A 576,716-nucleotide genomic window follows, 5' to 3' on the forward strand; every position below is an offset into this window, starting at 1 on the left:
ACATCAAGCATATGGCTGTGGCCGTAAAAACAGTTGCGCATCCAGAAACATGCGTCACCAACCATGGCCTCATCAAGATCATTGTGTTGGACGCCCTAAGTCGCCAAGGCAGAAGTTGGGAGGAATTTATGAGGAAGAAATCTAGAACTGCCCGCAAGAAACAAACTGGGACGTATGAGGAAGCTCTACCGACAACGAAGGAGCAGCCCCAGCCTTCGAAAGTAAGGGTTGGCAAGAGGCCAGTTGACAAGCCAATTGGTGATAGGCGGCCAAAGCAGAGAATAAGGGTTAGTGGGCACCCAGAGTCCCCATCCATGTCTAAGAAGAATGAGGAGGCAGTAGAGCAGAAGGACAAGGAGCAGGCTCAGCCGGAGGAACCTTCCTCACCTGGTAAGAGAGAAACTCAATCCTTGTTGTTAAAAATTGAAAATTTAGAAAAAGAGAATAGAGAGCTAAGGAAACAACTAGCAGAGGGGAAGGTAGAGGCAAGAGCCCCGAGGTTAGACACTTTGGCCGAGGCCGTAGACAGGGCCTAGAAGGGAGATGTCCCAGGTGCTGTGTGCGTGGCCTGTGCTGAGAAGCTAGTGGCAGCGAGGTATAGAGTCTGTGTAGCGGACACCATCTCGAGGGAAACACAAATCGAATCCTAAGAAGCTAACACACAAAAACCCATTGAATACGTTGTTGTTACACAAGAACTAGCAGCTGAGACGACACTATCCACATAAAGTAATTTGGTAGCAGATACACAAGAGCCCTTGGTTGACACTGTTGTTACACAAGAACCAGCACTAGAGATAGAAGTCAGCCAAGGAAAGGAAGAAGAAGCTGATATCCATGAACCTGTGATTGACACTACTATTACACAAGAACCAATGGTGGAAATGGAAGCTGATCAAGAAGAGAAAGAAGCCATTACACAAAAATCCATTGATGGCGTTGTTGTTACATAAGAACCAGCAGCCGAAATGGAGCAATTTCACCCTCGAGAGTTTGTTACACCCTCGATTGTTAGTGCATGTGGGAGAACACCAGGTCCTGATGAAGGATGGTGTTTTGAAAATATGTTGATGTTACCAAAGCTGCAAAAATGGAAGTAGCAGGTGCTCTCTCTACAAGAGGGGGTGATCTCGCTCAAGGCACACAAAAGGATGATGGATTCCCTTAGGGAAAAGTGATTGAAGGAAGAATGGGAGAGAGAATGGGATGCACGGAGACATAAGGAAGCCATGGAGAAAAAGGACAAATAGTTGCAGCTATTACAGCGGTAGGTCCTGGATCTGACGAATGACAAGACAAAGCTTCATGATCTTTCCTTGAACATGCTAGCATGAAGGTTGTCGTCCCTATCATATCCAGTGTTCCTCTGGGAATGATATTATTTATTTAAGTGTTCCTTTTTGTGGTTAAATGGGGTGAGCATTGGAGAAGCATTTTGGAAGCTCTTCTCTTTTTTAGGTGTTGCTCGCGGGAACAAGGTTACAGAGTAATCATGTCGCGCTGATCGGTTTCAGAGCAGGTTAGAGCAGTTTGTTGTTACACCCTGTATGTTGTTATAGGTTGTTGTTACACATTGAATGATGTTACAGGTTGTTGTTACACCACATGCTGATACAGAGGACCGATGTTACACCAAGGGTGATGTCGCCAGTGATTGTCGTTACATCCCGAACCACTATTCGACCGCAGGATGCTGTTGCACTGGAGCTGGCAAGTTGTGGGTACTATTCCACACAACAACTGTCGGGTGTTAGGAATTGTTTATTTTAGAAGCAACAGACCCAAGTGGTTGCAATCTTAACCAATGTATCTGAAAAGTATTTGTATTTAGAAATAGGTTGTAACTACTTTTATTTTATGATTAGCATGAGAATCGTAAGATTCTCATTACTGATCTATTCCTAATTTCAGGCATGTAATAATTATAAAAGAAACTTGATTTCCCATGTACAAGGACGGTATATAGAAAAACACTGTTACTCTACTCTTGTAATTCTTCATTATTTTTAATATTAAAATCATGGTGATGCTATTACTGCTCTTCATCTGATTCGAACTAATATCGTGTTATTCCTGTGCCCCTACTAGGGAGGAAGGACCCTCCTCTTTAGCAAAGGTAGAAGTAGTGTACATTATTGTTTCTTGTATTGTCATATGGTTTTTTGTTGTTGCTGTATAAATTGTGAAATACATCCGCTTTTGTTCCGGATCATATTATGTTGTTACACTTGTTTGATTAAACAGAATGATAGTAAGTAGCTGGTGTAGTCATTAGTTTATTGTGTGGCATGCCCTTACTCTGGTAATTGTGAAGTATGATTTCAATTTTGTGGAGTCTTTTAATTTCTACATGAATGATTTATTTTTTGCAATTGATTCAACGACATCTTTTGTTTTTCTTTCTATTTTTCATTCTTGGTTGTAGTGTATCGGCACAGACAGTGCGAACTCCATTGAAATGGCAAGACCTACCCTAGGTTGACAATTAAATGTTGCAGTCTCAGTCAATTAGGATTGATTAAAATGGCACTACAAGCTCCTTAGCGATATTTTCATTCTATTTTAACAAGCCTGAAAAAGAGGTAAAAGAATACTTTGGTCTGTGTCTTTTTCATAAGTTTTATAGTGACGTTGAAAAAGAGATAAAAGTACACTTGTGTCTTTCTCATGGTTTAACAAGCATGAGAATAGAAAAGAGATTTTTCATCGACTTTCATCTTGATTAATGAGTAGCAAAGAATGGAAAGAACTCATAATTTTCTTGTAGTTTAACAAGTGTGAAAAGAGGGAAAAAGGAGCTCGAGATTTTCATTAGTTAATGAGCATGAAAAGAGAATTGAAATAAAGATGGTTCCAAGGAGATGAGTGGTATAACAGTATTCATCTTGTTTTGAGGCTAATAGAATTGACCCAAGAAAAATAGGAGGTTGTGGCAAAGTGTCAAGCAACGAAAATCCACTCATTACAGTGATCTCTTTGAAAGGGTGAGAGGGGTTGCAAGATGGAGGCAAGGTTGGTGCAAAGGAAAGAGGTTAGGCATAGCTGTAAGGTTGGTGAGTAGAATGAAGGAAAGCAACATTATGATAGCATTTAGCAAGAAATTAAATACCATGAGCATAGGTGATTAAAAACCCACGAGATAAAGAATGGGGGACCCCTTATAAGGGTGATATTTGAACAAAAATAATAGACAAAGAGAGGCATGAGGCTAAATTTTCATGTCATGGTGGGCATTGAAAATGATCCTCTGGCCTACAAATGACCACAACATGTTCACCAAAATGGAAATCAGTTGTTATTCTAGGGTTCCCATGAAGGGTAGGCTCTACACCACAAGTTACGACATGCAAAAAGACATGGTTAATGTTGCAACCTGACGAGGTTGGGCCTAAGGCATAGTGAAATAGTGCGAGAAAGGTAAAAAATGCAATGAAAATATTGATGAACCATAACCCTATATGTTAGTTTCAATGGTATAGCTCAATGCTACTTTAAATGTGATGAAAACTCTTTGTACATGTTCAAGAGATATTCAAAAGTTCCTTGCAGAATCATTAGTAGTATGATAAAATGATAAAAAGATATGAAGAAGACCCCCAAGAATGAAATCTATAACATAAAGAGGAATGTTCAATGTGAAAGAAGACATTTTGGACCCACTTTCCCCCAAGAAAAGAAGAAATTTTTTACCACTGTGTTCATTTGTGACCCACAAGTAGACAAATTTTGTAGCAAACCCTCTTGCGATCAAAATTTGTTTTTTAGATTCCAAAAGTGTCAAGACACAAAACAAGATTCTATCACTAGCAGTGTAATGTACCCAAAATTCACATTAAAAAAAATAATAAATAAATAAATATTACCTTTTCTACTGAACACTCTTACTTGATTCATTAACATGAATGTCTGCAATCACTTCCATTATTTTTGCTTAAATAAGTAATTGCATAGTACGATTATGTATTATGACTTCATATTGTTGCCTCATGATCATTTTTATTTTTATTCCTAGGCCATCAAGTTTATTTCTACATCATCTCTTACTAAAATAATCTATGTTTGTGGTAAAACGTATGATTAAAAGTAGTAACGTGGTTAAGCCACCCTTCCACTTATACCATGCATGGATATAATAGTGTTGGCATATTGTGTTGTGGAGGGGTTTTATTACCTAGAGAATGATTATTTTTTAACCCTTCGATGTTTGATTAAAATAAAAGGTTCATGAACATTTCAATACCCGCGACCATTTCTTTAACAACGAATGTATTTTTCCATCACACCATTTTTCAACTTAATGCATTAAAAACTATGCGTCTAAACCCTACCGTTGTGAGCCATGTGACCACGACTACGTGGCTTGATTACTTTATCGTTCCTTGGCCTACCCACATGATGTTTCCTATTATTTATTGTTAAATTTTCATCTACAGAAAAAGTTTCAGTTCCGACTCTTTGTTTTGGCCCATTGTTTATTGTTTATAGTTGACTCAAAGGGGTTTTATTTATTCCCACGTCTTCTTTAAGTTTATTATTGTTTTAGTAAGAAGGTTCTTCATTAAGGTTTATTGATCTTTTAACTTCCCTTAACTCTCTTCTTACACAGGCCTATGGGGACCTATTATGGAACGTCGGTCCATATTTCCTAATATGGGTCTCAGCAACAAGCGTTTACATCACCCTATAGGAAATTTGTCATCTTTAGGGTTTTTATGTCTCAACAATTTTGTTTTATTTTACTATGAGATTGTTATGGTGAATTATTCTCGACTTCTTTTCCTATCGGGATGATGTCGTTCTCGATTCAAAACCCCCAACTCAACCTTATTTGATATTGAGATTTTCTATTTTTTTTCTTCTATAGGTTTCCTCATGGGAAACTCAGAGACTACTAAGCCTCAGGTCACCCTGAGCCACAGGAAACGTCAAAATTCATACTCAGTTTAATAATGTACAAAGCAGGGTCAAACTTCTTACCATTGTACCCACAATATTTATAAAAATCCTCTTCCAATAGTGGTTGGAAGTTTTGGTGGATGAGGAGATCCTTATAAGTTAAAATTGAGAGTAATTTTTCCTTGTTTACTTTTAGGGTTTGTAGATATTATGTATAGCCTACTCACTGAGGATTTCTCTCTTGTTTGCTCCACGTTAGAATTAATTATATCACGGGTTATTGTGGAATGAGCTTAATACCTAAGAGAGTTCCAAGTACTTTATCGTCATTTTAACTCTTTTTCCTTCTGTTGCGGGTTATGTTCTAGCCTGAAGATTTCCACCGACCTATATCAGTAGTAGCCTCAATTGGCATAACTTTTACCTTTGGGTGTTTTAATAGATTTTTAATACTGATCCTACCATTGCTTAGTTTTGTTGATGTATACAATTGTAGTTGTACTAAGTTTTTAATACTCAAATTGAATCTTTATTTATATATATTCTTATGTCTATATAGTTTTCTATCTACCCAACACAACAGACTACTTGTATAATAGTGTACCCTTAAACATTGTTCAAGCAGCCTATTTGTAGCTACATAACTTAAAAATTCTAAATTTTGTAAAAAAAAAAAAATAGTTTTCCATCTTCTGAGTTCTGTAAGTGAAATAAATTCTTTATCAGCAAATATATATATATTTTATTTTATTTTTAGTTGCTTATCGAATTTCAGCTTTTCTTTATATTCAATGTAGCTTATTTGGTTGTACCATTCAGCCTTATGTTTGGGGATTATATCCATTCTCAGATATTTCTCTACATGTATATGTTTCCTAGTCCTTTCTTCAAGCAAGCTACTTAGTCATGGTTTTTTGTGTGCAGTGTTTTGCTTCTGTCAACTATATAGTTACAATGGGATAGACCCTATTTCCTTTCTATTCAACGAATGTAAATTCTCAAGCATTTATACTCAACCTGTCTTTATCAAGTTTACTTATTAACTTCTTCTTAATAACCCTTATTCTAGTCAAACTTGAAATTTCCTTCAGTATTACTAGTGTTGAGAGGTTAGCTACAAGATTTATGATCCAAGGTTTTTTGCCACTATTCCTCAAGGATTCCACACAATAGGTAAAAATTGTATTTGTCAAAGGTCACTACAGAGGATATTATCCTGCATTGCCCTGCGACTATGCTAAAATTACTCATAGTATCTACTAGTACAATCATCTAGATATAGTTCTTTACTTTTGTTTCATAATATTTAAGTAAACCAACAATTCGTGAAAAAAAATATAGTTACTTAACAAGAACCCTTTAATAAATTACATGCTATATGTCCAATCCATTTACTCTTCTATCTTGTACATGCAATCATATTCTATCTCGAAACAATTTTTAAAATATTTCAAACAAAACAATTTATTCACTTATCTGAATATTGGAAAATATAATAGAAGTAAGCACATTTCTACAAACAAAATGAATTGTCATAACCGCAATCCCCCCTGAGCCTCAGGCTTCCCTTCTATCAAAAAACTCGATTAGTAATTGTTATTCCCTTCTATCAAAAAACTCGATTAGTAATTGTTATTCTTCCTCCTTAGACCATCGCAGTGTCCTGTTAGTTCAATGCCTAAGATTTTTTTGCAATTCCTTTCGATCTGGCCTTTTTTTCCCACTAGAACCTTTTTCTTTCCTGAAATTTCCTTTCTCTTCCACGATCTCTTCCTCCACCCCACATGACTATTTTCTTCCATCGTGCTAATCTCAAGTTGTTAGGAATCTTGGAAAACATGGACGTTTAGAATGTGACAATTGTTGCTTCAAAAATTGTCCCTTCTTGGACTCCAAATTATTTTAACTGATTTCCTGAAAGTAGAGTATCGTGACTACTCACACGTTAGTTCCTCTTATATTTAGTATAAATAATGTTTTATTCATAACAACATGCAAATATTTACATGTATCATTAAGAATATCCAACTTAGTCTTAGCCCCATGGCTAGTATTTTGATTTAAATGTTTACAAGTAATATACAACCATTAAGTCTGATAAAGAATAATTACATCATGGGCACTACAACCAGTTCAGTGCTCTCAACCTCCTCTTTCATTTGATGTATTTTTATGCCATTTTTCCCTAAAAATCCAATGTTGGGGACACTCTACCCAAATTGAGTGCACGCTAATGCACTTTTAGAGAGAAAAAGGGGAATTGTTAATCCTTTCAATGCTCCATTAGGAAGCATATAGAGCATTGTTATGTCTTTTAGTTCGTTCATTGCACTATGGCAGAGTGTTGGAGCTACTTTTTCTCAAATCTAGGAAAGGTAAGCTTATGTTGGATAGGGTTTTTTGCATATGGATATGCTTTGATATTTTCTATGAGGGGTTTGTAGGGATTGTAAGATGTTGGAGTCGAGGGAAAGAGAACATGGAACCAATGATGAAATTTCACTAGCGGACATAGGGATGATAACATCCTTATGCAATTGTGGTCTTCTAAAGTTCTTCAAAAGCCAACATATGAGAGGGCATCCAAAAACATTGGAGAGAATCATTCAGTGGTGGGATCCTACAAAGCAGAATTTTGAGATACATGGATAAGTGATAAATATAGAGGTGGAGGAAATCTACTTTACTGTAGTCCTATCGAGGTGACGGGGGCATGTTAGAGCATCTAGAGGAAGACTAGTGGGAGAGAGGATCATGTAGGATTGGATGGCAGAGTACTACACTCCCATTGCACAAAAGAAAAGTGGGAATATATCGATCAGAGATGTGATGGACCTCCCTTTTAGTACCAACTTATTTACCTTCACCTGGATGGGGGGTATAGATGTCGAAAAATGTAATTTGGTTCAGTCTTCATAATTGTCATTATACTTATATCATTATATATTTTTTGTAAAAGCAAAAGAAGAAAATTAAATTTTATTTTATTTTATAAGCATAGGTTTCATGCTCAAGTCAAATTGTTTTCTAGGTCAAGCATGTTCTTCATGCTTCTAGGTTTTATTGAGTCAATAAGAATATTTGTCATGAGTCAAATAATTGTATTGGATTCAAGTCCCATTTGGAATTTTGAAAGAAACAATAAAAAAGAATTTTGTCCCCACAAGACCAAGTCAGTTGTGCCTAGACAAGTCAGTCATGGAAGGGACCCATTTGACCTCTTGGATGTGTATAAATACAGTGCAAGTCATCCTCATTTAGAGCATCACAAGCAAGTTTCTATTTTTGTTCCAAGAAGAGTGAAATACAAGTGAAGAAGCGCACGAAGTCAAGGAAGAGAGAGTGAACATCAAAAAGGAAGAAGAATTGAAATTTCTGCCCTAAATCTCTCACACGTGTGAAGTTGCAAGGTAATTACAGGGGCCAAAATTGCAAACCTACTGCAAGTCTAAAATTCTATTGCAGGGGCCGAAAATTTTATATTTGAGTAAATTTGGAAGGCTTTGACTTGAGTTGACTTTGACTTATTGAAGGAGGTTGGAATGAGGGCTGACTTGGGTCTTGTGGAATGTCTTGGTCTTGGTGTTTGGGTCTTATATTTCTCATTTGATCTTATTCTATAAGAAGAGAATATTTTACTAGGTTTTCCCCTTGGAGAGGTTTTTCCCCGTCTTGGAGCCTACATCTTTTGTTCATTGTCTTGTTGTGATCTTCATGGTTTATGGTTTTGGTAATTGTTTGATGAACAGAACATAATAAAATTAATAAGAAGCCAACATAAATTCACAAGAAATTATCAAGTAAAGAGAAATTTCCCTAATTGTTTCCCTATTGATTTATCAACAATAGTGAGTCCTCATTTGGTCTTCAAAATCCAAGTGGACATTGCGGTGTGTTGCATGGCCCCAACAAGTATTCAATTGGTGCAAGGGCCTAGTGGTGAACTTGAAGTAACATCCAACAAAGTGTAGTACAAGGAACCAAATCATGTTTAGATACCGTAAAATCATTGTGCCTTTCTTCTTTGAGCAAGTATCGATATTGTGGCCATGGATTTCGACACCACAGCGAGGGAGTTCAACACCTTGGATAGACCGGTGGATAGATCTGATCTCTAGACTAGGGTGTAGGGAAAAAATCGAGCATATGATGATGGCTACTTTGATTGGTTTGAGGATAAGTTCATATGGGTCAATGACTATTTGTATGCAGGAGTTGATTTTTGTCATGATCCTAACTTGGTTTTTACCCCTAGCGAATAGCGGGGAGACCTAGCTAAGTGAAACGTTTTTGGATCTTGTGTTTTATTATTTTTTTCTGTGGTACAATGCACTAATGATTATCATATTTGATGACACATATTCCACACTATAAAGGCAAGAGGGAAAATATTGGTATGATCATTGGGGATCATCCAGAGAGGTGGAGCTAGTAACGGCCATGGAGGATTCAAATGAGGAGGAGGATACTGACCGCCGCGAGATGAGACGGGTGTAGTAGAACCTGGATGGGATCGTGATGGGTGTACCATTCACCCAACTTGAGGATGTACCACAACACATGCAATGCCACACTATAGGTCTATCTAGTAGGATGGGCCAACTTCTTCATCGTGTGGCTAGGATGATTGTGTGTTGTGTGGCCAAGATGGTTGTGTGTTACTAGGAACACAGGGACTCTAATTGTGACTAGATATAGGATACCTCTTTATGACTATGTATGCTTCCTTCATGGAAATTTTGGACATTAGTGTGTTATTTATGGGCTTATGAGCATGGATCTAGGAGCCCAATTTTGGCACTGTATTGGATTATGTGTTTTGGGATAAGGTATGCAAATTATGTTCTACATATATACATATGAGTTTCAGATGTTACTTATGGATATGTTGTTGGGTATGTTTTATATTCCTAAAGGATGGGGGGCGGACCCAAGGATGGTGGGAGTACCTACCCTTGGTTTTGCGCATAGTTTTTGCTATGGTTTTGGGCATGATGGTTTTTCCCATGGTATGTAGATCTATTCAAAGGAACTACGGTTATGTTCTAATCCAGAGTTAATGGATTGGGGTTTATGAATGCTTCAACATGTATATAATTTATTGTAACTTTGAAATGAATATAACGAAAAATCAATTTGGTTTTCCTGGTTTTGGGTTCCAGGAGAAAAATATTTGTGTATTGTTTTTTGTATATTCTCGCCATTATATATTTTTCTATTTTTAAGAATTTGTTTGTAGGTGATTTATGTACAAGGTTAAAACCTACATGTGTTAATGATGATGCCATGGATACCATGTGTTTTATGTACATGTATATTTAGTTATCTTGATTTCATATGTGTGAGAGATGTCATTATAATACATAGTTAGCTAGTGAATCACACACACATTAGAACTCCTAGGGACATGTTGATAAATTATGTAATCAAATGCACATTAAAGAAGACGTACCTTGAGATAACAATGAATAACATAGGATTCTTAACATAATAAACGTGATTCAACTGTGATACCATGAGATAGAGTCCATATTGACCACCAATCAACAAATTCCTAGAGTTATGGCCTTGATCAAGAGTTTAATGAAAACATTTTATTACGCTCTGTTTTTAGTGGCAGAGCCTAGAAAGATGCCTCCTGAACTCAAAATTTCGTCAGTGTTCTAAAAGAGTACACCCCAATTGTGAGGTTCAATAAGCCCAAAAGGTTGAAAAGAGCATTAGGTTCTAGTTTTGTTTGTGGTTCCTGACCATACATTGGATCATGGTTTTCAAGACATGATTGATGGTCTCAACTTGACCATTGGCTTGAGGATAGTAGGGAGAAAAGTTCTCATGGTGAAACCCTAACTTTGCTACCAATCCAACTATAATATGGTTGCAAAAGTAAGATCCATGATCAGTCACAATATCTTTGGGTACACCAAACCTAGTTGATCTGAACTTAAACAGGAATGCAACAAATTACATATATAACCATAAATATAGAGATGCAGCATAAATAACACTTCATTTCATTAATATCAAATATTGAAATAAGCTTACAAAAAAAATGGAAATAAGCATATATCGGGCAATGGTAGCTTATCTCTGAGAAGAGAAGTGGTGGCTACATGCCTCTAAATTGTGTTACAATGATGCTCGAAGGCCTATTTATTATTGAGAAATAATGGAAAACCCTAAAGATCCAAAAACCTAACCCTAGGAGATGAAGTGCCAAAACTATGGGCCCCGTTTGGGTAAATTGGTACATCAACTTCCTGAGGTCGTAACTTTGGCATACGACCTTCATTTGATTCGCACAATACCTCGTTAGAAAGATCTATTCAAGTACTACAACTTTTTAGTTTCAAACATGGTCCATGCCCCATGTTTGCCTCGGTTTTACCAAAAAATGTCGTTTAGGGCCTTAAAATGGCTCCGGAGTCCAAGACCCGAAAAAACTCCCAAAAATAGTAAATTGTGCTACAATTAAGGAAACTGAAAAACTGAAAGAGACTATGGTGGGGCTCTAAGTGGAATAGGCGTGTAGCCACCAACACCCACTTGGATCATTCCTCCCCCCTTAGGAAGCAATGGTCCCCATTGTGTTGAGTTCCTCCATGAGATGGGGAAACTTCTGTTGAACTTGGTCCCTAGTGAGCCACTTGCCTTGGTGCAGAAGTTGGTAAGCTTTGGCAACCCGATATAGTTGGATCTTCTGCGGGCGAGTGTTCTTGACCTGTGTGTCCATAATCTGATCAGTTGTGGCATGTTCCATGCAGTCTGGGTTTAACTCTGTTGGTGTGAGCTATTCTACAATGTCTAATGTGTCCAGTAATGGTGGGAAGTATGGTCGAAGGTTGTCCACATTGAACACTAGGTGCAGGCCAAGGAATGGGAGAATGTTGAACTCAAAAGAATTGTCTCCCACAACCTTGGTAACGGTGTAAGGACCATATCGGAGTGGTCTCATCTTCCAATGGGTTTTGGTAAGGAGTTCTTTCTGCAAATGCAACCAAACTTTGTCGCCCACCTGAAATTTGTGTGGCACTCGATGTTGATCATGTCGATGCTTGTACTTGGAATTTGACTTCTCCAAGATGTCATGAACCTGATCGCAGATGTGTTGGATGTGTTCAATAAATTAGGTCACTTTATCACCCTCAGACAATACATGTGTGGATTATGTCTATGTAGTTGCATGAGGCATGGAAACATTAATTAGACACAATGGTTGAAATCCTAGAACCACTTGAAAGGGATTGCGACCAATCAAGCTATGGAGAGCTCTATTATAACTGTGTTGCACAAAGGGAAGACTCTCATCCCAGGTTCATGGATTCTTGGAGTTGTACATGCGGAATATGTGCACTATCATCCTATTGACAACCTCCGTCTAACCACTAGTCTGGGGATGGAAGGCAGTCGACTTGGTGAGCTTTATGTCCAATAGTGTCTAGAGGCTTGACCAGAATGTGCTCAGGAACCTGTTATCTCGATCTGATATAATGGTCCGCAGGATCCAAAAACGTACGCATACTTGTTCAAAGAAGAGTTTGGCAATTTCCTCTACTGTGATACTCTTCTTGCAGGCCATCAATATAGCCATCTTATAAATTATGTCCACGACCACAAATACACAGTCATTACAATGCTTAGTAGAAGGGAGGCCAAACATATAGTCCATGGAGATGGAATCCCACAGTTGGCTGGATTAGGAAAAGGAGTGTACATGCCTTGCTCCTTGATGGTTGTCTTGGCGATGGATCGGGCAGTGTAGGATCTTATATATTTCCCAATATCTAGTCGGATTTTGGGCCAATAAAAGTAGTTTTGTAGTTCAACCACAGTTTTCTCCACACCAAAGTGTCTTGCGACCCGACTGTAGTGCACCTCCAAAATCATCTTGACACGCTCGCTTGAAGGAACACAAAGGTGGCCCAGATAGCATAATAATGCTGCCTAGATGTGGAAATCCAGAACTTGCTTTCCATCTACTAGTATCCGGTATGTGGAGGAAAACTTTGGATCATTTTTGTATAGTTGCGGCCATCCAGAGGTCTTGTGGCCACAAGAGTTGAGAATAGTAGTCAGTGCTGCAACTGGGGGCCGACTGAGGCAGTCTGTAACATTATTGGTGCTACCCTTTTTGTATTTAATGTTCAAGTGGAATTGTTGCAGATATGTAGACCACTTCTGATGGTGATCATTCTGCAACTTCCCTTGTGTCTGTATAAACTGAAGAGGTCAGTGATTGGTGTGGATGACCGTATCCTTCCCCATAATGTAATGCTTCCATTGTCAACAAGCCTGCACGATGGAATACATCTCTTTATCATAGGCGGGGTACTTCTAAATTGTATCAGAAAGTGTCTCACTATGATAGGTTATTGGACGCTTGTGCCAGGTGAGGACTGCACTAATAGCATAGTTTGAGGCATCTGTCTCGATTTCAAATAGCTGATGCAGGTCTAGCAGTGTGAGTACCGGTGCAAAGTAGAGTCAGTGCTTCAACTCAATGAACACCTTTTGTTGGGACCTGGACCATGAAAACTTTGCTTTCACCCCACCTTTAGTAATCAGACTCACAGGCCAAGTGATATAGGAGAATCCCAACACAAACCTTCGATAAAAATTTGCAAGGCCCAAAAAGTTTCGAAGCTCCGTTAGAGTGGTCGGGGCTCGCCAATCCCAAATGACTTGGATCTTAGTCGAATCCACATGCACGCCATGCTCATCTATGATATAATCCAAATATTGGACCTAGCTCATGTCGAAGGTGAATTTCTCCAAGTTGGCACACCATTTGTGTTGTCGAAGGGTTTGAAGAACCTGCTGAATGTGTTGCAAATGTTCTTCCCAACTCTTCTTGAAGATGAGGATTTCGTCCAAATAAACAACCACAAATGAGTTGGTGAAGGGCCGCAATATGTCATCCATTAGCCTCATAAAAGTAGCAGGGGAATTTGTCAACCCAAAGGGCATAACCAACCATTCAAAAAGGCCTTCCTTGGATTTGAAGGCGGTATTCCATACATCTGTGGGCTCTATTGGAACTTGGTGATAGCCAGACTTCAGATCGATCTTGCTAAAATACTTGGCCCCCTTGAGTTGGTCCAGAAGGTCATCAATCCGTGGGATTGGATACCTGTTCCTGACAGTGATTTTGTTTAGTTCTTGATAATCAATGCAAAGCCTCCAAGTCCCATCCTTCTTTTGTACAAGTACAATCGGGCTCCCACAAGGCAAGGAACTTGGTCGGGTATGCCCTTTTTGCAACAACTCCTAGATTTGCCGCTTGATCCCTTCCTTTTCCAAAATGGAGCGGTGATGTATCAGCCCATTGGGTAGAGGTGCTCCAAGAGTCAAATCGATCAAATGCTTGACCCAACAGTGCAAGGGTACCCCTATGGGTAAGGAGAAGATGTCCTTGTATTTTCCATGACTGTATCCACCTGATTTTGCTGCGTGGAGGAACCCTTCCTAGGGGCCATGGATGTGGCTACGATATTACCCTTACTTTAAGAGTGAATAAAAAAAGAAAACAAATTTCCCAGTCTGGGAGATGATCTTACTTCATTTCTCAGCAGAGATCAAAGAGATGGCAGTAGTTGGGGCTACCTCCAGTATCCTATATAACTTACTACCCAAAGAAATAATAATAGAGCGGGGTCTAGACTCATATACAACATGTAGCTTCCATAAGTATGGTTGTCCTCATAACACATCACAAACTTCAAGAGGAGAAACATCACACAATACCTCATTTGTGAAGGGCTTGATGTTGTAGGGAAGGCGACATGGCTAGCTGACGTGGAGATCTTGTCCTTGGTGAAGCTACTTGACGATGTACAACTTCGGATGTGTTGTAGTCGGTAGGCCCAGCCACTTCATTACCTCTACTGAAATGAGGTTCTTTTGGCTCCCCCCGTCGACAATGAACTGCAACGGAGAACCCTTCACCCACATTTGTGAGTGGAATAAGCGCTCCCCCTCCTCTGGATCTCTAGGCTCAATATTTTGGATCTTGGTGGTGATCACGGTGGCACTAGGCTCCGCGTTAATGATCTGCTTCCCTTTGTCATTCCTCTTGTCACGTTCTGACTTAGAGTTAGAACATGCGTCTGATTCAGAAGCCTTCAGCTCGGCCACCAGTGATTGCTTGGCTCGACACTCACTTGTGTCGTGAGTGAATCTCTTATGGAACTCACACCACTTTCTCGTGTCCTTTGTCTTCGTGGTGTTGTTCTTTTCTTGTGGCTTTGGTGGGTTATACTGGGTCGCCCCGCCTTGGCTCTATCTTTTGTTATGAGGTTTGGGGGCACCTTTCCCTTGCTTTGGATTCACAGATCCAAGTCTCACTTTTTCTATTTAAACTTCTACTCAATCTTGACAGTGCATTGGTACGTCGTGCCAAGTGAGGAGATGTCTAGGAACTCCATCTCTTCTTGGATGTACCTATGTAAACTGTTGTGGTACTTGAGTACCAAATGTCGCTCAGAATCCTTGATACCCAACTTCGTGCGAAGGGTATGAAAAACATTGGTAAACTCTGACACGTCTTGGTCCCTTCCCAGCTGCAGCATGGTCCACCATATGTATTTATCCTCATAGCTCCTGATAGGGTAGTACTGCTCCTTGATGGTGTTCCAAAATGAATTCCAAGTGGGCGTGGTTGAAAATAGTAAGGGTTTACTTTCGTCCTTCTTCTCACAGTAGGTTTCTCACTAGTCCTTGACGTGGGGGGCAACTTTGAGAAGTGCAAAAGTAATCTTTTCCCAGCTACAAAAATCATGAACAAAAAATATCCTTCTAGCAGATTTAACCATTTATCTACGATGTATGCATCTATCTAACTTTAAAATATGGGGATGTCAAAGTTAACTTTTACCTTAAAGGATGTGGTGCTTCCAAAGTAGTTGTTGGAAGGAGATGCGTCGCCTTTGGGTAGCCGCTGAAGGATCTAGGCAAAGTTGTCCATCATTACGTACCTTTGTCGCTCAGGGGCTTCTTCGAGCAATATTTTGAAAGGATCTCCCCACCCCCCTCATCTTTCTTCTCTTCTGCCATGGGAGGCCATTAGGATTTTCAAGGTTGGTCTTGCAAAGGTTCGACCAGTTTGAGCCCTAACTCCTTATATACTGACCTCGTTGGGGACATGTAAAGAAAAACAGAGAAAGAGCAAACCACTCTGACACCATTAATCCAAAATTAAATAGGAATGAAACAAATTACAGATATAACCATAAATACAAAGATGCATCAGAAATAACACTTCATTTCATTAATATCAAATATTGAAATATGCTTACAAACATAATGGAAATAAGACTAGCTCGGGCGATGGTAGCTTATCTCTCAGAAGAGATGTGGCGGCTACATGCCTATGAACTATGTTACAATGAGGCTCAAAGGCCTATTTATTATTGATAAATAATGGAAAACCCTAAATATCCAAAAACCTAACCTTAGGAGATGAACCACTAAAACTATGGGCCCCATTTGGGTAAATTGGTACATCAAGTTTTTGGGGTCGTAACTTTCTCATATGATCTTCGTTTGACGCACACAATACCTCATTAGAAATATCTATCCGAGGAATACAACTTTTGAGTGGAAAACATGGTCAACGACCAATGCTTGCCCTGGTTTTCCCAAAAAATGTCGTTTAGAGCCTCAAAACGGCTTGGGAAGTTCAGGACCCAAATAATTGCCAAAATAGTAAATTGTGCTAAAATTAAGGAAAATGAAAACTGAAAGAGACAGTGGTGGGGGTCCAAGTGGAATAAGCGGGTGGCCACCAACATCCACTTGGATCACTAGTGATGATGTGGTTAAAGAAAACTAGAGTCGTATTGATACCTTGTGAAAATTTTAGGGGCTAATATTTGCATGTGGGCTAATTTTCTATGCTTTTTCCAAAAAACGATTCGCTTATTTCTATTTTTTTCTAAAAATGATTCGCCTAAATTTTATGGTATAAAATTATTTTACCCTAAAAATTGCAAAATTTTGTTAGAGACTATATAAAATTATAAGAAATTTGAATAGTTTTACAAAAATATTGCCAAACATTTTAAGATTGCATATGGACTAGTGAGATTCGCCAATGTTTCTAAACCTTAAGATATATTTCCATCCTTAAAATTTCCCCTACAGTGGCACCATCATTTGAATAGGTAGGGATAACCTCAGCCCACTTAGTGAAATAATCTACATCCACAATGACATAATTATGATCGTCAAACGAGGTAGGCTTACACTGCATAAAGTCAATACCCCATTTTGCAAAGGGGTCGATAGTAACCAAAGGGTTAAAGGGGGCGAGATGGGCATGCATTTTATGGGTAAAAATTTGATAGAGATGAGACCTTTGAACCATAGTCATACAATCCTTAAAAAATGATCGCCAAAAGTACCCATCATGTAAGATTTATCTAGGGAGTGACTAACTCAAAGAGATAACCATTGCATGCCCCCACATGGCAGTCATTCAAAATGTGTTCATCGTATTCATGAGTTAGACATTGATATAACACCAATTCAAACCCATGACGATAATAGGTATCATCTACGATCATGTATTGTTTGGCATTGTGGCATATGCACCAACAATTATCACGAGACAACTCATGAAATAAAATTTTGAGTATGGAGACTGAGTAGGATATCCCCATACCAAGGATCATATGTGCTAATGAGGAAAAAATCCCATCAAGAAACGAATCAGTAACCATTGTTCCAACAAAAGCAAGGGAGAGGTTAGATACCATTTCTGCAAAGACTGGTGATTTCTTGGATTTTGCGAGCACAAACTCCAAATCAAATTCATGTAAGATAACTATCCATTTGGTTTACTTACCCCCAAAGACTAGTTTGTTAAGAAAATGACGCATGGGGTTCGATTCAGTGACTACCTTCCGTGTAAAAATGCCTACATTGACATAAGAATGATGATATCCAAGTCAATAATTAAATTTGTGGTTGTAGAAATTGTCATCTATGTTAACATGGTTTAGATTTCGGCTCTGATACAACTATATCCATTATGTTGGAGGATATATTATTATTATTATTATTATTTGTGGTTGCAGAAATTGTCATCTATGTTAACATGGATTAGATTTCGGCTCTAATATAACTATATCCATTATGTTGGAGGATATATTATCATTATGTTGGAGGATGTATTATTATTATTATTATTATTGTCTGTGGTTGCAAACATTGACATCTATGTTAACATGGATTAGTTTTCGGCTCTAATATAACTATATCCATTCTGTTGGAGGATATATTATTATTATTATCCAATTTTAAGGCCACGGCCAAGCCAAACACCACATTGGTGTATGAGACCCCCTTGTTTGTGGGACAAGGGACCCACCTCCGACACCACATTGGTATATGAGACCCCCTTGTTTGTGGGACAAGGGACCCACCTCCATGCAGTGGTTTGACTGCTAAGTCTACGAAGGCATACATACTCTACCCCCCTCTCATTTTGAACCTTTTACCTCTTAGGAGGAAACACATGCTCTTAACCATTAGGCCCACTCAAGATAGTTTACATAACTCCTTTTTTATAATATTCAATTTAATATTTTTAAAATGTTTGTATGTACTTATTTTATCTTTAAAAAAACATATTTAATGTATCAATTTTTTTTAAATAAGAAAAAATATTATTTAAATAGAGAATAAAAGTATAATTATTTTATATTTAAAATGTTAATTATCTTTTTTTTCTTTTTTTATAATAGCTAAAATTATTAAGATAATAAATATGTACAACAAGATTATGCTCTAGCATTAAAGTCTATGTCTACTTTTATCCACACAAACTTTGCATTAAAGTATTTATTTTAAATGTATTTAAAGTATTTAAAATTTCTTAACAAATATTTTATATCAAAAACATTGAAATTAAAATATTTTGCATATAAAATAATAAAAAATAAAATAAATTTATTAAATATTTATAAAATAGTTAAAAAAAACTACTCCTTATTTTCAATAAATCCCAAATGGAAAGTTAAAAAGCAATGAATCAATAAAATGTTGTGTATATATGCAAAATTGAGTGCATCCCTAACTCAGAATATATAACTAATAAATACGATATTTCTATACTTTAAAATACTTATTTATAATTAATTTTATATTAATTTTCATTTAGAATGATCATCAATCTAAAAATTAAATTATATTTAATTCAATAAGAACTTGAAAGTCAAATAAAAGTTTATAACATCTTGAATGCAAAGTATTCCATCAATAAATATTTTAATAATAACATAGATAAACTATAGTATTGAGATAATCTTGAAATGTAGTAGTTTGAAACCTTATACTTTTATTATGACAGGTTAATTTTTTTTATTTTTTAATGATATATTTTTTTGAAATTAGAGATTTGCTAGAATGATAAATCTGAGTTCTACAGTATGTACGATCTAAATGCTTTCAAAATTTATGAAAGCGCTGAATTCATTTTTATATTCAACACTAGGGGAGAGATGTCTAATGTTGTGCATGGACTAGTAATTGAGGTAGTACTGGTCCCACCAAACCATCAGAAATTGAGAGATATACAACCAATATTAAAAAAAAAAAAACAAAAACAAAAACAAAAAAATATTAAGTGCAAATATGTTTTAATTTATGTCCGAAATTTCCCAAAACATTAACTCGGCCCACAACTGTCCATAAATAGTATCTTTATACTTAAGAGTACATATTGACGCAACTAGAAAACAAATAAAACCATAAATCCTTCCAAAATGGTCTATTCCAGAAGTACAAAGTAGTAGTCACTTCAACCCCAACTCATCGGAACTAAAGTATGTATCCCAAATAAATACACATACCTACACATAATAAAAGTGAATGTATGCCAACCATAATTGTTGTGTTGTTCAGCATTTAAACCCATTGTGTTCAATAAATGACACCCAACGCAATAACTTCAACAAATGGCACCCTACCCATTCTATTTCTCATTAAAACATATCAAAGCACATGGATCAACAAAAAACAAATTCTCAACCATTGGATCACATCCAAATCAATCCAAATCACACATTCAAAATGAAGCCATTGCAATCCATGTCCATCCTTGCCACCAATTAAATTCAAATGCAAAAAACTATAAAATATGTTCAACCACTATTGAAGTTGCATGTTTAACATTCAAACTATTCACCAGCCCTAGAGACAAACCATCACAGAACATTTGACAATATATTTAGGTTAGTTATTTCAATTACAACACATTTTTCTTACAGTTTTATTTTCATTTCTCATAGTTTTTATTTCAGTTCTTACAGTTTCATTTTCATGAAAATATATATTTTTTCTATTTTTCTATATTCTGAATCATTTTAAAGTTGATTGGAAAATATGACACAACCATAATGAAGAGTATTGGCTAGTATGGCTAACTATAGATGAAAAAGAACAGAACTCATGGAGATAAACTTTAAATTGAACCGACAACTACATATTCTAATTCTCAAACCACAGGCGTTCATTTTTTCTTTTATTGAAAATAAATATTTCATTAAACTTTTTCTTGAGCAAAAATAAGTCCAAAAATCAACGTGTGATAAACAATCCAGATCAACATCTTAACCAGAAAAGGAACCAGGTGACACTTTTTATAGTTGAAATTCCTCCTAGAGCTTCCTTCATGTCTAAAGAGTGTTAGCTATAGGAATAACAACAATATTGACATTAGGTCTCTAAGTTTCCAAAGAACCCAAATGAGAATTCAAGGATAACCCCAAAGAAAACAAGTAATGTAGAAGTTTATGAAGCATTACAGTCAACAATAAGTAGAGGGGTCTGCTCATAGTACCAGAAGAAGGTGGAAACCCAAGGAAAACAAGAAATGCAGAAGTTTATGAAGCATTACAGTCAACAATAAATAGATGGGCCTGCTTAGATGACAAGAATGTAGAAACCCAAATGATCTTTTCGGAAAATTCAATACTAAAAGCATGCAAATATGTGAGTAGAGGTAGACATGATAATGATATCAAAAGGAATGAAAATGATGCAGTCATGCAACCTAACAATAAACTAACTTGTCTCGAAGAAAAAATATAAATATTGTTCAGATCTTGGTACTTAGAGACCTAATGAAACTAAACAATATTGACAAACATGAGGCTAAACAATTTAATTCAAATAACAGTTTATAAAAAAAGAGCTAAACCAGATCAACATCTTAACCAAAAGATCACTTTGTTTGGTTGAAATTCCTAGGATGTCTGTGAGTTTCTCCAAAAGTGTCAGACTTTATAGTTTTCAACATTTAAGGATTAAATTTAATTGAAACAACAGTAAGCCAATGCACTTTATAACTAGGTCCAAGTACACAACTAAGGCTACCCTCAGCAGCCAAACGAAAGAGAGAATTTGTCAAATTGGTGTTGCCTGGATTGGGATTGCAAGGTGTCATTTCACCATCCCTTGGCAGCCTCTCATTATTACGCACTCTAGATCTTTCTCAGAATAATTTGATAGGAAGAATTCCAACGGAGATTGGGCAGTTAAAGGCACTAGGAGTTCTCGACCTCAGCTTTAATTTTCTCTATGGTTATATTCCAAAAGTGCTATGTAATTGTACAAAGCTGCAATTGATCTGATTCTCAGTAAATAGCTTGGTAGGGAGTATACCAACAGAAATTGGTCATCTAGTCCAGTTGGAACAACTCCGCCTGAGCAACAATAATCTTAGTGGAAGTATTCCAACTTCTCTGAGCAACTGCACTTCTCTCCAGGTGTTGTCCATTGGATACAATGATCTCACTGGTCCAATCCCTCTCTACCCTAAATCTGGCTGAAAATAACATGATGGGTAGCATACTTGAAGCTATTGGCAATTTGACTGGGCTCATCTACCTAAATCTTGCTCAAAATAACTTTATTGATAGCATACCTGAAGCCATAACAAAATTGAGACAATTGACCACCTTAAATTTAGGGGCAAACAATCTAACTAGCAAAGAATCCCACTAGGAACATAGTTTTACACTTTCAAAACTACTTCATTTCAAAGAAACAAATGTTTATGTGGTTTACCTTTACAAATATTCAAGGAAAAATAAAAATAGTTTATAAAAAAGAACTAAACCAGATCAACATCTTAACCAGAAAGATCACTTTGTTTAGTTGAAATTCCTAAGATGTTTGTGAGTGTCTCCAAAAGTGTCAGACTTTACAGTTTTCGACATTTAAGGATTAAATTTAATTGAAACAATAGTAAGCCAATGCACTTTATAGCTAGGTCCAAGAACACAGCTAAGGCTACCCTCAGTAGCCAAACAACTTGCAAAATTACCATGTCTTCCCAATCCAAACCTAGGATGTTTGTGGTCACTATGAATAACAATAATGACAAACATGAGTCTAAACAAATTAATTCAAACAACAATAACTACCAGATCAACATCTTAACCAGAAAAGGAACCAAGTGACACTTTTTATAGTTGAAATTCCTCCTAGAGCTTCCTTCATGTTTGAAGAGTGTTAGCTATAGGAATAACAATAGTATTGACATTAGGTCTCTAAGTTGCCAAAGAACACAAATGAGAATTCAAGGATAGCCCCAAAGAAAACAAGCAATGCATAAGTTTATGAAGCATTACAGTCAACAATAAGTAGAGGGGTCTGCTCATAGTACCAGAAGAAGGTGGAAACCCAGGGAAAACAAGCAATGCAAAAGTTTATGAAGCATTACAGTCAACAATAAATAGATGGGTCTGCTCAAATGACAAGAATGTAGAAACCCAAACGATCTTTTGGGCAAATTCAATACTAAAAGCATGCAAATATGTGAGTAGAGGTAGACATGATAATGATATCAAAAGGAATGAAAACGACTCAGATGACAAGAATGTAGAAACCCAAATGATCTTTTGGGCAAATTCAATACTAAAAGTATGCAAATATGTGAGTAGAGGCAGACATGATAATGATATCAAAAGGAATGAAAATGGTGCAACATTGAATCATCTGTCATGCAACCTAAAAATAAACTAACTACAAGAAGAAGGTAATGGAGGAGAAAAATAAGTTATGAACAGGATCCCATTTGAATCAAAGTGTCAAAAAGGATTTCGTATATATCTTATGATGTAATTCATATATCTATGCAGGTTGGCATTTTTGTGGATGCTCTTGCATTGTCGGATCTAGAGTTCTTGTCTCAAAGAAAAAATATAAATATTGTTCAGATCTTGGTACTTAGAGACTTAATGAAACTAAACAATATTGACAAACATGAGGCTAAACAATTTAATTTAAATAACAGTTTATAAAAAAGAACTAAACCAGATCAACATCTTAACCAGAAAGATCACTTTGTTTAGTTGAAATTCCTAGGATGTCTGTGAGTGTCTCCAAAAGTGTCAGACTTTACAGTTTTCAACATTTAAGGATTAAATTTAATTGAAAAAACAGTAAGCCAATGCACTTTATAACTAGGCCCAAGAACATAGCTAAGGTTACCCTCAGCGGCCAAACAAATTGCAAAATTACCATGTCTTCCCAATCCAAACCTAGGATGTTTGTGGTCACTATGAATAACAATAATGACAAACATGATGCTAAACAAATTAATTCAAACAACAGTAACTACCAGATCAACATCTTAACCAGAAAAGGAACCAGGATAGCGCCAAAGAAAACAAGCAATGCAAAAGTTTATGAAGCATTACAGTCAACAATAAGTAGAGGGGTCTTCTCATAGTACCAGAAGAAGGTGGAAACTAGCAATAGTTTTCCAAGTACAAAAACAGTCATGGTATTTTAAGTGTAAAAAGAAGTTATCAAAACAACAATCATTGATAATTTTGAAGACATACAACAAATTCATTCTGTAGATTTGATTTTTCAAGGATACTAACATACATGTTGATAATTGCCTGTAATAAAGCATAAATATTTTTGGCTTGTATGAAAGCATAATTTTCAAATATTCTTAACTAAATGCATGCAATAATTCTATAGGTTGTTGCATCTATGGAAAGAGTTAGTTATGTTGCTTGTACAAGGAGAAGTGGCAAGAGAGTGACAAGGGGTGCCCAACTACGATGCCCTTTGTCAGATGACGACAGGATAGGTGATGTGAATGTCAACAATTCCCCAAGCAACGTTGTTGAGGATGACCATGCGACTGAAGTTGATGTTGTCACACCATCACCCACAAAGCCACTGTCAACAACAGTCCAAGGGGCAAGTTCAACTAAAATATCAGCGCTATAAGAGGTTGGAAAAAAGAAGAAATGTTAGTTGCAATTGACGACATAGAGTTTAATGGATATTCAGTTCGAGCATCTGCAAAAAAACATGGTATTCCTCCCTCATCAATACATTATTAGATAAATGGATTGACTCACACAAAATGTAGAGGGCCTCTTACGATTATGACTAAAGAGGAGGAGGCTGAGGTGGTTGAGTGGCGTAAAGATATGGCCCAATTGGGACATGGGCTAGAGTTGATACAACTCAAATCCACAGTTTCTCAAATCTGTCAAGGGAGGCCAAACCCATTCAAAGATGGGTTTCCTGGTAAATCATGGTGGTTTGGGTTTAAAAAAAGGCATCCAAACCTTGTATTGCATACAATTGAGGGCCTTGACAGAGACAGAGCATTAAATTTGTGCCCTGCAGTTGTATGTAAGTTCTATGACACTCTTTCTAGTGCTTACGATAAACATTCTTATGGTGCAAACCATATATGGAACTATGATGAAACAGGTTTACAGGAAGGAAGGAATTGTGGCATGCGCATAATTTCCAAGAGAGGGAGCAGAAATGTGCCAAAGATTTTGCCTAAGAGAAGGGAGTGGATAACTATTTTATGTTGTGTCAAAGAAATTGGTACTTCAATCCCAGGATTTTATCTATTCAAAGGTAAAAATCAACTAAAAACCTATATACAAAACTGTTAACCAGGTGCATGCATGGCTGCACGCTCCCATGCATGGATGACTAAAGAATTTTTTTGAAATTGGCTTTGTCACTTTGTTGAGTCTGTACCAAGTGGTGTCTCACCTAATATCAAACACCTATTGATATTAGATGGCCATGGAAGCCACATGGTTGTACAAATAATTGAGGAAGCAAACAATTTGGGTATCAACCTGTTGACATTGCCCACTCATACCACTCACAGATTGAAACCCCTTGATGTTAGTGTGTTTGGCCCTTTCAAGAACTATTTTAGGTCAGAGCATGCTGCATGGATGACAAAGAATCCAAGGGTTGAGGTGAAAAGGTTCGAGCTAACAGAGCTTGCAAGTAAAGTGTTTAAAAGGGCTCTGACACCATCAAATATCAAGGTTGGCTTTAGGAGGATAGGAATCTGGCCACTGAATTATGATGCTCTTATGCATGATACTGGTTGTAGCCAGGTGTTTCATGTGGATGGTCAGGAATAAGGGCATGTCCAAATAGGTGTTGAAGTGAAAGAAGTAGATGAACAGGATGATGTGGTTGCAACTGGTAATATGATTTCCCTCTCTCAAGGACACTTATATGGTGAAGATGATGAAACTATATGTGAAACATAGTATAATCATGAACAAATTCACAATAACATGGAGGTCGTTCTACCAACTCAAGAACATGAAACTTATGTTGTTGATATTGTTAATGACATTGTTGAACATGCAGTTGACAATGACCAATTGACATTGCCAAGCCAAGTAACCCCATCGTCATGGCTAGTAGAAGCCATGGTTAATTTGAATGAACATAGTGTCTCAAAAACTAATGAACAAAGCATGAACATGCCTTCACAACCAATAGAATTGAACAATGAAATTTTTCATTTTTTTGTGGACAATAGATCAATGGAAGAATATGAAGCACATAATGAGGCATCAAATGAAGATAACAATATAGTTCAATCAATTTCCTTAGATACTAAAAGGGAAGTACCAAGCAATGACATGCAAGTGGGATGGGTGGAGAAGGTACTTGGTCAGTTCCTAAAGCTACCAGTAGAGAGAGTATTAATGAAAAAAAAACAAGGTACACTGGGTAGTCTTCATTTGGGCCGAAGTTCACATTTACTCACCTCAAAACACTATATAAACCTATTAGTTGAGTCTGAAAAAAAGAAATTTGAAATGGAGGAATTAAAACATAAAAAGAAGGATCTAGCCAAGGAGAAGAAGGCAACAAGGATTATTGCAACACAACGTCGAGCAAATGAAAGGATTGAAAGAGATAAAGCAAGGCAAGAGAAGGACCAACAAAAACAAATGGAAAGACAAGAAAAGGAATCAAGAAAGGCACAACAAATGCTTGAAAAGGAACAAGGGATGATCAATATGGTTGAAAATGATGCAAGCATAGTTGATGAAACCAGGATTATGTCAAACACATTGGACAATATTGCAGATAATACACCATTATTCCAAGACCTCATAAACATTCAAGTGCCTCACTATCAAAATGAGGGTTTACCCACTTGCCTTATTCCTACCAGAGGAGGTGTCAATTCTATGTATGCTCATCACACACCTCCACTTAATGCAGGGGTTAGTAGTGAAAATGTGAGGTATGGGTACTCAATTCCTCCATGGTTGGAAGGTGCAAATTGGACTCAATCATATGGCAACAATCAACCATTTCCTAATCAACCCTTTTTAGGTAGGCCAACCTACTTGGCTCAAGTAGGTAACTCAGGGAGTTTTGGCACTAAAGATTCTCAAGGCCATAAAGAATAGGGGTGTCATATGTTTTTTGTTGTAACCACATTATGATGTGGATTTTGGATAGATTGTCTCTTTTTCTTGTCACATAAATAATTTGGCTTACAACCTAGGTCGTTTTATTTCATGCTATTTGCGACATTGTAACCAAAATCCATTTTAGAAGGAACATCTATAGTTTATTATAATGTAGAAATATTACCTCAAAATGCAAATGGGATTTTATGTTATGCCTCTACACGCCAAATGATTCACAACACATTTATAACTGAGTTGTAAATATGATGACAAAACGAGTGAATAATGAAATCTTGAATAAGTCACTTATTTTAATATGAAAATTCCATAAAACAGTGAACAGTAAAAGTACCTAACCTCACACCACATATGGAAATTTGAAGAGAATAATCACTATTAAAAATGATAAGTTAGATATTTTTAAAGAGAAAATAATGGAAAAAAATGGAATTATAATTGAATATCAAAAGACTAAAATTAAATTGCAAGGACAATTAGAAAAGATATAGGGAAAATATAATTATAAATTTTTTCAACTCTAAATTTTGGGACAAATTAAAATCCCTTAGAGTTAATGACTACAATGATCATGGAGAAAAACAAAAAATTGACAAAGAGGAATCTGCTCCAACAAGCTAAAAAAACTTTTAATGTAATTAAAAGAAGCATTGAACATTTTAGGAATAAGTTCAATAATATGGGAGAAATGGTTATACCAACTTGTGAATTTTTCTCTTTTTATAAATTGTAGCAATTGAAATTCATTAATATATAAAAGTTACATAGCTATTAGTTTCATATTCACAAATAACCTAGCATTCCATACATCAACAAATATGGAGATAGAGCAATAAAGACGCTCCTCAAGATGGCAAGTTACAAAAGGACAACTTAGATCCATCTGATATAAACTACGGAAGACAACAGATTAAATCTCACGAAAACCAAAACCATTTCCAAAATGACATAAAATCCAGATTTCTCCACAAACCATATGCCACAAAGGAATGAAACAACAATACACAAGTACATTCGTTCCAACCCAAAGATCTTTTAACTATACATTCGTTCCAACCCAAACATTAAGTGCAATTACACCTTTTAACTGTAAGTGTTATAAAAGAAGGAATCGGAAAATTAATTTCACGGATTAATGTAGCCACTGTATTTAAAGAATCTGTCTAAGAATTTCAAATGTGAAATCTATGCATATTATCGCAGACTCTATTCCAAACAATACATAAATGAATTAAAACATAATGCAAATGGGTTGGTCTGCCCACTATGAGCATCAAATTACCTTTATAATTCAATGTACTTCCAATTAAAACATAATACAAATGGGTAATGCACGAGCTCGACATTGAATTTCCCTTATAACCCAATTTACTTTGAATCGAAACACAATGCAAAGTTGCTCCTATAAAATCAATTTACCTCCAATTATGCAAACTATGGACATTGAATTACTCTTATAAATGAATATAAAATGCAAATGGGTTGGTAGACCAACCCACTATGAGCATCAGATTACCTTTATAAATCATCGTGCTTCCAATTAAAACACAATACAAATGGGCAATGCACTCTAGGCATTGAATTTCCCTTATAAACCAATTTACTTGAATCCAAACACAATGCAAAGTTGCTCTTAAAAATCAATTTACCTCCAATTGAAACACAATCAATTGGGTTGTCAACTATGGACATTGAATTACTCTTATAAATGAATATACTACACATCAAATGTAATGCAAACACTTGACTTGATAGCAAATAAATTCCCATATTCATAACTTTTACGCAAATGTAGAGCAGAAAGATTTGTCCAATTTGACAATGATTTTTCCATATCATTGCTTTAACATAATGCAACAATACATAAATCGCAGTCCTTCTACTGGCCATTGCATATGTTACCAAATTTTGGGACAAATTAAAATCCATTAGAGTTAATGACTACAATGATCATGGAGAAAAAAAAATTGGCAAAGAGGAATCCGCTCCAACAAGCTCAAAAAACTTGTAATGTAATTAAAAGAAGCATTGAACATTTTAGGAATAAGTTCAATAATATGAGAGAAATGGTTATACCAACTTGTGGATTTTTCTCTTTTTATAAACTGTAGCACTTGAAATTCATTAATATAGAAAAGTTACATAGCTATTAGTTTCATATTCACAAAGAACCTAGCATTCCATACATCAACAAATATGGAGACAAAGCAATAAATAAGCTCTTCAAGATGGCAAGTTACAAAAAGACAACTTAGATCCATCTGATATAAACTCAAGTAAATCTAACGAGAACTAAAACCATTTCCAAAATGACATAAAATCCAGATTTCTCCACAAACCAGATGCCACAAAGGAATGAAACAACAATACACAAGTACATTCGTTCCAACCCAAACATTAAGTGCAATTACATCTTTTAACTGTAAATGTTATAGAAGAAGGAATCGTAAAATGAATTTCATAGATTAATGTGGTCATTGCATTTAAAGTATATGTCTAAGAAGTTCAAATGTGAAATCTACACATATTATCGCAGACTCTATTCCAAACAATACATAAATGAATTAAAACACAATGCAAATGGGTTGGTCTGCCCACTATGAGCATCAAAGTACATTTATAAATCAATGTACTTCTAATTAAAACATAATACAAATGGGTAATGCACTTTCGGCATTGAATTTCCCTTATAACCCAATTTACTTTGAATCCAAACACAATGCAAAGTTGCTCTTATAAATCAATTTACCTCTAATTCTGCCAACTATGGACATTGAATTACTCTTATAAATGAATATACAATGCAAATGGGCTGGTAGACCAGCCCACTATGAGCACCAGATTAACTTTATAAATCAATGAACTTCCAATTAAAACACAATACAAATGGGAAATGCACTCCCAGCATTGAATTTCACTTATAAACCAATTTACTTGAATCCAAACACAATGCAAAGTTGCTCTTATAAATCAATTTACCTCCAATTGAAACACAATCAATTGGGTTGTCAACTATGGACATTGAATTACTCTTATAAATGAATATACTACACATCAAATGCAATGAAAACACTTGACTTGATAGCAAAATAATTCCCATATTCATAACTTTTACACAAATGTAGAGCATAAAGATTTGTGCAAGTGGACAATTATTTTTCCATATTCATTGCTTTAACATAATGCAACAATACATAAATTGCAATCCTTCTACTGGCCACTGCATATGTTACCAAATTTTGGGACAAATTAAAATCCCTTAGAGTTAATGACTACAATGATCATGGAGAAAAAAAAATTGACAAAGAGGAATCCACTCCAACAAGCTCAAAAAACTTGTAATGTAATTAAAAGAAGCATTGAACATTTTAGGAATAAGTTCAATAATATGAGAGAAATGGTTATACCAACTTGTGGATTTTTCTCTTTTTATAAATTGTAGCACTTGAAATTCATTAATATAGAAAAGTTACATAGCTATTAGTTTCATATTCACAAAGAACCTAGCATTCCATACATCAACAAATATGTCAAAGAACCTAACATTCCATACATCAACAAATATGGAGACAGAGCAATAAAGAAGCTCCTCAAGATGGCAAGTTACAAAAGGACAACTTAGATCCATCTGATATAAACTCAAGAAGACAACAGACTAAATCTGACCAGAACCAAAACCATTTCCAAAATGACATAAAATCCAGATTTCTCCACAAACCAGATGCCACAAAGGAATGAAACAACAATACACAAGTACATTCATTCCAACCCAAACATATTTTAACTATACATTCGTTCCAACCCAAACATTAAGTGCAATTACATCTTTTAATTGTAAGTGTTATAGAAGAAGGAATCAGAAAATGAATTTCACAGATTAATGCAGTCACTGCATTTAAAGTATCTGTCTAAGAAGTTCGAATGTGAAATCTCTGCATATTATCACAAACTCTATTCCAAACAATACATAAATGAATTAAAACACAATGCAAATGGGTTGGTCTGCCCACTATGAGCATCAAATTACCTTTATAAATCAATGTACTTCCAATTAAAACATAATACAAATGGGTAATGCACTCTCGGCATTGAATTTCCCTTATAACCCAATTTACTTTGAATCCAAACACAATGCAAAGTTGCTCTTATAAATAAATTTACCTCCACAGGTTGTTTTGACGGGACTAGCGATCAAGGTTTAGGGTTCAACATAGAGAGTGACAGAGGGTAACAGGCATCCATGGAGGCACAGGGAGGAGGGAGCTCCACTCCCTCCTACAGTAATGTGGTTTCAAACAGAGGAAGAGCAGGGAATAAAAATCAGACTCCACAACCCTTGGAGGTCAAGACAAAAAACACTGAAACTCAGAAGGCGGAAGGCAGCAAAACCCATGCAGAACAAGGGACCCACGAAGAAGACCGATAGGAGAAGATAGCGGAAGATAGAGGTCAGGGAATAGAGAATAGAAACAAGATGGGACCCTGTAAACCCAAGACCATTACCAAACCGCGAGTTATTTTGAATGATCCAGCTCTGCAAGAGCACAGGGATCACATGGCAAACTATGCCATTATATGTAAATTTATGGGAATCTGGCCGTCAGAGAAAGCATTGTACACCTGGATAAAATACAACTGGAAACCAAAGGGGGAGTTAAAAATACATCTTGGATCCAAAGGTTTTTTTACAGTGGTATTCACGAACATGGAGGACAGAGACAGGACTTTTGAAGGAGGACCATACTTCTTTGCAGCTGTCGATCTCTATATGCAGCCATGGATGATGAACTTTGTGCCTGAACGAGAAACCTTCACTTTGGTTCCGGTATGGATTAGACTCTACTCCTTACCTTTAGATTACTGGATGTCAGAGTCTTTAAAAGCTATAGGCAATAAATTAGGTCATTTCTTAAAGATTTCAGAGGCAACTCTACGAGGAAAATATACCTCCTATGCTCGTATATGTGTGGAGATGGACCTATCAGGAGCCCTTCCAGATGAGGTCATTCTAGAAGTCTATGATGAGGAATGGGTTCAAACAGTTGACTATGAACATATCCCGTTCAGATGTCACAAATGTCATGAGCATGGGCATCTATCTAGAGATTGTCCTCTTAATAGAAGGGAAGAACACCTAAACAACAGCAAAGGGAGAGATCAGGCAGGTTTCACCAAAGTAGGGGGAAAAGGAAAAGGAGGGGGAAGGAAGACACAAAAGAACCCTACTAAGAAGGATAACAAAACAAGAAATCACAACAATTTTGAGATCTTAGAAGAAGAAGATGTCGAGGGAGGTGATCAAAAGAGAATAGAGAATCAAACAACAAGGGGGAAAGAAAAAGAGACCAGCATGGAGTTCACATAGGAACAGAATGATCAAGTGAAAGACCCTTTGAGTAACATGGAAATAGAAAATGACTAGGAAATGACTCAAAGTGAAAGTGGCACAGAGGATCAAGACTTATAGGAGATACTAGAAAGGGAGAACCTAGAGCTGGAAAAGTTTCTAGAACAAGGAGGAAACCTGGGAATAAACTCCATGCCTTAGGAGGATGTTGACAAGGTACAACAGATATTCCTTTACAAGTCACATCAAACAGCTGCAGGAGTCAAAAGAGGACATGATAACCAGGATACTAAAGGGACTTCCTTAATAGGATTAATAACAGGCAATTTAACAAAAAACCCAGGCAAAAGGAGGGGAAGAAAAAGACAGAAAGAACTACTGCTGGAGTGTGGAAAACTCATGATTGACTCAGGAAGGATGAAAGACCTGTCCAGTTACTCCTTTAAAACCCCACCTCAATGAAGATCACAACCTGGAACATTAGAGGACTAGGGAGTAGAAGAAAACAGAGGAATCTAGGTAACAGGATCAAAGAGGAAAAACCTGACATAGTATTCATACAGGAAACAAAATGCTCAGTGGAGAAGATCAGAGAAAAACATAGTAGATGGTTAAATAGATATGAATACCTTGAAGTTAAGGCAAACAAATCTGCTGGTGGCATTCTCACTATATGGGATCCACAGAAATTTGGTGTGATTGATGCGGAGGCATCCAGACATCACCTCTCTTTGATTTTCCAACCGGTGGGTGATAGGAAATGTTACATGATCACAAATGTCTATGGTCCTCAGCCAATGGAGGACAAACTTTGACTACTCACAACACTGGAGGATATGAAGAAGAGATACCCAACTCTACCCTGGATTCTAGGAGGTGATTTTAACATGACTAAATCACTCACGGAGAAGAAAGGAGGAACTAGAACACTTGGCAGGGATTCAGTTGCCTTCCAAAACTTCATCACCAATATGAAATTGGTTGATATGGAAACCAACAATGGAATCTTCACTTGGAATAACAAAAGGGGTGGCCCTACCCAAGTAGCCTCAAAATTAGACAGATTTCTTATTTCAAAGGAACTTCTTCTCATGGGAAGTAGCCTGAATGCACTCATCCTACCTTTTGGAGGTTCAGATCACTGGCCTATTCAATTGGAAGCTTCTCTTTTTGGTAAACTGAGGAACTCCCCCTTCAGGTTTGAGAACGCTTGGCTCACACATTCAGATTTCCTCACAAACATTGAAAAATGGTGGAAGGAAGAGCTACACCTTCAAGGTACAAAGATGTTCCTTCTACATAGCAGGCTCAAACACATTAAAGGCAGACTCAAAGAGTGGAACAAAAAGGAATTTGGCAATATCTTCAAAGCTAAAGGAAATGTGGAAAAAAAACTTAAGGAAATAAACCAAATTCTTATCACAAAAGGCTTTACAGAAGAAAGGAAAGAGATGGCAGAGTCACTCCAACATGAATGGGAAAACAGATGTCTACAAGAGGAAATATTCTAGAGACAGAAATCCAGAGTACAATGGATTAAGGAAGGGGAGAGAAACACCAAATTATTTCACAGATCCACCATAGCTCATAGAAACAACAACAGAATTGTGAAACTTACAGATCAACATGGAATAGAAAGAAACACTCATGAAGAGATGGAAGAGGTTCTCGTCCAGCATTTTTAGAGAATTGCTGAGGAAACCTTGGAAGATAGATATCAGTTTACGAAAATATTTACTCAATACATTCCAAAATTGGTTTCTAGAGAAGACAATCACAATCTCAACAGACCAGTAACAGAGGAAGAGATTGAGGAAGTCATTACAGAGATGCAGAATGGGAAAGCACCAGGCCTGGATGGCTTCAATGTGGACTTTTTCAAAACATGTTGGAGGATAGTAAAACAGGATATTCTGGAGGTAGTGGAAGACTCTCGAAGATTTAAGATAGTCTTGAGGGCGCTCAATGAATCCTTCATAGCCTTAATCCCCAAACAGGAAAAGGCTACCTCTCCAGACAGATTTAGACCTATAGCATTATGCAATGTGGTATACAAAATAATATCCAAAGTAATTGCCAATCGTCTCAAACCACTCCTCCCTACCCTAGTGTCAGAGGAGCAAATGGGCTATGTGGAAGGAAGACAAATTCTTAATAACATAATTCAAGCACATGAAGTGGTTCACTCACTCAGTACCAATAAACAGGCAGGGATGATAATTCAGCTGGACATAGCTAAGGCCTATGACAAACTCAGTTGGTCGTACATAAGAGTAGTTCTAAAAGCCTATGGCTTTGATTACAATTGGATTAAGTGGGTCATGGCGCTAGTTACCACTGCCAGCTGTTCAATTCTTCTCAATGGCTCTCCCTCCAAAACCTTCAAGCCTACTAGAGGTCTCAGGCAAGGTGATCCTCTTTCTCCTTTCCTTTTCATTCTAATGATGGAAGGGTTAGGGAGAGCAATCAGGGCTGCTAAGGAGGAAGGGAGAATTCAGGGTTTGAGACTCACTCAAGATGGGGACACGGTGACACATCAGCAATTTGTGGATGATACTATGCTGCAAGGCACACCCACAGTCAAGGAAGCCAAAGCATTTAAGCAGATTCTGAGGGACTTTGCCATGGCAGCAGGCACAGAGGTAAGTCTTACTAAATCAAAGATTTTCTTTTTCAATACGGATATTTCGATTCAAAGAAATCTGTCCAGAATTTTGGGCTTTCAAAGAGAGTCTTTGCCCGCAAAGTACCTGGGAGTTCCCCTCACTAACAAACCATTACACAAGGAAATCTAGGAGCCTGTTCTAAATAAGCTAAAAAATAAGATTAGCAAATGGAAAAATAGAGCTCTAAATCTCACAGGGAGACTGATCCTAACTAAGGCTATCCTCCAAAGTATCCCTATCTATATGCTATCAGCCATTCCAGCACCAAATGGTGTAATTACTAATATAAGAAACATTCAAAGAGACTTTCTTTGGGGGAAAGGTGAAGAAAAGAAGAAATGGGCCCTAGTGGCATGGGACAGGGTATGCAAACCTAAAGCCCATGGTGGCTTAGGTCTCCATGACCCAGGAGTACTTAACAGAGTTCTAGGAGCCAAAATCTGGTGGAGATGGATAAAGGAAATTCAAGCCCCCTGGGAAAAGCTTTGGAAGCAAAAGTATGCAAGAGATTGGCAGGAAAAGAACCTCATAAGAATGACAGGACAAGTAAAAGGTTCATCAATTTGGAATAGGGCATGGGAGAACAGGGCCCTAGTCCAAAATCATAGTTTCTGGGAGATCAAAAATGGAAAACTAGCCTGGTTCTGGGAGGATAATTGGCAGCAGGAGGACAATCTTCGTAGTGAAGAATTAGCAGACATTCACACAGACACCATCAACAAAGGATTAAGAAGGGTAAGTGACTATTGGGATCAAACAAGGAACAATGGGAAATGGAGAATTTGGAAACTTCTAGATTATAGTGAAAGGGGCATGATGCATACTCAAGCTATAGCCCTTAATAGTCTTTTGGAAAAGAGGCAAATCTTAACCTCAACCTTGGAAGATCAATTAAGATGGGGAAAGAATAAGGCTGGTCTCTTCACCCTTAAGGAGGCCAAAAGGATAGACATAGGGTTTAACTTTCCAAACACTGATAAGATGTGGAAAGAACTCTGGGATAATCCTCATTGGATGAAAGTCAAACTGTTCAAGTGGCTGGTTCAACAGGGCAAGATTCTGACATGGGATAACCTAAGAAAAAGAGGCTTTGTTGGCCCCTCAAGATGTCACCTATGTGGGAAACAGGAAGAAACCACTAATCATCTACTGAATAGATGCTCTTTCACTACAATACTTTGGAACTAGGTTGGAGATGTCTTCAAGTAGACAGACAAACATGTAAATGACATCATTGCTACTTTGAAAAACTGGCGGAATTTTTTTCTCAGATAATGAGACAATAACCTCCGCCTGGGAGCTGACCCTAGGGTTCTTAATCTGGAATGTTTGGAAGGAGTGCAACAACAGGATTTTCAAGGACAAGGCGAGCTCGGTGAGTAGCATCCTAAAGCTAATCCTTAAGCAACTCAAAGAGACTGTTCATATCCTGGGAGGTGTTGATACCAGAAAACCCATTGGACAAAGAGAGGCCAGAATCCTGGAAAAGTTAGAGCTCAAGGTTCGTCTCCCTCAGTGTTCTAAGCAGATCAACAAGAAGAACTAACAGATAAGGCTTTCTGGCAACCCCCTTCTCATGGTTTTTTAAAATTTAACATCGATGGGGCTTCAAAAGGAAATCTGGGAGAAGCAGGTTATGGAGGGGTCATGAGGGATGAGGAAGGAAACATACAGGTCATCTTCCACAGTTATCTAGGAAAAGCAACCAACAATATGGCTGAGCTCATGGCGATGGAATTGTGCTTGGAAATACTGCTCAAGTACAACATTCACAATGTCATCATAGAGGCCGACTCAGAATTAGTCATTAATTCGGTGAAGAGGATAAACGCTGGTGCTGCACCTGAGAAAATCTCAGGACACTGGCGACTTCTGCAAGTCTACCAAAGAATCCAATCACACCTAAGAGTTCTGAGAACTCTTAGGTTGGTGCATGTTCGCAGGGAAGCCAACAAAGTGGCGGACTGGCTTGCCAATGAGGGAGTTCGAAACAAGCATATTGACTTATGCTGCAGGTGGGAGGAGGTAATGGACGGCAGGATGAAGGAGGAATGCTCTTCCTGGGCCCTCAGTGACAGACAACAGTATTAGAATCTTACTTCATGTCAACGATGAATAAGTTCACCTCAGGCAGTTTATCAGAGGAAAGGCACGGATGGTTCTCTGAGGGTGCTTCTAGAAACAAAGGTAGAAATCGAGATAATAGATCTTTGCGCACAGGAGAAGGGTTTACATGTACGCCAACTCCACTCATAAAGCATTCCAGGCAGGAGGCCACCCTTTCGGTTATGTCTTCCTCGTGCAATGCGGGGAAGGCCATAGGAAGAAATCACTGGGGGCAAAAACTGCTCGAGGTGTCCTCAGATGATAAGCGATGTCATTCTGCTAGTGGTGCAGGGAAGGGGATGAACAGTGATAACCGCCTTCATTGTTGGGTAAGCAGCGAGCGGATGTGTGGTCCGATTGGTTCTGTGGCCGTTAGATCCGAAGGAGGAAGATCAACGACCAACATTTGGCGTGCTAGTTGGTGGGCCTGAAAGGATAAAACCACTAATGGTTTACCACCTTCATCGGGCGCCATCCAAACCAAAGGCGGTTTTTATGAAAAGCCAACGATTCCACTCAGGAAGCACCACGTGGCGGAGGAGCAGAAAAGCAAACCGCCTTCATCGCGCAGTAATCAACGGGCTTTTAAGCTGCGTGATATGGACACCAACCGTTGGATCAAAATGAAGAGATCGACGGTCAGCGTTGATCATGCAGCTTCGCCTCCGCGCAGGTTGATTTTTGACTGCCGGTTTGTTAGGAGTCAAATCAATGGTGGGTTCAGGAAGCGGACTTTGATTCCACTTGCCCGCTTTCGGTTCCAGGGCTATCTTGTCATTGTTTCTGTTTGTTTTTTGGAGGGTTGTTTGGGTACTTTGAGTACTTTCTCTCTCCCTTTGTGGGAGTCTGCGCCTCTATGCGTTTGATGTAACCTATGTAAATCATTCTTTTTCCTAAGTTAATAGAAGGACCATCTCTTGCTTTAGCAAAAAAAAAAATCAATTTACCTCCAATTCTGCCAACTATGAACATTGAATTACTCTTATAAATGAATATAAAATGCAAATGGGATGGTAGACTAGCCCACTATGAGCATCAGATTACCTTTATAAATCAATGGACTTCCAATTAAAACACAATACAAATGGGCAATGCACTCTGGGAATTGAATTTCCCTTATAAACCAATTTACTTGAATCCAAACACAATGCAAAGTTGCTCTTATAAATCAATTTACCTCCAACTGAAACATAATCAATTGGGTTGTCAACTATGGACATTGAATTACTCTTATAAATGAATATACTACACATCAAATGCAAAGAAAACACTTGACTTGATAGCAAAAAAAATCCCATATTCATAACTTTTACGCAAATGTAGAGCAGAAAGATTTGTCCAAGTTGACAATGATTTTTCCGTATTCATGCTTTAACATACCGCAACAATACATAAATTGCAATCCTTCTACTGGCCATTACATATGTTACCAAATTTTGGGACAAATTAAAATCCCTTAGAGTTAATGACTACAATGATCATGGAGAAATTTTTTTTGACAAAGAGGAATCCACTCCAACAAGCTCAAAAAACTTGTAATGTAATTAAAAGAAGCATTGAACATTTTAGGAATAAGTTCAATAATATGAGAGAAATGGTTATACCAACTTGTGGATTTTTCTCTTTTTATAAACTATAGCACTTGAAATTCATTAATATAAAAAAGTTACATAGCTATTAGTTTCGTATTCACAAAGAACCTAGCATTCCATACATCAACAAATATGTTAATGAACCAAACATTCCATACATCAACAAATATGGAGACAGAGTAATAAAGAATCTCCTCAAGATGGGAAGTTACAAAAGGACAACTTAGATCCATCTGATATAAACTCAAGAAGACAATATAGACTAAATCTGACCATAACCAAAACCATTTCCAAAATGACATAAAATCTAGATTTCTCCACAAACCATATGCCACAAAGGAATGAAACAACAATACACAAGTACATTCGTTCTAACCCAAACATAGTTTAATTGTACATTCGTTCTAACCCAAACATATTTTAACTGTACATTCATTCCAACCCAAATATTAAGTGCAATTACATCTTTTAACTATAAGTGTTATAGAAGAAGGAATTAGAAAATGAATTTCACAGATTAATGCAATCATTGCATTTAAAGTATCTGTCTAAGAAGTTCGAATGTGAAATTTCTGCATATTATCGCAGACTTTATTCCAAATAATACATAAATGAATTAAAACACAATGCAAATGGGTTGGTCTGCCCACTATGAGCATCAAATTACCTTTATAAATCAATGTACTTCCAATTAAAACATAATACAAATGGGTAATGCACTCTCGACATTGAATTCCCTTATAACCCAATTTACTTCGAATCCAAACACAATGAAAAGTTGCTCTTATAAATCAATTTACCTCCAAATAAACATTTGGCAATAAAAACAATCTTCCACCTCACACTTATTAGGTTGGGTAATTAGTTGTGTGATTTTTTTAGGACCTCCATTGGATACCATAGAAAGTAAACTCCACCATATACAACGTATAATTCCCAAGCTTCCAAATACAATATGAAATGCACCAAATCACAACCTCTTGCCAACGATGCTATGAGAAACATCATAGGCAATATTATAGGCAGTTGAGCATTTATCTGATGTGTTGGCAAGGTAGTTGTTAGGCTATTTGGGACTTCAGGCCATGATCAAATCATACCAAGAGAGGAAAAAGAGATGTAACGTGGCAGGCTAAAGGTCTTTCTGTAAAAGATGGTTAACTTTCTAATCCCAAAAATTTAGCCAATTACTCCTTATTCGATTTCTTTGATGTAACAATTAATTTATGCGTGGAACCATTGAATACAATATTTCCTCACCAGAAGAGGGAGGAAACTAACGTGATACCCTTCAGAAAGGGTTTTAAGAAGCAAGGTCACCTATCTGGGATATGTACAAAGTCATTACCATGAAGAGAAATCCACGCTAAGGTGGATAAAATGCACACCAATTGGTATTGGGGAAACATTGAAGAATGTCATTGAGCGCTTGTTACAAACTTAGAGGGCCTGCTAAAACTCATGAGAGACTGATGATGTGTATAATTAATAGCCATAAAATATGTGGAGCACAAGTAAAATGAAGAACAACATGGATTGCATCCATCGAGGATTGGCTTTACTTCACCTGGTATCCATTCATAAGAATTCAGGAATAAAACAGAGCAAGCAGAAATCGCAATAGAGCAAGCAGAAATTACAACAGAGCAAGCATAATCGTAATAGAGCAAGCAAAAATCATAACGAAGAAGCAAAAATCAGAAGAAAATGCAGAAATCCTGCAACAAGAGCTAATTTCCCAGCAAATTCAAGTGTTGAAAAACACAACAATGCAACAAGAGCAAAATTACAAAAATCCCAACAACAATTTTAAGTGTTGAAAAACACAGTGGCTGGTAGGATTTAGAATCCTACTGGAGAGACGCAGAAGCCACCACCATGTCCAAACGTCCCCCAGACCTCGCCATACCTTTTTGCAACAACCACACAAATTACCTGCAACCAAAACTTGCAAACACATGAAAAAATTAGCAGTTGGGCAAAAACCTACAAACAAATTACAACAAATTCAAAAAAAAAACCCATGAATTTACAGATTTACCTTCATGGACCTCGAATTGGTTAGAATTTCGCACTGGCTCCTTCCCAAACAACAGGTCGCGAGGATGAAACAACAACCAAGGTATTTGTAAACCCCCGACGGTGTAGAACGAACAACAACAACAACAGTGTTAAACCCCCCTCGAAACAGGTAAAGCAACAAAACCCTAAACCCTGAACGAGAAACGAACATGTGCAAACAGTAATGCCAGGCACAATTAAGCAACCACACCATAAACCCTAAATGGTTAACGAACCACTGCAAGCAACCTCACTCGGTGAGCAGCTCTAGAATGGCGGACAAGGTGAACTAGTATTGGAGTCGTCCCAATCCATCGTCGGCGAAGCGCATCGCCCACACACTGGACCTGAATGAAACAACACAAGGAAAAGAATACATGCCACAAAACACGTGGAATGAAACCCTAAACGACATATTAACTGCTGTCTTAAATGACCCCATCCACCGCAACACGTGGCAGGAGCTACTCGGTAAGTGTCATACAATTTTGCAGGTGTCTCCACATCAACAGTTGAGGTGGACGGGAGGGCGCACAGGTAATGGAATCCCTCCCCTACATTTAAAAATTCACAATCTTGTAAAAAATTTCACCAGGGGATTATTGTGAAAAAAAGTAAAAATGAAGTGATTGTTGGACCACTGCAATTGAAATGTCTCCCATTTGTGTCGTGTAATATTTTGGTGGACGGACACATGTGAAACTTGACTTTGTGCGGGTGTTTTGGAGAGTTAAGCATCTTGTCCTTTTAAATGGATTCACTTATAATTAACTTTGTCATGATGTGCAAAGCATCTTGTCCTTCTTGCCTACGTGTTAGTTCCGGTTGTGTGTTGAAATAAATATAATAATATTTAAATGCATCACAGTACAAATATTTTAAATTCATCACACAAATTCCAAAGCAGTGAGCAATAACATGTTCAATTTGATAGCTAATCAAATTGAACATAAATAAATTAAATTATTTTTAAAAAATAATAAATTTTAGTTTCCAATGTTAAACTATAAAAATATTGCATTGAAATTTTGGTTAGATCCAAACTAATATGGTTTGACCAAAAATCCAATGCAATATTCTATGCTTAGCGGATTAGGCACAGATATTAATAACAAATAATATATAAAAAAAATAATTTACTGTATAAACATAACTCCATTTTACATTTTATTTAACAAGTGTAGATCCATCTTAACCTCGAGAGGGATCAAATCTCTTGAGATATAAACATCTTTTAGAATGAAAAGAGATTTGATCCCTCTAGGCGTTTGGTAGTTCCAGAGTTAAGATAGATGTAGGGTTATATAATATATATGTAGTTGACATTGAAATATTTATTTATAATTCACATTCTTTACATTACATTTAATTATTTTTATTATTAATATTTTCTAAATATTACATATCAAATCCATATTAAGCATTGAAAGAATTATAAATATCCCTCATACATTGAATTAGAAAGTAGCTATTAATGGAATAAGAATTCTCTCAATCTTTCTCTCTATATATGTTTCATGTTAAAATCTTTTACTCAACGTGGGTATTGAAATATTTTATTTATAAGGCAAGTTAAACTTTTATTTGTTATTGATATTTTAAAATTTTTATATATCAACTATATATTAGAAATAAAATATATTACACATCTCCCTTTCTCTCTATATGTGTTTCATGTTAAAATCTTTTACTCAACCTCGGTATTCAAATATTTTATTTATAAAGCAAGTTAAACTTTTATTTGTTATTAATATTTTAAAATTTTTATATATCAACTATATATCAGAAATAAAATAAATTACACGTTGTCTTTCTCTATATATGTTTCATGTTAAAATCTTTTACTTAACGTGGGTATTGAAATATTTTATTTATAACACAAGTTAAACTTTTATTAGCAAGTTAAACTTGCATTTGTTATTGATATTTTTAAAATCTTATATCTCAACTATACATTAGAAATAAAATAAATTACACATCCCCCTTTCTCTCTATATATGTTTCATGTTAAAATCTTTGACTTAAAGTGGGTATTGAAATATTTTATTTGTAACGCAGTTAAACTTTTATTTGTTATTGATATTTTTAAAATCTTACATAACAACTATACGTTAGAAATAAAATAAATCACATATCTCCCTTTATCTCTATATATGTTTCATGTTAAAATCTTTTACTCAACATGGGTATTGAAATATTTTGTTTATAACCCAAGTTAAACTTTTATTTGTTATTGATATTTTAAAAATCTTATATATGAACTCTATATTAAAAATAAAATAAATTACAATCTCCCTAGTTATGAAAAGTGAAAATATAAGAATTTTTTTAATTTAATTTACTTTAATTTTCTCTATATAACATATATATAAAATTATGTTATTTAATATGAATATTTAAATATTTTACAAATAATATTTTGTTATAAATATCACATGTAAACTAAGTGTATAATGAATTACACATAATGTAATATCAATAACACTGTTTCCTGTCATCTCCATCTTCATATTAAGTAGTGAAGAAATTACATTTTTTCTTCATATTAAAAAGATAATTTTATTTATTTATTATTATTTTAGGTTACTTTATATCTCTATATAAAGTTATGTAAAATTAAGGTGTAAATTAATATATTTTAATTATCACTGGCATTAATTTATTTTATTATTACTATTTTTAAGTTGTTATTTAAATTATCATTTTAATAATTTTAAATGTAATATTATGTGACAACATCTCTTATAAGTTGTATAACATTTATGAACCACAATAATCAAATTATAATTTAATTTAAATTATTTATCCTTTTAAATATGAAATAAAAAAATAGGTCGTGAAAATACACTTAAGGACCATGAGAATACAATTAATGGAGAATATCATAAAACGCGCTGTTGGGTCGTAGAAATGAAATGAAATGATATTTAATGTCCACGAGACTAAAAATAGTCCATGAGGCCATTAGTTCCTTGTTTTTCGCTTTTTGCAATTCAATCATTTTCTTATTCAAATTGATGATGAGTTGGCCGAGCCTTCCAACAATCCCCTCGCTGAAAAGACAATGCCAAGAAACCAATGCTAACAGATTCCCATAATTTCTCTGATGTCTTTGAATGCATCACATTCCAAAATGAATTTTTTTTTCGAATCCACTGCCCCAGACGTGAAAAATGTACACACTCGTTCTTCCCAAGCTTCTTTAGGTCTTTTCCACCGTCTTGTTTCACATCGAAGTCGATGCGAGTTGGTCCTTAATTGAGCAATAATAACCTTTGCCTTCCACGAAATGCTAGCTCCAATGAAATTTTTGTTGTTGTAGATTACACCTAGGGTTGAATTCCTCAATGTAGTACTTCTTCTTTCTACCCAACTCTTTTCCCCATACCCTTTTACAAAACTTTTCCATAACAAAATTCTTTAGCTCCTTGCTATTTGTGGGACAGACATTGAGGTAGGTATTCCATTTTTTCATCTATGTGTAGTTTTGTTTCATCCATGTTTTCTTTCTTTCACTCATGCCTTCATTAAAGATAACATTAGGCCATTTACCTACTCCCATTTGCTAATTTTTTTTTAGATATCTTATGAGCCGCACCATAGCAATTGCTTCGATGGGAGTTGCCCCTGTTTCACTCAACATTATCTCATAAGGTACCAATTTTTTTATTTTGAACTTGCTCATGATCAAGCGTCTTTGGATTTTCTCAATTTGTTTCCATTTTGAGACGGGGGCGCTGCTAGCCCACAATTCACAGCCATATAGTATCACTAGACAAACTAGGAATCCAAAAAGCACTTTAATCATTTTCCAATCCCTTAACTCTGCTCTCTACAATTGTTTTTTAGAACATATAATGCTTTCCACCCTCCTAAAATTCTCTTCTTTCTGCAGTCCTCCCAGTTAAGTTTGTTGTTGAAATCAATCTTGAGGTACTTGTACTCATTTACTTCTTCAAGAATGTTGCCTTCAAAGAAGAAAGTATGCTAACTTTGCTTCATTTATTAGAGAAAGTCATTATTTTGGTTTTGCTAGTATTGACTTGCATCCCCACTGCTCTATAAAAATGCTCAAGGGCATATAGGTGCATTTGTAGTCCATGGGCCGATTTAGGAATCAACACAATATCATCAACATATAAAAGAAGCTTTATCACAAACCCTCCCAACCAAACACCATCTCCACCTTGTAGATTCAACCACTCTTCTAGTTTATCAATATATAAACCAAAAAGAGTAGGAGATAAATGACAACCTTGCTTGACTCCTATGTCACTTCTAAAGCATTCTGAAATAGTTGCTGAGGTTCTAATTTTGACTTTCACCTCTTCATAAAGTATATGGACAATGACTCTATAATGCAAAGAAATTTCAAGTTCTTCCATTCTACGCCACAACTTATCTCTAAGACTGTGTCAAATGCCTTTTTGAAGTCAACGAAGTAGCATAATACTTCTTCTTTGTCCTCCCAAATCTTTTCAACAATGTGTCTCTACATGATACTATGATCCACTGTAGAATGTTTCGGCCTAAAACCCACTTGTCCTCTTGCCCTCTTTTCTTTTACTTCTGGCCACTTACTGATTCTAGTTTCTACCATGGTGTCGAAAGGCTTTGCAAATAAAAGATTGATCATAATGGTTCTATAGTTGGAAGGATTATTAATATCTCCACTTTAAAAAAAAGGTATTGCTAGGCTAGTTGTCTAGTCTCTTGAGAATCCTCGCTAAACTTACTGATTCTAGTTTCTACCATGGTGTCGAAAGGCTTTGCAAATAAAAGATTGATCATAATGGTTCTATAGTTGGAAGGATTATTAATATCTCCACTTTAAAAAAAAGGTATTGCTAGGCTAGTTGTCTAGTCTCTTGAGAATCCTCGCTAAATGATGTTTCGCAAAAAAAAATGTCAATATGTGTGGAAAAAAATTGGTAGCCAATTAAAATCATAAAAGATTTAAATTATTTAAATAAATTTAAATTAAACTAAATACAAACTCATTTAAAAATTTAAGTATAAAAACCAAAAAATTACTAATCATCCACCCATTAGAAACCACCGAAAAAACAAACTGAACAAGTTGTATAGGTTTCAATTTTGATCTCCGCCGTGTTGACAATTCCATAAACTTCCGCCAATTTAACACACCGGTTCCGTCCCTAAATGTTTAAATCCTCCGCCATTTTCCTGCTGTTATCAAGCTTTGCCTGCCATGGAACCCACATTGCTTCCTCTCAATGTCGAGATGACTGCTTTTCACGCAATTTTCTCGGTCCATGTAAGTTCGATTTCTGTCTTTCCAGTCGAAAACAATAATTCCGACAGAATTTTACCTTGGCAATTTGATGAATTTTATCTTTGCCATTTAACGATAATCTAAAACATGTTGATTCTGTTATAGGTAACGGTGAGGTGTGTTCTGTGTTTCAGGGACAGGAATTTTCCTTCAACATACTTAATGTGCCCCCGTCTTGTGAAGGAGGAAATAATTCTTTGAAAAACGTGAAGTTGGAAGGAGACCGGGAGCTAAGAGGCTTGCTCGCAGGCCTGGAGCCCTTAGTTCAACAGGTAGGTGCTAGTGTTGTCAAGCAAATAGTAATGCGCTGAACTTTCCTTATCTCTATCAAATTACACCCAAACTTTTATCAGCATTATGAAATGTTAGACTCTGCCAAAGATGGCGCGAAATCCTCATGAATTTAAATTTGATTCCTGACCATAATCCCAAACTCTTCCCACCTTTCCTTTTCAAAGTGCTTCAAGAAATATGTCCAGAGGGCTGTAAAGAGGGGACTTCCTTTGGCTTGGGTCCCAGCCCTGAAGGGCATCTATTCCCCAAAGATTGCCGAAGACTTTAGTCCTGAGGGGAAGCTGTACTCAAAGATAGCCCGGGACTTGCAACCCACCTCATCCCTTTGAAACTTATGCCACATAGGTGGGACACACCACAGCAAAAAGGTAAGCCTGATGGACACTTTGCCAACCTCATCAGCAAACATTTGACAGGTTGAAGATAGATGCCCTGTGCACAGTGATATAAGTTCCAGCCAAAAATAGCTTTCTATGGCAATAACCTAGGGAAATTAATAACAGATATCCTGGATTGTAGAGCTCCAGTACCAAGATTTGAAAATTTTATCACTACAATCTGATAGATTATAATTTCCGGAACTCTCTTTTCTTTTGAGATAAGATATCTATAAAATATTATTGCTGCCAATTTGCAACTAGCTTTCTGTTTTTTTTTTTTTTTTTTGACAAGATCGGCTGCTATATATTGATTGAAAAAAGGGATAAGGCATGAAGCCATACATAGGTTGCTTCGAAAGCATTACAAATCCAAGGAGAAAGCATGAGGTTCCTGTCCTTGAATTGATTTCTATAACTTCTAGCTAAAAAACATCTATTGCTACTATAAATCCGGACATACTGGTGGCACCAAAACTTGCATTTACAGCACATAGTTAATCAATGTCAATACGACTGATCTTTCTCGCTGTGGAATCCTCTGGGTTCTGGTCTGCTTCCATTGGCTTTGCACTTGAGGATGTTGATTTATCTTTCTGCTTTTTTTCCATGATTTCCCTTAGGATTGCCAGCGATTCCTCAGCGTGAATGCATCTATTGCTGAGTGCGTTGAACTGCTCATGAAGTGAGTGAACTCGGTGGAGAAACAGGTTCATTTCTGTGCGGTATTTGCTGTGTAAAATTCTGAACTGCTCGTCAAATTTGGCTTCCAGGCTCCGGATCTGTTCAGCGTGCCTGGCTTCCATGTTCCGAACTTGATCTTCCAATATCCTTTGTTGAGCTCTGACCTCTTCAAATTCGGCCTGAAGGTCACGGCAATGAAAGCATTGCTCATTACGATCCATCACTTCCTGGGCTTGGGTTCTCTGAGGGCCGATTTCACTGTGGTGGGCAGCTAGCTCCTCTTTGCTGCGGGAGAAGAATAAGAAGGGCCGGATGGTGATGCGCAGGATTGAAGGAAGAATGCTGAAGGTTAGGGAGAGTAAACAAAAGGGGTTCGAGCTAACAGCTCTCGCGTTCTGGGTGAGAGAAGGGCAGTAAAAAAGAGACTGGATGATGGTGCACAAACTTGAAGGGGAGTTGCTGGAGATTATAGAGAAGGACCCAGAGAAGGGCGTGCTAAAGGGGCAAGTTGGAAGGATGAGGGAAGGCCAGCAGAGATGCAGTGAATATAACAGAGGTTGTTGAAAAAATGGCACTGTAGTTCTCACCTTCCCACTGAACCTATTCCTGAAAAACACCACGATAAGGATTAGAGAAGAGATAATCAAAGCAAGGAGTGGCGATACCAGAGGTTGAGTTCGTCTTCGACTCTGGACAGGTGCGCCTTCTTCTTTCCAGCGGAGCTGCTCTTGCTCATAGTAATGTATGACAAGTCTTTGCTTTCCTCTGCCTGTATTTATGGAACGGAACCAACCATGGCCTGAATGCATAGCAGAAATCGGATCCTCAGTATTATTAAGATTTTTTCCTAAATCTCTAAGACGATTCGCTGAAGCAGTGCAATCGCTCTTCCGTCCTTCGCTGAGGTGATTGATTTTTCTCGAGATGTCAGCTATTCTTTGTATCAAGGCCTGAATGAGACTGTTTATGCGCTTTATACTCTCTGTCAGGTGTCCTGGGACTGTTGTAGCCATGCCCGTCACACGCTTGCAAGATCTGCGTGCCTGGGCAATGTCAGGGGAGGCCTGCTTCATGGCAGAGGCTTGAAAAAATCTTTGTGACTGTGCCTCAATGCACCTTCCGGATGTCCAACTGCATTATTCGCATGTTTATCCGCTTCCCCATTGAGCGTGCGGAGGATGTGGCAGAATCTAATTTTTTCAAAGTATTTGGTGAGGAGATTGATGCGTTGGATATGTTGCTGTAGATTACAGTTTGGGGATCTCCGGTGATGGTTCATGAGGCCAATGACTATGGAGGAGTCTCCTAAGACAAGAGCTTTTCTAATCCCCATGTTTTTTAATTGCAACAACCCTTGATACAGTGCGAGAGCCTCTGCATTATTATTTGTTTTTTCCCCCAAACTCCATTCGTAGTTGCAGATTTCTTCTCCTAATTCATCAATAATAACACCTCCTGCGCCTGCTGGTCCTGGGTTGGACTTTGAGGCGCCATCAAAGTATAGAATTGGGCAATTGTTACTCAGGATCCACCTCTTGAATTCCTGGGTTGGAAGTCTAATTTCCCAATCCCTGGTCTGATGTTGATGCTGTCTGTCAGTTCTCTGAATACTCTGTTGATGACCTGAACAAATTAGAATATGCTTGATCATGAGCCTCTCCTCAACTGAATAGTCTGTTGCTTTAATTGTTCCTGAGCATTTGGCTGCCATCGTCTCCTGCGCCAAGAGGTGAGCATTGCTGCATGTCTTCCATACATTGCCCTCTTTGTTTTGAAATATTCTTTTGTTTCTTGTGAGCCAGATTTTCCAAAGAAGATTGTGAGGTATGATATCCCAAGTTCTTTTGACTATCTTGCTCCTTTTATCTTTCCAAGGGCAATTCCTTCTCCAATCTTGGATTGTCTCTGCAATGTCTTGCTGAGGCTGCCATGTTATATTGCCCAAGTTGGACATGATGGTCCAGCATTTCTTCGCGAAGATGCAATCAAGGAATAGATGGTGAATGGTTTCCTCCTTAGAGTAACAATTAGGGCAGATTGAAGGTCCATGTATCCCTCTCTTTCTTAGGTTTTCCGAGGTGAGGATTCTGCCCTTTAACAACAACCAGATGAAAAATTTGACCTTGGGGATGGCCTCAGATTTCCATATTGTTCTCCATTGATTCCAGACAGGGGTCTGATAAGTGTTGTTGCAAATGAATTGATAGCCAGATTTGATGGTATAACTTGAGCCCGTGGGGTCCCATCTAAACCCATCTGCTGCTCCTTTTTTTATGGGGGCTCTATTCTGAAGATTTTTAAGGAGGGCTTGATAGCTTGATTCCAAGTGTGGGGGAATAACTGGAAAGTCCCAGCTAGTCCAAGCTCCAGTATCAGCTTCCCATTTAGAAATTTGGTCCAGCCTCTGTATGCCTTTGCTGTTAAGATAGAGGATGAAGGGAATGGCTTCTTCAACAGTATTTAGAGGTTGGAAACCCATAATTTTATCAGTGGCATAGTTTATACTGCTCCCTTCCCCCGGAATCTTTGAGGTGTTTTGAATGAGAGTGGGGATTGCTTTCTTACAGAGGTGCCATATTTTGGTTGAATCTCTGTTGGGAATATCAGTTTCAAGGAGTCTTTGTCTATTGTCAGAGAGATATTTGCATTCAATGACCTGTTTCCACCAGGCTTTTGGTTCATTAATTAGCCTCCAAGCCATTTTAATCCCAAATGCGAGATTTAGAATTTTAGGGGCTCTGATTCCCAACCCACCTCTATCTGGAGATTGAATTACACTTTTCCAATTGACCAAATTGAATCTATTTTTTTCTTTTTTCCCTCCTTGCCATAAAAAATTGCGGAGGGCGGCTTCCAGCTTATAGTGAAAAGAAGCAGGAGCTTGATAAAGAGTGAATCGGTATAAAGGTAAGGAGGATATACCTGATTTGAGCAGAATTAATCTGCCAGCTGGGTTAAGCCATTGAGTTCCCCATTGCTGAACCTTCCTTTTGACTTTGTCAATTATTTCATTCCAGGTGGTGGCTTTTAGAGAGCCCATGGTGACCGGCATCCCAAGGTAGGTAAAGTGGTCCCAGGTTGCTTTGAAGGCAACTCCAAAGATGTTAGCAATACTGTGGGCTGTTTGATTGGAGATGTTCCATCCATAGATGCAACTTTTTTGGAAGTTAACTTCTCCTCCTGAGCACGCCATAAATTGATCGAGGAGGCTTTTAAAGCGCCTTGCTATTGTTGTGGATGCCCCACCAATAAGCAGAGTGTCGTCAGCAAATTGTGAGTGATTGATATTCTTCACTCCGTTTCCAAACTTGATACCAGAGATGAGGCCAACTCTTCTGTTGTGTTCAAGGATGCTGCTAAAGGATTCAGCCATCAAGATGAAAAGATAGGGGGAAAGAGGACAACCTTGCCTTAGCCCTCTTGAGGATTGAAAAGCATCGCAAGGGCGGTCGTTTATGAGAGGCGAGATCCAGGGGCCAGAGATGCAAGCAGCAATGGTACTAATGAAGTCAAAATTAAATCCCATTTTCCTCAAGACGGCGAACAAGAAGGAGTGTCTTACTCGATCGAAATTTGCAACTAGCTTTCTTGAAGATATGCTTTCACATTTGATCGGTGGAATGGCATTCGTCAATGTGGCTCGTTTAGTTATACAGTATACTATAATTACAATCAAGTGAGCAAAGCTAAACCCTGATGGAGGTGAAAGCCATAACCGTTACTAGAGGCATGTAATTACAAATAGGGCTGGAAGTGTAAAATTTCTGGAACGTTGATCAGATTTGAAATGCATGGCAAGTGTTATTCAACTATAGATGCAACAATTGTAGTCAACTTATGGCTCAACCAATATCATAAGTTTGACTACACAGAATAACTCGCATGTTCTTTGTTTCAGAAATAGATCTTGATATCTGTAAATATAAATCCAGAACTCACCTGCAAGATTCTTGCGAGATAGCTCATATATAGAACGAAGGTAATGCTCTCCAGTAATGTCTGTAGGAAATCAAAGTATGTTTAAAAGCAAATGAACTTATCTTGGAATGGTGCCAAATTGCTATTAGCAAAGGACCAACTCCAAAGAGTTGTATGACTGAAAAAGTAGATATGATCACATAATGGAGTCTAATATCTCTATTTCAGAGTTTTCAGATATACACTGTCCGTAGGTTAATCAATGTCTCAAATGTCCATGGTCTAGAATTTGAATGCTTTCCAAGGTCAATTTAGTTTCTTTCTACATCATGCTAAGCCAATAAATCTAATGGATGCTAAAGCCAAAGCTAAAAGGTTAGATGACATTTCGGTTTTAGTAGGAAAGCTTGATATCTTAGCCCCACCTAGAGCTAGGGTTGAACCTAAGCTAATAAAGTGCTGAGCCAGCCCTTGATCCTTTAGTTGCCATAATGGAAGCAATTAAAAGAATAGAGACAAATTTCACTCATGTTAAATTGTGCAACTAGAGCCAAATTCCACTTTGGACAGCTCATTTGATGGAGATAATTATTGCATTGAATTCCTCTTTTCGAGAGGACCAAAATTGACCTAAGGTTCACTGAAATCAGACAAGGAGAAATATGTTTTTGAAGTGAAGCCCACACATGTGCAATTTGTCAAGGTCGGCTTCACCATCATGTAGGCTCATGAAGCCCAAGAGACAAGTCTTTTGACCCACATTGACTCATATAAATAAGAGTGATCTCAAACCTCATTTGGCACCATCTCAACTCAACAATTCTCGCTCTGCTCATTTGATTGGTTCGTACATCTCATTGGGCAGCTGTCTTTCTCTCACATGTGCAAATTTCAGGAGGCAGTTTGACTGGGTGTTGACTTTTTGTTTCAGCTGAGTTTGACCAGCATTGACCGAGGCTCTTTTGACCAATTGACTGCGATTTTTGGAGGACAATCTCTGTTTGACGAGGCCACACTTTTGACCATTTCACTGTGATTTTTGGAGGACAAGCTCTGTTTGACTAGGCCACATCGACTGGCACAGAGACCGAGGATTTCTGGGCACTTTGACCTACATTGACCTTAGGGTTGACTTCATGTTGACCGAGTTTGACCGCTGATTTGTTGACTATTTTGGGCTGACTTTGACCAACAAGAGAGACTGAGTTCCTCTCTCCTTTGACCGAGATGTTTTGGAAGAGTTTGACTAGGCTTCGACTGCAGTTGACTTTTTGGTTAGGGCAGAATTTGACTGCTGTTGACTGGGGGCAGAATTGTAGATTTGAGTGGGCTATTTTCGACAGTGATATTGGATCATCAAATTGGTAAGTCAATTTTGACTTTGTATTATTGTACTCTCTCTCCACTGAACATTTGATATTTATAATAAGAAGAATTGATTAAGGGTTTTCCCCATCTTGGGGTTTTTCTTTGGCTTGAGCCAAATTCTTGTTTTCTCTTGTCTTGGCTTGACTTCTGCATTTTATTGTTTATGTTCTATCTATAGTCATTGTGTCAGTGTGAATTAATGGTTTATGTGATTGCTATTGGAAACTAAATTGGAATTGACATTGGGCTAATAAACAAACATTGAAATAATTGTTGCAAGCATAAAACATACCATTGTTATCTAAAAGTAACATGGTATCAGAGCCCAGGTGAGGACAAGCCCAAGCAAGAGAAAAAAATCACTAAGATATCTGTTGGACAATGAATATTTGACAAGTCTGCATGGTCTCTAAATCTTACTTCAAGATTGAGGAAAAACTCAATGACAAATTTGACTATCATGCATGAAAGATGACTTTGGACCTGACTTTGGAGGAGCATGAAGTATTGGACCATGTGCAGGGAAAAGTGGTGGAACCTCCCTCAAATGCACCTGTTGTTGCTAGAACAAAGTATAGAAAAGGTGAAGTCAAAGTTAAGAAAATTATAATTGACTCCATTCAAAAGCATTTGGTTGCCTATATTTTTGATTTGGGAACTTCTAAGGAAATGTATGATAAGTTGGTTGGGATGTTCAAAGTGAACAATGCAAATCAAATCCTCTTTCTCAAAAACAAGTTGAAGGATATTGAGATGAATAAAGGGGAGTCTGTCCAATCCTACTTCATGAGAATATCTCAAATCAAGAATGATTTGCTATCTATTGGAGAAGTTATTTCTAACATGTAGCTCATTCTCATTTCTCTTGGAGGTCTTCCAAGACCATGGGATGTATTTGTCACCACCATTCTCAACAATGATAGGATACCTAGTTTCAATGAGTTATTGGCTAGATGCACTCAAAAGGAGACAAGGATGATGGAGAGAGATAAATCCAAAAATGGAAATGAACCTACTACTTTCTCTGCCCATGCAAAGAGGAAGAATGATGTTGGTCCAAGAAGACAGGGTCAAGGATCTAAGAAGGGATTCAAAGGAAGAGGCAAAGGAAGATGCTACAATTGTAACAGGTTCGACCACTATGCTAGAGAGTGCCCTCACAAGAAGAATCCTCCAAGGGATGATAATAACAACAACAACAATTACAAAAGTAATGACAATCAAAGGAACAACATGTATAACAACAAAGGAAAGAAGAATGCTCCAACTGCTTGAGATGGAAATGGTCGAACTCCTAAAATGATAAGAAATGCCAGGTATGATGGAAGTAATGTTGCAGAAAAACAAGATGAGTTTTATCTTATTTCTGCTCTATCTACTGCCTCTCCTCTGAATACTTTGGATCATTGGTTGATTGGTAGTGGAGCCTCAAGGCACTTCACTGGATACAAGGAGGCCCTCTCAAATCTAGTTGAGAAGAAAACAAATATAAAAATTTTACTTGGAGATAATGCTGCCTACCCTGTGAAAGGATAGGAATTGTCACTTTTCACTTGAATCATGGTTGAACCATACATCTACAAGAAGTATTATATGTGCCTGATTTGAAGAAGAACCTGGTGTCTATATTTGCAATGGAAGACAAAGGCTTCAAGGTAGCGTTCATTAATGAAAATGTATGTATTTGGTATAAAACCCTAAAGATGCATTTACTCTCGGATTTAGGGTTCATGGTCTCTATCAAGTTGGTGGAAGTCCTTCGGGAGCTTTGGCAAGTGATACTTTTCTTTGATGTGAGCTATGACACCAGAGATTTGCCCACTTACATTACAAAGCCTTACTTGGCGTAAGGAAGATGATCACATTGATGCCCGACTTTCACATGAACCATGAAGGAGTTTGTTAGGAATGTGCAACTAGGAAACATACAAAGGGACCATTCCCTTCTAGTGAAAGCAAGGCAACTGATATTCTTCAATTGGTCCATTCTGACCTATCTGGTGCCCTACCCGTAACCTCATTCGGAGGATACATACATTATGCAATCTTTGTTGATGACTTCTCACATAAAACATGGATGTATTTCTTGAAGAGGATGAAGTGTTCAAGTGGTTTTGTTCTTTCAAAGCATTGGTGGAAAATCAAACAGGGAAGAAGATCAAGACGTTGAGGATTGACAATGGAACCAAATATGAATAAAATGAATTCAATGACTTTTGCAGAGAGACTCGCATTAAGAGGGAGACAATTGTTCCATACACTCCTGAGCAGAATGGTTTTGCTGAAAGGGAGAATCGAACAATCATGGATGCCACTCGTGCCATGATCTATGATCAAGGTCTATTGAAATTCTTGTGGGGAGAAGCTGCCAACACTATTATATATGTTCAAAATAGGAGCCCTCATCAAGCCTTGGATTTCAAGCCACTCAAGGAAGTCTTCGCTAGTAAAAAACCTAATGTTTCTCATTTCAGAATCTTTGGTTGTCCTGTATATTTTCATGTGTCTAAAGAGAAAATGAATAAGTTGGAAGCTTTCGGGAAGAATGTTATATTTGTCGGCTACAATGAAAATTCAAAGGCATATAGAATTTATGTACTTGGTCAAAGAGATGTGGAAGTAAGCTGAGATGTTACCTTTGATGAAGACACTGCCCTCAAGAAAGCCAGAGATCTCCCCATTTCAAAGAAGGACGATGACGCTTCTACCAAATCACAAGAAGATCCTCCAATGGAAGAGCCTATGCCTGATGTTGATGGCCCAATGGATCCTATTGATCCACCTCCTAGTGATCCCTCTACCTCAAGGAAAATACCATTATGGCTCAAAGATACTCTCGAAGATGCTGAAAGACATACTGCTCCAAGAGGGACATTTCGCGAAAGTAAGAAGCCTAACAGGTATCAAGGGTACTTGGCTGCCATGAGTACTATTGTTCAAGTTGAACCTTGCACGTTCGAAGAAGTCATAAAGCACCAAGTATGGAAATATGTGATGAATGAGGAATATGAATCGATCATGAAGAATGATGTTTGGGACGTGGTGCCTAGACCTAAGGACAAGTTTGTGGTCACCTCAAAATGGCTTTACAAAATTAAACATGGAGTTGATGGAAGTGCTGAAAAATATAAGACCAAGTTCGTAGCTCGTGGCTTCTCTCAAAAGGAAGGAGTGGACTATGATGAAATATTTGCACCGATTGCTTGATATACCACTATCCGATCTATTATTGCTCTTGCTGCCAATCAAGGATGGAGCCTACATCAAATGAACGTCAAGACTACTTTCTTTCATGGCTCACTTAAGGAGGAAGTCTACTTGGAACAACTTTAAGGGTTTGAAGTACAAGATAGAAGGACACATATTTGTTGGCTGAAGAAAGCCCTCTATGGGTTGAAGCAAGCCCCTAGAGCTTGGTACAAAAGGATTGACAGTTATCTCGTGATGCTGGGATTTACTAGAAGCTATGCTGATCCAACCTATATTCCAAGGTTGAAAAGGAAATGCCTCTTATTTTGGTCCTTTATGTTGATGATCTCCTTCTAACTGGTGTAGACCCTCTCATTTATCAATGAAAGAGGGAGTTGACTGCCAAATTTGAGTTGAAGGACCTAGGATTGATGCATTACTTCCTAGGCCTGAAGGTTTGGCAAAAGGCAGGCGAGATTTTCTTTTCTCAAGGAAAATACATTGTGAAGTTGTTAGAAAGATGTGGGATGGTGGAATGCAAGTTTGTGACTACTCCGATGGAACTAAACTTCAAGAAGTTATATGGAAGTGTTGTTGGGCCCGAATTGGCAAATCCTTCTGAATATAGACTTGTGGGGGCCCTGATGTTCTTGGTGAACTCCCGACTGGACATATGCTTCGCTGTAAATACTTGGAGTCAATATATGGTTGAGCCTCATCACGTACATTGGGTTGCTACAAAGAATCTCTTAATATATCTTCGTGGCACTATCAACTATGGATTGAGATACATCGCTGGGAATTTGAGGCTACATGGATATTTTGATGCTGACTGGGTTGGCAGTGTGGTGGATAGAAAGAGCACATCAGGATGTTGCTTCTCTTTGGGATCTGCTTCAATTTCTTGGATGAGAAGAAATTGGTTGCTCTAAGCACCGCCGTGGTCAAATATATTGCAGCTAGTATGCCCTGTTGTGAAGCTATTTGAGCACGTGCTAGATACCACTGTTATTTACTGTGACAATCAGAGTGGGATTCACCTTTTAGAGAATCTCGTGTTTCACGATCGCTCCAAGCATATTGACATCAGGGACCACTTTATCCGGGATATGATATAATGATCTGTACACTGTCGTGGATATTCCACTGGACAGTTCGTCACAACATATCTGATAGTATTATATTAAAAATCTGAGATTCTACACCATTACAATTTTATTTAATTTCTAGATTTGTAAAATTAACTGTAATTAGTGCATGCATGTAAAAGTAAATCAAACAGAAAAGTAGAGAATGACAAAATAAGCTCACACACACATAATACAAAAGTTATGCTCTCTGGGAAACCCTTTCGGGAGAAAACCCAGCTGGAAGGTGAGGTCGCTTTGCTCCCTTTCCTTGTCTAGAAATATGGTTGTATATACAAAGAAGTAATGTTTGTGGCTCGTGAGCTGCTACAGTGCACAAATCCTCTTTGTGTGCTCTACCTCCTATCTCTCTTGGCTATCTTTGCTCAACTATGGAACAAAATGCTCTTGAAAGAATGGAATGCCTCTTCCTCCTAGTGGCTCGGTTATAACGCAGCCCGATAGCCTACTAGTGGTTAAGTTTGACTACATCAACTCTTAATTAGAGTTACAAAATAGACTCTTCTAGAATCTTTTACATCACAAACACGTGGCCAGCCCCTTTTCCATGAATAATGGGGGTTGACGCGACATCCTCCTGAATTATTGGTGTGAAAACAGGAGGGTCAACTTTTGAGTGACATAACTTTTGCATACGGACTCCGATTGACACGATTCTTGCGCTGTTGGACAACTTTCTGTGTGTAGAATAGGATGAAAAGATGTCGCGCTGAAGCGGCAAATTTTTACCCCCAAAAAATGTCGTTTGATGCCTCAAAACGCTTCTAGAAGGTTTCAAATACCATTTCGCCAAACTGGTTCCCGTCGGTAAAAACAGTCCCGTGAGCTAATTCCTCCACTTTTCCCACTCCAAATGCATCGAGATGGATGACAAACAATATAATGATCCAATTCGGATCATACAATAGGGAGAAATAAGGCTCCAACACATCAGGACTGATGAATAGCTTGCGGACATCCTCACGAAGCCCTTGGGGAAGGTCAAGTTCTTAGCCTTCTGAGAGAGACTAGGATTCATGGAAGGACCCTCCCATGAGGGTCCCGCTTGAGTTGGACATTGAGCTCTAGGAGATCCTGGGGGCCTAGGGTACTTCTTGGAGCTATGTGCGACCATAGGGTGAGTGGTTCACCTTCCTCTATACGTGCGCTGTGTACAATGTGAGTGGTTCACCTTCCCCTGTGATACCCCATGATGGTATATGAGAGCATAGGGTGAGTGGTTCACCTTCCCATATGGTGGTTGATATGTGTGTAGGGTGAGTGGTTCACTTCCCCTACGATTGATGACATATGCATAGGATGAGTGGTTCACCTTCTCCTACGGCACATGAGCAGGATGAGTGGTTCACCTTCTCCTGCGGATTTTCCAACATACATCCTATCCATGTAGTCTGAGACTCTTGGGAAGTACCTCTCATTTGGCCAATGAGTTGGGAAAAGAGGATAGGGACCATAGCACTACAGATGGACGCATCGTGTATTGCCATACTCCCTATGTCTAGGATGCATGATGTTCAACAACTTGATCGCTCAGGATCAAGTCAGATTGGGGTTCTACCCCTGGTTATGTGGACTGACTTTTGTTAGTGGAGAGTGGCAAGGTCTTGTGACTCACTCTCGATCGATTCTTCTTATTATCTATAACAATCTTCAATGGGGATGAGACGAGATACAGAGATAGTACATGATGACGAGATTGCATGATGATTGATGGTCAGATATTTGCAGGTGGAATTGTCCCTAGTTGAGAGGGAGTGTAAAATTGTGCAACTAGGGCTACATTCCACTTTGGAAAACTCATTTGATGGGGTTTTTTATTGCATTGCGAAATTGACCTAAGGTTCACTGAAATCGGACAAGGAGAAATATGTTTTTGAAGTGAATCCCACACATGTGCAATTTGTCAAGGTCGACCTCACCATCATGTAGGTTCATGAAGCCCAAGAGACATGTCTTTTGACCCACATTGACACATATAATTAAGAGTGACCTCAAACCTCACTTGGCACCATCTCAACTCAACAATTCCCTCTCTCCTCATCTGATTGGTTTGTACATCTCATTGGGTTGCTGTCTTTCTCTCACATGTGGAGATTTTAGGAGGTAGTTTGATTGGGCATTGACTTTTTGTTTTAGCTGAGTTTGACCATCGTTGATCGAGGCTCTTTTGACCAGATTTGATTGTGATTTTTGGAGGACAATCTCTGTTTGACCAGGCCGCATTGACTGGCACAAAAATCGAGGATTTCTGGGCATTTTGACTTGTGTTTATTGCAAGCCTATTTGATCGCATGGTTGACTTCAGGTTGACCGAGTTTGACTGCTGATTTGTTGACTGTTTTGGGTTGATTTTGACCAACAAGAGAGGTCGAGTTCCTCTCTCCATTGACCAAGCTGTTTTGGAAGATTTTGACCAACTTTGACTGCTGTTGACTTTCTAGTTAGGGCAAAATTTGACTGTTATTGATTAACGGCATAATTGCAGATTTCACTAGGCTATTTTGGACAGTGATATTGGATCATCAAATTGGCAAGTCAATTTTGACTTTGACTTTGTATTATTGTACTCTCTCTTTGCTGAACATTTGATATTTATAATAAGAAGAATTGATCAATGGTTTTACCAATCTTGGGATTTTTCCCTGGCTTGAGCCAAATTCTTGTGTTCTCTTGTCTTGGCTTGTCCTTTGCATTTTATTGTTTATGTTCTATCTATAATTACTGTCAATGTGAATTAATGGTTTATGTGATTGCCATTGGAAACTAAATTGGAATTGACATTGGGCTAATAAATGGACATTGAAATAATTGTTGCAAGCATAAAACATACCATTGTTATCTAAAATTAACAACTCAACAAATTAATGCATTGGAAAATTGGTTTCTGTAAATGGAAAGAAATTAACAACAAAATGGATTCCCCTAGAAATAAGAGATATCATGGCCCTCTACATAATCAATGATTTCTTGCACCATTGGAACCAATCACTGTGGTTAACCAGCTCCTCCAATTGGGCGCAAATAGTTTGATTTAATGAAGAGGAAGTCAACAAATCAAAAAATATCACCATGAGTCATGTGCTAGTTCAAAACAATCTCAACCACCTACAAGATCAAGGGGAATAACACATCTCAAGAATAAAATGATGATATATGAGGATGAGCACCTCAACATGTGGGCACTAAGATTAGCACTCCATCAAAATACCATGGTCCTCCTCCAAATAATACATCTCCATTGTGTAAGTATTCAAGGGAAACCAAGTGCTCTAGTAGTGGAGGTCCCATGTGGTCAAGAGGAGGATGAACTATCTTAGATAGTCATATCAACATGAAAATATGTTCCTGGAGGTTAATGCTCCCTCAAAAACTATGGTATATGCATCTGATAATGAGAAATAATCACCAAAAGCATATTATGAGCTAGGGCGCTTACACTAGGAGGGTGTAACCCCATTAAACTATCAATAAACCCCATTAAACTATCAATAATCACCTCCAAACCACAAGAAGAAAGGTCAATAGACTAAACACTCTCCAATAAATGATATAGCATAAAGTGTGCCATCGTCAAATGAAATATAGCCCAATGTGGTAGAAGATATCATCATCTAGGGAAAATGTGTGATCAATCTCATCTAACCATCTCTCATTGGAGAATAATCAACTAAAGTGTTCATATCATATATCAATTGTAGCATCATACAACTGGAAATACATCAGATTGTCATTGGTGCTCCTGCCAAACTCGAGGGGCATAAGAAAATATCTCTAGACTCTAGTAGGATTAGGGTTAGATTTCTCTTTCTTAATAATTACTTGTGAATTATGTTGGCTTCTTTGACTTATTTCATCAAGCAATTACCAAATTATGTGCGCATGAAGATCGCAAATACACAAGACACAAGATGTAGGCACTCTGCCAAGGCAAAACCCCTATCTAGGGGAAAATCCAGTCAAAAATATCTTCCTTCAATAGTTTTCCTTGGGACTCTTCAACCTAGACAAAGACCTCCTCCACACCAAGCCAACCTCTCCATCTTCGATGTAGTAGCAGCGGCACTTCAACCCTAGCAACTTTGACTTGGCAGCTTCTGACATCAGCAGCAACTTCGACTTGGTAGCTTTTGGGATCAGCAACAACTTCGATTTTGACAAGGAGAGTTCGATCTCCTAAACTAGCCCACACGAGAGAGAGAGAGAGAGGGAGAGAGAGAGAGAGAGAGAGGGAGAGAGAGAGAGAGAGATACGAAAACTTCGATTTTGTCCTTTCCTTCCTTCTTGACCAAACCCACACTCCTTTTAGCCTCCTTCTTCCTTCACGCTTTGTTAATTTTAGGTATGTTCTATGCTTAGAGCAATTTATTTCAATTTTCACAGTTAGTTCAATATCTTTTCCAGATTAGCAATCGCATCAACATTAAAGTAAATTGCAGATAGAACATAAACATAGATCACAGAAGACAAGCCAAGACAAGAGGACACAAGATGTGGCACTAGCCAAGGACAAACCCCAATGTGGGGAACCCTTGATCAATTCTTCTTATATGTTCTTCAATAGTTTAGCAGAGAGAGAGAGAGAGAGAGAGAGAGAGATAGTACATGTACAACAAAAGTCAACATTTTGACTTATCTAAATAAGAGCATAGGTCATCTCTAAGAAGATGATACACGAGGCAGTTGAACTCGGTTGAAGACATGCTGCTTCAACTGATTCTCCAAGGTGACTCCATCGCCTTGCTGCACCTATCGTTGTGCTGCTCCTCATCATCATGTTGCACCTCATCGTGCTGCACCATGCTGCTCCCATCATCACTATGCTGCATCTCATCATGCTTCACCAATCATGACTGTACCATGTACTTGCTGCACCAAGTATCATTGCTGTCCCAAGTACTATTGCTGCACCTTGCTGCACTATGTACTTGTTGTCCCGTTTGCTTGCTGTACTAAGCACCATTGCCTAGCTGTCCCATTTGGCATGCTGTACTAAGCACCATTGCCTAGCTGTCCCATTTGGCATGCTGTACCTTGCTGCTGTCCTAATGAGTTTGCAGCACCATGCTTTTGCTGCTGTCCCATTGTAGCCTTTGCTGCCATGTCATAGCTACTGTCCCAATTGTGCCTTTGCTGCCATGTCATAGCTACTGTCCCAATTGTGCCTTTGCTGCCATGTCATAGCTGCTGTCCTATTGTGCCTTTGCTGCCATGTCATAGCTGCTGTCCTCTTTGCTGCCATGTCACCATACAAACGCTGCTGTTTGTCACTTTATTACAGCTGTAATTTCTGGGACTGGTTAGGGCACACAACAGTGCCTAACTGTCCTCAAATCTTGGCCAGAATTACCCTTATGAACTGCGGCTTATGCTAGTAAGGCTTCTCTCCATTCATGTCGCTGTTCTGGGCACTGTACAGCCCCAAACACTTCCATGTTGTCCCTGTTTGAAGTGGTTAGGATTGCGACCTACCACAGTCCTTGCTGTCTGTTGATTTGGGGTAGCATCGGATGTGCTCTAGCCACAAAAATTGGTGAAGAGGCTAAAGCACATGAGATCTCCAATACCCAGAAATGGTTTGGGTAGATTCTAAACAGTTTGGGAGATATTAAAATAATTAATATTTTTTAATCGAGTCCCTAAGTTTAGACTTAGGGAAAATAAAATATTAATGTGAATTAATATAAAACTGTGTTAGAAGGGTCCAAAACTCATGGATCAAGCCAAAGTTAATCTTAGCTGTTGATTAGGGACTTAATCTCGGCTGTTGATTTGTCAACGAGAAAAGTATAAGAGGAGGCTTGAGGGTCACTTGGAGGATACACTAAGGGAGACCAGTCAATTCAATTTCTGGAGCGGGGTTAGTTGAGAAATTTGAACTAGTGGTCTGGTGAGCAGTCAGGAGGCAACAATTACAGAATAGAGAGAAGGGATCAACCACTGGAGATCAACGCTGAGGCAGGAGAGGCAGATGCAGAGGTAATAGGAGACTGCGCAATCACTAGAGGGCCTGCGTGGGTGATGCAGAGAGGCCCAGGGTTGACGCAGTCAAGCAGGGGCTGACGCAGAGTGTTTGGGAGCCACGCAGAGGTCAACCAAGCTGACGTTGAGACTAGGAGAAGTGCCGGAGAATTTTTTTTCTCTGTGGGTAAGCCAGTTTGGCACTCTGTTGTACTAAAGAATTGTTGAATAATAAAATTCCCCCCTTGCTGCACCGGTTTTCCCACATTGTGTTTTTCCGGGGACTATTGTCCAAAATATTTGTGTCAATGTGTTGATTCTTGTACATATGTTTGTTTCTGTATTACAATGTGATATCTGCAACATAATTTAATTTAATGTTTGTTGAAGGAATTTCATAAATAACTTATTGAAGAATAAGTAGGAAAAGTAAATCAGATGTTGCAGTGATAGAATTTTGACGTGGTATCAAAGTGAGTAATCAGAGACAGGAAGGGAAAATCAGTTATGGGTCGGGACCATGATGTAGAGGCATCCACGTCAGGGGACTCGCACAGATTTTCAGAAGATTGCACAAGAGAAAGAGACTTCGATTTCTCTATGTTGGCTTCCAGGCTAGAAGAAGAAGTGGCTTGTATGACTAGTTCTGCATCATCAGAAGTGTGGTATATCAACAGTGGAGCCTCGTGGCATATGATGGGAATCAAGGAATGTTTCTTAGAATATCGAGAAGAGAAGATGAACTTTCAGATCACCATGGGGAACAAGGCAAAGTGTACTCCAGTAGGGAAGGGTACCATAGTTTTTCAAACAGAATCGGGAGAACGGTTCCGTGCTACAAATGTGCTGCATGTACCAGGATTGGGGATGAACTTACTTTCCGTGTCGCAACTTCAAGGCAAGGGCTATGACGTCTACTTCATCAAGGAGAAGGTATACGTCAAACACCCGAGCTGGAAAAAGAAAGTGCAGATTGGGATCAAAAGTAACAGGTTGTATAGATTACAACTAGAATCACCAATGGCACTAATAAGCAGTCATGGAGACAAGGACTTGAATGAATTATGGCACAGAAGAATGGGTCATTTGCACCATGGAGCTCTGAGAATTCTCAGGAGCACTGTAACAGGAGTTCCGGATTTGAGTACGGAACGAGATGATGTATGCAGAGGATGCGCTCTAGGAAAGTATGCCAAGGCAACATTTCCTAGGAGCAAACACAGGGCCAAGAGTGTACTAGGATTGATACACTCAGATATCTGCGGACCTATGTCCGTCAAAGCTCTCAGTGGTGCTGAGTATTTCCTTACCTTCATTGATGAACACTCAAGGAAAACTTGGATTTATTTTATGAAAACCAAGGATGAGGTTTTCTGTCGATTCAAAGAGTTCAAGGCTCTGGTGGAGAATCTGATTGGGAAGAAAATAAAAGTTTTGCGCTCAGATAATGGTGGAGAGTATGTCGATAAGGACTTCACTGATTTTTGCGCTAAGGAGGGCATCAAAAGAGAGTGGATAGCTCCCTACAATCCGGAGCAGAATGGAGTAGCAGAAAGAAAGAACAGGACTATTGTAGAAGCAGCTAGGGCCATGATGTATGATCAAGATATGCCAAAATTCTTGTGGGCGGAAGCATGCAACACAACAGTCTATGTTCAGAACAGGACTCCTCATCGGGCGTTGGGCAAGATTACTCCAGAGAAAGTTTTCACAGGGAAGACACTTGAAGTCAGTGATTTCAGGATATTTGGGAGCTTAGCATATTGCTGCATACCAGAGGAAAAGAGGAAGAAGCTGGATCAAATTGCGGAAAAGGGATATCTTGTGGGATATAGCGAGAACGCTAAGGCATATAGAATCTACCTTCCAGGGAGCAGGAAGGTAGTAGTTCGACGAGTTGTAAAGTTCATGGAGGACAGGGCTTTCAGAAAATCTCTTGAGACGCCTTCCGAGGAGCAGTCAGAAGAGGAGCCGCTGGTTAAGCCTCTTCAACTAACGGAAGTAAGAAATTCTTCCTCGGGTCAGGAAGAGTCTTAGGATGAGGAGGAGGAGCTAACAGAAGCACTTGTTGGCAGAGGAAGAAATAGCAAGGAACTTCGTCAGATTTTGCGAGATGCAGAGGACTTCATTGGTGTGCCAAGAAACAATAAGAGGGAGCGAAAACAACCAGATAGATATTAGGCATTAGTAGCTCAGGATGGGGAGCCTGCCAGTTTCAAGGAGGCAACTCAACATCAGGTTTGGCTAGACGCGATGGTAGAGGAGTACAACTCCATAATGGTGAACGATGTCTGGGAGGTAGTGCTAAGGCCTCAAGACAGATCAGTGGTAGGTTCGAGATGGATCTACAAGATCAAATACGCTGCAGATGACAGTGTTGAGAAATACAAGGCTAGGTTTGTGGCTAAGGGGTATGCTCAAAAGGAAGGAATTGACTACGAGGAGACCTTCGCCCCGGTAGCCAGGTATACATCTATTAGGACCGTGATATCTCTTGCAGCTCAGATGGGATGGGAGATTCATCAGATGGATGTCAAAACGGATTTTTTGAATGGGGTAATAGAAGAAGAGGTATACATTGAACAACCAGAGGGCTTTGAGACACATGAGAAGAAGTCTCATGTATGCAGGTTGAAGAAAGCCTTGTATGGGCTGAAACAGGCACCTAGAGCATGGTATGGTCGAATCAATGGCTACTTGCAGAAGATGGGATTTGTCAAGAGTGACGCAGATCCAAATCTCTACTATTTGGTTGTAGAGAATGAGCCACTAATCTTAGTATTGTATGTAGATGATCTCTTTTTGACAGGATTATCCAGGCTCATCGGGGATTGCAAGAAGAATCTAGCCATAGAATTCGATATGAACGATTTGGGACGAATGCATTATTTCCTAGGGTTGGAAGCTTGGCAACAAAAAGGAGAGATCTTCATTGGGCAAGGGAGATATGCTACAGAAATCCTGAAGAGATTTAGGATGGAGGATTGTAGACCCATGGCTACTCCAATGATCACCAACTGGAAGAAGATTGATGCATCAGAAGACAAGGATGTTGATCCCACCTTATACAGGCAACTCATAGGGTCCCTGATGTATCTAGTCAATACCAGGCCAGACATTTGCTATGCTGTCAACACCCTCAGTCAGTTCATGGTGGAACCGAAGAGGGCGCACTGGGCAACAACCAAACATGTTCTCAGGTTTGAGAAAGTATTTCAGCGTAAATCACATAATAGAATAATTGTCGATGCGTTTCGAACCAACAAGTGTGGTTCATCGTCAGGACAAGTTGAAGAAACAGATCATGGCTGCATATTAAATAGGGAGAGCAAATCATTCAACGGCTAGGTTTGACTAAAAACGACTATATTGAAAAAAAAGGCTATATTAGGACAGACCTGATAAACAGCTAAGAATGACCCAGAACGGTTAGATTTGACTATTCAACATGTTTAATTAAATAATATTATTATGTTAAAATATTATTTTAATATTTATCATGAGTTATTTAGGTGAAAAGATAATCATATTTAATAATAATATTAGGGGATATTATGCTAGAAATAATATATCTAGGGATACTCATTGTTAGTAATCAGAAGGATTTAATAATAATTAAAAATAAATATTATACTATTATTATAATAATGTCATAGTATTCAATTTATTATTAATGACTAGTGTAACTAATCAATATAAAACTAATACAAAGGAATAAGTAATAATAGATCTATGTATATTATTAAATGTAATATTAAATATACTAGATCATTCATATTAGTATTATTATCATCGTTATTATTATATTATTATTAATAATATTGGAAATAAAAGTAATAATCGTTATGATCATAGTATTATTATATTAGTATTCTAATTCTAGGGAACTTAGTAATAGTAAGGATCTATTGTATTGTTATAATAATAGTATTCTATTAAGGGATGGGAGACTAACCAATATAGAATTGTTAGAAAAGCCAACTGCATAAATTTGTAATTTAAATATCTTATGTTATATAATATAACCCTATAAGAAAGGAAATACAAGAAAACAAGGAAGATTTTCCATAGAGGATCAAAGAACCACGGCTAAAGAAAGAAGGTTAAAGAATATCAAGGGGATATCCTAGGGACAAGATATAAAAAGAGGGAGAGGAGGAAGGGGAGGAAATGACTAGGAGGCGATGGCAGGGACCCAACAACTACTGATCTTCCAACTGTGATCTCTATTGAGATTGCTTGGCCTTTTTTCAATCTCAATGGCTTCCCTAAATTTTCGGTGGTGGAACTGCGGAACTCTAGCAATAATATTGGCCTCCTCAATACAAACATGATGTTTGGTCTTTTCTGCATGCTCTGCCAGAGCAGAAGACTTAGTTCTCCTATGCTTAAGATCCGCTGCGTGCTCACTAATCCTTTGATTAATAGAGCGTCCAGTCTCACCAATATAGGGGGTCCCACAGGAACAAGGAATAATATAGACCCCCTTCATGTCCTTCGGGTCGATAGGATCCTTCACTGAACGGAGGGACTTACGAATGGTGTTAAGGGGTCTAAATGTCGAGGGAACATTATGCCTCCTAAGAACCCTCGCAATCTTATCAGTGGTCCCTTGAACAAAAGGTAGATGGACCCCTGGGATTCGTTCTTTAGGTTCTTTTTTAACTATCGAATTTTTGGAAGCTTTGAGGAAAGCCTTCTGACCAAGGTATCTACTATAACCGTTCTCAACAAAGACATTAAGGAGATGGGATTTTTCCTTCTCGAAGCTCTTTTCATCAAAGATCCTTAGGGCACGAGTAGCGAGAGTGTTGAGAACGCCCAACTTTTGAGCCGGGAAATGATGGGAGCTGGCAGGGAGATATTGTTCTAGGTATTTACAGGGAACAATCGATTATGGACTCTTGTACACCAGGAGTAAGGATATTAGATTGAGTGGATTTACTGATGCAGATTGGGTAGGAAGTTCAGTGGATCAGAAAAGTACCTCTGGGTACTGTTTCAACATTGGATCAGGAATGACCTCCTGGTGCAGTAGGAAACAGAAGTTTGTGGCTCTGAGCTCATCTGAGGCAGAATATATGGCGGCAAGCACAACTTCGTGTGAGGCCATATGGCTTAGAAAATTGCTTGTGAACCTATTTAGAAGGAATATGGAGGCGACCAGGATCATGTGCGATAATCAGAGTTGCATCAAGCTCTCTGAGAATCCAGTGTTTCATGATAGGTCGAAGCATATTGATATCTGGTGTCACTTTGTCAGGGACTGTGTCCAACGAGGAGCTGTACAATTGAGCTACACTCCTATAGGAGAATAGGTGGCGGACATCCTCACCAAGGCCCTTGGAAGAGCAAAGTTTGGCTACTTCAAGGAAAAGATGGGGATGCTAAAGAACCTGTTTCAGTAGCAAAAATGGGAGTGATAACAACACGGATGCAGAGGGAGTTGCAGAGCAAATGCAGTGTTGGGAGAAAGGACCAACAACTGTACGGATGCAGAGGGAGTTGTCGTACAGATGCAGCAGTGGCAATAGTAGAGCCATGGGCAACAATACATGATGCAACAGTGCAGAGGATGTTGGGCAGGGAGGCTTAGCATCAGCACAGGGACCGATGCCAGATGATCAAGGTGATACTCAATGAGGAGTATTACTAGAGCACAATCCTCGCTAAGAGGGAGTGTTGATTTGGGGTAGCATCGAATGTGCTCTAGCCATCAAAATTGGTGGAGAGGCTAAAGCACACGAGATCTCCAATACCCAGAAATGGTTTGGGCAGATTCTAATAGTTTGGGAGATATTAAAATAATTAATATTTTTAATGAAGTCCCTAAATCTAAACTTAGGGAAAATAAAATATTAATGTGAATTAATATAAAACTATGTTAGAAGGGTCCAAAAATCATGGATCAAGCCAGAGTTAATCTTAGCCGTTGTTTAGGGACTTAATCTCGATCGTTGATTTGTCAACAAGAAAAGTATAAGAGGAGGCTTGAGGGTCACTTGGTGGATACACTGAGGGAGACCAGTCAGTTCAATTTCTGGAGCAGGGTTAGCTGAGAAATTCGAACTAGTGGTCTGGTGAGCAATCAGGAGGCAGCAAGTATGGAACAGAGAGAAGGGATCAACCACTGGAGATTAGCGCTGAGGCAGGAGAGGCAGACGTAGGGCATTTCAGGCAGACAGAGGCAACAGGAGACTGCGCAGTCACTAGAGGGCCTGCGTGGGTGATGCAGAGAGGCCCAGGGTTGACGCAGTCAAGCAGGGGCTGACGCAGAGTGTCTGGGAGCCACGCAAAGGTTAGCCAAGCTGATGCTGGGACTAGGAGAAGTGTTGGAGAATTTTTTTTCTTTGTGGGTATGCCAGTTTGGCACCCTGATGTACTGAAGAATTGCTGAATAATAAAATCCTCCCTTGCTGCATTGGTTTTCGCACATTGGGTTTTTTCGGGGACTATTGTCCAAAATATTTGTGTCAATGTGTTGATTCTTGTACATATGTTTGTTTCTGTATTACGGTGTGATATCTGCAACATGATTTATTTTAATGTTTATTGAAGGAATTTCATAAATAACTTATTGAAGAATAAGTAGGAAAAGTAAATCAGATGTTGCAGTGATAGAATTTTCACACTATCACCTACAACCCTCTTCAAAACTGAGTTCCTTACCTTGTTTGCTGCCCAACAGACCCGCGTTTAGCCTTAAACACATTCAACCTTCTTGCTGTAGCAACCAACCTTCAAAACTGATCCTAGAAGGCTCCACACTGCCTTCTTTTCCTCGCTGGAATGCTGCCTTAGCTGTGGCCTAGCAAGGTCCCTTTACTCGGCCTGTTAAACATCCACGGCTTGACCTCCTTAATCTCCTCTATATCACGCTGTCCCAGAATCTCCTTTAGGACAACACTTAGGCCTCTCCTCCATCACTGTGTTAGGAGTTAGGGCATCACTTCTAGGTCATGCGTAGATTATCTAGGACTGCGGCTAGATCATGCGTAGATCATGCTAGGGCTCCTTCCCTACTGCGTCTAGGACTTCTAGAGACTAGGGCAGTGAGTAGCCCTCCTTCTTGACTGCGTCTAGGGCTCATACTAGGGCTCCTTACCTTCTGTGTTTAGGGCTTCCTCTCTTAGATTTCTCTTCCACTAAAACCCAGAACAAGTGGAGAGAAATCAAGAGTGAAGTGTGTGTAGAAATGACTATCAAGTCACCTCTTTTTATACTAAAACGTTGAGCACATGTGGGTGTTATTTAGTTGTTGGCCGACCTTGACGAATTGTCGCATAAGACAAATAAATTCATATCTCCATGAATACTTATCAGAATCAGATGATCTTTAGATCAATCCTACACCTCTCGATGAGAGGAATCCAAGAAAAATATCAGCTGCCATAAATAAGATGACCCACATGGAGTTTGGCCCTAGTTGCCAATTTTAACACACTTTTCCCAGCTTCTAGCTTCCAGCTTCAGATATCGAACTATTTGAAAGAGAGATGGGATGCTCCAAATGAAGTCGAACTGCCTTGTATATATAGCCTTCCAATAGGGCCGAATTGCCTTCCTTGAGGCTGACTTGATCTTCTTGAGGCTGACTTGGTGTGGAGGTTACATAATTCATTTTTGACTCCAAAATATTTATTTTTACATCGTTTGAAAGCCCAAGAAGGGTTTCATAAAATATAGAATGACTTTAATGACTCTTTATTAATCCTAGGAGTCCACAATGGGAACTTTGACTAATAAAATAATGACCCGAGCATGAAACCCATGCTTTAATAAGTCATTGTAACAATAATAAAAATTCTTTTGACAAATAAATTTTATGAAGACTGAACCTAGTTACATTTTTCAACACTCCCTCTTAACTAGGGAGGTATTCATACGAAAGATCTCAAACTATATGAACTATGAAGAGTTTAGGCACCACAGTGCCATGGACTAGATTCTTGACTAGAGCAGTCTATCCAAAGTCTCTCTACAGTTTAGGCACTGCAATGCCACACACTAGATTCTTGACCAAGGCAATCTATCCAAGTGGGACTAAGATGGACTAAAGCTTTCAGCCTCTCTAGGTACCATCAAGCTTACTTACTAACCATCAACCCAGGGATCTAGGTGTGTATCCGAGGTCAGAGCTCTATGACCAACGCCACCCTCCCTACTTCGGGAACTAGACATCAACACATAGTGCCGACCAGATGTCCTCCTAGGCAATGTCTCACACACAAAGCCTCAACTTCCTGATTATTCTAATTGGTAACAAATCCTCCCCGATCAAATAGATCAGCAACAAATCTCTCCCAATCAAATTGATCAACAACTCTAAGCATGTAGAACATGCTATCAAACCTTCGAGAGATTTACCTGTACAAACACAACCCTAATCAGTAACAAACTTTCAAATGTACATAAATAGATACAAACCTTTGGGGTCTTCTAGACAACTTGATGTTGCTTCTCAACTTTTCACAGTAGGACTTAGAGCTTTCCCAATGAATCTTGACAGAAGATTCCTCAATGATGCAACTTCCTTTCCTACTTCTCATGCAACAACATATTCTACAAATAGATCTGGCTCTTCTTATCTCAGCAGCCCCTCAAAATATATTCTCCATTTTTCTTCTCTCACTCATGGCCTTCACTAAGACTTACGGCTGTTAGTCCTGGTCTAGTGCATGACACATGAAGTAGAGAACCATATCCATCACTTCCTCTTAAGTAGGAAGGATCTAATCATTCCTATACAAGGAATATACCCCCTCTCCCTATTAACCTAGGGAGATCAACTTTCATCCAAGCTCCCTCTTAACTTAGGGAGTTCCTTTTCTTTTCTGTGACATTGGAGAATCCTTCATAGCTTCTATCCTTCTTATCAGATTTATCATTACCATCATAATTCATATCATGCTTATCATTTCAACGAACCTCTTCACCATCTTGAAGATTATGTATCTGCACAACTTCGATAGTAGCAAGTACAACAAAATCTATAGAAGCATGAAGTTAACCATATCAAAATCATGGAAGCATTCAACTTTTGACATCAACTCAAACTTAGAGACACATATACTTCAACTTCTTGCTAGGGTTTTTGTCATAAATCCTAGACTACTTCATCAAGACTTTGAGCATTTTATAACAACCTTCATTACATCTAGGGTTTCAATGTTTCTTCCAGAGGTATGACATACCCTATTATAACATGTTGCAAACCCTAGAAACAATTCAAACAAATATAGATCTACAACGTATCTAACAAATTTAGAACTCATATGTTAGACTTCCCACTAGGATTTCATACAAACGCTAGATTTCATACATGAGATTTAACAATCAAAACCAATCACAACTCAATTAACAACATGACTAGCTTCTACTAGGGTTTGTTGTAAACCCTATATTTTACTAATTCTCAATAAACATCAACCATAACTAGAATTCAAATTTCAACAATCTTACACAAATCTTCAAATGATCACATTGTCATAATATATCAGAGGTTTGGACTTTTACTAAGGTTTAATTACGAAACCCTAGAATTCACAAATACTATCATCCTAGAGAATCAAACATTGACTAGGGCTTAGTTCTCAACCCTAGGACTCATGACCATCAACAATTAGGTCAACTCATATATCTAGGATTCCATCATCATGCACAAGCATATCATAACATGTGTTAGTCAAACCCAAAGACACAAATATCAATAAAAGTTAGACATATAACAAACTTGATCAGACTAGGGTTTGATCGAACAAACACACACATGCCAAGGATTTCATTTCTAGGACATTATAAGGGTCTTGCTTATACACCCTACCAAACCCTAATGATTTAAATTTTAGGGTCTGAATAGAAAACATAGCAAACCTTAAATTACCAATACTTCAAAGGTTCGGGATTTCAGACATTACCATTCAACCCTAACAAGTTAGGGTTTCCATACCCATACCAAAACCCCAAACATGACATTATCAAAGCATCAAACAATTTTCTTTTGACTTCAACAATAACCCTAAGTAGTTTAGGGTTTCACACATCGACATACCCTTAAGTTAGGGTTTTTCACAAAGAACCTTTCTAGGGTTCCACAAGAGTAATCAAAGATATGAGGAGGGTAGATTTATCTAATGATGAATCACCCAAACAAGAATCTTTAAGATTCAAGAAAGCTAGACACAATGATGTTAGTAATAGTTTATCAAGAATAAGTATGAAGAGAGCAAAAACTTATAGTTTAAGACATACCTTTGTTTCTTAACAAACCTTGTAATTCCAATGCTTTGTCTTGTGAAGCCTTCTTCCATGTTCCTTGAGTATTCAACAAGTCTTTTCTAAACAAAAATATGACTAGAAATGAGATTAGTATTTAATATAAACAAACTTTGATAAGTAAGGTAAACCAAATATAAAAGACCATACAAGGAGTGAGATACTTATCTTTGGAAGTTGGTAGGGTTCCTTCCAAGCTTGAGGGATAGTAGAAGGATATGCAAGGGATAGAGTCCCTAAGAATTCCTAGCAAATAGGTCTTTGACTTCAGGTCCTTCCATCATGTTCTTCTTTGGTGAAACTTCTTTCGCAAAGTTTGCTTGATCCCTGTCCCTTCTTTCTTGGCCCTTTAGACTTTCTTGATTTCTTTGTAGACTTCTTCATTTTTCCTTTTACTAGATCCAAGACTTTATTCTTTTCAAGGATGAGATCTATCCTCTTCTTCCAAGCATTGTAATTGAATGATTCTTCTATTTTGTTCTCTTCCTTTATTGTGTTAGACATTGTCCTTAAAGATAGTAAGCTTCTTTCCTTATAAGGTCTCCTTTTATGATCCTTTATTCATCTCCTTGAGGTTCCTTAGATTACTTTCAATAGATCCTTAAACTGTCTTTTTCCTCCTTCTTCACCTTAGCTCCATTCTCTAACTTTAATGATGTTGATCCCAGGCCTCTAATAGCTTTTGTTATCTCCCAATTCCACTGTATGAGAAGATGATTCATTTGATAGAGTGTGAGGTTGTTTACTCTTTCTTGTCATATGCCTAGATGCTTCATTGTCAATAATCCATGCATTATCATTATTAAGTGAACCTGTAAGTGCAACCAAGAACCCTTGACTTTTGACTTTGTTGAATAAGTAGTAGAAGATTCTTTTGATACAACTTCCTGCAGTATTGAATCCCATTCTTATCATAGAGGGAGTAATCATTTCCTTCAAGCCAATGAAGTGATCTTCAATCTTCTTTGACCTTAGCTCTGATACCATGTTGAGAAATCAATGCTAGTAGGATTAGGGTTAGATTTCTCTTTCTTGATAATTACTTGTGAATTATGTTGGCTTCTTTTACTTATTTGTTATATTATCTTTCATCAAGCAATTACCAAATTATGTGTGCATGAAGATCACAAAAACACAAGACACAAGATGTAGGCACTCTGCTAGGGAAAAACCCCTATCTAGGGGAAAACCCAGTAAAAAATCTCTTCCTTCAATAGTTTTCCTTGAGACTCTTCAACCTAGACAAAGACCTCCTCCACACCAAGCCAGCCTCTCCTTCTTCGATCCAACCTTCGACCTAGTAGCAACAACACTTCGACCCTAGCAACTTCGACTTGGCAGCTTCCAGCATTAGCAACAACTTTGACTTGGTAGCTTCCGGCATCAGCAACAACTTCGACTTTGACAAGGAGACTTCGATCTCCTAAACTAGCCCACACGAGAGAGAGAGATACCAAAACTTCGATTTTGTCCTTCCCTTCCTTCTTGACCAAACTCACACTCCTTTTAGCCTCCTTCTTCACCTTCGCACTTTTCCCAGCTTCCAGCGTCCAGCGTCCAGCTTCAGATATCGAACTATGTGAGAGAGAGATGAGATGCTCCAAATGAATTCGAACTGCCTTGTATATATAGCCTTCCAATGAGGTCGAATTGCCTTCCTTGAGGTTGACTTGATCTTCTTGAGGCCGACTTGGTGTGGAGGTTACATAATTCATTTTTGACTCAAAAATAATTCTTTTTACATCGTTTGAAAGCCCAAGAAGGGTCTCATAAAATATAGAATGACTCTAATGACTCTTTATTAATCCTAGGAGTCCACAATGGGGAATTTGACTAATAAAATGATGACCCAAGCATGAAACCCATGCTTTAATAAGTCATTGTAACAATAATAAAAATTCTTTTGACAAATACATTTTATGAAGACTGAACCTAGTTACATTTTTCAACACTTTTGAAGGGAGTATGTGAGAACTCCATTATTTCGATCATAACTTGATACTCAACATGGAAAAAGAGAAGATCCACATAATAGGGCGAGACTGTCACATCCATCTACCATAAAGCATAATCAAGGCAATACAAAATGCATGAAAAGTTAAAACTACTAGATGATGTCAAAAATATAGCTTTGAAACAATACATGAACCAATATGTCAAAGGGTAGATGAAAGGAAACAACTACTCTAAGCTACCACTAACATGAGCTTATTCATTTCCTATTTCTACAAAGCTATCATGGCATTAATTGCCAATAGAACAATAATGCTTCAATATTTGCCTGTTTATGGGTAGTCACAACATTTCTCCATCCAAGTTGTTGAGGTAGAAAGAGTTTGTGTCAATTGTATCCTTGACCTTGTAAGGTCCAAGCCACAATGTGTCAAATTTTTCTGTGCTTCCCTAGCTTTTCATTTCTCTTGTCCACATAAGAACTAGATACCTTTCTGTGAAACTCTTGGATGAGCTTTCTTGTCAAATACTCCTTTGAATTTACTTTGACCTTGAATAAGGTGATCGAGTGCTTTCCTTATATTTTCGTCTACCTCCACAAGCTACTTCACCCTTGTGTGGATTACCTCTTAGTTTTGACTTTGTCGTAAAATGTTGCAACAACTGGTATACTGGGATCTTCAAATGAATTGACAAAGTAAATTCCATCCATTACACGATTTGAAATGGGCTTTTCCCTATAGCTTGTTTATTTGTTACTCTATCCACCCAAAAGCATATTAAATTTTACTATCCCAATTATTTTTGTTGTCTCCCACAGTCTTCTAGATTATAGCCATTAAATTCTTGTTCCTCGACTTTGCTAAACCATTTTTGCTAGAAAAGTAACTATGTTCGGTCATCATAATTGTCTTTGAACTTATGTCATTATGTATATTTTATGCATCAAGCAAAAGAAGAAAGAAAATATTGTTTTTCAAGCATGGGTTTCATGCTCCATTTAATGGTCATCTAGGTAAAGCATGCATTTCATGCTCCTAGGGTTTGTCAAGTCAAGAAATATTTGTCATGAGTCAAAAGAATTATTGTCATATGTAAAAGACCCTTTTGGGCAATTTTTATTAAGAAAGAAACATTATTTTTCAGTTTCTAAAGTCAATTTGGACTCCCAAGACCAAGTTGGCCGACCCAGTGGAAGTTGGCCTAGAAGAGGCCTATTCGACCTCTTGAGAAGTGTATAAATAGAAGGGACTTCGACTCATTTGAGATAACACACACAAGTTCGATCTGAAATAAGACAAAAAGGCATTTGAAGAGCGAGAGTCAAGGAAAGAAGGAGAAGTCTAGAGCAAAGGAAGAGAAACCTCTAAATCAAACCTTTTCTATCCATACGTGCGAGCATGCTAGGGTTTCTCTGCAAGTTGTAGAACCGAGAGTTGCTGGCCAAAGTTGCAAACCTAAATTGAGGGCCGAAACTTTGATTGGAGTAGACTTTGAAGAGGTTGACCTTCATTGACTTTGTCTTGTTTAGAGGAGATCATGTGGAGGGTTGACTTGGGGCTTAAGGAGGTCTTGGACTTGGTCTTTGGGTCTTGGAGGTCTCATTTTGATCTGATTCTATAAGAAGAGGATTGTTCGGGTTTTCCCCAGTTGTGGGGTTTTTCCTTGGCATGGAGCCTATATCTTGTGTTCTTTGTGTTTTGTGATCTTCATGTTTTTGATAATTGCTTGATGAAGTAAAACATAATAATAAAATGCCAACAAATATCACAAGTAATTATCAAGTAAGGAAAATCAATATTAATCTACAAATGCCTTGATTTTCCAACAATTTCTCTGTGGGTGGTAATTTGACAATTGGTAAAGGACAATGCCATAGTTAAAACAAATGGTTGATAACTTTATTGACCCAAAATCCTTGGCATTGTAGGTTGTAATCTTTGACAAGACTATGAGCTTGGTAATGATCTTGTCCTTTAGAAAATCCTTGACCACTCTGTTCATTGCCCTCTTCATGGGTATTGCCCTAATTCACCTAGTGAAATAATACATGGCAATCATGATCCATTTGAATATGTTGCTATAATTATCTTTAAAGTCCCTGATGAAGTTTAAGCCCCATTGCTGGAAGGGTGTCTCTACTACCACATGTAATTATAAATCCACCAAATGTTGCCTTCCTGCAAATATTTGACATTGTTGACTCACTCTAACAAACTCGTGGACATTGACAAATATGGTTGACCAACAATATTTGGCTCTCAAATCTTATGTGTTGTTGTCCAAGCCACATAATGTCCAAACTCCACCACTCAATCTTGCATGTAGCTCTGTCACCAACTTCATTGCTTCCATATCGTCAACGCATCTCAAGGCAAAATCTTTTGGGTCTCTCCAACCTAGATGCCTTTGAAACATACAACATTTTGATGCATTAAGTGTTAGAGATCTTCTCTTTTAATCAACAAGATGATTCAAACATGTTAGATTCTTCAAGTAGTAGATAATGTCTGCATACCACTCATGTTGCTCGAATTCATTCAAAACTACAAATATCATCTCATTGGCTTCCTCCTTATCATGTTCAATGCTTTCTCTGTGCCTTCTATAAGCATCATTGCTAACTCTTGCCCTTTCACTGATTTTGTGGGTCTAGTCTCCATGTCATACTCTTGAATCCTGGACACCCACTTCCTTCAGATGCCCAAACAATCTCCTTGAGTCAATGCATCTTTAGTAGTAGCATGAGGAACATATGCTATGATTCTTAAATAAACTGTGTAAGCCCTGAACCGCTTCAAAGATTGCACGAGAGCATATGCTTATTTCTCCATTATGGTGTATTCCAACTTTGAATCCCTAATGCTTTACTCATGAATGCTACGGGTTGTTCCATGTTCTAATCATTTTTTTGTAGTAACACTATATATGTGTTTTCATGCCCTATAAAAAGACCATCAGTGGACAAGAAGCAACAAACTTATTCTTTGGACAGGTCTAGGTGCACTTTGGAATCCCAAGGAGCATCGTTTTAGATAGGAATACAGGATTCCTCAATGCATTTTTGTTAATTTTAGGTATGTTCTATGCTGAGAGCAATTTATTTCAATTTTCACAATTAGCTCAATATCTTTTACAGATTAGCAATCACATCAGCATTAAAGTAAACTGCAGATAGAACATAAACATAAATCGCAGAAGACAAGCCAAGACAAGAGGACACAAGATGTGGCGCTAGCCAGGGACAAACCCCAATGTGGGGAAACCCTTGATTAATTCTTCTTATATGTTCTTCAATAGTTCAGTAGAGAGAGAGAGAGATAGTACGTTTACAACAGAAGTCAACACTTTGACTTATCTACATAAGAGCATAGATCATCTCTAAGAAGATGATACATGAGATCAGTTGAAGACATGCTGCTTCAACTGATTCTCCCAGGTGACTCCTTCACCTATCGTTGTGCTGCATTTCGTCATCATGCTGCACTTCACCGTGCTGCATCATGCTGCACCCATCATCACTATGTTGCATCTCATCATGCTTCATTAATCATGACTATACCCATCACTGTACTGCATTATGTGCCATTGCTGCACCATGTTGCCATACTGACCTATGTGCTGGCTGCATCTTGCTTGCTTGTTGTCCTTTGCATGCTAGCTGTAACACTGCATGCTTGGTGTATTTGTTGCTAAGTACCATACAACTGTCCCAATGTTAGTTAGTTGTCCCTTGCATGCTGCTCTCCTTTGGAGACAGATGCTTTGGCTGTTCCGGCAGTTTTGGCAATTTCGGCTGTTCCCAACAGTTCCAGCAGTTCCGGCAATTCTGGCTATTCCCGGCAGTTACGGCAGTTCCAGTGGTTCCGGCTTTTTCCGGCAGTTCCGTCAGTTCCCGTCAGTTCTGGCTTCTGCCCTTTGCATCAGCTTTCCTGGCTGTTCTGGCAGTTTCGACTGTTCCTGGCAGTTCCGGCTATTCCCGACAATTCCGACAGCTCCAACAATTTCGGCTATTCCCGGCTATTCCCGACAGTTCCAACAGTTCTGGCAATTCCGGCTATTCGTGGCAGTTCCGGCAATTCCAGCTATTCCCGGTAGTTTCGGCAGTTCCGACAATTCCGGCTATTCCCGACAATTCCGGCAATTTTAGCTATTCCCGGCAATTCCGGCAGTTTTGGCTTTTCCCGACAGTTCCGACAATTCCGGTTATTCTTGGCAGTTCTGGCAATTCCTGCTATTCCCAGCAGTTCTGGCAATTCTGGCTATTCCTGACAGTTCTGGCAGTTCCGGCAGTTTTGGCTTTTCCCGACAGTTCTGGCAGTTCCAGCTTCTGCCCTCTGGATTAGGGCAGCGTTATCCTTTAGGATCTCTCCTCCTACTAAAACCCAAAGACAAGTAGAGAGGAAGAGATCCCAAGTGTGTTGAAATGACTTGAAGGCCACCTCTATTTATACTAAAACGTTGAGCACAAGTGGGATTTATTTGGTTGTTGGCCGACCTTGACGAATTGTCCCATAACACAAATAAATATATCTCCATGAATACTTATCGAAATCAGGTGATCTTTAGATCAATCCTACACCTCTCGATGAGAGGGATCCAAGAAAAATATCAGCTTCCATTAATAAGATGACCCACATGAAGTTTGGCCCTAGTTGCCAATTTTAACAATTTTGGACTATATTGTGGGAGAAAATGGACACAAATTTGAAGCGGTCTACAACATTCCATCCATAGATAAATGGGAAAATAGTAGTCAACATGACTTTGGTGCTACTTTTGAGGGGTTGCAATTAGAAGCATTCAAAGACTATGGAGCACTCATTAGCCCTCATCTCACCTTTTGGTGGCTTTTGAGCTCATTTGGAGGACGACATCATGTTTTAGGGGCATTTATTGAGGTTGGCTTGTAACCTCTTTCTTGTGGAACACTTAAAAGTAAACTTGTCAATAGGGATTTTTAGTGAATTATTGTAAAAATGAGCGTGAGAAGGCTCATATAAATAGAGCTTCCCCCCTGCTCCCCCCTACCTTGCGAAAATTCACTTGAAATGAAACAACTGGAATTAATTCTCGTAACCAATTAACAATATATTAATTTTCTGATTAATACAGAATTAATAACATTGCAATTTCTTCACCAAATAAAATAAATGCTGTTAAAATAAAAATGTTGGAAACTGAGAAATGCTAGCATGTGCATAAAATATGATAGTTATTTTTGGACAATTGTCCTCGGAAAAACCCAATGTGGGAAAACCGGTGCAACAACTGAGGGTTTTATTATTATGCAACAACAAAATTCTGAGTACAATAAAATGGTGCCAAACTAGTGTTTTTTATCTGAGAGAAATATTGGCAACATTTATTGATGGAAATTATCATCCTCTCCAAGCAACCATGACACCTGACTCCCTCTAAAAGGCTATCTGTCCAACCCCTGTGCAGACCCTCTGTGCTGCTTCTGCGCTGGCCTCCACATGTGTGGTTGGAAAACCCTCTCAAAACAAGCTGTCTTGCCTGCTCCTGCTATGGAAACGATCCTCCTGGCCTTTTAGAAGACTTCCTGGCCTCTGGCAACTGAATCGAACTTCCCCACAGCTAAATCGAATTGCTCCTCTTGAGGCACTGCGCAACCTCCTGGAGAATAAACTCGTCCTCCTTTCTTGATTCTCCAAAACTGGAATCCTCTTTCGAAATCACTGTCTTTGCCCCTCTGCCTCCCCTCTGACTCAAACTCTCTTCCTTTGCTCAACCTTTGAAGCTGGATAACTCGATCTGCCAAGGAACTCACACTACTGGCTCTCACTCTGAGTGTTTCTCCATCTACCCATCGACCTCTTCTTATAATCTCCAGTTGGGAATTCAATGACCAAGATTAAAACTTAATCAATGGTTGAAATCATCTCCAAGTCGATCTGTATGAGTTTCTAGAGAATTCTCACCTTTCTCAATTAATTACTATTAATTAACCAATTTTCCTAAGCAAGAAAAAATTTAAATGATGTTCAATTAATTTAATTGAGTTATCTCTAGGTGGAATTTCCAAAAACGATTTCTGGGTTTTGGAGAACTCCGGTGTTTTAGCCTCGTTACAAAGTTTCGAGACTAGAACAACATCCGATGCTACAAAAACTAACACTCCCTCTTAGCGAGGAAGATGTTCTCCAACTGTATCCATAACATCTTCACACGTTGTTGATGTTTGACACTGTAGCTATCTGCCACTGTCCACCAACCATTGCACTAACTCTTATTCATCTACGACTGGCTGTAGCTGAACCATGCTGCATCTATGCTGCTGCTGACACTGCACTGTGCAACCTGTACTGCTGCCAACTCTGCATCTGCACTGCAACCCAACTAACACTCCCTCTCACTGTTGTTGTTGCTATTGCAACTACTGCACCTGAGAAGCATCCAAAATACTCTGTCCCTGCTACTGAAACGGGTTCTCCACTATATCCATCTGTTCTCTGAAATAAATGAACTTGGCTCTTCTTAGAGTTTTTGTGAGTATATATGCAACTTGCTCTTTTGTGGGAGCAGATTGTAGCTGGATTGCTCCACGCTGCACACAATCTCTGATGAAATGACACCGAATATCAATGTGTTTCAACCTGCCATGAAACATTGGATTTTCAGAGAGTTTGATGTTGATTTCTGTCCGGAGGAGAGTTTTCTAGATCTAGAGAGTGCAAGGCAGAGAAGGCATAGAGCAGTTCAGTGAGGCAGCATAGAGCTTCAGAGGGAGTTTGAAATTTCGTTGGGAGAGTCGAGATCTAGTGCCAAAAGCCGGGGTGTGAGATCGGAGGGCTAGAGGGTCGAATTTCCAGACAACAGGAGATCAAAAGAGGAGGTGACACAAAGCCTAGCAAGTGTGATGCAAAGCTGCGTAGGATTGACACAGACGCTGTGCAGATGCAGCGTGGGGCCAGCCAGCCTGTCTCTGATTAGTGTCGGATCTCTTGAATCAGTGTGAGATTTTTCTCACCAACTCTTTGCTAGTTTTTCTCTGTATCGGATAGCCAATTTTTCTCTTTATCGGATAGCCAGTTTGGGCATCCAACGATTTTTACTCAGAAACTATTGCATGATAATAAAACCCTCAACAACTGCACCGGTTTTCCCAATTTGGGTTTTTTCGGGGACATTGGTCCAAAAACAACAGTGTAATTGTGTGTGTTCATTTCTCTGCTGTGCAGTGTTTTGTTTACGCAGCATTTATTTTGTGTAGGCGGCAGTGTATGTATTTTGATATTTGCTGTAGAAAACTGCAAGCAATTTGTTCAAGTAATTAACGAATAGGAGAAATATCATCAGTTTGCTGTAGTAGGAATCTGGTAACCGATTTTTCACATTGTATTAGAGGACAGATCGTGAGTAGAAAAGCTCAGTTGCAAAAGGAAGAGGGAATTCAAAATCACTATAGGGGTAGCAATTCGAAACCCCAGAGGCAACGCAGTCCTTGGGCCAAGGAGGTCGAAGTTAATTTCTCTGAGTAAGTCAACAGAGAAATTCGATTTCTAGATCAAAGATTTCCAGAGGCAAAAGGGGGGAGCTTATTTTCATTGCAGAGTAGATCTTCAGCTGGGACGCAAATATTTTGCAGCAATTGCTAGCAGAGTAGCGTCAGAGGGAGAGAAGAGCACCTACTGAGGGAATTCCTTCCTCAGTGGGCTTCTAGGCAGAAGTTCAAATTTTATTAGCAGAGTAGCAGTAGTTGTGTGCGAGATTTCTCACTCTAGAAGGGAGTGCGAATCGCTGGGCAGCAACTGCGTAGAAGAGAAGAGGAAGTAGTTCGACTTTTTCAAGAGAGATGGCATATGCTGGGTTGAGAGATCAAGATCAGTTGGACGGAGACTCCAACTATGTGATCTGGAAGGCTAGGATCTCCTGCCTTCTAGATGAGCATGATCTCAAAACCTATGTGGATAGTGTGGTCGCTGTACCCGCCGATGTAGATCCACTCAAGAAGTACAAGGCTAAGATGGCGAGAGCTAAGAGGATCATTCTTGACAGAGTTCGAGATCATGTAGTATCCCATATAGCTGGCAAGGATATTGCCTGATAGATGTGGGAAGCATTACCTACGCTATACGAAGGATCTTCTGAGCAACGGAAGATGTACTCGGAGGAGAAGTTGAGATGCATGAAGATGCAGAAAGGGGAGTGTGTAGACCCCTTCCTTTTAAGGCTTCAGGATGCTTGGGACCAGTTGGATTCATTAGGATAAGCACCTCAACCCTTAGAGTTTGTATGATTAGCGATGAATAGCGTTTCTAAAGATTGACAAGTTTTCGTCTAGAGCATCTTGGGCGGAGAAAAACTGCCAGATTGGGAACATGTGTGGGCTGATCTGTAGTAGGAGGAAATGAGGCGTGATCTGGTAAAGGCCATTATCAGTGGCAGTAGCAGTAGTGGGACGAAGCAGCTGAAGGAAGAGGAGGAGGTGGCCCTTGCATCAAAGGGGCTGCAGGAGTAGTGCAAAAGAAAGAAGGATCTTTCAAAGATCAAGTGCTTCAGGTGTGACAAGCTAGGCCACTACAACACTCAGTGTCCTCTCAGAAAGAAGGACAAGGAGGAGAAGCAAGATCAGCAAGCTGCATCTGCAGAGATCGACAGGTTGTCCTCCAGACTAGAGGAAGAGTTTGCCATGATTGCCGAAATGCCTCCAAGAGTGAGGTGGGGCGATCTAGAGTTGTAGCCCCAGAGAGCTATAGGATGGGCAGGATCCTTGAGGAGTCCACCTTTTGGATCAAGACCTTGCTTTAGGAGCCCATAGTCAGTAGTAGCAGGATGGACTAGTGGCAGTTGGTGCAGTTAGGTGCCAGAGTGACAAATGCAGTAGCTAGTAGTAGTCTGAGATCGAGTAGCGCAGAGCAGAGTTGGTAGCAGTGCAGTTGGCACACTGCAGAGTCAACGACAACGTAGAGGCTTCAGTGATAGCGCAGAGGCTAGCAACAGTCAGAACTCGGATGATGGATGCATCATACTGAACACAATTGGTTCAGTATTTTGGATGCTTTTCCGTTGTAGATGTTGTAGTTGTAACAACAGTAGATGGAGAGAGGGTTGTAGTGCAGATGCAATAGTTGACAACAATTTAGTAGGGTTAGCAGCAGCAGAGATGCAACTCATATAAGAGTTGCGCAGAAGTTGGTGAGCAGTGGAGCCAGACATCAGCGATGCAACATGAGATGGTGCAGAGACAGAGTGATGCTTCAGCAGGTTGTAGCACTAGAGCACATTCCTCGCTAAGAGGGAGTGTTGATTTCTGTAGCATCAGATGTGCTCTTTCCTCGATATTTTGTTAAGAGGCTAAGACACATGCATTCTCCAATACCTAGAAATCGTTTGGGAAAATTCCACCTAGAGATGGTTTAATTAAAATAATCAACTTTTTTAAATGGTTCCCTAAGTCTAAACTTAGGAAATCTGGTTAACTAAAGGGTATTAATTAAATCAGGTGCAAATCTTCTAGAATAAGACGAGGATCAACTCCGAATTAATTGTAGTCGTTGATTATGTTTTAATCTTGGCCGTTGGAGCTCCAACGAGAGATTATAAGAAGGAGCTTGATGGGCAATTGGAGAACACATTGATTGAGAGAGATCAGAGAACAAATTTCTCAAGAATAGCAACGTTGAGTTGTCGGAGTAAGATCGAGTGATCTTCTTGTAGTGAGGAGCAGGGATAGTATTCCAGAGGAGGGTTTTCCAGATCCGGAGAGTGCAAGGCAGAGAAGGCATAAAGCAGTTTAGTGAGGCAGCACAGAGCTTCATAGGGAGCTCAAAATTCAGCTGGGAGAGTCGAGATCTAGTGCGAGAAGCTGGGGTGTGAGATTGGAGGGCCAGAGGGTCGAATTTCTAAACAACAGGAGATCATAAGAGGAGGTGACGCAAAGTCAAGCAAGTGTGATGTAGAGCTACGTAGGATTGAAGCAGAAGTTGCGCGGAGGCAACATGGGGCCATCCAACCTGTCTCTGATCAATGTCAGATCTCCTGAATCAGTGTGAGATTTTTCTCACTAACTCTTTGCTAGTTTTTCTCTGTATCGAATAGCCAGCTTGGGCATCCAACGATTTGTACTAAAAAACTACGGCATAATAATAAAACCCTCCACTGCCACACCGGTTTTCCCAAGCTGGGTTTTTCCCGGGACATTGGTCTAAAAACAACGGTGTAATTATGTGTGTGTTTATTTCTCTCCTATGCAGTATTTTGTTTCCACAGTATTTTATATTGTGAAGGTTGCAATAGATTTTATTTCCATGTTTACTGTGTAACACTGTAAATAACTTGATTAAAAAATTAACAAGTAGGAGAAATTTAATCAGTTGCTGCAGTAGGAATTCGGGTCACCGAATTTTCACACTTGATGCAACTTTGATTATCGCAGTAGACATTGATCGCCTCCATCCTCTGCTTGAACAAGATAACCAACAACTTCCAAAGCCATATAGCTTCGCACGTGGTTGTGCTAGTTGCCATATACTTTGCTTTTGCAGAGCTTAGTGCTACTGACTTCTGCTTCTTGCTGCACCAAGAAACCATCGCTAATCCAATGCTAAAGCAGTACCCGGAAGTACTTTTCTAGTCCATTGAACTGCCTGCCCAATTTGCATCTGCGAGTCCACATAGTGTGACATCATCCCCTCATGCATATTTCAACCCATAATCTATTGTGCCATGCAAATATCTTAGAATGTGCCTTGTTGCTGTCCAATGCAATCTCTTCGGCTCCACCATAAACTGAATGAGAGTGTTGACTGTGAAGTAGATATCTGGCCTACTATTGACCAAATACATGAGAGAACCGATAAGCTGTCTATACAAGGTGGGGTCAACATCCTTGTCCTCTGATGCGTCTATCTTCTTCCAGTTGGTAATCATGGGCGTAGACATGGGTCTACAATCCTACATCTTGAATCTCTTCAGAATCTCTGTAGCATATCTCCCTTGACCAAGGAAGATCTCCTCGTCCTTCTACCACACTTCCAAGCCTAGGAAATAGTGCATCAACCCCAAATCCTTCATGTCAAACTCTGTTGCCAGGTTCCTCTTGCAGTCCTCTATGAGCCCTGATGACCCTGTCAAGAAGAGGTCATCCACATACAAAACTAGGATGAGTGGCTCATCCTCTACCATCAAGTAGTAAAGGTTGGGATCTGCATCACTCTTGATGAATCCCATCTGCTGCAAGTAGCTTCCAATCCGACCATATCATGCCCTGGGAGCCTTCTTGAGCCCGTATAGATCTTTCTTCAGCCTGCACACGTGTGCTCTTCTCATGAGTCTCAAAGCACTTTGGCTGTTCTATGTACACCTCCTCCTCTATCACTCCATTCAAGAATGCTATCTTGACGTACATCTGTTGAAGTTTCTAAGTTTACTTAGTTAGAAACCCTTCATGCAATTTATCTGATTTATTCCTACCTACTTGTTATTTTCCTTAGCAAGTTATTTACAAAGTAAATACTGAAAATAAACACCAGTGCATGCTCAACATATTACAGATCAGCAATTAAAAGAAACAAGAACAAACACACCATATGACACTATTATTTTTGGACTAATGTCCCCGGAAAAACCCAATGTGGGAAAACCAGTGCAGCTATCTGAGGGTTTTCTTATTAAGCAATATCAAAGTACAATCTGGGTACCGAAACTGGCCTACCCAACAGAGAATTTCCTTGGCAGTAATACTTCTTAGTTTCTGACAAATCTACTGGCTGAAACCCGGGATAATCCTTCCGGCAGCTACTCAACACCAATCTGGACTGCGTCAGCCTTTCCTAACCCAGTGCTGGCCCCGCGTTAGCCTATCTTGGCCTACGTCAGCCCCAGGAGGCCCTACGTCAGCCCCAGGAGGCCCTGCGTCAGCTCTCTAAGCCTTTGCGTCAGCTACGCTGGCCTCTCTAGTGCTCTGCGCAACACTTAGCTGCCTCTGTGTGAGCACTGGCTGCTCCTGCATCTCTCTCTTTGGCTGCTCTGTTGCTCTCCCGACATTATCTCTGCCTCTCTGTCTCTCTGTACTCAATGCCCCTAAGCTGCTCTCCCAATAACTGATTCTATCTCTCTTAGCAAATCCCGCTCTAGAGAATAGAATGATTGATCACTCTCTGGTGTGTTCTCCAAGTGACCCTCAAGCCTCCTCTTATACTTTTCCTGTTGACATCTCAACGATCGAGATTAAGTCCCTAATCAACGACTAAGATTAGATCTGGCTTGATCCATGTCTTTTGGACCACTCTAACACAGATTCATATTAATACACATTAATATTTTATTTTCCCTAAGTTTAGACTTAGGGACTCCATTAAAAATATTAATTATTTTAATATCTCTTGATCTGTTTAGAATCTGCCCAAACCCATTCTGGGTATTGGAGATTTCATGTGCCCCAACCTTTCCACCAAATTTCGTGGCTAGAGCACATCCGATGCTACCCCAAATCAACACTCCCTCTTAGCGAGGACTGTGCTCTAAAATACTCCTCACTAAGTATTACTCTGATCATCCGACATCGGTACCTGTGCTGATGCTAGGCCTTCTTGCCCAACATCCTCTGCATTGCTGCCTCCTGTATTGCTGCCCATGGTTCTACCACTGCCACTGCTTCCCATGTATAATTTTTCACCAAGACATTCATTTCTGCTTTCATAGCTTCATTCCATTCATTCTTTCTTGATGCTTTTGCATAATCCTGTGGTTCATCCATTTTCATTACCTGTCCCATAAGTGCATAATTCACTAGATAACTTTGCGATCTAGTAACCCTTCTTTCAAATTTCTATCCAACATACTGCTTTCTGAATGATCCCTTTCAAACCACTTAGGCTTCTTCTTAACTTCATCTTATTTTACTAACTCGAAATTTTAATCATCACCAACATTCCCTGCATCGTTCTTCAATTCAAACTGTACCTGTTCTGGATGATAGACTCCCTTCTCATCAAACACAACATCTCTGATTATTATCACCTTCTTTGCCTCTAGATCAAACAACCTGTAACTTCTTGTTTCAATATTGTATCCAATAAAGATACACTTCACACTCTTATCATCCAATTTCTTCCTCTTTTCCTTAGGAACATGTGCATATGCAGTACAACCAAAAACTTTCATATTTGCAACACTTGGTTTGTATCCTGACCATGCTTCTTCTGGAGTCAAACTCAACACTGCCTTTATAGGGTGATTAAGAGTGTATACTGCTGTGTGTACTGCTTCAGCCCAAAACTCATTTCCAAGTGACTTAGTTTTAACATGCTTCTAGCCATTTCAACTATGGTTCTATTCTTCCTCTCTGCAACACCATTTTGTTGAGGAGAATATGAATTAGTAAACTCTCGCTTTATTCCATTCTTCCTACAATAATTCAAAAACTCATTTGACTTGTATTCTCCCCCATTATCTGTTCTTAGGGTGACAATTTGTAGACCATGTTGCTTTTCAACTAAAGCCTTAAACTCAAGAAAATGAGAAAACACTTCAGACTTCTCTTTTAGAAAATACACCCATGTCTTCCTAGAATAATCATCAATGAAAGTGAGAAAATAGCGTGCCTTTCCAAAAGACACAATCTCCATTGGACCACATAAATCTGAATGTACCAATGCTAGACGTTCTCTAGCCTTCCATATTCTATCTAAGAAACTTTCCCTGTGTTGTTTCCCAAAAGTACACCCTTCACATACATCATCATCCAACTTGATATAAGGAAGACCATTCACCATGTTCTGCTTTCTTAACAACACCAAACTCTGAAAATTTAGATGTCCCATCCTATAATGCCAAAGCTTACTATTTGTATCTTCTGTTGTATTCAAACTTTGTGAATTACTTGAATCAAAGGAGAGCTTGAAAATTCTGTCTTCAGTCATTTCACCTCTTGCTACAACTGCATTTTTATTCAACTTATCCATGATTAAGCATTCTTTATTATCAAACACTAACTTGTAGTTTTGCTCCATCATCTGTCCTACAGAAAGTAGGTTCTTCTTCAATGCTGGTGTCAACAAAGTGTCCTCAATTAACTTCTTCTTTCCATGTAATGTTGGTATTGCAACTGTGCCTTTCCCTTTCACCTCAGAAACACTATCATCACCAAATATGACTTTACTAGAATAATTGTCATTAATTTTGGTAAACAACTCCTCTTGAGATGTCATATGAGTTGAACATCCTGAATCAATATACCATGCTTCACTTTCTTCACTATGTGCCATCAAACTTGAGATGAATAACTTCTCATTCCTAGTTTCTTCAACAACTGTATTAGCACCTTTTCGCTCCGTATCTCGCATTTTTGCATAACAATCTCTTTCAAGATGGCCAAATTTTTGGCAATAATAACACTGTGGTCCTCCTCTTCCTCCATTTCTGCCTCCATCTCTTCCTTGTCCTCTTCTGCCAGATCCATCTCTGCCTCTTCCTCTAAACTGGCTGGGATTCCTGCCTCTACCTCTTGAAGGTGATGCATTTCCTTGTGAACTTTGTTGATTTCTGTTTTGATTCTGATTATGATATTGACCCCTACTCCTTCCTCTTCCTCTATGCTTTGCGGAAAAGGCATGTTCTACTTGCTCAAATGGTTGATTCTCTTCAACAGTTAACAAGAATCCACTTAATTCATCAATTTTCATGGTATTTAAATCTTTGGAGACCATAATACTGGTAGTGACCATCTGAAACTTAGGCATAACACTTCTTAAAATCTTCTCAATTAGCCTTCTTTCTGGAACATCTTCACCTAATGACCTCATTTGATTAACAAGATCTTGCATTTTTGTGATGTAATCATGAATGGATTCATTACTTTGCATATGGGCATTTTCAAAATTCCTCCTTAATGTTTGCAATTTAGCTACAACAACACCTTCAAATGTGTTCTTTAAGATATCCCATGCTTCTTTAGATGATATTGCACCACTGATTCTTGGAAATATAGATTCTTCAAGAGTGCTGCCTATAAGTGAAAGTGCTTCATTATCTTTCTTAATAAGTTCCTTAAGAGATTTTCTTTCAGGAGAAGTCATATTGTATTCATCAGTTACAAGTTCCCATAAATATTTAGTGATGAATATAGGCTGCATACGTTTGCTCCAATAAAAAGTAGTTTGTGCCAACAAGTTTAGGCAATACAATACTGCTTATAGCCATGATGAGAATAAGAGTGATAGAGAGAAAATGCAAAAGAACACAATGTGTCCCACTTCAACCCGGGACAAGAACCAAATGTCCCAAAAAATTGGGACTCAACCACCACCACAAAATATCCTTTTTATTAATTGGAAGAGTACAATATAACGCAACAAATGCGCAATTATAACTCACTCTCAATTTCAACTCGGTTACAAATCCTTCCTCAAAATATCCTCTAAAGGAGTTTAGAAAAGTGCCCTCAATTTTTAAAACTCAAAATACAAACTTCATATTTAAAAGGAATTAATTAATCCTCTCTCATACTTAAAGCATGTTCTCCACTCATTCTCTCTCCTTATTCACTCCTTACATTTACAAATAATGCAAAGTATATCATCCAAAACGTATATGGTCTTGTAATGGTCTTCACAATTAAAAAATACAAAACTTCCCAATAATTATTAAGAGTTCTCTTCATAATTATTTACGTTGGTGTTCTCCACCAATTTCACACCTTTAATTTCACACCATATCATATTGTATATAAATGTAATATTGTTGTGGGCATACGGAAAAATAGAGGATGGACTTATATGAATTTAACGCGTGCAGACACAACACATCCAATGATGCTTTGTCTCAAACAGAAATCAGTGTACACAGCGTCCAACGCCCAATGCTTAAGTATTCACAAACCTCAAGCACGCAACAATTTTTCATGCAGACAGATTTCTCCATGACAGCTCCGCACACAGAGCCTTCTCACGGTCAAACATTGCAGGCAGAGTCATTCACACACTGGTCTCATCTGCAACTCTTAAACTCTGCTCCTACTCCACGCTTGCAACTCCTCGTTTGCTGCTCCTCTTCGCAGGAAAGCTCTCAGGCATTCATACTGATCCTCACAATTTTGGTCAGTGCAACAAATTTTGCAAAAATATATATCAGTAAATGTAGCAGTTCTTCACAATTCAGAAAAATAAAAATTGTACCAGCAAACCTCACGAAATATTCTTCACAGATTCTGTTTTGCCAGATTCTTACGAATCTTTACAATGCAATACACTCCACCACATATTATAGTCAGGATTCAAACTAGGATTCACAAATATTTCATTGATTTCACAAACTCTCAAAGTTCTGGCTCTGATATCAAACGAAAGATGGAACAACACAATAAAAGCGAAATTACAGAGCATAAAACATTCAACAATAATGCACAACTCTCACACACCAACTCAATCTTATTTCATTAACATAGGCATATATTTATACATGAGAAGAGGTATTGAGATTTTGTCAACTCCACAAATTTCTCAATCAATAACTCCACAAATCACTCCTTAATTCTCTCAATAATCATCCATAAATCTCTCACCTGTCATTCCACTAATTTCTCCATAAATCTCTCACTAAAAACAACAACTTTAATTATTGAATATTTGACAAATGATCCATTATTCCATTAAAAATTCACTTGAAATGCAACAATTGGAATTAATTCTCCTAACTGATTAACAATTTATTAATTTTATAATTAATACCAAATTAATCACACTGCGATTTCTTCACCAAATAAAATAAACGCGCAGAAATAAAAATGTTGGAAACTGAGAAATGCTAGCACACACACATAAAATATGGCACAATTAATTTTGGACAATTGTCCCCGGAAAAACTCAATGTGAGAAAACCGATGCAACAATTGAGGGTTTTATTATTATGAAATTCGAGTACAATAAAATGACGCCCAACTAGGGTTTTCTATTTGAGAGAAATACTAGCAAAATTTATTGAGGGAAATTATCCTCCTATCCAAGCAATCCCGACACCTGACTCCCTCTAAAAGGCTAGCTGTCCAACCCCTACGCAGACCCTCTGCACTGGCCTCCACACGTGTGGCTGAAAAACCCTCTCAAAACAAGCCGTCCTTCCTGCTGTTGCTTTGGAAACGACCCCCCTAGCCTTTTGGAAGATTTCCTGGCCTTTGGCAACTGAATCGAACTTCCCCACAGCTAAATCAAACTGCTCCTTTTGAGGCACTGCGTAGCCTCCTGGAGAATAAACTCGTCCTCCTTTCCTGACTCTCCGGAACTATAATCCTCCGGAATCACTGTCTCTGCCCCTCTACGGTCCTTCTTGTTCGAACTCTCTTCCTTTGCTCAACCTCTTAAGTTGGATAGCTTGACTTGCCAAGGAACTTTCACTATTGGCTCTCACTCTGTGTGTTTCTCCGTCTACACATCGAGCTCTTCTTATAATCTCCAGTTGGGACTCCAACGACTAAGATTGAAATTTCACTCGCAATGCCTCAACAAAGCTCTTCCAATCTCTTATCATCAATACAATCAACAATGTTTTCTAAACCAAGCATGCTTCTTAAATACTCAAACTTCTTACTAGGAAGAGCCTTTGTTAGTATGTTTGCTACTTGTTCATCTGTTGAGACATACTCCAACTTCACGATCCCATCCTGCACCAAGTTCCTAATAAAGTGGAACGAGATCTTGCTCCCTACTCATCCATGAAATCATAGCAACTCCTAGACTAAAACATCCTTCGGTAGTGCTCCTTCCATCAGTGTCACTGCCACCCCAATCATAATCTGTATAACCAATCAGCTTAACTTCCTTACTATCATACTTTAGGAAGTGATGTATAATGCCACAAAAATACCTCAATATGTGTTTGGCAGTGATCCAGTGATCATGACGAGGCTCCAACTGAAGTCTGAAACTGACTAATAATGTTTACTACGAAACATATATCTGGCCTAGTATTTACTAGATACATAAGGGAGACCACCAATTGACGATAGGAGGTAGGATCCACGAAACTAGAGTCAGAGCCCCTCAACTTCTTGAGATTGGTGATCATGATCATAGGAGTAGTCATCAGCTTGGAATCCATCATCCCAAATTTCTACAGCAACTTGATAATGTACTTTCCTTGCCCCAATATATCTTCCCAGGTTTCTGTCATACTTATTGACCCTGGTAATAGTGCATCAGTCCTAGATCCTTCCTTTCAAATTCAACTGTCAACATCTTCTTGCATTCTTGAATTCTTTGCTCCACACTTGTAATGAATAGATCATCCACATATAGTAGAATAATGATGGGCTCATTATTCACGACCTTGATGTAGAGATTTGGATCAACATAACTCTTTACGAACCCAATTCTCCAATGAAACCAACGATCTAATGGTAGTGTACCTTGTTGTGGGTGCAAAGGTTTCTTCATAGTCAATGCCTTCTTTTTGAGAGAATCATCTTGCAATGAATCTAGCTTTATACTTGTCTATACTTCCATCAACAACATGTTTGATCTTATATATCCATTTGGAGGTGACAACCGATTTGTCGTTAGGTCTAGGAACGATTTCCCAAACTCCATTCTTCATAATGGATTGATATTCTTCCTGCATCGCCTTCTCCCAAACTTCTTGATGAGCAACTTCCTTGAATGTAGATGGTTCGGCTTCAGTTAACTTTGTGTCATATATGTAGCATAACCAGAGTATCTTTTCATCTCTTACTTTACCTGAAGGTTCCTTTCACAGCTTCATGTCCTTCAACATCTTCTAATGTATCTTTTAACCAATTTGGCCATTTCCTAGTGGTTGGGATGACCATAGATTGAATAGGCTCACTTGGTCCTTCTTCTTCTTCTTGATTTGTAGTAGGGTTTTCATGCTGATCTTTTTTTCTTCAAATATTTGAACTTGTTCGTCATTAGAATCAATAGGAATATCCTTTGATTTCTTGTAAAGTTTGATTTTAATCAAATATGACATCCCTGCTTACTTCGATATGTCTTCCTTCCTTAATGTAGATTCTATATGATTTTGAGGAGAGACTATATCCAACGAATATTCCCTTGATACTTGTAGAATCCAACTTCTTTCGCTCATCCTTTGGAACATGGATGTATGCTAGACTTCCAAAGATTTGGAGGTGATCCACACTCAACTTCTTTCCTGTGAATACTTCTTCGGGTATTGTATTATTAAGATTTCTATGAGGACTTTTATTTTGAATGTACACGACTGTCATTGCTGCTTCTCCCTAGAAGAATTTTGGTAGGTCTTGGTCAAGGAGCATTGTTCGAATGCTTTCTTCAATTGACCTATTCTTTCTTTCGGCCACTCCATTTTGTTCGGGATAATAGGGAACAATGAGCTCCCTCTTAATTCCTGCTTCCTTACAACATGCAATCAATTCCTTAGAAGTGTATTCCCCACCATTGTCGGACCTTAGAGTTTTTATCCTTCTTTCAGTTAGGGTTTCCACGTCAGACCTAAACTCCTTGAACTTTTTAAACGCTTCATCTTTTGTTTTTCGAAGGTAGAGCCATGTATTTCTAGAATGGTCATCATGAATGTGTAGAGATGACCTCCAAGTGATTTGTCAGACATGGGCCCACACACATCAGAATGAATGAGGTCTAGTATCTCTTTAGACCTAGTTTCACTATTTGGAAATGGATTTCTTGTATGCTTTCCCAAAGAGCATCCCTTGCACACACCTTCATGATCTAACTTCATATTAGGGATGCCATGAACCAATTGACTAAGAGTAGGGATGACCTTATAATGTAGATGACCATACCTCCTATGCCATAGCTCAATGGGATTGATTTCCATGTGAACCAAAGCTTGAGGAGGTGGTGTAATAACTCTATAAAGGCTTCCTTCACGAACTCCAATAACCCTAGCTTTATCAATGCTAGAGTCTTTTCCCCAAACCAATACTTTTCCATCAACAAAAGCAACTTTTTCCCCTTTATCTTCTAAACAAGAAATAAAAAGAAAATTCTTTTTCAAACCTGGAACATATAGAATGTTGTTGAGGTGCAACTTCGATCCATTTTCTAGCTTCAATGATGTTGATCCCAGGCCTCTAACAACATAGCTTTTGTTGTCACCCAATTCCACTGCATGAGAAGATGGCTCCTTTGATAGTGTATGGAGTTGTTTACTTTCTCCTGTCATGTGTCTTGATGCTCCACTATCAATGATCCATGCATTGTCATCACTAAGAGAACTTGTAAGAGCAGCCAAGAATCCTTGACTTTTGACTTTTTGATCCAACTTTCAGCAGTGTTGATACCCATCTTCATGTAGTTTATCAAAGAGGGAGAATCCATGCCAACAAAGTGATCTTCAACTTTTCCTAACCTTAGCTCTGATACCATGTTGAGAAATCAATGCAAGTAGATTAGGGTTTGATTCCTCTTTCTTGATAATTACTTGTGAGTTATGTTGGCTTCGTTTACTTCTTTATTATCTTATCTTTCATCAAGCAATTACCATATTAAGTGTGTATGAAGATCACAAAACAAGAGACACAAGATGTAGGCACTATGCCAGGGCAAAACCCCCCTCAAGGGGAAAACCCAGTTAAAAAATTCTCTTCCTTCAATAGTATTCTTTGAGACTCTTCAACCTAGACAAAGACCAAACCTTTCCTCCACACCAAGTCAACCTTCTAGATTTTCGACCCTTTTGCAGTAGCACTTCCTCCCCAACAACTTCGACTATGTAGCAACTTACAGCATTAGGCAACAACTGGTAGCAACAATACTTGGAAGACTTTGATCTCCCAAACTAGGGCACGAAACAGAGAGAGAGTAGCTCCAAAACTTTGATTTTCTTCTTCTCCTTAGACTTGACCCAACTCGCACTTCCTTTAGGCTTCTTCTTCCTACTTCGCACTTCCTTTGGGCTGCTTCTTCCTACTTCGCACTTCTCCAGCTTCCTTAGAGATATCAAACTAGCTTGAGATGAGATGCTCCAAATGAATTCGACTTCCTTCCATTTATAGGCTCCAAGTGAGGTCAAATTGGTGTCCTTAGGCCGACTTAATCTCTTCTAGGTTGACTTGGTGTGGAAGTTACATAAATTATATTTGACTTAATAATAAACCTTTTTACATGATTCAAAAGCCAAAAAAGGGTCTCTTTGAATGTACAATGGCTCTATAGACTCAATACTAATCCTAAGAGTCCTCAATGGGGACTTCGACTAATATAATGATGACCCAAGCATGAAACTCATGCTTTAATAAGTCATTGATACAATAATACAAATTATTTTCTTTATTCTTTTGACAAGTACATTTTATGATGACTCAAATACATTAATGAAGGCCGAACCTAGTTACATTTCCAACATTTCAAACCCTAACTTATAGCAATGCATTCATTGGCCTAAATTTAGAGTGCTTGAACCTTAGCATTGAAAACCTAGGTCATCTTTGGTCCTATCAAGCCCTCTATTCATCTTTATACCATCAAGAAAACGAATCACCTTGAATCATAGGTGATTTAGGGAATGCTCCCTTGTGGTTGAAAATTGAAATCCCACTAAAGAGCAAGAGGAAGGTTGTTGAGGTGACAATGTCAATCCTTTCACATTGTTGGCATAAGGTCTAGCCCCTTGCCTGCTGAGGCTTTGCACCAAGCCTGCTAGATTTTGTGGCAACATGCCTAATCCAAGATGATTTATACCTGGAACTTGTTGGCATGGAACTAACAAAACACCCAATGGTATTGGTGACAACTGGTTTAGCTAACCCCTTGTGTGTAATTTTTGAAGTTGGTCAACACAATGTTTCTAGTTAATTGGTTCCAATATTTAGCAAGATTTTTCATATGATCTAATCGCCTCTGCACTTTGTTTTGAATCATTGACGACTTCCATTGGGTTTGATTGCTGTTCACAACAATTGTACTTCCCATGTCGATTCCATTGCGTCTTGTCTCATTCCCTTTGTTCAATGCCCCCAAAGCCACGAAGTTAGACCAATTTCCCGTAGATTGAAAAATAGCATGCAACCAAGGTCTCGATCCTAACCTTGGCCTTGCTCAAAATATTTACAAATGTCATAAATGCATGGTGATTCATAACAAAAACCATTGTTTTGCAACAAAAGAATGATATGCGTAACATTTACTGATGAAAATTAGTAATATAATATCTCCAAGTAGCATGCTTAGTAATATTGGAGTTGCTAAACCCCTTTGAGGAGCTTTGAAACCCTTGAAGATCCCTATTGTACCATTCTTTGAGGTAGATCGAAAAGGAATGATTTTCTTATGCGTAGTGTTGCCAGGGAGTAAGAACAGGGAGTGGCCTTGCCCAAAAATATCCTATGGTTGTTATTTACATGCATATGCATTAATGCTTATGTGTGTGAAGTTCTAGGAAATTTCTTGGGAGCACTTGGGAGAAGGAGTGATTGCGGAGTGTTGACCTTGCTGCCTACATCTACCTACAAGTTAGTGAGAAAAGCCTTCAACCCCACAAGGTGTGGTTGGTGGTAGGGAACTTAGAGAAGGGGTTGTCACACTAATCCCGCCTCTCTTCGTTTGAGCTATCTCGTAGGTTAGCTAAGGGGGGTGGTCCCTAATGAAAAGTTAAGTTAAAAGATGTGAGTTTCTAGGAGAGTGTTATAAGTGAAAATGGATTACTTTTAAGGATTTATGGGCAAATATGAAGTGAGCAACTTGAAATAACAATGCCAATCATTAATATGATTAAAAACCATAAAACCAGTGCCTTATAAGGAATTTGCTCAACAATTTAAAGATATATTTGGTCAAAGTAAAATGCAATGTTCTCAAAAAAAAAAACAAAGTAACCCTGAAATGTAAATAAGAATTGTTAGCACAAGATATGTAAGATACAAAATGATTTTGAGATAATCAACTTTATAAATCAAAACATGTGAAACATATCTTGCCAAAACCCAAAAATTAGCAATTAACTTGGAAATGTAAAAGAAATGAAGTATTAAGCCAAGACATCAATATGCAATTAGACATGAAACATGAAAAGAAAACACTTGTTTGAAATGATTACAATACTTGCTTTTGGAATAGACTTTGCATATGAAAACTCAAACCACCAAGAGACAAGCAAAGTAAATGTAATGAAAAGTGCTCTTGGTTAATTTTATTAATTAGCTCTACAACAAGATTACAATTTAACTTTTCAATCTTCAGACCTCACCCTTGCCCAATGATATGGATCTCATAGTGAGGAATCAATAGAGGAGTAGAGGATTCCTAAGATGTCTACTTTAACCAACTTATGTTGGAGGTAAAATTTTAATGAGGCTTAGGGACTTCCTATACTAAAATGCCTAGATGAAATGCAAGTTGTGTTAATTCCCCAAATTAAAATAATGATACATGCAAATGCTTCAAAGAGATTGATTTGCAATGCTTGAAAATGAAATAGTGTTCAACATAAGTTGCAATTATAACTTCAATTGGAGGAATAAAATTAGCTTACAAATGTTGCATGTGTTTCATCAATGAATTAAAATGATACAAGTAATTTGTTTGAAAGTAAAATTTGTTTCAAATAGACAATGACAATAAATTGCTCCAATATTCAAGATAACAATGTAGCATAAAATTGAAGCATGTATTCAAGTGCTCATGAAACAATTTACGAAGGTAAATGGAAACGAATCAAAGTTTGTTAAGAATATAAAATGCTTGCATGTAAAGGATGAATTGCCCAAAGTAAAGTGTAAGCTTGTAGCTTCAAGCAACAATGAGATAGAAAATGCAAAGCTCAAATGAAATTGTAACAAACTTTAATTTAATGAAATGTGATAGTGAGGTTGTGTTAATTCCCAATTAAAACATGCATGTAAGTGAATGAAGTATGAAAGCTTAAACCATGCAAATGCCAATCCACCCAAGAGAAGTCTCCCACTAAATGGGGAGATAGGATACCATGGGAGAAATCCCAAGCTCCCACAAGAAAATTAGATCTTTTATCAATATTACAATGAGAAGAGGGCCTTTCAAAAGTCTCAACTATACTTCAAGGAGAGTCCTCACAATAATTTCTTGAAACTTGGACACTAGACCTCCTTTCTTGAGAAAATAGTGACAAGATCTCACAAAATTTATGCAAGGGAAACAAGGTGTGAGTTTCCTCCAAATGCCCACGGCTTAAAGAGGAAAATGGGCAGCCCTCTAGTGAACTTGACTTGGCCAAAATAAGCCTCAAAAGGGCTCACGACATCCTTGGAAATCGAACCCCCAACACTTGCTAAAGGTCCTGCAAACACTTGTTAGATGTTGCGGGAAGTTGCTCTTCAAAATTTGCCACACAAGAATTAACAAACAATCCAAACAATGGCTGCAAAATAAGTTAAGTATTAATGGGAAAATCAGCAAGATAAAATGTATAAATTTACAAAAGGCTAAGCTAAAGAATGAGAGTAAACTCTCGTCTTTGCCTAGCCATTTTCAGGCTCTTATATAGCAAATGAAAGAAATGAAGTACAATATTTTTTTTTAAAGAGATTTAAATTTAGAGGTTCGCAGCTTGTGCACAAGCTATGTGTTGAAATCCCTGCAAAACCACTTTGTAAGATAAGACTATGAAGGTTCAAAGAACAAATAAGAGCTCCTTTAAGAATGTATAAAAAGTGGGTTGGTCTCTCCAAAGACTTCCCCTCACGCTTGATTGTGTAATCCCAACAAGATGTTCGCTTTACAAAACTTCAACCAAGAATTAGTTCCATATAGATTTAGCAATAAACAATGATAAGAAATTCTAAAGATTTATTTAAAACCAACTAGAGCATTCTATACCTAGAGCATACTTCTAAATCAAATGTCAATGCAAGATAGCTCTACATCAACAAATTTGCAAGAGCATATGGAAGCAAATTAGATCAAAGCATGAGTAAAAGGAATTATACCAATGCTGAACAATTCATCCCACTCGAAAAAGTGGAACACCTCATGAATGAAACCCCAAAGTCTTTATTGATATTTTTGAAAGTGTACAAGGCAATAGCGTTTCCGCAAGCACAATAACTAGTAACAATCTTATACAATGTGAGAGCCCATGGCTCTATTATATTGAGAGTTGGGAGCAAATCCCAATGAAGAATGACAATGACAAATGGCATTGGAGCCAATCCCAATGTAGAAGTGATTAAACAAGTGGCATGAGGTGACAATCCCAAAGATAAATTCGAATTTGTTGAATGCCAAGTGTAAAAATCGAATTCTGGCAAGTGGACATTATTTTCTTCTTCCCTTTTGTGCCAAATTCGAATTTTATGGTGGAATGACAAGTGTATATGGGTGGTAACTCATGTGGGGACAATTTCCCACAAAAATCTCCACCAAATATTCTCCCAAATCCTCCAAAATGTGCATTAACTTCACAAATTCGAATTTCCAAGCAGTTTTTTCATTTAATACCAGAAATTCGATTTTATTTGAGCACATGTCATTTCCTTGATTTTAAGAGTCCACATCACCTTGGGACTTCACTTTAACTCCCCCATAAATTTTCACTTCATTTCCACAACATTTAGCATATGTGGATATTTATTTTTCTCCATTTATTTAATTTATGGCTTAATTAATTGCCAGATTTCCCACTAAACTTGAGAAAAGTGGGTTTTGAGGGTCCAAAACACATTATTAACCCCTCAAAGTGTATTATAGTAGACAGTTGAGGGTGAGAGGTGTAATTTTGATTATTCATACCCCATACAATTTCTTTAGACTACACTTATTACAATTTAAATACAATTTTATTTGCAATTTTTGACCTGCAAGAAATTAAAAAAATTAAAAAATGACTACCTAGACCTAACCAAATTCCATGAAATTTTGTTTGATCTAGTATGGTAATATACATCGACTCTAGACACTAAGATGTGTCAGGAGCTCAACCTTCAAACCGTCACCCCAGCTTTGGGGTAAAACGTGAGTGTAAAAACCTAAAAAATTATCCGCCTCTGAAAAAGAAGGGATAATTAACTAGATAAAAAAAACACTTCAAGGTGTACTCGTTTGTTGATAGAGTCCCAACATCCTAGGCTTGTTACAGACTCAAAACTCATCATTACTAGTATCACTTATTACAATTCCCCATAGAGTGTGGAATCTGGGTACAAGAAAGATGATGAGAAGATAGAAGTAGAGTTGAAAAACTCTGTTGACTGACGATATCTGATGGTACAAGTGTCATTTGGATCATCCTTGGGCATGGAGTCTTCATGCAATTATCAGGTGCCACTCCAGTGGTCAACACGGAGCAGGGGTAGGAGGCCTGAGAGCACTCCCATGCAACTTTGCTTTTGTGGTACTCAAAGAACCTACGACAGTTTGAATTGCAGAACAAGAGGATTTTGAGGAGAAGATATTTGAAAAACGATGCTACAATCCATACAGGCATTTATGAGACTTATCAAATGTAGGGTAGTTGGATTCTTGTATGAAATGTCAGCTTCAGAACATAAGCAATGTAGCTATTTTTGCTAGCTATGAAGCAAATCTAAGCATTCATAAATTTTTTGTGTGGTATATGCTTGAGTTTTATAACTACGTATTTAATAGAATATGGTGATCCTTATGAATTGACCATGAGGTTCTATGTAGATGTTGTTTACCATCCCTTTCAAGCTTCAATCCAAATGGCTTTGTACATTCATAAAAATCAAACTCTGTGAAATGGATTTTGATGAATATGCGATGGGTACAATATTTTAGCATTTGGTTTGCAACAGTTCCATTGCCTTTGAAGGTCCTCAAGGCTAGATAGTATCATAATACTCGTAAAAGACCACGAGGATGCTAAGAAAAACCTCGAAAGGATATCAGTGTAATACAAATATGTTGATTTCAATGAGTGCAATGAACAAGAGATTGCTGTTGATTTCTGTAGCATCGGATGTGCTCTTGCCTCGAGATTTTGCAGAGAGGCTAAGACACATGCATTCTCCAATACCCAAAAATCGTTTGGGAAAATTCCACCTAGAGATGATTTAATTAAAATAATTAACTTTTTTAAATGGTTCCCTAAGTCTAAACTTAGGAAATCTGGTTAATTAAAGGGTATTAATTAAATCTGGTGTGAATCTTCTAGAAGAAGACGAGGATCAACTCCCAGTTAATCTTAGCCTTTGATTATGTTTTAATCTTGGCCGTTGGTGCTCCAACGAGAGATTATAAGAAGGAGCTTGATGGGCACTTGGAGAACACATTGAGTGAGAGAGATCAGAGATTGAATTTCTCAAGAGTAGCAACGTTGAGTTTCCGGAGTAAGATCGAGTGATCTTCTTGCAGTGAGGGGCAAGGATAGTAGTCTGGAGGAGAGTTTTCCAGATCCGGAGAGTGCAAGGCAGAGAAGGCATAGAGCAGTTCAGTGAGGCAGCGCAGAGCTTCAGAGGGAGTTCGAAATTCAGTTGGGAGAGTCGAGATCTAGTGCCAGAAGCCGGGGTGTGAGACCGGAGGGCCAGAGGGTCGAATTTCCAGACAACAGGAGATCAAAAGAGGAGGTGACGCAAAGCCCAACAAGTGTGACACAGAGCTATGTAGGATTGACGCAGAAGCTGCATAGAGGTAGTGTGGGGCCAACCAACCTATCCCTGATCAGTGTCAGATCTCCTGAATCAGTGTGAGATTTTTCTCACTAACTCTTTACCAGTTTTTCTATGTATCGGATAGCCAGTTTGGGCATCCAACAATTTATACTCAAAAACTACTACATAATAATAAAACCCTTAGTTGCTACACTGATTTTCCCAAGTTGGGTTTTTTCGGGGACATTGTCCAAAAATAACTGTGTAGATGTGTGTGTTTATTTCTCTCCTGTCATATTTAGTTTCCACAATATTTATTTTGTGTAGGCTACAGTTTATGTATTTCGATATTTGTTGTAGAATACTGCAAGTAATTTGTTCTAGTAATTAACAAATAGGAGAAATATCATTAGTTTGCTGCGGTAGGAGTCGAGTAACTGATTTTTCACATGGCATCAGAGCACATATCATGAGCATAAGAGCTCAGTTGCAAAAAGGAAGAGGGAGTTTGAAATTACTGCAGAGGCAGCTATTCGAAACCCCAGAGGCAGCGCAATCCTTGGGCCAAGGAAGTCAAAGTTTTGAGGAGAAATTGATTTCTCTGAGTGAGTCGATAGAGAAATTCGATCTCCAGATTGAAGCTTTCCAAAGGCAGAAGGGAGCTGCGTATTTTTCCTTACAGAGCAGATCTTCAGCTGGGACACAGATATTTTGCAGCAGTTGCTGGCAAAATAGCATCAGAGGGATAAAAGAGCACATACTGAGGGAATTCCTTCCTCAAAGGACTTCTAGGCAAGAAGTTCGAAGTTTCTTAGCAGAGCAGCGATAGCTGTTTGTGGGATTTATCACTCCAAAAGGGAGTGCGAATAGCTGGGCAGCAACTGTGCAGAAGAGAAGAGGAAGCAATTCGACTTTTTCAGGAAAGATGACATCAGCTGGGTTGAGAGATCAAGATCGGTTGGACGAAGCCTCCAACTACGTGATCTGGAAGGCTATGATCTCCTGCCTTCTAGATGAGCACAATCTCAGAACTTATGTCAATAGTGTTGTAGCTGTACTTGCTGATGTAGATCCGCTCAAGAAGTACAAGGCTGAGATGGCGAAGACTAAGAGGATCATTCTCTACGGGATTCGAGATCATGTAATATCCCATATAGCCAGCAAGGATACTGCCCGATAGATGTGGGAAGCCTTAGCTACACTATACAAAGGATCTTCCGAGCTGCGGAAGATGTACTTGGAGGAGAAGTTGAGATGCACGAGGATGCAAAAAGGGGAGCGAGTAGACCCTTTCCTTATGAGGCTTCAGGATGTCTGGGACTAGTTGGCTTCAGTAGTGTCAGCACCCCAGCTCTCATAGTTTGTATGATTAGCGCTGAATAGTGTTTCTGAAGATTGGCAAGTTTTCATCCAGAGCATCCTGGGCAGAGAAAAATTGCCAGATTGGGAACATGTGTGGGCTGATCTGTAGTAGGAGGAAATGAGGCGTGATCTAGTAAAGGCCACCATCAGTGGCAGTAGCAGTAGTGGGACGAAGCAGGTGAAAGAAGATGAGGACGTGGCCCTTGCATCAAAGGGGCAGCAGGAGCAGTGCAGAAGAAAGAAGGATATTTCGAAGATCAAGTGCTTCAGGTGTGGCGAGTTGGGCCACTACAACACTCAATGTCCTCTCAGAAAGAAGGACAAGGAGGAGAAGTAGAATCAGCAAGTTGCATCCGCAGAGATCGACAGGCTGTCCTCCAGACTAGAGGAAGGGTTTACCATGATTGTTGAGATGCCTCCAGGGGTGAGGTGGGGTGATCTGGAGTTGTAGCCCTAGAGAGCTATAGGATGGGCAGGATCCTTGAGGAGTCCACCTCTTGGATCAAGACCTTGCTACAGGAGCCCATAGTCAACAGTAGCAGGATGGACCAGTGGCAGTTGGTGCAGTCAGGTGCCAGAGTGATAGATGCAATAGCTAGTAGTGGTCTGAGACTAAGAAGCGCAGAACAAAGTTGGTAGCAATGCAGTTGTCACAGTGCAGAGTCAACAACAATGTAGAGGCTTCAGTGACAGTGCAGATGCTAGTAGCAGTTAGAACTCTGACGACAGATGCATCATACTGAACACAGTTGGTTCAGTATTTTGGATGCTTTTCTGTTGCAGATTCAACAACAGTAGATGGAGAGAGGGTTGCAGTGCAGATGCAGTAGTTGACAGCAATTCAGCAAGGTCAGCAGCAACACAGATACAACTCATATTAGAGTTGCGCAGTAATTGGTGGGCAGTAGAGCCAAACATTAGCAGCGCAACAGGAGATGGTGCAGAGACAAAGTGATGCTTCAACAGTTTGCAACACTAGACCACATTCCTCACTAAGAGGGAGTGTTGATTTCTGTAGCATCAGATGTGCTCTTGCCTCGAGAGTTTGCTGAGAGGCTAAGACACATGCATTCTCAAATATCCATAAATCGTTTGGGAAAACTCCACCTAGAGATGATTTAATTAAAATGATTAACTTTTTAAAATGGTTCTCTAAGTCTAAACTTAGGAAATCTGGTTAATTAAAGGGTATTAATTAAATTTGGTTTGAATCTTTTAGAAGAAGATGAGGACCAACTCCTAATTAATCTTAGCCAATACTTTTTTAATCTTGGCCGTTGGTGCTCCAACGAGAGATTATAAGAAGGAGCTTGATGGGCACTTGGAGAACACATCGATTGAGAGAGATCAGAGATCGAATTTCTCAAGAGTAGCAACGTTGAGTTTCCAGAGTAAGATTGAGTGATCTTCTTGCAGTGAGGGGCAGGGATAGTAATCCGAAGGAGAGTTTTCTAGATTCGGAGAGTGCAAGGCAGAGAAAGCATAGAGAAATTCAGTGAGGCAGCTCAGTGCCACACAGAGGCAGCGCCGAGCTTGAGAGGGAGTTAGAAATTCAGCTGGGAGAGTCGAGATCCAATGCCAGAAGCTGGGGTGTGAGACCGGAGGGTCAGAGGGTTGAATTTCTGGACAACAGGAGATCAGAAGAGGAGGTGACGCAAAGTTGCGTAGGATTGACGTAGAAGCTGTGCAGAGGCAGCGTGGGGCCAACGAGCCTATCCCTGATCAGTGTCGGATCTCCCGAATCAGTGTGAGATTTTTCTTGCTAACTCTTTGATTGTTTTTCCCTGTATCGGATAGCCAGTTTGGGCATCCAACGATTTGTACTCAGAAACTACTGCATAATAATAAAACCCTCAGTTGCTGCATTGGTTTTCCCGAGTTTGGTTTTTCTAGGGACATTGTCCAAAAATAACTGTGTAGATGTGTGTGTGTTTATTTTTCTCCTGTGCCATATTTAGTTTATGCAGTTATTATTTTGTGTAGGCTCCAGTGTATGTATTTCGATATTTTCTGTAGAAAACTGCAAGTAATTTGTTCTAGTAATTAACAAATAGGAGAAATATCATCAGTTTGCTGCAGTAGGAGTCGGGTAACTGATTTTTCACAATTGCGAAATTTGTTACAACTGGCTTTCATCTTATGCTGATCTGTAAAACAACTTTGTTGGGCTGTTGTCTCTCTATTCCATGAGCACAGAACCATCAATTTCTCTTGAAGTTATGCATTGCATGAGAGGCCAACATCTCCCTTTTGTATTTGTTTGCAATATTTTTTCTTTTTAAAAAATGTCTTATATTTATAGAAACATATTTACAAACAACGTCCAAATAGTGGAAGGGTATATACAATGGACTTTATATCCTCTTTGGAAGAGTTACTTGAGCTGAAATGGAATATGAATAAGCTATAGAGTCTAAGACTTAAGCATCTTTGATCAACAAATTTCCCGTGTCCAGTAACTAGCGACAAAACTCATCTTGCCACATGGCACAAAAAACTGATAGAGAGCCAACCTTATTCTCAAAAACAAATTTATGATGAATCTTCTAGAGAGTGAAAAAGGTAGAAACTCTTGAGCACTGCCAAATCCTAATGAAAGAAGAGTGAACCGTATAACTAAAATCACGAACACTGCAACATGCTAATGACTTTGACCCTGAAGGATAACAGAATACTGGTCTTGAATGTAAGCTCAACAGCTCCTAGCGAAGAAACACTCCCAAAATATGTTCTTCACTGTCTCAGAATGATGGTAAACAATTCAAAGGTTATCAGAAAGCCCACTCTTTGCCCATTTGGCCGTAGCAGGGATCCCCTGCTAGATAATGAGCTAGGAAAATACTCTCAGCTTATAAAACAACTGAATGGACCAAACACTGAAGTTGGCTCATCCATTTATCCTTCATATCAGTTGACACCCATTTTACATTAAGGACTAGGGCTAGTGGATATCACTGATGCAAGAATGAATAGAGTTGACGAGAATCATGCTAATACAATGGCTTGTTGAACCTCCAGTGCCAATCCCTCTGAAACATCCCTGACATACCGATGTTCATTTTGAAAAGATCCCGTTGAGGAATGAGTCCGATCAACTCCATAACCGATTGTCAGTCAAAGGTGAGAAGAAAATACTCATATGCCAAGGACCTCCACTTTTTCCATGAATAAGTTGCTGCATTCTGCAGGTCTCCTCAAAGGAAGATTCCTTTCCTGCTCAATTGGTGATCGTGAAAGTGGGGCATCTCTGCCAGGAAAGTGCCTTGCAACCTCCAATTCCAAATGGTATGACGTGCCAGATTCCAGCCTGCCCTACTGCCCTCCATATTCCACTGAACCAAGGATGCTGCTACTTTCCATGCTGACCAAACCCAAAACTTGGAATAGATGTGGGGAAGAGATGATGTCACACAAGGAAAAAGCTCCCTGCACCTTCCCCACATGCTGTGCTGACAACCACCTATGCTGAAACAAAATCTGCCATAGAGCATCCCTCTTTAGACAGCTCACAACGCATTTGGTAGGCAGAATGGACCCCAGAGTGGCAACATCCATCAAACCAAACCCCTCCTCATCCTTGGGCATAGTACATGCATCCTAGGCAACCAATGGAAGACCCCTCTCTCTGTCATATTTAGACTAATACGTACAATCTCAAGATCTGGTCAAATGTATCAAACTGAGTCTTGCTAGGCAACCAACAGGAAACATAATAAATATGTGAGGTCTGCAGGATCTGTCCAACCATAGTGAATTTCCCAGCAAATGGGTTCCTGGTTGGTTCATTTGGATTCTCTTCTTGATTGGATCCATTCATTGTGGACTTTATTTTCTGCCCGATTGATTGTTTGCAATACTTACATTACCATGTTTCTTGTTTTGACTGTTTGGGCTATGATCCTGGAAGTTTATAAAGGAATGGTTCAGGTTCATATACTGCTGGAAGTACAATGCCTTGAAAATAATAAAGATTTGCATGCTTTAAACTTCAGAGTAAATAAGAGGAGGAATGTCGCTTGAAGAATTATTATAAAAAAAATAGTTATTAGGCGATGAGCACCATACTATGAATCATGAATTTAGCTTCTGAAAGTGGTCTATGATATATGTTTTTCTGATTATTCCTTATATGCAACGTTCTGTATTTCATTGTTGTAACATTTGCCTTAAAATTTTAATTTGAAGCAGAGGTTAAATCAAAGCACAGATGTTGGAAGATTCACCTTAGAAATGAAAGACATCCTGGTATGTTATTCAACTCCAGTATGACAAACCATCTCTTTAGCACAGATGGATGTGGATGGCCATGTTCTAAAGTACTGTTTTGTGTCATGTGCATGGAATGTGGATTGTTTTGGGTAATTAAAATAATTATATATTCAGAGTGTAAACATTAGTGTATTTTCATCAAGTAATCCTGATATCAATGTGACTTGGCGCTGATATCTAAAGTTTAAACCATTCAGCCCTTGCACACGAATCAAACAACTTTTGTACCACATTGATAAACTTGCTATGACATGTGCTGATTTTCAACAGATTAACAATACAGAGATTGATCATGCCTACAAGGAAGATAACCAATAGAAGAAACTTTGCAAAAACTGTCTGATGTTCGATCAATGATTACAAGGTTGATGAGTCTTCAGTTGTTCATCTCATCTTCTTATGGTGTCCCCCCTAGCTTGATTGTTGACTGCATTATCTTTTGTCAATGATTCTTTACCATGATTGATAAACTCCAACGGATTTGATTTTACTTGAGATAGATGTTGTGGCCACATACCATTTACCACATGAGCTCAAATATAGGCATTGGCACCCATATTTGTTGCAGAATGAAATAGGGCAGCTATTAATTCAATTTCTCCTTTATCCTTAATAATTGCTTGTGAACTTTAGTTATCTTCTCGTGTTTCTTTATCAGATCTTTTCATCAAACAATTATCAAGAGAAAAACATTAACAACAATGGACACAAGATATAGGCTCCAAGCCAGGGCAAAATCCCTCCAAGAGAAAAACCCGGAAAAATCTCTTCTTTTCTTATAGAATCTGTTTCAAATGTGAAAGCCAAGACCCAAAACCCTAGACCAAGTCCTCCTCCAAGCACCAAGCCAACCCTCCAAGAAACCCTTTCAATTAGGTTAGAGATCAACCAAGTCAATAAGGGTTACTTCCTCTTCAACCAGCTTCTAGCTTCAACTTCGGCTCCCAACTTCAAATCTGCAACTTCGGTCCTTTAGAACAGTCGCTGTGAAAATTCCAAAACTGAAATCCTATTGCAGCAACTGGAAATTATTCTTCTAATTGTTGATTAATTTTAACAATTTATTTGCTACAACGAATTCTGAATAAATCACACTGCAACCTTCAGAAATAAAATACTGCAGAAATAATAGCTCTAGAAATTGAGAAAATACTAGCATACACATAAAAATGACACCGTTATTTTTGGACAAATGTCCCCGGAAAAACCCAACTTGGGAAAACGGTGCAACATATGAGGGTTTTATTATTAAGCAGTAGTGAAATATGAGTACAATCTATGGATGCCCAACTGGCAATCCAAACAACAAGTAAATCTGGCCAAAATTATTTAAGGGAATTTCCCTTCTTCTACAAGCAACCCCGACACAACTTTCCTTAAGAAAATTCGTCCTCCTAGACCCTCTACGTCAGCCTCTGTGCAGAGCCTTGGGCTTCTAAGCCCGGGTCTGCCTCTAATGAAGTCGTTTTGCCTGTCTCTATTGAGGAAACAGATTCTCTGGCCCTCTGGAAGACTTCCCTGGCCTCTGGAAGCCGAATCGATTTTTCCTCTAGCCAAATCGAATTGCTCTTCTGAAGCAATTGCGTAGTCCTCTGCGCTGCTTCATTGGGAATAATTCGACCTCCTTTCTGCTGCCTTTTCAGATCTGGAAAATTTCTTTGGATCCCTGTCTCTGCCCCACTGCCTCTGCTTCCTCACTGAAGCTTGAACTCTCCAGCAACTGACTGCTGCTACTCTGGAAAATCGAATTCTCCAAGTGATTTTGGTGTATTCTCCATCACCACATCGATCCCTTCTTATATCTTCCTTTTGGGATTCCAATGGCCAAGATTAAATTTTAATCAATGGCTCAGACCATCTCTGGATTGATCCGTGTGAGTTTCTAGATAATTTTCACCTTCACTTAATTAATTTTGATTATTTAACCAATTTTCCTAAGTTAAGACTTAGGAAACATTATAAAATTGGTTAATAATCTAATTATGTCATCTCTAGGTGGAATTTCCATAAACGATTTTTGGGTTTTTGAGATCTCATGTATTCTAGCCTCTCCACCAAATTTTGTGGCTAGAACACATCTGATGCCACAAAAACTAACACTCCCTTTTAGCAAGGACTGTGTTCTCTCTAGTGCTGCACATCCTGCCACAACACCCTGTCTCTGTATCACCTCCTGTTAAGCTATTGATGTCTGGATGCTGCTGCCCACCAACTACTGCGCAACTCTGACGCTGCATTTGTGCTGCAACTGACACTGCTATACCGTTGCCAATTCTGCATTTGCACTGCAACTCCCTTTCATTAATTGTTGCTGCAACTGCAACTGCTGCAACTAAGAAGCATCCAAAATATTGAATCAACTGTGTTCAGTTTGATGCATCTGTCTCCCAAGTCTCTGACTGCTACTAGCATCTGCACTGTTACTCAAGAATCTGCGCTGCTGCCAACTCTGCATTGAGCCACTTGCTCTGTTGTTAACACTGCACTGCGCTCCTCAACATCTGACTGCTACAGTGCTACTAGTCTTCAACTGTCCATCTGGTATTGACTGCATCAACTGCCACTGATCCATTCTGCTATTGAATACTGTGGGCACTCTTACCACTCAAACCAGTAGGGGACCTAAAAGGGGTTCCTAAGAAGGCAACTGCTAGGTTAAGGGCAACGGTGTAGGCTTAGCCAGCTGTCACCATAGTTAAGTCTCCTTGCTCTTTACGGACTTTCACCGATGGGAGGAGTCCCGGTAGTGTAGGGATCAATTGTAAAGTATATGTTAATGGATAGGTGGAAAGTGACCTTGGAAACCCTTTCCCAAGAATGGAGTGAAGAATGGAACTTGCTTGCTCTCTAAGCAAGGAACTTGGTCCTCCAGGAGTAAGGGGTGAGGATTGGAGGGTTGAGGGAGAAGGAATAGGCTTGTAGACGAGGATCTCAATCCCTATAATCCTTGGGAAACTTGGATTCCCAAATGGTCCTTGACAAATAATCTTTCTTGAGAAGTGGGACCACACAGGGCCAAGTGGACCAAGTCTAGGTTCGGGGATGAAATGTAGCAACCAATGATGTTCCTATCCTAGACAAGGTGAAAGGAAAGGACCAAGCACAAATATTTACTTCAAAAGGTTGAATTGATCCTGTTGAGGTCTAGCCTTGGGGATGCCTAGGAAATATTCGATCCTAGAGCTAGGGCTTGAGATTCTCGGAGATTCCACCTTTTGAATTGCCTCAAATTTGGAGGAGAGGGAGGGGACCCACCAGCGCAGTAGCCTGTAGGAGATCGAAATTTTTCCTTGGGTCAATTCCTGGGAAATTGATGCCCTAGGTGACCTAATGGGGCTAGACCTAGGGAAAAGGGGGAAAAGGTTAAAAAGAGGGTTAAAATGATCACCCTTTTTTGAGTAATCAGTGCCTAATTCACTTGGGGATATGGAGTCAAGGATGATGATGAGTAAGAACTTGGTTTCTAGATCAAGGAGGTTCGGAAAGTCAGTTTCATCCAATGTTGAGAGAAAGAAAAGAAAAGTGACTTTCAAGCATTTATACTTCAAAGCAAATGATGCAAGCTTACTGAGACAAATAAACTTTAGGACATTTCATTCATATAACATTGGCGCATACATTAAATTAGCTAAAACATGCTTAATTCCACATTTCAATTATGCAACAACTAGCCATAATTTTAGCAGTATGAGGCAACAAGGATAACAACATCAAAATTCACTTACAACGTTATAGAATATATCCAACCAGCATTTCATTTGCAAGACAAAGCTCCAAGACAAGAAAAATAGCCCAAATCCATACGTCAAAATTCATCCATCCCCAAAAAATATCCTCCAAGGAAAAATGCAAAGTTCTCTATGATTAGAGAGATCCCAAGTCAAGTGATGATCCAAATGAATGTATCTAACATCAATATATAGCCTCCTAAGGAGTTTGAATTAGCCTATGGTCCTACATTATCCACTAATGATAAAATAATGTCCAAATATAATCCCTTTTGGTGACAAGCCCACCAAACTAGCTCACAAGTGGAAAAATAAGCCTCACAAAGGGCCAAATAATAATATGTACATGTCGTGGGGCCCTCCAAAGGCCTAATAATGTCTTGAAGTGCCATACTGAGGAATAAATTCCTCAGAATATGATGGACAAGGGGATGGACCTTTGTTCTCCAAGTAGTAGACCTGTGGTGCTCCCAGTGGGTCTGAGGGCACATAAATGACCCCATGGGTCTTCATATGAATTGAAGATGCCTGTAGATCCTCTGCAAGGGTCTGAGTGGTGGAATTAATGCTGTCATGACATCGTACAAGTTCTGGGACACCTGTCAAGTGTGTGGGGCTCCTCTAGGGGCCTGTTGGGCATAATGTACGAAGCATATCACCATCATCCCAAAAGTGCTGATTTGGGGTAGCATCAGATGTGCTGTAGCCATGAAGATTGGTGGAGAGGCTAAAGTACATGAGATCTCCAAGACCCAGAAATGTTTTGAACAAATTGTACCCGGTTTGTGAGATATTAAAATAATTAATATTTTTAATGGAGTTCCTAAGTCTAAACTTAGGAAAAATAAAATATTAATGGGTATTAATATAAAACTGGGTTAGAAGGTTTCAAAAGTCATGGATCAAGCCAAATCTAATCTTAGCCGTTGATTAGAGATTTCATCTCGACCGTTGAAGGACCAACGAGAAAAGTATAAGAAGAGGCTTGAGGGTCAGTTGGAGAACACACTAGAGTGATCAGTCATTCATTTTGCTAGAGCGGGGTTCCTAAGCAAAGTTGAATCAGTGATCAACAACGTGGGGCAGTGAGTATGAAGCAGAGAGGCAAAGACAATACTAAGAGACCAGCGCAGAAGCAGAGAGAGCAAGAGCGGCAGCTAGTCCAGGCTACACAGAGTCCAGCAGCGACAATGCAGAGGCCAGAGGGACTACGTCATCCACGCAGAGGCTCCCTCAGTATATTCTCCAACTGACCCTCAAGCCTCTTCTTATACTTTTCCTGTTGGTCCTTCAACGACTGAGATTAAATCTCTAATCAACGACTAAAATTAGATTTGGCTTGATCCATGACTTTTGGAACCTTCTAACCCAATTTTATATTATTACCCATTAATATTTTATTTTTCCTAAGTTTAGACTTAGGAATTGCATCAAAAATATTAATTTTTTAATATCTCCCAAACCGGTTAGAATCTGCCCAAACCATTTCTGGATCTTGGAGATCTCATGTGCTTTAGCCTCTCCACCAATTTTCATGGCTAGAGCACAACCGATGTTACCCCAAATCAACAGGTAACCCTTGATCAATTCTTCTTATGTTCTTCAATAGTTCAACAGAGAGAGATAGTACATATACATCATAAGTCAACATTTTGACTTGACAAAATAAGAGCAGAGATCTTCACTAAGAAGACAACACATGAGGTAGCTGATTTGAACACAGGTGATTCCATCAACATGCTGTACCCATCACTGTGCTGCACTTCATTACACCATGTTGCACTATGCTGCACCATTCATGATCACTATACTATACCCAACAGTGTGCTGCATTAACCATGCTGCATCCAACAGTCAATGCATTCATTGTCCATGCTGCATCCATCCAAGCTGCACCCAACACCAAGCTGCACCCAACACTGTGCTGAATGGCTAATCTAAACAAACTCCAAACAATCCTAAGACAACAGCCCCAAGGTAGTCTTAACTATGGTGGTATGGCTTGCGGCCTAGCACACAGCGACGTTGAAGAGAGTGACTTCAAAACATCATCAATGCATGTGATACTATTTCCTCTCATTGCACACAAACCATGAAGGAGCACAAATACACATATGTATATATACCGAGACCTGTTGTGATATCACTGATATACATATTAATATAGCAAGGAGGCAGATCCATATACTGTGAGATAAAGCTCTATACACAGAAATGCTGAGATTGATATCACAGAAATTGTGACTACGTCATTCATATTAATATAGTGCCTCTTTTCTGCTCCGTCCATCTGAAGACTATCTTGACTACGTCTTTAATTTACAGGTGTGCCGAGAATGATACAAGCACATACCTCCTTGCGTCCTTCTACCATGAGACTAACTTGTGGTGCATATTTGGGTCTTCCTCTTGCTGCGTTTGAGAGTCTCTTGTAACAGTGAGTAGACCTCTCCTGAGAACTACATATGGGTGCCTTTATTCATGCCAGCGTTAAGCCTTCTTCTATCACTGTGATAGGGCTATCTCCATGATAGCGTTTAGGTCTTTAGTCCTCCTTTATACAATCATTAGCCCTCCTATTATCTGCGGCTAGGGCATAATATGACCCTCCTAACTCTGCGTCTAGATGACTGCGTTTAGGACATATAATGGCAGCGTCTTAGGGTCTGCGTTTAGGGCACATGGATTGTGCTATGAAAGCCTCCTTTATGACTGTGTTAAGGTCATCTCCTATGACAGTGTTAGGCTTCTCCATGACAACATTAAGCTTCTCCATGACAGCGTAGAGCCTTCTCCATGACAACATTAATTTTCTTCACTTGGGGCAGCGTATCATCTTAAGATCTCTCCTACCAAAACCCAAAGACAAGTGGAGAGGAAGAGATCACAAGAGGTGTGTGCCAAATGACTTGCAAGCCACCTCTTTTTATAGTAAAACGCTGAGGATAGATGGGGGCAATTTGGTTGCTGGCCGACCTTGACGAATTGTCCCATAACACAAAGAAATTCATATCTCCATTAATACATGTCGGAATCGGATGATCTTTAGATCAATCCAACACCTCTCGACGAGAGGAATCCAAGAAAAATATCAGCTGCCATAAATAAGTAGACCCACATGGAGATTGGCCCTAGTTGCCCATTTTAATACTCCCTTTCAACTAGGGAGAATTTGTCAATTTTAGGTATGTTCTATGCTAGAGCAATTTATTTCAATTTTCACAGTTAGTTCAATATCCTCTCCAGATTAGCAATGATATCGGCATTAAAGTAGATTGCAGATAGAACATAAATATAAATCGCAGAAGACAAGCCAAGACAAGAGGACACAAAATGTGGCGCTATCCAGGGACAAACGCCAATGTGGGGAAACCCTTGATCAATTCTTCTTGTATGTTCTTCAATAGTTCAGTAGAGAGAGAGAGAGAGAGATAGTACATTTACAACTGAAGTCAACACTTTGACTTATCTAGATGAGAGCATAGATCATCTCTAAGAAGATGATACATGAGATCAGTTGAAGACATGCTGCTTCAACTGATTCTCCAAGGTGACTCCTTCACCTATCATTGCGCTGCATCTTGTCATCATGCTGCACCCATCATCACAATGCTGGACCTCATGACTGCTGCACCTAATGCTGTACCGTTGTCCCATGTGTCATGGTTGAACCAAGTTGTCCATGTTTGCTGTTCCATTGCTTGCTTACTGTCCCTTGCATGCTCGCTGTATCATTGCATGCTTGGTGTACTTGTTGCTAAGTACCATACAACTGTCCCAATGTTAGTTTGCTGTCCCTTGCATGCTGCTGTACCATTGCATGCTTGGTGTACTTGCTGCTAAGTACCATACAATTGTCCCAATGTTAGTTTGCTGTCCCTTGCATGCTGCTGTACCATTGCATGCTTGGTGTACTTGCTGCTAAGTACCATACAACTGTCCTAATGTTAGTTTGCTGTCCCTTGCATGCTGCTGTACCAATGTGCTATACTTGCAGCACCATGAACTTGCTATATCATACTGTTGCACCTCACCATTGTGCTACCCCTCATTATGCTATGATACACTTCATCACTATACCCATCATGCTGCAACATTCATCAACATGCTGCTGCAATATATCATCATCATTACTACTTCCATCATCATGCTGCTTCAATGTGTCATCATCATTGTTTTGGAGCTTCTCTGTTTGCTGCATTCATGACTAGTTAGGGCATTCTAACAACAGTCCTAACAACCTTCAAAATGTGGCCAGAATAGCCCTCCACAACTACGGCTGTCTTTCTAAGAGGGGAGGAAAGCTTTGGCTGCAATGCTCGGCTGTTCCAACCCCTATTCCACCCTTAGGCCTCCTCTTATCTACTGCGGCTTGCTACAACAAGTTGTACCTTAGTTGTGGCAGCCCTTCTAAGGGATATTCCTTCACCTAACCACCCCAAAGCATTCCCCCTGCCTCTCAAACTCAAGATATGGGTTGCGGCCCTCTTCAACAGCTCCTCAGCCTCCTGGAATAGCCTCCTAACTCCTCGCCGTTCTCTTCTAGGCTGCTGCAGCTAAGGTATATCCATACCATCCTTAGGACAACGTATAGGCTTTCTCCATAGGGCAGCATAGGGCCTCTCCATAGGGCTGTGTTAGGGTCTGTGTGAGGCCTCCATCACCTTGCTAGATCTCCCTTTCCTCCTGCGTCTAGGGCTTCTTCATTAGGGCAGCGTAGAGCCTAGGGTACTCCCTCTAGATTAGGGCAGTGTTATCCCAGAAGATCTCTCCTCCTACTAAAACCCAAAGACAAGTAGAGAGGAAGAGATCCCAAGTGTCTGTTGAAATGACTTGAAGGCCACCTCTATTTATACTAAAACGTTGAGCACAAGCGGGGTTTATTTGGTTGCTGGCCGACCTTGACGAATTGTCCAAAAACACTAATAAATTCATATCTCCATGAATACTTATCGGAATCGGATGATCTTTAGATCAATCTTACACCTCTCGATGAGAGGGATCTAAGAAAAATATCAGCTGCCATTAATAAGATGACCCACATGGATTTTAGCCCTAGTTGCCAATTTTAACAGAATTCCATCTGCTAGACTATACTATCTTTGCCATCAGTGCCCTGCACTGCTCTGCTCTTCTTTGCTCTGCTGAACTATGAAGAAGAAGAAGTGATCGAGAATGTATCATACCATCCTCTACTGACCCGAAGTCAGTCCCATATAAATGAGAGTGTCTCATACCACTCTTACTGACCTGAATTTAGTTCAAATAAAGAGAGTGTGTCATACCACTCTTACTGAGCCGAAATCAATTCCAAATAAAGAGAGTGTATCATACCACTCTTACTGATCCGAAATCAGTTCCAAAAGAGAGTGAGTTATATCACTCTTATTGACCCGAAGTTAGTTCCAATTGATCCCAGATCAATATCATCCTAGCATAGGGAGTACGGTAGTAACACGATGCATCCATCGGTACTACTATGGTCCCTACCCTCATTTCCCTATTCATTGGCCAGATGAGAGGTACTTCCCATGAGTCCCAAACTGCATGGGTAGGATGTCTCAGCAGGAGAAGGATGAACCACTCATCATGCCTACATGTCGCCAGGGGTATCCCAGGGAAACGCTGAACCACTCACCCTATACATAACAAATCACTAGGGGAAGGTTGAATCACTCACCCTATGACTGTGTCTCAGCAAGAGAAGGATGAACCACTCATCCTACCTACATAGCAGACCATTAGGGGAAGGCTGAACCACTCACCCTATGGTTGCTCATTGCTCCAAGATGTACCCCCAAGCCCCTCGGAGCTCCCAAAGCTCAATGTCCATATCATACAGGACCCTTAGGAGAGAGTCTCTCCACGACTCCTAGTCGTTCTCAGAAAGTCAAGAATTTGACCTTTCCCAGGGGCTTCGACAGAATATTGGCGACTTGCACATCAATCCCAATGCGATGGAGCCTTCTTGCTCCTCGATGTACCATATCCTAGATAAAGTGGTACCTGATGTCTATATGCTTGGAGCGATCATAGAACACGAGATTCCTCAACAATCGAATCCCCCTCTGGTTGTCACAGAAGATCACGATGGTATCCAACACGTGTCCAAACAGCTCACTGAAGAGCTTCCTCAACTAGGCAGCTTCACACGAGGTCATATTCGTAACTATGTATTCATCCTCAACGGTGCTCAAAGCAACCAACTTCTGCTTCCTGCTCATCTAGGATATCAAAGCAGAACCCAAAGAGAACCAACACCCAGAAGTGCTCTTGCGATCCTCCACATTGCCTACCTAATCAACACCAGAATAGACATGCAGCTTCACATTTTCGGCAGTGTATCTCAATCCATGAGAGATTGTGCCCTAAAGATATTTCAAATGATTCTTGGCACCAATCTAGTGAGGCTCAACCATATATGAGCTCAACATGCTAACTGCAAAACACATATCTAGACATGAGTTCACCAAGAACATCAATGCTAGTATGAGTTTATGAAACTCAGAGACATCTCCCAAATTAGGTCCGGCATCACTACCGCATAACTTCTTAAAGTTGGGCTTCATCGAGGTAGTCACAGGCTTGCAGTTCACCATTCCAAATCCGGAATCCAACTCCCTCTTACTTTTGTAAATGAGAGGGTCTGTACCTGCCAGAAAGAGATCGTCCACATAAGGTACTAGTATGAGAGGTCTATCATCCACAACCTTAAAGCAATGGTTTGGATCGGCTTCACTCCTAGTGAATCTCAGCTTCATCAGATAGCTGTCAATCCTCTCATACCAAGCTCGGGGTGCTTGCTTTAAATCATAGAGAGCTTCCCTTCACTTACATACATGAGATTCCCGATCATGAATCTCAAACCCCTCGGGTTGTTCCACATCTATGGTCTTGCTATTACATGTGGGAAATGGTCCTCTTGTAAGTTTTCCTTCGGTACATCTTGGACATGTGCCTTCATGCTCTTCTTTGAATTTAGGCATCCCTGTCACCATCTGTCTCACATCGGGTAGGGCCCCACAATGAAGATGGGCAGACCTCCGGTGCTTTCCATCGATGAATGCCACCTTGAAACCTTTGACTTCCATTGCCAAAATGGACACCAGGTTCTTCTTGAGATCAGGTACATAAAGAACTTCGTGTAAATGAATCGTGCTACTCTCATTCAATTGAAGGGTAGCATTCCCTACACCCTTTCCGGGCTAGGTGGCATCATCTCCAAGAATAATCTCCACGATTGTCTCTTTTATCAAATTAGAGAGAGCTTCCTTGTATCCGATGAAGTGCCTTGAAGCACCACTATCAATATACCACTTTTTCAAAGTGTCCGGAGGAGAGGTAGTGAAGAGGACTGATCTCCTCTTACTTATCTGAAACAACATTAGATTCTTCATACCTGGAGATCCTTGCTTTCTTGAAGAGATGACCATGTTGGAAATACCGAGAGGGGGGTGAATCAGTATTTCTTTTCAATTGTTACTTTTACCAGTTAGATCAGTTATATTTAGAACACAAAATGAACAATATGAATAAATGCTTTTATTAATATAGTCTTTACAATGAATCAAGTACAATATATATAGGGCTCCAACCTTAGATGAAGAGACCCATCTTCAATCTCCCAGGCTCCAACCTGTTGCCAAGCACCAACTTGGACTTTAGTGAGGCTCCGACTTCTAGGGCTTTGACCCTATCTTATCCAAGGCACCAACCTTGAGTTTAGGAGCACCAACTCCAAGGACACCAATCTTATATTTGCTAAGGACCAGCTTGGACTTTCCAAGGCACCAACCCTATAGCTTCACTTTGTCAAGGTATGTTTGGTTGTACTTCACGGCTCCCAAGGTCTTCTTCACTGAGCTCTGTCAATCTTCATCTTCACTGTAGTCTCCACGTTATGTCATCAATGACAACCTTGTTCTTCACATGAAGGTGTCACCACTGCTCTTCATGTTATCCAAAACAATTTATTTGAGTCACCTCATGATGATATCACAGTCTTCAATGATCTCCACAAATCTTCAAGATGTCTTCAAGGTACTTCAAGATGTCTTTCAAGATTCTTCACTATGCTGCACCAAGTTTGTTCTAAGAATTCTTCACGGGTGTCTTCAATAACCCTTTCCTGAACAAGATATCTCTCCACAGGCTCCTTGATTGATGCTTTAAAAATGGGACTGTCCAAGGTTTCTTAATGCTTCAAATACTTGACTGTAGCTACTATCCCACCACAAGTGACTGATACAAATTTGAACTTAAGGCTAGACCTTATCACAAATATATAACCCTTCAATTTTACTATACCTCCATTGGTACTGAGCTCTCCTAGATGATTGTTCACATCTGCAATTCAGTGCTGCTACAGGATCGAGCTGTAGTGAGGTCACAAACTGTTAGAGGTCTGCTTCACAAGTTGTTATAGGTCCAAAACAAATCTGAAATAGATGTCACAAGTCTGAAAATATTGTCACAGGTCCAAGGATTCAGTGCCACAGGTGTGAAGATTCAACAGGTCCGAAGTTGCAATGCTACAAGGTCACAAATCCGAGATTTTAGTGCTACAGATCCGAAATTTTTCCACAAGAGCCACAGGTCTGAGGTCTCTAAAACTTGTGATTGTTCTCTGATCCAAAGTATGCACCAAGTCTGAGCTTGAAGGCAATAATCAATGTTTCATCCCTTCCACAAAAGGCTTGTCCACAGTTCTGAAGTATCACAGGTTACTGTCCACTGTTCCACAGATCCAAGACTTAGTCTGATCTTTTTATTAGTCTCCAAGGTGACTGTCCTATAGTCTGAGCTGAAAAGATAACCCAAAAATTAGCCCAAACAGAAAATGTAAATTATTTTCCCAAAAACTATCCTTCTTGGCCTCCTTTTTGTGTTTTTCCTCTTTTCTGTGATCTTCCTTGAACTGATCCGAACTCCTAATCCAAACAGAAGTCCGAAACCTCCTTTATATACTCTTTTCTGTTCATAAATCCGAACAAACACGTAATCTAGGGCACGCCGACATGAATTTGTTGGAAATAATATTGAGAGGGGGGTGAATCAGTATTATTAAATCAATAATACTTTTTCATTTCCATACTTAGATACATATACGCTACTTCAGTTAGTAGAACCCGCGTGTATACGCAACTGTGTCTAATGCAACTAGCGTATATCCAGAATACTTATGATTCAGTTAATCCATTGAATGTTGATCTTTAGTTAGTGCATCAGAACTTAATTAACCATATGAACAGTAAGCAGGTGCAGTAAAACAGAACAGATCATCACACACACAAGAAGCACACATGAACACCATGATATAAGGTGGAAACCCAATGTGGGTGAAAACCACCTGCTGCAAGTCGTCTCTATCTTCTTTTAATAAGCAACTTCATTTTACAATAGTTCTGTACTGGTGCAGTCTTATACCAGTACGCAGGCTTCTACTTGCAGAGGGCTACAACCGTCTCTCGTTTTCCAGACTCTCCTGGATGGGAGCTACAACCCCCTTAGCTCTTGTACCAGCTGATCCATTTACTAGTACGTAGGTGCCTGCCTACTGAATTCTCCAATCTTCACTCATTCTATAGCTGCTACTAGAAGGGAGCTACCACCCCCTTTGCTCTTGTACTAGCTGATGTACTAGTACGTAGGCGCCGGCCTACAATCTCCTTTCATCCTCCAGGGACCACATTTCATACATTTTTAGACTGGATACTCCTGAAGCACAACACTATAATCTGAAAGCCTCGTTTCATCCAATTTTCATATTGGACCCATCAATATCATTGAAGCACAAAAACAATCAATACTAGCATCATCAATTTCTGAATCACTGAAACACTGAAACCCTGTCAACAACACAGTCACCAGAACACAAAGCAGACAACAGAACTCTGCAATAATAACCAGACCCAACTGCAACTTCAACATCATACTTCATAATGTATACGCTACTACGATGAATCAAACCTGCGTACATACGCGCTTTCACCAAGGCCAACCCGCGTACAGATCTATAAATATTCAATCATGACTTGTAGCTATTTCAAACTTAAGTCATACCCAGTTCAGAACATTACATGCGTCAGTATACAGATCTAGAATGAGCATAATCAACCATATAGAGATAGTTCATTTCAAACCATTTGATCCCGATCTATCCTTAGATCTTGTTCTCCATCAATCCGGTGAGATTCCTCCTTGGCTCAGATCAAGCAATGCATCATCAGCCCATAACCTGCATACTGGATCTCATACTTCATCAGATATTCAAGACTTTCTCAATACATTTGCCTAATGATCTTCCTCTCCTTTTATAGTCTTAGGCCTTACTCAATACCATGGTCCAAAACCATTGAGAACCAATACTAGGGACCCAATACCTGGGTTCAACACTTCGGACGCAATACCAAGGACCAAAACCATAGGTCTAAATACCACAGACCCAAAAATAAGCTTTCCCACATGTACGCGCTTTTCCGTGCATGAAAGTGCGTGCATACGCATACGCGACTTTTGATCAACAATCCTGCGTGTATACGCGCCTTTGTATTAGTGAACCTGCGTGTATAACCTGCGTGTATACCCTACTTGGTATATAGCGAACCTGCGTATATACGCGACTTGGTACATAGTGAACCTGCGTATAACCTGTGTGTATACCCTACTTGGTATATAGTGAACCTGCGTATATACTCTGAACCTGCATATATACTCTTCTTTCTTCATTCTTTGTAGTCTGATCATCAAATCTTTGCTACTGATCTGCTGCACTATGATCTATCATCTGTGTGAGTTGCCATCAAGGACAACACTTGTATCATAATGCCAACAATCTCCCCCTTTGGACTTGATGGCAAAGCTAACTTGTCATACTGAGAACTGTCATCTGATTCCTTTGAGCTGTCCTGCATCCCATGTATTCTGTCACATCTGATATCTCTTCTGTAGATTCATCTAGTTATATATAAGTGAGTTGTTTCTTCTACGAGTGGGTTGCCATCAAGTACAACACATGCATCATAATGCCAACAATCTCCCCCTTTGGACTTGATGGCAACAACACCAAATCACTCTCCCCCTTTGACATCAAGGGCAAAGGGCGGACCAAGATATTCTCTTTCCTTGATAAACATTCCGCTGACCATACTCCCCCTGAGTACCTGCTGAAATCTCTGAATGAGCTCCCCCTTTGTATATGCCAAGGTGTACCAATCTGTCCATGCTCCCTCTGAGTACATGCTGAAGTCTCTGCTCTGCTGAAGAGTGTTGTTCATGCTCCCCCTGACTGTAAGCAAGGTCTGCAAAAAGATGTTCTATAAGAAGAACATGACTCTATCATAAATGACCTTCCTATTACCAAAGACTCATACATACATCCATCTCCCAACCAAGTGGGGATATACCAGAATTGACTCATCTACCCAACCAAGTGGGGATACACCAGAAGTTTACATATGACAAATAATTACATTATTCATCCCAGGCATAGTGGGGAACCAACATAGGCCGTTACATGACCTTGATAAAAGAAATACATGACTGAAATATTTTATCATCCTTCTTATGCATAGAGGGGTTACAAGTTACATCATGTGACCAGAAGAGATTTCATCAAATGACTACAATAGATAGAGACACACTATTACATCATGAGTCTTGATATGACCCCTTACATGAGACCAAACATCTAAATCAGACCATGATAGTCATTAGCAACTATCATACACAATATATGATTTGCTCCATAAGCATCTGTCAACAACATCTAGACCATCAATCATGTTCTCTCTCTGTACCTGTTCTATCTGTGCCAGATGGTCTCTGTCAGGCCCATATCAGACTCTTCTCATCCTGAGTTTGGCCCACTGATTTCGTTCAAATTAACATATACACGATTGTATCCACAGAAACAGGCGTATATACGCGGATCCTCCTCATGAAACTTGCGTACAACAACTTCCAGATCAGCAACCTATCTCATCAACAAGATGATCTTATATATCATCCATGTATCATCACTTGGGAATATCTGCATCAATCAACATATGTAAGTATCAACCTATCATCATATAGGTAAGAACTCATCATGTCTCCAACAATGCAACTTTGAGTAATCATCCATGTATCCAGCATAGCACTGTGTATCTTGATATTATCAACAACATCAATCCTCATCCACATGAGCTCCAGGAACTATAGGAATCCTGCAACATAACTGTATTACATGATCTTTATGCATATGACGACAGTAGCATAGGAGTGACTCATCATCAAGTAATGAAGATGTATATTCAAGCTTTGTACTTCTCCTTATCCTTATGAAGATCACCATGTAAGCACCATATATGCATCATCAGAGAATCAACCACAAATCTGATCTGAACATCAACTATGTAGCCCCAAGAATCATATGAGATTTTGTCATGGACAACTCATAACCATATCATAGCAAAATGTATCATTTAGCCATATAAGCATCATTACCAAGGACTACTAACCATAATGCCAACAATGCATTATTCAAAACATAAACTCCCCCTGAACTTGTGCCATCTGTCAGATCTGATCATGCATATATCAGCAAGAAGTATCACGACATCATCATCATCAAGTTAGGATCAAAAACACTTCCAAACATCTTATGAGTATCAAGACATTTCCACACATCATTAGCAGATTGTAACCATTATCAAACAGAGCAAATCATATCAGACCCTTTTTCTGAGCCTGTCCCTACTGCTTTTCCTCAGACTAACATATATGCGACTTTACAGTGTCTAACTCGCGTATATACGCTACTTCCCTTTATGAAACTTGCGTATTAGGTTTAGGACACTGAAGTTTTACACTTTCAGTTCCCCCTGAGTCTGTTATGTCTGTATATGGTGCTGTGTCACATCTTTCTGACTGAACTTTCTTCTTCTTCCATATCTTCAGATGTGATGATGTTTTCTCCTTTTGGTATGGTGCCCGTACCTTGTTCCTGCATTCCTTTGCTATATGTCCAAGCTTGTTACATGCATAACATCTCATATGTTTCATATTCCTCTTGTAGCAATCAGCAGCTTTGTGACCAAACATATTGCAAGAAAAACAATATCCATTAAAGTACCTGGAATGTGATGATCTTTCTGCATGACGGTCTTGAACCACTCTTCTTCTGCATCTGGCTGCAACATGTCCAAGATTATGACACACATAACATTCTACCTTATTCATTGGAGAAGTAAAAGATTTTCTTTGAAGAAATTCTTTCCTTGGCTGTTGATGGGGTTGACCTCTCAGCATTTCAGATTTTGCATTAGATTCCCTTGAACTAGATTCTTCTTCAATAGATTCATGAAAACCAAGACCAACTTTGATAGTAGGAGACCTTTGACTACTAAGAATATCATCCAAGATCTTAGTACTATCTTGAAATCGTAAGAGCTTATCTTTTTCTTCTAATTTATCTTTTAGAATATTTACCTCAACCTGATGTTGCTCTTCCTTTTCAAGATACTGCTTCTTCATGTTTTCTTCAACATTTCTTCCTTCTTCCAACTGATGTCTTAGAACAAGAACTTCTTTTTCTTGTTTTTCATGAGCTTGGAGTAGTTCTTTATTCTGCTTCTTTGATTCTTCAAGATCTTCCTTTAGCGAGAGGATCGTAGCTTCAAGCCGTTCATAGTAACTGGATCTATCTCTGAGTTTCTTGATTGTTGTGCTTCTTTCATTTACTTCATTTCTTAATGATGTCACTTCATGTTGCAACTTTTGATATTTTTCCTTGAATAGCTTCCTTACCTTGTTACCTTCCTATAGTTGAGCCTTTAGTTTGGTAGCTACTTCCTTGAAGGCACATTCCCTTTTGTTCAATAGATCTTGTTGATCTCTAATTTTGTCTGTTAGCCTTTTAAATTCTGCCTCTATTTGATATCTTTCTTGCTCACCTATAAGAGCAAATTCAGTTGTTTCGCTATCGCTTTCATCGTCTTCAAATGGATAAATAGATGTATCACCAGAGGATAACGAATTCATACCTGATAGATCTTGTTCATCTTTATTCTGAAGTGATTCTGAATCTGAAGTGCTTCTTCCACATAATCCCCAATCGATGCTCCCACTGTCATAGTTCTTTTGAGATGCCTTCTTCTTCTTGGGCACTTTCTTCTTAAGCTTCTTTCCCATTGATCTACAAATCTCCTTCAAGTGATCAAGCTTCTACCAAAGGACCTGCTCTGATACCAATTATTGGAAATAATACTGAGAGGGGGGGGTGAATCAGTATTATTAAATCAATAATACTTTTTCATTTCCATACTTAGATACATATACGCTACTTCAGTTAGTAGAACCCGCGTGTATACGCAACTGTGTCTAATGCAACTAGAGTATATCCAGAATACTTATGATCCAGTTAATCCATTGAATGTTGATCTTTAGTTAGTGCATCAGAACTTAATTAACCATATGAACAGTAAGCAGGTGCAGTAAAACAGAACAGATCATCACACACACAAGAAGCACACATGAACACCATGATATAAGGTGGAAACCCAATGTGGGTGAAAACCACCTGCTGCAAGTCGTCTCTATCTTCTTTTAATAAGAAACTTCATTTTACAATAGTTCTGTACTGGTGCAGTCTTATACCAGTACGCAGGCTTCTACCTGCAGAGGGCTACAATCCTCTCTCGTTTTCCAGACTCTCCTGGATGGGAGCTACAACCCCTTAGCTCTTGTACTAGCTGATCCATTTACTAGTACGTAGGTGCCTGCCTACTGAATTCTCCAATCTTCACTCATTCTCTAGCTGCTACTAGAAGGGAGCTACCACCCCCTTTGCTCTTGTACTAGCTGATGTACTAGTACGTAGGCGCCGGCCTACAATCTCCTTTCATCCTCCAGGGACCACATTTCATACATTTTCAGACTGGATACTCCTGAAGCACAACACTATAATCTGAAGGCCACGTTTTATCCAATTTTCATACTGGACCCATCAATATCATTGAAGCACAAAAACAATCAATACTAGCATCATCAATTTCTGAATCACTGAAACATTGAAACCCTGTCAACAACACAGTCACCAGAACATAGAGCAGACAACAAAACTCTGCAATAACAACTAGACCCAACTGCAACTTCAAACATCATACTTCATAATGTATACGCTACTACGATGAATCAAACCCGCGTACATACGCGCTTTCACCAAGGCCAACCCGCGTACAGATCTATAAATATTCAATCATGACTTATAGCTATTTCAAACTTAAGTCATACCCAGTTCAGAACATTACATGCGTCGGTATATAGATCTAGAATGAGCATAATTAACCATATAGAGATAGTTCATTTCAAACCATTTGATCCCGATCTGTCCTTAGATCTTGTTCTCCATCAATCCGGTGAGATTCCTCCTTGGCTCAGATCAAGCGATGCATCATCAGCCCATAACCTGCATACTGGATCTCATACTTCATCAGATATTCAAGACTTTCTCAATACATTTGCCTAATGATCTTTCTCTCCTTTTATAGTCTTAGGCCTTACTCAATACCATGGTCCAAAACCATTGAGAACCAATACTAGGGACCCAATACCTGGGTTCAACACTTCGGACGCAATACCAAGGACCAAAACCATAGGTCTAAATACCACAGACCCAAAAATAAGCTTTCCCACAAGTACGCGCTTTTCTGTGCATGAAAATGCGTGCATACGCATATGCGACTTTTGATCAGCAATCCTTTGTGTATACGTGCCTTTGTATATAGTGAACCTGCGTGTATAACCTGCGTGTATACCCTACTTGGCATATAGCGAACCTGCGTATATACGCGACTTGGTACATAGTGAACTTGCGTACAACCTGTGTGTATACCCTAATTGGTATATAGTGAACCTGCGTATATACTCTGAACCTGCATATATACTCTTCTTTCTTCATTCTTTGTAGTCTGATCATCAAATCTTTGCTACTGATCTGCTGCACTATGATCTATCATCTGTGTGAGTTGCCATCAAGGACAACACTTGTATCATATGCCAACAGAATTGTCTTAACACAGGTCGACTCACTGTCCAGAATTACTAACTTAACTTTAAAAATTCATTTCTCCCAAACCGCTTGGAGTTTCGGGCTGAGTAATAGCTCATTGGAAAGAGGAAAAAAATTCTTTAAGATGGTGTAGGACTCATTGTGGAAAGATGCCTCCAAGGTGTCCAAAATAATTTTTCTTTGTGACTGCTCTTGAAATTTTTAGTGCAGAACAACAGGGTCATTAGGGCTTCTCCATTATTTGGGATAGCATGGCTTTTTCATGGCTTTGTCATATGATCATAGAGTCATCATGTAGGAGTGTTGTCATCATGATAGTGTAGCATCACGCAGCCAACAAAGTGATCATATATTAGTGTAGTGATATGTTATTAGCCATATGTCATTAGATCATCACAAGGAGAGCTTCTACATCAAGAGTCATTGCGAGCATCAATAAGAAGGACTTCTTCATCAAGAGTAAGGACATCATCATGATTTGTAGGGCTTCTTCATCAAGAGCAAGGATACAAGAGGTTATAGTGTCTTCATGGTTAGTTCAAGGACATCTAGGACATTATGAACAATAGGCATCTAGGAAAAGACTTCTTCTTAGTGGTTTGACATTTTCATTCATGGTATCCTTGTCAAACAAGAGTCTTGACTATCATTAGCCATCTAAGGAATATTGACATCTTGGTCAATGGCATATTGACATCAATGACAACCTAGATTAACAGAGGATTTCCTTGACGACCTGCATTCCTTTTATTCCTTTGCCATTGTACCTGTCATTCCTTTGATCATTGAAGATGCCCCTGGAATGATTGTTATCATCATCAAGAGATGTGTCCCTTCTATTTGGACACTTCCTCGCATAATGGCCAAACTTATTGCAAGCAAGGCATCTGCCTTTCCTTCCATTCTTAGATCCAGACTTCCCATTGAAGTGACCTGTAGGTAGGCCACTAGATGCTTCTGTTGCGCCACTTTGATAATCTTCTTTGCTTCGACTTTACCCTTGGTGAATTTGAAGAGGGATGAGGAACCCATTGAGCCTTTTCGTCCTTTCCAACTGTCTTTGGTTATTGCTCTTTCACTCTTGCTTGGGCTTTGTCTTTACTTCACCTCTGATACCATGTTAATTTTAGGTATGTTCTATGCTGAGAGCAAATTTACTTCAATTTTCCATATTAGCTCAATATCAATTGCAGATTAGCAATCATATTTAGCATGATAGTAAAATGCAGATAGAACATAAACATAAATCATAGAAGACAAGCCAAGACAAGAGGACACAAGATGTGGCGCCAACCAGGGACAAGCCCCAATGTGGGGAAACCCTTGATCAATTCTTATGTTCTTCAATAGTTTAGCAGAGAGAGAGATAGTACATATCAATGTTACTTGGGAGCGGGAGTGAAAGCGAAAACGGGAGCGAGAGTGAAAACGGGAGCGGGAGTGACATTTTCAGAAGCTCCCGGTTTGGGAGTGAATCCCGGAGCGATTTTTTAAAAATATATATATTTTTTATATTTTTTGATTTTTGATACATATATGTCAACAAAAACATGTAGAATGATGAATTAGATATAAAAAACATAAAAAAACATAGATTGATCATTGAACCATATCACATCAATCATCTAGAAGTTATAATCTTCATCAATCATGTCCACAAGTTAGTAACATACATATTACAACTACAACATATTGAGTTTCGTGAATCATGATTCATCAAATTCAATCTTAAAGTTTCAACTTCAAGCTTTCAAAATTGAAAATTCAATATATAACATTTATCATCATTGATCACCAAAGTTGTACTTGTAAGCTAAGTTTAACCATTACAAGAAATAATATCTTAGATATTTCTAAGTTCTAAGTTCTAACTGTTAACATGAAATGAAATGTTATAAAATGAAACATGAATAATGAAATGAAATGAAACAACTTTAGTCTTTCACGAAGCATCATATTCATAATTCACAATCATTACCAATGAGTTATAATTGCCAACTTCAAACTTCAAACTTTCATTGTCACAGTCATATATTGTTTACAAAAAATATCATTATGATATGAAAGAGTCAAGAGTCAAGGACTCAAGACTCAACAGTTATGAAAACTAATAGAAACTAGAAAAGACAAGTAAACTGTAAATCTAAATGTGGCCCTTACCACGAGAGTCTCCTGTATAAGCAGGTCGTGGTGGTCTTCTAGGACTCTCCCGCACAGACCGACGACCAGAACTAGAAGGAACATGCCCTCCACGTGAGGGTGTAGATGGAGGTGGCGACAACAAAGGAACAAGACTCGGAACTCGAGCACTGCTACTTGATGGTGGAGGTGGCATGGCTGCTGCAGTTGCTTCATCTTCATCCCTTATAAGTTCCTCTTCCAGTTCTTCAAGATGTATAGTGCCATCCTCCAAATTGTCATCCTCTGGGTGGTTGTCCCAAATTTTATATGTGGGATCCTCATAAGCCCGATAACAGTAATGACTCAACAACCTCAAGTTGTAGTGCACATAAACCAAGCTTTCTGCCCGATTTTCATTGAGTCTGTTTCTTTTCACATTATGTATGAAGCTGTAGGTGCTTGAACACCTCTTTGCAGAAGAAGTATTTACAACCTGTGATAGAACTTTTTTTGCCAATTTTGGCAAAAGTCCCTGGCCGCCATATGTTTCCCACCATGTGAGAGAATCAAATCTGTCTCTGTCTTCCATTGCATGGAAGTTACCAAACAAACTAGTGCCACTGAAGTATTTGCCTATTTCAAGGCGCACAGTTGCACATTCCTCCCTGTCAGGTATCAACTTTTCTAATGCTTCCAAATATCCTCTAGTTACCTCTGCATCTAAATGGGGTTTGGTCCTAATCCCACCCCCTGGTGTAGGTTGGCCCAACCAAGATGTAGAGTAGTATTTTGGCGTAAGGATATATGCCAAGCAATGTAGTGGAAGATTAAGTTTATTCCACCGTACACACACACAATCGTGAATCAGTTTGTACAAGTCGGGATCCCTGTTATGAATAGTATCTTTTATTTTCCCCAACATGGTATCCATCTGCTCATACACCTCGCCAATCACTGATTTATCTGTATCTGCAAACCGAATCATGTGACAAATCGGCTTGGTGAAATCCAATACTTGCCTCACACTTGGCCAAAACTAACCATCAAGAGCGGTCTCCTCCACCAGTTCAAAACCTCGCCTGTCAGCTGCATTTGTAGCCCTTTCCTTTAATACCTGCCAATGTGGACTTGACACCATGCTAGCCAATGACTCTCCTACCTTCAAAAGGCGCCTGAAGGTGAGGTAATAGGTACCAAATCTAGTCTTCGCAATCTTCAACAACTCCAATCTTGAGTGACTGCGGAAAAGGCCATGGGTATTGCTATGATTTGTAATAAATTTTATCATTTGTTTGCCTTTCTTGTACAAATCACCAATCCATTTGTATTGTGCATTTTTGTTCTTGACAACATCATGCATCAGAAGGTTCAATGTGTGAACCAAACATCTGGACCAAAATATGTTGGGGTATTTATCCTCAATAATTGCTCCCGCTGCCTTACAATTAGGAGCATTATCAGTGATGACTTGGATGACATTGTATGGCCCAATACGGTCAATTGTTTCAAGTAATGCTTCTGCAATGTTGATGGCGGTCTTGAACTTGTCTGAGTAATCATATGCAGTTAGAAAGATGGCACCACTAACAGACACGACAAGAACACTTATCAATGGCTTGCCTTTTACATTTGTCCATCCGTCAGATACAATGGACACCCCATGGTCAGTCCAAGAACTTGTCATTCTATTCAAAGAATGTGATATTTTTTCTTTTTCATGATCAAGTCCAACGGTTCTTGCCTTGTCATACCCAGGGCTCTTGTATCCTTTAGGGGCATCATTTATGGCAGAAACCATTTCGTGCCAATAAGGTGAGCGAAGAACATTGAATGGTATCCCACATGCATAGAGAAACCTGTAAACCTTTGAATCCACATCATTCCTACACCCCTCATCAAGGAAATCTGATATAGTTCTACGCCTTAAAGCTGGTGACCCTGTGCCTCCATATCCACTGCCTTGGGAGGATGCTGAAGGAGTTCTTTGTGCTTGTGATTGTGAGTTTGGTTGAAAGAAACCCCTTGATTTTCTAGATTTGTATTGGGCTTCCTCCTCTTCCCTTATGTATTTGGCTCTTTCTGCTGCTGACACAACTGCACAAGTTTTGATTCCTATTTGTTTATCTCCATCCCATGGCCTTTTCCCACAGAGGTGTTTTCTGGTACGGGTGTATGAACCTGTGTAATTATTGTTGCAATGGGGGCAATGAAATTTAGTGGTTCCACCCCCTTTCTCTGCTTCAGAACTGTTAACATATTTCCACAATGGGGTTTGGTCTTGTTTAGTTTTTTGAGAGTCATGTTCACCCTTCTCCAGCTTCTCCTCACCGGGGTTTTCATCAAATCCACTTTCTTCAGCTTCTTCATCCCCCTCTTCATTTTGGCCCCTCCGTTTCCTACTCTCCAGCACCATAATAACCAGAAAAGGGACCAAGAAGAGGAAAATGCCAAGAAATATAGCCAGGTCCATGATGTTTGATATTTGTAGGCTTTTGAATATGCAAAATTTAATGGGAATGGGAATGGAAATAAGAATGAGAAAATTAATTTAATTTATTTAGACTAATTAATTTAATTTATTAATTTTATTTTTTATTCATGATTTTTTTACTAAATAAACTAAACTAAACTAAACTAAATTACTAAATTACTACCTAACTAAGGTTTAAAATACTAAATTACTAAGTTACTAACCTCTTTGCAGGCTTGCTCCTTGCTCCTCGGCGCTCGCTCCTTGCTTTTCCTCTCTCCTTTGCTCTCCTCAACTCATTCAAGTCACAATGAAATATTTTTTTGCCCCCCAAGTTGTTTTAAAACATTTTTTTTAAATGATTTTTTTTTTTTTTTTTTTTTTTTTTCGCGTTCGCGGAAATTTTTTCGCGCGAATCGCTCTCGGCGTCGCGCACGTCGCTCCCGGAGCGAAAATTAAAAGCTCGGGAGTGATCGGGAGCGATTGCTCCTTGATCGCTCCCGAGCTTTAATTTTCGCTCCGGGAGCGACGCTCCTGAACTCGCTCCCGATTTTGGCAGGGAGTGGAAATTTTTTTATCGGGAGCGCGCTCCCGACCTGCTCCCGCCCAGAGCGCGGATTGGGAGTGGGTTTGAGGGGGGGGGGGAGCGCTCCCCCGCAACTCTGGTACATATACATTAGAAGTCAACATTTTGACTTGAAAAAATAAGAGCAAAGATCTTCACTAAGAAGATAACACATGAGGTAGTTGATATGAACATAGGTGATTCCATCACCACGCTGTACACATCACTGTGCTGCACCCATCACTATGCTGCACTTCATTACACCATGCTGCACTATGCTGCACCATTCATGATCACTATACTGTACCCAATAGTGTGCTGCATTAACCATGCTGCATCCAACAATCAATGCATTCATTGTCCATGCTGCATCCATCGAAGCTTCACCCAACACCAAGCTGCACCCAACACTGTGCTGAATGGCTGATCTAAACAAACTCCAAACAATTCTAAGACAGTAGCCCCAAGGTAGTCTTAGCTATGGTGCTATGGCCTGCGGCCTAGCACATAGCAATGCTGAAGAGAGTGACTTTAAAACATCATCAATGCATGTGATACTATTTCCTCTCATTGCACCCAAACCATGAAGGAGCACAAATACACATATGTATATATATGGAGACCTGTTGTGATATCACTGCTATACATATTAATATAGCAAGGAGGCATATCCATATACTGTGAGATAAAGCTCTATACATAGAAATGCTGAGATTGATATCACAGAATTTGTGACTACGCCATTCATATTAATATAGTGCATCTTTTTTGCTTCGTCCATCTGAAGACTATCTTGACTACGTCTTTAATTTACAAGTGTGCCGAGAATGATACAAGCACATACCTCCTTGCGTCCTTCTACCATGAGACTAACCTGTGGTGTGGATCTGGGTCTTCCTCTTGCTGCATTTGAGAGTCTCTTGCATATGGGTGCCTTTATTCATGCCGATATTTAGCCTTCTTCTATGACTGTGATAGGGCTATCTCCATGATAGCGTGTAGGTGTTTAGTCCTCCTTTATACATTATTAGCCCTCCTATTCTCTGTCGCTAGGGCATAATATGACCCTCCTAACTCTGCGTCTAGATGACTGTGTTTAGAACATATAATGGCAACGTCTTAGGGTCTGCGTCTAGGTCACATGGATTGTGCTATGAAAGCCTCCTTTATGACTGTGTTAAGGTCATCTCCTATGACATTGTTAGGCTTCTCCATGACAACGTTAAGCTTCTCCATGACAACATAGAGCCTTATCCATGACAGCATTAAGTTTCTTCACTTGGGGCAGCCTATCATCTTAAGATCTCTCCTCCCACCAAAACCCAAAGACAAGTGGAGAGGAAGAGATCACAAGAGGTGTGTGTCAAATGACTTGCAAGCCACCTCTTTTTATAGTAAAACGTTAAGGATAGATGGGGACAATTCACTGGTCGACCTTGAGAAATTGTCTCATAACACAAATAAATTCATATCTCCATGAATACATGTCGGAATCGGATGATCTTTAGATCAATCCTACACCTCTCGACTAGAGGAATCCAAGAAAAATATCAGCTGCCATAAATAAGTAGACCCACATGGAGTTTGGCCCTAGTTGCCAATTTTAACACTATTGTACTTGCGGAAGCGCTGCTACCTTGTACACTTTCAGAAATATCAATAAAGACTTTGGGGTTTCATTCATGAGGTGTTCGTCTTCGAGTATGATGAATTGTTGATCATTGGTATAATTCCTTTTTCTCATGCTTTGATCTAATTTGTTTCCATATGCTTTTGTAGATTTGTTAATGTAGAGCTATCTTGCATTGACATTTGATTTATAAGTATGCTCTAGGTATAGAATGCTTTAGTTGGTTTTAAATAAATCTCTAGAGTTTCTTATCATTGTTTATTGTTGAATCTATATGGAATTAATTATTGATTGAAGTTTTGTAGAGGGAACATCTTGTTGGGATCACATAATTAAGCGTGAAGGGAAGTCTTTGGAGAGACCAACCCACTCTTGATACATTCTTAAAGGAGCTCTCATTTGTTCTTTGAGCCTTCATAGTCTTATCTTACAAAGTGGTTTTGCAGGGGCTTTTGGAACATAGCTTGTACACAAACCGAGTACTTCTAAATTTAAATCTCTTTTAAAAAACATCGTACTTCATTTCTTTCATTTGCTATCTAAGAGCTTGAAGATGGCTAAGCAAAGACGAGAGTTTACTCTCACTCTTTAGCTTAGCCTTTTGTGAATTATAATTGTACATATACATTTTATCTTGTTGATTTTTTCATTAATATTTAACTTATTTTGCAGCTATTGTTTGGATTGTTTGCTAACTCTTGTGTGGCAGATTTTGAAGAGCAACCTCCCGCAACATCTAGCAAGTGTTTGCAGGACTTTTGGTAAGTGTTTGGGGTTCAATTTTCAAGGATGCCATGAGCCCTTTTGAGGCTTATTTTGGCCAAAGTCGAGTTCACTAGAGGGCTGCCCATTTTCCTCTCTAAGTCGTGGGCATTTGGAGGAAACTTTCACGTTGTTTCCCTTGCATAAGTTTTGTGAAATCTTGTCATTACTTTTTCAAGGAAGGACGTCTAGTGTCCAACTTTCAAGCAATTATTGTGAAGACTCTCCTTGAAGTTTAGTTGCGGACTTTGAAAGACTCTCTTCTCATTGTAATATTAATAAAAAATCTAATTTGCTTGTGGGAGCTTGGGATTTCTCCCATGGTATCTTATCTCCCCATTTAGAGGGAGGCTTCTCTTGGGTGGATTGACATTTGCATGGTTTAAACTTTCACACTTCATTTACTTACATGCATGCTTTAATTGGGAATTAACATAACCTCACTATCACATTTCATTTATAAGTCAAAGTTTGTTACAATTTCATTTGAGCGTTGCATTTTCTGACTCATTGTTTTTTGGAGCTACAAGCTTCCACTTTACTTTGGGCAATTCATATTTTACATGCAAGCATTTTATATTCTTAACAGACTTTGGTTCGCTACCATCTACCTCGGTAAATTGTTTCATGAGCACTTGAATACATGCTTCATTTTGATGCTACATTGTTATCTTGAATATTGGAGCAATTTATTGTCATTGTCTATTTGAAACAAATTTTACTTTCAAGCAAATTAATTGTATCATTTTAATTCATTGATGAGACACATGCAACACTTGTAAGCTAATTTTATTCCTCCAATTGAGGTTATAATTGCAACTTATGTTGAACACTTTCATTTTCAAGCTTTGCAAATCAATCTCTCTTTTGGGGAAAAAATTTACATGCATTTCATTTAGGCATTTTAGTATAGGAAGACCCTAAGTCTCATTAAAATTTTACCTCCAATATAAGTTGGTTGAAGTAAACATCTTAGGGACTCTCTATTCCTCTATTGACTACTCACTATGAGATCCATATCTTTGGGCGAGGGTGAGGTATGAGGATTGAAGAGTTAAATTGTAATCTTGTTGTAGAAATAATTATTAAAATTAACCAAGAGCACTTTCCATTACATTTACTTTAGTTGTCTGTTGATGGTTTGAATTTTCATATGCAAAGTCTATTCCAAAAGCAAGTATTGCGATCCTTTCAAACAAGTGTTTTCTTTTCATGCTTCAAGTCTAATTTCATATTGATGTCTTGGTTTATCACTTCCTTTATTTTACATTTCCAAGTTAATTACTAATTTTTAGGTTTTGGCAAGATATGTTTCACATGTTTTGATTTATAAAGAGTATTATCTCAAAAACATTTTGTATCTTACATATCTTGTGCTAACAATTTTTGTTTACATTTTAGGGTCACTTTGCTTTCTTGTTTGAGAGCATTGCATTTTACTTTGAACAAATATATTTTTGAATTGTTGAGAAAATTTTTTATAAAGCACTGATTTTATGGTTTTTATCATATTAATGATTGACATTGTTATTTCAAGTTGCTTAGTTCATATTTGCTCATAAATCCTTAAAAGTAATCCATTTTCACTATAACACTCTCCTAGAAACTCACATCTTTTAACTTAACTTTTCATTCGGGACCACCCCCCTTAGCTAACCTAGGAGATAACTTAGACAGAGAGAGTTGGGAACAGTGTGATAGCCCCTTCTCTGAGTTCCCTGCCACCAACCACACCTTGTGGGGTTGAAAGCTTTTTCTCCCTAACCTGTAGGTAGGTGTAGGCAGTAGGAGTAACATCTTTGGTGTCGTTGCCAGGGACAAACTTTCTTGTACCCAGGAAATCGACTAGTTTTTGGTTTTTGCATGGTGGATTTTAGAGTTAGATTCTTGTTCAAGTGGCTATTCCACTTATTTCATTTTTTGCAAGGATTTTTGCTTGAAGCTTGCTTCTTGTAGAATTCTTACTAATCTTGGACAGGAGCCTCTCTCTGGTATCCATTTTCTCTTTCAGGGTCAAGTGAGCATGACATCATGAATGACTTATTCGCCCCTTGTGATTTTACTAACATTCTAGGCTATCCGAATTTTATTCCAGATGATGCCATTGAGGCTTTTGAAGAGTTGCCTAGTTTTCTAGGTAACAATGCTATCAGCACTGAAACTCACCTTAGGAATTTCCATCTTTGTGTGAGCAAATGGTGCCATGATATTAACCATAAGGACGTTAAAATGATACTTTTAATCTTTTCATTAGATGGCGATGCTATGGATTGGTTCATAGACTTACCTGCTAACAATTTTGATTCTCTAATATCAATCATTGATGCCTTTGAAAAAAAATATGGAGATGAAAGAAAGATCAAAGTGAAAGTTGATGAAAATAATAAGGATCTCATCAAGTAGTTGATTCGAATGATTAAGGATATGCAACTCAACCAAGTTCAACTCATTAAGACCTTGGAGGTAAATCATGCACAAGAAATAAAGGCCATGGAAGTCAATCATTTTAATCAAATGGCCACTCTTAAAAATAGGTTGCTCACCATAGAAGAAAAACAAGTGCAATTAATCAACACCATGGAAACAAATCATGCCAAGGAAATAAGTGTTATGAAGGCTAATCAAATCACTTTTCAAAATAAGTTGGAGGAAATGGAAATATTACAGGTACAAAAATTCCAACTTATGTCAGGGGACAAATGGGAAAAGAACAAAGAAATAGATCAAAAGCTTCCCGATCCATTGAAGCAATTTTCATCTCATTATGAGGAGGTCATTTACTCCATTGAAAAATGGCTAATTGATGGAAACTTGGATAGCAAGGAAACTGAGGGGAATCAAGTTTATATTTATCAGATTGATCCATCACCCATGTCAGAGCAAAAGCAGAATGGACAAAGGCAGGTTAAAGAAGTCTTGGATACTTAGAATTTTCCATCAGAGCATCTTCAAGATCGGGTAGAAAGGTATACTTTGATCACCTCAACATCAACATCACAATCTATTAAGAAGAAAAGAAAAAAGCGGCAAGGATTTGGTAAATCTGATGGCCATGTACAACATAGTGTTGGGATTGATCAAAGTTCTCAGATATTCAGAATTGGATAGGGCACATCAAAGAAATAACCTATGGACTTGCCTGTGAGTAGGCAGATACTCTAGATGGATTTCATCGAAGACATCTGATGCCATGGGGCATCTTTTTGTATCATATTTCTAACTTTATCCCTTTTCATTTTTGTTTAATTAGTTTTATTTCATGAATAAATTGTCATTTATGCTCTTAGAATAAATTTCCATTTCCTCATTTCTGTACTTGATTTCATTTGTTGATATTCTGAATGGTTACTACTGATATATGTCTTTTGTCGATGGATGCAGATTCCAGGTTCTTGCACACTATCACTTCATATCTAGCATGCATCCCCATATGGAGCCAAATGTTGACCACTGGAGTGGCCCCTGATGATTATATGAAGACTCCATGCCCAAGGATGATTCAGAGGACAGTTGTACCTTCAAATATCATTAGTGAACAAATTTTTTTAACTCTACTTCTATTTTCTCATCATCTTTTTTGTACCCAAATTCCACACCCTGTGGGGAATTGTAATAAGTGATATTAGTAATGATGAGTTTTGAGTCTGTAAAATGCCTAAGATGTTGGGAATCGATCAACAAATGAGTACACCTTGGAGTGTTTTTTTTATCTGGTTAATTATACCTTCTTTTTCAGAGACGGATAATTTTCTGGGGTTTTTCACTCACTTTTTACCCCAAAGCCGAGGTGATGGTTTGAAGGTTGAGTCCCTAACACATCTTAGTGTCTAGAGTCGATGTATATTACCATACTAGATCACACAAAAAATTTCGTGGAATTTGGTTAGGTCTAGGTAGTCATTTTTTAATTTTTTAGATTTTCCGCACTGCGGAAATTGTTAATAAAATTGTATTTGTAATGTAATAAGTGATGTATAGAGAAGTTGTATGGGGTATGAGTAATGAAATTTGCACTTTTCAGCCTCAACTTTCTACTATGAAACACTTTGAGGGGTTAAAAATGTGTTTTGGACCCTCAAAACCCACTTTTCCTAAGTTTAATGGGAATTCTGGCAATTAATTAAGCGAGAAATTAAATAAATGGAGAAAAATAAATATCCACACATGCTAAATGTTGTGGAAATGAGGTGGAAAATTATGGAGGAGTTCAAGTGAAGTCCCAAGGTGATGTAGACTTCTAAAACCAAGGAAATGACATGTGTTCAAATAAAATCCAATTTCTGGGATTAAATGATAAAATTGTTTACTTGGAAATTCGAATCTGTGAAGTTAATGCACATTTGGGAGGATTTGGGAGAATATTTGGTGCAGATTTTTGTGAGAAATTTTCCCCACATGGGTTACCACCCATATACACTTGTCATTCCATCATAAAATTTGAATTTGGCACATAAGAGAAGAAGAAAATGATGTCCACTTGCCAGAATTCGATTTTTACACTTGGCATTGAAGCTCCATTCAACAAAATCAAATTTCTCTTTGGGATTGTCACCTCATGCCACTTGTTTAATCACTTCTACATTGGGTTAGCTCCCATAGTTCTATATAATAGAGAGTTGGGAATAGTGTGATGGCCCCTTCTCTGAGTGCCTTGCCACCAACCACACCTTGTGGGGTTGAAAGCTTTTTCTTACTAATCTGTAGGTAGGTGTAGGCGACAGGAGTAACAAGACCCTAAGCCTAAACTTAGGAAAATAAAATAATTAAAGGATATTAATATAAACTGTGGGTGTAAGTTCTAGAAGAAGACGAGGATCAAACAGAAATGATCTTAGCCATTGATTAACTTCTAATCTGGGCCGTTGAATGTCAACGAGGAGATTATTTAAGGAAGCCCTAGGGTCATTTGGAAAGACACACAGAGAGTTCAGAAGTTCGATTTTCGATGCAGAGCAACTGCTAGGAGAATTTCGATAGTGAGTTCTTGCAGAGGGGCGAAGAGAGTTTTGGTTGGAGGATCTTCTCTGGGGCCAATAATACTCAGCAGAGAGGCAGAAAAACACACAAAGGAGGCAGCACAGAGGGCAGAGAGGGTGACACAGAGCCAGGAAGGGCTCACGCAGGCCTTTCGCAGAGCCAGGAAGGGCTTACGCAGGCCCTTCCCAGAGAAGCACAACAACTTCCAACGCAAAAATCCAAATTTGCTGAAGTAGTTGACGTTTTTGAGCCGGGAGGGTTGGAAAAGGCTCCTGAAGGCAGATCGATTCTCAGTTGGGCTGACGTAGTGACTTAGAGGCTGATGCAAGGCTAACGCAGCGGCAACACAGAAGTGGCCGGGGAACTCGCAGTTCAGCTGCCAGTTTAGCTGGGACTAGCAGTGTTGAGTGAGGTAATCTCACCAGTCTTTCATGCCAAGTGATTTTCTCTGTAATTGGATTGCCGGGGGGGTATCCAGAGTTATATTCAGAATACTTCTGCATAATAATAAAACCCTCAGATCTGTTGCATCGTTTTTCCCGCATTGGGTTTTTCCGGGGACATTTGTCTAAAAAATACCGTGTCACTTGTGTATCTTTCTCTATTATTCTGTTCTTGTTTTGGGCAAATTAATTAATTAAGTGAAGGTTGCAGTTGTATTAGCTTCGATATTTGCTGTAGGAAGCAGTAGATAATTTGTTTTAGTAATTAACAAACAGGATAAGTTTAATCAGTTGCTGCAGTAGCAGATTCTAGTGGGATTCTCGAATTTTCACAGAAAAGTGATACACCGACTGAATGAAGTTTGACTCAAAATGTGGTGGATGACCCTGTGGCCTGACTTCTTCACCATTCTCCTACCTCTTTGGCATCTCGACATGATACCTTCTTTCAACTTCCCTGTATAGTCTGACCATACCACCTGCTACAGCGGGAATAGTGGCATATGATAAGTCCATCTGAATAGACCCACCTAAGTCAGCTGCAAACTTCCTAGACAAGAGCATTCCCCATACATCTGGCACATCAATAATGGCTATGTCCATAGTGATGATCTTATATGGATAATCAACCAAGGAGACCTGTAGATCTTTGACTACACCAAGGACTTCAACTTTTCTAGAATCCATTGAGCAAATGTTGTGATATGGCCTAGAGATTCTTAAGTTCAACTGATCCATAACCCTTTTAGTCATAACATTTGTTGATGCACCGGAGTCAAGCATGCAATTATGAAGCAGTCGGTCATTAATATCCAAAGTCAAGAAGAAAGGTTGATGATCTTCATTGGTCATGTAGCAGTTTAGATCTTTTAATTTAATTTCATCTTTAGGATTGTTATCGGTATTACCCTGTTGGACCATACCTAAAGCTTTGAAGAATGATGCCCGCTGAGATGGAATCTTTAGAAGTTCAAGCACCAGGATAAACATCTTAATACTGTTAATCCAAGCGGCCCAATCAACTTTTAATCCTGACTTATATCTTTCAGAGGCAACCTGCTTACTTTGATCCTGCTCTTTACCCTTCCTTTGATAAGTGTAGCCTTGAATTTTAGCAATTTCCAGAATTTGCTCTTGAGACGGCTTTTCACCATACATTTGTGTAATAGGATCTTTTTCATCACTAAAGTTATTGATGGTGAATGATGAAGGAATCATATCTGCACAACGACTTTCCCTAGATGAATCTTGACTGACATGATTTATTCGTTCATTGTTGCTTCATCTAATGCACTTTCTTCATGGAAAATTTCACAAGGTCTGCAGAAAGGGATAGGCTCATCAACAACATTAGTAGATTCAAGCAGAGTATGAGGCCTTTGATCATTTGGAGGGTTCCTTCTTGGCCATGGATTATTGTTAGCCCTGTTATTATTGCTATTTCTGGGCTGCATATTTTGCATTCGGCTTCTTTCCATCTGTATTGGCTGATTTTGCATATCACTTATTTGTCTGGCATGTTCAATTTTCATCTCCCTAATTACTTGAGTCAATTCTTTAACTGATTCTGGTTCTTCTTCCTTAATTTCTTTTCCCTTAGATTTAACTGGACCTCTTTCAAAACATGGGATTTCTGACTTACCTGAAGCTTTCCTATCCTTCTCTAACTCTTCAGTTGTATTCTGGGAAACGACTAAAGTAGCAGGCTTGACATGCCTAATCTCATATTGAGTGTCACCATTGAAAGCTTTCAAATACTGCTCTAATACTGTTTTGTTAGGAGGCCTATAGTCTTGAGTCATGTCCTTTAGAAGATTGTTAAATCTTTGGTTAAACTCAATCGTTTAATTTTCCCTCTTCTTAATAGTATTAAGCTCTTTAACCAACTATTTTCCTTCTCTTTTATCCCCAAATTTATCTTTAAATGCATCAGTGAGGGCTCTTAAAGAGTCAAAGGCATTGTCTGCTTTGTCATGAAACCATTCAAGTGCATTATCTTCCAATGACAAAACAAATAACTTCATTATGACATCTTCATGATTGTATGCAGTGGCATGAGCATATCTATGTACGAAAGTGTTGAACTTCTTTATGTGAGCTTCGACATTGATGGCATTGTTCCCTTGAAAGATCGAAGTCTATTCATAGTAGAGTCATTTGGCAGATCATGCGAATATCCTTGGATGTTGGTGAAGTTGCAAGGCCTGTAATAATCAACCATGAAGTCTTGATTGGGAGGATTAACGAAAAGAAAATGGAGATTAGGGAGGGCTTCTTGTCTGAGAAATAATAAATGCTCTCTAGAATGTAATTTGTTTAACCGAGCTCTTAGAACCTTTTCAGGATTGGGAGCGGGGTTAACCAAGCTACTAGGATTCCTTCTAGAGTAAGCTCTTGTGAATGGATGAATAAGTGGAGTTGCCACCCAAACAGGAAACCAACCTAAATGTCCAGGTGCTAAAGGTGCAGATAAACGAGATGAAAGGATTGATGAGAGGAAAAAGGATAAGGTAATGAAAAGCTAAAGAATGATGAAAGGAAAGTAACATAAAATGTTCTGGAGTTGCCGACTCAAATGAAAAGATGGAAAGATGATATGAAATGAAAGGATGTCATGAAAACCAAGGATCAACAATTGGTCCCCGACAACGGCGCCAAAAAATGTTGTTGCTCAAATTGTACAGGCACTGTGACAACGACTTGGGTCGGGGGCTGTCACTCTGATCCCCAACCTCTCCGTTCTAGCTGTCTCCCAACAACAGGCTATGGGGGGTAGTCCCTATGGAAATGTGAAGGTGAAGGACAAGTTGGTATCCAACAAGTCCGAGAGACACAGTTGAGTGGCCTAGCTACTTGGTTAAATTTAGCAAGATCTTAAGGATTATATTAAATTCAAATATGAGACCAGTGCCTTATGGAGTCAAAACTCTTGCTTATTATTAAATTAAGACCAAGTAACCAGATGGACAACTGTTGCTTAGATGCTTCACTAACCTATATGTGATGCAAATCCTAAGACCTAGGTGTGATGCAAGGATCTTGGTTACTTTTAGTTATATGCCTAATCTAAGTATGACCTTCCCTTAACTATTTTGAAGCTAGGCTCCAAGGTAGGTTGTGGGAAGGAGCCCAACAAGAAGCAAGCAGAGGCTTGATTAATGATACCTCCTATTAGGCTCCTATCACCCGATGCTTCCTGCGCTGCAGAGACTGTGGCTCTGACCACTTCAAGGTCATCGTGTTAACCACCGAAGAGTTGCTAAGCCCCTCAAGTTAGATGAGAAAGGTGGCCCTAGAAACTTATCAACCAAGCTTATGTTTGGAGGTGAATTATTAATGCAACTAGGCCTAGAATGCTTATGCAAAGGATGAGTGACTTCTTAGGTTAAGATTGTTTATGCTTAAGTACTTAAGTTAATATTAACTTCTTATGATAATAATACTTAATGATGGAACAATCTTATAACCAAGAACGTGCCAAATTATTAAGTGCCAGTATTAAACACTCCAAAGATAAACTTATATTCCACAAGATGCTTAACCAATGATTATCAGTCACAATTGCTCAAGGTATTCCAATGATGATTATCAACAATCTTATGCCAAAGATAATGCCATAAATTATGTTCTTTAGACAATGGCACTTATTTAAGAGATACTTGATTAGATTTAAATGCCAAGACAACCAAATAGATTCTTCAATGCTTTAAATCACAATTAGAACAAGATGCCAATTTATCGCTTGCCAACTCAACACAATTAGATATCAAGAAACAATATGACTTAGATCACAAGATATCAATATGCCCAAGGAGACTTAAGATATTCAACAAGATTAGAGCTTAGATGAGTGATTTTAGTGCTAAGTTAATAATTCTTAGATCTAACACAAGACAAGTAAATGTTAGATAGTATAAATCACAATGAACCAATTAGAGCATGAAAACCACTTATGTGACTTATAGGACAACGACAAGTAAATCACTCTAGATCCAATAATTGACAAGCATGCAAGAACCAAAATAGATCAATGAGACACTAAATGACTTGTCAAGCAATTATATGAGCTACTTAACCCTCTTATGATGAAGTATTCAAATAAATATCAGATATGGAAATACTTAAAACAACAACATGAGAGATATGCAAAAGGTGAGCTACCAATGTGAAAGCATGTGCCAAATTGTGTCCAAAAATTGCCAAATGCTAGAACAAGTTTGCCAAATTGAAAAATTAGGTTTTTAAGCCCTTTAAGATGTGATCTTCAGATTTATATCAGATCTGATCTACTGGTTATGCAGAGATATTTCAGTCACTAAATAAGTAGATCTATGCTCAACAATCAATGCCGAACTTGCCACATCTAGGATTTCATAGTCCTGCACAAGTATATCATAACAACATATATCAAGCGAACCCAAGACACAAATATCAAACATTAATGTTAGACATATAACAACTCCAATTAGGCTAGGGTTTCGATCAGACAGAAAAACATACACCAAGGGATTCATTCCTAGGACATCATTTTTGCCAAAAATAAGTGTCTTGCTTATCAACTCTACCAAACTCTAAAGATCTAGGGTACATAATAAAACAACCCCTAATATTCCAAAAATACTCTTAAAGTCACAAATATCCAACCCTAAAGGACTAGGGTTTCAAAACTCTAAACATGACATCATCAAAACTTCAAACATCATCTTATCATAATTTTTGTTGTTAATTTTTAAAAGTGTTGAGAGTTTTAGTGTCAGCGCTGATTTTTAATAAATAGGAGAATGCCGATAATGGGGTTATTAGCATTTATCAGCTTTAGAAAAATGATTAATAGGAATACGTTGACAACGGGAGTGTCAGTGTTATCAGGGATTTGCTGATAGCAGGAATATCAATGCCAAAAACAAATTTTCAATTTCAATTTTTGAAATGCGCTGACACATTCCATGTCAACAACAAAATAATTATTATTAAAATAAAGGAAAATGCGTTGACAATGAGAGTAGTAGTGCATTTATGAAAAAATGGCCAGTTAAAACTCTATTTTTCCTGTACAACACAGTAGTTTCGGGCATGCTTTTCAGACAAATGAGAACGAAGTTTTCAAAACCAAAAGAATTTTTTGTTCGCAAAGGACCCATTTTGAAAAACCTCTCTCCGTTTTCTAACAGTTATCACGGTTTTGGATTTTTGAAGGGATCACTGGACCCTATTTTTCAGGATTTCGTGAGGAAAAAGCTTATGGACATTTATTGACTTGGATGCCACCTCACCAAATTTGACTAGTTGATCCTTATCTCCGGCCATGACTCCAGCAACAACATGAACTTTAGATGTAGATAGGATCAGAAAGTTATATATGCATGTATTTGAGATGTACGTTGTGATTATTTAGACTTTGTAATTAAAGCTTTGCTAGAAACTGGTTTTTAGTTAGTTTGTCTTTTCTATAAAGACAGACACTGTGTAATGAAGAAGGATTGGGAATACTTTGAAGATCAGACTTGGTGTATAATATTTTGATATTAATAGAACTTGCTGCAAGCAGTATTACAACATTGGCTCATGGGCATGAAAATCATAACAAATGGAAAAAACAAAGATGCATAGCATCAATGGTAGGCAGAGAGGCAAGCAAGCATAACCCTAAATCTATGAAAAAAATCATTAACATAGGGGTTTTTAAGAACACACCTGTTAATGGAAGAAATGAAGTTTGTCTTACTGATGTTCAATCTTTGATCCACAAAAGTTTTTTAGTTGGTAGTGATAATGGTTGTTTGATCCTCATCTCTCTTTGAAAACCACCACAAAGCTCTTCCCCTTCCTTCTGCAAGACTAAGAAACCAAAATGCAAATAAAAATACCAAAATCTCTTTTCTAGCTACGGCCCAGACCACCCGACGATATTTGAGGTCATAGTGCGATGTTTTGCCAAAATATCAGCGATATTTTCTCGGCAATATTTCGGCCTGCCAAAAATATTGCGATATTTTGGCGATATTATCAACACTAGTCCGATCATACTTCGTTCCTGTAGCAGCCTATGACAACCTTCAGGCTTGAGATCCTAATCATGCTTTGATCTGAGGCAACCTTCTTCATACTTTGATCTTAGGTATTCTAGATGTGCTTTGATCCTGTGGTGGCAACATTCATATGATGACATAATATGCTTTGATCTTGTAGTGGTGGCACACAGTCCTCGGTCCTGTAATTACTAATGATAGTTCAGTTTTGCGGTCTTGTAATGATAGCCTAGTTCTATGGTCCTGTAATGTTAGCCCAAGTTTCGGTCCTGTAATGATAACAAACACTACAATACAGTCATGCCTCATTCCCAAGTTTCTGTCTTGTGGTGGCATCTTAGACTTCGGTTTGTAATGGTGGTAGCCCAAACATGCCTCGGTCTTCTTATCCGAATTATCTTCCATTGTGATACTAGAACTTCCTCACTGAGATGCTTCGAACTTATCTCTGTTCTCACCTTGTCGAGCGAAGTCTTTTCTCCTATATATAGTTGTTTTCCACTGTAAATGAGCTGACATGAATTTGTTTGAGAAGTTGACTTTTAGAGTATTAATTTGGAGGCCGACAGAAAGGTAGCTTGATGGAGGAGTTCTTTTGACAAAATAAGTTTGACTTTGACTTAAATAAAAATCCTAAAGCCTACAATGGAGGTTTGATTTATGATAATTGACCCAAGCATGAAACCCATGCTTTAATAAGTCAATTTAATTGATAATAATTGTTTTCCTTTCTTTTTATAAATATATTTCATTATGACTCAAGTACAATTATGAAAACAGAACCTAGTTACATTCTTCAATACAAGGCCTCGAAGAATACTTGCCCAAATCCTCAAAATTTATTCCAATGAGTATGCCACCTGAAAACACAAATATTGAGGCAATTTCTCCTTGCAAAACCCACGAATATTCAGTCTAGAAATTTCAGAGATGGAGGGAGGGAAAAATAGGGCCAAGAGAGGCCAATGCTAGGCCTAATAGGGTTAGTGTTGGGGGAAAAAGGCCTAGATAGGCTTGCATTAAGGGGAGGATGTCTTGGAGGGCCTAGCGGCTTAGGTTAAGAGCCCTAAAGGGCTGCCATGGCCCCCACAAGGGCCATGGATAAGGAGAAGAAGGAGGCCGAGAGCTTGGGAAAGGCCCTAAGGTCTACGACCTAGGGTTCTAAGGCCAAAAAGGGTTTCTGCAAGCCCTTGGAGTGCTGTGGCTAGGGGAGAAAAGGGGAAAGGGAGGAGAGAGAGGGCTGAGGAGGGAAGAGTGAGGGGGAGAAGGGAGAGCGGAGGAGGACGGAGGGCCAACAGAGGGATAAGGAGGCCAAGAAAGGGGAGACATAGGGAGAGAAGGGGAGCTGAAGGCCTTTCAAGATCACGACCAAGAGGGAAAGTCGAGGCCCATAGGGCTTACGACTAGCCTCTAAGAGGCTAGTAAGGTTGACGTAGGGGCCCAAGAGGCTGACGCTGAGGGTTTGGAGGAGAAATCCAGGCCTAAGAGCCCTCAAAACCAGAAACCCTTGCTCCAAAATTGAATTTGCTTCAGATCTTCAGATTTACTGCAAAATTCCTTGATGCTGGCCCTGCAAAAATTTTTAGAGGCTAGATCTTACCCTCAAGGGCCTAGATCTACCTCAAACCCCAACAAATCTTCTTCAAATGGCTTGGATCTCACCTGCACAAATGAATTTACAGTACCCAAAACCCCAATATATAAAAAGTTTCAACATTTAAAACAATGGTTAGAAAATAAATTATTTACAAAAAATCTATTTTACAAATATATTTACAAAATATACATGTAAATCCTTGATAATGGCTAAATGTATTTTCAAAAGATAAATGCAAGTTACAGCCTTAGCGAAGTTAGAAAAAACCATAAAAATGTTTGAAGTCCAAACAAGGTCAACCGATGCCCAGAGTTTGTGAACTTGGAGCCCAAGGGTTGGGGAACCTGCAAACACTATATAATTCTTTAAGCATAAACAATTAGAACAACAATGAATCAGATTATTTAAGGTAAACCCAAAACTTATAAATATAGTGTTCCTATCATCTATAATGAAATAACAGTTTAATTTAAAAAAATTTAAACACAATATTGGAATGCCCGTACACAACACATACCACAAACTAGTAGAACATAGACACCATGAACTACACCCCAAAGTCTTTATTATGATTATTCAAAAAATGTTCCCAGCGGGACAATAACTTTACGTCATCTTTTCTACAGAATTACATTAGCCAAACCTCAGATCGCTTGAGACACAAATGACTTATAAGGGTTATAAATTCAGAAAATTAGAAATTTACTTCGAACATTGCATACAATGAAATTTAGGAACATAACTTATAGTTAAATTCATTGTAAATACCTGTTTTCTTTTGAATTTGATGTCGATCCCAGGTTGTCCTTGCTTCAATTTCCTTCTGGTTACCAAATGACCGAAACCTCCCAGCCAAGTTGGACACAATCTGTGTACCCAGCTCCAAAATACTTCCAATTGAAGTAATTTGGCCACGTGCCCAAAAGCTTCAAGAATAATTGCTCAAATCTCTAGTTCTGAATTCCACTCCTCCAGATTCGAATTTCAATCTTCAATTCAGACTTTTAGTCTTGAGTTCCTCTTCCTCCCCTCCAGTTCTCCACGTACTTGCATAAATAGTTAGTATTTTCCAGGCGGTCACCACCTTCTTCCACCATTCTTAACAAATCAGATTTGGGAGTCATCATGTTACGTGTTGGAAGGTGAGATACGAATATGATATAACCTTAGATATCAATATGTTTGATTTTTACCTTTAATTTTAATTATAGGTATATTTATATTAATAGGTTTTGTAATGTTTATTATTTAAATTAACTTTATAAACTTTAATTATAATATTTGAATAAAATAAAATTTATATATATTTTATAATTTATAAATTTAATATTATGGTGGAGAATATTAATTTTATTCATTAATCTTATACTTGTGAAATATTTATTATGCATATTCTAAGTGTCAAATTTGAGGTTTTATCTCATTTCTTAATTATTTTAGGTACTCAAACATTTTATTATTTATTTAAACATTTTTCATAATTATTTAATAAGTATATTAGTGCAAGGTATGCAATGTATGCATATGTAGCTACCATATGCATATATCGTATACATGCTAATACATTTTTGTCTATAAATTGAAAATGAGTCATTATGTATTTCCTTCAGAAAACTTCGTCCCGAAGTTAGGGTTTATACGATATATCAATAATTGCTTTAGTGATTACGGTGAGTACGTAAGGATTGCGTTTCAAGATTGATTGTCATTAAACCATTTAAAGTAAGGTTACTTAAAATTTGTGTTCTAAACATTTATATTTTATAACTATAATATTCATGCGAAGTAATTAGGAGTTGGGTACACAGATTGTGTCCAGTTTGGCTGGGAGGTTTTGATCATTTGGTAACCAGAGCGAAATTGGAGCGAGGACAACTTGGGATTGACATCAAATTCAAAAGAAAACAAGTATTTACAATGAATTTAATCAATAAATTCTGTTCCTAAATTTCATTGTATGCAATGTTCGAAGTAAATTTCTAATTTTTTGAATTTAGAACCCTTACATGACCTCTAATTTATAGGTAAATCCTCCAAGTGGAAAATAACGTCTAGTTGGCTAGATCCCAGTCAAAACAATCTTGACCGTTGATAAATCCTTGATCAACATTTAATCTCTGCCGTCAAAATAATTATTTTTGGGGAATTTTCGAATTTTTCATTAAACCCATTTTTTATTAGCTCAAAATTAATGATTTTGAGTTAATATCTTCAAAAATTTGATTCTGACTTAACCATCAAGGTCCAAGGATCCAATTTTTCTTGAAAGTTCCGATATTCCTTTGGTGGGGGATCTCCAAAAATTAATTTCTTTAAGACCCACGAATTTTTCCACTTGGAGAATTTAATTTCTCTAGCAATTTAATTTTTTACTTTAATTAATTAATTTTCTGGCCTATTATTAATTGACACTTTTGGGGATTAATTATTTTTTCCACAACAACTTGGAAAAAAAAGTATCCATATACTTTAAAGAATAGAGAAACAGCTTGAGTTTGCCCTCATTTATGTGTTGGCATATCTGGTTAGTAAGAAACCAGAGGATCTTCAAAAACAACACTCCAAGCAACAGAACAGTTCTGGCCAAACTTGGAGCATGACAACCGAATTCATCAACTCCAAAGGAGCCAAAGCAATAGATGTCAAATATATGCAGTACGAGGAAAGAACCTGGTTAGAATTTGCGATGAGCAAGCAACAAAAATCAAACATCAGCAATACAACTATCAGTAGATCTGTTATTAGCACTCAGAACTGGAAAATCAGAATTAAAAAAGAGGATTTCAAAGCATGGTCAGAAAATTTAAATAGGCCCTGTTTATTGTTTGATGGAGCTTCTAAGTCTAATCCAGGCAAGGCTGGAGTTGGAGGTCTCATTTTTGATCCAGGAGGAATCAATCCCATCACTTATGAATGGGGATTAGGAGAATTATCCAACAATAGGGCAGAAGCATACAGACTCCTCTTGGGAATGAAAATATTAAGGCAACGTGGTGTAATATTCCTAATTAGCCCCAACTAACTGGAATATTCGATTTTGCCAAATTTTGCCTTCTATAGTTATTTTGTAAATAAAAAAGTCAGAAAGCGGGACATAACTCACTTTTAGAATAAAAGTCACTTCCTAGTAGCACAATGTTGTGACTTAAAGGGAGAGCTAAGGGGGCCAAAAGGGGGACGCAGAAATGGAGCCCACGCAGACACATGGAGGGACTGTGCAAGAGGGGAGGAACACGTGGCAAAAGGGGAATCACGCAGGAGAAGGTGAGCATTGGGACTGAGAGAGGCAGAAGCTATAAAAGAGGGAGGAGCCCCCTCATTTTGATCATTCGGTTATGAACATTTGTGTTAGTCATTTCGACTTAGAGCACACTGGCTGTTTAGCTAGTTTGCAACACTGTTTAGTGCATTGAGTGTCTCCGTTCGGAGATCTCACCCTTAGCCCCAGGGGACTTCGAGTGCCTGCTCGGGCAAGGTATTTCCATTGGCATTTCAGCAGTAGATACTTCAACATTTCAGCAGTAGTTTATCAGCATTTTGGAGGACTGCGCAGCACTGAGAGAGGGACGCAGTTCTGGAGGACTGCGCAGCACTGAGAGAGGGACGCAGTTCTGGTTTGGTGCTGGGAGGTAGAGCAGGGGATCAGCCCTTGCAGCTGGAGAGTTTTTGGCAGGGGTTTCAGGCATATTTCTGGAGGGTTGCATTCAGTGGCAGCGCAGAGCACTGAGAGACTGCGCAGAACCCCAAGGGGGTGATTTTCGGGGGTCGGCCATTCCAGGAGAGCTTTCTGGGTTTTTCTGGGTTTCTCGAGTAGAGTCCGATTCCAGAGTTTCAACTTTTTCTGAGGAGGTGAGTAGCCCCAATTCCTTGTTCGATTTCTAGCAGCAGCAGCAGTACAGCAGTTTCCCAGCAGCTTGGATGCAGATCAGAGAGGGGCCATTCCTTGCTATTCTGAGTGTATTTCTTCACTTGCCTAGTGCAAGTAGAGGTGCCATCTTCCTGATCACCTCCTGTACTCATTTTATTGCTCAGTATAATAAAATGGCTTAGCATTCTCTCTGCATTTCTTGTGCATCTGCTTATGGTTTATTTGATATATATCATATCATTGTTATTTGTATCTCTTTGAGCATTCTCTGCTATTATACCACTTGTGTGTTTTATTTATACTCTTAGACAGAGTCTGGAAAGGGCCAGGTAGCCTCCGGATCTTGTCCTCTTTTTAGAGGCGACATATCTGGTAAATGCCCTCCCAGTCCATCTCTGGTTGGAGTTTGCTTGTGTTTGGGGTGTATTCCTGATAAGGGATATTACAGTGGTATCAGAGCATAGATCTGACTCAGCCTGTGGAGCTAGCAATCTATGACACCGGGGGAGAAACCCTATATCTGTTACAGAGGTCGGAGATACAGAGATGTTGGGCGTAGGTTGGAGAATACCTACAGAGAGGGAGACTGTGTTCCGATGGTGGACGCAGAACAAGAGGAGCCTGTGGTGGATGCAGAGCAGGAGGCTCCAATGGCAGATGATGATGGGAAGAGATTTGCGGATATGCTCCTCAAATCAGTGCAGGATCTGTCGAGGCAGATTGAGGTGATGGGGTAGAGATTCACGACAGTAGAGGCCAGACAGCGTGAGAGCCCACAGGTTTTCCAAGTTTGTGAGGGATCAGGTGCATCCCACCATTTGCCAGAGCAGTGTGATATTGCGCAGCAGGTGGCCTCACATGCCCCTACACGCTCTACCATGCCCACTTTCTTAGGAGCAGACACGAGGGCCATAGCCCAACAGGAGGCAGAGCCTGGACACATGGGTGATTATTTTGCAGAGTACCAGGCCTATGGGTAGGAGTTCAGGGAAGCCCTCTCATTCCGTGATTTTGTTAAGCTCCAGCGGGATAGTAGACCTCGTGACCATCACAAAGGGTACCGACATTATCATGATGGTGACACCCACCGTGCAGCGAGTAGATTACACTTACCTACGTTTGATGGCTCATCAAATAGTTCAGAAAAGTCTTGGGTGGAGAAGCTGGACATTTATTTCTAGCTTAACCAGATGTCGGAGACAGAGGCCATCAAGGTGGCGACATTGCATTTGGCTGGTGAGGCTCAGGATTGGTGGTTTCATGGGATGGTTACACTAGGACACTCCATGGTGACGACATATGCCGAGTTCACTAGGAGATGGAGCGATTTGATCGGAGGGATCCAAAGCAACATTTTGTTGAGCTGACAAGGCTCAAACAGACAGGGAGCCCAGAGACCTACATTGCAGATTTCTTGAGGGTCTCAGTGATGGTGCCAGATCTATCCACGACACGGAGGATCTATATGTATGTTGAGGGGTTAGCAGAGCCACTTCGGGGTCTAGTCAGATCTGCTAGACTGACCACCCTTCAGGATGCTATCAACAGGACTCGGGACCTACAGGATGTCTTACCCAGGACCCGGACACCTTACCCCCAAAGACAGACTTTCCAATCGAAGGGAAAGGATGTGAGATTCCACCTCCAAAGGGGAATCCAAGACGAGTGCAGATTGACGATGATGTCAAGAGGGAGTTGAAGAAGAAGCGGTTGTGCTTCACATGTCAGGAAGCATGGGCACCAGGACATAGATGTGTTGTTGGCAAGGCACATTTCATTGAGGTTTTCTCCAAGAGCAGTGGAGAAGAGGATGACGAGGATGGTGTGGAGGTAGGAGATAGCCATGATGGACAGGGACCTTTGCCACCTCCACCGCCAGCAGCAGGTGGTGCATCTTTTGCACCCACCGGAGGGGCCCTTGCCGCATTGCGAGGAGTTCCCAAGTATCTGACGCTACGTGTACGAGGGACAATACGTGGCCAGCGAGTGTCAGTTTTGGTTGACAGTGGGGCGACCCACAACTTCATCGATGCACAGATGGTTGAGCGGAGAGGCATACAGACAGAGAGCTTCGATGGGTTTTCAGTCTTGGTCCCAGGAGATCAAACCATGACGTGTGCTCGATATGTTCCAGAGCTTTCAGTGACGATGGGCACCTACACATTGACTGACCACTTTTTCGTGGTCGATATTCCAGACACCAACATGATACTGGGTGTTCAATGGCTCATCACTCTAGGGAAGGTCACGACGGATTGGAAGACCCTAGAGATGGAGTGGGATGATGAGAAGACAGGGAGGCATGAGAAGATACGGGGACAACATACGTATCCGCCTCAAACTGTTTCGGCTCATCGGATGGAGGCAGTCTTCCGGAAGGGAGACATAGAGTGGGCAGTAGAGCTGCGTGCATTGGAGGCAGGGACTACAGGGCAGACAGTGCACTCAGAGATACAGTCCATCCTTGACCGATATGCCATAGGATTTGGGGAGATTCCGCCAGGTCAACCACCGGACCGGGGGTTTGAGCACACTATTGAGCTTGAGCAGGGCATACAGGTAGTGATTACTACCCCCTATAGGCATCCCAAGGCCTATCGGGACGAGATAGAGTGGGCCATTCAAGAGTTGCTGGCTCTTGGGCACATCTGACTGAGCACGAGTCCTTTTGCTTCTTTTGTGGTGTTGGTGAAGAAGAAGGATGGTACATTGATGATGTGCATTGACTATAGGGCCCTGAACAAGAGGACACTGAAGAACAGGTACCCCATACCCAGGATCGATGAGTTTATGGATGAGTTGAGAGGAGCACGGTTCTTCTCAAAAATTGATTCGAGATCAGGGTACCATCAGATTCGCGTGAGGCAGCAGGACATTCCCAAGACCGCCTTCAGATGTCACTATGGGCACTTTGAGTTTTTGGTGATGCCCTTCGGGCCAACCAATGCCCCAGCTACACTCCATTTTTGCATGAATCACATCTTCCGTAGTCACTTGAGGAAGTTTGTGTTGGTGTTCTTTGATGATATACTCATTTACAACAGGACGTGGGAGGAGCATCTCCAGCATATTGAGACAGTATTATGCATCTTGGAGGAGCAGCAGTTCTATGCCAAGCTCTCCAAATGTGAGTTCGGGTTGACGGAGATGTTATACTTGGGACACATCATTGGAGTGGACGGAGTGAGGGTCCACGAGGAGAAGATCAGGGCCATCAGAGCTTGGCCGGAGTCGAGAAACGTGACGGAACTTCGAGGATTCATTGGCATTTGTACTTAGTACTGGAAGTTCGTCAAAGGTTTCTCACAGCTTGCTGCACCCCTGACAGATTTGACGAGTAAGGGGGCATTTAGTTGGTCGGATACAGCGCAGCAAGCCTTTGACAGGCTCAAGGAGGTTATGAGCAGCTGCCCAGTGCTTGCATTGCCAGATTTTACGCAGCCATTTGTTTTGGAGTGTGATGCGTCAGGAGAGGGGATCGGCGCAGTATTGATTCAGGTCGGTCACCCTATAGCCTTTGAGAGTCGGAAGCTCCTTCCACACGAGAGGTTGTATTCTATATACGACAAGGAGATGCTGGCCATCATGCATGCATTGGCTAAGTACCGATAGTATTTGGTGGGGAACAGGTTCAGGGTGAGGACTGATCACAACAACCTCAAGTTCTTTTTGGAGCAGAAGCAGTTGCAGGAGAGGCAGCAGAAGTGGATCAGTAAGATCCAAGCATATGACTTTGACATTGAGTATGTCAAGGGTAAGAAAAACGTGGTAGCAGATGCCCTTTCACGTAGACCAGCCACGTTGTCTCTTATGAGCTTGGAGACAGACTGGAGGGCTTGACTCTTAGTAGAGTACTCCAAGGACAGGTTTGCATGTGAGATTCTAGATGGGCAAGTGGCAAATGACAGGTTCAGGGTGATCGATGAGATCATCTATTACAGGGATCGGATCTTCTTGACTGAGGGGTCTCAGCTCAAGAAGAAGATACTCCAGGCATCACATGATTCAGCATTGGCAGGCCATCAGGGGTTTACCAAAACCTATAGGGCCATTAGAGAGAGGTTCTCTTGGAAGGGCCTTAAGGAGGACGTACTCCGCCATATCAGGGAGTGCGATGTTTGCCAGCGGAACAAGGGAGAGATGAGCCATCCCGCGGGTTTATTGCAGCCACTACCCATTCCGGAGGGGAAATGGGAGAGCATTTCGATGGAATTCATCACAGGATTGCCCACGGTACAAGGCAAGGATTGTATCTTTGTCGTCGTTGACCGACTGACAAAGTACGCGCATTTCTTTGCCATATCCGCACACTACACAGCAGCACAGGTGGCCGAGCTGTTCTTCAGGGAGATCTTCAGGCTACATGGTCTTCCTAAGACCATCGTCAGTGACAGGGACAACCGTTTCATGGGCGGGTTTTGGCAGGAGCTTTTCCGGTTGGTGGGGACGGAGTTGACTCCGAGTACCAGTTATCACCCACAGACGGATGGGCAGACAGAGATAGTTAACAAGTGGCTGGAGGGCTACTTGCGTAACTATGTCAGTGGGCAGCAGCGAGCATGGCTGAAGTGGCTGCATCTGGGGGAGTATTGCTACAATACTTCACATCACATATCCATTGGTATGTCACCATTCTATGCCTTATATGGGTATCATCCTTTATCTTTTGTTGACGTGATGTTTGGTGACAGCAGGGCTCCTAGAGCCAAGATTTGGATCCAAGAGAGTCAGGATATCGTCTGAGCTCTCAAGGATAACACGGCTACAACGCAGAACCAGCAGAAGCTGTATGCTGATAGGGGTCGGGTAGAGAGGCAGTTCGAGGTGGGGGGACATGGTCTCGCTACGATTACAGCCATACCGACAGTCGTCACTAAAGCAGAAGGGGGTTGAAAAGCTCAAGCCCCGCTTTTATGGGCCATACAGGGTGATACGCAGGATTGGATAGGTTGCATATGAGTTGGAGCTGCCCCAAGGCAGCAAGATTCATAACATTTTTCATGTATCATGCCTGAAAAAGGCATTGGGGCAGCAGGTAATAGTGACAGATGAGCTACCATCTATGGATGATGAGGGGCATTTGGTATTGTAGCCGGAGGCTATCATTGATACCAGGGAGAGGCAGCTGTGGAGCAGGATGGTCTGGGAATTCTTGGTTAGGTGGAAGAATTTGCCGGATGAGGATGCCACTTGGGAGAATGAGAAGATCTTACATCATCCATCACTTCAGTTGCTTGAGGACAAGCAACATTTTGCCGGCGGAGATTGTAATATTCCTAATTAGCCCCAGCTAATTGGAATATTCAATTTTGCCAAATTTTGCCTTCTATAGTTATTTTGTAAATAAAAAAGTGAGAAAGGGGGACATAACTCACTTTTAGAATAAAAGTCACTTCCTAGTAGCACAACATTGTGACTTAAAGGGAGAGCCAAGGGGGCCAAAAGGGGGACGCAGAAATGGAGCCCACGCAGACACATGGAGGGACTGCGTAGGAAGGGAGGAACACAGGGCAAAAGGGGAATCACGCAGGAGAAGGTGAGCATTGGGATTGAGAGAGGCAAAAGCTATAAAAGAGGGAGGAGCCCCCTCATTTTGATCATTCGGTTATGAGCATTTGTGTTAGTCATTTCGACTTAGAGCACGCTGGCTGTTTAGCTAGTCTGCTACACTGTTTAGTGCATTGAGTGTCTCCATTTGGAGATCTCACCCTTAGCCCGGGGGACTTCGAGTGCTTGCTCGGGCAAGGTATTTCCATTGGCATTTCAGCAGTAGATACTTCAGCATTTCAGCAACAGTTTATCAGCATTTTGGAGGACTGCGCAACACTGAGAGAGGGACGCAGTTCTGGAGGACTGTGCAGCACTGAGAGAGGAACGCAGTTCTGGAGGACTGCGCAGCATTGAGAGAGGGACGCAGTTCTGGTTTGGTGCTGGGAGTTAGAGCAAGGGATCAGCCCTTGCAGCTGGAGAGTTTTTGGCAGGGGTTTCAGGCATATTTCTGGAGGGTTGCATTCAGTGGCAGTGCAGAGCACTGAGAGACTGCGCAGAACCCCAAGGGGGTGATTTTCGGGGGTCGGCCATTCCAGGAGAGCTTTTTGGGTTTTTCGGGGTTTCTCGAGCAGAGTCCGATTCCAGAGTTTCAGCTTTTTCTGAGGAGGGGAACAACCCCAAATCCTCGTTTGATTTCTAGCAGCAGCAGCAGCACAGCAGTTTCCCAGCAGCTTGGACGCAGATCAGAGAGGGGCCATTCCTTGCTATTCTGAGTGTATTTCTTCACTTGCCTAGTGCAAGTAGAGGTGCCATCTTCCTGATCACCTCCTGTACTCATTTTATTGCTCAGTATAATAAAATGGCTTAGCATTCTCTCTGCATTTCTTGTGCATCTGCTTATGGTTTATTTGATATATATCGTATCATTATTATTTGTATCTCTTTGAGCATTCTCTACTATTATACCACTTGTGTGTTTTATTTATAATCTTAGACAGAGTCTGGAAAGGGCCAGGTAGCCTTCGGATCTCGTCCTCTTTTTAGAGGCAACATATCTGGTAAATGCCCTCCCAGTCCATCTCTGGTTGGAGTTTTCTTGTGTTTGCGGTGTATTCCTGATAAGGGATATTACACGCAGTATCAAGAATCCAGTCATATTGGGGGACTCTGCAATAATTATTCAATCGATAGTTGAAAGAAGAAGCCTCAAGAACCAGATGCTGAGTCAAATAACCAAAAGGGTGAAAAAAATCTTTAGTATCTTGGAGAAGTCACCTTCAATCATATCCTAAGAGAAAATAATTGTACTGTTGTAGGCCAATTTGGCTGTCAATCGTCCTATGGGAGAATCTAGAATTGACAATGAGATTGCTCAAAAATCAATCCCATAGGACCTCAATCCTTCAATTGCAGAGATTTGCATCCAAGCCAAGGACATCAAGGTGGGCAACAGTCGCTTCAACATGAAAAGCTAGAATTCAGAAGCTCACAAAAATTAGGAAAATCACAATGTACAGACAACATTGTCAGACTTTGTCCATCAAGTGAATAATAGCTACCCAGGCTCCCCGTGAAATGATCAAGTTCTATATCCTGAAGTGGCCCTCCGTGCAGCTATATAACCTTCCTCTCCCGGTGATTGTTCTCAACTCTTCGTTGCTCATTCTCTCTGGTTTTTTCCTGTCCCCAGGCTTAGTTCCCTGCGCTCTCCTTTATTTTCTGCCTAGTCACAGAAGCAACTCTCAATCTTCCTGTAACTGTCACTACGCTCCTTTGGTGACTGAGCTAACCCTCTCTGCTTTAGTTTGGCCCCTCCCCTACGCGCAACTCTGGTGGTCTGTGCCTCCCCCCTTCGCATAACTCTGGTGGTCCGTGCTTCTCCCCTTCGCGCAACTCTATTAGCTTATCTTCAGCCTCGACTCTTGGCTTATTACATTATTTCCAAAGAGAGTCTCTTTAGCCTGCGAATCTCTGTTCTCCTCTCAGTGGAAACTGTTGGTCACCATTGGCCTGTCTTGTGGAAAATTTAGCATCTACTCTCGACTTCTTATCGCCTCTTCTTCTCCTTGTAGGAAAGGACGCCTGAATCCCTCAGGAAAAATGGAGTGGAATCCTCTGGCAAATGTCCCAAAGTGCGAGAGTTGTGCTGTGTGTAGAGCCAACAAATTCATGATCGATCAGATTAGGGAAATGGTCAAGGACTATAAATTTGAAGCAAAGTCTGAGAACTCCTTCCTTAAGAGACAGCTGGAAGAGCAGAGGAAGGAAATTGTAGCTCTAAAGCACAAATGTAAGCACATGGATGAAACGATCAACTATTTGAAGAGTTTACTAATCAATCAAATGGGAGAGAACTCTAACTATCAAAGCAGCAAGAACTGACCTCCGTCTCATCATGAACCTTCAGTCAACAAAAATTAGATTCTACATCTCTTCTCTTCTCCCCTCTGCAAAGTTCTTCCTCTAGTAGTTTATTATGTTATGTAGATGCAAATTACTGTTGAAACAGTTCGTATGTATTTATAAGGATAGTGCAATTGGTATTTTCAGAACCAAAAAGGGAAGGGCATGGAAGATAGGGATTGTTTGCCCTCTGTTTTTCTTCCTGGATGCCTCTCTCCATTTTGCACCGATGTAATGGGAGCTTGCCTCCTTTTTTCTTTTTTGGAATAGAAATCTAGTAACCCACTCTATTAAAAAAAAAAAATATTTTTTCTACCCTCAAATATTTTAGCCATGGTGTCTGAGGGACCATGCATTAAAATATTTTTTACGTAAGATTTTACATAATTCAACTTTCAAAGGTGGAATACCTGTTCGTTATAGATCTTCAATATATTACCCAATCCTGTGACACAATATGATCTAGTAGACCAAGTGATTTGTAATAAAATAATTTAGCGAATTAGCTTAAATTATTCCCAAATCACTTTTACATAAAACTCGACCAAAGCACTAGAAATCACTTAAGACTTTGATGATAAATTCCACCTTAGCTTTGGGATGAGGTTGGAGGAAAAAACTTTGCCGATCATCTGTGTTTAGAAACACAAATGAATTAGTGAGACGAAAAACCTCCTAGGATGAAATTCATCACCAAAATAATAGGCTTACCTAGGTTGTTACATACATACATGGTCTTACTAGCATCATTTACATTCAAATTTGTAGAATGGGTTTACAATGACACAATCGCTGATGGTTGATGATTTCGATCTTTGAAGAAAAATATGGCACATCTGCTTCCTTGGAACTTTGACAAAATGTGTGCAACAAGACCCTTGCTAAATTGAGCGGTAACAATACCCACAAGCTAGGCTTGTTGAGATTGTCGTTTCCTGTCTAGCTAACGGGTTGAGGAGGCTTGGGGATGTGTGATTCTTACCTTTGGTAAGTCAGGTATCTCACCCAAGATCATATTATGATGCAGGTGTTCTACCACATGACTCTTGAGAGTCATTGCTAGGAAGATCGATAGGCAATAGGATGGATGTGATCCTTACCTCTTATATAGCAAGTGGTATCTCGCCCATTGATTGCATAATGGGATGGTTGTGATTCTTGCTTGGTAAGTTGTATCTCGCCTATTGCTTGATATATGGTGGAAGCCGTATGCTCCCTGTTGTCGCGCGGATTGGCACGACAACGCTCAGACCGGGGGCTGTCACTCTGATCCCCGATCCCTCCGTTTAAGCCTGTCTCCCGCGGCTAAAGGGGGTAGTCCCTGTGAGATGATGAGACCAACTGTCGACCAGTTGGTTGGGAGACACGAGACACGATATGAAAAGCACTAGATGGATTTGATTAATTGAGCAGACCAGTGCCTTAAGAGATTATGGTTAAAATGATTACTTGTTAGATATAGAAAAATAAACCGAAAACAGCAATCATTTGTCATCAAAAGGTATCAGCGAAATCACATAACCAAACGATATCCAGCGACTGAGAATTTTGAAAAAAGATAAATGCTTTAAACCACCACGAGAATTCTAGACCATTAACTAGATATCATATTCGCATCTCGACTTGAAAAATTCAGATCTTAAGATATAACATGAAAAACAACTGAAACTGGCAAAAATGATTTTCCAAATTTTTTATGTGATAAAATGAAACCTAAAAACCCTAAACCCTGATAAAAACTGCATAAAGCAAAAAATTTGAAACCCTAGATCAGAGAAAATTGAAACCCTAAGACAACTGATTAATTTACAGATTTGGCCCCTTAACAGCCAGATTCAGCAATAAGAACGGAAATATTTTAACGAAACGAAAATTTCAGATTTGTCACTGTGAAGAACTTCAGAAAATTTCTCATGCAAATCAAATAAATAAACCGAATGATAGACCCAGGATCAAATCCAACTGGGCTCAGCAAAAAATGCTTGCGGGAGTTGGCTGGTTCAGCCGAGAACTTCCCCGAACGCCCACAAAATTCCTTCAGAAAATGTTTTCTGCACAACTCAAAACAACCGTCAACAAAGAGGGCAAAAATGCTGCTAGATCTCAAACAGTAATGGAGATACCTGCCATTATTTCAGAAACCCTAACAGCACCCAAACCCCAGCAAGTGAACAAGATACCTGTGCTCACAATACTCTACGAAAAGCTATTATTAATGGCTGAAAATAACATATGCAAAAAATGAAATGATCTCACAGCATTCCAAGAGAGTAACACCAGCAAGATATGGACCCCAAAGTCTTCCTTTATTAACCAGAAACAGATTTACAAGAGAGCTTCTTCAGTATCTGACTCACAGATCGAATGAATCGACAATGACTCCTAGCACCCTATTTAAAGGAAATGACTCCAACGGCTAGTTCGAATGATCCATGTAGAAATGATCTCGACCGTTGATGAGGATCAAGACATCTCTTGATCTCATCCGTCGATTTATTCCCTTAAATTTTTTAATTTTTTATTATTTATTATTTTATTTTATTTTTTAAATTTTTAAATTTTTTAAATTTTTTGTTATTATTTTTTAAATTTTTAAATTTTTTATTATTTATTATTTTATTTTATTATTTTTTTAAATTTCTTAATTTTTATTTATTTTATTATTTTATTATTATTTGTTAAATTTTTAAATTTTTTATTATTATTTTTTAAATTTTTTAAATTTTTTATTATTTATTATTTATTATTTTATTTTATTATTTTTTTAAATTTTTAAATTTTTTATTATTATTTTTAAAATTTTTAAATTTTTATTTTATTTTTTTTTAAATTTTTAAATTTTTTATTATTTTTTTTTTTTTTAAATTTTTAAATTTTTTATTATTTTTTATTTATTTCATTTTTTAAATGGATCATCAAACTAAGCCTTTGGAAACATCACCTAGGACCTAGGACTTAGGACTCACGAGGGGATTTAAACCATTTTCAACCCTCAAGACACATTTCATGATGACTTTTTACAATTTACATCTCAAGGGGACAAACCCACTTAATACAGACCCTCACAAAACACCCAGTTCTGCGACACAACTATAATCTAGCAGATTAACACTCTAGGATTCTCCTAAAGTTCTAATGACAAAATCCATCCCGGCTTTGGGGTCAGGTTTGAAGGAAAACTCTGCCGATCCGTGGATCGGTGAGACGAAAAACCTTCCGGGACGTAGATTACCACTCGAAAGTTAGGTCCACCTAGGCAATTTTACATACATGACTCTAGTCTGCTAAGATTATTTACAATTCATACATGCAGACTGGGTTTACAATCAAAATGATCAAGTTGCTGATGATGGCAGGATGGCACGGACATGCTGATCAGGTGCTGCCCCTTTTTGCCAAGAAAAGGGGGGGGGTACAGCATGGGTAGTTGACCAGTAGAGGTCAACATCTGGCTCCACTTGGGGACACGTTGCTGCTTGCAGGAATGTGAGAATTCAGAATCTGCATCCATACAACACAAAAATAAGTAGCGTCCATCCAAAAATCAGCATATACATTAAGCACAGGAAAGAAAAAAGCTCTTCATTTATTAACTATCTAAAGCAGAAATGAAAATGCGGAAAAACAAGGAGTAGGGTTAGAAATACGATACAAAAGGATGCCCTACGGCATCAGATGTATTCAATATAGTGCATACTGAGCATTTGCCTGCTTTCAGGCAAATCTGTCGGCTGCTTGTCGGATGTGCCATGTCCAATTTTGCATATGGTAGGACTCTTTCCTATCTGAAAATCAAGCTGCTCACGGCCGTCTGATGCATCAAATCTTCTTCTTATTTTCTTTCTCTTACGTTTTTTCTTTCTGGCAGGTTGAATTACTGATGACCTGGAACTTTCTGTTTCAAAACTATCAGATGAAGTATGTAAGATATGTGTGCTATGTCTTTCTTTATCTTGCATCTGATCTTTATCATTCTTAAGTCTGTCTGGATCACCCTCAATCAACCATCTTTCAATCGAATCAACAACCTCCCAATAATAAGATGAATCTTGTTGCAACAAATGAGAAGGCTCCTGATCTGTTGATGTTCCCTGGTTTCTCTCATTTTCCAATTGCTGAAACCTTTGAACCTGCATTCTAATGGCATCCATCTGTCTAGAGTGTTCAACCTTTATATCACTGATTTGTCTGGCATGGTATTCGTGCATGTCTTTTATTACTTTAACATTTCCTTCCTTTATGTTCATCAAGCAATGCTGTATGGAATTTATTTCTTCTCTGTGATTTGCTTGCATGTCAGCCAACTGATTGTTATGATTGAATGTCATGATAGTCATTTCCTCATCCATAGTGAATAACTTGTTTTGCATAGAGTCAATTTCCCTATCATGATCAGCTTTCATGGTCACCATATTTTCCTCTAAGACTGACAACCTGCTATGCATGTTTCCAATTTCTGTTTCATATTTAGTTTTCATGGCCTCAATTTCTTTAGCATGGTGACTTTGCGTGACCTCAATCTCCCTGTTACGTTTTTCCAGATGGGTGCATAAAGTTTTCACATCATTGACATAATTAGTTTGATTGATTTCCATATTTCTCACCAGCATCATTAGATCTCGTAAAATTTGCTTTTGCTCTTCCCTTTCATTGTCGTTTGTCCCTGATCTTTCACTATCATGAACTTGATCTGCAATATTTCCGGTGGATGATACATTCTGACATGATGAATCGTCTTGGGATCTTTCAGCTGGACCTCTTATCAAATTACTTACATTCTGTTGCATAATTTTGGAGGAAGAAGGCAAGCTGTTTGGATAACCATATCTATCTTCAAAAGCATTGATAATATCAACCAAAGAAGTGAAAGAATCTTTAGGAAAATTGTTAAACCAATTCAAAGCATCATCTTCTAAAGAAAGGACAAATAGACGCATTTTGATATCATCATGATGAAACTGAGGGGGTCTGCAATATATGATCATGATGCGAATAAACAAGTCAATATGCCTTTTAGCAGCGATTGGATCACCATCTGAAAAAATAGGTAATTCAAGAAGGGCCTTCTCCGGAAAATCATGGAGACGGTGAGTAAAACGACATGGTTTACATGAATAATCCATGATGAATAATAAGGGATGAGATGGATGATAGAACTAGATCTACGCTCAAGAAAATCAAAAGATGAAAGGAGTGGAGTCGCCACTTGAAAAATAAATCTGATTCTAAGATCCAAGAAGTAATCAACAAACAGATATGCGACAGGCTTCTTGTCTGGGAAAAATAAGAAAATGGAGTCGCCACCCAAACAAGAAACAAACCCAAGAGATGCTGCTGATATGGGATGAAAAGATGCCAAAAATATTGAATCTGCCAGCTCAAATGAGAAGATGAGAAGATGAATGTCGATGAAAATCCAGGAACAGAAAAACTCTATCCCCGGCAACGGCGCCAAAAAATGTTGGCGTTGCCGGCTCAAACGAATGATAGAAAGATGAACGATGAATGATTAAAAGTCGTTGAAATACCGAGAAAACAATATCCCCGGCAACGGCGCCAAAAAATGTTGTCGCGCGGATTGGCACGACAACGCTCAGACCGGGGGCTGTCACTCTGATCCCCGATCCCTCCGTTTAAGCCTGTCTCCCGCGGCTAAGGGGGGTAGTCCCTGTGAGATGATGAGACCAACTGTCGACCAGTTGGTTGGGAGACACGAGACACGATATGAAAAGCACTAGATGGATTTGATTAATTGAGCAGACCAGTGCCTTAAGAGATTATGGTTAAAATGATTACTTGTTAGATATAGAAAAATAAACCGAAAACAACAATCATTTGTCATCAAAAGGTATCAGCGAAATCAAATAACCAAACGATATCCAGCGACTGAGAATTTTGAAAAAAGATAAATGCTTTAAACCACCACGAGAATTCTAGACCATTAACTAGATATCATATTCGCATCTCGACTTGAAAAATTCAGATCTTAAGATATAACATGAAAAACAACTGAAACTGGCAAAAATGATTTTCCAAATTTTTTATGTGATAAAATGAAACCTAAAAACCCTAAACCCTGATAAAAACTGCATAAAGCAAAAAATTTGAAACCCTAAGACAACTGATTAATTTACAGATTTGGCCCCTTAACAGCCAGATTCAGCAATAAGAACGGAAATATTTTAACGAAACGAAAATTTCAGATTTGTCACTGTGAAGAACTTCAGAAAATTTCTCATGCAAATCAAATAAATAAACCGAATGATAGACCCAGGATCAAATCCAACTGGGCTCAGCAAAAAATGCTTGCGGGAGTTGGCTGGTTCAGCCGAGAACTTCCCCGAACGCCCACAAAATTCCTTCAGAAAATGTTTTCTGCACAACTCAAAACAACCGTCAACAAAGAGGGCAAAAATGCTGCTAGATCTCAAACAGTAATGGAGATACCTGCCATTATTTCAAAAACCCTAACAGCACCCAAACCCCAGCAAGTGAACAAGATACCTGTGCTCACAATACTCTACGAAAAGCTATTATTAATGGCTGAAAATAACATATGCAAAAAATGAAATGATCTCACAGCATTCCAAGAGAGTAACACCAGCAAGATATGGACCCCAAAGTCTTCCTTTATTAACCAGAAACAGATTTACAAGAGAGCTTCTTCAGTATCTGACTCACAGATCGAATGAATCGACAATGACTCCTAGCACCCTATTTAAAGGAAATGACTCCAACGGCTAGTTCGAATGATCCATGTAGAAATGATTTCGACCGTTGATGAGGATCAAGACATCTCTTGATCTCATCCGTCGATTTATTCCCTTAAATTTTTTTAATTTTTTATTATTTATTATTTTATTTTATTTTTTAAATTTTTAAATTTTTTATTATTATTTTTTAAAATTTTTTATTATTTATTATTTTATTTTATTATTTTTTTAAATTTCTTAATTTTTATTTATTTTATTATTATTTGTTAAATTTTTAAATTTTTTATTATTATTTTTTAATTTTTTATTATTTATTATTTATTATTTTATTTTATTATTTTTTTAAATTTTTAAATTTTTTATTATTATTTTTAAAATTTTAAAATTTTTATTTTATTTTTTTTAAAATTTTTAAATTTTTTATTATTTTTTTTTTTTTTTAATTTTTTATTATTTTTTATTTATTTCATTTTTTAAATGGATCATCAAACTAAGCCTTTGGAAACATCACCTAGGACCTAGGACCTAGGACTTAGGACTCACGAGGGGATTTAAACCATTTTCAACCCTCAAGACACATTTCATGATGACTTTTTACAATTTACATCTCAAGGGGACAAACCCACTTAATACAGACCCTCACAAAACACCCAGTTCTGCGACACAACTATAATCTAGAAGATTAACACTCTAGGATTCTCCTAAAGTTCTAATGACAAAATCCATCCCGGCTTTGGGGTCAGGTTTGAAGGAAAACTCTGCCGATCCGTGGATCGGTGAGACGAAAAACCTTCCGGGACGTAGATTACCACTCGAAAGTTAGGTCCACCTAGGCAATTTTACATACATGACTCTAGTCTGCTAAGATTATTTACAATTCATACATGCAGACTGGGTTTACAATCAAAATGATCAAGTTGCTGATGATGGCAGGATGGCACGGACATGCTGATCAGGTGCTGCCCCTCTTTGCAAGAAAAGGGGGGGGGTATAGCATGGGTAGTTGACCAGTAGAGGTCAACACTCCCTATGAGATGATTTGGGGTGAGAGTGTCCCATAGGACCTTCCCCACTATCATAGACATGAGGTGAGAGTGTCCCATAGGACTCTCCTCATTTTCCTTAGAGGGTGGTAGTTGTAGCTCCTCGATGATTCTTCTTCTTTAGATTTGAGAATGTTTTAGCAGATAGAGTTGAGTAGAGTTGGGAAATGATTTGATGACGGGATATTTGCGATGATCACATGATGTAGTTGGAATATCTCCCTAGTTGAGAGGGAGTTTTAATTTGGCAGATCAGTGACAAATTTTAATCATTGGACTAAAGGGAAAGTCTATTTTTGAAGTGAAGCCAACAATATGACGTTTGATCAGGGCGACCTAGATCCGCCAATGCCTATAAATAAAGGTCACCTCAAGCTCATTTTGGACATCACATCACACAAGCATCTCTTCTTCATTTGGTTCGATACTTCTGTAAATTGCAGGTCATCTATTCACATGGGTGAGCAAGAGGAAGGAGAAATTTCAGGGGGCTGAAATATGCTTTGACCAACACTTTGACTTCTCTTAACTTTTGGAGATTTGGCATGGTTTGACTGATTTTGACTTGGGTTCTTGGACTGTTTTGGAGAGCCGAATTTCTGGGCACACAAATCGAGATTTTTTGGGTACATTGACTGTGGTCGACTTCAGATCTGCAACTAGAGTTTCCGCAGCTCTTGACTTTGATTTTGGCCAAGATTGAAGGTGAATTTTGGGACTGTTTTTGGAGTACTTGACCAGCTGCTCAGGCCACACTTTTTGAATGCTGACCAAGTTCATTCGGAAGAGTGTTGACTGTTGACCATTTGCTGTTGTTGCTGCTGCCATTGACTTTGACCAGCATTGACTTTGACCAGATTTGACTATTGGCTCATATTTTGAAGTTTGGTTGGTTGTATTGTTGGATAAGTCAATCTTTGACTTTCATTTTTATTTATGGACTTGGGCTCATTGTACTCTCTGCTGAACATTTGAAGACAATCTAATAGAAGAAGAATTTCAAAGGGTTTTCCCCCTTGTGGGGTTTTTCTCTGGTCTTTGACCAAATTAGTGTCTCTTGTTGATGTGTTGATTGTCTCCTATTGTCATTGCATTTACTGTTCTATCTTCAGTTACTATTGTTTATTGGAAGAATTAATTATTGTTGAAAAGATTTCTAATTGAAGAAGTGAATTGGGCTAAAGTAATTGAAATAGCATAGAGCAGTGAAAAATTAAGTGAGGCTACCTCCACACTTGACCCTTATTTGGGAACCTTTTTCTTATATAAGTTCTTTTTGTTTTTTCTCAATACTAAGCTATAATTAAGGTGCATAATGCTGGTCTTATCTTTACAGTGATCTTACAGCAGTCCATATCATCTGTTCCCTTATTATGTCCCAGTAGAAGGAACTAGAGGATGCCATTGTGCTACACCCAGTTCTAATAGAATAGGAATGCAAGCCTTACTGCATATATTCAGTTGTTATCAGTATTTTTCCAACTGAGGTCATTTGGTTTCTATTTGATGCCCATGACTTTGCTGATTAAATTATTATTGATTTTATTTGATTGTTATGTTGAGTAATCTATTTCTTGTTTAATATAGTCTTTGTTATCTGTCCTATTTGACTTTTGTATCAAAATTGTGGGGTTGGTTTAAACATAGAATTATGACCAACATTGTTTTTTCAACAGTTAGTCATGATTATTATATAAGTTTCAGAATTTGTTCTGTTTACGCTTTAATAAACTTCAAGTACATGGCCCTTCTCTGTTTCATCTGCATATTTATACCAGAGTTATATTTGAATTTTGTATTTTATGAAAAATAATTTGCTTTAATGCTGGACATTAATTTGAGTGAAAGACTAAAACTGGCTGGTATTTTTGCAGGAGCACGTAGTTGATGTCAAATCTCAAGTCTTTTTGCCATCAACAGATTTTTATCGAAGAGTATATTCTGACGTATTGCCGCTAATAATGTCCTTTCCTCCCATATTTTCTGTATGCTTGCATGCATGTCTTGAGAGTTGGATGCTAGGTTGAAAACTTGAAAGAAAGATTGGACATAAATTGTCATCATATATTTGAGACCAAGAATATCATAACTATATCCACAGGCAGGTTGCCAGATTCAGATTCAGGAACGACTGATAATGACAATCATTTGGGAATGACTCGATAACTTGGACAACTTAACAAAAATATTTGTGAAGAACACAACAAATAGAAAAATACATAAAATTTATAATAAAGAAAAAGATATTTACATTCCATAGGGAAGTATAAAACACTTATAGAGGGATCTCCTCATACACTATATGAAATACTAAATAGGTGATGTGAAGAACCAGAACTATGAAAGTGTCGTATGTGGTACATCTGAAATAAAAAATCATCACTCATGTAGATAAATCCAAATGTATTCGTTGCAATTAAAATGTAGTCTTATAGACTTGCATGATGTATCAAGTTGCGTAAACACAATTGATTACAATCCTCCGTGCGATGGATTAGCATATTATTGACCAAACTTCGTAGAACTAGTGCCAGTGCCAGCAGCCCACTGGGAGAAGTGTTATCTTTTCCGTAATTTCTCTCTCCTCTGCCATTTGCATCAATGTCTGCATCTAGTAGGTCAAAGTCACCTGGATCTAGTGCAAGTCTAGAACTATTGGAACTGGTCCCAATTACGTGTGCTAATTGTTGTTTAGCTTTGTCTCTTTCTATGTCTTCTAGGGAACCTTTCATTTTGCGCTTGGCATCAGAAGGGACATGAGCAACTTTGAACATCTCCTTGTCAGTTATTTAGGCAAGGTGACGTTTAAAACACTTGATGCCTCATACATCACCTTTTGACAAAAATTATACTTGTGACTTCACCCAACCCCTCCCAATGTTGGTGCAATAGTTCCAGGAAATATCTCTCTCTGTTTGCATTTTGTTTATCTTTGATATTTTAGGAACATAAACTAGGGCAATGAAAGAAACAGCAGCTTGGAAAACTTCAAAAGAAAAATTTGAAATATGTTTGACGTTCCTGTCCCATAAAACTCCATCAGTGCCCTCTAAAATCATAACTCCTCTCCCAAATTCTCCAAGTGATTTTCTTCAACTATTAAAGCCCTTTCCCTAAACTACCATTATTTCCACAGTGAATTCTGAGCTCTTCCAAATCCTGTTATTTCCAAAAATTGTTTTTAGCAGGGCTGGAAATGAAGAATTGAGAAATAGGCACATTGAAATTGAGCTTAGTGTAATGTTAGGGTTAGAAACATGTTTATATGGGATTTTGGTAAGTGGTAGATTTCTTTTTGTGGTTCATTTGTTTTGAAATTTTCTGCACTATATTTTTGGGCTGAGGTGCCCTTTTCATGCACAATTGGCATGTGTTGAGTTTTCTGACTCTGCAAAAATCTCAGATGTGTCGACTGAGTTTGTCATTGCATCTTAATGACTAGTTTGAGTCTTGACTGGCGAGACTCACGAGTTAAACTGATAAACTCAGCAAGTTAAGCTTGATCCATAGTCTAAAGCCACGGCAATGTGCCATTTTTATATGGAAATCAATTAACATGTTATTAGCTCGCAAGTTATAAATACAATTAACTGACTAAATGCCCATTTGTATTAGATGTTCATTTGAAAAGAATCTTAGAAGCCGAGAAATGTCACATTTCTGTATGTAATGAGAGTGTTTTGTACATAGCTTCTAGATCAGATCCAGGGAGCTATGTGTGCTGACAAAGTGAAATCAGGACTGTCCATGTGTTAGTTTTTGTAGCATCAGATGGTGTTATAGTCTCGAGACTTTGTGGAGAGGCTAAAACACAAGAGTTCTCCAAATTCCAAAACCCATAAATCGGTTCTGGAAATTCCATCTACAGATAGCTCAATTAAATTAATTGATCGATAATTAAAAATGCTTAAGTCTAACTTAGAGAAATCGATTAACTAATAGCAATTAATTGAGAAATGTGAGAATTCTCTTGAAACTCACATGGATCGACTTGGAGAAGATCTCAACCATTGATTAAGTTTTAATCTTGGCCGTTGGAGTCCCACAGTGAGATTATAAGAAGTCGACGGGTAGATGGAGCAACACACTTGAGATCGATTTCCTTGGGTAGTTCGATTTTCTAGAGAACAACAACATTCTGCCAGAAGAGTTTGAGCCAGAGATGGGATGCAGAGACAGAGGGGCAGAGACAGTGAGTCTGGAGGAAGTATTCTAGTTTCAGAGAGTCAGCTACAGGATGGCCGAGTTTCCTTAGTGAGGCTATGCAGTGCTGGCGCAAAAGTTTCAGAGGCAAAGTTCTATTTGGTCAGTCAGAGGGTCAATTCAGTTGCTGGATACTGGGAGAATTCCCGGAAAGGGTCGATGAGTCATTCTCAGAGGTCAAATTGGTGATTAGTTGCAGTTCCCATGCAAAGCGTACGAGTGCCGGAACAAATTTGACACAGAGGTTTCGTGGAGCCCAGTATTCACTAGTTTCGAAGTTGGATCAGTGCCGGGTGAGACAAAATTGTCTCACTAGTGGATTGCCATTTTTTTGTGGCCAGTTTTCCTGTAGTGGATTGCCATTTTTTTGTGGCCAGTTTTCCTGTAGAGGATTGCAAGTTTGGGCATCTAGTTGTACTCAAAATTTTCTCACTACTGCATAATTATAAAAACCCTCAGCTACTGCACTGGTTTTCCCACATTGGGTTTTTCTGGGGACTTTTGTAAAAAAATAATGGTGTTATATTTCTATGCCTGTGTGCTAGTATTGTAGTGTGATTGATTTGTTGTTGTCGTCACAATAAACTGTTAATTTACAGCTAGAAGAATTAATTCCAATTGCTGCAATTTAGTGTTGAAATTTTCACATGGTATCAAAGCAATTTTGATCAAATGGGGAAGCTTAGAAGTGGAAAAAGGAAATTCGCTGTTCAGAGGGATCAACAGGACGAATTTTTTGAGAGTTGCGCAGTGCCTAGCCAGGCAGTGCAAATTGTTGGGCAGTTTGATTTTTTAGTGCAGGGTTGCAGAAAAATTCGACTTGCCATATTGAGTGATTCCAACCGGTAGAGGGAGCAATAGTAGCTCATATTTTCGTTGAAAAGATTCCTTGTTTGGGCATAGAAGGGTTTTGCAGCAATTGCTAAAGAAAAATCAATGCCGGGTGGAAGAAGAAGTGCACAAAGGGAATTTCTCTCAGAGGGATTCTAGTTTAGAAATCCATATTTCCAATTGTTTCCAACAGTAGCTGCAAGTAGATTTTCTCACTGCAGAAGGGAGTGAGAATAGTAGATTCAACAATTGAGCAGGTGAAAGAGGGAGATTTCCATTCCAGTTTCAGAGATGGCCATAGTTGGGCTTAGAGATCAGGATAGGTTGGAGGGAGCTTCCAACTATGTCATCTGGAAGGCCAGGATGCCCTTCCTGTTAGATGAGCATGGCCTGAAGATCTTTGTAGAGAGTGTTGTGGCAGTACCGACAGATGCAGATCAACTGAAAGAGTACAAGAAAGAGATGGCTAAGGCGAAGCAGATGATCCTAGATGGAGTCTGGGACCATATAGTCTCGCATATATCTGGCAAGAACACTGCCAAGGAGATGTGGGATGCTCTCGCTCAACTATATCAGAATCCTTCTGAGCAGCAGAAGATGTTCTTGAAAGAGAAGCTGAGAAACATCAGGATGTATAAGGGTGAAGGCATTGATCCCTTTCTCACCAGAATTCAGGAAATACGGGATCAACTTGCAATAGTTGGGGAGGCGCTTCAGGACACAAAGCTTGTACATTTGACGCTGAACAGTGTCTCAAAGCACTGGGAAATCTTTGTCCAAGGCATTTTAGGACGAGATACCCTATCTAGGTAGGACAGGATGTGGTCAAACCTGTAGCAAGAGGAAATGAGGTGAACACTTGTGAAGACCTCCATTAGCGGAAGCAACAGTAAGGGTTCGAAAGGTGAGAAGGAGGAAGAGAATGTGGCCCTTGCATCAAAGGGTTCCAGTTAGGGACAGGGGGAGAAGAAAAAAGTGACTTATCTAAGGTCAAGTACTTCAGGGGTGGCGAGTTTGGCCACTACAGTACTTAGTGTCCTCAAAGGAAGAAGGACAGACATGAGAAGTAGGACCAGACGACAACATCCGCAAAGATAGACAAATTGTCCTCTAGGTTGGAGGAAGACTTCACCATGTTTGAAACAATGTTCTAAAACTCTGAAGTGATCGAGGTTCACCTCCGACTCCGCTCCGACTCGGTATCAACTCGGGCTAGTTGATTTCAGTGACTCGGTCGTTGTAAAAAATACATTATTATTATTTTTTTTAATAAAAAAACATAATTTTAAAGATTTTCATTCATGTTTCCAAACAAAAAGCATTAGACTATAGAGAGAAGACAACATATGATCAAAGTAGGCTCATGAATATATCCATTATGTCAAAATGGGACCCAATGCACTATGCAATACATGTAATATATAGAGATCAAAACAAAAAAACATAACCAAGGAGGCTTTAATTGGCCTCAACAACAAAGCATCACTAGTCACTAGTCACTACATTACCATGGATACGAGGAGGTTCTTTGCTTTGTCTGTCCCAACTCCCAACACAAATTTTCTTGGTCTCTTGTACAAATAAGAAATGAATGTCATTGAGTGACAAAGGGCACATGCCAATCTGGCAGCTTTTTGTTCCCAAAAATGCCTTTTGCTGTTATGAAATGAGTTGCCATTAGGAAGTCATTTTTAAGCTTGATGTGACAATCATGTGACATTTTGCTGCCTAGTTTCACCTCTTGTCTAGATCTTAACAATAAAGGTTATTGTTGCATTGTCTTGTTGTGAAAATTTACTTGTTTGGCACTGTGTTTTCAACTTTTCACTGAACCAATTCAATACTAGTCTTGACTCTTTGGTAAAAATATTCATTGCATTTTTTTCATCTCCTCATTTAAGTGCCCCTACTATGGTACAGGTAGCCCATAGTATCTATCTTACCTGTAGGCTACAAGAGTTTTACAAAACAAACGAACCGATTCAGACTCGGCTAAGCTGGTTGACTTGTTACCGAACCGGTCGAGTCGGTGACCAACTCAGCTGGTTCGATAACAGATTGACCTTTGGCCTGATTTTTGCACCGAGCCGGCTCGAGCAGGGGTCCAGCTCGGTCTGCTCGACTGATTCCGGATCGGTTTAGTCGTTTTTTAAAACATTGGTTTGCAGCTATACCTGCAGAAGTGAGGTGCGGCGATATGGTGCTATAGTCCCAGAGTTGCGCAAATTTGGGCAGGGTGAATTGAGATGTCTTCGTCATGTATCATTACCTTGCTTCAAGGGCCCACGGTGTTCAGTAGTAGGATGGATCAATGTTAGTGGATGTAGTTAGATTCCAGAGTGACAGTTGTAGACTAGTTGTAGTCAGGTGCTGAGGAGCACAAAGCAGTGTTGACAGTAGAGCAGGATGCTTAGTAGCAGAGTCAACAGTAGCGTAGATTTCCCAATGGACAGTGAAGAGGCTAGTAGCAGTCAGAGACTCAGGAGATAGTTGCAGCACAGAGACATAGTTGATTCAATATTTTGGATGCTTCTTAGTTACCATGGTCGCAGTAGAAACAACAACAATTGAGAGCGGGTATTTGTTGGGTTGCAGTGCAGATGTAGAGTTGGTAGCAGTACAGAATGCACAATGCAGTGTCAGCAACAACACAGATGCAACATGGTTCAACTACTGTCAGTGGCAAGTGAATCAGAGTTAGCACAGTGGTTGGTGGACACTGGCAAGAAATTACAATTGTCAAACATCAACAATGTGTATGGGAGGATGATGCAGAGATACGGTGTTGTAGCAGATTGTGCAACACTAGAGAGAAAACACCTTCCTCGCTAAGAGGGAGTGTTAGTTTTTGTAGCATCAGATGGTGTTCTAGTCTCAAGACTTTGTGGAGAGGCTAGAACATAGGAGTTCTCCAAAACCCATAAATTGTTTCTGGAAATACCACCTAGAGATAACTCAGTTAAATTAATTGATCAATAGTTAAAAATGCCTAAGTCTAACTTAAGGAAATCGATTAATTAATAGCAATTAATTGAGAAAGCTGTGAATTCTGTAGAAACTCACGCAGATCGACTTGGAGATGATTTCAGTCATTGATTGAGTTTTAATCTTGGTCGTTGGTGTCCCACAGTGAGATTATAAGAAGAAGTCGATGCATAGATGGAGCAACACACTTGAGATTGATTTCCTTGGGTAGTTCGATTTTCCAGAGAGCAACAACATTCTGCCGAAAGAGTTCGAGCTAGACAGGGGACATAGTGATAGAGAGGGGAAGAGACAATGAGTCTGGAGGAAGTATTCCAATTATGGAGAGTCAACTATAGGAGGTCAAGTTTCCTTAGTGAGGCTACATAGTGTTGGCGCAGAAGCATTAGAGGTAGAGTTCGATTTGGTTAGTCAGAGGGTTGATTCAGTTGTTGGAGACTGGGAGAATTCCTGGAGAGGGCCAGCAAGTCATTCTCAGAGGTTGAATTGGGTAGATGACTTGATCAGTTGCAGTTCCCAGGCAGAGCATACCAATGCCTGCGCATATTTGACGCAGAGGTTGATGCAGGGGTTTCATGGAGCCAAGTATTCGCCAGTTTCTGAGTTGGATCAGTGGCGGGTGAAACAAAATATGTCCCACTAAGTTTTTGTGGCCAACTTTCCTGTAGTGGATTGCCAATTTGGGCATCTAGTTGTACTCAAAATTCTCTCACCGTTGCATAATAATAAAACCCTCCAGCTATTGCACCAGTTTTCCCACATTGGGTTTTGATGGACTTTTGTCCAAAAATAATGGTGTTATATTTTTGTGTGTGTGCCTATATTTTCTCAGTTTCCAGTTTATCTTCCGTAATATTTATTTTTGTGAAGATTGCAGTGTGATTGATTCGTTGTTGCCATATAGAAGAATTAGTTCCAGTTGCTGCAATAGAATTTCAATGTTGAAATTTTCACACAATGCTCGGAAGCTTGGACAAGAGAGTAATCACTTTGTTGACACCTCTCCAACTTAGAATATCGTTGGAAAGATATGCATGACACCTTGGGCCTTACAAGTTTATACATTGTTGGTTAAGATACTGGGGTTCAAATTTCTACACTGAATCACCACTAAGAATCTTGCCAATGTGTTGAACCAAGGACATAAACTTCCAACATGAATTTCAACTCACAATTTTCTAGAAGGATTGTTAGTGTTATGTTTTTGGTATTTTGAGTATATGTTGTTGCAAGAAAAGGAAAATTTTCTTTCTACTTTGACAACAATTTCTATTACTGTTGGACTAATATTTCACATGGCTACCATTTATAGTCATTTGCTGTAATAAATAAATCAAGATTGCATACTGTTGCAACTATTGAAGGAAATAAATGTTGACTTGAAACATTGAGAAAGTAATAGGAATGACTTCTAGAAAAGTAAGATGGAAACAAGAATGGTCTTGACAGACCATATAATGTGAGAGCATCCTAATAGAACAAAGTCTAGTAGGCAATGTGGTGTATAAATTGTGAACATAGAACAATATACAAGGAAACATCAAAGGGTGTTAGTTGGTGCAGCTCAAACAGGTGTTCTAGTCTCAGATTATGTTTGTGAGGCTAAGGAACACATTTTCTCCAATACCCAGAAAAGGTTTCGCGAGAAAAGGCCTTGATTATATTTAATTAAGCAGTTAATTAATTTTCGTAGGTCTCATTTATGGAAATAAGCTTAATTAATCAGTATTAATTGGGGTAAATCGATTTTCCTCTAGAGACTTTTGGAAAAGTCACTTGATGGGGTCAAGATGATCTTAGTCATTGATTGTGATTAGATCATGGCCGTTGATTCATCAATGGGAGATTATAAGAGGAAGTTGGACAACATAACGAAGGAAGGAGACATCGAATTGTAGTGAGGGCAAAGGCGTAGAGGCAACGCAGGGATACTAGCAGCGAGGTTTCAACAGAGAATTTGGGAGAAGGTTTCTAGAAGAAATTTCTACAAAGATTTCCAGTATTCTTAGAGTCAGAGAGAGGCCGAATTTATCTGCAGAAAGAGGGTTGAGCAAGCGATGTGAATAGCCAGCTTGCCCAATGCGAATTGTTAGAGCAGTAATTCCATTTCTAGTTGCCGGAATAATTACTAGAGGAGGTGTGAGTAGCTTCATGGATAGAGGGAGGCAATATATTTGCCGAAACAAATTTCCAGAAGCATTTTTAGTTTCTAGTGCGAGTTGCAGGCAGAGGGTGTGAGTTTGCTGGAGGAGGCCGAGTTTAGTTTTGCAAAGGAAACTTCGTGTTTCCAGGTCTATTTTCTAGTTGGAGTAGTGGAGAAATGTTAAGTTTAGGTATGCTCTATGCTAGAGCAATTTATTTCAATTTTCACAGTTAGCTCAATATCTTTTCCAGATTAGCAATCACATCAGCATTAAAGTAAACTGCAGATAGAACAGAAATATAAATCGCAGAAGACAAGCCAAGACAAGAGGACACAAGATGTGACGCTAGCCAGGGACAAACCCCAATGTGGGGAAACCCTTCGTCAATTCTTCTTATATGATCTTCAATAGTTCAACAGAGAGAGAGAGAGAGCGAGAGAGATAGATAGTACATTTACAACAGAAGTCAACACTTTGACTTATCTAGATAAGAGCATAGATCATTTCTAAGAAGATGATACATGAGATTAGTTGAAGACATGCTGCTTCAACTGACTCTCCAAGGTGACTCCTTCACCTATCATTGTGCTGCATCTCGTCATCATGCTACACCTCACTGTGTTGCACCATGCTGCACCCATCATCACTATGCTGCATCTCATCATGCTTCATCAATCATGATTGTACCCATCACTGTACTGCATCATGTGCCATTGCTGCACCATGTTGCCATACTGTCCTATGTGCTTGCTTGTTGTACCTTGCATGCTTGCTGTACTATTGCTTGCTTCGTGTACTTGCTGCACCAAGTACCATACTGCTGTCCCATTATTGTTTTGTCTCATCATATGGTTGTCCCAACATCTTACAGCTGTCCCTTTGATCATTGTAGCATTATATCATTGCTGTCCCATCATCTTGCAACTGTCCCTTTGATCATTGTAGCTTTATATCATTGCTGTCCCATCATCTTACAACTGTCCCTTTGATCATTGCAGCATTATATCATTGCTGTCCCATCATCTTGCAACTGTCCCTTTGATCATTGCAGCTTTATATCATTGCTGTCCCATCATCTTGCAACTGTCCCTTGGATCATTGCAGCATTATATCATTGCTGTCCCATCATCTTACAGTTGTCCCTTGAATATTGCAGCACTATATCATTGCTGCCCCAAAATCTTACAGCTGCCCTTTGAATATTGCAGCACTATATCATTGATGTCCCAAAAACAAGCTACTGCTCTAGCAATTAACTTGGCCTTCATTTAGGAACTCAAGCATCCTCCACGCTGTCTTAGTGCCTCCCTATCTTGCTGCGGTTAGGGCAATCCATTGACTGCATTAAGGTCCTAGGGCATCCATTTAGGGTAGAGACCCTTTTCCATTCTGCGTTGAGGGCTTACATTGCTGCCCTTCTTGACTGCATATACCTCTTCATAGGTTATGTTATATCTTCTCCATAGGGCAGCGTTAGGGCTTCTCCATAGGGCTGTGTATAGGGCAGCGTAGGGCTTCTCTTTTAGACCAACAATTAGATCTCTCCTTGCTGCATTATGTAGGCTTCCTTTACTGCGTTAAAATCTCCTCCAGGATAGCGTTAGGATCTAGGGCATCCTCTAGGGCAGCATATCCTCTTTAGATCTCTTCTCCCACCAAAACCCAAAGACAAGTGGAGAGGAAGAGATCACCAAGAGGATGTGTGTACAAATGACTTTCAAGGCACCTCTATTTATACTAAAACGTTGAACACAAGTGGGGTTTATTTGGTTGCTGGCCGACCTTGACGAATTGTCCCATAACACAAATAAATTCATATCTCCATGAATACTTATCGGAATCGGATGATCTTTAGATCAATCCTACACCTCTCGATGAGAGGGATCCAAGAAAAATATCAGCTGCCATTAATAAGATGACCCACATGGAGTTTGGCCCTAGTTGCCAATTTTAACACTCCCTCTCAACTAGGGAGAACTCCATTCGTTGATCCATATGTTCGACTGTACTATCTCTGCCATCAGTGCCCTGCACTGCTCTGCTCTGCTGAACCATGAAGAAGAATTGATTGAGAATGTCTCATACCATTCTCTACTGACCGAAAGTCAATTTCATCTGAAGGGAGTGTCATATCACTCTTACTGAGCCGAAGTCATTTTTATTGATCCCAGATCAATATCACAAGAGAGTGTCTCAAACCACTCATACTGATCCCAGATCAATGGAGTTCATCCTAGCATAGGGAGTACGGTAGATACAACTATGCGTCCATCGATAGTACTACTATGGTGCCTAACCCCATTTCCTTGCTCATTGATTAGATGAGAGGTACTTCCCATGAGTCCCAGACTGCATGGGTAGGATGCCTCGATAGGAGAACTGATCATCCTGTCCCACAGGAGAACGAATTATCCTGTTCAACAGTCGCCACATGAGAACTAATCATCCTGTCCCAAAGTCGTCATGGGGTATTACAGGGGAAGGTTGAACCTTTCACCCTGTACATAGGGCACCACTAGGGGAGGGTGAGTCGCCTTGTGGTCGTATGTTGCTCCAGTAAGTACCCCAAGCCCCCTAGAGCTCCCAGAGTTCAATGCATGCAACATGCAAGACCCTTATAAGAAGGTCTCTCAACGACTCCAAGTTGTTCGGGAAAGTCACAGATTTGACCTTTCCCCGGGGCTTTGACAAAATGTCTGCAACCTGTACATCAGTCTCAATGCAATGGAGCCTCCTCGCCCATCAAATTACCATATCCCAGATAAGGTAGTATCTGATGTCCAGCTGCTGGAGCAATCATTGAATACGAGATTCCTCAACAATTGAATCCCCTCCTGGTTGTCATAGAGAATCACAGTGGTATTCATCATGTGTACAAACAGTTCACTGAAGAGCGCCCACAACCAGGCAACTTCACACGAGATCATACTCGTAGCTATGTATTCGTTCTCGGCGATGCGTATAGTAACAGACTTCCGCTTCCTGCTCATCCATGATATCGAAGCAGAATCCAAAGAGAACCAGCACTGAGAAGTGCTCTAGTGATCCTCCACATTGCTTGCCCAGTCAGCATTCGAATAATCATGTAGCTTCATATTTTCGGCAATGTATCTCAATTCATGAGAGATTGTGCCCCAAAGATATCTCAGAAGATTCTTGGCACCAATCCTGTGAGGCTCAACCAAATATGAGCTCACCATGCTAACTGCAAAACATATATCCGGACGGAAGTTCACCAAGAACATCAATGCAAATGAGTTTATGAAACTCAAAGGCATTTCCCAAATTTGGTTCGACATCATCACCATATAACTTCTGAAAGTTAAGATCCTCGAGGTAGTCACGGGCTTGCAGTTTACCATTCCACATCCAGAATCCAACTCCCTCTTACTTTTGCAAGTGAAAGGATTTGTGCCTATCAGAAATAGATCGTTCTTAGAAGGTGCTGGTATGGGAGGTCTATCATCCACAACCTTCAAATAATGGTTTGGATCGGCTTCACTCTTAGTGAATCTCAGCTTCATCTGACAACTATCAATCCTCTCATATCAAACCCGGGGTGATTTGCTTCAAGCCATAGAGGGCTTTCTTCCACCTTTATACATGAGATTCCCGATCATGAATCTCAAACTCCTCGGGTTGTTCCAAACATATGGATATGCTACATGAGGGGAATGGTCCCCTTGTAGGATTTTCCTTTGATACATCTCAGACATGTACCTTTATGCTCTTTCTGAATTCAGGCATCCCTGTCACCATCTGACTCACATCGGGTAGGGCCCCATAAGTAGACCTCCGGTGTTATAGATGAGATATGTCAATTGACATGGTCCCCAATGGACCATCCTACAACTTGATACAAATTGCCAACCCTGAACCCACGAGTAAAAGCATCTTTGAAAATTCTGTTTTCAAACACGTACCTTTCCATTGATGAAGGTCACCCTGAAACCTTTGACTTCCATTGCCGAAATAGACAACAAGTTCTTCTTGTGATCAGGTACATAAAAGAGATTTTGTAAATGAATTGAGTTACCCTCATTCAATTGAGGGGTAACATTTCCTACGCCCTTTCTGGGATAGGTGGCATCGACTCGAAGTATAATTCTACGGTTGTTTCCATCTCTACTAGATTTGAGAGAGCACCCTTCTATCCGATGAGGTGCCTTGAAGCACTACAATCAATAAGCCAGATTCCCAAAGAATTTGAAGGAGAGGGCCAATACAAGATAACGCTTCTTTATCTTATCAGAAACAACATTTGATTCTTCATGCCTGGGGTTCCTTACTTTCTTTGAAGAGTCTGTCATTTCCTTGATGACTTGCATTACCTGTCATTCCTCTGATCATTGAAGATGTCCCTGGAATGATTGTTATCATCATCAAGTGATGTGTCCCTACCTCAGACACTTCTTCGCATAATGGCCGAACTTATTACAACCAAGGCATCTGCCTTTCCTTAGATTCAGACTTCCCTTTGAAGTGATCTTTAGGTAGGCCATCAGAAACTTCTGCTGTACCATTCTGATAATATTCTCTGCTTCGACTTCACCCTTGGTGAATTAGAAGAGGGATGAGGAATCTATTGATCCTTTTGTCCTTTCCCAACTGTCTTCGGTGATTGCTCTTTCACTCTTGCTTGGGCTTTGTCTTCACCTCACCTCTGATACCATGTTAAGTTTAGGTATGTTCTATGCTAGAGCAATTTATTTCAATTTTCACAGTTAGCTCAATATCTTTTCCAGATTAGCAATCACATCAGCATTAAAGTAAACTGCAGATAGAACCTAAATATAAATCGCAAAAGACAAGCCAAGACAAGAGGACACAAGATGTGGTGCTAGCCAGGGACAAACCCCAATGTGGGGAAACCCTTCGTCAATTCTTCTTATATGATCTTTAATAATTCAGCAGAGAGAGAGAGAGATAGATAGTACATTTACAACAGAAGTCAATACCTTGACTTATCTAGATAAGAGCATAGATCATCTCTAAGAAGATGATACATGAGATCAGTTGAAGACATGCTACTTCAACTGATTCTCCAAGGTGACTCCTTCACCGATCATTGTGTTGCATCTCGTCATCATGCTACACCTCACCGTGCTGCACCATGTTGCACCCATCATCACTATGTTGCATCTCATCATGCTTCATCAATCATGACTGTACCCATCACTGTACTGCATCATGTGCCATTGCTGCACCATGTTGCCATACTTTCGTACGTGCTTGCTTCTTGTACTTTGCATGCTTGCTGTACTATTGCTTGCTTCGTGTACTTGCTGCACCAAATACCATATTGCTGCCCCATTATTATTTTGTCTCATCATATAGTTGTCCCAACATCTTACAACTGTCCCTTTGATCATTGCAGCATTATATCATTGCTGTCCCATCATCTTGCAGCTGTCCCTTTCATCATTGCAACATTATATCATTGTTGTCCCATCATCTTGCAGCTGCCCCTTTGATCATTGCAGCACTATATCATCGCTGTCTCATCATCTTACAGTTGTCCCTTGAATATCGCAGCACTATATCATTGCTGTCCCAACATCTTACAGGTGCCCCTTGAATATTGCAGCACTATATCATTGCTGTCCCAACATCTTACAACTGCCCCTTGGATATTGTAGCACTATATCATTGCTGTCCCAAAAACAAGCTATTGCTCCAGCAATTAACTCGGCCTCCATTGAGGAACTCAGGCCTCCTCCACGCTGTCTTAGAGTCTCCCTCTCTTGCTGTGGTTAGGGTAATCCATAGTCTGCGTTAAGGTTCTAGGGCATCCATTTAGGGTAGAGACCCTTTTCTAGGCTACGTTGAGGGCTTACATTGCTGCCCTTCTTGACTGCGTATACCTCTTCATAGGTTATGTTATTTCTTCTCCATAGGGCAGCGTTAGGGCTTCTCCATAGGGCTGTGTATAGGGCAGCGTAGGGCTTCTCTTTTAGACCAGCAATTAGATCTCAACTTGCTGCGTTATGTAGGCTTCCTTTACTGTGTTAAAATCTCCTCCATGATAGCGTTAAGATCTAGGGCATCCTCTAGGGTAGCGTATCCTCTTTAGATCTCTCCTCCCACAAAAACCCAAAGACAAGTGGAGAGGAAGAGATCACCAAGAGGATGTGTGTACAAATGACTTTCAAGGCACCTCTATTTATACTAAAACGTTGAGCACAAGTGCGGTTTATTTGTTTGCTGGCCGACCTTGACGAATTGTCCCATAACACAAATAAATTCATATCTCCATGAATACTTATCGGAATCGGATGATCTTTAGATCAATCCTACACCTCTCAATGAGAGGGATCTAAGAAAAATATCAGCTGCCATTAATAAGATGACCCACATGGAGTTTGGCCCTAGTTGCCAATTTTAACAAGAAATTTGCCGGAGCTTTGCCAGTGTCAGGCAATTAGTTGATGTACTCTCAAATTGCTGAATAAATATAATAAAACCCTCATTTGCTGAACTGTTTTTCCCTTCAAGGTTTTTCCAGGGACATTTGTCCAAAAATATTGGTGTCCATAATTTGTGTGTGCGCATAATTTTCTTAATTCCTGTGGTTATTTATTTTTCTGTGAAGTTGCAATTGTGTTTTATTCAGTATTTTCCACAAGTATTTTACAATTGACAAATAATCTAAACAGATAGGAGAATAATAACCAATAATCGCAATAGAATTTAAAATTTCACATGGTATCAAAGTGGATCTGAGGGCAGAAGGAAGATCCGCATAGAGCATAGGAAGAAAAACCTGAGTGTTTTAACCCAAATTCGAATTCTTCAGTTATATCTCCAATTTATTTGAGTTCGCTGAATTTCCAGATTTTCTAGAGATGGGCGCAACAGGATTGAGAGATCAACATAGGTTGGATGGAGCCTCCAACTTTGGCGTTTGGAAGGCTAGAATGTCATTCTTATTGGATGAGTACGGCCTGAAGGAGTTTGTGGAGAACATTGTTGCCGTACTGACAATTCCACAACAACTGACCACCTACAAGAAGGAGAATGCCAAAGTGAAGAGAATGATTCTTGATGGAGTCAAGGATCATATTGTTCCACATATCGCAAAGAAAGGGATAACAAAGGAAATGTGGGATGCCATCATAAAACTGTGCCGGATCCTACAGAAAATAGGAAGTTCATTCTCAGAGAGAGGCTGAGGACCATCAAGCAGAATAAGGGAGAAGACGTGACTTCCTACCTCACCAGAGTTCGACTTTCCAGAGATGAGCTAGCTGCAGTGGGTGATAAGCCCAATGATGAGGAGGTGGTGCAAATAACACTCAATGGATTTTCCAAGGAGTGGAGTGTTTTCGTCCAAGTGATCAATGGGTGAGACAAACTTCCAGATTGGGAATGCCTTTGGAGCGACTTCACTTAGGAAGAGCTTAGGCTCAACTTGGTTAGTGGGAGTAGCAACAACGACAAGACACTGAAGGTTGAGAGGGAGGAGAACGTTGCCTTAGCAGGAAAAGGGAAAGCAAAGAAGGGTTCTAGTAAGGGACCAAACTCAAAAGGGGACAAGAAGAAGGACCTATCAAAGGTCAAGTGCTATGGCTGTCACGAGTTTGGTCATTATATAAGCAATTGTCCTCTTATGAAGAAGAAGGGCAAGAAGCAAGTTGTAGCTTCAACAGATGTAGATGAACTCTCCAGCAGGATGGATCAGGAATTCACATTAATCGCTTGCTTGGCTAGCTTGACTTCACAGGGTGTCTGGTACGTAGGCAATGGAGCATAATTTCATATGACAGGAGTTAGAGAGTACTTCTCCAGTTACAAGGAGGAGGATATCAAGTTTCAATTCAGATGGAGAAAAAGTCCAAGTGCAACCCAGTTGCAAGAGGCACTGCTCTATTTTAGAGGGAGAATGGTAAGCATATACCTATCCATGATGTGTTGCATGTGCCAGGTTTGAGGATGAATTTGATCTCCGTATCAGTCCTGTAGGACAAAGGTTATGATGTCATCTTTAGAGGGGTTCAACAAGGATTGGAGGTCACCTATAATAGTTGGGGTGAGGAGCAACTGATTATATAGGTGGCAAATGGACACACCCAAGGAACTAGTTAGCAACAGTAGTTCGAGAGACCAGGGGGAGCTATGGCATAGGAGGATGGGACACCTTCATCATGAAGCACTAAAATTGCTTTATGAGATCGTGATAGGTGTTCCAGAGGTGAGCATAGAGTGCGATGATGTGTGTTGCGAAAGTTTGTGAAAAATCTTCTCCAAAGAGTGATAGTAGATTGCAGGGGATTCTAGACCTTGTGGATTCAGACATATGTAGGTTAATGTCTTCAAAGTCTCTCATAGGGTATGACTACTTTTATCGACAATTTATCCAGAAAGACCTTGATCTATTTCTTGAAGACCAAGGATGAGGTTTTCAGTCGCCTTCAAGAGTTTAAGGCTCTAGTGGAGAATGCAATGTGAAAATTCTGAAACCCGAAATCCTACTGCAGCAACTGATAATATTTCTTCTATTTGTTAAATTAATTAAACAAACTATTTACAGTTTCCTATTGCAAATATTGAAACATATACACTGCAGCCTTCACAAAACAAACACTGCAGAAGAAAAATAACTGTTGGAAAATTAGAGAAATTCTAGCACACACATAAAGATATTGACACATTTATTTTTGGACAATTGTCCCCGGAAAAACCCAATGCGGGAAAATCGGTGCAACAGATGAGGGTTTCTTTATTAAATTTTTCGCAGTAATTCAAGTACATGAATTCAGACAACAAAACAGAGGAAAAATACTGAGAGAAATTTAGTAACAAATTTCTCACTGTGAAAATTCTATCATTGCAGCAACTAATTTACTTTTCCTACTTATTCCACAATAAGTTATTCATGAAATTACTTCAATAAACATTAAAATAAATACTGCTGCAGATATCACACCGTAATACAGAAACAAACATATGCACAAGAATCAACACATTGACACAATTATTTTGGACAATAGTCCCCGGAAAAACCCAATACGGGAAAACCAGTGCAACAAGGGAGGTTTTTATTATTCAACAATTCTTCAATACAACAGGGTGCCAAACTGGCTTACTCACTGAGAGAAATAATTCTCCAACACTTCTCCTAATCCCAGCGTCAGCCTGACTGACCTCTGTGTGGCTCTCCAACCCTCTGCGTCAGCCCTGGGCCTCTCTACGTCACTCACGCAAGCCCAGCTAGTGACTGCGCAGTCTTCTGCTGCCTCTGTGTCTGCCTCTCTTGCCTCAGCACTAATCTTCAGTGGCTGATCCCCCCTCTGCTCTGTACTTGCTCCCTCCTAACTGCTCACCAAACCACTAGTTCAATTTCTTAGCTAACCCTGCTTCAGAAATTGAACTAGTTGGTCTCCCTCAGTGTGTTATCCAAGTGACCCTCAAGCCTCCTCTTATACTTTTCTCGTTGATACATCAACAACCGAGATTAAGTCCCTAATCAACGACTAAGATTAGATTTGGCTTGATCCATGACTTTTGGACCATTCTAATGTCTAACACAATTTTGTATTAATTCACATTAATATTTTATTTTCCCTAAGTTTAGACCTAGGGACTCGATTAAAAATATAATTTTTTTTAATATCTCCCAAACTGTTTAGAATCTACCCAAACCCTTTCTGAGTATTGGAGATCTCATGTGCTTTAGCCTCTCCACCAATTTTCGTGGCTAGAGCACATCCGATGCTACCCCAAATCAACACTCCCTCTTAGTGAGGACTGTGCTCTAGTAATACTCCTCACTGAGCATCACTCTGATCATCCGGCATCGGTCCCTGTGCTGATGCTAGGCCTGCTGCCCAACATCCTCTACACTGCTGCATCCTGTAATGCTACCCATGGCCCTGCCACTGCCACTGCTGCATCCGTACTGCAACTCCCTCTGCATCCGTGCTACTGCTGGTCCTTTCTCCCAACACTGCATCCACACTGCAACTCCCTCTGCATCCTTGCTGTTATTACTCCCATTTCTCCTACTGAAATGGGTTCTTTACCATCCCCATATTTTCCTTGAAGTTGTCAAACTTAGTCCTTCCAAGGGCCTTGGTGAGGATGTCTGCCACCTGTTCTCCTGTAGGAATGTAGCTCAATAGTACAACTCCTCATTAGATACAATCCCTAACAAAGTGACACCGGATATCAATATGCTTCGACCTATCATGAAACACTGGATTCTTAGAGAGCTTGATGCAACTTTGATTATCGCACATGATCCTGGTCGCCTCCATATTCCTTCTGAATAGGTTCACAAGCAATTTTCTAAGCCATATGGCTTCATACGAAGCTGCGCTTGCCGCCATATATTCTGCCTCAGATGAGCTCAGAGCCACAGATTTCTGTTTCCTACTGCACCAGGAGGTCATTCCCGATCTAATGTTGAAACACTACCCAAAGGTACTTTTCCGATCCACTGAACTTCTGCCCAATCTGCATCAGTAAATCCACTCAATCTGATATCCTTACTCCTGGTGTCGGCCAGGCCAAGAAAAGCAGAAAAATCAGTACAAGAGTCCATAATCGACTATACCCTGTAAGTACCTGAGAACATGTTTGGCTGCTGCCCAGTGCGCCCTCTTCGGTTCCACCATGAACTGACTGAGGGAGTTGACAACATAGCAAATGTCTGGCCTGGTATTGACCAAATACATCAGGGACCCTATGAGCTGCCTGTATAGGGTGGGATCGACATCCTTGTCTTCTGATGCATCAATCTTCTTCCAGTTGGTGATCATTGGCATAGCCATAGGTCTACAGTCCTCCATCCCAAATCTTTTCAGGATTTTTGTAGCATACCTCCCTTGCCCAAGGAAGATTTCTCCCTTCTGCTGCCAAACTTCCAACCCTAGGAAGTAGTGCATTCGTCCCAAATCCTTCATATTGAATTCTGTGGCTAGATTCTTCTTGCAGTCCCCAATGAGTCTAGATGATCCTGTCAGAAAGAGATCATCCACATACAATACTAAGATTAGCGGCTTGTTCTCTACAACCAGATAGTAGAGATTCGGATTTGCGTCACTCTTGACAAACCCCATCTTCTGCAAGTAGCCATCTATTCAACCATACCATGCTTTTGGTGCCTGTTTCAACCCATAGAAGGCTTTCTTCAATCTACATACATGAGACTTCTTCTCATGAGTTTCAAAGCCCTCTGGTTGTTCAATGTATACCTCCTCTTCTATTACCCCGTTCAGAAATGTCGTTTTGACATCCATATGATGGATCTCCCATCCCATTTGGGCTGTAAGAGATATCACGGTTCTAATAGATGTATACTTGGCTACCGGGGCGAAGGTCTCCTCATAGTCAATCCCTTCCTTTTGAGCATACCCCTTAGCCACAAACTTGGCCTTGTATTTCTCAACACTGTCGTCTGCAGCGTATTTGATCTTGTAGATCCATCTTGAACCTACCATTGATCTGTCTTGAGGCCTTGGCACCACATCCAAGACATTGTTTACCATTATGGAGTTGTATTCCTCCACCATCGCATCAAGCCAAATTTGATGTTGAGCCGCCTTCTTGAAACTGGTAGGCTCTCCATCCTAAGCTACTAATGCCTGATATCTATCTGGCTGTTTTCGCTCCCTCTTATTGTTTCTTGGCGCACCGATGAAGTCCTCTGCATCTCGCAGAATTTGACGAAGTTCCCTGCTAGTTCTTCCTCTGCCAGCAGGTGCTTCTGTTCGCTCCTCCTCCTCATCCTGAGAATCTTCTTGTCCTGAGGAAGAATTCTTTACTTCTATTGGTTGAAGAGGCTTAACCAACGGCTCCTCTTTTGACTGCTCCTCGGAAGGCATCTTGCGAGATCTTCTGAAATCCTTGTCCTCCATGGACTTTACATCTCGTCGTACTACTACCTTCCTGCTCCTTGGAAGATAGATTCTGTATGCCTTAGTGTTCTCGCTATATCCCATTGATATCCCTTTTCCGAAATCTGATCCAGCTTCTTCCTCTTTTCTTCGGGTATGCGGCAATATGCTAAACTCCCAAATATCTTGAAATGACTGACTTCAAGTGTCTTCCCTGTGAAGACTTTCTTTGGAGTAATCTTGCCCAATGCCTGATGAAGGGTTTTTTCTGAACATAGACTGCTGTGTTGCATACTTCTGCCCATAGGAATTTTGGCATATCTTGATCATACATCATGGCCCTAGCTGCTTCTACAATAGTCCTATTCTTTCTTTTTGCTACCCCATTCTGCTTCGGATTGTAGGGAGCTGTCCACTCTCTTTTGATGCCCTCCTTAGCGCAAAAATCAGTGAAGTCTTTATCGACATATTCTCCACCATTATCTGAGCGCAAAACTTTTATTTTCTTCCCAGTTAGATTCTCCACCAGAGCCTTGAACTCCTTGAATCGACAAAAAACCTCATCCTTAGTTTTCAGAAAATAAATCCAAGTTTTCCTTGAGTGGTCATCAATGAAGGTAAGGAAATACTCGGCACCACTGAGAGCTTTGACAAACATAGGTCCACAGATATCTGAGTGTATCAATCCTAGTACACTCTTGGCCCTGTGTTTGTTCCTAGGAAATGCTATCTTGGCATACTTTCCTAGAGCACATCCCCTGCATACATCATCTCGTTCCGTACTCAGATCCGAAACTCCTGTTACAGTGCTCCTGAGAATTCTCAGAGCTCCATGGTGCAAGTGACCCATTCTTCTGTGCCATAGTTTGTTCAAGTCCTTGTCTCCATGACTGCCTATTAGTGCCATTGGTGATTCTAGTTTTAATCTGTACAATCGATTACTTTTGATCCCGATCTGCACTTTCTTTTCCCAGCTCAGGTGTTTGACATATGCCTTCTCCTTGATGAAGTAGACATCATAGCCCTTGCCTTGTAGTTGCGATATAGAAAGTAAGTTCATCCCCAATTCTGGTACATGCACTACATTTGTAGCACAAAACCATTCTCTCGATTCTGTCTGAAAGACTATGGTACCCTTCCCTATTGGAGTACACTTTGCCTTGTTCCCCATGGTGATCTGAAGTTCATTTTCTCTTCTCGATATTCTGAGAAACACTCCCTGATTCCCGTCATATGCCACGAGGCTCCATTGTCTATATACCATACTTCTGATGATGCAGCACTAGTCATACACGCCACTTCTTCTTCCAGCCTGGAAGCTAACATAGAGAAATCAACATCTCTTTCTCTTGTGCAATCTTCTGAAAATCTGTGTGAGTCCTCTGACGTGGATGCCTCTACATCGTAGTCTCGACCCATAACTAATTTTCTCTTCCTGTCTCTGATACCATGTGAAAATTCTATCACTGCAACAACTAATTTACTTTCCCTACTTATTCCACAATAAGTTGTTCATGAAATTACTTCAAAAAACATTAAAATAAATACTGCTGCAGATATCACACCGCAATACAGAAACAGACATATGCACAAGAATCAACATATTGACATAGTTATTTTGGACAACATTCCCTGGAAAAACCCAATGTGGGAAAGCTGGTGCAACAAGGGGGGTTTTTATTATTCAACAATTCTTCAGTATAACAAGGTGCCAAACTGGCTTACTCATAGAGAGAAATAATTCTCCAGCACTTCTCCCAATCCCAGCATTAGCTTGGTTGACCTCTGCGTGGCTCTCCAACCCTCTGCGTCAGCCCCTACTTGACTTCGTCAGCCCTGGGCCTCTCTGTGTCATGCACGCAGCCCTAGCTAGTGACTGCGCAGTCTTTTGCTGCCTCTGCGTCTACCTGAAAAGCCTTGCGTCTGCCTCTCCTGCCTCAACGCTGATCTTCAGTGGCTAATCCCGCCTCTCTGCTCCGTACTTGCTGCCTCCTCATTGCTCACCAGACCACTGGTTCAATTTCTCAGCTAACCCTGTTCCAGAAATTGAATTGACTGGTCTCCCTCAGTGTGTTCTCCAAGTGAACCTCAAGCCTCGTCTTATACTTCTCTCGTTGACACATCAATGGCCGAGATAAATTCCCTAATCAACGGCTAAGATTAGATCTGGCTTGATCCATGACTTTTGGACCATTCTAACACAGTTTTATTTTAATTCACATTAATATTTTATTAGATATCATTTTTGGGATTCAACTGCGTTAAGTAAGTCATTCAAACGTATGACCATTAATATTTTATTTTCCCTAAGTTTAGACTTAGGGACTCCATTAAAAATATTAATTATTTTAATATCTCCCACATTGTTTAGAATCTACCCAAACCCTTTTTGGGTATTGGAGATCTCATGTGCCTTAGCCTCTCCACCAATTTTCGTGGCTAGAGCACATCCGATGCTAAACCAAATCAATACTCACTCTCCATAGCGACTCCTTGACCTCGAGATGGACCCTCTGCCCATACGCTGGTGTCTCTGTGTCACCCTCTACGTAGTGACTACGTAGTGCTTTAGTGGACTGTGTCTCTCCTCACATTGTCTCTTCCTGAATTCGTCCTGCACTTCTCGGACGGTTCCTGATACCCTCTCTCTCTCTCTCTCTTTTGCTACTCACCCTCTGGCTCTATCTCCTCTGCTGAACTTCATCCTTGTAGAAGATCGATCTGCCCAGGCAATTGAGTAACTACACTGGTGTGTTCTCCATCTACCCATCGACGACTTTGTATAATTTTCTGATGGAGCACCAACGACCAAGATTAAAACATAATCAATGGCCCATATTATTTCCTAGTCGATCCATGTGAGTTTCTAGAACATTCACACCATGACTTAATTAATTCTGATTAATTAATCATATTTCCTAAGTTTAGACTTAGGAAATGCTAAAAATTGATTAATAAATCCAATTAAGTCGCCTCTAGGTGGAATTTCTAGAAATGATTTCTGGATATTGGAGAATACATATATTCTAGTGTCTCCATCAAATCTCGTGGCTAGAACATATTCGATGCTACAAAAGATAACAATCCCTCTTAGCGAGGAAAGTGTTCTAGTGTTGCAACTGCCGCCACAACACAGTGTCTCTGCACCATCTCTTATCACATTGTTGATGTTTGGCTACTGGTACCCACCAACGACTGCGCAACTCTGATATGCATTGCATCTGTGCTACTGCTGACCCTGCTGTACTGCCGCCATCCACTGTATCTGCACTGGGACTCCCTCTCATATGTTGCTGTTGCAACTGAGAATCCATCTGTTTCTGCTACTGAAACAGGTTCTCCACCATACCCATCTATTCCTTGAACTGGATGAACTTAGCTCTCGCTAGAGATTTCATGAGTATGTTTGCTACCTAATCTCCTGTGGGAACATACTGCAATTGGACTGCCCCACGCTGAACGCAGTCTCTGATGAAATGACATCTGATATCAATGTGCTTCGACCTATCATGAAATACTGGATTCTCAAAGAGTTTTATGCAACTCTGATTATCACAGTAAACACTGGTTGCTCCCATCTTCTTCCTGAACAAACTCACGAGCAGCTTCCTAAGCCATATAGCTTCGCACGTAGCTATGCTGGCTGCCATATATTCAACTTCTGCTGAGCTCAATGCTACTAACTTCTGCTTCCTGCTGCACCAAGAGACCATCCTTGATCCAACACTGAAGCAGTACTCGAAGGTACTTTTCCTGTCCACTGAACTACCTGCCCAATCTGCATCTGTGAATCCGCATAATCTAATGTCATCCCCTCGAGTATATTTCAACCCATATCCGACTGTTCCACGCACATATTTAAGAATGTGCCTAGCTGCTGCCCAATGTACCCTTTTCGGTTCTACCATGAACTAACTAAGGGTATTGATAGTGAAACAAATCTCTGGTCTAGTGTTAACCAGATACATGAGCGACCCATTGAGCTGTCTGTACAAGGTGGGGTCGACTTTCTTGTCCCCTAATGCATCTATATTCTTCCAATTGGTGATCACGGACATCGTCATGGGTCAACAATCTTGCATTCCGAGTCTTTTCAGAATATTTGTAGCATATCTCCCTTGCCCAAGGAAGATCTCCCCATTTTTTTGACATACTTCCAATCCTAGAAAATGGTGCGTCAACCCCATATCTTTCATGTCGAATTTTGCTTCAAGGTTCCTTTTGTAGTCCTTTATGAGCCCTGATGATCCTGTAAAAAACAGGTCATCTACATACAAAACCAGAATGAGAGGCTCATTTTCCACCATCAAATAGTAGAGATTGGGATCTGCATCACTCTTGATGAATCTTGTACTAGAGATTGGGATCTGCATCACTCTTAGTGCATTTTACTAGCAACCTATTCTTGTACTCCTCGTTGACAACCAATTTAGCTATGAATTCTTCCTCATCAATTGGTGGATCAAGTTTATCAAATTTATTTAAGGGAACATGTTGCACAAATTCAAATGTTTCAAGGTCATCTTCATCATCTTCACAGTCCTCTCTGTTTTTAAGATCATCTTCATTCTTATCATAATCTATTTTTGACATAACCTCTTCTTCAAAATTTCCCATATTCATATCATCACCTTCATTTGGATCATCATCCTGATCTATATTAGCATTATCAAAATCTTCAACATTATAATCATCTAATGCTTCTCCTTGTTTTGTTTCACCATCACTATCATCTTCCTTATTATCAATTTCTGCATAAGTCTCCTTAAAACATGTTGTAGCTTTGGCACATGATTTTTTTTAAACGCTGGAATACTTCTTGAATTTCTTTAAACTGCTCAATGCAATCAGGATGTGAATGTAATGGGACATTGTGTGGCGAACAACATTCAAAGACTCGCATCATTATATTTTGTGCCATGGCTCCGATACCACTGAAGCATAAAAACTGCTATTGAAGCAAGAAAATTGGTAGCTTGTAGACTTGAATGTAAAAAAATACACAGGTATTTGTAAATAATAATATATTAATATATTTAAAATGTATAAGTGATGTGAATGTTACAATGAGGCCCTGCTTTTATAACTCAGCAGGTGACCTTTTGTGATTAGGCATGTCTTTTAGACATTCCTTTTCACTTAACTTAATGACTATTTAACATAACCAATATTTAATTATTTAATATTTATATTAATTTTATTTATCTCACTTGTTATGAATTATATTCATCACAGAATCCCAACTACTGCAAATAATTGTCAATCCAACCATACCACGCTCTAGGTCCCTGTTTGAGCCCGTATAGGGCTTTCTTCAACGTGCATACATGAGTGTGCTTCTCATGAGTTTCGAAGCCTTCAGGATGCTCTATATACACCTCTTCTTCTATCACCCCGTTCAAGAATGCTGTCTTGACGTCCATCTGGTGAATCTCCCATCCCAACTGCGCTGCTAGGGATATAACAGATCTGATAGAGGTATATCTGGCAACTGGGGCGAAGGTCTCCTCATAGTCTATCCCTTCCTTCTGTGCATACCCCTTCGCCATGAATCTAGCCTTGTACTTCTCTACACTGCCATCTGCAACGTACTTGATCTTGTAGATCCATCTGGAACCTACAACTGATCTGTCTTCTGGTCTAGGCACTACCTCCCAAACATCATTTGTCATGATAGAATTGTATTCTTCTACCATGGCATCCACCCACACCTGATGCTGTGCGGCTTCCTGAAAGCTGGAGGGTTCTGTAACTTGAGCTACCAAAGCTTGATATCTATTAGGCTACCTGCGCCGTCTCTTGTTTGTCCTAGGAGCTCCAACAAACTCCTCTGCGTCCCTCAAGGTCTGACGCACTTCCCTATTGGCTCTACCACTGGTGGTGGGAGGTTCAATTAGTTCCTCCTCCTGTTCCTGCTGCTTCGTTTGCTGAGAACTCCTTGGATCTCCTACCCCTGAGGAGATACTGGTATTGGTCACCGTACTCAATCCCTGTGACTGTCCTCCTGCTTGTCCCACTTGCTGTCCCTGCTGTTGGACTAACAAAACTTCTGCTGACTGATCACCTGCAGGCATTTCTCAAGATCTTCTGAAAGCTCTGTCTTCCATGAACTTTACATCTCGCCTCACTACAATCTTCCTGTTGCTAGGAATGTAGATCTTGTATGCCTTTGAGGTCTCGCTATACCCTACGAGGAACCCCTTCTCTGCAGTCTGATCCAATTTACTGCGCTTTTCATCTGATATGTGGTAGTAAGCCACCCTCTCAAATATCCTCAAATGACTTACTTCAGGCTTCTTTCCTGTGAAGACCCTCTCTAGTCTTTTCTTCCCCAATGCTCTATGAGGTGTTTTGTTTTGAATGTACACTGCTGCGTTGTGTGCCTCTGCCCATAAAAATCTAGGCAAATCTTGGTCATACAGCGTAGCCTTTGCAGCCCCCACTGGTCATTCTTTTCTTGGAATGAATGTGGTCAAACGAACTCCAATTCTTTTCACATGCTGATGCACTTGATCCCTGGCTTAAGATACGAATTGCAAAATTTTGCAATTCTGGTGCCCCTGAACCATAAAATTCCCACCATACTGTTGGATCCCTTATGCTCCTATAATACTTCACTGGTTGTGTTCCAAATAACCCTTCTTCTAACCTGTATGCTCTCAACTGACTTCTGACCAAACATGCAATTACGGGATCTGGATTTAGCTTCTCAATAGCTTGGATAAGTCCATTCATGACTTCTTCATCCCTATGTCTTGATAACCCAAACAATCTAGGGTCCAAATGGCATGCTGCTACATGTAATGGACTATGCATCATCTTCCATCTTTGATCAATTAAATCCCATATCTCCTGGGAATCAACTTCCACATTATTAAAAGCACTTGCAATGGTCTCTTTGCAACCCATGTCTCCTGGTAATCAGCTTCCACATTATTAAAAGCACTTGCAATGGTCTCTTTGCAATGATCAACGCTTTCATAAACAAAACCCATACAAGGTTTGTCACCATCAACCATGCGGAGCACATTAACAATTGGGCCACATATTTTTAAAACCTTGTTTACATTTTCCCAAAAGCCATTATTGAGCACTATTTGTTCAACATTTTTCCCCTTGGTTTCTTTTGAAAGGGTAGATCTCTCCCACTCAGTATTGCAAAAAACAACTCTTAGGCTTGCTTTTTCCTCAAAAACTCTTTTTAGAGTAATATAAAAAGTGGCAAACCTTGTATCACAAGGTCTCAACAACTCTTTTGATGCATTCTTCCTATATATGCTCAAAGTGAGACGATGGTTGATGATGAAGTTTGCAATTGTTTTGGCTCTTCGGATTGTCTCATTGACCCAAAGAAATTTGGCTAAGTCATGCAACATTAAATCTAAGCAGTGAGTTGCACAAGGGGTCCAATAAATGTGATTATACTTTTCCATAATCAACTTCCCTGCACCAACACAATTTGATGCATTATGTGTAATAACATGGACCACATTTTTCTCCCCAACCTCTTGAATTGGTTCATCCAAAATTCCAAAATTTTGATGTCTTCACTCTATCCATTGCATTTACTGCCTTCAAGAAAAGTACCCCTTGAGGACTATAAACAAGCACATTGATTGTTGGGTCCCTATAATATTAGTAATTACCCCATTACTATTGTAGTTTCATCCCTTATTAATATTGTTGTGCCCCTATTATCCCCATATTGTTATTACTGTGCCCCATAGAATCTCTCTATTGTTATTTTTGTGGCTTTATATTATTATTGTTAGGTCAGCTGGGTTATATTGTCTCTTTAGACTCCTATATATAGAAAGGAGGTTTTGTCATTTGAATCATCCAAGAATTGTTCATTTATGTAATGTAAAGGAGGTTGCCCCCTCGAAAAGACTAAATTCTAGGGTGTTGATCTATCTTTTCTATCTTTTCTTGAGCTGGTTTCATAACATTTGGTATCAGAGCTTTGGATTCTAGGGTTTTGCTGCTCCAAACAGGTCATCGTGGCATTTTCGCTATAACTTTTTTTCTGCGATGTTTCAGAAGTTGCAAAAAAAACCCATTTGAGAAGAAATCGCGCTGAACCTTGGGTCTGAATTTCAGAGCTTTTCGCGCTATATTTGCGGAGATATGATCTGAGGAAGTTGGTCTTTTTGCAGACTCCTGAATTACATTCCAAACAGGTGACCTGGGGAAAATCGTCATAACTTTCTCTCTGGGGATTGGATTGAAATTTCATAAGAAGGTATAGAAAGAGGACGGATTGTAGTTTCTTGTATGCATTTTTCAGATCCAAAGGTTGAAACAGTGACTCGTGGCACGTCGTACAAGTTCGCTCTACTGAACTAGTCTATAATCAAGTCACTGTGGGAGATTTCGCATAACTCTTCCTTGGAGAATCCAATTTGGGTCAGACTTGTGGCATTGGAAAGAGGACATAGAGGGCTACTGCAGGTCACAAATTCAGAACTAGATGATTGGAAAGTACAGAGATACATCAGAGGCAATATCGAGTTCTTACAAAGTGAAAAAAGGTGTGTAGATTTTCTTAAATTTTTACTTAAGCTTGGTTTGAAAATTTATTTTGAAGGAATTCAAAGGGCATAGTAGAGCATTATTATTGGTAACTGATGCCCCGAGGAAAGAAAATGCAAACACCTAGTAAGCAACCTGAAAGCTCTAGCATGACTCATGAAGAAGAGGAAGAAATGCTACATGATATATCAAAATTACAACAAGTCCAACAAATGTCACTGTCACAAAAGCTAACAGAAGCTAAGATAAATGGCGTGGAAGCTAAGATGAATGGCATGGAAGCTAAGATGGACAACTTGAAGATAGATTTGAACACAAATTTGAAGACAGGCATGGCAGATTTGAAGACAGATTTGACAAATTTTCTACAAGAAATACTTACCAATGGTGAAAAGGTAGTAAAGGAAACTCATGATGCAAACAAAAGAAATGTTAATCATGATTTTTTAGACTCTAATGTGGGATCGAAAACCCACCATATTCTAAAAATCGATATGAGGAAGTTTGATGGCAAGGATCCTGCAACATGGATATTACAAATGGAGCAATTTTTCGATCTCAATAATGTGCAAAACACACAAAAGGTACGTATTGCAACTTTATATTTGGAACCAAATCAGTTTGTATGGTATCAATGGCTTTGCTCTCGTAAAAAAATTATCACTTGGGCAATTTTTACAGAAGAATTGATAGCACATTATGAGGATACAAAAAGCAACACTTTTTTTAGCCAATTGATAAGTCTCAAACAAAAGGGTTCAATAATGGAGCACATTGAGGAGTTCCAAAAATTGAACATAAGGGTAAAAGATATTCCAGAGGAGCATAGGATTGATGTGTTCATAGGGACTTTAAAGGATAATATCCAACATGATGTTCGCCTTTGGGAACTTGATTCATTAGAGAAGGCATTCAGGTTAGCAAGAAAAATGGAAAGCAAAATTATGGCAACCAGGAAGCATACCACTCACAACTATAAAGATGGAAGTATGGTTGCTCCTAGTCTTCCACAACCTATAAGGTTGACACCACAACAATTGGAAGAAAAAAGAGCAAAAGGGCTTTGTTACAGTTGTGATAGCAAATACACTAAAGGTCATGAGTGTGCTGAGAAGAAATTATTCTACATAGATTGTGAAGAGGAAGAAGAAAAGGAGCAAGAAAGGTCAAAAGAAGAGGATATACTCCAGGAACAAAGCCTAGATAAAGAAGAAATGAATCCGACCATATCTTGTAATGCATTGGCGGGAATTACCACTCCTCAAACCATCAAGATAGAAGGACAACACAAGAAGAAAAAGGTACTAGTGTTGATTGATTCAGGAAGTACCCACAATTTTATTCATTTTAAGGTAGCAAAAGAATTGAATTGCTTCTTATACCCAGCATTAGAGTGTCAAGTGATGGTTGCAAATGGAGGAACAATAAATTGCTCTAGAAAGTGCCATAATATCAAGCTATCGATGGGAGAATATGTATTGACTAGCCCAATGCTTTCCATTCCAATGGGAGGTGCTGATGTTGTACTAGGAGTACAATGGCTACAATCCTTGGGTACAATAACTGTCAATTTTCAAGAACTTTTCATGAAATTTTTCGTGGAAGGAAAGGAAGTTGAATTAAGGGGTATTGCAGGGAAACCGGGAAAGATAATTAGCTCTAATGGTATGACAAAGCTTCTAAAAAAGGAACAAAGGGGTGTAATTGCACAATTATGTTCGCTAGATGTTTCCACATTGCAATCATCTATTTCTCCAGATCTCAAAAAAGTCTTGGACAATCATTCCAAGTTATTTGAGACTCCCAAAGGTCTCCCACCTATTCGTGATCATGATCATGCTATTCATTTGATTCCAGGAAGTGTTCCTCCAAACATCAGGCCGTACAGATATCCCTATGCCCAAAAGAGTGAAATTGAACGTATGGTTGCAGAAATGCTAGAGGCTGGTATAATTCAACCGAGTCAAAGTTCTTTCTCTGCTCCAGTAGTATTAGTGCACAAGAAGGATGGATCATGGCGCATGTGTCCGGATTATAGGGAGCTCAACAAGCTCACTATTAAAGATAAGTTTTCCATTCCTGTCATTGATGAATTACTAGATGAATTGCATGGATCAATTTACTTCACCAAGTTGAATCTCCGTTCAGGATATCATCAAATCAGAATGAACACTGAAGACATTCCGAAAACAACATTTAGAACTCATGAGGGTCATTATGAATTTTTGGTCATGCCTTTTGGCCTTACCAATGGACCTTCAACATTTCAAGGTTTGATGAATTCCAATTTCAAACCATTCCTTAGAAAATTTGTGTTAGTATTTTTTGATGATATACTAATCTACAGCAAGTCTTGGAAGGATCATGTTAAACATATTAACAGGGTGCTACAACTATTGGAGGAAAAACAATTATATGCAAAAAGATCCAAATGTTTCTTTGGAGTACAAGAGGTGGAATATCTGGGTCATATTGTATCTCATGAAGGAGTTAAGGTAGACCCTAGCAAAATTAAAGCCATTAAGGAATGGAAAATCCCCACATCCATAAAGCTTCTGCGAGGATTTCTCGGGTTGACAGGGTATTATCGCAAGTTTTTTAAGAATTATGGGAGAATAGCAGCACCTCTAACAACATTATTGAAGAAAGATGCATTTTCATGGACTCCAGAAGCAACAAAGGCCTCCGAACATCTTAAAGAGGCAATGTGCCAAGCACCGGTCTTAGCTACACCGGACTTCACAAAAACCTTTATTGTGGAATGCGATGCTTCAGGAAATGGAATTGGTGCTGTTTTAATGCAAGATGAAAGACACATTGCTTTTGAAAGTCGTCCAATCAAGGGAAAGTTTTTACACAAAGCTATTTATGAGAAGGAAATGTTGGCAATACTCCATGCACTTAAGAAATGGCGACCCTACCTAATGGGAAGACACTTCAAGGTAAAAACGGATCATGATAGCCTTAAATACTTTTTAGAACAAAGATTATCCTTTGAAGAGCAACAAAAGTGGGTCACAAAGATGTTGGGTTATGACTTTGAAATCATCTACAAAAAATGGAAGCAAAATGTGGTGGCAGATGCACTCTCAAGAAAGGATGAGGATGTGGAAGCATTGTTGTGCGCCATTTCTATTATCCAACCAGATTGGATAAACGAAGCAAGGGAGGAATGGAAGAATGACGAAGAAGTATGGACACTTATTCGAAAGTCACAACAAGATTCCAGTACGTCTGATACATTTAGTTGGCAAAATGATTCTTTATGGTACAAAGATCGCTTATACCTCTGTAAGAATTCCCAACTAAAACAAAAGATTCTTATGGAATTGCACACTTCTCCCTTAGGAGGGCACTCGGGATTTTTAAAAACTTACCACAGGGTTAAGAAGGAATTTTTTTGGGATGGCCTTAAATCGGATATTCAAAAATCTGTGGCGGAATGTTTGGTTTGCCAACAAAATAAAGTTGAAACAATTAAGACAACGGGTCTATTACAACCTTTATCCATTCCAAGCCAACGTTGGGAGGAGGTTTCAATGGATTTTATCACAGGTTTACCCAAGTCTGAGGGAAAGAGTGTCATCATGGTGGTAGTTGACAGACTTACCAAGTATGCACACTTTTGTGCATTATCACATCCATTTAAAGCCAGTACGGTTTCTACTGCATTTATGGAAACAATTCAAAAGCTACATGGAAACCCAAAGATTATTGTAAGTGACAGAGATCCCATTTTCACTGGAAATTTTTGGACAGAATTATTTTCTTGTCTTGGTACTCAGTTAGCTCATAGCTCATCTTATCATCCTCAATCTGATGGGCAAACTGAGATAGTAAACAAATGTTTGGAAGGATATCTTCGTTGCTTTGTATCGGATAAACAGACACAATGGGTCAAATGGTTGGCTCTGGCTGAATGGTGGTATAACACTTTCCTTCCATACAGCGACAAAAATGACCCCATTTATGGCACTTTATGGATATCAGCCACCATCCATCACATCATATTTAAGAGAAAATTCCAAGGTTCAAGCAGTGGAACATCACATCGAACATCAACAACAAGTCCTCCAACTCTTAAAGGATAATCTCGTGTTGGCACAGAATAGAATGAAACAACAGGCAGATCAACATCGTAGCGAAAGAAGTTTTGATGTAGGTGATTGGGTATTCCTATGGCTACAACCATACAAGCAAATGTCCTTCAAGCAAGCTAAGAAGGATAATAAATTATCACCAAAGTATTATGGTCCGTACAAGGTGTTGCAAAAGATTGGTACTATGGCATACAAATTGGAGCTTCCTGCAGCTTCTCGATTGCACCCAGTTTTCCATGTTTCATGTTTAAAGAAGGTTATAGGCGACAAGCTCCCAGTTCAAACAATATTGCCAGAACTTGACGAGGAAGGAAAAATTATATTGGAACCGGAAGCAGTCACAGAAACAAGAACTCGACAGCTACGAAATCGATCAATTTCAGAGTATCTTATCAAGTGGAAGAACTTATCTGCTGAAGATTCCACATGGGAGGATGAACATTTTATACAGAAGCATCCATATCTACTCAAGTGTTGAGGACAACATTTTTTTTGAAGGAGAGGGGCATGTTGGGTCCCTATAATACTAGTAATTACCCCATTACTATTGTAGTTGCATGCCTTATTAATATTGTTGTGCCTCTATTATCCCCATATTGTTATTACTGTGCCCCATAGAATCCCTCTATTGTTATTTTTGTGGCTTTATATTATTGTTGTTAGGTCGGCTGGGTTATATTGTGACTCCTTAGACTGCTATATATAGAAAGGAGGTTTTGTCATTTGAATCATCCAAGAATTGTTCATTTATGTAATGTAAAGGAGGTTGCCCCCTCGAAGAGGCTAAATTCTAAGGCGTTGATCTATCTTTTCTATTTTTTCTTGAGCTGGTTTCATAACATTGATCAATGGGCGATGACACAAATATGACCTACCATCACTTAAAATTGTGCATCCTGTAAGCTTCCAAGACTCTTTAATTTGAACCAAATTTCCTGTCACTTTTTGTTTTGTTTTCTTTAGCAAAGTTGTCCTTAAAGCTTTAGATCTGGGAGGAACATAGCCCTTCTCAAAATCAATGGCCTTTTTAATTACATTTTTAAAATATGGACACCTTGCTACATTAAAGGGAATTGCACATGCATAAAAGAATTCTGCAACAACATCATCAACTTCTTGTCTCTCAGTAGGTTTCCAGAATTGATTTAATGTTTTGGTTCCACCTGTTTTTACTCGAGTAGAACTTGATCCACCAATGGTTGAGATTGAATTAATGGTGTTGGAGGAAGACATGGCAATCTCTCTCTCAATTTGCTGCCTCTTATTTTCCCTTTTTTCCTTTTCCAACTTTCAAGTGAAATAGTCTTTCTCCACTGCGGTTTTTTGTTCATTAGAGATCTTAGTGCAACCTTCAACACCACCTCCACTTTCATTGCTAATACTGAGAAGGTGATCCACTGCGCTAGTTAAAGAGCCAGTGAATTGATGTCCACATAGCTAACACAAAAGATTTTTCCCCTCTTTTTTGATAAAATTCCATGATACAACAGTTGATTTTTGGGGGTGCCATTGAAATTTGAAGGTTTTGAACTTCTAATTGTTGAAGACTGAGGTGAAGGCTTGAAGCCTGAAATGTCTGCAATTTTTTTTAATTTACAATTCAATTAGTTTTGTATTTTTTTTGCAAAATGAAATTATGAAACTATAATTTATAAAATAAATTTAAAGAGTTTGGGTCTCTCAGGCTGAAGCCTGAGAGTCCAGACACTATTAAAAAAACTAGTAAATTGTTATTTGTGACTTACTGATAAATTGTATTTCACTGATAAAAAAAATGTGTATTTTAATTTTTGACTTGCCTGGAGGCTAGAGTCTGGACAGTGCGGCTTGTTGAAGGCTGCTTATTATTTGGTTGAACTGGAATAGATGCTTGGGAGTTTGGAGAGTGGACTTTGGAGTCGACGCCAATGGCCACGGGACGGGGAGACTGGAGTCTGGATTGTGGAGTGTGGAGATGGGCCACAATGTAGCTGTAGTGGGCCTCTACAATGCTGTAGTCTATGAGTTGTGACACTGTCGGCCTGCTGTGCAGTGTGCGCTCGCTGTTCAATTGTAATATTCCTAATTAGCCATGGCTAATTGGAATATTCGATTTTGCTCAATTTTGCCTTATATAGTTATTTGTAAATAAAAAGGTGAGGAAAGGGGGACATAACTCACTTTATGAATAAAGTCACTCCCTAGTAGCACAACATTGTAACTTAAAAGGGGAGCCAAGGGGCCCAAGGACCACGTAGAGAAGGGGCCCACGTAGACACTTGGAGGGACTGCGCAGATGGAGAAGGAACACGTGGCAAGAGAGAGGCTACATTGGAGGAGGTGGGCCTTAGGGTTTTGAGAGAGGCAACGCTATAAAGGAGAGAGGAGCCTCCTCATTTTGATCATTCGATTATGTTGCATTTGAGCTAGTCACTTCGACTTAGAGCACACTGGCTGTTTAGCCTGTCTGCATCACTGTTTAGCCTTGGACCCGGGGGACTTCAAGTGCCTGCTTGGGCAAGGCAGTTTCAGCAGTATTTTGCAGGAGGAGCGATTTCTGGAGTTGAGGAGGAACTGAGCATTTTGATGATTGCGCAGTATTGAGAGGGGAGGACGCAGTATCTTTTTGGTAGGAGCTCCGGATTGGGTTTGTGTGGAGGATTTGAGCTTGGAGATTGAGCAAGGGATCAACCCTTGCATATTGGAGGATTCTCTTCAAGGGCAGCGCGGAGCCTTGAGGGATTGCGTAGATCCCCAAGGGGGGTGATTTTCGGGGGTCAGCTATTTTAGAAAAGCTTTCTGGGCTTTTCTGGGTTTATTGAGTAGAGGCTGATTCCAGAGTTTCAACATTTTCTGTGGAGGGGAACAGCCCCAAATCCTCATTTGATTCCAGTAGTAGCAGCGACACATCAGTTCTCCGGCAGTTTGGACGCAGTTCAAAGAGAGGCCATTTCCTTACCATTCTGAGTGTATTTCTTCACTTGCCTTGTGCAAGTCGAGGTGCCATCTTTCTGATCACCTCTTGTCCTCTTTCCATTACTCAGTATAATAAAATGGCTTAGCATTTCTCTCTGCATTTCTTGAGTATCTGCTTACATTCCATGTATACATTACTGTATGTTGCACCACTGTTATTTCTCTATTGGAGTTTGCTTGTGTTTGAAGGATATCTCTGATAAGGGATATTACAGTGGTATCAGAGCATAGATCTGGCTCAGCCTGTGGAGCTAGCAGTCTATGACACCGAGGGAGAAGCCCTACATCTGTTACAGAGGTAGGAAATACAGAGATATTGAGCATAGATTGAAAAACACCTACGGAGAGGGAGACTGTGTTCGGGTGGTGGACACAGAACAGGAGGAGCCTGCAGTGAACACAGAACAGGAGGAGCCTGTGGTGGACGCAGAGCAGGAGGATCCGATGGCAGATGAGGACAGGAAGAGATTTGCGGACATGCTCCTCAAATCAGTGCAAGATTTGTCGAGGCAGATCGAGGTGATGGGGCAGAGATTCACGGCAGTAGAGGCTAGACACCGTGAGAACCCACAGGTTTTCCAAGTTGGTGAGGGATCAGGTACATCCCACCATTTGCCAGAGCAGGGTTCCACTTAGCATGATACTACTCAGCAGATGGCCTCACATGCCCCTACACGCTCTACCATGCCCACTTTCCTAGGAGCAGACACGGGGGCCAGAGCCCAGCAGGAGGCAGAGCCCGGTCATATGGGCGATTATTTTGCAGAGTACCAGGCCTATGGGCAGGAGTTCAGGGATGCTCTCTCATTCAGAGACTTTGTTCAGCTCCAGCCGGATAGTAGACCCCGCGATCATCACAGAGGGTACTGACATTGTCATGATGGAGACATCCACTACACAACTAGTAGATTCCACTTGCCTACGTTTGATGGCTCATCAAACAGTTTGGCAAAGTCGTGGGTGGAGAAGTTGGACATCTATTTCCAGCTTAACCGGATGTTGGAGACAGAGGCCATCAAGGTGGTGACATTACATTTGGATGGTGAGGCCCAGGACTGGTGGTTCCATGGGTTGGTTACACTCGGACACTCCACAGTGACGACATATGCCGAGTTCATCAGGAGACTGATAGAGTGGTTTGACTGGAGGGATCCGGAACAACACTTTTTTGAGCTGACGAGGCTCAAACAGACCGGGAACCCAGAGACCTACATTGTAGACTTCTTGAGGATTTCAGTGATGGTGCCAGATCTATCCATAGCACGGAGGATCTACATGTTTTTTGAGGGGTTAGAAAAACCACTTTGGGGTCTAGTCAGATCTACTAGACCAACCACACTCCAGGATGCTATTAGCAGGACCTGGACACCTTACCCCTAGAGACATGCTTTCCAGCCTAAGGGGAAGGATGTGAGGATTCTGCCTCCAAAGGGGAATCCAGGACGAGCACAGATTGATGATGATGCCAGGAGGGAGTTGAAGAAGAAGCGGTTGTGCTTTACCTATCAGGAGCCGTGGGCACCGGGACATAGATGTGTTGTTGGCAAAGCACATTTTATTGAGGTCTTCTTCGAGAGTAGCGGGGAAGAGGATGAGGAGGATGATGTGGAGGTAGGAGATAGTCATGCCACGCGGGATCCTTTGCCACCTCCACCACTAGCAGCAGGTGGTGCAGCTTTTGCACCTACTAGAGGGGCCCTTGCAACATTGCGAGGAGTTCCCAAGTATTTGACGCTGTGCGTACGGGGGACAGTACGTGGCCAGCGAGTATCAGTTTTGGTTGACAGTGGGGCAACCCACAACTTCATCGATGCACAGATGGTTGAGCGGAGAGGTATACAGACAGAGAGCTTCGATGGCTTTTCAGTTTTGGTCCCAGGAGATCAGACCATGGTGTGTGCTCGTTATGTTCCAGAGTTATCAGTGATGATGGGCACCTACACACTGACTGACCACTTTTTCGTGGTCGATATTCCGGACACCAACATGATACTGGGTGTTCAGTGGCTTATCACTCTAGGGAAGGTCACGACAGATTGGAAGGCCCTAGAGATGGAGTGGGATGATGAGAAGACAGGGAGGCATGAGAAGATACAGGGACAACACACATATCTGCCTCAGACTGTTTCGGCTCATCGGATGGAGGCAGTCTTCTGGAAGGGAGACGTAGAGTGGGCAGTGGAGCTGCGTGCATCAGAGGCAGGGACTACAGGGCAGACGGTGCACCCAAAGATATAGTCCATCCTTGACCAGTATGCCACAGTGTTTGGGGAGATTCCGCCGGGACAGCCACCGGACTAAGGGTTTGAGCACACCATTGAGCTTGAGCAGGGCATGCAAGCAGTGATTACTACCCCCTATAGGCATCCCAAAGCCTATCGGGATGAGATTGAGTGGGCCATTCAGGAGTTGTTGGCTCTTGAGCACATTCGGCCGAGCATGAGTCCTTTTGCTTCTTCCATGATGTTGGTGAAGAAGAAGGACGACACATTGAGGATGTGCATTGACTACAGGGCCCTGAACAAGAAGGCCCTGAAGAATAGGTACCCCATACCTAGGATGGATGAGTTGATGGATGAGTTGAGAGGAGCACAGTTCTTCTCAAAGATTGATTTGAGATCTGGGTACCATCAGATTCGCGTGAGGGAGCAGGACATTCCAAGACCGCCTTCAGGTGTCACTATGGGCACTTTGAGTTTTTGGTGATGCCCTTCGGGCTAACCAACGCCCTGGCGACATTCCAGTGCTGCATGAATCGCATCTTCCGCAGTCACTTAAGGAAGTTTGTGTTGGTGTTCTTTGATGATATTCTCATTTACAACAAGACTTGGGAGGAGCATCTCCAGCACATTGAGACAGTGTTGCGCATCTTGGAGGAGCAGCAGTTCTATGCCAAGCTCTCCAAGTGTGAGTTTGGGTTGACGGAGATGTTGTACTTGGGACACATCATAGGGATGGACGGAGTGAGAGTCCACGACGAGAAGATCAGGGCCATGAGAGATTGGCCGGAGCCGAGGAACGTGACAGAACTTCGAGGATTCAGTGGCATTTGTACTTACTACCGGAAGTTCGTCAAGAGTTTCTCACAGCTTGCTGCACCCCTGACAGATCTAACGAGGAAGGGGGCATTCAGTTGGTCGGATACAACGTAGCGAGCCTTTGATAGGCTCAAGGAGGTTATGAGCAGCTGCCCAGTGCTTGCATTGCTGGATTTTTTGTAGCCATTTGTTTTGGAGTGTGATGCGTCGGGAGAGGGGATCGATGCAATGTTGATGCAGGGAGGTCACCCTATAGCCTTTGAGAGTCGGAAGCTCCTTCCGCACGAGAGGTTGTATTCTATATACGACAAGGAGATGCTGGCCATTATGCATGCATTGCTCAAATTCCGACAGTATTTAGTGGGTAACAGGTTCAGGGTGAGGACTGATCACAACAGCCTCAGGTTCTTTTTGGAGCAGAAACAGCTACGGAGAGGCAACAAAAGTGGATCAGTAAGATCCAAGTGTATGACTTTGACATTGAGTATGTCAAGGGTAAGAACAACATGGTAGCAGATGCCCTTTCACGTAGACCAGCCACATTGTCTCTTATGAGCTTGGACACAGACTGGAGGGCTCGACTCTTAGTAGAGTACTCCAAGAACAGATTTGCATGTGAGGTTCTGGATGGGTAGGTGGCGGATGACAAGTACAGGGTAATCGATGAGATCATCTACTATAGGGACCGGATCTTCTTGACTGAGGGATCTTAGCTCAAGAAGAAGATACTTCAGGCATCACATGATTCACCATTGGCCGACCATCAGGGGTTTACCAAAACCTACAGGGCCATTAGAGAGAGGTTCTCATGGAAGGGCCTCAAGGAGGACGTACTCCAACATATCCAGGAGTGCGATATTTGCTAGAGGAACAAGGGGGATATGAGCCATCCCGTAGGATTATTGCAGCCTCTTCCCATTCCGGAGGGGAAATGGGAGAGTATTTCGATGGACTTCATCACAGGGTTGCCCATGGTGCAGGGCAAGGATTGTATCTTTGTCATCGTTGATTGACTGACAAAGTACGCACATTTTTTCGCCATATCCGCACATTACACAGCAGTGCAGGTGGTCGAGCTGTTCTTCAGAGAGGTCTTCAGGCTACATGGTCTTCCTAAGATCATCATCAGTGTCAGGGACAGCCGTTTCATGGGCGGGTTTTGGCAGGAGCTTTTCTGGTTGGTGGGAACGGAGTTGACACCGAGTACCAGTTATCACCCACAGACGGACGGGCAGACGGAGATAGTTAACAAGTGGCTGGAGGGCTACTTGCGTAACTATGTCAGTGGGCAACAATGAGCATGGCTGAGGTGGCTGCATCTAGGGGAGTACTGCTACAACACTACACATCACATGTCCATTGGTATGTCACCATTCTATGCTTTGTATGGATATAATCCTTTATCTTTTGCTGACGTGATGTTTGGTGCTAGCAAGGCTCCGAGAGTCAAGATTTGGATCCAAGAGAGTCAGGATATCCTCCGAGCTCTCAAAGATAATATGGCTACAACGTAGAACCAGTAGAAGCTGTATGCTGACAGGGGTCGGGTGGAGAGACAGTTTGAGGTAGGGGACTTGGTCTACCTACAATTACAGCGATACCGACAGTCGTCACTGAAGAAGAAGGGAGCTGATAAGCTCAAGCCCCGCTTTTATGGGCCATACAGGGTGATACGCAAGATTGGATGGGTTGCGTATGAATTGGAGTTGCCCGAAGGCAGCAAGATTCATAACGTTTTTCATCTATCATGCCTGAAGAAGGCATTGGGGCAGCAGCTGACAGTGACAGATGAGCTACCACCCACAGATGATGAGGGGCATTTGGTGTTGCAGCCAGAGGCTATTATTGATACCAGGGAGAGGCAGCTATAGAGTAGGACGGTCCGAGAATTCTTGGTGAGGTGGAAGAATTTACCCGATGAGGATGCCACTTGGGAGAGTGAGAAAATTTTGCAGCGTCCATCACTTCAGTTGCTTGAGGACAAGCAACATTTTGCTAGGGGAGACTGTAATATTCCTAATTAGCCATGGCTAATTGGAATATTCGATTTTGCTCAATTTTGCCTTCTATAGTTATTTATAAATAAAAAGGTGAGGAAAGGGGGACATAACTCACTTTATGAATAAAGTCACTCCCTAGTAGCACAACGTTGTAACTTAAAAGGGGAGCCAAGGGGGCCCAAGGACCACGTAGAGAAGGGGCCCACGTAGACACTTGGAGGGACTGCGCAGATGGAGAAGGAACACGTGGCAAGAGAGAGGCTACGTTGGAGGAGGTGGGCCTTAGGGTTTTGAGAGAGGCCAACGCTATAAAGGAGAGAGGAGCCTCCTCATTTTGATCATTCGATTATGTTGCATTTGAGCTAGTCACTTCGACTTAGAGCACGCTGGCTGTTTAGCCTGTTTGCAGCATTGTTTAGTGCATCGAGTGTCTCCGTTCGGAGATCTCACCCTTAGCCCCGGGGGACTTCGAGTGCCTGCTCGGGCAAGGTAGTTTCAGCAGTATTTTGTAGGAGGAGCGATTTCTGGAGTTGAGGAGGAATTGAGCATTTTGATGACTGCGCAGTCTTGAGAGGGGAGGATGCAGTCTCTTTTGGTAGGATCTTCGGACAGGGTTTGTGTGGAGGATTTGAGCTTGGAGATTGAGCAAGGGATCAGACCTTGCATATTGGAGGATTTTGGTAGAGTTTCGGGTAGAGTTTTGGAGGATCCTCTTCAGGGGCAGCGCAGAGCCTTGAGGGATTGCGTAGATTCCCATGGGGGTGATTTTCGGGGGTCAGCTATTTTAGAATAGCTTTCTGGGCTTTTCTGGGTTTATTGAGCAGAGGCTGATTCCAGAGTTTCAGCATTTTCTGAGGAGGGGAACAACCCCAAATCCTCATTTGATTCCAGCAGTAGCAGCAACACAACAGTTCTCTGGCAGTTTGGACGCAGTTCAAAGAGAGGCCATTTCCTTACCATTCTGAGTGTATTTCTTCACTTGCCTTCTGCAAGTCGAGGTGCCATCTTTCTGATCACCTCTTGTACTCTTTCCATTACTTAGTATAAAAAATGGCTTAGCATTTCTCTCTGCATTTCTTGAGTATCTGCTTATATTCCATGTATACATTACTGTATGTTGCACTACTGTTATTTCTCTGGTTGGAGTTTGCTTGTGTTTGAAGGATATCTCTGATAAGGGATATTACATCAGTGCTACTGCTAGTGCTGTCATTGTTTTGTCTCGAGAGGGCCGAGGCTTGTATGCATTGTGTGATTTGTGAAATGAAACAAAACGAAACCCGTGAGAGAGTGACGTTGTCACTGTGTTTTGGGATTTGTGAAATAAAACAAAACGAAACCCGTGGGAGAGTGACGCTGTCACTATGTTTTGGATTTGTGAAATAAAACAAAATAAAACCCACCCTGCTTGCGGCACACATAAACAACAATTTTTTTTTTTTAAATTTTAAACAACAAAAAAAACGAAACCCTAACTTAGACGAGCCCGCATAAAAATCATTTTTTAAAAACCAGATTAAATCGAACCTCAACGAATTTAGTGGTGAATTTAATTCGAATTTAATGAAGTTCAGCGATTAAGTTCGGGGTTCGAGTTCGTCATTTTGTTCAGCGAACCTGATCGAACAAATTCGAATTTGGTTGAAGTTCGACGAATTTCGAATGCCTAGGATTAAATTCGCCGAACCCGGTGACTTAGGTTGTACGTATATGTATATTCTTCATATGGAATATATAGTGTTGTAAGTATATGTATATTCCTTAGGGAATATAGTGTTGTAACTGTGAAAAAAGTTAAAAATTATGTAGACCAAAATTGATAGGTTGCACTCCATATTTTATGTGTTATGGTTCTGCTAAATACCCTGTTTAGTGTTCTGCTGTACAGTGACATCATTAATAGCTTGACAATTCCCAGAAGATTAACACCTCCACTCCAAGTGACCCCATTAAGGAACTGATCTTATTTGGAATTATTTGGGGTAATAATTGGGACTCCTCCCTTGACCATTTAGGAGGTTGTTGGGTCTAAACAGTGGGGGATTGGGCCAAGGTGACAGTGGGCCCTTGCCTTCTGTGTGTCCATCCAACAGGTTGCTGGGACATTAGCAACCCTACTAATCAGATCAGTAACAGTGCCAAACCAGCTCACCAATTCAGGTTGTTGGCCTGCTTGATACCTGAACTTGTTCAATTGGCCAGTTTCACTGCTTTCACATCCGACCGGGTCAGATTTTAAAACTATGGTTATAGGTCATATGCAAACTTTTGACTGGCATAATGTTGTTACTGATTGCTTGATAGATAGTTGTTGATCAAGTCACTAGCAAATGGTGTTGGGAATCAAACCCTAGATTGCACACATAAGCTTATTTCCAGGGTGGGTGCCAACGTAACATGAACAATGTCCTGGTCTAGAATCGCTATGCATAGTTTACTTGCAGGTTTGAAGGTATTAGGATGATATTACTTATTGTCGTCTGATGGATAGAAGTTGACTGTAGAATTCATGGATGTTGGATTGATCGTAAGAGCTATAGATAGTTGTGGAAGCATGCAAGAAGATATTAATGATTCTTGTGTTGATCGATCCTTTCATACTCTGCACATCCAAGTAGTTAGGATCAAGAAAGAAGATGAGAATCTCAATGAGGATCAATATTAGAGGGAGGGGTTGAGCCAATGTTGCACGAAGCGGGAGCGAAGCGGAAGCGCGAAGCAGAAGCGCGGAGCGCGGAAGCGTCATTTTCCAAAAATCTAGGAAGCGAAGCGTCCGCGGAAGCGTTTGCTATATATATATATTTTTTTTGCATTTATACTCAAAACAAACATCCCAAATACCAAATTAATTGTAGAAGACATGAAAACATGCATATTTTTGCATAAATCAAGATAGATATGGCATCCATGATTCCATTGTAGTTACTTACTAGTACAACAATCATCTATATTCTAGCTATTACAAACATACATCAAATTTTTAAGCATATTATAAAACATAAAACATTTAAGCATATTATAAAACATAAAACATAGAGCATATTATGATTTATCTAGCAAGTGAGCAACTGTCAACATTTGTCATGTCCAAAATTCAAATAATAATGTTTACAAAATATGTCACTTGGTCACCGCCAAGCCAAAAAGGTTCAAAATTCAAATTCACAAGTCTACAAGTCTAATGAGTAATCTATGACAAAAAGAAGTAGATTGTGAATATATCTACTAATCTCTCCTCCTTCCACCACGAATAGAACGTGATGGCGGGCCTCCACGTGGTGGCAATGAAGAAGATGGTCCCTGTGTAAGTCGTGGCACTGGAACTGATGAAGAAGAACCCCCTGCTGTTGGTGTTGAACCATGGAACCTAGGAACCAAGGGACCAGATGGGGGTGGGGGTGGTGGCATATCAACACGGTCATCATCATCCTAGAATCGCTCAAAAAATTCATGCAAAAAAAAAAAAAACACTAGTTAACAAAAAAATTAAAAACATGAATTAGAGAAATGCTTTATAAGGGAAAATTGGAAAATTCATACCACAATGGACATACCTGGATAAGAGCATCCTCTAATTGCTCTAGTCGCAACACTCCATCCTCCAAATTGGGCTCCTCTGGATTCTTGTCCCAAGTCAACAAGTCTTTATTAGACTTTGCATCTTCACAGTAATGGGACAACAATCGCAAGTTGTAATGAACATAAACCAAGCTCTCTGCCTGGTCTAAATTCAACCTGTTCCTTTTAACACTGTGGATGAAAGAATAAGAGCTCCAACACCTCTCTGCAGAAGAAGTGTTTACCACCTGTGATAGCACCCACAATGCCAAACTCTGTAGAAGTGGAGTAGCCCCTCCATGCATGTTCCACCACTCAAGAGCAGAAAAATGCTCTCGATCTTGAATTGCATGCATGCTCCCAAATGGACCAGTGTTGAGCGTATAGTTGCTCACCTGTCTCCGTACCAATGCAGCCTCCTCATTATCAGGGATTAATCTACTCAATGCAGCCATATATTTTTCGTGAACCTCTCTATCTTGGTGTGGTTTTTTCCTGCTTCCCCCCCCAGGTGCTGGTGTTGAAAGCCATGATGGATGATAGTATTTAGGTGTCAAAACATATGCTAATGCATGCAATGGAATATTTAGCATTTCCCATCGGTTTTGCACCTCTACACGAATATAATTGTACAAGGTGGTATCTCGAGGCTCAACAATGTCTTTAATCTGCCCCAACATGCTATCCATTTGCTCATACACCTCCCCAATTACTGGTCGATCTGAATCTGCAAACTTGATCATGTAATAAATTGGTTTGGTGAATTGCAAAACATATTTAACCTGTGACCAAAAGTAACTGTCAAGAACAGTGTCCTTGACTACATTAGCACCATCTGTGTCAGTGTTAATTTCATCCCATGTTTCAGCACACACCAGATTAGTTAAAGCTTGTCTCACCCTCACTAGCCGCCTAAAGGTGAGGTAATAACTAGCAAATCTTGTCTTTGCAATTTTAAGCAATTGCAACTTGGAGTAAGTGCCATAGAAGTAGTTTACCCTTGTATGCCCTGTGATGAATTTAATGAGCTGCTTCCCTTTCCTGTAAACCTCAGCAATCCACCCACAATCTTTGTGTTTCACAATATCATGCATCAAAAGGTTCAATGTGTGAACCAGGCACCCAGACCAAAAGATGTGTGGATGAGTACGCTCAATAATTTTTCCTGCTGCCTTACAATTTGCTGCATTATCTGTGATCACTTGAACCACATTATTCGGACCAACATCTTTGATTGATTTCAATAGGAGATCTGCAATGTTTTGTGCAGTTGCACTGATGGAGGAGGAGTCATGACATGCAATAAATACTGCACCACTAGAAGAAACACCAAGAACATTTATCAAATGTTGGTTTCTAATATTTGTCCACCCATCTGATACAATGGATACCCCAGAATCCACCCACTCATGTGTAAAACGTGTCAAAGCTCTTTGAACCTTAGCTTTTTCTCTTTCTAATAACACTGTTCTAGCTTTCTCATAGTTGGGGGCCTTGTATCCTTTTGGGGCTTCATTGATGGCCTTTACCATGTCATGCCAATGGGGAGAGCGAAGCACATTGAATGGTACACCGCAAGCACAAAGAAAACGGACTATCTTTCCATCCACATCATCCCTCCCAGCAACATTAAGGAAATCCCCTATTGTTTTTCTACCTCCAGAGGTTGCAGAAGTACCATGAGGAGATGGGCAACTACCAAATTTAGAGGTTGCACTTGATTCAGAATGAGTTTTTTGTTTCTTGTTTTTTCGTTGTGCAGCCATCTCTATTTGGATGTATTTTCTTCTTTCTTCAGTTGAAATGTTTGGGCAAATTTGTACCCCCACAGAACCCTTTTTTTCATCACTGTCCAGCACCCCACAAAGATGCCTCCTCAGACGGGTATATGAACCCGTATATGGTTTTCCTCCATGACAACCATGAGGGCACACAAATTTGTAAGATCCACCACCCTTTCCCCCATCAAGTTTGGTCACATAGTTCCACAAGGGTGTTGATGTACCTTTCCCATCTTGTGCTTCAGTGTCCCCTTCAAGTTCATCCCCTTCCTCTTCAAACCCTTCCTCCTCATCATACATTGGGTCACTACTATTAGGACCAAGTTCATCCCCTTCCTCTTCCCCTCTATTCCTCACCCTTGCCATCATTAAAACCAAGAGTGGAATGATACATAGAAGCCAAAAGAACACCATCTTGGAATATGGATATAGGTGGTGGACAACCTGTAAATAAAGGAGCAAGTAGAAACAATGGGAAAGAGTAGGAGAGGGAGGAGAAAAATACAATTTTTTTTTCAAAAAAACAAGGGAGTTTGGGGTTTGAACTTACCTCTTTAGCTCTTGTAGATGAAGTCCTCCAAGCTCTTGCTCCAAGCTCCTCCTCCTTCTCCTAGCTCCTCCTTCTTCACTCCTCCAAGCTCTCCTCTCTTCTCCTCTCCTTTCCTCTCTTCTCTTCTCCTCTCCTCTTTTCTCTTCTCCAACTCTCATAAACTCAAAGTGAGAAAATGAGAAGAGAATGGGGGCTTTATTCTTTTCTAAACTCACCCTAACCTCACCCTAACCCACCCCCTCAATGCAAACTCAAGTTAACTTTTAAAAAAAATTAAAAAAAATTCAAGTTACATTGCTGCCCGCGCGGAAATTTCCGGAAGCGCGGATCCGGAGCTCGTGAAGCGTGCGCTTCCGGGCCCGAAGCATGGCGCTTCCGGAGGCCCGAAGCGCCCTCCGAAGCGCGGATCCGGGGCAACGCAACCCATATTCCAGGAATCGTTTCAAAAAACCGGAATCGCGCTTCATGAATTTTGGAATCGCGCTTCGCCTGGAGGTTCCGGAACGCTTTCGTACGGGACGCGATTCCGGCCTAGGATCCGGGGGGGGGGGGGGGGGGGCGATTCCTGCAACGTTGGGTTGAGCCACAAAGAGCATTTGGCGATCTTCAACTTGTTGAATTTTGATGCAATGTTGAAGGATGCTTTTTTTGAGCAATTCCAGGCCGTTTTTTTGGTCTCCTTGGGGTGATTCAGATGTAGAGTATGCATATGTGTAGAGAATGATTGTAACGGCCCATCTAAACTAATCCACTATATAAAGTTTCAAACTTTATAATAAAACAAATGTGATGAATTTTAAATAATAAATTTATTTAAGTTTTATAAATATAAATTTATTAAACTTTATAAAATATAATTCTAAACTTTATAAAATATATATATATTAAACTTTACAAAATATATAAATTAACTTTATAAAATATAATTATAAATTAAACTTTGTGAAATATAAGTTAACTTTATAAAACTAAATTATATAAAACAAGGACCCTTATACAAGGGGGACGTTTAATTCCCATAAGATATTTATCAGAGTGCATATGACAGCAGGGAGAGAGCCATATGCGTAGAAGGCGTGTCGGGACAGGGGAAGGCGGTGGTTGCATGCGGGAGGGCGGCCACTGCCAGGCCCGTGGTTAAAACTGGGATTATGAGCCGAGAACGGGGGGGGGGAGAAATTCAACAGTGAAACCAAAGGAGAAATTCAACAGTGAAACCAGAGGAGGAATTTAGTGTGAGAGATTTGCTATTGGAAGAGCTTGAATCCGTCTGAGGTTCTGGGCACGGGGGACAGTGGGCTTCTGTGAGAAGCTTGTTGGATTGAGCAGTCAACCTCTGCTCAATCAGGCTGGGTGGAATTGGTCTCCCTGGTAATTGGAGCTCAATATCAGCAGTATCGGCGACTTCACGGGATCAGCTAGCAGTTCAGGTAAGTGCAAATTATATTTTTATGCTTCCTGTTTTCCAGTTTATGAGTATTTACATGTTTCCTGTTTTTCAATTTATGGGCATTACAATGATCACAACCAAGACTCTATCACATAGACACACTCAGGTATTCTTTTCTCTCTTTTAGTGATCTGAGAATAAGCATTCTAGCCAATGGCGATACAATTCAGTCTTGAAACAAATGGATTCTCTGATGATAGTGGTAGCATGTTTGTCAGCAGGAAAAGGTCTTTTTGATTCTTTAACATAACATTTTATCTCTATGTAATTGAGTAGACATTGAGATGTCCCTCTCAAATGCAATCTAATTTTTACAACCTATTGTGTTAACTTTTTCCCTTGATCTACGGAGATCTACTCCATACAAGGGTTAAATGCCCAAATTTATATTCAAATAAATATTCAACAAGACAAATCTACAACAAGAAAATCAATATGAACCCTGAGATTTGTAGCAATTCCATAAACTTCACGTCGCCTATGTGAATTACAATGCCTATATACAGCAACAGAGACCCACTTGAATGTTCTTTACCCCTGCTCAAAATTCCTGTCCTTTAGCAATGCAAAATTGCGTGGCTTCTTCTCACGTCACTGGCTTCACAGTTTCACAACATACCATGGAGCTGTGATATCAAAAGTTCCATGAAAAAATATCATAGAATTATCATGCCCTTAAGATTGAAGGAGCTTTGATACCATGATAACAAATAAAATGTACGACAAGACAATAACTTTAGTGGAAAAGGCCTCAAGCCACATTCTTCTTTCTCTCATTGTATTATTCTCAATGATACAAATATATAATACATGAATGGAACCTCCTCGATTGCTCTCACATCGACACCTCATTAGGAGATAAGACAAGGTGAGGCAAGGTAGGGATCTAGAACACACTTAGGATAAAACTTTATCTTATAATGCGAAATATACAAAGGTGGTGTACTAGGACTTCATGATTGTATAGGGGTCATAGGCTAATAGTGAAGCCCTAAATTGGTCTGATTTTTCACTTTCTTGAAATCACTTGAAACTAGTAATTTTTAAAATAGAAATGTCCAAAAATAGCAAATCTAAAATTTGAAAGGTATGATTTTTAAGTAATCGCCCTCCTATGCATGGTCCTGTGTAGCATGTAACCCCCAATAAAATTAGAATTGAAGTCAGAACTGAATCTCTTGTAGAAGTATGAAAATATCTGAAAATAGAACAAAGCCTGATCTTGAACACTGGAATCAAAAGATGCACTCACGAACATGCTGAAGCTTAACATTGATTATGCCTAGGGAAAATTCAATGTTAACAGTATCCTCAAATGGAACCTTTCTTATGCATTGGGTAATGAATTTCTAGAAGCATCTTTGAGGTCCTATGAGTTTATTGTCCACAGTTTTGTTAAAAATATTATATTATAGTAACACATATCAAGGTAAACGTTGAGGGTAGACAAACTGTATAAAACAGGCTGTATTAGGGAATACTTTGGGGTATTGGACTATGGACTACCAATCACTGGTCATCTGCCATCTGGGAAGGAAGAAAACTATCATAACATATATTGTTGCAAGTGGAGATGATATCGTTCTTTGAAAATTATGAGACTATAAACCATTTTCATGATGCTTGACATTGTATTTAACAGGCCTTTGGTTTTGTTCTTCTACAGATAGAAGCTGTGGGATGGGAACATCTTGTTTGCTTGGGTGAAGATCTAACATCAGTTCGCTTCCGTATCTTGTAAGTTGAATGAGATTGACCATGCTTAAGGTTTTGAATCAGATTATGAAATGGAATGAGCAGAGGCTGTTGTCTGCCCCATGGTAGCAAAATGCATCCAATGTAAAATTTCATAAATTTGAAGCTCTTTTTGCTGATTTAGTAATTTATCCATTTGAATTCTTTTAAAAGCTTTATCTGAGTTTGCTTAGGGAGCTCAAGACCGAAAATGTCCTCATACTAGAGAATATATGGCCACATTTCTGTTACATGATCTTCTATCCAAGGAAAAGATACAGCTAAATAGAAATGCATTGTTTCTTTTCTGTTCTTGCAAAGGACCCTTGAACCTCCAAAAAGCCAGATAAAAAAGGGACGGCCAAAGAAGAAAATGTTCTGGTATTTATTGTCATATAATCTTGACAATTATGAAGATTTTGTGTGGATTGTTTTAGTAATAGATGTGTTAAGATTTATTATATTGCCATTTCAAACGATATCAGGTTCCATCATCACATCCTGAATATGGACTTGGAAATGTTGTTGTAACAATATTAACAAAACTATTCCTAAAATAATACGAACAAACACATCTTACTGTGAAAGCTGCAAATCAAATTTATGAAGATTTAATGCTGTCTTCACTTCTGAATTTTGTGTCATGGTCAGTTTTTTTTTGAAAAACGTTTAGGGGAACAAAATTTATGAGTTAATTCTGCCAGATTAGGTTTTGAGTTTTTCATAGAGTGCTACCGTAGTTTGAACGGTTCTGGTTTTAATTGAAGGTTGTTGGTGTTAGTTTTTGGTAGCATCGGATGTGCTCTAGCCATGAAAATTGGTGGAGAGGCTAAGGCACATGAGTTCTAAAGAACCCAGAAATTGTTTGGTGAAATTCCACCCGGATTGTATTTTATTAAAATAATTAATATTTGTAATGGTTTCCTAAGTCTAAACTTAGGAAAATTAAAGTATTAATGGGTATTAATGAAAATATGGGTGAGAATGTTCTAGAAAGCGGATCAAGTCAAGTTTTAATCTTAGCCGTTGATTAGAAACTTAATCTCGACCGTTGAAGTCTCAACAAGAAAAGTATAAGAAGGAGGCTTGGGGTTCATTTAGAAATACACACAGAAAGAACGAATTGATCTAGAGTTCGAAATTTCTGGGACTAGGAAGATGAGAAATTCGAACTAAGTGATCATTCTGCAATAGAGGGGCAGGGATAGTTCGGGAATACTGGGCAGAGAGGCGGAGAGCCACTAGTGGATGCAACGCAGCACCTAGAGGGACTGACGCTGGGCCAATCTGGGCCCACATAGTCTTGATGCAGAGCCAAAAGGGCCAACCCAGAAGTGAGGCTGCCTTCACGCAAAAATCCGAAACTGTCGAAACAGCGAGTAGAGGTTGATGCAGAAACTCCAGGAGGTAGAAGAGATAGTGCAGAGTTGACGCAGAGCTTGTAAGGTTGACGCAGGGCCTACGTAGGGCTGGCGCAGAGATAGCCGGGGTTAGCCAGTTTTGCTGCCGGATCAACCAGCAATTCCCAGGTGAAGTGAGGTAATCACACTCAATTTTCTGCCATTATATTTTCTCTATCACTAGATTGCCGAGAGGGAAACCAACATTGTATTTAGAACTATTGCGTAATAATATAAAACCCTTAGAGCTGCTGCACCGGTTTTCCCGCATTGGGTTTTTCCAGGGATTATTTTGTCCAAAAATAACGTTGTCCTATGTATCTTGTTCTGCTCAGTTTCTTGTTTCATGTAATCAAATTAAATTGGTGTAGGTTGCAGAAGTAATTTACTTAAGTATTTTTTAGAAAATAACTTGATAATATATATTAAAATCAAGTAGGAGAAGTAAATTCAGTTTTGCTGCAGTAGGGGTTACTTAAGTATAGGAATGTTCACATGGTATTAGGGCATTGATTTTGAAATAGGAAGAGCGAATCTAGCTCTGAGCAGAGAGGCCAATAGCTGCATTTGGCAGCAATTCGAATCCCCTTGAAGGGATTGTGCAGTCCTTGCCAGGAAAGCAGAGATTTCGAGGAAATCTCTCTCTGAGAGAGTCGACAGAGAGGTACGATTTCTGGTTTGTGAGCTTGCAGAGGTAGAGGAAGTGACGCAGAGCCTCAACGCAGTGCTTGAAGGACGCAGTTTCTGCTAGGGCAGAAATCCGTTGGAAAAGAGCGAAGACACATTGAAGGGGAATTTTCTCCTCAGAGGACTTTTCTCGCCAAAAGTTCAAATTTTTCATTTATCGGGTAGCAGACCAATGTTGCGTAGTGACTAGAGGAGTCAATTCGATAGTTTGGGTGATATGGCATCACATGGGCTCAAAGATCATGACAGGTTGGAAGGAGCTTCCACTATGTCACATGGAAGACTAGAATCTTAGCTGTTCTGAAGGAGTACGATCTCGAAGCATAGTTTGGGTGATATGGCATCACATGGGCTCAAAGATCATGACAGGTTGGAAGGAGCTTCCACTATGTCACATGGAAGACTAGAATCTTAGCTGTTCTGAAGGAGTACGATCTCGAAGCCTACATCAAGAGTATTGTGACTGTTCCCGCAGACAAGGCGAAGAGGTTCATACTCGATGGAGTTCGAGATCATGTGGTCTCACACTTGCAGGGCAAAGCTACAACCCGAGAAATGTGGGAAGCTTTGTCTTCATTGTATGAAGGTTCTTCCAAATAGTGGAAGATGTACTTAGAACAAAAGTTGTAGCGAACATTGATGCAAAAGGGAGAAGGCGTTAACTCCTATCTTCAATGTCTTTAGGACACCAGAGACCAGCTTGCTGCAGTCTACTCAGTCTATCGCGATGGTAAGGACGACCCTGAATGGAGTCTCGGATGAATGGCAAGTCTTCGTCCAAAGTATATTGGGCAGGGAAAGACTACCTTCATGGGAGGAGATGTGGGCAACCCTTCAACATGAAGAATTAAGGAGGGATCTGGTTAATGTCAACCTCAATGGCAGCAGTGGGAGTGGCACGAAGATCAAGGAGGAGGAGGAGAACACAACTCTAGCATCAAATGGACAACAGAGGCAGAAGTGGCAGAAGGACATTTCGAAAGTGAAATGTTTCAGATGTGGCGAGATGGGCCACTTTGCATCCCAGTGTCCTTTGAAGCAAAAGGATAAAGATGAGAAACATGATCCTAAGGCTGCTCCAGCAAAAATTGACAAAGATGAGTTTGCCATGAGTGCCCATGCATCTCCACGAGGGAAATGTGGTGATAAAGAACTGTAGTCGGGAGGACTACATGTGGGCAAGATCCTTGAGGAATTCACCTCTTGGATCAATTCCTTGCTACAAGAGCTCGAGATTCAGCAGTAGCGAGATGGACTTAGTGTCAGATGATGCAGTGGGTTGGTTGGAGAGACAGATGCAATAGTCTGAGACCAGAGACTGATCAGCGTAGAGCAAGGTTGGAAGTAGTGCAGATGGCACAGTGCAGAAGTCAGCAGCAAGGCAGAAGATTCAGTGTCAAAGACTAAGCAGTCAGATTCCAACATTCACTGGTATTATGCTGAACACAGTTAGTTAAGAAATTTTGGATGCTTTTCCATTGCTGAGTAGCAACAATTGAAAAATGATGCAGTGCAGAGCTAACAGTGGCAGTGTTAGCAGCAAATGTAGAAGGAGTTGTAGTACAGATGCAGCAGTGGCAGTGGCAGTGTCATGGGCAACAGTACAGTAGCAACAACAACACAATGTTGGTGGCAGCAACAATGCGAAAAGGAGATGCTTTAGAGACAAAGTAGCATGCAGTTGGACATTGTTGCTACAGTACATTCCTCGCTAAGAGGGAGTGTTAGTTTTTGGTAGCATCGGATGTGCACTAACCATGAAAATTGGTGGAGAGGCTAAGGCACATGAGTTCTAAAGAATCCAGAAACTGTTTGGTGAAATTCTAGCCGAATTATATTTTATTAAAATAATTGATATTTTTAATGGGGTTCCTAAGTCTAAACTTAGGAAAATGAAAGTATTAATGGGTATTAATGAAAATATGGGTGAGAATGTTCTAGAAAGCAGATCAAGTCAAGTTTTAATCTTAGCCGTTGATTAGAGACTTAATCTTGGTCGTTGAAGTCTCAACGAGAAAAGTATAAGAAGGAGGCTTGGGGTTCATTTAGAAACACACAGCGAGAGAATGAATCGATCTAGAGTTCAAAATTTCTGGGGCTAGGAAGCTCTGAAATTCGAACTAAGTGATCATTCTGCAGTGGAGGGGTATGGATAGTTCAAGAATACTAGGCAAAGGGGCGGAGAGCCACTAGTGGAGGTTGCGCAACACCTAGAGGGACTGACGTTGCGCCAATCTGGGCCCACGCAATCTTGACGTAGAGCCCGAAGGGCCAGCGTAGAAGTGAGGCTGCCCTCACGCAGAAATCCGGAACTGTCGGGGAGCTGCCGGAACAACTGGGAGAGGCTGACACAAAAGCTCTAGGAGGCAGAAGAGACAACACAGAGTTGACGCAGAGCCTGTAAGGTTAATGCAGGGCCTATGTAGGGCCAACGCAAAGATAGATAGGGTTAGCCAGTTCTGCTGCCGGATCAGCCGGAAACTGCTAGGTGAAGTGAGCTAATCTCACTTAGTTTTTCGCCATTATATTTTCTCTGTCACTGGATTGTCAGGAGGGCAACCGACATTGTATTCAGAACTATTGCTTAATAGTATAAAACCCTCAAAGCTACTGCACTGGTTTTCCCACATTGAGTTATTCCGGGTACACTATTTTGTCCAAAAATAACGGTGTCCTATGTATCTTGTTCTTTGCTCAGTTTCTTGTTTCATGTAATCAAATTAAATTGGTGTAGGTTGCAGAAGTAATTTACTTCAATATTTTTCAAAACATAACTTGATAATGTATATTAAAATCAAGTAGGAGAAGTAAATTCAGTTTTGCTGCAGTAGGGGTTCCTTGAGTATAGGAATGTTCACAGTTGGCTCTATGATTCTTCTCAAGAATTTTTTTTTAGCTTTTGTTGAAGTGATTACCATTTATGGCAGCGACTTCAATGTGTCTTTGTGGCTGTGATGAAACATCAAGTAGAATTTGTCAATACTCTCTTGGCCAATGTTTCAAAAGAAGGTTACATGATCAATGTTGCAAACATTGGCATCAGGATAAAATTGGCAAGGGTTTGGAAAACCAAAAAATCGTAAAAATCAGGAAAATATCGATAAAAATCGACAAACATCAGCTAAATTAAGATACCATCAAAATATCAGTAAAAATTGGCAAACATTGGCTAGGCCAAAAAATCGCGATTTCGTGATAAAATTGGAATGTTTGCAACACTGTACATGATTGATTTAGGTCTATGAATTCCAAATTTTGTTTCTTGTGCGAAACCATGCAAAGTCTATGCTATACTATGTAGGAACTTGGATACATATTCATAATTGAAATGGCTGTATAAGAAATGCACTTAAGAAAGATAATAGAAGAATGGGAATCCTCATTACTAATAATATGGGATGATTTGATCATGAAATGCATGATTTGTGATTTCAATAATGTAAAGTTACAATACAGTAAGCAAAGGTAAATACTAATGTTACTTCCTAGTTTCTCACTTGGTGCAAAAGTCCCAATCACAAGTGTGAGATTCCAATGGTAACTTAAGAAAGCTACTTGTTGTCACCCAAACTATACAGGCAAGATGCGACAACACTCAGGGTAGGGGCTATCACTTTGATCCCCACTCTCTTAATTTTAGATGCCTCCCTAAAACAAGCTATGGTTGGTAATCCCTATAAAATGTGAAGATAGGAGATTCGTTGGCAACCAACGAATCCAGGAGACATAACTGGATGTCCTAGCGACTTGGTTGAAATAGAAAGTTTAAATGATTAGATTAGAATATCGTGGAAGACCAGTGCCTTAAATGGAGTCCATTACTTGCTTAAAACAAATTATTACCAAGTCACTGGATGAACAATTGTTACTTAAGGATGCTTCACTATCCTAAATGAGATGCAAGTCCTACAATCTAGGTGAGATGCAAAATCTTGGTTTATTTTAAGTTATATGCCTATCTAAGTGTATCCTTCCTCTTAATTATTTTGAAGTTAGTCTCTAGAGTAGGTTGTGAGAGAGAATCCAAGGGGAAGCAAACAAAGGCTTGGTTAACGATACCTCCCCTTAGGTTCTAACCACCCAATGCCTTTGGCGCTGCAGAGACTGTGGCTTTGACGACTGCAAGGTCACCGTGTTAACCACTAAAGAGGTGCTAGGCTCCTCAAGCTAGGTGAGAAAGGTGGGCCTATGTCTCTATCGACCAAGCTTATGCTTGGAAGTACATTAATGAATGCAAGAGACTAATCCTAAGATGCAATTGCAGGATGAGAGATTACCTTTAGTGAAATTGTTAAAATATCTTAGGCACTTAGAGACAAATTACAATGATATTCAACGAAGTGCTCAAATCAATATTCAATGACAATCTTCACTAAAAGAGGAGATGCTCAATGAATAAGATAGAAGGCGCTATAATGTTATCAAGATCAAAATAATTGCTCATAAATGTCAATAATGCTCAAGGAATATTTAGAGTGCCAATGTGCCAAATAGATACAAAAGAGGAGCATAAACACAATTAGCAATTCTTTAGATTCTCAAGATTACTCTTATTATGATTATGATTATCAATTTAGTGCTATAAACTTAGATAGGAAGCTTGCTTGCAATATACAATTATAAGTTACACCTTATCATGAAAGATATTTCCACAAGAGAACAAGAAATAATGTAACCAATTATCTTTAGAGATGTTCCTTAAAACCAATGTCACAAAAGATGTGTCTAGCAGTCCTTTAGATCGCACATGCACTAGTGCTTTTCAATGTTAATGAAAGGAACATTCACTACCTTGAGAATCAGTGATATGCAAAAATACCCGAAAATATCACTTTCTGATTTATGTTGATTGTTAGTTTTTTGTAGCATCAGATGTGTTCTAGCCACACAATTTGGAGGAGAGCCTAGAATACATGAGATCTCCAAAACCCAGAAATCATTTCTGGAAAGTCTGCCTAGAAGTGTCTCAATTAGATTATTAACCGTTTTTTACATATTTCCTAAGTCTAAACTTAGGGAATATGGTTAATTAATCAATATTTATTGAGATAAGGTGAGAAGCATCTAAAATTCACACAGATGGATCCAAAGATGATCCTGGGCATTGATTAAGTTTTAACATTGGCTGTTGGTGCTCCAACAATGGATTATAAGAGGAGATAGATGTGGTGATGGAGGAAATACCAGTGTAGATACTCAGTGGCCCAGGCAGTTCGATTTTCTCAGTGGCAGTGACTCAATAGAGAAGATAGAGCTAGAGGGTGAGTCGCAGGTGGAAGAGGAGGGTAGCAGCATTCTGGGGGAAGGTTTCCAGTTCCAGGAAGAGGCAAAGGAGGGAAGGCCAAAATCCTCACAAGGTCAGCGTAAGCTCTACGCAGAGGTGACATAGGAGGCTCAATGCAGAGGCTAGGGAGGTAATTTCGGAGGCAGAAATTAGCTGCGGGGTGAGAGATAATTTTCACAGTAATTTTGCCAGTATTTTCCTCATATTAGATTGCCAATTGAGGATCTAAATTATTGTACTCAATATTGTTGCTGAAGAATAATAATAAAACCCTCACGTGCTGCACTGGTTTTCCCGCATTGGGTTTTTCTGCAGACAATTGTCCAAAAATAACTGTGTCAAAATTCTTGTGTGCGCTAGAATTTCTCAGTTTTCAGTGTTTTATTTTCCGCAGTATTTTTATGGTGAAAATTGCAGTTGTGATTTTATTTGTTGTCAGTTGTAACAAATAAACTGCAGAATTAAATTTATAGTTAGAAGAATAACTTCCAGTTACTGGAACAGATAAAAATTTCACATTGATAACAACAAAAGTATTCGTTAGGGAAGCAAGCTTGTATTATGCTAGATTTGCCAATTTAACCCAAGAATACAAAATCTCTTTAGGAGCAATTATCTTATTAGTTGGATGAGATTACAAACAGTGAGATGCAAGAGTGCAATTGATGGGTGCAAGAGCTAGAATGAGGCAGCAAAGAATTCAAGAAACCAATGATCATAACAGTCATCCAAATCAATGAGAAATCAAACAATGAATGAGCCCAACAATGCAAGGGGTTTGCAAATGAGACAAGACAACTGCCAATTATCTTTCATGCCACTGCTATGTTTATTATCAGACTTTTGAGTATTTATATCAGACTCTTAATTAGCTTAGCAGATCTCCAAATTTTAATAAAATACCAAACAATGTACTAAACCCAACAATGCAAATATCCTTTCAATTAGATAAGATGACTACTGATTATTTTTAGGCCACTGTTAGATGTATTCTACTACTGTAAACAATTGTATTGTTGGGCTGCAAATGAAATAGTGATAGAGAAGGAAGGATAAGGAGGCAAACCACTAGGCCTTAAGGCCTTGTTGGTGTCTAGTTGGGATAATGAGGATCCTCCAATAGGCATGTCCACTTGCAATCACAAAAATTAGTTTCAAGACCACATCAGACCCCTGTAAAACGAATTGTCAGTGCCCAAAAATCACTGCTAACTCAAGACAGGCCTAAAATGAGGGTTAGAAGGAGAGTGGTGAAGGCTAGGAGGCAAATGATGAGGGATCAAAGCCTTGGGAGGGCAGTGATGAGCTTCAGGAGGTGGGAGAAGGGCAGCGACCTAGGCTACAAGCCCTAGGAAGCCTGCAATAGAGGAAGGGACCCCTTTAGGGTTGACGATAGGGGATTAGAGGGTCATAGTAAGAGTAAAAGGCCTTATTATTGATTTCTGTAGCATCGGATGTGCTCTAGCCTCAAGATTTTGCAGAGAGGCTAAGACACATGCATTCTCCAATATCCAAAAATCATTTGAGAAAATTCCACCTAGAGATGGTTTAATTAAAATAATTAATCATTTTAATGTATTCCTAAGTCTAAACTTAGGAAATGTGATTAATTAAAGGGTATTAATTAAATCTGGTGTGAATCTTTTAGAAGAAGACGAGGATCAACTCCCAGTTAATTTCAGCCTTTGATTATGTTTTAATCTTGGCTGTTGGTGCTCCAACAAGAGATTATAAGAAGGAGCTTGATGGGCACTTGGAGAACACACTGGGGACACCGAGATAGTGAGATCAAGAGATCAAATTTCTCAAGAGTAGTAGCGTTGAGTTACCGGAGAGAGATCGAGTGATCTTCTTGCAGTGAGGGGCAGGGATAGTAGACCGGAGGAGAGTTTTCTAGATTCGGAGAGTGCAAGGCAGAAAAGACACAAAGAGGTTCAGAGAGGCAGCATAGAGCTTCAGAGGGAGTCTGAAATTTTGTTGGGAGAAATCGAGATCTAGAGCTAGAAGCTGAGATGTGCAAATGGAGGGCCAGAGGGTTGAAGTTCTAGTCAACAAAAGATTAGATGAGGAGGTGATGCAGAGCCTAGAAGCTGTGACGCAGATCTCCGTAGGCTGACGCAAAGGCAGCGTGGGGCTAGCCATCCAGAGCCTGGATCAGATTCGGATCACCAATGACAGTGTGAGATTTTTCTCACTACCTATTTGCTAGTTTATTCCCTATATCAAATTGTCAGTTTGGCCATCTAGAGATTTGTACTCAGAAACTACTGCATAATAATAAAACCCTCAACTGCTTCACCGGTTTTCCCACATTGGGTTTTTCCGGGGACTTTTGTCAAAAAATAACGATGTATTTGTGAGTGTTTATTTCTCTCTTGTGTAGTATTTATTTTGTGTAGACTGCAGTGTATGTATTTCAATATTTGCTGTAGAAAACTACAAGTAATTTGTTTAAAGTAATTTAACAAATAGGAGAAATATCATCAGTGTGCTGCAGTAAGAATCAGGTCACCGATTTTTCATAGTTATGTCCTACGGCAAGGGTGAGGAAGAGGCCCTAGGCCTGCGACTGTTAGGAGAAAGCCCTAATAGGGTTGCCGTTCAAGGTTTGAAGCTTCAATAAGGCTGCGACTTCATCAGAGATGGAAATCAGAGTTGCGACAAGGGTTAGAGGAGGCTCAACTAGGTGTCGGAGGCCTAAAAGATTATGAAACCCTTGCAATCACCAAAGGTAGGTTAGAAAACATAAAAATTGATCTTGAAATCCCAAAATATTACCTTGTAGGGCCTACAACCCTCCTTTCTTGGCTGTGCGTTGAGGCTCTAGGGCCTTAGTAGGCTAGATTAAGGCCTCTAGGGCTTGATTCAACTCTCCTCTTGTTGAAAAATTTGTCCAAAAGGCTAGACGTCTTGCCTTGGAGGATAAAACCCTTGAAACTCTAGCCCTAGGGCTAGTTCCTCCATAAAAATTTCGATCTCCTTTGGTGGCTTGAGAATTTGCCCGCACAAAATGAAAATAAAATTTCCCAAAACCCCAATACATAAAAAAATAGTAAAACCCCCAAAAGCCATTTAAATATACAAAATAAAAATAAAAATACAAAGGTTAGATTTAAATTACAAATATTTACAATATTTACAAATTAAATTTATAAGATCTCACTAGCAAAATAATTATTTTTAGCCCAAGATCAAAATACAATTTATGGATGGATAATTTCTTAAGGTAACCATGCCAAATGCCCTCTTCCAAAATAATTTACCAAAATGAAAGCTTAGAGCCCAAACAAGGTTGGCTCTTCTCCATAGTCTGTGAACTTGGAGCCCAAGGGCTAGCATACCAGTAAATCTCTATCAAAATTTCTCAAGATAAATTGTTAATTCATATAGTGAATTAGATCACCTAAGATAACTCGTACCAATAGAATGTTCTTATCATCGACAAATGAAATAATAGTTAAAATTCATTTAACACAATATAAGATAAACATATAGCTAACACATACCACATATCAGTAGATAGAAGAACACGATGAATTGAACCCCAAAGTCTTTCTATTATGATAGAAAATGTTTTTAGCAGAGCTGTAGCCTAGTACAAAAAAAAGTCACTTCCTCTGAAGATATCCATTAGAAGCAAAATGACTTCTTTATATAGAGTAACCCCTCCAAGTGGAAAATAACAGCTAGTTGACTTGATTCTCATCAAAATAATTTTGACCGTAAAAAATAACTTGATCATCTTTTAATCTCTATCGTTGAATTTTTAATTTTGAAAAAAAATCGTTCTTTTCTTAAAACCCATTTTTAATTAATCCAAAAATTAATATTTCGGATCAATTTGCTCAAAAAATTGACTTTGACTTAACCACCAAGGTCCAAGGGCACAATTTTTCTTAAAATATCCATTTTTTCCATGGTGGGGGATCTCCAAAAATTGACTCTCCTTTAACCCATGAATTTTTGGTCATTTTCCACTTGGAGAGAAATTAATTTCTCTATAATTATTGTTTAACTCAAAAATTAATTAATTTTCTGGCTTAGGATTTTAATTTAATTTAGCCAAAAAAATTAATTAATTGACACTAGAGGGGATTAATATTTTTTCCATCCTCAAATATTTTAGCCATGGTGCCTAAGTATGAGGGACCATGCACTAAAATATTTTTTATATCAAGATATTACAATTAATTCAACCCTCAAAATGGGAATACACCTTTACACAGTCTCATGACATTACCCAATTTTGCGACACAATATGATCTAGTATAGACCAAGTGGTTTGGAATAAAGTAATTTAGCCAAATGTGCTTAAATTATTCCCAAACACTTTTCCAAAAACTGTATATAACACTAGGATTCACTTAAGATCTTGTCAAGAGATTCCACCCTAACTTTGGGGTTTATGCTAGAAGAAAAACTCTGGCGATTATCCTAGTTTAGAAGCACACATAATTCAGTGAGGTTAAAAAACTTCCTAGGATGAAATCCATTGTCAAAATCAGAGGCTTACTTAGGTGTTGTTACATAAATAGACGGTCATACTAGCATCATTTATAATATAACTTGCAGAAATTGGGTTTACAATGATACAATGTGTTGGTTGATGATTTTGAACTTTGAATTTTTTTTTCGTGTCTTTGCATTTTGCTTCCTTGGACTTGTTGACAAAGTGTGGTCAACACTATCCACTGTCACCTCAATAGCTTTGCCTTTCTTACTTTAGGCCAGGGAAAATTGGAATCCTAACTTGGGGGGCTTTCCTATGGGTTACTAAGTTCAATTCATCTGGTAGATAGTGGGAGTATGAGAGAGCCTAGCAACAATAAACAAAAGAAAAATGAGAAATGGATTTATGTTTTGGTGGTGGTGGATGAAAGGGAGACTAATGCCTTTATGTGCTTGGGAAAATAGGATCATGCATGCCAATTTAGAGGGTGGCTCTAAAGTAGATTAGGGAGTAATAGGAAGCCAATGTGTTGTTAGTTTCTGTAGCATCAGATGTGTTCTAGCCACGAAATTTGGTGGAGAGGCTAGAATACACAAGATCTTCAATACCCAGAAATCGTTTATGGAAATTCACTTAGAAATGACCTAATTAGATTATTAACCAATTTTTTTAATGTTTCCTAAGTCTAAACTTAGGAAAACTGGTTAATTAATTAGAATTAATTAAGTCAAGGTGAGAATCATCTAGAACTCACAAGGATCGACTCCAAGATAATCCTAGCCATCAATTATGTTTTAATCCTGAATGTTGGTGCTCCAACAATGGATTATAAGATGAAGTCGATGGGCACTTGGAGAAGATATACCAGAACACCAAAAGTTCGATTTCCTTGGCAGATCGATTTCTAGAGTAGCAACAATTAGTTGCTGGAGAGCCAGAGATCGAAGCAGTGAGTGAGGGGCAGGGACAATGAGTCTAGAGGAGATTTTCCAGATCTAGAGAGTCAACTACAGGAGCGCCAAGTTTCCTTAGTGAGGCTGCGCAGAAGCTTCAAAGGCAGTAGTTCGATTTGGCCAGACAGAGGGTCAATTCAGTTGCTAGAGGCTGGGAAGATTTCTGGAAGGGACCAACGAGTCATTCTCAGAGGTTGGATTGGGCAGACGACTTGATTAGTTGCAGTTCCAGGCAAAGCATACTAGTGGCTGCGCAGGCTTGATGCAAAGGCTGACACAGGGGTTTCGTGGAGCCCATTCAGAGCCAGTTTTGGAGCTGGATCAGTGTCGGGTGAGACAAAATTTGTCTCACTAATTTTTGTGGCCAGTTTCTCCTGTAGTGGATTGCTAGTTTGTGCATCCAGATTGTACTCATATTTTCACTGCTGCATAATAATAAAAACCCTCACTGCTACACCAGTTTTCCCAAGTTGGGTTTTTTCAGGACATTTGTCCAAAAATAACGGCGTCAGTTTTATTGTGTGTGTGTGTGTTAGAATTTTCTTTGTTTCTAGCACTATTATTTCTGTAGTATTTTATTTGTGAAGGTTGCAGTGTGATTTATGTTAGAAAATTAGAAACGCAGTAAAGATTTTCTTGATCTTGATAATTACTTGTGATGTTTCTTATTATTATGATTCTTTATATCTTCTTTCTTTAGTTCATCAAAAAATTACCAAAAGCAACAACACAAAACAATTTGCCAGGGCAAAAATCCCCCTTGAGGGGAAAACCTAGCAAGATAATTCTTCCTTTCAATAGTATTCCTTGAGACTCTTCACCCTAGACCAAGACCAGACGTTGCCTCCACACCTATTCAGCCTCCATAAGTTCGACCTCTTCCTAACAACTTCGATTATCCAACAACTTACGACAGCTGACAACTTTTTGCAATAGTCCAACTTGGAAGACTTTGATTTCCCAATCTAGAGCATGAAACAGAGAGAGGCCACCACCAAAATTTCGATTTTCCTTGTCTCCTTAGACTCCCCCAAAGTCGCATTCACTTTTTCTTCCCGACAACAGACTTCACACCTTTTCCTAGCTACAAGAGAACTTCGCACTTCTGCCTAGCAACAAGAGAGTTCGAACTTGATGAGAGAGAGATGCTCGAAATGAATTCGATGTGCTTCCTTTTATAGGCTTCTTGTGGGGTCAAATGGGTCCTTAGGCCAACTCGATCTTCTCTTAGGCATCCATGGTGTGGAGGTTACATAATTCATATTTGACTCAATACTTAACCTTTTAAAATGATTCAAAAGCCCAAGACGGGTCTCTTTAAATGTATAATAATTCTATAGACTCAGAATAAATCCTAGAAGTCCTCAATTGGGACTTTGACCTAAAACATAGTGACCCAAGCATGAAATCCATGCTTTAATAAGTCACAATATTAATAATAAAAATTCTTTTCTTCATTCTCTTAACAAGTACATTACATAATGACTCAAGTACATTATGGAAGACCGAACATAGTTACATTTTCCAACACTCCCTCTTAATTAGGGAGGTATTCATAATGTACATATACAATGGAAGATCTCAAACTCTATGAACCATGAAGAACTTTAGGCACCACAATGCCATGGACTAGATTTCTGACCAGGGCAATCTATCCAAACAGTCACTCAATGGTTTAGGCACCACAATGCCAAGGACTAGATTCTTGACCAAGGCAATCTATCCAGGTGGGACTAAGATGGACTCAAGCTTTCAGCCCCTCTAGGTACCATCAGGCTTACTTGCTAACCATCAACCCAAAAATCCAAGTGTGTATCCAAAACAGAGCTCAATAACCAACACCACCTTTCCAATTTCTAGACATCAGCACAATGTGTCGGTGAGAGGTCCTCCGAGGCAATGCTTCATAGGCGAAGCCTCAACACCCCTTGATCCAGCAGATCAAGAATAACCAATCTCTCCCAATCAAACTGATTGGTAACCAGCATGCGATCAAATCCTTCTAGAGATTCACCTGAGATTATTCCTCCTACTCTAGATAACCGGATTCGTCCTATAGGCCCCACGAATCCCGAATCCAGCATGTCCGACTCGATTCTGTCCAGATTCGTGTCCAAAGCCAATGACACGTCATGTCCTTTTCTGACACGTCGAATTCGACTGCGTGTCACGATTTTGGCAGTGTGTGCTGTTTTCCAGGACTCGTTAGGCGGCAAAAGTGACCTGTGCCGGTATGAAAAGGCCGCATTTGGTCATTACAGCCATGCATATTTTCATTTGGCAAGCATTTTGGCAGCTTAATGATCAAATCTAGGCCCTAGTATTGATATGCTATTCATGGTAATGTTAAATTCTTAAAGTAAAATGATGAAAATGAAGATTAAGGAGAATGTCACTTTTACTTAAATTTTTAACATTACCATGAAATGACTCAGGATGTTTGAGAGTGGTTTCGGCCTCATTGGATTTCATATGGAGAAAGTAGAATTTTAGATTTCATTCAAAATCCAGCAGACTTATCAGTTTTTCAGGATTTTAGGATTGGGGGATTGCAATGTTTCCATTGAATTTTGTCATGTATTAGGGTATGGAACTCGTATTTAATCAAGAGCACCAATCCCTCTATGTACCTTGATGTTAGTGACATTGGTTGTCGAACTCCTGTATCATGACCCTCCTAAAAATGTATGCATCACTCAAACAAAATCTTGACTTGACATGTTATGCTTGTTCTATCTTATGTTAATGCTTAAAGGGTGATATTAATGACAAAGATCCTTATACAGATACAGAGGTAATGACAAAGATACCTCTGTATATTAATGCTTAGAGGGTGATATTAATGACAAAGATCCTGATTTTCCAACAAGACTAAAAAATTAGACTGTAGACATTTCTCGTGGTGGCAAGAGGGCCAAGCATAAGAAATAGATAATAGATTGACATGTATTTGAATTTTGTATGTACTATGCATGCTAATAGCTATAGATGAAGATCTATATTTGAAATCAATAAATTTGTATCATTAATTAAAATTTGTGTAAGAAATATCTAATTTTTAATATATATATATATATATATATATATATATATATATATATTTTAATAAAATAATATATAACGAATCCTACGTGTCCTGTTCTGGGGGGTCAACGTGTCCGAATCCGACACCACGAATCCCGAATCCTACGAATCCCGAATCCCCGTGTCAGGTGACTTAGCTCCTACTTCATATGCAACAACTTATTCTTCAATCGGATCCTACTTTCCTTCTATCAACAACACCTCAAAAAATGCATTTTCCAATTTCCTTCTCCTACTCAGGGCCCTCACTAAAGCTTACGGCCCTCACTAAAGCTTACGACTGTTAGTCCTGGTCTAGTGCATGACACATGAAGCAGAGAATCATATCTGCCACTCCCTCTTAAACAGAGAGGATCTAATCATTCCTATACAAGGAATATTCTCAACCATCCTCTTATCTTAGGGAGATTCCTTCCATTCGAGCTCCCTCTTAACCTAGGGAGTTCTACTTCTTCTTTTCATCATTGGAGAATCTTTTGTGGCTTCCAACCATTGCATCAGAGTTTTTATCATCCTCATCATGTTTGTCACATTGAGCATCTTCACCAAGTTGAAGATTGTGTACCAACACAACTTTCTTGTCACATCGATCATCTTCACCAAGTTGAAGATTGTGTACCTGCACAGCTTAAATAGCAAGTACAACCAAATCTATAGAAGCGTGATGTTAGCCATATAAAAAACACAGAAGCATTTCAACTTTATTCATATCAGATACCCAAACTTAATTACAAACAAGAGATATATACTCTTCAACATCTTGCTAGGGACTTTATACACCCTAGACTACTTCATAACAACATTCATTCCATCTAGGGTTTCAATGTGTCTACCAAAGGTATGACATACCTTACTACAACACATAGCAAACCCTAGATCTACAAAGCATCTACAAAGCATCTTCCATTCTTTCAAAATACATATGTCATACTTCTCACTAGATCTACAAAGCATCTATCATTCTTTCAAAATACATATGTCATACTTCTCACTAGGGATTCATACAAATCATAGATTTCATACAAAAGAATCAATCAAAGTCAATCATAGCATAGTCATTAACCTGGCCAGCTTCCACTAGGGTTAGTTCCAACCCCTAGATTTTCAATCAACCATCAATTCGTCACTAACATGACCAACCAACACTAGGGTTAGTTGCAAACCCTAGATTTCCGTTCAATCATCAATCTCAACCAATATTTCAACAAATCTCAAATTATCATATAGTCAACATTCATCAGAGATTTCTACTTCAACTAAGGTTCAACTCCAAAACCCTAGAATTCCATTTTTCACAAATTCAACAAACTTATACAAATCTCAAATCATCATATTCCAGAGATTTTGCTTTCACTAAGGTTTAATTCCAAAACCTTAGAATTCCATTTCCACAATCTCAACAATCATTACATGCATAGATCTCAGATTGTTACATTTCACACTAGACAATGTTACTACTAGGATTTAACTGCAAAACCCTAGAATTTCATTTTCAACAATCATCTAATAGATTTCACATACTAGACAATTTTAGCTTCACTAAGGTTTAGCTATAACACCCTAGATTTCCAGATATCATCATCCTAGAATTTCAGACAAGGACTTCATTAAATCCTAAGACTCATGACCATCAATGGCTAGGTCAACACACATATCTAGGAATTTCATAACCATACATAAGCATATCATATGTTCGATAACATAAATACATCTGACCTAGACCAACCTAGGACTTTAGCCAAAAGGACATATCTATATACATATGCTTAGATTGTATCATCATGAAAAATACATTTCATATCATGTGTTAGTCAAACCCAACTTCACAACAATATCATATAAGAGTTAGACATACAATCATTTTGATTACACTAGGGTTTGATCAGAAAAAGACATTCATACCAAGGAAAACATTTCTAAGACAATGTACAAGTCTTGCTCAGACACTCAACCAAACCTTACTGAGCTAGGGTTCCAATGTAGAAATATAGCAAACCCTACATTACCAAAGACTTCAAAGGTTCCAAGATTTTAGACCTTATCACTCAACCCTAACAAGTTAGGATTTCCCAATCATACGAAAATCCCAAACATGACATTATCAGTAAAACTTCAATTAACATTTCACAATATCCCTAAGCAGTTTAGGGGTTTCAGACATTCACATTAGCATACCCTTCGGTTAGGGTTTTCCAGAACCTATCTAGGGTTCTAGATAGTCTATCAAGTATATGAGATGGGTGGGTAGATTTATCAAGAGATGAATCACCCAAAAAAGAATCACTAAGATTCAATACAACTAGTCACAACAGAGTTAGTAAAAGATCATCAAATGAATAATCTTTTCAATCAATGTATTCAAAGCATACATTTGTTTCTTGACTAACTTTGTCTTGGGAGATCCTTCTTCTTCCAGATGTTTTCTCTAGTCAAGATAACATAGGGAGAAAAGTGATTAGTATTTAATATAATCAAAACTAAATGAGTACATGAACCCAAAACTGAAAAGACATGAGATACTTATCTTTTGGAGTTGTTGGGAACACCCTCCAAAGCTTGAGGGAAACCTACAAACTTAAAACAATACCTACAAACTTAAAACAATACAAAAATGTCTTTTCCAAAATATGTTAAAAACCTATAAATTCTAGAACATATAAAACAAGATATGTAAAGCTATAAGCAAAGGACTCAATAGTGTAAGTCCCTAATGTCGGATTCTTCGGGCTTGACTTTCTTTGAGTCTCCTTCTTCAGCGAAGTTGGCTTGATCTCTTCCTCTCTTCTTATTCTTTGGATTCTCGGGACAGTCACATTTGTAGTGACCCTTCTTATGACATTGATAACACTCTATCTTAGACATGTCAACACTCTTCCTTGGTCCCTTCAATCTCTTGAGCATGATCGAGGTTAGCTATGAATGGGACAAGATTGTCTATTATCCCTTCTACCATCAGAGTCATAGCCACCAATTCTAAATCCCTAAATCTCCCTTTGTCGAAATCACTAGTTTCTTCTGTAGGCTTCTTTACATTTCCTTTTACCAAGTCTAACACCTTGTTCTTCTCGAGGATTAGGTCAATCCTCTTCTTCCAGGATCTCAAGTTAGATGCTCCTTTAAGTTTGTTCTCACCCTTGATTGAGTTAGACATCCTCCTTGAATATAATAGACTCCTTCCCTGAGATAGTACTTATGAATGGACCAAATGCTTGAGACTGCCTTTTTCTTCCTTCTTCACCAAAGCTCTGATACAATGTTAGAAAATCAGAAAGGCAATAAGTATTTTCTTGATCTTGATAATTACTTGTGATGTTATGATTCTTTATATCTTCTTTTTTTAGTTCATCAAGCAATTACCAAAAGTAGCAGCACATAAAACAATAGACAATAGATGTGGGCACATGCCAGGGAAAAACCCCCCTTGAGGGGAAAACCTAGTCAAGATAATTCTTCCTTTCAGTAGTATTCCTTGAGACTTTTCACTCTAGACCAATATCAGGCCTTCCCTCCACACCATGTCAGCCTCCATTTGTTCGACCTCTTCCCAACGACTTCGACTATGCAGCAACTTACGACAACTGGCAGCTTCCGGCAGTAGTCCAACTTGGAAGACTTCCATCTCCCAATCCAGAGCATGAAACAGAGAGAGATCACCACCAAAATTTTGATTTTCCTTGTCTCCTTAAACTCCCCCAAACTCGCATTCACTTTGGCTTCCCAACAACAGACTTTGCACCTTTTCCCAGCTACAAGAGAACTTCACACTTTTGCCCAGCAACAAGAGAGTTCAAACTTGATGAGAGAGAGATGCTCCAAATGAATTCGATGTGCTTCCTTTTATAGGTTTCTTGTGGGGTTGAATGGGTCCTTAGGTCGACTTGATCTTTTGTTACGCTGATGTAACGACCCATCCTAAATTACGGACAGAATAAGAGTATTAGCATGCATACGAGGCATGCATATGATAGCTACATATGCATGCGTCGCATGCATTGCACTAGTATACTTACTAATTGATTATGAATGAAGTTTAAATAAAGGATAAATAAATTATTTATTTAAAGAAAAATATACTAGATTGAATACCTAAACCATTAAGAAGGTAGATCTTGTCCTAGACATGACACTAAAAAAAAGAAGTAAATATCTCTTTATTATTTTAGTTATTAAATAGTATTAATACTTATCATTTTACTACTTAATTATTCTTATTAATAACCCATGTCATTAATGTACATAAATTATTGTTTGAAATAATCATATAATTAACCAAAAGCTTATTTAAATGATATTTTAATTTAATTATAATAAGGAAAGGTCCATAATGTATGAGGATGGCAGCGAAAGGAAGCATGAGTCAGTGGAAGGGAGGAGGAGGTCGACAGCAAGGTGGTTGGAAGGCAGTGGATTTAAACATATAAGGAACGAAGGAGGGCTGAAGGAAAACACACCATTTTTGTTTCAGACCGTGGGAAATTGGTTTTGAGTTGGAAAGAGACAGAGCAGGAAGTTCTAACAGAGTCATAGACATTGAGTTTGATTGTTCTTGGGGTTTTGGGCACGGGGGCCAGAAGAATTGTCTTTTGGATCTGGGGACCGTATAGGTAAACCCCAGATAGGCTGGGAGGAAAATGGCAGTTTGGTAATTGCAGTAGCGGGAACAACACTCCAAAACATCTTCCACTGATTTCCAGGTATTCTCCTGCAAATTTAATTTTTCTTTAAATTCCAGTCACTGTCTGTAAAGTTAGGGCTTTATATTCTTTGGTTAAAATTACACAATTAGGGCTTTACAGTATGGTATCAGAGCTTGTTTCAGACTCTGCGGATCTTAGGGCCTCTTTTAAACATCTCTGTGAGTTTCTCTTAACATCAAATTTTCCTTCTCTGAGCTACCTTAAAGTAGTTGTGACCCAAACTATCAATACCCTCACTGGTTGCCGTGGCAACTGCATCATCTAACTTGGCGTTGGAATTAAAACTGAGCTTCTCATAAGCTGCCAATAAAACCTCTGGGGTGGCTACTACTCTGTCAATAATATTATATCATTTTCCATCTAGAAATTGTTCCCTCACAAGGTTTTGAATTCATTTGGGTTCACATTTCTCAACGCAAATATTTCATCATGTGATGTTTTCGCAACATTCTCTCTTCGAAATGAAAATTGTATAGAGTAACCAATGATGCCTTGAGAACTTGTTTTCTTCGGTTGGGCTTCTGAAAACTAAAAAAATAAAATAAAATTCGGTGACACTCAGAGATAGCCCTCTGTCTGAGCATATGAATGATACACCAACCAAAATTTCTTCGGTAAACTCTAAGAGTTTCTCCTTCATTTCGTTTTCACATTTATATATATGAATTGGTAGTAATATCAACATCGGTTGCATATCTTTTGTGCGAGTCGTTGGCATAACGTTCCGGCCCTGACCTTATATAACATATAAGTTTATATTATAATTGACCCAGGTAAACTTTACCACATAGAACTTGGATTACTTATGTAGGTTAATTCGTAATTGATCCAGGTAAAAACAAAAATATTCGGTGTTAATGATAGCGTAGAAGAGCTTAAAGGTTTTGTTCGTCAGTCATATAAGAGCACCGTGAGGGACTATTCTTCGGAATAATTGGTGGAGTCGATTTTGTCATGATAGACATCTACCTACCACTAAACCAAAACTTGTATTATGTATCTTTTGCCTAACTGTCGAACAACCTGAGGTCGATAATTTTAAGTAATTTCCTATTTTAGCGTAGAGGGAGCAATCCATCTGTATTTTAATTAGTAAAGTTTTCAAAACCAAATTTAATATTGTTTCTAATCATATTGAAAAAAATAAATAAATTTGCATCTAATTATATCGCCAAAAAAAAGGAAGAAAAAAAGCGCAATTATGGCTAGCGGAATTGACGAGCTTTCATACTACAGTCCAACAATATAGTGTTTGAAAATTAGAGCCATGGGCTTGTATGGCTAGACTCCATTTGGTAATTAGGTGAGGTGAAATTTTTTTAAACTCATTCCCAGTTTAACGCCATAACTTACCATCATCTTTTGCGTAAAATATTTTTATTGCTTCCTCGGTTTACAAATTCTGTGGACTGTGACTCCACTACTTTCTAATTTCTTCCTATATATAGTCATATACAGTCAATGTCATTTAGAAGCAACGTTGTGCTATAATTGTGCCATGACTATATAATTCAAGAAAACCTTTTACCAACTATTTTTTTTTTTTTTTTTTTAAATCCTCCCAGTGTTACGAGGGCCTGACAGCGGTCAACATTAAGCCATAACATAAAACAGAGTAGATTCAAAGAAATATCAAATAAATACTTAATTTTTTTTTGGTTTTTTAGGAAGGAAAAGGTTAAATCGAATAATCCAATCCATTTAACATAGTTAACAAATTAGAAAGAAAAGTAAAATGGTATCGGAACCTAGTTCCATTTATAATGCCTTTAATAAGCCTGGTTCCGTTTATGACTGCGTCCAACATTCGAAGTAATAAAAATATTTTAAGATTCCCTTTAAAAGCATTTAAAAATGAAGAGTCTTCTGACCGATATCTTGCAAGAAAGAAAGAAATTATTTTAACGTCCACGAGGCTAAAGATAGCCTATGGGACAGGTTGCTTCTTCATCTGCGTGATGTATTCGGCCCTTTTTTTGTGAAGCTTCACAATAAATGCTCCCATCTTCTCGACAAACCCCTCGTTAAATAGATTATCCCAAGAGCTAGCTGCCAGTGTATTTGCATAACTTTCCCTGTTGTCTTTGAAGGCCTCACATTCTAAAATGAAATGTTTTTCTGTTTCCACTTTTCCGGAAGAACAAAAAATGCATAACCTTTCCTCCCACACTTCCTTTGGCCTTTTCCAGCGCCCTGTTTCACAACGGAGTTGATGAGAATTAGTCCTTAACTGAGCAATAAGAGTTTTGGCTCTCCAAGAGATATTGGCCTCTATGTATGCTTTTGGTTGATGATTATGAGTGGGATTAAACACTTCAATATAGTAATTTTTCTTTCTTCCTAGCTCCTTATCCCAAGTACGTTTGTGGAACTTTTCCATAACAAAAGCTTTTATCTCTTTGCTGTTTATGGGACACGCGTTCAAGCAAATACCCCATTTACTAAACCATTTGTTATTTTGCTGCATCCAAGTTTTTTTGCTCTTGCACAATCTGTCATTAAAGACAACCTTAGGCCATCTACCCTCTTCCATTTGCTCAATTTTTTTTAAATACCTTGCATCTAAATGATTAATTCATTTAGCATAAGGTAAAACAACAATTAGCTTTTATTCTTCCCACACATGTTTATTGAAACGATGAAAACACTGGTCAAGAACGACGAATCGAACCTTGACCAACATACTTTCGGTTACTATAAATGAGGTTGTTCCCATTTTTAATGTCATAAAAATAAATCAATCATACTCAAAATCATTATCAATTAGGACGACTGGAACCTTGACTTTAACCAATGAAAATATTTCAGGTTATTCCTGTTCATGTTGTTCTACCGTCTAATGATATTCAAAAAATATTTTGATAACGTAATGATCTTCCCTATATTTTTTTTTCTTCTAATTAATAAATATTTATAACTATCGATAATGTCACACTTTAATGTTATTTGTAATTATGGATAATGTTACACTTTAATGTTGTGAAGAGCTACCTTTACTTTAATCCTAGTTATAATTTATTGATAATGTTACACTTTAATGTTATGAAACGTTACTTTTACGGCTTCGTGCTCTCTAAATAGCATTTTACATTGATTTTATTAAGTGAGGGCTTATAGTATGAAAATGAACATATGCACTTGTTCATAGTTTGGTTTCCTATCAAATTTTTTATTTAAAGTAGATTAAATTTGCGAGATGCTAATAATTCATTTATGAGATGAACCTATGTTGACTTCGCTTAGTTATTGTCCATGGGCTTTTAAGTGGCATAAATTTTTATTTAAAGTAGATTAAATTTGCGAGATGCTAATAATTCATTTATGAGATGAACCTATGTTAACTTAGCTTAGTTATTGTCGATGGGCTTTTAAGTGGCATAAATCGAGTCTATATTCAAAGAGTACATGGTGAAACAAATGATCTTAATAAATTATGTAATTTTAAATTTGAATCTATATAATTGTATATTATTTAATGTAGTGATATTTCCTGGTGCATATGGTTAGTGAGGTATATTGTTTACCTTAATATTATTAATCATCAATACAATATTCACTGCATTGCATTGTTGGCGGGTTAATATCATTTGTAGCAATATTATTTACTGCTGTACATCAGTTTAAAAAAATAAAAAAATAAAAATAAAAATACATAATTACCATTGAATTAAAAATAATATAGTGAGTAATATGGGCCCGGAGATAAGAATTCCAATTGTTGAAACTGAATTGAATATTGCGGATTCTCCCCAATTTTAATCTGGATAAGAATGAAGTGGGAGACTAACCTTAATTTTTGTAAATGAAAACATAATAAATGGTCTAGCGTATGGAAGTTAGTTTAGCATAAGCCGACTAAGACTCAATTCAAAAGCCACTAACTTGACCTCCACAATATCCAAAAGCATCGTGTCATACCCCTAATTTCCACCAGAGACAGGACAATGTTCTATGATGTGATGTCAAATGAACGATTATAATATTCTCTGAGCAGTCTCTGATTCACTTTACTGGACTGAATTCGTTCCACTAAGTTTGGAACAAGGAAGGTATGTTGCGATCGCTGAGGCCACGCATCCCACTATTACCCACAGCCATGGCATCAACATTCTCCATGATCCCTTGCTTAACAAGGGCACAATTTTCCCATTGATAAAGAGAGACTGGCTCAGTCTACGTGGCCTTCTGCCACCAAATGACATGACTTGGAAGAACAAATTGATTGCTTAAGTAAGAACCTCTTTTCTATGTTGTCAACCAGATTTCGTTAGTTGCTTGATTATAATATAAGTGTATCGAATCATTGATTTTATTCTAAAAACATTTGGTTTCTACATGTGAAAAGTTGGTGCCTATACCCATGAATACCCATGAAGTATTCATTTTCGCTTTTAGCATAGAATCATTTTGAATAGGCAGGTTAGAGAATCCAATCATATAGTTCCAATAAACTCTTATTTGACCTATAAAATGAAAGATACTAATCCAGTCTTCTCTCTCAAAACTAATTTATTTAACAATAAATTATAAATATTATAAATAGAGTAGTAGGAGTTTTACTTTGGAATACGTGATTTTCTGCGTAAAGATTGGGTCAGGATAATAATAATAATGCAAAATGTAGAAGTAAAAGTAAAAGTCTTATAAGGTGACCTTAATGTAAGCAACCAATATTATGATAAATAAAAGAAATGTGAGAGCTTACAAGATAAATAGTAAGAATATTATATAATATGTTAGTCTAAATATATTTATTTTTCTTTTCATTTTACTCATGTATGAATCAACATGTACTTCGTTTTCACTATGTTCATAATACATTTCCTTGACTTTTAATACTTTATTTCATTTATTTGTTCTTAGGATTAAAATAAAGTTACCATTCCTATAAATGAATGATTAAAAAAATTCATCTATTTTATTTTACACTCCATGAAGACGAAACCCACACTTGAGAGATACCAAATCAAAATCGTCTATGGACAAATATTTCATAATTTCAATATTAAATCTGGGACATCATAACATATAACCTATGTAACCGGATTCGTCCAAACCCACTGTCGAATCCGAATCCTGCGAATCGGATATGATTCGACAGGAATTCGAATCCCAGAACAGGATTCGACGTGTCCGTACAGGATTCGTACGAATCCCATATGGGCACATCGAATCCCGATTCTGGGATTCGAATCCCAAAAATATGACTTCTGCTGGTTAAAAACACACTGTTCTTTTTCTCATTCACCTTAAGGTATCAGCCCAAGATTAGCCCAAATCATAGGAAAGGTTAGTAAGAGGCTTGGTCAGAAGGAATATACATTTTTTGGTTGTTCAGACTTCAGAGTCCAGACCACTACAAACTCCTTCCATTAAGTGCTTTTGGTTTTTGAAGTTTGAAGAGGAATATGCCTAGAGGCTAGAAGATAAAATCTACTAAGTCTCAACTCTCAAGGCACTGTACTGCAAAGGCCAATGATTTTAGTACCATAAACTGGGCAAACAAGCTCAGAGGATGCATAAGAATGTAATTGTGAGAATGCAAAGAGATTTTAATGAGCACAAATAGGATAGCTGCAACCTATTACCATGCAGATATGTGGATTGCAAGCAAAATATAAAAAATAAAGTTGCAATCAAGACTAGCTATGCTGCAAGCGTGAAATTACCAAGCACCCTGGTTACATTAGTTGCAAATATAGAGCAGCTTACAGTAATGCAAACTTCAATTTTACTTATAAGCCCAATGTCAAATTCCAGATCTCACGGGCAACATACCAGATAGATCAGAATGAACCAATTGCAAAATGTCGGTAGTCTTGCTATCACTTGAGGGGAATGGTCCCTTTGTATGTTTTCCTTCGGCACAACCCTAACAAACACCTTCATGTTTTACTTTAAATTTGGGCATACCTATCACCCATTGAAGATCTATGTTTGAAATCAATGAATTTGTATCATTAATTAGAATTTGTGTAAGAAATATGTAATTTTTAATATATATATATATATTTTTCTTTTTTTCTTTTTCTTTTTTAATAAAATAATATATAACGAATCCTACGTGTCCTGTTTCGGGGGGTCAACGTGTTCGAATCCGACACTCGAATCCCCGAATCCTACGAATCCCGAATCCCCGTGTTAGGTGACTTAGCATATAACTATGGTTACTGGTAAGATTGAATTGAACGAGTGAAAATTTCCATGAAGTGGTAATTTTTATTTTATATAATATATTATGTAACCACCTTCATCTATTCCTAATCATTATACAAATTCTGTTTTTATCAAAATATTTTCTCAATGGTTTAATTAAGTGGTAGCAATGAAGGAAATATTGATTAGTTAATGGATAAACAAATAGAAAATAATAGATATAAACTGGTTTACCCTAAATAGAAAATGGATAATAATAATATAATAAGTACAAGTATATAAGTAATATAAGTAATATATATATATAATATGGTGAACTAATCATGGAAATATTCAACAACGTCATTCGACAAGGATTCCCAATAGATTGGACAACTAGTCTAGCAATACCCCTTTTTAAAAGTGGAGACATTAATAATCCTTCCAACTATAGAACCATTATGATCAATCCTTTGTTTGCAAAGCTCTTCAGCGGCATGGTAGAAAATATAATCAGCGAGTGGGCAAAAACCAAAGGAAAGCAGGTTTTAGGCCGAAACCTTCTACAATAGATCATGGTATCATGGTATCACGTTGAGGCACATTATTGAAAAAGTTTGGGAGGGAAAAGAAGAAGTATTTTGTTGCTTTGTTGAATTCAAAAAGGCATTTGACCCAGTCCCTAGAGATAAGTTGTGGAGTAGAATGGAAGAACTCGAAAGTCCTTTGCATTATAGAGTTGTTTTCCATAGGCTTTATGAAGAGGTGAAAGCCAAAATTAGAACTTCAGCAGGTATTTCATAAAGCTTTAGAAGTGACATCAGATTCAAGCAAGGCTGCCCTTTATCCCCTACTATTTTTGGTTTATATATTGATAAATTGGAATAGTGGCTAAATCTGCAAGTTGGGGATGGTGTACAGTTGGTGGGGTTTGTGATAAAGCTTCTTTTATATGCTGATGTCCTTGTATTGATTGCTAAATCGGCCCAGGGATTGCAGATGCACCTATATGCCCTTGAACATTTTGTAAAGCAGTGGGGATGCAAGTCAATACCAGCCAGACCAAAATAATGATTTTCTCGAATAAAAAGAAGCAAAGCCAGCATACGTTCTTCTTTGAAGGCAACACTCTTGAAAAAGTAAATGAATACAAGTACCTCGGGATTGATTTCAACGACAAGCTTAATTGGGAGCACTACAGAAAGGAGAATTTTAGGAGGGTGGAAAGCATTATATGCTCTTCAAAACAGATGTAGAGAGGCAGAGTTATGGGATTAGAAAACAATTAAAGTGCTTTTTGGGCTCCTAGTTTGTCCAGTGATATTATATGGGTATGAATTGTGGGCTAGCAACATCCCTGTCTCAAAATGGAAGCAAGTTGAGAAAATCCAAAAAACTCTTGATCATGAGCAAGTTTAAAATAAAAGTTCGGTTTCTTGTGAGATAATGTTGAATGAAACAAGAGAAACTTCCATTGAAGCAATTGCTATGATGCATCTCATAAGGTATCTACAAAGAATTGAGCAAATGGGAGAAGGTGGATGGCCTAAAGTTATCTTCAATGAAGGAATGAGTGAAAGAAAGAAATCATGGATGCAACAAAATAACAAATGGATGAAAAAATGGAATATTTACCTTAATGCATGTCCAACAAATAGCAAGGATTTAAAGAGTTTTGTTATGGAGAAGTTTCGTAAGAGTATATGGGGAAAAGAGTTGGGTAGAAAGAAGAAGTAATATGTTCAAGAATTCAACCCCACTTGTGATCTCCAACAAAAAGAGTACATTGGAGCTAGCATTCCATGGAGAGCAAAGATTATTATTGCTCAATTAATAACTAACTCGCATCAACTATAGTGCGAAACAGGTCGATGGAAAAGACCTAAAGAAGTTTGGGAAGAACGGGTGTTTCGCGGGGTAGTGGAATTGGAAAAACATTTCATTTTGGAATATGATGCTCTTAGAGACATCAGAGACAATTACAGCAGTACATTAACATTGGTTCCTTGGCATTTTATTTTCAGTAAATGGATTGTTAGAAGGTTGGGTCAGCTCATCATTAATTTGAATAATAAGAGGATTAAATTACAAAAGGGAAAAGCAGGGAAGGTAGTGGTTCCATAGACTATATCTAGTCTTGTGAACGTTAAAATTTCATTTCATATAATAAATAACACTAGATGCAAAGGAGTAAAAGTCAAAGAAGTTACAAGATAACAATATAGAAATGTGTCTAAAGGGGCATATGATATGGAAATAGATAAATGATACAAATAAAATTAGGAAAACATGATACAAGCATAATAGGGATAGCAAAAGTTAATACATAAAGAAGACAAATGTGTATAATAAATAAAATATATATGAAGAGTAACACATGAGCATGCTATTTCAAATGAGTATGTTTTGTCATGTATGTTTAATTAAATATGCACGTAATGTTAGTACATGGATATCCACATGAATTATGTTATGAATAAGATTTCTAGATATGATGTTTTACTTATGAGCATGTGTGACTATGTTGAAAGACCATAGATTTCTAAATATTGATGAGATGGATATAATTTTTTTTTTCTCTGTAAAGACTATTCTATTAAATAAGTGAAAAAATATGTACAATGAGGTCAGAGCCTCAGAGGAGGCCGAGGCCATTCCTCATCCATAAACTCAGGGACAATACAGATTAACCTGTCAACCGGATTTACAATGCAGACCTCAAAAATTTGATTTCGGTCCCTGACATACTGACAAAAAAATACCCGGATTACAGTTATCATACCCTTCAGTGATCTCAAAAGCACAGTAGCTCCTAGCATAGCTGACTTTAAAACAAAAATTGAAGTCTGAGTTGGCTGAAATTACTATCTGAAGCATGAGACTAAGACAGACAAGAGAATTTAGTTGTAAAATCGAAGACACAGAATCAAAAAGCATAGCATGTGCACCCAGTGGAAATTCAGTCCGCCTGACTTGGAGAAGCTTGCATATCCTCCTTCGCCTGGCTTGGAGAGACGACCCAAGTAACGAACCCATCTTCTTCCAGAAGCGGCGCTCCACCAGAATTAGTGACTAAATGTAAACAGCCAGTTGGGCGTTGAGATGACTCGCAGACATTTTCATCTTCCTTGGCTGGAGCTGGTTGCTGAGACACTTCCTGGGCAGGGGCATCCTCATTCATGCGGTCAACATGAAACACCAACCCAGTCATATCCCCAAGTAAAATGCTGTCATCCTGAGAATTAGAGGAAGCCGGAGGGGTCGAGCTGAGCTGGTTGCTCTCCTCCTCTGAAACAAAAACTGTAAAATTCACTGTCACCGTCGGCCTGTTGAGCTGACTTTGGAATACAAATCTGGAGGTTTGGTAAGAGTTGGAGGGAGGGACCAAGGCAATTGGAGCAATCTGCTGGGGCTCAGATTGAGAGGGGCTAGCCCTGATACCAGACCGACCCCCCCGACGCGGAATACCTCGACTGCGAGGCATTGCAACAGAGCCAGAAAACCTGAGAAATCGGCTGAGACAGAGGAAACCTGAAATGGCTGGAATGCTACTTGTGTCCAGACAATTCCTGAGCCGAACCACTAAAACGACAGGAAAGACCAGATAAGGAAACTGAGGTAGCATAGCTTCATATAGAGCAAAGGCATTTATTGCAGCAGAAGAATTTAGGCGATCCATGTTGATGAGCCGAATCAAGGACAGAGGAGCCATGCGCGCATTGAAATTCAGCTTACTTCGAGACTGAACAGGCTTTAATTCGCCTGCCTTAAACCTTAAACAAACTCCGATGACGCGTACCCGGTTGATCTCCCGCCTGCCATCCATCAGGCCAGGTGTTTGCGTGGTAGGCACGATCATTGATTGCGAATGTTAACACCCGCATCCGGGTGATGAGATGGATATAATTATAGTGATCACACTTTACTATTTCATGTGAAAGTTAATTGCGGGTATATTGCTTAGACATAGCGAAATATGTTACATGAACTTAAAGATCAATATCATAGATGGCAACATACTAGGAATGCATGGAAACTGTAATCATAAAATAATTAGTTTTGAATATATTGATGTATATGTTATAATGTGTGGACAAGTGTTTACATTGCAGATAGTATCGTTACCAAACCGACCACGTGATGACAAAACTCCAAGAACAATTGAGACTCAATGAGATTCCATGATAACGTGTTAACTCTGGACCTACTAGGAGGGGTGGAGGTGTTGCCCACCGTTTAGCCTCCAAAACTTGAAGTCATGGGAGGACTGTGCGAGTCACGCTCCCCTAGACGTGTGATGATGACTTCCAGATGCCTATTGGGAAATCAGGTCAATGTAGTCGACGCTGAGATCTATGAATGGTTAGGTTAGTATAGCTGATGCCATGACATATTTCAGTAGAGGACGGATAGGATGGGAGTGGAAGAGATTAGGAAGGATAGGATGATTATAGAATAGTTTGGGAACTTTGTTGGGGCATGACATGACTACTAAATTTGTAAACCAATAAATGATCAAAACATAAATGTTCAAATGTTCTCACAATATAAATGAGAATTCAATCACAGGACACAATCCTTACATGAATATATTAAACACTAAAATAATTACTGATATACTATATAAACCCTAACTTCGGGACGAAGTTTTCTGAAGGAGGGGTGTATGTAACAACCCATCCTGAATTACGGACAGAATAAGAGTATTAGCATGCGTACGAGGCATGCATATGATAGCTACATATGCATGCATCGCATGCATTGCACTAGTATACTTACTAATTGATTATGAATGATGTTTAAATAAAGGATAAACAAATTATTTATTTAAAGAAAAATATACTAGATTGAATACCTAAACCATTAAGAAGGTAGATCTTGTCCTAGACATGACACTCTAAAAAAAAAAAAGAAAGTAAATATCTCTTTATTATTTTAGTTATTAAATAGTATTAATACTTATCATTTTACTACTTAATTATTCTTATTAATAACCCATGTCATTAATGTACATAAATTATTGTTTGAAATAATCTTATAATTAACCAAAAGCTTATTTAAATGATATTTTAATTTAATTATAATAAAGAAAGGTCCATAATGTATGAGGATGGCAACGAAAGGAAGCATGAGTTAGTGGAAGGGAGGAGGAGGTCGACAGCAAGGTGGTTGGAAGGTGGTGGATTTAAACATATAAGGAATGAAGGAGGGCTGAAGGAAAACACACCATTTTTGTTTTAGACCGTGGGAAATTGGTTTTGAGTTGGAAAGAGATAGAGCAGGAAGTTCTAACAGAGTCATAGACATTGAGCTTGATTGTTCTTGGGGTTTTGGGCACGGGGGCCAGAAGACTTGTCTTCTGGATCTGGGGACCGTATAGGTAGACCCCAGATAGGCTGGGAGGAAAATGGCGGTTTGGTAATTGCAGTAGCGGGAACAACACTCCAAAACATCTTCTACTGATTTCCAGGTATTCTCCTGCAAATTTATTTTTTCTTTAAATTCCAGTCACTATCTGTAAAGTTGGGGCTTTATATTCTTTGGTTAAAATTACACAATTAGGGCTTTACAACCGACATGGTGTGGAGGTTACATAATTCATATTTGACTCAATACTTAATCTTTTTACATGATTCAAAAGCCCAAGAAGGGTCTCTTTAAATGTACAATAATTCTATAGACTCAGCGTAAATCCTAGAAGTCCTCAATGGGTACTTTGACCTAAAACATGGTGACCCAAGCATGGAAACCATGTTTTAATAAGTTCCAATAATAATAAGAAAATTTATTTTCTTTATTCTTTTGACAAGTACATTACATAATGACTCAAGTACATTATTGAAGACCAAACATAGTTACATTTTCCAACAATTTATTCATTATTTGCTGTAATTAACAATTAGAAGAATAATTTCCAGTTATTGCAATAGGATACCAGTTTTGGAATTTTCACATGGTATCACATCGTAACTGATCAACCAGGAAGCTCAAAAGCGAAGGAGAAAATTTCACTGCTCAGAAGGAGCAACAGGACGAAATTTTCAGAGGCAGTGCAGTGCTTAGACAAGCAGGACGAATTGTTGGGGAAACAGCTCGATTTTTAGTTGCAGGGTTGCAGAAAAATTGACTTGCCCGGGTTAGTGATTGCAACAGTCAGAGGGAGCAGTTGCAACTCAGATTTTTGCTGAGCAGATTCCTTGGTTGGACGCAGAGGGTTTTGCAGCAGAAAATCAACGTCGGGTGGAAGAGAAAAGCACACATAGTAGAGGGAAAAATTCTCTCAGGAACTTCGAGTCTTAAAAGTTCGATTTTTTCCAGGCAGATTGGTGGTAGCAGCTAGTAGATCTATGCATTTTAGAAGGGAGTGCGAATAGCAGAGAAACATCCAAGCAAAGGGAAAGAGGGAGTTTTCGATAGCTTTTGAGATGGCTACAACTGGACTTAGATATCAAGAATCAAGATAGGTTGGAGGGTTCCTCCAACTATGTCATCTGGAAAGCCTGGATGTCCTTCTTTTTGGATGAATATCGCTTGAAGCTCTACATAGACAGTGTTGTGGCAATTCCCCAGGACGCAAATTAGCTAAAGGAATACAAGAAGGATCGGCGCGGGTGATGCAGTTGATCTTGGATGAGTCCGGGACCATATATTTGTTAGCTTTTTGTAGCATCGGAAGTGCTCGAGCCTTGAAAATTGGCAGAAAGGCTAAAGCACATGAGTTCTAAAGAACCTAGAAACCATTTGGTGAAATTCCACCCAGATTGTATTTTATTAAAATAATTAATATTTTTAATGGAGTTCCTAAGTCTGAACTTATGGAAATTAAAATATTAATAGGTATTAGTATGGGTGAGAATGATTTAGAAGGCGGATCAAGTCATGTTTTAATCTTAGCCGTTGATTAGAAACTTAATCTCGGCCATCGAAGACTCAAAGAAAAGTATAAAATGGAGGCTTGGGGTTCATTTGGAAATACAGAGAGAGAGAGAGAGAATTGATTTGGAGTTCGATTTCTAGGGCTAGGAAGTTGAGAAATTTGAACTAAGTGATCATTCTGCAGTAGAGGGGCAGTGAGAATCCGGGAGAAGGAATTTCCGGAGAATACTGACAGAGAGGCGGAGAGTGTTTGCAGAGAGCCAACGCAGAACGCAGAATCCAAAATTGTCGGAACTGTTGGAACAACGTTGAGGGCTGACGCAGAGGGCAGAGAAGGTGACACAACACTGACGTAGAGCCAGCGTAGAATGCGGAATCCAGAATTGTTGGCAACTGTCAGGAACTGTCGGAACAACCAGGAGAGCTGATGCAGAGGGCAGAGAAGGTGATGTAGGGCTGACGCATAACCAACGTAGAAATAGGCGGGGTTAGCTAGTCTTGTGCTGGATCAACCAGAATTCTGTCGGGTGAAGTGAGGTAAAACTCACTCATATTTTCCGCCAGTATTTTCTCTGCAAAGGATTGCTAGATGAGCATCCTAGATACGTATTCAAATATTTCTATTGCATAATAATAAACCCTTAGAACTGTTGCCCAATTTTTCCTCATTGGGTTTTTCGGGGACTATTGGGTCCAAAAATAAGTGTGTCCTATGTATCTTGTTCTTTGCTTAGTTTTCTGTTTCATGAGATCAAATATTTAATTAGTGTAGGTTGTAGAAGTAATTTGCTTCAGTATTCAGAAGAATAACTTGAATTTAAAAATCAAGTAGGTGAAGTAGATTTAGATTTTTTGCAGTAGGGTTTCCTTCGAGTCTAGGAATTTTCACATGGTATCAGAGGGTTGATTTTGAAACAGGAAGAGCAGATCCAATGCTGAGTAGTGTGGCCGAAAGATGCACTTGGCAGCAATTCGATTCCCCTTGAAGGGATTGCGCAGTCCTTGCCGGGAAGCAGATTCGAGGAAATCTCTCTCAGAGTGAGACGACAGAGAGATACGATTTCCAGTTCGTGAATTTGCAGAGGCAGAGTGAGTGACACAGAGCCTCAGCATAGTGCTTGAAGGGCACAGTTTTTGCCGGAGCAGAAATTCGCTGGAAAAGAATGAAGACACATAGAAGGGGAATTTTCTCCTCAAAGAACTTTCTGCTAGGAAATTTGAATTTCTCACTTGCTGAGTAGATGAGCTGTGCTAAGTAGTGACTAGAGGAGTCAATTCGACAGTTAGGTGAAATGGCATTGCATGGGCTCAGAGATCAGGACAGGTTGGAGGGTGCCTCCAACGATGTCATATGGAAGACCAGAATCTTAGTTGTTCTGGAGGAATATGATCTTGAGGCCTTCGTCAAAAGTGTTGTAGCTGTTCTTGCTGACAACAATCAAAAGAAGAAGTACAAAGCCGAGAAGGGGAAGGCAAAGAGGCTCATTCTCGATGGAGTTTGAGATCATGTGGTCTCACACTTGCAGGGCAAGGATACAACCCTAGTGTGGGAAGCCTTGTCTTCTCTATATGAAGGCTCTTCCAAACATCGGAAGATCTCTTTGGAGCAGAAGTTGCAGCAGACTTTGATGCAGAAGGGAGAAGGAGTCAACTCCTATCTTCAACATCTTCAGGATACCAGAGACCAGCTTGCTGCAGTGGGGTACACTCCTTAGCCAACCGCAATGGTGAGGATAGCCTTGAATGGAGTCTCGGAAGAATGGCAAGTTTTCGTCCAAAGCATATTGGGCAGGGAAAAGCTACCTTCATGGGAGGAGATGTGGGCGGCCCTCCAACAGGAGGAGTTAAGGAGGGACCTAGTAAAGGTGAACCTCAATGGTAGCAGTGGAAGTTGCACAAAGACGAAGGAGGAGGAGAAAGCAGCTCTAGCATCGAAGGGACAACAAAGGCTGAAGCGAAAGAAGGACATTTCGAAGGTGAAATGTTTTAGTTGTGGTGAGATGGGACACTATGCATCCCAATGTCCTTTGAAGCAAAAGGACAAGGATGAGAAACATGATCCTAAGGCTGCTTCAACAAAGATTGACGGGGATGAGTTTTCTATGAGTGCCCACTCATCTCCAGGCAAGAGATGGGGTGATATTGACCTGTAGTTAGGAGGACTACATGTGGGCAGGGTCCTTGAGGAGTCCACCTCTTGGATCAATTCCTTGCTACGGAGCCCAAGATTTAGCAGTAGCGAGATGTCCTTAGTGTCAGATGATGCAGTGGATTGTTTGGAGGACAGATGCAGTAGCTTCGGACCAGAAACTGATCAATGCAGAACAAGGTTGGCAGCATTGTTGATGGCACAGTACAGAAGTCAGCAACAACGAAAAAGATTCAGAGGGTTAGCAATAGTCAAAGTCCAACATTCATTGTATTATGCTGAACACAGTTAAGTTCAGCTAATTTTGGATGTTTTTCAGTTGCTTCTCTCAGTAACTGAGTTGCAGTATGAATGCAGTGTTAGCAGTGGCAGTGTTAACAGCACAACAAATGCATCATTTGAGAGGGAGCTGTAGTATAGATGCAGCAGTGGTAGTGGCAGTGTCATGGGCAATAGTACAGTAGCAGCAACAACACATTGTTGGTGGTAGTAACAGTGCAAAAAGGAGGTGCTTCAAAAAGTAGAGCAGTATGCAGGTGGACATTGTTGCTAGAGCACTTTCCTCGCTAAGAGGGAGTGTTAGCTTTTGGTAGCATCGAAAGTGCTCTAGCATTGAAAATTGGTGGAAAGGCTAAAGCACATGAGTTCTAAAGAACCTAGAAACCGTTTGGTGAAATTCCACCTGGATTGTATTTTATTAAAATAATTAATATTTTTAATGGAGTTCCTAAGTCTAAACTTAGGGAAGTTAAAATATTAATGGGTATTAATGTGGGTGAGAATGATCTAGAAGGCGGATCAAGTCATGTTTTAATCTTAGTCGTTGATTAGAGACTTAATCTCGGCTGTTGAAGACTCAAAAGGAAACATATAAAATGGAGGCTTGGGGTTCATTTGGAAATACACACATAGAGAGAGAATTGATCTGGAGTTCGATTTCTTGGGCTAGGAAGTTGAGAAATTCGAACTAAGTGATCATTCTACAGCAGAGGGGCAGTGAGAATCCGGGAGAGGACTTTCCGGAGAATATTGACAGGGAGGCGGAGAGAGCTTGCAGAGAGCCAGTGCAAAATGCATAATCCAGAACTGTCGGAATTGCTAGAAATTGCCAGAACTACCGGAACTATCGAGAACTGCTGGAGCAGATGAGAGCTCTGACACAGAGGGCGGAGAAGGTTATGTAGGACTGACGCAGAGCCAACGCAGAACGCATAATCTAGAAATGCCGGAACAACTAGGAGAGCTGACGCAAAGGGTAGAGAAGGTGATGCAGTGCCAGCGCAAAAATTACCGAGGTTAGCCAGTCTTGTGCCGGATTAGCCAAAATTCTGCCGGGTGAAGTGAGGTAAAACTCACTCATATTTTCTGCCAGTATTTTCTTTGTAAAGGATTGCTAGATATGTATTCAGATATTTCTCTTGCATAATAATAAACCCTCAGAACTCCTGCAACGATTTTCCCGCATTGGGTTTTTCCAGGGACTATTGTGTCCAAAAATAAGTGTGTCCTATGTATCTTGTTCTTTGCTCTGTTTTCTGTTTCATGAGATCAAATATTTAATTATTGTAGGCTGTAGAAGTAATTTGCTTCAAAAGAATAACTCGATGAATTTAAAAATCAAGTAGGTGAAGTAGATTCAGATTTGATGCAGTAGGGGTTCCTTCGAGTCTAGGAATTTTCACAATATTCTCACATATAGTTGGCAAGGATACTACCAAAGAGAAGTAGGATGCTCTCTCCACACTATATCAAGGCACTTCCGAGCATCAAAATATGTTCCTGGAAGAAAAGTTGAGATGCATCAAGATGTAGAAGGGGGAAGGCATAGATCCCTTCCTTACCAGGATTCAGGAGGTTCGAGACCAGCTTGTAGCTGTTGGGGCATCGCCTCAACAAACAGAGCTAATAAGATTGTGTAATGTCCCAAATGGAACAATTTGGGGTTTTCCTGAAATTCTAACTCAGAAATACTTCAAATAAAATTTTCATTCATAAACAAAAGATTGCCATGTAAAATTAAAACAAATAGAGCACTGCAATCCCATAACACAATGAACAGGAAATTTCTTAGCTTTTATTATAATGGATAAACTGGGGTTACATGCACATACAATCAAAATAACTGAGATGAATAGCTGGCCTCCAAGATAATCTGTTGCACTGCTATGCTGGCCCTCCAAACTGAACTGAATTGCACTGCTGAGCTCTCCTGTGAATTCTGGATGAATTCACCAAGGGGAGATGGGTACTCGCCCAATCTCACTGAATCACCCGAGGGTTTCCGTCTTGGGGTTACTATTGAAGTAGAGAACCAGGTCCTCAACCTCTCATACAAGAAGAAATACCAAATCCAAGATGTCTCCAAATGACCTTCCCCTCCTCTTTTATAGATGTCATGGATAGAGCTCCAAGCCTCTAGAAGCATCTTATTTTATTATTTAATTATTATTCTAGAAGCAACTCCATTGACTTTATCAAGTGACCTTTTAATTTTATTTTATTTCACTTAAGTCACTTTTGGCCATTTTTATCCAATTACTTATTTTTCCTTAATTGAATGACTAATTAAAGTCATTTTTAACTAAGGGAAATGGTAAATCGTCTACCATACTCTCTTCGGCCACTGGAAGTCTCTTCTCAGCATCCCATCCTGTAGATCTTCTTATTCTGGTTCCAACAAGCTATTACATTGAGGTGTTGCATCAATTGATCTCCCAGGAATGCCACCTCGAGCATAATTAATTAAGTTATGCCCAAGAATAATGTTGATTTTTGAAAGTTGTCGGAATGTGACAGAACAAAAGCCAAACTGTGCGGATGATGGAATATGCCAAGCGAATGCCATCAAATCCCATAAAAACTCCTCAAAACTCCATCGGGACCACCGATGACATAAACCTACTCCACTGACCTGGCCATCACCTGCCCTGGAAATCCACCCTCGCTGTACTATGAAGAAGAATAAAAATAGGGACATGACAATCCTCTCGCCCCAAGATTGCTTGCCCTCAAGCAATCCAAATTTGTGGACTAATCTGGTGGCCCGATGCAATTGAGACCCCATGCTTGGATGCCATACGAACCACTGGGTGATGCTTTGCTCTTGTGTCAATCCATCATGAATGAACCCCTCAATGCCCGGATCCCAGACCAATATCTAACTGATCCTGTCATTAACGAATCCTCCTCGATCCCAATGCCACCAAGAACAAATATCAAGGCTCCATGGCTCCTGCTCTGCTACAACGCCAACCAGGAATGGTGCTCCATCAACCGTGTACCAACTCATCACCTCTCTCAAATCTAACTCTTGGCATAAACCAAGGTCAATCTCATCATGCTGGTGCTGTGATGAGATACTGATGAGTGGCCATCCTACATCCTGCTGCCAACTGCAGCATGTAATATCCCTCACCTCTAAGGGCTTCTGCAATATGATGCCTCTGACTAAAAATGATACTCCATCAATAGGGTACCAGCTCATGATCTCTCGCCAATCCAATGCATGGACTCCTGTGTAAGGAATACATCTTCTATGCTGATACCGGTCCATGCTCAATTCCTGATGCTCTACCTGGACGATCAAAACATGTCCAAGAGATCTTGCCTCTCCCCCTCTAACGGGAAAAAGTGGGCAAACTGTGCTGCAAGCCCTATCTATGAATTCCTGGAGAGGGCTGCTGCCTGAATATGTTGCAGCTTTGCTAGCTGCCACTACATCTGTTTGCACCTTATCAATGGGTAGACCCAAAGATGGATGTACTGCTACCTCCAACCGCTCCTGCCATCTACTAGCCTCCTGCAAGACTACCCTGTCAATCTCCAACATCTCCTGAGGACAAGTGTCAGTGAATACTGTCACCTTGCCAACTGTTTGTACATCTATCTGCTCTTTATCAATGGTTGACCCCAAGGGTGGCTGCTCACCCTCCACCCTCACGGGTTCAATATGAATCTCCAACTGGCCCTCCCTAGAAGGTTCACCATGCATACTGTGCACCTCATCCTCCTCAACTGACTCGTGATCCAGCATATGCTGCTCATGCTGAATCACCACTGGTGACTCATCATCTTGATTGTCTCTCCTAGAACCCACTCACTGCTCATCATAAAAATCTTCCCTACTGTCAACAACTCTACATGGCTTGTGCCCCTTGGAGGTATCATTGTAAGAGCCTATGGACTCGTCCAAAGAAGAATCCTCACCTTGGAAGTCAGAAGGAATCTCCTCTCGCTCTACCTTTTTCATCTCCTCAGAGTCGCTCAAGCATGAGTGGTGAGGTCCCCAAGGTCCTTTGCGGATGAAGCAAAGTCCCTTCCCCCTCAGCTCATTCTTGCTGCACGATCCACCAAACCTGAGCCGCTCCTCCCTAGTCGACTGTCACCTGTACAATCCGATGTTTTGCTCAACCAACCTTTCGGCTAGCTCATACGCAACAGGTGAGACCAACTGCTCTCTCCTCCAAACAGACAACAACCGAGACTGCAACTCTTGACAAATGGCATCACGACCTCTCATAAATGATGACAAGACGGACTGCATGTGTGTATGACTGTGTCAGTATGATGTTTCCTAATGTTGAAGAAGCATTGGAACATTTGCAGGATCAAACCATCACACTCAAGATCAAACATGATTTCATAAGTCTTGGTCATGGCCATAACTCCTAAAATCTCAAGCTTCTTCCTGAATGTAGGACTTGTACTGTTGTGTAAGCCCTGAAAAGTATCTACTATTAGCTTGAAAAATCTCCTCATAACATCATCATTGTAAGGAGCTATAGGGGCGGTTAGTCTCATAATGTTACTGAGACAAGATGCAACTGGAAGTTTGACCCCTTCACAAGGTTCCTCCAAGAACTTGGGTTGCATTAGAGCAAGCATAGTTGGTTTTAGTGCCCAAATCAGTTTTCTCCCTTCTAGCTGGTTCACTTTAGAAATGAGAGCATCTAATTCATCCAGTTTGAAGAGAACTTTGCATGTGATCCTCATATGTTTCAAATCAGTCCCAATTGCAATGATTTTGTGCCCTTTCTCATGTTTTTCCTGCAAAAGTTTTGGCTGCTCTTGCCACAGAATAGCATGTATCCCCTTTGAAAAAGGTGTGTTGTTGAATTATGAAGGGTTTTCGTGAAGGTTTCATCCATGTCTAGCTGTGATAATGAGGTCATTGCTTTTTTGAGCTTAATGCATTTTTCTGTGTGGTATTTTGTCAAGCATTTAACGGATACACTGCTGCAGGAGAAACATTTTTATTGATGCTATACGTTGACACCTAAATGGAGCATCCAATTCTAACCAGCAACTGATATCTTAATTTTAAACTCAGAAAGTTAACACAATCACTCCTAAAACTTGACATTAATGATATTTTGTACAAGACATAGCACTCTTTTTATCATATTAAGAAAGTTATACGATCAGAAAATATAGGATGGAACCTGGTGTTGAGTAGCAGCTAAATGTGCATTCAAAATTGTGAAGGGATACACAAGCAAGAGGGACTTTCCAGCAAGGACAAAATATATCAGTCTTTCATGTAAATATGTGCGTATGCAGTCCCCCACACATCCAACAAGCAGTAGAACGAACAACACTGGCCCCCCTTCTAGTCCACAGTCCTCCAATCAGTCATGCCCAACAGCTCCAACATGTAACCAATTCCTTATTGAATATGCAATCACTGGTGCAAGGAAACAATGAGCAGAGGGTGATTTTGCCAGCACCCACGTTCAACACTTTGCAATGGTAATGCAATGCTACAGGACTTCTTTATAACTGATATGTCACATAGAAGACTGGTATAGTTTCTCCTTGGTAAAACTCATTCTTCAAGTCTGAACTTTGATCTCCTTTAGAACAAATGTAATTCTGCCTCAATCATGGCGATATCTGCTAACAAAATAATTATGATGGAGTTAATCTCTGTTAATCAGCTGCTGGTGAACACAAGGAACTCGACCTCAAGGAAATAATATTCCATCCACTGAAATCAACTATAGGATGTTTGGAAATTCAATAATATTACGTCCTTAGTATCTGTTGACTACTACGTGTCAACTACCCAAAGCAGTACACCCCCTTTTTCCAAAAAGGGATAGCACTTGATCAACGTGTTCCTGCCATCCAGCGATCATCATCAGCCTGAGGATCATCTTATAATGTAAACCCAGTCTGCATGTGTATAATGTAAATAATCTCAGTAGATCTGTGTCGTGTATGTAATCACCTAGGTAAATCTACTTCTCTGATGACGATCTACATTCTGGAAGGTTTTTCGTCTCACCGATCCATGGTCGGCAGAGTTTTCCTTCAGCCTTACCCCAAAGCTAGAATGGATTTTGTTACTAGAATGTTAGGGGAGTCCTAGTGTGCTAGATCGAGTCTATGTAAAACTAATTTGGGAATAATCCTAACTATTTGGTTAGGTTATTTATTACAAATTGCTTGATCTGCTAGATTATATTTGTGTCGCAGAACTGGGTAGTCTGTGAGGGTCTTTTGCAAATGGGTTTTCCCCCTTGAGATGTTAAAAAAAAAGGTAAAAATCATGATGTAAAGTGTCTTGAGGGTTAGAAAATTAATTTATCCCCTTCATAGGTCCTAGGTCCTAGGGAAATTTAAGTTTTCCAGAGGTAAAATTCGTGGATCCTTTAAAAAATTAAATCTTAACAAGTCCAGGGACTAAGGTTAATTGATTATTTTGCTAAATTTTATGCCTTGGGTCCCTGGGGTTAAGTCAAAGTCAAAATTTTGAGGAAATAAATGCAAAATTTTAATTTTTGAATCTATTAAAATGCATTTAATTGATAATTTCGAAATTTCCTCAATATTTAAAATTTCGATGGATGAGATTAAAAGAAGTTTTGATCCTCATCAACAGTCGAGTTCGCTTTGACAAGGATCACTCGAACTAGTCGTTGGAAGATTTGTCTTTAAATAGGAGGCCAGTTGTCAGTTGAGATCATCCGATTTTTGAGTCGTGTGCTAAGTGAAAGCTCTCTTGTAATCTCTTTTATGAGCAATAAAGAAAGAATTTGGGGTTAATCTCTGTTGATGTTACTCTTCGTGGAAATGCTGTAAGATGTTTTATTTTCATGCATAAATTTCTTTTAGCCATTGATGATAGCTTTATAAAGAGTGATTTAAGCACAGGTATCTTGTTTGATCACTGGAGTTTGAATGGTAGTTTAAATTCTGAATATAATGGCAGGTATCTCCATTAAATTTGAATTTTATTGTCGTTTTCTCTCTCTACGTTAATGGTTGAATTGAGTTGTGCAGGAAATTCTTGATTTTGAGATCATCGGGCGTTCGGGGAAGTTTTCAGTTGGACCAGCCAACTCCCGATTAGCATTTTTTGAAGGGCCCAGCTTGATTGAATCCCGGGCTTATCATTAGAAATTCCATTGATGATGCATGAAGGGTTTTTTCTGAAGCACCTCACTTTAAATTTAAAATTTTAAAAATATGTGTGGCATAATGATAAATCTGGCTACTTAGAGCCTTTAACCTGTAATTACTGTAATTATTTAGCTAGGGTTTTGAAGTTTTTTTTTCATTTCATCATTGTATATATATTTCTGGGTCTTTTTTTTTTGTCATCACAGGTACAGATTTGAAGGAGAATTTTTGTTTGAAGCCAGATCTAGGCCCTGGAGGGTAAGATTTGGCCTCAGAATCAGCCTTTGCAGGGGCATTATTTTGCAGTCCAAGGGTTTTTCAAGTATTTTCTGGGGAAAATTTTTGATGGTTTTCATTCAAGTAAATCTGAAGCATTGGTTTCGACATTTTAAAATCTTCTATCCGCTGCTTGGATTTTTCGAATTTCGCTGTGCCTGAGGTTGAAAATTTCAATTTTGTTTCCTGAGATTTCCTGCAGACTACAGATCTTTCCTCCGGTGTATTCCCTCATTTCTCGACTTTCCCTCCTCTCTCTGCCAAACGTCTTGCCCATGCATCATTGCCCAATTTCCTCACGTTGCTACGCCTTTTTTTTGCAGTCTTCAACGCTACCCTTCACGTGCATCGAACTTCTATTCCCACATTGCTCCAGTCCATCTCTCTCTCCAGCAAACGCAGCTTCATATCCGCGTCCTTCCACGCTACTCCATCCCACCTGCAAAAGATCGTTTCTTCATATGCTGCCATCCGCCCTTTCAAACCTGTGTCTAACTCCCTCATAGATCCACAGATCCCTCTCTACAAGCCCTAGCCTTATCGCATAGCTCTCCCTGTTGCTTTCTTTCCTTTGCTATCCCCTCGACCTGGCATCGAGCTACCATTGCTGCCCTCTGTCTGCCATCGAGAGCTCCTACCATCACAAACCTGCAGAAGAGACAACAATTCACTTCAATTCTTTTTGGGCTAGGGTTATTTCTATTCCATGGCATGATTTCATAATGCGTATGGTAAGTTTAGATTTTAGGTTTGATTTTTATTTTATTTTGGTTAGATTTCATTTAGTTTAAATTATAGTTTGATTTCTTTTAAATAAAAAATATAATAAAAAGGGGTTTTGATTTTGGTTTTTCTTTTTTTAGGTTTTGATTTATTTTCATTTAGATTTAAATAAAAAAAATAATTAAAAAAATTAAAAAAACTTTAAAAAATCCTAAAAAGTTTTAAATTTTCAAAATTAAAATATCTAAAAATTTATAAAAATCCTAAATATTTAAAAAATCATAAAAATTTTGGTGATTAAAAACCAAGCAAAAGGGATTTGCGCTTTAATGTTAAATTTTTTTTAAAATGTGGCCTATGGCCCATTAAATTTTTAATTTTTTAGTCCCTTTTTTTTATTACCTTAAAAGATTTTAAATTTTTCGGTTACCATTAAGCATTATTGCCTAAAGAATAATTAAAGTTTAAATTTGAAGTTCTTTAGTGTTATTAAATGCATTTTTTATGATGGTAAAAAAATGACAATTGTTTTAAATCTGGAATCTTTTTGGGCATTTGTAGATTATCGTCACTTTTTCATCACATATTGAAAATCGATTTGGATAGGTTGTTTTATTAATGAAGGCACTGGTCTAAAATTATTTCTATCATGTGGTCATGTCTTGTTTTGGCTAATTTAATCATTTAAATCCATCAAGTTATCCATCATTAAAATCTTCAGGTGCTTGTTTGCCTCGCTGTGTCCCCAACCCAGCTGGTTCCCAGCTGGTCTTCCTTTATCCCATAGGGTCTACCCCCCTTAGCCTAGGGAGATGGCTTAAACGGAGAGATCGGGGATCAGGGTGATTTGGTCTGAGCGTTGTCGCGGTGCTTAGACATTCTGCGCGACAACAATATCCAATTGTTTTCTTGGAGTGGCTGATCCAACACGGTCCTCTTCTTGAGATTGTCACAGTGCTCTGAGATGATATACCAACACTTTGATTTAGAGGTATGCTGCCCAGGAGTGAGGTTAGCAATCCATATTTTCAAGGTAATGCCACACGCACAGTTCAACAATTCATATTAGGGTCAAAGCTTGCAAGGAAGTACTCCATGACTGTTGGGAATATTTGAGCTTGATCCTGAACAAAATGTGATGTAAACCAATCCACAAAGATTTAAACTTATGAGACCAGATATATGCCAGCAAAAGGGTAGCATGACCATCCACAGGAAGATATCGCTCGCTCCCTTCTTCAACAGTGAAGTAATGACTTTGTCCTCTTTTAAATTGAAATGCTCAGTATTTTGCACAACAACTCAACCCTTATTTTCCAAGCGATTCGGCCCACCAAGTACGAGCTCGACTTCTTCACCGACAAAGGGATAAATATCGACTAAGCTCGAATTAAAGAAATTGCTTATGGCCTTTGGAAGTTGTGTACCTCGGTCCCTTGTCAAATAAATTTGGCCACAGTCTGATCTCTTACAAATTCGCCCTGGAACCAACAATTTGGATTTCAAAAAAAATGACCACAAAATACGGCCCTTCAACTGTCACATATTCAGCTTTGAAATGAAATCGTAACTTCCTGCAAATAACGAGATGGCTCTTCTGTAACCCACTTGGATACTGTAACCCACTAGGATACCCTTCTCTGCAGTGGGTTCCAACTTTGTCCTCTTCTCCTTAGGAACGTGTGAATATGTAAGGCACCCAAAGATCTTGATGTGCCCAACCTCTAGCTTCTTGCCGGTAAACACCTCCTCAGGAGTCTTGCTCCCCAAGACTATGTGTAGGCTCCTGTTCAACGAATACACTGCAGTGTTACATGCCTTGGCCCACAAGAAGAAAGGTAATCTCTGGTCATGCAACATAGCTTTAGCTACTCCTACTATGGCCCTGTTCTTCCTCTCTGCCACCCCATTCTGCTGGGGGTTATAAGGCACAATGTACTTCTTCTTGATGCTTGCATTCCTACAAAACTCTTTCATCTCCATGGAGGTATACTCGCCCCCATTATCTGATCTCAACACCTTGATCTTCCTCCTTGTTTGGTTCTCCACAAGAGCCTTAAACTCTTGGAACCTCTTGAAGGCCTCATCCTTGGTCTTCAGAAAGAAAATCCAGGTCTTCCTGGAGTGGTCATCAATGAAGGTCACATAGTACTCATATCCACTTAGTGACACATGAGACATAGGAGCACATACATCAGAGTGCACCAAGTCAAGGATGCCTGCAGCTTTGTTGTCACTGCTCGGGAAAGGTGTCTTGGTGTACTTTCCCAAAGCACACCCCCTGCACACATCATGATGATCAATGCTGAACTATGATAATCCTATAACCATCCCCCTCAGCATCCTGAAAGCTACATGGTGCAAGTGGGTCATCCTCCTGTGCCATAGCTCACACAACTCACTGCTGTTGGTTTGTGCTACCAAGGGTCTAATAGGCTGAAACATAAACTTGTATAGCCTCCCACTCCGAGCTCTAATAGGTCTAACATGCTCAACACTAGATCCCCTGGGATATATCAACATTTGTCCCTTTCGGAAGAACATCTCATAACCGCTGTCCTCCAAGCTAGAGACTGATATCAAGCTCTTCTTCAACCTGGAACATAAAGAACATTTATCACTTTCAGAGGAGGTAAAGACTCCCTTTGAAAAGATATTGTCCCCACTCTTGCTACTGGGATATATCAACATTTGTCCCTTTCGGAAGAACATCTCATAACCGCTGTCCTCCAAGCTAGAGACTGATATCAAGCTCTTCTTCAACCCTGGAACATAAAGAACATTTGTCACCTTCAGAGGAGGTAAAGACTCCCTTTGAAAAGATATTGTCCCCACTCTTGCTACTCTGACCTTGGAGTTATCTCCAAGCACAACCTCCAAGTCAATGTCATCCTTTGAGAGACTCGTGAAGTGCTCTCTCACTCCAGTCATATGGCAAGATGCTCCATTGTCAATGAACCATGCATGGGAAGATGTAACATGAGTGGCTAAACTAACGACCAAGGAAAACTCAGTGTCAAATTTGGAGGTGAACTCGTCCACCGCTGCTAAAGCTGCAATTCCCTATTTTTTCTTGTTCTTCTTATTGGGACATTGATCAACATAGTGACCCATCTTCCAATAAGCAAAGCATTTCACTTTTGTCATGTCCTTCTCCCTTGCCTTCTACTTCCCCTTCTCCTGGTTTGCTCCAATAGAAGACCCCTTCTTGGCCTTCTTCTTCTTGCCCTTCGCTGCAAAAACAACATTCTCCTCTGCTCCCCCACCACTCTTGCTGCCCGCCTTGGCACTCCACTTGGTCTCCTCCTAAATGAAATCATCCCACATCCTCCTCCAGTCCGGAAAGTGCTCTCTGGCACAAATGCCATGTATGAATCTATCCCATTTCTCGTTGAACCCATCTAAAACAATACTAACCAATTGGTCCTCTGGGATTACCTCTCCCAGCGTAGCCAACTCATCCTTCACCTGTGAGATCCTGGTGAGGTATGAGGTCACACCAGTGTTGCAGGGACACCCCCTCGATCCCGCTCCCAATCCACGCTCCGGGCGGGAGCGACTCGGGAGCGGGTCGGGAGCGCACTCCCGATAAAAAAATTTGCGCTCCCTGCCAATTTCGGGAGCGAATTAGGGAGCGTCGCTCTCGTCACTCCGGGAGTGAATTTTATAACCCGGGAGCGGTCAGGAAGCGATCGCTCCTGGGTTATAAAATTCTCTCTCGGAGTGACAGGAACGACGGGCGAGAGCGATTTATGCGGGAAAAAAAATTCCGCCGGTAAAAAAATCGATTTTTTTTTTTATAAATTGAGGGAGGGAGGGGCAAAATGGTTTCATTGTGATTGTGAGAGTTGAGTGAGAGGCTCATTTGAGAATCTGAGATTGAGAGAGGGAGATTGAGAGGGTGAGAGTGAGGACTAAGGAGCAAGGAGAGAGTGAGACTGAGAGAGCAAGGTGCCAAGGAGAGAGCAAGGAGCAAGGAGTAAGGGGAGATTGGACGCATTTGAGGTAGGTTCGCCGCTCTACAATATTGAATAGAATGTTTAGCAATTTTTTTTTAATGTTTATTAAATTATTCCTAATTTCTAAATAAATAAATAAATTTTTTCTCTATTTTGGTTTCCCATTCCCATTCTCATTCCATTTTATTAAATTTTGCAGATTCAAAACTTCAAATTTCAAACATCATGGTTATATTTCTTGGCATTTTCTTCTTCTTGGTTCCTTTTCTGGTTATTATGGTGCTGGAGAATAGAAAAACGAGGGTTGAAAATGAAGAAGGGGATGAAGAAGGGGACAAAGTGGATTTGATGAAAACCTAGTGAGGAGGCGCAAGAGGAGACTGAACATGATTCACTTCAAAAAACTAAACAAGACCAAATCCCATTGTGGAAATATGTTAACAGGCCTGAAGCAGGGAAAGGGGGTGGAACCACTAAATTTCATTGCCCCCATTGCAACAATAATTACACAGGTTCATACACTCGTCCCAGAAAACACCTCTGCGGGAAAATGCCATGGGATGGAGATAAACAAATAGGAATCAAAACTTGTACAGGTGTGTTAGCAGCAGATAGAGCCAAATACATAAGGGAAGAGGAGGAGGCCCAATACAAATCTAAAAAATCAAAGGGTTTCTTTGAACCAAGCTCACAATCACATGCACAAAGAACTCCTTCAGCATCCTCCCAAGGCAATGGATATGGAGGCTCAGGGTCACCAGGTTTAAGGCGTAGAACCATATCAGATTTCCTTGATGAAGGGTGTAGGAATGATGTGGATTCAAAAGTTTACAAGTTTCTCTATGCATGTGGGATACCATTCAATGTTCTTCGCTCACCTTATTGGCACGAAATGGTTTCTGCCATAAATGATGCCCTTAAAGGATACAAGGGCCCTGGGTATGACAAGGCAAGAACTGTTGGACTTGATCATGAAAAAGCAAAAATATCACATTCTTTGAATAGAATGACAAGTTCATGGACTGACCATGGGGTGTCCATTGTATCTGATGGATGGACAAATGTAGAAGGCAAGCCATTGATAAGTGTTCTTGCTATGTCTGTTAGTCATGCCATCTTTCTTTCGGCATATGATTACTCAGACAAGTTCAAGACTGCCATCAACATTGCAGAACCATTACTTGAATCAATTAACCGTATTGGGCCTTACAATGTCATCCAAGTCATCACTGATAATGCTCCTAATTGTAAGGCAGCGGGAGCAATTATTGAGGTTAAATACCCCAACATATTTTGGTCTGGGTGTTTGGTTCACACAATGAACATTTTGATGCATGATATTGTTAAGAACAAAAACGAACATTACAAATGGATTGGTGATTTGTACGAGAAAGGCAAACAAATGATAAAATTTATTATAAATCATAGCAATACCCATGGCCTTTTTCGCAGTCACTCAAGATTAGAGTTGTTGAAGATTGCGAGGACTAGATTTGGTAGCTATTACCTCACCTTCAGGTGCCTTTTGAAGGTAAGAGAGTCATTGGCTAGCATGGTATCAAGTCCACACTGGCAAGTATTAAAGGAAAGTGTTACAAATGCAGCTGATAGGCAAGGTTTTGAACTGGTGGAGGAGGCCGTTCTTGATGGTATGTTTTGGGCACGTGTGAGGCAAGTATTGGATTTCACCAACCCCATTTATCACATGATTCGGTTTGCAGATACAGATAAACCAATGATTGGCGAGGTGTATAAGCAGATGGATACCATGTTGGGGCAAATAAAAGATATTGTCCATAACCATAACAATGATCCCAACTTGTACAAACTGATTCACGATTGTGTGTGTGTACGGTGGGATAAACTTAATGTTCCATTACATTGCTTGGCGTATATCTTTACGCCAAAATACTTGTTAAACACACATGGACAGCAAGACAATGTGAAAGATAAATCAGTGAGTTCATTTTTTTTATTAACAGGAGATGTACATTTATAATACAATGTTGTGACTCTTGGGTTTCAGATCCCAAGGTCTCGTGGACTGCTTAGTCTTTTCGGCTTCCACACTAACCCTTTAGGATTAGGTGTCCAACATTCCCCCCCTTAATCCGAAGGGTTATGTATGAGTCCAAGAAAAGAGCTGTAATACAAAATGTGCAAAAAATACATGGCAGCACTAGGCTGAATGTGCTCTATGAAATGTTGGTATAAAGGGCGGTGGTTTAAGGATGACCACCAACACTGGAACGCTTAGTGCAGTTCCCGGAACTCTTCCAAAACTGGCAAGAAGCTGGTGTCTGTCTTCTGCTAGAGGAAGTGTTCTCAATCTGTGATGGTTTAAGGATGACCAACAACTCTGGAATGCTTAATGCATTTCCTGGAACTCTTCCAAAACTGGCAAGAAGCTGGTGTCTTCTGCTAGAGGAAGTGTTCTCAATCTGTGATGGTTTAAGGATGACCAACAACTCTGGAATGCTTAATGCATTTCCTGGAACTCTTCCAAAACTGGCAAGAAGCTGGTGTCTTCTGCTAGAGGAAGTGTTCTCAATCTGTTCACGGGCATCTTTGTTTCTGGCTACAACTCTGAAACTGGTGTGGCAGGTTGTGGCTCAGGCTCGCTTGATGTGACTTTGAAGCTTGTAGATGACCATCATTTCCCCCCTGTCAGGTACAAGGTGAGAAGATGGAGAAAACTCAACTGCAAGACTGTTCAATACTTTGGAACAAGTTCTGATATGTGTTTGGAATATCTTCTTGGCTGTTGATGCCCATTGCCAAGAAGCGATCCATCCAAGATGAATCTTTGTTCTTGCAGGATGTTTGTTTCTGAAGCATCTGTGTGAAGAATGACTGGTTTTATGACAGTGCTTACATGGATGAAGATCAAGACAGTGATCTTTCAAATGGCCAACTCGATCACAGTGTTGGCATTTCACGATCTGTTGTTTTTGTTGTTGCTGTTGCTGTGGAAGAGGGGCAGAGTCTGGAACAGCTGAAGCTGAACTGTCATGAGGAGCAGTTGAACTGTCATAAATGAATCCAGCACTTTGAAACTGAATGGGCTTGGCATAGTCTGGAATATGAAAGGACAACTCCTTGTCATATCCAAGACCAGTTCTGTACTTGTTGTGGACAAGCTGTTCCCAAGGTCTGATGATGGGCTTGGGAAGTGCAGACTGAGTTTCTGCATCTGCATGTACAATTGCTGCTTTATTGGGTACTGGATCTGAATGAACTGTACCATTATTAATATGCTGCTGATGGGTGGTTGTCTCAATGTTCTGAACAAAAACAGGTTCAGAATGGTGTCTATTTTGATGTAGCTCTTCTTGCTGTAGCTGTGATTTCAAGCTGCAAAAAATCGATTTTTTCTTGTGCATTTTGCAAATAAGTTTGAATGTCAAAAAGAGTTTCTTTGTTGACTTTTACCATCCCATCAACAGTGGAATGAATTAGGATATTCAGTAACTTTAATGCATCTTCAAGTCTGGTCATTTCCTTCACCTCTGTCTTTGTGAGCTGTCTAAACACAATCATCTCATCTAGTCGATTCAGGAACTCAGGTCGAAAATATTGCTTCAGCTCTTCATTGACAAGACTTTTGATCCTTGTGTAGCTGCTGTCTTTCTCATCGTAATCAAGCTGGAAACCAATTCCACGGCCTCCCTTCTTAATCACGCTACTCCCAACATTAGAAGTCATGATCAAAAGGGTATTCTTAAAGTCCACAGTCCGTCCTTTACTATCTGTCAGTCTTCCATCTTCAAGAATTTGAAGCATCATATTGAAGACGTCTGGATGAGCCTTTTCAATTTCATCAAAAAGGACCACTGTATAGGGTCGCCTTCTCACAGCTTCAGTCAGCTGTCCTTGTTCACTGTAACCAACATATCCTGGGGGTGAACCAATCAATTTTGAGACAGTATGCCTCTCCATAAATTCACTCATGTCCAACCGTATCATTGCCTCCTCTGAACCAAAATAATAAGCTGCTAGTGCCTTCGCAAGCTCTGATTTGCCAACACCAGTTGGACCTGAGAAAATAAAACTCGCAATTGGCCTGTTGGGATTTTTCAAACCAACTCGTGCTCGACGAATAGCTCGACTGATTGCTTTTACAGCTTCATCTTGCCCTATGACACGGTGATGAAGAGTTTCCTCCATCTTCAAAAGTCTGTCAGACTCATCAGTTGATACCTTTTCAACAGGAATACCTGTCCATGAAGATACAATATGTTCAATGTCTGCCTCTGTCACTGTTGGACCCTCATCATTTGCCTCACTCTCAGCTTTTGATTTTTCTTTACCCTTCTCTGTTATAGCAACAATATGTGCCTTCAACTCCATCTCCCGGTCACGTAGCTCTCCAGCCTTTTCAAAGTCCTGGCTTCGAACAGCTTCATTCTTTTCTTTTGTTATTTGTCTAAGTTGTTTTTCAAGCTCTCTGGCCTCCTCAGGAAGCTGTGCATGCCTCAATCTCACTCGAGAACCAGCCTCATCAATCAGATCAATTGCTTTGTCAGGAAGGAAACGATCACTGATATATTGATACGACAACTTTGCAGTAGCCACCAAAGACTCATCAGTATAACGAAGCTTGTGATGAATCTCATATCGCTCACGTAAACCTTTCAGTATCTGTATCGTTTCATCAACAGTTGGCTCTGGCACTTGTACTGGTTGGAATCTCCTCTCTAGTGCTGGGTCCTTCTCAATGTGTTTCCTGTATTCATCCAAGGTGGTGGCTCCAATACACTGAAGTTCACCTCGTGCAAGAGATGGTTTCAGAATATTGGCTGCATCAATTGCACCTTCTGCTGCACCTGCTCCAATCAAAGTATGAACTTCGTCTATGAAGAGTATAATCTCATCACTCTGTTTGATCAATTTCTTTAATCTTTCTTCAAACTCTCCACGATACTTGGTACCAGCAACAAGTAAACCCATATCTAAAGTGATGACCTTTTTACCCTTGATTGTCTCTGGAACATCTCCAAAAGCTATTCGCTGCGCAAGTCCCTCAGCAATAGCTGTTTTTCCTACACCAGGCTCACCAATAAGACAAGGATTATTTTTTGTACGGCGTCCCAGTATTTGAGTAACACGTTCTATTTGTGGCTGCCATCCAACTACTGGATCAAGCTTGCCTTCCTCTGCCAGTTTTGTCAAATTCGTTCCATATACCTCAAGAGTCGGCATCTTGTTGCTGCTGCTACCGCCTCCAACTCCAGCACCAACAGCTTCTGTACTTTCTCCAACCATCCGAATTACCATTCGACAATTCTGTTAACTGTCCATCGTTCGCGTTACAAACCATAAACCCTTGCCATTCGTACCTTTTTCAAACCACAACTGTAAACACCTGATTGATTGAGTAGAGGAATGAGAGTTTACAGCACCAGCGTAGCTCGAATTGATACAGACGGCCGCACAGTAATGGAGAACGGGGAAGGCACAACCTCTTCCCCCGGGGCCAGCTAATAACTCCTCTCAAGCATTTGGACGCAAGAAGACACCGCAGACGTATCCGGGGCTGCTACGGACGTCGAGCTTCTAAAACGGGCCTGGAGAAATGAGAAAGCTGCTCCAGAAATTCTTACCTTCCAGAATGACCTGGTTCAGCGCTCTAGAGAGCAAATACAATTGCTGGAAGAGGCTATCGAATCCTTTGCCGAGAGTGGAACTGACGACCTTATGCTATCGCTGTACCACATGGATTTTGGACCGCACACTATTTTTGCTGAGGTCCTACCATGTCATTTTTTTTAATCTATATTGTTACGATTGGATCAGTGCTGAAGAACTCATACAAGGCAGGTGAAGCGTCCCTCAAGTTTTTCCACTAGTCTGTTAATCTGCTTGGGGGCAAGCACAACCCTTATGCCTGGAATCTGCTTGTCGATGTTCTTGGCAATAACAAGATGTTTGATGCAATGTGGGATGCAGCAAAATCCGTGAAGGCCGATGGGATTCTCTCCCGCTAGACCTTTGCTACTATTTTTACTTTCTATGCAATGGCAGAGAAGGCGAACGAGGCGATGATGACTTTTGAGGCAATGATGACCGTTTCAACAATGGTTCATGACATATGTCAATGGAACAAGCTTCAGAGCAAACGTTACATAACTTTCAATGCAATTTTAACAGCTTCTCAAACGTTTTAGGATCAGCAGAAGTTCAATTCTTCATTCCAATAATTAATCAATACATGGAGACCTTTTATATCAACCCACGAACATGGATTTCAACGCACAGTGAATCACATACTATGCATCGAATATTTACACTATGAACCGAATCACACCATTCATATACACCATAAATCGAATAGCATACTATGAATCGAATCACGCCTTTCTACTGCCGTGAGTAACAGAACGTTCCAGCGATTCATTTCTGAAAGGTAACGGGCAACCTCATAATTCTCAGGACAATCTTCATACTCCACATGGGATTGTAGCAGACCGCAGGTAATGGCAGGCACTCAACGCATTCAAACAGGTGGTCAGACAGCGCAACAGAAGAGCAGGAGAATAATGTCGGACCAGCGTTCAAATGTCAGGTTTGTATGGAGCATAGCGTAGGGAATATAAATAGAATATGGCAGAAAACGGTTATAGAGAGTGCACAGAGCGTAGGAAAGAATATGGTGCAGAATGAGGAATACAAAGCTCAATAAGGTGGCAATTCTAATAACTCTGATTAGTAGAAAGACAGAACTGACATGTAGGTAGAGACCACAAAACAAGTGGCTCAAATATGAGCAGGGCCAGAATTCGCCCGCTCTGATACCATGTTAAACACACATGGACAGCAAGACAATGTGAAAGATAAATCAGTGAGTTCATTTTTTTTATTAACAGGAGATGTACATTTATAATACAATGTTGTGACTCTTGGGTTTCAGATCCCAAGGTCTCTTGGACTGCTTAGTCTTTTCGGCTTCCACACTAACCCTTTAGGATTAGGTGTCCAACAATACTACTCTACATCTTGGTTAGGCCAACCTGTACCAGGGGGTGGGGTTAGGACCAAACCCCATGTAGATGAAGAGGTATCTAAAGGATATTTGGAAGCATTAGAAAAGTTGATACCTGACAGGGAGGAATGTGCTAGTGTGCGTCTTGAAATAGGCAGATACTTCAGTGGCATTGGTTTGTTTGGTACCTTCCATGCAATGGAAGATAGAGACAGATTTGATGCTCTCACATGGTGGGAATCATATGGCGGCCATGGAATTTTGCCAAAATTGGCAAAAAAAGTTCTCTCACAGGTTGTAAATACTTCTTCTGCAGAGAGGTGTTGGAGCACCTACAGCTTCATACATAATGTGAAAAGAAACAGACTCAATGAAAACCGGGCAGAAAGCTTGGTTTATGTGCACTACAACTTGAGGTTGTTGAGTCATTATTGTGATCGGGCTTATGAGGATCCAACATATAAAATTTGGGACAACCACCCAGAGGATGACAATTTGGAGGATGGCACTATACATCTTGAAGAACTGGAAGAGGAACTTATAAGAGAGGAAGATGAAGCAGCAACCATGCCACCTCCACCATCCAGTAGCAGTGCTCGAGTTCCGAGTCTTGTTCCTTTGCTGTCGCCACCTCCATCTACACCCTCACGTGGAGGGCATGTGCCTTCTAGTTCTGGTCGTCAGTCTGTGCGGGAGACTCCTAGAAGACCACCACGACTTGCTCATACATTAGACACTTCTCATGGCAAGGGCCACATGTAGTAGTAGATAATAGATTTACAGTTTACTTGTCTTTTCTAGTTTCTATTAGTTTTCATAACTGTTGAGTCTTGACTTTTGACTCTTGACTCTTTCGTATCATAATGATATTTTCTATAAACAATATATGACTGTGACAATGAAAGTTTGAAGTTTGAAGTTGGCAATTATAACTCATTGGTAATGATTCTGAATTCTGAATATGATGCTTCGTGAAAGTTGTTTCATTTCATTTCATAATTCATTTTATAACATTTCATTTCATGTTAACAGTTAGATATTATTTCTTGTAATGGTTAAACTTAGCTTACAAGTACAACTTTGGTGATCAATGATGATAAATGTTATATATTGAATTTTCAATTTTGAAAGCTTGAAGTTGAAACTTTAAGATTGATGAATCATGATTCACAAGACTCAATATGTTGTAATATGTATGTTACTAACTTGTGGACGTGGTTGATGAAGATTATAACTTCTAGACGATTGATGTTATATGGTTCAATGTTCAATCTATGTTTTTTTTATGTTTTTTATATCTAATTCATCATTCTACATGTTTTTGTTGACATATATGTACCAAAATATAAAAAATATATATATTATATAAAAATCGCTCCGGGATTCGCTCCCAAACCAAGATATTTTGAAAATGTCGCTCCTGCTCCCCGCTTTCGCTCCCACTCCCAAGTAACACTGGGTCACACTGTCGGTCTTGGTCATCTTGGTGTTTCTTAGCTTTTGCCTCAACACCATCTTCATGTTCTCATTAGAACTCTGGTGTAATGTGACAAGAGACTCCCACATCTCATAGGGAAACTTCGTTCCTGTCACTTGAGGGAATAGACGATCTTTGATGGTGTCAAGGATGATCCTATTTGCTTTTACATTCTTCTTATTAAACTCATTCAACTGAACAAGATCTATAGGAGGTTGTACAGGACTCTCCACAATGTCCCATACCTCCAAGTCCAACCACTCAAACAAAAGTGCCATTGTCTCCTTCCAAGGCCCAAAATTACCAGCCCCTGTCAATCTGTCCTCTACCTTCAACCCTGTTGCCATGACCTTCCCAACCAACAAATGGAGTAAATCTGTGAACTTGGAACCTTCCTCCCTCTACACTGCTGAAGTCTTTGGGTTTCTGGCAAGGTTTTGTCAGTCGTGTTCACTGTTAGCAGAGGTTTAATGCTTGCGGGTCATGTGTCAGCTGTCACAAAAATCTCTGGTCTGACCTCTCTTTGGCTCTGATACCATGTGGAAATTTGAGTCTAGATTGTACCCCAACCCAGTTTCATCTTTTGCATGGTTTAATACCCAAACTCATCATGAAATACAAGACTGATAATTGCATTTACATAAAACACTAGGACTATTCTACCATTTAATTAGTACAACTAATACAAAAGACAAATTACATGCACACGCAGAATTATACAATAATTTTTGGTCAAATTGACCCTGGAAAAACCCCACAGCCTCTTGGGGAAAACCAGTCTTCTAGGGAAGAGATTTATTTGCTTCTTCAGAGAATTTTTTTTACAACAAAAATACAACAAGAGATTACTTATCTCTTCCCTTTGTAGAGGCTGATCAGAGATCCTTTTTCACACTGAAATTATTGACTGATACACACAGTCATCCCCCTTCCAGCTAGGAATCCATTCTCAAGGCAACCCTCACACACAAGAATTGAATACCTTTGTCTGCTATAGCACAAGAATTCAAGCCATTCTATCAGCTGCAAATGGTCATAAATTTCAGAGATAATCTCCACACATGTTCCGACCCTCTGCTACTTGAAGTCTAGGTCTGTATTATTGAAGGAACAAACCCTTAGCACCCTCAAAACTGCTCCCCGAAATTTACGTTGGCAGCCTGAAATTTACGCTTGCAATCTCGAAAATTTAGGGAGTGGACTGTGACTATCTGTGGGTAGATACACAGCTTCCTTAACACTGGAAATCACCCTAAAATTAGCTTGGACTTGTAGCAGCCAACAAATATGCTCTCTGTCTTGATTTTCAAGCTCCTCTAAAGTCTGTAACTCAGCCCTAGAAAGAAATTGAACTGCTGTAGGTGAACTTGCTCTCTGCTGTTGAAGTATTTCTCCAAGCTCTCCTCCTCTAGCTCCTCTCCTCAATCTTCTCATGAGAATAATGAATGAGCCTCATTTTCCTTTTCCCAACCTTTTGTATTCTCCATAAGATAGGGACCCTATCGCTAAGATCTAATGGCTGAGATTTAATCTCAAGCAATTAGATCAATGTCTAGGATCAATGCCCCACTTGACCCCTCATACATGCGGTCGCCTTCTTTTAAAAAGACTTCCTAGTACCTTTTAATTTTTTTAGTGCCATGGTCACTTTTTCTTTCATAAAGTGACTTTTAAAATATATAAGTCACTTTAATAATAAAAAGTGAACTTAATACTTTACACATAAAGTCACTTTGTTACACATGTGACTTTAATAATTAAAATACCAAGTACATCTCCACATAAAAGGTACTTTAGCCCCTTGATGTTAATAAAACCCATAATGTTCCAAGACAAAAGGATGATTAATGTTTTCCCTAGGCCAAAAAGGATAAATCCCTAGGAAACACCTCCCTGGTACCATTTTCAACAAACTACTAGTGTTTCTAGGGTAGATTTATACATAAAAGTGAATTTTGATTGGATGTTTGTGGCTTATAAATTTGGAATTGCATCAATAAACCATAAAAAGGAAAAATCTAGCATGGTACATGATAATATTCCTTATTTAGGGCTGGCATCATCCTTCTTTTGCTGTTTATGCATACCTAACAACCATAGAAATTAATTTCTTAAATCCAATCTCTATTGGAAGGTCTTTGTTCTCTTGTTGTTGATCATTATTGGAATGCCTTTTCCTTGGCTGCTATATAACATTGTGCACCTTCTTATTGCATATCAATCAAACCCTAACTTATAGCAGCTTGTCTTTGGTCTAGGCATAGGGTCTTTGAGCCCTAGTATAGAATATCTAGGCCTTTCTAGGTCTTGCCAGTACTCTATCCCATATTATAAACCTCTTATTCTTCACCTTGAGCCATAACATTAGAATATCCTTTAGGTGATATAGGGAAGCCTCCCTTATGGTTTAATACAACTAAAGAGAAAAGGAAAGGTTACTGAGGTGACAGTGGCAATCCTTTCTCTTGTTACCATAAGGTCTAGCCTCACCTAGTGAGTCTTTGCATTGGGCTTGCTAGATTTTGTGACAATCGGCTTCACATGGTTTTTACATTGCTTTTGACTTGTGACCTTGGGCTTATAATGATGGTTATAAATACTGCAAAAGTGTTCATATATACCCCTGCTGACATGGGGGGTAACAATCTCCTGGGATCTTGTGCATCGAGATCCATGAAATGCCTTGGGAAATGTGACATGGCATGAACTGTGAGATTGCCGTGTTGAGAACTGAAAAATGAATGATATACGAGGGTCAGAGAATGCATATAGACTCTTTGACACATGCCCGTGTGGATAGGACACATGTACACTTAGGACATGCGCTGCATTGGCCCTACAAAGTGTGATCACCCCTACAAAACCAATGGCTCTTCTAAAGCATGTGTCCAGGTAGGTTCATCCTAAGCCCTCCAATCTTATATAGGATGAAAGAACCCAAGAGTGGAGTCTAAAAGGATCGGGCATAGCCAACCAAAATAGGTCTATGACACCATAATGCATAGCTTCTACATGGCCTACAACACTTTAACTTGCATTCTTTGGGCTTACAATGGTGTTTCCAAATGAAAAGATGCATGTAGGTACCCCAGTTGAAATGAGGGGTAACACTGTCTATAATTTTGTAAAGTTTAGGACCCGTCTAAATCATTGTATTAGACTATTTTCCAATTCGTTTGTAAAAATAGTTTATCTGCTGCCATAGAAGACATAGTTGATGCACAAGCCTTAGTAGAGTTAGACTGAAACCCCCAGTTTCCCAGCTGATTTAATATTTGTAGGATGAGTTATTTTGATTAGGTTCAGAATCCAGATTATGTCTAATGCACCCATTCCCTTTGTCTGAGCTTTTCCATGTGATTATGAAACCTCCTTGTGTTATTATCTGTAATTCAACCTTTGTTAAAATTGTCTTTCGTTCACTTCTTGTTCTTGTATTGCTGAATTTTATCTTTGCTATCTCTATTCTTATATCTGGACACGGAACCACATTTTTCTCATAGGTCTTTGCATCTGAATTAGTCTTGTTATTTAAAAACATTTTTGTTGTTGTAGTGATCGAGCAGGAAGAGAACACACTGTGGAGATAACCCTACCTTCAACATATCCTGAAATTGAACCTGCAGTCTCTTTGGTGAGCTGCTTGTTAAAATCTTTCTGTTTATTAATCTTGGGTTAGCTGCTTGTTGATTGGAACACTTTTTTGAATGCAACTTTTATAGTTACAACTTACATGCAAAATCAGTGCTATTCTTGGTAGAATTAATTAAGAAAGGAAAAAATTGTGAGAGTCTAGCAACATTTTCTTCACTTTAGTCTCCCATTATATGAAATACATATTGGCATTCTTATTTCCATGATAATATCATATGAATAGTCTATTTAATTATAGTCAGGAACAAGTAGATGCATTACTTTGAGCTGTTTATCTCATTGGGTATTCTTTCCCTTAAACTTGCAAGGGATAGAATGTTGGTTCTTTTATTGGAGGGTGTCATTGCTTACACTCCCTAGAGGGAAAGCCCTAACCTCACTCAAGGGGAATACTTAAGGATACTTAAAGTGGGTCCCCATCTGTCACTTAGTGACTCTTTGGATAATCAAACCAAGGGGGGTTCCTTGGGCCACTTCTAGACTTATAGTTGGTATCAGGAAGGAAAGTAGCCTAGGACTAGATATAATTAGCTCAACTAAGTTTCTTTAAAGGATGCTGGTCTAAGTTTGGCAGGAAGAAGCTTCTCAAAGGCAGAAATCTTGACCAAATGGTTGCCTTAAGTGCTATTTTGGAGATTAGCAAAATTTTGTGAAATGCCCAAATAATGATAACTGTTTTAAGGTGTTATGAAGGTATAGCAATTATATGACTTCGATAACAATAGTGCTGTTGGAGTGCTTTGCAAATTTGTCTATGACAGTAAATAAATGATTAATTCCATCAAAGTTCATTTAGCATGTGGGCAACTATATATTCCATTTAACCCCAAAAATTGACAGTACAATTATGGAATAATATTCATCATGGAGGTATTTAAGAAACCATTTCACAAATGATGCGAGTAGTCAGAAAATAAATGACCATATTGGCATATCCAGACTTACCAAATGGTGATTGCAAGTACCAAATTATGCTATCCTAAGAATACGGCAGTGAAACAATTTAAATATTGACGCCACAGGTTCAATATATCAGCTCCGTTTATTAAGTTGTTTTGAGCACCATTGTTATCATGATGCTAAAATTGTGGTATTAAATCATCATTCGTATCCAGTATAAAAAGAAAAACTGAGAAACATTCTGCCGAGATTTGACCATATCATAATTGTAAATTCCCCAGGCTTAAATGAAGAAAAAAAATTCAAATGTGTATATGTCACCATATAATGTGGAATCAACTTGTGTCTCAAAAGAAAGGGAATATTCATCTGAGAAATACTGCCATGTTTTCTTGCATTCTGATAAAGAGTAACCAGTACGTTGAAAATTCAGAAAAGTAATACTCCCAGAGAAAACAAGATCACGAAACAGTTACCTCAAACTTTTTCCTAAGAGTTTATTCTAGATTTGCTTGCTGTTCAATCAATAGAAAGAAAACAAAATCACTGCAATAAGCTAACCTTCCTTCAACCTTCAACGTAATAGAGTCATACCATAAAAAAATTTGATTTCAAACTTCTGAAAATCCTGTAGTGGAGTATGTTAACCTCAAGCGACATCGTCATTCAAGAGACAATTTAGGAATGATGAGAAGCTTTGCAGAAACAAGATATTATGTAACGAACATGGTTCGTATACACAACGGAGTATTCAGAATATCTGGAATATGGTAGTATCCATAATAAGACAGTAATATTTATATATAAAAATGTTGACTGTACAAAAGATATGATATGATATATTATTGTGGTTACAAATGAAGGCCCTGCTTATACAATAGGCAAGGTGCCCCTTCACGAATAGTCATGTCTCAACCAGCATACATGTTCTTTCATAACTTATTAGTTTATACCTATTAATTACTATTTGTAATATATATTTATGTTTGTTACATTGCTTTCCCCTTTAGAAAAGCTTTGTCCTCAAAGCTTATTGATGGCAATGCTTGATATATTTTTCTGTTTAATAATGTCTTTTCGCCTTTCTCAATTCTCGGAATTGACATCTTTGACGATACAAGATGATATGAACTCTTGAGTGTGGTACATAATTGTTGTACAGTGAAATGATCTAACCATCCTAAATTAATCTTCTGTGGAATACTGAGATTATTGGCAACTTGAGATGAATTGTTATCATAAGACTGAATTATGGCGACATCAATATTTTTTGGAATATAAGTTACTTGTTTTTGGTCTGAGTGATATGGATATGCAGACTGGTTGAGATGTTTTCTTTTATGATTTGGGTGTCGATAAGGAGTTTTTGTGATCTGATTTCCTTTTACCCCGTTTGAGGCGATTTCTTGATTTACTTGAAGTATTTGATTTCCTTCACGTATTGATGTTGCTTGGTTAATTTTTGGATCTTCACTTGAAATTTCCATCTTTTGAACTGCAACATTTCAGTATGTCTTTAGATCAATTTGATTGGGATCTTTCTAAATCGTGATACTATCCTGATCAGTGTTTGCTCCTTTTTCTTCAGTTTCTGATAAACTTCCATTGAGTTTCTTCTCGAGAGCATCATTTTCTTGTTCTAATTTGCGCTTCGTAGCTTTACACTTCTTGACTTGTGCAAGTAGTTTTTGGCTATGATCCTTTAAACGAGAAATTTCTTCTTTTATATTGGAGATGACCTCTTCAAGTTCTTTTTGTTTCTTTGATATTATTTTTTTATTTTCTTGAAGCATTAGTTTCGAAATATCTCTAAAGTCTTTTGATGAAAGTATTATTGATTCTGACTTCATTGTCATGTCTTGGAATGCTATCATCTTTTTCTTATAGGGAAACATCAAAAACAATTTCTGCATGTTTAACATGAGCGTACCTAGTTCTTTAAACCAAGGTAGACAGAGAATTACATCAATCTCTTTGTTAAGCATAGTTATGATGTTGAATTGAGATATATATTGATAATGATAACCTGTAACTTGTAAATCATTAATTTCATAATCTTTCTTGCCAAAAATATCTTTCCTTTCACCTACTTTTGGCTCGGGAATTGAGAGCTTGTTGAAAAAAAAGTACCAAGTAGGTATTTCCTAGTGCTTTTTGCCTTAGCCTAGGAAAACATGTGAACCAACCTTTCTAGTGTGACTTTATGTGATTATTAAAGTCATGTGACATTTTAGTCAGTTTATTCTGTACAAAAAGTACATTGTACTTTATAATGTTAAAGTGATTCTATGAGGAAAAAGTACATGGTACACCGTACAACAAGTTACTAAAGTGAATAGAGGGGGTCATTAATGAAGGGGGAGACGTGAGAGGGGTTCAATGTGAGATTAGATCTCCACCCTTGATCAAGAGAAGTTGAGATCTAATCTCAACCCTTGATCTTAGGGATAGGTCTTCTCACCCCTATGGAGACTAAAAAGGAGGAAAAAGAAAAAATGAGATTCATTCTTCAAGTGTGGTTTTGGAGAAGTGAAGAGAGGAGAGGAGAAGCGGAAGGAGAAGGTAAGAAGGCTTAGATAGCAAGCTATTACAGTAATGAGAGACAATTACAAGCCTGAGTTTCTAGGCTGGTAGGTGGCACGCAGTCTGAGAGGTTACATCAATCATTTTGAACATTGATTTTGAGGCAAATCCTAGCGTGAATTTCAAGGGAGTCTGCCAGCATTTATTGCTGGACTGACATCGTGATTTTTGAGGCAAGTATAGACTCGAAAATCGAGGAGTCTAGTCTAATAGCATGCAGTTTAAGGTGGAGATTGCATGTCTGCAAGCACAAATTTCGAGGTATAAATTCTGAGACTATGGCCCAAATTTTGAGGAGGAAAAAGGGTAGACAGAGGCATGAAAATTGAGTGCCTATGTGCTGAACAATGGAATGATTTTCAAGGCTGAGCAATCTGACAAGTGGCACGAATTTTCAAGTGCAGTGGTCTAGATTGTTGCACAAATTCCGAGACAGCAGCAGGGAGATAAGTACCTCTATGTTTGTAATTAATGCTGTAAAAAAACTATCTGAGAAAAACAAATAAAATGCTCTTCCAACTGGTTTTCCCTTCAGGGTTTTTACAAGGTTTGTTGACCAAAAATCAGTGGCCAAGTTTTATGTGCATGCTTGCTAAATTTTTTATTAGCTGAAAGTGAAAAGTAGTGGTAGCTTCTAGTGTTTCAATTGCAATTTTATATTCATGTTTAAATTAGCTATGAACATGGGTTTGGGCATTAAACTTGATAAAAAAAAAAATTAAAATCGGGTGGGGCTACAAGACACAAATTTTCTACATGGTATCAGAGCACCAAGTGAACCTACAACTGATAAAGTGTAACCAACAAGCATAAATCCAACTTATATACCTAAAAATTTGTGGTTGAGAGAGAGAGTGGTTGCTTATTTTCAGTGTTGAGAAGTTTTGTTGGTTGAGAGGGTCAGATGGCTACTGGTTTGAGGGTGGAGGATAGGTTGAGTGGGGCTGAAAATTTTGGTCCATGGAAGGAGAGGATAGTCTTGTTGCTTGAGAGTGCAGTACAACCACCTATAGATCTTGTTTTGTTAGCAAACTTCAACACACACAATGGCATTGGAAAATCAAAGTAATTATATTAGGGTTTGATTCTCCTTTCTTGATAATTACTTGTGGGTGTGTTGGCTTCTTTTACTTCTTTATTATCTTATCTTTCATCAAGAAATTACCATATTATGTGTGTATGAAGATCACAAAACAAGAGACACAAGATATAGGCACATGCCAGGGCAAAACTCCCTTCTAGGGGAAAACCCAGTCAAGATAATTCTTCCTTTCAATAGTATTCTTTGAGACTTTTCACCCTAGACCAAGACCAAACTTTCCCTCCACACCAAGTCAACCTCCCAAATCTTTGACTACGCAGGAGCTTCCGGCAACAGGCAATTTTTGGTAGCAGCAAAACTCAGGATACTTCGATCTCTCAATCCAGACCACGAAACAGAGAGAGTCACCAAAAATTTGATTTTTCTTTTCTCCTTAGACTTCACCAAACTTGCATTTACTTTGGCTTCCCGGCAACAGATTTTGCACTCATTCCCAGCTACAAGAGAATTTCACACTTTTTCCAGCTACAAGAGATTTCGAACTTGTGTGAGAGAATGATGCTCCAAATGAATTTGATGAGCTTGCTTTTATAGGCTTCATGTGGGATCGAATAGGGTCCTTAGGCCGACTTGATCTTCTTCTAGGCCGACATGGCGTGGAGGTTACATAAATCATATTTGACTCAATACTTAACCTTTTTACATAATTCAAAAGCGCAAGGAGAGTCTCTTTAAAACTACAATGACTCTATTGACTCATAATAAATCTTGGAAGTCCTCAATGGGGTCTTTGACCTAAAACAAGGTGACCCAAGCATGAAACCCACGCTTTAATAAGTCACAATAATAATAATAAAAATTCTTTTCTTTATTCTTTTGACAAGTACATTACATGATGACTCAAGTACATTAATGAAGACCGGACATAGTTACATTTTCCAACTCTCCCTCTTAACTAGGGAGGTATTCATAATATACAAATACAATGGAAGATCTCAAACTATATGAACCATGAAGAACTTTTAAGCACGGCAATGCCATGGACTAGATTCTTGACCAGGGCAATCTATCCAATCAGTCACCCAAGTGGGAATAAGATGGACTCAAGCTTTCAACCCCTCTAGTAGGTACCATCATGCTTACTTGCTAACCACCAACCCAAAGATCTAGGTGTGCTTCCAAAATACAGATTTCAATAACCAACACCACCTTTCCAACTTCAGGACCCAAACATCAACACAGAGTGTCAGCCAAATTTCTTCCCAGGCAATGCTTCACTCGCAAATCCTCAACACCCCTTGTTCCAACAGATCAAGGATAACCATTCTCTCCTAATCAAACTGATTGGTAACCAGCATGCTATCAACACCTTCAAGAGATTCCCCTGTACAAACACAACTCCAATCAATAATATTTTCACATGTACATAATCAAATACAAACCTCCGGGGTCTTCTAGGCAACAAATGTTTCTTCTCAACTTTCGATAGTAGGACTATCAACCGAATCTTTGGCAGAAGATTCCTCAACCATACATTTTTCTTCCTACTTCATATGCAACAACATATTCTTCAATCGGGTCATGCTTTCCTTCTTTCTGTAACACCTCAAAATGCATTCTCCAATTTCCTTCTCCTACTCATGGCCTTCACTAAAACTTATGGTTGTTAGTCCTCGTCTAGTGCATGACACATGAAGCAGAAAATCATATCTGTCACTCCCTCTTAAACAAAGAGGATATAATTATTCCTATACAAGGAATATTCTCAACCATCCTCTTATCCTAGGGAGATTCCTTCCATTCAAGCTCCCTCTTAACTTAGGGAGTTCTACTTCTTCTTTTCGTCATCGAAGAATCTTTCATGGCTTCCAACCATTCCATCAGAGTTACTTCATCGACATCCTCAGCATGCTTATCAACGACCATCTTCACCAAATTGAAGATTGTGTACCTGCACAACTTAGATAACAAGTACAACCAAATCTATAGAAGCATGAAGTTAGCCATATCAAAATCACAAAAGCATTTCAACTTTATACATATCAGATACCCAGACTTAATTACAAACAAGAGACATATACTCTTCAATATCTTGCTAGGGACTTAGTCACAAAACCTAGACTACTTCATAACAATTTTCATTCCATCTAGGGTTTCAATGTTTATTCCAAAGGTATGACATACCTTACTTCAACATATAGAAAACCCTAGAAATAATTCAGACAGATATAAAGCATCCAACAACTTTTCAAAATTCATATGTTAGACTTCTCACTAGGGTTTCATACAAATCCTAGATTTCATACAAAAGAATCAATCAAAGTCAATCATAGCTTAGTCATTAACATGACCAGCTTCCACTAGGGTTAGTTGCAAACCCTAGATTTCCAATCAACCATCAAATCCATCCAAAACTCAAATTTCAACAATCTTTCACAAATCTCAAATTATCATATTGTCATCATTCATCAGAGATTTTACTTCGACTAAGGTTCAACTCCAAAACCCTAGAATTCCTATTTTCACAATCTCAACAATCATTAAATAAATAGATCTCAAATTGTTATATCACACATACTAGACAATTTTTAACTACCACTAGGGTTTAGTTGCAAAACCCTAGATTTCCAAATACCATAATCCTAGAATCTCAGACAAGGACTTCCATTAAATCCTAAGACTTATGACCATCAATAACTAGGTCAACACACATACCTAGGAATTCATAACCATACATAAGCATATCATATGTCCAACTGTTAGTTTTTGGTAGCATCGGATGTGCTCTAGCCATGAAAATTGGTGGAGAGGCTAAGGCACATGAGTTCTAAAGAACCCAGAAACCATTCGGTGAAATTCCACCCAGATTGTATTTCATTAAAATAATTAATATTTTTAATGGGGTTCCTAAGTCTAAACTTAGGAAAATTAAAGTATTAATGGGTATTAATCAAAATATGGGTGAGAATGATCTAGAATGCGAATCAATTCAAGTTTTAATCTTAGCCGTTGATTAGAGACTTAATATCGGCCATTGAAGTCTCAACAAGAAAAGTATAAGGAGGCTTGGGGTTCATTTAGAAACACACACGGAGAGAATGAATTGATCTAGAGTTCGATTTCTGGGGCTAGGAAGCTGAGAATTCGAATTAAGTGATCATTCTGCAGCAGAGGGGTAGGGATAGTTCGGGAATACTGGACAGAGAGGCGAAGAGACACTAGTGGAGGCAACACAACAGCTAGGAGGATTGACGCTGGGCCAATTTGGGCCCACATAGACTTGACGCAAAGCCAGAAGTTCCAGCGCAAAAGCAGAAGCTGCCCTCACGCAGAAAGCCGGAACAACCGGAGCAACCGAGAAGGTTGACGCAGAAGGTAGAAGAGACAGTGCAGAAGCTGACGCAAACCCTGTAAAGCTGACACAGGGCCTACGCAGGGCCAGCGCAGAGATAGCTGGGGTTAGCCAGTTTTGCTGCCGGATCAGCCAGAATCTGTTGGGTGAAGTGAGGTAAAACTCACTTAGTTTTCTGCCATTATATTTTCTCTGTCACTGGATTGCCGGGAGGGCATCCAACATTGTATTCAGAATCACTGCTTAATAATAGAAACCCCTTAGAGCTGTTGCACCGGTTTTCCCGCATTGGGTTTTTCTGGGGACTATTTTGCCCAAAAATAACCGTGTCCTATGTAGCTTGTTCTTTGCTCAGTTTTTTGTTTTATGAAATCAAATTTAAAGTAGTGTAGGATGTAGAAGTAATTTACTTTAGTATTCAAAAAAATAACTTGATAATGTATATCAAAATCAAGTAGGAGAAGTAAATTCAGTTTTGCTGTAGTAGTGGTTCTTTGGAGTAGGAATTTTCACATGGTATCAAAGGATTGATTTTGAAATAGGAAGAGCAAATCCAACGCTGAGCAGAGAGGCCAATAACTGCATTTGGCAACAATTTGAATCCCCTTGAAGGGATTGCGGAGTCCTTGCTGGGAAAGCAGAGATTCTGAGGAAATATCTCTCTAAAAGAGTTGACAGAGGTACGATTTCCGGTTCGTGAGCTTGTAGAGGTAGAGGGAGCGACGTAGAGCCTTAATGCAGTGCTTGAAGGGTGCAGTTTCTGCCGGGTCGGAAATCCGTCAGAAAAGAGCAAAGACAGAGAAGGGGAATTTTCTCCTCAGAGGACTTTTTTGCCAAAAGTTCGAATTTTTCACTTGCTGGGAAATAGACTAGTGCTGAGCAGTGACTAGAGTAGTCAATTCGACAATTGGGGTGAGATGGCATCACATGGGCTCAGAGATCGGGACAGGTTGGAAGGAGCTTCCAACTATGTCATATGGAAGACTAGAATCTTAGCTGTTCTAGAGGAGTACGATCTCAAAGCTTACGTCAAGAGTCTTGTGGCTATTCCCGCGGACAATGATCAAAAGAAGAAGTACAAGGCCAAGCAGGGAAAGGCGGAGAGGTTCATACTTCATGGAGTTCAAGATCATGTGGTCTCACACTTGCAGGGCAAAGAGACAGCCCGAGAAATGTGAGAAGCTTTGTCTTCACTATATGAAGGTTCTTCCAAACAATGGAAAATGTAGTTAGAACAAAAGTTGTAGCGGACATTGATGCAGAAGGGAGAAGGGGTTAACTCCTATCTTCAACGTCTTTAGGACATGAAAGACCACCTTGCTGTAGTGGGGTCTACTGCTCAGTCGACCGCGATGGTAAGGATAGCCCTGAATGGAGTCTCGGATGAATGGCAAGTTTTCATCCAAAGTATATTGGGGAGGGAAAGACTACCTTCATGGGAGGAGATGTGGGCAACCCTTCAACAAGAGGAATTAAGGAGGGATTTGGTTAAGGTCAACCTCAATGGCAGCAGTGGGAGTGGCACGAAGACCAAGGAGGAGGAGAATGCAGCTCTAGCATCAAAGTGACAACAGAAGTAGAAGCAAAAGAAGGACATTTCGAAGGTAAAATGTTTTAGATGTGGAGAGATGGGCCACTTTGCATCCCAGTGTCCTTTGAAGCAAAAGGATAAGGATGAGAAGCATGATCCTAAGGCTGCTCTAGCAAAAATTGACAAAGATGAGTTTTCCATGAGTGCCCATGCATCTCCAAGAGGGAAATAGGGTGATATAGAACTGTAGTCAGGAGGACTACATGTGGGCAGGATCCTTGAGGCGTCCACCTCTTGGATCAATTCCTTGCTACGAGAGCCCGAGAATTAGTAGTAGCGAGATGGACTTAGTGTCAGTTGATGCAGTGAATTGTTTGAACTTTGGAGAGACAGATGCAGTAGCCTGAGACTAGGGACTGATCAGCGCAGAGCAAGGTTGGCAGTAGTGCAGAAGTCAGTAGCAGCGCAGAAGACTGAGAGGGTCAAGGACTAGTAGCAGTCAAATTCCAACATTCATGGTATTATGTTGGACACAGTTAGTTCAGAAATTTTGGATGCTTTTCGATTGCCGAGGAACAGCAATTGGAAAATGACGGAGTGCAGAGCTAGCAGTGGCAGTGTTAGCAGTAGATGCAGAGGGAGCTGTAGTATAGATGCAGCAGTGGCAGTGGCAGTTTCATGGGCAGCAGTACAACAGTAACATCAACATAGTGTTGGTGGCAACAACAGTGCAGAAAGGAGATGCTTCAGAGACAGAGCAACATGCAGTTGGACATTGTTGCTAGAGCACATTCCTTGCTAAGAGGGAGTGTTAGTTTTTGGTAGCATCGGATGTGCTCTAGCCATGAAAATTGGTGGAGAGGCTAAGGCACATGAGTTCTAAAGAATACAAAAACCGTTTGGTGAAATTCCACTTGGATTGTATTTTATTAAAATAATTAATATTTTTAATGGGGTTCTTAAGTCTTAACTTAGGAAAATTAAAGTATTAATAGGTATTAATCAAAATATGGGTGGGAATGATCTAGAAGGTGGATCAAGTCAAGTTTTAATCTTAGCCGTTGATTAGAGATTTAATCTCGGCTGTTGAAGTCTCAATGAGAAAAGTATAAGAAGGAGGCTTGGGGTTCATTTAGAAACAAAGACGAATAGAAAGAATTGATCTAGAGTTCGATTTCTGGGGCTAGGAAGCTGAGAATTCGAACTGAGTGATCATTCTGCAGCAGATGGGTAAGGATAGTTTGGGAATACTGGACAGAGAGGCGGAGAGACACTAGTGGAGGCAGCGCAATAGCTAGAAGGACTAACACTGGGCCAATCTGGGCCCACGTAGGCTTGACATAGAGCCAGAAGGGCAAACGCAGAAGCAGAAGCTGCCATCATACAGAAAGCTGGAATTGCCAGGAAGGTTGACGCAGAAGGCAGAAGAGACAACGCAAAGCTAATGTAGAGCCTGTAAGGTTGACGCAGGGCCTACACAGGGCCAACACAGAGATAGCCGGGGTTAGCCAATTCTGCTGTTGGATCAACCGGAATTTGTCAGGTGAAGTGAGGTAAAAATCTCTAAATTTTCTGCCTATATTTTCTCTATCACTAGATTGCTGGGAGGGCATCTCACGTTGTTTTTAGAATTACTGCTTAATAATAGAAAATCCTTAGATTTGCTGCACTGGTTTTCCCGCGTTGGGTTTTTTTGGGGACTATTTTGTCCAAAAATAACTGTGTCCTATGTATCTTGTTCTTTGCTCAGTTTTCTGTTTCATGAAATCAAATTTAAAGTAGTGTAGGTTGCAGAAGTAATTTACTTCAGTATTAAGAAAATAACTTGATAATGTATATTAAAATCAAGTAGGAGAAGTAAATTCAGTTTTGCTGCAGTAGGGGTTCCTTGGAGTAGGAAATTTCACACCAACAACATTAATCCATCTGACCTAGACCAAGCTAGGGTTTCAGTCAAAAACACATACCTATATATGCCTAGTTTTCATCATAATGCAAAGACATTTCATATCGTGTGTTAGTCAAACCCAACTTCACAAAAATATCAAATAAGAGTTAGATATACAAACTAGATTAGACTAGGGTTTGATCAGACAAACACACACATACCAAGGAAATCAGTTCTAAGTTGGTATAAGGGTCTTGCTCACATATTCCACCAATCCCTAATGAGCTAGGGTTTCAATGTAGAAACATAGCAAAACTCAACATTAACAAAAGTTCAAAGGTTCAAGATTTTAGACCTTATCATTTATCCCTAACAAGTTAGGCTTTCCTGATCATATCAAAATCCCAAACATGAAATCATTAGACTTCAAATAGCATTTCACAATATCCCTAAGCAGTTTAGGGTTTCAAACATTCACATTAGCATACCCTTCGGTTAGGGTTTTCTAGAGCTTGTCTAGAGCTCTACAAAGTTAGTTCAGAATATGGGAGGGGGTGGGTAGATTTATCAAGAGATGAATCACCTAAAAAACAAGAAATATTATGATTCAATATAGCTAGACATAACAATGTTAGTAATAAACTGTCAACTGAATAATCCTTTCAATATAAAGCATACCTTTGTTCCTTAACCTACCTTTTCCTGAGAGGTTCTCCTTCATACTTCTTGAGAATATAGCAGATGTCTTATGGAACGTGAATATATGTTGGACTTCCAAAGATTCAAAGGTGATCCACACTTGGCTTCTTTCCTGTGAATACTTCTTCGGGTGTCGTATTATCAAGACTCCTCTGAGGACTCCTATTTTGAATGTATACGACTGTCAGCGCTGCTTCTTCCCATAAGAACTTTGGTAGATCTTGATCAAGGAGCATAGTTCGAATGCCTTCTTCAATTAACCTATTCTTCCCTTTGACCAATTTATTTTGTTCGGGATAATAGGGAACAATGAGGTCCCTCTTAATATCAACTTCCTTACAATATGCAATCAATTCCTCAGAAGTGTATTTCCCACCATTGAATTTCTCAAATCCTTCATCCTTTTTCTTGAGGAGGTAGAGCCATGTCTTTCTGGAATGGTCATGAATGGATGTTACATAGTAGAGATGATCTCCAAGTGATTTGTTAGACATGGGCCCACACACATTGGAATGGATGAGGTATAATATCTCTTTAGACCTAGTTTTAGTAGTTTCATGAACTCCAGTGACTCTAGCATTATCAATACTAGAGTCTTTTTCCCAAACCAATACTTTTCCATTAACAAAAACAATTCCTTCCCTTTTATCTTCTAAACAATAAAAGGCAAATTCTTTTTCAAACCTAGAACATATAGAATGCAACTTCGATCCATTATCCAACTTCAATGATGTTGATCCCATGCCTTTAACAACATAGTCATCAATAAGAGAACCTGTAAGAGCAACCAAGAATCCTTGACTCTTGACCTTGTTGAACAAGTAGTAGATGACCTTCTTGATCCAACGTCCAGCAGTGTTGAAACCCATTCTTTTGTAGTTCATCATAGAGGGAGAATCCATGCCAACAAAGTGATCTTCGACTCTTCCTGACCTTAGCTCCGATACCATGTTGGAAAATCAAAGTAATTATAATAGGGTTTGATTCTCCTTTCTCGATAATTACTTGTGGTTGATTTGGGGTAGCATCGGATATGCTCTAGCCACGAAAATTAGTGGAGAGGCTAAGGCACATGAGATCTCCAATACCTAGAAAGGGTTTGGGCAGATTCTAAACAGTTTGGGAAATATTAAAATAATTAATATCTTTTAATAGAGTCCCTAAGTCTAAACTTAGGGAAAATAAAATATTAATGTGAAGTAATATAAAACTGTGTTAGAATGGTCCAAAAGTCATGGATCAAGCCAGATCTAATCTTAGCCGTTGATTAGGGACTTAATATCGGCCGTTGATTTGTCAACGAGAAAAGTATAAGAGGAGGCTTGAGGGTCACTTGGAGAACACACCAAGAGATCAAGATTTTGACTTTCTGGGGCTGGGTTTGCTAAGAAAGTTGAGAGAGTGATCTGGAGTTGCAGCTGAGGGGCAGTGAATATAGAAGCAGAGAGGCAGAGATAGTGTTGAGAGAAGCCGGAACAGCCAGGGAAGCTGACGCAGAGGGCAGAAGCCGGAATTGCTGGGAATAGCCGGAATTGTCGAGAACTGCCAGAACAGTCGGGAAAGCTAACACAGAGGGTAGAAGCCGGAACAACCGGGAAAGTTGACGCAGAGGGTAGAAGCCGGAACTGCCGGGAAAGTTGACGCAGAGGGTAGAAGCTGTAATTGCCGGGAAAGCTGACGCAGAGGGTAGAAGAAGCTGAGGCAGTCCCTAGAGGCTGATGCTGGGGTTTTTCGTGGGGCAGATTAGAGCCGAGGAGTGTCGGAGTGTTTATCTGGGGTTTCAGCCGGAGCATCTGTCTCCGAAGGAGATGTACTATTGCCGAGATTTTTCTTTGTTGGGTGAGTCGGATTTGGCACCTAGATTGTATTCTGAAACTGCTTAATAAATCAAACCCTCAAATAGCTGCACCAGTTTTCCCGCATTGGGTTTTTCCGGGGACATTAGTCCAAAAATAACAGTGTCATTTGTGTGCTTGTTTCTGTTTCCTTCAGTTGATGATCTGTAATGTGTTGAGCATTTACTTGTATTTATTTCCAGTATTTACATGGTAAATAACTTGTTAATTAATAGAACAAGTAGGTAGGAATAAATTAGTAAAGTGCATGAAGGGTTTCTAACGTGTCAGACTTAGAAATTCCAACACTTGTGAGTGTGTTGGCTTCTTTATTTTTTTATTATCTTATCTTTCATCAAGCAATTACCATATTATGTGTGTATGAAGATCACAAAACAAGAGACACAAGATATAAGCACATGCTAGGGCAAAAATCCCTTCGAGGGGAAAATCCAATCAAGATAATTCTTCTTTTCAATAGTATTCTTTGAGACTCTTCACCCTAGACCAAGATTAGACTTTCCGTCCACACCAAGTTGTTTAAGGAAATGTAACTAGGTTTGGTCTTCATAAATGTACTTTCGATATTTGTATTTATTCAAGAAAAGAAATATTATTTTTATAATATATGTCAATGAGTTTCTTGCTCATTGAAATAGGTCTAGCACTATTTAAAGTGCTATAGGTGAGTCAAATAGTCAAAAGAATTATGTTGAAGACCTTAAGGGCATGTTACACCATGTATAAATATATATTAAAGTCAAAGGGAAAACCTCCAAGCAAAGTCAAGTCTACTCCTATGCAATGGCACCATCAAGAAGCTCCTTCAAGCATGCTACACCACCATGGAAACTATCCGAAGTCTGCCAAACAAATCAACCTCCTAGCAGTTCTCAAGTCGGCCTACAAACAATTGACAAGTCGGCCTGCAAACAGTTGACAAGTCGGCCTAAATGGAGGGACATACCTCTATATATAGAGGTTGTCTACTCCTCTATAACACATTCAAGAATCTTTGAAATAAGCAAAGACAAGAAGCCAAGAGAAGGAAGGAAAGGGAAGTCTAAAGGGAAGTCTAAAGGGTCTCCAAGGTGCAGCGAAGGAAGAAGGAAGGACATCGAAGTTAAAGGACTGTTTCTAGGGCTAGAAATAGTCACACGTGCGAGGAAGAGGAGGAGAAGTTTGTGGGTATGATAGAAGGAACAAGCAATCATTATTTTGTGTTGTTTGGGCTTGACACTAGGTTCACAAGGTCTCCCAAGACAAGCGAAAGGACCTCTCACCCTAGAAAAGGAAGAAGGAAGAAATACCAAGCCTTAGAAGTCTGTTCTAGGGCTTATTATAGTCACACGTGCGAGTGAAGGAGGGCTGACTGTGGTCATCACAACAACACTATCACAACCACATATATCTCATTGTTTAGGGTTCAAACTAGGCCTACAAGGCCTCTCTCTCAAGCGTGGAAGAAGGGTATGCAAGCAAAGAAAGGAAGACAAGTCTAACATAGTTTTGTGAGGAGAATCACTCACACGTGCGGAGAATTAGGGCTGCATTGCTGCTGCCCTAAGTCTGCAACAGTTGCCGGAAGAAGTGCCGAAGGGAGGAAGACAAAGTGCTGCAAGAAGTGATCTTGAAAGGACTTGACTTGTGCTTGGAGGATCTTCTAGTCAAGGGTCTAGGGTTTGGCATTGATCAATAGAAGCTTCAATAAGAGAAATTTACTAGAGCGTTTTCCTCTCAAGAGAAGAGAGGTTTTTGGCCTTGGCAGAGAGCCAACATCTTGTGTTCTTGTTTTTTTTTATGTTTTGTTAGTAGTTTGATGAAGTACACACATGCACTAATAATAATAAGAAGAAGAATAAGCTAATAGGAAAAGTAAAAATAGTCCACAAATTGTTATCAAGTAACGAAGAATCACACTACACTACTTTGCCCTAGATTCTTCAACTTGGTATCAGAGGTAAGGTGACACATCTAGGAAAAGGCAACTCAGGAACACTCATAAAGGAGAAGTATCTACAAAGTCAAAGCATCAAGCCAAGAAGTCTCAATCACTTCAAGGACAAGAATGGTCTACAATCCATCATTCATCAAGGAGGTCTACAAAGCTAGAAGAAGTGCCTTACATAAAGGCACCTACAAAGAAGAGCAGATTGAAGCAGGACCTACATCAAGCTACAAGTCATCAAGCAAATCTCATCATCTAGCAAGTCCACTTGGACAAGGCAACTTGAAGAACATCAAAATCCAAGGAAGGCAATCCATCAAGTCTTCAAGGAGGAAGCAAATCCACATCACAAAATCTATCAAGTAAGTACATGTCCACTTTTGAATATATATCATTGTCTTTTTGCAAGGAAAGCAATAAATTGGTAGGTACCAATAACTTTCGTGCTTGGAAGAAGAGGACTGATCTACTTCTCAAGGAGAATGAATTCTTAGAACATGTCAAAAGGAATATCACTAACCCTGCTAAGGAACAAACTCAAGCCTTAGCCAAGTACAATAAGGATGAGACAAGAGCTCAAAGGATTCTGATAGAATCAATCAAAGACTCTCATTCCTTATGTCTCCAAGTTTGAGACATCAAAAGAAATTTATTATAAGCTAGTAGAGCTATTCTCGGTATTCAGAACTGGAGAAGTAATACCTCTGAGGAATGAATTGTACAAGGTGAAAATAACAAAGGAAGGAATAGCTCCCTACTTCATGGAAATCTCTGAAATGAGAGATCAACTTCAAGAGCTTGGGGAAGTCATGTCTGACAGAGAGATGACAACTGTAGTACTCAATGCTCTACTTGAGGAGTGGGGAAACTTCACATCAAGCATATATGCCAAGAAGGAAGCAACCACTCAATAAAATGTGGTCTCTATGCAGGACAGAGGAAACCAGACTCAAGGCAAAAGAAGATGTGGGATCAAAGGAGCAAGCATTTGCTACCATGGCCAAGAGAAAGAGTAAATTTGGCAAGTTTGGTCCACGAAGAACTAACAACAAAGACATGTCCAAAATCCAATGTTTTGGATGTCAAGAATATGGACACTACAAAAGGAATTGTCCTAAGCTTAAGAAGGACAACAACAACAAAAGAAAGAGGGAAGAAGCTCACATAACTCAAGAGGTGAAAGAAGAAGGAAAGAAGCAAAAGAAGGAAGATCCTCCGGATCTCTACTACCTCTATACTTTTTCCAAAGTTTTGAGTAGGATAAGAGCTTGTAGGAATAGATTAAAATTGCATGGCTAGGAACATCCTCTAGAATCTAGAAGCATGATGTATATGGAGTTCTAGATACTCATGAAGATGTAGCATTTATGATAAGAACAAAAATGCATGAGTAGAAATATCTTCTAGAATATAGGAGCATGGCAAATATAGCTCAAGATATTCATGTAGAAGAAGCATACCTAGTATAGGACCTCAGCCACGATGAAAGAAAATTGATCATGATTAAGAATCTTAGAAGACCTCCATCATCAAAAAGAAAAGAAATAGTTGCAAGGCAAGGATCTTTAAGATCCTATGATGGAATCTTCAAAAGAAGGTTCGTGGACCAAAGCAGATGTCTCATTAGATATCCCATTCATGGAATTCAAGAAAAGGATGATATGTAGACAAGCTAAGATGAAGCAAGAAGGGCCACACCAAGGACAACCAAATGAAGCTAAATGATCAAGGAGAACCAATATGAGGTATGTATATGTCAAGGTTTAGTCATGTTATCATTTATATATTATTGAGTCATGGGAATAGTTCTATAACATGACCAAGTATGAAAGAATCTCTTTCACCATAGACATGCTCGAAGGCATGTACTACATTGCAATGAAGGTCAACAAAAGAATATGCTCACATAAGGAGCATAAGATTGCTGACTAAGAAGCAAGAAGAAATGCTGACAAGTCCAGAAAGCAAGCAATGAAGGAATGCTGTCACAAGAAGCATTAGATGGTTGACCTATCTATATGAGGAGAAGCAAATGAAGAAAGAGATCAAGAATGTGAAGAACACCATGATCACCGAGAATCACTATCTGACAAAATGCTTTGAAAATATCTATCGAAAGAAGGTAGGATAACTCTGACAAAGAAAGAAAGGACCCTTGACACCTATGAAGGCCTTGGAGATATGAGAGATGAAGAGAATCGATTCTACTCTACAAAGATGTCGTGATGAATAAAACATCCAACAAAAGAAAAAGCAATGTTGAAGCAATATCAGGATGAAGTCATAATAGGCTACTAGGTCAAAGCATGTAAACAAGCATGTACAATGAAGCATCCATGAGAAGAATATTCCAAAGCATGGACAAGATGACAAGAAAGCCACTTTCCACGAAGGAAGCAAGACATGACAACCCAGGAAGGAAAGTGATCGATGGATGGTGCCCTACTTAGAAGAAGTACGAACAAAGACTTCATGACATCAAAGAAAGGAAGAAGTTCAAGTAGTTGAAGGACACCCGAAGAAGAAGTTGCTGATGCTGCAATTATTTTTGTATGCCTTGCTGCATAGGTTTCATGAGCAAGAGGCTTATTTGTTAGTGGTTCCCATTGAGAGCCTTAGGATTTATTTTAAGTCAAAGAGTCAATGTCATGCTCTTCTTGAGCCTATGTATAATGTATACAAGTCTATAGAAAAGTCTGGAAGCCCTCCAAAGACAAGCACAATCCTTCTTGACAAAGTCGACCTCCAAACAATGTAAAAAACAATCATGTCGGCTCAAATAAGGAGACACAATAGTTCATACTTTCATGTCGTCTTATATGCATGACTAACCACTATAAATAGGTGTGTAAGATATGCATTACAGGAGCATGCAATTCAAACATCTCTGCAACTTCCGATGAGGTTCAAGATCTCGGAAGCCTCTGATATCTCAGGGAAAATTATAGTGAGTATAGTCTAGAGAACTCAAATACTTCTGATGTTTCGGAGGGCAGTTACAGGATGGATTTCGGAAGTTTGTGCACTATATTTTCTGCCTCCTTATTGTCTTGATATAGTTTTCGCCTCCTCCCAGTCGCGGTGATCATAGTCATCACTGAAGCAACATTACAGTCATACTTGTGAAGAGGAGGGTCTTGAAGTGACACTCTTTGTCTCGACCTACTCTCTAGATATAGTCACAGTCTCGACATAATTATGATGAGAAGGATTCCAATGATCCCGCAGAAATGCACTCTGTCTCATGAACACAGTGATGACCTCGACATAGTGATCTTAGTCAGAATGAAGATGTAGTCTCAAGGTCATGATCCTAATGAATATCTTGGTGGTGTAGCAATGATGCAACAATGATATTAGTGCAACAAAGTGAAAAAATGGTGAAATAGTCATTTCATGTATATGGAGATCTCATTGTTATGTTGAAGACCTCGGTGAAGGTGCAACAATGTTGTTGCAGCAGTAATGAAGATCTCGGTGGTGTGGTAGTGTCGGCCTCAATGTTGTAGCAATGATGATGATCTCAGCAATGATGAAGAAGAGGATTGGTGTCTTGGTCTTGGCATGGCTAAATAGGTCAAGGGTCATGGCCTTGGTATTGTCAATTTGAATCTCTATAAGAAGAATTTTGTGCGGGTTTTCGTCTCAAAGAGTGAGAGGTTTTGGCCCTGGCAGAATGCCAACATCTTGTGTTCTTGTCTCTTTGTTTTGATAACTATTTGATGAACTGAGAAGACACACTCTAATAATAACAAGCGAAGATTGTGCTAATAAGAAAAGTTAAAAATACCTCACAAATAGTTATCATGGCGAGAAGAATCTTATTAACCTGATTTTCCCTAGATTCTTCAACATGGTATCGGAACTAAGGTGCTGAAGTCAAAGGAAGGGCAACAAAGAGACATTTAAGGATCAAGCCCTAGATCAAAGAAGCAATCTACAACAACAAGATCTTTTGTCTCCACAGTCATCATTGAAAGGCTACCAAGATTCTCATCAAGATGTCTACAAAGCAATATATCTCAAAGGACCTGAAAGAAAGATCACATCATCTTGGAAAAGGATAAAACCCTAGAAGCAATCCTAATCTACACTACAAAAGAAGGCAAAGCATATTGAAGGCAAGAAGGCATTGTCATCTTCAAGGTTATAAAAACAAGTAAGGAACATCTCCTTGCCCTAGAAGAAGATCATCCGAAGAAGCAACAAATCATCCTTATTAAAGGGAGCAACCTTTGTCTATTGAAGAAAGGATTTTTCATCAAAAAGAAGATCATGCAAGAGGAAGCTCTAATACATCTTCTTCAAACATCATCAAAGTGATCAAGTACTTTTAATTCTTTAATCAATTTGGTAAAATGACTTCGTAGTTGCAAGGAGATCTATAATTTGGATGGGTCATCAAAGGTCCTTGCATGGAATAAGGAGGATTGTCATAATCCTCATAGATAAGAGAAGTCAGTGAACATATCAAGGTCTCCTTTGAATTCATGGGAGGGAACTCTTAAGGTCCTCTCCTCCCTATGTAGCAAGAAAGGAGACATAAAAGAGATATATGAAATGCTAGAAGATATACTCTCTGAAATACAGTGAAGAAGGTCATATCACTTAGACCTGATTGAAGGTATCAAAGAATGAAGGAATATCTTCATGAGATCTCAATTGGGAGATCTGGGAGAGATGATAAGAAGATAATCATCATTAACTAATAAGCAAGGTAACAAATGTCCATGAACAAGAAGGTTACCTCATTCGACAACTTGTGGTCTCTATGCTAGATAGAAAAAGGACAAGTTGTAGGCAAAAGTGTTGAAGGTTAAAGGACTCAAACATTTGCAGAAACAAAAGGGAAGTTTGGTCCTCAAACAAGACAAAACAGTGCTATGGAAAGATTATGAAAAGAAAGCTCATATCGTCGGAAAGATGGAGGAAGCTGAAGAAAAGAGCCAAGGAAAGAGGGAGTAACAGATATCTACTATGATCGAGATGGTATCCCTCACAAAAGGGTCCTATCATAAGCTCCTAAATCTTTTAGATATGACCATGATAATAAGATGCATCGTGGCATCATGGAAGCATGAAAAACAAGAGCTCGTGACATCACCATGGGAATCATGAAGGACAAAATCCATGGCAGTGAAACATGAAGGATATAGCTCTTGGGAACCTCATTGGACATTGCAGGAAAGGAAGAAGTCATCCAGGACAAGGCTCGACATACATCAAGTCAAAAAGGAAACATTTTCCAGATGGGGATATGCAAGGTCCTCAAGATTCTCAGAAGGAATCCTCGTTGAAGGGTTCACTAATCTAGAGAGGAAGCAAGTGTTTCATGAGATGATGGTATGATGACATGAAAAATGAAGCAGATCAAGGGATTGAAGATCTTTTCAATCAAGGAAGCTGCTGGAAGAAGCCTAGATGACCTAAAGGTAAAATAAGGTATGTATGCTTGTCTTTAATATTATAAAGTCATGTCGTATGGTTGCAGGTAACATGGATCACTACTTCTATCTTGAGAAGCATGATCAAGGGAAAAGGATCTCCTCCTCTGAAAGGATGCAGGAAGGCATAAATCACACTAGATGAAATCAACATCAGATGTCTGTTAATTTTAGGTATGTTCTATGCTTAGAGCAATTTATTTCAATTTTCATAGTTAGCTCAATATCTTTTCTAGATTAGCAATCACATCAACATTAAAGTAAACTGCAGATAGAACATAAACATAAATCGCAGAAGACAAGCCAAGACAAGAGGACACAAGATGTGGCGTTAGCCAGGGACAAACCCCAATGTGGGGAAACCCTTGATCAATTCTTCTTATATGTTCTTCAATAGTTTAGCACAGAGAGAGAGAGAGAGATAGTATGTTTACAACGGAAGTCAACACTTTGACTTATCTAGATAAGAGCATAGATCATCTCTAAGAATATGATACATGAGATCAGTTGAAGACATGCTACTTCAACTGATTCTCCAAGGTGACTCCACCTATCGTTGTGTTGCATTTCGTCATCATGCCGCACCTCACCGTGCTGCATGCATCATCACTATGCTGCATCTCATCATGCTTCATTAATCATGACTGTACCCATCACTGTACTGCACCATGTTGCCATACTGACCTATGTGCTAGCTGCATCTTGCTCGCTTGTTGTCCCTAGCTTGCTTGTTGTCCTTTGCATGCTTGTTGTTGCATGCTACCTGTCCTTTGCATGCTAGCTGTAACATTGCATGCTTGGTGTATTTACTGCCAAGTACCATACAACTGTCCCAATGTTAGTTAGTTGTCCCTTGCATGCTGCTCTCCTTCGGAGACAGATGCTCAGGCTGTTCCGACAATTTCGGCAATTTTGGTTGTTCCTGGCAGTTTCGAAAATTCTGGCTATTCCCAGTAGTTCCGGTAGTTTTGGCTTCTACCCTTTGCGTCAGCTTTACTGGCTGTTCAAGCAGTTCCCGTTGTTCCCGGCAGTTCCGGCTATTCTCGACAGTTTCGGCAGTTTTGGAAATTCCGGCTATTCCGGCAATTCTGGCAATTCCCTGCAATTCCAGCTTTTCTCGGCAGTTCTGGCTTTTCCCCGCAGTTCCGGCAGTTTCGACAGTTCCGACAGTTCCTGGCAGTTCCAGCTTTTCCCGGTAGTTCCGGCTTTTCCTGGCAATTCCAACTTTTCCCGACAGTTTCTGCAGTTCCGGCAATTCCTGCTATTCTTGGCAGTTCCGGCTTCTGCCCTCTAGATTAGGGCAGCGTTATCCCTTAGGATCTCTCCTCCTACTAAAACCCAAAGACAAGTAGAGAGGAAGAGATCCCAAGTGTGTTGAAATGACTTAAAGGCCACCTCTATTTATTCTAAAATGTTGAGCACAAGTGGGGTTTATTTGGTTGCTGGCCGACCTTGACAAATTGTCCCATAACACAAATAAATTCATATCTCCATGAATACTTATCGGAATCGGATGATATTTAGATCAATCCTACACCTCTCGATGAGAGGGATCTAAGAAAAATATCAGCTTCCATTAATAAGATGACCCACATGGAGTTTTTCCCTAGTTGCCAATTTTAACACTCCCTCTCAACCAGGGAGAACTCCATCTGCTGATCCATATGTCCGAGTGTACTATCTTTGCCATCAGTGCCCTGCACTGCGCTGCTCTGCTGAACCATGAAGAAGAAGAATTGATCAAGAATGTCTCATACCATTCTCTACTGACTCGAAGTCAGTTTCATCTGAAGAGAGTGTGTCACATCACTCTTACTTGCCCGAAATCAGTTTTATTCATCCCAGACCAATATCACGAGAGAGTGTCTCAAACCACTCATACTGATCCTAGATCAATGGAGGTCATCCTAGCATAGGGAGTACGGTAGATACAACGATGCGTCCATCGATAGTACTACTATGGTCCCTAACCCCATTTCCTTGCTCATTGATCAGATGAGAGGTACTTCCCATGAGTCGCAGACTGCATGGGTAGGATGCCTCGACAGGAGAACTAATCATCCTGTCCAAAGGAGTCTTCGCATTATTTGGTCTTAGTTGAGTTCGATTCAAGGTATAAACAACTGTCCCGACTGCTTCTCTCCAGAATTTTGGCTGCAAGTCAGTTGCTATTAACATTGTTCTTGCCATTTCTTGAACAGTTCGGTTTCTTCTTTCAACTACCCCATTTTGCTTGGGTGTTTTGGCAGCAGAGAGTTCTCTTTCGATTCCATGTACTTTACAGAATTCATCAAATTCTTTTGATGTGAATTCTCCCCCTCTATCCGTTCTAAGACATTTAATCTTAGAATCCTTTTCATTTTCTACAAGAGCTTTAAGATTCTTAAAACATTCAAATGCTTCGGATTTATATTTTATGAAATATACCCACATCATTCTAGTATAGTCGTCAACAAATAAAGCAAAGTACCTTTCTCCTTGAAGTGCCAGAGTTCTAGTTGGTCCAGATAAATCAACATGGATGATCTCCAAAGCTTTTGATGTAGAAAACTCCTTGGTCTTGTGGCTGGTTCTAGTTTGCTTTCCATGTTGACATGGACCACATACTCCTTGATTTGGTTTGAATAACTTTGGGATGTCTCATATTGCATTAATCTTGCTGATATTGATCAAGTTATCGAAACTTTTATGTCCAAGTTGCTTGTGCCACAACCAACTTTCATCTGTTTGACTTAAGTAACATTTATCTTCTTGAATTTTGTTCAAAATGTAGATGTTATTTGATGTTCTAACTCCTTTCGCCACAAGTTCCCTTGAGGAAGAGTTCCTTATTTCGCAATCTTTAGTGCTAAAGACAACATTGTGTCCTTGATCGCAGATTTGGCTAACACTCAAGAGATTGTGTTTGAGCCCGTCTACTAGCAAAGCATTTTGAGCCTTTCTTTTTCCATTAATAAGGGTAACAGTTCCTTTTCCAGCAATTTTGGCAGATCCACTTCCAAAGGATACATTTCCTTCCTTTTTTTTCAACGAGACAAACTTCCTTTTGTCACCTATCATATGTCTAGAGCACCACTATCCACAAACCAATGATTTTCATCACTATGAGCACATAGAGCTAGGCCACATTTATCCGTGTTGGGATTCTCATTTTTTGCTTCTCTTCTTTTGAGGGGGGAAACTTTGTTTACTATGTCCATTATCATTACATAATGAGCAAATTGGATCAAATTTGTCCAAGGGATCAGAAGAGTTGTAGGTCTTGATTTGTCCTTGCCCTTTGAGATCATATGGTTTGTTTGTTTGATCCTTCAATTTTGGTGTTTCATTCTTACGAGCCATGCAATGTTTAGCTTGATGACCGAAATTTTTACAATAAAAACAATGCCCAAAAAAGATAGTTTTGTACCTGTTGTAATAGCCATGATTTGAATCAACATTCTTCCTTGGAGTTACTCTCTCGTCATTCTTTGGATTTGTGAGGTGAGCCTTTGATAAAATAATCTTTCTTCTTTTGGGTTGCTGGAAAGTATGTTGGCATAGATTTTCGCATTATTGTTAGTACTTGATGATTCTCCTTTAAAACCTATCCCAGATTTGTCATGTTGAGGTTTTTGATCATTTAGGATAATGTCAAGTATTTGAGAGCTTTCCCAACCCTTTTTGACTTGCTCCAATTCCTTCCTCAGAGATACTATTTTGGCTTCACGTTCTTCACAAATTTCTTCTTTTTCTTTTAGCTTATTTTTCAAGAGGTCTTCCCTTCTTTTTTCTTCCTCCTTTTCTACCTTGAGAGAAATGATTTTATTTCGTAATTTCTCATTTTCTTCAATGGCACTCATTAACAATTCATCTACATTTCCTTCTAGACTTGAATCATCATCATTTGTGAATGCCATGAATAATACTTCTTGGCTTCCAGCATAGTCATTTTCTTCATCTGATTCATCATTACCTCCTTTGCGATGAGGGAAATGATTAGTTGATTTCTTTTTGATGACTACAAATTCATCTTCATCAGACTCATCTTGCTTAGAGAAGAAATTCTTCTTATTGAACCCTTTTTTTTGTATACCATCCTTTTAGAATTTTCCTCACCATCACTATCATGCTTAAGAGGACATTTTGCAGCATAATGACCTATTCTTCCACATTTGAAACAAATAAGAGGGTACTTACCTTTTAGCTTAGATCCTTTCTTTAGTCTTCGTACAAATTGCGCCAATTTGGATTCAACATCGGAGTCATCACTACTAGTATTCCATTCTTTCCCCTTTTTTGATTTTGAGGCCTTGAATGCTGCATCTTTGGAACTTGGGCTTCCTTTTCTCATCTCGTAGGCAATGAGGATTCCATGAAGTTCATCCATCGTGAGAGTATCTAGGTCCTTCATTTCTTCTATAGCACTTACTTTGGAGTCAAATCTGTCTGGGAGAGATCTTAAGACCTTTTGAACAATAGTGCTTTCTTCAATGTTTTCTCCCAATCCTTTAAGAGAGTTGACCACTTCAGCTACTTGGAGAAAGTATGATGCAATATCTTCTTCATCATCCATTTTCAGACTTTCAAATTGTCTTCTATGAGTTTGAAGCTTTGCCTTCTTAACTTTGGAGTCCCCATCGTATAAGCTAACTAGCTTATCCCATACTTCTTTGGCCGAGTCACAATTCATGACTTTTGTAAATTCAGAATCAGTGATTCCACTAGTGATGGAATTTAAGGCTTTTGCATTTGCAATGTAAGCTTTCCTTTCGTCTTGATCTGTTGGAAGAGTGGAAGGAGCTGTGTACCCATTTAAAACCGAATGCCAAACTTCAGGTCCAAGGGACATTAAGTAGTAGGACATTCTTTTTTTCCAAAAACCAAAATTTGTGCCATCGAATAGAGGAGGTCTTCCTGACACTTCTTGATTTTTCATTGTGACTAAGAATCCTTCTTCTAGCTGTTAGGTTGATATGAAGAAGCTGGCTCTGATACCAATTGTTGGAAATACTGGGGGGGGGGGGGGGGTGAATCAGTATTTTCTTTCAATTGTTATTATTACCAGTTTAATTCTTCACAATTTAAATAGAGAAATGTATAAGTATAATTTTATTGAGTAAAATAATAAATACAATATAAATGTGTTCCAAGCTCCAACTTGGTTTTGATGAGGCTCCGACCTCTAGGGCTTCGACCCTATCTTGTCAAGGCACCAACCTTGGATTTAGGAGCACCAACTCCAAGGACACCAATCCTTCCAATTCTGAGGCACCAACCCCAAGGGCTCTGACCCTATCTTTCAAGATGAATTAGGTCAAAAAAATTGTCCTCCTGCTCTGTCTTTAGCTTCCGTCTCCGCTCGACCTTCGACTTCTACTGTACCTTCTGCGTTAGGTCAAAAAAATTGTCCTCCCGCTCTATCTTCGGCTTCCTTCTCTGCTCGGCCTTCGGCTTCTACTGTACCTTCTGCATCTGCCAGACCTTCGGCTTCTACTGCACCTTCTGCATCTGCCAGACCTTCAACTTCCTCTGTTTCTTCAAGTTCACGAGTTGTGAACTTTCCTTGTTCTCTGTGATAGATGCCTGATACGCCTAAATCAAGTGAAGCGTTTCAACTTGTATATATGTATATGTATGAGTTTTGCCAATGAATCGAAACGACTCGTTCAAAGGTGGAGGGGCCGACTTGTGCATGAGGTGGTATATTAAAATATATCAGAGGGCCTGCCACGTCATCACCTTACCCCCGCAATTGCAACCTTCATGAAAATCCACATTAATAGAGGTCCCCACACGCCACATCATATTTTTAATCGCAATCACAACTTTCATGAAAATCGGAGGTTTTACAAGTGTGCACATGCTCTGTCCTCCGATATCAACATCATCGATATTCACATATCAACATAGTTAAAACCATATAATGGGTGGTCCCACCTGCCACATCATCACCTTAATCGCAATCGCAACTTCCGGAGGTCTTCTCATAACATAGTCGATCCCCTACGGCTGACGGAGTGGATGTGGTATACAATAAACTGTTTTTGATAAGCTCGTTGGGTACACAACTCTATCGCAATCGGCGGTCCGTTGTGTCCACACCCTTATCGCAATCGGCGTTTTGACATTTCTTTGAAACGTGCGATTCAATGGACGCGATATCATATTGAGTCATATTATAGTGGTGCAGTCAGGTCCGCAATAATATCGCAATCGGTGTTTTTTAACGTGACATCCTTTAAGACTTGCGGTACATAACTTTCGACGCGGTGGACGCGATATAACATAACGATGTATTCTAATAGAGCTGTCAGGTTCACATATATATCGCAATCTATGGTTTGCGGGACTTCGACTGGGACATGGATTAAAACGGCCTTAACCCCCGCAGTTGACTGTGATCTAAGAGCTGAATATTAGATCGACGGCTAGGATTGAGTGCGGGACTTCAGCCATGATCAAGGAAATCCGTACTTTCCTAACCCTGCAGTTGCTAATCATCGTCGATCTAACAGATCTGTCGATCTGACGATCCAGATCTATTTCCATGATTCACCTTCTGCAAGCACTTGGGTTTGATCTCTGCCGTTCATTTCTTGACTCCATTATATTGCAATCTGGGGTTTTAATGTGACAAGCCTTCATAACTTGTGACGTGAAGGTTCCGATACACGTGGATGTGATATTACAATAGGGCGGTTACCATAACCTATTTTCGGGTCCGCAATACATATCGCAGTCGGGGGATTCAACGTGACACATAATAAAATGGTAAAGCCGCCGATAACTTGCCGATATAATTCCTCTGATGCAATGTTCCTCTTTTTTCTTCCGATAGCACTTACCCTTGGGCATATGCGAAAACCTGCTTCTGTTGCTCCGTAACCTGCTTCTTTGATGGCTTCCGATGAACTCTTCCTCTCACTTTTTGGCTTCACGATGGCTTCTCCTCTTTACTCTTTCTCTTTCTCTTCTGATGGCTTCTGATATCTTTCCTCCTTGGTTCCATTGTTTCTATTATGTCTGTATTCAATCCTTGGATCCTCCATGAGCAATATTATGATCAATGGGCATCAATGGGCAACATCATGTATTAAAGAATTTGCCATCACAAACATTGCTATATTGACATTAATGACAACCTAGATTAACAGAATTTTCTATCAAAATGACTTCATTTTGCAAGGAGAGCAACAACTTGGTTGGGTCATCAAATTTCCTTCCATGGAAGAAGAGGACATATTTGATCCTCATAGAAAATGAAGTTGTCAGACATGTTAAGGGTTCAAAGAATCCTTTTAGAATCAATGAAGGATTCTCTCATCCCCTATGTAGCAAAATTGGAGAAGACAAAAGATATCTAGGATAAGCTAGTAGAAGTATTCTTGGTAACCACTACAGGAGAAGTGATATCTTTGAGAACTGAGCTATATAAGATGAAGGTATCAAAGGAAGAAGAGATAGCCTCATATCTTATGAGGGTGTTTCAAATACGAGACCAACTGCAAGAGTCGGGGGAAATAATGTCTGACAAAGAGATGATCACTGTGGTGTTCAATGCACTACTTGCTGAATGGGGCAACATTGTATCAAGCATCTATGGAAAGAAGGAAGACACTCCATTCAGTGAACTCTAGTCACTGTGTAAGATTGAAGAAACCAGTATGAAGGCAAAAAGCAATGTAGGATCAAGCGAACAAGTTCATGCATTTTCTGCCATGGCTAGGAGAAAAGGGAAGTTTGGGAAGTTTGGTCCTCATAAAAAGAAGATGGATATGTCAAAGATCCAATGCTATGGCTGTCAAGAATATGAGCATTTCAAGAGAGATTGTCTGAAACTCAAGAAGGACAAGAAGAAAAGAAAAGAAAGAATTGAAGCCCATATCACCAAAGAAGTAGAAGAACCTAATGAGAAGAAATCCGAAAAGGAAGGGATAGATCTTCACTATTAACGTCTCTTAGGTACATAGCAAGGAAAAGTAGGAGGTGAAAAGACCTCTACTATGGTCAAAGATTGCTATCAGGATAAGAAGCATTGCTAGTATGATAGGATGCATCATGAAGATGGCATCATATTAGAAGCATACTATTGAAGCAAGAGCTCATGACATCATTATAGAAGCTTGAAAGATCGCTGAAGTTGAAGTCTACATGATTGTAGCAGTCATCAAAGGAAGTAGCTCTTGGTAGCCTCATTGAAAGCATAAGTAGTATGCAGGAAGAAAGTCATCTAGCATGGTAAAGAGAAATCATCATACATCATCATCATTAGGAAGGAGCATTTGCAAAATGAAGATAATTAAGATCCTCTGTTGGAATCTTCATTATAAGGTTCACCTCTCTTGGAAGAAGCGTCTTGCTGAGAATTCCAACTTGTATGGGATTCATTGTTTAGAAGGATGATGGTATGGTGACAAAGGAATGCAACATGTCACAATGGTTGAAGAACTTTCAAGCAAGGAAAGAAAGCTGCCGAAAGAACTCTAGATGACCAAAAGGAGAAAAGAGGTATGTATATGTTTGATAGATTAAGTCATGTCATCATATAGTTGTAGATAGCATGGGTGAATGCTCTACCTCATGAGCATGATCAAAGAAAAGGGATCTCTTCCTTTGGAAAGATGCATGAAGGCATGGTTCACATATTGACAAGATGAAATCAACATAATATGTCCTCATATGGAATATGAGGTGGTTGACAAAGATGAAGGAACTATGGATGGAAGTTCCTGGGGAGCAATATGTGAAGAAAGAAAGAAGAGATGCAACTATAGTCACATAAGAAAAGATAAGAAATCAACATCCGATGACTAGAAGAATTGGCTATGACATCTCCATAGAGAAGGTATGAAGACCCTGATAAGGTTTGTAAACGAAGGAGACCCTTGACATTGAAAGTCTTGGAGATGTGTTTATGAATATGCAGGATGTTGATGTTGCAAGCAACTGATGTCATGATCAAAGACCATCATAAAAGGTAACTTTGATTTGATGTTCATTTTGATTTTTGAACAGCATCTGGTTGGGTTGTATAGAGCTACCGAAAGAGAATTGTATATGTCACCTACAATCAAGAATGGATGGAATATCTTGAAAGTAACATGACTTGGAAAAAGGTAGCTGGATGAAGAAAAACCAGATGTGGACTAGAAAATCACTTTCTAATGAAGAGAAGGATGACATGACTGATATGGTTTGTGAAGGAAAGTGATAGATGGCCAATGCCCTATGAAGAAAAACCTAGAAGATGAAGGCTGCATAATGATGAAGATAAAATTCATGACATCGAAAGGAGGAGCTCTACAAGCAACTGAAGGTACCATGATCTCCCCCAAAGAGCAAAGAGCTGCTATTGGAAACAAGTCCCTAGTTAAGAGGGAGCTTGGACAAGTCCCTAGATAAGAGGGAGCTTGGGTATATTCCTTCTATAAGAATGAGTATATCTTCCCTAGTTGAGAGGGAAAGATAGACACATCATTCTTGTCTTCATACGAAGATAGAATGGAGGATTGGGTAAGCATCCGAGAGTGATTTTGATACTCTTTGAGGATGAGTTAGGGCATCCATGATAAGAGTAGTCAAAGAGGAAATTCCTTGAGGATGTGTTATTCCAAGATAGAAATTGTCCTAAAAAGACATACCCTATGAACACCTGGGTGAGGCATGTGCCTTGAGAGACAATGATGATGGTGTCTATCAGTGATTGGTCTTGCTAGCATTGTGCTCTGATTTTGTGGAGAGATAGAGCTGTTAGTAGTCAAGGCCTTGCTATGTGACAATGTTGGTTGATATGATGAGATGCTTCGACATAAGCTAAGGAAGTAGCTTATGAGATGGCTTACCAATCCAACTCTTCTTATGAAAATTTTTCAGTTTGAGAATGTCCAAATACCTTGTATGGATTATGAATACCTCCCTAGTTAAGAGGGAGTGTTGAAATATGTAACTAGGTTTGGTCTTCATAATGACATATGTAATCATGATTTTATGTATTTGATGTAAAGAGAAAAATAAATTTATTATTGTTATTCTTGAGGCATGGGTTTCATGCTCAAGGGAAATTTATTTTTAGGTCAAGCACCCATTGAGTGCTTCTAGGGCTTGTCATTGAGTCTACAAGTCAATTGAGTCATTGTCATGTATGGAAGACCCTTTTGGGCATGTTACATATTGTAAAGAATATTTATTTGAGTAAAACAAAGAGTCAAATACCCTCCAAGACCTTGTCAAACAAGAAACAACGCGTCAACCTACATGAAGGAGCAAGTTGGCCTCATGAAAGGATATTCGACACGTTGTGAAGCCTATATATAAGAGACTTCGACCTCACTTGAAGAGCACTCACTCACCACAAGAAATTGTTAGTTTCTGTAGCATCGGATGTGTTCTAGCCACGAAATTTGGTGGAGAGGCTACAATACATGAGATCTCCAAAACCCAAAAATCGTTTCTGGAAATTCCACCTAGAGATGGCTTAATTAGATTATTAACCAATTTTTTAATAATTCCTAAGTCTAAACTTAGGGAATATGGTTAATTAATCAAAATTAATTAAGTAAAGGTGACAATTCTCTAGAAACTCACACGGATCGATCCAGAAATGATCTGAGCCATCGATTAAGATTTAATTTTGGTCGTTGGAGTCCCAACAGGAAGATATAAGAAGGGATCGATGTGCACTTGGAGAACACACCAAAGTCACTTGGAGAATTCGATTTTCTAGGGTAGTAGTAATTAGTTGCCATAGAGTTCGAGTTTCAGTGAGGAAGTAGAGGCTGTGAGGCGTAGGGATGGTGAGGCTGGAGGAAGATTTCCAGATCTAGTGAGTGCATTTGCATAGAGGTAGAAGAGCCATAGTGAGGTTGACGTAGGGACTGCATAGTAGCCTCTAAAGGCAGTTCGATTTGCAGATTCAGAATGTCGTTTCAGTGTTCCGATGGCAGAAGAATTTTGTGGAGGTAGGGAGAAGCGTTTCTAGAGTCAATGGCAAACAGAAGAAGAAACTCAGATTGAGATCCAGGTCGTACGAATTAGAGCCTGCGTAGAGCCCACGCAGAGGGTGACGTAGGGCAATTTGTAGAGGGTTTCAGAGGCCAGTCTTTTGTGTTGGATTTCCTTGTGGAGTGAGCAAAATTGCTCACTAGATTTTTGCTAGTATTTTTCTTTGTAGATTGCCAAATTCGGCATCTAGATTATTGTACTCAAATTTCACTGCCGCATAATAATAAAGCCCTCACTGCTGCACTGGTTTTCCCAAGTTGGGTTTTTCTGGGGACATTTATCGAAAAATAACGATGTCATTTTTATTGTGTGTGTGTGCTAGTATTTTCTCAGTTTCTAGCGCCATTATTTTCGTAGTATTTTATTCGTGAAGACTGTAGTGTGATTTATTTAATATTTTCTATAGCGAATAAATTGTTAAAATTAACAATTAGAAGAATAATTTCCAATTGCTACAATAGGATTTCAATGGTAAAATTTTCACAGAAATTCGATCAAGGAAGAGGAGAGCGAAGAAGAGGAAGACTAAAGGAACGAAATTTTGAATATTTTTTTTGGGCTATCTTCTCCTCACATGTGTGAAAATTAGGGCAACCTTGCTACAACAAAGTTGAAGTGCAGGAAAGTTGTTGGGCAAGTCAAAGTACTGGAAGTTGTTGGGCAAGTCAAAGTATTGGAAGTTGTTGGGCAAGACGAAGTGCTAGAATGTCACTGGGAAAGTCGAAACACTGGAAAGTTGTTGGGCAAGTCAAAGTGCTGGAAAATTGCTGGGCAAGTTGAAGTGTTGGGAAGTTGCTGGGCAAGTCGAAGTGCTGGAAAGTTGTTGGGCAAGTCGAAGTGCTGGAAAGTTGCTGGGGGTTGAAGTTGCTGGAAGCTGTTGGGTCGAAGTAGTTGGAGGTTGCCGAATTTGCTAGAAGCTACTAGGTCAAAGTAGTTGAAAGAAGGTTCATTAAGAAGAAGTTTAACTTAATTTTGGAGGGGCCTTGGTCAAGGGTCATAGGTCTTGGAATTCGTCATTTGAAGTTCTATAAGAAGAGAAGAGTTCTTGCGGGTTTTCTTCACAAAAGCAGAGGTTTTGGCCTTGGCTGATCGCCTATATCTTGTGTCCTCTTGTCTCATTGTTCTTTATGGTTTGGTAGCTGTTTGATGATAATAACACTAATTATAATCAAGAGAAAGAAGATGTTAATAAAGTTAAGTAATATATATCACAAACAGTTACCAAAGTAAGAGAAATCACCTAACCTAGCTGCCCCTAGATTTCTCAACAGAAGGATCTAAGGCTAATGCACTATTACTTGGGGTTGGAAGTCTGGCAAAGACTGTTGAGAAATAAAGGGGCAACTAGATTAGGTGATTTATCTTAATTTGGTAACTGCTTGTGATGTATTTTTTCTTAACTTGATTAGCTTTTTCTTTCACTTTATTATAATTAGTGTTTTTATCATCAAACCTATCAAACAATAAAGAACAATGAGACAAGAGGACACAAGATATAGGCTACCATCTAGGGCCAAAACCTCTCCTCGTGAGAGGAATACCCACAAGAATTCTTCTCTTCTTATAGAGCTTCAAATGACAAATTCCAAGACCTATGACCCTTGACCAAGACCCCTCCAAGACCAAGTCAAACTTCTCCTTTGAAGAAGTTTCTTCTAGCAAAGTCAACCTAAGTCAAACCATCTTCACAACTACTGCAACTCTCTTCTTTGATCTCAACTTCAAACCTACAATTATGACTGCACTTTTGGCTATTGCAGAAACCCTAGTTTTTGCATGTGTGGGAGAATATTGTGTTTTTACCCTTCTCTCTCCTTCGCTTGAGATGGTTTCTTATCCTAGGAAATTCGGCTTGCAAAGATGAATTCTTTTAGAGGGAAATCTCGGCTTCCTAGTGACTGCAATTCGATAATTGATGCAGTAAGATTGATGCCCTAACTTTGCACGTGTGAGGAAAGAAAGCCTAAAACAGTCCTTGAAATACTTCTCTTTTTCTCTCTTTTTGTTTCCTCCTTCGCTTGATACGAGACTTGTTCTTGACTTGTGATCAAACTTCTTGATGAATGATAGATTATCTCAAATCAAGTTGACTTCCCTCTTATATATAGGCTACTAGGACGCCCTTAATATGCTGACATGTTCCTCTTGGAAGACCGACTTATCATCCTTTGAAGGCCGACTTGTTGCAACAAGTTTGACTTGTCTTGGAGGGTCTTTTATGACTCAAATAATTTTCTCTTACATAATACATGATGCCCAAATGGGTCTTCAACATATTATAATGACTCTTATGACTTGTTGACTCAAAGAGAAGCCCTAGAAGCACTCAATGGGTGCTTGACCTATAAATCAAATAACCTTGAGCATGAAATCCATGCCTCAAGAATGACAATAATAATTGTATTTTTCTCTTTACATCAAATACATAAAATCATGATTATATATGTCATTATGAAGGTCGAACCTAGTTACACATTTCAACAAGGACCTGGTCAGATATATCTAGGTCAAGGAAAATATGTGATTAAGATGCTACAAAGGTTAGACATGATGGATTGCAAACCTATGACAATCCCCATGATCACAAATTTGAAGAGGCTAAGAAGTTTTGATTCAAGCCCTGTGGATCCTACAACGTATAGACAATTGGTTGGCTCTCCGATGTATCTTTGTGAAAATTCAGAAACCCTGAATCCTATTGCAACAACTGGTTTAGTTTCTTCTATTTGTTAAATAATTGAACAAATTATTTACTGCATCCTACAGTAAATATCGAAACTAATACACTGCAGCCTTCACAAATACAATACCGTGAAAGAAAAATAATGCTGGAAGAATAGATGCATACACACATAAAAACCCAACTTGCGAAAACCGATGCAAAAACTGAGGGTTTTATTATTATGCAGTAGTAGATCTGAGTACAAAACTATGGATGCTCAATTCTAGCAATCCATATAGAGAAATGACTGACAAAATATCTAATGAGAAAAATCTCACTTACATTGGTGATCCGACACTGACCTTGGCTCAAGATGAGTTGCTCTCTGCTACCTCTGCGTAGTCCCTGCATGAGCCTACGCAGTTTTGCGTCACACAACTCAGACTAACGTCTCTTTCGCTAACTGATCAACTGCTATTTGGAAAATGGACTCTCCTGGCCTCCAGGCTCCTACTCCGGCTTCTAGCACTGAATCACTGCTTCTCCCTAGCAAAATACGACTTCCCCTTTGAAGCACTGCATTGCCTCTCTGCTCTGTGCTGCCTCTCATGTGAAATTCTCTGTCTCTCTGCTATGCACTCACCGGACTGGAAAATATTCCTCTTGGCCTTACTATCCCTGCCTCTTTCTCACTACTTCGATCTTATTGAATCACCTCCAGCAACTGAATGCTGCTACTTTGGAGATCGATTTCCCAGCAAAATCAAATTCCTTGGTGTCTTAAGTGTGTTCTCCACCCCCATCGATTTTCTTCTTATAATCTCTCGTTGAGACATCAACGACCAAGATTAAAACATAATCGATGGCTAAGATTAACTAGAACTTGATCCATGTCTTCTTCTAGAAGATTCTCAGCATGACTTAATTAATACCCTTTAATTAATCAATTTTCCCAAGTTTAGAGTTAGGAACCATTAAAAAAAGATTAATTATTTTAATTAAGTAGTCTCTAGGTGGAATTTCCAGAAATGATTTATGGGTTTCGGAGAATACATATATTCTAGCCCCTCCACAAAATTTCGTGGCTAGATCACATTCGATGCTACAAAAACTAACACTCCTCTTAGCAAGGAATGTGTTCTAACGCTGCAACCCATTGAAGCAACACCTTGTCTCTGCCCCACCTCTTGTTACGTTGCTGATGTCTGGCTGTTGCTGCCCACTAACTACTGCACAACTCTGATAAACGCTGCATCTGTGTTGCTGCTGGCCTTGCTAAACTGTTGTCAACACTGCATCTACACTGCAACTCCTTCTCCATTTGCATTTGCTGCATTTATAGCAACTGCAACTTAAAAGCATCCAAAATATTGAATCAATTGTGATCTGTATGATGCATCTTTCACCTGAGTCCTGACTGCTGCTAGACATTACGCTGTCACTGAAGCCTTTGCGTTGCTGTTGACTCTGCTTTGTGCCAACTACATTGCTGCCAACTCTGCACTGCGCTGCCTAGTATCTGACATGCTACTAGCTATTGCATTTGTCACTCTGGCACTTGACTGCACCAACTATCACTGATCCATCCTGTTACTAAATACTATGGGCCTCTGTAGCCAGGTAATGTTCCAAGAGGTGGACTCCTCGAGGATCCTGCCCATTTGTAGCTCTTTGTTGCTATAAAACCAGGTCACCCACCTCACTCCTAGAGGTATATTGGTGATCATGGCAAACTCTTCCTCCAATTTGGAGGACAACTTGTCGATCTGTACGGATGCAACCTATTGATCTTGCTTCTCCTCCTTGTCCTTCTTTCTGAGAGGACATTGAGTGTTGTAGTGGCCAAGCTTACCACATCTAAATCATTTCACCTTGGAAAGGTCCTTATTCCTCCTGCGCTGCTCTCGCTGCCCCTTCGATGCGAGGGCCACATTCTCCTCTTCCTTTACTTATCTGTTGCTATAATACCAGGTCACCCCACCTCACTCCTGGAGGTATATGGGTGATCATGGCAAACTCTTCCTCCAATCTGGAGGACAACCTGTCGATCTCTGCAGATGCAGCCTGTTGATCCTACTTCTCCTCCTTGTCCTTCTTTCTGAGAGGACATTGAGTGCTGTAGTGGCCAAGCTCACCACATTTGAAGCATTTCACCTTGGAAAGGTCCTTCTTCCTCTTGCGCTGCTCCTGCTGCCCCTTTGATGCGAGGGCCACATTCTCCTCTTCCTTTACTTGCTTCGTCCCACTGTTGCTATTGCTACCAGTGATGGTGGTCTTAACCAAATCTCGAGTCATGTCCTTGTGCTACAGATCAACCCAAATACGATCCTAATCTGGCAAATTTTCTTTGTCCAAAATACTCTGGACGAAGACTTGCCATTCTTCGGAAACGATGTTTAGAGAAAACCGCACCAATTATGTAGGCTGAGGTGCTGACCCTAATGCAGACAACTGGTCTCGGATATCCTGAAGCCTAGTGAGGAAGGGGTCTATGCGTTCCCCTTTCTGCATCCTTGTTCATCTCAACTTCTCCTCAAGATACATCTTCTGCTGCTCGGAAGATCCCTCGTATAGCATAGCAAGTGCCTCCCACATCTGCCGGGCAGTATCTTTGCCAGCTATGTGAGACACCACGTGATCTCGAATCCCATCAAGAATCAACCTCTTTGATTTTGCTATCTCCTTCCTGTGGGCCTTCAATGGATTTTCATATGCAGGTACAACTACCATGTATCGATGTAAGCTTTGAGATCGTATTCATCTAGAAGACAAGAAATTCTTGCCTTCCAGATCACATAGTTGGAGGCTCCCTCCAATCCATCTTGATCTCTCAGCCTTGCTGATGCCATCTCTACAAAAATTTGAATTCCTCCTCTTCTCCTCTGTGCAATTGTTGACTAGCTCTACGCACTCCTTGCTGGAGCGGGCAAATCTGCTCACAACTACTATTTCTTTGCTAGGAAAAAGCGAACTTATGGGCTGGAAGTCCCCTGAGAAAAGAATTCCCTCAGTGTGTGCTTCCTCCTTCCTCCTGACGCTATTTTGCACTAGCAAATTGCTGCAAAAATTACTGCGTCCCAGCTGAAGATCTTCTTTACAAGGAAAAATACCGCATCTCCCTCTGCCTCTAGTAATCTCTGATCTGGAAAATCTATTCTCTGTTGACTCTTGCAGAGAAATAAATTTTCCTCAGAAACTGACCCTCCTAGCCCAAGGGACTGCATTGCCTCTGAGGGTTTCGAATTGCTGCCTCTAGAGATTCAAAATTCCTCTTGCCTTCTGCTATTGAGTTCTCCGGCTTATGATTTGCGCTCTTATACCATGTGAAAATTTAGAAACCTCGAATCCTACTGCAACAATTGATTTAGTTTCTTCTATTTGTTAAATAACTGAGCAAATATTTACTGCATCCTACGGTAAATATCGAAACTAATACACTGTAGCCTTCACAAATACAATACTGCGGAAGAAAAATAATGCTGGAAGAATAGATTCACACACAGATAAATAACACTGTTATTTTTGGACTAATGTCCCTAGAAAAACCCAACTTGGGAAAACGGGTGCAACAACTGAGGGTTTTATTATTATGCAGTAGTAAATCTAAGTACAAAACTATGGATACTCAAATCTAGCAATCCATATAGAAAAATGGCTGACAGAAGATCTAGTGAGAAAAATATCACTTCCACTGGTGATCTGACATCGACCTTGACTCAAGTTGAGCTACTCTCTGCGTAGTCCCTGCGTCAGCCTATGCAATTTTGCGTCACACAACTCAGACCAACGTCTCTCTCGCTAATTGATCAACTGTTGTCTGGGAAATGTACTCTCCTGGCCTCTAGGCTTGCACTCCGACTTCTGGCACTGAAACACTATTTCTACCCAGCAAAATACAACTTCCCCTCTGAAGCATTGCGTTGCGTCTCTGTTCTGCGCTGCCTCTTTGTGGAACTCTGTCTCTTTGCTATGCACTCACCGGACTGGAAAATCTTCCTCCCGACCTTACTATCCCTGCCCCTCTCTCTCTACTTCGATCTTACTCAATCACCTTTGGCAACTGAATGTTTCTACTCTGGAGATCGATTTCCCAGCAAAATCAAATTCCTTGGTGTCTCAAGTGTGTTCTCCAACCCCCATCAAATTTCTTCTTTTAATCTCTTGTTGAGACATTGACGACCAAGGTTAAAACATAATTGATGGCTAAGATTAACTAGAACTCGATCCATGTCTTCTTCTAGAAGATTCTCACCATGACTTAATTAATACCCTTTAATTAATCAATTTTCCTAAGTTTAGACTTAGGAACCATTAAAAAAAGATTAATTATTTTAATTAAGTCGTCTCTAGGTGGAATTTCTAGAAACAATTTTTAGGTTTTGGAGAATACATGTATTCTAACCCCTCCACAAAATTTTGTGGTTAAAACACATCCAATGCTACAAAAACTAACAATGAACACTCGACGAGACATTTGTTTTGCAGTGAATATTCTCAGTGAGTTTCAGATAGAGCCTAAATATGACCATTGGATAGCAGCCACGCATTTACTGAGATATTTGCGAGGAACAATCCATTATTGCTTGAAGTATGATAGAAAGAACAACATCCAATTGATTGGATACACAAATTCTAATTGAGGAAATTCCTTGAGGATGTGTTTTTCCAAGACAGAAATTGTCCTAAAAGGACATACCTTGTGAACACCTGGGTGGGGTATTTTCCTTGAGAGACAATGATGATGGTCTTTATTGGTCATTGTCTCGCCAACATTGTACTCTGACCTTGTGGAGAGATAGAGTTGTTAGTTAAGGCCTTGCTATGTGACAATGCTGGTTGGTATGATGAGATGCAATGAGATAAGCTGAAATAATAGCTCAAAATATGGCTTACCAATCCGACTCTTCTTATGAGATCAGTTCCGTATGAGAATGACCATGTACCATTGTGAATACCTCCCTAGTTAAGAGGGAGTGTTGAAATATGTAACTAGGTTCGGTCTTCAAATATGAAACGTACTCTTGATTCTTGTATATTGTAAAAAGAAAGAAAATTATTATTGTAATTTTTTGTACTATGGGTTTCATGCTCAAGGTCATTTTATTTAGAAGTCAAACACCCATTGAGGGCTTCTAGGGTTTGTCATAGAGTCAAGAAGTCAATAGAGTCATTGTCATATAAAGAAGACCCCATTGGGCATATTGTAACATGTCAAAATAATTAATTTTATATTTAAAGTGTCAAAATACCCTTCCATGACCAAGTTGGTCTGGCAACTAAGAAGTCGGCCTCATTAGGGCATGTCCTCCTCCTTGAAAGCCTATATATAGGAGAGAACTCAACCTCCTATGGACAATCACTCATTCCTCATCATCCAAGCAAAGAAGAGGCAGAAGAAAGGCAAGCAAAGAAGGATAGAAGGAAGAAGGACGAAGTTTTTGGGTTAATTCTCTCTCTCTCTCTCTCACGTGCGAAGATAAGGCTAGGGTTTTGTAGCTACAAGGTCGAAGTTGTCAAGTTGCAGAAAGAAGGTCAAAGAAAGGACTTTTAGGTCACCTACTAGCCCTAGAAGGAGAAGCAACCCAAGCGAAGGAGAAAGGAAGCCCTAATTTCCCTCACACGTGTGGAAGCAAAAACTATTGCAGGGGTCAAAAATTTCAAACTTGCAGTGGAGGCCGAAATTCTGTAGCTGGGGGTCAAAATTGTGTAGTTGGAAGAGATTTGACTGGGTTTGACTTGGATAGAAGAAGCACATCATCAAGAAGGTCTGGCTTGGTCTTGGAAGGGTATTGGTCTTGGTCTAGAGGTCTTGGAATTCGTCATTTGAAGAATCTATAAGAAGAGAAGAGATTTGTGGGTTTTCCTCTCAAGAGGAGAGGTTTTGGCCCTGACTTGCAGCCTACATCCTGTGTTCTTGTGTACTATTGATCTTCATGTTTTTGGTAGCTATTTGATGATAAGAACAACATAATAATAAGTAAAGAAGCAAATATTCAAGAAAAGGTAAATATACATCACAAACAGTTATCAAGTATAAGAGAAATCATCTTAATTATAGCCTTATCGATTTCTCAACTCCTACCACGAAGGGTAGGGATCACACACACTTATTGTCCTGAGATCCCTCAACCCCAAGAACTCTTTGGCTCAATTCCCTCCCTAGGAGTTCAAACAGGGGGGAAGAGCTAGGTTAGTGTTCTCAATCAACTGTGACCCTTACTCAGGAGGGTCACATCCACTAGTCCAAATTTCTCTCTGAAGACCAAGAACTTCCCTTTTGGTAAAGCCTTGGTAAGAATGTTAGCTATATCCTCATCAATCGAAATTTGATGGTCTTACGACTGCTCTCTGTACCACATCCCGGATATAGTGATATCTAATCTCAATGTACTTGGACCTGCCCTAGAACATAGGATTCTCGGAAAGTTGGATCTCACTCTTGTTGTTGCCATATATCACTATTGTATCTAATACCTGCTAAAAAATCTCTCCAAAGAGCTTCCTCAACCATACTGCCTCACAACTAGCCATGCTAGCAACAATATACTCAGCCTTAGCCATGCTAAGAGCAACAGACTTCTGCTTCCTGCTCATCCAAGATATTATAGCAGATTCTAGGCTAAAATAACATCCTGATGTGTTCTTCCTATCAATAACATTTTCGGCCTAGTCAGCGTTAGTGTATCCATGTAGTCTCACATCTCCGACAGTATATCTCAGTCCAAGATTAATCGTCCCATGTAAGTATCTCATCACATGCTTAGCAGCGACCCAATGTACATGCAGAGGATCGGTCATGAATTGACTTAGAGTGTTAACTGCAAAAAATATGTTCGGTTGAGTGTTCACAAGGAACATCAGTGCCCCAATCAACTGTCGGTACTTAGAAGGATTCACCAGATCAGGTCCTGCAACTTCTCCACATAACTTCTTGAAGTTCATCTCCATCAGTGTGGCCATAGACTTACATTCCACCTTACCAAATTCTCCAACAATTTCACAACATATTTGCCTTGCGAACGGAAAATCTCATGAAGCCTCTGCCACACCTCTAAGCCCAGGAAGTAGTGCATCAATCTAAGGTCTTTCATCTCAAAGTCAGAGGCTGGCTCCCTCTTACACTTGAGAATAAGAGGCTCTCCTCCTGTCAAGAGCAAGTCATCAACATATAATACCAAAATCAGGGGAATTGCTTCTTGTAAATCCAAGCTTCATCATGTAGCTATCAATGTGGGATACTAAGCTCTGTGGGCTTGCTTCAATCCATAGAGCGCTTTCTTCAGTCTGCACACATGAGTCTTCCTGTCATGTACTTCAAATCCCTGTAGTTGCTCAGCATATACTTCTTTCTGGAGAATGCCATAGAGAAATGCAATTTTGACATCCATTTGGTGAAGAGCTCATCCCTGGCTACCAACTAGAGCAATGATAGAATGAATGGTAGTGTAGAGGGCAACTGGTGCAAAAATGTCATCATAGTCTTCTCCCTCTTTCTGGGGGAAACCTCTGGCTATGAACCTCACCTTATATTTCTCGATACTTCCATCCACACCATGCTTAATCTTGTATAACCATTTTGAAGTCACAACAAACTTTACTTCGGGTCTTGGTACCACTTCCCACACATCATTTTGTTAAAATTGGGAAGCTTCGGGATGAATTTCCCTAATACCGCAAGCAAGATTCGAAGTGGCCAAGTATTATTATGTGGCAAAATATATTTAATTGTGGACAAAATTTGAATTAGTGGTTTTCCCTCCAAGGATTCATACAAAGTTGGCTCTAATTCTTTTAAGAAGGAAACTTTATTAAATCAATATAATTCCCCCAAAGTTAAAATTCAAAAAGGTTCATGTCGACCTCAATCAAGATATTGTCGGCTCACCTTTTTGGTCATGACTTTTCACATACAAGAACAACTATAAATTGCCATAATACGCATCATTAGTTTGTGTATCTATGAGATTAAGAGTCTTTGAGATTCGTGGATATCTGAGACAGGGTTCACATTATTCTCTGTGAGAGTATCTCGACTGTTCTCTGTGATGAATCTTTTATATTTGTAGCTCGTCTCTCATATTTATGGTTCGTACTCACAATAGTGGCCCACATCTCTCATTTGACAATTTGTTGACATATGATGGGAACACATATTACTACTGTGTCTTTTGATAGTTCAAAAATATTAATGTCTAGTCTGCTCTCATAACCATGTATCACATATTTATCTGGCTTGCTCTTCTAAATTACAGGAACTCATCTCAATAGTAACTCTCTCTCTCGGTGACGCGCATTTCAGTGACTTTCTTGTGGCTCAGATATACACCACTATGGCTCGATCTATCTCCTTCATTGTGGTCTGCATACTCTACATCAGCTCACCATACTCTTGGTGGAATTAGCATCTCTGTGGCACAACTCATCACTGCATCTGAGGCTCGACATTATTTACCGTGAGAGGAATATTATTGTTATGGTTTGCATTGATATACTTTGAGTTTTTCATATACTCTATGTTCACTTGACCGCATTTACAACCTTTGAATGAAGTGATAAACTTGTTGAACAGTATGATGATGTGAGCTATATAGTAAATGTATGACAATAATGCTTACAATACTCTTGATGATATCAAAGTATTTGACAACAATCCTATATCACAGAGATCTTGACAATGCCCTTGACAAAAAACCTACTAGGGTAGTAAACACATGACATTGAGTTTGATAGAGAACAATGATATATGACAAAGGCATATGACAGTAATTCCTAGTCTAGTGATAGTATCATATGGGCTGCTACGTTCAATAATACATATGACAATATTGGATGACATCATCTCCTATTGATATGACAGCATGTGACAGTATTTATGACCCTTGATATGGGTATGGTAATAATCTTGACGATGGCTTGGGATAATGAACAATGACAAGCTTAGATCCGAATGACAATGCTTTAATATGTGATAGTAATGGTTGGCTTTTACCCTAGATGAAAATTATGATATTTAGTAATGATCTTGATTATGATGTATGATGACAGTGGCTTGATGATGAATGATCTTGATATGACAATATTCAAGACATGATAGTTTAATGAGCTTTGATGACAATGTACACATGAAGGATGGCAGATGTGTCTACGACATATATTTATATTGTATATGGCAATGATGTAATAACAACTCTCTTCGACATATTCTATTCAGTTCACAATTGGAGTTGTGAATTGACTTGGGTTGGCCATATGTGGCCTGACATGATTGATGATGTCTCATGATATTGTACTTTTTATCTCAGTGGAACAATTGATGAATGTCTAATAGAAGAAGAATTTGGATGGGTTGTTTTTTATTTTTTTTTAATTTGTTTTTAAATTTTTTTAGGGTTTCTAGGATGTTCTAGAATTTAGGGATATGCAATTCATGGTAATGTTAAATTCTTAAAGTAAAAGTGATATTCTCCTTTATTTTTCATTTTCATCCTTTTACTTAAATTTTTAACATTACCATGAAATGACTCAGGATGTTTGAGAGTGGTTTCGCCCTCATTGGATTTCATATGGAGAAAGTAGAATTTTAGATCTCACTCAAAATGCAGCAGACTTGTTTGTTTTTCAGGATTTCAGGATTGGAGGGATTGCAATGTTTCCATTGGATTTTATCATGTACTAGGGTATGGAACTTGTATTTAATCAAGAGAACCAAGCCCTCTATGCAAGGGAAACTCCCAATAATCAAGATCATGTAGGGTACTAGGGTATGAAACGTGTATTTAATCAAGTCAGCACTAAGGTCGTTCGACTATGTAGGAGGAGACTCCCAATACAATAGTGGTCCTTCTAAAGAATGGGATGTGGATGCAGAAAATCTTGATTTGGATCTCTCTCTTGCAGCCTTATAGTCTTTATTGTACTTGCAGCCTCATATATTAATATAAATAAAGGCTGATTTTGAGATTTGGATATATAATAAAGGTTGCTTTTGGACATTCGATATTTTTATTTTCATTATGTGATCATTCATGAGTAAATGTGATGTAAATTAAATCGTAATGTTTAAGTGTAATAAATTATAATGTATCATTTATGCTTTATGATTGCACATATATATATATATATATTTAAATATTTTCAATATATATATATATATATATATATATATATATATATATATTCGCGTTTCCCCGTTTCCAAAATTTGGGGAGGTCGCGTTTCGTATTGCTTCCCGTTTCGGAAACTCGTACCCGTTTCCCCGTTTCGTGCAACTTAGGTTTTTCCCTAGTCTCTAACCTAAATACTGGTGTCTCTATTGTGTATGCTCTTCTTTTGTTGTTCCTTTATATTCCGCTGCAGATGTTGATGTTATTGTTCTTTCTACATAATTGCTAATGATGTTAAGATGTTATGGGGTGTATGTGATATAAATGATGAAAAAGTTTAAAATGAAATTATCAAAAGCAAAGAACAATCTAGTCCTAAGAAAATTTAACTTGGTATCAGAGCTAGGTTGGAGAAAAGTCGTTAAGAACACCCCTTGAAGACACCAATGATGGAAGTAGATGAGGATGACAGAGACCTAAAATAATTCTAGGGTTTGAAGGAAACCCTAGGAAGCTTTGTTCTTACAAGTGAAGGATAGGGTTTGGAGAAGCCCTTGATGTGACATTGGATATGAAACCCTAGTGTAAAACAAAATCCTCTTGATCAATGAGAAGCCATTGAATTCTTCAAGCACCCTAGTATCAATGAGAAACCCATAATAGATTCAAAGAAACCCTAGGAAAAGGGTATGTTGTAGATTCAGTGGTCATTGTATACATTGATGGTTGGACTTGGTTATCGATGAAAGAAGATAAAGGATACAAGTGGTGCTCAAGAAGATGCATTTTTTTAGTCAATGACATATGGTTGATGGACAATAATGACCCATGGAGGCCAGATCAAGAGGGAGCTAACAACTTCCTTCAAACCTCATTAAAGATAAGTATTTTTTTCAAGGCTCATGTTCTGACATTGTTTTTGTTTAGAATTGTCATTTTTGGACTATCGTTTATTCCTCCCACACGAGTATTTGAATAATTCTTTTACTAACATCTTGGATAAGGAAAGCTGATCCTTCTTAAGGATCACCATGATGTGGAGCATTGTAGGTAGGGTTAGCACTCAGGGGGAGCTGAGAGCCTTCTACAATCTATATTAAAGTTTACTTTCTAGACTTGTGTCACTATTCTTGTTAATTAATTATTTTTAGCTATTGGTGATTCTTCTTGCATGGGTATTTTATTTGTTTCCCTAACTTCTTGAATAAGGATGTGATCCATCTTAAGGATCATCGAGATGCAAAGTAGTGTAGGAAGAGAAAGCTCCTAGAGGGAGTTGGTGCAAGAAAATGAAGAAGCCACTCTCATATCTAGAAGAAAGATAGTCTTACCTCAACATTAGGTACACCTTCAGTATGTTTATTTAATTTACTTTTATTTCTCTTGCTTTGGTTCTAGGGTCTGCAGGTACATTTGATGTACAAGAGGAATAAGACCTCTATATTGAGATTGTAAAGGATGTAGAGCCATGGATAAAAGCCCAGACTTCGAATTAAGGATTGTAGTCTCCCAGATTCAAGAAACCTCCTATTCAAAGTTGATTATTGAGATGTTGGAACCTACTCGTGTTCATAATGATAGTTGCAATTGCAGTAAGCTCTTAGACAATCTAATTTTCCATGATGGATCTAGGTAGATTGATATTCAATATCTATTGTTGAGAGCCTCAGTACATATGAGAGTCGTGGTCATATAATACATTTGTATAGATTCACTAGTGGTTGATATTTTGACGAAGCCCTTAGTGAAGGGTAAGTTCATGATGTTGAGAAACAAGTTTGGTTTGGTGGAGAACGCATTTCTCACAAAGATGGAGTGTTCTATAGAAGCTTCCTTTTTCTCTAGAAGTTGTCCTATTTTAGAAGCTTCCTTGTATTCTAGAATCTTCTTTATTTTAGAAAATTACTTGTTCTCTCTCTCTATACATAGTAAAAATGAGTTTGCAAAGGTATAAAGTTCCAACAATCTACTCTAATACTTGTATACATGCACTCTTATAATTCTTATCTGTGAGTATTTGCATTGTTGTACTGCGCTCATATCATTTTGTAAGTTTTAGGGTTTTAGATCTAGGTTAGATCCTTAGAATTAAATATGGATATCATGGATTGAAACTTTAAAATCTGTTAACTATGTCCACTTTAACATTTTGTTATTTATTTGGTGTAGGAGCTACCAATTGCATTTCAGTTACAATGGTCAAAAGAGGCTACTTTGAAGGATGCTCTAAATCAGTTGCATGAGGTAGATGCTTGTATTTTTTCTTACTTTTCATTTTCCATTTCTCATACTAGCAAAATAGATTTGTTAATATATTTAGACGAGCATAATTGAACTAACAAATTTTGTTATCACTTCTTGTATTGAAAAATTTGCTTCAATTGCTTGTAGATTTCCACTTGATTTGCGTTTTCTGTAAATTCAGTGACAACTATATATGTTACAATATATTAGATATTTGAAATTTTAAAAGCCTTAAATACAGATAAGTTTGATAATATTAATTTTGAATTAATAACAAAGGTTATTATGGATAACCTCAAAACAACATTTTCTTCTATAGAGGTGAGGGAGAGTGTTATTGTTCAAATTCTCCCTAGAGAAAAGTCTTAACCTCACTAGGGGGAGAACCTAAGGAAACTATTAGGCAAACTAACCACTGTTACTTCAGTAGCCTTGCCCCTCACTTCTAGATTTAGGGCTGATTTCTTATCCTAAGGGGGGATTCCCTATTTCTAGTAATAGGCTTATCATTTAGTATGAGTGAGAGTGACTTTGGATGAATGCTGACCTACTTGAAAGGATCTAGTGCAATATTGATTCTTTGAACAATTATTATTGCAAATCAGTGAAGTGTCTAGAGTATATCAACCATATGATTTATCAGTAAACTTGGAGCAAAATATGCATCCATGAACCTTTGATTCAATCCAACAAATGAAATGTAATCGTTGATCCAATGACACAAATTGAAGTTAAGGATTTCTAAGCAAGAAATGACTTATAGATAGCATATGCTTGTTGCTATAGCCATTAAATAACTTGTTTATGTAAATCTAATAAGTAGGAGAAATATCATCAGTGCTGCAGTAGGAATTCCTGTGTTTAAGGAATTTTCACATGGTATCAAAGGGAGTGCAGGGGAAGCAAGAAGAATAGTGCCAGAGAACCCAGTGCTGAGCAGAAAAGGAGGTTGAAAAATTTACAGGAGGCAGCAGTTCGAATCCCCAGAGGGGTTTGCGTTGTCCTAGTCGGAGGGTTGAATTTTCAGGCAGTCTCTCTCCGATCCTTGACAGAGAGAAGGGCTTCCATATCGAAATCTTGTCGTGGCTGAAGGAGAAGCGTTGAAGCCTCAGCGTGAGGAAAAGCTGGTGGGATGCAGTTTTTCTGCAGGCTGTTTTGCGGGGCAGAAAGATGTCAGAAGAGAAGAGAAGCAGTGTGAAGGAATTTTTCCTCAGAAGACTTCCCGCCAAGAAGTCCATTTTCTTATTCGCTGAGCAACAACAATAAGAAGCAGAGAGGAGCAGTTCGATAGTTTTCGTGGCAGAGATGGCAGCCAGTGGTTTGAGAGATTAGGACAGATTAGATGGGGCATCCAACTACATCATCTGGAAGGCAAGGATGTCATTCCTTCTAGATGAGCATGCTCTCAAGACATATGTCGACAGTGTGGTGGTTGTGCTTGCAGATCAGGATCCGCTGAAGAAGTGCAAAGAAAAAATGGCGAAGGCAAAGAGAATGATCCTCGACGGAGTGAAGGATCATGTAGTCTGTCATTTCTCCCACCTAGGTCCACATTCCTCCACTGGGTCCACATAGGGCTAGCTCTCCCCTTCCCCTTCCCCACACCTTGGGTCAGGCTTGGAATGATGCCTTAGAGGATGATGCAGCTAAAAAGAAAAGCAAAAGCAAAATTGGTCAGATTCAACAGGAAAATGCACCACAAAATGCAAAAGATGGTTGAGACAAACACATTTAGCACGTGGGCAAAAGCCAACACATGAGCTCTACCCCATCATCATGGCCATCACCCGAGTTCCTACAGGTTCTATGAGCCTCCTTCATCATATAGGAATGCATGATTGTCCCAAAGTCTTGGATACCCTAACACATCCTCAAAGAGCATCGGATGCCAAGTGTTTAGCCAATCCTCCATTTTGTCTTCCCAAGTGAGGACAAGAATGATTTGTGTATCTCTCCCTCTTAACTAGGGAGGACATATCTATTGCAATGAAGGAATGTAGTCATTCCTATGGAAGGAATGTACCTAAGCTCCCTCTTGGCTTTGGAATTTTTTGCTTCCAAGTTTCTACCAAGTAAGAAACTTGTTTCCAGGCTCCCTCTTAATTAGGGACCTACAACAACTCCTCAGGTGGAGATAATGGGACAACCAACTGCTTGAAGAACTCCTCCTCACGATGTCATGAACTTCTTTTCGTTATCTAGGAGTCTTCATGTTCGGGACTTCTTTATAGGGCAAAAACCATCCATCACTTTCATCCATGAGTCAGTCATGTCATCATCAGAAAGTGATCCATCAGTCCATATTTATCCTTTCTTCATGCCATGTTTCCGTAAGGATCTTTCATCCTACTACATAGGCATCGGTGGTGGAAGATATCCATAGCTCTTCCCTCGACAGTCTTGCATAAGCCCATCCATATATTTGTTCAAAAATAAGAAATGAACGCTTACATCAAAATTACCTTTGTGATGGTCTTTCATCATGACATCTTCTAGTTTGCATCAACATCCTGCATACATATCGACACATCTCCCAAAAATATATATATATATTGTCAAGGGTCTCTTTCTTTTTCTAGAATCCATTAGAATCTTCATATCTTTCAGGGAGATATCCTAGTCAAATATTCTTGGTCTTTGGATGTTGATTGCGTTTTTCCATGGTTGCATATCCCATGATCTCTTCCTTCCTTTCTTCACACATTTCATTCCCATGTACTTCCAATCAGAGTTCCTACAATTAAATTCAACTACCTTATACTTCATATGAGGACATATTATGTTTATTTCATCTAGTGAATGTGTTACCTGAAACCATTGACGTGACTCTATAATATCGAATGTAAGCATACATACCTCATTTTTCCTTTGGGTCATCCATACTTCCTGTAGCAGCTCCCTTGATTGAAAAAGCTTCAATCCCTTGTTCTACTTCTTTTATGTCATCACACCATCATCCCATGGATTCCACAAGTTTGGACTTCTTGATGATACACTTTCTTTCTTTCTTGATCGGTGAATCTTTCGATGAAAATTCCATCGGACAATCTTTGGGGATTTAGAGTATCTCTATCTAGAAGATGTTTCCTTTTCACTGATGTATGACGAGCTTTGACCTGGATAACCTTTTTCTTTTCCATAAGTGCCACTTATGTTTCCAATGAGGTTTCCAGGAGCTATATCCTTCATTGCAGACTGCCATATATTCCAACCATCTTTCATGCTTCTCTATGATGATGTCCCGAGCTCTTGCTTTCAATGCTTCTATGATGCCATGATGCATCATCATTTTCTTAGTAAATCATAATAGTCATATCTTTCAACAGAAGACTTAGGAACTTGAAAAGAACTTATGTGAGGAAGACTATCTCAATAATAGAGATCTCTTACTTCCTCTTTCTTGGACTTATTCTTTTCAGCTTCCTCTACTTCTTTGGTGATATGGGCTTCTTCTCTTTCTCTTTTATTATTGTTCTTCTTGGACTTAGGACAATCTCTTTTGTAGTGCCCATATTCTTGACACCCATAACATTGAATCTTAGTCATGTCCTTTTTCCGAGAACCAAATTTCCCAAATTTTCCTTTTCTTCTTATCATTTTAGCATAAGCTTGATTCTTCTCACCTGCCCCCACATCAGATTTGGCCTTTAGTCTAGATTCTGCAATCTTGCACAGTGGTCGTAGATCCTAGAATGGAGTAGCTTCTTTCTTCCCATAAATACTTGAAGTAAAGTTACCCCACTCCTCCGGTAGTGCATTTAATACAACTGTAGTCATTTCTCTATCAGACATGACTTCTCCTAGACCTTGTAGTTGGTCCCTGATTTCAGATATCCTCATAAAGTATGAGGTTATTCCATCTTCCCTTTACATCTTCAACTTGTAGAGTTCTTGCCTTAATGAGATGACTTCTCTAGCAGCGCTTACAGAATACAACTCTACCAGTTTGTCATAGATTTCTTTTGAAGTTTCGAGATTAGAAACATATGGGATGAGGGGATCCTTGATGGATTCTATGAGAATCTTTTGATCCCTAACTTCCCCTTTCGTATACTTTTCAAGAGCTTGAGCATTTTCCTTTTCTGGTTTAGTGATAGATCCTTTGACATGTTCCATAACCTTATTTTCAATGAGATTCAGATCTTTCCTTTTCTTCCATGCAAGATAGTTTGAAGCGCCAACCAATTTGTTTCTTTCCTTGCAAAAAGACATTTTGACAGATTCAGATGTGAACATAAATATACTTACTTGATAGGATGCTTCTTCTCCTTGCTGCTTCCTTGATGTTGATGATGATATAGAGAATAGAAAACTTCTCCTTGATGAAGATAGTTTTCTTCAATAATGATCCTTGATCTCACTGAAAGGTAGATCCTTTACGATCCTTTGATGGCGAAGTCTCGTTGATGAAGACCAATGGTGACTTCTTGATGATGTCTTCAATGGTAGGAATCTTGCTTCAACGAGATAGAGATTGCCTTAGAGTCTTGATGACAATGCCTTTTGATCTAGCTTCTTGTTGATCTTGACTTTAAGATGATCTTTGCTTTGATGCCTTTCTCGAGATTTGATCCTTGAGTGCTCCTTTATAAGATGCCCTTTCTTGACTTTGTTACCTTCGCTCTAATACCATGTCGAGAAATCTAGGGCATCGAGATTAGGTGATTTCTCTTCTATTGATAACTACTTGTGAGTGCTTTTTACTTCTTAGATTAGGATCTTTTTTTACTTATATTATTATAGTGTTATTCTTCATCAAACAACTACCAATGCATAAGCCATAAAGGGACAAGAGACACATAATATAGGCTATTAGTTAGGGCCAAAACCTCTCCTTCTTTAGCTAAAACCCGAACAAATTTTTCTTCTTAAAGAGATTCCAATTGACGAAAACCAAGACCCTAGACCTTTTTGGCACTCGAAGACCAAGTCACAAACCTTCCTTGATGAAATCCTTCTTGAAACAAACTTGTTTCTCTTTCCTTTTCCTATGGTCAACGCAAGTCAAAGTGTTTGCACTACTGCAATTTCGGTTTCATCCACAGATCTGCAACCTCAACTTATCTTATATCTTTGCAATTCTCAGGTGTGAGCTGTTTGGAGGTATCTTCCTTCTTTGCTTGACTAGGAGACTGTCCTTCCTCAATTCATCTCAAGGATACACTTGTTCTTTTCCCAAATCTAGCTTCTTATGATAACTGAAATACCTCAGCCCTGTCTGCAATAGGTGACAATAGATCCTTACACGTGTGGAGTGTATTTTAGCCCAAAACAGACCCAAGAAAACTTCGCTCTTCCTTCTTTATTCACATTGGGTAGGAGACTCCCTTTCGCTGATCTTCGCACCACTTTCTATTTCAGACCTTGACCGGAATTCATCACAGAAATTATGTCTTTGAAATAAGGCCAAGCTGCCCTATTTATAGTTGTTGCCCATGCTAATTAGCCGACATGACATGTAGGTGAGTCGATGTGTCCTTTAGTGAAGATATTATTATCCTTCTTGAAGCCGACTTGTTGGAGAGGTCTTGTGCTTGTCTTGCAGGGCTTTCATACTTTATTTAATGACTCATACAAAATGGAACATGCCCAAGAAGGGTTCTTCATACATGACATTGACTCAATTTGACTTTTATGACTAGATGACAAATCCTAAAGACTCACAATGGGAGCTGTTGTCGCACAAATTGTCTAGGCAGCGCGACAACGCTCAGACTGGGGGCTGTCACCGTGATCCCCGATCTCTCCGTTTATGCCGTCTCCCGAGGCTAAAGGGGGTAGACCCTATGGGATAAAGGAAGACCAACTGTGGACCAGTTGGGTTGGGAGACACAGCGAGGCAACTTAGCACTTGATTGATTTTAGAAATTAATGTACCAGTGCCTTATGGAGCTAATGATTAAATGATTATTTATTAAATGTTGAAGAAATATGAACCTTGTAAAACAATCATTTATCATCAAATATTCCAAGCAATACAAGCTATTCAATAAACTCACAACGCTTTAATAATGATCCAACAATTAAATTTCTAAAGATTGAATGCTTTAAACAACCATACAATTTAAAAGCTATCAGCTCACAAAATAATTCACCACTTTTCAATAACTAATCTTTAAATAAACATTTAAGCGCATTTAACTATAGAGAAGTGGAACATAGATACCACAAAAAGACACCAAAAAGAATCTTCAATTTTAGTTAATTTTTTCAATTTATTTATTTATTTATTTTATATATATATATTTTATATTTTTAAAAATTTTAAAAATAAAACAAGGCCAAAATCTAAATAAATAAAATTTAAATCTAAATGAAAATAAAAATCTAAACTATAAAACAAAATTTCTAAATAAAAGCCTAAAGATAAACTTTTTATGCTTTTGGGATTTTTTATTATATATATATATATATATATATATATATTTTATGCTATAAAGTTCTAAATTTAACATTAAAATATAACAAAACTAAAATCTAAAATATCTAAAACCAGAACCTAGCCAAAATCTAATCTAAATCAAATGAAAATCGAATTTTAATTTTAATTTTTTAAAGAGCCAAACTAAAAGAAAATAAAATCGAAATTTTAATCTTTTAAATGGATGGAGTCCTAACCTAAATTGAAGACCAAATGAAATAAAATAAAAAATAGAAAAAACCTACGCTAACCCTATTCATATGCACACATAAAAAATCGAAAATTTGCTGCTGTTTACTGTTGCAGGTGAGAGCACATCGAGGAAGATGGACTGCGTGCAGGCTGTGGGCTGAAGACTGGACAACGGAAAGGGTTTGCAGGTGAATACACATGAGGAGCAACTCTAATGGAGGTTGCACGCAGGTGGAGAGGGACAATGGGGAAGGCCGCGGGAGAGTCTGAAATGAAAAGGAGACAGCGCAGCGAAAGGGCTTGGATGATTGCGTGTGGAGGCGGGGTTTGGCAATACATGTAAGGGCTTGCGTACAGGCAACGTGGAGCTCCAGTGATGGCATCAGTGGAACTGCGATATGATGAATGGAGAGCTGCTGCGGGTTCGGAATGATTGACATGCAGACAGGAAGGAGAAAACGGTCAGCGAAGAGGGATGGGTGCTTTGGCTGCGTAGGTATTTTGGGCAGATGTTGATTTGGAGAAAAATTGCAGAAGGGTGTGAGGGTACAACAATGTGTGGAATGGGCAGCGTAATTTCAATTTTTGGAGTGGCAGTAGCGTTGACAGAGATGATAAGGCTGCGTGGAATGGAACAACAAAGGTGAGGCTGCCAAAGGGATGCGATGGAACTGAACAACAACGAGAAAGAGCGTTGAAACCGTAGCAATGAGGAAAAGATAACGATTTCGTGCAGCTGGAAAGTGTGACGACTGCTACAGGATGCATGCAGGATCAACAGCAAATTGAGAAGTCGTGGAATGGAAAGGCTGCCCCTCGTTTGCAGGTGAGAGAAGAAGTGTGGGTGCAGTTTGAAAGAAATATGACAGTAGCAAAACCCTTCATGAATTTTTTGAAAATAACTTTGCTGGACAGTAAACAAAATGGAAAATTGTTGCCAAATAAAACCCCAAAAAATTTCTCCAGATTTGGACAAGATCTGAAATCCTGGACTGCAAAACGATGCACCTGCAAAAGCTAGTTCTGAGGCCAGATCTTACCCTCCAGGGCCTAGATCTGGCTTCAAAACCAAATTTTGACTTTAGATCTGCAACCTGCAACCTGTTCCTGAAAACAATGAAAACAAACAACCAAAACCTGAAAGTGCAAAAAATAAATGAAACCCTAAAAACCTAAGAACTAGCTAAATAATTACAGTGTTTACAAACTGAAGGCTCTAAGTAGCCAGATTTATCAGTATGCCACAAAAATATTTTTAAAATTTTAAATTTAAGATGAGGTGCTTAAGAAAACCCTTCATGCATCCGCAACAAAAATTTCAAATGATAAGCTCGGGATCAAAACTGGCTGGGCTATTCAGAAAATGCAATCCGGGAGTTGGCTGGTTCAGTTGAGAACTTCCCTGAACGCCCAATAATCTCAAAAAAAGGATTTCCTGCACAGCTTAAATCAACCATTAACGAAGAAGGAGAAAAACGATACTAAAATCCAAATGTAATGGAGATACCTGCCATCATATTCAGAAATTTAACTACCATTCAAACCCTAGTGACCAAATAAGATACTTGTGTTTAAAATCACTCTTCATCAAGCTATCATCAATGGCTGAAACTAAATTTATGCAGAAAAATAAAACATCTTACAACATTTCCAGAAGAGTAACACCAACAAGATTTTCAACCCCAAAGTCTTTCTTTATTACACAAAAAATGACTCCAAGAGAGCTTTCTTTAGCACATGACTCTCAGATCGAATCATCTGAAATGACCCCTGACACCCTATTTAAAGGAAAAATTTCCCAACGGCTAGTTCGAGTGATCCATGTCAAAATGATCTCGACTGTCGATGAGGATCAAATCTCTTTTAATCTCATCTGTCGAAATTTGAAATGCATTTTAATATATTAAAAAATTAAAATCTTGCATTTATTTCCTCAAAACTTTGACTTATTATTATTTTATTTTATTATATTATTTATTTATTTTATTTTATTTATTTATTTTTTAATTTAATTAATTTTTTTATTATTTTTATTTTTTATTTTTGGATCCTCAAACTTAGCCTTTGGAAAAATCACCTAGGACCTAGGACTTAGGACTTATGAGGGGATAAAACATTTTCTAACCCTCAAGATACTTTACATCATGACTTTTACAATTTTACATCTCAAGGGGGAAAACCCATTTGACATAGACCCTCATAGACCACCTAGTTCTGCGACACAAATATAATCTAGCAGATCAAGCAATTTGTAATAACCTAACCAAATATTTAGAATTATTTTCAAATTACTTTTACATAGACTTGAAGCACACTAGGATTCCCCTAAGATTCTAATGACAAAATCCATTCTGGCTTTGGGGTTAGGCTGAAGGAAAACTCTGCCGATCATGGATTGGTGAGGCAAAAAACCTTCCAGAACGTAGATCATCACTAGAAGATTAGGTTTACCTAGGCAAATACATACATGACATAGATATGCTAAGATTATTTAAAATTTACACATGCAGACTGGGTTTACAACATAACACGATCAGGTTGATGATGACAGTCGAATGGAACGGACACGTCGATCAAGCGCTATCCCTTTTGCGAAAAAGGAGGTGTACTGCTATGGGTAGTTGACACGTAGTGGTCAACAGGAGCCATTACTAAAAATAAAATTCCTTGCTCATGAAACCTGTGAGACAAGCATTACAATAATAATTCTATTTTTCTTCTTTTTATCAATTACATAAAATCACAATTACACATGTCATTATGAAGATCGAACCTAGTTACACTTTTCAACACTCCCTCTTTACTAGGGAGGTATTCATAATGGTACTTGGTCATTCTCAATTTGAAGAATTTCTCATAAGAAGAGTCAGATTGGTATCCCATCTGTATAGCATCATATCAACCAACATTGTCACATAGCAAGGTCCTTACAACTCTATCTCTCCACGAGATCTGAGCACAATGCTAGCGAGACCAATGATGTATAGACACCCTCATCATTATCTCTCTCGGAACATACGCCACCTGGGTTCTCAGGGTGTGTTCCAACAAAACTATTCTTAACTTGGATTCCTAGTCCTCAAAGAATATCGATCCTCTATGACTACTCTTATCTTGGATGCCCTAACACATCCTCAAAGAGCATCAGATGCCAGATGTTTACCCAATCCTCCATTCTGTCTTCCCAAGTGAAGACAAGAATGATGTGTGTATCTCTCCCTCTTAAACCAATGATGTATAGATACCTTCATCATTATCTCTCTCGGAACATACCCCACCTGGGTTCTCAGGGTGTGTTCCAACAAAACTATTCTTAACTTGGATTCCCAGTCCTAAAAAAATATCGATCCTCTATGACTACTCTTATCTTGGATGCCCTAACACTTCCTCAAAGAGCATCAAATGCTAGATGTTTACCCAATTCTCCATTCTGTCTTCCCAAGTGAAGACAAGAATGATGTGTGTATCTCTTCCTCTTAACTAGGGAGGACATATGTATTGCAATAAAGGAATGTAGTCATTCCGATGGAAGGAATGTACCTAAGCTACCTCTTGGCTTAGGAATTTTTTGCTTCCAAGTTTCTACCAAGTAAGAAACTTGTTTCCAGGCTCCCTCTTAATTGGGGACCTACAACAGCTCCTCAAGTGGAGATAATGGGACAACCAACTACTTGAAAAACTCCTCCTCATGATCTCATGAACTTCTTTTTGTTATCTAGGAGTCTTCATGTTTGGGACTTCTTCATAGGGCACAATCCATCCATCACTTTCATCCATGAGTCAGTCATGTCATCATCAGAAAGTGATCCATCAGTCCATATTTGTCCTTCCTAAATGCCATGCTGCCTTCTTTATGCCATTTTTCCTTAAGGATATTTCTTCCTACTACATGGGCATCGGTGGTGGAAGATATCCATAGCTCTTCCCTCGACAGTCTTGCATAAACCCATCCATATATTTGTTCAAAAATAAGAAATGAACACCTACATCAAAATTACCTTTGTGATGGTCTTTCGTCATGACATCTTCTAGTTTGCATCTACATCCTGCATACATATCAACACATCTCCCAAAAATATATATATTGTCAAGGGTCTCTTTCTTTTTGTAGAATCCATTAGAATCTTCATATCTTTTAGGGAGATATCCTAGTGAAATATTCTTGGTCTTTGGATGTTGATTGCGTTTTTCCATGGTTGCATATCCCACAATCTCTTCCTTCCTTTCTTCACACATTTCATTCCCATGTACTTCCAATCAGAGTTCTTACAATTAAATTCAACTAGCTCATACTTCTTATGAGGACATATTATGTTTATTTCATCTAGTGAATGTGTGACCCTTGCATTCTTGCATCCCTTCGAGGGAGGAGATCCTTCCTTTTGATTATGCTCTCAAGATATAACATTGATCCATGTTATCTGCAACCATTGACATGACTCTATAATATCAAATGTAAGCATACATACCTCATTTTTCCTTTGTGTCATCCAAACTTCCAATAGCAGTGCTCTTGATTGAAAAAGCTTCAGTCCCTTGTTATGCTTCTTTTATGTCATCACACCATCATCCCATGAATTCCACAAGTTTGGAATTCTTTATGAAACACTTGCTTTCTCTCTTGATCAGTGAACCTTTCGATGAAGATTCCATCAGAGAATCTTGAGGATCTAGAGTATCCCCATCTAGCAGATGTTTCCTTTTGACTGATGTATGATGAGCTTTGACCTGGATGACCTTTTCCTTTTCCATAAGTGCCACTTATGTTTCCAATGAGGTTTCCAAGAGCTATATCCTTCATTGTTGATTGCCATAGATTCCAACCATCTTTCATGCTTCTCTATGATGATGTCCCGAGCTCTTGCTTTCAATGCTTCTATGATGCCATGATGCATCATCATTTTCTTAGTAAATCATAATAGTCATAGCTTCCAACAGAAGACTTAGGAACTTGAAAAGAACTTATGTGAGGAAGACTATCTCAATAATAGAGATCTCTTACTTCCTCTTTCTTGGACTTATTCTTTTCAGCTTCCTCGACTTCTTTGGTGATATGGGCTTCTTCTCTTTCTCTTTTATTATTGTTCTTCTTGGACTTAGGACAATCTCTTTTGTAGTGCCCATATTCTTGACACCCATAACATTGAATCTTAGTCATGTCCTTCTTTTTCCGAGAACCAAATTTCCAAAATTTTCCCTTTCTTCTTATCATTGTAGCATAAGCTTGATTTTTCTCACCTGCCCCCACATCAGATTTGGCCTTTAGTCTAGATTCTGCAATCTTGCACAGTGGCCGTAGATCCTGGAATGGAGTAGCTTCTTTCTTCCCATAAATACTTGAAGTAAAGTTACCTCACTCCTCCGGTAGTGCATTTAATACAACTGTAGTCATTTCTCTATCAGACATGACTTCTCCTAGACCTTGTAGTTGATCCCTGATTTCAGATATCCTCATAAAGTATGAGGCTATTCCATCTTCCCTTTACATCTTCAACTTGTAGAGTTCTTGCCTTAATGAGATGACTTCTCCAGCAGTGCTTATAGAATACAACTCTACATGTTTGTCATAGATTTCTTTTGAAGTTTCGTGTTTAGATACATATGGGATGAGGGTATCCTTGATGGATTCTATGAGAATCCTTTGAGCCCTATCTTCCCCTTTCATATACTTTTCAAGAGCTTGAGCATTTTCCTTTCCTGGTTTAGTGATAGATCCTTTGACCTGTTCCATAACCTCATTTTCAATGAGATTTAGATCTGTCCTTTTCTTCCATGCAAGATAGTTTGAAGCCCCGACCAATTTGTTTCTTTCCTTGCAAAAAGACATTTTGACAGATTCATATGTGGACATAAATATACTTACTTGATAGGATGCTCCTTCTCCTTGCTGCTTCCTTGATGTTGATGATGATATAGAGAATAGAAAACTTCTCCTTGATGAAGATAGTTTTCTTCAATAATAATCCTTGATCTCATAGAAAGGGAGATCCTTTAGGATCCTTTCATGGTGAAGTCTTGTTGATGAAGATCAATGATGACTTCTTGATGATGTCTTCAATGGTAGGAATCTTGCTTCAACGAGAGAGAGATTGCCTTAGAGTCTTGATGACAATGCCTTTTGATCTAGCTTCTTGTTGAACTTGACTTTAAGATGATCTTTGCTTTGATGCCTTTCTCGAGATTTGATCCTTGAGTGTCCCTTGATAAGATGACCTTTCTTGACTTTGTTACCTTCGCTCTAATACCATGTTGAGAAATCTAGGGCATCGAGATTAGGTGATTTCTCTTCTATTGATATCTGCTCGTGAATGCTTTTTAATTATTAGATTAATATCTTCTTAGATTAAGATCAAACAACTATCAATACATAAACCATAAAGAGACAAGAGACACAGAATATAGGTTATCAGCTAGGGCCAAAACCTCTCCTTCTTGAGAGGAAAAACCGAACAAATTCTTTTTCTTATAGACATTCCAATTGACGAATACCAAGACCAAGACCCTAGACCTTTTTGGTACTCGAAGACCAAGTCACAAACCTTCCTTGATGAAATCCTTGTTGAAACAAACTTGTTGCTCTTTCCTTCTCCTATGGTCAATGCAAGTCAAACTGTATGCACTACTGCAATTTTGGTTTCATCGAACAGATATGCAACCTCGACTTATCTTGTACCCTTGCAATTCTCACGTGTGAGCTGTTTGGAGTGTTGAAATCTAGGGCATTAGCATTAGGTGATTTCTCTTTCATTAGTGACTGTTTGTGAATGCATTTTTCTTCTTAGATTAGGTTCTTCTTGTTAGCTTATTAGTTTTTTTCTTCATCAAACAATAACCAATGCATTAACATAAATATACAAGAGACACAACATGTAGGCTATGAACCACGGCCAAAACCTCTCACTCTTTGAGAGCAAAACCCACACAAATTCTTCTTATAGAGATTTCAATTGACAAATACCAAGACCAAGACCCTTGACCTATTAGCCACTCCAAGACCAAGACGCTAGTTCTTTGTTCTTCATCTTGACTCCTCTTCATCTTCGACCTTCCTCATGCGGATATCATCTCTTCAACGAACACACAATGGTCTCCAAGATAGCACCGAGCTGTGGTCTTTTCAAAGGACAAAGATCTAGTATATATATACTTCTATCAGGTGGTGTTCTTCTTCTGTAGCATCGAAACCCTTAACTCATGATGTCCGAACTGTTATACCTAGACAATGCTTCGCTGGCCTTTTATTATTCCTTGCTGTCCCTTCGCTTTCTCATTCGAATTGTCTTCGTTGTAATGGAGATCCGAACCTCTCTTTGTTCAAATTTTGACTGTGGTTGCCCACCGAATTCAGAGATCCAAACTTGACTTATAACCTAAACTTCATTCTTCTATTACCCATCCAAAATCACAGAGAGACCACTGAACTTCTGATTGTAGTTGTCATCCGAAAATCTCAGAGATAGATCCAAATTTTTGTGTGTCAAATGTTTAGAGCCTAGTTTTGTATATATAGTCATTTGTCTCCATAAATAAGCCGACATGATCTATCAAAGGTATGTGTCCCTTTAACTGTGAGTGGACATGAGTTTAATTTATTCATTTGGAGGCCAATTTGAAGAGGATGGCTAGTGCTTGTCGTTGGAGGGCTAGCTAGACATTTTGTAGGCTCATATACATTGATATATCCCTAAGAAGGGTTCTTTATACATGACATAGACTCTTTGACTTTTAATGACCAATCCTAAGGCTCTCAATGGGAGCCAACTAAAATAAAATCACTTGCTCATGAAACCCATGAAGTAAGGCTTACAATAATAATTTTATTTTTCTTCATTACATCATTTATGAAAGTCACAATTACATGTCATTATGAAGATCGAACCTAGTTACACTTTTCAACACTCCCTCTTAACTAGGGAGGTATTCATAATGGTACTTGGTCATTCTCAATTTGAAGAATTTCTCTTAAGAAGAATTAGATTGGTAACTCATTTGTATAGCATCATATCAACCAACATTTCTACATAGCAAGGCCTTGACTAACAGATCTATCTCTCCACAAGATCTGAGCTGAATGCTAGTGAGACCAATGATTTATAAACACTCTCATCATTGTCTCTCTTAGAACATACCCTACCCAGGTACTTAGGATATGTCCCATGAGGACTATTCTTCTCTTGGACTCCCCAACCCCTCAAAGAATCCTCCACAACTACTCTTCAATTGGATGCCCTATCTCATCCTCAAAGTATCAAATGCCAAATGATTACCCAATCCTCTCATTCTGTCTTCCCTGGTGAAGTCCAGAATGATGTGTCTATCTCTCCCTCTTAATTAGGGAGGACATATCTATTCCATTAAAGGAATTTACTCATTCCTACACAAGGGATGTACCTAAGCTCTCCGTTTAGGAGTTTTCCAAGTTTCTTCCAAGAAAGAAACTTCTGTTTAGGCTCCCTCTTAACCAGGGACCTATCACAACTCCTCATGTGGAGATCCTAAAACAACCAGCTGCTTGAAGAGCTCCTTCCTTTGATGTCATGAATTTCTTTTTCGTCGAGTCTTCATCTTTAGGAACTTCTACATAGGGCACAGATCATCCATCACTTTTATCCATGAGTTAGTCATGTTCTTAACTCATATGAAAGCGATCCATCAGATTTTCATTTGGTCTTGCTTTATGTCATGTCGCTTTCTTTATGCCATATTTTTTGGAAGGATCTTTCATCCTTCTATATGGTCTTCCTGGAATTTATCCACAGATCTTCCCTTTGGCAGTCCTACATAAGCCCATCCAGATATTAGTTCAAAAATAAGAAATGAACACTTAAACCAAAAGTTACCTTTATGATGGTCTTTCATCATGACATCTTCCTGTAGGTATCAGCATCCTGCATACATGTTGACACATCTCCCAAAGATATCCATTGTCAAGGGTCTCCATCTTTTTCAGACTTCCATCAGAGTCTTCATATCTTTCCGGGAGATTTCCTAGTCAAATCTTCTTGGTCTTTTGGATGTTGATTGCCTTTATCATGGTTGCATATCTCACGATCTCTTCCTTCCTTTCTTCACACATTCCATTCCCAGGAGCTTCCAATCAGAGTTCCTTAATTGTAGTCAACCACCTCATACTTCATATGAGGACATATTATGTTGATTTCATCTAGTGTGACTTATGCCTTCCTGCATCCTTTCAGAGGAGGAGATCCTTTTCCCTTGATCATGCTTCTCAAGATAGAAGTAATGATCCATGTTACTTGCAACCATACGACATGACATTATAATATTAAATGCAAGCATACATACCTGATTTACCTTTAGGTCATCTAGGCTTCTTTCAACAACTTCCTTGATTGAAAAGATCTTCAACCCCTTGATCTACTTCATCTCTCATGTCATCATACCATCATCCCATGAACTCCACAAGTTGGAGTTCCTGATGAAATACTTGCTTCCTCTCTAGATCGGTGAACCCTCCAATGAGGATTCCATCAGAGAATCTTAAGGATCTTGCATATCCCTATCTGGAAGATGTTTCCTTTTTGACTTGATGTATAATGAGCCTTGTCCTGGATGACTTCTTCCTTTCCTTAAGTTTGCAATGAGGTTCCCAAGAGCTATATCCTTCATATTTGACTGCCATGGATTTTGTTCTAGACATCCTTCATGTTTCCTATGGTGATGTCATGAGCTCTTGTTTCTAATGCTTCCATGATGCCACAATGCATCTTATTATTTATTATAGCCATATCCTATAACATAAGATTTAGAAGCTATGTTGAGACCTTTTGTGAGGGAGACTATCTCAGTCATAGTAGAGATCTCTTACTTCCTCTTTTCTTGGAATTCTTCTCTTCAAGTTCCTCCACTTTGGTGATATGGGCTTCTTCACTTCTTTTGATATTGTCCCTTTCAAGACAATCTTTCCTGTAATGTCCATAATTTTACATCCAGACCATTGAATCTCAGTTATTCTCTTCTTTCTTTTCTGAGGACTAAATTTCTTCCAAGCTTCCCTTTCCTTGTTGCAAATGTTTGATTTCTTTAACCTTCAACACTTTTGCCTTCAACTTGTCTTCTTCTATCTTACATAGAAACCACTAGTTGTTGAATGAGGTAACTTTCTTATCCCCATGGACATTTGTTACCTTGTTCATTAGTTAGTGCATTTAGAAAAATGATGATTATCTTCTTATCATCTCTCCCAGATTTCGCAGTTGAGATCTTATGAAGATATCCCTTCATTCTTTGTACCTATATTTTTGTGTAGTTCAGATCTAAGTCATGTGACCTTTATCGCATCATCAAATAATATTCTTACGAGCTTATCATATACATTTCTTTGATGTCTCCAATATTGCTATATGAGGGGATCTTTCATAAGAATCCCTTTCCATGAATTGAGAGGAGACCTTTTTCATTGATGTGTTCAATGACTTCACTTTCTTCGAGAACTACATCTATCCTCCTTTTTCATGCAAGGAATTTTGATGACCCAACTAGCTTATAGATCTCCTTGCAAACATGAAGTCATTTTACCAAATTTAATTAAAGAATGAAAGATACTTACTTGACAAGTGAAGATGAAATCTTCTACTTGATCACTTTGATGATGGTTGAAGAAGATGTATTAGTGCTCCCTCTTGGATGATCTTCTTCCAAATGAAAAAGCCTTTCTTCAATAAAGAAGATTGCTCCTTTTATGATGACAACGCCTTTTGATCTGGCTCCTTTTGATGAGGATGATTTGCTGCTTCCTCGGATGATCTTCTTCAAGGACAAGGAGAGGATCCTTGCTTGCTTTATAACCTTGAAGATGATGACAATGCTTTCTAGCCTTCAAGATACTTTGACTTCTTTGGTAGTGAATGAGTGTGAATCAAAATTGCTTCTAGGGTTTTGACTTTCTTCAAGATGATGTGATCTTTGTCTTTAAAGTTCTTTGAGCTACCTTGCTTTGTAGATAACTTGATGAGGGTCTTTGTGGTCTTTTGATGATGACTAGAGGATCCAAAACTTTTGTTGTTGTAGACTGCTTCTTTGATCTAGGGTTTTATTCTTCAATGTAGATCTTGATCTTTTGCTTTGATAGCCTTTGACTTGCTTAGATGCCTTTCTTGAAACTCGATCCTTGAGTGTCTCTTTGATTAGATGCCCTTCCTTTGACTTTAGCACCTTAGCTTTGATACCATGTTGAGAAATCTAGGGCATTAGCATTAGGTGATTTCTCTTTGATTAGTGACTGTTTGTGAATGCATTTTTCTTCTTTAGATTAGGATCTTCTTCTTGTTAGATTATTAGTGTTCTTCTTCATCAAACAGTAACCAATGCATGAACATAAATATACAAGAGACACAACATGTAGGCTATGATCCAAGGCCAAAACCTCTCCCTTTGAGAGGAAAACCCGCACAAATTCTTCTTATAGAGATTCCAATTGACGAATACCAAGACCAAGACCAAGACCCTTGACCTATTAGCCACTCCAAGACCAAGACACTAGTTCTTTGTTCTTCATCTTGACTCCTCTTCATCTTCGACCTTCTTCATGCTGAGATAATCTCTTCAATGAACACACAATGGTCTCCAAGATAGCACCAAGCTGTGGTCTTTTCAAAGGACAAAGATGTAGTATATATACTTCTATCAAGTGGTGTTCTTCTGATGTAGCACTGAAACCCTTATCTCATGATATCTGAATTGTTATACCTAGACAATGCTTCGTTGGCCTTTCATTATTCCTTGTTGTCCCTTCGTTGTCCCATCCAAATTGTCTTCACTGTAATGGAGATCCAAACCTCTCTCTGTTCAGCCCATCTGAAATTCTGACTGTGATTGCCCACCGAATTCAGAGATCCGAACTTGACTTATAACCTGAACTTCATTCTTCTATTACCCATCCGAAATCACAGAGAGACCATCGAACTTCTGACTGTAGTTGTCATCCGAAAATCTCAAAGACAGATCCGAATTTTTGTGTGTCAAATGCGAAGAGCCTAGTTGTGTATATATAGTCATTTGTCACCATAAATAAGCCAACATGATCTATCGAAGGGATGTGTCCCTTTAACTGTGAGCCAACATGAGTTTAATTTATTCATTTGGAGGCCGACTTGAAGAGGATGGCTAGTGCTTGTCGTTGGAGGGCTATCTAGACATTTTGTAGACTCATATACATTGATATATCCCCAAGAAGGGTTCTTCATACATGACATAGACTCTTTGACTTTTAATGACCAATCCTAAGGCTCTCAATGGGAGCCAACTAAAATAAAATCACTTGCTCATGAAACCCATGAAGCAAGGCTTACAATAATAATTTTATTTTTCTTCATTACATCATTTACAAAAGTCACAATTACATGTCATTATGAAGACCGAACCTAGTTACACTTTTCAACATGGAGGTATCTTCCTTCTTCGCTTGACTAGGAGACTGTCCTTCCTTAATTCGGCTTGAGGATACACTTATTCTTTTCCAAATCTGCCTTCTTATTATAACTGAAATACCTCGGCCCTGTCTGCAATAGGCGACAACAGATCGTTACATGTGTGGAGTGTATTTTAGCCCAAAAGAGACTCAATAAAACTTCGATCTTCCTTCTTTCTTCACACTGTCTAGGAGACTCCCTTTCACTGATCTTCACACCACTTTCTATTTCAGACCGTGACTGAAATTCATCACAGAAATTATGTCGCTGAAATAAGGCCAAGCTGACCTATTTATAGTTGTTGTCCATGCTAATTAGCCAACATGACATGTAGGTGAGCCGACGTCTCCTTTGGTGAAGATATTATTATCCTTTTTGAAGTCGACTTGTAGGAGAGGTCTTGTGCTTGTCTTGGAGGGATTTCATACTTTATTTAATGACTCATACAAAATGTAACATGCCCAAGAAGGGTCCTTCATACATGACATTGACTCAATTTGACTTTTATGACTAGATGACAAATCCTAAAGGCTCACAATGGGAGCCATTACTAAAAATAAAATTCCTTGCTCATGAAACCCATGAGACAAGCATTACAATAATAATTTTATTTTTCTTCTTTTCATCAATTACATAAAATCACAATTACATATGTCATTATGAAGACCGAACCTAGTTACACTTTTCAACACCTCGGACCCAACACACGAGTGGAAGTCCTTCTCCACATTGTCATTGAGATGTCCCTCTCTCAGTGTTGTGTTGTTGTAGTGTGTGTCTTCTCCCTCTCCCTATCCTTGCTTTTATAACTTTATGTTGTGCTAAATTCCCAACCCTAATAGATCTCGCTTTACTTGAGATCAATGACTAAGATTAAAATGAAATCACTAAAGTAAATTACTTTACTTTTCTTAAGCTTCTTTTAGCTCAATAGGCCAACATACTAATATGTGCCTTTTCTTAGTTACAAAGCAATCTTTGCTGACACTTTAGAAAGTGTTCTAAGGAGAATGTGGGCGACTTCTGGATGCCTAGACACAAGCCATGTGCAAAAATCCCTGCCCAAGCTACAAAAATCAACAAAAAGTATTGAGGTTTAAAAAAGCGGTAAGCCATTTAGGTATTATGTGATTATACGATTCATTAACAATTGATATTTAAGAGGCATATTTTGTTAAAGTGTGTTTTAGTTGATTTCGTTCTTACTTTTGTCTATCTTTTAACATGGTCTTTGGTGGCTTCTACCCAAATTCCTCTCAATGGAGATAGCTCTCCACACCAACAATGGTGGTTGGGATTTGGGAAACAATAGCTCTACAAACAATGAAAGCCACAGGGATCACTCACCAAAAGAAAGCTCTCAACTTTTTTACAGTCCTCACATTTAGATCTCTTCCTTCACGATTGTCACGATCTGAAATTCAAACCCTCATATCTTATGATTTGCTCTGTCTTCACTCTGTGAAGAGTCTTACACTCAGTCTAATACCGTGAAAAAAATTAGATGCAGAGACAGATGAAACCAATTGGAAACACCCTTGCAACAACAAAAATAGGTGAGAAGAACCTAGCAATTAATGTCAGATTTGGTTAAGAAGCTGAATTAAGATTTCTTGAAGAGTGGCTTGCAAAGCCCAAGTATGATGAGGAGGAAAATGAGTATGGAAAAGCCGTCATAACTGCAAGGGAAGAAGGAACAAAAGAAATGAAGGAAATCATCAAAGTTGTTAAAGACTCTATGACATTAGAAGAGGGGATGAAAGAAATCAAAGATATTTTTTTTTGATCTTAGAAAGGTCAATCAATAATAGTTGAAGTGCAAGAGGATGTGGAAGAAGAGTCAGACAAAGAGGACAAGGAAATATTAATAAAGAAGATCAAAGTAAAATTGACGCTGAAGAAGAAGAAAAGACATACAAAAATTAAAATTTGGAGCAAAAGGAAGAAAAATTTTGGACAACATAGAGCTAAGGACAACCTCCACCAACATGCAAAAGTAAAACAATTTTTTTTGAATTGATCTCAAGTATTAAGCCTAGTTGAGACTTAGACCAATAAGAAATAATGGTCGTACTTAAGGGGCAATTCTTAGTGTTGGTGAATATAATAGTTGAGATTAAGGGGGAGTGTTAAAGAATAATCTCTCCTATTAACTGAAGTAGTTGGAGAGTTAGTTTAAAAAAAATAAAAATGGTTTTCATTCCTATCTCTGCCTGTTTGTAAATCTTAACAATGAAGCCTTTACTACTTTGACCTACACACACTTCTTTTTTCTTTTATTCTTTTTCTTTACTTTTTTCTGAGTCCTTTTTTCTTTAGATAAACATTTTGCTCTTAGTAGTTTATTTTCTTTGCTTTACCTCTTTAGCCTTATTTGGCTTGATTTAATTTGAGGCTTGCATTTTTTTTCTTCATGACCCTTCGTTGGATGATCTTTGGTAAATTGCACCTATTTGATTGATGTTTTGTTGCTTTTGAGCAGAGGTGATAATGATGATGACTTGAGACCTCTCTGGAGGGGACGGTACACTACTCAACATGATGACATCATGCCCTAGCTTCATGACTTCCCCTTTAAGCAGGTTGGATTGATGACATCGGATTGGTTAAGGATGATGTTTTGGATAATGGAGCCTTGCTTGATGATTGGAATCCATTTGATGAGATGTGAATATTGGGATGAGATGGACCCTCTTGAGTCATTCATGACACTTTTGATGAAAGACTTACCTTTTGGAGAATGAAATCACTCTTTGAGAATTTTGAGCTTGTTAACTGCCACCCATTGGTAGTATCCATAGGAGAAAATTTTTCTCCTAAATGGTCCTCAACCGACAACTAACAACCCCTTGCAACCACTAGATAGCTTGATGTGCCACTATCTTTGCAACCTGTGTAATGACCCATTTCGAATTACACATAGAATATGATTATTAGCATGCATATGAGATATGCATATGATATAAATTTGAAAATTAAATCCAGAGGAATACCTGGAAATCATTTTGAAGGGGTTTCTGGTTTGTTGTTGCTTCTACTCTCGATATCAAACCGAATTTTCCTCCTAGCCTATTTGGGAATCAATTTCTCTGTTCCCAGATCCAGAAGACTTCATATTTGAGGTCTTCTGGCCCCCTTGCCCAAAATTCCAAGAACAATTGAGGCTCAATGAGATTCCATGATAGGGTGTTCAACTTGGTCCTACTACGAGGGGTGGAGGTGTTGCCCACTGTTTATCTTCCAAAACCTGGAGTCATGGGAGGATTGTGCGAGTCACGCTCCCTAGACGTTTGATGATGACTACCAGATGCCTAGTGGAAAATTAGGTTGATATAGGCGACGTTGTCACCCTTGAGTTTTATAAATGGTTAGATCGACATCGCTAATGCCATAGCATATCCCAGTAGAGGATGGATAGGATGGGAGTGGAAGAGATTAGGAAGGATAGGATGCTTTTAGAATCGCTGGGGGCAAGGCATGACTATTAAAGTTGTAAACCTATAAATGTTCAAAACTCAAATTTTTAAAGTGTTCTCACATTAAATGAAATTTTTATCACAGAACGTAATCCTTATGTGATTTTACTAATCGCTAAATAATTACTAATATATTATATAAATCCTATCTTTGGGATGAAGTTTTCTGAAGGAGAGGTGTATGTATTATGTAATGACCCATTTCGAATTACACATAGAATATGATTATTAGCATGCATACGAGACATGCATATGATAGCTACATATGCATGCATTGCATGCACTACACTAGTATATGTGCTAACTAATTATAAAAAGTCCAATGGATGAATTAATGACATACTAAGTAAATACCTAAAATTGCTAGAATATAATGAACATATTGAGGTGGATTACTTGCTATGTAAACTACCATGATAATATATAATTAACATATTATTCAGAATAAAAGTAAATACAAAGTATTATACAAAATAAAAGGTAACTATAATATTATTAATTATACTAACTAAATAAGAAAATATAACATAATATTATATTAATTATTGTTAACTATTAAGTAAAAAAATGAATTTATATATTTTATATTAATTACAATATAAAGGCATTTAAGGAAATAAAGTATTAAGTAAAAGGAATATAAGGATATACATATGTTATATCAACTAAAGGAAACCAAAATTTGAATAAGCATATGACATCAAAATTTTTAATTAACCTATTCACAAGGACATGAGCGACTCAATTAATTCATATGTATTGACCGCCCTAAAAGGAAAGACCATTATGGATTCCACGTGCTAGAGAGCAAGGAGTACAAATCAGGTAAAATGTTGGAAGGCAGTGGTTGTGAAGTTATAAGGAGAAGGGATATGACGTAAAGGGGGAGAGGAATTTTTTTCATAGTCTTACTAGGGAAGCGAGGATAGAGGACGAAGAGTACAGAGGAGGGTTTTATTTTCTTAATTGTGGGAGAAGCAGAGACTGTGGAGAGAAATATAGAGTATTGAGAATTTGTTCTTGGGGTTTTGGGCATGAGGGCCAGAATACCTCAAATATGAAGTCTTCTGGATTTGGGAACGGATAAATTAATTCCCAGATAGGATGGGAGGAAAATTCGGTTTGGTAGCGGGAGCGAGAGCAAAAACAGACCAAAAACCCCTTCAAATTGATTTCTAGGTATTCCTTTGCATTTAATTTTCAAATTTACTGTCTAGTTAAATGATAAATTTTGGGCACAATTATGCATTATGGCTAATTTGTTAGAATGAGTTTCACAACCTAAGCTAGCCATATGCTCCCTCGCACATCTGTTATGATCATATGTTTGAAGATGGGCCTTTCAACCCGGAAGGCATGGCTTTTCATTGTGTAGTTGGGTATTTTGTTTACTTATCATGGAAACTTTTGGGCATGGATTAGTGTGAAGATTTGGAAGGAGTGGGCTTGGTTTGTACTCTTGTCACTTCTGTCCAATTTGATGGTTAACCTTGTATATTAATCTTGTGGGATCTCCTTTATTGGCTACTAGCTTTAGGGGTGGCACTACATGGGAAACCCCAATTTTGGTTGCGTGGTCCCGCTTCCCGACACCATACACATCACTCCCCTCCACTCATTATAACCCCATTCACCATATTTCCCATCCAGGTCCACATTTGTCCATTGGGTCCACAAGGAGTTAGCTTCCCCTTCCCTTGTCCACACTTTGGGTTAGGCCTAGAACGATGCCCCAGAGGTTGATGTAGCTAAAAAAAGATGAAAATGCATAATTTAGCCACTCTAAAAAAGAAATGTACCATAAAATGCAAAGGATGATGGGACACACAAATTTAGCACGTGGGCAAAAGACAAACACGAGCTCTACCTCTATCATCATGGCCATCACCCTAGTTCCTAGGGCCCCTCATATTAGCCCCTTACATCATTAAGGAACCCATGATTGTCCCAACCCCTAGTGGGCAATGAACTACCCCACCTTAAGGGGGTATTCATTGCTATATCTTACATATCATGCTCTCATCCCTTGGATCCCCAAGCAGTTACAAAAGAAAACTCTATAAAAGGCAAAAGGCATATGAAGAAGGGTGGAAAAACAATGTCTTGGGTAACTCATGTACCACAATTGCTCCCTCTTACATTCATATACCCAAGTGTGGGCTTCCCTTATTTTAGCTACCCTTGTACTGTGGCATGTGGCTTGGAGCCTTCCCCTAATGCCCCACTCCATTCCATCATTATTTCACATACCACCTACCATTTGATGGATGTACCATGGACATGTCACCCCCTTAGAGGCTGAAACCACCTAATAGGGTCCTTGGTTAACCTTCTTCTTGAACTTGGAGACACTTGTACGTTCTAAAGCCCATTATGGAAGGGCATGCCACTATGAAGTGTCCACTTGGTTCCATGATTTGTAAGCTCATTTACTCAATTACACTAATGTTTGGTTATACTAGAAGGTGAGGGGACACATTGGATCTTATACAGGATTGCAGGTGGGTCTTCGTCTAGGGTTTGGTCTCCCTATATGGGGTCCAAGCCCTCTAGAGGGTCATATTGGCATTTGTAGGGTGAGCGTTGAGAGCCACGGGTCTCCACCATAGCAGAGAGCAGATTTCCACTTCATGGGATCCTTTAGTTCCACTTATTGCTTGCTCGTGTTCCACCTATTTGATGATGATGATGGACCACCTTGCCCAACTGGTTCCACTCTTGCACCACACACTTGGTAGCTGATCCAGGGCCCAAATGAGGATGTGTCTCGCCATGAGAGACAATGGGAGGGCTTGCATCGTTCTTCCAGCCCTTACAGATGGGATACAAGCTTGTTCGATCCATTTGGAGACCCATGAGGATGTTTTGTGCCCCCATAGCCACTTGGGGGCACCACAGGTCATTTGCTTGGATATCAAGGGGCCAACCCCTTTATCACTATGTTTGGAGCTCATTCATTCATCTTGGCACACATTGGACTCCACTAGGCCTCCTCAATGGCCCTTCGACCTATTGTATCTATCATTTTTCCCTCTTGGGAGGCTTATTTTTGTATTATGGAGCTATCTTGGTGGGCTTGTTACCAAGGAATGCTATTTTGGCACATTATTTTAGTTGGGGCATTATTAGACCTTATTAGGAAAATCAAGCCGCCTAGGGAGGATATATATTGATGTGATGATCATTTCATTTGATCATCACTTGGATTTGGACTTGTATCTCTTCTTGAGAATTTCGCTAGCCTTATTGATGGACGAATTGGAATCTTAATGCATTTCGATGTTTGGAAAGAGCTTGTCTTTAATCTTGGAGCTTTGATTTTTGTCTATTGATGATTGAAAGATTTTCGTTATACTTGTAAGTGTACTTTTCATGTCTATTTCTCATTTTTTTTATCACTTGTATAATGTATGAAGAATTTTCGCTCATGAAGCTGGTGAAGTTGCATTAATGAAATGCAAATTTGTTGATCTTGTCTTTGTGAGGGCTTTTTCATATGTTCATGCAAAAGTATAGTGAATAAATATCCTAGGGGTATATGATTGTTCATAATTACCTTGATAAGTCATCAATTGCAACATCAAAGAAGTATAAATTTTCCTAGTAGCCTAGTTGCTGCCTCTAGGGCCATACAAAGTTTCTAGGGAACTCCTTGATTGGGTATAAACATCTCTAAACATTGAATCATATTGACTCCATTCTACCAATAGGCTAGTCACTGGTCTAGTCCTAGGTGGTCACCAAAATGAATATCTTTCTCACCTCTTTTTCTCTTTCTAAGCCCTAAGCCTTGTAGGCTTCATAGGGCATCACACGAAATCAGTTGTAGCCATCCAAAATTGATGAAACTTGGTTAAGAGTTGCATTGGTGTGTCCTTGAGAAGTCCTCCAATTTTCAAGCCATTTCGACAATGGAATATCAAGTTATCCCAAGCCCTAGCTCGAGGACTGTTTCTCCCTAGGTTTCTTTTGGTTAGTGGCTTCATTAAGGATCATTGCATTAAAAATCGAAGTCAAATCCTATCTCTTTAATCTTTTTCTTCCCCCTCACTTGGTCAAGTCCATTTGTTTGAAGTTTTGCCTCAAACCCTTGGCCTTGTTTGGGTCCACTAGGGCTTCTTTGTGGTCCCACAACCTTATCACTCCAATTTCACAAGGATTGCTTAGAAACCATATCCTTCTAGGATTCTTTGTTCTAGGGTACTTCTTACCAAGAGATACTCCTTAACCCTAGGCATAGGTCTCCTTCTAGCCCTCCTTGGAGAGCCATTAATCTGGCTTCTAAAGCAAGCAATCCCTATCATTAGAGTCTCTCCTTTGAATAGGCTCTTGGAATCACTACCTTTACACCATTGTTATATTTCACCCCGTGATTTCCCTAATACTAGGACTCCTCCCATTGGCGAAAGTTTGTAAATAGCAGTGTTCCACGGGGACGCATTCCCCAGGGTCAGGTACACGCACCCCTCGCACACGACACACTTGGGACGGGGGGACGTCTGGATGTTTCCCTAGTGTGGGTGACGCGACTCTCCAAAAGGGCGTCCCCTCTCAAAATGGGCTATGCGTACTCCCTTAAATTTGCTTGTAAACAATGATTTATGATAGGGGAAACCTAGTATTTGATCATATTGCCCTACTAATGCTATGCAATTCATGGTAATGTTAAATTCTTAAAGTAAAAGTGACATTCTCCTTTATCTTTCATTTCCATCCTTTACTTAAATTTTTAACATTACCATGAAATGCCTCAGGATGTTTGAGAGTGGTTCTAACTTCTGACCTCATTGGATTTCATATGCAGAAAGTAGAATTTTAGATCTCACTCAAAATCCAACAGACTTAACAATTTTTCAAGAATTTAGGATTCGATGGATTGCAATTTTTCCATTGCATTTCGTCATGTACAAGGGTATGGAATTAGTATTTAATCAAGAGCACCAAGCCCTTCGTGTACTTTAGAGCAACTTTTAGACTCATCACTCCATTGTTTTTGAGTTATATCAATTTACTATTCCAGTCTTTAGATTTCAGTGTATATTATAGCTATTTTGCTTAGTACTAATTAGATTCTAGAATGATGAATGATGAATTTTAATTTTAAATCAATTTAGAATCTAGAATGATGAATGATGAATTTAGTTTTTAAATCAATGTAGATTCTAGAATGGTGAATAATGAATGATGAATATGTTTTAGTATTTCATTATTGAATCTCGTGGTCTACAGATGAATGATGTATGTATTAGTAAGGATGATGAGTATGGATCAATGTATTTCATTACTTAATTAAATTATGTATGTATCATTGTATTTATGCTTTCATTATTGAATATGAATTTGAAATATATATATATATATATATATATTAAAAAAAATTATATACCATGATGTCCCCCCATTCCCCCTAAATTTCCCTAAAATTTGAGGGTACTCCCACACGTCCCCCTTGTGCGTCTCCCCGCACCCGCATCTCCCCATCCTAGAGTCTTGGTGGAACATTGGTAAATAGCAGGGAGCTTTAGCTGCGGTGATAGTGGACTATTGATCCATTGTTACCACTTGACCTAGTAGTTGCTCTATAGGAACCCCTCCTAGGACCCCTGCTAATTGTTGATTTGGGCTAGCATCGGACGTACTCTAGGTCTAAAAATTTGCCGAAAGGCTTAGACACATGCATTCTCCAATACCCCAAAATTGTTTTGGGAAATTCCACCCGGAAATAGTTTTATTAAAATAATTAATTATTTTTAATGGGACCCTAAGTCTAAACTTAGGAAATTAAAATAATTAATGGGTATTAATCTAAACTATGGATGGAACTTGTAGAAGAAGGCAGAGATAAGTCAAATGACCCTAACCATTGATTAGAATCTAATCTAGGCCGTTGAATGATCAATAAGAGGATTATAAGAAGAGATTTGACAGGCACTTGGAGAACACACTAGAGGCAGATACTCAATTACTCGAGTAAGATCGATTTTCTCACTAGTCGAAGTTCGACAAGAGAAAATCGAATCAGAGGGAGAGTTGCAGGTGAGAAAGAGAGAGAGGGCAAGGCAGCAAGACGCAGAGCAGGAACAGGGTGACGCTGAAAGAGGTAACGCAGAGGTTGTTTGACGCAGAGCCTGCATGGGCAACTTAACGTAGAAAGGATTAGAACGATTCCAGGAAGGAAGAAGTGCTTCACCTGGTGTAGAACTTGGTCAAGAAGTGTCTGTAGAATTTCTCATTCCTATTTTGCTGGCTATAATTTGTATAAGAGAATTTGTTGAAGAATAATATAAACCCTCATATGCTGTACCAATTTTCCCACATTGGGTTTTTCTTGGGACGATTGTCCAAAAATAACTTTCATTGTGGTTGTATTTGTGCTAGTATATTTCTTTACATTTACTTTATGCAATGTTTTAATTGTGAAGGCTGCAGTAGAATACATTTCGATATTTGCCATAAGAATACTGTGGATAACTTATTTATGAGGTAATAAGTAGAAGAAATAATATTAATCGCTACAGTAGGATTTCTATTTGGAAATTCTCACATGGTATCGAAGCTACAGGGAAGCAGAAGAAAGAAGCCAAAGGACCTAATGTTGAAAGGAGAAGGGAATTCGAAATTCCTGCAGGGGCAGAAATTCAAATCTCCTAGAGGATTGTGCAGGTCAAGCCAAGGAGATTGGATTTTGTGGGAAAATCTCTCTCTGAGTGAGTCAACAGAGAGTTAAGTCTTTCCAATCGAAATTTGTCAATGGTAGAAGGAACAACGCAACAAAAGATTCAGCAAGGAGGGTTGTCTCTGTGAAAATTCCTACAATGAAGGAACTCCTAGTGAAGCAAATCTGAATCTACTTCACCTACTTGATTTTTAAATTACATTCATCAAGTTATTCTTCTGAATACTGAAGGAAATTACTTCTGTAGCGTACAATAATGTAATATCCCGTTTCCGGGATGTCCCTCAAACCCAAGCGAACTCCAACCAAACACGTCCAAATAATATAGTGACCGGGAAACTCAAAGTGGTAAAAATAACAGTGGTACAATATATAATAATGTGAACATGAAATATAAGCAGATACTCAAGAAATGTAGAGAGAAATGCTAAGCCATTTTATTATACTGAGTAATGGAAAGAGTACAAGAGGTGATTAGACAGGTAGCACCTCGACTTGCACAAGGCAAGTGAAGAAATACACTAAGAATAGCAAAAGAATGGCCTCTCTCTGAACTGCGTCCAAGTTGCTGGAGAACTGCCGTGCTACTGCCACTGCTGGAAATCAAATGAGGATTTGGGGCTGTGCCCCTCCTTAGAAAATGCTGAAACTCTAGAATCAGACTCTACTCAAGAAACCCAGAAAAACCCAGAAAGCTTTTCTGAAATAGCCGACCCTCGAAAATCACCCCCTTGGGGATCTACGTTGTCCCTCAAGGCTTTGCACTGCCACTGAATAGAATACTCCAAAACTCCACCTGAAACTCTGCCAAAATCCTCCAATATGCAAGCGTTGATCCCCTGCTCAATCTCCCAGCTCAAATCCTCTGCAAAACCCTCAATTTGGAACTCCCACCAAAAGAACTGCGTCCCTCTCTCAAGACTGCGTAGTTATCCAAAATGCTCAGTTCCTCCTCCCTCCAAAGATCAATCCTCCTGCAAAAGACTGCTGAAAACTACCTTGCCCAAGCAGGCACTCGAAGTCCCCTGGGGCTAAGGGTGAGATCTCCAAACGGAGACACTCGATGCACTAAACAGTGCTACAGACCAGCTAAACAGCCAGCGTGCTCTAAGTCGAAGTGACTAGCTCCAATGCACATAATCGAATGACAAAATGAGGAGGCTCCTCTCTCATTTATAGCGTTGGCCTCTCTCAATTCCAAGGCCCACCTCCTCCAACGCAGTCCCTTTCTTGCCACGTGTTCCTTCCCATCTGCGCAGTCCCTCCAAGTGTCTGCCTGGGCCCCATCTCTGTGTGGTCCTTTCGCCCCCTTGGCTCCCCTTTAAGTCACAACGTTGTGCTACTAAGGAGTGACTTTATTCTAAAGGTGAGTTATGTCCCCCTTTTCCTCACCTTTTTATTTATAAATAACTATAGAAGGCAAAATTGAGCAAAATCGAATATTCCAATTAGCCATGGCTAATTAGGAATATTATAGTCTCCCCCGACAAAATGTTGCTTGTCCTCAAGCAATTGAAGTGATGGATGTTGCAAAATTTTCTCACTCTCCCAAGTGGCATCCTCATCCAGTAAATTCTTCCACCTCACCAAGAATTCCCGGACCGTCCTGCTCCGTAGCTGCCTCTCCCTGGTATCAATAATAGCTTCTGGCTGCAACACCAAATGCCCCTCATCATCCGTGGGCGGTAGCTCATCTGTCACTGTCACATGCTGTCCCAATGCCTTCTTCAGGCATGATACATGAAAGACGTTATGAATCTTGCTGCCTTGGGGCAGCTCCAACTCATACGCGACCTGTCCAATCCTATGTATCACCCTGTATGGCCCATAAAAGCGGGGCTTGAGCTTTTCAGCCCCCTTCTGCTTCAATGACTACTGTCAGTATGGCTGTAACCATAGGTAGACCAAGTCCCCTACCTCAAACTGTCTCTCCACCCGACCCCTGTCAGTATACAACTTCTGCTAGTTCTGCGCTGTAGCCATATTATCCTTGAGAGCTCGGAGAATATCCTGACTCTCTTGGATCCAAATCTTGGCTCTCGGAGCCTTGCTAGCATCAAACATCACGTCAGCAAAAGATAAAGGATGATATCCATACAAAGCATAGAATGGTGACACACTGATGGACATGTGATGTGTAGTGTTGTAGCAGTACTCCCCCAGATGCAGCCACTTCAGCCATGCTCTCTGCTGCCCACTGACATAGTTACGCAAGTAGCCCTCTAGCTACTTGTTAACTATCTCTGTCTGCCCGTCTGTCTGTGGGTGATAACTGGTACTCGGTGTCAACTCCGTCCCCACCAACCAGAAAAGCTCCTGCCAAAACCCGCCATTGAAATGGCTGTCCCTGTCACTGATGATGGTCTTAGGAAGACCATGTAGCCTGAAGACCTCTCTGAAGAACAACTTGGCCACCTGTGCTGCTGTGTGGTGTGCGGATATGGCGAAAAAATGTGCGTACTTCGTTAGTCGATCAACGACGACAAAGATACAATCCTTGCCCTGCACCATGGGCAACCCTGTGATGAAGTCCATCGAAATACTCTCCCATTTCCCCTCCGGAATGGGAACAGGCTGCAATAATCCTGCGGAATGGCTCATCTCCCCCTTGTTCCTCTGGCAAACGTCGCACTCCCGGACATGCTAGAGTACGTCCTCCTTGAGGCCCTTCCATGAGAACCTCTCTCTAATGGCCCTGTAGGTTTTGGTAAACCCCTGATGGCCTGCCAATGGTGAATCATGTGACGTTTGAAGTATCTTCTTCTTGAGCTGAGATCTCTCAGTCAAGAAGATCTGATCCCTGTAGTAGATGATCTCATCAATCACCCTGTACCTGTCATCCGCCACCTGCCCATCCAAAACCTCACATGCAAATCTGTCCTTGGAGTACTCTACTAAGAGTCGAGCCCTCTAGTCTGCGTCCAAGCTCATAAGAGACAACGTGGCTGGTCTACGTAAAAGGGCATTTGCTACCACATTGTTCTTACCCTTGACATATTCAATGTCAAAGTCATATGCTTGGATCTTACTGATCCACTCCTGCTGCCTCTCTTGTAGCTGTTTTTGCTCCAAAAAGAACTTGAGGCTGTTGTGATTAGTCCTCACCCTGAACCTGTTACCTACTAAGTACTGCCGGAATTTGGCCAATGCATGCGTGATGGCCAGCATCTCCTTGTCGTATATAGAATACAACCTCTCATGTGGAAGGAGCTTTCGGCTCTCAAAGGCTATAGGGTGACCCCCCTGCATCAATACTATGCCGATCCCCTCTCCCGACGCATCACACTCCAAAACAAATGGCTGCGAAAAATCTGGCAATACAGGCACTGGGCAGCTGCTCATAACCTCCTTGAGCCTATCAAAGGCTCGCTGCGTTGTATCCGACCAACTGAATGCCCCCTTCCTCGTCAAATCTGTTAGGGGTGCAGCAAGCTGTGAGAAACTCTTGATGAACTTCTGGTAGTAAGTACAAATACCAATGAATCCCTGAAGTTCCGTCACGTTCCTCGACTCTGGCCAATCTCTGATGGCCCTAATCTTCTCCTTGTGGACTCTCACTCCGTCCACCCCTATGATGTGTCCCAAGTACAACATCTCCGTCAATCCAAACTCACACTTGGAGAGCTTGGCATAGAACTGCTGCTCCTCCAAGATGCGAAACACTGTCTCAATGTGCTGGAGATGCTCCTCCCAAGTCCTCCTATAAATGAGTATATCATCAAAGAACACCAACACAAACTTCTTCAAGTGACTGCGAAAGATGTGATTCATGCAAGACTGGAATGTAGCTGGGGCATTGGTTAGCCCGAAGGGCATCACCAAAAACTCAAAGTGCCCATAGTGACACCTGAAGGCAGTCTTGGGAATATCTTGTTCCCTCATGCGACTCTGATGGTACCCAGATCTCAAATCAATCTTTGAGAAGAACCGGGCTCCTCTCAACTCATCCATCAACTCATCGATCTTGGGTATGGGGTACCTGTTCTTTAGGGTCTTCTTGTTCAGAGCCTTGTAGTCAATACACATCCTCAATGTGCCATCCTTCTTTTTCACCAACACCACGGAAGAAGCAAAAGGACCTGTGCTCGACCGAATGTGCCCAATGGCTAGCAACCCCTGAATGGCCCACTAAATCTCATCCCGATAGGCCTTGGGATGCCTATAGGGGGTAGTAATCACTGCCTGTATGCCCTGCTCAAGCTCAATGGTGTGCTCAAAGCCCCGATCCGGTGGCTGTCCCGGCGGAATCTCCCCAAATACTGTGGCATACCAGTCAAGGATGGATTGTATCTTCGGGTGCACTGTCTGCCCTGTAGTCCCTATCTCTAATGCACGCAGCTCTACTGGCCACTCTATGTCTCCCTTCCGGAAGTCTGCCTCCATCCGATGAGCCGAAATAGTCTGAGGCAGATATGTGTGCTATCCTCGTATCTTCTCATGCCTCCCTGTCTTCTCATCATCCCACTCCATCTCTAGGGCCTCCCAATCTGTCGTGACCTTCCCTAGAGTGATAACTTATAAGCCACTGAACACCCAGTACTATGTTGGTGTCCGGAATATTGACCACGAAAAAGTGGTCAGTCAGTGTGTAGGTGCCCATCGTCACTGATAACTCTGGGACATAATGAGCACATGCCATGATCTGATCTCCTGGGACCAAAACTGAAAATCCATTGAAGCTCTCTGTTTGTATACCTCTTTGCTCAACCATTTGTGCATCGATGAAGTTGTGGGTTGCCCCACTGTCAACCAAAACTGATACTCGCTAGCCACGTACTGTCCCCCGTACGCGCAGTGTCAAATACTTGGGAACTCCTCGCAATGCTGCAAGGGCTCCTTTGGTAGGTGCAAAAGATGCACCACCTACTGGTGGTGGTGGAGCCGGCGAGGGACCCTGCACGGCATGACTATCTCCTGCCTCCACATCATCCTCTTCATCCTCTTCCCCGCTGCTCTCAGAGAAGACCTCAATAAAGTGTGCTTTGCTAGCAGCACATCTATGTCCTAGGGTCCACGACTCCTGACAGGTAAAGCACAACCTCTTCTTCTTCAACTCCTTCCTGGCATCATCATCAATCTGTGCTCATCCTGGATTCCCTTTCGGAGGCGGAATCCTCACGTCTTTCCCCTTAGGCTGGAAAGCTTGTCTCTGGGGGTAAGGTGTCCGGGTCTTGGGTAAGGCATCCTATAAGTCTCGAGGCCTGCTGATAGCATCATGGAGTGTGGCTGGTCTAGTGGACTTGACTAGACCCCAAAGTGGCTCTGCTAACCCCTCAACATACATGTAGATCCTTCGTGCTGTGGATAGATCTGGCACCATTACTGAAATCCTCAAGAAGTCTGCAATGTAGGTCTCTGGGCTCCCTGTCTGCTTGAGCCTCGTCAGCTCAACGAAGTGTTGTTCCGGATCCCTCTGGTCAAACCTCTCCATCAATCTCCTGGTAAACTTGGCATATGTCGTCACTGTGGAATGTCCGAGTGTAACCATCCCATGGAACCACCAATCCTGGGCCTCACCATCCAAATGTAATGTCGCCACCTTGATGGCCTCTGCCTCCGACATCTGGTTAAGCTGGAAATAGATGTCCAGCTTCTCCACCCAAGACCTTGCCGAACTGTTTGATGAACCATCAAACGTAGGCAAGTGGAATCTGCTAGCTGTGCGGTGGGTGTCTCCATCGTGATAATGCTGGTGGCCTCTGTGATGGTCGCGGGGTGTACTATCCCACTGGAGTTGAACAAAGTCTCTGAATGCGAGAGCATCCCTGAACTCCTGCCCATAAACTTGGTACTCCGCAAAATAATCGCCCATATGACTGGGCTCTGCCTCCTGCTGTGCTCCGGACCTCGTGTCTGCTCCTAGGAAAGTGGGCATGGTAGAGCGTATAGGAGCATGAGAGGCCACTTGCTGAGTAGTATCACGCTGAGTGGCACCTTGCTCTGGCAAATGGTGAGATGCAACCGATCCCTCTCCAACCTAGAAAACCCGCGGGCTCTCACGCTGTCTAGCCTCCACTGCTGTGAATCTCTGCCCCATCACCTCAATCTGCCTCGACAGATCCTGCACTGATTTGAGGAGCATGTCCGCAAATCTCTTCCCGTCCTCATTTGCCATCGGATCCTCTTGCTCTGCGTCCACCACAAGCTCCTCTTGTTTTGCGTCCACCACTGGAATACAGTCTCCCTCTCTGTAGGTGTTCTCCAACCTACGCCCAGTGTCTCTGTATCTCCTACCTCTGTAATAGATGTAGGGCTTTTCCCCTGGTGTCATAGATTGCTAGCTCCACAGAGTGAGCCAGATCTATGCTCTGATACCACTGTAATATCCCGTTTCTGGGATATCCCTCAAACCCAAGTGAACTCCAACCAAACACGTCCAAATAATATAGTGATCGGGAAACTCAAAGTGGTAAAAATAACAGTGGTACAATATATAATAATGTGAACATGAAATATAAGCAGATACTCAAGAAATGCAGAGAGAAATGCTAAGCCATTATATTATACTGAGTAATGGAAAGAGTACAAGAGGTGATCAGACAGGTAGCACCTCGACTTGCATAAGGCAAGTGAAGAAATACACTCAGAATAGCAAGGGAATGGCCTCTCTCTGAACTACGTCCAAGCTGCTGGAGAACTGCCATGCTGCTGCCATTGCTGGAAATCAAATGAGGATTTGGGGCTGTTCCCCTCCTCAGAAAACGCTGAAACTCTGGAATCAGACTCTACTCAAAAACCCAGAAAAACCCAGAAAGCTTTTCTGAAATAGCCGACCCCCGAAAATCACCCCCTTGGAGATCTACGCTGTCCCTCAAGGCTCTGCGCTGCCACTGAATAGAATCCTCCAAAACTCCACCTGAAGCTCTGCCAAAATCCTCCAATATGCAAGGGCTGATCCCCTGCTCAATCTCCCAGCTCAAATCCTCTGCAAAACCCTCAATCCGGAACTCCCACCAAAAGAATTGCGTCCCTCTCTCAAGATTGCGCAGTTATCCAAAATGCTCAGTTCCTCCTCCCTCCAAAGATCAATCCTCTTGCAAAAGACTGCTGACAATTACCTTGCTTGAGTAGGCACTCGAAGTCCCCCGGGGCTAAGGGTGAGATCTCCGAACGGAGACACTCGATGCACTAAACAGTGCTGCAGATCAGCTAAATAGCTAACGTGCTCTAAGTCGAAGTGACTAGCTCAAATGCACATAATCGAATGACAAAATGAGGAGGCTCCCCTCTCCTTTATAGTGTTGGCCTCTCTCAATCCCAAGGCCCACCTCCTCCAGCGCAGTCCCTTTCTTGCCACGTGTTCCTTCCCATCTGTGCAGTCCCTCCAAGTGTCTGCGTGGGCCCCATCTCTGCGTGGTCCTTTGGCCCCCCTTGGCTCCCCTTTAAGTCACAACGTTGTGCTACTAAGGAGTGACTTTATTCTAAATGTGAGTTATGTCCCCCTTTTCCTCACCTTTTTATTTATAAATAACTATAGAAGGCAAAATTGAACAAAATCGAATATTCCAATTAGCCATGGCTAATTAGGAATATTACAACTAATTAAATATTTGATCTCATGAAACAGAAAACAAAGCAAAGAACAAGATACATAGGATACACTTACTTTTGGACACAATAGTCCCCGGAAAAACCCAATGTAGGAAAACCGGTGCAACAATTTTGAGGGTTTATTATTATGCAAGAGAAATATCTAACTACAAATCTAGTATGCTCATCTAGCAATCCTTTACAAAGAAAATACTGACGGAAAATCTGATTGAGTTTTACCTCACTTCACCCGGCAGAATTCCGGTTGATCCGGCATGAGACTGGCTAACCCCGACTATTTCTATGCTGGCCCTGCATAGGCCCTGCTTCAGCCTTTCAGGCTCTGCGTCACCTCTTCTCCCTCTGTGTCAGCTCTCCTTGCTATTCTGGCAGTTCCCGGCAGTTCCGGTTGTTTCTTGCAGTTCCAGCTTCTGTGTGACAGGAAGCTTTTTTGCTTTGCGTTGGCCTTTCTAGCTTTGTGTGGGCCGAGATTGGCCTAGTGTCAGCTCTCTCGGCTACTGTGCTGCCTCTTTGCAAGCTCTCTCTTCCTCTTTGTCAGTATTCTCGGGAAAGTCCTCTCGGATTCTCACTGCCCCTCTGCTGCTGAATGACCACTTAGTTCGAATTTCTCAACTTCCTAGCCCCATAAATCGAACTCTAGATCAATTCTCCGTGTGTGTTTCCAAACGAACTTGAAGCCTCCATTTTATACTTTTCCTGTTGAGTCTTCAACGGCTGAGATTAAGTCTCTAATCAAAGGCGAAGATTAAAACATGACTTGATCCGCCTTGTAGATCATTTTCACCCATATTTTGATTAATACCCATTAATATTTTAATTTCTCTAAGTTTAGACTTAGGAACTCCATTAAAATTATTAATTATTTTAATAAAATACAATTCGGGTGGAATTTCACCAAACAGTTTCGGGGTTCTTTAGAACTCATGTGCCTTAGCCTCTCCACCAATTTTCAAGGCTAGAGCACTTTCGATGCTACCAAAAACTAACACTCCCTCTTAGTGAGTAAAGTGCTCTAGTAACAATGTCCACCTGCATGCTCCTCTGTTCTGAAGCACCTCGTCTCTGCACTGTTCCTGCCACCAACACTGTGTTGTTGCTGCTACTGTACTGTCGCCCATGACACTGCCACTGTGCCTGCTGCATCTGTACTACAACTCCCTCTCAAACCTGCATCTGCTATGCTGCTAGCATTGCCATTGCTAACACTGCATCCGTACTGCAACTCAGTTGCTGAGAGAAGCAATTGAAAAACATCCAAAATTAGTTGAACTTCACTGTGTTCAACATAATACAATGAATGTTGGAATCTAACTGTTGCTATCCCTCTGAATCTTTTGCGCTGCTACTGACCTCTACATTGTTGCCAACCTTGCTTTGCGTTGATTAGTTTCTAGTTCCAAGTCACTGCATCTGTCCTCCAAACACTCCACTGCATCATCTGACACTAAGTACATCTCGCTACCGCTGAATCTTGGGCTCCTGTAGTAAGGAATTGATCCAAGGGGTGGACTCCTCAAGGATCCTGCCCAAATGTAGTCCTCCCGACTGTAGCTCAATATCGCCCCATCTCCCTCCTGGAGATGCGTGGGCACTCACGGAAAACTCATCTTCGTCAATCTTTGCTGAAGTAGCCTTAGGATCATGTTTCTCATCCTTATCCTTTTTCTTCAAAGGACACTGGGATGCATAGTGGCCCATCTCGCCACAACTGAAACATTTCACCTTCGAAATGTCCTTTCGCTTCGGCTTCTGTTGTCCATTCGATGCTAAAGCGATGTTCTCCTCCTCCACCTTCATCTTTGTGCCACTCCCACTACTGCCATTGAGGTTGACCTTTACTAGGTCGCTCCTTAACTCCTCTTGTTGAAGAGAAACCCACATCTCCTCCCATGAAGGTAGTTTTTCTCTGCCCAATATGCTTTGGACGAAAACTTGCCATTCATTTGAGAGTCCATTCAGGGCTATCCTCACCATCGCGGTTGGCTGAGGAGTGGATCCCATTGGAACAAGTTGGTCTGTGGTGTCTTGAAGACATTGAAGATAGAGATTCACCACTTCTCCTTTCTGCATCAAAGTCCGCTGCAACTTCTGCTCTATGTACATCTTCTGTTGTTCAGAAGAGCCTTCATACAAAGAAGACAAGGCTTCCCACATCTCTCAGGTTGTATCCTTACCCTGCAAATGTGAGACCACATGAACTCGAACTCCATCGAGAATGAGCCTCTTTGATTTCCCCTGCTCAGCCTTGTACTTCTTCTTTTGATCGTTGTCAGTAGGAACAACCATAGTACTCTTGACGTAGGCCTCCAGATCGTATTCTTCTAGAACAACTAAGATTCTGGTCTTCCATATGATAGTTGAAGGCTCCATCCAACCTGTCCTGAGCTCTGAGCCCATGCGATGTCATCTCACCCAGTTGTCGAACTGACTCCTCTAGTCACTGCTTAGCATTGCTCAGCTGCTTAGCAAGTGAGAAATTCGAACTTATTGGCGGAAAGTTCTCTGAGGAGAAAATTCCCCTTCTACGTGTCTTTGTTCTTTTCCAGTGGATTTCTGCCTCGGTAGAAACTGCTCCCTTCAAGCACTGCATTGAGGCTCTGCGTCACTCCCTTTGCCTCTACAAACTCATGAACTGGAAATCGTACCTCATTGTCATCTCACTCAGAGAGAGATTTCCTCGAATATGCTTCCTGGCAAGGACTACGCAATCCCTTCAAGGGGATTCGAATTTATGCCAAGTGCAGCTTTCATCCTCACTGCTCAGCACTGGATTTGCTCTTCCTGTTTCAAAATCAATGCTCTGATACTATGTGAAAATTCTGACACTGAAGGAACTCCTACTTGATTTTTAAATTACATTCATCAAGTTGTTCTTCTAAATACTGAAGAAAATTATTTCTGCAGCCTACACTAATTAAATATTTGATCTCATGAAACAGAAAATAGAGCAAAGAACAAGATACATAGGACACACTTAGTTTTGGACACAATAGTCCCTGGAAAAACCCAATGCGGGAAAACTGGTGCAACAGTTCTGAGGGTTTATTATTATGCAAGAGAAATATCTAAATACAAATCTAGGATGCTCATGTAGCAATCCTTTACAGAGAAAATACTGACAGAAAATTTGAGTGAGTTTTACCTCACTTCACCCCTCAAAATTCTGGCTAATCTGGCACAAGACTGGCTAACCCTGGCTATTTCTGCGTTGGCCCTGTGTGGGTCCTACATCAGCCCTGTGTCACTTCTACCCTCTGCGGTAGCGATCCTGACTATTCTGGAACTGCCAACTATTTCTGACAGTTTCGGCTTCTGTGTGACAAACCGCTTTTTTGCTCTGCGCTGGCCCTTCTGGCTCTGCGTCAAGGCTGCGTGGGCCCAGACTGGCCTAGTGTCACCTCTCCTGGCTATTGCACTACCTCTTTGCATGCTCTCTCTACCTCTCTGCAAGCTCTCTCTGCTTTTCTGTCAATATTCTCCGAAAAGTCCTTTTCGCGGAATCTCATTGCCCCTCTGCTGTTGAATGATCTCTTAGTTTGAATTTCTCAGCTTCCGAGCCCCAGAAATCGAACTCTAGATCAATTCGTTCTCTCCGTGTGTGTTTTCGAATGAACTCTAAGCCTCCATTTTATACTTTTCCTGTTGAGTCTTCAACGACCGAGATTAAGTCTCTGATCAACGGCTAAGATTAAAACATGACTTGATCCGTTTTCTAGATCATTCTCACCCATATTTTGATTAATACCCATTAATATTTTAATTTCCGTAAGTTTAGACTTAAGAACTCCATTAAAAATATTAATTATTTTAATAAATTACAATCTGGGTGGAATTTTACCAAATGGTTTCTGGGTTCTTTAGAACTCATGTGCGTTAGCCTCTCCATCAATTTTCAAGGCTAGAGCACTTCTGATGCTACCAAAAACTAACAGTCTCAGGCGGGACATAGTTTTTCCTACAGCAATTGTTGGGCCTAGCTAGCATCAGAAATTAGCACAATATGGATACTCAAAGTGTCTTAGATTTATCTACCAGATTAGATGAAGAATTCGCATGCCTAGCCAATTCAGCATCAGTGGATGTTTGGTACATTGATAGTGGGGCTTCAACTCATATGACTGGAGTACGAGAACATTTCTCGAGCTATCAAAAAGAACAAATGGACTTCCAAATAACTATGGGAAACAGGATGAAATGTACTCCAGTAGGGAGAGGCACCATAACTTTTCAGACAGAAGCAGGGACCAACATTCGAGCCACCAATGTTTTGCATGTGTTAGGATTAGGAATGAACTTGATTTCAGTGTCCCAGTTATAGGACAAGGGATATGATATATACTTCATGGGAAATAAGGTATACGTCAAGCATCCAAGCTGGAAGAAGAAAAAGCAAATTGGGGTTTGAAGAAACAAATTGTATAGGTTGCAGCTCGAATCACCAATGGCACTGATAGGCAACAATTGTAATGGTGAAAAGGAGTGAAATGAATTATGGCACAGGCGAATGGGGCACTTACACCATGGAGCACTGAGGATGCTCAGAGAGATTGTTACAGGGGTACCAGTCCTTAGTAGTGAACATGATGACTTATGCAGAGGATGTGTGCTAGGAAAGTACGCTAAAGCAACTTTTTCCAGAAGTAACAATAGAGAAGAATGTGTATTAGGATTAATACACTCAGATATCTGCGGTCCTATGTCCACAAGGGCTCTTAGTGGTGGTGAATACTTCGTCACCTTTATCGATGATCACTCCAGAAAAACTTGGATCTATTTCTTAAAGACCAAGGATGAGGTCTTTGATCGTTTCCAAGAGTTTAAAGCTCTTGTTGAAAATATGACAGGGAAAAAGATAAAGGTATTGCATTCAGATAATGGTGGAGAATATACAGACAAAGACTTCACAGATTTCTGCGCAAAGGAGGGCATCAAAAGAGAGTGGACAACTCCATATAATCCAGAGCGGAATGGAGTAGTAGAATGGAAAAACAGAACTATTGTTGGGGCAACCAAAGCTATGTTGTATGATCAGGATCTACCTAGGTATCCGTGGGCAGAAGCTTGCAACACAACAGTATATATCCAGAATAGAACTCCTCATAGAGCATTGGGGACTAGAACGTTCGAAGGAGTTTTCACAGGGAAGAAGCCAGAAGTCAGTCATCTCAAGGTATTCGGAAGCGTGGCTTATTGTCACATTCCAGACGAGAAGCGCAGTAAACTGGATTAGACTATAGAAAAGGGGTATCTCGTAGGATACAACAAGAGCTCAAAGGCATATAGAATCTACATTCCTGGCTGCAGGAAGATTGTAGTAAGACGAGATGCAAAGTTCATGGAAGACAAAGCTTTTAAGAAATCTCCTAAGATGCTTGCAGAAGATCAGTCAAGAGATGTTCTGTTATTGCAAGAGTAGCAGGGGCAACAAGAAGGACAGGCAGGAGGACATACACCTGGATCGAGTACAGTGACCAGCACAAGTGTCTCCTCAGAAGGAGGAAATGCAGAGGATTATCAACAAACGGAACGACATGATTAGGATGAAGAGTTGGTTGAGCCTCCCACCACCAGTGGTAGACCTAGCAGAGAAGTACGACAAACACTAAGGGCCGCAGAGGAGTTTGTTGGAGCTCCTAGAGCCGAGAAGAGGCTGCGTAGACAACCAGATAGATACCAAGCATGGGTAGCTCAGGTGGAAGAACCCTCTAGCTTTCAGGAAGTTGTTCAATACCAAGTATGAGTGGATGCCATGGTGGAAGAATACAACTCCATCATGACGAATGATGTCTGGGAAGTAGTACCTAGACTAGAAGATAGATTAGGTGTAGGATCACGATGGATCTACAAGATCAAGTATGTTGCAGACGGCAGTATAGATAAGTACAAGGCAAGGTTTATGGCAAAGGGGTAAGCTCAGAAAGAAGGAATAGATTATGAAGGGACCTTCGCCCTAGTTGCTCGATACACCTCTATCAAATCTATTATATCCGTAGCAGCTCAAATGGGATGAGAGATTCATCAGATGGATGTCAAGACAACATTCTTGAATGGAGTGATAGAAGAGGAGGTGTATATAGAACAACCCGAAGGCTTCAAAACTCATGAGAAGAAAACTCATGTTTGCAGGTTAAAGAAAGCCCTGTACCGGCTCAAGCAAGCACCCAGAGCATAGTATGGTCAGATTGATAGTTACTTGTAGCAGTTGGGATTTATCAAGAGTGATGCTGATTCCAATCTCTACTATTTGTTGGTAGAGAATGAGCCACTTATTCTGGTTTATGTAGATGATTTGTTTCTAACTGGGTCACCTAGGCTCATCCAGGATTACAAGAAGAATCTTGAAGCCGAATTCGACATGAAGGGCTTGGGATTGATGCATTATTTTCTGGGGTTGGAAGTTTGGCAAAAGAATGGGGAGATATTCCTTGGACAAGGAAGGCATGCGACAAAAATTCTGAAGAGATTCAGAATGCAGGATTGCAGACCCATGGCTACTCCCATGATCACCAACTCGAAGAAAATAGATGCATCAAAAGACAAGGAAGTAGATCCCACCTTGTACAGGAAACTCATTGGGTCGCTTATGTATCTAATCAACACTAGGCCAGACATTTGTTTTGTTGTCAACACTCTTAGTCAGTTCATGGTGGAAGCAAAAAGGGTGCATTGGGCAGTGTTGATCACTGGAGTGGCACTTGATGATTATATGAAGACTCTATGCCTAATGATGATCCAAAGGACACTTGTACCATCAGATATCGTCAGTCAACAAAGTTTTTTAACTCTACTTGTATCTTATCATCATCTTTCTTGTACCCAGATTCCACACCCTACGGGGAATTGTAATAAGTGATACTAGTAATGATGAGTTTTGAGTCTATAACAGGCCTAGGATGTTGGAACTCGATCAACAAATGAGTACACCTTGGAGTGTTTTTTTATCTCGTTAATTATCCTTTCTTTTTCAGAGGAGGATAATTTTTTAGGATTTTTCACTCACGTTTTACATCAAAGCTGGGGTGACGGTTTGAAAGTTGAGCCCTTGACACATCTTAGAGTCTAGAGTCGATGTATGTTACCATACTAGATCACACAAAAAATTTCATGGAATTTGGTTAGGTCTAGGTAGTCATTTTTTAATTTTTTAGATTTCCCGCAGGTAAAAAATTGCAAATAAAATTGTATTTAAACTGTAATAAGTGTAGTCTAGAGAAGTTGTATGGAGTATGAGCTAAGTCACATGACACGAGGACACGAGACACGGAGGACACGTAAATACGAGTATTCAATACGAAATGCAGCGACCTGGAAATAGGACACGGGGGACACGTTTTATATATATTTAATAATAATAATATATATATATATATATATATACCGAAATATAGTTTTTTATCCATATTAAATTGCAGGTTGCAACTTATCTAATCAAATTAAAATATAATTACTTCTCAAAGTTCATAGTTCACTTTAAAAAAATAAATAGAATCAAAATTTACTATTTAGAAATTAGAATGTGATATGCTTGGTCTTGATTCTTGAATATTCAATGTTCATTGTTCATGTACAACTTACAAGCACATAAGAAAATAACTAAAGTCTATAATCTTATTGATTTCCTCTGCCCCTCTTGCGAGAAAATGCCACAGCTTTCCCTTTCCCTCTAGATGTAGATGCTGGTGCTGGTGGAGTTGGCAGTGGAGTTCGCTATGCTCTAGAAGCTGAAGAACTAGAAGTAGGAGCTACAGGAGCTAGACCATGTCCTCTACTGGTGGCAGGGGTAGCCCGGGCAGGGGGTGTCACCTGGAAACATTACAATTTCCCAATCCTGAAATCCTGGAAAACTGATAAGTCTGCTGCATTTTGAACGAAATCTAAAATTCTACTTTCTCCATATGAAATCCAATGAGGCCGGAACCACTCTCAAACATCCTGAGTCATTTCATGGTAATGTTAAAAATTTAAGTAAAAGGATGAAAATGAAGATTAAGGAGAACGTATTCTTAAACATTACCATGAAGAGCATTTCAATACTAGGGCCTAGACTTGATCATTAAGCTGCCCCACTCAAAAATTATTTGTTTCTTTCAAAAAAAATTGCAACTTATGTAGGCAACGTTTTCTATCAACGGAATACTCGTTTTCCAGATGCAAGACACGACGAAAACCGGCGAATACGTTTTACATTTTACAGGACACGATGAAAAACGTTTTCGACACGTTTTAGGGCTGTTTTCGTGTCCGACACGTAAAATACGGGACACGGGACCTTGGAGGACGTGTCCTGTGACTTAGAGTATGAGTAATAAAAATTATACCTCTCACCTTCAACTTCCTACTATGACACACTTTGTGGGGTTAATAATGTGTTTTGGACCCTCAAAACCCACTTTTCCTAAGTTTAGTGGGAAATTTGGCAATTAATTAAGCTAGAAATTAAATAAATAGAGAAAAGTAAATATCCACACATGCTAAATGTTGTGGAAATGAGGTGGAAAATTATGGGGGAGTTAAAGTGAAGTCTCAAGGTGATGTGGACTCCTAAAATCAAGGAAATGACATGTGCTCAAATAAAATCGAATTTCTGGCATTAAATAAAAAACGCTGCTTGGAAATTCGAATTTGTGAAGTTAATGCACATTTGGGAGGATTTGGGAGAATATTTGGTGGAGATTTTTGTGGGAAATTGCCCCCAAATGGGTTACCACCCATATACACTTGTCATTCCACCATAAAATTTGAATTTGGCACGTAAGGAAAGAAGAAAATGATGTTCACTTGCAAGAATTCGATTTTTACACTTGGCATTGGAGCTCCATTCAACAAATTCAAATTTCTCTTTGGGATTGTCATTTCATGCCACTTGTTTAATCACTTTTACATTGGGATTGGTTCCAATGCCATTTGTCATTATCATTCTTCATTGGGATTTGCTCCCAACTCTCTATATAATAGAGCCATGGGCTCTCACATTGTAATAAGATTGTTACTAGCTATTGTGCTTGCAAAAGCACTGCTGCCTTGTACACTTTAAAAAATATCAATAAAGACTTTGGGGTTTCATTCATGAGGTGTTCTGAATTGTTGAGTATTGATATAATTCCTTTACTCATGCTTTGATCTAATTTGCTTCCATATGCTCTTGTAGATTTGTTAATGTAGAGCTATCTTGCATTGATATTTGATTTAGAAGTATGTTCTAGGTATATAATGCTCTAGTTGGTTTTAAATAAATCTTTAGAGTTTCTTATCATTGTTTATTGCTAAATCTATATGGAATTAATTCTTGATTGAAGTTTTGTAGAGGAAACATCTAGTTGGAATTACAGAATCAAGCGTGAGGGGAAGTCTTTGGAGAGACCAACCCACTCTTGATACATTCTTGAAGGAGCTCTCATTTGCTCTTTGAACCTTCATAGTCTTATTACAAAGTGGTTTTGCAGGAATTTCGACACATAGCTTGTACACAAGCCGAGAACTTCTAAATTTAAATCTCTTTTAAAAAACATTGTACTTCATTTCTTTCATTTGCTATCTAAGAGCTTGAAAATGGCTAAGCAAAGACGAGAGTTTACTCTCACTCTTTAGCTTAGCCTTTTGTAAATTATAATTGTACATATACTTTTTATCTTGCTGATTTTTCCATTAATACTTAACTTATTTTGCAGCCATTGTTTGGATTGTTTGCTAACTCTTGTGTGGCATATTTTGAAGAGCAACTTTCTGCAACATCCAACAAGTGTTTGCAGGACTTTTGGCCAAGTGTTGGGGGTTCGATTTCCAAGGATGTCGTGAGCCCTTTTGAGACTTATTTTGGCCAAGTTGAGTTCACTAGAGGGCTGTCCATTTTCCTCTCTAAGCCGTGGGCATTTGGAGGAAACTCACACCTTGTTTCCCTCATAGTTTTAAAATTCGGCCGAATCGAATCCGAAACGGCCGAGTTGATCCGAGTCATTGAAGAATTTTATGACTCGGCAGAAAAACCAGTTCGGGAGGCCGAGTCATGACTGACTCGGTCGAGTTATTGCATGACTCGGCCGAGTCAATCATGACTCGGTCAACCCGACCGTTTCCACATCTACTCGGCCGAGTCATTAAATCTAGCCAGTCCCCACAAAAAACAGCGATTTTTCTAATTTTTTTTGAACTTTTTAACATTTAGCTGATTGTTGGGGACTCCAAGGTGTTTTCTAAATTGGTTAAGTGCTATTTGGGGTCCATTCACCTCTCCTAGTATTGATATGCTACTCAAATTTCATGGTAATGTTAAATTCTTAAAGTAAAAGTAACATTCTCCTTAATCTTCATTTTCATCCTTTTACTTAAATTTTTAACGTTACCATGAAATGACTCAGGATGTTTGAGAGTGGTTCCGGCCTCATTGGATTTCATATGGAGAAAGTAGAATTTTAGATTTCATTCAAAATTCAACAGACTTATCAGATTTTCAGGATTTCAGGATTGGAGGATTGCAATGTTTCCATTGAATTTTGTCCTGTATTAGGGTATGGAACTCGTATTTAACCAAGAGCACCAATCCCTCTTTGTACCTTGATGTTAGTGACATTGGTTGTCGAACTTCTCCAGGATTCGCTCCCAAACCAGGAGCTTTTGAAAATGTCGCTCCAGCTCCCGTTTTCGCTCTTGCTCTGCACTTTCGCTCCCGCTCCCAAGTAACACTGAGCCAGATGATGTTGGCAACTCTAGCAGTAGCCAGTAGTACCGGTCACAGAGTTTTGTTGTAGAGGCCATTTATAGCCTCCTTGGTTATTTGTTTTTGTTTTGATCTCTATATCATCATCGTGTATGTATTGGACAATGCACTGGGTGCCATTTTGATATAATGGATATATTCATTAGCCTACTTTGATAGTATGTTGTCTTCTATCTATATTCTAATGCTGTGTGTTTGGAAACATGAATGAAAATCTTTAAAATTATGTGTTTTTATAAAAAATAAATATTTAATGTATTTTTTACAACGACCGAGTCATTGAAATCGAGCCGGCCGAGTCGATACCGAGTCGGAGTCGGAGTCGGAGATGACCCTCGGCCTAGTCGGAGTCGGAGTCAGAGTTTTAAAACATTGGTTTCCCTTGCATAAGTTTTGTGAGATCTTGTCACTACTTTCTCAAGAAAGGAGGTCTAATGTCCAAGTTTCAAGCAATTATTGTGAGAACTCTCCTTGAAGTTTAGTTGAGGACTTTGAAGGGCCCTCTTCTCTTTGTAATATTAATAAAAGATCTAATTTTCTTGTGGGAGCTTGGGATTTCTTCCATGGTATCCTATCTCCCCATTTAGAGGGAGGCTTCTCTTGGGTGGATTGGCATTTGCATGGTTTAAGCTTTCATACTTCATTCACTTACATGCATGCTTTAATTGGGAATTAACACAACTTCACTATCACATTTCATTAAGTTAAAGTTTGTTACAATTTCGTTTGAGCTTTGCATTCTCTATCTCATTGTTGCTTGAAGCTACAAGCTTACACTTTACTTTGGGCAATTCATCCTTTACATGCAAGCATTTTATATTCTTAACAAATTTTGATTCGTTTCCATTTACCTTCGTAAATTGTTTCACAAGCACTTGAATATATGCTTCCATTTTATGCTACATTGTTATCTTGAATATTGGAGCAATTTATTGTCATTGTCTATTTGAAACAAATTTTACATTCAAGCAAATTACTTGTATCATTTTAATTCATTGATGAAACACATGCAACACTTGTAAGCTAATTTTATTCCTCCAATTGAAGTTATAATTGCAAGTTATGTTGAACACTATTTCATTTTTCAAGCATTGCAAATCAATCTCTTTGAAGCATTTGCATGTATCATTATTTTAATATGGGGAATTAACACAATTTGCATTTCATCTAGGCATTTTAGTGTAGGAAGGCTTTAAGCCTCATTAAAATTTTACCTACAACATAAGTTGGTTGAAGTAGACATCTTAGGGATCCTCTACTTCTCTGTTGACTTCTCACTGTGAGATCCATAAAATTTGGCGAGGGTGAGGTCTGAGGATTGAAGAGTTAAATTGTAATCTTGTTGTAGAGCTAATTAATAAAATTAACCAAGAGCATTTTCCATTACATTTACTTTACTTGTCTCTTGATGGTTTGAGTTTTCATATGCAAAGTCTATACCAAAAGCAAGTATTGTAGTCATTTCAAACAAGTGTTTTCTTTTCATGTTTCAAGTCTAATTGCATATTGATGTTTTGGTTTGGCACTTCCTTTTTGTTACATTTCCAAGTTCATTACTAATTTTTTGGGTTTGGCAAGATATGTTTCACATGTTTTGATTTATAAAGTTGATTATCTCAAAAGCATTTTGTATCTTACATATCTTGTGCTAACAATTCTTATTTACATTTCAGGGTTACTTTGTTTTCTCTTTTGAGAGCATTGCATTTTACTTTGAGCAAATATATCATTAAATTGTTGAGCAAATTCCTTATAAGGCATTGGTTTTATGGTTTTTAATCATATTAAAGATTGGCATTGTTATTTCAAGTTTCTCACTTCATATTTGCTCATAAATCCTTAAAAGTGATCTATTTTCACTATAACACTCTCCTAGAAATTCACATCTTTTAACTTAACTTTTCATTAGGGACCACCCCCCTTAGCTAACCTAGTAGATAGCTCAAACAGAGAGAGTCGAGATTAGTGTGACAGCCCCTTCTCTGAGTTCCTTACCACTAACCACACCTTTTGGGGTTGAAGGCTTTTCTCACTGACTTGTAGGTAGGTGTAGGCTAGGGTCAACGTCTTTAGCGCCGTTGTCGGGGACAAGCTTTCTTGTACTTGGGAAATCGACTAACCTTTTGGTTTTAGTATTTTTGAACTTTAGATTTAGATTCTTGCTCAAGTGGCGACTCCACTCAATCCAAATTTTGCAAGAGTCTCTACTAGGAGAAATTCAAGTGGTCTAGTTAGCCCCTTTCCTAATCCTGAAAGGGTTTTTAGAGAGAGGTTGAATAGACTTTCTTGTAGTAGAGCTCTTGCTAGTCTTGGGCAAGAGGCTATTTCTGATATTCATTTGCTTTTTCAAAAACAAGTAGAGCCTAGCATCATGAATGATATTTTTGCTCCTTGTGACTTCACTAACTTAAATGGCTATCCTCACAATATCCCTGACAAGGCTATTGAAAAGTTGCCTTCCTTTCAAGATAACAATGCCATTAGTGCTACATCACATGTGAAAAACTTTAATGTTTGTATCCTTAAATGGTGTAACACTGCTAATTAGGAGGATGTGAAGATGAGGCTTTTTGTTTTATCTTTAGAAGAGGATGCTCTTGATTGGCTCACTGAGCAACCTGCTAACTCACATAACTCTTTACAAGCCATTTTGACTGCATTTTTAGATAAGTTTGGAGAGAAGAAGGAAAATAGGCATTTGATCAATGCCATTAAGAACATGAAGAAAAATGAGAATGAGACCATGGAGGAGTTTAACAAGAGATTCAATGAATTAGTAAAAAGCATGCCCGCTACTTTTAAACCTCCTGATGAATTTCTTTTATGCTCATATCTAGATGCTTTTGGGGTTGACACTGCCTATGAGTTGAGGAGGAAGGAGCCTACGAATCTAAGTGTAGCTTAATCTGAAGCGTTGAGGATAGAAAGGGCTAGAAAGCAATCAGGAAAATCTGAAATTTCTGGTTTCAATAGAGGGCTATCAAAATCAGATGATTCCAAAGGTAAGGTCAAGGAAGAGACTACACATGATCCTATTAAAGAATTAACTCAACTCATCAAGAGCACAATCACATTCAAGAAATGCAAGCCATGCAAAATAGGTTGGTGGCCATGGAGAGAGCACAAGTGCAAAGATTCCAACCTAGGCCAAATGATAGATGGAAAAAGAATAAAGACCCTCAATAGAAGCATATGCCTCCAAATCCATTGGAATCCACCAACATGGTAGATTAGATTCCCCCTTTTTGTAGGCCATGTAATTAGTTCCATGAAGAAGCCACATGCCCATATGTGAAGAGAATCATGGAAAGTGGCATGTTAGGAGATGAACATGTAGGGACAACTAGTCAAATCAATATGTTCTCCATGGAGGATCAGATATACACCATTGAGAGAAATCAAGAGATTGACCATATGCCTAATGATCTTGGGGTTTACAATATGATTGCAAATTTTGACGAGGTCACTAAGATTTTTGGGGAAAAACCTACATCTGAACATATTCTTGCTATGGCAAAACACAAAGGGATGACTTATCAGAGAAGGGATATCCAAGACCAGAATAATTACAGAAATTTTTCTTCTCCTACTTCAGAATTGAATTTTGACTTAGGCAATTGGTTGACAAATGCAAAGGTTTCTATTCCAGCGATAGAACTTTTAAAGATACCATCTCAAAGGGCCAAGTTACTAAGTGCCATTGAAGTTACTCAAAGGGAAGAAAAACCTAGTGACAAACCAAAAGATGAGGAAATTGTATTGAAAAGTATGAACTATTATGTGGGGAATGAAGATCATCTACCATTTTATGTTTCTTTGATAGTGAATGGTTGTCTTTTACACAATTGCATGCTTGATTCAGGGGCTTCATCAAATGTCATGACCAAGAAAGTCATGGAGCAATTGAATTTAAGGGTTTCTAGGCCCTATCACAACATATGTTCAATGGATTCTAAAAGAATTGAAGTGTGTGGGATCATTAAAGATTTACATGTTTTCCTAGCTGCATACACAGATAGAATAATGACTATGGATATTGTTGTGATAGATGTTCTAGATTCATGGGGAATGCTCCTATCAAGAAAATGGGCATTAGATCTAGGTGGTAGCTTTCAAATGGACTTATCATATGCCACCATCCCCATGCCTGATAATACCTTTGTCAGACTTGATTGAGAGTTAGAGAAAAGATATCATGTTGAAGATCCAAGGAAACCCAACAATGAGATTATCTATAGATCATGCCAGACAGGGAGTGATGCAGTGTTGACAATTTCCTTCCTCCCTTAACAAAACAGATTCAAAACAAAGACATTAGGCATAGCTCAAAAAGCTTGGGTACTTCAAACCTTCCATCAGAGCATTTTCAAGACAAAGCAGTAGGATTGGAAATAAATGCATCATCATCACCATCGCAATTGACCAAGAAGAAAAGAAAAAAGCGAAAGAAGAAAAAAGATATAAAAAATGAACCACCAGTTTTGAGCAGGATCAAGCCTCAACGCATCAATAGTCGGAAAAGGAAAAGGAAGAGGTTTGGTATATCTGATGGCCACAAACATGTTAATATTGGGGCAAGTCATAGTCCCAAGATAATCAGAATTGGACAAGGCACATCAAAGAAAGAACCTATGAACTTGCTTGTGAGTAGGCAGGTTCTTAAGATAGATTTCACCGAAGACATCTGATGCCATGAGGCATCTTTTTGTATCATATTTCTAACCTTATCTCGTGCTATTTTTGTTTAAGTAGTTTTATTTCATGACTAAATTGTCATTTATGCTCTTAGAATAAATTTCCATTTCTTCGTTTCTGTACTTTATTTCATTTGATGATATTTTGAATGGATACTGCTGATATATGTCTTTTGTCGGTTGATGCAGATTCCAGGTTCTTGCACACTATCACTTTGTATCTAGTATGCATCCCCATATGGAGCCAAATGTTGACCACTAGAATGGCACTTGATGATTATATGAAGACTCCATGTTCAATGATGATCCAGAGGACACTTGTACCATCAGATATCGTCAGTCAACAGAGCTTTTTAACTCTACTTGTATCTTCTCATCATCTTTTTTGTACCCAGATTCCACACCCTACGGGGAATTGTAATAAGTGATACTAGTAATGATGATTTTTGAATCTGTAACAGGCCTAAGATGTTGGGACTTGATCAGCAGATGAGTACACCTTGGAGTGTTTTTTTTTTTTTTATCTCGTTAATTATCCTTTTTTTTTTAGAGGAGGATAATGTTTTAGATTTTTTCACTCATGTTTTACCCCAAAGCCGGGGTGATGGTTTGAAAGTTGAGCCCCTGACACATCTTAGAGTCTAGAGTCGATGTATATTACCATACTAGATCACAAAAAATTTCATGGAATTTGGTTAGGTCTAGGTAGTCATTTTTTAATTTTTTAGATTTCCCGCAGGTCAAAAATTGCAAATAAAATTGTATTTAAATTGTAATAAGTGTAGTGTAGAGAAATTGTATGGAATATGAGTAATCAAAATTACACCTCTCACCCTCAACTTTCTATTATGACACACTTTGAGGGGTTAATAATGTGTTTTGGACCCTCAAAACTCACTTTTCCTAAGTTCAGTGGGAAATCTGGCAATTAATTAAGCCAAAAATTAAACAAATGAAGAAAAGTAAATATCCACACATGCTAAATGTTGTGGAAATGTGGAAAATTATGGGGGAGTTAAAGTGAAGTCCCAAGGTGACGTGGACTCCTCAAATCAAAGAAAGGACATGTGCTAAAATAAAATCGAATTTTTGGCATTAAATAAAAAAAGCTGCTTGGAAATTCGAATTTGTGAAGTTAATGCACATTTTGGAGGATTTGAGAGAATATTTGGTGGAGATTTTTGTGGGAAATTGTCCCCACATTGGTTACCACCTATATACACTTGTCATTCCACCATAAAATTCGAATTTGGCACATAAGGGAAGAAGAAAATGATGTTCACTTGCCAGAATTCGATTTTTACACTTGGCATTGGAACTCCATTCAACAAATTCGAATTTCTCTTTGGGATTGGCACCTCATGCCACTTGTTTAATCACTTTTACATTGGTATTGACTCCAATGCCATTTGTTATTGTCATTCTTCATTGGGATTTGCTCCCAACTCTCTATATAATAGAGCCATGGGCTTTCACATTGTTATAAGATTGTTACTAGCTATTGTGCTTGCAGAAGCGCTGTTGCCTTGTACACTTTCAAAAATATCAATAAAGACCTTGGGGTTTCATTCATGAGGTGTTCCTCCTTTTCGAGTGTGATGAATTGTTGAGCATTGGTATAATTCTTTTACTCATGCTTTGATCTAATTTGCTTCCATATGCTCTTGTAAATTTGTTAATGTAGAGCTATCTTGCATTGATATTTGATTTAGAAGTATGCTCTAAGTATATAATGCTCTAGTTGGTTTTAAATAAATCTCTAGAGTTTCTTATCATTGTTTATTGCTAAATCTATATGAAACTAATTCTTGATGGAAGTTTTGTAGAGGGAACATTTTTTTGGGATTACAGAATCAAGCGTGAGGGGAAGTCTTTTGAGAGACCAACCCACTCTTGATACATTCTTAAAGGAGCTCTCATTTGTTCTTTGAACCTTCATAGTCTTATCTTACAAAGTGATTTTGCAGGGATTTCGACACATAGCTTGTAGACAAGCCGAGAACTTCTAAATTTAAACTCTTTTAAAAAAACATTGTACTTCATTTCTTTCATTTGCTATCTAAGAGCTTGAAAATGGCTAAGCAAAGACGAGAGTTTACTCTCACTCTTTAGCTTAGCCTTTTGTAAATTATAATTGTACATATACATTTTATCTTGTTGATTTTTCTATTAATACTTAACTTATTTCGCAGCCATTGTTTGGATTGTTTGCTAACTCTTGTGTGGCAGATTTTGAAGAGCAACTTCCCGCAACATCTAATAAGTGTTTGTAGGACTTTTGGCAAGTGTTGGGGGTTCGATTGCCAAGGATGTCGTGAGCCCTTTTGAGACTTATTTTAGCCAAGTCGATTTCACTAGAGGGCTGCCCATTTTCCTCTTTAATCTGTGGGCACTTGAGGGAAACTCACACCTTGTTTCCCTTGCATAAGTTTTGTGAGATCTTGTCACTAATTTTTCAAGAAAGGAGGTCTAATGTCCAAGTTTCAAGGAATTATTGTGAGGACTCTCCTTGAAGTTTAGTTGAGGACTTTGAAGGACCCTCTTCTTTTTGTAATATTAATAAAAGATCTAATTTTCTTGTGGGAACTTGGGATTTCTCCCATGGTATCCTATCTCCCCATTTAGAGGGAGGCTTCTCTTGGGTGGATTGACATTTGCATGGTTTAAGATTTCATACTTCATTCACTTACATGCATGCATTAATTAGGAATTAACACAACCTCACTATCACATTTCATTAAGTTAAAGTTTGTTACAATTTCATTTGAGCTTTGCATTCTCTATCTCATTGTTGCTTGAAGCTACAAGCATACACTTTACTTTGGGCAATTCATCCTTTACATGCAAGCATTTTATATTCTTAACAAACTTTGGTTTGTTTCCATTTACCTTCGTAAATTGTTTCACGAGCACTTGAATACATGCTTCAATTTTATGCTACATTGTTATCTTGAATATTGGAGCAATTTATTGTCATTGTCTATTTGAAACAAATTTTACATTCAAGCAAATTACTTGTATCATTTTAATTCATTGGTGAAACACATGCAACACTTGTAAGCTAATTTTATTCCTCCAATTGAAGTTATAATTGCAACTTATGTTGAACACTATTTCATTTTCAAGCATAGCAAATCAATCTCTTTGAAGCATTTGCATGTATCATTATTTTAATTTAGGGAATTAACACAATTTGCATTTCATCTAGGCATTTTAGTGTAGGAAGGCTCTAAGCTTCATTAAAATTTTACCTCCAACATAAGTTGGTTGAAGTAGACATTTTAAGGATCTTCTACTCCTCTATTGACTCCTCACTGTGAGATCCATATTATTGGGCGAGGGTGAGGTCTGAGGATTGAAGGGTTAAATTGTAATCTTGTTGTAGAGCTAATTAATAAAATTAACCAAGAGCATTTTCCATTACATTTACTTGTCTCTTGATGGTTTGAGTTTTCATATGCAAAGTCTACACCAAAAACAAGTATTGTAATCATTTCAAACAAGTGCTTTCTTTTCATGTTTCAAGTTTAATTGTATATTGATGTCTTTGTTTGACACTTCCTTTCTGTTACATTTCCAAGTTAATTACTAATTTTTTGGTTTTGGCAAAGATATGTTTCACATGTTTTGATTTATAAAATTGATTATTTCAAAATCATTTTGTATCTTATATATCTTGTGCTAACAATTCTTATTTACATTTCAAGGTTACTTTGTTTTCTCTTTTGAGAGCATTTCATTTTACTTTGAGCAAATATATCTTTAAACTATTGAGAAAATTCCTTATAAGGCACTAGTTTTATGGTTTTTAATCATATTAATGATTGGCATTGTTATTTCAAGTTTCTCACTTCATATTTGCTCATAAATCCTTAAAAGTAATCCATTTTCACTATAACACTCTCTTAGAAACTCACATCTTTTCACTTAACTTTTCATTAGGGACCACCCCCCTTAGCTAACCTAGGAGATAGCTCAAACGGAGAGAGTCAGGATTAGTGTGACAACCCTTTCTCTGAGTTCTCTGCCACCAACCACACATTGTGGGGTTGGAGGCTTTTTTCACTGACTTGTAGGTAGGTGTAGGCGGTAGGGTCAACAAGTAGCAACAAGACACATTCTTAGGTATGTACGCGGAACAGTAGGATATGGGTTGAAGTACTTCTGAGGGGAGGACATCAGTTTGAATGGGTTCACTGATGCAGATTGGGTAGGTAATTCAGTAGACCGAAAAAGTACCTCAGGGTACTGCTTTAGTGTTGGATCAGGGATGATATCTTGGTGCAGAAGCCATATGGCTCAGAAAATTGCTTGTTAGGTTATTCAGAAAAATGATGGAAGCGACCAAGGTTTACTGTGATAATCAGAGTTGTATCAAACTCTTTGAGAATCTAGTATTTCATGATCGGTCGAAACATATAGATATCCGTTGTCGCTTTATTAGAGACTGTGGTCAGCGTGGGTTAGTACAACTACAGTATGTCCCCACAGGAGAGCAGGTGGTCGATATACTCACAAAGGCTCTCGAAAGAGCTAAGTTCACTCAGTTCAGAGAGCAAATGGGTATGGTTGAAAATCCGTTTCAGTAGCAGCAGCAGTTTGCAGTGCAGGGACAGTTGGCAGTGGCAGTGCCAGCAACAACACAGATACAGACATTCAGAGGGAGTTGTAGTACAGATGTAGCATTGGTAGTGGCAGTGTCAAAGGCAGTGGTACAATTGCAGCAACAACGCAATAGTTGGTGGACAACATGTCAGACATCAGCAACACAGAGGATGATGCTTCAGAGTCAGAGCAGTATGTAGTGGCAGTATATTGCTAGAGCACATTCCTCGTTAAGAGGGAGTGTTGATTTGGGGTAGCATCAGATGTGCAACATGCCTCAAAATTTGCAGAAAGACTTAGACACATGAATTCTCGAATACCCAGAAATTATTTTGAGAAATTCCACCCGAAAACAATTTTATTAAAATAATTAATTATTTTTAATGGGACCCTAAGTCTAAACTTAGGAAATTAAAATAATTAATGTGTATTAATCTAAACCGTGGATGGAACTTCTAGAATAAGGCATAGATCAAGCCAAATGATTCTAACCATTGATTAGAATCTAATTTGGGCCATTGAATGATCAATGAGAGGATTATAAGAAGAGACTTGATGGGCACTTGGAGAACACACTAGAGACATATACTTAGTTACTCGAGTAAGATCGATTTTCTCACTGGTCAAAGTTCGGCAAGAGAAAATCGAATTAGAGGGAGAGTTGCAGGTGAGAAAGAGAGAGAGGGCATCAACATATTTAGAGAGTGCAAGACAACAAGACGCAAAGCAGGAACAGGGTGACACAGAGGTAGTTTGACGTAGAGCCTGCATGGGCAGCTTGACGCTGAGCCTGGGATAGTAGCTTGATGAAGAGAGGATCAGAAGGATTCCAGGGAGGAAGAAGTGCTTCACTTGGTGTAGAACTTGGTCAAGAAGTGTCTGTAGAATTTCTCATTCCTATTTTGTTGGTTGTAATTTGTACAAGAGAATTTGCTGAAGAATAATATAAACCCTCATTTGCTGCACTGGTGTTCCTACATTGAGTTTTTCTGGGACGATTGTCCAAAAATAACTGTGTCATTGTGGTTGCATTTGTGCTATTATATTTCCTTACATTTACTTTCTGCAATGTTTTAATTGTGAAGGCCGCAGTAGAATATATTTCGATATTTGCCGTAAAAATACTGTGGATAACTTATTTATGAGGTAATAAGTAGAAGAAATAATATTAATCACTGTAGTAGGATTTCTATTTAGAATTTTTCATGTTAGTTTGAGTAGTAACAAAGCTAACACATGTGGGTTAAAGGAGGCATATTTTTGTGTTTTATCGTTGAATTAGCTATCTTTGGGGGTCAACTTGTGACCTATCCAATTTGTAATCACATTTAATATTTATTTTTTGGGCTTTTAGTCTTAATTAAGTTAAAATAGACTTGGTTTCCCTCATATAAATAGAGGGAAGTCAATTTATATTGCATTCATTGTCACAAATACTTGGAGATCAATACACACTAGCTAGCTTCTTCTCTTGGTTGATGTGGAGCACATTGAGTGAATTGTCTTGGGAATGATATTTTGATTGGATGGTTCTCTCTCTTTAATGATGATTGTTGATTTTATGATGATTTTGTGCTTATCTTGTTCCATCTTGTACTTGTTGAAGAATTAGTGGTTTTAAATAAAATTTTCAACAAGTGTCATCGAATGTTTTATGGCTTCGACATCTCCTTGAACACGATTTTCATCAAGTTTCTCTTGAGGAACCTAAGTGTTGCGTCCTTTTCCTTTCTATCTCCAAAGAAGATAGAAGAACACTAGGGTTTCAAAAAATGAGAAATTTATGTGTCTTTTTGTCTTTGTTCCTAAAATCACTTATAGTTGTCCTCTTCCATACAATTGTAGACTTAGATTCCATTAGCCCTTGATTGAGAAAGACAATAGTCCTATCTCTTGTGTGAATCCAGAAAACAATAAAAGAAAACCCTAAATTTTCATTTTATGTTTTCTAGAGTAAATTAGGGTTACAAGAAAATCTGCATTTCTCAACATTATCTACCTTGGACCTTATCCTAGGGTTATACTTTGCATGCATTCAGTTGCAAGTGAATATTATTTCACATGCATGTTCAACCATTAGTTAGGGCCAATGTCTATGGTTTCTATTGTTCTTTTATGTGTTTTCAGCCATTGAAAATTGTTGTAATTTATTTCCTTGTTTACTTATTGGATAGCCCAATTTTTCACTTCTTTATCATAGTTTCTGGGGTTATTTTCTTACTTTCTTATAAATGTTTGCATGTTGTAATTTTGATGATTAAAGCCCTAGTTTATAACAACAAAGTGTAATTTCTATATTGCATGTTTTTGAGAACTATTTGAGTGTCGTTACGACTTACTAAGCCCTCTAGATTTAGCCATAGGATCCTTTGAACTCATCATCTTGGAATTATGCTTTAACTCACCCAAAACCCTAATCATTGAATACCTATCCTTGAGTGAATCTTGTGGTGGAACCCTTAGGGGGTAGATATCCTAAGACCATTTGGGTTAATTAATCCCTGGGATTTTCCAAGGAAGCCTTTCTTGTGGGGATCATATTCGACTACAAAATAGTAGGGGGAGTATTTGCCATGGTGATAGTGGTAACTAATATCATTGATGTGTTCTCAATCAAGATTATTGATGCTTTGCACTAGGGTGCTAGATTTTGTAGTAACAGTTACCTCAATCATTCAATCGATATGAATTCCTTTAGAATTGCAAGTTGTTGAGTTTTTATTTTTATATAAAAACAGGTCTTTGTCAGAAGCTTTTTTCCTCTATCAACCTCGTATAGTTATACTCTTGCAAAAATGATTTTCCGAAATGCATGCGATTGCTAACTGTAAGCCTTTTTTCCGTCTTCTGATAACTGTAAGCTTTATTTCAATTTTGCATTACATTTTTTGGTTTTGATTGTTCTATTTTGTTACATCTTCTGTTTCCTATTGAATGCAATATAAATACCATTTTACTTTCCGATTCCTCTAATGCCTTATCCATTGTTTGATTTGAATGATTTGCATGTCGTAGACTATTGACAAATTTCAAGACTTTTGGCATGTTATGGAGGATATTGACATGAATGTATGGGTCATGGAGCCTGTACACCCATCACGTGCAAGTTCATTTCGTCGCATAGCTTTAGGTGAGCGTTATAGAATTTCATGCAATACATAAAGCATTCAACAATTCTTTTCTTCCTTTTCAAGTTAGCATTAGTGCCATTAATATTTGCAGGTGGGCATTGCTCTTTGACATTGACAGTGAATGCATTTTCACCAAGATCTGTGCCAGAGTATGGATTACTTCTCCATTGTATGGTGTCTAAATTGACAAATATGAGATATTTTTTTATGGATTAAATATGGTATATTATTATCTTATGGCTAATATTGTTGTTATATATCTTCATTCAGATGTCGCTTTTTCGGATCTGACTTGGCCATAGCTCCCATGAGGAAAAGATGGAATAGTAACATAAGAAGATGGTATTATTCTCTCTCTCTAGTAATAATCTTGTATACAAGTATCTGTCACACATCTAAACCTCAAAGGCAATATCTATAACATAATTTGCATTGTTGGTTTGATTTACTTGGGGATAAGATTGATCTAGCTTGTAGTTTTTGTGTTAAACAGAAATGATCTCTAACTGAAAAGGTTACAACCTAGACATGAGTATCGTTGAAGAAAATTGTATAAAAGGATAATGGGTACATGTTGTATTCCAAAATGGTTTCCAATACAGTACAAGTTGTGATGAACTTACATAAAGGTGTATTAACAGTGATCCTAAGAATATATACTTGCATGTGAATTGTAAGTATGGTTACCATTGAAACCAGGGTTGATCAATCATATGCTTTCACTTAATTTCATTTGTAACAAGGACCCTAGTTCATTTAATGATGCTTTCCATAAAAGTACTAAGTTGCCACACAATCTAGCAGGGCCCCAGGAGGGAAACCTGAAGGACAACTACTAAACTCAGAGACAAGAATTGGACAAGGACCCATTGTCACCTCAGTCAAGATTGATCTAGCATGTATTTTTTGTGTTAAACACAAATAATCTCTAACTGAAAAGGATACAATCTAGACAAGAGTATTGTTGAAGAAAATTGTATAAAAGGATAATGGGTACATGTCCATATCTAAAGAATGAGGTTTTCAAAATGGTTCCCAATACAGTACAAGTTGTGATGAACTTGCGTAAAGGTGTATTAGCAGTGATCCTGAGAATATGTACTTACATGTGAATTGTAAGTATGGTTACCATAGAAACCAGGGTTGATCAATCATATGCTTTCACTTAATTTCAATTGTAACAAGGACCTTAGTTCATTTAATGATGCTTTCCATAAAAATACTAAGTTGCCACACAATCTAGCAGGGCCCTAGGAGGGAAACCTAAAGGACAACTACTAAACTAAGAGACAAGAATGGGACAAGGACCCACTGTCACCTTAGTCAAGATTGATCTAGCATGTATTTTTTGTGTTAAACACAAATAATCTCTAACTGAAAAGGATACAATCTAGACAAGAGTATTGTTGAAGAAAATTGTATAAAAGGATAATGGGTACATGTCCATATCTAAAGAATGAGGTTTTCAAAATGGTTTTCAATACAGTACAAGTTGTGATGAACTTGTGTAAAGGTGTATTAGCAGTGATCCTAAGAATATGTACTTACATGTGAATTGTAAGTATGGTTACCATAGAAACCAGGGTTGATCAATCATACGCTTTCGCTTAATTTCAATTGTAACAAGAACCATAGTTTATTTAATGATGCTTTCCATAAAAGTACTTAGTTGCTGGTGATTAAACTGGAACCAATGCTATGGGGCCATGAACAAGGCATAGAGTGGAAGGAGGAAGCCAAAGCGTGAAGTGATAATTTCCGAAAAGCCCAGGGAACAAAGATTCCCAGGAACCTTTATATATATATATATATATATATATAAAGGCATGTAGAATGTCAATACTAAAACATAGATTTTTGTGCTATTTGTAGATGAAAACTACATTTTTAAGAATTCAAGAAAATGTGATTCACAGTAGATCAATCATTAAGGCATCTGCCACTTAATCCACATAATATCAACCATCTAGCGGTTATAAGTTATAACATTTTCGTCAACATCTTGATCTAACTGTAACATAAACAGATAACATCAACCATGAATTGAAAATGAGGCATAATGATCAAAGAGTTTTAATTCCAGTCAACTGACATTTAATGTGTACAAAATAAGCCATAGTAAAGACAAATAATTCTACTATCTACTAATTTTTCCTCAATTTATTTCTCAGAAAAAAGTCAAAGCTTCTTATTAAAGAAACGTACCATTTGAAGATGCCTGTACTTGCAACATTTACACAAAAAAAAACTGAAGTGCTTTTTAACACTTGAAACTAGAAAGGGCTACAAGGTAACTAGAGATTGTACAATCTCACTATTTATGGTCTGCCAGAACTTCTGGTTAGTGCTTGCCAACCAAAGGGGCGAATCTCTATGCAACCTGTATGCAATGTGTGAACCCTAATTATCGAAAAACACTGCTAAAATTAAAAAAATGGTCACTGTAATTCAAAATATCAGACCTGTAATCTGCAATTAAACACATGAAGCAACAAGCAAAAATGCAGATTTACACATAAGAACATACTGCTGCATTGGGAAACATGTAATTCTGCGGTTAAACCACAAAAACCTGCTCTTGAAAATGTAGATATGCATGCAGAAATGTAAATAGAACAGTACGTATAAATGACATAAACATGGATATTTACCTCAGTTCATTGCAGTGTTCCATGGGGACATGCTCCTCAGGGTGGGGATCACGTGCCCCCCATTTTTCCCATGCTCCAGGGATGGGGGGAGTGCACGGGGAAATGTTTCCCCTCATTTCTGTTTGGAGGAAACTCAGGGAAACACACGGGGAAACATTTATCGATTTTGGGGCATTTGTTTCCCCAAAAGGGGGATGTTTGAGCACCCCCCTTCCCCCAAAAGCGGGACGCTTGGGTGTTCCCCCCAGATTTTTTGTCTATAAACCTATGAAGATAGAAAAATATAAGGGTTAGAGCTTTGAGGAGTCTAGGATTTTGGTAATTAATGGTAATATTAAATTCTTAAATGATAATGTTAAAAATTTAAGTAAATGAGTTTACTTGAATTTTTAACATTACCATTAATTGTTTCAGGATGTTTGGGAGTGGTTCCAACCTCATCAGGCTATATATGGAGAAAGTAGAATTTCACATTCTATTCAGAAGTCAGCAGACTTAACACTGTTCAGGCTTTTAGGATTGGCACGATTATAGCATTTCCACTGCATTACACAATGACGAATTTGCATGGGATGAATTGTTATTTGTTTGAATTTTATCATTATTATTTTTATATTTTATAATTTTAGAGACAGGAAACCCTATTCTAGGGAACAGGACATCTCCCCATCCTCCCTGAATTTTCGTAAAATTCAGAGGTGCTCCCACACATACCCCTTGTGATTCTCTCCACACCTGCACTTCCCTGTCTCGGAAACTTGATGGAAGATAGGTGCATCGAATTCTACAGACTATGGAGTATAGAAAATTGATGAAGGGGGAGTATATCCCACTATTAATCAATTCAAGAGTCAAAGCAAGGTAAGAGACAATAAATGAATGAGATATAGTCATCGAATAGATGTTACCTTTACTTCCAAAGTTGCAAATAATTTTTTTGGGGGAATAGAAGTTTCACCTACAAAACTCTACGTGGCATCCAAAACCACTTTCAAAGCACCTTCTCACATTAGTGTTCCATGATGCAATCACATGACACAATGCAAGAACTCTACCTCCCACAAATAGCCACGCACTTTCACAAGCACTCCAATTGAGAAGAGGGGTGTGAAGAGATCAAAACTTAAGCAAAACCACAAGTGAGTAGTAACATCTTACTCTTCTTCACACCGTGACCCCTCCCCTTGGTAGGGGTATTCACATATGTTTTGAGTTTTGATGGGCACGAGGTTTTCGAGGCATGTCACACTTATTGAGGCATTTGGTTAGAGCTTCTAAAGCACCCTTGTCCTATTTGTGCACACTTAGACCTCATCTATCCATGCCCCATGGAAGAAGCTTAAGCGCTCTTTTCATTTCTCATTTTATGAGCTTATCTTAACTTGTTTAGAGGGCCGACCAAACATGTAAATGCTATGACAACCATGGGGGTTATTTAGAGCTTGATATGATGTGAAGGTGTCACTTGAGAGACCTTTGTGTTGAAGAAATGATGTGGCAATCACCTAAAATGACTTGGATAATGATTTAACGGCATAGCTTGAAGATTAATGAACTTAATTTGAGGGAAAATCCCATTTACTTGGACGTCAACATGAGTGTTAGTGTGTTTCTTGACTAGTTTATGACTTGGAGGGTCACTTCCAGACTTTATGGAGGTGCCTTGATATGTGGTATGGGCATGACTATTCATTGGAGACTTATTTTGAAAGTTATGGGACATTATAACACAATTTTATGGAGTTGTTTTCATGGAGCCATCCTATTTGGAGGGTTTATGTCACTATTTTGGAGGATTGATTTGCACTTTTGAGGAGGACATTGACCATCTACACATTTTATGAGGCCTTTGGAGGCAAACAGGACAGCTTGGGACATCATTCACCCATCTTTGGAGGAGAGGACCCCTCTTTGGGTCTTTGCTTCATCTTATTCATTGTACATGTGCCTTGATCACTTTTTTTATTGTTGTATTAGAACTAGTTAGTTAAATTTAATTTTTTTAGGTTGGATCTAAGGAATTACATGAGATATTATTTTTTTTTATCGTGAAGGGTGCTTTTGCATCATCTATATTAAGAGATGCACTTCCTTTCCTCATCTATACTCATGGTTGGATACTTGTGAGCTCTCTCTTTGTGGGGCCTAATCGTTATATCTTTCTTGCAGTGTTTATGGTGTTAAGGGTTCCTTTTTTGTGGATGAATGTTGTCAACTATTGAAGCTTTTCCTACTTGGTTTTATTTTGGTGCATGGCAATTAATGGTAGAATTTTTTCAAGTTCTACAACGCTTTCAAGATCAATCCATTGAAGGATAGGCATTATCATGTGGAAGGAAGAAGCTTAGTGTTTGTCCTCATTTTTCCTTTGTTAATTTGGTGAGTACTTGATACCACACTTTGTCCTTGCTTTTGGTTTCTTAGATAAGTGTTATGTAATTTCATCAAATTATAGTTGATTTTGGATGGTGAAGGTTGTCTTCCATTGAAGCCCCTTTTTGTAGACCTTGAAAATCATGGTTGATCTATTTGGGTGAGGAGCTAGTCAAACTTTTGGTGCTAATCTCAAATGCTATTCTTTGGAGGAAATAAGGCAAATCCTAGAGGGTTTTCTTCTTGACCTCATTTTCCATCTAATTCACCTTGACTCCTTTGTCCTAGTTGGATTTGGCACTTATCTTAATGTCCTTCCATTCTTTCATCACTTATTCTGAAAAAATATGAAAGCTCCAAACCTTGTTTTACTAAGGCTATTCTCAATGCCACCTTGTGCTTGATTTCTTGGTTTCAGTAGTCCTAATAGGGAAAACTCCCTTGAGCCAGAGGAGAGCTAGCCTAAAGCTATAGAGGATAGGTTGTTGAGGTGACAATGGTGACCTTCGTAGAGGTTTCTTTCAGATTGTACCTTGTGGATCAGGCCTATCATTATTATGTACAATTTGGGTTGTAACATACCCTACTCCTTTTTCCTTTATAAAGTAGGCATTATAGTGTACAAAAAAATCCTTAGCAATCAATACAAGTAAAGGATGCAACTTGCCAAATATAACTCCTCCAAGGAGGATACAAGAGGCAAAAGAGGATAGTATGCTAGAATAATCTTGACATCAACAAAATAAAGTATCCTCTAGCCATGTGTTCCTCCCTTTTACTAAAAACTAGCTACGTAAAATAGGTGGACCCTTTAAAGACCCTCTCCAAGTCTGTGTGCTCTCTTCCATATTGAAAATGCATGGGAATGAAATTCACAAAGAAAAGATCATCTCTAGACCACAAATATTCCGTCATGTCATGAATTAGGTTTATAGATGAGAATAACATGACTAATCAAGGTGATTTGATAAAAATAAGTTTCCATGACTCATGCACCTTTTCTCATGTCCAAAATAGCAAAATCATCTCAAAAGTCAACAATGTTGAACCTAAAAAGGTGTGTGCTCCTCTATCTAGCCAAATTAGTAATGCATAACTCCCAGCAAGTTGTTGGAAAGATCCTCAACTATAGTGCTTCACGAGCTAACCAAATTTGTAGTAGAACAATGTTTGAAACTCACTCCAACCATCAAACTCCAAAAATAGCATGTGTCAAAACTTAACTGGTTCTTGTAAAATGAAAGTTCTCAAATTGGCTTTGTTGCTTCAAAATCTAGTAGATCTTGTAGAGGGATACCCTACAAGGCAAGCACTAGACTAAGTGACAACAATGAGGTGTGTGGCACACTGTCACCATAGCCACTACCCCTGCTCTTCATGGATTTTCACCAATGGGAGGCTTCTCGTTATATAGGTCACCTATGAGATATATTCCAGGCTTAAGGGTTAAGTTGACACTAGGGGCTACTAGAGGGTAGCTCTTCTTAAGTACAAGGCTCAACCAAGGAAAACAAGGCAATTCACATCCTCTAGAACGACCAAATTAAGGTACACTAGACCTAGAATTTTAACAAATAACAAGAAAAATGGAATAGCCTAAGATAAATATGCTAAGAAAAGGTTTCCAAACAATGAATCCTAATGAGCCAATGCAATATGAAACCTTTAAAAAGTCCTCAAGTTGAAGCTTAGCAAAGCTAGGATTTCCTAGGGCAAACTCACTTAGGGCAAGAGAATTAGGGGTTAAAACGGAAGGATTAAGCACACAAGAAGGTTGATTTTGAGGCAACCAAGTATTATCTTGATGTTGAATACTTCCACTACCCAAAATACTCCCTCTAGGCCAATTCACACTAAGCCCTAGTTAGGACGCTTATCCTTAAGAGGGCCAAAATTAGGAAAGAGAGCGAAAATTAGATTTGTGGATAAAATGATACTTGATCACCAAATAGAAAGGGTCAATGCCTAGTCCTTGGGTTGATGGAGTCTATGGGTGTTATAGATTGGCTAAATCTTGTAAAGGAGTAAGGATGTTTTGATGCTCTACTACAAAACCCTAACTATTACCTTTGTGAGGGATCAAGGTCACTTGGGAGAGCTAATACAAAAGTTCACCAAGGGGATTGCCTTTCACATTTCATTCATGAGTAATGCATACAATGATGATATCTAGATTCTATGCAATTGATCTTCAGCAACTAAAGGCACAATAGAAAGCCCTAGACTATCAATTCATTCCATACATTAGACAATAAGATAATTTTTTTTATCAAATTCAAGGCTCTCTTACGAGACAATGAAGGAACACTCGTTTGATTGATCCAAGATAACTTCTCCAATGCCAAGAAAATAGCTCCAATAGACAAAGTTCTCCATAGAATCACATCTCTCCAACAGACAACAAGGCCGAAATTCTCAAGGAGGCTGATATAGTCACAAGTGATGATGAATAGAAATGAATGGTCCTCTCCTCTATTTATATGATGAGGACAAGACCTAATTATCCTAAAAGCCCCTAGAAAACAAGTTTGATTACAACGCAACCTTGGGTTATAAGCCAACCCATTAGCTTTAACAACAAATTCCCTAATTAGCCCACATTTGAGTTGCTAGCTCTCTAATGATGATGTCATGCTAAAAGGGAGCTCCAAATGGCATGTCCAAGTGACATGAGGTGTCCAAGATGATGTAGAATTATGTAATAATCAAGATTTGGGTGTTGGCCCTCAAAATCACCTCAATGGCTCTTGTCTAGTCCCAAGATCTAGCTGGGGCACCACAAAGTCGTCTCCATGGGTCTCCTATGTTAATTTTTCTTAGAGCTATATTGTTATTTGCTTTAGATAATTGCATTTCATCATTTACATATTGAATTCACCCCACAACATCACATCATTATTCAACTTTACAACATTATTCAAAAACGTATGCAAGAAACTACATTCACAACATCCAAGAAGACCAAGAAAGGCAAACAAGTATCTAAACCAAGATCTAGTAGTGGCATAGAAGAAGAAGAAGAAGAACTCTCAGATGAAGAATTTGCCTACATTACAAGGAAGATGAAGAGAGGAACAAGTAGGTACAAAGGGCAATTTCCGTTGGTATGTTTCGACTATTGTGAGATTGATCATTTTGCAGCTAAGTGCCCTCATAAGAATGAAGTATTTGCGAGAGGAAGGAAGGGTCAAAGAAGTTTCAACAAGAAAGGTAAGAAGAAAGGGTTTAAGAAAAACTTTTTCTCCAAGGAAGATAGCTCCTGATCTGAAGAAGAGAATGACAGTGATGAAGAAAACAAAGAAAGAGTATTATTTATGGCCAAGCATAACAAGATGGAAGCACTTGATGAAGAAGAAGAAATGACTGAAATCGAATTTCAAAACGAAGTTGTCAGAGTTATAAAAGAACTCAAAGAAGAAAGGAAAAATGCCAACCCTCTAGAAGCTGAATTGAGGGAAGTAAAAGAACACGCCAGGAATCTCAACAAAAGGAATGAAGAAGAAATCATCAGCTTCAGAGTATGGTTAGAAGAAGCCAAAAGAATTGAAGAATCACTTAGAAATGAGTTAAAGGAAAGCAACGAGGCAAGGGAAGAACTAGAAGCCGAAATAATTTTTCTATGAAAGGAAGAAAAAAGGGGAGTTGTTCTGCAAAACTTTGCAAACAACTCTAGAACCTTGGATGAGCTCATTAGCAATCAAAGGCCATATAGTGGTAAGACTAGTCTAGGATACAAAGAAACATTCGAAAAGGGTTCAAGCTCCTCTATGATAGAAAAAGGCAAAAGGACAGAAAACCTATATGGAAATTGTTAGAGGATCTATCAAGCAAGAAACCTTCCTAGCAGAACCAAAAAGTCAAGATATGCAAGAAGGTTCTTGGAGAATTGTTCCACAGAAAAGGTTTCCTCCCAGGTATCAACCCGCTTTTCATGGCTTTTGTTATTCATGTGGAAAATTTGGACATAAAGCTATAAATTGCTATACTTATGGTTGGAACAGAAGCAACTTTGGAAGACCCTTTAGGAATGGTTATCCAAAAGTTCGTAGGAAAATTTCAAGTAAAGTTACAACAAGTTTGATTACTTAAGGGATGAAGTAGAATGTTATAAATGCAACAATTTTGGACATTCGACTAAAGATTGCAGGTTTACTACTCCCCCAAGAGGATCACAACAAAATCAAAATAATCAAGTCTGGAAGAAGAGAACTAAAAGATGCGCTCTTGCCCTAAAATCTCTAAGCAAAAGGAATGTTTGTTACATCATTAAGTGGTTGCTCAACACATATGATAGGAGATAGGAATAAATTTATCTTTGAAAGAAGGAAAAGATGGAACAATATCTTTTGGAAATGACGGATCTACAAATATTATAGGAATAGACATTGTTAAGCTTGGAAGCAAGGATGCTATTGCAAAGGATGTGCTTCTTGTTGAAAATATGAATCATAGTCCGCTGAGTGTAGGTCAAATGTGTGATCAAGGATGTACGATGTTGTTCGCCTCAAAGAAATGTGAAATAAGAAGAGAAAAATCCAGCCAACTGGTGGCTACTGCAACTAGAACTCCAAACGACATATACACTTTGGATGAGTTTGTTAAAGGTTGTTTCTTAGCAAAGGAAGACGAGAGTTGGCTTTGGCATAGATGGATGGGAGATATAAAATTTGACAACCTTGTTAGAATCAACGAAAAGGAAGTCGTGAGAGAAATGCCATTGATTTCAAAACCAACCAACACTATATGTGAACATTGCAGGCATGGAAAACAGACAAAAGTTGAATTCAAGGTGAAAGAACACACCACATCAAAACCATTGGAATTGATACATACTGATCTGTGTGGATCATGTTGGAGAATGTAACTAGTGTCGGTTTTCATAGTTGTATTTGAGTCATGATGTAATGTATTTATCAAAAGAAAGAAAAATGAATTTTATTATTAAAGAAATTGACTTATTAAAGCATGGTTTTCATGCTTGGGTCAATTGTTTATAGGTCAAAGTCTCCATTGTAGTCCTCTAGGGTTTATGCCAAGTGTCCTTGTCAATGTCACAATGTAATAGACCCTTCTTGGGCATTGCAATCAAGAAACAAACTTATTTTGGTGCAAATTAGATCTTCTAGGCCTCCTCCACCAAGTCAGCCTCAAACTGGACAAGTCGGCCTAATTGAAGGGCAAAATCTCCTATATAGAGGCAACAACTCCACCTCATTTGGAGCACTCACTGAACAAGATTGATTTGCAACTTTTGGGACAAGAAAAAGCGTGAAATTCAAGGAACAAGAAGGAAAGGGCTAGCAGAAAAAAAGGACTTTGTCAAGCACAAGAAGTCGAAATTTTCTCTCTTTCTCTCAAACGTGTGAAGCTGCTAGAAGGGTCGAAACTGCTATCTTGAAGCTAGGCCGAAATTCTGAAACTAGGAGTCAAAGTGCTAAAGTTGGTGGTCGAAATTCTAGGTTGAAGTTGCATTTAAGACGCTGGCACTTGGTGACTTTGGGAGAGATCATCTATTGGAAGGAAGGGTTGACTTGGTGGAGGAGGAAGGTCTTTTGGTCTAGGGTCTTGGTCTATCTCAACTTTGTGAAAATTTGGAAGCCCCAAATTTGTACAACAACAATTGAATAAGATTCTTCTATCTGTTAATTAATGAACAAATTATTTACTATTTCCAACAATAAACACCGAAACTAATACACTGTAGCCTTCACCATTTAAATAAAATGTAGAAACAAGAAACCGAACAAGAAAGAAATACACAACACATCTACACAGTTATTTTTGGACAAATGTCATCAGAAAAACCCAATGCGGGAAAACTGATGCAGCAACTGAGGGTTTTATTATTATGCAGTAGTAATTTCTGAATACAATCTCTAGATGCCTTCCTGGCTATCCAGTACAGAGAATATCACTGACAGAGAGATAAGTGAGATTAACTCACATTATCACTGGAGATCTGACTGATCTAGCCACAAAATGACTTGCCCCTTGCTACCTCTGTGCTACCACTGCGTCAGCCCAACGTTACAGCATCTAGGGACAGCGTCACTCCCTCTGCTGATCAATTTTCCTCCCAGGGACTTCGATTTTCACCTCCCGGTCTCACACACCAACCTTTGGCTTATGATATCAATTCCTCTAGCAAATTTTTGAGCCTACTCAAGGCTTTTTCGTTGCCTCTGCGTTAGCCTACGTCAGCCAACTTACCCACTGTGCTGCCTCTCTCGGATCTCTCTCTGCCTTCTCTGCTGAGTATTCCTGGATCAGGAGAAATCTCCAACTGGAACTATCCCTACCCTTCATTGCAAAAGATCACTTCGAAATTCTTTCAGGCAGTTGCTCTGCTTCAGAAAATCGATCTTATGAACTTCACTCGATGTGTTCTCCAGTGCCCATCGATGTCCTTATAATCTTCTAGTTGAGAACCAACAACGCATATTAGATTCTAATCAATGGCTCAAATCATATGGACTCGATCTTCGTCTTCTTCTAGAAGTTTCACCCACAGTTAGATTAATACCCTTTAATTATTTTAATTTCCTAAGTTTAGACATAGGCACCCATTAAAAATATTTAATTATTTTAATAAAATTGTCTTCGAGTGGAATTTCCCAAAACGATTTCTGGGTGTTGGAGAATGCATGTGTCTAAGCTTCTTTGCAAATTTCGAGACTTAGAGCACATCTGATGCTACCAGAAATCAACACACCCTCTTAGCGAGGAATGTGCTCTAGTAATGCAACTTGCTGAAGCATTTGACTCTTAAACATCTCTTTCTGCGTTGTTGATGTTTGACATTGCTTCCCACCACCTACTGCGCAAATGCTGCATCCGTACTGTTGTTGGCCTTGCCACTGCCAACACTGCATCTCTACTGCAACTCCCTCGCAAATTCTGCATCTGTGATACTACTGGCACTGTCACTGCCAACACTGCAACCTTCTCCAACTGTTTGTGCTACTGCATCAACAATGGAAAAACATCCAAAATTACTGAACATGTGTTCAACATGATGCATCTGTTGTTGGAGTTCTAACTATTGCTAGTCTCTACGCTGACCCTCTGATGCCTTTGCATTGCTGCTGACTCTGCTTTGCGTCAACTGCATTGTTGTCAACCCTACCTCTGCGTTGCTCAGTCTCTGGGACTCCTAGCAACTACAACTCTCACTTTGACACTCCTCTGCACCAACTGACATTGGTCCATCCCGCTACTTCATATCTGGGTTCTCATAGCAAGGAAATGATCCGAGAGGTGGGCTCCTCAAGGATCTTGCCCGTTTGCAATCCTTTCGAACTACAGCTCTAGATCACCCCACCTCCCCCCTGGAGGTATTTGGGTTGTCACAACAAACTCATCCTCCTCGATCTTCCGGGTGCAGCCTTCGAATCATGCTTCTTATCTTTGTCCTCCTTTTTGAGAGGACAATGTGTTGCTTAGTGACCGAATTCACCACACTTGAAGCATTTAATCTTCAAGACCAGTGTTACTTGGGAGTGGGAGCGAAAGCGGGGAGTAGGAGCGAAAATGGGTGTGGGAGCGACATCTTCAGAAGCTCCCGGTTTGGGAGCAAATCTCAGAGCGTTTTTTATATAATATATATATATTTTTATATTTTGATACATATATGTCAACAAAAACATGTAGAATAATGAATTAGATATAAAAAACATAAAAAAACATAGATTGAATAACAACAATCATCTAGAAGTTATAATCTTCATCAACCACATTCACAAGTTAGTAACATAGTAACATCCAAGGGTTGAACATATTGTTGATTTGGGGTAGCATCGGATGTGCTCTAGCCATGAAATTTGGTGGAGAGGTTGGGGCACATGAGATCTCCAATACCTAGAAAGGGTTTGGGCAGATTCTAAATAGATCAGGAGATATTAAAATAATTATTATTTTTAATGGAGTCCCTAAGTCTAAACTCAGGGAAAATAAAATATTAATGTGTATTAATATGAATCTATGTTAGAATGGTCCAAAATACATGGATCAAGCTAGACCTAATCTTAGTCGTTGATTAGAGACTTAATCTCGGCCGTTGAGATGTCAATAGGAAAAGTATAAGAGGAGGCTTGAGGGTCACTTGGAGAGCACACCAGAGTGATTAGTCATTCTATTCTTTAGAGTGGGGGATTGCTAAGAGAGATAGAATCAGTGATCGGGAGAGCAGCTGAGGGGCATTGATTACAGAGAAACAGAGAAGGAAGAGATTGTGTTGGGAGAGCAGTGCAACAACCAAGGAGGGTGACGCAGAGCCAGCAAGGGTTCACGCAGAGGCAGCCAAGTGCTGCGCAGAGCACCAGAGGGGCCAGCGCAGCTGATGTAGAGGCTCCCAGAGATGATGCAGGGCCAACGTGAGATAGAGAGGGGCTGACGCAGTCCAGTTTGGGCAGACGCTGGGGTTGCAGAGTAGTTTTGTCCTAAGGAGCTGCTGGAAGGGTTTTCCGGGGTTTCAGCCAAGAGATTTCTCTCAAACTGTGAGGTATAGCTGCTAAGGAAATTATTTGTTGGGTAGGCCAGTTTCGGCACCCAGATTGTACTATGATAATGCTTAATAAGAAACCTCAGATAGCTGCACCGATTTTCCCGCATTGGGTTTTTCAGGGGACATTGGTCCAAAAATAATGGTGTCATGTGGTGTGTTTGTTCTTGTTTCTTTTAGTTGCTGATCTGTAATATGTTGAGCATGCACTGGTATTTATTTTCAGTATTTACTTTGTAAATAACTTGTTAAAGAAAAATAACAAGTAGGTAGGAATAAATCAGAAAAAGTGCATGAAGGGTTTCTAAACTAAGTAAACTTTGAAAACTTCAACATGGTATCAGAGCATGATTGCAGATCACAGGAGGACTAAAAGACATCAGCTGAGCGGAGCAATAACAACAGAAAATAGTTGTCCCGAGGTGACAAAAGCCAAGGAAGTGTGACACAGAGCCAGCCAGAGCCACGCAGAGGAAGCTGGAACTACGCAGAGCCTCAAAGAGGCCAGCGTTGCTGACGCAGAAGACCAAAGGGCTGGCGCAGGGCATCCTAGGGCTGACACAGAGCCAGCGTGGGGTAGAGAGGGGTTGACGCAATTCGTAGAGAGGCAGTTGCTGGAGTCTAGAAGGCTGCTGAAATATTGAAGAGTGGAGCTGGTGAGGTACTGTAGTCAGAACAGTGCCTGACAGAGCAGGGCTAGAGGATTTGTTACCGAGGGTTTCTAGCCGAGGAACCTGGATCAGAAATGTTGTTGCACAAGACAATCAGAGTAGGGGACATCTCGATAAGCAGCAAAAGGATTTCCAGGAGGGAAATTAGGACTCAGAGGGAGTCTAGAGAGAACTTCCAGACGGGAAGTAGAGACTTAGAGGAGTTGAACTGAGAACTTCCAGGAGAGAAGTAGAGGAGTGTCATGGCACTACATGGGGTAAGAGACCAGGATAGGTTGGACGGAGCATTGAACTTCGCACTCTGGAAGGCTAGAATATTATCAGTGCTTGACAGGAGTCGTGTCAAGAACTTCGCCTTGAAGGTTATAGCTATCCCAGTCGACCCCAATGATAACGATAAGTACGAAGAGTAGCAGGACTCGCTGAGTGGGTAGAGACGGATGCAGATGGAGTGGTAGAGAGAGCTACAGTGCAGGAGTCCCAAGACAGTGCAGAGCTAGCTGGCTGCAGCAGTGCGAGAGGCACAGGAGTGTTGCACCAGTGCAGGAAGGCACAGAGAAGTGTGCAACGGTGCAAGATGCAAGGAGTTGTTGCAGCAGCGCAGAGGTCAGAGAGGGAGCACTTGTTAGCGGCAGAGGGAGCTTCAGCATCAGAGGGTGTTTCTAGCCCAACAGGGAGGTCAATTGGGAGATCAGTTACTTACTTCTCAGTAACTGAGTTGCAGTGCAGCAGTGGGTAACACAATGCAACACGATGAGAGGAGGTGCAGTGCAGATGTAGTGTTGGGACGAAGGACCAGCAGCAGCACGGATGCAGAGGGAGCTGTCGTATAGATGCAGCAGTGGCAGTGACAGAACCATGGGCAGCAGTACAGGAGGCAGCAATGCAGAGGATGGTGGGCAGGAAGGCCTAGCATCAGCACAGGTACCGATGCCGAATGATCAGAGTAATACTCAGTGAGGGTTATTGCTAGAGCACAGTCCTCGCTAAGAGGGAGTGTTGAGTTGGGGTAGCATCGGATGTGCTCTAACCACGAAATTTGGTGGAGAGGTTGGGGCACATGATATCTCCAATACCCAGAAAGGGTTTGGGCAGATTCTAAACAGATAAGGAGATATTAAAATAATTAATATTTTTAATTGAGTCCCTAAGTCTAAACTTAGGGAAAATAAAATATTAATGTGTATTAATATGAATCTATGTTAGAATGGTCTAAAAGACATGGATCAAGCCAAATCTAATCTTAGCCATTGATTAGAGACTTAATCTCCGCCGTTGAGATGTCAACAGGAAATGTATAGGAGGAGGCTTGAGGGTCACTTGGAGAGCACACCAGAGTGATCAGTCATTCTATTCTCTAGAGCGGGGTTTGCTAAGAGAGATAGAATCAGTGATCAAGAGAGCAGCTGAGGGGCATTGAGTACAGAGAAACAAAGAAGGCAGAGATTGTGCCGGGAGAGCAGCGCAGCAGCCAAGGAGGGTGACACAGAGCCAGCAAGGGCTCACACAGAGGCAGCCAAGTGCTATGCAAAGCACCAGAGGGGCCAGCGCAGCTGATGCAGAGACTCCCAGAGCTGATGCATGCCTAGAAAGGCTAACGCAGGGCTAACGTGAGACAGAAAGGGGTTGATGCAGTCCAGTTTGGGTAGACACTGGGGTTGTAGAGCAGTTTTGTGCTAAGGAGTTGCCAGAAGGGTTTTTTGGGGTTTCAACCAGGAGATTTCTCTCAAACTGTGAGGTATAACTACTAAGGAAATTCTCTGTTGGGTAGGCCAGTTTCGGCACCCAGATTGTACTTTGATATTACTTAATAAGAAAACTATCAGATAGCTACACCGGTTTTCCTGCATTGGGTTTTTCCGGGGACATTGGTCCAAAAATAATGGTGTCATGTGGTGTGTTTGTTCTTGTTTCTTTTAGTTGCTGATCTATAATATTGTTAGAATATTCCGACACATAGGAAATAGTTAAGTATAACTTGGTCTAGTGTAGAGTTAGGTAAAGTGTGTTTCTTTACTATGTACTTTTGTAACTTACAATCCGATGGTCACGATATGTTCTAGACATGAAGTGATCCGACAGTTCATTCTCTCCTCGGTATTACTGACACTTGATCCATGGTTTAACACCCGATTGGTCCATGATCTCTATTTAAAGAGCATGGAGGGTCATTTGTAGGTTAACCGTTCATGGGAGAAGCTTATGTAAATTTTCATTATTTTATTAATAAATTGCCTAAAGTGGCCGCGTTGGCTCAGGCCGTGGATTGTTTCCCTCTTTGATGGTTTTAACCACGTCAAGAATACTAGTGTATTGATCTGTGATCTGTTTGTGAGTGATGTCCTTTGGTGTTCTGTCTGAGGAACTTACCTTGTAAATTCCTACATGGTATCAGAGCTATTTGAGGGCTGCATCCATTGGTGATCCAAATCTGAAGCCGGTAGAACTGTATCCGATTGTCGTTTCCTAGATCTACTGTTTCTGACTACTTTCGGGCCGAGGGGACTGCTCTATTGTGTTAGGAGCCCCTGTTCCAGTGACTGTTTTAAAAACTGGCCGTTTCGACTCTGATTCGGCAGAGTTGGTCTCAGTCATAGCCCAATCGGGTCGACTCGGCCTTTGAACTGGACCGGCTAGCCAGGTTGTTACCGAGCCGGCTGAGTTGGCTAACGACTCGGTCAACTCGGTAACAGAGGCCGGTCAAGTCACTTCAGTGGCATTTTTTTTTTTGAAATTCCATTTTTGGGGACTCCCTGGGCTTCTTTGTTTGACTCATGGGTTTCCCTGTCTGACTCTGATCCAGAGGTTGAGCCAGATGATGTTGGCAACTCTAGCAGTAGCCAGTAGTACTGGTCATGGAGTTTTGTTGTGGAGGCCATTTCTAGCCTCCTTGGTTATGTGTTTTTGTTTTGATCTCTATATCATCATCATGTATGTATTGGACAGTGCACTAGGTGCCATTTTGATATAATGGATATATTCATGAGCCTACTTTGATCATTTGTTGTCTTCTATCTATATTCTAATTCTATGTGTTTGGAAACATGAATGAAAATCTTTAAAATTATGTGTTTTTATAAAAAAATAAATATTTAATGTATTTTTTACAACGACCGAGTCATTGAAATCGAGTCGGCCGAGTTGATACCTAGTCGGAGTCGGAGTCGACCCTTGGCCGAGTCGGAGTTTAAAAACATTGGTTCCAGTGAGGAACCCATTTTGTTTGACGCGGATAGGTTTTCAGCAGCCCGAGCTACGTCATTTTTAAGATCTAGAGGTATACAATGTTTATTTGCAGTTTTTAGTTATTTTCTCTCTGTTTATGTTGGTTTATTTAGCTCTCTGTTTTTTATTACCAGATCTATACCTTTCATTTCTGCGTATGCTCTTTGCCCTGCGACTCTGTGCGATCTGGGCAAATCAGAAACAAAAAGGAATGATTTTTCTCATGCGTTTGCTCTTTTCCGCCGCGCCTTAGTGTGATCTCGGAAAATCAGAAACATTGAGGAAAATATTTAGTTTCCGTCTAAAGCTAACTTCAAGCCGTAAGGTTTTTTTTTTTGTATGTCTGTGTTGGGTTGTTTTGTAGGCAAAAAGAGCTTTCTCAAGTAAGCACACACCCCAAAGCTTCATTGACTATCAAAGAAACCCCTCTTTTCCAAAAATTACTAACCTTTTAAACTAGCTCACTTGGTCCAAAGTTACTTTATGAGAATAGAGGTCTTGGGTTCAAGTCTTTCTTTTTGTTGAGTTACCTTTTCAAAGAGCACATGTAGCTTATGTTTTAAAGTTACTTTATGCAAAAGTGTTTTCACCCATTATAAAAAGTGAGTCACTTATAATTTTGAAGTCTCTTTAACTTTTATTTAAGTTACAATTTAGTGGGTAGCTCATAAAGTACCATTGTAAAAGTGACTTTCACTTATTTATAAAACTGAGTCACATAATTTTTTTTTAAAAGTGAGCTAATTAGATTTATGTTTGGAGGGGGGTGGGGATTTTTTTTTAAATATAACGTTATCATTCATTTCCGCACATTCACACACTTCATCGGCATCTTCAACAACTTTTCTTCAAAAAACCATAACTTCTTCATTCGGAAGTTGTTTTCAGAGCCATTTTTTTGAATTAGCCTAATTTTTCGAGATCTTTCCATTGGAACACTTAGTTTCAGCATCTACAGTTTCAGTTTTTGTTAAAATGGAAAGTCCATGCCAAGTTATTCTTGACAACACCAACTACTTCCAATGGTGGTCCTACATTGTGGATTTACTTAGAAGTAAAGGTCTTTACAGAATAGTATCAGGCCAAGAAACCAAACCTCAAGATGAAGATAAGGCAGCCAAATGGGAAAATAGGCAAGATCAAGCACGTGGGTTGATAGGGATGTCTATTTTTCCAGACCTTAGATTCCATATCGCAAAACTTGATACTCCTAATCAAGCAATGAAACAACTCACTAAAGTTTTTGGAATTAAAAATGAAATTAGAGCCCATCAACTCGAAAATGAGTTGCTTATATTGGACCCCAATAATTTTTTTTCTATTGAAGATTTTTTATCCAAGTTCAAGACCCTCAGACTTCTCTTGGAAGGTGTTAAGGTTAAGAAAGAAGATGGTAGCCTTATCTATTCCATTCTTACTAAGTTGGGACCAGCATACTCTGTGTTTGTTTCCACCTTCCATTCTACTAGAGAAGCCTTTATTTCTCAAGGACAAGACTACAAGTCCCCCTCTTTTGATGCCTTTTGTGATTCTTTAATAAGAGAACAAGAAAAGCTCTTATATCTTGGTCTTCTTAATCTTGGAAACTCTTCTAAGAAAGCCTTAGCCGCCCAGCAGCAACCAAATTCAAAGAATCCTAAGAAGCAATATCCTAAAAAGAATGGTCCTAAACCAAACAAGGGTCCTAAGCAATTTCAGCCTCAAAATGAAAAATCATTTCAACAAAATGATAAGGAAAATAAAAACAAAGGGAAGAAGATTGATAGACATTGCCACTTTTGTAATCGATATGGCCACTTAGAATCCAAATGCTTTAAAAAGATGGAAGCCTTGGAAGCAACAATGAAGAAGCATAACATCCATTTGGAGCACTCTTCAACTTCAACTTCATCTTCAGGAATAACACTTTCTGCATGTGGTTGTCAAGCATCTTGGTCTGGTTATGCACTAAATGTATCTTCTTCTTCTCATTCTCATGAGTGGCTTATTGATTCTGGAGCTTCTTATCACATGGCCAAAAACAAATCCATGTTTTCTTCTTTAAATGATTGTAACACCAAAAATATATATGTTGGTGATGATAGATCTCTTAGTGTTTTAGGGACTGGAACTGTTCATCTAGACAATGGTTAATTTAATGATGTATTATGTGTTCCAAGCTTATCCTGCAACCTTCTATCTGTATATCAGATAACTCATTCAGGGAAGGAAAAATCATTGAATTTTCACATCATGATGTTGTAATTAAGGACCTAAGAGATCCTAGACAGATTTTAGCTACTGGCATTGCTAATGATTCTACAAGGTTGTATAAGTTTAACAACTTTGGGTCATCAAATCTTCCCTCGGTATTTGTTGCTCATAATGATGAAGTGAGAAAACTTTGGCATGAGCGATTTGGTCACTTAAACTATCACTCCCTTTAGAATCTATGTAAAGAAAATATGGTGACAAGTCTTCCAATGGTATCTTGCAGAGATGGTGTTTGTTTCGGATGTGTACTCGGAAAACATCATCGGGATAGTTTTGAAAAACGTGCCTCTTGGCACGCCTCAGTGCCTTTGCAGCTTGTGCATAGTGATTTATGTGGTCCACTTTCAGTTGTTTCATTCTCTAGCTACAAGTATTTATTAACTTTCATTGATGATTTCTGCAGATGCACTTGGGTATACTTCTTAAAACTCAAGAGTGAAGTATTTAACATGTTCTTGAAAAACAATCTGGACATCAAATTCTTAAGCTAAGATCTGATAATGGCGGAGAATATGTTAACAACAAATTCATCAACTTTTGCACTGAGAATGGAATTCAAATGCAACATACTGTTCCATATACTCCACAACAAAATGGTGTAGCTGAAAGGAAGAATCGCACCTTAAAGGAAATGGCTAATTGTATGCTTCAATCTGAAGGACTTAGTCTTAGTTTTTGGGTAGAAGCAATTAACTGTGCAAATTACATAGTGAATCGCACTCCTACTAAGGTTTTAAAGAACATCACTCCAAAAGAAGCATGGGGCTCAATTAAACCAGATGTAAGTCACTTTCGTGTCTTTGGAAGTGAAGTGTGGGCCCATATTCCAGATGAGAAACATAAAGCTCTAGAACCTAAGAGTGAAAAATGTATTTTTGTTGGATATTCTGAAGATGTCAAAGGATATAGACTTATTCCACTTAAGTCCAAAAATGTTATCATTAGAAGAGATGTAAAGTTTGCTGAAAATATATCGGCCTATGAGCCTAGTGCGGCGGATGTGCCACCTCTCTCTATCCCTTCTACTTCTGAAAACATTTCTTCTTTAGATGATGACAATGAGGATGAAAATCCTCCCCCACCTTCTCAGGATCCTTCTTCAGCTCCTCAGCTTCCAAAATGGGTCCGTGCTACTTGGGATGCAGCTGGTGCTCTTGCCGGTGATCCTACAGATCAGCATCTTACACGTTCTCGGTTCGATAGAGCCTCTTCTTTACTGGCTCAAGCTTCAGCGAATTATGATCCTAACACCTTTGCAGAAGCTTGAGGCCATCCAGATTGGGACGCAGCTATGAATGAAGAATATCGTTCATTATTGACAAATGATTCATGGGATCTTGTTCCTCTTCCAAAGGGACGAAAACTTGTTAGATGCAAATGGGTTTACAGAACCAAGTATGGACCACATGGAAAAGTTGATAAACATAAAGCTCGTCTTGTTGCTAAGGGTTTTTCACAAGTTGAAGGCATTGACTATATTGAAACCTTCTCCCTTGTTGCCAAAATGAACTCTATCCGCCTTGTTCTTTCCCTTGCTGCCTCTTTCAAATGGGAATTCCATCAGATGGATGTTAAATCTGCCTCCTTGCATGGGGATTTGCATGAAGAAATCTATATGGAACAACCTACTGGATTTATACAAACAGACTCTAGCCTTGTATGTCTGCATAAGAAATCCCTTTATGGTCTCAAGCAAGCCCCTCGTGCTTGGTATGCCAAAATGGATAGCTTTCTTTTAGAAACAGGCTTTTCTAGGTGTCATTCTAACAATACTGTCTACCAAGAAAGTGGGCAAGTCGCTTATCATTCTTGTTCTTTATGTTGATGATCTTATCCTTACTGGTAGTGATCCCAACCTTATAAACCATGTGAAGTCCAACCTTAAAAAGAAGTTTGAAGTGACAGACTTAGGACACTTGCATTATTTTCTTGGTCTTCAAGTTTTGCAATCCAAGGAAGTTATTTCCCTTTCCCAGTCCAAGTATGCTTGTGATCTTCTACACCATTTTCACATGGAACACTGTAAGCCAGCCCCTTCTCCCTTTCAGTCTGGAGCCAAACTTTCAGTCACTTGTACTTCCCCTGAAGTTGATGCTACCTTATACTGTCAACTTGTAGGAAAACTTTTGTATCTGACCCATACTCGTCTTAACCTTTCCTTTGATGTTGGCCTTATTGCTCGATTTATGCAAAACCCACATGAAAGTCATTGGAAAGCAGCTAAAAGAATACTTTGCTATGTTCGAGGTACAATTCAGTTTGGGATTCATTATAGTGCAGAAGCATCTCCTCTATTGGTTGGTTTCACTGTTTCTGATTGGGCTGGTGACCTTGATGATTTGAAGTCTAATGCAGGTTATGTGTTCACTCTTGGTTCAGGACCTATTAAATGGGCTTGCAAGAAACAAAGTGCCATTTCTCTTTCTTCAGTAGAAGCAGAGTATCATGGTGCCGTAGAAACTAGTAAGGAGGCCCTGTGGTTTCGTCAGATCCTGTCAGAGTTTGGCTTTCAGCAGCAACATCTGACTACACTTTGGTGTGATAATCAAAGTGCCATTCAACTATGCAAAGATCTAGTCCAACATCAGCAAAACAACCTCATTGAACTGCACATGCACTTCATCAAAATGCTCATTCATGACCATGTTCTTGAAGTGCAATATTGTTCAACAGATGATCAAGTTGCAAACATCTTTACAAAGGCTCTCACAGAGGCGAAGTTTACTAAACTTCGATTTATGGTCAGAGTTCAGGAAGTTGTCACTAAGGGGGGATAGGCTCTAGTGCCTCCTTCCTTCTCCTATTGTGTCATATTTGTACATCCTTCAATCCTATCCCAAGTTGTTCTTAAGGGGGGATGTTAGGATATTCTGACACATAGGAAATAGTTAAGTATAACTTGGTCTAGTGTAGAGTTAGGTAAAGTGTGTTTCTTTACTATGTACTTTTGTAACTTACAATCCGATGGTCACGATATGTTCTAGACATGAAGTGATCCAATAGTTCATTCTCTCATCGGTATTACCGACACTTGATCCGTGGTTTAACACCCGATTGGTCCATGATCTCTATTTAAAGAGCATGGAGGGTCATTTGTAGGTTAGCTGTTCATGAGAGAAGCTTATGTAAATTTTCATTCTTTTATTAATAAATTGCCTGAAGTGGCCGCGTTGGCTCAATCCGTGGACTGTTTCCCTCTTTGAGGGTTTTAACCACGTCAAGAATACTGGTGTATTGATCTGTGATTTCTTTGTGAGCGGTGTCCTTTGGTGTTCTGTCTGAGGAACTTACCCCATAAATTCCTACAAATATGTTGAGCATGCACTGCTATTTATTTTCAGTATTTACTTTGTAAATAGCTTGTTAAAGATAAATAACAAGTAGGTAGGAATAAATCAGAAAAAGTGCATGAAGGGTTTCTAAACTAAGTAAACATAGAAACTTCAACACTTCGTTGCTCCTGCTACCCCTTGGATGCGAGGGTTGCATTCTCTTCCTCCTCCCTGGGCTTCAACCCATTGCTGTTGCTTCCGCCAAGTTTACAGCTGACCAAGTCTCTCCTCGGCTCCTCTTGCTTAAGAGCTACCCACATTCCTTCCCAATTTGAAAAGTTCTCCTTGCCTAGGATGCTCTTGACAAATACTTGCTACTCCTTTGAAACTGAGTTGAGGGCCAGTCTTACGATCTTGAAAGACTGAGGTGTAGACCCCATAGCTGCTAGCTCATCTCGGTGTTGAAGTTTCTAAGTCTAACAGTTAGAAACCTTCCGTGTACTTTCTAATTTATTCCTTCCTACTTGTTCTAATTAATTAACAAGTTATTTACCATGTAAATACTGAAAATAAACACAAGTACATGCTCAACACATTACTGATCATCAACTGAAGGAAACAGAAATAAGTGCACAAATGACACTGTTATTTTTGGACTAATGTCCTCGGAAAAACCCAATGTGGGAAAACCGGTGCAGCTATCTGAGGGTTTGATTTATTAAGCAGTTTCAGAATACAATCTGGGTGCCAAATCTGGCTCACCCAACAGAGAAAAATCTTGGTAGTAGTACCTCTCCTTTGGAGACCGATGCTTCGGCTGAAACCCCGGATAAACACTCTGGCAACTCCTCAGCTCCAATCTGCCCCACGAAAAACCCCAGCTTCAGCCTCTAGGGACTGTGTCAGCCTCTTCTGCCCTCTGCGTCAGCTTTCCCAACAGTTCCGACAGTTTCCAGTAGTTTCGGCTGTTCCCGGCAGTTTCGGCTTCTGCCCTCTGTGTCAGCGTTCCCAATAGTTCTGGAAGTTCCCGGAAGTTCCGGTTGTTCCCGGCAGTTCCGGCTTTTGCCCTCTGCATCAACTTTCCCGACAGTTATGATAGTTCCTGGCAGTGCTGATTGTTCCCAACAGTTTCGGCTTCTGCCCTCTGCGTCAGCTTTCCAGACAATTCCGGCAGTTCCCCGCTGTTCCGGCTTCTGCCCTCTCTGCTTCTGAATTCATTGCCCCTTAGTTGCAACTCCAGATCACTCTCTCAACTTTCTTAGCAAACCCAACCCCAGCAAGTCAAAATCTTGATCTCTTGGTGTGTTCTCCAAGTGACTCTCAAGCCTCTTATAATTTTTTCGTTGATAGATCAACGACCGATATTAAGTCTCTAATCAATGGCTAAGATTAGATCTAGCTTGATCCATGACTTTTGGACCATTCTAACACAGTTTTATATTAATTCACATTAATATTTTAATTTCCCTAAGTTTAGACTTAGTGACTCCATTAAAAATATTAATTATTTAAATATCTCCAAAACTGTTTAGAATGTTCCCAAAACCTTTTTGGGTATTGGAGATCTCATGTGCCTTAGCCTTTCCACCAAATTTCATGGCTAGAGCACATCCGATGCTACCCCAAATCAACACTCCCTCTTAGCGAGGATTGTGCTCTAGCAATACTCCTCACTGAGTATTGCTCTGATCATTTGGCATCGGTCCCTGATGCTAGGCCTGCTGCCCAACATCTATACTGCTACATCTCATACTGCCACCCATGGCTCTGCCATTGCCACTGCTGCATTTGTACGACAACTCCCTCTGCATCCGTGCTGCTGCCCATGTTCCTGCCACTGCCACTGTAATGTCTGCACTGCATCCATATCATCATGTTGCATCGTGCTACCCATAGCACCGCCACTGCTAACTGCTGCATTGCAACTCAGTTACTGAGAAGTAAGTAACTGATCTCCCAACTTTGACATCTTTGTCAGGCTAGAGACGCTCTCAATGTTGAAGCTCCCTCTGTCGTTGACAAATGCTCCCTCTCTGACCTCTATGCTACTACAACAACTCCCTGCATTTCGCAGTGTTGCACACCTCTTTGTGTCATCTTGCACTGGTGCAGCACTCTCGTGCCTCTTGCACTATTGTAGCCTGTAGCCTCGCGTTGTCCTAGGAATTCTGCACTGTAGCTCTTTCTCCCTCTCCATCCTCATCCGTCTCTACCGACATCCACCAGTCCTGCTATTACTCTTCGGGGCTCCCATAGCCAGGTATAATCTAAGAGGTTGGGTACCTCGAGGATCCTGCCCCTCATCTTCTGTAGTCCTCCTAACTACAGCTTGATGTCTCCCCACTTTCGCTCAAGTGGTGTGTATGCACTCATGGCATAGACATCGTCTATCTCCACTTCCTTCTTTGCCCTTGCTGGCGCTGCCTTGGTCTCGAAAGCCTCTCCCTTGCTCTTCTTCCTCGGACATTGGATCGCATAATGACCTAGCTCTCCACAGTGGAAGCATTTGACCTTGGAGAGGTCCTTCTTCCGCTTTTCTTGCTTACCCTTAGATGCTAGGGCAACATCCACCTCTTCCTCCTTCTTGATTCTGATCCCCTTGCTGTTGCTTCCCGTCTTGGTCACCGTCATGATTTCTTCTTGGCGAAGAGTCGCCCACATTTTCTCCCAATCTGGAAGGGTCGCCCTGCCCAGTATGCTCTGGACAAACACCTCCTAGTCTTTTGAGACTACATTCAGGGCTGTTCTCACCATCAACTCTGGATTTGGTGTGGCCCCTATGGAAGTTAGTTGATCTCGGATCTCCTTCAATCGACCGAGGAAGGTGTCGATCTGTTCTTTCTTCTGCATCTGGTATGACCGCAACTGATTTTCTAGGAGCATCTTCCTCTGCACGGAAGTATGCTGATACAACTTGGTCAGGGCCTCCCACATCTCCTGTGTCGTATTCTTCTCGGCAATATGTGGTACTATATGATCCTTGACCCCGTCAAGAATGATACTCTTGGCCCTTGCCATTGCTTCCTCATACCTGTCATTGTCAGCTGGGTCAACTGGGACCGCTATCGTCTTCAAGGCGAAGTGCTTGACACGATTTCTGTCAAGTACGGATAAGATTTTGGCCTTCCAAACTATGAAGTTTGAGGCTCCGTCCAGTTTGTCCTGGTCTCTTACTCCATGTAGTGCCATTCCGTTGCTCTTCTACTTCCCTCCTGGAAGTTCTCGATGTGACTCCCTCTGAGCCTCGATTTCCCTCCTGGAAATCCTTCTGCTGATGTCGAGATGCCCCCTACTCTGATCGTCTGTGCAACTGCACCACTGATCCAGATTTCTCGGCTAGAAACCCTTGGTAGCAACTCCCTCCTCCTTGGGGTTGCACAACAATACCCCACTAGCTCCACTCTGTAGCTTATCCACAACCTCCTAAACCCTAGCAACTTGAAGGTGAGAGATATTAGGCTCTGCGCAGTCCCAACACCGACAAACTAGCTCCCTAAGCCAACTGCATCAACCCTCTTAGCCTCTGCTTGGCTCTGTGTGAACCTGTCTTTGCCTCCCTCAGCCTCTGCGCAACCTCTTCTTGGCCCGAATTTGATGACGCAGGCACTGCGTTACCCCTTCCTTGCTGTTTTGCTGCTAGGAACAGCTTTTGTCACTCAGGACAACTGTTTTTTGTTGTTGCTGCTCTGCTCAACTGATGTCTTCAATTCTCCTGTGATCTGCAACCACGCTCTAATACCATGTTGAAGTTTCTAAGTCTAATAGTTAGAAACTCTCCATGTACTTTCTGATTTATTCCTTCCTACTTGTTCTGATTAATTAACAAGTTATTTACCATGTAAATACTGAAAATAAACACAAGTACATGCTCAACACATTATAGATCATCAACTGAAGGAAATAGAAACAAGCACACAAATGACATCGTTATTTTTGGACTAATGTCCCCGAAAAAAACCAATGTGGGAAAACCAGTGTAGCTATCTGAGGGTTTGATTTATTATGCAGTTTCAGAATACAATCTGGGTGCCAAATCTGGCTCACCCAATAGAGAAAAATCTCAGCAGTAGTACCCCTCCTTCGGAGTCCTTCAGAGACAGATGCTTCGACTGAAACCCTGGATAAACACTCCGGCAACTCCTCAGCTCCAATCTGCCCCACGAAAAATCCCAGCATCATCCTCTAGGGACTGTGTCAGCCTCTTATGCCCTCTACGTCAGCTTTCCCGACAGTTCCCGACAGTTTTGGTTGTTCCTGGTAGTTCAGGTTGTTCCCGACAGTTCTGTCTTTTGCCCTCTGTGTCAGCTTTCCCAGTAGTTCTGGCAGTATCTGGCAGTTCCGGCTGTTCCAGCTTCTGCCCTCTACGTCAGCTTTCCCAGTAGTTCTGGTAGTTCCCGGAATTCCTGTTGTTCCCGGCAGTTTGGCTTCTGCCCTCTGCGTAAACTTTTTCAACAGTTTTGGTTGTTCTCGACAGTTTTGGCTTCTGCCCTCACTTCTTCTATATTCACTACCCCTCAGCTGTAATTCCAGATCACTCTCTCAACTTTCTCAGAAAACCCAGCCCCAGAAAGTCGAAATCTTGATCTCTTGGTGTGTTCTCCAAGTGACCCTCAAGCCTCCTCTTATACTTTTCTCGTTGATAGATCAATGGTCGAGATTAAGTCTCTAATCAATGGCTAAGATTAGATCTAGCTTGATCCATGACTTTTGGACCATTCTAACACAATTTTATATTAATTCACGTTAATATTTTAATTTCCCTAAGTTTAGACTTAGGGATTCCATTAAAAATATTAATTATTTTAATATCTCCCAAACTATTTAGAATCTATCCAAACCCTTTCTAGGTATTGGAGATCTCATGTGCCTTAGTCTCTCTACCAAATTTCGTCGCTAGAGCACATCCGATGCTATCCCAAATCAACACCCAGGTCTCTTGAAGCTTTGCAACGAACGAATCAATGCATTCCCCCTTCTGCATCTGCGTGGACCTCATCTCCTGCTCTAGGTACATCTTCCCTTGCTCGTAAGATCCTTGATACAACGTCGACAATGCATCCCACATCTCCTTGGCAGTCCCTTTGCCAGTGCTGTGACAGACTACATGATCCTTCACTCCGTTGAGGATCATTCTTTTTGTCTTTGCCATCTCTCCCTTGTACTTTTTGAGCGGATCTCGATCCGCGGGCACAACTACCACACTACCGATTTAGGTCTTGAGAAAATGTTCATCCATAAGGCATGACATCCTTGCCTTCTAGATCACATAGTTGGATGCACCATCCAACCAATCCTGATCTCTCAACCCACTCGCTGCCATTTCTGCCACTTGAAAAAGTCGAATGACCTCCTCTCTCCTACTGCTGCTCAGCAAAGAAGAATTCAAATTCCTTGGCTAGGAATTCTCTGAGGAAGAAATTCCCTCAAGTGTCTTTTCTTTCTTCTGACGCCTTACTGCCCAACAACTACCTGCAGAAAATTGCGTCACACTAGGAACCCCTGTTCGCTGAAGCTTTGACTCTTACCTCTTTGTCGACTCACTCAGAGAGAGATTTGCCACGAAAATCTTGCCCTCCTGGCTTGAACTGCGCAATCCCTCTGGGGATTCGATTTGTCGCCTATGCAGTACTTCGACTTCCCTTCTTCCTTCAGCGCTAGGCTCTTCCGACAGTGCTATCTTGTTTCACCTATAGCTTTGATACCATGTGAAAATTTGGAAGCCCCAAATTTCTACTGCAGCATCTGATTAAGTTCCTTCTATCTGTTAATTACTCAACAAGTTATTTACTATTTCCTACAATAAACACCGAAACTATAAAGTGCAACCTTTAGCGTTTAAATAAAATGCGGAAAAAAGAAATTGAACAAGAAAGAGATACACAACACATCTACATAGTTATTTTTGGAAAAATGTCCTCAGAAAAACCCAATATGGTAAAAACGGTGTAGCAGCTGAGGGTTTTATTATTATGCAGTGCAGCAGTAGTAATTTCTGAATACAATCTCTGGATGCCTTCCTGGCTATCCAGTACAAAGAATATCACTGACAGAGAGATAAGTGAGATTACCTCACACTATCACTGGAGATCTGACTGATCCAACGACAAAATGACTTGCCCCTTGCTGCCTCTGCGTAGTCACTGCGTTAGACAATGGTCACTACATCAGCCCATCGTCATAGTGTCTAGGGACAATGTCACTCCCTCTACTGATCGATTTGCCTCGCAGGAACTTCGATTTTCACCTCCCGATCTCACACCCCTACTTTTGGTTGCTGATATCGATTCCTCCAACGAATTTCCTGACCTCCTCAAGGCTTTTCCACTGCCTCTACATCAATATACGCTGGCTAGCTTAGCCACTACGCTGCCTCCCTCAAATCTCTCTATGCCTTCTTTGCTGAGTATTCTCGGATCCTGAGAAATCTCCAACTGAACTATCCCTGCCCCTCACTGCAGAAGATCACTTCTAAATTATTTCAGGCATCTGCTTTGCATAAAAAACTTGATCTTCTAATCTTCACTCGATGTGTTTTCCAAGTGCCCATCGATGTGCTTATAATCCTCCAATTGAGAACCAACGACTCATATCAGATTGTAATCAATGGCTCAGATCATTTGTACTTGATCTCCGTCTTGTTCTAGAAGTTTCAACCATAGTTAGATTAATACCCTTTAACTATTTTAATTTCCTAAGTTTAGACTTAGGCACCCATTAAAAATAGTTAATTATTTTAATAAAACTGTCTCCGGGTGGAATTTCCCAAAATGATTTCTGGGTATTGGAGAATGCATGTGTCTAAGCCTCCTTGCAAATTTTGATGCTTAGAGCACATTCAATGCTACCAAAAATCAACACTCCCTCTTAGTGAGAAATGTGCTCTAGTAATGCGATCTGCTGAAGCATCACTCTAACTCTGAAACATCTCCTTTAGCGTTGCTGATGTTTGACATTGCTGCCCACCAACTACTGCGCAAATGTTGCATCTATACTGCTGCTGGCCTTGCCACTGCAAACACTGCATCTGTACTACAACTCCCTCTCAAATTCTACATTTGTGCTGCTGCTGGCACTGCCACTGCCAACATTGCATATGCACTGCGACCTTCTCCAACTGTTGTTGCTATTGCATTAGCAACGAAAGAACCAGGGTTGCAAGGGAGCGCCCCTCCCTCATGCCTCCGCTCCGAATTCGCGCTCCAAGCGGAAGTGAATCGGGAGCTAGTCAGGAGTGCGCTCCCGAAGAGGGAGCAATTTCGGGAGTGTGCTCTGGAAAAAAAAAACGCTCCCTGGTTTTTCGAGAGCGTTTAGTCTTTTTTGCAGTAATATTCCAAATGCAATTTTGTTTCAAAGAAACAAATAAGTTTTGAGTGGGGCAGCCTAATGATCAAGCTTATGGCCCTAGTATTGATATGTGATTCATGGTAATGTTAAATTCTTAAAGTAAAAGTGACATTCTCCTTAATCTTCATTTTCATCCTTTTACTTAAATTTTTTACATTACGATGAAATGACTCTAGATGTTTGAGAGTGGTTTTGACCTCAATGGATTTCATATGGAGAAAGTAGAATTTTAGATTTCATTCAAAATCCAGGAGACTTGTCAGTTTTTCAGGATTGGGGGATTGCAATGTTTCCATTGGATTTTGTCATGTATTAGTGTATGGAACTCGTATTTAATCAAGAGAACCAATCCCTCTATGTACCTTGATGTTAGTGACATTGGTTGTTGAACTCCTCTATCATGACCCTCCTAAAAATCTTGACTTGGCATGCTATACTTTTTCTATCTTATGTTAATGCTTAGAGGGTGATGTTAATGACAAAGATCCCTATACAGATGCGGAGGTAATGACAAAGATAAGTTTGGATATTAATGCTTAGAGGGTGATATTAATGAAAAAGATCTTGATTTTCCAACAAGACTAAAAATTAGACATTTCTCGTGGCGACAAGAGACCCAAGCATTAGCAATAGATAATATATTTACTTGTCTTTTCTAGTTTCTAGTAGTTTTTACAACTATTGACTCTTTCATATTTATTATGGTATTTTTTGTAAACAATATATGACAATTTAAGTTTGAAGTTTGAAGTTGGCAATTATAACTCATATGAATTATGAATATGATGCTTCGTGAAAGTTGTTTCATTTCATTTCATTGTATAACATTTCATTTTATGTTAGATATTATTTGTTGTAATGGTTACACTTAGCTTACAAGTACAACTTTGGTGATCAATGATGATAAATGTTATATCTTGAATTTTGAAAGCTTGAAATTTTAAGATTGATGAATCATGAGACTCAATATGTTGTATGTTACTATGTTACTAACTTGTGGACGTGGTTGATGAAGATTATAACTTCTAGATGATTGTTGTTATATGGCTCAATCTATGTTTTTTATATCTAATTCATCATTCTACATGCTTTTGTTGACATATATGCATCAAAATATAAAAAATATAAAAATATATATACTATATAAAAAACGCTCCCGGAATCGCTCCCAAACTGGGAGCTTCTGAAATTGTCGCTTTCGCTCCTGCTCCCCATTTTTTCTCTCGCTCCCAAGTAACCTTGGGAAAACATCCAAGATTATTGAATTGGTGTTCAACAAGATGCATTTGTTGCTGGAATTCTGACTGCTACTAGTATCTACGCTGACCCTCTGAAGCCTCTGCACTGCTGTTGACTCTGCTTTGCGTCAACTGCAATGTTGCCAACTCTAGCTCTGTGTTGCTCAGCCTCTGGCGCTCCTAGCCACTACCACTGTCACTCTAACATTCCTTTGCACCAACTGACACTGGTCCATCCTGCTACTTCTGATCTGGGTTCCCATAGCAAGGAATTGATCTGAGAGGTGGGCTCCGCAAGGATCCTACCCATCTGCAGTCCTCTCGAACTACAGCGCTAGATCACCCCACCTCCATCCTGGAGGTATCTGGGTTGTCAGGCAAACTCATTCTCCTCGACCTTGCGGATGCAGCCTTCGAATCATGCTTCTCATCTTTGTCCTTCTTGTTGAGAGGACAATGTGTTGGTTAGTGACCGAATTCACCACACTTGAAGCATTTAATCTTCGAGACGTCCTTCTTATGCCTTCGCTGCTCCTGCTGCTCCTTGGATGCGAGGGTTGCATTCTCTTCCTCCTCCTTGGTCTTCAACCCACTCCTGTTGCTTCCATCAAGTTTACACTTGACTAAGTCTATCCTCAGCCCCTCTTGCTTAAGAGCTACCCACATTCCTTCCCAGTGCGGCAAGTTCTCCTTGCCTAGGATGCTCTTGACAAATACTTGCTACTCCTCTGAAACTAAGTTAAGGGCTAGTCTTACCATCTTGGAACACTGAGGTGTAGACCCCACAGTTGCTAGCTCATCTCGGGTCTCCTGAAGCTTTGTAAGGAACGGATCAATGCATTCCCCTTTCTGCATCTGCGCGAACCTCATCTTTTGCTCTAAGTACATCTTCCCTTGCTCGAAAGATCCTTGATACAGTGTCAACAATGCATCCCACATCTCCTTGGCAGTCCATTTGCCAATGCTGTGACAAACTACATGATCCTTCACTCCGTTGAGGATCATTCTCTGTCTTTGCCATCTCTCCCTTGTACTTTTTGAGCGGATCTGGATCCGTAGGCACAGCTACCACACTGTCGATGTAGGTCTTGAGAAAATGTTCATCCATAAGACATGACATCCTTGCCTTCCAGATCACATAGTTGGATGCACCATCCAACCGATCCTGATCTCTCAATTCACTGGCTCCCATTTCTGCCACTCGAAAAAGTCGAATGACCTCCTATCTCATGTTGTTGCTCAGCAAATGAGAATTCGAATTCCCTGGCTAGAAATTCTCTGAGGAAGAAATTCCCACAAGTGTCTTTTCTTTCTTCTGATGTCTTTCTGCCCAGCAATTGCCTGTAGAAAATTGTATCACAATAGGAACCCCTCTTCGTTGAAGCTTTCGCTGCGCTGCTCCCTTTTTCGCTGACAAATCTCGACTTGGAAATCCTACCTCTCTGTCGACTCACTCAACCAGAGATTTAGCATGAAAAACTTGCCCTCCTGGCCTGAACTGCGCACTGCCTTTGGGGATTCGATTTGCTGCCTATGTAACACTTTGACTTCCCTTCTTGCTTCAGCGTTGGGCTCTTCCGAGATTGCTCTCTTGTTTCACCTGCAACTCTGATACCATGTGAAAATTTGGAAGCCCCAAATTTCTACTACAGCAGCTGATTAAGTTTCTTCTATCTGTTAATTACTGAACAAATTATTTACTATTTCCTACAGTAAACACCGAAACTAATACACTACAGCCTTCACCATTTGAATAAAATGCGGAAACAAGTAACTAAACAAGAAAGAAATACACAAGACATCTACACAATTATTTTTGGACAAATTTCCTCGGATGCAGGAAAATCGGTGCAGCAGCGGAGGGTTTTATTATTATGCAGTAGTAATTTCTGAATACAATTTCTGGATGCCTTCCTGGCTATCTAGTACAGAGAATATAACTGACAGAGAGATAAGTGAGATTACCTCACACTATCACTAGAGTTCTAACTGATCCAGCCACAAAATGACTTGCCCCTTGTTGCCTTTGCACTGCCTCTACGCTATCACTGCGTCAGCCTAGTGTCACAATGTTTAGGGACAATGTCACTCCCTTTACTGATTGATTTGCCTTCCAGAAACTTCAATTTTCACCTCCCGGTCTCACACCCCGACTTTTGGCTTCTGGTATGGATTCCTTCAGCAAAGTTTCGAACCTCCTCAAGGCTTCCGTGTCAACCTACGCTGGCCAGTTTAGCCACTACGTTGCCTCTCCTGGATCTCTCTCTGCCTTCTTTGTTGAGTATTCTAGGATCAAGAGAAATCTCCAATCGAAACTATCCCTGCTCGTCACTGCAAAAGATCACTTCAAAATTCTTTCAGGCAGCTGCTCTGCATCAGAAAATCGATCTTCCAATCTTCACTCGATGTGTTCTCCAAGTGCCCATCGATGCCCATTTTATAATCCTCCAATTGAGAACTAACGACCCAGATTAGATTCTAATCAAAGGCTCAGATCGTTTAGACTCGATCTCGGTCTTCTTTTAGAAGTTTCACCTATAGTTAGATTAATATCCTTTAATTATTTTAATTTCGTAAGTTTAGACTTAGGCACCCATAAAAAGTAATTAATTATTTTAATAAAACTATCTTCGGGTGGAATTTCCCAAAATGATTTTTGGGTATTGGAGAATGCATGTGTCTAAGCCTCTTGCAAATTTTGAGACTTAGAGCACATCCGATGCTACCCGAAATCAACACTCCCTCTTAGTGAGGAATGTGCTCTAGTAATGCAACTTGTTGAAGCATCACTCTGACTTTGAAACTTCTCCTATTGCGCAGTTGATGTCTGACATTGCTGCCCACCAACTATTGCACAAATGTTGCATTTGACTGCTGTTAGCCCTGCCATTTCCAACATTGCATCTGTGTTGCATCTCCCTCTCAAATTCTGCATCCATGCTGGTGCTGGCATTACCACTGCCAACACTGCATTTGCACTGCAACCTTCTTCAACTGCTGCTGCTACTGCATCAACAACGGAAAAACATCCAAAATTACTGAACTGGTGTTTAGCATGATGCATCTTATACTGGAATTCTCACTGTTGCTAGTCTCTAAGCTGACCTTCTGAAGCCTTTGCACTGCTGCTGACTCTGCTTTGTGCCAATTTCACTGCTGCAACTTTAGTTTTGCGTTGCTCAGTCTCTACACTCCTAGCCATTACAACTATCACTCTGACACTCCTCTGCATCAACTGACACTAGTCCATCCTGCTACTTCTAATCTGGGCTCCTATAGCAAGGAATTGATTCGAGAGGTGGGCTCCACAAGGATCTTGCCCATCTGCAGTCCTTTCGAACTACAACTCTATATCACCCAACTTCCCTCTTGGAGGTATCTGTGTTGTCATGGAAAACTCCTCGTCGATCTTCGTGGGTGTAGCCTTCGGATCATGCTTCTCATCTTTTCCCTTCTTTTTAAGAGGACACTGTGTTGCGTAATGACCGAATTCACCACACTTGAAGCATTTAAACTTTGAGATGTCCTTCTTATGCCTTCGCTGCTCCTGCTGCCCCTTGGATGCGAGGGTTGCATTCTCGTCCTTCTCCTTGGGCTTCAACCCACTGCTGTTGCTTTCGTCAAGTTTACACTTGACCAAGTCTCTCCTCAGCTCCTCTTTCTTAAGAGATGCCACATTCCTTCCCAGTCCGGCAAGTTCTCCTTGCCTAGGATGTTCTGGACAAATACTTGCCACTCCTCTGAAACTGAGTTGAGGGCCAGTCTTACCATCTCGGAAGACTAAGGTGTAGACCCCATAGCTGCTAGTTCATCTCGGGTCTCCTGAAGCTTTGCAAGGAACGGATCAATGCGTTCCCCCTTCTGCATCTGCTTGGACCCCATCTTCTGCTCTAAGTACATCTTCCGTTACTTGGAAGATCCTTGATACAACGTCAACAATGCATCCCACATCTCCTTGGCATTCCCTCTGCCAGTGTTGTGACAGACTACATGATTCTTCACTCCATTGAGGATCATTCTCTTTGTCTTTGCCATCTCTCCCTTGTACTTTTTGAGCGAATCTGGATCCGTGAGCACAACTACCACACTATCGACATAGGTCTTGAGAAAATGTTTATCCACAAGGCATGACATCCTTGCCTTCCAGATCACATACTTGGATGCACCATCCAACCGATCCTGATCTCTCAACCCACTGGCTGCCATATCTTCCACTTGAAAAATTCGAATGACCTCCTGTCTGCTGCTTTTGCTCAACAAATGAGAATTCGAATTCCCTGAGGAAGATATTCCCTCAAGTGTCTTTTCTTTCTTCTGACATCTTTCTGCCTAGCAACTACCTGCAGAAAACTGCGTAACACCAGGAACCCCTCTTCGCTGAAGCTTTTGCTGCGCTTCTCCCTCTGTTGCTGAGATATCTCGACCTGGAAATCCTACCTCCCTGTCGACTCACTCAAGAGAGATTTACCACGAAAATCTTGCTCTCCTGGCCAATTCTGTGCACTCCCTCGGGGGATTCGATTTGCTGCCTATGCAGCACTTCAACTTCCCTTCTTCCTTCAGCATTGGGCTCTTCTGACATTGCTCTCGTGTTTCACCTGCAGCTTTGATAACATGTGAAAATGTGGAAGCCCACAACTGATTAATTTCCTTCTATCTGTTAATTACTGAACAAATTATTTATTGTTTCCTACAGTAAACACCGAAACTCATACACTGCAACCTTCACCATTCAAATAAAATGTGGAAACAAGAAAATGAACAAGAAAGAAATACACAACACATCTACATAGTTATTTTTGGACAAATGTCCTCGGAAAAACCCAATGCGGGCAAACTGGTGCAGCACTTGAGGGTTTTATTATTATGCAGTAGTAATTTCTAAATACAGTCTCTGGATGCCTTCCTGGCTATCTAGTACAGAGAATATCACTGACAGAGCGATAAATGAGATTACCTCACACTATCATTGGAGATCTAATTGATACAGCCATAGAATGAATAGCCCCTTGCTGTCTCTGCGCTGCCTCTGCGTAGTCACTGCGTCAGCCTAGCGTCACAGCGTCTAGGGACAATGCCACTCCCTCTACTGATTGATTTGCCTTCTAGAACTTCAATTTTGACCTTCTGGTCTCACACCCTGACTTTTGGCTTCTGTATCGATTATGTGAAAATTCCCACACTCTAAAGGAACCCCTATTGCAGCAAATCTGAATCTACTTCACCTACTTGATTTTTAAATTACATTCATCAAGTTATTCTTCTGAATATTGAAGCAAATTACTTCTGCAGCCTACACTAATTAAATATTTGATCTCATGAAACAGAAAACAGAGCAAAGAAAAAGATACATAGGACACTTATTTTTGGATATAATAGTCCCCAGAAAAACCCAATGTAGGAAAACTGGTGCATTAGTTTTAACTTTTAAGGGTTTATTATTATTATTATTATTTTTATATCTAGCGGAATTGAAAACAACGGTGGTATCGTACTTGCGTTACACGGGGTCGAATCCCACCGGCTGCCACTATAACCGCTAGGAGGAACCACCCAGCCCACAAGAACAACCCCTCAGGTTAAGACGAGACTTGAACCCGTGACCTGCACAGCGACACAAACGACTTAGCAGACCGTCCGTTGGCCACGAGACCAAACCCCTGTGGGCCGTTTTGAGGGTTTATTATTATGCAAGAGAAATATTTGAATACAAATCTACGATGCTCATCTAGCAATGCTTTACAAAGAAAATACTGGCGGAAAATCTGAGTGAGTTTTAACTCACTTCAACCGACAAAATTTCGGCTGATCCAGCACAAGACTGGCTAACCCCAACTATTTCTACGTAGGCACTACATTAGCCTTTCAGGGTTTGTGTCAGCGTTGCGTCACCTTCTCTGCCTCCTGCGTCAACTCTCCCGGCTGTTCCGACAGTTCTTGACAATTTCGACAATTCCTGGCAGTTTCGGCTGTTCCGGCAGTTCTGGATTCTGTGTGAAAGACAACTTTTGTGCGTCATCTCTCCTGGCTACTGCGCTGCCTCTGCGTCAACTCTCCCCACTGTTCTGTTCTATATTTTCTCGAAATTATTTCTCCCGGATTCTCTCTGCCCCTCAGCTACAAGATCTCCCCAATCGATTTTCCTCCTAAGAACTTTTCACCTCAGAAAATCGATTTCCTCAATCTCTCTGTGTGTTTTCCAAATGACCCTCAAGTCCCTTCTTATATCTTCTTGTTGGGAAACCAACAACCTAAATTAAAACATAGCCAAAGGCTCATATTGATTTGGCTTGATCCATGGCTTTTTCTAGAAGTTTCTCCCCAGATTAGATTAATACCCATTAATATTTTAATTTTCCTAAGTTTAGACTTAGGAACCTCATTAAAAATATTAATTATTTTAATAAAATCACTTCTAGGTGAAATTTCCCAAAACGCTTTCTGGGTTCTTTGGAATACTTGTGCTCAAGCCTCCCTGCAAAATTTGAGGCTTAGAGCACATCCGATGCTACCCCAAATCAACACTCCCTCTTAGCGAGGAATGTGCTCTAGCAATATACCGCCTCTCTGCATACTGCTCTGACTCAAGCATCATCTTTGCGTTGTTGATGCCTGATGTACTGTCCACCAACCATTGCGATGCTGCTACTATTTTACCCTTTGACACTGCCACTGCCAATGCTACATCTGTACTGCAACTCCCTCTGCATCCATACTGCTGCTGGTCTTGCTACCCAACACTGCAACTCCCTCTCAAATGTTGCATCTGCTATGCTTCTAGCATTGCCTGTTGGAATTTCTAAGTCTAACCTGTTAGAAACCCTTCATGTACTTTCTGATTTATTCCTACCTACTTGTTCTGTTAATTAACAAGTTATTTACCATGTAAATACTGGAAATAAATACAAGTACATGTTCAACACATTACAGATCATCAACTCAAGGAAACATAAACAAGCACACAAGTGACACCGTTGTTTTTGGACTAATGTCCCCAAAAAAACACAATGCGGGAAAACCGGTGCAACTATCCAAGGGTTTGATTTATTACGCAGTTTCAGAATACAATCTAGGTGCCAATCCGGCTCACCCAATTGAGAAAAATCTCAGCAGTAGAACCTCTACTCGAAAGTAGATATTCTAGCTAAAACCCCGCATAAACACTCCGGCAGCTTCACAGCTCCAATTTTCCCCACGAAATCCCAGCGTCACCCTCTAGGGACAGTGTCATCCCTTTTTGGCCCACCGTTTGCCTAGCGTCACTCTGGCTTGGCCTGCGTCAGCCTCTGGAGGCACTGTGTCATCCCTTTGGCCCTTTGCATCACCCACGCTGGCCCTCTGAGGTATTGCGCAGCTCCTGGCTGCCTCTGCGTGAGCCCTGGCTGGCTCTGCATGAACCTTTGGCTGGTTCTGCGTCCCTCTCTCCGGCTACTGCGCTGATCCTCCCAGTGTTATCTTTGCCTCTTTGCTTCTGTATTCACTGCCTCTCAGCTACAACTTTGATCACTTTCTCAACTTTTTCAGCAAACTCAGCCCTAGAAAGTTGAAATCTTGATCTCTTGGTGTGTTCTCCAAGTGACCGTCAAGCCTCCTCTTAGACTTTTCTCGTTGTCAAATCAATGGCCGACATTAAGTCCCTAATCAACAGCTAAGATTAGATCTAGCTTGATCCATGACTTTTGGATCATTCTAACACAGTTTTATATTAATTCACATTAATATTTTATTTTCCCTAAGTTTAGACTTAGGGACTCCATTCAAAATATTAATTATTTTAATATCTCTCAAACTGTTTAAAATCTGCCCAAACCCTTTCTGGGTATTGGATATCTCACGTGCCTTAGCCTCTCCACCAATTTTTGTGGCTAGAGCACATCCGATGCTACCCCAAATCAACACTCCCTCTTAGCAAGGACTGTGCTCTAGCAATACTCCTCACTAAGTATCACCTTGATCATTCGACGTTGGTCCCTATGCTGATGTTGAGTCTCCTTGCTCAACATCCTCTGCATTGCTGCATCCTGTACTGTTACCCATGGCCCTGCCACTGCCACTACTGCATCTGTGCTGCTGTCCATGGCCCTGCCACTACCACTGCTGCATCTACACTGCAACCCCTCTCATCATGCTGCCCATAGCACTGCCACTGCTAACTGTTGCATTGCAACTTAGTTACTGAGAAGTAAGTAACTGATCTCCCAACTTTGACATCTCTGTCAGGCTAGAAATACTCCTAATGCTGAAGCTCCCTCTGTCACTAACAAGTGCTCCCTCTCTGACCTCTGCGCTGTTGCAACAACTCTATGCATCTCGCACTACAACATCACGCTGTCCTGAGACTCCTACACTGTAGCTCCCTCTGTCGCTCCATCCGCATCCGTCTCTACCGGCATCCGCCAGTCTTGCTACTCCTCTTCGGGGCTCCCGTAGCAAGGTTTAGTCCAAGAGGCTGGGTACCTCGAGGATCCTTCCCCTCATCTCCTGTAGTCCGTCTGACTACAGCTCGATGTCTCCCCACTTCTGCTCAAGTGGTGTGTGTGCACTCATGGCACAATTATCGTCTGTCTCCACTTCCTTCTCTGCCCTTGTTGGCGCAACCTTGGTCTCGGCCTCTCCCTCGCTCTTCTTCCTTGGACACTGGGTCGCATAATGACCTAGTTCCCCACAGTGGAAGCATTTGACCTTGGAGAGGTCCTTCTTTCGTTTCTCCTGCTTTCCCAGATGCTAGGGCAGTGTCCACCTCCTCCTTCTTGATTCTGATCCCCTTGCCGCTACTTCTCGCCTTGCTTCACCTTCTGATCTCTTCTTGGCGAAGAGCCGCCTACATTTCCTCCCAATCTGGAAGGGTCGCCTTGCCTAGTATGCTCTGGACAAACACCTCCTAGTCTTTTGAGATTGCGTTCAGGGCTGTTCTCACCATCAATTCTTGATCCAGTGTGGCCCCTATGGAAGTCAGTTGATCCCGGATCTCCTTCAATCAATCGAGGAAGGGGTTGATCTGTTCTCCCTTCTGCATCTGGTATGATCACAGCTGATTTTCTAGTAACATCCTTCTCTGCACATAATTATGTTGGTACAATTTCTTTAGGGCCTCCCACATCTCATTTGTTGTGTCCTTTTCGGCAATATGTGGTACTACATGGTCCTTGACCCCATCAAGAATGATGCTCTTGGCCTCGCCATTGCCTTGTACTTGTCGTTATCAGCTGGGTCAACTGGGATAGCTGCGTCCTCAAGCGAAGTGCTTGACACGATTTCTGTCAAGAACACATAGGATTCTGGCCTTCCAGACTACGAAGTTTGAGGCTTCATCTAGTCTGTCTTGGGTTTTTACCCCGTTCACTGCCATCTAGCTGCTCCTCTACTTTCCTCCTGGAAGTTCTTGGTGTAACTCCCTCTGAGCCTCGATTTCCCTCCTGGAAACCCTTCTGCCAATGTCAAGATGCCCCCACTCCGATTGTTAGTGTAGCTGCACCACTAATCCGGATTTCTTGACTAGAAATCCTCGATAGCAACTCCCTCTTCCTCGGCCTTGCCTTGTTAGATATTGTTCTGACTATAGTACCCCATCATCTCCACTCTGCAACTTACTCACAGCCTCCTAAACCCCAACAAACTGAAGGTTAGAGCTCCTAGGCTCTGCGCAATCCTGGCACTGGAAAATCAGCTTCCTCAGCCAACTGCATCAGCCCTCCTGGCCTCTGTGTGTCTATGCGTGAGCCTGTCTTTGCCTCCCTCAGCCCTGCGCTGCCTCTTCTTGGCTCGAACTTGATGACGCAGGCACTGCATCACCCCCTCCTTGCTACTTCTCTGCTAGGAACAACTTCTGTCACTCGGACAACTGTTTTCTGTTGTTGCTGCTCTGCTCGGCTGATGTCCTCAATTCTCTTGTGATCTGCAACCACACTCCCATACCATGTTGGAATTTCTAAATCTAACCCGTTAGAAACCCTTCATGTACTTTCTGATTTATTCCTACCTACTTGTTCTATTAATTAACAAGTTATTTACCATGTAAATACTGGAAATAAATACAAGTACATGCTCAACACATTACAGATCATCAACTAAAGGAAACAGAAACAAGCACACAAGTGACACCGTTGTTTTTGGACTAATGTCCCCGGAAAAACCCAATGTGGGAAAACCGGTGCAGCTATCTGAGGGTTTGATTTATTAAGCAGTTTCAGAATACAATCTGGGTGCCAAATCTGGCTCACCCAACAGAGAAAAATCTCGGCAGTAGTACCTCTCTACTCGAAAGCAGATATTTCTAAATGGAGAATTAGAAGATGAGTTATACATATTACATAGAACAACCTGAGGGATTTTTGCTTACTGACAAGAAAGATTATGTTTGCAGGTTAAAGAAGGCATTGTATGGTCTCAAACATGCACCCAGAGCTTGGTATGCCCGTCTTGATAGGTATTTGCAATAGTAAGGATTCAAGGAGGGAAGTGTTGATAGCAACCTTTATGTAAGGCTTGAACACGATAACCTAATGATTATTGAAGTATGCATGGATGACATAATCTTTAGAAGCGATGATGATAAGTTAAGTAAGAAGTTTGCAGTAGATATGCAAAGTGAGTTTGAGATGTCGTTACTTGGTGAGTTGACATAGTTTTTGGGACTTCAGATATCTTAGCAAGACGAGGATATTTATCTGTCAAACCAAGTACGTCAAGGAAATGTTGAAGAGGTTTGAAATGGAAGATTGCATGCCAGTTCTCACCCCAATGGTGACAGGTTTCAAGTTGAGCATACATGACTCATCCAAAGATGCGGATCAAAGGATGTATAGATCTATGATTGGTAGTCTTCTATATGTAATAGCTTCTAGGCCATATGTGAGGTAGGCAGTCAAACAGGTAGCACGATTCCAAGTAGCAATAAATGAATCTGATGTCATTGTTGTGAAAAGAATCTTTCGATATCTCAAGGGAACAACAGATAATGGACTATGGTATCCTAAAGGAAATGAGTTAACTATTGTAGCTTATACAGATGCAGACTGTGTAGGAAGTGTTGATGATCGTAAAAGCACTAGTGGAGCAACTTTCTATCTAGGTGGTTGCCTTGTTTCGTGGTTAAGTAAGAAGCAATCACCAATCTCTTTATCCACAACAAAAGAAGAATACATAGCAACTTGTGATCAAAAGTCGAGCGGAACAGTCATGCACACGCGATCCAACAATTAGGAGAGGGGGTATCTTTCTTTCCTTATCTTCACACATCCTTGTGCTTGACTCTTGTGTTAGAGGAGCTTTCCCAGACATCTTAATGACACTGGATCACTGTTGATAATATCGGCGATATTTGAAAATATTGTGATATTTTCAGCAAAACGATATATCGCCGAGAAAATATCGCAATATTTTCAAACTATCAGCAAATGTCGGCAAAATATCGCAATATTTTGAAAATATTGGCTATGTTTAAAAATTTGAAAAAATTATTTTTTATCAGTGTTGTGAAAATCACGATATTATCGGCAAATCGCGATTTTTTGAGTTTTGCGATAGATCGCCCGATTTTTACGCTAATTTTTTTTCCTCAAAAAATCATGATTTGTGATTTTTTGGGAAAAAATCTTTTGGAATTTTTTTTGTTTTGTTTTTATTTGCCGATTTTTTTATGAGGAGGAGGTGACACAACCTACCCAGGCTACCCCTATCATCGTGATATTTTGGGAAAAAATCTTTTGGAATTTTTTTGTTTTGTTTTTTTTTTGCCGATTTTTTTATGAGGAGGAGGAGGTGACACAACCTACCCAGGCTACCCCTATCACCAGTAGAGGACGTGGTCTATCTCCTGTAGCTCCTAGTTCTTGAGCTTCTAGAGCACAACAGAGTCCACTACCAACTCCACCGGCATCTACATCTAGAGGGAAAGGGAAAGCTATTGCATTTTCTCGCAAGAGGGGCAGAGGAAATCGGTAGTATTAGACTTTAGTTATTTGGTTTATTTCATTGTATATGACATTATGACTCATGATATGAGATACATTATTATATTTTTTGTTGATATTTTGAGGCTGAGTTGAGACTCAGGAGTCAGGACTTACTATTCAGGACATGATTCATTGTTATGTGTGATGTAGCACTAGAAATAATATTACATATCTTATATATTAGTTCTTTTATTATATTTATGTGTCAATGTATTTATTTTATGTTGTAGATGCTTTAGATATTAAAAAAATTGAAAAAAATGAATATTTTTGTATTTTACGATTTTTTCCCGATTTTTACAAATTTTTCCGATTTTTTCCCCTCGCCAATATTATCTCGATAAAGATAACTGCAACATTGTTTTTTATGATTGTCGATGTTTGCCGATATTTCCGATAAGATGTTTTTTAGACCCTCGCCGATATTTTGCCAATACCGATATTATCAACACTGCAATGGATTTCCACTCATTAATAAACTTGCATACTTTCAGTTTAAGTGGCCTTGGAGAGTTTACTCTCCACACACCTATTCCAAGGCCCTAAATTCCCTAGACTAGTTGATGTTGCTATGACAAAAAGAAAAAGTCTAGTTCATTTTAATTTTAAGTGCTCATTTTAGTTGGTTGTTATTTAAGACAAGGGAAGCAGAAGTGCAACTGATGATGTTTTGACGCAAAAGAAATCAATAGAAAACCTAGGCTACATGAGAACGCAACATTTCCTTTTCTTCAATGAAAGAGATTTCTACAAGGGTTCTATGAGAAACCTAAGAAAACAATAAAAAACACTTTTTCTTTTTCAATTAAGGACTCACACATTCAAAACCTAATAAAAAGGACTAAATGATGTCTAAATGCATCTAACCTAAAGCACACTAGAATGTAAATGCCCGATTCAAAGAAAGGCTTGAAGATGAACAAATGTTATCACAAAGGCAAAGGCCAATTCAACAAACAAAGAGAAGCAAATCCCAGAAAAAACACTCCTCAAAGCAAAAAGACGCTTAACCTTATAACAAGAATTCACACATTTTCCAAAAGCCTACAAAGAGAAAAACAAAAGAAAAGAATCACAAAGAAAATGTTTTTCTTTTTCTTTTAAAGATTTAAAGAACCAAAAAGTTCAGAAAGGGAAAACAAACAAAAATCTCAAAACCAAAGGCATGAAGACTCAAATCCAACTAGTCACAAATGATCACAAAGATAAAAGACTAGTGCAAATGAGAGACTTAATCACTTCAAGAATTTGGCCAGAAAGATGCAAAAGACTCTAAAAATCAGAAAGACTCCAAAGAATTGAAATCTCTCATTCATCCAAGAATCACAAGCCCCTTTCAAAAACAAGAAAGAGAAAGCAAAAAGAAGCCAACTTCTAGGTCACAAAAGAAGCAAATCAAAGACTGGGTTATCAACAAGTTTAAGAGCAACAAGACCTATTCCAGAGCCACAGAACAACCAGATACCTCACCAAGAAGATCTGGAACCCAACTTCAAACACAAAAAGCTTCAAAAAATGCAAACCCTAGGTTGACATAGGCATTTCTCAAACAAGATGAAAGACACCAACAATGGTAGACATCAAGGTTATTCCAGGCTTCATAAGCATCAAGAAATCATAAACAAACTTGGTCAAGACCTCAACAAAAGGTAGAAATGAAAAATTTTCATTTTCAAATCTGTACATGATTGTTTAAATACAGTTCAGTGTGCATACGTGACTGTATATGAAGCAACACGGGTATACGCAGGTTTCTTTGGAAGACACTATGTATTTACGTGACAAAAAACACGTATAAATGGAAAACTAAAGAAAAAATAAAAAGAAAGCCCAAATCTGAAAGATTAGGCTGAATGACCAAATCACTTAAGACTCAAGAAGGCTGGAAAAACAAAGAAATAACAAACTAAACCCAGATCAAAGAAAAACAACCCTTCTAGGAAATACTTGATGGTATTCCCCAGTGGAGTCGCCAATTATGTTGGCGGGAAAAGTTCCCTAAGGCAAGGGTTGAAAACCTCAACAGAGCAAGATAAGATAATCAACAAAGAACACTCAATCAAGCATGCCAAACATTTGAATTATCAAACTTGGATTTGGAGACATACTCGGAGGTCCTACGTTTGAAGATGTTCTTGTAGGGTCCAAACCCTCTGCTTCCTCCAAGATGTGTAGACTTGCAAATCAATCACAAAAGCATATACATAATAGATAATTCAATGTGCATACATAAGAATATGTTAGATCATCATATATAAACATTCAAATTATCATTCATAAGATGACAACATATATCGGGAACAAGACATGAGCTTCTTTATTGATTAACAATAGTAAGTACAGGATAGATACAACCTAATCCAGGCCAAAGGCACCGATGAAGCCTTCCTCTGGATTCGTCCAGCCCAAGCCACGAAGACAACCTCTCTAATAGGTGCAAGAAGATGCTAGATAAGGATGTTGAGCATCTCTGCAAAGGAAACCAGGGTTTCCTAGAGACTGGGAGTGCAGGAGGCACGGGAAAAGCAAACTTGATCTGGGAGAAATCAAGTATAATGTCGATATCCTTCTTCTCTTGTTGTAATTAGGCCTACCCAAGGGGTGTATATATACCACCTCAAATTGGTTATTTCAGTTAGGCCACAGGCTCCTGTAGGTGGGCTCTCAGTAAAACCCATAAACCCCACCCAAAAAATAGCATTTTATTTTATTTTTTCATATTTTAAAAGGTATATGTGGGTATAGTATTATGGGACCCGCATATGTATGCGTTTTTGTATGGGTAGAGTCGCGTATGGATTTTGAAATATTGTTTTTTAGTATAAAGTCAAGTCTGCATGGGAAAATGGACTGCCTAGGGCCATAAAAGAGTATTAGGTCTACACGAGTGATGAATGATGCTATAACAGACATCCTAGGTATAATTTCTGTGTGCTTTTCTCTTCCTGTCCCTACAAAGATTTGCAGTTGAAACCCTTGCTGCAAAACTTCTGCACCCATATTTTCTCAATGAATTCATTGATATTCTCACTGGAATTGTTTCTCGGCAAATCTACTGCCTAAAAATTTTGCTTCCAAGGCTATTCGAAATTTTCCTGCACTTGCAACTAGAAATCGAAACCCACTGCCTCTACAATTTTCACCCCTGGCTAGTTTGTGCAGATATGGAGGATTTGTGCCCAGATCTCCCTCTGAAGCTGCACAATTTTTCTCCTCTCGCTTTTGACCTTTTGATCTAATCTTCAATGTTGCTCTAATACCATGTGAAAATTCCTTGAATGCAATTATTGGAAATTTATCTCCTAATTGTTCTGCAGTTTATTTGTTTTTATGACAAATATCGATAAAGTCACAATTGTAATCTTCACCAAAATAAATTATGTCGCGGAAAGTAAACTGGAAGTTGAGAAAATAATGCACACACACAATAGAATCAACTAATAGTCCCCAGAAAAACTCCGAAGAGAAAACTGGTGCAACAAATGAGGGTTTATTTTATTATTATGCAACAGTAAAAATATGGGTACAATAATCTGGATGCCCAACTAGCAATCCTCCAAAAAATATACTGGAAAAATAATTTGGAGAAATTTTCTCCCTTTTGCAATAATTCGGCCTCGCTCTAGCCTTCTCGACTTCTCTCACTGGCAACTCGCTCTGCGAGAATTTGCACTGCCTCCTTTGAGAAAATCATGCAGCCTGCTAGTTGGCTCCAGATGAGTCATCCTATGTCCCTCTGCCTCTAGAATGAAGTTTCTCTTCCTTTCGAACAATCTTCCGGTCTTCAGCAACCGAATCGACCTCCTTTCTGACACTTTGCACTAGGAATTGGCTTACTCATACTGGCTATGCCACCCTCTCTCTCAAAATATTCAGCCTCCTCTCTCCTGCCAAATTGGCATTGGAGAGACACTAAAAAATTTCTCCTGTTCTCTCTGTTGTTGCTCCGTCAATCACCAATGCTCCTCCACTGGCTCGAATTCTTCCCTCATTGAATCACTGTGCACTGGGAAATTCACATTGCTTGGATAATTCACTCTCTGTGTTGTGTCTATTTTCATCCTATCATCTTGCTCTTGTAATCTTTCGTTCGAGTTTCAACGACCATGATTAAATCCTCATCAATTGCTAAGATAATCTCAAACTCGATCCATGTGAGTTTCTAGAGCATTCTTGATCTTCCTTAATTAATTCCTATTAATTAACCAATTTTCCTAAGTTAGATTTAGGAAAAACTTAAATGATGACTAATTAATCTAATTAAGGCATTTCACAAGATTATCTCACGAAACCTATTTTGGGTTTTGGAGATATCGTGTTCCTTAGTCTTTTAGACACAAATCGAGACTAGAACACTTGTTCGATCCCGCCAAAATCCAAGTAGTTGGGCTATGGACTTCCTCGAACTACTAAATGACACTTTATTACCGGATATTGGTGCACGAATGTGACTTTATGGACTTGACTTATGATATTATCATTGGACACCTAAGACAGTTTAGTGGTTAATTTGTTATTTGTTATCAATATACAAGTTGTAGTTGATTGAATCAAACACTCTGGAAGCCACTAGGGTATTTATAATTGGATTCAATGGACAATATCCTGGGCTGTAAGAATGATATATTAAGATAATTATATTTATGGTAACTATGGTTTCAACATATTTAAATACGCTTTTGATGCAAAGCATCGACTCAAAATTGACTTAGTGATGTTTTGGTTGGTAGGAAAGTTGAGAGGTTGCTGCGGGAAAATCTAGAGGATATTTTAGAAACAACATTCCCTTCTCCTCAAGATAGCATTCAGGAAGACATCAGTGCAGACTGTGGAATTTGTTATGCATTTCGGCTTCCAAATGGTATGGCTTCAGTGATAGTTTTGATTGTAGGTATCCTAGATAAATAGTTGATAATTACATTATGCATTTGTTTTTTATTCTTTGCTTGTGAAGCTGATGGCCTTGGAGCAGATAGAGGAAGTGTACCTGACCGAGCTTGTGACAATCCTAACTGTGGGAGACCTTTCCACAGTGCATGCCTTATCGAATGGCTGCGATCCATCACAACAACACGACAGTATGATTACTGCACAGCTTGTATAATGACGGTTCCAACTAATTCTTATGATCAGTTATAATGTTAAAATGGCATTTGTTTCGTTTCTTACATGCAGGTCATTTGATGTTCTATTTGGCAATTGTCCTTATTGTTCTCATCCTATTGCAGTCAAAACTACTTTTCAATGACATTAAAATATGGTAAGCATTTTATTTTGTTATTTTGATTTGTTGTTATTCGGTCTTATTATGATAAGAAGCAGTTTGCTCTCGTCATTCTTCTGGTTGACTCAGATTTTCATTCCGATTCACAGAATTTCTTATTGTTATTCGTAAGTTGCTCAACTTGGATATTTCCAGGTAAAGTCCTTGTTACTTGTCTCCTCATCTGGAGTCTGGAGTTGGAAGATAATAAAGAAGTAAAGTTTGGCTTTTATTAAGCTGCAAATTTGGAGTTTGAATATGTTTCTTATCTATTCAGTTATATAGCAATTTTGTCCTTGTTTTTGTTGAGGTGTAAGTGCAGTTGAATGCTGGTTTATGCGAATATGGAATCCGTGTTTTTTAGGTTTTGTTAGAAAGGTTTGTGTAATGATGGTTGTTAATTCACGTCTCTTTATGAGTATTGCACACTGATAGTATCATGATGCTTATCCACATTTAGTCCTATAGTTGAGTGTTCATTTATACTTTGTTTCATTATCTGTACTTTTCTCAGTAAATAGAAGCGCAGTTCTCAAGCCACAGAGAGCAGTGTTAGAGGCATCAATGTCTACTTTTCTTGATTCTTATTTTGAGTTTTCTCTGTTTTTATTTCTATATTGAGTTATGTTGTGCACTAACTAGAAGTATTTTATTATTGTTTTGGAGTTCCTTTTCATAAAAACTACTAGGTTGTTAAGTATAATGGGAAGTGATAAATATGGGATTAGATGTGATGGATTTAAAACCTAGTGAGGTTAATTGTTGACTTTGGATTTTGGAAATATGTTGAACTACTTTGATGATAACTATTCATATTTCATAATTGGTATAATCTTAGTAGTTAAAACCATTAGAAGATTGATTTGTTAGTTTCAATCTTGAAAATCCTACATGCTTGGCACAGATGAAAAATGCAATTAGAATGATGATAGGGGAATATGAAACTATCCACTTTGTTTAGAAGGGAATGAGCAAGGAGCTAATTCCAAATTGCATGGAGATGTTTTCTAATACCCCTGTTTGATCCCCAAATCATTAATGTAAATGTGTACATGCTGATTGGTTATAAGTCAGAGAAATATAATTTTGTAACTGATCATTGAATGCTATAAAATGCATCATAGGTTGTATAGGAGGAAGGACAAAGAATAGGGGGCTATGCCTCCACAAGAGGGTAAAGTCAAGCGAGATTGAGGGTTAAAAGAAAATAATGTTATTTTAATCTTATCCCAAGTCCTTAATTTTGTCTAGTTACAACTTTTAATCAATGTTTTATTCTATCTTAAGTTGGGAATTACTTGCATGGAGGTATGTGGGTTCTCCATTAAAATATGTGGCCCTTTCACTCCATGAAATTTTACCTTGTGTCTTTTTGGGCCATGTGGGGAGATGGAGTTTGAATGTTTTTTGGGGTAGTCTGAATTACTAGAGAGCTCAGATTATCATGGAGTTCAAAGTACTAAGCAGTTTGTGTGACCATTATGTTTGAACTACCATTGTAGTTTGAATCATCCTTCTATTTGAATTATCGTTTGGTGGTGGAGTACGAATTATTAGATGATGGGAGAGTTTGATTTGCCATTCAGCCAGGAAATTTGTGATAGCTCAAATTTTCGTTATGTTGGTGAAATTTGGGGAGTTCTCTCTAAGTGAAAAGGGCCATGGAATTTCTGTAGTAATTATGTAGAATTATGGCTGAGAATTATGAAGGAAATGAAAACTGGTGATGAATGAAAAAGTGCAAACCAGCCTACTAGAACTTGATGAAGGTGGTTCTATTTTTCTCCAACCAGAAGCAATATATATTAAATAGCATTAATTGCATCAACGCACGATCATGTAAGTATTGATGTAATGGAAACATATGAAACTAGTAGAATCAAGACAAAACAATCACATATAAGGCCACATTTATTCATCAAGATAAAACAATCATAGATAAGGTATCAACAAGCTATGTAAGTTGATGAGTAGGTGCAAAGAAATATTCTACAAGAGTTTGATCCAATAGCTATAATATTGTTCACATGTTAAGCCCTAAACAAAGCCCCACGTTAAGCATAAAGCCTCATGCAAAGCCCTAGATATTGAGTTATATTTCTATTGTCACATTAGTGTGAATGACTAGACTCTTTAATCGTTATTGTACTCTCTCTCTCTCTCTCTCTCTCTCTCTCTCTCTCTCTATATATATATATATATATATATATATATATAAAGGAGACCTATTTTTATAACAATTTCATCTTGTCTTTATGCATTATTTCGTTGTAAAAGGAGGTTTCACCCTCGAAGTGGATTGTTACTAATTGAATTTATATTATTTTCAAGGTGTTTGCTTCATAACATTTGGTTTCAGAGCCTACAATTTTAGGGTTTTTCTCCTTCAATCAAGACATCTTGACATTTTCATTATATTTTTTCTTGGTCTTCCTTTTTTTCTTTCTTGGGGAGTTTTAGACAATGAAATTTTGACAAGAATGAGGAGAAATATCAAGTTACTTATGGTCAAAAAATTAAAGTTTTGGTTTGTTATAGTTTTGGAGACATAGCCTATGGAAAATAGTGTTTGTGACTAATCTTGAAATTAGTTTTAAATGAGTCATCTTGGATTTTTTTTGATCTCTTCTTTTTGGGAGCTTTGAGGTAGTGAATTTTTTTTTTGTTATACCATGGTGAATTGGTAACTCGTTAGAGTAATCTAGGAAAGGCCCAAAATCAAAACTAGCGATTACCACTATAACACCAAGAGTATATCCAACAACTTGTAAGCTAGATATACTTGGAATTTATGACTTAGCAAGAGCCAAGACTCCACAAGGGTGGGGGAGCCTACTCCTCGAGCCTTATCACAATGGGCCAAAGATGCCCCCCCAATGATGGGATTTGAAACTGAGTGGAGGGGATAACATCCCATTGTCCTAGACACTCAATCGTCCCATGACGAGACTTTCAGATAGTGAAATTTTGCAAAGACTAAGGAGAAATAACATAGTATAGGTGGTAAAAATTTCAATTTTTTATGTGCTATACTTTCAGAGATATAGTCTATGGATGATAGGGTTTGTGGCTAATTCTAAAATTACTTTTTTTACGAGTCATCTTGGAATTTTTGTTATAACTTTTCTCAGTGAAGTTTCAAACTCTGAAATTTTCAAAATCTTGAGAATACAATGAATTACATATCAAAAACTTTCAAATTTTGAATCATTATATATTATGAGATATATTTTGTGAAAGTTAGGGTTTTCTTACTAGTCCTGGAATTAGTCTTAAACAAGTTATTTTTCCGTTTTTAAGTAAGGTTTTAGACCATGAAATTTTGAGGAGTTTCTGAAGTCACATTTCAGACTCAAAAGAGCTCAAATTTTAGAGATATATTAAGACATTTCAGGTTTTGCAAGGTACATAACCTACAAGTGGCACGGCTTTTCATTGAAAGATCTATTGAAAGATCCATATTTGGCAATTGAAATTTTGTGATAAACATGAGTATTTTTATCATATGGCTAAGGGTTCTACACTAAATATTGCCTGTACTCATAAAAAATCAAACATGATGTTTGAAGAAAGTGAAGGGTTAGAAAATTTTAGACTCAAAAGGGCTCAAATTTTAGAGATATATCAAGACTAAGGTCAACCATCCATATAGTCTCGAGATTAGGGTTTGAAATGTTGGAAAAGTAACTAGGTTCAGTCTTCATAATTGTCTTTGTACTTTTGTCATTACGTATATTTTATGTATCAAATAAAAGAAGAAAGAAAATATAGTTTTTCAAGCATGGGTTTCATGCTTCATTTAATCGTCATCTAGGTCAAGCATACATTTCATGCTCCTAGGGTTTGTCAAGTCAAGAAATATTTGTCATGAGTCAAAAGAATTATTGTCATATGTAAAAGACCCTTTTGGTCAATTTATATTAAGAAAGAAACTTTATTTTTGAGTTTATAAAGTCAATTTTGAATCTCAAGGCCAAGTCAGCCCTACTAGTGAAAGTCGACCTAGAAGAGGCCTATTCATCCCTTTGAGAAAGGTATAAAAGGGAAGAGACTTCAACTCTTTTGGACACCAATCACAAGCACAATCGATCTGCACCTAGACAAAGAGAAATCAAGAGTGAAGGACAAGGAAACAGAAAGAAGGACCCAGCGAAGGAAGAAGATCTGAAATATGACCTATTTCTACCCACGTGTACGAAAGTCTACAGTTTCTGTGCAAGTTTTATGGTTGAGAGTTGCAGGCCAAAGTTGCAGACCCGATTTGAGGGTCAAAATTTTGATTGGAGTAGACTTTGAAGAGGTTGACCTTTGTTGACTTTGTCTTGTTTGGAGGAGATCATTTGGAGGGATGACTCGGGGCTTAAGGAGGTCTTGGACTTGGTCTTTGTGTCTTGGAGCTCTCATTTTGGTCTGATCAATAAGAAGAGGATTGTTTGGGTTTTCTCTAGTTGTGGGGTTTTTCCATGGCGTGTAGCCTATGATGCAGGAGCATCGGCATTAGCCAGCGATGTGGAGGATTGTCCACATGTTGTGGCTAATCACAGTAAAATTCATTAACTGTTGGGTCGAATTTAGGGTTATTGAGAAGGGTAAAACTCCCTAAATAGTTTGTTATTATTTATGTTTGTAATAAATAAAAGATGGTCTTATTTTAGAGATAGGGATAAGATTGGTTAGATAGGTGTAGCGAGAGTTATGAGATAGGATATTCTATTAAGATCTTTAGGGGAGTAGGAAATTTCTGTTAGCAATAATAGGAGGACTGATAGATAGTCGTTTTGGAAGGGGAAGTCTATATATAGATCTTGTTAGAGAGAGAGAGGAAAGGTGTGTCAGAAGCATTACGAATGAAAATTCCTCTCGGTATTTGTAAGAATTTCATGGATTTCTGTTAGTGAAAATGCATGTATTTTATAATTTCATTTACTGTGTACGAAAAAGGCTTGAACGCCTGTCTATCTCAGCTGGTGTTTACTGTTTGCATGAAATTTAACTTTGTAATCGCTGGATATGCCATCGTTTGATATCTGACAGCGCCGAGGCCAATCGAATGAGGGCTAGTAAACCTGCGTGTTTTACATGAGGATTGTGTCAATTGTTATATAAGTGTGTTAATCTTATGACTGTGCGCAGATTTCATTTATTATAGTTAGAGGAAACCGCAGGTTACACATATCAATTACATTAATTTTTCAAGGAACAGTATGGCAGCGTCACTGGAGAGGCATTCACTGTGTATTAATCCAATTTATGTCATTTTCCGATGGGAAGCCAGCCAATAAAACAGTGGCTTTGTAGAGGCGTGATAAACTGTAAATTACCACAGATTCCCGGATTCTCTCAAGATTGAGAGATTAATCACTGTCCACATGGAGAGGTATGCGATTCTTGGAAACAGTTTCGCTTCTCCAAAATCTGAATGGTTTGATTTGTTCAATGAAAATTTGTTGCGTTTGAATTTGAATCGTTGTATGATTTGGAGGCGTGGTTCCGAGGGCAATTGTTAGGCACACACGGATTGACCATTGTATCATGGAGTTTAAATCTGGCATCTTATTTCTGTGGATCTAAATTGTCTAGCATTAGCATTGATTTTTTCTCTGGGAATCGTGCGATTCAACGTTGTATTCTTCGCAGTCTGGAGATTATTGAAGTGGCGGTAAGGAAAGGTTCCAGGTTGGCAGGTACTCTGCTTGCAGAGAAATTTGGGCATGCGTTTGAGTTTTGTAGGAAAAGCTATTGACATTGAAGCAGGAGCATTCATGTATTATCTGTGTGGAATAGCGTTGGAGTTCTTATGGTTTGGATTGAATAAAGATAGCTACGCGTCAATGAATGTGTGGACAGCGCATTTAAGTGGTTCATATGCACAGAGCTGTAGACATGGGATTGTTGAAGAACTTAAGATTAAATGAAAGCGTTTATATGAGGTTTGATGGTTTTATAATCATGAAGATGTGGGAATTTGCTTGCTTATAAGAATAGTTTTGATTCGGTCAACAGTGGGAATACCTTCTCATATACACGGTTACTGAAGATCCTGGTGATTGCAGGGTAGAGCTAGGTTACCCCTGCATCAAGTGGTATCAGAGCTTGGCTCTGTTGAAACTGGATAAGTTTGTTTTCTGAATGAAGTTTAGTACGAGATTGCAGCTGTGAGGAAATCTATTCAAAGCAGAGGTGACAGCATCAGAAAGAGTGGAAGATTGCAGAAGCCTAGAGAGAGCAAAGGTGTTGCTCAGAGAAGATTCCAGATAGGGGATCGTGCTTACCAAAAGACTGAGTAAGGAGAGCTCAGTGAGGTAAGATTGCAGTAAGAAGGACTTACTGTTGCAGAGGCTTGTTGCAGAGGTGTAAGGAGCTCATGAAAAGAGAGGAGCAGAAAATGACTACAGATAGTCATAGCGGAAGTTCACAAGGAAGCCGCAGCAGAATGGAAGATGCCAAAGTAAATGGCATGAGTCAAGAAGACTTTGACCGAGAGAAAGCTGAGATAGATTTCCAGATTGGAATATTGATGGAGATGCTGCAGAAAAGTGTTTGGACCATGAAGAAAAGAGTAAAGTGGCCAAGGCTACGAGAAAGGAGAAATCAGCAAATAAAGTCAGAGCTAGTAGAAGAATTGAGAAAGATTGAGCAGATATTGAGTGCTCAAGAGGAATCAGAGAAACTCAGAGAAGCAGAGGTAGAATTGGAAGTTTCCATTTGCAGACCAGAACAAGGTGAAATGTTGGGAGAAGAAGATAATGAGAGGTTAGCTGAAGGTCTTCTGGACTACTGGCAGAATTCAGAACAATTTGAGAATATGTTGACAAAGGAAGCGGATGAGGCAATGAAGCCTTGTGATTTTGATTCTTATAGTTTGTGTATGTTTGCAGGAAGTGCAGAGGGTGATGGACAGCCTGATGAAGTTGTCACCAGGAATGTAGATCTTGAGGTAAAATATGATGAAGAATCCTTTTTAGAGGAAGAAGGTGTTGATCATTTGCAACAGAAGGAGTTCATAGATGAAATCTTGTTTGGTGTGAAAGAGTCAGATGAGGTTGATATAGACCAGAAGTCTGATGACAATTCCATAGTGGGACCACAAAAAGGTAAACCAATGAATTTGTTTAATGGAATTAATAAAAGATGCTTGCAATATGATGATGTAGAAAACAGGTCAACTCAGGAGGATTGTCAAGAAAAGAATGAAACTGAGAATGGAAATTGTGATGATCTGCTGGAGAGATTTTACAAGGAGATAGAATTCTTGGAAAGATTACTCGAGGAACCCAAAGGAGAAACGAAGCTTAGAGAACCTGATGGAGGAAAAGGTGTGGAAGACAACATTAATAAATATGATGCTGAAATCAGAGAAATTGAACAGCGATTATTTGAAGGTGAGATGAAAGATCAAGAGCTACAAGGGAGTTATGTCCTCAGAGGCATGAAGGAGACAAAAATATTAACTTAGCAAGATGGAAGTAACCAGAAATTTGGAAGGAATGAAGAATTGTAAATTAAAGTGAGCAAAACAGCAGCAAGGTATGTGAAAAGGACAGCAGCAGATAGTGAAGCATTGCAGCACAAAGGCGGGAGACTTGAGGGACAAACAACAACAGTAAGCAAAAACGGAATAGCAAATCAAGTATGGGATCCAGGAGGACGCAACCCAGAAATGCATGATCAGGAGATCATGGTTAATTTAAACTTCGGGAGTCTGATGCAGGAGCATCGGCATTAGCCAGCAATGTGGAGGATTGTCCACATGTTGTGGCTAATCACAATAAAATTCATTAACTGTTGGGTCGAATTTAGGGTTATTGAGAAGGGTAAAACTCCCTAAATAGTTTGTTATTATTTATGTTTGTAATAAATAAAAGATTGTCTTATTTTAGAGATAGGGATAAGATTGGTTAGATAGGTGTAGCGAGAGTTATGAGATAGGATATTCTATTAAGATCTTTAGGGGAGTAGGAAATTTCTGTTAGCAATAATAGGAGGACTGATAGATAGTCGTTTTGGAAGGGGAAGTCTATATATAGATCTTGTTAGAGAGAGAGAGGAAAGGTGTGTCAGAAGCATTACGAATGAAAATTCCTCTCGGTATTTGTAAGAATTTCATGGATTTCTGTTAGTGAAAATGCATGTATTTTATAATTTCATTTACTGTGTACGAAAAAGGCTTGAACGCCTGTCTATCTCAGCTGGTGTTTACTGTTTGCATGAAATTTAACTTTGTAATCGCTGGATATGCCATCGTTTGATATCTGACAGCGCCGAGGCCAATCGAATGAGGGCTAGTAAACCTGCGTGTTTTACATGAGGATTGTGTCAATTGTTATATAAGTGTGTTAATCTTATGACTGTGCGCAGATTTCATTTATTATAGTTAGAGGAAACTGCAGGTTACACATATCAATTACATTAATTTTTCAAGGAACAGTATGGCAGCGTTACTGGAGAGGCGTTCACTGTGTATTAATCCAATTTATGTCATTTTCCGATGGGAAGCCAGCCAATAAAACAGTGGCTTTGTAGAGGCGCGATAAACTGTAAATTACCACAGATTCCCGGATTCTCTCAAGATTGAGAGATTAATCACTGTCCACATGGAGAGGTATGCGATTCTTGGAAACAGTTTCGCTTCTCCAAAATCTGAATGGTTTGATTTGTTCAATGAAAATTTGTTGCGTTTGAATTTGAATCGTTGTATGATTTGGAGGTGTGGTTCCGAGGGCAATTGTTAGGCACACACGGATTGACCATTGTATCATGGAATTTAAATCTGGCATCTTATTTCTGTGGATCTAAATTGTCTAGCATTAGCATTGATTTTTTCTCTGGGAATCGTGCGATTCAAAGTTGTATTCTTCGCAGTCTGGAGATTATTGAAGTGGCGGTAAGGAAAGGTGCTTGCAGCGAAAGGTTCCAGGTTGGCAGGTACTCTACTTGCAGAGAAATTTGGGCATGCGTTTGAGTTTTGTAGGAAAAGCTATTGACATTGAAGCAGGAGCATTCATGTATTATCTGCGTGGAATAACGTTGGAGTTCTTATGGTTTGGATTGAATAAAGATAGCTGCGCGTCAATGAATGTGTGGACAGCGCATTTAAGTGGTTCATATGCACAGAGTTGTAGACATGGGATTGTTGAAGAACTTAAGATTAAATGAAAGCGTTTATATGAGGTTTGATGGTTTTATAATCATGAAGATGTGGGAATTTGCTTGCTTATAAGAATAGTTTTGATTCGGTCAACAGTGGGAATACCTTCTCATATACACGGTTACTGAAGATCCTGGTGATTGCAGGGTAGAGCTAGGTTACCCCTGCATCAGCCTATATCTTTTGTTTTGTGATCTTCATGTTTTCTTATAATTGCTTGATGAAGAAATAAAATGAAATAATAAAATGTCAACAACTATCACAAGTAATTATCAAGTAAGGAGAATCAACATTAATCTACAATACCTTGATTTTCCAACACAGTATCAGAGTTGTTGTCACCCTTTGCATTATTTGTTTTTTGTTGTATAAAGGATGCAAAAAGAGAAGATAGGTTTGCAGCCATCTTCCAAGCCATAGAAGCACTCAAAGCTAAATCATATCCCCTCCAATGGATAGTGCTCGGAATTAGCTTTCCAAGGGTATATGGAACTCATCAAATGGACCCCAGAATCAGAAGTTATAACAGATCGAAGTTGCCCTTGAAAATCGGAAACCATGGAGAAAATGCCTTACGGGAAAATCCTGCAATCGGAGATCGGAGGTCTTGACAGTACGTGAATCGACCACTACAGAGCAATTGCAAGGGAAAACGGGTCGACAGGGTAAAACGCCGTGAGTTGCCTCAAAAAATGTGAGAAAGGAATTCAATGCAAAATTAAGGGTGGATGGTCATTTTCTCTCTCCTCAAACTGGGCATGTGGCTACATAGGATTAGCTTCAGTAGGTGACACGGCGGTATGGAGGGCACATGGCATGCTAATATGGCATTTTCAAGGTGCTATGGAGGCATATCTAGGTGACATGTGTGACCACTAAGGAAGTGACACGTGGCAGTGATGTTACCAATCGATAATCAACGATTGGCGGTAACAACGTATTGTGCATCAAAAGAAATTCCCCAATAGCGAACCTTCGCTTGGGGGGCTCCAATATTAGAGCTGGCCCATGGTCACAAGAAGAGCAAGGAATCAAGGGCTAAGCAGAAGAGGTGATTGGAAATCGGTGATCGTAAGTTTTTGGAGGTCATACCAATGGAACGACTCAAAAAGTGGCACTTGCAATATTCCAGCTGGGCCCAATCAACAATCCCGCATATTGGTGATGAAAAGTCTAGGTTACAACGAAACAACAGAAACATTTAACCGATATGCGATTAGCGATCCCGCACACTGAAGGTCCAAGGCATCAGAGCATCAAGAGATTGACAATCAAATAGGTGACATCCTTTCAAAGTTGTGATATCGCATAGAGTTTCGATTGTGATTAAATTCGCTAAGATTTGAGCCTCTAGTGTTAGAGCATCGGGAATGCCTTGAAACATTTAGCAAAGGAAATCAGTCGCAAAACAAGAAGAGGGTTGACCTTTTCTCTCTCCTCGAGGGGGCCATGTGGCTGAACATCATTGGATGCGATAAATGAAATGTGGCTACACATGATTGGTTCTAATAAGGGACATGGGGCAGCTGATGCCAGCGTGACACGGCGGTATGGTGGACAAGTGGCAGGCAATTCGGCATTTTGAGGGTCATAAGGGGCCAAAACATGGCGACACATGTCACCACTCACAAGGTGACACATGGTAGAGGATGACATCACATTGCCGATCGATGATCAGAGGATGAGCATTATCGCTCCTGGTGAAACCTCTGATTGTGATCTGCCGATAAAGGGGCCCCGACACAAGGGTTGGCTCGCGGTTGCGAGAAGAGCTAAAGAACCAAGAGCTAAGCAGAAAAGGTGATCGACGTTCATTGTTTCATGAAGCTTGTTCAGTGTGAAGTCTCGATTTGTCGAGCTTCGATATTTGGCTAAGCACCCATTCATATGACGAAAAAGTACTAAAATGGCTCAAAGCAAAAGGGGCCTAAGGGGACCGGAACTCGCTGCTTCACAATGTTTTGCAGTGCTAAGTGCCCATATTGGAGAATCCCCGATATCACACCATGGTTATTTTGTGAGGCGTGTTGCATTCCGATAACATGGTAGAGCTTTGAAGGCGTATGGGTCGACAACTGCAGTATTAAATGAAAGCATGGAGCAGTGGTAAATCAGTATGGGGCTCAGAGAAGACTTAATGCCTCAACATGGAGCTCCACTTAGTCATACAATGCAGGATTGCCAGATCGATCTTCGCTTCCACTCTGAGACAAGTCAACACAATTGATCGCTACCAAGTCTAGAGAGTGGTGAAGCCGGATAGTTAAGGTGCAACTGAAAGGTGGAATGGCTGGATCATTGAGGCAGAGACATGGCCTGAGAAGAGGCCATAATAGGGGCGTCTGAGAGATATTTTCCTCCCATCATCATTTTGTTTTCCTTTTTCTTATTATTCTATAATTTCTATATTTTCAAGAACAGAATCAAATCATTGTGGGCAGTAGCATTTGCACGCTGAGACAACTGGTCTATCAGACACCTAGAGCTTGAGATGGGATATTTTTTAAATGCTAATTCAAAGCTCCCCCTCTTCTTATAAATAGGGGGAAGAAACACTTAATAGAGGTTTCAGAATTCTGCACTTGAGGGGTCCAAATTATGTGATTCCACTTTTTGGTTCTATTTGCTTGTTCATGAGGGACTTGAGTTGTATATCGCTAAATGTAATGGACTGGTGAATGGGACTCATTTTGAGGATTAATGAAACTCTTTGGTGATTCTAATCATGGCAATGTGTAGTATGTTTCCTTCTTTGTATATCTCACTTCATGTATGTTTTTCTTTCTCTGAAATAGTGTAATGAAGTTGTTGGTTTCTCTCTGATTCATAGATGTATCTAGGTTGCTAAACATTGAGCAATACCTGTGTATAAGACGGATTTACTTGTGTTAGTTTATAACCTACAATACTTGTATGAGCACATATTTACTTATGTTGTTTGTTGATAAATGTATCCATGAGGCATAGAGCATGAAACCTTAATTTGCGCTCCATTCTTTCTGCTCTTTCATCTCCTCCCTCTTCCATATTTCTATTGAAACATCGTTTCTTAGGATTATGTATTGTAACCAACCCTATGCACTGAATTCCCTCCTTTCTTTCCTCCTCTTCATATTACTACAACGACAATATTAAAACTGTTTGTTGTTGTGTGTCGACCACCAGAACCAGACATTTCTCTTTGAGGTTGGCCCAATTTACCTCCTGGGCATGTGGATACATGTATTGGCTTGAGTTTACGTTAATGAAGGCCTATTGAACCAAGCCCCTGTTTATTATATTTTCAAACTACGTGACAATTGGAGTGCAACAGAAAGCCCCATTGATAATATTCCAAAGCACTCTTCTCTTTAAGATGTCCTAGGCATTGGTCTACAATTAACCCAGAGGTTGTCTCTAGGAAGTTGTTTATATCTCCTGAAGCACTTGTGCTACAGGTGCTAGAAAAAGTGACAACATATTTCTGGCATCATTGTCGGAGAACGGATTAGAATATTTTCCCTGTGTATGACAAATCTTTACATTCCCTCTGTTAGGTGAGCAAGGAAAGTGTGAGTTGAAGATCTCTCACCTTAGTGACTCCATTGCCTGAATACCCATTATGTGATAGTCCTGACAATGACAACATCTTTCTAACGCCGTTGTTGGGGAACGAAATTGAAATATTTTTCCATGTGTATGAACAACCTTTACATTCCCTCTGTCAGGTGAGCAAGGGAAGTGTGGGTTGAAGATCTCTCACCTGGGTGACTCCACTATCTGAATTTCATTATAAACACCCTAGCGACTCCATCGTCTGAATCTTAATTGTAAACACTCTGACGACTCCATTGTCAAGACATGGAGGAGAAGATAGAAGAGCTGGAGAGGTTATTAATGAACTCCTTTTATAGATTGACAAAATTGGAGTTAGAAAGTATAAACTAATAGACTTCCAGGCTTCTAATCCATGTTTAAATCCCCAATACAGAAAATCTCCCCTACAAATATTGCAAGGGGAGAAGAAAGAACAACAAGATCACACTCATCCTCCACTATATATAGAAGATGATCCAGACTCTGGAGAAACAGACACCAGATCCAAATAAAGTTTAGGGAAACCTATGTTCCTTTTTCTTTGATAAAGAACAAGAATTCAGAGCATATGAAGAAGAGGAGGATGATATTGATGCAACGTTGAACGATGACGAGATCGATGATTATTATAAACAATTCGTTGATCTCATGCAGAATCAATTGCATAAGAAATACTATCTGAGGTCATTCAGAAAGAGATTGAGAGGGCAAGATCAAAATGAAGGTACTCCTTCCCTAAAGCCTCCTAAGCTAATTGATAAGGGAAAGGGGCCTTTAGATCCCAACTGCCTTAAGCCTAAAGCCCTCAAAGAAGAGAAGTCGCCCTCCCCCTCCAGGCCCATCTGGGATAAAGAAAAAGAGTCAAGTAGTGTCAGTGGCTGCCCCGACCAAGAAGATATTGGTCAGCAGACTATTCAAGAAAATGAGGCAGCTGCAATTTTCTTTCATCAGGTCCATGATCCACTAGCTTATTACATGGCATCTTTCTTTGGCTTGCAATGATATTCCTCGATTCCAAGCCCAATTAGAAGGTTCATGGAGGAGATTAAAAGAGTTGAGAATCAACAATCAAGTTGGAGGCACATATTAATTTTTTTGTCAAAAGATTTTTCAGGGTGCATACTTGTTTTGATTTTTGAATTCCAGCAGCATGGAGGCATAAGGTCCAATACTCTAATGTTGGGCTGGTGTCATTGGAAGGTGGACCTAACTTGGGTGAATTGATGCCCAATACATAAGCAGGAGTTGTACATAAACAATTTCACTAGCTAAGCATTTATTTTCAGTTGTTAGAATTTACTTTTTTGCATTTTAGTTTGATGAGGAAAGGACTCCCTACAAATAAAGTTCCATAGGGATTTCCTGATTGTTTAAGTGCATTATAATTTTTGACTCCATGCCCAATGGAGAAGGCCACTGGTCTGCAAGTTCTCAGTGCCTTGCCTGTCTCCAAGTGGAGCTAATGTTGTCACCCTTTGCATTATGTGTTTTTTGTTGTCTAAAGGATGCAAAAGAGCAGAGAGGTTTGCAACCATCTTCTAAGCCACAGAAGCCATCAAAGCTAAACTGGACCCCCTCCAATGGACAAAAAGATGTTGTCGCTTTTTCTAGCAACTATAACACAAGTGCTTCAGGAGATATAGAAATCTTACTAGAGACAACCTTTGGGTTGATTGTAGACCAGTGCCTAGGACATCTTATCAATGAGGCTTTTTGTTCCACTCCAATTGTCACGTAGTTTGAAAAGATAATAAAGGGGGGATTGGTTCAATAGGCCTTGATTAAGGTAAACTCGAGCCAATACATGGATCCAAATGCTCACGGGGTAAATCGGGCTAACGTTAGAGAAATGTCTGGTTCTGGTGGCCGACACACAACAACATGCAATTTTAATATTGGCGTTGTAGTAATATGAAGAGGAAGAAAGAAAGGAGGGAATTTGGTGCATATGGTTGGTTACAATACAAAATCCTAAGCAACGATGTTCCGATAGAAATATGGAAGAGGGAGGAGATGAAAGAGCAGAAAGAGTGGAGCACAAATTAAGGTTTCATGCTCTATGCCTCATGGATACATTTATCAACAAACAACATAAGTAAATATGTGCTCATACAGGTACTGCAGGTTATAAACTAACACAAGTAAATTCGTCTTATACACAGGTACTGCTCACTGTTTAGCAGCCTAGATACATCTATGAATTAGAGAGAAATCGACAGCTTCATTACACTATTTCAGAGAAAGAAAAACATACATGAAGTGAGATATACAGAGAAGGAAACATATTGCACATTGTCATGATCAGAATCCCCAAATAATTTCATTAATCCTCAAAATGAGTCCCATTCACCAGTCCATTACATTTAGCGATATACAACTCAAGTCCCTCATGAACAGGCAAATAGAACCAAAAAGTGGAATCAAAGAATTTGGATCCCTCGGGTGTAGAATTTTAGAACCTCTATTAAGTGTTTCTTCCCCCTATTTATAAGAAGAGGGGGAGCTTTGAATTAACAGTTACAAAATATCCCAGCTCAAGCTCCAGTTGTCTAATAGACCGACTGTCTTGGTGTGCGAAGGCTTCTTCCCACAATGATTTGATTCTGTTAAATTTTGATATGTTCTATGCTTAGAGCACTTTACTTCAATTTTCTTATAGCTTAATATCAATATCCATATTAGCAATCACATCAACATGATAGTAAAATGCAGATAAAACATAAACATAAACAATAGAAGACAAGAGGACACAAGATGTGGCACCAGAAAACCCCAATGTGGGGAGCTCTTGATCAATTCTTCTTATATTCTTCAATATTTCCATAGAGGGAGATATTACAAATATAAAAATTGATATTTATGACAACAATAATAAAGACTAGACGAGAGAAGACAATGCGTGTCACATAGGACAGGATCTTCCTATGAAGATCATTCATTTGACACCAATAGGATGATCATCAAACTGAGCCAAACATGGTCAACCTTGACTCCCAGAATGTTATTGTCTTCTTGTTGCACTAGTTGTCACTGCTTCAGTCCTTATCCTTCACATAGTCAATAATGTAGGCCTTCAAGGCAGCAATGTCCCATGTTGTCCAAGACTGATAGAACAACTTATGCTGTTGGCTATGGCCTGCGGCCTAGCCCAGTAGCAGGTTAGGCCTATGATCCTCAAACAAGCAGCAACCAATAATATCAACACAACAGTATTTAGTCCTACAAGGACTCAGCTTTACTGTCAGCACTTTCTAACACCCAACTGTATACATATGCTGATCTGATCTTAGTCTAGGGCAGATTATGACTGTGGTTTATCAACCTTGAAAACAGTCCTAAGGAACAACCCTTATCACTGTGTTGTCACCATGCTTCTTTCACCATGATATCATCTCCATAGTGCCTTGCTCTAGTCGACTGATAGTGATATGACATTATAATTTATTTAGCCGTAAGGCCCACACTTTATTCTTTGAGGACCTCAAGTTGAGGATCCAGACACATGACTCTATTATTAGTGGTTGTGATGTTTATGTATGTTCTCCATTGATATTATGATGAAGATAGTGGTGATCACTACATGTCAAGACTCATAGTAGTACACTCCCTTTTTCTTGCAAAAGGGATAGCGCCTGATCGATGTGTTCGTGTTGTCTAGCTATCATGATTAGCTTAAAAATCATATTATAATGTAAATCCATTTTGCATGTATATGATATAAATAATCTTAACAGATCTGTGTCGTGTATGTAATTGTCTAGGTAAACCTATATTTCTGGTGATGATCTACACTTTGGGAGGTTTTTTGTCTCACCGATCCATTCTCAAATGGTCGGCAGAGTTTTCCTTCAACCTTACCCCAAAGCTGGAATGGATTTTGTCACCGGGATCTTAGGGGAGTCCTAGTGTTCTAGATCGAGTCTATGTAAAAGTGATTTGGGAATAATTGGTTAGGTTATTTTATTACAAATTGCTTGGTCTGCTAGATTATATTTGTGTCGCAGAATTGGGTAGTCTGTGAGGGTCTTGTGCAAATGAGTTTTCCCCTTTGAGATGTAAAAAATGTGAAAATCATGATGTAAAGTGTCTTAAGGGTTGGAAAAATAATTTATTCCCTCATAGGTTAATTAATTAAATTTTCTGACAAAAACTAATTAAAATCCTAAGCCAAAAATTTAATTAATTCTAAGTCCTAGGTAAATTTAAATTCTTTGAAGGCAAAATTCGTTGGTCCTTAAAAATTAAATTTTAAGAGGTCTTGGGACTAAGCTAAATTGATTGTTTTTCTAAATTTTAAGCCTTTGGTCCCTGGGGTTAAGTCAAAGTCAAAATTTTGAGGAAATTAATTCAAAAATTTATTTTTTGATTTAATTAAAATGCATTTAATTGAAAAAATCGAATTTCCTCAAGAATTAGAAATTTCGACGGATGAGATTAAAAGAAATTTTGATCCTCATCAACAATCAAGATTGCTTTGATGAAGATCACTCAAACTAGCTGTTGGAGGATTTATCTTTAAATATGAGGTCATTTGTTAGTCAGTTGATCCGATCTTTTGATTGTGTGCTAAGTGAAAAGCTCTTGTGTAAACTTTTTCAGATAATAAAGGAAGACTTTAGGGTTAATTTTCGTCGATGTTACTTTTCATGGAAATACTGTAAGATTTATCGTTTTTCATGTGTAATTTTTTTTTTAGCTATTGATAATAACTTTTGAAGAGTTATTTGAGTATAGGTATCTTGCTCAATCACTGGGGTTTAAATGATAATTCAAGTTTTGAATACAATAGTAGGTATTTCTATTTATCTTAATTTTATTATCATTTTCTCGCTCTATGTTGATGGTTGAATTGAGTTTTGCAAGAAAGTCTTGATTTTCAGATCATTGGGCGTTCAGGGAAGTTTTTAGTTGGACTAGCCAACTCCTGATTCGTGTTTTCTGAAAAGCCCAACTTAATTTGACCCCGGCTTATCATAAGATATTTTTTACTGGTGATACATGTAGGGATTTAAGCTCAGCACCTCCTTTAAAATAAAAAAAAATAATAATTTTCTTGTGCTAAATCGATAGATCTGGCTGTTGAGAGCTTCATATTATCAGATCTGGGAGTGGAGTTGGACTCACACTCCCTAGATCTAATAGATCTGCCATTCATGTACATAGATCTGTAATTATTTTCAGTTTTCTGACTTGGGTTTTTTGGGTTTTAGTTTTTTGGGTGATTGTATATATCTTTTGAGTATTTCTTGTTATCTTGCAGCTACACATCTAAAGGAGAAAACTGTGTAGAGTTCAGATCTAGGCCCTAGAGGGTAAGATCTGGATCTCTGGGGTTCATTAAAATCGATTTCCAGGGATATTATTATTATTATTATTATTATTATTATTATTATTTTGTACAATCCAAAGGAATTTCATTTTAAATCTAGAAATGATTAAAAATTTTAAGGGTTTGACTCGTAAATCTTAAGCAGAGGTATAAGATCTTGGTCTGGTAAATTTGTCTTCGGTTCTTTGGCTACTTGTATGCTACTTGGGTTTTCAATCTCTCTGTTGCAAAAAAAAAAAAGCCGATTTTTTTACAAGGCCCACAGCCTTTTGTTGTTGCCTAGGGTTTTTATTTTTGTTGTTGTAGAGAAATTTTGATTCTTTTTTGTTAAAAATCCCTCAAACGTTGGCCTAAGTTTGCTGCAAATCCGTCGTCTGTCCAGCTGTTTCCAAAACTTATGTATTGTCTCCTTGCTATCCCGTCCAGATCTGTACGTCCCTGCTTGTTCTCTCCACGCATTTACGTTGCCAAACCTTGCAATCCCATGCCCATCCCTCAATCTATCCTCCTCATTATTGCGTGCCCTCTTCCCTAACTTGCGTTCTCCTTTATCGTTGCTCCTTGCTGCCAGGACTTGCGTCAAAGATCTCCCAACCTCCATCGTTGCCTTCATCTGCTGCTTCTTCATCAATCCAAAACTACTAACCCTTCTCGCAACTCCCTTTTGCTCTGCCTCCATCACCTGCACACACGCTAAGCAAAACACCTTTCGATTTCCTTTTTCTTATTTTCCTCTGTTTAGTATGCATTAGGTTTAGTTTGATTTTTTATACAATTTGATTTTTTTTTTTTATTTGGTTGCTCTTTGTTTTGTTTACATTTCATTTTTATTTGTTTTGATTTCATTTAGGTTAGTTTCTTTTACATAGTTCGATTTGTTTTATTTTTTATTTATTTTTATTAGATTTCATTTTTTTATTTTATTTGTTTTGATTTTTCTTTATTTAAAAGAAATTTGAAAAAAAGAAAAAGGATTTTAATTCTTCGAATTTGACTCCTTTTATATTTTCGAATTTCATTTTGATTTGTTTTGATTTGGATTTGGATTTTTGTTTTGTCTTATTTATTTATTTTTTATCAAAAATAAAAAGAATATAAATCCAAAACCCTAAAAACCTAAAAATTAAAAAAGAAAAAAGAAAAAGGAAGGGGCTTCATTTTTATATTTTGTGTAACTAGAAAATAAATCGAAATAAATTTTCACATTTAAATATTTTAAATTTTTTATGTGGCCTCTGGCGTATTAAAAAAATTAAAAGACATTATTAAATCAATTTGATTTGTTTTGGTCATATTCAAAAGAAAAATCTTGATTAATCATTTACCATGTTACGTCTAGCTTCATAAAACTTAGCACATTGAAAAGGTTTTCCTAAGGACTAATCAAATTTGTCATTTTTTGAAATTCCTTCTTGGTGTCTTTTGTGCTAAGGTAAAAATCTAAAGGAGAACTTTTGTGGTATTAAGCATTTTTCATTTCTCTATAGTTAAACAAGCTTGAAATTTTTTATCCAAAGATTAACTATAGGAAAATTTTCCTAGATTTGGGTCACTAAGCATAAATCTTTTAATTCTAGGATCGAAATTGATTAGCATTTAAATTTCATAGTTGTTTAAAGTATTTGGATCTCTAGAAATTTAATTGCTAGAATATCTTGCATCTATTGAAATCTATCGTCATTGCTTGAATTATTTAATGCTCGTTACATGTTAATTTTTTCAAACGATTGTTAAAAAACTTTGTCGTGGAATTATAATAGATTGCATATCTCTGTTTCCTAAGCTGAGTATTTTTGAACATTTGTTGACATTGATATGAAATTGCGAAGAAGTTTTTATTCTCTTTGAGCTATAATTGTATCAGAAAGATTTGAAATAAGCTTGTGTTTTAATTGTAATATCTTCAGGAGTTTATTTTTTAAGTCTTCATCCATAAGGCGAGCATTTCATTTGGGTAATTGAGAGCTTTTGCGACACAAGTGTTTTTGATCCTCGAGTATAACTTCATCCCATCATCTAGTGCATTCACATATAAGTTAACTTTGCATAGATAAAATTTACTTTCAAGCATAAGCTTGGTCAATAGAGAGATAAGTATCCATCAATCTTTGCTTAGAAGCCTTTTTTAATAGTACTTAAAACGATGACTTTGCAGTCGTCAAAGCCATAGCTCTCTGCAGCGTCGGAGGCACCAGGTATGTTAGACTTTCATGAGAGGTATCGTTAATCACACCTTAGTGTGCTTTTCCTTATCTTCTCTCTACCAATTACTACAAAATTAGACTCAACACAGAAGTGATTGGAGAATTCACATTTAAATAGGCATTTAACTAAAATTAACCAAGATTCTTGCATCTCACATTAGCTTTAGAATTTTCATTTCATATAAGATAGTCATTCATCTAAGTAGCAGTTGCTAATCAATTACTTGGTCTTAATTTCCCTAGCAAGATCGTTGACTCCATAAGGCACTGATATCAATCATTTAAAATCTAATCAAATCCTAAGTCTTGCTAAATCTTAATCAAGTACTTGATCTCTTCACTGTGTCTCCCAAATTAGCTGATCTCCAACTAGTTCTCCGTCATTCCATTTTCGTAGGGTCTACCCCCCTTAACTTGCTGTATGGAGACAACTTGAACTGAGAGATTAAGGATCAAGGTGACAACCCTCGACCTGAGTTGTTATAACGTTGCCTAGACATTCTGTGCGATAACATTTTTTGGCGTCGTAGTCAGGGATATTTTATTCTCGGCACTTCAATGACATTTTATCTTCATTCTCCTCGTATCGTCTTTATCATTTTAGCTGGAAATACCAACATTTTTTAGCGCCATTGCTGGGGACATTTTATTCTTGGCCTTTCAACGACATTTCCTCATCATTCCTCTCATCTCTCATCTTTCATTTGAGCCAGAAACGACAACATTTTTGGCGTTGTTGTTGGGGATAGAGTTTTTTCTGTCCTTGGTTTCTTCGACATCATTTTAATCATCTCATCTTTTTCGCCATTCATTAGCCGGTCAAGCGGCACAACATTTTTTTGCGTCATTTGATCTTTTCGTCACTTCATCTTTCGTCATCTCATTAATCGTTTCATCTGCACTTTTAGCACTTGGACATATTGGTTTGTTTCTTGCTTGGGTGGCGACTCCACTTATTCATCCATTATTTCTCAGACAAGAAACCCTCCCTTATATCCATTTGTTTTTGCCTTTTGGATCTTATAGCTAGACTCATGTTCAAGTGATGACTCCACTTCTTTCATTTCTTACAAGAATTTCTACTAGAAGCTCGCTTCTTGTGGATCTCTTGATTTTCTTGAGCAGGGGTCTCTCTCTAGCATCCATTTGGTCCTTTCTTATCCCTTCAAGCAAGTCATCATGGATGATTCATTTACCCCGTGTCATTTTACTAATTTTCTCCATGATATTCTAGAAGAAGCCATTCATAAGATGCCTTTGTTCTCGAGTGGTGATTTTGTCACTGTTAGAAAACATCTATGCAGGTTTGCTCATACAATAATCAAATATTGTAGTTCTCCTCAATATAAACATGAAGATGTCAAAATGCGTCTATTTGCCTCTTCCTTAGAGGGTGATGCTTTGAATTGGTTTAATAATTGTCCTAAAGATTCTTTTGCTTCTTTACAAAACATCATCAATGTTTTTACGGATAGATATGGTAATCAAGGTAGCTCGCTTTGTGCCCCTAAAATTATGCAACCGAATGAGAGTTATTGTTGCACAGAATGTCTAGGCACTGCGACAATGCTGAGATTGGGGGCTGTCACCCTGATCCCCAATTTCTTCGTTTAAATTGTCTCCCTACAGCAGGCTAAGGGGGGTAAACCCTATGGAAAAAATGGAATGAAGAAGAACTAGTTGGGAACCAACCAGTTCGGGAGACACAACGAGGTGATAAAGTACTTGATTAAGATTTAGCAAGACTTAGAATTTGATTAGATTTTAAACGGTTAATACCAGTGCCTTATGGAGTCAACGATCTTGCTAGGGAAATGAAGACCAAGTAATCAATTAGTGACTGCTGCTTAGATGAACGACTATCTTGTATGAAATGCAGATCCTAAAACTAGTGTGAGATGCAGGAATCTTGGTTGATTTTAGTTAAATGCCTACTTGGATTTTGAATCCTTCAATCATTTCTGTGTTGAGCCTGATTTCGTAGTAATTGGCAGAGAGAAGGTCAGGAGAAGCAGACTACGGTGTGATTAACAATACCTCTCCTGAACTTCTAACATACTTGGCGCCTCAGACACTGCAGAGGGTTGTGGCTCTGACGATTGGAAGGTCACCATTTTAAGTACTATTAAAACAGGGTTCTCAAGAAAAGACGGATGGAGATTTATCTGTCTATTGACCATGAGATTTATATGTAAATGCATCGGAAGATGAGATGAAGTTAGATTCGAGGATGGGGAAACACTTGTGTTGTTAAAGCCTTCAATTATCCAAATGAGATGCTCGCCTTTTTTTAGATGAAGACTTAGAAAATAAACTCTTGAAGATACTATAGTTAAAACACTAGCTTATTTCAAATCTTCTTTATAAAATTTAGCTCAAAGAGAACAAAAACAACTTTGCAATTCGATAGCAATGTCAACAGATGCTAAAAAAACATTTAGTTTATGAAACAAAGGATATGCATTTTATCACAATTCCATGACAGAGTACTTAATTTTCAGAAATTAATTTTTAAGACAACAGTAAGAAAATTTTTATGACAACAACAATATGACAATGAAAACAATAAGCTATCAATGATATCTTTATGCTAAAAATTTATCGAAATTTTTCCAAACTTGGCCACATGAATTATAAAAAAATTTCAGGCTATTGTAATGTGGTTTCCGAATTATATCAGATCTGATATACTTATTACAGCCAGCAATTAAAACATGAAATAAGCCTAATGATGAATGCCCAACTCAAGAAATTAATTCCTTAATGTATTAGACAACTTAGGAACTGATTTTAGGTTAACCCACATGAAATTTTTCCACTGTTTTATTTCAGACTTCAGAAACAGAATTATTCAAAGATAACAGTGACCCAAAATGTAGATCTAAGCTAAATTCTTGATACACATCAAACATAAATGACTTATTAATGTATTTAGCAATTTTCTAGTTAACTTTAAACCACTTAGATGTGTTTTTCACCACTATTAGAAATGTATATGACTGATATAGCAAACAGTGATGAAAAAGATGGTTTAGAGATCAAAGCTTTAGGCCCTAAGCCTTGAAGATCACTTGCCTAAGTTGTCAAAAAAATTTCAATCTGTGAAACACAAATTTTTACCAAATTTTCTGCAAAAACCCACCAATGATTAGTTTCAGAAAATCAAATATTCAAATCAGAGATGGAGCAAGGGAATCTAGGGCTAGGAGAAGACAGATTTGAGCTTAGGAGCCCCACAACTTCAAAGCCTTATTAAAATATATATATATATATATATATATATATATATTTCGCTTTAGATCTTCAGATTTATTGCAAAATCTTTAATGGCTGGCCTTGTAAAAATATTTGGAATAATATATTGCCCTCCTAGGCCTAGATCTGTCTCAAAACCTTTAGATCTGTTTGAAAAATCTCAGATTTGAAGATTTAATTGGCCCATTTCTCAGATCTATTCCTGCAAATAATCTTTGAGCCCAAATCTTGCCCTCCAGGGTCTAGATCTAGCTTTGATCTGAAAATTTACTAGGCTGATTTCTCAGATCTATTCTTGCAAACAATCTTTGAGCCGAGATCTTGCCCTCTAGGGTCTAGATCTAGCTCAGATCTGAAGATTTTCTTGGCTGATTTCTCAGATCTACTTCTACACAAGTGAAAAGAAGAAAACCTAATACCCAATATGTACAAAAATAGAAAAATCTCAAAAACTCAAGTGTGAAAATTCAAAATTATGTTACGAAATTTTAGATCTACATAAGTAAATAACATATTTATACAAATCTATACAAATAATTTACATATCTATTAGATCTGAGGAGTATGAGTCCAACTCTGCTCCCAGATTTGATAATCTAAGGCTCTTAATAGTCAGATCTATAAAAATTTCCACAAATTATTTAAATGATTTTGAAATTTTAGAGAGGTACTAGCCCAAAAACACCTTGCATAAAAAAGATTATCTTTAGATAAATCCTGAGGCTTATATGAAGTAGGCTTTTTGGAAAATATGTGTTAGGAGTTGGCTGGTCCAATTGAAAACTATCCCCATATGCTCAATGAAAACCTGAGAGATCTTCTGCAAATACTAGATCAACCATCAAATCAAGTAGAGAAATAGAACAACAATAAAATTATGAAGAAATAGAGATACCTGCTACTTCAATCAAAATTAAAAATGTTACCCTAAATCCAACAAACTAAATGAGATACATGTATTCAGATTATTCTAAGACAGCTATTGATTGATAATTTTCATATAATATTAAGGAGAAATTAAAACAATGTTACCATAAATTCATGAAGATGAACACTACAACACGTTGAAACCCTAAAGACTTTTGCATTAATTCAAAAAAATATACAAGAGAGCTTGACAGCTTAGTACCTCCTATTTAAAAATAAATTCTCCAACGGCTAGTTCGAGTGATCTTCGTCAAAGCAATCTCGACTGTTGATGAGGATTAAAATTTCTTTTAATTGCATTGGTCAAAATTTTAAATTATTGAGGAAATTCGAAATTTTCAAATAATGAATTTTAATTAATTCAAAAATTAAAATTTTGGAATTAATTTCCTCAAAATTTTGACTTTGACTTAACCCTAGGGACCAAAGGCCAAAAATTTAGCAAAATAATTAATTTACTTTAGTACCTAGACCTCTTAAAATTTAACTTTTAATGGACCAACAAATTTTGCCTTCGAAAAATTTAAATTTATCTAGGACCTAGAATTAATTAAATTTTTGGTTTAGGATTTTAATTAATTTTGACCAGAAAATTTAATTAATTAACTTATGAGAGAATAAATTATTTTTCTAACCCTCAAGACATTTTACATCATGAATTTTACATTTTTTACATCTTAAGGGGGAAAACCCATTTGCAAAAGACCCTCACAGACAACCCAATTCTATGACACAAATATAATCTAGCAGACCAAACAATTTGTAATACAATAACTTAACCAAAGGGTTATGATTATTCCCAAATCACTTTTATATAGACTCGATCTAGAACACTAAGACTCCCCTAAGATTCCAGTGACAAAATCTATTCCTACTTTGGGGTAAGGGTGAAGGAAAACTCTGCCGACCATCTGAGAATGGATCGATGAGACAAAAACCTTTAAGAATGTAGATCGTCACCAAAAAAGTAGGTTTACCTATGTAATTACATACACGACACAAATCTGCTAAGATTATTTACATTATACACATGCAAAATGGGTTTACATTATAACATGATCCTCAGGCTGACGATGATAGCTAGATGGCAGGAACACATCGATTAGTCACTATCCCTTTTGCGAAAAAGGGGTGTACTGCTATGGGTCGTTGACACGTAGTGGTCAACATCTGGCTCTATTTGGGGACACATTGCTGCACTAGAGGAATATGAGAATTCAGAATCTGCATCCACGCAACATACAACAAAACATAAGTAGCGTCCATCCAAAAATCATCATATAATGTTAAGCACGGGAAAAATATAAGCTCTTCATTTATTAACTAGTCTAACAACATGAAAAAGCAAATCTAACTACAAAATGAAATACTTAAATAACGGGGCATAAGGTCAGAAATACAATAAAAAAATGCCCCATGGCATCAGATGCATTCAGTATAGTGCATACTGAGCATTTGCCTGCTTTCAGGCAAATCTATCGGTTGTTTCTCAGATGTGCCATGTCCAATTCTGCATATGGTAGGACTTTTTCCTATCCGAAAATCAAGTTTCTCGTAACCATTCGATACATCAAATCTCTTTCTCTTTCGCTTTTTCTTTGTGGCGGGTTGTATTACTAATGATGTGAAACATTCTGCTTCAAAACTTTCAGATGAAGTATGTAAGATATGCATCACATGTCTCTTTTCATTCTGCATCTGCTCTGTCAAGAATGATGGATCAGTCTCACAGGTGTCATGAGTTATAACTTGATCTTCAATGACTGGTGTATTAACCATGTGAGCGTCAACTTGATTCTTATCAATTTCAATTTTATCCAGGTCACCTTCAATTAACCACTTTTCAATGGAACAAATGACCTTCTCATAATAAGATGGAGCTTACTGTAGCAGACAATGAGGCTTATGATCTGTTGACTTTTCCTTGCTTCTTTCATCCTTTGCCTGATGTTGAAGTTTCTGTACCTGTATTGTTATGGCATTCATCTGGCTAGAGAGTTCAACCATCATAACACCTACTTCCTTGGCATGGTTTTCATCCATGGTCAATAACTTATTCAGAAGACATATCTGACCAACTTCCACATCTTTGATTACTTTTTCATTCTTTGCTTTCATGCCCATGAAACAGTTTTGCATATAGTTTATCTCTTTCTTATGATTTTCTTGCATGGTAGCTAACTGATTATTATAATCGAATCTCATGATGGTCATTTCTTCATCCATAGTTAATAACTTGCTTTGCATAGAATTAATTCCACTGCCATGATTAGCTTTCATGGTTTCCATTTGCTTTTCATGTCGGTTCTCAAATCCTCCATATTTTGAGCACACTTTTTTACAACAGTGGTTACGTGATCAGAGTGTTTAATTTTCATGATTTCCATCTCCTCATCACATTTTTTCAGTTGAGTGTATAAAGTTCTCATATCTTTGACGTAATCAGTTACCAATTTTACTTGATTAAGCACCATATTTTTTACCAACTGTGTTTGACTAAACTGCATGTCTTTAACCAATTGCTTTAGTTCTTCTATAATTTTCTTATCATTTTCCCTTTCATTGTCGACACTGATTTGACAACTTGTCCCTGTTTTTCCACTGTCATGGATTTGACTTGCAATGGTACAAGTGGATGGCACATTCTGATATGGAGAATTGTCTTGAAATCTTTCATTAACAATTGGATCCTTCACAAGATCACTTTCATTCTGCTGCATAATTTTAGTGGCATAAGGCGAGCTACCTTGATAACCATATCTATCTGTAAAAGCATTGACAATGTCTTGTAAAGAAGCGAAAGAATCTTCAGCACAATTATTAAACCAATTCAAAGCATCACCCTCTAAAGAAAAGGAAAATAGACGCATTTTGACATCTTCATGATCATATTGGAGAGAACTACAATATCTCAGTATTGTATGAGTAAACCTACATAGATGCTTTCTAACAACAACTGAATCACCACCCGAAAACAAAGACAATTTATGAATGGTCACTTCCGGAATATCATGGAGAACATCAGTAAAATGACACGGGGTAAATGAATCATCTATGATGACTTGCCTGAAGGAATAATGAGGGACGAAATTAATGATAGAGAGAGATCCCTGCTCAAGAAAATCAAGAGATCCACAAGAAGCGAGCTTCTAGTAGAAATTCTTGTAAGAAATGAAAGAAGTGGAGTCGTCATTCGAACATGAATCTAACTCTAGGATCCAAAAGGCAACAAACAACAGGATATAAGGGAGGGCTTCTTGTCCGAGAAATAATAAATGACAAAAATGGAGTCGCCACCCAAACAAGAAACGAATTGAAATGTCCAGATGCTAAAAGTGAAGATGAAACGATTAACGAGATGACGAAAGATAGGGTGATGAAAAGATCAAATGAGGCCAGGAAATGTTGTGCCTCTTGGCATGCTAATGAATAGTGGAAAATATGAGATGATTAAAATGATGTCGAGAAACCAAGGATAGAAAAACTCTATCCTCGGCAACGACACCAAAAAATGTTGTCGCAAAGAATGTCTAGGTACTGTGATAACGCTCAGATCGAGGGCTGTCACCTTGATCCCCAATCTCTCCATTTAAGTTGTCTCCCTACAGCAGGCTAAGATAGGTAGACCCTATGGAAGAAATGGAATGAAGAAGAACTAGTTGGGAACCGACCAATTCAGGAGACACAACGAGGTGATCAAGTACTTGATTAAGATTTAACAAGACTTAGAATTTGATTAGATTTTAAATAATTAATACCAGTGCCTTATGGAGTCAACAATCTTTCTAGGGAAATGAAGACCAAGTAATCGATTAGCAGCTGCTGCTTAGATGAACGACTATCTTGTATGAAATGCAGATCCTAAACTAGTGTGAGATGCAGGAATCTTGGTTGATTTTACTTAAATGCCTACTTAGATTTTGAATCCTTCAATCCTTTCTGTTTTGAGCCTGATTTTGTAGTAATTGGCATAGAGAAGGTCAGGGGAAGCACATTAAGGTGTGATTAATGATACCTCTCTTGAACTTCTAACATAGTCGGTGCCTTCGGCGCTGCAGAGAGTTGTGGCTCTGACCACTGCAAGGTCACCGTTTTAAGTACTATTAAAACAAGTTTCTAAAGAAAATACGAATGGAGATCTATCTATCTATTTACCAAGCTTATGCTTAGAAGTAAATTTTATTTATGCAAAATTAACTTATATGCAAATGCACCGGAAGATGAGATGAAGTTAGATTCGAGGATGGGGAAACACTTGCATTGCTAAAGCCTTCAATTATCTAAATGAGATGCTTGCCTTTTTTTAGATGAAGACTTAGAAAATAAACTCTTGAAGATACTATAGTTAAAACACCAGCTTATTTCAAATCTTCTTGATACAATTTAGCTCAAAGAAAAAACAACTTTGCAATTCGATATTGATGTCAACAGATGTTAAAAAAATACTTAGTTTATGAAACAAAGGATATGCATTTTATCACAATTCCATGACAGAGTACTTAATTTTCAGAAATTAATTTTTAGGATAACAGTAAGAAAAACTTTATGACAACAGCAATATGACAATGAAAACAATAAGCTATCAATGATATCTTTATGCCAAAAATTTACTAAAATTTTTCCAAACTTGCCCACATGAATTATAAAAAAAATTCAACCTGTTGTGATATGATTTTTGGAATTACATCAGATTTGATATACTTATTACATCCAACAATTAAAACATGAAATAATCCTAATGATGAATGTCCAATTCAAAAAATTAATTCCTTAATGTATTAGACAACTTAGGAACTGATTTTAGCTAACCCACATCAATTTTTTTCACTGTTATATTTCAGACTTCAGAAACAAAATTATTCAGAGATAATAGTGACCCAAAATGTAGATCTAGGCCAAATTCTTGATACACATCAAACATAAATGACTTATTAATGTATTTAGCAATTTTTTAGTTAATTTCAAACCACTTAGATGTGTTTTTCACCACTATTAGAAAGGTATATGATTGTTGTAGCAAATAGTGGTGAAAAAGATGGTTTAGAGATCAAACCCTTAGGCCCTAGGCCTTGAAAATCACTTGCCCAAATTGCCAAAACAATTTCAATATTTGAAACACAAATTTTTACCAAATTTTTCTGCAAAAACTACCAATTATTAGCTTCAGAAAATCAAATATTCAAATCAGAAATGGAGCAAGGGAATCTCGGGCCAATGAGAGCTAGCACTAGGCCCAATAGAACTAGCGTTGGGCTAGGAGAAGGCAGATTTGGGATTAGGAGCTCCAAAACTTGAAACCATCGTTCTAAACAAAAAATATTTTGCTTCAGATTTTCAGATTTATTGCAAAATCTTTAATGGCTAGCCTTGTAAAAAGATTTGGGATAAGATATTGCCCTTCAGGGCCTATATCTGTCTCAAAACCCCCAGATCTGCTTGAAAAATCTCAGAGCTGAAGATTTACTTGGTTGATTTCTCAGATCTATTCCTGCAAACAATCTTTGAGTCTAGATCTTGTCTTCTAGGTCTAGATCTAGCTCAAATCTGAAGATTTACTTGGCTGATTTCTCAGATCTATTCTTGCAAACAATCTTTGAGCCCAGATCTTGCCCTTCAAGGTCTAGATCTAGCTCAGATCTGAAGAATTTTTTGGCTGATTTCTCAAATCTACTACTGCACAAGTGAAAAGAGAAAAACTCAATATCCAATATGTACAAAAATAGAGAAAATCCTCAAAACCCAAGTGTTAAAATTCAAAATTATATTACAAAATTTCAGATCTACACAAGTAAATAACAGATCTATATAAATAATTTACAAATCTATCAGATCTGAGGAGTATGATTCCAACTCCGCTCCTAGATCTGATAATCTAAGGCTCTTAACAGCCAGATTTATCAAAATTTCCACAAAATATTTAAAAAATTTTGAAATTTTTGAGAGGTACTAGCCCAAAAACACTTGCATAAAAAAGATTATCGTTAGATAAATCGTGAGGCTTATATGAAGTATTCTCTTTAGAAAATATGTGTTGAGATTTGGTTGGTCCAACCGAGAACTATCCCCAAACGCTCAATGAGAACCTGAGAGATTTTCTGAAAACACTAGATCAACCATGAAATCAAGTAGAGAAATAGATCAACAATAAAATTCTGAAGAAATAGAGATACCTACTACTTCAATCAAAATTAAAAATGTTATCCTAAATCCAACAAACTAAATAAGATGCTTGTATTCAGATTATTCTAAGAGAGCTATTGATTGATAGCTTTCACATAATATTAAGCAGAAATTAAAGCAATGTTACCATAAATTCATGAAGAGGAACACTACAGCACGTTGAAACCCCAAAGATTTTTGCATTAATTCGAAAAAGTATACAATAGAGCTTGAGAGCTTAGTACACGATCCAGAGATCGAATCAACTGAATGACAAATGACATCCTATTTAAGGATAAATCTTGCAACGACTAGTTCGAGTGATCCTTGTCAAAGCAATCTCGATCATTGATAAGGATTAAGATTTCTTTTAATCTCATTCGTCGAAATTTTAAATTATTGAGGAAATTCAAAATTTTCAACTAAATGAATTTTAATTAATTCAAAATTAAATTTTGGAATTAATTTCCTCAAAATTTTGACTTTGTCTTAACTCCATGGACCAAAGGCTTAAAATTTAGCAAAATAATTAATTTACCTTAGTCTTTGGACCTCTTAAAATTTAATTTTCTAAGGACCAACAAATTTTGCCTTCAGAGAATTTAAATTTATCTAGGACCTAGAATTAATTAAATTTATGACTTAGGATTTTAATTAATTTTGGCCATAAAATTTAATTAATTAACTTATGAGGGGATAAATTATTTTTCTTACCCTCAAGTCACTTTACATCATGAATTTTACATTTTTTACATCTCAAGAAGGAAAACCCATTTGTAAAAGACTCTCACAGACTACCCAATTCTGCAACACATGTAATCTAACAGACGAAGCAATTTGTAATAAAATAACTTAACCAAATGGTTAGGATTATTCTCAAATCAATTTTACATAGGCTCGATCTAGAACAGTAGGACTCTTATGATCATAGTGACAAAATCCATTCTGGCTTTGGGGTAAGGCTGAAAGAAAACTCCGCTGACCATTTGATAATGGATCGGTGAGACAAAAAACCTCTCGAAATGTAGATCGTCACCAGAAAAGTAAGTTAACCTAGGTAATTACATACATGACACGGATTGGCTAAGATTATTTACATTATACACATTCAGAATGGGTTTACATTATAACATGATCCGCAGGCTGACGATGATAGCTGGATGGCAGGAACACATTGATCAGGCACTATCCCTTTTGCTAAAAAGGGGGTGTACTGTTATAGGTCGTTGACACGTAGTGGTCAAAAAGAGTGATCTTGTAAAGGATCCAGCTGTCAATAAAAGATTTTAAGACAATTCTCCATATCAAAATGTTCCATTCACTTGTATCGTTGCACGACAAATCCATGATAGTGGAAAAGCAGGAACAAATTATCAAATTAGTGTCAACAGTGAAAGGGAGAATGATAAGCATCTTATAGAAGAACTAAAGCAGTTGGTTAAAGACATGTAGTTCAGTCAAATACAGTGAGTAAAAAATATGGAGCTTAATCAAGAAAAATTTATAACTGATTACGTCAACGATATGAGAACTTTGTACAGTCAACTAGAAAAACGTGATGAGGAGATGGAAATCATGAAAATTAAACACTCTGATCACGTAACCACCATAGTAAGAAAGTGTGCTCAGAATATGGAGGATATGAGGACCAACATGCAGAGTCAGCATGCCAAGGAAATGGAAACCATGAAAGCTAATGATGACAGGGAAATTAATTCTATGCAAAGCAAGTTATAAGCCTTAGAGGAAAATATGACGATCATGGAATTTAATCATTCAAATCACGTGATTGCCATGGAAACAAGTTATCAAGAAAAAATAAGTTTGATTCAGAACAAATTGTCAATTATGGACAAAGAAATGACCATCATGAGATTCGATTATAATAACCAAATGGAGGCCATGAAAGTAGATCATGGTAGAGAAATGAACTCTATGCAACATTGCTTTGATGACCATAAAAGTAGATAATGACAAAGTAATAAAAGATATGAAAGCTGGTCAGATATGTCTTCAAAATAATTTATTGACCGTGGAAGAAAACCATGCCAAGGAAGTCAGTGCTATGAAGGATGAACACTACCTAGATGGATGCCATAAGCATACAGGTGCAGAAACTTTAGCATCAGTCAAAAGATGAAAGAAACAAGGAAACGTCGACAGATCATAAGCCTCCCTATTTGCTGTAGCAAGCTCCGTCTTATTATGAGGTCATTTGTTCCATTGAAAAGTGGCTAATTGAAGGTGACCTGAATAAAACAAAAATTGATAAGAATCAGATGCAGAATGAAGAAAGACATGTCATGCATATCTTACATACTTCATCTGAGAGTTTTGAAGCAAAATGTTCCACATCATCAGTGATACAACTTGCCACAAAGAAAAAGCGCAAGAGAAAGAAAATGAGGAACTGGTTTGATGCATCTAATGGTCGCGAGTAGCTTGATTTTCGGATGGGAAAAAGTCCTACCATATGCATGATTGGGCATGGCACATCTGAGAAACATGTTATGAAACCAACTCACAAAAAGATAGAAAAGATATGTGAACGCTTTAGAAATAAGCCTCTTCGAGGGGGCAACCTCCTTTACATTACACAAATGAACAATTCTTAGATGATATAAATGACAAGACCTCCTTTCTATATATAAGAGTCTAAGGGGTCATAATATAACAATAGTGGGCTTCTTTGGGGACTACACGGGTACAACAATATAATAAGGGGGTTGTACTAATAACAATAAGGGGTTACACTAGTAGTATAGGGGCCTAACATACTTCTCTCTTTCAAAAAGTGTTGTCCTCAATTCTTGAGTAGTTCTTGATGCTTCTGTATAAAATTATTGTCCTTCCATGTGAAATCTTCAACAGGTAATTTCTTCCACTTGATGAGATGCTTTGAAATTGATCGATTTCGTAGTTGTCGACTTCTCGGTTCTGTAAATGCTTCAGGTTCCAATATGTTTTTTCCTTCCTTGTCAAGTTTTGGCAATATTGTTAGAACTGGGATATTCGGCAACTTTTGAATGAGTTCCCACCCTACTTCGCCATTCTCCTATTCATACCTTCCTTTGTTTATCAAATTTGGTTGGATAATTGTACCAACCTCTACCATTTCTGCAACCATATGTTCAATTTCACTCCTTTGGGCATATGGATATCTATAAGACCTGACATTTGGAGGAACACATCCTGGAATAAAATGAATAGCATGATTATGATCATGAATACGTGGGAGACCTTTGGGAGTCTCAAATACTTTGGAATGATTGTCCAAGACTTTTTGGAGATTTATAGAAATACATGATTTCGATGTGCGAACAGTTAGCAAACATAATTGTGCAATTACGCTTCGTTCTTTTTTTAGAAGCTTTGTCATTCCGTCAGAGTTGATTATCTTTCCTGGTTTCCCAGTGATACCCCTTAATTCAACTTCCTTTCCTTTCGAAGAATATTTCATAAAAAGTTCTTGAAAATTAAAAGTTGTTGTACCTAAGGATTGTAGCCATTGGACTCCTAGTACAACATCAACACCACCCACTAGAACGAAAAACATTGGGCTATTCAATACATATTCTCCCATGGATAGCTTGATATCATGACAATTTCTAGAGCAATTTATGGTTCCTCCACTTACAACCGTCACTTGACACTCTGGTGTTGGATCTAGGAAGTAATTCAAGTCCTTGGCTATCTTACAATTAATAAAATTATTGTTACTACCTGAATCAATCAAGACTATTGCCTTTTTCTTCTTGTTATGTCCTTCTATCTTTATAGTTTGAGGAGTGGTAATTCCGACGAATGCATTACAAGATATGGTCGGATTCATTTCTTCTTTCTCTAGGGTTGGTTCATGGTGAGTATCCTTTTCTTTTGATATTTCTTGATACTTTTATTCCTGATATTTCACTGTTTGAACATTCTTCTTCTTGATATGTCCTTCTATCTTGAGAGTTTGGGGAGTGGTAATTTCTTCCAATGCTTTACAAGATATGGTCGGATTTATTTCTTGATGCTCGATGTGATTTTTCACTTCTTGAACATTTTTCTTCTTGATATGTCCTTCTATCTTGATAGTTTGAGGAGTGGTAATTCTGGCCAATGCATTACGAGATATGGTTGGATTCATTTATTCTTTCTCGATGTGATATTTCACTTCTTGAACCTTTTTCTTCTTCCTCTTCATACTCTGTAAAATAATTTCTTCTCAGCACACTTATGACCTTTAGTGCATTTTCTATCACAATTGTAACAAAGCCTTTTTTTTCTTTTTTCTTCCAATTGTTGTGGTGTAACCCTTGTAGGTTGTGGAAGGCTAGGAGAAACAACACTTCCATTATTATAGTTGTGAGGGGTAGACTTCCTTTTTGCCATAATTTTGCTTTCCACTTTGTAACAAATCCCTTTTTCTCTTGTTTTCTTCCAATTGTTGTGGCGTTGCTCTAAAGAAGGTGTTGCTCTTTGTATTCTCATAATGTGCTATAATTTCCTTCGTGAAAATTGACCACGGAACAAGTTGTTTACGAGAACAAAGCCCATTATACCATAAAAATTGATCTTGTTCTAAATATGAAGATGCAATACATACCTTTTGTAATAGTGGTACACCATGTAGATCAAAATATTTCTCCATTTGTAGTATCCAGTTTACCAGGTCCTTGCCATTAAACTTCCTCATCTCGCTTTATCTTGATTTTAGGACCCCGATCTTGAAAAGACTATAACTCTGTATTTTTATATCTTTAAGTTCTGAAATTGTGACCTACAGTAGCCCTCTGCGTCCTCTTTTTAATGCCACCAGTGTGATCAAATTTGGATTCTCCAAGAAATAGTTATGCATAATCTCCCAAGATGACCTGATTATATACCCTTTCAGAAGAGAGAACTTGTATGAAGTGCCATGTGTCACTGATTTGACCTTAGGATCTGAAAAATATACACAGGAAACTACAGTCCGTCCTCTTTCTGTAACTTCTTATGAAATTTCAATCTGGTGCTCAAAACAAAAATTATGACTATTTCCCCAGGTCACCTATTTGGAATGTAATTCGGGAGTTTGTAAAAAGGCCAACTTCCTCAGATCATATCTCTGCAAATATAGCATGAAAGGCTTTGAAATTCAGACCCCAGGTTCAAAACAATTTCAACCCAAATGGGTTTTTTTTTTAGCGTTTGAAATGTCGTAGAGAAAAAGTTATAGTGAAAATGCCACGATGACCTATTTGGAGTAGCGAAACCCTAGAATCCACAGCTCTGATACCAAATGTTATGAAACCAGCTCACAAAAAGATAGAAAAAATAGATGAACGCCTTAGAAATAAGCCTCTTCAAGGGGGCAACCTCCTTTACATTACACAAATGAACAATTCTTGAATAATACAAATGACAAGACCTCCTTTCTATATATAGGAGTCTAAGGGGTCATAATATAATCAGAGCCGACATAACAATAATAATGTAAGGGCACAATAATAATAATAGTGGGTTTCTATGGGGACTACATGGGTACAATAATATAATAAGGGGGTTGTACTAATAACAAGAAGGGGTTACACTAGTAGTATAGGGGCCTAACAAAACAACCGACAGATTTACGTGAAAGCAGACAAATGCTCAGTATGCACTGTATTGAACGCATCTGATGCCATGGAGCATTTTTGTATTGTATTTCTAACCTTATACTCTGTTATTTTAGTATTTCATTTTGTAGTTAGATTTGTGTTTTTCATGTTATTAGGATAGTTAATAAATGAAGAGCTTATATCTTTCATGTGTTTAATGTTATGTGATTATTTTTTGGATATGCTACTTATGTTATATTGTGCGTTGTGTGGATGCAGATTCTGGATTCTCACATTCCTTCATTGCAGTAACGTTTCCCCAAGTAGAGTCGGATGCTGACCACTACGTGTCAATGACCCATAGCAGTACACCCCCTTTTTTTGGAAAAGGGAGAGTGCCTGATCGATGTGTTCATGTCGTCCAACTATCATCATCAGCTTAAGGATCATGTTATAATGTAAACCCATTCTGCATGTATATGATGTAAATAATCTTAGCAGATTTGTGTCATGTATTTAATTGCCTAGGTAAATCTACTTTTCTGGTGATGATCTACACTTCGGGAGGTTTTTTGTCTCACTTATCCATTCTTGAATGCTTGACAGAGTTTTCCTTCAGCCTTACTCTAAAGCCGGAACGGATTTTGTCACTGTGATCTTAGGGGAGTCATAGTGTTCTAGACAGAGTCTATGTAAAAGTGATTTGGGAATAATCCTAACTATTTGGTTAGGTTATTTTATTACAAATTGTTTAGTTTGCTATATTATATTTGTGTCGCAGAATTGGGTAGACTGTGAGGGTCTTTTGCAAATGGGTTTTCCCCCTTGAGATGTAAAAAATGTGAAAATCATGATGTAAAGTGTCTTGAGGGTTGGAAAAATAATTTATCCCCTGATAGGTTAATTAATTAAATTTTCTGGCCAAAACTAATTAAAATCTTAAGCCAGAAATTTAATTAATTCTAGGTCTTAGGTAAATTTAAATTCTCTGAAGGTAAATTTCATCGGTCCTTAAAAATTAAATTTTAAGAAGTCCAGGGACTAAGGTAAATTGATTTTTTTGCTAAATTTTAAGCCTTTGGTCCCTTGGGGTTAAGTCAAAGTCAAAATTTTGAGGAAATTAATTCAAAAATTTAATTTTTGAATGAATTAAAATGCATTTAATTGAAAAATTCGAATTTCCTCAAAAATTTGAAATTTCGACGGATGAGATTAAAAGAAATTTTGATCCTCATCAATGGTCGAAATTTTTGTGACGAGGATCACTCGAACTAGTCGTTGGAGGATTTATCTTTAAATAGGAGGTCATTTGTCAGTCAGTTGATCTGATCTTTTGATTGTGTGCTAAGAGAAAAGCTCTTGTGTAAACTTTTTCGGATAATAAAGGAAGACTTTGGGTTTAATTTTCGTCGGTGTTACTCTTCATGGAAATATTGTAAGATGTATCGTTTTTCATGTGTAATTTTTTTAGCCATTAATAATAGCTTCTGAAGAGTGATTTGAGTACAAGTATCTTACTCAGTCGCTGAGGTTTAAATGATAATTTAAGTTTTGAATATAATAGCAGGTATCTCTATTTATCTTAATTTTATTATCATTTTCTCGCTCTATGTTGATGGTTAAATTGAGTTTTGCAGAAAAGTCTTGATTTTTAAATCATTGGGCATTCGGGAAAGTTTTTAGTTGGATCAGCCAACTCCTGATTCGTGTTTTCTAAAGAGCCCAACTTAATTTGATCCCAGTCTTATCATAAGATATTTTTTACTGGTGATGCATAACGGGTTTTAAGCTCAACAACACCTCCTTTAAAATTCAAAAAGAAATATTTATTTGTACTAAATGGATAGATCTGGTTGTTGAGAGCCTCAGATTATCAGATCTATGAGCGGAATTGTACTCACGCTCCCTAGATTTGGTAGACTTGTCATTTATGTACATAGATCTATAATTATTTTCAGTTTTCTGACTTGGGTTTTCTGGGTTTTATTTTTTTGGGTCATTGTATATATTTGAAGGAGAAAACTGTGTAGAGTCTAGATCTAGGCCCTAGAGGGTAAGATCTAGATCTCTGTGGTTCATTAAAATTGTTTTCGAGGGATATTATTCAGATTTTTTTTTTGGTGTGCAGTCCAAGGGTATTTCATTTAAATCTGGAAATGATTAAAAAATTTAAGGTTTTTACTGGTAAATCTTAAGTAGAGGTATAAGTTCTTAATTTGGTAACCCTCAAACGCTGGCCTAAGTTTGCTACAAATCCATCGTCAGTCCAGCTCTTTCCAAAACTTGTGTATTGTCTCCTTGTTATCCCGTCCAGATTCGTACCACCCTACTCGTTCTCTCCTCCACAATCCGTCCTCCTCATTACTGTGTTCCCTCTTCCCTAACATGTGTTCTCCTTTATCGTTGCTCCTTGCTACCAGCCCCTGCGTCAAAGATCTCCCAACCTCCATCGCTGCCTTCATCCGTTGCTTCTTCATCAATCCAAAACTGCTAACCCTTCCGCAACTCCCTTTTGCTCTACCTCCATCACCTGCACACATGCTAAGCAAAACACCTTTCGATTTCCTTTTTTATTTTCCTCTATTTAGTATGCATTAGGCTTAGTTTGATTTTTTATACAATTCGATTTTTTTATTATTATTTGGTTGCTATTTTCTTTGTTTACGTTTCATTTTTATTTGTTTTGATTTCATTTAAGTTAGTTTCTTTTACATTGTTCGATTTTTTTTTTATGAGATTTCATTTTTTTTTTATTTGTTTTGATTTTTCTTTATTTAAAAGAAATTGAAAAGAAAAGAAAAAAAAAAAAAAAAGATTTTAATTCTTTGACTTTGACTCTTTTTATATTTTCAAATTTCATTTTGTTTTGTTTTGATTTTGATTTTTGTTTTGTTTCATTTATTTATTTTTTATCGAAAATAAAAAAAATATAAATCCAAAACCCTAAAAACCTAAAAAAAATAAAATTAAACAATTAAAAAAAAAGAGAGGAAGGGGCTTCATTTTTATATTTTGTGTAACTAGAAAATAAATAGAAATAAATTTTCACATATAAAGATTTTAAATTTTTTATGTGGCCTCTGGCCCATTGAAAAATTTAAAAGACATTATTAAATGAATTTGATTTGTTTTGGTCATATTCAAAACAAAGATCTTGATTAATCATTTACCACATTAAGTCTAGTTTCATAAAACTTAGCACATTGAAAAAGTTTTCCTAAGGACTAATCAAATTTGTCATTTTTTGAAATTTCTTCTTGGTGTCTTTTGTGCTAAGGTAAAAATCGAAAGAAGAACTTTTGTGGTATTAAGCATTTTTCATTTCTCTGTAGTTAAACAAGCTTGAAATTTTTTATCCAAAGATTAACTATAGGAAAAATTTCCTAGATTTGGGTCACTAACCATAAATCTTTTAACTCTAGGATCGAAATTGGTTAGCATTTAAATTTCATGGTTGTTTAAAGTATTTGGATCTCTAGAAATTTAATTGCTAAAATATGTTGCATGTATTGAAATCTATCGTCATTACTTGAATTATTTAACGCTCATTACAAGTTAATATTTTCAAGCGATTGCTAAAAAACTTTGTCGTGGAATTATAATAGATTACATATCTGTGTTTCCTAAGCTGACTATTTTTGAACATCCGTTGACATTGATATTAAATTGCAAATAAGTTTTTGTTCTTCTTGAGCTATAATTGTATCAGAAATATTTGAAATAAGCTTGTGTTTTAATTGTAATATCTTCAGGTTTTTATTTTTTAAGTCTTCATCCACAAGGCGAGCATTTCATTTGGGTAGTTGAGAGCTTTTGCAACACAAGTGTTTATGATCCTCGAGTTTAACTTCATCCCATCATCTAGTGCATTCACATATAAGTTAACTTTGCATAGATAAAATTTACTTTCAAGCATAAGCTAGGTTGATAGAGTTATAGGTATCCATCAATCTTTGTTTGAGAAGCATTTTTAATAGTACTTAAAACGGTGACCTTGTAGTCGTCAAAGCCACAACTCTCTGCAGCGCCAGAGGCACCGGGTATGTTATAATTTTAGGAGAGGTATCGTTAATCACACCTTAGTGTGCTTCTCCTTATCTTCTCTCTGCCAATTACTATGAAATCAAGTTCAACACAGAAAGGATTGAAGGATTTACATTTAAATAAGCATTTAACTAAAATTAACCAAGATGCTTGCATCTCACATTAGTTTTAGAATCTGCATTTCATATAAGATAGTCATTCATCTAAGTAGTAGTTGCTAATCGATTACTTGGTCTTAATTTCCCTAGCAAGATCGTTGATTCCATAAGGCACTGGTATCAATCGTTTAACATTTAATCAAATCTTAAGTCTTGTTAAATCTTAATCAAGTACTTGATCACTTCACTGTGTCTCTCGAACTGGCTAATTTCCAACTAGTTCTCCATCATTCCATTTTCGTAGAGTCTACCCCCCTTAGCCTGTTGTAGGGAGATAGCTTAAACGAAGAAAATGGGGATCAGAGTGACAGCCTTTGATTTGAGTTGTTGTCACGGTGCCTAGACATTCTGTGCAACAATAGTTAACATTAATGGTTATGTATATTATCTATTGGTATTATGATAATTGTAGCATTAATGGTTATGCATGTTCTCTATTGGTATTATGATGATTGTAGCATTAATGGTTATGCATGTTTTTTATTGATACTATGATGATTGTAGCATAAATGGTTATGTTTTGCCTCTATTAAATTTTTGGTGATGATAACAGTAAAGGATATGTATGCTCTCTATTGATATCATGATAATGATAACTTTGATGGATAGGTATGTTTTCTATTAATGTTACGATGTTGATAGGTTTGATGGATATGTATGTTTCCATTGATGTTATGATGATGATAGCCATGATGGATGTGTCCCCTATGTTACCTACTTGCATTAGTGTTGGTTCACAATGAACAATGATGCGAACGACTAGGTGATGTTAATTATGTTATTATGACAATGACTAACACTGAGAAACCTTGTTACCGATGATTATTGAGTATGGCAGGAAACCACTAGAGGCACTCGCATAGGACAAGTTGACGATACCTGGTTTGATGAAAATTTATATTATTTTATATATGAAATTCTAAGTCAATTTTGAAACCTACTATATATGTTTATCTATATTCTGATGATATGTTAGTGGTTGCAGGCACAGATTAGTTGCTTGGTTGAATGACTCACATATGGGTGATGGGGTTGTACAATTAGATGGAACTGCATGGGAAGGGTGGGGCAGTGTCCCTGATCTCACCCACTAGCACTTCGGCTGCGACTTGGGCTGGAAAGGTTGAAACACCTTCGCCTTGAAGATCGCGATGTCATGAGGGCAGGTCCCAAAGTTGGGTCGCTCATGAGGATTTTACCGGGGGGTGTGCATCAAGGCGAATTCCTTGATCCCCTACACCACTAGTCTCACTATAGCAGACAACATAAGAGATGGTAGCGGTCTCTGTCATTGCACCTATACTTTCCCCTCTTAGCCACTAAATGCTTAAAGGGCAAGTGGTGTGGCACCCTTGGAACTTCAAGGGAATTTCTTAAAGGGCACGACCAACTTAGCACCCTTAGCATCACAAATAAATTGTTAGGCATGACACCATTGGAACTTTAAGGGAAGTTCTTGAAGGGTACAACCAAATTTGGCACCCTTGGAATCATTAAAAAAATAAATAAATTAATAAATATAATCAAGATATGAAAACCATGTAAATTCACAACAAGTGGTAAATGATGATTAGAACTGAGTAAATTCACATCAAGTTAATCAAGCAGCTGAAGAACCATGTAAATTCACATCAAGTGGTAAATGATGATTAGAACCATGTAAATTCACATCAAGTTAATCAAGTAGTTGAAGAACCCATGAAGAAGAAGTTGTTGATGTATAAAAGAGTCCCTAGCGAAGAGGGAGCTCTGACAGATCCCTGATCAAGAGGGAGTTTGAATTAGATCACCCATGATTACAAAGGAGTGACAATTGTGTTTTTCCATTTCATGTGTCATGCACTAGACCAGGACTAACAGTCGTAAGTCTAGATGAAGGCCATGAATGGAAATGTAGACACATGATAGATACAACATTCTTGTCTTCACTTGGGAAGAAAGAATGGGTGGATTGGTTAATCATCTGGCATTTGATACTCTTTGAGGATGTGTAGGGCATCCAAGACAAGAGTAGGCAAGAGGACCAATATTCTTTGAGGGCTGCGAACCCAAGATAAGAATATTCCTAGAGGTCCATACTCAGTGAACACCCGGGTGGGTATGTACCTTGAGAGACAATGACTAAGGTGTCTATAAGTCATTGGTCTCGCCAACATTGTGTGCTTTGATCTATTGAGAGGTAGAGTTGTTAGTCAAGGCCTTGCTATGTGACAATGTTGGTTATAATGATGCTATACAGATGGGTTACTAGTTTGACTCTTTTTATAAGATCTCAAATCCATGTACCATTTATGAATACCTCCCTAGTTAAGAGGGAGTGTTGAAGAAAGATGTAACTAGGTTCGGTTTTCACAATGACTTATAATTATGATTTCATGTAAAGAAGAATTAAATGTAGTTATTGTATTCCTTGCATCATGGGTTTCATGAGCAATAAGTGTTTTTCATAGGTCAAAGACTTCTTCTTGATATTTTTAGGTTTTGTTGTCTTGTTATGAATATAATTAATAAGTCATCAATTCATGTTATACACATCAAAGTTACAGTCCAAGACATTGTCACTATCTCTCTTGCAGTCGGCTAAAAGAAGGAAAGTATTCTCCTTAAGGTAATGTTGGTCTATCTCTAGGATCTCATGTCGGCGTTTTTGAAGAAAGTGTAACTATGTTCGGTCTTCATAATGACATGATATTTATATTTTGATGTAATAAAAAGAAATAAATTATTTTTGTAGTCTTGCTACATGGGTTTCATGAGCAAGAAGTGTCACTAGGTGAAAGACTTCTTCTTGATGTCTTTAGGATTTATTTATATGTCAACAACTCATGTCATGTGTATAGAAACTCTTCATGAGTTTATGTAAATATGTATGAGTCTTCAAGTTGTGCAACACCCCTACAAGACCAAGATCAATGCCTCAAAACAATCCTATCAAAGTCTACAAGCAAAATGATAAGGAGATGTTCATGTCGGCTCCAAATAAATGATTTAAATATATAAATATGTCATGTTGGCTAGAAGTAATAGACATTTCGGTTCATAAGGTAATGTCAGCTCAAATTATATGTGCACAACCACTATAAATACCCTGTTGGGGTATCCGCAAATGGGAAAGACAAAACTCGCAAATGCCTCTGAGATCTTCGCATGTTAGGGCAAGCTGCAGTAAGGTTTGACTGCACCTAGTTTGGGTTTTAGGTGCAGTCACAACCTCAATACATGGAGCAGTGAATGAAACCCTGTATGATGTCACCGCAGTAAGTTAAAAGCCTCGACATATCTATGATCTGAAGGTGGTATCCTTGTATGAAGAAAGCAGAAAAGGGGTGTATGTGATCTGGGCATGTCACTGTCTCTTTCTTGGCATATCTATCTCGGATAGATGAATCAAGACAATCTTCAGATGAGGACGCAGAGATCACGTTGGTCTCAAGAATGATATCCCTGTAGTAGATAGCAGTACCTCGGACTACCCAAAGCTTCGGTGATGATCACAGTAATAGAGAAAGTAATACTCTCCTCCTCGGTGGTATTCATCTCCATGAATGGGATCAATGACAACGTATTCCTGTGGAAAAGAGGATCTATGAAATCCTACAATATTACTAACTCGGCATAGGAGTATATTACAATGAGAAGATTCGGATCTGTCATTCTCGGCATACTTGTAACTTGATGATCTCATAACAGTATACCACAATGTCCTTCATTCTAGACTCAGTCACATATTTGGTGATCACTGTCTCAGTCCGGATACACTCGTGGTAAAAAGGGATCTCTATAATCCCTTCTCTGAATACATTCCAGACACAGTATTGATCTCAAAGTGTATCATTAATCTCAGTGTAGCAAAGTGCAAGAAAGATGCAGTAGTAAATGATCTTGGTGATACAGTTGTGAAGGCCTCAATGTTGCAGCAACGATGGTCTCAGTAACAAGTAAGATCTTGTTGAAGGTTGTAGTAGTAATGAAGTAGTCATAGTGCAACAATGATCCAGGAGCAATCATGATACAACAACAATGAGGATGATCTCAATAGTGACAGAAAGGAGGATTGATATCTTGGTCTTGGAGAGGCAGAGTATGTCAAGGTTCATGGTCTTGGTATTTTTTAATGGAATCTCTATAAGAAGAATTTTTGCATGGGTTTTCCTCTCCAAGAGGGAGAGGTTTTGGCCTTGGCAGAAAGCCAAAACATTTGTGTTCTTGTCTCCTGTGTTTTGATAGCAGTTTGATGAAGTTAACAAACACATACTAATAATGAAGTAAACATCAAGCTAAGATAAATTGTTTAAAGATTTCACAAATTGTTATCATGTTACAAGAAGAATCACCTTAATATGCATGCCCTAGACTCTTCAACATGGTATTAGAGGGATGGTTTCAATAGTAAAAAATAAGGGCAGAAAAGAGACATTTGAGAATCAAGACATCAAAGCAGTTGAATCAAACCCTAGTCATGATCAGACCCTAGATTAGAGGTTAGTCTGCAACAACAAAGGTTTCAGATGTCAACAGTATTCAGATCTGAGGATATGTAACAACAGTTTTGACAAGTTCATCCACAACTCAGTTTGGATACTTCTTTATAAAAAACAAAGTCTTAATATATTAGATCTTAGGGGGAACTTGATTCAAAGGCATATATGAGAGTGTATATGAACAGTACTCAAATCAGAAGCTATTCTATGGATCATGGCAAGCAACTTCAATTCAATATGTATCTGCAATTTGTTGGAAGGAAGTCTAAGGATCTCGGTCAATATATCAACTTCAACAATAGGCAACATGATCAATGTGAATATCTTGTCTTCACGTATCAAGTATATTTTATTCTATAATCAAGTTTTGGGTTATTGACTTCATCAGTATAAGAAGATCCATGGTTTAGAGAATACATCAAAAGTTCTTGCAGTAGGATTGACAGAATCCTCATGAAGGAGTGAAGTTAGTACATCAAGTTCTCCTTTGAAGACATGAGAACTCTTAATGTTCTATGAAATAATAAAGGAGACATAAAAGGATATACTCTCTGAAATGAAGAGCAGTAGGTGCCAAGGAATGAAGAAACATCTTCATGAGATCTCAGTTACGAGATCTGGGAAAAATGATGATCATTGATATTGATATTAATAAGCAAGGTAACAAATGTCCATGAATAAGAAGGTTACCTTGATCAATAGTCTGTGGTCTCTATGAAGCAATAGAGATGTAAGTTGATAGGAAACAAATAAGTGCTATGGAAGACGAACTCATATCGCTAGAAGGATGGAGGAAGCTGGGAAAAGGATCAAGGGAAAGAGGGAGTAATAGATCTCCATTGTGAATGAGATGGTTTCCCTCCCAAAAGGATCCTATCAGAAGTTCTTGCAGATATGCACATAGTAAGAAGATGCTTTGTGGCATCATGGAAGCAAGAGCTCATATGGAATCATGAAGAACATAGCTCTTGGGAATCTAAGTGTACATTGAAGGAAAAAAAGAATTCATCTAAGGAAACATTTTCCAGATGGGGATATACTAGATCCTGAAGGATCTCTGATAAGAGATCTCAGCGAAGGATCTCCTAGTCCGGGAAGGCAGCAAATGTCTCGTCAGAAATTCCAACTCTTGGAACTCATGAGATGGTGGTTCAATGACATGAAGAATGAAGCAAACCAAGGGATTGAAGATCTTTTCAATCAAGGAAGCTACTAAAAAATACCTGAAGGAAAATGAGGTATGAATAATTATATTTGTATTTGATATTGTAATGACATGTTATGTGGTTGCAGATAAAATGGATTAAGCATGATCAAATGGGAATATATCTCGTCCTTTGAAAGGATGCAGAAAGACATAAGTCAGACTAGATAAAATCAACATAATATGTCCTCATAATATAGTATGAAGTAGTTGATGACCATTTAAGAACTATGAGAACTCCTGGGAATGAAAGATATGAGGATGGAAGAGATTGTGAAGTATGCAACTTTGATGAAGGCAATCAACATCCAGAAGATCAGGAAGACTTGACCAATAAATCTCTTGGAAATATGTGAAGACTTTGATGGAAGTCTGAAAGAATGAGGACCCTTGGCAACAGATATCACTGGAGGATGTGTCAACATGTATGCAAGATGATTGATACATACAAGAAGATGTCACTGAAAGAAGGTCATCACCAAAAGGTAATATGTAATTTGTTTTTAGTGCCTGACCTCTTGGAAAAGTCTGGGTATGTGTGCAGGATCAAGGAAAGAAAACTTGTGAAGGATGTCACAAATGTGTACCTTGTGATCTAGAGCAATCATTGTTGAAAGAAAAGTGAAGACATATGAGCTTATGAAGGAAGCCCCAGATGTAAAGCCAAGGAGGATACCTTCCAGGAAAGAAGGAATGACATGAAAGAGGAAAGTGATGGATGGCTAACCCTACATGTGAAGAAATTGATGACATTGAAGTCTTGAATCATCAGTCAACTAAAAGACCCTATAAAGCACTAATGATAGAGTCCCTGGGTAAGAGGGAGCTCTGGGAAGCTCCTATGAGTGAAGGCACTCGAGCAAGTTTCTGAGTAAAGAGAAACTTGGAACTCGTCCTTAGTTAAGAGGGAGAGTTAGACACGACATTCTTGTCTTCAACTCGGAATATCTTGATCATGTAGCATAGCTTTTACACTTTTTTCAATGGACCGGTTCTTTCATTTTGTGTTAAAATTGGCAACTAGGGCCAAACTCCATGTGGGTCATCTTATTTATGGCAGTTGATATTTTTATTGGATCCCTCTCATCAAGAGGTGTAGGATTGATCTAAAGATCATCCAATTCCGATAAGTATTTATGAAGTTATGAATTTATAAAACAAATTGTCAAGTCGGCCAACAACTTGTGTAGGCTCAGAAGCCCAATAGTCATGCCTATTCATCATCCACGTTTTAGTATAAATAGAAGAGGACTTGAAGTCATTTTGATCACACACTTCATGTGATCTCCTCTCCACGTCTTTGGGTTTTTGGAGAAGGAGAAACGCTGAGAGTAAACGCTAGTGTATGATGCCCTAGCTGCAGTTCAAACATGCCCTAGCCGCAGGTCATAAAGACAGGACATACGCAAGTCATAAAGACACTTATGTACAGGTCATGGAGACAGTGATACGCTGTTCATGGAGACAGTGATACGTTGTTCATGATAAGACATTATATGGTGTGTAAAGGTGACCATAATAAGCCCTAGCCGCAGTCACAAATAGAGACACCTAGCCGCAGTAAGGGAAGCAATTCATACGTTGTAATGGAGACTATAAATGCACAGCATGGAGACTCTATACGTTCATGGAAACATTTGTATATACGCAGCTATGGAGACTATCTACGCACAGCATAAAGACCTCTATGTGCAGTTAGACATTGATACACAGTCAACGTAATGCCCTCATCATTTATATGCAAGGCAGAGGAACTCCACACGCAGTCATGGAAACTCATGCATATAATACATACTATATACACAACAATGGAGCAAACACACAGCTACATGATGCCCTAATCCGTTGACAATGGAGCAAACACATAGCTACATGAAGGCCCTAATCTGTTGACAATGGAGCAAACGCACAGCTACATGAAGACCCTATTATGAAACCATATACATAGTCATGATATACGCATGGAGAGCACCATATACGCTGTCAAGAAATATGCAGCAAGAACACATCTTACGTTCTAGGCCAAAGCATATTTTGGCATACGTATAGATTAGTATATACATGTGTGTTGATCTTAGCTCCTCATAATAATCTCGCCTCGACATCAATTTAAGGATGAGCTTCTCAAATGTTGTCACAACTTTAATGGAAGTATATTCATTATACTAATTGAAGCCTGTTGACAGCGTGAGGTAGGCTAGATGGACAGCATGTAAACCTTATTGTAGGTGACAGTGTGGCACATAAGGCAGCCTTAAGGCTTGAAGGGTTTTTAGCAAGGCTGAAAGTTACAGTCATAAAGGGCAGCATGATGATGAATGAGATCATGAACATGGGAAACATGATGATGAATGAGACCATGGAAGATGCAGCACAGTGAACATGATAAGTAAGGAGCAGCTCAGTCATCTAGGTCCAGCACTGTGATGGGACAACATGGTGCTACACGGTAAGGTGCAGCAAATGGACGAGATGAAGCACCTTGATAGGAGAAGGAGTCATCTTAGAGAATCAGTTGAAGCAATATGTCTTCAACTGATCTCTGCAGATATGAAAAGTCAAAGTGTTGACTTCTATTGCAAATGTACTATCTCTCTCACTTTCTCTACTGAACTTTGAAGAAAATAAAAGAAGAATTGATCAAGGGTTTCCCCACATTGTGGGGCTTGTCCCTGGCTAGCGCCACATCTTGTGTCCTCTTTGTCTTGGCTTGTTTTCTACGATTTATATTTATGTTCTATCTGCAATTTACTTTAATGATGATGTGATTGCTAACCTAGAAAAGATTTTGAGCTAACTGTGAAAATTGAAATAAATTGCTCTAGCATAGAACATACCTAAAATTAACATTTGGCAACTCCATTCTGCTCAATATTATATGGGAATATAAGCTCCCTCTTAATCCCAGACTCCTTACAGAAGGCTATAATTTCCTTGGATGTGTATTCTCCTCCATTATCAAACATTAATATCTTGATTCTCCTTTCTGTAAGGTTCTCTGTTTCATCTTTGAATTCTTGAAATTTGATAAATACTTCACCCTTGGATTTCTTTAAGTAAACCCAAGTTTTCTTTGCATGGTCATCTATGAATGTGACATAATATAGATGACCTCCAAGTGATTTTGGAGTCATAGGACCACAAACATCGGAATGAATAAGATCCAAGATTTCTTTTAACCTTGAAGCACTGCTTCCAAATGGTCTCTTGGTGTTCTTACCCAATACGCATCCTTTGCATACGCCATGATTTTCTTTCAGTTTGGGGATGCCAGTCACTATTGAATTTAGGGTTGGTAATATTTTGTAGTGAAGATGACGAAGTATTATATGCCAAAGTTCACATGGGCTAACTTCAATGTGAACCAAAGCTTGAGCGAGGGGAGTTAACAATATATAAAGTCTTCCTTCACGGATCAAAACCATTCTTGCATGTTCTGTTAAATTGGCAACTAGGGCCAAACTCCATGTGGGTTAGCTTATTTCTGGCAGCTGATATTTTTATTGGATCCCTCTCGTCGAGAGGTGTAGGATTGATCCAAAGATCATCCGATTCCGATAAGTATTTATGGAGATATGAATTTATTTTGTTTATGTAATTATTATCAAGCCGACCAGCACTTATGTAGGCTCTAGAAGCCCAAACGTCATGTCTATTCAATCATCCGCCTTTAGTATAAATAAGAGAGGATTTGGAGTCATTAGAACAACACATTCTTGAGTAGTCTCCTCCTCTCCACGTCTGGGTTTTTGGTGAAGGAGGGAGACATCATGAATGATACGCTAGTCACTCAAGTAATGCCCTCGCTGTTGTACGTTGCCCCAGCCGTAGATATCTAGCCGCAGTGAAGGAGGCCTCATACGCACAGCAAATACTCTATTACGTTGTCATGCACATACGTAAGATCAGGAAGACTTACATGCTGGAGACTCACATGCTGTTAAGGAAAACGTAGTCATGATTGCATATACGTTGGGCATTATATATACGCTGTTCAACACACTGTGTATGAGTTCATGTATACGCTGGCAATAAATATGTATATGAAGCAAACAGCAATACAGTCATATGCATAGCATCTGAATAGAGAAAATGACAATAAAGTCATACGCTATCATGTCATCTTAGCCACTGGAAATCACACATGTATACACACTCATATAAGAACTCGTTCATCTATTCCTGTTCATGACCCACGCAGTCTCAATGTTCATGCTGGATAGTTGTATGCAGTCACCACGCTGTTTGCAATCAATGATATACGTAGGAATATATATGTGAGAATATATAAATATATATGCAGGAATATATAACCGCCGGAATATATATGCAGGAATATATAACCGCCGGAATATATATGCCATCAAGCCGCAGTAAGGAAGGAACAGATGCAGTCTTCGCATGCAATGGAGACACTTATGCAAGACATAAATATCCGCAGGCAAAAGAAGACAGTGGAATCTTCATGCTGTCATGGGAGACAAATCAACGGAGTCATAGAAGGAAGCCGCAGTCATGAGAGACCTGTAACTGCCAATCTCAATGTGAAGATGACATCATTACGTAACCCTAAACTGTAGCCACGTGATTCCCTTAACACTGTAAAGGAGTAGACTTATGCACAGGACATTGAGAAACATATACGCAGCCATGGAATTTATATATAGGTCATGGAAATTATATACAGGACTTCGAATCTTTTATATGCAGGCCATGGCAACATTTATATGCAGTTCATGGATACATCTATACACTGTCATGTTGACACCTTATGCACAGTCATGGAGATACGCTATACTTGTGAAGACAAGAATCTTGAAGGGACACTCCTTGTCTCGGTCTACCCTCTAGAGACATTTCTATAAGGACAACTATATGATGATGATGCATATTAGTATGGGCAGCATGATGATTATCATGTCTACTGTAGCATGGTGTAGTATGCATCGGTGCAACTAGAGGATGCAGCACGCTGATAGGTATCAATTGAAGCAGAATGTATTCAACTGATCTCATCGTTATAGGAGATGATCTATGCTTAGATCTAAACAAGTCAAAGTGTTGACATCTGTTGTAAATGTACTATCTCTCTCTCTCTCTCTCTTTCTCTGCTGAACCTTGAAGATAAAAGAAGATTTGATCAAAGGGTTTCCCCACACATTGTGGGGTTTGTCCCTGGCTGGTGCCATATCTTGTGTCCTCTTGTCTTGGCTTGTCTTTTGCATATTATATTTATGTTCTATCTGCAGTTTATCGTAATGCTGATGTGATTGCTAACTGTGAAAATTTAAATAAATTGCTCTAGCATAGAACATACCAAAAATTAACATGGTATCAGAGCTCAGGTGAAGACAATGTCCAAGCAAGAGTGAAAGAGCAATCACCAAATACAGTTGGGACAAGACAGAAGGATCAATGGGTTCCTCATAATTCACCTAGGGTGAAGTCAAAGCAGAGAATGTTATCAGAATGGCGCAACGGAAGATTCTGATGGTCCATCTTAAGATCACTTCATTGGGAAGTTCAGATCTAAGGGTGGAAGGAAAGGCAGATGCCTTGTTGAAATAAGTTCGGCCGTTATGCGAAGGAATGTCTGAATGGCAGAGACACATCTCTTGATGAAGATAACAATCATTCTTGGGACATCTTCAATGATCAAAAGAATGACTGGTAATGCAGGTCATCAAGGAAATGGTCGACTCTTCCACGAAAGCAACGAACCCCAAAATCTCTTTTATGTACCTGATCGAACTTGATTTCCATCTCGGAAATGGAAGTCAAAGGTTACAGGGTGGCACTTATCGATGGAAAGGTACGTGTTTGAAAATAGATCTTTTAAAGATGTTTTTGAGTTCAGGGTTGTATCAAGTTGCAGGAAGTTGCAGGAAGTCCATTGGGGACCATGTCCATTGACTCAGCTCTAGAGGTTTGTGAGTCAAATGGTGGCTAGGATGCCTGAATTCAAAAGGAAGCATGAAGGTACATGTCTGAAATGTACCAAAGGAAAATATTATAAGGGTACCATTCCCCTCATGCAGCAGGTTCACAGGTTTGGAACAACCCGAGGAGTCTGAGAATCATGATCAAGGAATCTCATGTATACAGGTGGAAGAGAGCCCTCTATGGCTTGAAGCAAGACACCCCGAGCATAGTATGAGAGAATCAACAACTATTTGATGAAGCTGAGATTCAATAGGAATGAAATCTATCCAAACCATCCAAAGGTTGTGGATGATAGACTTCTCATACCGACACCTATGTCTGATAGGTGCAGACCCTCTCATTTGTAGAAGACAGAGGGAGTTGGATTCCGAATGTGGAAAGATAAACTGCTAGCCTGTGACTACCTCGAAGATCTTAACTTTCAGAGGTTATATGACGGACTTGATTTGGGAATGCCTCTGAAACTCATTTGCATTGATGCTCTTGGTGAACCTCCGTCCAGACATATGTTTTATAGTTAGCATGGTGATCTCATATTTGGTTAAGCCTCACTGGATTGGTGCCAAGAATCGTCTGAGAGATCTTCAGGGCACAATCTCTCATGGATTGAGATACACTACCGAAAAGATGAAATTGCATTATTATTCGAATGCTGAATGGGCAGGCAGTGTGGAGGATCACTAGAGCACTTTTTAGTGTTGGTTCTCTTTGGATTCTGCTACGATGCAGGAAGCAGAAGTCGGTCGCTATAAGCACCGCCAAGACTGAATACATGGCTACGAGTATGATCTCGTATGAAGCTGCATGGTTGCGGAAGCTCTTAAGTGAGTTGTTTTTCTCTGTGACAACCAGAGGTAGGATTCAATTATTGAGGAATCCTGTATTCGACAATTGCTCCAGCAGACAGACATCTGATACTGCCGTATCTGGGATATGGAAAGTCGATGAGCAAGGAGGCTTCATCGCACTGAGATGATGTACAGGTCGCTAAAGCCCCGAGGGAAAGATCAAATTTGTGATTTTCTCGAACGACTTGGAGTCGTCGAGAGACCTCTGTAAAAAGGTCTTGCATGTTGCATACATTGAGCTCTGGGGGGCTTGCGGTTCTTACTGGAGCAACATACGACCACAGGGTGACTCACCCTCCCCTCGTGGTGCGCACTGGAAAAAGATGATTCGCTCTCTTGTGGGACAAGATGATTCGCTCTCTTGTGGAACAGGATGATTTTCTCTCCTGTGTAGCAGGATTGATGTGTTCTCCTGTGAGGCATGGATTGATGTGTTCTCCATGGCGATTGTACCAGGATTGATGCGTTCTCCTGTGAGGCCTGGATTGATGTGTTCTCCATGGCGGCCTGGATTGATGTGTTCTCCATGGCGATTGTAGCAGGATTGATGTGTTCTCCTGTGAGGACAAGATTGATTAAGTTCTCCTGTCAAGGCATCCTACCCATGCAGTCTGGGACTCGTGGGAAGTACCTCTCATCTGATCAATGAGCAGGGAAATGAAGTTAGGGACCATAGTAGTACCGATGGATGCATCGTTGTATCTACCGTACTCCCTACGCTAGGATGTCCTCCATTGATCTGGGATCAATGATACTGGTCTGGAACCAGTGGTAGGAGTTGTACATACTATGATGCTGACTTCGGGTCGGCTGAGACTGGTCTGGGATCAGTGGTACATACTCCGAGACTGACTTCATGTCAGTGCAGGACTGGTCTGGGACCAGTGAGAGTCGTACTTACTATGAAGCTGACTTCGGGTCAGTGGAGACTGGTCTGGGACCAGTGGTATGCACTCTGAGACTAACTTTGGGTCAATGGAGAATGATATGACTCATTCTCGATCAATTCTTCTTCTTCATAGTTCAGCAGAGCCAGCAGAGCAGAGCTAGCAGAGCTGAGCAGAGCCAACAGAGCACAACAGAGCCAGCAGAGCAGAGCTGAGCAAAGCTAGCAGCACTGACCAGAGCCAACAGAGCTGAGAAGAGCCAACAGAGCAGAGCAGAGCCAGCAAAGCTAGGCGGAGCAGTGCAAGGCACTAACGGCAGAGATAGTACAGTCGTATATATGGATCAGCGGATGGAGTTCTCCCTAGTTGAGAGGGAGTGTTAAATTGGCAACTAGGGCCAAACTCCATATGGGTTAGCTTATTTCTGGCAGCTGATATTTTTATTGGATCCCTCTCGTCGAGAGGTGTAGGATTGATCCAAAGATCATCCGATTCCGATAAGTATTTATGGAGATATGAATTTATTTTGTTTATGTAATTATTATCAAGCCGACCAGCACTTATGTAGGCTCTAGAAGCCCAAACGTCATGTCTATTCAATCATCCGCCTTTAGTATAAATAAGAGAGGATTTGGAGTCATTAGAACAACACATTCTTGAGTAGTCTCCTCCTCTCCACGTCTGGGTTTTTGGTGAAGGAGAGAGACATCATGAATGATACGCTGGTCACTCAAGTAATGCCCTCGCTGCTGTACGTTGCCCCAGCCGTAGATATCTAGCCGCAGTGAAGGAGGCCTCATACGCACAGCAAATACTCTATTACGTTGTCATGCACATACGTAAGATCAGGAAGACTTACATGCTGGAGACTCACATGCTGTTAAGGAAAACGTAGTCATGATTGCATATACGTTGGGCATTATATATACGCTGTTCAACACACTGTGTATGAGTTCATGTATACGCTGGCAATAAATATGTATATGAAGCAAACAGCAATACAATCATACGCATAGCATCTGAATAGAGAAAATGACAATAAAGTCATACGCTGTCATGTCATCTTAGCCACTGGAAATCACACATGTATACGCACTCATATAAGAACTCGTTCATATATACTCGCAGTCCTGTTCATGACCCACGCAGTCTCAATGTTCATGCTGGATAGTTGTATGCAGTCACCACGCTGTCTGCACTCAATGATATACGCAGGAATATATATGCGGGAATATATAACCGCAAAAATATATATGCAGGAATATATAACCGTCGGAATATATATGCCATCAAGCCGCAGTAAGGAAGGAACAGATGCAGTCTTCGCATGCAATGGAGACACTTATGCAGGACATAAATATCCGCAGGCAAAAGAAGACAGTGGCATCTTCATGCTGTCATGGGAGACAGATCAACAGAGTCATAGAAGGAAGCCGCAGTCATGAGAGACCTGTAACTGCCAATCTCAGTGTGAAGATGACATCATTACGTAACCCTAAACTGTAGCCACGTGATGCCCTTAACACTGTAAAGGAGTAGACTTATGCACAGGACATTGAGAAACATATACGCAGCCATGGAATTTATATATAGGTCATGGAAATTATATACAGGACTTCGAATCTTTTATATGCAGGCCATGGCAACATTTATATGCAGTTCATGGATACATCTATACACTGTCATGTTGACACCTTATGCACAGTCATGGAGAAACGCTATACTTGTGAAGACAAGAATCTTGAAGGGACATTCCTTGTCTCGGTCTACCCTCTAGAGACATTTCTATAAGGACAACTATATGATGATGATGCATATTAGTATGGGCAGCATGATGATTATCATGTCTATTGTAGCATGGTGTAGTATGCATCGGTGCAACTAGAGGATGCAGCACGCTGATAGGTATCAATTGAAGCAGAATGTATTCAACTGATCTCATCGTTATAGGAGATGATATATGCTTAGATCTAAACAAGTCAAAGTGTTGACATTTGTTGTAAATGTACTATCTTTCTCTCTCTCTTTCTCTGCTGAACCTTGAAGATAAAAGAAGATTTGATCAAAGGGTTTCCCCACACATTGTGGGGTTTGTCCCTGGCTGGTGCCATATCTTGTGTCCTCTTGTCTTGGCTTGTCTTCTGCATATTATATTTATGTTCTATCTGCAGTTTATCGTAATGCTGATGTGATTGCTAACTGTGAAAATTTAAATAAATTGCTCTAGCATAGAACATACCAAAAATTAACATGTTCTATGCTTGATTTTTTTACCTCATACTACAACCTTTCCAGCAATGAAAGAAACTCTATCACCCTTGTCTTTTAGACATGACATGGAAAGTAAATTCTTGTCTAAACCTGCAACAAATAAGATATTGTTGAGATGAATGTTTCCTCCATTCTCTAGCTCTAGTGAAGTTGATCTGATTCCTTTCACAGGGTAGCTTTTATTGCCACCAAGCTCTATAGAGTAAGAGGACTTTCCTTTTGATAGTGTCTTTAATTGCTTGTGTTGACTAGTCATATGATTTGATGCTCCACTGTTGATCACCCAAATATTCTCATCTTGAAATGTGTCAATGGGTGTTGAGAATAATCCTTCATCCTTTGTAGATGTTTTGGTTACTTCCTTCTTAGAAGAAAATAGGAAATCCCATACTTCTTTGATGCCCTTCTTGAGTTGACTTGCCACCTTCGAACACTTACTTAGGAACTTCTTCAATGTAGTAGAGATATTTATTATGCCCTTAGCCAACCTTAGGTCTGATACCATGTTGAGGAATCTAGAGGGTAGTAGTTAGGATGATTTCTCTTTCTATGATAACTTCTTGTGATATATTTTTTATTCTTTCTTACTTATTATCTTCTTCTCTTATTATTATGTTCGTTTATCATCAAACAACTACAAAAAACATGAAGAACAATAGTACACAAGTACACAGGATACAAGTTGCAAGCCAGGGCCAAAACCTCTCCACTTGAGAGGAAAACCCGTAAATCTCTTCTCTTCTTATAGATTCTTCAATTAACGAATTCCAAGGCCTCTAGACCATTACCAATTCCCTTTCAAGACCAAGTGTGACCTCTCCTGATGATGTGCTTCCTTTTTCCAAGTCAAGCCTAGTCAAATCTCTTCCAGTAACACAATTTTGACCCCCCAACTTTAGAATTTTGGACTCTACTGCAGGTTTGAAATTTTCGCCCCCCTACAATTGTTACTGCAACCACACATGTGAGCGAAATTTAGCCTTCCAAGTCCTCCCATCAACTTCACTTTCTTTTCTTCCTTGTATAGAGCTAGAAGGTGACCTAGTAGGCCCTTCTTCCAACAACTTTGATCCTCTTCTAGCGAATAGAGAATTCCAGCCTTGAAGCAACAAACCCTAGTCTTCCGCCTTCGCATGTGTGAGATATAATTAGTCCAAAAACTTCTTCCCTTGTTCTCTTCCTTCTTCACTATCCTTTTTATGCTCCTCCTTTGCTTGAATGAGATGAGAAGTGAATGCATGTCAAGGAGGTCGAGTTCCCTCCTTTATATAGGCTTCTTAAGGTGGACAAAAATAAGCCCTAGTATAGCGAAATCTTAGCAACAATGTATGTGACAAAAATATAGAGAAAGAATAGCATTAAATTGTACTTACATGTATAATAATATATCAAGCCATTCAAAAATTTTCCATTCAATAAGTTCCAAGACATGAGAAAATAATCCAAACATCAAAATTCATTCCATGCTCCAAAAATTCATCCTCCAAGAAGGATAGCGAAAATCTCTAAAGAGATACAAGTTCCAAATCCAAGTGATGATCTTTAAATGAATCCTTGTCACTTCTATTTATACACCTCTAATGAGTTCGATTTAGCTAATTAGGCCTACATTAACCCCTAAAATAAAATAATGTGCAAAATAACGAACTTTTGGTGACAATCCCACCAAACTAGCTCATCAACAAAAGAATAAGCCTCTTATGGGATCGAATGATCAATAATACATGTTGTTGGGCCTTCTAATAATCCTAATGAAGTCCATAAGTGCAATAATGATGAACAGGACTCCCAAAAGTAGTGGACAAGGGGTTGGCCCCTTGTTCTCTAAATAATAAACATGTGGTGCTCCCAATGGGTGTGAGGGCACACAAGTAACCTCATGGATCTCCAAATAGGTCGAAAATGTCTGTAGACCATTTGTGAGGGCTCAGATGATGGTGTAAGTGATTCCACGTCAACATACAATTCATGTACCATCTACCAAGTGCATGGTACAACTGTGGGGTCGCCTAGGCATGGTGAACCGGGTGCATCTTCCTCATCTAATAGGTGAATCTCTGAACATCTCTGGGGATCCATGGAGTGTTGTCTACTATTGTGGAGGCCGATGGCTCTATATGCAAACCCTACATGTGTCATTATATCCATCTGGAGGGTTAAGACCTCGTATAGGGAGACCAACCCTAAAATGGAGACCATCTGCAATCCTGCATAAGATCCAATGTGTCCCCTAGCCTTCCAGCACAATAAGTCATTTAAAGTAATTGAGTTAAAGAGATTACAAACCATGGACAATAGGTGGGTACCTCATAATGGCATGCCCTTTCATAGTGGTCTTTGGCTTGTGCTAATGTCTTCAAGCCCCAAAGGGGGTTAACCAAGTACCTTATTAGGTGGTTTCAAACTTTAGGGGGGATAGTATGTCCAAAATACATCCTTCAAATAGTGGTGGCATGTGATAAAGAGATGAATGGAATAGGGAATGAAAGAGGCAATCATGGGCCACATGTCGGGGTACAAGGGTAGCTAGTAAAAAGGAAGCCCACACTTGTGTATATAATGTATAGGAGGGAGCAATCGTGGTGCATTAGGTGCCCCGACCTTGATTTTTCCACCCTTTTTTATATGCTTTTTGTCTTTTATAAATTTTTCTTGATTAATTGTTCGAGGCTCAGAGGATAAGAGTATGATGTGTAAGGTATAGCAGTGGATACCCTCTTTAAGGTAGGGTGATTCATTTCCCACTAGGGGTTGGGACAATCATGGGTTCCTGAATGATAAAGGAGGTTGATGAAGGTGAGCACTCTTGGCTCAAGATTCCCCTCTCTAAAGACCTCCACCTCACCAAACTCACTATAGCTCATAGTCACTCATAATAGTATTATCTCATACATCAAATAGTGGGGCAAAAAGGTCCCTTCTCCCATAGTTGTTCCTTCTTTTATAGGAGGCTTCATAGGTGATACTTGGCACTTCATGCATAAATTATTTTTATTAATCAAATTTTTTTATTATTCACCCACCCATGTGTCACCCTCTCACCAAGGCTCTCCAAAATTATTTACATAAATTTTAATTCAAAAATAATATTTTTCCTTGCCCCAACATGACTCCCTATTTCTTTTCCTATTTGTCTCTTGATCCCCCCCTTATGTTCCTTCATTTGTGTTCATCACTGAAGTCAACTAGTAGGTTTCAAATTTGGTCCCCCAAGTACACCCATTTTTAACTCAATATTGTTAATTTTCCACAGTGTTTTATGTTGCTATAATCACTTTAAACAATTTCTTCCAATTTTAATTACCCCAATAACAGATAAGAAATTATAGATACATCAGTAAACGATAAATGTGCAATAGAAGATAGCCAAGCACAATGAGACTCAGATTTGGTCAAAGACCAGGGAAAAACCCCACAAGGGGGAAAACTCTTTGATCAATTATTCTTCTTCCATTAGTCAATCAATGTTCAAAGTAGTACATCCAACAACTAGTCAAAGTCAAAGTCTTGACTTCCCAAATCAACCAATCCAAAATAAGTCAATAATGAAAGAGAAAATCAAATTTGGTCAAAGGAACTCTATAATATTTTGGCATGTGGACGAACAACCAACAATAATCAATGGACTTCCTTAACCAGTCAAAGTCAACGATCCAACTACTTGGAAAAATTTGTTCAACCCAGCGATAATTTTGGCCTTCCTTCCTTAGTCAAATTCAATCAAAACAACAGCAAAATTCTTAGTCAAATTCAATCAAAACAACAACAAAAGTATTAATCAAAGGAGAGAGAAAATCTCAGGTCAAACTTGCAGTGAAACACTAGTCAATGTTGGTCAAAGAAAGTCAATGCTACAAAAGCTTCTTTCTCCTCCTTCGCACTTGTCAATGTCTCCCACAATTTTCATATCAGATTGAACCCTTTTGATCTAATGTGTGATTTGTTGGATGTGTCTCCAAATGATGTCAGCGATGATCTATTTATATGGGAGTTAGGACGACCAGTTGCCCTTGGTGGGGCCAACTTGTCATCTTCACTGGGCTGACTTATCAAACTCAAAATATAAATTTCCTTCGACCAATTTTGAAATTTCTAATGAAGAAGAGAGGTTCCTCCTTGGGGTAGTTGAGCTTCTCCTTAGGGAAATTCATCTTGTATCTGCCAATTTTCACACTCCCTCTTAGCTAGGGAGGAATTTTTTACTGCACCACAAGTCTCATCTCGGATGTGTGTGTCTCAACATAGGAGCAGCTCATCTCGTCTCATCTCATATCAGCTAAACAATTGATGACTTGATCCATAGAATATGAAGATGTGAAATTTCCTAAACACGGAATCCCTACTGCAGCAATTGATGATATTTCTCCTATTTATTAAATTCCTTTATACAAATTACTTGCAGTTTCCTATGGAAAATATCGAAATGCATACACTGCAGCCTTCACTTAATTAAAATAATGTTCTAAAACAAGAAAACTGAGCAAAAGATAAAAACATCACACGAGACACTGTTATTTTTGGACAAATGTCTCCAGAAAAGCCCAATGTGGGAAAATCGGTGCAGTAGTGCTTAGGGTTTTTATTATTAAGCAGTAATTATTTCTGAATACAAACTCTATATGCCTTGTTGGAAATCAAGTACAAAGAATATCACTCGACAGAAGAAATTAGTGAGATTACCTCACTCTACATTGCAAGTCTCGGTTGATCTGGCAGCTGAACCAAGAAGTCCTTGGCTACCTATGCACTGCCCTATGCAGTCACTGTGTGGACTTGCATCATTACCTTTGAGGCACTGTGTCACCTCTATGCGTGGGCCTACATTATTGCCTTTGAGGCACTGCGTCACCTCTATGTTGGATCAATTTTCTCTCAGGAGCTACGAATTCGGCCCTCCCGGCTTAGAACGCCAAACCCCCAGCAAAATCTCAGACTTCTACTTGGAAGGAATTGTGTTGTTCTATGTGACCCCTGCCTGGCTCCGTGTCACCCTCACTGGGCACTGGGCTGCCTCCTTTGTGTCTTTCTCTACCTCTCTGTTGTGTATTCTTGGCTCTAGAGAAGATTCTCCAGCCAAAAATATCTTTGCCCCTCTCTATGTGATCACCACGAAATCATTGTGCTGCTCTAGCTTCAACAATTCGGTTTGATTGATCAACTCGTTGTGTGTCTTCCAAATGACCCTCAAGCCTCCTTAAATAATCTTCGCGTTGACATTCAACACACCAGATTAGAAGCTAATCAATGGCTAAGATCATTTATGCTTGATCCTTGTCTTCCTCTAGAAGTTACACCCACAGTTAGATTAATATCCATTAATTATTTTAATTTCCTAAGTATAGACTTAGGGACCCATTAAAAATAATTAATTAATTTAATAAAACTATCACTGAGTGGAATTTCCCAAAATGCTTTATGGGTTCTTTGGAATATATGTGCCCAAGCCTCCTTGCAAAATTTGAGACTTAGGGCACATCTGATGCTATTAGAAATCAACACTCCCTCTTAGCGAGAAATGTGCTCTAGTAATGCCTCCCATTGAAGCATCACCCTGACTTCATAACATTGTCCTTTGCATTGCTGATGTTTGATATGTTTTCCACCAACCACGGAATTACTATTGCCATTGTGTTATTGTTGACATTGCCACTGTCAATATTGCATTTGTACTACAACCCCCTCTCAAGTGCTACATCTGTGTTGCTGCTAGCACTTCCACTGCTAACATTTTATCTGCACTACAACTGAAAAGCATCCCAAAATCTAAACAAGTGTTCAGCATAGATGCATCTCGATGTTGAAGATCTTATTGTTGCTATTCCCACACTATCCCTCTGAAGCCATTGCGTTGTTGTTGCTACTACACTGTGCCTCCCTGCATTACATTGCTCAGACTTGGCATTCTAGCCATAGCATCTGTCGCTCCAACAATCCTCTGCACCAACTGACACTGGTCCATCCTGCTACTTCTGATTTGGGCTCCCTAGCAAGGAATTGATCTGAAAGGTGGGCTCTTCAAGGATCCTGCCCATCTGTAGCTCTTTTGAACTACAACTCTAAATCAACCCAGCTCCCTCCTGGAGGTATCTCGTCTCTCATGGAAAAATCCTTCTCCTCGATCTTCGTTGGTGCAGCCTTTGGATCATGCTTCTCGTCTTTGTCCTTCTTCCTAAGAGGACACTATGTTGTGTAGTGACCCATTTCACCACACCTGAAGCATTTGATATTCGAGACGTCCTCTTTCGCCTATGTTGCTCTGACTACCCCTTGGATGCAAGGGTTGCATTCTCTTCCTTCTCATTGGGCTTCGACCCACTAATGTTGCTTCCGTCAAGCTTACACTTGACTAGATCTCTCCTAAGCTTTTCTTGCTTAAGAGTTGCCCACATACTATCCCAGTCTGGCAAAGCTACCCTACCCAGGATGCTCTAGACAAAGACTTGCCACTCTTCTAAGATTGAATTTAGGGTCAGTCTCACCATCTCAGAACCTTGAGGTGTAGACCCTACAACTGCTAACTCATATGGGTCTCTTGAAGCTTCGTGAGGAACAGATTAATGTGCTCCCTCTTCTGCATCTATGCAGATCTCAATTTCTTCTATAATTACATCTTTCACTACTCGGAAGATCCTTGATATAGTGTCGCCAAGGCATCCCACATCTCCTTACGAGTCCCTCTGCTAGCGATGTGACATACCACGTGATCCTTTACTCCATCAAGGATCATCCTCTTAGCTTTCACCATTTCTCCCTTGTACTTCTTCAGTGAATCTAGATCTGCAGGCTTAGCCACCACGTTGTCGACATAGGCATTGAGAAAATTCTCATCTAGAAGGCACAACATCCTTGCCTTCGAGATCACATAATTGGATGCCCCATCCAACCTATCATGATCTCTCAACCCACTGGTTCCATCTCAACCACAAAAATGTAGAACTGATCCTCTCTGTCTCTTACTGCTACTACTCAGACAATAAGAAAACACACTTCTTGGTGGGAAGTCTATTGAGGAAAAATTCCCTCATTGTGCTTCTCCTCTCTTTTCTAACATCTTTTAGCCCAGAAATCTACCTACTAAAAATTGCGTCCCACTAGCTCTTTCCTCATGCTGAGGCTATGCCCTACTCCCTCTAGCATGGCAAGATCTAGATCTGGAAGTCTTTCCTCTCTATTGACTCACTCAGAGAGAGACTTTCCTCAAGAATTCAGTCTTCTTGGCCTAGAGTGTGCAATCCCTCTGGGGATTTGAACCACTGCCTCCTACAGCTATTTGACCTTCTTCTTTGCTTAGCGTTGGGTCCTCTGGCACTACTCTTCTTGTCTCACCTGCACTACTATGATACCATGTGAAAATTCCTAAACCCGAAATCCCTACTGCAATAACTGATGTTATTTCTCCTATTTATTAAATTCCTTTAAACAAATTACTTGCAGTTTCCTATGGAAAATATCAAAATACATACGTTGCACGATTCACTTAATTAAAATAATGTGCCGAAACAAGAAAACTAAGCAAAAGAGAAAAACATCACACGGGGCACCATTGTTTTTGGACAAATGTCCCCAAAAAACCCAATGTGGGAAAACCGGTGCAACAATTTTGAGGGTTTTTATTATTAAGCAGTAGTTATTTCTGAATACAAACATTGGATGCCTTTTCGGGAATCTAGTATGGAGAATATCACTTGACATAAGAAATTAGTGAGATTACCTCACTCTACACTGCAAGTCCCGACTGATCCAGCAGTTGAACCAACGAGTCCCCAACTACCTATGTGCTGCCCCTACGCAGTCATTGCGTGGGCCTGTGTCACTACCTTTGAGGTACTGCGTCAGCTCTCTATTGGATCGATTTGTTCTCGGGAGCTTCAACTTCAGTCCTCCCATCTTAGAACATCAAACCCTCAGCAAAATCTCAGACTTCTGCTTGGAAGGCACTGCGCTGCTCTGCATGAGCCCTTCCTGGCTCTGCGTCACCCTCACTGGGCACTGTGTTGCCTCCTCTGTGTCTTTCTCTGTTGCATATTCTTGGCTCCGAAGAATATTATCTAGCCAAAAATATATTTTCCCCTCTCTGCATGATCACCACGAAATCACTATGTTGCTCTAGCTTTAGCAATTCGGTCTGACTGATCAACTCTGTGTGTCTTCCAAATGACCCTCAAGCCTCCTTAAATAATCTTCTCGTTGGAATTCAATAACCCATATTAGAAGCTAATCAATGGCTAAGCTCATTTCTTCTTGATCCTCATCTTCTTCTAGAAGTTACACCCACAGTTAGATTAATACCCATTAATTATTTTAATTTCCTAAGTCTAGACTTAGGGACCCATTAAAAATAATTAATTATTTTAATAAAATTGTCTCTGGGTGGAATTTCCTAAAACGATTTCTGGGTTCTTTGGAATACATGTGCCCAAACCTCCCTGCAAAATTTGAGACTTAGGGCACATTTGATGCTACCATAAATCAACAAAATAATGATCCACACAACAATAGGGGGGATCAATTTACCACAACCAAGTCCATGACAGTCATAATTGACCTTGGTAAATATCACACACCCTATGTCCACTGAATAACCCTCTCTAACTTGATCCTCAATAATCAATTAGCATAACACCTACATCCAATACTTTGGGGAGATCAATTTACCACAAATAAGTCCATGGCAAGTGTGTCCGCCCTTGGTAAATATCACACACACCTGAGTTTCCTGTCCGACCAAGAAGGGAGGAAATACCAACAAGATTAACCAAGTCTGTGGCCCCTTTAAAAGGGTGAATTGTGGGTAAAATTCATATTAGGGTGTGTACTCAACCAAGTCCATGGCTTTAAGGAGTACCCTCACCCAAGAGTCTGGCTACACAACCTCCTTCACCAAGTCCGTGGCTAGTCATAAAGGTAGGGGAAGGAATTTTCTCAGTGTTCTTGATCAGTGGTGTTCCCTCTCAGGGAGGGATACATTCACCCACACTCCAAGTTGCTCTCTAAATAATATGAACTTCACTTTCGGAACGACTGGGTGAGAATATCTACAACTTTCCCATCAATTGAGATGTGTTCGAGCCTCACTGCTCCTCGCAGTGCCATATCTCTAATAAAGTGTTACTTGATCTTTATGTGCTTCGACCTATCATGAAATATTGGATTCTTTGAAACTCAAATCCCACTTTGATTGTCACAGTATATCATGGTCGTATCAAGCACCTACTCAAATAGCTTTGCAAAGAGTTTATGCAACCACACTACCTCGCAGTTAGCGATACTAGTTTCAATGTACTATGTCTCAGTTGTACTAAGAGCAATATATTTTTGCTTCCTTCTCATCCAAGAAATCATGGTAGGCCCCAAGCTAAAACAACGCCTTGATGTGGTATTCCTATAAGTAACGCTCTCATCCCAATCTGCTTTTGTATATCCATGTAGTCTCAACTCATCGTCGGAGGTATATCTCAGTCCATAGTTGATTGTCCCATGTAGATATCTTAGTACATGTTTTGTGGACATCCAATTAGCATGCAAAAATTCCACTATGAATTAGCTCAAGGTGTTAATATCAAAACATATGTCTGGTCTTGTGTTGACCAGATTGCTAGATCTAGTCCTGCAACTTCACCACACAACTTCTTGAAGTTTTCCTCCATCGATGTGGCCACGAATTTTCAATCCTCCATCCCAAATCTCTCCAAGATCTTGACAACATATTTTCCTTGGCTAAGGAAATATCACTAGGTCTTTGCCACACCTCTAAGCCTAGGAGGTAGTGCAACAATCCAAGATCTTTCATCTCAAACATAGAGGCAAACTCCCTCTTACACTAGATGATCAGAGGCTCCTCCTGTCAAGAATAAGTCATCAACATATAAAACCAAAATCAAAGGCATACCTTGGACAACCTTGAAGTAGATGTTCAGATCAACCATGCTTCTGGTAAATCCTAGCTTCATTAGGTATCCCTCGATCCGAGCATACCAAGCCTTGGGGGCTTTCTTCAATCCATAGAGGGCTTTCTTCAATATGTAAACATGGGTTTCCCTATCATTTTCCTCAAATCCCTGAGGTTTTTCCACGTACACCTCTTCCTTAAGTATGCCATGAAGAAAGGTTGTCTTCACATCCATCTGATGAAGACTCCAACCCTGGTTAGCAATAAGAGAAATGATGGACAAAATGGTAGTGTATCAGGCAATCAGTGCAAATATCTCATCATAATCTTCTCCCTCTTTCTGGGAGAATCCTCTGGCCACGAATTTTGTCGTAATATTCTTAATGCTACCATCAGCTACATGTTTTATTTTGTATAACTCCTTGGAATGATTTGTATGTGAAACTTGAAGATTTCTTAACAATTTGCAAGTGTAATGATCAAAGTTTTTTTAAAACATTTATGTCAATTTCCTTAACAAATTAACATGCTTTAACTCAATTTTGTAGAAAATAAAGAAGCCATCAATACCATAACAACAAACACAAAACAACAAATGATAAAGGAGTTCACCCCTCTCTTCGGCTACATCTCCTGGTCCAGCTTCCAATGTTGGGCCTCTTCCATTATGCTCAAAAACATGTGTTTACATCAAGTTACAGTGCTCAAAATGCTGAAACAATGACTCTAATGGCTCAAGAATAGTCAAAAACCCCTGTTTTGATTCTTTCTGCACTTCATTTGGTCAAAATCTGAGAAAGTTCTGCTTGTTTTCTCCTTTTTCCCAATTTTGTAGCCAACCATCCTTCAATTCGGCCTCAACCTGGCTCGAGTGCCCCAAATGTGGAATCGGTGCACAAAACCTAGCACTATTCCTGCTCGGCGGGTGAAATCGTAGCACCTTTAAGGGCGCAACCCCCAGTCCCAAATTATGGTCTCATGGCGGCCATATGACCACATAGGGGACTGAGATTCCAGGTTGCTGTTTGGCCCACTTCGCTGGCACGCACCCCTAGTCTTATGCTCATGCATGTGAACTTGCCTTGACCCCTAGGTGTTGGCCCCTCCAACTGCGTGCTCTTGGACATATGGTGGTTGATATGACCTGGGGTTGGCCCCCGTGAGCTGGCCCTCTAAACTTATGTCGTGTTGGTTGTCTTATGGTGGGGTCATACAATCCAGGGCTAACCCCCTTCCATTTTTGCTCCGATTTTTGGTGTTTGGTCATGCAAATAGGCTTTGATGTGTGGGTGTCATGACCTTGATGGTGGGTTGGGCTAGGCCCTAGCCCTCAGTCCCCTGCTCGCGGTCCTGTGGCACAGGGGTGGCCAGATGCTAGGGCTTAGCATGATCCCTCCCCCAATATGCATCAATCCAAACCTTATCAATGTTTTGTTTTGATATGTTTAACAAGAAACATGTGGTGCGTTGGAGTTGGATTTGTATGATAGATATGTGGTCACAGTTTCGATCCCTGAGGGTGTTATTCGGCCCTCAAACCAATTTTGGCCGCCATGAGGAGACCACGTGGCAGCCACTGGTTGGCCCACGTAGCTCTCCCTCATTGGGCCACCACAACAGTGCATTAACCAATAAAAATATGCCACAAGTCAACCAATCACACAATGCCACTTGTCATCCAACCACGGGCCCATTCAAATTCAAATTCCTGAACCAATCAGGAGAGGCCACATGGCAGTGTACCACTGACCCAAAATTTCCTGTCAGTTTTCCTTTTTCACGAAAATTCACTTGTTTGACAAAACGATCAGAACACGTTTCTGGGAGCATTTGATGTCGAATTTTAGTGAAACAAGTTACATTGGATTCAGATCGCCGAGATCTATCCAACCATACATGTTTCAAGCTTTGTCACACACTTTCAATTTTGAATATTATTTTGATCCACTGGATCATGGAAGTCACAATAGACTTCCCCTCAGGTCTCAAAACCTCCTCCCATATATTATTTTTCATGATAGACTCATATTCCTCAGCCATGGAATCTCTCCAAACTTGTTCCTTCACGACTTCTTTATAACTGCAAGGTTCAAATTGTATGATGCCACTCATCAAAGCAGCATATCCCTAATATTTGTGATGGTTCTTACTCTCTCTGAAGGTACCTCTTAGGGCTAAGTGTCTCTCTACATCCTATAGTGTATCACAAAGCCAGAGAGTTATTTTCCTCATAGGAGGATCCAAAGGATCCATGGGTGCCATAGGTTCATCTGCAAGGTCCAACTCAGGCATGGATGGCTCATTATCTACATCCATAGTACGTAATGTTCCAAAATAGGAAAAACTTTGATATGCAAGAAAATAGCAAATTTACACCACATAAAATTTTAAAACAATTTAGTAAACCTCAAGAACAATAAAAAATATGGAAGCAGTTGAACCATTTTATTATAACTGGTGCAAGATTACAAATATATGGAAGGAATACACTTGGGCTTGCGTTTTTTTAGCAAGCAGAGTAATGCCAAGGTGAAGCAATGATAACCCAGAAACTGTCCAATCGTTTCTCTATGTTGCCCCAACAATTATGCATTGTTTGATGCAAAGATATGGCTTAAAACCCCACCTCTAATGCTCAAAACGTTCTGCAAAATTATTTTTGAGGTCCTTGTCAAACACCCAGATAAACCTATAAATGGTTTGACCTAGTTTTTACCTTCCAAATTTGACACCCAAAAAGACACTACATAGTCCCCAACAATTCTACATTGTCTACTGTAGAGATATGGCCGAAAACCCCACCTTTGGTGCTCAAAAAAATCTGCAAATTTATATATGGGGTCCTTGTCAAAAACCCAGAAATGGTTTGGCCTGGTTTTGACCTTCCAAAATGGACCCCCAAAAGGCCCTACGTCCTTCAAATCTTCTAAAGAACACTATTTTCCAATACGCCAGCAAAATTCTCCCCAGACACTCTTGAAATGCAGCCATTAACTCCAACAATACTTCCCTTATTTCTCCCAAGAAGCAATATCCCCAATGGCTGAAACTCTATCTCCTGCATATGCCTAGTTTCTCTCTTCTGCACTGGCCATAGAGTCTAGAAAATCATTCTTGAATATTGCTGCCACTTCCAGCCCTCAAACTCACCCAATAGCCAACAAATATATTGAGCCTTGTTCTCCTAATTTCTCCTAGAAATAGCCCTCCAAAATAATGTTGCAATGGGCACACTAGATCCACCACTGCGTCCTCCAGAAATATGCACTGTTGGGGCAGACTGAATAGAAATGTTGGAAATATATATACAAATCTCCTCCAGATGATACTAGAGGAACCTCGCTAGGGTGGCACTCGAAGTCCCCCGAAGAAAGGGTGAGTTTTCTGCTTGGAAAAATCTTTCTAGACAGCAAGTGACCTGGCGAAACAACGCAAGCAACATAATAAAATTTGATAAGCCAAGAATACCAAATGAAGTGTGTTTCCTTCATTTTATAACTCTTGTGGAGTGTTTCTTCCCACATTTTCTTCCCTCTCATGCATTTTGAATCATTGGTTTAGGGAGTGTGTATTTCTTACGTGGGTGGTCCCCACATGTCATTAAGAAAACAAAATAATATAAAATTAACTTGCCTCTAACTACTAAGTCTTCTATCAAAAATCAAATGGGCCCCGTCTTCACCAAAATTGGCCCCCAAGATGTAGAAGTAAATCTTGTTCCAAAATAATTTAGGAAGGGACATTACAGTCCTCCCCGCCAAAAATTGCGTGCCCTCAAGAAATGCTTGAACAAGTGCCCTCTTTGACTATTGATCACCACTATAACCACCAATAATACTAGGGTCTCAAATGTACCATTGAATCATCCCCAATCTCAGCACTGTCCCGACATGAAGGAATCCCTCGATACTAGGATCCCAAGCCATCCTAAGCAATGTGAAGCACACCTTGCTCCACTATCTATCCAACCAGATACAGGTACCAGAAGCCCTCTGCATACTAACAATAAGTAGATAATCATGATAATGTATGACTCTGCCCAACTGCCCATGAAATTTCCCTATTGAGTAGTCCATCTCATGCATTACAAGAGTAAACTCTTGAAGATGCAATCCAATCCTAGTGGAATTGAACCCTCGTCTACCCAGGCCTCCCTTGATCTCCTCCTATTGATCACCCTACCACACCGGTGAATTTCCCCACACCATCAACGAAACACTAAAACCAAATGGAAGATCTCAATGACCCTCCCTTGTAGAAACCAACTCACCTCTACGGGTAGTTGAACGACTCAACCCTCTTATGCCAGAATCCCTTGCCCGTCGCAGAAGGAACCTATGATGCTGACATTGTGACACTCTGGTCATGACTAACTACCTAGCATGCTCGTACCAGAGCCTCCTCTCCCATAACTCGGCCATAATCTATGCGATGATCAAGGCTACGCCAATCTTGCCAAAGTGACTCAACAGTGATAGTGCCTATCACTCCATGGTTATCCCCAATCCTGAGCAACAATCTACCTCGTCCTATGATGAGGGCTTCAGTGATCCCCCATGTGTCACCTGTGAATGAATCTGTCCGCCTGTTATCTCGACCATGCTCACTAAGGAGTGGAGTATCCCACCAATCCACTAGATACCTGGATCCCATAACCATGTTGGAGGTCCACAACCCCTAATCCTCTCTTCCTACAATTGTGATATGCTGCTAGTTGTTCGGACCCCTTTGTGCCCCATCTCTACCTCCTGTAGGTATCCAATAGGTAGGCACTAATTATCAAGAAATTGTGATGTGAATATCTAGCTTCTATGTGCCTATCAAATCACATAGCAAGATCTATTATCCCAACTCCTAATGATGTGCTCGGGTACTGTCGGAAGCCTAGGCATCATCCTGCCAATAAGGACTACTGTCCTCCGCACATCATGCTCACCTAACACCTCGAGATGACTAGCTGAAAAAGCATCATGTAACTACCTCTGGGTCACCTCCCCAAGTGTGAGCCTAGGGGTGAGACATATAATAACTCAAAAATCAACCATGCCATCCCTAAGCCTATAACCATCAACTCGCGTACCTACCAAGTGTCTCAACTGGAGAGTCTTCTCTTAGCCCATGACACATGGTGTCTCATCCAACTGCCTAGGATGAGCCTCCCATGCCCTACTGCCTGAATGGAGAGTGTCAAAGGGCAACAAACAAACCCTCTGCGACGATAAGCAACAATGGAGGATGATGGGTGGGTATGTCCCAAAGAGTATGATCAAGATTTTGTTGGAATTCTCAAGCGTAATCCTATGGATGACCCTCTCTTCGCCTTAGATCTACTAATAACCCCCTCGATGCCCTGCCTCCACTAGACATGGTGTCCCCAGATGATTAACAATGCCCTCATCGATCCTAGGTGAGTTGTGTCTAATGGTACACCTACTGTCCATGTCCATAAGTCTCCCCGAAGGCAATGCTCCAAGAGCCTGTTGTGCCACATCATGTGTCATTGCATACCACCACACTCCTCAACATGCCATTGTATGCCACAACCTATCCCTGTACACCACTAGATGCCCCCAGCTACGACTATACCATCCTGTCCTGCCTGTGTCACTACACCTATCACTCCTCTCATGTCCTCAATGCTATGTGAGTCACTCCTCCTACCCCACAGTGTAAACCAGCATGTTGTGGTATACCACCATGCATCTCCATGCTCCTCTGTAGGCCATTGCTCCTCGCTGCATAGCCCTACACACCACTAGGCACTATGGCCTAGAATTGGGTTTGTATGCATCAGGCCACATCCCTCTATATAACATTGGATGCTACGACCTGACTCTGTGCAGTCTTGTGTACCATTGCCTACTGTCATACCACCCTGTAACATATGGTATCTCGCATGTGCCAAAGTGTCTTCCACTCTGCTAGTGACCCCACCATGACACGCATCATGTCCCCTCGTCCATCCTGGTAGACTTGAGCACCCTAACTCCACTCCTACTAGAGGGGATATCTCTGCTGTGTCAATCCTCTGTGACCCCTGAGTCCTAAACCTCAATGGGAGAACATCGTCTCCATACAATATCTGGTTTGGTGGCCTACCCATGCCACCTCCTCCAACTATCTTCTGCCAGAGAATTCTAATCATCTTGCGACCCATGTGCAGCCAACATGCCACTACAATCCATTGAGCCTACTCACAAACTGCCTGTCTTCTAATGTTGACTGGAATTCCCCTAGGGAATGTATGTGCTCAGTCACTGGGTCGAATAGCTCAACAATGCCATAGCCATCCCGCATGTCTGATATCAGATATGGAACTCCACCTAGATCCCAGTGCCAACCAGAGCCTCCAGTGCCCTCGGTGTCTAAGAGCTCCCACTGAGCCTTACTCCAGACTATGACCATCTCCATGAGTCCAATCCACTCCACCGGGTACCAACTCAGAATATCTCGCCATCCAACCCAAAGAGAGGGTTCGAATACACGAATTCCCGCACATAGAACAACCCCGACAGGTAGATGTTGCACCTTATGCAACTCCGATCATATCATCCCGCTATCCAGGTCAACACACGAGATCTGACTAGGTAGCTTTGTCTCCCTCTCTCCAAAGGGAAAAGGTGACCCAATAGTGCTTCTAACCTGGTCATCCCCTCTGGTATGTCTAGACAACTCTGCCTCCCTCAACCCAATGCATAAGGGTGGGCTAACAACGTTGTAGATCCCATCAGTGTGCCTCTTAAGCGAACTGTGCTAAAATCCCAATGTGTGGTCTCTATGTTGCCCCTCATCAATGGCTAGCCAAAAGGATGGTTGCACATCCTCATCCATCATGGACTCTACACGAGCCTCCGACTGCTCCTCCATAGACAACCCAACATGTAAGGCATGCTCACTAGTCAACTGTAGGTGACTGTCGTCCAACAACTTTGTCATAGATCTGAATGCCTCTATACCTATTGGCTCCTCATCAATAGTGAGGATTTATTCTGACACCTCATCAACCTGTGGTGCGCTACTATCACCTAAGAACTCGGTTACAACCCAGGATACCTCAATAACGGATGGCATCTCATCAACGAGTGTATGCTCAACTGTCTCCTTGCCAACCATGGCCCCTTGAACTACTCTCTTGTCTTCTTCCTTAATCCTCTCCATCATCCCAACATAATTCCACTAAATCCCCATTGGTTTGTGCATGCCTCTTAGTTCATAGAACTCCCAAAAAGAGGGACGCCTTAATGTCATGACCCAACGATTGGTATGCCCTCCAATTTGCTTCCAATAACTCCACATCAATTGTAATCATGTCTTGCCATCTTGATGCATTACCCATAATTTTGGACATAATGGATTTGTTGTGTAATTGAGAATGGTCTTGATTCCCAATTGCAGAATGAATCAACTTTCCCCCACATCAATCATCATTTGTTGCATCCTAATCACCTCATTCAAGGTTACTGCCATGTTGTTTGATTCTAATCTTTCTTTGGATCCCATGATTTCTTAGCTTTTTATTCTGGTCTTGTCATAGAATGAAGAGTTTCCCATAGGCTGAGCCAATATTATGGTTCTGATGCCACTGTAATGTTCCAAAATAAGAAAAACAGTGATATGCAAACAAATAGCAAATTTACACCACATAAAATTTTTAAAAAATTTAGTAAACATTAAGAACAATAAAAAATATGGAAGCAGTTGAGCCATTTTATTATAACTAGTGTAAGAGTACAAATATATGGAAGGAATACACTTGGGCTTGCCTTTTTTGGCAAGCATAACAATGCCAAGGTGAAGCAATGATAACCCAGAAACTTTCCAATTGATGCTTTGTGTTGCCCCAACAAATATGCGTTATCTGCTGCAAAGATATGGCTGAAAACCCCACCTCTGGTGCTCAGAAAATTCTGTAAATTTATTTTTGAGCTCCTTGTCAAAAACCCAGAGAAACCCATAAATGGTTTGACCTATTTTTGACCTTCCAAAGTCGACCCCCAAAAAGACATTGTATAGTCCCCAACAATTCTACATTGTATGCTGCAAAGATATGGCTGAAAACCCCACCTCGGGTGCTCAAACAATTCTACAAATTTATATATGGGATCCTTGTCAAAAACCTAGAAAAATCCAGAAATGGTTTAGCCTAGGTTTGACCTTCCAAAATCAACCCCCAAAAAGGCCCTATGCCCTCCAAATCTGCTAAAGTACACTACTTGCCAATACACCAGCAAAATCCTCCCCAGACACTCCTGAAATGTAGCAATCAACTCCACCAATAGTTCCCTTATTTCTCTTGGCAAGCAATAGCCCCAATCTATAAAACTCTATCTCCCACGTATGCCTAGGTTCTCTCTTCTGCACTAGCCACAGAGTCTACAAAATCATTCCTGAATATTGGTGCCACTTCCGGCCCTCAAACTCATGCAATAGCCAACAAATATATTGATCCTTAGTCTCCTAATTTCTCCCGAAAACAGCCCTTTGGAAGAATGTTGCAATGGCCACACTAGATCCACTACTATGTCCTCCAAAAATATGCACTGTTGGGGCGGACTGAATACAAATGCTGGAAATCTCTCTACAAATCTCCTTCAGATGATAATGGAGGAACCTCTCTAGGGTGGCACTCAAAGTCCCCCAAAGAAAGGGTGAGTTCTCTGCTTGGAAAACTATTTCTAAATAGCAAGTGACCCGGCTAAATAGCTCGAGCAACAGAATCAAATTCGATAAGCCAAGAATGTCAAATGAAGTGTGTTGCCTTCCTTTTATAACTTTCGTGGAGCCTTTCTTCTCGCCTTTTCTTCCCTCTCATGCATTTCGAATAATTGGCTTAGGGAGTGCGTATTTCTTATTTGGGTGGTCCCCACATATCATTAAAGAAAACAAATAATATAAAATTAACTTGCCTCTAACTCCTAAGTCTTCTATCAAAAATCAAATGGGCCCCGTCTTGACTAAAATTGGCCCCCAAAATGTAGAAATAAATCATGTTCCAAAACAATTTAGGAATGGATATTACATAGTCTCTTCTCTCAGAGATGGTAGGGACGGGAAACTCCCTAGCTTTCCCAAGAGTCACATCCTCATCAAAAGTCACATCTCGGTTGAACTCAATGTTCCTCTGACCTAACACATATATCCTATCAGCCTTAGAATTTTTATAGTAACAAAAAAATGCACCTTTATGGTGGTCATAGGCTTTGGAAAAATCATGTTTGATAATCATACCTGGCAGTTTAGATGTCTTTAAAGAGTGCGCAACCTCATTCGCTGTTATGATCTCGTCCAATATTTTCCTTCCTTCTACAAAGCCATATTGTTCTGGTCCAATAATAGAATTTATGAGAGGCTTAAGTCTACAGACCATTACTCTTGATATAATCTTGTATATCACATTACATAGAGCAATTGGCCTGAAATCACTCAGCTCCACTACAACACCCTTTTTGGGGATAAGGGTGAGGAGGGTAGCAATAAGACCAGGGCAGATCATCTGCATTCTTCTAGATTCCTCTACTAATGCATGGATTTCTGGACCAAGGAAATGCCACCTAGCCTTGAAACGTTATGAGGTGAACCCGTCCGGGCCTGAATCTTTGTTTAGGGTCAAAGATTTAACCACTTCCTCGACCTTTGAGAAGGAGATCTTCCACATTAAGGCTTCATTATGTTCATCAGTAATCAACTTTGGGATGGATTTCTTTACCTTTTGAATGGCAGCACTTCTGTCCCCCTCGGGTTTTGAGAGAAGGTTTTGAAAATGAGAGATTAGTTCCTTAGAGATTTCTTCATGGAGCAAAAGCCTTCTTCGTTCTGAGTCATTCAAAGAGAAGATCTAATTGGTTTGACGGTGCTTCACCATTGTTCTATGAAAGAACTTGGTGTTACATTCCCCTTCACACAGCGATTGGATTCTCGATTTCTGTTTCCATAGGATTTCCTCCTGTTTGCATCGGTGCTCCAATTATTTAAGAATTTTCCCTTCTTGGTCTGCCAAATATTTCGTCATTTCTTCAAGAATAATCCTTTGTTGAATCTCCTTCATTGAATCCTCCAATTCCTTTTTTTCCTTATGGATATTTCCTAAATATCTTCTATTCCAATCCTTAATTCTCCTCTTGAGCTCCTTTAACTTCCATTGGAATGTTTCCCTACGACATCATCCAATTACCCTGATTTCCCTCCACCACTCCTCCAATTTGGAACAAAGTTCAGTCGTTGGAACCAGAATGCTTCAAAGCGAAATGGGTGATTCCAAGGGGGCATTTTGAGGTCAATCTCCAGTCTGATGGGCCAATGATCAGAGCCCAGGCATGAGAGGATGGTTGCTTAAAGATACAAGTCATGTTGAAGGATGTCCTCCGAAATAAGAAACCTGTCTAGTCGGTAGGCAATCTGGTGTTTTCCCCCACGATGGTTGTTCGAAGTATAGCTTCCATTGACATAGTCCATATCCTTGACCTTAATTTCCTTAATTGTGTCCTAAAAATCCTGAGAGATTGGATCTAACCGTTGTATGCCACCTTTCTTCTCACTCAGATGTCTAATCATATTGAAGTCCCCGACACTAATTTAGCTATCCTTGCCTTGTGTATCCCTTATCCACACCATATCCCTTAAAAAAACCTGCTTGTTTCCCAGTGTGGATGGCCCATGAACCCCTGATAGCCATATTGCCACTGAAGAGCCTAGCCATTCAAACTTCCCTGTCAAAATATTGGGATAGGCAACCCAAGAATTGAAAGAAATAGTTCTTGAATCCTGGAGGATTGTTAGACCCCTTGCACTGCCTTTTTATCCAGTGCCATGCATCTTACCTGTGGCCAACATCTATTTGTAATTTGCATCAGTTTATCTTAGGAAGTGTTAAAAAAAATTAATTAAATTTTTAATGTATAATTTCTGAAAATGTATTATTAAATTTTATTTTGTTTTTTTATAGTAAGAATAATTATAAGGATTTTGTATTTGTTATTTATGTCAAATAAAGAGTTTGAATTAAATATTGAGATTAATATTTAAATGAAATAAGAGCTTAAAAAGATTATAATAAATATATTAATAATCAAAGAATATTTCAATATCAAATTATATATATATATATATATATATATATATATATATATATAGAAATTGAAAGTAAATAAGTCTTTGATAAAACAACTTAATGGCGTGTCATTGAGTATAAGAGAGATGTGTAATTCTTTTCATTCTAAACATGGAGTTGACAAGTGGTGTGTTATAAAAGAGAGATAGTAAAAGTTTCTTTGGTTAAAACAATTCAATGGTGTGTCTCTAAGTATAAGGAAGATGTGTAATTTCTTTCGTCCTAAACATGGAGTTGACAAGTGGTGTGTTATAGAAAGAGAGATAAATTAAAGCATAATAGCAACACATAAAGGCAATAAGACACAAACTCCATAAATTATCTTGGAAACCTTTGGAGGAAAATTAGCTCCTAATAATAGATCTATTATTAATTGACCCAAAGGTATCTTATGATGGAATCATCATGCCCTTAAATAGGCTACATTACATGTAAATACAATGAGAAAAAATACGGGTTACTAAAACCTCTTGTACACAAATCGCCAACGGAAAACCTATTAATGACCATATCAAGTTGAGTCTATAATTGAGTCAAGTTTACCCTAACTACCCTAAAAATTCCCCCCTTAAACTTAATTTAGGGAGATTAACTTGGTCTTAGTACCTTTGTTGAAGTCCATATAAAATAGTTTCCATCCACTAAAATACATGGGTAACCAGTTGTTGTATCTTCCAATTTTCTAGAATGTTGTTCCTCGTACATGGTTCATCAACCATTTCACATCATGGGATCTCACATTCCCCCCTAAAGCTAGCATACAAGCACACTTGTCATGCGTGTAACTATTCAAGTTGTCCATTCACAACTTGATCATATATAACTCCATGTGCCATCACAATATAACATGGATGACTGAATAACAAGTCTTACAATAATCTAACCTCAAACTAGAATATGAATACATATGTCACCCCCGTACCTATTCAAGTTCATTCCACAACTTGATCCTCCATCCTCTCTCTGCGTGAGAGGGATGACATCATGTATTATCACATTACAACACGTATGCCCAACAACCTTGGAGAAGACATCATGTCTTTGACTAGCCTTTACAACTTGGACTAAACACTAAACTTGGACTAGCCTTTACCACTTTCGACAAAACACCTTGCCACTCATTTGATGCCTACCTTTGAGACCTTTGTCCATAAAACTATGTAGTCTCTTCACTGCAACTTGACTATCCTCCATGCAGTCTAGGTCTATTATACCTATCCCTCCTTAGTCCATGTACAACCACACAACTTCTGCTACATAGAGTGCTCTTTCCTTAGTTCTAATCCCATTGTTATAAAAATGAGAGACAAATAAAAAAACATAATAACTACACATAAAGGCAATAACCCATGGATACCATAAATTATCCTAGAAAGCCTTGCGGAAAAACTAGCTCCTAATAATAGATCTATTATTATTTAGCCCGAAAGTGTCTTACAATGGAGTCACGATGCCCTTAATAGGCTACATTACATGAAAATACCAGAGGTCATCAAAACTTTGAGTACATAAATTGTTAAGAGTAAACTCATTAATGACCCTATCGAATTCTCTCTAAGATTGAGTAAAGTTTACCCTAACAACCCTAACACAGTACTCACGCAAATACATATAAACATACTAATGACCAACATAGATCCATCTTAACTCTAGATTTCCCCTCAAAATCAAAACTTAGTATTAAATAAAATAAAATAAAATAAATAAATAAAAGAACTAACTTAAAAATTTGAGGAACTATTTACACTATAAAAAATTTAATCCCTCTCAACACATAATAAATTTGAAATTAACAAAAAATTATATTAGTTTTAAATTTACAATTTTTTTAAATTCAAACCCAATAAACTTTTACTCTATAAACCATAAAGATTAAAACCCCAAAAACAAACAATCAACCTTACAAACAATCATCTTTAAAAACAAATACTTTATTTAAAATACTTTATTTTAAATATTTTCATTTGACAAGTTACATGCGAAATTCAAGCCCCAATAATCCTTACTCTATAAACCATAAACCATAAAAATTAAAAACCAAAGAACAACAAATCAAACACTACAAGCAATCATCTTTAAGAGCAAAGACATTGTTTTAAATAAGCAATCATCTTTAAGAGCAAAGACTTTGTTTTAAATGTTTTCATTTCACAAGTTTCATGCAAAAACTCGTTTGGACTATTTCTTGTTCCAACATAAATAGGATATATTTGCCATTTAAAATCAGTTTTCTCTCGCAACTTAAGTTTCCTCACTATACATGTGAAAATTGAATAACTTTTCTTCTATTAAATAAATATTAATTTGATCAATAAATTTAATCAATTATGAGTTGAATTATTTTCTGTTGTTATGTACCCATCTTCCTAACTTTCCTACTACTCGACCTCTGGTTTTAAAAAGATAGACATAAAAAGAATAATGGAACTGGGGTCTACGAAACAATTACAAATCAAAATTTATTTACAACTTTGGGAAAAAATATTAGGAGGATTAGGTGAGAATAATAAACCTTTAAAGACATCATAACGTAAGTTTCGTTTAAAGGTGGATTGAATCGTGAGGAAAGAATGTGCTGCTTTTATTACCTTTTGTTACTCTATAAATAACGCTTTATGATACCTATCTCTTACGCTATCCCGCATCTATTAAATAATTTAAAAAAGAAAAATTAAACACGGTTAACCTAAAAAAGTTGAACACATCCATAAATAAAAATGATTTCTTGAATAATAATAATTATTATGATTATTATCACCACTCCCAACACTTCTGGTTATTGCATTCAAAAATATATTTTACGGGAGATGTGTAATTTGCTTAGTGCTCTAATTAAAATTAACAGATGTTTTTTTGCTTAGTGCTCTAATTAAAATTAACAGATGTTTTTTTAAATGAAAATAAAATAATTGGTAAATAAAAAAACAATATTCATATTAATAATAAATAAAATAAAAAATCATATATGTTTAATTAGTTTTAGTTAAAAAATTTATAAAATATCAATTCTCAAAATTATGGTAAAAATATCTCTCACACTCTCAACAATAAATAAAATATTGTGATGTACATATGAAGTAACATAATTTTAAATCAATTATATATATATATATGAATATGTAAGAAAGTTGCATCATTTGTATATTTTTAAAAAAATATTTCAATATGAAACTTAAATAAACTACTTGAATATCTATATTGACTAATTTATTTCAATATCATTCATATATATATAGGCACGCAGAGATTAAAAGTAATTGAAAATAAAACAATGCAATTACATTCTAATAACATAAATAATTCATTGATATTTTAATATAAAATTAATATATGGATAACAAAAGAAACATTTTATTATGGACCATAAATAAAATATTTCAATGCCCATATTAAATAAAATATTTCAATATCAATTACATATATAATATATGTGGTTTAAAAAAAGACTAAAAGAAAAAACAATGGATATATTATACTAGCATAAATTTATTTTAATCACTGATTTAGCAAGGATCGAGAGATATCAAATCTCTCTGAAGGTGCAGACTTTTTTAAAGTGTAAATTTTGGAAAAAAAAAAGAAGGGAAAAATCTCTCTTAAGGTGCAAACTTTTTTTAAAATGTAAATTTTAGAAAGAAAAAAAAGTGTGCACATCTAACTATTTAATCCCATTGTCCCTTGCTAAATAAATGGTTAAAATGGATCTATACTAATATTATTATTTAAATTATTTTCATCAATTGTACTAAAATTATGGTTTTTATTTTATAATTAAAAAGTTAAGTAATTTTGTATTTTTAAACTTTGTAATAAAATCTTGTTTTTTATTATTATTAAAAAGTTAAGTGATTTTATCATTTTATATATTGTTTTTTTTTTTTATTCTTAATTCCCTAATCTCTTTTATGTTTATTTTGTTTTAGTTGTTTCTTTTTTTGATATTTATCATTTTTTTTAATCAAATTTTCCCTATGTTTATGATTTTCCTTTTCTTAACAATAATGACTGAGCTATTCTTTTACTATTGTTATAGGGCTTAATTTTATTGTAAATTATTTTGGTAAATAATATTTACTTGGTTATATAGTAGTGAATGTTGCGAAGAGTGATATATAAATATTTTGAATTTCTTATGTATTCAAATATTAATAATTTATAAACCGTCTATCATAATATTCAATATTGTAGGCCATTTACCATAAAATTTAATATTACATATTTGAGTAATACATTTAATTTTGTAAATCAATTATTATAGTGTTTAATACTATTTTTTTGTAGGTAGAATTATATTATCTTTTGAAACTAAAATTTACAAAGTGAGTTGCAAACGTTTAGGTTAGTCTGTTGCTAGGGAGACCTGATCATATCCAAAACTACATTCTCCTTAAGGAGGAGAGAGACAACTGAGTTCTAACCGATACAAAATTAAACAAATGATGACTGAAACGTTGGCCTAAATGGCCTTGTACATAACCATCTATAAAGAAAGAATCATTAACCAGAAACATTTTGCACCTAAGTCAAGGGGTCTGAATCCCAGACTGCAACTTGGATGGGTGCTTTCAGGTTCTCTTGTTTCCTCCTATCACTGGAGGAATGCCAAGATGGTGTTCAATCCTTTCCATTCTTCGATCCAATCCCTTAGGTGCCTATGTAGGTGTTCTAGAGAGTGAAGGATATCCATGCAGTTCTCATGCTGGTCCAAGATAATCCATCACAGTAAAAACTTCATTTGCTAGTAGAGATCCACTACCTTCATGTATTGATTGAAACGTCCCTGGGTCCAATTAGCCCATTTTATCGAAACCTCTATGTTGGAAAGGGAAATCCTTTGAGAGGATGCTTCCTGCTCAACCTAGGTGAGTTCTTCCTATACATTAGTTGGTGTGAGCTCTCGGTATCATGAGGAAAATTCTTCTAGTCGATGGTGCATGCAAGTATGACCTCTCTTGGCTCACTTTGGGTAGTAAGTAACCCCTCGATGGTGCATGCAAGTATGACTGGAGAGGAATGTGTCGCAGTAGAATCCCTGACCACCAATTCCTTGTTAGATGTCAGTTAGAAAACTTGCATAAAAACCACCAAGTTAGCAATCTCTACTAAAATGGAGGGTCGAGATAGAGAAATGGAAACAACACTTTAAACATAGAAATAATCCATGGAAGAGAGCTAAATTTTCCAAGAAATATAAAGCAAAAAAATCGTCAAAAATAATAAGGAGTGGAAAATAGAAAAAGAAAAAGCTTATACTATCATCCATACCTAGACACCATGTTGGCCACCATGCAAACTAACCAAATCAACTTATACAACACAATTCATGGAAAAACACATGATTACCGGTTTGCAGCTGGTGTCGCAATGCCTGGAGGAAAATACCATTCATATCTTGTTGGAGTTCCAACTGGGAAATAATTGCAATGCTCTTAAAATCCTTTCGTATTTGTTCCTTTTGTCTGGTCACTCCGCATTTGTCTCCTGTGTTGCAGGCTTCTTCTCCACTGAGGTGTCCACCTTCCATAGTCGTAGATTTAATAGCCTTAGTGGGATATTAACAACATCTTCCATCACATGGATGAAATGCTAGAACCTAACCCCCTCCGTCTTCCACTACTTCCTCACTAGTATGATCCTTTGCATGGAGATAATTTCACTTTATGTTGCATTTAACATTATCGAGGGCGTGTTGCCACATCCCCCTATTGATTAGCTAGGTGGGGTGGAAATATCACACCACCCTCCTCAATCTTGATAGTCACCCCATTTGGGGTGTGTTTGATACTACATATTGAGTAAATATTGTTAGTCACCTCAAAACTCCTTAAAACATAGTAAATATTGTTAGTGATTTATCCACATTGTCTAATTTTTCCATGAGATTTTGTAAAGGCACATTTATAATTTGGGGCAAGAGAATATTTAAGGGATAGTTATCCATACATGAAATTCGTTATCTTTTGGTTCAATGAATACTTCTATAGCTTTCAGTTTTCCTTTATTCATATTATAATTATACACTAACATACTTACTAATCAAGTTAATGGGAATGTTGAACTAATTTGGGAAAAGTTTTCATGTCAATATTGTTAAAATTACAAGTTTTGGTTAGGTTAAATGTAATATATGTAATCTATGTTAGCTTCCAAAAATACCACAACCCTCTCATCTTAAATTTATTACATCAAATTGTAATTACAATTATTTACAATTTGATTTTTTTTTTTAAACATGTTTCCTCTATATATTAAATTTGGTTTTAAATGTTCAAATGTATACATGTATATATTATACACCATTGTGTGCAATATATCACATAGTCCACAATGCTACTGTGAAGCCCATTAATACAAGTCATCTTGTTGGAGTTTGGCCACTTATTACACCATTGCAAATTATAAGGTCTCGAGAACTATATAGTTTGACTAACTTGGTACTGAATAAATTCATGACTAAGCCTTTAGAGTTTTTTTGTTTTTTCTACTAGTTAAGTCAAGATCCTCATTGAGCCAAAGAGGAATAGGACTTGAATCATTACCTAGAAGAATAGTTTGGTTAGATGCAATTCTAGCATTAAAGTCCCCTAACAAGAGAATATTATCTTCATTCCTTACACTATTGATTTCATGTTCCAAAGTATTATAAGGGCAATGCTTATCTAATTTTTCTTTCTTATAAAAGGTAGATATGATAGGTGTGAAATAAAAAATTGTGATACAAATTAGCTTAGCGTCAATGTTAGAGATTTCGATCCAAATGTATTGATTGAGGGGGGCAATCTTATGAATCTAAGTTTGAGGAGAGAAACTATTTTTAAATAACAAACTATTATATTAATCCCTATATAAGCCTCATGTTAACCCTAAAACCCCTTTATTAATCCCTTTATATTGAGTGATTACACTTCTATTGTTATATTGTTATGTAGGCTAGAAAACTCCATCATCCCATTTTATTATAATTGTACCCTATGTCACACACACACACACACACACACAAAGGATACCTAGTATTCAAATCATCAAATATTGTCTTGTACATTGTATCCATTGTGAAAGGAGATTTCCCCATTGAATAAGACTATAATTCTTGGTTTCTAATCATTTTTAAGCCACAAGGATCATAAGATTTGGTATCATAGCTCATGGTCTTATGGATTTGTTGCTTCAAATAGGTCATAACGACAATTTCTCCATAATTATTTTACTGCGCAGTTTCATATGGTTAAACTCAGAGAATAGTAGGAATAAATCTCGGGAAATATTTGGTTCAAATTTTAGATCTTGTTTCATTATATTACTGGATATATGCTCCAAGGACGTTAGAGTTTATAAATTCTTTTAAAACTCAATCTCAAATAGGTCAGTTTGGAATTTTCGATATAAGCTTTTTCATGTAAGGTTTTGAAATGCGAAATCTGGACCATAGTGAAGTGAGATCGTGATGAAGATCTACTCCAAATTTCAAATATTGTTTCACTATAATTTCAAATAGATTCTCTAAGGAATTCCAGGTTCCTGAATGCTCCTGAAATCATTTTCAAATAGGTCAGTTAGGAATTTTCAATATATATATATATATATATATATATATATATATATATATATATATATATTTGTTTGTGAGGCTTGAGAAAGTAAAACTTGGATTATGCTAAGGAGAATATATAAGGGAATAGTTGGTTCAATTTTTATAATTTAGTTCACTATAATTTCATAGTTATACCCTATGGAAGTTTGGATTCGTGAACAGTCGTGAAATAAATTTTAAATGAGTCAACTTGGTATTCTTTATATATCTTCCTTTTTGGGAATTTTTCAAACTGTGAAATATTCAGGGATAAGAGACATACAAAAGTACCTCAGGTACAAGTTTTAGAATTATATTTGACCACACATGGCATGCTATACATGTATGCTTGTGGGAAGAGGCCAAAAGATCAACACGTTTTGGGAAAGGTACCACAAATTTCAGTTGGCGCATCAAATTCAGTTCACAACTATGGAATTGGAAAAAATACAAATTAGAGTATTACAAAACAAATTTTTAGATCCAAAATGCTTCAAATCTTAGAGATATATCAATAAAGCTTCAACCATTTTGATATTATCCAAATTAAGGTGCATAACTTACTAGTGACCTAATGGTTGATTAGAATATCATATTTTTTGGTGACTGAAAGTTGTGATAAAGAGGAGTACTATTATTATTTTCCAACATGCCTCCAAGAAAGCTACTAGACCAATTAAATCTACGAAAAGCTCATCATTGACTCATGAAGAAAGTGAAAACTCAGAATTTAGGTTATCTCAATTAGAGAAGAAAGTTAATGAAATAGATGGTAGTATGTTGAAAAAGGTGGATTTAGTAAGTTCTCAAGAAAATATTTAAAAATAAATAGAAAAAAAGATGAATGAAAATAAGGAAGAAATGCAAAATGTCAAGGAATATATACAAAAATCCATTAGGAAAGAAAACATAGATTTCAAAACAATATATTAAAAGATCTCCCTAAAAGGGATATGGAAATCCAAGTAAACCAGGAACATAAGGAAAAGAATGGTGTTGAAATCAATCTCATATGGGAAGTATGTTATCACAATTGGAGAGCACAAATATTGAAATGAAGAAACATAATTATGAAGTTTCAATCCCAGATCCACATCATTAGAGCTTCAAATCAACACCAAGCAACTAACACATTTTGAATATCAATATTAGGAAGTTTGATGGTAGTGATCCTATAACATGGATATTTAAAATGGAGCAATACTTTGATCTACACTAAGTGGAATCCTTAAAAAAGGTAAATATTGCATCCATGTTTTTAAAACAAGACCAACATATATGGTATTAATGACTTGTGAAAGGAAAAATGATTTCGTTATATCTCGGTCCATTTTTACAAAGGAATTGACATGACATTATGGGGATATTAAGAGCAATACATTTCTTAGATAATTGGTTGATATTTGATAATAAGGTCTAGTTACAGAGCACATTCAACAATTCCAAAAGTTGAGTCTTAGAGTAAAGAATATTTGAGAAAATAATTTGTTAGACCTATTTATGGGAACTTTAAATGAAAGCATCCAACATGAGGTGCGTATCTTTGAACCAAAATTTCTAGAGCATGCTTTCTATCTTGTAAGGAAAGTTGAAAGTAAAAAAAATGGTCACTAATAACAACAAAGAAAATCATGCTTCCTTTCTTAGACTAGCAAAGTTGGCTCCTTAGCAAATGGATGAAAGAAGATCTAAGGGACTATGTTTCAATTGCGTGAAGTACAGTAAGGGACATAAATGTAGTGAAAATAATTTGTTATACATAGACTCTAAAGAGGAAGAAGGTCAAGAATTGGAACAGCTAAAAGATCTAGAGCTAGAAGAGACTATTCCAACAATGTTCTGCCATGCATTGACTAGCATCAATACTTTGTAAACTCTCAAGATATAAGGATATATAAAAAAGAAAAAGGTAACAATGTTGATTGATTTGGGCAGTACCCATAACTTCATCAATTACAAATTAGTAAACCTTCTCAATTTCTTCATATATCTAGCATCAGAGTTTCAAGTAATGATTGTAGATGGAGTCAACATATGTTGTTCAGGAAAGCACCATAGTATTAAGCTCAATATGGGGGAGTATTTATTAGACATTCCCATGAATATAAATGGGTAATTTTGATGTTGTATTAGGGGTCCAATGGTTATAATCATTGGGAATAATGACCTTTAATTTTCAATATCTCTTCATAAGATTTACCTCAAAAGAAAAGGAAATTGAGCTTAGAAGTATCCATGGGAGAATCTTAAAAGTGATAAGCTCTAATGGAATGACAAAATTACTCAAAAATGGGTACCAAGGTGTAATGGCATAATCATGTTCATTAAATGTTCAAATATCAATATCATCTATGTCAAGGTATTTCCATAAAGCTATCAACAGTGATCTTAAGGTATTTGGATTATTGCCTAAGGGTCTTCCACCTAATCAAGATCATGACCATGTTATTCATTTGCAACCGAAAGTGTACCAGAGATAAATGAAGAAATGAAAATCATACTAGAAGTAGAAACAATCATTGAAACAAGGATTAAGTGGTTGAGTAACCCATACATTATGGAGTACATCATGAAATAGAAAAATTTACCAGTGGAAAAGATGACATGAGAAGATGACTTATTCTTGCATAATCAAAAGCAATTCGTTAAGTGTTGAGAACAACACTTGTTTGAAGCAGAATGGCATGTTAAACCTTATATAATCCCCATGTTAACCTTAAAACGCCTTATTAAGCCCTAGATATTGAGTGATCACATTCCTATTGTTATGCTGTTATGTAGGCTAGAAGCCCTCATGGTCCCATTTTATTATAATTGTACCCCTTGTCTCCTATATATATACTAAGGAGACTTAGCCTTAGAATCATCAAATATTGTCTTATACATTGTATTCATTGTAAAATGAGGTTTCTCCCTCAAAGATGACATCAATTATTGATTTCTTAACATTTTAAGTTGTGTATATCATTTTATATTCTTCCAATCCCTATGTAAGAGGATTTCTTGTTTCTAGTCGACCACAAAATGAATCCATCTATGTAAGGGACCTTAGACTCATCATAATCCCAATTTTGGACTAAGAAAATAATATCAATTTCACTCATGATCCAACTTAACATAAGACCTTTATGCCATGGAAAGCTACGATAATTCCAAAAGATGATCCAGAGTGTTCCAAATTCCTATTTACTACTTTTATTTCTCTTATTTTGGTGTCTATCCGTAATAATAACTCTCCTATTTTTATCAATTTCCCATTTACCTTTATTTCTCTCTTCCTTTACCTTTTGAACCTCCTTCCTTAAGGCAACTTGATGTACTAAGATGAGATCTTCATTTATAATTATTCTTGTCCCTTTTAGGGTTGAATATTTCTGAGTATGTCAAATTTATGGCCACTACAACTTACCTTAACATGCATCAATGTATTTTTATGCCCAGGTATCTTTGGTAGCCTTTTTGCTTCTATGAGATAAATTGTTTTAATTTGTGACTTATTTTTTAGTTCTTCTTTTACTCTTCCTAATAGGTTTTCATTCTTCGGCTCTTTTATACTGGTAATTATAAGATTCAATGCTCTTTTATTGGGTTCATCATTTGACTCTCTTTTTTTTTTTCCTTTTTTTTTTTAACTCTTTAATCTTGTCTCTCAAGGTGCAATTTTCTTTAACTGTTGATTATTGTTGCTTTCCAATTTCTTGTATTCCATCCTTCATTATTTTGAGCTTAGTCTTGAACCCTAATATTTTATTTTCTAATAGTTTTAATTTGGTTTTAAACATTGTAATTAATTCTATTTCTCTTTGTTTTCTCATTTTTTTTTTCTATTGAATTGAATAGAGTGATTTTGTTAGGATTTCCTTTTCTAGATTGAAATTTTGAGATATATAATGAAATAATATTAAAAAAAAATTATATAAAAAAAAATTATACACGTAAGTTATGAGTGGTGGATTGTTGAAGATGCAGAGATATACTTGAGACCACAAAGATAAGGTTGAGAGAACCCGTAAACCCGAGACTGCAGAGATCGATCCTTCAATCAGCAAAGCTCGTGTATGATACTATAGACATATATAAATCCTTGGTAGAGCTTCTTATGATATATTTCACTCCACTGCAAGGAGAGCCTAATAAATCCACTGCAGAGCTCTGGGTTACGAGGCATAACACAGAGATTATCACTATTTAATTTTCCAAGATCCACTAAGTATTGGGGTTCGTGCATATACATATTTATGTAGAATCTGTTAAGTATTGGGGTTCACAATAATATTCACTGTTCAAACCTTGTATTAAGTTCAACATGGCTTAGAATCAAATCACCACAGAACATGAACAGACCATATAGGGTTCATTAAATAGTCAAATCATTGCATCATAGATAGTGTTCACAATGAACCACAAAATAAAATATTCCAAGAAACAATATTGCTCCAAACTGCAGAACAATCTACCCTTTGAATCACATATCTACACCATAGAATATAATGTATACAATCTGAATCATAGAGAAATCTAATTGCACTATAGAATAATATCACTCTTGACCATAGAACATCAGAATGTTGGGCTGCGTTGGGCCATAGAACATCAAAGCACTATCACTCTGGACCACATAACATCAGAATACACCACGCTCCATTTAAATACAATCTGAATCGAAGATGGGGTGGGATGTGAGCAAATAGTAAACTGTATATGTTGGGGACACATGTGACTTAACCCGGTGTGGGTTCTAATTTAACCTAACTCCGTTTAACCTAGGTTTTGGGTGCGCGCTTCAAGGTTTTATCCACTGTAAATTGGGGTTTAGGGTTTTCCTGTGGTTCGTTGTGATGTGGCCGCGATGGAGGAGAGAGGTTGCATGCGTGGCTCATTCCCTGTTTCGTGGTTCTGTTGGAACCTGCCTTGTTCGTATTCTGTGCTATGGTTCTGTCGAGTGTGCTTGGCTCGTTTGTGATGCTGTGGTGTGAGGCTTCACTTGCCTATTATCTTTGTTGTTCGCTCAGCTTTGTTGTTTGTTATATACTCTTTACTGGTACTTTGCTCTATTCTCAGGCATTCTTGCTGTGAGGTTTATTATCTAGTTCGTTTGTCGGTTAAGTAGGCATGTAGTTGATTTTCCTTTCTCTGTTCTCTGGTAACTATTCAGTAACTGTTCTCCTTGACTAATTCTTCAGGGTCTTATAGCTCTGCTCCAGGAATGCACCCGTTCTTTTCCAAGGTAATTTGTTGTTTCAATTTCAGTTTCTACTTACTTTGTAGATTTTCTAACCCTCTGGCTCCTTTTGAGCATATGGGTTATTCTCATTTTGGTTCGTTGTGGCTCTGGTGGAGTTCTCCTTCAGGTATTTTCTCTTTGCAAACTTCCTTTCCTTCCACTGTGTTGTATCTTTGTATTTCTTTGCAACTTTTGAGTGATCCTATTCTTATTGCTATTTGTGGCAGGTGCAAATGGAGGCTTTGCTCAGTTGTCTCCCGGTCTCGGCTTCTTATGACAGGGTAGGGTCTTTCCCTTTTCTGTTTTCTAGAGAAATGAATGGAACCCTTGTTTAGTTTCATATTAATTGTTTGAGTTTTAAAACCCCTAGTAAGGTTTGGCCAATGTATTCTACTCGTGGTTGTTGGCCCTTATTGAGTTTTGTTATTTCTCTCTCGGCTCACTGTAGTTAACCCGAGATGGGTTTTGTGGTTGTGTCATTCGTTCGCTGTTTGGAAAGCCTCGATGGCTCTTCGAATTGTATAAATATTTTTACAAACCCTGAGAGGGTTCTATTGTAATTTATTCTGCTTGTAGTTTGAATACAGTGACTCTGGAAAATAATTCGAATTTCTGTAAAATTTTGAAATGAAAGTTGTTTATTTTATGTACCTGGACTGTGTATGTCACTAGAATGTTGTTCTTTTGATGGCAAAAAGACTCGCGTCTGATTTGGTTGGAAATTACAGTCAATATGCTTCTGCTTTGTGTGTTGTCCTCTGTCTGGAACGAACTCAGATATCTGGAAATTTGAAAAGAAGCAATGCAGTAGATATAAACGAACTATTCAGTTTTATTAATGTATTCAATTGTTTTTATTTGCTTCACACAACACACACACCTACTGTCTTCTCTCCTCTTCTCTCACTTTCCTCACCCTCTCCCTCTGTTATAGAAATGATTACGAATAAATCCGTTTATGTTTTGAGTTACATGTGGTTATTTTCTGGAACTATATTCCAGGTTCCCTAACTCATTTTATTTCCTTAACTATTTCTAACTTAATTTAACTAATCTTAATGACAACTTGCTTTGGTTGTTCCAGCCCTACCTACCATTGAAATTTAAAATAAAAATTAACAGAAATTAAATTTACCCTTTCCCTGTCTAGCAGGGAAACAAAACACTTCCAGCTGTTGCCTAGTCACTGGATGCTCCTGCATCAAGCTCCCGGGGAAATTTTGTTTCATGGCTCCTGTCCATGAGTTCCTCAATAGAGTACCCGGCTTGCTGGATCTGAGTAGCATCCAACCAGGAACTGTCCTCAATAGGACGGTCCTTCCATTTGACTAGATACTGCAAATATTCTTTCTTTCGCGTCTTCCTGGTCACCTGTGTATCCAATATCATTTCCATCTCTAAAGGCTTTGCTGGGGGCATCTGTCGAATCCATTTTTCCTCCTCTTCCTGGGTAGTCCGTGTTCGTCTCTCCGAACTGTCACTGTCATTCGAAGCAACATAAGGATATAAATCGGCGACATTAAATATAGGTGAGATTCCTATATCTGGAGGTAACTGCAGTTCGTAAGAATTTGCAGAAAACTTCCGAAGGATTTTGCAAGGGAAAATTTTCCTCATTTTCAATTTATTATAGGTTCCCCTAGGAAATATTTCTTTGTGTAAATGTGCCAAAACCAAGTCTCCTACTTCATACTGTACTTCCTGTCACTTTAAATTTTCTTTCTGTTTATACCTTTGGTTGTTGTCCTGTAATTTCAGTTTGATCTGTTCATGCAGATCATTGATTGATGTTGCGAAATCTTCACCATCAGCACTCCTGCATTCAAATTTTCCCAAATCCCGTAGCTCATGGATGCCGCTTGGATGCATTCCATATCAGATTTGGAGAGGGCTCTTGCCTATGCTTCTATTGGGTGAATCATTGTAATCAAATTCTGCTTGAGCAAGCACACGATCCCATTGTTGAGAATTTTCACCAACTAAACTTCTTAATAACTTTCCCAGACTTCTATTCACAACTTTCGTTTGTCCATCCGTCTGCGAGTGATAAGTTGAACTGAAGTTTAATTTGGTATCCAACCTTTTCCACAGGGTTCGCTATAAATGTCCTGTAAACTTCACGTCTTTGTCTAAGATAATCGATCTCAGCAAACCATGTAATCGAATTATTTCAGAGAAGAACAAGTGTGCTACGTGAGTGGCATCAATTGTTTTCCTACATGGAATAAAATGTGCCATTTTCGTGAAACAATCCACCACCACCATGATGGAATCAAATCCTTTCTGAGTTCTTGGAAAACCTAAGACAAAGTCCAAGCTGACAGAGTCCCACGGTCTGCTAGGAATGGGCAAGGGTGTATACAACCCTGTGTTTTGACTACTTCCTTTAGCATGTTGACACACTTTACACCTGCTTACAAACCTCTGTACATCCCTTTTCATTTTTGGCCAATAATAAAGTGACTCAATTGATCTAGAGTCTTATTTATGCCAAAGTGTCTAGCCATGCCTCCACTGTGTTTTTCCTGGATTAAGTTCTCCCTCATTGAACTTTCCGGAACACACAACTGTCCTCCCTTGAACAGTAACCCCTCCTGTATATTATAGTCCAGCCAAGGACTGATATCTCTCAACAGTGGATTCTGGCAAGCTTCAAAAGCTTCCTTGAAATCTGTATCTGTCTCGTACAAGTCTTTCAGATGCTCAAACCCAAGTACTTGTATTGTGCTTTCTTGCATTATTAAACTCCTTCTGCTCAACGCATCTGCCACTTTGTTGGCTCGTCCTTTAACATGTTTTAAAACAAATGTAAAACTTTGCAAGTACTCCACCCATTTTGCATGCTTATGATTCAATTTGTGTTGTTGCATAATATACTGCAACGCTGAATTGTCTGAAAACAAAACAAACTCCTTGGCCAACAAATAATGTCTCCAATGCTTTAAAGCTTGGATGACTGCATAAAATTCCTTATCATAAGATGTATATTTCTGTTTGCTTTCATTCAATTTCTCACTGAAATAAGCTACCAGTTTATCCTCCTGGTTGAGTACTGCTCCGATGGCTACTCCACTAGCATCACATCGAACTTGAAAAAGTTTACTGAAATCTGGTAGCCTTAAGACTAGTTTTTCTGTAATATTCTTTTTCAATAATTGAAAACTATTCGTTGCCGCTTCTTTCCAACAGAAAGGTTGATTGGACGTCTTCAAAATTTCCACCATAGGTGAGCAAATTCCACTAAAGTTTTTAATAAATTTCCTATAAAAACTTGTTAATCCATGAAAGCTCCTGACTTCAAACAAATTTTTAGGAGATGGCCAGCTAACTATGGCTATAACCTTCTCCAGATCCATTTTCAATTCATTTTCAGAAATTACAAATCCTAAGTATATCAACTCTCTTTTGAAAAAAGTACATTTCTTAATATTTATCAGCAACTTGTTTTGTTGTATTATTTCCATCACATAGCTGACATGTCGTAGATGTTACTCCTTAGTCTTGCTGAAAATTAGTATATCAGATCTGCATACACAATCACGAACTTGCCAATAAATTCGTTCAACACCTTGTTCATCAGACGCATGAACGTACTAGGAGCATTGCTTAAACCAAATGGCATAACCAGCCATTCATTCAGGCCTTTGTTAGTTTTGACATTTGTTTTCCTTTCATCTCCTTCTTGTATTCTGATTTGATGGTAGCCACTTTTTAAATCTATTTTTGAGAAGTATGTTGCCCCACTTAGGCAATCCATCATATCATCCATCATAGGTAAAGGAAACATGTACCGGATAGTGATTTTATTTATAGCCTGAGAATCTGTACACATTCGCCATTCTCCTCCTTTCTTAGGAGCCAGAACAGTTGGAACAGCACATGGGCTTAGACTTTCCTGAATTAATCCCTTATCCAACAGTTCCTATACTTGCTTTCTAATTTCTTCATTGTGCTTAGGACTCATTCTGTAAGCAACTTTATTCAGCAAACTAGCCCCTGGAATAAAATCGATATGGTGACTGATGCTCCATTTTGGTGGTAGTTTGTCTGGTAGATCATCTACCACAATGTCATTAAATTCTTGCAACATGTCTTGTATCTCTACAGGTAAATCAGCAATCTCTATATGTAATACTACTGTCTTCACCCTTCACACCACTGCATAGCCTATATCACTGTCTTCAATCTGCTGTAGGAACTCTTTTCCTCCCATCAGTAGTGCCTTCACTCCACTAGTCTCTGCTGCATTTTCTTCCTTCATAGGAACTAAGGTATGTTTTACTCCATCTTTCACAAATTTATAACAGTTCTTTTCTCCATCATGAACGACTTTCCGATCATATTTCCAAGGCCTACCCAATAGGATATGGCACACATCCATAGGCATGATACCACAAATTACTGTCTTTATACCTAGCAATATGAAATTCCACTTCACATTGCTCTTCAACCAGTAGTTGGTGTCCTTTCTGCAACCAGGACACTTTATATGGTGTTGGGTGCTTCAACCTTTTTAACCCAATTTCTCCACCATTTCTGTAGCTACTAAGTTATCAGTGCTTCCGCTATCTATAATCAGCTTACAGCATTTTCCATGGGACTTACACACAGTTCGGAATAATGCTTTCCTCTGTGTTGAATCAGCTTCCTCCTTAGTTGGTTTCAACAAGACCTTGTTTAGTACGAAGGCTTCACCTGTCTCAGCCACATTTTCCACCTCTTGTGGCAGTGCTTCTCCTTCTTCTAGTTGAGCAACATATGCTCCCCATTGTCCAGTCTGTTCACCTTCAGGACATTCAAAGGATTTGTGCCCCCATCTGTGACACTTGTAACACTGGTAGGCATTACCTCTGCCTCTGCCATTACCTCTACCATGCTGGTATGGCCTTCCCCCTCTCGTGTTACCTTCTCTTTCCGACTATCCTGAGGTCTTCGAGCTACTTCCCTCTTCATGACTACTGGTAGTTCTTCCTCTACCGAAATATTATCCTCTTCCTCTATTGGAACCACGTCCCCTTCTTGCATTTTGTTTTCTGGTAATTTTCTCTTCTGCTTTCAAAGCATTCTAATATGCTTCCTCCACAGTTCTAGGAGATAGAATACCAATCTCATCTAAAATTTCCATCCTCAAACCATTCACGAATCTCGTTGTTTTCTCAGGAGTATCTTCCACGTATCTAGCTCTCAGATTTACTTTATAAAACTCCTATGTATACTCCCTCACAGTCATCATTCTTTGCCTTAGATTTTGGACCTGTCTATAAAGAGTAATTTGATAATCTTTAGGTAAAAACTTATTCTTCATTTTCACGATAATTTTGTCCCATTCATTAATCAAAGGCTTGTTCAATATTCTCCTCTCTGTTTGCACATTGTCCCACCACAGTGCTGCATGTCCTTTCAATCTAGTAACAGTAAACCTGATCCTTTTATCCTTACTAATCTCCTCACACTCAAAATATTTTTCCATCGCACTTATCCAATCTAATAATTCTTCAGCAGATAGACTCCCATCGTAATTAGGAATTTCAAGCCTAGGCTTGTTGCTAGCCACCAAGACTGATTTTAACACTTTAAGTTCTGGTCCATCTTCGTCTGATTCATTTGTCATAGTCACACTCTCTTCTTCACTGTCGTCACCACCCTCAAGATATCTTCGTCTTCATGCTTTTATTGCTGCTAATCGTGTTGACAAGGTTCTAATTTCTTCTCGTAGCTCATCATCTGCTACTCTTCTTCTACCTCGACCTCTCCTTCCTACCTCCATTTTCATTGAAGAATAGGACTATGCTCTGATACCAAAAATTGGTGGGGACACACGTGACTTCACGTGGCTTAACCCGGTGTGGGTTCTAACTTAACCTAACCCCGTTTAACCTGGGTTCTGGGCGCGCGCTTCAAGGTTGTATCCACTAGAAATTGGGGTTTAGGGTTTTACTGTGGTTCATTGTGATGCGGCCGCGATGGAGGAGAGAGGTTGCATGCGTGGCTCATTTCATGTTCTGTGGTTATGTTGGAACCTGCCCTATTCGTATTCTATGCTATGGTTCTGTCGAGCATGCTCGGCTCGTCTGTGGTGCTGTGGTGTGAGGCTTCACTTGCCTATTATCTTTGTTGTTCGCTCGGCTTTGCTGTCTGTTATATACTCTTTACTGGTACTTTGCTCTGTTCTTAGGCGTTCTTGTTGTGAGGTTTATTCTCTAGTTCGTTTGCTGGTTAAGTAGGCCTGTAGTTGATTTTCCTTTCTTTGTGCTCTGGTAACTATTCAGTAACTATTTTCCTTGACTAATTCTTCAGGGTCTTATAGCTCTGCTCCAGGAATGCTCCCGTTATTTTCCAAGGTAATTTGTTGTTTCAATTTCAATTTCTACTTACTTTGTATATTTTTCTACCCTCTGGCTCCTTGTGAGTAGATGGTGTCTTCTCATTCTGGTTCTTTGTGGCTCTGGTGGTGTTCTCCTTCAGGTATTTGCTCTTTGCAAACTTGCTTTCCTTCTACTGTGTTGTATCTTTGTATTTCTCTGCAACTTTTAAGTGATCCTGTTCTGATTGCTATTTGTGGCAGGTGCGAATGGAGGCTTCGCTCAGTTGTCTCCCAGTCTTGGCTTCTTATGATAGGGTAGGGTCTTTCCCTTTTCCATTTTCTGGAGAAATGAATGGAACCCTTGTTCAGTTTCGTATTAAGTGTTTGAGTTTTAAAACCCCTAGTAGGGTTTGGCCAATGTATTCTACTTGTGGTTGTTGGCCCTTATCGAGTTATGTTATTTCTCTTTCGACTCACTGTAGTTAACCCAAGATGGGTTTTGTGGTTGTGTTCTCCATTCGTTGTTTGGAAAGCTTCGGTGGCTCTATCGAATTGTATAAATATTTTTACAAACTCTGAGAGGGTTCTGTTGTAATTTATTCTACTTGTAGTTTGAATACAATGACTCTGGAAAACAATTTGAAGTTCTGTAAAATATTGAAATGAAATTTGTTTATTTTATGTACCTGGACTGTGTATGTCACTGGAATGTTGTTCTTTTGATAGCGAAAAGGATCGCTTCTGATTTGGTTGGAAATTATAGTCAATATGCTTATGCTTTGTGTGTTGTCCTCTGTCTGGAACGAACTCAGAAATCTGGAAATTTGAAAAGAAGTAATGCAGTAGATATAAATGAATTATTCAGTTTTATTAATGTATTCATATGTTTGTATTTGCTTCACACAGCACACACACCTACTATCTTCTCTCCTCTTCTCTCACTTTCCTAACCCTCTCCCTCTATTCTGGAAATGATTACCAATAAATCCATTTTTGTTTCAGTTACATATGGTTATTGAACTATATTCCAGGTTCCCTAACTCGTTTTATTTCCTTAGCTATTTCTAACTTAATTTAACTAATCTTAGTGACAACTTTCTTTTCAGTTACATATGGTTATTTTTTGGAACTGTATTCCAGGTTCCCTAACTCATTTTATTTCCTTAACTATTTCTAACTTAATTTAACTAATATTAATGACAACTTGCTTTGGCTGTTCTAGCCCTACCTACCATTGAAATTTAAAATAAAAATTAACAGAAATTAAATTTACCCTTTCCTTGTCCAGCAGGAAAACAAAACACTTCCAGTTGTTGCCTAATCATTGGATGCTCCTGCATCAGTATATCTCATACATTTCTCTCTCATCTTTAAGTGTAAATGGTACTTACTAAAAATTCTAGATGTTGAAAGCAACTCTTATCCTTCTCATCCAAATTCCAATTATATTTTACAAAATAAAATTTAAATTATAGAAATTTTTGATTTTTTAGCAATATTTTATAATTAAAGCATTTTATGTTAAATGCTTCCGTGATTATAACTCTTCTCCATCTTATTTTGAAATAATTCAATTAAAAATTAGTTGTAATTATAATTTTTTTTTTATATTTTATTTTGAAATAATTTAATTAAAAATTAGTTATTATTTTGCAGAAAGCCACATGTTACAACACGATATAACAGTAATGTGTTTCTTTGTTGCGATATAACTTTGAGTTTGCAAGTGTTTTTTTACAACTAAAAATATAATATTCACTAAATAAATAAAATTAAACATTCACTAAATAAATAAATAAACAATATTGACTATATTAAAAAATCATGTTACTTTTAACAACAAAAAAATGGTTAACTCTATTACTTTTACTATTATTATAATGTGTTAACTATATTTTTTTTTGTAGTTTTTTTAGTGCTCGAAATAGATTTGACATGTGCTCATTTTAAAATTAAAATAAATTAAAATAAAATATCAAATAAATAAATAATATTCATTATAAAAAAAAAAAAAAAAAAAATGAATATACATGTTTAGTTAGTTTTAATTAAAAATATTATATAACATAGATTTACTTTATTGAAATTACAACCTAGTTTGAAGGAGTTGTGGTAAAAATATTTCTCTTGCACTTAGCCATAAAAAAAAATATGTTGATGTTTAAGCGAAGTCACATAATTTTATACTAAAAAAATAAGAAAATAATAATAATAATAATAATAAAATAAATAAATAATAAATAAAAATAAATAAATAAAATAAAATAAAAATAAATAAATAAAAATAAAAAATCAATATAAGACTTAAATAAACTGCTTGAATATCCATGTTGACTAATTTATTTCAACATGAACTTGTATATAAAACATAAAAATAAATAAATATGGATCATTATAAAATATTTCATGTAATTGAAAGTAAAAGAATCCATTTGCTTTGCCAAATGAGTAATACAAATGAGATATATAATTCATTGAATTCTTAATATAAAATTAATATGTGAAATTTTAAAAATATTAATATTAAAAAACTTCAATGTAGATGATAAATAAAATATTTCAATGTCAAGGATAAGTAATTTTAAGATGTATTTAACAGTCAATGAAATTCTATCAAGTTTACAATGGAAGTGGAAGAGAATGGCAGTGTTCCCTTTCTTGACATCCTAATCAAGAGAAATCAAGATGGCTTAATATCTCACCAATTCTATCGCAAGAAACCCACACAAAACACTACGTGCATGCCAACTCTCACCATCATCTTGCTCAGAAACTCGGGGTGCTCAGCACTCTAGCTACCATGGCGGTACATATTTCAGATCATGATCATTTTGATCAAGAAAAGAACCACCTCTTGGATGTTTTTGAAAAGAATGGATATAGAAGACACCAAGGAATCAAAGCTTTCAAAAAAGTGGAGAATCCTAAAAACAAACAACCAATGGATGATTGTGCAGGCAAGGTTCACCTACCCTACATTCTAGGCACCACTGATAAGATTTCATACATTTTAAAAAAGAATAATATAAAAACCACTTTCAAACCCTTGAATACAATTAGCAGATGTCTGAAATCAGTAAAAGATCCTATTGATCCTAAACACCACAAAGGGGTTTATTTGGTTCCTTGTTCATGTGGCAAAACCTACATCAGTGAAATCGATCGTTCTATATTGACTAGGATTCAAGAACATGATGCTGACATCAAACATAACCGTTCCAAAACCTCAGCTTTAGCTGAGCACTCTAGTAAAACCAATCATCACATTTGTATAGAAAACTCCTGTTTTCTGGCCAAAATCGACCATTATCACCAAAGAATAAAGAGAAGCTATTGAAATAGGAAAACACCAAATAACCTCAATCGTGATGATGGTTGGAAAAAAAAGTGATAATTGGATTCCTCAATAACCTCAACTGCGATGACGGTTGGAAAAAAAAATGATAATTGGATTCCTACACTAATGGGGGTTTCTACCATCTCCTAGGTACTCCTGGCCCCATTATCCCTAATTAGTTTCATTACTATATTACATGTTTTAATTATTTTGCAATATTTAAAACATTAATGTTAATACATAGTAAATTTAACATTAATAATCCTAATGTCAACAAAATTAATTAATACAAAAACTTTTGTTGATGAACAAATAAAATTATAACATTTGAAACATTATAATATTATAATGTCACATTATATCATATTAGAATAATAACATTAGGTATTAATTAATGTTATCAAAAATAAATAATACTAAAACTTTTCGTTAATAACATTATAATATTATAATGTTACATTATATTTGAATAATTATAATTAAATCTAAAGAAAATTTAAATAAAGAAATATAAACATACAATATCACATAAACTTATTAAAAAATAGATATTTAATTAATTAAACTAAATTTATCTCTTAACATTACCAAACCTGTCGGCTCCTTACATTACCATCTCAACCTTTTCTCTACTTATTGCCCCATCATTATCTGACTTTTTCACACATCTGACCCTAATGTTATATTAGAATAATAACATTAGGTATTAATTAATGAGTCTGGTTTCTTCTTGAGTGCAATTTCCCAAAAGCTCATCAAATGTAGGGATCTCTTTCTTGCAACTAATGCTTGTGATGAATGTCTCCCAAGACATGGGAATACCACCAAGTGTCATCTGCAGAAGCTCTCTATTAGATATGAAATATCCAATGGGGTTGGTATTAAAGAAGAATGATTTTCCCCCATTGATTGGGGTTCCTTACCCCTTTTGAAAGTCCTCTAAGATAAGGCCCAACTATCTTGCTTCTCGAAGAGTGGGCTTCCCAAATAGCTTGTTGTGATCAGTAAATTTTTGATAGGTGATTGGTGTAGTTTGTGAAGCTAAACACAACCCTTGTAGGAGACATGATCCCACAACTTCCTCTAAATATTTGTTGAACACCTCTGCTGCAATGATAAAGAGAAAGGGGGAAATTGAATCCCCCTACCTAAGTCCTCTAGATCCTTTTAAATGTTTGAGAAGGGGATCCATTAACCAATATTGAATACAAAGTATTTTCAATTAGGGAACTAATCCATTTTGTCCAAGCTTGTGAGAATCCAAAAGCATCCAGAATATTTACAAGGTAATTCTAGTTAAGGTGGTCATAGGCTTTGGAAAAATCATGTTTTATAATCATACTTGGCAGTTTAGATGTCTTTAAAGAGTGCGCAACCTCATTAGCTGTTATGATCTCGTCCAATATTTTCCTTCCTTCTACAAAGCCATATTGTTCGGGTTCAATAATAGAATTTATGAGAGGCTTAAGTCTGTGAACCATTACTCTTGAGATAATCTTGTATATCAGATTACATAGAGCAATTGCCCTGAAATCGCTTAGCTCCACTGCAACACCCTTTTTGGGGATAAGGGTGAGGAGGGTAGCATTAAGGCCAGGCTAGATCATCTGCATTCTTCTGGATTCCTCTACTAATGCATGGATTTTTGGACCAAGGAAATGCCACCTAGCCTTGAAACATTATGAGGTGAACCCGTCCAGGCCCGAATCTTTGTTTAGGGGCAAAAATTTAACCACTTCCTTGACCTTTGAGAAGGAGATCTTCCACATTAAGGCTTCATTATGTTGATCAGTAATCAACTTTGGGATGGATTTGTTTACCTTTTGAATGGCAGAACTTTTGTCCCCCTCAGGTTTTGAGAGAAGATTTTGAAAGTGAGAGATTAGTTCCTTAGAGATTTCTTCATGGAGCAAAAGCCTTCCCTTCTGAGTCATTCAAAGAGAAGATCTAATTGGTTTGACGGTGCTTCACCATTGTTCTATGAAGAACTTGGTGTTACATTCCCCTTCACATAGCCATTGGATTCTCGATTTCAGTTTCAATAGGATTTCCTCCTATTTGCATCGGTGCTCCAATTATGTAAGAATTTTCCCTTTTTGGTCCACCAAATATTCGTCCTTTCTTCAAGAATAATCCTCTGTTGAATCTCCTTCATTGAATCCTCCAATTCCTTTTTTTCCTTATGGATATTGCCTAAATATCTTTTATTCCAATCCTTAATTCTCCTCTTGAGCTCCTTTAACTTCCATTGGAATGTTTCCCTACGACATCATCCAATTACCCTGATTTCTCTCCACCACTCCTCCAACTTGGAAACAAAGTTCAGTCACTAGAACTAGAATGCTCCAAAGCGAAAGGGGTGATTCCAGGGGGGAATTTTGAGGTCAATCACCAGTCTGATGGGCCAATGATTAGAGCCCAGGCATGGGAGGATGGTTGCTTCAAGATACAAGTCATGTTGAAGGATGTCCTCCGAAATAAGAAACCTGTCTAGTCAGTAGGCAATCTGGTGTTTTCCCCCACGACGGTTTTTCCAAGTATAGCTTCCATTGACATAGTCAATATCCTTGACCTTAATTTCCTTAATTGTGTCTTGAAAAGCCTGAGAGATTGGATCTAACCGTCGTATGCCACCTTTCTTCTCACTCAGGTGTTTAATCATATTGAAGTCCACGACAATAATTTAGCTATTGTATTGAGGCTTCTGTGATCCATATCAAGTTTATGAGAGATTCTTCGGCGTAAATCACATGATATTTCATTTTTCAACGCGTTTCGAACCAACCAGTGTGGTTCATCGTCAAGACAAGTTGAATGAACCGATCAGGCAAAGCGAGTTAAATAGATAGAGCAGACCTCCAACGGCTATATTCTGACAAGGGCTAGATTTGACCAGTTAGTTAGGACAGGAAAATAACCATTATCAATAAGATAAGTTACCCCTGTTAGTTATAAAATGGACCCCTTTATTTTATTTTATTTTTATTTATTTATTTATTTTAAATATGTATTAAAATAAATTAACTTAATTTAATAGCTAGTTAATAAAGATTTTATATCTAAAAATTAGAGTATTAGTTATAAAAGTAATTAAATATATAAAAAATATAAGTCAAAGGGTTGTTTCATACCCTTATTTATAAATAAATATTAAAATAAATCAATTATAAACTAGTTTAATTCTAGAATAATAATTAATTTATAGAGTAATTTAAGGGTATTATAATATTGATATTATAAATATATATATAATAAAATAATTCAAATTAATGGTAAGTGATCCAAGTTATCCCGGTTAGTTATAAATTGGACCCCTTATAAATATGCATTTCAAATAAAATAAATTAACTCAATTTAATACTTAATTAATAAAGATTTTATATCTAAAAATAGAGTATTAGTTATAAAAGTAATTAAATATATATAAAAATATAAGTCAAAGGGTTGTTTCATACCCTTATTTATAAATAAATATTAAAATAAATCAATTATAAACTAGTTTAATTTTAGAATAATAATTAATTTATAAAAGTTAAATAAATATAGAGTAATTTAAGGGTATTATAATAATGATATTATAAATATATATGAAATAAAATAATTCAAATTAATGGTAAGTGATCCAAGTTATTAAATCTGAATATTAGAGTCGTTAGTCATAAAAGTTATAAATAATTAGATATATTTATATTGAAAAGGGACTGTTTTAAACACTTATAAACATATTTAAAATAAATTAATTTCCAAATTAATATTTACAAAAGTTAATATATAAATATTAAAGTAATTTAAGGGAAGAAAAAATATTTTAATATTTAACATAAAAGTTAATTTAAGGGTTAAGATTATCATAGATTCATTACCAGACTATTATCTTTATTAACATAAAAAACGTCACCAAAGGCCACAAGAAACAGTAAACCAGGGGAAATCTACAAACAACTAAACAAGAGGAGGGGAAGACAGGAAGACAACGACTAGGAGGAGAGGGCTGGGACCCAGCAACTACTTATCTTCCAGCCATCCTCCCTATTGAGATTGTTCGGTCTTTTTTCAATCTCAAGCGCTTCCCTAAATTTCCGGTGATGGAATTGGGACACTCTAGCAATAACACTAGCCTCTTCGATACAAACATGATGATTGGTTTTCTCCACATGCTCCGCTAAAGCAGAAGACTTGGCCCTCCTATGTCTAAGGTTAGTTGTGTGCTCACTAATCCTTTGATTAATGGAGCGACCAGTCTCACCAATATAGGGGGTCCCACATGAGCAAGGAATAATATAAACCCCTTTCATGTCCTTGGGGTCGATAGGATCTTTCACTGATCTGAGGGACCTACGAATGGTGTTAATTTAACTAGCTATTAAATTATGTTAATTTATTTTAATACATATTTAAAATAAATAAATAAATAAAAATAAAATAAAATAAAGGGGTCCATTTTATAATTAACAGGGGTAACATATCTTATTGATAATGGTTATTTTCCTATCCTAACTAACTGGTCAAATCTAGCCGCCGTTGGAGGTCTACTCTATCTATTTAATTCACTTTGCTTGATCGGTTCATTCAACTTGTCCTGACGATGAACCACACTGGTTGGTTCGAAACGCGTCGACAAATGAAATATCATGTGATTTACGCCGAAGAATCTCTCATAAAAAAAATAATTTAGCTATCCTCACCTTGTGTATCCCTTATCCACACCATATGCCTTAGAAAACCCTGCTTGTTGCCTAGTGTGGATGGCCCATAAACCCCTGATAGCCATATTGCCACTGAAGAACCTAGCCATTCAAACTTCCCTATCAAAATATTGGGATAGGCAACCCAAGAACTGAAAGAAAGAGTTCTTGAATCCTAGAGGATTGTTAGACCCCCTGCACTGCCTTTTTCATCCAGCACCATACATCTTTCCTGTGGCCAACATCTCTCTATAATTTGCATCAGTTTATCTTAGGAAGTGTTAAAAAAAATTAATTAAATTTTTAATGTATAATTTTCTAAAAATATATTATTAAATTTTAATATGTTTTTTTATAGTAATAATAATTATAAGGATTTTTTATTTGTTACTTATGTTAAATAAAGAGTTTGAATTAAATATTAAGATTAATATTTAAATGAAATAAAAACTTAAAAATATTATAATAAATATATTAATAATCCAAGAATATTTCAATATCAAATTATATATATAGAGAGAGAGAAATTGAAAGTAAAAAAGTCTTTGATTAAAACAACTTAATGGAGTGTCGTTGAGTATAAGAGAGATGTGTAATTCTTTTCATTCTAAACATGGAGTTGACAAGTGGTGTGTTATAAAAAGAGAGATAGTAAATGTTTCTTTGGTTAAAACAATTTAATGGTGTGTCTCTAAGTATAAGGAAGATCTATAATTTCTTTCGTCCTAAACATGGAGTTGACAAGTGGTGTGTTATAAAAAGAGAGATAAATTAAAGCATAATAGCAACACATAAAGGCAATAAGACACAAACTCCATAAATTATCTTGGAAACCTTTGGAGGAAAATTAGCTCCTAATAATAGATCTATTATTATTTGACCCAAAGGTATCTTATGATGGAATCATCATGCCCTTAAATAGGCTACATTACATGTAAATACAATGAGAAAAAGTATGGGTAACTAAAACCTCTTGTACACAAATCGCCAACGACAAACCTATTAATGACCATATCAAGTTGACTCTATAATTGAGTCAAGTTTACCCTAACTACCCTAACAATTCCCCCCCCCCCCCCTCTTAAACTTGATTTAGGGAGATTAACTTGGTCTTAGTACCTTTGTTGAAGTCCATATAAAATAGTTTCCATCTACTAAAATACATGAGTAACAAGTTGTTGTATCTTCCAATTTTCTAGAATGTTGTTCCTCGTACATGGTTCATCAACCATTTCACATCATGGGATCTCACATTCCCCCCTAAAGCTAGCGTACAAGTACACTTGTCATGCCTGTAACTATTCAAGTTGTCCATCCACAACTTGATCATATGTAACTCCATGTGACATCATAATATCACATGGATGCCTGAATAACAAGTCTTACAATAATCTAGCCTCAAACTAGAATATGAATACATATGTCACCCCTGTACCTATTCAAGTTCATTCCACAGCTTGATCCTCCATCCTCTCTCTACGTGAGAGGGATGACATCATGTATTATCACATTACAACATGTATGCCCAACAACCTTGGAGAAGACATCATACCTTTGACCAGCCTTTACAACTTGGACTAAACACTTTAAGGTGTTCATGCACTATTGCAACTTTAGATAACATGTTATCTCCTTCACTAGGCCTCAATACCATCATATTCATCTACCTACTCTTGTCCATGTAGTTATGTGACATTTCTCTCGCTATATCTCCATCTCATGTCCATCCATAATATGCATATACTTCTTAACCTCCACTCAAAAATCATCTAATGCACTTTTCTCCCCTCAACTCAAGCTTCAAACCTCATTTGCACCCACAACCTCTCATCAACCAAGCTCACATCCTTTTAGGAAAGATCATTCTTCTTTTCCCATCATGCCTACTGGCTTGTGACTACAAGTCATTGCTTAGAAATCCTTCCACTACTCATTTCATCTTTGGTGTCTCTTGCCTCTGCATCCACCTACTCATTCTATGTTGCCCATGCACCTTGCCTTTCAGGCATCTGCTGGGGCATGCAACATGCCTCACACTTTGTTGGAAGTTGCTCATTAGTCTTGGTGGTGTATTCTATGCCAATGGATGTAAGTTACTACCACTTTTGACAAAACACCTTGCCACTCATTTGATGCCTACCTTTGAGATCTTTGTCCATAAAATTATGTGGTCTCTTTACTGCAACACGACTATCCTCAATGCAGTGTAGGTCTATTATACCTGTCCCTCCTTAGTCAATGTACAACCACACAACTTTTGCTACATAGAGTGCTCTTTCCTTATCTCTTATCCCATTGTTATAAAAATGAGAGATAAATAAAAAACCATAATAGCTACACATAAAGGCAATAACCCATGGATACCATACATTATCCTAGAAAGCCTTGCGGAAAAACTAGCTCCTAATAATAGATCTATTATTATTTAGCCCAAAAGTGTCTTACAATGGAGTCCCGATGCCCTTAATAGGCTACATTACATGAAAATACCAAAGGTCATCAAAACTTTGAGCACATAAATTGTTAAGAGTAAACTCATTAATGACCCTATCAAATTCACTCTATGATTGAGTAAATTTTACCCTAACAACCCTAACACAGTACTCACGCAAATACATATAAACATACTAATGACCAACATAGATCCATCTTAACTCTAGATTTCCCCTCAAAATAAAAACTTAGTATTAAATAAAATAAAATAAAATAAATAAATAGAAGAACTAACTTACTTAAAAACTTGAGGAACTATTTACACTGCAAAAAATTTAATCCCTCTCAACACATAATAAATTTGAAATTAACATAAATTTATATTAGTTTTAAATTTACAATTTTTTTTTAAATTCAAGCCCAATAAACTTTTACTCTATAAACCATAAAGATTAAAAACCCAAAAACAAACAATTAACCTTACAAGCAATCATCTTTAAAAACAAATACTTTATTTTAAATGTTTTCATTTGACAAATTACATGCGAAATTCGAACCCCAATAATCCTTACTCTATAAACCATAAACCATAAAAATTAAAAACCAAAAAACTACAAATCAACACTACAAGCAATCATCTTTAAGAGCAAAGACTTTGTTTTAAATAAGCAATCATCTTTAAGAGCAAAGACAAACCACAAATCAACACTACAAGCAATCATCTTTAAGAGCAAAGACTTTGTTTTAAATGTTTGCATTTCACAAGTTTCATGCAAAAACTTGTTTGGACTATTTCTTCTTCCAACATAAATAGGATATATTTGCCATTTAAAATCAGTTTTCTCTTGCAACTTAAGTTTCCTCACTATACATGTGAAAATTGAATAACTTTTCTTCTATTAAATAAATATTAATTTGTACAATACTTATATAATACAATTATGTTCAATAAATTTAGACATTTATTCACCACCGTTGTAACCAAATTAATCAATTATGAGTTGAACTATTTTCTGTTGTTATGTACCCCTCTTCCTAACTTTCCTACTACTCGACCTCTGGTTTTAAAAAGATAGACATAAAAAGAATAATGGAACTGGCGTCTATGAAACAATTACACATCAAATCAAAATTTATTTACAACTTTGGGAAAAAATATTAGGAGTATTAGGTGAAGATAATAAACCTTTAAGACATCATAACGTAAGTTTCGTTTAAAGGTGGATTGAATCGTGAGGAAAGAATGTGCTGCTTCTATAAATTAAACACGGTTAACCTAAAAAAGTTGAACACATCCATAAATAAAAATGATTTTTTAATAATAATAATTATTATGATTATTACCGCCACTCCCAACACTTCTGGTTATTGCGTTCAAAAGTATATTTTACCGTTTAATTTGGAGGAGATGTGTAATTTGTTTAGTGTTCCATTTAAAATTGACAGGTGTTTTTTTAAATGAAAATTAAATAATTGGTAAATAAAAAAAAATAATATTCATTATAATAAAAAATCATATATGTTTAATTAGTTTTAATTAAAAATATTATAAAATATTAATCTGTAAAATTATGATAAAAATATTTCTTGGACTCTTAACAATAAATAAAATATTGTGATGTACATATGAAGTAACATAATTTTAAATCAATTATATATATGAATGAATATGTAAGAAAGTTGCATTATTCATATATTTTTTAAAAAATATTTCAATATAAGACTTAAATAAATTATTTGAATATCTATATTGACTAATTTATTTCAATATCATATATATATATATATATATATATATATATATAGGCACACCGAGATTAAAAGTAATTGAAAATAAAACAATCCAATTACATTCTAATAAGATAAATAATTCATTAATTTTTTAATATAAAATTAATATATGACATTTAAAAATATATGGATAACAAAAGAAACATTTTATTATGGACCATAAATAAAATATTTCAATGCCCATATTAAATAAAATATTTCAATATCTATTACATATATAATATATGTGCTTTAAAAAAAGACTAAAAGAAAAAACAATGGGTATATTATACTAGCATACATTCATTTTAATCACTGATTTAGCAAGGGTTGAGAGGTATCAAATCTCTCTTAAGGTGCAGACTTTTTTAAAGTGTAAATTGGGAGGTGTCGCAATAGAATCCCTGACCACTAATTCCTTGTTAGACGCCAGATAGAAAACTTGCATAAAAACCACCAAGTTACCAATCTTTGCTAAAACTGAGGTTCAAGACAGAGAAATGGAAACAACACTTAAACACAGAAATAATCCATGGAAGAGAGCTAAATTTGCCAAGTAAGATAAAGGGAAAGAGTCATAAAAAAAAATAAGGAGTGGAAAATAGAAAAAAAAAAAAAAACGTAGACTATCATCCATACCTAGACACCATGTTGGCCATCATGAAAACTAACCAAATTAACTTATACAACACAATTCATGGAAAAAAACACATGATTATTAGCTTGCAGCTGGTGTCGCAATGCCTGGAGGAAAATACCATTCATATCTTGTTGGAGTCCCAGCTGGGAAATAATTGCAATGCTCTTTAAATCCTTTCGTATTTGTTTCTTTTGTCTCATCACTCCGCATTTGTCTCCTGTGTTGTAGGCTTCTTCTCCACTGCTTGCTTCTCTAAGCCTAAAACCAAGGTGTCTACCTTCCATAGTCGCAGATTTAATAGCCTTAGGGGGGTATTAACAACCTCTTCCATCACATGGATGAAATGCTAAAACCCAACCCCCTCCGTCTTCCACTATTTCCTCACCATTGTCATCCTTTGCATGGAGATAATTTCACTTTATGTTGCATTTAACATTATCGAGGGTGTGTTGCCACATCCCCTTATTCATTAGCCAGGTGGGGTGGAAATATCACACCCCCCTCCTCAATCTTGTTAGTCACCCCTTCCGGGGTGTGTTTAATACTACATAATTGAGTAAATATTGTTAGTCACCTCAAAACTCCTTAAAACATAGTAAATATTGTTAGTGATTTATCCACATTGTCTAATTTTTCCGTGAGATTTTGTAAAGGCACATTTATAATTTGGGGCAAGAGAATATTTAAGGGATAGTTATCCATGCATGAAATTCACTATCTTTTGGTTCAATGAATACTTCTATAGCTTTCAGTTTTCCTTTATTTATATTATAATTATACACTAAAATACTTACCAATCAAGTTAATGGGAATGCTGAATTAATTTGGGGAAAGTTTTCATGTCAATATTGTTAATTACAAATTTTGTTTAGATTAAATGTAATATATGTAATCTATGTTAGCTTCCAAAAATACCACAACTCTCTCCGCTTAAGTTTATTACATCAAATTGTAATTACAATTATTTACAATTTGATTTTTTTTTTTAAAACATGTTTCCACTATAGATTAAATTTGGTTTTAAATGTTCAAATGTATACATGTATATATTATACACCATTGTGTGCAATATCAATTAGCTAGTAGATATCACATAGTCCACAACGCTATTCTGAAGTCCATTAATACAAGTCATCTTGTTGCAGTTTGGCTACTTATTATGCCATTGCAAATAATAAGATCTCGCGAAATATGGAGTTTGACTAACTTGGTACTGAATAAATTCACGACTAAGCCCTTAGAGTTTTTTTGTTTTTTCTACTAGTTAAGTCAAGATCCTCATTGAGCCAAAGAGAAATAGGACTTGAATCATTACTTAGAAGAATAGTTTGTTTAATTGCAATTCTAGCATTAAAGTCTCCTAACAAGAGAATATTATCTTCATTCCTTAGACTATTGATTTCATGTTCCAAAGTATTATAAGGGAAATGATTATCTAATTTGTCTTTCTTATAAAAGGTAGATTTGATAGGTGTGAAATAAAAAATTGTGATATAAATTATCTCAGCACCAATGTTAGAGATTTCGATCCAAATGTATTGATTGAGGGGGCCAATCTTATGAATCTAAGTTTGAGGAGAGACACTATTTTTAAATAACAAACTATTATATTAATCCCTATATAAGCCTCATGTTAACCCTAAAACCCCTTTATTAATCCCTTTATATTGAGTGATTACACTTCTATTGTTATATTGTTATGTAGGCTAGAAAACTCCATCATCCCATTTTATTATAATTGTACCCTATGTCACACACACACACACACACACACAAAGGATACCTAGTATTCAAATCATCAAATATTGTCTTGTACATTGTATCCATTGTGAAAGGAGATTTCCCCATTGAATAAGACTATAATTCTTGGTTTCTAATCATTTTTAAGCCACAAGGATCATAAGATTTGGTATCATAGCTCATGGTCTTAGGGATTTGTTGCTTCAAATAGGTCATAATGACAATTTCTCCATAATTATTTTACTGGGCGGTTTCATATGGTTAAACTCAGAGAATAGTAGGAATAAATCTTGGGAAATATCTGGTTCAAATTTCAGATCTTGGTTCATTATATTATTGGATATATGCTCCAAGGAAGTTAGAGTCTATAAATTCTTTTAAAACTCAATCTCAAATAGGTCAATTTGGAATTTTCGGTATAAGTTTTTTCATGTAAGGTTTTGAAAAGTGAAATTTGGTCCATAGTGAAGTGAGATCGTGATGAAGATCTACTCCAAATTTCAAATATTGGTTCACTATAATTTCAAATAGATTTTCTAAGAAATTCCAGGTTCCTCAATGCTCCTGAAATCATTTTCAAATAGGTCAGTTAGGAATTTTTAATATATATATATATATATATATATATATATATATATATATATATATATATATATATATGTTTGTGAGGCTTGAGAAAGTAAAACTTCGATTATGCTAAGGAGAAATATAAGGGAATAGTTGGTTCAATTTTTATAATTTAGTTCACTATAATTTCATAGTTATACCCTATGGAAGTTTGGATTCGTGAACAGTGGTGAAATAAATTTTAAACGAGTCAACTTGGTATTCTTTATATATCTTCCTTTTTGGGAATTTTTCAGACCGTGAAATATTCAGGGATAAGAGACATACAAAAGTACCTCAGGTACAAGATTTAGAATTATATTTGAAACATTCGACACATGGCATGCTATACATGTATGCTTGTGGGAAGAGGCCAAAAGATCAACAAGTTTTGGGAAAGGTACCACAACTTTCAGTTGGTGCATCAAATTTAGTTCACAACTATGGAATTGGAAAAAATACAAATTAGAGTATTACAAAACAAATTTTTAGATCCAAAATGCCTCAAATCTTAGAGATATATCAATAAATCTTCAACCATTTTGATATTATCCAAATTAAGGTGCATAACTTACTAGTGACCAAATGGTTGATTAGAATATCATATTTTTTGGTGACTGAAAGTTTTGATAAAGAAGAGTACTATTATTATTTTCCAACATGCCTCCAAGAAAGCTACTAGACCAATTAAATCTATGAAAGGCTCATCATTGACTCATGAAGAAAGTGAAAACTCAGAATTTAGGTTATCTCAATTAGAGAAGAAAGTTAATGAAATAGATGGTAGTATGTTGAAAAATGTGGATTTAGTAAGTTCTCGAGAAAATATTTAAAATTAAATAGAAAAAAAGATGAATGAAAATAAGGAAGAAATGCAAAATGTCAAGGAATATATACAAAAATCCATTAGGAAAGAAAACATAGATTTCAAAACAATATATTAAAAGATCTCCCTAAAAGGGATATGGAAATCCAAGTAAACCAAGAACATAAGGAAAAGCATGGTGTTGAAATCAATCTCATATGGGGAGTATGTTATCACAATTGGAGAGCACAAATATTGAAATGAATAAACACAATTATGAAGTTTCAATCCCAGATCCACATCATTATAGCTTCAAATCAACACCAAGCAACTAACACATTTTGAAGATCAATATTAGGAAGTTTGATCGTAGTGATCCTATAACATGGATATTTCAAATGGAGCAATACTTTGATCTACACTAAGTGGAATCCTTAAAAAAGGTAAATATTGCATCCATGTTTTTAAAACAAGACCACCATATATGGTATCAATGACTTGTGAAAGGAAAAATGACTTTGTTATATCTTGGTCCATTTTTACAAAGGAATTGACATGACATTATGGGGATATTAAGAGCAATACATTCCTTAGATAATTGGTTGATATTTGATAATAAGGTCTAGTTACAGAGCATGCTTTCTATCTTGTAAGGAAAGTTGAAAGTAAAAAAAATGGTCACTAATAACAATATAGAAAATCATGCTCCCTTTCTTAGACTAGCAAAGTTGGCTCCTTAGCAAATGGATGAAAGAATATCTAAGAGACTATGTTTCAATTGTGTGAAGTACAGTAAGGGACATAAATGTAGTGAAAATAATTTATTCTACATAGACTCTGAAGAGGAAGAAGGTCAAGAATTGGAACAGTTAAAAGATCTAGAGCTGGAAGAGACTATTCCAACAATGTTATGTTATGCATTGACTAGCATCAATACTCCGTAAACTGTCAAGATATAAGGATATATAACAAAGAAAAATGTAACAATGTTGATTGATTTGGGCAATACCCATAACTTCATCAATTACAAATTAGTAAAACTTCTCGATTGTTTCATATATCTAGCACCAGAGTTTCAAGTAATTATTATAGATGGAGTCAACATATGTTTTTCAGGAAAGTACCATAGTATTAAGCTCAATTTGGGGAGTATTTATTAGACATTCCCATGATTTCAATATAAATGGGTGATGTTGATGTTGTATTAGGGGTCCAATGGTTATAATCATTGGGAATAATGACCTTTAATTTTCAATATCTCTTCATAAGATTTACCTCAAAAGAAAAGGAAGTTGGAAATCTTTAAAGTGATAAGCTCTAATGGAATGATAAAATTACTCAAAAATGGGTACCAAGGTGTAATGGCATAATCATGTTCATTAAATGTTCAAATATCAATATTATCTATGTCAAGGTATTTCCATAAAGCTATCAACAGTGATCTTAAGGTATTTGGATTATTGCCTAAGGGTCTTCCACCTAATCAAGATCATGACCATGTTATTCATTTGCAACCGAAAAGTGTACCAGAGATAACTGAAGAAATGAAAATCATCCTAGAAGTAGAAACAATCATTGAAACAAGGATTAAGTGGTTGAGTAACCCATACATTATGGAGTACATCATGAAATAGAAAAACTTACCAGTGGAAAAGATGACATGAGAAGATGACTTATTCTTGCATAATCAAAAGCAGTTTGTTAAGTGTTGAGAACAACACTTGTTTGAAGCATAGTGGCATGTTAAACCTTATATAAGCCCCATGTTAACCTTATAACCCCTTATTAAGCCCTAGATATTGAGTGATTACATTCCTATTGTTATACTGTTATGTAGGCTAGAAGCCCTCATGGTCCCATTTTATTGTAATTGTACCCCTTGTCTCCTATATATATACTAAGGAGACTTAGCCTTAGAATCATCAAATATTGTCTTATACATTGTATTCATTGTAAAACGAGGTTTATCCCTCAAAGATGACATCAATTATTGATTTCTTATCACTTTTAAGCTGTGTGGATCATAATATATTCCTCCAATCCCTATGCAAGAGGATTTCTTGTTTCAAGTTGACCACAAAATGAATCCATCTATGTAAGGGACCTTAGACTCACCGTAATCCCAATTTTGGACTAAGAAAATAATATCCATTTCACTCATGATCCAACTTAACATAAGGCCTTTATGCCATGGAAAGCTACGATAATTCCAAAAGAGGATCCAGAGTGTTCCAAATTCCTATTTACTACTTTTATTTCTCTTCTTTTGGTCTCTATCCATAATAATAACTTTCCTATTTTTATCAATTTCCCATTTACCTTTATTTCTCTCTTCCTTTACCTTTTGAACCTCCTTCCTTAAGGCAACTTGATTATTGAGATGAGATCTTCATTTATAATTATTCTTGTCCCTTTTAGGGTTGAATATTTTTGAGTATGTAAAATTTATGGCCACTACAACTTACCTTAATATGCATCAATCTATTTTTATGCCCAAGTATCTTTCCTAGCCTTTTTGCTTCTATGAGATAAATTGTTTTAATTTGTGACTTATTTTTTAGTTCTTCTTTTACTCTTTCTAATAGGTTTTCAATCTTCGGCTCTTTAATACTGGTAATTATAAGATTCAATGCTCTTTTATTGGGTTCATGATTTGACTCAATTAGTTTGTTCATTTCCTCTTTGATGGGTTTGATGTCTAATTTAATCTTGTCTCTCAAGGTGCAATTTTATTTAATTGTTGATTATTGTTGCTTTCCAATTTCTTGTATTCCATCCTTCATTATTTTGAGCTTAGTCTTGAACCCTAATATTTTATTCTCTAATAGTTTGAATTTGGTTTTAAACATTGTAATTAATTCTATTTTAAATTCTTTTTTTTTTTTTCCTGTTGAATTGAATAGAGTGATTTTGTTGGGCTTTCCTTTTCTAGATTGAAATTTTGAGATATATAATGAAATAATATTAAAAAAAAATTGAAAAAAAAAAAGATAAGAATAAAAAAACTTATACACGTAAATTATGAGTGGTGGATTGTTGAAGATGCAGAGATATACTTGAGACCGCAAAGATAAGGTTTAGAGAACCCATAAACCCGAGACTGCAGAGATCGATCCTTTAATCAACAAAGCTCGTGTATGATACTATAGACATATATAAATCCTTGATAGATATTCTTATGATATATTTCACTCCACTGCAAGGAGAGCCTGATAAATCCACTGCAAAGCTCTGGGTTACGAGGCATAACGCAGAGATTATCACTATTTAATTTTCCAAGATCTGCTAAGTATTGGGTTCGTGCGTATACATATTTATGTAGAATCTGCTAAGTATTGGGGTTCACAATGATATTCACTATTCAAACCTCGTATTAAGTTCAACATGGCTTAGAATCAAATCACCACAGAACATGAATAGACCATATAGGGTTCATTAAATAGTCAAATCATTGCATCGTAGATAGTGTTCACAATGAACCACAGAATATTCCAAGAAACAATATTGCTCCAAATCATAGAACAATCTACCCTTTGAATCACATAGCTACACCATAGAATATAATGTATACAATCTGAATCATAGAGCAATCTAATCACACTATAGAATAATATCACTCTTGACCATAGAACATTAGAACGTTGGGCTATGTTGGGCCGTAGAACATCAAAGCACTATCACTCTGGACAACATAACATCAGAATACACCACGCTCCATTTAAATACAATCTGAATTAGAGAGTTTACATGGGGTGGGATGTGAGCAAATAGTAAATTGTATATGTTGGGGACACACGTGACTTAACCCGGTGTGGGTTCTAACTTAACCTAACTCTGTTTAACCTAGGTTTTGGGTGCACGCTTCAAGGTTGTATCCACTGGAAATTGGGGTTTAGGGTTTTATTGTGGTTCATTGTGATGTGACCGAGATGGAGGAGAAAGGTTGCATGCATGGCTCATTCCCTGTTCCATGGTTCTGTTGGAACCTGCCTTGTTCGTATTCTATGCTATGGTTCTGTCGAGTGTGCTCAGCTTGTCTGTGATGTTGTGGTATGAGGCTTCACTTGCCTATTATCTTTGTTGTTTACTCGGCTTTTCAGTCTTTTATATACTCTTTACTGGTACTTTGCTCTGTTCTCAGACGTTCTTGCTGTGAGGTTTATTATCTCATTCATTTGTTGGTTAAGTAGGCCTGTAGTTGATTTTCCTTTCTCTGTGCTCTGGTAACTATTCAGTAACTGTTTGCCTTGACTAATTCTTTAGGGTCTTATAGCTCTACTCCAGGAATGCACCCGTTCTTTTCCAAGGTAATTTGTTGTTTCAATTTCAATTTCTGATTACTTTGTATATTTTTCTAACCCTCTGGCTCCTTGTGAGCAGATGCGTTCTTCTCATTCTAGTTCGTTGTGGCTCTGGTGGAGTTCTCCTTCATGTATTTTCTCTTTGAAAACTTCCTTTCCTTCTATTGTGTTGTATCATTGTATTTATTTGCAACTTTTAAGTGATCCTATTTTGATTACTATATGTGGCAGGTGTGAAGGGAGGCATTACTCAGTTGTCTCCCAATCTCGGCTTCTTATGACAGGGTAGGGTCTTTCCCTTTTCTGTTTTCTAGAGAAATGAATGGAACCCTTATTCAGTTTCATATTAAGTGTTTGAGTTTTAAAACCCCTAGTAAGGTTTGGCCAATTTGTGGTTGTTGGCCCTTATTGAGTTTTTCTGTTTCTCTCTCGGCTCACTGTAGTTAACCTGAGATGGGTTTGTGGTTGTGTCATTTGTTCACTGTTTGGAAAGCCTCGATGGCTCTGTCGAATTGTATAAATACTTTTACAAACCCTCAGAGGGTTCCGTTGTAATTTATTCTACTTGTAGTTTGAATCTAGTGACTCTGGAAAAAAATTCGAAGTTCTGTAAAATTTTGAAATGAAATTTGTTTATTTTATGTACCTGGACTGTGTATGTCATTGGAATGTTGTTCTTTTGATGGCGAAAAGGATCGCTTTTGATTTGGTTGGAAATTACAGTCAATATGCTTCTGCTTTGTGTGTTGTCCTCTGTTTGGAACAAACTCAAAAATTTGGACATTTGAAAAGAAGCAATGCAGTAGATATAAATGAATTATTAAGTTTTATTAATGTATTCAATTGTTTGTATTTTCTTCACACAACACACACGCATACTGTCTTCTCTCCTCTTCTCTCACTTTCCTCATCCTCTCCTCTCTGTTCTAGAAATGATTACGAATAAATCCATTTATGTTTTAGTTACATATGGTTATTTTCTGGAACTATATTCCAGGTTCCCTAACTCATTTTATTTCCTTAACTATTTCTAACTTAATTTAACTAATCTTAATGACAACTTGCTTTTCAGTTACATATGGTTATTTTCTGGAACTATATTCTAGTTTCCCTAACTCATTTTATTTCCTTAACTATTTCTAACTTAATTTAACTAATCTTAATGACAACTTGCTTTGGTTGTTCCAGCCCTACCTACCACTGAAATTTAAAATAAAAATTAACAGAAATTAAATTTACCCTTTCCCTGTCTAACAGGGAAACAAAACACTTCCAGCTGTTTCCTAGTCACTGGATGCTCCTACATCAAGCTTCCGGGGAAATTTTGTTTCATGGCTCCTATCCATGAGTTCCTCAATAGAGTACCCAACTTGTTGGATCTGAGTAGCATCCAACTAGGAACTGTGCTCAATAGGACAGTCCTTCCATTTGACTAGATACTACAAATATTCCTTCTTTCTCATCTTCCTGGTCACCTATGTATCCAATATCATTTCCATCTCTAAATGCTTTGCTGGGGGCATCTGTCGAATCCATTTTTCCTCCTCTTCCTAGGTAGTCCATGTTCATCTCTCCAAAACATACCTGACATGTCGCAGATGTTCCTCCTTTGTCTTGCTAAAAACTAGTGTATCATCTAGATACACAATCACGAACTTGCCAATAAATTCCTTCAACACCTTGTTCATCAGACGCATGAACGTACTAGGAGCATTGCTTAAACCAAATGGCATAACCAGCCATTCATACAGGCCTTCGTTAGTTTTTAAAGTTGTTTTCCTTTCATCTCCTTCTCGTATTTTGATTTGATGGTAGCCACTTTTTAAATCTATTTTTGAGAGGTATGCTGCCCCACTCAAGCAATCCATCATATCGTCCATCCTAGGTAAAGGAAACATCTACTGGATAGTGATTTTATTTATAGCCTGAGAATCTGTACACATTCGCCATTCTCCTCCTTTCTTAGGAGCCAGAATAGTTGGAACAGCACATGGGCTTAGACTTTCCCGAATTAATCCCTTATCCAACAGTTCCTGTACTTGCTTTCTAATTTCTTCATTATACTTAGGACTCATTTTGTATGTAGCTTTATTCATAAAACTAGCCCCTGGAATAAAATCGATATGGTGAATGATGCTCCGTTTTGGTGGCAGTTTGTCTCGTAGATCATCTACCACAATGTCATTAAATTCTTGCAACATGTCTTCTATCTCTATGGGTAAATCAACAATATTTGTATGTAATACTACTATATTCACCCTTCACACCACTGCATAGCCTATATCACTGTCTTCAATCTGCTATAGGAACTCTTTTCCTCCCATCAGTAGTGCCTTCACTCCACCAATCTCTGCTGCATTTTCTTCCTTCATAGGAACTAAGATATGTTTTACTCCATCTTTCACAAATTTATAACAGTTCTTTTCTCCATCATGAACAACTTTCCAATCATATTGCTAAGGCCTACCCAATAGGATATGGCACACGTCCATAGGCATGATATCGCAAATTACTTTGTCTTTGTATCTACCAATATGAAATTCCACTTCACACTGCTCTTCAACCAGCAGCTGGTGTCCTTTCTGCAACTAGGACACTTTATATGGTGTTGGGTGCTTCAACCTTTTTAACCCAATTTCTCCACCATTTCTGTAGCTAATAAGTTATCAGTGCTTCCATTATCTATAATCAACTTACAACATTTTCCATGGGACTCGCACATAGTTCGGAATAATGCTTTCCTCTGTGTGGAATCAGCTTCCTCCCTAGTTGGTTTCAACAAGACCTTGTTCAGCACCAAGGCTTCACCTCTCTCAGCCACATCTTACACCTCTTGTGGTGGTGCTTCTCCTTCTTGTTGAGCAACATATGCTCCCCATTGTCCAGTCTGTTCACCTTCAAGACATTCAAAGGATCTGTGCCCCCATCTATGACACTTGTAACACTGGTAGGCATTACCTCTGCCTCTACCATTACCTCTACCACGCTAGTATGGCCTTCTCCCTCTCATGTTACCTTCTCTTTTAGACTGTCTTGAGGTCTTGGAGCTACTTCCCTTTTCATGACTACTGGTAGTTCTTCCTCTACCAAAATTCTGTCCTCTTTCTCTATTGGAACCATGTCCCCTTCTTACATTTTGTTTTCTGGTAATTTTCTCTTTTGCTTTCAAAGCATTCTGATATGCTTCCTCCACAGTTCTAGGAGATAGAATACCAATCTCATCTAAAATTTCCATTCTCAAACCTTTCACAAATCTTGTTGTTTTCTCAGGAGTATCTTCCATGTATCTAGCTCTCAGATTTACTTTATAAAATTCCTATGTATACTCCCTCACAGTCATCGTTCTTTGCCTTAGATTCTGGACCTGTTTATAAAGAGTAATTTGTAGAAAATTTTGAATAATATGACACTTATTCACAGATATTATCCTGATTATACACTATTGCAGAATACATGCATAATACATAACCTCCTCTACGTTGATCATCAATTTTGCAGCATTAAAAACAATGAAACATCAATCGCATGCGCACATTAACACAGTATGTAACCCGGGGAAAGCATACAGCTGAAAACCCCACATTATCTGTATATTATAATGATTGAGAACATGTATCAATACATAGTACAATACTCCTCACAAGTACTCAGTACTATCTCCACCTGTTACACACAAACTAGCTCAGATCTGATGCCTCAAATCTCCTCCACTGTTTGCCTGCCTCCACTGCGCAATCTTGCATGAGAATAATGATGAATGGCTGAACCAAACTCGTATTTCCTTGGCTGAACCATGCAATCCTCATTGGCATTACTCAATCGCATTGATTGTGCATGATCTCATGCGCAACTATAGTCACAACTGATAGCAATCTCAACCTCTAACACCTGTCTCCACTGAACTGTCCATGCACTGAGTTAACTGATGTATTCTTTAGTTGCTTTATGAGTTAATATTTAGTGAATTAATTAACAATTAATTCACATCACTCATCACTAGTGTATTTGCAGTTAAACTAAATACAACTAGTTCAACCAAGTCAAATTGAACACAACTCCATCAACTCCTCAATCAACTCCACCAAACTCAACCACTTGAGTTCTAACTGAAGTCCACCATGAAATAGCTCAACTGACTCATAAGAAAAGCGTATTTCCTTCTGGCAGCTGCATGTGCCACATCTGTAGCTCAAACTGAAGTGCTCCAAGAGGATAAGATAATGTTTATAGTCCAAATATTATTATGAGCTAATAATATTCGACTGTTCTATTTTTAGCCGGCAATCTAAAAATAGAAACCGCCTATATGTCTAAAAATAGAAGTCCATCTATTTTTTACCAACATGACCAATCATCCACAAATAGCATCCTGCAACTCATAGACCATGATCCATATGTCTAAATATAGACTTTCTGCCAAAAATAGCCTGTGGGCCCACTTAGTGAAGGCGACTCCTTTCCACTAAGCTCCATCATCTTGTTGCATTCTCAGCACTCCCTCTCAACAAGATAAGGATTATCAGCAAACCCTATCCTGCCTCTGTGTTATTTGAATTTGCTCCCGATGAGTGCCTTCGTCAAGATATCAGCATCCTAATCCTTCGTTGGAATGTATGAAAGTAACATGACTCTCCGCTGCACACAATCTCTGATATGATGGTACCTGATGTCAATGTGCTTGGATCTATCATGAAATACTGGATTAGCCGAGAGTTTAATGCAACTCTAATTATCACAATAAATCACAGTAGGCTCCAAGTATGAACCAAACAACTCGACCAGGATCTTCCTCATCCATATAGCCTCGCATGCAACCAAACTTGCTGCCATATACTCGGCCTTTGCTGAACTGAGTGCCACGGATCTCTACTTCCTGCTATACCAAGAAACTGTTGTTGACCTGATACTGAAGACCCCTCCAGATGTGCTCTTTCTGTCCGTTGGGCTCTCTGCCCAATCTGCATCCATGAAGCCACATAGCTTCACCTCATCCTCCTGTCTGTACCACAATCTATATCCCGATGTGCCTCTGAGATAACGCAATAAATGATTGCCTGCCTTCCAGAAGAGCTTGGTTGGCTTAACCATAGCTTGAGAAAGCTGGTTAACAGCATAGCATATATCGGGTCGTGTATTGACCAGATACATAAGCGACCCCACCAACTATCGATAAACAGTGGCATCCACTACCTCCGTTGAAGTAGCATCCTCCTTCCTCCAACCTCCAGGAAGAAGAGTATCAACAGGCTTGCAGCCATGCATGTTGAACTTCTCAAGTATCTCCCGAGCATACTTACCCTGAGAAACAAATAGTCCATCACTGCGCTGCCAAATTTCCAATCCCAGGAAATAATGAAGGAGGCCCAAGTCCTTCATCTCAAACTCCTTAGCAAGATCATCCTTGCATGAAAGTATCAACAGCTCATCACCTGTTAGAATCAAATCATCTACATAAAGTACAATGATAAGCAACTTACCCTCCACCACAATCTAGTATAGGTTAGGATCCGCCTCACTCTTGGAGAATCCAAGTCCGGTGAAATAATTGTCTATCCGTGTGTACCAAGCGCGTGGTGCTTGTTTCAACCCATATAGCGCTCTCTTGAGCCTGCACACATGCGACTCGCTGTTGAAGATCTCGAAACCTTTGGGCTGCTCTATGTACACCTCCTCCTCAATGACTCCATTGAGGAATGCAGTCTTCACATCCATCTGATGAATGTGCCACCCCATCTGCGCTGAGAGAGCAAGAATCGTCCATATGGAAGAATACCTTGTGACAGGAGCAAAGGTCTCCTCATAATTGATCCCCTCTATCTGTGAAAAGCCTCAGGCAACAAATCTTGCCTTGCACTTCTCCACACTCCTGTCAGTTGCCTACTTCACTTTGTAGATCCATCTCGAACCCACCACTGATTTCCCTTCCGATCTTGGGACAATCTCCCATGCACTGTTTCTGACAATCGAATCATACTCTTTCACCATGGCATCTACCCATGCGGGGTCCTCCACAACTTCCTCGAAAGAGGATGGCTCAGTCACAACACATTTGCTCACAAGAGTCATGTATCCATTGTACCGATCAGGTGACTATCTCTGTCTACGTTGAGCTGTAGGTGGTCCTACAACCTTCTCTGCATCTTGAGCCAGTCGCTCAGCTTCTGTCAAGTGCTTTTGCCCTCTGATGGTTGGCGCTGCATGAGTGGTCTCTTCCACTCCATGAACTTTGTCCTGCGGCTGATCCCCGTCCTGAAGCTCATCCTTAGGAATTAATAGCTCCTCATCTGCATGCAAGTGTGGCTCCCTCTCAAGTGAACACTTCATGGCTTTCTCCTCCTGAAATTTTATATCCCGTGGCACAACAGACTTGTGACTGTCTGGAAAATACACACGATAGTTATGGGGCGTATCAGTGTAACCCACAAATATCCCAACCTCTGCGGTCGGCTCCAGCTTCTTCCTGGCATCCTTCTTCACATGCATGTAAACGTTAGAACCAAAAATCCTCAAATGAGAAATATCAGGCCTCTTACCAGAATAAGCCTCCTCAGGTGTACTCATGCCAAGTATCCTGTGAGGACAACGGTTCTGCACATATACTGCATTATTGCATGCTTCCGCCCACAAGTGAAGGGGTAGGCCCTGATCATGCAACATCGCCCATGCAGCACCCATGATCATTCTGTTCTTTCGCTCAGCAACCCCGTTCTGCTGTGCGTTATGGGGAGCTATGAGCTCTCTTCGAATCCCTTCTGTGATGCAGAAATCCTTGAACTCGCCAGAGATGAATTCACCACCATTGTCGCTCCTAAGAGCCTTCACCTTCTTCCCCGATTCCTTCTCGACCAGTGCTTTGAACTCATAGAACTTTGAGTATGTCTCGCTCTTCTTCTGCATGAAGAAGATCCAGCACTTCCGAGAGAAATCATCAACAAAGATCACATAGTACCTATGCTTTGCTGTCGAAGCTACTGAGAAAGGTCCACACACGTCTGTGTGAATTCTCTCAAGGATCGTCGTGGTACGACTATCCATCTCGTGAAAGGTGGCTTTCACAAATTTTCCCAAAGTACACCCCTTGCACTGATCTGACTGCACAAGAGTGTCTTTAGGAAGCCCAGTAGTAATCTGCTGCAGTATCTTCAAGGCTCCATGGTGAAGGTGGCCCAATCTCCTGTGCCACAGCTCGCCATCATCCCGGCTCACCAATCCTTCTGCCTTGCATGCCATTGTTGCGCAGCCATCTACATGCAACTGATAAAGGTTCCTCACTCGAACCCCTATCTTCCGGGTTTCTCCAGTTGTCTTACTGCGCAGGAAAGCCTTTCCCTCGCTGAAAACAACATCATATCCTTTGTCTTCTAATATTGCCATAGAGATAAGATTCTTCTTCAATCCTGGAACATGCATCACTTCCTTCAATACGAAGGGTTTACCAGACTCCCTCTCAAAGGAAATGGTACCGATATCGGTTGCACTATATCTACCATCATCGCCCATCTCGATGTGCACTCCAAGATCTTTCTCCTCCAGATCAGAAAACAAATCTCGATCTCCTGTCATGTGAAAAGACACACCACTATCCAAGAACCATACCGATCCCATCACACTTGATACCAAGCATGCGATCAACGAAAAATCAAGCTCAAAACCGCGAGGCTAAGGCCTCTCCCGCTGCAGATCTAGCAGCTTGATTATTTTTCTTCTTCTGCGGACAATTTGTGGCATAGTGTCCGTGCTAGTGACAGTGAAAGCACTTCACCTTGGACATGTCCTACTTCTTGCCTTTTGTACCGGAATGAGAAGATTTCTTGTTCTTCCCCTTCTTTGCTTTGGTAGCCAAAGTGCAATTTTCTTCATCAGTTGCCTTTGATGAAGATCCGTCCCTGGTATTCCGCCTGATCTCCTCCTACACAAGATCTGACCAAAGTCTCTCCCATCCTGGCAATTTCTCCCGACCATTGACAGAGTCCTGATAGGAATGCCAACTCTTCTGAAGACCAAGGAGAGGCAAGCTCACCAAGTCCTCATCATCGACAGTCACCCCCACACTTCCCAGCTCATCCCGGCATTGGGTGAACTTCGTGAGACACTTGGGCATACTGTCTCCCTTCTCACACTTAATGTTTCTAATTTTATCCTTGAGTGCCAACTTCCTCTGGTCGCTCTTGCTTTGGAATAGATCTGTCAATGCTTTCCACATCAAGTATGGAGAAGCCTTTCCATGCAGGCTGGACACAATGTGATCCTTCATGCCCTCCAACAAAATCCTTCGACACTTTGCTGTCTTCTTTTGCCAAGCATCAACTTGCGCAGTATCAGTAGGCTTTGGGACCTCAGCCTCTATGAACTCCTTCATCCCATTGTCATCTAACACCGCCTCCATCCTGTCTTTCTATGCAATATAATTCGAGCTTCCCTCAAGAGCATACTCCAATCGCAATCCGTTGAAAGACATTGCAACGTTGACACCAAGAAAACACTGCTACAAATTCGAATTCCACCAGCTCAAAACTCAACCGCTTCTGATCTAAAATTCGTGAGAACAAAGTATTTCTCGTACAAAGATTGACTGTATGGGCTTTTACCGGATATCTCACCTTCCAAAGGAAGGATGAATCCAGAGGCTACCTGGCCCGATTACAGACTCTACCTGAAGAAATAAAATGTAAACACTTTCTGAATAATAGATCTGATGATCAACAGCTCCGATACCATGTAGAAAATTTTGAATAATATGACACTTATTCACATAGATTATCCTGATTATACACTATTGCGGAATACATGCATAATACATAACCTCCTCTACGTTGATCATCAATTTTGCAGCATTAAAAACAATGAAACATCAATCGCATGCGCACATTAACACAGTATGTAACCTGGGGAAAGCATACAGCTGAAAACCCCACACTATCTGTATATTATAATGATTGAGAACATGTATCAATACATAGTACAATACTCCTCACAAGTACTCAGCACTATCTCCACCTGTCACACACAAACTAGCTCAGATATGATGCCTCAAATCTCCTCCACTGTTTTCCTGCCTCCACTGCACAATCTTGCATGAGAATAATGATGAATGGCTGAACCAAACTCGTATTTCCTTGGCTGAACCACGCAATCCTCATTGGCATTACTTAATCCCATTGATTGTACAAGATCTCATGCACAACTATAGTCACAACTGATAGCAATATCAACCTCTAACACCTGTCTCCACTGAACTGTCCATGCACTGAGTTAACTGATGTATTCTTTAGTTGCTTTATGAGTTAATAATTAGTGAATTAATTAACAATTAATTCACATCACTCATCACTAGTGTATTTGCAGTTAAACTAAATACAACTAGTTCAACCAAGTCAAACTGAACACAACTACATCAACTCCTCAATCAACTCCACCAAACTCAACCACTTGAGTTCTAACTGAAGTCCACCATGCAATAGCTCAACTGACTCATAAGAAAAGCGTATTTCCTTCTAACAGCTGCATATGCCACATTTGTAGCTCAAACTGAAGTGCTCCAAGAGGATTAGATAATGTTTATAGTCCAAATATTATTATGAGCTAATAATATTCGACTGTTCTATTTTTAGCCTGGCAGTCTAAAAATAGAAACCACCTATATGTCTAAAAATAGAAGTCCATCTATTTTTTACCAACATGACCAATCATCCACAAATAGCATCCTGCAACTCATAGACCATAATCCATATGTCTAAAAATAGACTTTGCACCAAAAATAGCCTGGGGGCCCACTTAGTGAAGGCGACTCCTTTCCACTAAGCTCCATCATCTTAATGCATTCTCAACATAATTTGATAATCTTTAGGTAAAAACATTTTCTTCATTTTCGCGATCATTCTGTCCCATTTCTTAATCAAAGGCTTGTTCAATCTTCTTCTCTCTATTTGCACACTGTCCCACCACAGTGTTGCATGTCCTTTCAATCTAGTAACAACAAACCTGGTCCTTTTATCCTCACTAATCTCCTCACATTGAAAATATTTGTCCATCGCACTTATCCAATCTAATAATGCTTCAGCAAACAGACTCCCATCGTAATTAGGAATTTCTGGCTTAGGCTTGTTGCTAGCCACCAGGACTGATTTTAACACTTTAAGTTCTGGTCCATCTTCATCTGATTCATCTGTCATAGTCACATTCTCTTCTTCACTGCCATCACCACCCTTAGGATATCTTCGTCTTCCTACTTTTATTGCTGCTAATTGTGTTGACAAGGTTCTAATTTCTTCTCGTAGCTCATCATTTGTTGCTCTTCTTCTACCTTGACCTCTCCTTCCTACCTCCATTTTCATTGAAGAATTATGCTCTGATACAAAAGATTGGTTGGGACACACGTGACTTCACGTGGCTTAACCCGGTGTGGGTTCTACCTTAACCTAACCCCGTTTAAGCTGGGTTTTGGGTGTGCGCTTCAAGGTTGTATCCACTGGAAATTGGGGTTTAGGGTTTTACTTTGGTTTGTTGTGATGTGGCCACGATGGAGGAGAGAGGTTGCATGAGTGGCTCACTTCATGTTCCGTGGTTCTGTTGGAACTTTCCCTTTTCGTATTCTATGATATGGTTCTATTGAGCATGCTCGGCTTGTCTGTGATGCTGTGGTGTGAGGCTTCACTTGCCTATTATCTTTGTTGTTCGCTCATCTTTACTGTCTGTTATATACTCTTTACGGGTACTTTGCTCTGTTCTCAGGCATTCTTGTTGTGAGCTTTATTCTTCCGTTCGTTTGCCAGTTAAGTAGGCCTGTAGTTGATTTTCCTTTCTCTGTGCTCTAGTAACTATTCAGTAACTATTTTCCTTGACTAATTCTTCAGGGTCTTATAGCTCTGCTCCAGGAATGCTCCCGTTCTTTTCCAAGGTAATTTGTTGTTTCAATTTCAATTTCCGCTTACTTTGTAGATTTTTCTAACCCTCTGGCTCCTTGTGAGCAGATGGGTTCTTCTCATTCTAGTTCGTTGTGGCTCTGGTGGAGTTCTCCTTCAGGTATTTGCTCTTTACAAAATTGCTTTCCTTCTACTGTGTTATATCTTTGTATTTCTCTACAACTTTTAAGTGATCCTGTTCTGATTGCTATTTTTGGTAGGTGCGAATGGAGGCTTCGCTCAGTTGTCTCCTAGTCTCGGCTTCTTATGACAGGGTAGGGTCTTTCCCTTTTCTATTTTCTGGAGAAATGAATGGAACCCTTGTTCAGTTTCATATTAAGTGTTTGAGTTTTAAAACCCCTAGTAGGGTTTGGCCAATGTATTCTACTTGTGGTTGTTGGCCCTTATCGAGTTCTGTTATTTCTCTCTCGGCTCACTGTAGTTAACCCAAGATGGGTTTTGTGGTTGTCCTCCATTTGTTGTTTGGAAAGCTTCGGTGGCTCTATTGAATTCTATAAATATTTTTACAAACCCTGAGAGGGTTCTGTTGTAATTTATTCTGCTTGTAGTTTGAATACAATGACTTTGGAAAACAATTCGAAGTTCTGTAAAATATTGTAAAGAAATTTGTTTATTTTATGTACCTGGACTGTGTATGTCACTGGAATGTTGTTCTTTTGATGGCGAAAAGGATCGCTTCTGATTTGGTTGGAAATTACAGTCAATATGCTTCTGCTTTGTGTGTTGTCCTCTATCTAGAACGAACTCAGAAATCTAGAAATTTGAAAAGAAGTAATGCAGTAGATATAAATGAATTATTCAGTTTTATTAATGTATTCAGATGTTTGTATTTGCTTCACACAGCACACACGCCTATTGTCTTCTCTCCTCTTCTCTCACTTTCCTCACCCTCTCCCTCTGTTCTAGAAATGATTACGAATAAATCGATTTCTGTTTGAGTTACATATGGTTATTTTCTGGAACTATATTCTAGGTTCCCTAACTCATTTTATTTCTTTAACTATTGCTAACTTAATTTAACTAATCTTAATGACAACTTGCTTTTTAGTTACATATGGTTATTTTCTAGAACTGTATTCCAGGTTCCCTAACTCATTTTATTTCCTTAACTATTTCTAACTTAATTTAACTAATCTTAATGGAAACTTGCTTTGTCTATTCCAGCCCTACCTACCATTGAAATTTAAAATAAAAATTAACAAAAATTAAATTTACCCTTTCCTTGTCCAGCAGGGAAACAAAACACTTCCAATTGTTGCCTAACCTACATTATATCTCATACATTTCTCTCTCATCTTTAAGTGTAAATGGTACTTACTAAAAATTTTAAATGTTGAAAGCAACTCTTATCCTTCTCATCCAAATTCCAATTATATTTTACAAAATAAAATTTAAATTATAGAAAAAATTTGATTTTTTATCAATATTTTATAATTAAAGCATTTTATGTTAAATGCTCCTGTGATTATAACTCTTCTCCATCTTATTTTGAAATAATTCAATTAAAAATTAGTTGTAATTATAATTTTTTTTCTATTTTATTTTGAAATAATTTAATTAAAAATTAGTTATTATTTTGCAGAAAGCCACATTTTACAACACGGTATAACAGTAATTTGTTTTCCTTTTGCAATATAACTTTGAGTTTGCAAGTGTTTTTTACAACTAAAAATATAATATTCGCTAAATAAATAAAATTAAACATCCACTAAATAAAAAAACAATATTGAGTATATTCAAAAACCATGTTACTTTTAACCCAAAAAAATGGTTAACTCTATTACTTTTACTATTACTATTAGTGTGTTAACTATATTTTTTATCGTAGTTTTTTTAGTGTTTGAAATAGATTTGACATGTGTTCACTTTAAAATTAAAATAAAATATCTTTTAAATATCAAATAAATAAATAATATTCATTATAATAAAAAACAAAAATGAATATACAAGTTTAGTTAGTTTTAATTAAAAATATTATATTACATTGATTTACTTTATTGAAATTACAACCTAGTTTGAAGGAGTTGTGGTAAAAATATTTCTCTTACACTTAGCCATAAAAAAATATGTTTATGTTCAGGTGAAGTCACATAATTTTATGCTAGATTTAAAAGGATGAAATTAAAAATAAAATATCAATATAAGACTTAAATAAACTGCTTGAATATCCATGTTGACTAATTTATTTCAACATGAACTTGTATATAAAAAAATATGGATCATTATAAAATATTTCATGTAACTGAAAGTAAAAATCCATTTGCTTTCCCAAATGAGTAATACAAATGAGATATATAATTCATTGAATTCTTAATATAAAATTAATATGTGAAATTTTAAAAATATTAATATTAAAAAACTTAAATGTAGATGATAAATAAAATATTTCAATGTGAAGGATAAGTAATTTTAAGATGTATTTAACAGTTAATCAAATTCTATCAAGTTTACAATGGAAGTGGAAGAGAATGGCAGACTTCCCTTTCTTGACATCCTAATCAAGAGAAACCAAGATGGCTCAATATCTCACCAATTCTATCCCACGAAAACCCACACAGAACACTATGTGCATGCCAACTCTCACCATCATCCTGCTCAGAAACTCGGGGTGCTCAGCACTCTAGCTACCAGGGTGATACATATTTCAGATCATGATCATTTTGACCAAGAAAAGAACCACATCTTGGATGTTTTTGAAGAGAATGGATATAGAAGACACCAAGGAATCAAAGCTTTCAAAAAAGTGGAGAATCCTAAAAAACAAACAACCAATGGATTATTGTGGAGGCAAGGTTCACCTACCCTACATTCTAGGCACCACTGATAAGATTTCATACATTTTAAAAAAGAATAGTATAAAAACCACTTTCAAACCCTTGAATACAATCAGTAGATGCCAAAAATTAGTAAAAGATCCTATTGATCCTAAACACCACAAAGGGGTTTATTTGGTTCCTTGTTCGTGTGGAAAAGCCTACATTGGTGAAACTGATCATTCTATATTGATTAGGATTCAAGAACATGATGCTGACATCAAGCATAACCGTTCCAAAACCTCAGCTTTAGCCGAGCACTCTAGTAGAACCAATCACCACATTTGTATAGAAAACTCATGTGTTGTGGCCAAAATCAACCATTATCACCAAAGAATAAAGAGAAGCTATCGAAATAGGAAAACACCCCAATAAACTCAACCGTGATGACGGTTGGAAAAAAAGTGATAATTGGATTCCTCAATAACCTCAACCGTGATGACGGTTGGAAAAAAACATGATAATTGGATTCCTACAATAACGAGGGTTTCTACCATCTCCTAGGTACTCCCGGCCCCATTATCCCATTGTCCTCCTTATGGTTCACCTATCCCTAATATCATTTTATTAATATTTGAATAAATAACATTAATCAAGAACCCTTCCTTGTACTCTTTCAATCCCTAAAAGAACTTTTAGTAAGATTAAATTCAAATAATTTTATTTAAACCTCAGTTAGCATTAAAATTTAGGAAAATCCTTAGCAATATATCTTAAAAATTATTAATTAATAAAAATTCAATTAGTAATATTTAGAAGACCTAATTAGTTTCATTATTATATTACATGTTTTAATTATTTTGCAATATTTAAAACATTAATGTTAATACATAGTAAATTAATAATCCTAATGTCAACAAAATTAATTAATACAAAAACTTTTGTTGATGGACAAATAACATTATAACATTTGAAACATTATAATATTATAATGTCACATTATATCATATTAGAATAATAACATTAGGTATTAATTAATGTTATCAAAAATAAATAATACTAAACTTTTCGTCAATAACATTATAATTATAATATTATAATGTCACATTATATCATATTAGAATAATAACATTAGATATTAATTAATGTTATCAAAAATAAATAATACTAAAACTTTTCGTTAATAACATTATAATATTATAATGTTACATTATATTTGAATAATTATAATTAAATCTAAATAAAATATAAATAAAGAAATATAAACATACAATATCACATAAACTTATAAAAAAATAGATATTTAATTAATTAAACTAAATTTATTTCTTAACATTATCGAACTTGTCGGCTCCTTACATTACCAACTCAACCTTTTCTCTATTTATTGCCCCATCATTATCTGACTTTTTCACACATCGAATCCTAATGCTATATTAGAATAATAACGTTAGGTATTAATTAATGAGTCTCGTTTCTTCTTGAGTGAAATTTCCCAAAATCTCATCAAATGTAGGGATCTCTTTCCTGCAACTAATGGTTGTGATGAATGTCTCCCAAGACATGGGAATACCACCAAGTATCGTCTGCACAAGCTCTCTATTAGATATGAATTCTCCAATGGGGTTGGTATTCAAGAAGAATGATCTTTCCCCATTGACTAGGGTTCCTTACCCCTTTTGAAAGTCCTCTAAGATAAGGCCCAACTGTCTTGCTTCTCGAAGAGTGGGCTTCCCAAATAACTTGTTGTGATCAATAAGTTGTTGATAGGTGATTGGTGTAGTTTGTGAAGCTAAACACAACCCTTGTAGGAGATATGATCCCATAGCTTCCTTTAAATATTTTTTGAACCCCTCTGCTGCAATGATAAAGAGAAAGGGGCCCACGGGGTTTTGGATTGACGGTGAATGGGTGCGCTGTTAAGACACTCCTTGCGATAGGTCACCGGTTCAAATCCCCCGTGGGTACTTAGGTTAGTCTTAAACTAGAAAAAAAAAATGATAAAGAGAAAGGGGGGAATTGGATCCCCCTACCTAAGTCCTCTAGATCCTTTTAAATGTTTGAGAAGGGGATCCATTAAACAATATTGAATACAAGGTCATTTCAATTAGGGAACTAATCCATTTTATCCAAGCTTGCGAGAATCCAAAAGCATCCATAATATTTACAAGGTAATTCTAGTTAAGGCGGTCATAGGCTTTGGAAAATTCATGTTTGATAATCATACCTAGCAGTTTAGATGTCTTTAAAGAGTGTGCAACCTCATTAGTTGTTATGATCCCATCCAATATTTTCCTTCCTTCTACAAAGCCATATTGTTTAGGTCCAATAATAGAATTTATGAGAGGCTTAAGTCTGCGAACAATTACTCTTGATATAATCTTGTATATCACATTACATAGAGCAATTGCCCTGAAATCGCTTGGCTCCACTGCAACACCCTTTTTGAGGATAAGGGTGAGGAGGGTAGCATTAAGACCAGGCCAAATCATCTGTATTCTTCTGGATTCCTCTACTAATGCATGGATTTTTGGACCAAGGAAATGCCACCTAGCCTTGAAACATTATGAGGTGAACCCGTTCCGGCCCGAATCTTTGTTTAGGGGCAAAGCTTTAACCACTTCCTCGACCTTTGAGAAGGAGATCTTCCACATTAAGGCTTCATTATGTTCATCAATAGTCAACTTTGGGATGGATTTCTTTACCTTTTGAATGGCAGAACTTCTGTCCCCCTCAGGTTTTGAGAGAAGATTTTGAAAATGAGAGATTAGTTCCTTAGAGATTTCTTCATGGAGTAGAAGCCTTCCCTTTTGAGTCATTCAAAGAGAAGATCTAATTGGTTTGATGGTGCTTCACCATTGTTCTATGAAAGAACTTGGTGTTACGTTCCCCTTCACACAGCCATTGGATTCTCAATTTTAGTTTCCATAGGATTTCCTCCTGTTTGCATCGGTGCTCCAATTATGTAAGAATTTTCCCTTCTTGGTCCACCAAATATTTTGTCCTTTCTTCAAGAATAATCCTCTGTTGAATCTCCTTCATTGAATCCTCCAATTCCTTTTTTTCCTTATGAATATTACCTAAATATCTTTTATTCCAATCCTTAATTCTCCTCTTGAGCTCCTTTAACTTCCATTGGAATGTTTCCCTACGACGTCGTCCAATTACCCTGATTTCTCCCCACCACTCCTCCAACTTGGAAACAAAGTTCAGTCGCTAGAACCAAAATGCTTCAAAGCGAAAGGGGTGATTCCAGGGGGGCATTTTGAGGTCAATCTCTAGTCTGATGGGCCAATGATCAAAGCCCAGGCATGGGAGGATGGTTGCTTCAAGATACAAGTCATGTTGAAGGATGTCCTCCAAAATAAGAAACCTGTCTAGTCGGTAGGCAATCTGGTGTTTTCCCCCACGACGGTTTTTGCAAGTATAGCTTCCATTGACATAGTCAATATCCTCAACCTTAATTTCCTTAATTGTGTCTTGAAAAGCCCAAGAGATTGGATCTAACCGTCGTATGCCGCCTTTCTTCTCACTTAGGTGTCTAATCATATTGAAGTCCCCGACAATAATTTAGCTATCCTCACCTTCTGTATCCCTTATCCACACCATATGCCTTAGAAAACCCTGCTTGTTGCCCGGTGTGGATGGCCCATAAACCCCTGATAGCCATATTGTGACTGAAGAACCTAGCCATTCAAACTTCCCTGTCAAAATATTGGGACAGGCAAGCCAAGGACTGAAAAAAAGAGTTCTTGAATCCTAGAGGATTGTTAGACCCCCTGCACTGCCTTTTTCATCCAGTGCCATGCATCTTGCTTGTGGCCAACATCTATCTGTAATTTGCATCATTTTATCTTAGGAAGTGTTAAAAAGAAATAATTAAATTTTTAATGTCTAATTTTCTGAAAATATATTATTAAATTTTATTATGTTTTTTTATAGTAAGAATAATTATAAGGGTTTTTTATTTGTTATTTGTGTTAAATAAAGAGTTTCAATTAAATATTAAGATTAATATTTAAATGAAATAAGAACTTAAAAATATTATAATAAATATATTAATAATCAAAGAATATTTCAATATCAATTTAATTATCTATATATATATATATATATAGAAATTGAAAGTAAAAAAGTCTTTGATTAAAACAACTTAATGGAGTGTCATTGAGTATAAGAGAGATGTGTAATTCTTTTCATTCTAAACATGGAGTTGACAAGTGGTGTGTTATAAAAAGAGAGATAGTAAACGTTTCTTTGGTTAAAACAATTTAATGATGTGTCTCTAAGTATAAGGAAGATGTGTAATTTCTTTCGTCCTAAAAATGGAGTTGACAAGTGGTGTGTTATAAAAAGAGAGATAAATTAAAACATAATGGCAACACATAAAGGCAATAAGACACAAACTCCATAAATTATCTTGGTAACCTTTGGAGGAAAATTAGCTCCTAATAATAGATCTATTATTATTTGACCCAAAGTTGTCTTACGATGGAATAATTATGCCCTTAAATAGGCTACATTACATGTAAATACAATGAGAAAAAATATGGGTTACTAAAACCTCTTGTACGCAAATCATCAATGACAAACCTATTAATTACCATATCAGGTTGACTCTATAATTGAGTCAAGTTTACCCTAACTACCCTAACAATCCCCCCTTAAACTTGATTTAGGGAGATTAACTCGGTCTTAGTACCTTTGTTGAAGTCCATATAAAATAGTTTCCATCCACTAAAATACATGGGTAACCAGTTGTTGTATCTTCCAATTTTCTAGAATGTTGTTCCTCATACATGGTTCATCAACCATTTCACCTCATGGGATCTCACATTCCCCCCTAAAGCTAGCATACAAGTACACTTGTCATGCCTGTAACTATTCAAGTTGTCCATCCACAACTTGAACATATGTAACTCCATGTGCCATCACAATATAACATGGATGCCTGAATAACAAGTCTTACAATAATCTAACCTCAAACTAGAATATGAATACATATGTCACCCCCGTACCTATTCAAGTTCATTCCACAACTTGATCCTCCGTCCTCTCTCTGTGTGAGAGGGATGACATCATGTATTATCACATTACAAAACGTATGCCCAACAACCTTGGAGAAGACATCATGCCTTTGACCAGCCTTTACAATTTGGACTAAACAATTTAAGGTGTTCATGCACTATTGCAACTTTAGGTAACATGTTATCCCCTTCACTAGGCCTCGATACCATCCTATTCATCTACCTTCTCTTGTCCATGTAGTTATGTGACATTTCTCTCGCCCTATCTCCATCTCGTGTCCATCCATAATATGCATATACTCCTTAACCTCCACTCAAAAATCATCTAATGCACTTGTCTCCCCTCAACTCGAGCTTCAAACCTCATTTGCACCCACAACCTCTTATCAACCAAGCTCACATCCTTTTAGGAAAGATCATTCTTCTTTTCCCATCATGCCTACTGGCTTGTGACTGCAAGTCATTGCTTAGAAATCCGTCCACTATTCATTTCATCTTTGGTGTCTCTTGCCTCTGCATCCACCTACTCATTTTATGTTGCCCATGCACCTTGCCTTTTAGGCATTTGCTGGGGCACGCAACATGCCTGACACTTTGTTGGAAGTTGCTCATCAGTTGGTGGTGTCTTCTATGCCAATGGATGTAAGTTACTACCACTTTCGACAAAACACCTTGCCACTCTTTTGATGCCTACCTTTGAGATCTTTGTCCATAAAACTATGTGGTCTCTTTACTGCAACTCGACTATCCTCCATGCAGTCTAGGTCTATTATACCTATCCCTCCTTAGTCCATGTACAACCACACAACTTCTTCTACATAGAGTGCTCTTTCCTTAGCTCTAATCCGATTGTTATAAAATTGAAAGTTAAATAAAAAAAACATAATAGCTACACATAAAGGCAATAACCCATGGATACCATACATTATCCTAGAAAGCCTTGCAGAAAAACTAGCTCCTAATAATAGATCTATTATTATTTAGCCCAAAAGTGTCTTACAATGGAGTCCCGATGCCCTTAATAGGATACATTACATGAAAATACCAAAGGTCATCAAAACTTTGAGCACATAAATTGTTAAGAGTAAACTCATTAATGACCCTATCAAATTCACTCTATGATTGAGTAAAGTTTACCCTAACAACCCTAACACAGTACTCATGCAAATACATATAAACATACTAATGACCAACATAGATCCATCTTAACTCTAGATTTCCCCTCAAAATAAAAACTTAGTATTAATTAAAATAAAATAAAATAAAATAAATAAATAGAAGAACTGCATTACTTAAATATTTGAGGAACTATTTACACTGTAAAAAATTCAATCCCTCTCAACACATAATAAATTTGAAATTAACATAAATTTATATTAGTTTTAAATTTACAATTATTTTTAAATTCAAGCCCAATAAACTTTTACTCTATAAACCATAAAGATTAAAAACCCAAAAACAAATAATCAACCTTACAAACAATCATCTTTAAAAACAAATACTTTATTTTAAATGTTTTCATTTGACAAATTACATGCGAAATTCAAGCCCCAATAATCCTTACTCTATAAACCATAACCCATAAAAATTAAAAACCAAAAAACCACAAATCAACACTACAAGCAATCATTTTAAGAGCAAAGACTTTGTTTTAAATAAGCAATCATCTTTAAAAGCAAAGACTTTGTTTTAAATGTTTTCATTTCACAAGTTTCATGCAAAAACTCGTTTGGACTATTTCTTGTTCCAACATAAATGGGATATATTTGCCATTTAAAATCAGTTTTCTATGGCAACTTAAGTTTCCTCACTATATATGTGAAAATTGAATAACTTTTTTTCTATTAAATAAATATTAATTTGTTCAATAACTTATATAATACATTTATGTTCAATAAATTTAGACATTTATTCACCACCGTTGTAACCCAATTAATCAATTATGAGTTGAACTATTTTCTGTTGTTATGTACCCATCTTCCTAACTTTCCTACTACTCGACCTCTGGTTTTAAAAAGATAGACATAAAAAGAATAATGGAACTGGGGTCTACGAAACAATTACAAATCAAAATTTATTTACAACTTTGGGAAAAAAAATATTAGGAGTATTAGGTGAGAATAATAAACATTTAAGACATCATAACGTAAATGGGTGCATGTTTCGTTTAAAGGTGGATTGAATCGTGAGGAAAGAATGTGCTGCTGATACCTATCTCTTACGCTATCCCGCATCTATTAAATAATTTAAAAAAGAAAAATTAAACACGGTGAACCTAAAAAAGTTGAACACATCCATAAATAAAAATGATTTCTTGAATAATAATAATTATTATGATTATTATCACCACTCTCGACACTTCTGGTTATTGCATTCAAAAATATATTTTACAGTTTAATTTGGGGGAGATGTGTAATTTGTCTAGTGCTCCACTTAAAATTTATAGGTGTTTTTTTTAAATGAAAATAAAATAATTGGTAAATAAAAAAACAATATTCATTATAATAAAAAATAAAATAAAAAAGTCATACAGATTTAATTAGTTTTGATTAAAAATATTATAAAATATCAATCCTCAAAATTATGGTAAAAATATCTCTCACACTTTTAACAATAAATAAAATATTGTGATGTACATATGAAATAACATAATTTTAAATCAATTATATATATATATATATATATATATATATATATGAATGAATATGTAAGAAAGTTGCATCATTGTCATATTTTAAAAAAATATGATATTGAAATAAATTAGTCAATATACATATTCAAATAATTTATTTAAGTCTTATATTGAAATATTTTTTAAAAATATAAGAATGATGCAATTTTCTTATGTATATTTTTAAATATGTAAGAAAGTTGCATCATTTGTATATATTTTCAAAAAATATTTCAATATGAAACTTAAATAAATTATTTGAATATCTATATTGACTAATTTATTTCAATATCTTTTTATATATATATATATATATATATATATAGGCACACGGAGATTAAAAGTAATTGAAAATAAAACAATCCAATTACATTCTAATAAGATAAATAATTCATTAATTTTTTAATATAAAATTAATATATGACATTTAAAAATATATGGATAGCAGAAGAAACATTTTATTATGGACCATAAATAAAATATTTCAATGCCCATATTAAATAAAATATTTCAATATCAATTACATATATAATATGTGTGCTTTAAAAAAAACTAAAAGAAAAAACAATGGATATATTATACTAGCATACATTCATTTTAATCACTGATTTAGCAAGGGTAGAGAGGTATCAAATCTCTCTTAAGGTGCAGACTTTTTTAAAGTGTAAATTTTGGAAAAAGAAAAATCTCTCTTAAGGTACAAACTTTTTTTAAAATGTAAATTTTAGAAAGGAAAAAAAGTGTGCACCTCTAAATATTTAATCCCATGGGCACTTGCTAAATAAATGGTTAAAATAGATCTATACTAATATTATTATTTAAATTATTTTCATCAATTGTATTAAAGTTATGGTTATTATTTTTTAATTAAAAGGTCAAGTAATTTTTTATTTTTAAACTTTGTAATAAAATCTTGTTTTTTTTTATTATTATTAAAAAGTTAAGTGATTTTGTCATTTTATATATTGTTTTTTTCCTTCTTAATTCCCTAATCTTTTTTATGTTTATTTTGTTTTAGTAATTTCCTTTTTCATATTTATCATTTTATTTAATCAAATTTTCCCTATGTTTATGATTTTCCTTTTCTTAACAATAATGGTTGAGCTATTGTTTTACTATTGTTGTAGGGCTTAATTTTATTGTAAACTATTTTGGTAAATAATATTTACTTGGTTACATAGTAGTGAATGTTGTCAAGAGTGATATATAAATATTTTGAATTTCTTATTTATTCAAATTTAATAATGTATAAACCGTCCATCATAATATTCAATATTGCAAACCATTTACCATAAAATTTAATAATATAAATTAAGCAATCCAATTACATTCTAATAAGATAAATAATTCATTAATTTTTTAATATAAAATTAATATATGACATTTAAAAATATATGGATAACAAAAGAAACATTTTATTATGGACTATAAATAAAATATTTCAATGCCCATATTAAATAAAATATTTCAATATCAATTACATATATAATATATGTGCTTTAAAAAAAGACTAAAAGAAAAAACAATGGATATATTATACTAGCATACATTCATTTTAATCACTGGTTTAGCAAGGGTCCGGAGGTATCAAATCTCTCTTAAGGTGCAGACTTTTTTAAAGTGTAAATTTTGGGAAAAAAAAATCTCTCTTAAGGTACAAACTTTTTTAAAATGAAAATTTTAGAAAGGAAAAAAAGTGTGCACCTCTAAATATTTAATCCCATGGGCACTTGCTAAATAAATAGTTAAAATGGATCTATACTAATATTATTATTTAAATTATTTTCATCAATTGTACTAAAGTTGTGGTTTTTATTTTTTAATTAAAAAGTTAAGTAATTTTGGATTTTTAAACTTTGTAATAAAATCTTGTTTTTTTATTATTATTAAAAAATTAAGTTATTTTTGTCATTTTATATATTATTTTTTTCTTCCTAATTCCCTAATATTTTTTATGTTTATTTTGTTTTAGTAATTTCTTTTTTCATATTTATCATTTTATTTAATCAAATTTTCCCTATGTTTATGATTTTCCTTTTCTTAACAATAATGGCTATTGCTTTACTATTGTTATAGGGCTTAATTTTATTGTAAATTTTTTTGGTAAATAATATTTACTTGGTTATATAGTAGTGAATGTTGTGAAGAGTGATATATAAATATTTTGAATTTCTTATGTATTCAAATTTAATAATTTATAAACAGTCCATCATAATATTCAATATTGCAGGCCATTTACCATAAAATTTAATATTACATATTTGAGTAAAACATTTAATTTTGTAAATCAATTATTATAGTGTTTAATACTATTTTTTGTAGGCGGAATTATATTACCTTTTGAAGCTAAAATTTCCAAAGTGAGTTGCAAATGTTTAGGTTAGTTTGTTGCTAGGGAGACCTGATCATATCCAAAACTACATTCTCCTTAAGGAGGAGAGAGACAACTGAGTTCTAACCGATACAAAATTAAACAAATTATGACTGAAACGTTGGCCTAAATGGCCTTGTACATAACCATCTCTAAAGAAAGAATCATTAACCAGAAAAATTTTGCACCTAAGTCAAGGGGTCTAAATCCCAGATTGTAACTTGGATGGGTGCTTTCAGGTTCTCTTGTTTCCTCCTATCACTGGAGGAATGCCAAGATGGTGTTCAATCCTTTCCATTCTTCGATCCAATCCCTTAGGTGACCATGTAGGTGTTCTAGAGAGTGAAGGATATCCATGCAGTTCTCATGCTGGTCCAAGATAATCCATCAAAGTAAAAACTTCATCTGCTAGTAGAAATCCACTACCTTCATGTATTGATTGAAACGTCCCTGGGTCCAATTAGCCCATTTTATCGAAACGTCTATGTTGGAAAGGGAAATCCTTTAAGAGGATGCTTCTCGCTCAACCTAGGTGAGTTTTTACTATACATTAGTTGGTGTGAGCTCTCGGTATCATGAGGAAAATTCTTCTAGTCGATGGTGCATGCAAGTATGGCCTCTATTGGCTCACTTCGGGTAGTAAGTAACCCCTCGATGGTGCATGCAAGTATGACTGGAGAGGGAGGTATCGCACTAGAATCCTTGAGCACTAATTCCTTATTAGATGTCAGTTAGAAAACTTGCATAAAAACCACCAAGTTACCAATCTCTGCTAAAACGGAGGGTCGAGATAGAGAAATGGAAACAACACTTTAAACACAGAAATAATCCATGGAAGAGAGCTAAATTTGCCAAGAAATATAAAGGGAAAAAATAGTCAAAAATAATGAGTGGAAAATAGAAAAAGAAAAAACTTAGACTAT

At 38.7% G+C, this 576,716-nt stretch overlaps 2 protein-coding genes across 7 annotated transcripts; one reads left to right on the forward strand and one right to left on the reverse strand.

Annotated features, from left to right (window-relative positions):
* Positions 1-45,480: 45,480 nt before the first annotated feature.
* On the forward strand, positions 45,481-472,474 carry LOC149241820 (zinc ion binding protein). Of its 6 annotated transcripts, XR_016246597.1 has the most exons (15): positions 45,481-45,695; positions 45,848-45,985; positions 107,933-107,989; positions 169,778-169,849; positions 219,534-219,604; positions 279,693-279,771; positions 326,931-327,005; positions 386,781-386,895; positions 386,988-387,045; positions 387,167-387,238; positions 435,108-435,238; positions 435,332-435,455; positions 435,553-435,637; positions 435,751-435,796; positions 472,082-472,474. XR_016246597.1 is itself a non-coding variant. In XM_089374060.1 (14 exons), exons 1-13 carry the CDS (start codon positions 45,630-45,632, stop codon positions 435,623-435,625), a joined length of 1,131 nt encoding a protein of 376 aa, XP_089230186.1. In that variant the 5' UTR covers positions 45,481-45,629; the 3' UTR covers positions 435,626-435,637; positions 435,751-436,201. The 6 variants fall into 6 exon arrangements, 5 of the variants coding, with proteins under 5 accessions (XP_089230186.1, XP_089230187.1, XP_089230185.1 ...); XM_089374060.1 differs by lacking the exon at positions 472,082-472,474 and having other exon boundaries at positions 435,751-436,201; XM_089374061.1 differs by lacking the exon at positions 472,082-472,474 and having other exon boundaries at positions 435,774-436,201.
* Positions 258,652-272,955, reverse strand: LOC149241821 (ATP-dependent Clp protease ATP-binding subunit ClpA homolog CD4B, chloroplastic-like). Its single transcript, XM_089461032.1, has 4 exons — positions 271,111-272,955; positions 259,732-259,853; positions 258,862-259,401; positions 258,652-258,763 (listed from the first exon to the last, which is right to left on the reverse strand). Exons 1-4 carry the CDS (start codon positions 272,953-272,955, stop codon positions 258,652-258,654), a joined length of 2,619 nt encoding a protein of 872 aa, XP_089317158.1.
* Positions 472,475-576,716: the final 104,242 nt, after the last annotated feature.

Source organism: Pinus tabuliformis, chromosome 8 (assembly GCF_031772625.1).
Source record: "Pinus tabuliformis cultivar Carrire ecotype Pingquan chromosome 8, CPIR1, whole genome shotgun sequence".
Classification (NCBI taxonomy): domain Eukaryota; kingdom Viridiplantae; phylum Streptophyta; class Pinopsida; order Pinales; family Pinaceae; genus Pinus; species Pinus tabuliformis.

Coding starts and splice junctions, on each gene's coding strand:
- LOC149241821 (XM_089461032.1), bottom strand. CDS start 272,955: ATGGTAATTCGGATGGTTGGAGAAAGTACAGAAGCTGTTGGTGCTGGA. Junction 259,402..259,731: donor GCGTATGAGCTAGCCGAAAG/GTTGGTTGAGCA, acceptor AGTGGGTTCTAG/GAGAGACAATCAAGATGATG. Junction 258,764..258,861: donor CAGGAATTGAGCATGGACCG/GTATCAGCATAG, acceptor TATCATTTTTAG/TCAGAGGCATCATATTGCAG.
- LOC149241820 (XM_089374060.1), top strand. CDS start 45,630: ATGGAACCCACATTGCTTCCTCTCAATGTCGAGATGACTGCTTTTCAC. Junction 107,990..169,777: donor TAGAAATGAAAGACATCCTG/GTATGTTATTCA, acceptor GTATTTTTGCAG/GAGCACGTAGTTGATGTCAA. Junction 219,605..279,692: donor TCAGTTCGCTTCCGTATCTT/GTAAGTTGAATG, acceptor TTGTTGTTGTAG/TGATCGAGCAGGAAGAGAAC.